Source organism: Capricornis sumatraensis, chromosome 7, assembly GCF_032405125.1.
Source record: "Capricornis sumatraensis isolate serow.1 chromosome 7, serow.2, whole genome shotgun sequence".
NCBI lineage: Eukaryota > Metazoa > Chordata > Mammalia > Artiodactyla > Bovidae > Capricornis > Capricornis sumatraensis.
This window is the reverse complement of record NC_091075.1, coordinates 13,114,598-13,691,313: the sequence shown is the minus strand read 5'-3', so window position 1 is coordinate 13,691,313 and position 576,716 is coordinate 13,114,598. Positions and strand designations below refer to the sequence as shown.

The window sequence follows — 576,716 nt, the reverse complement described above, 5'->3', positions numbered from 1 at the left end:
GTGTGTGTGTGTGTGTGTGTGTGTGTGTGTGTGTGCTCAGTGGTGTCTGACTCTGTGTGACCCCATGGACTGTAGCCTGCAAGGCTCCTCTGTCTATGGGATTCTCCAGGCAAGCATACTGGAGTGGGTAGCCGTTCCCTTCTCCAGGGGATCTTCCCACCCCAGTGATCGACCCTCTATCTCTTACATTGGTGGGTGGATTTTTTACCACTCAGACACCTGGGACGTTCTGAAGAAGAGAGGACCACTATACTGAGGAAAGTGATTTTCTGACAACACTCTTCCCTTTGGATCTTCAGTTAATCACTCTCAAATATAGTCTGCATTGCATTAGCTAGGCAGCAGCTTGCCCCAGAAGCCTGTGTCTATGCCTGAGGGCTGAATACCTGGTTTTATGGCACAGTTGCACCACTGTTGTTACCAAGTTTCTTGTATTAGACACTTGACATAATGTCAAGGTCATTCTGTTTCCCAGGCGGAGCTAGTGATAAAGACCCCGCCTGCCAATGCAGGAGACTTGGGTTCAATTCCTGGGTTGGGAAGATCCCCTGAAGGAGGCCATGGCAACCCACTGCTGGAGAATCCCATGGACAGAGGAGCCTGTTGGGCTACAGTCCATATGGTTGCACAGAGTCAGACACAACTGAAGCAACTTAGCATGCAAGCGTGCAAAGGCCATTCTATTATGCCAAACTGTAGAAGACCAAACTCTAACCCTCTTAAGTTTACCTGTGTACTTAGGCAATCTGCAAAATAGTTGTAATAAGTCCAGCTTCTTAACTAGTTTGAAGAAAAAGAAATGGGAATTTTTTTCATCTTAAAATAGGAAAGAATATGTTCTGGTAATGAAAGGCTTCAGCAAAAGTAACAGTTTATAAATTGTGTTTTACTTGACTTGGTAAAGAAAAATAAATGCCTAGGAATATTGACTGATGGAGTGCTCGAGAATGACAGTAACAGAGTAAGCATTATGATTATCTCAGCAATTCTTGGGTTAAATGTGATTGTGGAGATTATGACATAATGTCCATGAGAACAAAAGAGAAACTGCTATGCCCACAACAGTGAAATGCAAGAAATATAACAACTGAATGTTATATATTACAATTTTTAGAGCTTTTAAATCAAGCCATGCGTATTATCCAAATAGCACTTGGATTTTTTCCTACAGTTTTGGGCTTTGCTCGAGCAGTTACTACTGTTTTTATCAGTCTCCATTTCAGAAAAGCTCGTATTCCAAACACCAAATGCAGGTCCCAGAATCAGATCAGCTGTGGCTTCTAAAGCTTCCTAAAACTGTGGAATGGAAGGATGGCTAAATCCCACTCCAGGACGGTTGAAGGAACCACGTGTGGTAAATGAAGCAATTATGGCATCTGACTCAATTCAATAGTGAGGTCTCTTCTCAGATTCAATAACTTTTCTCTACCAATGGATGAAGATAGTTAAACTATAAGATTAATAAAGGTTTCAGAAACATTTTAAGAAGCATCTGCACATATCTTCTGGAGAAGGCAATGGCAACCCACTCTAGTACTCTTGCCTGGAGAATCCCATGGACGGAGGAGTCTGGTGGGCTGCAGTCCATGGGGTCGCTAAGAGTTGGACACGACTGAGCGACTTCACTTTCACTTTTCACTTTCACGCATTTGAGAAGGAAATGGCAACCCACTCCTGTGTTCTTTCCTGGAGAATCCCAGGGGTGGGGGAGCCTGGTGGGCTGCCGTCTCTGGGGTCGCACAGAGTTGGACACGACTGAAGCGACTTAGCAGCAGCAGCACATATCTTCTAGTTCTTCTTGCGTGCATGCTCTGTCGCTTCAGTCATGTTAGACTCTTTGAGACCCTATGGCCTGTAGCCTGCCAGGCTCCTCTATCCATCGGAATTCTCTAGGCAAGAATACTGGAGTGGGTTTCCATGCCCTCCTTCAGAAGGTCTTCCTGACCCAGGGATCCAACCCACATCTCTAGTGTCTCCTGTACAGGCAGGCAGGTGGGTTCTTTACTACCAGCGTCACCTGGGAAGCCCAGTTCTCCTTACTCAGGTTTGATTAGCTTGTTTAAACTCAACAAGCCTTTTTCAGCCTTTTGCAGCTGGCAAAAAGCGACACTCCTCCTCAGGGAGGAAGGGGAAATAAACTTTTTTCCTGGATCTTGACTCATTTTTTGTAAAGAAAATGTGAAAAAGAGCCTGGGGAAGCCAGCAGTCTTAAGTTTTCTTTCTATAGAGGCTGATAGTGGTACAATCTTTTAGTAGATTTAAAACTCCTAGGATAGGTATTGATATTTTGAATTATGTTTAGTTCTATATTGAGTCCAGGGATGCATTTATATAAAGGTTAAAAAAATAGGATTTAGCGGTCTGATATATTGCCAAAAGTGGGTATTTAAGATAATAGAACTTCCTGAGCAAGAGGAAGTGGGCTGGGAAAGCTGAGATTGGCTTCATGCCTGTGCATGAGAAGTAATTTAAATGTCAACTCACAGAGAACCTTAGTTACATCCTTGACTGCTTCTCCCACTAGAAGTTTCATTCAAGTCCTTTTGACTCAGAGAGAACCAAAAGTTCCTTCTTTCCACATCATGTCAATGATTTCTTCTGAAAATGAAGTAAAAAATACTAACTCCTGTATGCAAATCATTAATTTTAGCCAAACAAAAAGTATGACTGATTTTATTTTACGGTCATTTTAAAGAATGTGAGTGAAATCATTCCTAGAGGATGTTCTATCTTGGGTCATTGCTCTATGCTTAGGATGATAGCTACTTGGCCAATATTTATTGAAGGTAATGCATTAATACAGGCTTCCCTGGTGGTTCAGTGGTAAAGAATCCACCTGCCAAGCAGGAGACGTGGGTTTGATCCCTGAGGCAGGAAGATCTCCTGGAGAAAGAAATGGCAACCCTCTCCAGTATTCTTGCCTAGGAAATTCCATGGACAGAGGAGCCTGGAAAATGGTCCTTGAAGCTGCAGAAGTCAGACGTGGCTAGGCCACTAAACAACAACAACAACAACATGCTTAATATAAGTTTCTGTTTAAGAAGGTTGGATTAGTAGTCTTTAAGGCTTTTTCAGATATTGTGCAGACCATCTAACAAAAGAGTAGCGTATTTGCTTGGTGTTCTCAAAGCAGCTGATCATTTCTTCCCCTTCAGCCATCACCTCCAGCCACATCTGGGCTTTTAATCATGGAAATGAAATGTTGTTGCTGAGCAGTGAAAGACACCAGGATTCTCGGCCTCCAGAGGAGAGGAATTCAATGTGGGGCCAGTGACAAGACTCTACTGAGAACGTTTGTGTAATAAAGTTTTATTAAAGTGTAAAAGAGATAGACAAAGCTTCTGACATAGACATCAGAAGTGGGCAGAAAGAGTGCCCCCCTGCTAGTCTTTAGCCGGATGTTTTATGTTAGAAAGCTATTAATCAGATAAGAGAGACACCTCAAGGCTGAGGGAGTTTCACCAGGCCCCTCTCCCACAATATACATTTTTGAGATAGGATAGCATGAGCTGTGTCATCCGCCAGCCATAAAACGATTGATATGAATACTGGTTTGTTGAGCTATGATCAGCCCAAGGTTTGAAAAAAGAAAAAAGTTGAAAAATGTTGGTCTTTGGTGGAATCATTTTTGAAGAAAGGCAAATTCCAAAGGAAATACATATTTTCATTAACATAGCTTAAGAAAAACGTTTCCATAAGAAAAACGCATTGTTGAGCTCAAGGTCTGAGAAAAGTTAACTGCAGGTGGAACAAGGTGTTGTCATGGCACACAGAATTTTAAGAGAAACCTCCTTTCAGTTTTGTATAGAGAAGGAAGAGAAATCTGACACTTGTAGCTGATTTCCTCCTGCAGCTTAAGGAAGAGATAAAAAATGTCTGACACCTGCAGCCTGTTTCCTCTGTTTGGAGACCCCTGGCCTTCCTGCCTATTACCCTCTCAGAAACTCTCCACTTCTGAAATAGTCTACTCCAGTACTTCACTCTCTGACTTAGCTTCCTGTTATTCCAGTACCCATTTCACTATACTTTATTGGTATCCAGTTCCATAACTGTTCCATTCTTTTTTTCCCTCTCAATTTAAAAGGTTCTTCCTGGAGTATTTTCTGTAACAATAAGTCTGGGACTTTGATCCCTAACTTAATTCCTATTGTCTATACTGACAGACTTTCGCCTTTACCTTCCTGCTGCATCCGTGTAGCAAAGTCCAATCCTGTATCAACCCAACCACCTGTGCTCCCTCTCCCTATACCTGGACTGGTAAGCAATACGGGCAAAAATCAAATAGCCAGTAGGTTGATGCTTCTAAAAAAGCAGGCTCTTCATCTTAGTTGGACTGTCAGTGATAGCTACTCATCATTCTATTTGTTCCGTTTCAACTCCCTGGGTCTCTATAGTTATTTTAAACTTTCATCATTTTCCCTTCAAGTCTTTTAGCTTTCTAATTTACCCCCATTGGTTCTGGTGGATGGTCTTGCTTTTACTTTACTGAAAAAAAAAAAATGGTGTTCATGATCCACTGTTCCTTTACATCCTGCCATTTCTCCTAACTCACTGTACCCATGTCTTCCTTTTTTTTCCCTTTCTATAGTTTCAGTGAAAAATATAACAACCTAAAAAAACAAATAATGACAAAATTCACACACATTTTCTCTTAGTGTCTTTAATTTCATTATCTAGACTTCACTTAGGAATTCTTCGGTTTCATCATGATATCAATATATGCAAGTGAAAATATCTAGGATTGAACATACAGATCTGGAACTCAGGAAAGACAGCATGGCTGGAGAGAGAGACATAGGATTCAGCAGCAAACAACACCTGAATTAAATTGTGGCAGAAGAAAAGTCCCTAGCACGTAGAATGCACTCAGTATCAGCTGTTTCTTGTTCCTGTTTCCCTGATCACTTGCTCTTCCTTATTGCCTCTTTTATTGGCAATTTTATTTGCATTGTCATTAAATAAATCACCCAAGCCATGAACTCTGGATCATTTTGGACTTCTTCCTCATTTACTTCCTTCCCGTAAAAAAGTCTTGCTAACTCCATGTCCCTAGTATATCTTGGTCGGAGAAGGCAATGGCAACCCACTCCAGTACTCTTGCCTGGAAAATCCCATGGACGGAGGAGCCTGGTGGGCTGCAGTCCATGGGGTCGCTAAGAGTCGGACACGACTGACGTGACTTAGCAGCAGCAGCAGCAGCAGCAGTACATCTTGGATCTTTAGTCTTTCACAACAGTCTTACCTCAGATGGTTCTCTCTTCCTTAATTTATTGCCACATCCCCCTCAATTGTTCTTCCTGCTTCTGGATTTCTTTCTCTACAAACTCTCTTCCTCTACTTAAAGAATGATCTGTCTAAATATGCACATTTGGTCACGCTACTTCTTATTACTCCGTCTTTCAATAGCTCCCTATTTATAATAAGATAAAACCTAGACTGGAACATTAGACCTTTCATTATTTGGTGTTTGACATCATCCCCGAAGTTATCTCTTGCCACTTATTATACGATCTCATGAGTCAACTGGAACTACTGGTAATTTCTCCTGCATTATACTCTCCATTAAATGTAAGTGTTAGTATTTCTTTCTCTTCGTTCCAGTTCTGTCCTCACCCTTCCTTGACTAACTTACCTCTTCAAATCTCAGCTCAGATATCTCTTCGATCAAGACCTCAATGTGAGTTATGCCCCTTTCCCTCAATTTCTCTTCTGATTTTCTGAATTCATAACTGCTCATCGTAATTGTTTGCACATCAGTTTCTCCACCACAGACACTGTGTTAGAGATGTTGATACCTGTATTCCCAGCACACAGCACAGACCTGAGACCTGGGAAGCACACACAAAGTGTACATTGAGTGAATGAAAGAGAGTTCTGGTTCTTTTTTTTTCATCTTACTGCCTCCGTATCTTATGTTAGGAAACAGCATGAGAACTTAGGATGGGAGTAGGGCTGTGTTTATGTATGATGAGACAAAATAATTGTTATTACCTTGTGACTCAGGTAAGACCCCTTCCTAGCTGTGTTGTACCACTAATCACATTATTTTCCTTTCCCCTTCTGAGCTTTGAGTTTCTGCATCACAAGAGCTACTTCTATCTTGTTCATGGATGTACAGCTTGTGTCTGGCACAGCACAGTTTCTCAACAGAGGTTGTGGGATTAACTAATTAATCAATTCCCTTCAGGAGGAAGTTTAGGGGAAGAGTGGGACAGGCTCTGCTTCTTTCTTGAGTCCACATCGTTCTTGATACTGTAAAGATAGCCTTATTTTGGACACTCTCTGTTTTGGTAGTATTTGCCTTCCTTTCTCATTGCCCTGATTAACTTATAGATGTTACACATTAAGACCTAAACACACTGACTTTCCATGCTTAGTGGAAAACATGAAATATACATATTGTGTTTACCATGATTTTATATATATAATTATGTGTTGTAGTATGTGACATATGGGTTATATCTCAATTAAGATGCTGTTTTTAAAAAAATCATGCAAATATATTATTTTAACCCAAGTGGAAAGCTTAACATAAAATAATAACAATTTCAGCCATGTCAAAAACAGGCAACCTACAGGCATTTTAAGTTCTATAATCATCATTTCCCCCATGTTGGAAGGCTTTATCTTTTCATAAATTAATATTAACAGGTTACTGATAAATATCCAGAAAATATAGAATTCATCAGAAGTTTTTATACTTGGACAAATTTCATTCAGTCTTACTGTGGCTTCATTTTATGCTTTTAAAATTTGGATAATAGTCACTAATCATTTAAATTCACATAATTTTTGCTTTTATTTTATAGAATAAACTACACAGAATAGCACTGTGGGGCAAAATGAATAAATTATACTTGTCATCCATAGCCCTAGAGTTATTTTAGAGATAAATATACAAAAATATGGGCTTCCCAGGTGACTTAGTGGTAAAGAATCTGCCTGCCAAGCAGGAGACACAGGAGAGGTGGGATCGATCCCTGGGCTGGGAAGATCCTCTGTTGGAGGAAATGGCCGTCCATTGCAGTACTCTTGCCTGGGAAATTCCATGGACAGAGGAGCCTGGCAGGCGACAGAGCACAGGGTCACGAAGGGTTGGACATGACTGAGCGAGCACAGCACAGCAGCAGCATGCAAAAATATACTGAATGTTTTGGCCAAAGAAATAGCATATGTACATGTAATCAAACTCTTGACATTTAATATTTATAGAATAGATGTTACAAAGACTAAGGCTAGTGGTTTGGAGACAAACTGCTTCTTACTTGTTGAATCTTTTCCGGGTGATAGGCATGGACCCTCAGCTTTACATCAAATAGTAAGACTTACCTGTAAGAGTCCTTATGAATGAAACGGTTATCTTGGATTTCTCATTCAATATTTCAGAACCTACTACATCTTCAGGATCTTGTGATGCTGGTTCTGGAACAGCTTTTTTAAAGAGAGCAAACCGTCAGGGATCTTGGTCTAAGAAATGTGAGAAAATGAATAGTCATGTCCTTGGTGTAGAATATCCAGGCAAATGAAATGTGGGTCCAAATCATCACTCTATAATCATCTCAGCGAGTGATTTGGAACAGCATGTTTAATTCCACACTCTTCAGGTATAAGCACAATGAAAAGCCTATGTGTTTTCACAGGTTAATGTTTCATTTCCTTCTCCCCTCTTGGCTTAGTGCTTGTCTGTGTGTGTTATTCAGGCTCCTCAGCAGGATAATCCACTTCTTTGTTTTTTTCAAAGACACATTTATTGAGCGCCCACTCTGTGCTAGGCACAGGACTCTGTGTGCGGATACCAGGTTGAATAAGACATTGTCTTTCACACAAAGATTCTACTGTCTAATAATGTTTGACAGCAAGAGGTTTTTCCAAGTGTGATGTTGTAGAAAGTGCCCAGGTTGAGACTTGTAGCATAATTAGTATTCTCAAATGTAGTTTCAACCAACTCTCTTAACAAACAGCCATGGTGGTCAGGAGAGAGAAAAAGAATGACTCCAGGTAGCTCAAGAAACGGCAGGCAGCTGCTGCCATTCAAGGATTGTAAGAGAAATTCTGACTACAAATAAAACATCAGATGGCATGATTTGGAAGATTCCACTCTGCAGTGAGAGTGGAAGATCCCCAAGAGTTTTGGAGGTCCTAGAGAATAGGAGGGCTTCCCAGGCAGCTCTAGAGGTAAAGAACTCGCCTGCACTGCAGAAGACATAAGAGACCAAGGTTCAGTCCCTGGGTTGGGAAGATCCTCTGGAGAAGGAAATGGAAGCCCACTCTAGTATGCTTGCCTGGAGCATCCCATGGACAGAGGAGCCTGGAGGGCTATAGTCTACGGGGTTACGATGAGTTGGACAGGACTGAAGTGACTTAGCATGACTGCACAGAGACTAGGGAAGGACAACTTGCTGCAACTCACTTTGTGAGTGAATGTATATGAGTCCATATAAATACTCATAACTTGAGTTGAAGCCCCAAACTTTTCAAACACAACACTGCTTCAGCACTGGACTTGGTGAGCGTGATAGCTCCAAAAGCATCTTACAAGCAAAGTGGAAGTTCTCCTACTCAGAGAGAGGAGCAGGGTGTGAAGACAGCAGGGATTTTCACTTTAGTCCAGCAAAGGCCCATTGCTGGGTATGACACACAAAGTTAATCTCTGCACCAGGCTTCCAGAAGTGGATCTTCATCAGACTCTCCTGGGCAAAACCAATCCCCTCGACTTAACTCGCCTGGGAAGACTCATTTCCCTGCACCACACCAACTCCAGAACAGCTGGATGCTGCCAGAGGAACTGCAGTGCCTGGTCAGTCTCTCACCGACTCATGGCCCCAGTCTTAACAGAGCTCTCAGCGCTGCCCACCCTTCTCTGTACACTTTCTTAGTAGATTTACTACTTTAATATTCTCTCTTATTAATCCTTCTACAGTCCCTCCTCTTCCTTGGGTTTAGAGGATGATTTCGCAGCATACTTCTTTCAGGAAAGAGAAATAGTCGTCACCTTCCTCATGTACTCTGCACCAAATCTACCAGCCTTCTTTGCTTCTGTATCTGTTCTTTTTGTCTTAATAATTGTTAAAATGCATGATGCCTCAGTTCCCATCAGAAGTCAGCTCCCATCTCTGCTTGCAGCATGGAGCCCATTCTGATTCTCCAAGATTTTACTGCAGGAATTACTCGCCATCTTCCTGTGCAATAATTTCTCTCCATGTATATCCCCAGCAGAATAAAAATACTTCTTGGCATCTCCTATCTAAAAGCAAAAATTTCTCACAGAGTTTCCCCCATTCTTTATATTATCCACTTTTGCTGGACTTTCTCCCTCATCATTCTATTAAACTGTTTTTTTCTGAGACCTCCAATGACCTCCATCTCATTAAACTCAAGGATCATTTTTCATCTTTGTCTTATTTCAAATTCAGCCTTTCAGAATATTTGACATAATTCCTTCTGCCTTGGAATGATTTACCTTCTTAATTTTTCTGCCTCTATTTCCTCTTTGTTAAAGGAGAACATAGAATCTGTGTTTAACCTGTGTCATATGCTTGGTTGGCGGGTTAACAGGAACAGGATTTAGGACGGTAACTGACGTAATATTTTGCAATAAATGAAAGCTATTAGTGTTTCCTAAGATGTACTACTGTGTTTCCTGTCCTGTTTCAGTGACCATTTCTAGGCTTGATTTCCGGCTACCCCTCTGCTGTCAGACTTCTAAAATGTTGGCACCCCCCAGAACTGGAGTCCTGGGCCTCTGTTTCTATCAGAACTTCTCCCTATATGAGTGCACAGAGGATCATGCTTCTGACTGTCATACATATGTTGATGTCCCAAATGAATATCTTCTGTTCTTACCTGTCCTTACAGTTTCCAACTTAACTGTCTACTCGGCATCTTCACTTTTAAGTCTAACAGCACTTCAAATTTAAAATGTCAAAACTGGAATTTTTAGTTTCCCCCTGTGATTTTCCCATTTTATGTATAGGGCTAATACTTGCTCAGTTACTTAAACACCTTGATGACTATAGTTTTCACATATGCCAACCAAACAATGAGGTCCTATTGCTTTACCCCTGGAATTTTTCTGAAAACTTTCATTTCCCTCCACCACAATCATGATGACCTCTAGCCTATGCTGTGAATTTCCTAAAAGGTCTCTCACCTTCCATTCTTGGATTTCTAATATGTAGTTTCTACTCAAAAACCAGAGTCCCTTTAAGAAAACACACATTCTGCCATGTCACTGCCCTGTTGAAAGCCTCGGGCTTCCCAAAGGTTTCATTGGGCCCACCCAACCCTGCTGTTCTCACCATGACCTGTGATCTCAACCAGCGAGACTATACTTTCCACTCTCACTGAGCTTCAGCCTTCCTGGGCTCTCTGTGCTTCTCAGTGTTTCTCACTTTCTTCTAAGGATTGCATTGCTATTCCCTCCCTGAAAGGCCCCCTCCTTCAGATCTTCATCCGATGCCCTTCCTTATCATGTAGACCTCTGTCCAAATGCTTTCTGCTCAGAAAGCACTTATACAATCACTCTTTCTTACTTTTTCATAACATGCTTTTTCACACATCATTACCTAAAATTGCTTAAGTTATGCATTTGTTTTTTCCTTGTTTATGCTTATTTCTCTCAATAAGAATGCAAACTGTACAAGAGCACCCTTTTGGCAGAAAGTGAAGAGGAACTAAAAGGCCTCTTGATGAAAGTGAAAGAGGAGAGTGAAAAAGTTGGCTTAAAGCTAAACATTCAGAAAACAAAGATCATGGCATCTGGTCCCATCACTTCATGGGAAATAGATGGGGAAACAGTAGAAACAGTGTCAGACTTTATTTTTTTGAGGCTCCAAAATCACTGCAGATGGTGACTGCAGCCATGAAATTAAAAGACGCTTACTCCTTGGAAGAAAAGTTATGACCAACCTAGATAGTATATTCAAAAGCAGAGACATTACTTTGCCGACTAAGGTCCGTCTAGTCAAGGCTATGGTTTTTCCTGTGGTCATGTATGGATGTGAAAGTTGGACGGTGAAGAAAGCTGAGCGCTGAAGAATTGATGCTTTTGAACTGTGGTGTTGGAGAAGACTCTTGAGAGTCCCTTGGACTGCAAGGAGATCCAACCAGTCCATTCTGAAGGAGATCAGCCCTGGGATTTCTTTGGAAGGAATGATGCTAAAGCTGAAACTCCAGGACTTTGGCCACCTCATGCGAAGAATTGAGTCATTGGAAAAGACTCTGATGCTGGGAGGGATTGGGGGTAGGAGGAGAAGGGGACGACAGAGGATGAGATGGCTGGATGGCATCACCGACTTGATGGACGTGAGTTTGAGTGAACTCCGGGAGTTGGTGATGGACAGGGAGGCCTGGCGTGCTGCGATTCATGGGGTTGCAAAGAGTTGGACATGACTGAGCGACTGAACTAAACTGAATTGTTTATGGTTATTTTTCTCAATAAGAATGCAAACTCTACAAGAGCATGGATATTCTTCAATGCTAAGTCCTAAGTGAGCAGAGCAATGCCTGGCATCTAGTATTTGTTAAATAAATAGTGTTGAATTAATGAAGATTCAAGAGGGGATATTTCTAATAACATGTGGGAACAATCAAGAACAAGTCTTATAGTCTCTCTGTTTGTATAGACGTCCTTTCTTTAAATATAAGTAAAGAATACATCTCCTAAAACATAACAGTTCTGTTCAGTTCAGTCGCTCAGTCATGTCTGACTCTTTGTGACCCCATGGACTGTAGCACGCCAGGCCTCCCTGTCCATCACCAACTCCAGGAGTTTACCCAAACCCACGTCTATTGAGTCAGTGATGCCATCTAATCATCTCATCCTCTGTTGGCCCCTTCTCCTCCTGCCCTCAGTCTTTCCCAGCATCAGGGTCTTTTCAAATGAGTCAGCTCTTTGCATCAGGTGGTCAGAATATTGGAGCTTCAGCTTCAACATCAGTCCTTCCAGTGAATATTCAGGACTGATCTCCTTTAGGATGAACTGGTTGGATCTCCTTGCAGTCCAAGGGACTCTCAAGAGTCTTCTCCAACACCACAGTTCAAAAGCATCAATTCTTTGGAGCTCAGCTTTCTTTATAGTACAACTCTAACATCCGTACATGACTACTGGAAACCACCGCCAAACGCTACCCCTGGTCAGCACGGACTTGAGTACCAAAAATATTGGAAGAAAGAAGATGGAATACCATACTAAAGTTTCAAAGAAAAGTCTGGTGAATACAGTGACTCAATATCTCAGTCAGTTTATCTTGGGCTCTGTGACAATTTGGACAATATCCTAATTTTCTCCATTCATGAGTAGATTATAATCTCTGCCTTTGTGCAAGTGTAAGTTGTATAAATAAACTACTTCCCGTGTAAAATGCTTTGCCAACATGTTACTGCCATCAGTATTACACATGGTGTTTGATTTTTTTAACATGTATAATTAATTGCAAGATTTTCATCTTGGGTTCATTATGATGTTCATAATGATATGAACAGTTTCGGTTGCAAATAGTCTAATTCCTCACATTAATGAGGTCTCTCATGGGTGAGAGAGGCCAACCTATGTTATTTTCTAGAGAAAACTGGAGAGAAAATATAGAAGGACATGTGTATTCATATGTATTTATTATGATTATGTTGACATACATATAACTGTCAAGTTGACAACACCTGTTGGCGGGGTCTCTGAAAAACTTTGAAATGATAAACAGTGACTACTGTATTAATATGTACTTGAATTATTTTGTGTTGCATGTAGAAACACATTATTTAAGTAGTTTCCTGGTTGTGCTGAGCAGTAGAACAAATATTTTTGTGACAGTAGCTGGTAATCCAAGAGCTATATCTGGGTAGGTACTATAATAATAAACAAGCCTTTGGTGACATCTAGTGGTTAAATGTAGAATTATCTATTCTTTTTTTCTCTCACTTTTAGGATGTTGATAATTGAATACAATCTTGAGAGATAGTGAGATTTAGAGACTAGAAAAAAATGGAGAAATTTAATAAACTAATTTTCCTCAGAAAAGGAACTTAAAACTGGTTAATAGCAAAGAGGAAAGTATAAAAGAATAAAAGAAATTTTTACTAGATTTTTAACCTTTTATTGTGAGAAATTTATGTACAGAATAACATTTAAAACAATTTGTTCACCAGCTTATATTATAAATAAATATATATATGTATATATTTTCTTCAATTATGTTTTCCTGATGTAGATATGTTCCAATTCTGAGTAGACTTACCACACCTACTTACTCTGGGCTAATTCCAGAAATGCAGATTTCTAAAAAAAATCAGATGGAACCCACATATTTATTTTCTATTTTCCTTAATCTACAAGTATTCACCATATTTATTATCATTATATTTTAGGATGATGGGGTAGAGATGTCCTTATAATTGGTGATGACAAATTTTGTTAACCTAGGTTTATAATTTGTGTTATTTAATTGTGCCAAACAATGAAGTCTTAGATCTTTACTTGGCTATATAGGGAACGAAGTGATTAATATTTTTAACAAATGAACTCACTTAGAGCTTGAGTCAGAATGTCTAAGTGTCAAAAAATACAGTGTGAAGACAGCCTTATTCAGCTGTATATCTACTAACAGAAATTGGGGAAAATCAGTTAATATCTTTAAGCTTCAACTTATTTTCAGAATGAACAAATTGGTTAGACAAACTCCAAGCTCCCTTGAATCCCAATCTTACTTAATTTTTATATGACTATATGCTTTATTTGGGCTTCCCTTGTAGCTCAGCTGGAAAGAATCTGCCTGTAATGCAGGAGATCCGGTTAGATCCCTGGGTTGGGAAGATTCCCTGGAGGAGGGCATAGCAGCCCACTCCAGTATTCTTGCCTGGAGAATCCCATGGACAGAGGAGTCTGGTGGGCTACAGTCTATGGGGTCGCAAAGAGTCGGACACAACTGAGCAACTAAGCGCAGCACATATGCTTTATCCACTCTTTGGAACAAAATTCTACCAAAGAGTAGGAAAAAAAAAAATCACCATCATTCTTCTGAAGGCTGTGTCTACATATTACAAGTGGAATTGGAGTTTTTGTTAATTACCCAGTTAATTTAATTACTTTAGGCATTTAAGGCCAAACTCAATTTTTCACAGCTTCATTTACCTACATTAATGTGTCTATATTGATTAAATTAAATGTTTAGTCTGCACTTTATTGTGTTGATTTAGCTCTGTGAACTGACAGAGAAATAATGAGACAGTATATAATAATGTAAGCTACTATAGTTTCTCAGTGGAAAGACATATTTTCTCTACACTAGGTAAGCTCCACTGCATTAATCATACTCTAAATGAACAAGGAAATATTTGAAATACGTGGTCAGAATTTTAGGACCAGTCATTTTTGTTTTATTAATTCATTAGAAAACATTTGCTGACTGCCTACTATTTGCCAAGGGCATTACGTTCAGGGAGACAGTGGAGAACAGCAGCCCCAAGACCTCACGGAGCGGCCAGTCTGGCTGAGAAAACTGGTACTGACAGAATTCAGAACTAAAAATGGAGCTGTGTGAAATCCTACGGGACTTTGTAATGATGAGACCCTAATTGTGACAGGAAATTTAAGATGCATATTAAAAAGGTATATATTTATCCATTATTCCTGCTGCTGCTGCTAAGTCACATCAGTCGTGTCCGACTCTGTGCAACCGCATAGACGGCAGCCCACCAGGCTCCCTGCCCATGGGATTCTTCAGGCAAGAACACTGGAGTGGGTGGCTGTTTCCTTCTCCAATGCATGAAAGTGAAAAGTGAAAGTGAAGTCGCTTAGTCGTGTCCGACCCTTAGCGCCCCGGATGGACTGCAGCCTACCAGGCTCCTCTGTCCATGCGATCTTCCAGGCAAGAGTACTGGAGTGGGTCGCCAGTGCCTTCTCCGCCATTATTCCTAGATGCCTCTAAAACAAAGATTTATCAGTTATTTTAGTCTACCTTTTTTTTTTTTTTTCTTTTGGAACCAAACGTGAGGGCTTTACTCAAATTCAGACTTTAAAGACATTGTCGGGTATGATCAGTTGCCATGTGAGTCACAAGCTTACTTTTTTAACAGCAGAGGCAATTCAAAGTCACTGTAACAATGCTATTTTCACTCCTTTGTTCTGACCTTTAGGTGAGTGGGAGGAAGTGCCTACAGCTGGTTCATCAGGACTTTTACAGGCTTGTGAGAAGAGTTTGTTAATGTTGTCTGCCTGTTCTGAACATCCAGGCTGAAGAAACCAAAGCCCTTGCCTTTGTTTTGGAGTATTTTTGTAGTATTTAATTTTCCTCTGGTTTGGCATCATGTATGATTCTTGGGCTATTGTCTTTTTCAGAAATGACGGCTTTTTTTTTTTTTTTTTTTGTCGTTTTCCAAAAAAAACCCTATAGATTGTAAAGCTGCAATTGGCATCTCTGTTTATGGGAGTCAAATCCCACAGCTCTAATTGAGACCCTAGTAAGCACCCAGCCTTGCTCGAGTTATGTAGTTCCCACACATGATTTTAAATGTAAAGAAATGGAAGCTGATAAACATTAATTTGAAAAGATATATGCACTCTCATATTCACTGCAGCAATATTTACAATATCCAAGACATAGAAACAACCTAAATATCTATTGAAGGATGAATGAATGAATGGATAAGGAAGATTCTCAGTCTCCAAATGAGAATGTCCTTGTTTCCAAGTATTCTTTTCTGTCTTCATTAAAGGATTTATAACTTTTCTCTTCAGCATAATCATGGTAGTGTATGAATAATTTTTCTGTTTCTTTTTTCACTTGACATTGCCAAATATACATGTTTTCACATAGTTAAGGATTATATTTACATTTGTAGTCGTGTATAATAGGCCATCAGAAGGTACGTCATGGCTTAATCCTCATGTATATATATACATAAATTTTTGCTTTATATCTCCTTTCTATTGCTTTCTATCAAGAAAATGATTTCAGGAATATCTCCGTTTGTTATTTTTATGTGTTTGCTTATTTTATTATAATAGAGCCCAAGAAACTGAAATTAAACTGATAATGAAGAAGGATATTTAATCGCTCTTGGTAGGCAATGTTAAAGTGCTTTCCAAAAAACCTTCAATAGTTTATACAGTATCATTAGTGCTTGTTTTCCTATCATGCATCATTATAAGAGTTAAACTTGTTTTTCCTTCTTTTGCTCATTTGCCCAGTGAAAATTCTGTCTCAATTTGATTTAAATTTTCATTTTTTCACTGAAAAAAGATATTTGTGTACATTTTCTTGTCTATCTGTAAGTATTTAATTGTTTCTTTAGGTTTTCCATAAGTTTTCATATTTTTTGACAAATATATATCCTACTATATTCTTTGCCTTTAATATTTGTAGTTAATAGGTTAATTAATCTCTTCTCTTTTTTGAGTTCTTCCCTTGTTTTCATGGGCTTCCCTTGTGACTCAGATGGTAAAGAATCTGCCTGCAATGAGGGAGACCTGGGTTCAGTCCCTGGGTTGGGAAGATCCCCTGGAGCAGGGAAAGGCTTACCCATTCCAGTATTCTGACCTAGAGAATTCCATGGACTGTATAGTCCATGGGGTTGCAAAGGGTCAGACACGACTGAGCAACTTTCAGTCACTTGATTTCAGACTTAAACAGTCATGTTTGTCACTCTAGAGTGTTTAAATATTTAGCTCTAATTTCTATTAGTTGTATATTGTTTTATTTTGAGCATTTTAGTTTTTAATTAAGATAAATTAGTTTTAGTGTTTAATGTGAGATACTTGCCTGAACTGAGTTTCTTCCCAGTTGATAAACAATAATTCTTGCCCTTATTATTATGTGCTTTTCTTGCTCTGATTTCGTCATTTTTGGTCACGTGAAAGTTTTTCTCAGCACCAATGTCTGTGTCCTGTTCAAGGTACCTATTTTCTGTTTTGCTCAGGTTTCATCCTGTTACATGTCTTGCTCATCACTGACCTTGATGAATACTCATTGAATGATAGTTACAATTTTTACTGTGAGGTCTGCCAATAAGCAAACTGCATTTGGATTTTCTGACATCAAACCTGTTTTTTAACATTTTATTCCTTTGCTCATTTTAATGCAATTTTGTTCAAATGGCTTCTAAATGTGTTTGATATCAGATATTTCATGTGAGGATTTCTGAAAATGCAGTTTCACTGTTTTGTTGCAGCATTTTTTTTCCAGGAAAAGATGCATACCTGACTATTTGTGAATCACTTAACATTTGATCAATTAGCGAGACACTGACTCAGAAACAAAGACAAAATTTCAACAAAATGGCATGAACAGATAACAAATCTGGGAAAGAAAGCCTCCATTTTTTCTGTTTAGCCTACTGACCCTATTCTCTGGGCTGGAATAAAAATGACTTCAAAGATGCTCTTATGCTATTGCATGACATTATGCTGTGCAGTTTATGGATGAATACAAGCTAGATATTCAATGAAGGAACTCTGCTGCTGCCTTAAACCCAAGAGAACAATGCAAGGATAACTGACTTGATATCCTGTATTATATCCTAAGCATAAAATATTTGCAGTCCTACTCTGAAGTATACATTTGAAAAGCAAAGCAGAAAAGACATGTGAATATAAACTCACTTCTTAATACTATTCATATCATTAGGCATAGTATTTCGGAAAACATTCCCAGGACATAAGTAGTGATTTATTTGTTTGGGGAGGTAAGGATGGAAATTTCTCCTCCTTCTCACTAAACAATCTCATTTGAGTTCTTCATGTTCAGTAAATTCTCAGCACTGGGGAATACATTTTCCTTCCTATAACTCAATGTGGTTTGCATTAGCCCTTAATAAATATATTATGATATGCTATATACCTCCATTTGCAGTTTCAGAAATCATTGTGTAGCTTCCTGCCAACCACCTCCGAAATGAACAAATAGGCTATTGCACTCAAGGTGAGTAACTGTGTATCTTTAAAATTGAATTATTAGCCTTTTAAAAAATTAATCATCCTCACTTACACACCAACCTCAACAGAATACTGACCTCCTCTAAGCGTTTTTGAAGGTTATTCAAAGTGGTGGTGACATTTTCAAGTCGTATTTTGAAGGCATTCATTTAGGAACCAACAGGATTCTGTAGCTACTAAAAGAAGGCTCACAAAGGCAGTACACCAGGCAGAAACAGTGAGATCATTAGTTGGATTGCAGGTAAAATTACCTGAAGCTGTTTAATTTTTGTATTTCTCCTGAAAAGATTAATTTCTTTTAGCAAGGTAAAGGTGTCAGTGATATTTTAGGGGTGCAATAGTGACATCCAATGGAGAGACAAATCGAACCTTGTTCATTTCCTTTGATAAGACAGAAAAGAGTTGTTTATTCTAATAAATTGATTATATTCAATAATATGTTAGGTTTCAGCTCATGCAAGTTCATATATGTATGCTGCTGCTGCTGCTGCTAAGTCACTTCAGTTGTGTCCGACTCTGTGTGACCCCATGGACTGCAGCCCATCAGGCTCCTCCGTCCATGGGATTCTCCAGGCAAGAGTACTGGAGTGGGATGCCATTGCCTTCTCCTCATATATTATCCCTTTAAAATAATAATTATCAATAAGTGTGTTTTAGTCGCTTAGTTGTGTCCGACTCTTTACGGCCACATGGACTCCTCTGTCCACGGGGTTTTCTGGCAAGAATACTGGAGGGGTTGTCATTTTCTTCCCCAGGGGATCTCCTTGACTCAGGGATCGAACCGGGTCTCCTACATTGCAGGCAGATTCTTTACCACTGAACCACCTGGGAATCTATTATCAATATAGATTGATAAATATGCCAAAAGTTTTCTGTTGTAATCTCTTTTTGTTGTGGTTGATTATTGAAAACTTGCTACAGGAAGGTACTTGTAAATATCTATTATTTGCTTATACATAATTACACTTGCGATATTAAAATAAGCCTATAAAACATGTTATTCATCCTAACGAGAACTAATTATTGTCCACTTTCCCTCCATAATTTGGTATGATTGGCCTGAGTCAATGTTTGGTTGATTTTCTAATATTACATGCTTAGAGGTGCTTTAACAGTTAAAAAACACAAACGAGGCACTAGTGCTGATGTATTAAGCCATAGCCTGTGTGAATGAATCTTCCTAAAATGCCACTGATGCCAATGGAAGTCAGAACCTTAGGTCTGTAGCTTTCCTGTCAGCAGAAAGCAAAGTGGATGCTGCCCAAGAAGAATGAATGGATTCTTACTCACGACTCAGATAAGTTTAATAGTCTAAACTGAGAATTCAAGCACCAATTGGAAAAATAAATTCAAAAGGGAGCCACGAAGGACATGATGTGGAAACTAACAGCGTTTTTTCATTCATTTATTCAAAGATTTTATTCAACATGTACTATTGAATGCTTACTGTGTGCTAGGGACTGTGTAAGAGCATTTTTTTTTTTTGAGAAAAATAAAACATATCTATGCTCAGTTATTTGAGCTAGGAACAGATGAAAGATTAGGTGTTTTTTGTTTTTTGTTTTTACACTTTTTCCTTTAAATTTTTTTCTCAAGGTATAGTTGATAATGGGTGGTTTTAGGCATCAGCTTAGTTAGCACTTTCCCCCCACAATACTGGGTCTTTTGCTACACATATTTGAATTGAGAAAGATGGGGGAACCAAAGAAAATGCTAAGAGGAACAAAGTTCTTTCAGGTTGTATTTGAGATTTGCTACTACTTGAAGACCGCTGAAAACTCTGTTAGCATTTGGGGGAGAGCTTCTCATTTCACACCATAGAGAACAAACATTCTACATGTATTTAATTTGTACAATGTCCCAGGAAACTGGAAATTTCTGGTTTAGTATCCACTCTTTGCAAAGATTAGGGAATGGAAAAATTTCTAACCAGATTAGGGAGATAATGAGAAAGATAAAAATTGGAAGCGGTCACACTAAATCTGATGAAATGCAAAACTGCATATGTTTACTTTACAACTTAGTTACAAGTCATTCTGTGGGGGGACACCAACTTGGTGGATATATTCAGGAAAAGAAGGATGGATAGGTAAGCTGACATATCATTCATATATGAACTTGGTAAGTAAGCTGTTGAAGCTCACATAAAAACTCACACAGGAGGGATTTAATTTTCTCAGTATAACATACCAATCAGTTCAGTTCAGTTCAGTTCAGTCACTCAGTCATGTCCGACTCTTTGCGACCCAAGAATCACAGCACGCCAGGCCTCCCTGTCTATCACCATCTCCTGGAGTTCACTCAAACTCACGTCCATCGAGTCAGTGATGCCATCCGGCCATCTCATCTTCTGTTGTCCCCTTCTCCTCCTGCCCCCAATCCCTCCCAGCATCAGAGTCTTTTCCAATGAGTCAACTCTTCGCATCAGGTGGCCAAAGTACTGGAGTCTCAGCTTTAGCATCATTCCTTCCAAAGAAATCCCAGGGCTGATCTCCTTCAGAATGGACTGGTTGCATCTCCTTGTAGTCCAAGGGACTCTCAAGAGTCTTCTCCAACACCACAGTTCAAAAGCATCAATTTTTTAGTGCTCAGCTTTCTTCACAGTCCAACTCTCACATCCATACATGACCACTGGAAAAACCATAGCCTTGACTAGACAGACCTTTGTTGGCAAAGTAATGTCTCTGCTTTTGAATATGCTATCTAGGTTGGTCATAACTTTCCTTCAAATGAGTAAGCGTCTTTTAATTTCATGGCTGCAATCACCATCCGCAGTGTTTTTGGAGCTCCAAAAAATAGTCTGCCACTGTTTCCACTGTTTCCCCATCTATTTCCCATGAAGTGATGGGACTGGATGCCATGATCTTTGTTTTCTGAATGTTGAGCTTTAAGCCAACTTTTTCACTCTCCACTTTCACTTTCATCAAGAGGCTTTTAAGTTTCTCTTCACTTTCTGCCATAAGGGTGGTGTCATCTGCATATCTGAGGTTATGGATATTTCATTCAATATCACAGTAATCCAAGTCTATGCCCCAACCAGTAATGCTGAAGAAGCTGAAGTTGAATGGTTCTATGAAGACCTACAAGACCTTTTAGAACTAACACCCAAAAAAGGTGTCTTTTCATTATAGGGGACTGGAATGCAAAAGTAAGAAGTCAAGAAACACCTGGAGTAACAGGTAAATTTGGCCTTGGAGTACAAAATGAAGCAGGGCAAAGGCTAATAGAGTTTTGTCAAGAGAATGCACTGATCATAGCAAACACCCTCTTCCAACAACACAAGAGAAGACTCTACACATGGACATCTCCAGATGGTCAACACCGAAATCAGATTGATTATATTCTTTGCAGCCAAAGATGGAGAAGCTCTATACAGTCAGCAAAAACAAGACCAGGAGCTGAGTGTGGCTCAGATCATGAGCTCCTTATTGCCAAATCCAGACTTTAATTGAAGAAAGTAGGGAAAACCACTAGACCATTCAGGTATGACCTAAATCAAAGCATACCAATACTAACTGCTATATCCTCAGCTACTCTGTGACTGGGCCATATATTATAATTAAGCTAAAATAATAAAATCTGGCCAAATAGTGGATTGCAGGGTGAGGAAGTTGGTTCTTTCATGACTGTATACAGGCTTTTCATGCTTCTTTTGATTTTGTCACTATCTTCCCCTTTGGTATCACTCTGTATGTGGTCCATTCTATTTTTTAAAAAAGCAGCTCTTTATTTCTCCCAAGTTGTGAACTCATTAAGATTTTAATATCAAGTGTGTGCTATTTTCTTGCTTAATACAAGTGCAAATATTTCAAACCAACATTCCAGAGGATACAGGCTGCATTTGCACACTCCTATTCTAGGGTCGGACATGACTGAAGCAACTTAGCAGCAGCAACAGCAGCAGCATTCTAGGGTCATGAAAGAGTTGGGCACGACTTAGCAGCTAAACAACAACAATCCCAGGACTAACCACTGTCACACTTTGTGCTACTCTGTTGTCAAAAATGTCCAGGGTCATCTAAAACTGGCTTTCACCCAAGTTTTCTTGTCTTTAAATTTGTGGGCAGAGATTATTATTAAGGATTGCACTACACTAATTAACATCAACTGGTTAACAATGTATAAAGATTTATGTTATAATACTAAGGAAATTAAGTCAGTGGGGATGGGTTATCGATGCATCACATAATGCCTTCAAGAGGAAGGGATTGTGTTCTGGTCATTCGCTCTGCCCATTTCTACACACTTCATAAATATTTTATATCTCTAGATGAATAGTCCCTGCTCCAGACAATTGAATGATAAGCATTCTCTTATATGAAAATGAATTCATTTTATTACCAGGATCTAATAGTGGCCTTAATAGAAGCTAGCTCCAGTTATATATTTGCTGGCAGAAGAAAAGAGTTACTTAGTACATATAAAATATCTTAAAGTGAAAGTTAATGTAGGTAAAATATTCAGCTTATTACTGCAGATTCATATATAGATGCTCATCTTGTGTTCTGTATGGTTTATTGGGCACTTACATATGGTTTAAGGGGCAATAAGTAGAACCCTATAAATGTGTTCCAAGCTAAAATTATTCAGGCAGGGGCTATGGCTTGGAATTGTGAAGACTAGCTTGCTCGGGTACTGCTGTGTAAGATCATGCTCAGAATTGCTGTCTGATGACAATCTTAGTCTCACCTGAGGCTGTCGCCCGGCTCACCCAGGAGCAGAGGAGATCAGCCCCTTTTAAACGATTTACAGGAGGGTGTGGGCCTGCTCGCAGCACACCTGCCTATTGTAGCAGACAGTGCTGCACTGGACTCCCACAGCGGGAGCTACTGGACTCACTGTCCTTTCCAGGGGTATACTCTTGACTTGTCTTTCAATAACTTTCAAGAGCTTTGTTGAGATAAATAATAAGTCATAAAGGATTGCAGGAAGGTATTATCTACTTGTTTATCTAGATATGCATTGTTCAAACTTTTTTTTAGTAGTAGAATGAGTGTGGATGCATGCTAAGTCACTTCAGTGGTATCTAACTCTGCAATCTCACCAACTGTTGCCCACCAGGCTCCTCTATCCATGGGATTCTTCAGGCAGAAATACTGGTGTGGGTTGCCACGCCCTCATCCAGGGGATCTTCCTGACCCAAGGATCAAACCCTCCTCTCTCACGCTTCTGTATTGGCAGGAAGATGCTTTATCACTAGCACCACCTGGGAAGCTCTAGTAGCAGAATATTTTTTATCAAATGAGATTTTGTGCGCAGCCTGATAAATAAGACGGATTAAAAGAAGAGTCTACTCAAAGGGCGTCTCCTGACTGAGATGGGAACCATGATATCTTCCATGGAATTCGCAGCTTTGCAAAGAACAATTTCAAAACTGTTGCTCTAAATTTGGGCTTCTCAGGTTGCTCAGTGGTAAGGAATCTGCCTGCTAGTGCAGAATCTGCAAGAGACATGGGTTTGATCCTTGGGTTGGGAAGATACCCCAGAGAAGGAAATGGCAACCCACTTCAGTATTCTTGCTTGGAAACTTCCATGGAGAGTGGAGCTTGGTGGGGTACAGTCCATGGGGTCACAAAGAGTTGGGCACGACTGAACGGCTGCACATGTACACACTGTCTAAATTTGCAGCTGCAAGCCTAGATGTCTCTGGAGGCTTACCCAGTTGAAAGTGTATAAGTCTGTGTCTAAGAAACTTAGGGAATAGTGAGGGATATACATAATTAGCAAAGATCACATTTGAATGAAAGCTTTTGGGTAGGTATGTATATTTTCGTTTCAATATGTGTGTTTGTGTGTGTATCTCTGTGTGTGTAAGTATTCACATTGGACAGTAACTGAAAAAGCTGTATAATCTAGAAAAATTATTTAATCTCTCTGAAGTACAGTTTCCATGTTTAAAATGGGAATATTATTATCTACCAGAAACAAGTTTGTTGGACACTTAAATGTGATCATGCATATGAAATACTTATGACAGTGCCTAGCACAAAACAAGCATTCCGTAACTATTATGTAGTAATACTTACCTTTTAACTGGAAGAATATATGCCAACATGAGAGCTAATGAAAATCATCAATTATGTTTTGGGAACTGATAGCTTTATTTTTCAGTTTATAACTTCATTTTTTATTCTCTGAGCTATTGTGAAATAAATTATATACATCATTACATTTCATCTTGAACTACCTCCAATTTGCATCTTTACAGAAAGAAGAGCACATATACAGTCACAATAACATCACCACATCTGAAAATAAAAACTTCTTCATGCCATCCAGTCCTCAGTCCCCAGTCCCCTATCAAACTTTGCCATTTGTCCCCAAATGTTCTTTCACAATATGTTTGTCTAGTAAGCGATTTTAAATGGAAAAATACTTGCTGAGTTGCTTTCCGTCTAATTTAAATATCATTTGGCCATTTGAGCAATTAATTTCATACAAGTTGGCTAGTAGAACAGGGCAAATGTTAGACAAATGGAAAGGGCAAAGAAGAGACCTGGCTAGAACATTCTGTCAATCTGAACTGACAGCCAGAGCATGCTGTTCATGGCAATTGGTATTTTTGCAGTTGGAATCCAATGTCACAGGATGGGGAGTCATGCTTTTAGAATTGATTTCAGCAAGTTGACAATGAACAATAACACAAACCTGAGAACTGACATTATAGAACAGGGAATTCATGACTGTTTCTATAGAAAGAAACTGATCTGATAAATTATGCATTTAATGTTGCAGCTGGGTGATTTTGCCTTTCATCTCATGGAGTTCCAGTGTAGTGGGCATATTCAATTTGTGAACACCTTCAAATAGAGAGGAGATGTCCTGTGAGGTGAACAACAGGGGAGCATAAAAAGCAAGGTTACTTTTAAAAAAGTTAGTTTCTAACATTTTCTGTGTCATTGACTGTTATGATCCAACTAAAAGGATTCAGCACCAGGAAGATACATGGATGCAAAGGAGTAAAACTGTAGTAAAGTCAGTGCAGTTTAAATTTTAGATCTTCTGTTAGAAAATGATAAGGCAAAGGGGTTGCTTTTTTGCCTAACAAACCTGAGTGTTGTTTGCTTTGATTTTTGAGCTGTTGACATATATAACTACTACTTGTGGCTTTGTACTTTGTGAGAGACTCACAGCAATCAGAGAAAGGACAAATGAGAATAAAATTGAGCATTGGTTATTCAAGTTTACGCTAGCCTGAGGTTTTCCAAGCTAGCCATTACTTGGAAAGAATTTCCAAAAATTTCTAAGGCTAAATTTGTTAGTCATCTCTTCCCCTCTCCTAATTCCCCGTCACATGTGCACATACACTCACACTCACCCAGTCCTTGTTAGAGATAATCTGACAGCTTCAGGAGTCATTAGTATGATTTACTTCGTCACAGGAAGCAATTGATTTCTTTTGAGTCTGGTGAGCTGGCATCAAGCTGGAAGGAATGGTTTGAACCATTTCTTCTCACTGTCCTTCCTTGTTTCCGTTCTTTCCTTGTTTCTTCTGCTCTATGTTTTTTCATTAAAAAAATTTTTTTTCTGAATGATCATATTCATTATGTTTCAAATGTGTTAGGTTTTATCCTTCAAAAATATAGTTAAGTCAAGAAATAATGAAGCACCTCTTCTACATCAAGCACGTTTATAGGCACTAGGGATCCAACAGTAAACAAGAGAGACTCACCTGCCTATCTTCATGGACCTTGAATCCTAGAGCAGGGAGAGAGCAAAGCACCCAAATAAGCAAAACCAATAGGTGAGAAGTATAACATGCAATGGAGAAAAATAAGTCAAGATGGAAGAAAGGGAGTTCTGGTGAAGTGGGAGTGGAGAGAGAAGCCCCTGCAGTTATCAACAGGGTAGATGGGGAAGGATTTTTATGCTGGATGCCTTGTTTGGGGGCTCTATTTACTAGAGGAAAGGGGAGAAATAGATGCATACTTTTTAAACAGCAGTTTACAACAAAATTACAACAAAAAAGAAAGTGAAACTGTAGAAGTTTCCCACACACCCTAATACAATACATGCATAGCCTTCCCAACGTATTCCATCATGGTATGGACATAGGTTTTCATCTCCTTTGGGTAAATATCAAGGAGTGTAATGGCCAAATCATATGAAAAGAGTACATTTAGTTTTATAAGAAATCACAAGACTGTCTTCCAAAGTAGCTCTTCTATTTTGCATTCCCAGCAGCAACAAATGATAGTTTCTATTGTTTCACATCCTTGCCAGTGTTTGGTGTCTTCAGTGTTTCAAATTTTGGCTGTTCCAGTAGGTGTGTACGGGTATCTCATTGTTTTAATTGCATTTCCCTGATGAAATGCTCCCATATGATGTGGAGCATCTCAATGCTTATTTGTGTTTTTTTATACACTTATTTTCCATCTGTATATCTTCTTTGGTGTGATGCTTGTTAAGGTCTTTTGCCCTATTTTCTCAGTACATCAGTCCATGGTTTGTGTGTCAGGGAGAGGAGGAGTCAATTGGGATATTTTGTTTGAGATGCCTATTAGATGTACAAATGGTGATGCTGTGTAGAAAGTCTTGAACATAAGAGGCTGAGGTTCAGAGGTGAGTTCATGGGTAGTCATCAGTTTAAGAACTGTCAGCATAGCATCTCAAGCAATGAAGTTGAATGAGCTCACTAAATAAGTGAGTGCGGAGAAGAGGTCCAATGACGCTTCACTCTTTAAAGAGTGTACATATGCTATGAAAAGAACAAAGAAGAGGAAGTGGGAGACATCACTGAGATGAGAGTTAAACCAAGAAATGATGGTGACCTGGGAAGAAAGTGAAAAAAGCATTTCGAGAAAAAGAGTGTGAGCTGCAGGATCAAATGGAACTGATAGATCAAGTAAATGATGGCTGGCATTTACCTGTAGTTTTTGGAATGCAGGGTGATTGGCATCTTAACAAAAACTGTCCTTTTATAGTGTTTGAGGAAAACCTATGTGGAGGGGGTTCAAGAGGGCATGAGGTGTGTGCAGATAAGGAATAGAAGATAAAAAGTGCAGGCAACTCTTTTGAGAAGTTTTCCTTAAAGAAGAAAATGGGACAACTATGGAGAGGGATGGGAGAGCCAAGATAACGCAGTCAAGTCTTCAGGCAGAGGAAACAGCAGCCTGTTCACATATAGAATGGCACAGTCAGTAGGTAGGGAAAGTTGAAGCTTGAGAGGCACAGGAGAAATTCTGGATTCAATAGATAAGAGGAAACAAGGCTGGCGCTCCCCTGGCCATCCGGTGGTTAAGACTTCATTTCCAATGCAAAGGGGCTGTATTTCCATCCCTGATCAGGGAACTAAGACCCTGCATGCCTGGGGCAGAGCAAAAAGAAACAGATAAACAAACCAGCTAAGTTCTTAAAAAAAAAAAAAAACAAACAGGAAGACTTGAGTTAGTATCTAAATGAAAGATCTGACTTCAGTTAAAAGCACAGGCAAATCAGCCACAGTAATGAGAGAAGTGTTAGGGCACAGACGAGGGCAGATGGGTAGACGTAAGGGTGTAAGTGGGCAGATGTAATCTTCAGATTGCTTCCTTTCCTCTAATGAAATAAGGTAATAGAGGAATTGATGCTAAGGTTTTGAGGTGAGAAATAGGTATAGAAATGTCAGCAGAAGAGTGGCTTAATAAACGGACTAGAGAAATGCAGTATTTTAGCAGGTCAGTGTTAAGGAGCTACCTGATGGAAGACACAGTGGATTTAAGGTGGTTGTGATCTGCACACGCTGTCATGAACACGTTCTGTCATCTAAATGCAGGCCTAGAGTGGGTAGAGAGCTAGTGTTTGGGTTTTGCTAAGTGAATGTCATAAAACAAGAGAGGGGGATGATTATAATAACTGGCTAGGGATTTCAAGCTGGTGAATCGACTGAGTAAAGTGGAGAGGTCAGTGGGAGGCGGTGAAAATGTAATATGATCCAAGTATTATTATTTTTTCTGGGGTTAAAGATTGTTGATGTTGGAGTACACCTTAGTTTCCTACTCTTGCTGTAACAAATCACAGACTTAGCAATTAAACACAAGACAAATTTATTGTGCTATGATCTTGGATGTTACAGTTTCAAAATATGTCTCAGTGGTCTAAAATCAGGGTGATGGTAAGCTTGAGCTTCTTTCTGGAGGCTGTTGGAAAGAAAGAATCACCTTTTGGGGCCAGGTTCTGCCTTGTATGCATGTGTGTGTGTGAGTTGCTCAGTTATGTCTGACTTTGTGACCCCATGGACTGTAGCCCTCTATGCTCCTCTGTCCATGAGATTCTCCAGGTAAGAATGCTGGAGTGGGTTGCCCTTCCCTTCTCCAGGGGATCTTCCCAACCCAGGGATTGAACCAGGGGCTCCTGAACTGCAGGCAGATTCTTTATATTTTCAAGCTATTTTCCAAACAAGTCTCCATTTTCTATCCTCACAACTGCTGACCTAGAGTACATACCCTCTTTTCATTATTTGCATGAGATATTAAAGGATTTTCTAAATGCCTTTACCTCTCTAGTCTCACTTCCAGTTAACTAGCTTAGCTTGTGAAAAGAGTATGGATTCCAAAGTCAGATATTTCTAGCCTGCATACTGACTTTGAAGCTTATTGTTGGACAAGAAAAAAGATAATTAAAGCTTTAAGATTTTAAACTTTCCTCACCTGTCAAAATGGGATACAATAAAAATTACCTTCTTTACAAGATTATTGCTATAATTAAATGATAAGAACCTAGCTCATTTAAGGTGTTAAATGATGTTCAATTAATGTTAGTTTCCTTCTTCCTCTTATATTTCTCGTGTAGTCTTCCTATAATGCAGATTTGATTATGGTATTCTACTGTGAAAAATAATCTCAAATAGATTCTGCCTGACTTCAGAATAGAAAACAATTCTTTATCATGGCATAAACAGATTTCATGATCTGGCTATTAGTAGGAAAACCAATCGATTCTGAACGTCAAATTGGGAGAGATATAAAAGATAAGATTAAAAAAAGGCTTTGAATACTGAAAACCCAGTGAGACTTTTCAGGTGAAGTGAGTTACTCAGGCCCAGACACAAATCAAATTAAAGCATCTTCTAATTCGGGTCTGTTGTCCCACCTGGTGTGGAGGTGGCCCACTAGGCTGAGAGATAGGTTTAAGGGTGAGAAAGCACAGGAACAGAATGAGGCCTAGGACAGGACTTCATGTGTGGTTACTGGCATGTGAAAGTCAAAGTAAGCAGAAGCCTGTTAGGACATTTTGGAGTTGACTTGTGTTGTCAATGAAACAGTGTCAATGAGAAAGAACCTCTGAATGTTCAAGCTATCAAACAAATTTCAGGCCACCAAGCTTATTCCAAGAGAAAATGAGCTGTGAAAACTGGACACCCCTGAAGGATGGCATTCTTCCGGTAGAGAGTGATGGCAAATGAGGAACCATCTGAGAAGTTGAGTCAGGGGCCGTGAAGAACAGTGAAAAATGAAGAATGCCTCCCAGAAGGCAGAAGCAGGTCTGATTCAGAGACCAAGTGCCTACATTTGTTCACTAGGTTGATCCTACAGGATTTCAGAATCGATGCAGTTTCAATACAACTCTGGTTCTTCCCTTCTTCAAATGAGCATATTTATTGTGGCTATTCTGTCCCTGCTCCATATTCTATATCCATATCCATATCTATATCTATATCTGGGCTGCCCCAGTGGCCCAGTGGTAAAGAATCTACCTGCAGTGTAGGAGATTTAGGTCGAATCCTGGGTCGAGAAGATCCTCTGGAGAAGGGAGTGGCTAACACCTGGAAAATTCCATGGATGGAGGAGCCTGGTTGGCTGCAGTCCATGGGGTCGCTAAGTCGGACATGACTGAGCAACTTCACTTTCACTTTTCACTTTCCTGCATTGGAGAAGGAAATGGCAACCCACTCCAGTGTTCTTGCCTGGAGAATCCCAGGGACGGGGGAGCCTGGTGGGCTGCCGTCTATGGGGTCGCACAGAGTCGGACACGACTGAAGTGACTTAGCAGCAGCAGCAGCAGCAGCAGCAGCAGCAGCAGCAACACTCCAGTATTCTTGCCCAGAGAAGCCCATGGGCAGAGGGGCATGGCAGGCTACAGTCCATAGGGTCACAAAGAGTCAGACATGACTGAGTGACTGAGCATGCTTGTACATATCTGTATATATCATCCAAACAAATTTGTTTTCTTACTGCGCATAGATTCATCAGGAACAGATCTCAGGACTGCACATCTCCTGGAGATTCTTGACTTTGGGTTAGAGGCAGTGACTGAATGAGACTCTGGCTCTATCCTTTTGGGGAGATGGCAAGGATATTCTCTATGTGGAGAGAGCAAAGACATATTAAAAACACAGGGGTGTCAAAGACTGGTTAGTTTATAAACATTGATTTTACTTGGCAAACAGCTAGACATTACTCCTCAGCCTTTTTTACAGCTGGGGCTGTATGTCTATTTTCTGCTCGTAGCATTGAGGGTGGAAATGCCATCCACCACCGTCAGGCAGGCCCCTCACATGATTCTCTCTCCCTTTGTCTTCTGGCCACTGCTCGGGGTCAGGAAGAAGCATTAAGGTCCCAGGATGTTGTCAAACCACTACATGGAAGAAAGCTTGAATGAGTGCCTGCAGCAGAGCCTTCTTGATAATCCTTATTACACGGTGGTATAAGCAAGAAGCAAACATTTACTATGATAAGCCACTGAACTTTTTTTCCCCCATAAGGGTTAGCCTCCCCTGCCCAATACACTTGAATTCCAGAGCTGGAGACTTTCTAGCTCCCCTTAAAGTTAATTGTGGCCATAGGCCTGTTGTTGTTATTGTTGCTGTTCAACTGTGTCCGATTCTTTGACTCTTGGCAGCCCCATGGATTCCAGCATGCCAGGCTCCCCTGTCTTTTACTATCTCCCGGAGTTTGCTCAAACTTATGTCCACTGAGTTGGTGATGCTATCTAGCCATCTCATCCTCAGGATTCTCTGGTGGCTCAGTAGTAAAGAATCTGCCTGCCAATGCAGGAGATGCAAGAGATGTGGGTTTGATCTCTGGGTTGGGAAGATCCCCTGGAGGAGGAAATGGCAACCCACTCCAGTATTCTTGCCTGGAAAATTTCATGGACAGAGGAGCCTGGTGGGCTACAGTCCATGGGGTCACAAAGAGTTGGGCATGATTGAGTGACTGAGCACATAGACCTTTTACATATGCCCCACATTAAACATTGGGGTGTAGGTATGTTTATGCCTTTTTCATCGAACAGATTAAATTTAAGTTCTGCCTCATTGAGTTTTTCTCCCTTAGTCAGATGGGTGACTGTGTTCTAGCAAGTGGAAGAGGGATAGATGCACAGCGTGTCATTTGCAGCCCAGTAGATGTGACCCTCTGAGATCTCTCACTCTGTTAGAAAGATGTAAGAAGTAATGGTACCTTAGGAGACAGCAGAGACTCTGAAGGAAGGAGCCTGCATTCCTGGATTACTGCCTGGAGAAAAGCCACATGTCAGCCAGGAATATCCACTTTATATGAGTGAGAGGCAAACTTTTGTTTCTATTTCTGTCCATCTTGAGCCTTTTTGTAATAGCACGTAGCATTTATGCTAAGTAATAAATGGGCCATTTTCCTTTATGTTTCCATTGACTGCATGTTAGTCAGTTGGCTATATCTCTCCTTGACTTCTCCACCTGGAAATTCCTATCCAATCTTAAACCTGTCTCAAATCTCAATTGCTCTCTACACTTTTCTTAATTCCCTGAGCAGTCATTTACTCTCTTCTCTAGATTAATCAAGAATTTTTGTATATCTATATGACTGTCTTTACATTATTCATTTATAATTATTAATTTGCACAGCAGTCTTCTCTTCTTGACACTTAAACCATACAGGGAAGGAGTTTATATTTCTCTGTTTCTACCACGCCTCAGACAGAACAGATGGTTTCAAAATGAACAAAATTATTTGCATTGAGATATATTGTCATCTTATATAGTTAAAGATACGGAAATGTTTATGGGTAGTGAATTGAAGAAATATCAAACTAAAAATATAGTTTAAAGTAAACCTCATTAAAGCAGATCCAGCTTTGGAATACATAGAACACATCATCCATCTGTCTATGTCAGTTGGACATTATTGGACATTATTGGAATCCTAATAATGCCATAACCCTGATGGAAAGGAACAGAAGATACTCTAATGGAGAGTTTTATTCCCAGTCCTCTCAGGTTAAGAAGGGATTTAATTATTCCTACACTAACCTATCAATTATTCACAACCCCAGTGATCTGAGTGCCCAATCTCCACTCTATCAGAGTAAGGTATCAGGCCTCTTCTGGGCACGTGCTGTGTCTGGGTTGTTCAGATGTCAGTTTAGACTTTTGCAAAGGTTTCTCACCACTTTGGTCTTTTATGTCCAAATAGAAACTTTTATTCTGTCAAATAAATTCCAGATGTGAGAGAAAGCTATTTGGGAGAAAGGTAATAATATTTAATTTCAGATCTGATATAAATGAACAGAAAGCAACTTATACACAAAGCTCACTTTCCATTGGATTCGTTCAGGTATGACTTATATGATTTATCAGTCATCTCCTTAAAGTTTTAAATTTTTACCTTAGTAGTTAAAATACCAAGAGTATGAATCAGATATATCTACAATGACTGAATACTCAAAACTTTTGTTTTCATTATAGCATATTGTATGCATATTGTATGTAGTGAAAAGACCGTAGATTTATTTATTTTTATTTTTTATTTTTTTAAATTTATTGTTATAATTTTACTTTACAATATTGTATTGGTTTTGCCACATATCAACAGGAATCCGCCATGGGTGTCCCTGTGTTCCCAATCCCGACCCCCCTCCCACCTCCCTCCCCATACCATCTCTCTGGGTCATCCCAGTGCACCAGCCCCAAGCGTCCTGCACCCTGCATCAAACCTAGACTGGCGATTCATTACTTACATGATATTATACATGTTTCAGTGCCATTCTCCCAAATAATCCCACCCTTTCTCTCTCCCACAGAGTCCAAAAGACTGTTCTGTACATCTGTGTCTCTTTTGCTGTTTTGCATACAGGTTTATCATTACCATCTTTCTAAACTCCATATGTATGTGTTAGTATACTGTATTGGTGTTTTTCTTTCTGGCTTACTTCACTCTGTATAATCGGCTCCAGTTTCATCCACCTCATTAGAACTGATTCAAATGTATTCTTTTTAATGGCTGAGTAATACTCCATTGTATATATGTACCACAGCTTTCTTATCCATTCATCTGCTGATGGACATCTAGGTTGCTTCCATGTCCTGGCTATTATAAACAGTGCTGTGATGAACATTGGGGTACATGTGTCTCTTTCAAGACCATAGATTTAAAAGAAATAGCTCATTGGTTCTGGACAGAAAACACTTTAGAGAAAATGTTATCATCAGATCAATTCTGTTTATATTTCTTGGTAACATGATGGGGTTTGATAACCAAAAGGCAAATAAGATGGATCCAAATGCCATGAACTTAATAGTCAAGGCCTCTTATTTTTAATGTTTGCATCTTTTTCTGCATTCTTTCCTAACACGTGGATTAAAGCTATTAAGTTCTTCCTAGATTACCTTTTGGAGAAGGCAGTGGCACCCCACTCCAGTACTCTTGCCTGGAAAATCCCATGGACGGAGGAGCCTGGTGGGCTGCTGTCCATGGGGTCATGAAGAGTCGGACACGACTGAGCAACTTCACTTTCACTTTTCACTTTCATGCATTGCAGAAGGAAATGGCAACCCACTCCAGTGTTCTTGCCTGGAGAATCCCAGGGATGGCGGAGCCTGGTGGGCTGCTGTCCATGGGGTCACAAAGAGTTGGACACGACTGAGCAACTTCACTTTCACTTTTCACTTTCATGCATTGGAGAAGGAAATGGCAACCCACTTCAGTGTTCTTGCCTGGAGAATCCCAGGGACGGCGGAGCCTGGTGGGCTGCTGTCTCTGGGGTGGCACAGAGTCGGACACGACTGAAAGTGACTTAGCAGCAGCAGCAGCTGATTACCTTTAAATGACAACACCAGATATTCCTTGTATTTGTGAACAAGCTAATAGATGCCTGACCCTGTTTATGTCGAGTTGCCTGTATCCTTCGTATACATGATTAACTTCTTACAGGATTTAACTGTTGAATTTCACATGGTATTTTGAAATGTTACCATTTTAAGCAAAAATAAGCTTAAAAAACGAGATTAGCCGAGTCACATACTTATTACAATAAGACAATAAAACATGCCTCTAGAATTACAATTTCCCAGCCTACACTATTGCCTATGGTCTGCAATTGAATATATAGAGAATGCAAGCAGATGGAGGTGAAAAGAATATACTGTTACTTGGAGTTAAAGCCATCTGTTGCTACTAAATAAAAAGTCTTTACTTTGTCTCTCCTCATTTTCTTTTACCAAACAACTGGAAATAGTGGAACACCTTCAGAGTTTTCTGTTTGTTATTTCCCTGTCTTGTTGCTGTGGGCAAGTTAGACCATGATTCACTATTGTAGGGAATAAAGATAGATTTTTAAAAAATAATTTTCAAAATGTTAATGTGGCTTTAAAAGCTGATAAGACAACCATGCTTACATTCAACATAAAAGCACACTATTTCTGGTTTAAAGATATCAATGCACCAACTATCTAGGTTTTTAACTAATGTCCTCTGTACTTTATACCAGTTAAAAAGAAAAAGAGATTATTTTTCCACTTGTAAGAGGATTACCAAAGAATCATTCTGAATTCTCTGATGTAAGATAGAAATCCAGACAGGTAAATGTTAGTATGAAATTCCATAGCCCAAATTTCACATTCTGTTTGATGCCTTAATCATTTGTATTCATCTTTGAAGTATTTAACTCATGATCTGTTCTAGCACAGTAGGTCTAAACTTCCCCTTCTCCAGTTTGTCCCTATCATTAGGACACCAGGAACCACAAACTTAACAACTGTTAACTCACCTCTTAATATTTCCATCTGTCCTCACTCTTCCAAAAACTTTGATATATAACTTATAATCTTCTCCTAGCTCAGAGCACCTTTGCTTAGGAACTGAAGTCATACCTGAGTCCTCCTTCCCTTCTTATTCATCTTCCTTTACTTCACCCAGTCAGTCCTAGAGCCTTCTTTAGCTCCTAAATATCTCTCACATAAATTCTCTCAGTCCCACTCTGATTGTCAAAGATTTGATTCAGGATCTTGTTATCTGTTTTCTAGAACCAGCCTCCTAACTGGACTTACTTTGTTTAGTCTCTCTCCTTGCTAATTTTATTTCTTCATTATTTTAGGTTCCAGACACACAGGATCACCCCTATTCCGAGGACATCCCATCCTCAGCTATGTCCTGATGACCTTCCTGGAATGGAAGATTAGCTCTCCAAGCTAGGCTTCAGCAATACGTGAACTGTGAACTTCCTGATGTTCAAGCTGGTTTTAGAAAAGGCAGAGGAACCAGAGATCAAATAGCCAACATCTGCTGGATCATGGAAAAAGCAAGAGAGTTCCAGAAAAACATCTATTTCTGCTTTATTGACTATGCCAAAGCCTTTGACTGTGTGGATCACAATAAACTGTGGAAAATTCTGAAAGAGATGGGAATACCAGACCACCTGACCTGCCTCTTGAGAAATCTGTATGCAGGTCAGGAAGCAACAGTTAGAACTGGACATGGAACAACAGATTGGTTTCAAATAGGAAAAGGAGTACATCAAGGCTGTATATTGTCACCCTGCTTATTTAACTTCTATGCAGAGTACATCATGAGAAACGCTGGACTGGAAGAAACACAAGCTGGAATCAAGATTGCCGGGAGAAATATCAATAACCTCAGATATGCAGATGACACCACCCTTATGGCAGAAAGTGAAGAGGAACTCAAAAGCCTCTTGATGAAAGTGAAAGAGCAGAGTGAAAAAGTTGGCTTAAACCCCAACATTCAGAAAACAAAGATCATGGCATCAGGTCCCATCACTTCATGGGAAATAGATGGGGAAACAGTGGAAACAGTGTCAGACTTTATTTTTTGGGGCTCCAAAATACTGCAGATGCTGCCTGCAGCCATGAAATAAAAAGACGCTTACTCCTTGGAAGAAATGTTATGACCAACCTAGATAGTATATTCAAAAGCAGAGACATTACTTTGCCGACTAAGGTCCGTCTAGTCAAGGCTATGGTTTTTCCTGTGGTCATGTATGGATGTGAGAGTTGGACTGTGAAGAAGGCAGAGTGCCGAAGAATTGATGGTTTTGAACTGTGGTGTTGGAGAAGACTCTTGAGAGTCCCTTGGACTGCAAGGAGATCCAACCAGTCCATTCTGAAGGAGATCAGCCCTAGGATTTCTTTGGAAGAAATGATGCTAAAGCTGAAGCTCCAGTACTTTGGCCACCTCATGCGAACAGTTGACTCAATGGAAAATACTCTGATGCTGGGAGGGATTGGGGGCAGGAGGAGAAGGGGACGACAGAGGATGAGATGGTTGGATGGTATCACTGACTCGAAGGACATTAGTCTGAGTGAACTCCAGGAGTTGGTGATGTACAGGGAGGCCTGCTGTTCTGTGATTCATGGGGTCGCAAAGAGTCGGACACGACTGAGCGACTGAACTGAACTGATAGCCCAGTGTTGAAGGTCATAGATTTTGGAGTCAGCTTAAAACAGGCCTGATTCGCTGCTCTACAATTTGCTGTCCATGAAGCCTGGTCAAGTTAGCTAAAATTACTAAGCCTAAGTTTTAGTATCTCATCTATAAAATAGGGATAATAACCCCTACTTCTCAGGGCTGACATGAAGATTATATACACCACCTTATATAAAGTACTCAGCATAATGAAAAACAGCAAATACCCGATAAATAGTAGTCATTATTCCATTACTGCTACTGCTGCTATCGCCACTATTACTATTCCTACTACTGCAGTTGTTTTTGCCTTTTTTTGCTAAGATAATTTTTGAAATTCTCAGTGACAGATACTTGTTTTCCTGAGATTGTTCTTGATTGTTAGAAACAGCTGACAACATTTTAATTATTTTAAAATAAGTGATTGCATTTTATAATAGTATTTTGACCATTTGATTATGACACAGTGTTCTAATATTCCAGTTCAAGTCATTGACCTTGAAAACAGTTTCAGCAGAGGAGTTGAAAAGTACTTAGAGAAATATCAATATCATGAAGTGGTTGTATGGTTAGGACTACTATGTAATTAATTATCCAATCACTTTTCTGAATGAAAGAGGCATTATTACTAATTATGGAGACTAGAGAGATAAACAGGCTTCCCTGATAGCTCAGCTGGTAAAGAATCCTCCTGCAGTGCAGGAGCCCCTGGTTTGATTCCTGGGTCTGGAAGATCTGCTGGAGAACAGATAGGCTACCCACCCCAGTATTCTTGAGCTTCCCTTGTGGCTCAGCCAGTAAAGAATCCATCTGCAATTGGGAGATCTGGGTTCCACCCCTGGGTTGGGAAGATCCCGTGGAGAAAGGAAAGGCTATTCAGCCCAGTATTCTGGCCTAGATAATTCCATGGGCTGTATAGTCCACAGGGTCGCAAACAGTTGGACACGATGGAGTGACTTTCACTTTCAAGGATAGTCCCTGGAAAAGTGCTCCTCTCCTCCTAGGTTATTTTACTTATTTTCTCTTAAGTGAGCTGCAAAGGCTAGGGTTGCAGAAAATTAAGCTTGAAGCACCAAATATTATATCAATGACATATAAACATCAAATGATATATTATTTAAGACAAAAAGCCTCCACCTAATCAGTCACTGTCTTTTGGATAAAGCTAAATTTGCCTTGGCTGGATTTTATGATGTGTATGACATATGTAAACAAAATCCATTAAAATGGTAATTGTCAGATATTTATTCATTGAGAATTTAATTTTGATGAGGGAGAACAGTAGTTTGAATAATTTTACAAATGTGATAAGGACAAAGTTGCTCATGTGCCCAGATACCAGTCAGCTTCTTTGGGCTATTGAGACAATAGTGAAATTTCAGAGTTTTTAATAACATTTGCATGAAGACAAGAAGATACCTGTCAAGGTAAAGGTGAGATTTTGTGTTCTTTGAAAGAAATAAAATGACAGATATGAGAATACTAAATAAACACAATGTTGAAAGGTTGTCGTCACTATTGGGGAGATCCTAAAGAAGAATCCTCTTTTCTCTTTGACATCTATACATATTTCACAACTGTTTCCAAGAAAAGAGACACAAAGATTGTTTCTCCAGTTTGTTTAGCTGGCAATCAGTAATTTGTACTTCAACAGGGAAACAGAATGGAAGCAAAGTGCTTTGTCTGCTAAAGGAATATATTTCTGAGAGTATTCACCTGCTGAGAACCTTGCACATATTTTAATAATTTGGGGCTGTCAGTCTCCTATCTTAAGAATTATTATTCTCAGCTTTCTTACATGCTCATTAGGTGTGTACTATGTGTAGAATACTTTGCTAAGCACTGAGGTTATACAAGTTTGTAAAACAGAGTTTCTTCTGTGAAGATATTGATTGGGTGGTGACCTTATCTGCTGTGTAGTATGATCATACTCGCTCAGCCATTAAACACAGCTTCACAGAGGAAAGACTCAATCTGTGTGCCAGAGTTAAATAGGCTCATTCAGTGGGGCTTTCCTGGTGACTCAGATGGTAAAGAACATGCCTGCAATGTGGGAGACCCAGGTTTGACCCCTGGGTTGGGAAGATTCCCTGGGGTAGGGAAGGGCCACCCAAACCCAGTCCAGTATGCTTGCCCAGAGAACTCCATGGACAAAGGAGCCTGTTGGGCTGCAGTTCATGGTGTTGCAAAGAGCCGGAGGTGACTAACACAAGCACAAGCAGTGTTTATACTTGCTTTTTTTCCCCTTGCTTTTCCAAGTCCTACTCCTTGGCTTCTATTTCTAAACCCTAATCTAGGATCCTTTGGCTCATGTCACTTTATAACTTTGTCCTCACATCTTTATCTGGAGTAGCCTCACAAATTACACACTTTGAAAACCACTGGGTTTGGTCTTAATATGTCACATTGCCCTGGAATTCACTTAGAATCTACCTGATGAGAGGGGTTGGCATTTCTAGAAATATGTTACTTATAGCCATAGAGTATCACACACAGAATAAATTTGTCAGAAATACATGCAAATATGCATAAAATCTGGATAGATGTGATAAATTTATTCAAAAACATTTATTCAGTGTCTGCCATGCATCCAGCATTAGTGAAAGTGCTTTGGGTACAGCAATCAAAAGATCAATAATATAAAGAAAACAGCACTGGCTTCTTTGCCAAAAAAATAAAAGCAATAACATACCTGTTCTCGTGCTGCTTATATTTCACTGCATGTGTCATGTAATACGTCAAATAGTAATAAATGTTCGGTAGGAAAATAAAGCAGAATAAGGAAGCTAGGGTAAGAATTGAAGGCACTATTTTTAACAGGAAAAACTCAAAATCACTCCAGTAAGGTGCTATTTGTGCAGAGTCATGAAGGAAATAAAAGATAGATAAGGGACGAGAATTCCAAATAAAGAAAATTCCAACTTCAAAGGCCCCAAGTTGAGAGTTCTTGGAGTTTACAAAGAATGCTAAAATGGAGTTAGAGCTCAATGAATAATGAGTGTATAAAGAAATATGATGAGAGAGGTTGGCAGAGGCAGATTACAGAGAGCAAAGGCCATGTTGAGAATTTTGGGCCTTATTCTGTGAGATGCAAATGAATATTTTTAAGGTACATTTGTAAAGAGATTTTCATTTGATTTAATAAGGTTTAGAATAATTTTAAATTAAATTTTCAAATTAAAATCATTTGCAAGAAAATGTAAGAAGATCTGAAAACACTGGCCCTGCTTTTTCAAAGCAAATATTGATTTATTTGTGTGGTCCCCTTAAGATGGGGCACAAGCCCTCCAGATCGTCACAGCTCCTGTCACTTTTTATTTTTCTTACACCTGACTCTGTGTCACTAATTTATATTACCTTTCTGGACTCTTTAGGAACTTGAGTTTTGACCCTTGGAAGGTGAATGTAAGATGAAGTGTGTCTTTGTAAGCAAAGACTGGTACAGCCAATCAATAAAAATTCAAAGATTAACATACAGGTTATTGGTAAAGACCTTGGCTCCTATAAATGAATATTTTTATTTATTCTAACAAAGTCAAAACCTCATCAGTTTTCTTTTCTGTCTGAGAATTGCAGAGTCTGAGATTGGAGCTTCCTGTCAAAGAACAAAGAAAAATCAGTAGTTTACTAGGAAAGAAAGAGAGAGAGCTTTTATTAGCCTCCAGATTTCACGGAGAACATTATGCCAGTGAAAGAACAAGGTAAAAATGTAGACAGGAGCATGCCTCAGTTCAGTTCAGTTCAGTCACTCCGTCATGTCCCACTCTTTGCATGTCCATCTAGGGGCATGCCTAGACCCAGTTTATTTGCATAGAACCTGAATGACTATTACAATTCTCAAAGGTAGTGTTCTCTTTGTAATTTTACCATTGACTATTATATTATCTCCTCTATGTTTCCCTCTAGCTGTTTCAGAGAAAGAAAAGTAGAGAAGGGACAGGGAAATAGCATTCCTTTATGTAATGGCCTTAGAGAAAATGTCCTTTGGGAGAAGAATAGTTGCAGAGAAGAAGGAAGCAGAAAGATGTGGGCCAGATGAATGGGGATTTGGAAGTCAGAGTGGGGTGTTCATCATGGCAGGAGGCTCTGCATGGTATTATACATGATCAACAATAAGAATACTCTTGCTGATACCATGCCTGAACTAGGCTCCTTAGATTCTCTTGTGGAGGTGAAAGGTCCTGGAGTCTGGACCAACAGTTAAATGATGCCAGCTGTGAAGATTATGGGGCAGCAGGACAGTGTGCTTATATTCTGTGAAGTCAAATATTTGGTATTAAAATTGCATCATATGAAGTTTAGTAGAAAATACAATTCTTCCACCAAATACGATGCAAGGAAATAGATATCCTCTGATATCTTTAAATTTAAAGTAGTGGATTAAAAAACAAGTTTCTTTAGAGCCTGAAAAAGTGAATTTTTTTTTAAGGAAAAGTAAATAACAGTTGGGGAAGGAAGGGGAAAAATATAACCTTCAAATTATATTTTGTTGAACTCAAAATGTACCCTTGTATAGATTTAACAGAGCTGTTCTATTCCTTGTGAACTAACAAGAGTGTTTGTGCAGATTTGCTTAGGAACTTTCCAAGAACATAGTTGAAGATGCTCCATGATTTTTCCTAATTTTCTGCCTTTTTGTTTCCTTCTTTGGTTCTATCTTCTAATCTTTTTTTTTCTTATTCTTGTCATCACTTTGTTTTAGAAAGTAGACACTGGTAAAGGGAGTAATTTGGCAAATGTGTTGACGGAGAAAAAATGTGTTATTGAGAAAAGACAATTTCTCTGTTCTTTTCTCTTCATCTTGTCTTTTATATTAGGTTGAACGTTAAGAAAGCACAGATACTGAATGCTTTTGACTTGGAAAAAAAGGGGGAAATGCATATGGTTCAACCTGTTCCAAAGTTTATCATGTTACTTTTCTACCCAGGACACTTTCAATGACTTCCCATCGCTGATATTCTAAAATCCAGGGTCCATAACCTGGGTATTCAAGAGGTTTCACAATCTGGGCACAGCATTGTCTACCACAGATTCACTGATCTAGTCAATTCATCCCAACTCAAGGCCCATTTCCTTCAGAAGCTTTCACAATTCAATGTAGAAACCAGTTACCTTCCCCTAAACCCCTGGCACTGTATGTGCACATAGCCCATGGTATACAGTCTGTAGTTAAATGAAACCTGACTTTTTCATGTTGCAAATACTTTGTATAATGTTATTGGGATCCCCAAACACATTCAAAATTGCTTATGAACAGAAACCATTTTTTGGAAGCCATTTTTATATCTCTTCATCTGTTCTAATACCTTAGAGCACAGTAGGTATTTGACCACTATTTTATTTTATTTTATTTTATTTTTATTTTTTTTTATTTTTATTTTTTTTATTAAATTTTAAAATATTTAATTCTTACATGTGTTCCCAAACATGAAACCCCCTCCCACCTCCCTCCCCATAACATCTCTGTGGGTCATCCCCATGCACCAGCCCCAAGCATGCTGTATCCTGCGTCAGACATAGACTGGCGATTCAATTCTTACATGATAGTATACATGATAGAATGCCATTCTCCCAAATCATCCTGCCCTCTCCCTCTCTCTCTGAGTCCAAAAATCCGTTATACACAGCTGTGTCTTTTTTCCTGTCTTGCATACAGGGTCGTCATTGCCATCTTTCTAAATTCCATATATATGTGTTAGTATACTGTATTGGTGTTTTTCTTTCTGGCTTACTTCACTCTGTATAATCGGCTCCAGTTTCATCCATCTCATCAGAACTGATTCAAATGAATTCTTTTTAATGGCTGAGTAATACTCCATTGTGTACATGTACCAAAGCTTTCTTATCCATTCATCTGCTGATGGACATCTAGGTTGTTTCCATGTCCTGGCTATTATAAACAGTGCTGCGATGAACATTGGGGTACATGTGTCTCTTTCAATTCTGGTTTCCTCGGTGTGTATGCCCAGCAGTGGGATTGCTGGGTCATAAGGTAGTTCTATTTGCAATTTTTTAAGGAATCTCCACACTGTTCTCCATAGTGGCTGTACTAGTTTGCATTCCCACCAACAGTGTAGGAGGGTTCCCTTTTCTCCACACCCTCTCCAGCATTTATTGCTTGCAGATTTTTGGATCGCAGTCATTCTGACTGGTGTGAAGTGGTACCTCATTGTGGTTTTGATTTGCATTTCTCTGATAATGAGTGATGTTGAGCATCTTTTCATGTGTTTGTTAGCCATCCGTATGTCTTCTTTGGAGAAATGTCTATTTAGTTCTTTGGCCCATTTTTTGATTGGGTCGTTTATTTTTCTGGAATTGAGCTGCATAAGTTGCTTGTATATTTTTGAGATTAGTTGTTTGTCAGTTGCTTCATTTGCTATTATTTTCTCCCATTCAGAAGGCTGTCTTTTCACCTTGTGTATATTTTCCTTTGTTGTGCAGAAGCTTTTAATTTTAATTAGATCCCATTTGTTTATTTTTGCTTTTATTTCCAGAATTCTGGGAGGTGGATCATAGAGGATCCTGCTGTGATTTATGTCTGAGAGTGTTTTGCCTATGTTCTCCTCTAGGAGTTTTATAGTTTCTGGTCTTACATTTAGATCTTTAATCCATTTTGAGTTTATTTTTGTGTGCAGTGTTAGAAAGTGATCTAGTTTCATTCTTTTACAAGTGGTTGACCAGTTTTCCCAGCACCACTTGTTAATTTTAAAAGAATGTATAGATGTTTAGGTAGCAGTTTGTTCAAGACTGAGAATTCTGCCCAAACTAATATACACTGGGGAGATGAAAAGCGTGGAAGCTACGAATTCTGAAGTTTCTCTTGTTAATGTATGCTTTGTGTATACATTAGGAGAAGATATTTAAAGCTCCTTTCCTTTCTTCAAATCTGGATTCCAGATTTCAAATTTAGTTGTTTCTGCCCAGTGACCTTATTAAGTGCAAGAAAATTGTGGTAAATGTGTAAGAAGCAAACACGTTTCACGAGCATCTCAGACAGTGTACCCGCACCAGCCAAAGAGTCCCTTTCCATGAAATATACTCACTGTCTCAAAGGAGAAAATTAAACCACATCTCACTCAAAACAGGAGCTCAGGGAAGGAGGCTCTGCGGGAGAGTTAATTTTCGGCAACCGGTCGGCTGATTTTCTGCATGTGACAGCAGGGCTGTCACAGGGGTACAGTGGCTGCCATGTGGCAGGAGGGATGGCTGTGGAGCCGGCAGAGGCCCCAGCGTGCGACTGGCAGGGGCTGTCTCCCGGCAGCTGGCAGCACCAGGAGGCAGCAGCGGTGAGCGTGGGGCTGGCAGGAGCACAGGCATGCAGCTGGCAGCAGAGACTATGGAGCAGGAACCTGGCGGAACTGCTGTCAGCCCTTCAAACCAGGCATCAACCCTGCTTAGCGTTCTCTGAGAAATCAAGGGTCGAGGCCACCTGATTCTAAATACAGTCAGCCGGACCACATGAACTGGCAGAGTCGAACATCTCGCGTCTGTGTCTGTGTCTGTGTCTCTTGTCTTCTTCATGAATACTCATAACTGGTTATGTCATCGGGGCCTGTTTTCTTCCATGGAAACCCGAAGCAGTAGTAGCGTAAAGATATTCTGCACCGATAGAGACTCTTCAATCCAACCCTGTATATGCCTAATTAAAAGTTGTCTTAACCAGTAATGAGCTTCCCTGATAGCTCAGTTGGTAAAGAATCTGCCCGCAATGCAGGAGACCCTGGTTCGACTCCTGGGTCAGGAAGATCTGCTGGAGAAGGGAAAGGCTACCCACTCCAGTATTCTGGCCTAAAGGATTCCATGGACTATATAGTCCATGGGGGTGCAAAAAGCCGGACACTACTGAGTGACTTTCACTTCACTTCATTTAACCAGTAATAAGCTAAAGAAGCATCAGGTTCTTGGAACCAAGATTTAGGACAGCAATACTCATTTTTATAGAAACAGGTTGTAACCCAGTATTAAAGAAAGGTCAACTTTACTGGCAATCCATGTTTGTGTTTTGCAATTGTTTTAATCTAAAGTACATCCAAAAGAAAGAACATTAGGACAGCCAAGGTTAGAACTGGGCTGTAGTGTTCTGGAAAACATACACACACACATGCACGCGCACACACACACGCACACACACACCTCCACCACCACCACCACATAAACTGAATGTATCCAACTGAGTTACAAAATGATGTTAAGCAAGATTCAGATCAGTAGTACTATATAAAGGCTGAGCAAAAACATAGTCATGAATGTGTTGCTATATTATGCTTGATACTACATCTTCAAGAAATTAATTTTCATCATTTCCTTGTGGCAATGTGGTATGAATTAATAATTCTTATGTTGAAGGTCATCACAAATAAAATATTTGAGAACAGACCATAGTGTTTAAGGAAATAAAAAATGTTACTCTGAAAGATGACTGCAGCACCATTTTTTAAAGAATAATATTCCTTCTTTCTTCCATTATTTTACTATTTCCCTAGATTTTTTCATGTATTTGATGTCACCCTACTCTTTAAACAAAATTTCAACCTCTCTATTTTTGATAGTACCATTTAACCACATTTTCAGTAGTTAGCACCTCCTGGTAGTATAGTGATGAGAAGCAAAGATTTTGATATATGCATGTGATGGATAGGAATGTGAGGTACATTTTGCAAAAAGGAATATTTTTCCCATTTCTGGCCCTATTGGCAATTGGAGTCACTTTAGATAAGTCTTGTTTTAGATAAGCTCGTGTTTCAATTTATTCCCCAAGAACATGAGGGTTAATGTAACATAACATCCCTCTGCTATAGTCTTAAGAACTGATAATACCTAAAATTATAATTTGCAAATTGCTGTGAAGTCATTAAAACTAGAGACTTTATATAATTAAATAGTCAACTTTTTCTAGCACTTTTCACACCATCCAATAAATTGGCTAGAAGCTTTTCACTGCATTCAACTTAATCTAGCATTTTGATTAGTGTATCAGTTACAACACTGAATAGATGAATGTACCTATTTTAGTTTTTATTTACCAATTATTTGTCTGTGTACATGATGGAGGGGTTTCTCAGGTGGCACGGTGATAAAGAATCTGTCTGCCAGTGCAGGAGATGCAGGAGACACAGGTTTGATCACTGGGTCGGGAAGGTCCCCTGGAGGAGGAAATGGCAACTCACTCCGGAATTCTTGCCTGGGAAATCCCATGGCCAGGGGAACCTGGCTGGCTACAGTCCATGGGATCACAGAGTCAGACAGGAGTCAGCACACAGAGTAGCAGCAGCAGTACATGACAGAAAGATTCTGCAAACAATGTGGAAGTATTTCCCAGATGACAACGGCTGACAGTCATTTTTCCTATGGAATTTAATTTTCTTCTATGTCTCAGGAAGTCCTCAGCAAGCTCGCTACTGAATGTTAATTTATAATACTGCAGGATATATTTTTTCCTTCTAATTGTAGAGGTAAGGTTTCCCAACATTACTATTTTGGAAAAAGAAATTGCTCTCTGAAACTAAGTTGCAATTATTAAATAGTTCTCTGTTATTTTTTTTTCTCTTCGCAAATTGGAAAAAAATATACCCATTGTTTAGCTTTTGATTAAGTCATAAGTCTATTTTTTTGTTTGTAGGATAGGTAAAACTGTTCTTATTTGAACCCAGGATCAAGATTACAAAAGGACATTCATGAGACATTCAGGACTGTCATGACGAGGGGTCTGGGAGTCCTGGGCTGAAAACCTATCTTGTCTTCTTACCAGCATCTGCCTCTGAGAATTCTAAACTTCAACTGAGACAAGTTTCTTCATTGACAAAATGGAAGCACTAATAGGAAGCCCACCTAGGGTCATGGTGAGGGTTCAACATATGTGTGTCAGGGAAGGACTTGGCTTAGAACATCCCAAACAATGGCACACAAAAGGACTGGTCAGCTGCCCTGGGAACTGCATCCTTCTCCTCTCAGCTTATTCATAATCCCCCTGTGACCGTACCTGGCTTTTCTCTTTAGGAATACCAGTTTCATTTTTCTCAGCTGATGCAGACTGCTCTTCAGTATTTCTGGGAATAATAGTTTCTAGGGAGGCAATTCTCTGAAAAATAAAATGAAAGCAAGAAAACCAATAAAAATCAGAACAGATGAGACAAGTTTATGGATAAAAATAAAAGCTATTACAAGAGATCTGCTTTGTTTCTCAGGATATTGACACCTACATTTTTAAAACATGACTTAGCTACACTAAAAAAAAAATCTAAACAGACCTCTATGAGGCAAATTACAAACTTCTCACTAATTGCACTACATGCTAAGTTGCTTCAGTCATGTCCAACTCTTTGTGACCCTATGGACTGTAGCCCACCAGGCTCCTCTGTCCGTGGGATTCTCCAGGTAAGAATACTAGACTGGGTTGCCATGCCCTCCTCCAGGGGATCTTCCCAACTCAGGGATCAAACCTGCATCTCTTACGTCTCCTGCCTGGGCAGGCGGGTTCTTTACCACTTGCACCATTTGGGAAGCTGCCAAAAACACACCTTCCCTGACTGGGTGTTGAACCCAGGCCACAGTGGCCAAATCCTAGCCACTAGACCACCAGGGAACTATGAGATTGCATTACAGTTAAATCCAAATGTCGTCATGTACCTGTGTCTCATGCCCTGTGTGCTAGGCATTCAGTAGGAAGGAGACTATGCTATAGAATGCTAAAACCCATCTCCTGCTATATTGCAGCTTGCAGTGAAGTGGTAGAGTCCAATATGAGTCACGTAATTATGACTGTGACAAGTAGGGAAGGGAAAACACGATTTAATATGGGACCAGAGTAAGGGAATTCATCCTGATTTGATAAGGTCATAAATTCTCTCTGGAATAGAGAATATAGAATTTCAACCCTAAGTTGAACCCTCAGTTGCATCAGAGATAATGTTCTTTGCTGGGCTTCCCTCATGGCTCAGCTGGTAAAGAATCTGCCTGCGATGCAGGAGACCAGGTTCCATCCCTGGGTTGGAAAGATCCCCTGGAAAAGGGAATGGCTACCCACTCCAGTATTCTAGCCTGGAGAATTCTGTGGACTGTATGGACTGTATAATCCATGGGATAGCAAAGAGTCAGACATGACTGAGCAGCTTTCACTTTCCTTGCTAGTAAAGTACTTTTGCAGGGTCTTTATTTTCAAGAACTGTTTTTTTTTTTTTTTTTTCAATTTCCTGATGTTATAGCTAGAGAGCATTGGGTTCTTTTTTTCTCCTTTGCTATATGTAACTTAACAATAACTATAATTTGGTGAATATGTACTATTGGTTAATATTGTAGATTCTTTACAGGACTTTTCTAACAATTTTTATTGGGATATAGTTGCTTTGCAATATTGTGTCAGTTTCTGTTGTAGAGTGAAGTGAATCAGCCATATGCATACATATATCCCCTCTTTTGGGGTTTCCTTTCCATTTAGGTCACCACAGAGCATTGAGTAGAGTTCTAGATGCTCAATGTCACCATTTATAAATCAAAACTGAAGTGGGTAGCCGTTCCCTTTTCCAGGGGATCTTCCCAACCCAGGGGTGGAACCCAGGTCTCCCACATTGCAGGCAGATTCTTTACCAGCTGAGCCACCAGGGAAGCCCAGCAAAAAACATTATCTCTGATGCAACTGGTCTCCTTGTTAGGTTGAAATTCTATACCCTTTACTCTAGAGAGAATTTATGACTAAATCAAATATGGTATCACGTCACACAAGACAGAATGGCTACCATCAAAAAATCTACAAACAATAAATATTGGAGATGTGGAGAAAAGGGAACCCTCATACACTGTTGGGGCTTCCCTTGTAACTCAGCTGGTAAATAATCCACCTGCAATGTGGGAGACCTGAGTTCGATCCCTGAGTTGGGATGATTCCATGGAGAAGGGAAAGGCTACCCCTTCCAGTATTCTGGCCTAGAGAATTCCATGGACTATGTAGTCCATGGGGTCACAAAGAGTCGGACAGGACTGAGCAACTTTCATACACTTTCATACACTGTTGGTGGGAATGTAAACTGATGCAACTTTATAAGATTTTGATACAACTCTGTGAAGTGCTCTTTGCATTTGGTAGATATAGAAACTGTGAGAGGTACAGAACTGAAGTAGCATTTTCCAGGTCAAATGAGCAGGAAGTGATGGAGTTGAAAGATGGATTTGCAGGTCTGATGTCTCCAACGCTGACAAGCTTTCTAATTCTCAGGGCAATAGAATCCAAGGCAGAGCAAGTATGTTCATTAGGAGGAGGCTGGTATTGCATTTGCTATTCTTTATTTTAAAATGTGTCCACATATCTTTAATGATGCATCTAATCAAGATTTGCATGTGCGTGTGTGTGCTTAGTAGCCCAGTCAAGTCCGACTCAGACACCACGGGCTGTAGCCGACCAGGCTCCTCTCTCCTGGAATTCTCCAGGCAAGAATACTGAAGTAGGTTGCCATTTCCTACTCTAGGGGATAATCCTGATCCAGGGTTCAAACCCATGTCTCCTGTATTGGCAGGTGGATTCTTTGTGGCTAAGCCACCAGGGAAGCCCCTCAAGATTTCCGTAGACTAGGTATATTTAGCACTCAGATGAAACCAGTTGTTGAGTTGTCACCGAATCAAAAGATGAGAGTGTGAGCTCACAAGGAGGGATCATTGTGTGATTTGTTTATTGTAAACTAAAGACTCTGATGCTGGGAGGAATTGGGGGCAGGAGGAGAAGGGGACAACCGAGGATGAGATGGCTGGATGGCATGACTGACTCGATGGACGTGAGTCTGAGTGAACTCCAGGAGTTGGTGATGGACAGGGAGGCCTGGCGTGCTGCGATTCATGGGGTCGCAAAGAGTCAGACACGACTGAGCAACTGAACTGAACTGAACTAAGTTCCTAGAACAGAGACAGGCAGTACAAAGTATTTGCCGCATTAATAAAATGACAAGTGAGAAACATCAGCCAAAAACAAAAGAATTACATTTACTATTAGGAAGGAGAAGAGATGCAGCACTTATTTGTGTTTGAAGTTGTTAGCTTCTTTCACAAGCTTTTGAATCAAGTTAGGTATATTATTGAATCTCTTTTAGTTGGTGAAATTACCAATATAGAATTCACTTAAAGCCCTGATAAAGTATCCTGATGCCAATATCCTGATGAAGAATAATAGGAAGACAATCAAGTTGCTTGATATGTAATGGAAGTGGTTCATTTTACACAATAATATGAAGATGAAGTAGAAAGTTATATCTACATGAATGGTATGACAATGATTTTAGGGATAGGGAATAGTTTTATGGAAAGGCCTTCTTAATATTTTAATAGATTATTTTGTATATCTGTGTCCCTGTGTGAAAATTATCTGAGGGCCTGGGGGCGCTGCCAGGATGTTGAAGCCCCCAAAATAGTACATAACATTTGACATGAAGAACTAATTAGAAATATAATAACAGTTCTACAAAAATAAGATATTACCATATTGTAAAGATATTATCAATTACAATTAAAAAACATAATCCCACAGGGTTGCTGTTTGTTATTTATTCAGTCACTTTATACATTATGCATTCAACAGGTATTTATTAATGTTGTGTGACACACACATTGAGGCCATTAAAATAGATCACTAAAGGAAATAGGAAAAGGACTCTGCTTTTATGGAACTCACAGTCTAAAAGGAGAAAACGCTATACAATAAAAATGATAAATTATCTTATTATGTAGTTTTCAAAATTTAAGTGTTGTAGAAAGACAAAAAGAGAACAACTTGAGGAGTGCTGGGAGGGCAGCTATGATTTAAACAGGGTGATTGGGATAGATCTCATTGAGAAGGTGACATTTAAGAAAGAAAGGGCAATGACAAGTTAGCAGACCTGGATTGTAAGACAGGAGGGTGCTTGGGTAAGTGTGGTTGGAGTGGGGTCAGTAAGAAGAGATCAAGCTCTCTGAATATTTTGACTTACTGATAAATTGGTTGGGGGATTTAACAGAAAGGATTACTTTCCCAGAACTGACTTTAAACTTTGGTCATGAAGTTAAATTTTGCTAAGCACAAAATGTTAAACCAGCATGACTGTCTTAATCTGGTAAACAACTTTTGTTTAAATGAGAATATTTCATGTGACTTCACCTCAAAACATCAACTTCACCAATGCCTTTTTTTTTAACTTTTCAATTATATGAATGTTAGGTAGAGTAAGCAAGTGGTTTAAGTCATGATGTGCATTAGTATTAACCTGGAGAAATTTAAAAATTATTTGATACCAGGTGCTAGTCCAGAACTCTTGACCGAGCCTTTCTGAAGCTGGAATCTGGGTACTGATGTTTTTTAGTTTGAAAGTTTCCTGGATGATTCTTCTAGGCAGTCTGGTTAGGAACCTTGAAACACGGCCTGTTTGTTCTAAGCCAGTGGAAGTTGTATCCCCCAAAGAAGAAAATCTTATAACTTGATCTTGACATTCTATTACCATAATTTTAATTTTCTGAATAATGTAAAGGCAAAAACATAATCAGCAAAAGTATCTTCTTAGATCTCAGGTTGAATAAGGGAGGCCAAGAATAACAGCTTTTTAGCCAGGATTTGCAGAAATTAGCACTTGATCTAAGGAGATCTACACATTATTTCTGAAAGCGTTATTGATGCCAAGCCTAGTGTGAAGAAGGAAGCCATGTAATCACACGGGTTTCAGGTCCATTAGAAACACCAGAGAGGGAGAGAAATTCCTTTTTTTGCCAAATGGAAAATGTCAAAAAATCAGCAGGGTTAAAAAGAATTGGATTTTCATGCTTCTAGGAAGGGGGGAAAGAAAAGCAAAACTGAAACTAAAAACACGCCCACTGATTCTCTTAAATAAGTCAGTGTAGCACATGCTCATCATTAATTCAAAGCTACTTCTCAGTGTGATTGACCACTTCTTTAAAATAAAAATATCCCCTTGTCCTGAATCATGTCTTCTTTCCACCTGCTGTTTCAGACTATGGATCGAGCCTTGGTAAACCATGAATCCATCTTTACCTGCTGGTTTAAATCCATCAGTTCAGATTCTGTCTGTTTTCTGCTGTTAATTGTTTCTACATCCGTCTGTTCACTGGCAATGTTAAAAGATGCTCGTAAAAGAAAAATACAGACAGTGAGATCACTTTTGAAATATTTTTCAAAACATAATGAATTTTCCTCACTAAAGCATATGGAATATATGCTTTAAATAGCATACCTATTATGTAAATAAGCTAAATCTTTAGTATAAGCAGTGTAATGAGTCTTGATAATTCAGAATTATCTTGAGAATTTTGAGTTTGTAATTATGAATATAAGCACACCCAATCAAATGGAATCATTGTTTTCTAGCAAGGTTGGTTATAAGAAAGCTATTGTAAAAAAAAAAATCATTATTTATTACCATCTTTGAGGAAAAATAATAAAAGTGAATATATATATATATATCCTCAATGAACTGATATGAATACACACAACGTGAATCTGCAATGATCCACGTAATAATACTGAAATATCTAACAATTCTAACTATGGAAGGCTCCTATGTGGCATTTGGCTCCAAAACAGATAGCGTATTGGTGAATAAAACCCACAATACCTGTGCTGAGAAAGACAGAACCTGCTATGAGTCGACTTTCTAGTGGTTCCAGTTAACACTTTTTCCTCTACTGCATGTGTTCCCAAGCACCTAACAAACCACCTTTTGAATTTTGAAATCCTGATTCCTTTCTCTATCTCTCTCTTTTTTTTTGTATTTAATAGTATGAAAACAAAATTGCAATGTTTGACATCACACCATGGTATCTAACAATATTCTATATACCATATTTAGCATAAAGTTGTATTTAAATGGAGAATTCTTCATGTTTTCAGTATCAGGATTCATTACAGATGTAGATTTGGAGACAATAAGTGATTTTACTTAAAATAAATTGTGGTTTCTAGTTCCAAATACCCAGCTTTGAATTCTGGCTTGAACATTTATCACCTGGAAGAGTAGGGTAATAATAGCACTTGTTTATAAGATTATTGTCAGAACTCATTGAGTTAATATATGTAAAACATTTGCAGTAGTGCCTAGAACAACATAACCATTATATAGTTACGTGCTGTTACCAACTTATTTGCTATTATCAACATTATTAGTATGGTGCTCTGTAACATGATTCCCAAAGAGATAAATTCTTTTGACATTTAATAATAAAAGGGAAGATTAATTTAATTTCCTAAAGGCTTTACTGTAGGTGACATTGAATGTCCTCTTTAAGACCTAAAGAAATTAAACATGGCACAGCAAAAAGAGAACATGCAACAAATAAAGAATACCTGAAACTTGAAAGTTTCAAGTTTAATACTTGATATTTAATACTTAATACTTGAAACTTGAAGTTTGACCCATAGTGTATATTTTGCAAATATACAAAATCATTCAGAGAGTCTGGTTCTTGGGTTGTGGTATATACCATTGCCCACTAATAAATATAATGATAATTTGAAATGCATAATCAGATGTATTTATAAACTAAAATTCATGAGAAGTAAATGAAAAGTACTGTCAGAGTTCTTCATTTACTGCTTAAGCAGATTTAGGTGTGATGATATATCTGATAGTCAATATAGAAAGCTCCAGTTCATATTGAAATTCAAAATCTTTTTAATAATTTTAATTAAAATTCAAAGGAGTCTAGTGAATTATACCATTAACCTCTCACCACTAGAATTCACAGGATCACATTTTAGGTTGATATGAATAATGAGTTTTCTCGTCTCATCCAAACGTCCTTTTGCACTCCTCCCCATGCCGAAAAGGGGATTATTAAATCATCGTAGAGTTGGCAGCCTTTAATGAAAGAAAAGTGGGAAACAAGGATTTGGGGTCAGGACTGTCTTTGGTTGATAATGCAGCATAACAAATTTAAGGAAGCCTTTTCTTGATTTAATTCATTGATATTGGTACCTGATTTTTTTTTTTTTTAAGTCTGAAAATAGTTAAACGTCTGCCAAAGAGGGAAGAGAAGCAGACTTTTAAAAGTTTAAGAAAACAAAAATTTGCCTAAAAAATCTAGTAATGCTCTCTGTGATATGACTGATTACATCTGTGTTTGTATTTTGTGATTGAAAAATAGCTAGAGGACTAGTGCTAGTCAGTAGGCAAATTATTATGAACTTCTGCATGTTCAAGTAAAAGAGAAGGTGAAAGAATGGAAAGAACCTGTGTGTATTTGAGGAAGATTTCTTTATTGGGGTTGAACTTTTCCTAGACTGCACATAAGAAATAACCTGAATTTTAAGAGTGGGGAAGGAACAGTGCGAGGAAGCTGAAGCCAGTCAAAATCAGCAAAACTTTACAAGTGCCTGAAAAAACCGGTGAGAAGGAAGAGAAACTGTGAACCAACAGTGCTATAAATCCTTTTCACAGGAGCCAAATTGAGATATCTAAAGAGGAAATGCAGCTTTTGTTTTCCTGAACAATAAAGAGGATTTTTAGTCACTAACAGATTTGAGGAAACCTGCAGATGGCCTCTAAGAAAAAGACCCAAGGAAGCTTAATGGCTGATGACTGAAGTTTACGGCAAGTTTCTGTGGACAGGCTATTATGAAGAGGAAGAGTGTCGGCCTTCACATATCAATTATTGTTTACAGGACAGAGCATCTTATAAAAATTTTGAAATGACCTTCTTCCTGTTGGTCTATATTGGAACAAATGCCAAGGCCAGATCGATTGGCAAAGGGTCTCTAAGGAACAATAGACGTTCAGGTAGAAAAGTAAAAGGCTTGAAGCTATATTTGATTTTTACCTCCTCTTATAATGGACGATCATAACTTTAGAGGAGAAAGAAAATTGGGAGTGAGCAAATGGTTGTTTCGTGGAAGAACAGGATTTATTTTCGTTGACCTGTTTTAATCTACGAGAACATGTCCTTGATTTGGATTGAATTACTTGGTGGGGACAAAGAACAGTGACCCAGACATTGCCAACATGATTAGTGGGATTTTCATCTAAAAGGAGAGAGAGGAAAGGAAGAGGAAAAAATGCTTTTATTATATGAAAACCAAAACACTAGAGTTACATAGATTATGAGAACTCCATTTTATTGAGTTCTTAAGGTACACTATGCACCCCACTCCAGTACTCTTGCCTGGAAAATCCCATGGACCGAGGAGCCACGTAGGCTCCAGTCCATGGCGTCGCTAAGAGTCGGGCACGACGGAGCGACTTCACTTTCACTTTTCACTTTCATGCATTGGAGAAGGAAATGGCAACCCACTCCAGTGTTCTTGCCTGGAGAATCCCAGGGACGGGGGAGCCTGGTGAGCTGCGGTCTCTGGGGTTGCAGAGTCGGATACGACTGAATCGACTTAGCAGCAGCAGCAGCAGCAAGGTACACTATAAGTTCTAAGATTCTTCCATGCATTAGCTTGTTTAATCATCTCCACTAACTCATTTGGTATGATTTTTTTAAAAAAATTAAATCATCAAATGTAGATTAGAAAATTGGGACCTGAAGATATTAAAAAATCTTGGTCAAGGTCATATTAGTAAAGATGTAAAATCAATATTCTGTCTTCTTGAGCTGCTGCTGCTAAGTCACTTCAGTCATGTCCGACCCTGTGCGACCCCATAGACGGCAGCCCACCAGGTTCCCCCATCCCTGGGATTCTCCAGGCAAGAACACTGGGGTGGGTTGCATTTCCTTCTCCAATGCATGAAAGTGAAAAGTGAAAGTGAAGTTGCTCTGTCATGTCCGACTCTTAGCGACCTCATGGACTGCAGCCTACCAGGCTCCTCAGTCCATGGGATTTTCCAGGCAAGAGTACTGGAGTGGGTTGCCATTGCCGTCTCCTTGAGCATATGGACTTGAATAGTATCCTGTCAGTCTTGCTGACATAAATCGGTGGCAATCATAGAGAAACTGCCAAGAAATTTGGTAAAGAAAACGTTAAGAGTATCAAGAAGGGGAGAACAAGATGGCGGCAGAGTAGTTGGACGTGGAGTACATCTGTCTCCATGGATACATCAGGAATACACCTTCAGACACAGAAGTGCCTGCAGAACACCAGCTGAGAGTGGACAGGAGTACCTGACCAGTGGAAAAGAATATATAGACCCACACAAAACTGGGTAGGATGCAGGAACTAGAGGGAAAAGCAGGAGTGTTAGTAGGACTGGGCCTGCCCTAAGTGGGTGGGGGAGCTGAAGCAGGGGCCGATCCCCACAGCAAGGCAATTGTCTGAGTCAGAGGAGAAGCATTTAAGGCTAAGAGTGAAACAGCTGATCTGTGGCGGCCTAAATGGAATGAGAATCAGACAGTCCTTACCACAGCCATACATACCCCGGACAGGGACGTAGATCCCCAGGGATTCTGGAGCAATCCCAGGGTAAGGGCTGCCGTTGACTGTAGAGAGGGGATATGATGGAGGAGATTGTGGTGGGAAATGCCTGTGGAGGAAAGCCAGGCAGCCACGGCAGCAAGACGATACTGTTAAGTCACGTATAGGGACTGGAGCCATCACCATAGCCTCTCTGCCCCCACATGCCAGCATTGGCAGCTGAACAGTAGAGAGGCTGGCCCATCAAATGCCTGAGGCACTGAGCTCAGAGTAGGACCCCACCCAGGGTGCTCCATTAAGTGCGTGATGCGCAGCACAGAGAAGGACCCCAGGCAAGGGAGCCCTCTAACTGACTGAATGGGCAGAGCGACAGAGAAAGACTGGCCAAAGACACCTTCTGATCGCCAGCTACAAGAGGCTCGAAAGAAGACTCCGATAGGGCCATAACTTCTGTGGTGGAGGCAGTCCGTGTCCCTGCAAACTCGACACTGCCAGGATCCCCGCAAGCCAAGCAGCTGTGCCACCTTCATGCTCAGCTCTCACTGGGGCAGGGCAGCCACAGGCAAAAAGAATAGTTTTGTATCTATGTGCCCAGGGTTCCTTCGGTAGTGTCCTAGTTTTTGCGACCCTGTAGACTGTGGCCTGCCAGCCTTCTCTGTCAGGGAGGGGGATTCTCCAGGCAAGAATACTTCTAGAGCACTATATTTCCTGCTGTCCTGGCTGCCAACCCCCCAGGGTACCTGGTGCTGCCAGAACCTCTGCGATCCAAGCAGTTGCACCACCTCCACACCTGGCCCTCACAGGGGCAAATCCAAGTCCTCCAGGGCAGCCTCAGGAGCAAACCCCAGGGGATGCCCCACATGCAGAGGTGGAAATAAAACCACAATTGAAACCTAGGGGCAGTATGGCTAAGGAAGAAGACTCAACTTTCCCACCAGCTGTACAAGCTGCAGATTAAATCCACATGATCAACTAGGCAGACTCTGTTTCTATGGAATATAGAAAAGATCATTGAGAGCTCCCACAAAAGAAAGCACACTAGTTCTGATAGCTGTGGATGCTGGAGTCAAGAACACAGAGGAGTGGGACCAGATTAGAATCTGAGCTGCCTCCACAAATAAGTCCAGAGATCAGCACAGTGTCGGAGGGTATCCTAGGGAGGTGAGGCGGACTGTGACTCCCAGCGAGGGAAAAGACTCTGACAGCAGTGATTCAAGAAAACATTTATTATTCTCATGTTTTGAATTATTCTGTAGATTCTTTTAGATTTTTTTTTCTCTTCCCCTTCCCCAGCTCTGTTGTAGTTGTCAATTTTATTGGCACTATGAAATCTAATTAAGCTTTTGAGATTTTTCTTTTTTTTTTCCTCAGTCACATTTTTTTATTGCTCTTATAAACCTCTGCCTCTACAATGGGCTTTTCTGGGGAGTTTTCCTTTTCATTATTTTCTTTTCTCTTTTTTTTAATTTTAATTTTTTAAACCTATTATTATTTTTTCTACCTTATTTCTTTGTTTGCTTTCCCCTTTGCTGTTCTTTTCCCCTTGCAGTTAATCTTTAATGTATATAAATCTTCATCTACCTCTATTTAATGTTGCATATCTATTCTTTCTTTTCTTTCTTTCCTTACCTCACAAAATATTTGTTAGTTTTATTTTCATTGCTTTATTCCCCAATTGGCACCTGGGCTTTAGTTTTGTTTTCCAGTTTGCACTTTTTAGTTAGTTTTGTTCTGGGAGATATAAGTTTTTGGTTTCCTTTGATCTCCAGATCAATCTATTATACTTTATTTTTGTTGGACTGTTTTGATTTTTCTTATGGGTGTATATGTATATGTGTATATTCATTCACAATTTTTATTGTGGTTATAAACCTCTGCATCTACACTGGGCTTTTGCAGTTCTGTGGAGTTTTCCTTTTTTTCCCCCCTTTTTTCTTTCTTCCATTTTTTTTCTTCTCTCTTTTTCATACTTTTAACTTTTAAAAATGTATTATATTTTTTCTACATTTATTCCTTTGCTTGCCTTTCCTGCTGTTCTTTTCCTCTTGCAGCTAAGCTTTAATGTGTATAAATCTTCTTTATCTACCTCTATTTAACGTTCCATAACTATTCTTTCATTCCTTTCTCTCAACATGTTTATTAGTTTTGTTTTCATTGCTTTATTCTCCACTTGGCACCTTGATTTAGTTTTGTTTTCCACTTGGTGCTTTAGTTAGTTTTGTTCTTAACTGGTAAATATAATTTTTTATTTCCTTTGTTTGCCAGGTCAATCTATTGTATTTTATTTTTGTGGACTATTTGACTTTACTCTTGGGGGTATAGGTACATGTGGATATTCCATTATTTTAGTTATTATTTGCTTGATTTGTAACTGCCATTTGTCTGGGCTTCATCTTTGTTTTCTCATTTTTGGATATTTGTTTTAGTCTCAATGCCATAACAAACTACTTGTGAAATCTTTATTCCTGACCAGAGATCAAGCAAGCCCTGACCCTTTGGGGTGGGAGCACTGACTCCAAGACCCTAGACTACCAGAGAACTAACCTGAGGGAGTATCAAATAATGAGAACTCACACAGAGGAAACCACTTAAATATAGGACCCAGCATCACCCAACCACCAGCCGCACCCTATGCAGGATACTTCATCTAAACAACAAACAAAACAAAAATACAAACCCAGTCATCAGCAGACAGGATTACCACCTCACTCAGCCTTGCCCATCAGGGGAAAAACAAGCAAACAAAAACTCAGCACAAATATGACCATATATGAAGCTTACACAAACCACTGCACCAAGCCTAGAAAGGCAGAAATCAAAAGGAAGAAAGAATTCAGCCTTGAAGTCTGGGAAAAGGAGACCTTAAACAAAATAAGTTAAAAAAAATAATAAAAAGGCAGAGAAATACTACATAAATGAAGGAACAAACTAGAAACACAGAAGTCCAAATAAATGAAGAGGAAATAGACAGATTCCCTGAAAAAGAATCCAGAATAATGATAGTAAAGATGATCATAAACCTTGAAAACAAAATGGAGAAAACCCAAGAATCAATTAACAAAAACCAAGAAGAATTAAAGAATAAACATACAGAGACAAACAACACAATTACTGAAATTAAAAATACTCTAGAAGGAGTCAAGAGCAGAATATCTGAGGCAGAAGGATGAATCAGTGACCTGGAAGATAAAAATGGTGGAACTAACTTCTGAAGAGCAGAATAAAGTAAAAAGAATGAAAAGAACAGAGGATAGTCTCGGAGACCTCTGGGAAAATATCAGACACAACAACACTTGAATTATAGGGGTCCAAGAAGAAGAGAAAAAGAACGGGTATGAGATAATTTTTGAAGAGATTATAGTTGAAAATTTCACCAACATGGAAAAGGAAAGAGTCAATCAAGTCCAAGAGGCACAAAGAGTTCTATACAGGATAAACCTAAGGAGAAACAGAACAAGACAGAAACCAGTCAGACTAACAGAGAAAAAACACAAAGAAAGAATATTGAAAGCAGGAAGGGAGAAGTGACAAGTAACATACAAGGGAAACCCCATATGCTTAACAGCTGATCTTTCAGCAGAAACTCTGCAGGCAGAAGGGAATGGCAGGATATATTTAAAGTACTGAAAGGGAAAAATCTACAACCAACATTACAGTACACAGCAAGGATCTCATTCAAAATTGATGGAGAAATAAAAATTTTCAGGCAAGCAAAAGTTAAGAGAACTCAGTACCGCCAAACCAGCATTACAACAAATGTTAAAGGGACTTTTATAGCCAAGAAATATAAGACACAAAGAAAGATCTACAAAATCAACCTCAAACAATTAAGAGATTGGCAATAGGAACATATGTATCAATAATTACTTTAAATGTAAATGGATTAAATGCTAATGGATACAAAAACAAGACCCATATATTCTGTCTACAAGAAACCCACTTTAGACCTAAAAACACATATAGACTGAAAGTGAGAGGATGGAAAAATATATTCCATGCAAATGGGAAGCAAAAGAAAGCTGGAGTAGTAATCCTCGGATCAAACAAAATAGATCTTAAAATAAAGATTACATGTGATGAGGAAGGACACTATATAATGATCAAGGGATCAATCCAAGAGGAAGACATAACAATTGTAAATATCTATGCACCCAACAAAGGAGCACCTCTATACATAAGACAAACACTAACAGACATAAAAGGAGAAATTGACAGTAACACAATAATAATAGCAGACTTTTACACCCCACTCACACCAATGGACAGATCATCAAAACAGAAAATTAATAAGAAAACAAGTCTTAAGTGATACATTAGATGAGATGGATCTCATTGATATCCTCAGGACAGTCCATCCAAATGCAGAAGAATACACCTTCTTCTCAAGTGCACATGGAACATTCTCCAGGAGAGATCACATCTTGTGTCACAAATCAAATCTCAGTAAATTTAAGAAAACTGAAATTGTGTCAAGCATCTACTCTGACCACAACACTACAAGACTAGAAAACAAGAGAAAAAAACTATAGGAAACACAAACACATGGAGATTAAACAATATGTTTCTAAATAACTAACTGGTTACTGAAGAAATCAAAAGGGAAATCAAAATTTTCTAGAAATAAATGAATATGGAAACACAACTCAAAACCTATGGTATGCAACAAAAGCAGATCTAAAAGGGAAGTTTATAGCAATACAATCCTACCTCAAGAAACAAGAAAAACCTTGAATAGACTACCTAACTTTACACCTAAAACAACTGGAAAAAGAACAAACCCTCCCAAAATTAGTAGGAGGAAAGAACCAATATCACTGATGAACATAGATGCAAAAATCCTCAACAAAATTCTAGCAATCAGAATCCAACAACACATTAAAAAGATCATACACCATGACCAAGTGGGCTTTATCCCAGGGATGCAAGGATTCTTCAATATCCGCAAATCAATCAATGTAATTCACCACATTAACAAATTGAAAAATAAAAACCATATGATTATCTCAATAGATGCAGAGAAGGCCTTTGACAAAATTCAACATCCATTTATGATAAAAACTCTCCAGAAAGCAGGAATAGAAGGAACATACCTCAACATAATAAAAGCTATATATGACAAACCCACAGCAAACATTATCCTCAATGGTGAAAAATTGAAAGCATTTCCCCTAAAGTCAGGAACAAGACAAGGGTGTCCACTTTCACCGCTACTATTCAACATAGTTCTGGAAGTTTTGGCCACAGCAATCAGAGCAGAAAAAGAAATCAAAGGAATCCAAATTGGAAAAGAAGAAGTAAAACTCTCACTGTTTGCAGACGACATGATCCTCTACATGGAAAACCCTAAAGACTCCACCAGAAAATTACTAGAGCTCATCAATGAATATAGTAAAGTTGCAGGATATAAAATCAACACACAGAAATCCCTTGCATTCCTATACACTAATAATGAGAAAGTAGAAAAAGAAATTAAGGAAACAATTCCATTCACCATTGCAATGAAAAGAATAAGATACTTAGGAATATATCTACCCAAAGAAACTAAAGACCTATATATAGAAAACTATAAAACACTGATGAAAGAAATCAAAGAGGACACTAATAGATGGAGAAATATACCATGCTCATGGATTGGAAGAATCAATATAGTGAAAATGAGTATACTACCCAAAGCAATTTACAAATTCAATGCAATCCCTATCAAGCTACCAGCCATATTTTTCACAGAACTAGAACAAATAATTTCAAGATTTGTATGGAAATACAAAAAACCTCGAATTGCCAAAGCAATCTTGAGAAAGAAGAATGGAACTGGAGGAATCAACTTGCCTGACTTCAGGCTATACTACAAAGCCACAGTCATCAAAACAGTATGGTACTGGCATAAAGACAGACATATAGATCAATGGAACAAAATAGAAAGCCCAGAGATAAATCCACACACATATGGACACCTTATCTTTGACAAAGGAGGCAAGAATATACAATGGAGTAAAGACAATCTCTTTAACAAGTGGTGCTGGGAAAACTGGTCAACCACTTGTAAAAGAATGAAACTAGATCACTTTCTAACACCGCACACAAAAATAAACTCAAAATGGATTAAAGATCTAAATGTAAGACCAGAAACTATAAAACTCCTAGAGGAGAACATAGGCAAAACACTCTCAGACATACATCACAGCAGGATCCTCTATGATCCACCTCCCAGAATTCTGGAAATAAAAGCAAAAATAAACAAATGGGATCTAATTAAAATTAAAAGCTTCTGCACAACAAAGGAAACTATAAGCAAGGTGAAAAGACAGCCTTCTGAATGGGAGAAAATAATAGCAAATGAAGCAACTGACAAACAACTAATCTCAAAAATATACAAGCAACTTATGCAGCTCAATTCCAGAAAAATAAACGACCCAATCAAAAAATGGGCCAAAGAACTAAATAGACATTTCTCCAAAGAAGACATACAGATGGCTAACAAACACATGAAAAGATGCTCAACATCACTCATTATCAGAGAAATGCAAATCAAAACCACAATGAGGTACCACTTCACACCAGTCAGAATGGCTGCGATCCAAAAATCTGCAAGCAATAAATGCTGGAGAGGGTGTGGAGAAAAGGGAACCCTCCTACACTGTTGGTGGGAATGCAAACTAGTACAGCCACTATGGAGAACAGTGTGGAGATTCCTTAAAAAATTGCAAATAGAACTACCTTATGACCCAGCAATCCCACTGCTGGGCATACACACCGAGGAAACCAGAATTGAAAGAGACACATGTACCCCAATGTTCATCGCAGCACTGTTTATAATAGCCAGGACATGGAAACAACCTAGATGTCCATCAGCAGATAAATGGATAAGAAAGCTGTGGTACATATACACAATGGAGTATTACTCAGCCATTAAAAAGAATACATTTGAATCAGTTCTGTTGAGATGGATGAAACTGGAGCCGATTATACAGAGTGAAGTAAGCCAGAAAGAAAAACACCAATACAGTATACTAACACATATATATGGAATTTAGAAAGATGGCAATGACGACCCTGTATGCAAGACAGGAAAAAAGACACAGCTGTGTATAACGGACTTTTGGACTCAGAGGGAGAGGGAGAGGGTGGGATGATTTTGGAGAATGGCATTCTATCATGTATAGTATCATGTAAGAATTGAATTGCCAGTCTATGTCTGACGCAGGATACAGCATGCTTGGGGTTGGTGCATGGGGATGACTCACTGAGATGTTATGGGGAGGGAGGTGGGAGGGGGGTTCATGTTTGGGAACACATGTAAAAATTAAAGATTTTAAAATTAAAAAAAAAAGAAAAAAAAAAGAAATCATAAATCTCTGAGCAGAAATAAATGAAAAAGAAATTAAAGAAACAGTAGTAAAGATTAATAAAACTAAAAGCTTGTTCTTTATGAAGATAAAAAAAAATTGAAAAGCCTTTAGGCAGACTGATCAAGGAAAAAAGAGAGAAATATCGAATCCACAAAATGAATGAAAAAGGAGAGGTTACAACAGAAATGCATAAATACAAAGGACTATAAGAGACTATTATGAACAACTATATATATGGCAATAAAATGGATAACCTGGAAGAAATGAATAGATTCTTGGAAAAGTTCAATCTTTTAAGACTGAATGAAGAAGAAATAGAAATTATGAACAATCCAATTACAAGCACTGAAATTGAAGCTGTGATCAAAAATCTCCCAAAAAACAAAAGCCCAGGATGAGATGGCTTCACAGGAGAAGTCTATCAACCATTTAGAGAAGAGCTAACGCCTATCTTTCTAAAACTCTTTCAAAAAAATTGCAGATGAAGGAACACTTCCAAACTCATTCTACAAGGCCACCATCACCCTGATACCAAAACCAGACAAAGACAACACAAAAAAGAAAACTACAGGTTAATATCACTGATGAACATAAATGCAAAATCCTCAGCAAAATTTTAGCAAACAGAATTCAGCAACACATCCAAAAGCTTATACACCATGATCAAGTTGGGTTTATTTCAGGAAAGCAAGAATTCTTTAATCATATGCAAGTCAATCAATGTGATACACCATATTAACAAATTGAAAGATAAAAACCATACGATAATCTCAATAGATAGAGAAAAAGCCTTTGACAAAATTCAGCACCAATTTATGGTTAAAACTCTTCAAACAATGGGCATGGAAGGAATCTGCCTCAACACAGTAAAGATCATATAAGATAAGCCTACAGCAAACATTATTCACAATGGTGAAAAATAGAAAGCATTCCCGCTTAGATCAGGAACAAGACAAAGGTGTCCACTTTCACCACTATTATTCAACAGAGTTCTGGAAGTCCTAGCTACAGCAATAAGAGAAGAAAAAGAAATAAAAGGAATCTAGATTGGAAAATAAGAAGTAAATCTGTCACTGTTTGGAGATGACATGATACTATATATAGATATCCCTAAAGATAGTATCAGAAAATAACTAGAGCTAATCAGTGAATTTAGCAAAGTTGCAGGATACAAAATCAATACACAGAAATCACTTGCATTGAAAAGAAACAGAAGTTAAGTTATCAATCCCATTCACCATTGTAACAAGAAAAATTAAATATCTAAGAATAAACTTACCTAAGGAGATGAAAGAACTATACACAGAAAATTACAAGACACTGATGAAAGAAATCAAAGATGACATAAACAGATGGAGAGATATTCCATGTTCCTGGGTAGGAAGAATCAATATTGTGAAAATGACTATATTACCAAATGCAATCTATAGATTCAATGTGATACCTATGAAATTACCAATGGCATTTTTCACTGAACTAGAACAAAAAATTTCACAATTCATATGGAAACACAAAAGACCCCGAATAGCCAAAACAATCTTGAGAAAGAAGAATGGAGCTGGACAAGTCGACTTTCCTGAGTTCAGATTATACTACAAACCTACGGTCATCAAACCAGTGTGGTCCTGGCACAAAAACAGAAATATAGACCAATGGAACAAGATATTTTTATTTTTTATAAAGGAGGCAGGAATATACAATGGGGCAAAGACAGCCTCTTCAATACATGGTGCTGGGAAAACGGGACAGCTGCATGTGAAAGAATGAAATTAGAACACTTCTTAACACCATGTGCAAAGATAAACTCAAAATGGATTAAAGACCTAAATGTAAGACCAGAAACTACAAAACTCTTAGAGGAAAACATAGGCAGAACACTCGATGACATAAATCAAAGCAAGATCCTCTATGATCCACCTCCTAGAGTAACAGAACATGAACGTGAACGTGAAGTCCCTCAGTCGTGTCCGACTCTTTGTGACCCCATGGACTGTAGTCTACGAGGCTCCTCTGTCCATGGGATTTTCCTGGCAAGAGTACTGCAGTAGATTGCCATTTCCTTCTCCAAGGGATCTTCCCAACCCAGGAATCGAACCTGGGTCTCCCACATCATAGACAGACGCTTTACCGTCTGAGCCACCAGGGAAGTCAGAGTAACAGAAATAAAAGCAAAAGTAAACAATTGGGACCTGATTAAACGTAAAAGCTTTCGACAGCAAAGGAAACTATAAACAAGGTGAAAAGACTACCCTTAGAATTGGAGAGAATGATAGCAAATGAAACAACTGACAAAGGATTAATTTCCAAAATATACACGCATCTCATACAACTCAATACCAGAAAAACAAACAACCCAATCATAAAGTGGGAAAAATACCTAAACAGACCCTTCTCCAAAGAAGACATACAGATGGCTAACAAACTCATGAAAAGATGCTCAACATCACTCATTATAGAGAAATGCAAATCAAAACCACAATGAGATATCACCTCACACCAGTCAGAATGGCCATCATCAAAAAATCTACAAATAAATGCTGGAGAGAGTGTGGAGAAAAGGGAACGTTCTTGCACTGTTGGTGGGAATATAAACTGATACAGGTAAATTGATACCGTCACTATGAAAGACGGTATGGAGATTCCTTAGAGTACTGGGAATAAAAGCACCAAATGACCCAGCAATCCCACTCTTGGGCATATACCCTGAGGAAACCAAAATTTAAAAAGACACATGTATCCCATTATTCACTGAGCACTATTTACAATAGCTAGAACATGGAAGCAACCTAGATGTCCATTGACAGATGAATGGATAAAGAAGTTTAGGTATATATACATAATGGAATATTACTCAGCCATAAAAAGAAACACCTTTGAGTCAGTTCTGATGAAGTGGATGAACCTAGAACCTAATTATACAGAGTGAAGTGAGTCAGAAAGAGAAAGATAAATATTGTATTTTAATGCACAGATATGGGATCTAGAAAAATGGTACTTAAGAATTTACTTAAAGGGCAGCAGTAGAGAAACAGACATAGAGAATAGACTTACAGACATGGGGAAGGGGAAGGAGAGGGTGAGATGTATGGAGAGAAGAACATGGAAACTTACATTACCATATGTGAAATAGATAGCCAGTGGGAATTTGCTGTATGGCTCAGCAAACTCAAACATGGGCTCTGTATCAACCTAGCCAGATGGGATGGGGAGGGAGATGGGAGGAAGGTTCAAAAGGGAGGGGATATATATATTCCTATAGTTGAATCATATCGAGATTTGACAGAAAACAACAAAAATCTGTAAAGCAATTATCCTTCAATAAAAAAAAAAAAGAGTATCCGGAAACATATTTATCCTCCCTTTACGGTGACCAAGCAATAAACAAATGAAAGTAAAATTTATGTAGAGGTAGGACTTTCCAGCTAGATGAAGAAAGTGGTTGATGGATTTTAGGAAAACTAAAAAAGAATAAAAATAAAAATAGCTAACAAAAGAAATATGCCAGTTCCTATAGTAATGAGAGTTTCTTCTCATGAGGATTTATCTGGGAGACACATTGGTTTTTTTTCATGTTTATTTTATATTAAAAAATTAGCACACGGAAATGTATGGCAAAACCAATACAGTATTGTAAAGTAAAAAAAAAAAATTGGATAACTTAAAAAAAAAAAATTAGCAGCATGGTGCTAGTTCCGGGTGTGCAGCAAATGATTCACTTCTATATTTACATGTGTCTGTTCTTTTTCTAACTCTTTCCCCATTTAGGTTACTATAGAATTTTGAGCAGTTTCCTGTGCTATACAGTAGGTCCTTCTTGTTATTTATTTTGCATGCAATAATATGTATATATTATACCCAATCTATTCCCCCCCTTCATGTAACTATAAATTATGAGTGGAAGACAAATTTTTTTTAAAATTTTTATTGGAGTACAGTTGCTTTAAAATGTTGTGTTAATTTCTGCTGTACAGTATAGTGAATCTGTTATACATATACATATATCGACTCTTGTTTTAGATTCTTTTCCCATTTAGGTCACCACAGATCACTGAGTAAAGTTCCTTGTGCTAAATAGTAGGTTCTCATTCACTGTCTACCTTTATACATAGTGGTGTGCATATTGGAGTTGCTTCCCGGGTGGCACTGGTGATAAAGAACCCACCTGCCAATGCAGGAGATGTAAGAGATGAGGGTTTGATCCCTGGGAAAGGTCCCCTGGAGAACGGAATGGCTACCACCATACCCAATATTCTTGCTTGGAGAATCTCATGGACAGAGGAGCCTTGGGTCTCAAAGAGTTGGACAGGACTGAACAATTGAGCACAGATAACTCAAAAACAAAGAGTTCTTAATAATGAAAGATTCTAACATGAATGAGTAAAAGTTGAGGAAGGGGAGCAAGTATAGAGGCATTGCTCTTTTCAGAAAGAGAATTTTGAAGAGTTCAAGTTGATAATATAGAACATCTACTAACACTTAGGTTCTGCTGATTTATTGTGAAATTAATCATGCACAAGAATGGAAACGAGCTGACATGGCCTTAATGACATTAATATTAAAAGTGTTGCAAACTTGTATAAATTGCATCAGGAAATGTATAACCCTGAGTAAAATGTGGCTTCAGAAAAATGTCAACTGTGCCAAAGGGCTTTTTCAAGCATGCTAAAAGCAAGTAGAAGGCAAAAGTAAGTAGAAACCTGCTGCTTGGGACAGATGGTATAATGTTAACAGACGACGGGGGGATAAACAGGATTCCTTCACTTCACAAAGTTGTAGCTACTTTGTCAGAGGAAGTGATCCTTCAGCTAGAGACGGGAGAGCCCATATTGTCAGGTGGGAATTGATCTGTGCAAGAGGTGAGATAATTTATAGAGTAGACCTGGTGCTTGAAACCATTCAGACAAATTGTATCTTCTGTTCCAAGGGAACTTGGGGAGGAGATGGCCACATGTCTGCTGCTAATACATTTTGAGGAGTTGTGGGAAATGGAAGGACACTAGAAAATTGAAGGCAGAAAATAACATTCTGGTTTCCAATAAATAGAAGACAGAATAGATTATCTACTGAAGATTGGTGAGCCTAAAGCAATTTCCCCAAAATCTACAGAACTGCCCTTTTACAAACTTTGATTGTCCATGACTTATGGGTTTCCATGCCTTGGTGGTATTAATGGAATTAGAAGGGTAGCCATGCCAGAGGAAGGGGCGGGGAGTGAGGAAGAAGAGACACAGAGAGAGCTGAGTATCAGCCCTGAAACTGGGAAACAAAACATCAATGCTCTGCTTTTTTTTCAGATATGTCTTTGGGTTGAATACTCTATAATTTTTTTTAATCATGATAAAACCTCCCACATAATAGGATGGACTAATAAGCCCTTGATCTGTGAATAGGATCGCAGTGAACACTACAGCCCTCAGTGAACTGAGTGACAATCAGGAGAGTTTCTCTTTCTTTTCTTTTTCTTTTGTTCTTATTTATTTCCTTTCTCCATATCTCCCTCCACCCCACCCTCTTTCCCTATTTCCTTCCTTAGTTTCCCTCTTAGTTTTTAATCTTCTTCCTTCTTTCTTTGCTTAAGTGTACCAGAGAATTTTCTGGACACATAGGTCCTGATTTTCTGTAAGACATTGACAATAGCTTTTAATAGCATTTTTGTGGATGAGAATGAGGGATGGCTTCTGGCATAATTAGGTAGAATTGTGAGGAGTTGATTAATTGGATACAAAGGTTAAAAATTTAATGAGCTGTTAGCATGAAAAGATAGCTAACATGAAGTCTCCGAGCTTTATTCTCTCCACAGTAATACTCAAAGATTTCAATTAATAACTTTATTTCAATTAATAAGGGATGCTGATCAAATTGGCACATTGCACGAAGCTGCGAGAAAAATAAAATTTATTTTTATATTCTTTCTTTTAAATGTTTCTGCAGGCTGGAGGTGGAATAAAACATATCTCTGAGCCCAGCATGCCCAATGACCATGCAACCCTGCAGGGTGTGTCACTCATGGGGGATGAAAAAGGGAAGCTTCCACCATCCCTCTAGATAAGTACCCAAGTGAGAAAGCTACTAGAGGGCCATATGGGCACATGAAGGTCATTCTCATGACTGCACAGTAAAAGCCAACCTCAAAGCTATCTATGCCAAGAGACGGTAACTTACCTGCACCAGCTGGAGGAGCAGATGAAGCTGAAGAAACGATGTGCTCCCTACAATGATGCCGATGGGCACCCAACCATGAGTGATACTTTCATTCTGTCCTTGCTGCTCCTGGCTCCTGGCACGAGTGACAGAGGGAAATTAAATGATAGAAACAGGTGGCATAAGAGGGAAAGACCTCTGAGAATTGGACGAAGATCAGAGAGGGACGGGTAAGCATTGGCTGAAACAATACTACTTTAATAAATTAAATATTCACCTAACTCTGAGTGTGTTTTGATTTGTGACTGTAAGTAGCAACACTAGCTAGTGCCAAACAGAAGCAGGATCTTATAGGGAAATTTAGTTTTGTTAACTATTGAAGAATTCCTTTCTCTCTCTCTCTCTAACTTATCTGATTTGATACTGAACCATTCCTACTGTTCCTGTTTCACAAGCAAAGCATTTTGAAGAATATCTGGCACTTCCGAAATGCTCAATAAATGGCAGTTTCACAAAGAAAAGTCCTGTTTTATAGTATCCAAGCCTTACCTGGTGGCTCAGAGGTTAAAGCATCTGCCTGCAACGTCGGAGACCTGGGTTCAATCCCTGGGTTAGGAAGATCCCCTGGAGAAGGAAATGGCAACCCACTCCAGTATTCTTGCCTGGAAAATCCCATGGACAGAGGAGCCTGGTGGGCTACAGTCCATGGGGTCACAGAGTCGGACACGAATGAGCAACTTCACTTTCAAGCCACATATAAAAATTAGAATCCTTTTAATATTAAAATTAATAAACTAGGATGTATCCAGAAGAGACTGTCCAAGATAATTTGTAGAGAGTTGGCCCAAAAATTCATCTAGAGTTTTCTGTTGCATCACATGGAAAAGCTTAAACAAACATTTTTTCCAACCTAATGTTATTCTATCCCCATGTATAGGGGTGTTGTTGCTGTTTTAGTCATTAAGTTGTGTCTGACTCTTGCAACCCCATGGACTATAGCCCACGAGGCTCCTCTCCATGGGATTTCCAAGGCAAGAATACTGGAGTGGGTTGCCATTTCTTTCTCCAGAGGATCTTCCTGACCCAGGGATCAAACCTGTGTCTCCTGCATTGACAGGCAGATTCTTTAACACTGAGCCACCAGGAAAGCATAGGGGTGCTAAAATTCTCCAAAATGGTCCAACTGTACAACTTAATGTGTATAAAATGGATGTGGGAAAGTGGACCAAGATATGTCTTCCAAGAAAGGATGACAATCCAGGCCTATGATGAATAAGGAGAGATCTAAGCCAGATGCTTAGGCATCCAAACTTGTTATGAGAGAGCCAAAGGAGTGGGTTTCCTACTACTGGTTGTCATGAAGGGAGATTATTTTGAAATACTGCCTAAATGTGTAAAGGAAAAGATATAGGGGAGAAATGACCCCATGTAAACTCAAGAGCAGTAGGCCAGTGGGTTTCTTAGTGGCATGGGACAAGATGTGGCACTGTGCAGGCATGGGTTGAAAACTGAGTTATCACCACATATATTACATTTTGTGTTGAATATGAAATATATTTTATACTACTACAATGAGTTGGGTGGGGAAATTCAGAGTTATACAATCTTTTCCTAAAGTAATTCACAGTTTAGTATATTATGCTAAGTCACTTCAGTCGTGTCCGACTCTGCACGACCCCATAGACGGCAGCCCACCAGGCTCCCCCATCCCTGGGATTCTCCAGGCAAGAACACTGGAGTGGGTTGCCATTTCCTTCTCCAATGCATGAAAGTGAAAAGTGAAAGTGAAGTTGCTCAGTTGTGTCCAACCCTCAGCGACCCCATGGACTGGAGCCTATGAGGCTCCTCCATCCATAGGATTTTCCAGGCAAGAGTACTGGAGTGGGATGCCATTGCCTTCTCCAGTTTAGTATATCAGGCATATTAAAAAAATACAGATAAATTGCCCTGTCATGAAAGAAGTATGTGCCTGTGTACAGTATAGACACAAAAGAGAGGGGTAGGATCAGAAAAGAAGGAGATGCTTGAATCAAGTTTGGAAAGATAAATGTATTTCTTCCAAAGTGACTAGGGAAGGGCCTTTCAGGTAGGGGGATCCCATGACATTCCACATTGAAAGGCGTATTGTTATGAAATAGCTTGGCAAATTTAAATGCCAGAAGTGCAGGACTATTGGACTGAAAGAGAAATTGTTATGAGAAACAGAAGCTATAAACACATCTAGATCAGGAAGAACCTTACCAGGATGCTAGTATGCTCTACCATTTTCTCATAGAGAATAGGAAACTGGTAAAGATATTTAAAGCCCCAAAGTGGAAAATCATGCTAGCAAGGGCTTGAAGATGAAGTGGAAGAGAAAAGAGTAAAGACATAAAAAGACTTTTTTGGAGACTGATTCAGTGATGCCTGGAAGGACTGAAAAGGTCCTAAAGGCCATCAGTAGGTACGGTGGAGAGGAAGAAAAATTGATAGATTTTGATCATCTCCTGATTTGAGGGTAGGAAAGAGAAGGATAAACAAGTCTTGACTGGATCTCAGCTTTCTGCCAAGAATATTTACCAAAAACAGTAAAACAGTAGGAGCCATTTCAGTAAATAAAGATGAGTTCAATTTTAGGTATGTTGGCTTTAAGGTGCCTGGGGTTACCTGAGTGGCATGTCCTATAGGCAGTTGGTTATATGGATCTGGAGCACAGGAAAGAACGGATTAGTGATTCTGTTTTCAAGCATGTAAGTAGCAGCTGGATCACTGGGTTAAGTGTTTAATGAGAAGTGTTAGTGTTTAATGAGAGGGAGTGCACAAAATTTTAGGCTGTGTCAACATTAAACAGATTCCTGGAAGACCAACCATCAGAAGCGATTAGAAGGAATGCTTGGAAAGATAAAAGGAAAACATTTGCACTATATGTAGTAGAAGCCAAGGGATGAGAGTTTCTACAAGGCAGACATGGGCAATACTGTGGCAGAGAAGTAACAACAAGTTGAGAACTTAAAAAAAATAGACGCATTTGGTTGATTGACTGAGCTGCTAAGGCAGAATTATATCATAGTGAGTAGAACAGGAATGCCACATGAGAAAAAGGACACAATGAACATAAATTATAAACTTAAGGAATGTGACCCAGATTAATTTCAAAAAGGAGCTATCGCTCTTCAGACACTGGAGGGAAGAAGTGATTGTGAGTTGAGTTACAGCTAAATATGAATGTGGAAACAGAAAAATGTCTGATGGCCTTATTTTTCTCAGACAAGTAGGAGGCAAGTGCGATTGAGCTTGCAATAGTGCGCGTGACTGGAGGACACCCGACGCCCACACTGAAATATACTCAGGGCATCATCCACTCAATGGATAGAAAATCTGACTCATGATGATCCCGACAGCCTTGCCCTCTATGTTTAGCTCTAAATCCATAGATTTAAAAGTGTACTATATGTGGGCATCTCAAAGATAACTTGAAGCCTAGAATTTTGCCTTGTCAAATCTCTCTCATCCTTCAAAAGCCAGTGTCTCTCTCATCCTATTTTGCCATGTAAGTATCTCCAACATCTGTTAACTGTACTCTGTCTGGCGGCCACTATTCTAGTCCAAGTTTCTGTCATCTTTTACCTGCATACTGCAGCATCCACCAGCATGTATGCTACTTACAAAAACTGAGACACCATTGTCTTGTTAATCATTCCATTCCCACCGTCTAGAGGAGGGGCCGGGGCTGGCTCTTAGTAAACCCTAAATGCATATTGATGAAGTGAGTCAAAGACTAGCTTTCTAACTCATTTCCCATCTTACTTTATCCATACTTCCTTCCTCTAAACTTTTGCTACTCAAAGCACAGTCTGTGGACTTGCAGAAACCATGTAATCTGGAATTTGTTAAAAATGCAGATTCTTAGGCCCCACCCTAGATAGACTGGATCAAATTGGCCTTAGAAACATCTGCAGGTGAAGTGCAGGCACATAGAACTGAAATGCTCTGAGGCCCTTAATGCTCTAAATAGCATTCAGAGAGAGCTCTCAAAATGCCAATATTGTGATTGACATACATATACTATTGATGCCATGTATAAAATAGATAACTAGTGAGAACCTACCAAATAGTACAGGGAATTCTACTCAATGTTATGCAGCAGCCTGGATGGGAGGGGAGTTTGGTGGAGAATGGATACATGTATATGTATGGGGGGAGATTTACTGTGCACCAAAAATTATCACAACATTGTTAACTGGCTATATTCCTGTATATACTTTCATATATATTGCCATATATATATAAGTTCAACTTAAAAAATGCAAATATAATCTTGTCATCTACTATTTCTTAAAAACACTTCAGTGGCTTCCCTTGTTAAAGACTAAAATTATTAATACATTTGAGAGGACAGAACTAGTATTATTGAATTAAAGGCTGACTCCTCAATTGTAGTGTGAGGTCCTTGAAGGTGGAAAAAGTGCCTGCTCTGTTCACTGTAATATCTCCTTTGCCTAGGACAGTGTTTCACTTGATGGATATGTTTTTAAAGACAAAATGAAAGCCAGGAAGAAAGAATGAATTAATTTTTCACAATAAAGTCACCAAGAAGTATGATAAGACTGGAGAAAGAGAAAGAAAACAGAGTAGTTCATTTCTGAATTAATAAGCAGCAGTGGTCAGGAAGATGCATATAAAACTATCAGAGGGTGCTATTAGAAGATTTACTAATGATCTGACCAGCGGTAAAACAAAAATCAAAGTGCTACTAAGTCACAGAGGAAAAAAACAAAACAAAACTGTTTCATTACAATTAAAAAAAACTATTTAAATAATTTAGTAATCCTGCTTTTTCTTTGAATTTACTAAATCACACAGTAGACACTTTCCAGTGCTTTTGATTTCTTAACCATCTTATAAGGCAGGTATTAGTATTAATTTCTTGATCAGACAGTGGGATAATGAATCTCTAAGGAAGAAAGTAACTTCCTCAAGACACGTCACTGATGTGAGCTTAAGTTTGCTTAAAAGCAGTAATTTTTACTATCTTACTCTCTGTCCCTGTGAACAAATATTGTTCATACAGTACTGCTTCACCATGAACAGATTTTGAGTCTTTAGCACTGAGAAGAAAATCATTGTGTAAAAAAATAATAAACATCTATAAAAACTTCTTTTTATTAGATCTTTTTAAAAAATGCAATATGTGCTCTTTCAGAAAGTGAAATTTCAGATCTTGTGAGCAAAGCGTATATTAACAGAGAACAGATTAAATAAAAAGATCTACCAGTTTGTTCATCAGCATTATCTGTTCTTAGACAAAGGCTACAACATAAGACAGTATTTTATATCATAATAAAATCATCATATCTTGGTATCATATTTAGAATTATTTTATTTGCTTTAGGAAAAAATGTATGTGTATGCAATAAGCAGGACATTTGCAAGCCAAATCCAATCTCAAAAAAATTAATAAGAACAGAAGTAATCAGATAACAATGTCTAACCAGAAGTATCTCCTTATGCTTGTTCTAATAATAACAGTACTTGAAGTCACAGGGGCTGACTTTTGAATCTAATCTGCCAGTGATTTTCAGTACACATTCCTTGTTGACGTCAACTTAAATTCTTTATCTCAGAAAGAACAGAATAATAGAACAGATTCCCAGGGCAGTGCTAATAAGGTTAATTAAAAAAAAAAGTCTATAAATATACAATATAAGGGAAGAATAAGACTGGTAGCAACTAGCATAGTAATAAAATCTATTTCTTGCTCATTCAAAGAGGAGATGTCCTGAATTTTTGGAAATGAACATTCTCATTGCAAAAAAATATTTTTTCATTACCAAATAAGGGCTGGTAATTTCATAGTGTAAATTGGATTGGAGGATCCTATGAGGTCTCACAGAGAGAAGCCGCTGCAATGATTACCACTCCCACTCAGCAGGACTCTCGTGCTGCTAAGTGTGATATTCTTGTCCCTTTTCAAAGCTAGAGGTGTTTTCCCAGCTGATAGAACTAATGGGAAAGAATTGTGAAGGATGTGATACTAATAATCCATGGAATTAAAAAAAAAAAGAGTCATAGTTGTCTTTGCTGCTCAGGGCCATTTTGCTCACCACTTCTGAAATTATATCCGTTGTATGATTTACAGGTATCTCTCTTCTATCTAGAGAGTCATCCAGATCAAAACAGTAATATAGCTTTGTTGACAAATGCTGCAAAACTGACTTTATTCCCAGGGTCCATTTCAAATTTCTGCTTAGTCCCAGGCAGACCGCAAATGGACATGATGACAATCTCAGAGTGATTTTTAATATTGGGCTGCCCATCGTGGCAATGTTGGTTTTTCAAGGGTATAATCAAGTGTTTTGGTGCTATACTGGAATCATGTAACTCACCAACACCCCCAGGGAAGGCATCTTGCAGGAAAACGGTGTTATGACTCACATGCTTAGCTAGGAGATCAAAAGAGTTTTCTGGATATTGTATATTTGGCAAATTCCAAAAATAAGAGAGGAGAACAGATGTTTTCAGGGGCAGCTGAACGCGACACAATTTTATTCTTCTGCCACTTTTTACATAAGCAAATACTTTGTGTGTGTGAAATCCAGAAAGCTACTTAAATTTTATGTGTATTGAAGGGGTCAGGAGCTTTTAATAGCTTTCCCTTCAGCTAGGATCAGAGAAGGAAGAAAACTGAAGGAGCTATTTTTCCTATGTAGCATTGTTTCCAATTAATACACATAAGGATATGGAAAGGGTCATGTGGCTAAAAAAGTCCAGGGTTTGGAGATTTGCTGAAATAATTGCCCAGGTTGGAAGCTTCATCAGCTGGTCAGATCTTTCCTCCAGTACCAGCACTTTACTAATATAGTTTAAGAGACCACTGTGTAACCTTCACAGACCAAACATCCACCCAGCAGCACATGATTAAATTCTCAAACATATATAATAAGAGCCCTGCTGGATATTCTCCTTTCAACTGGCCGGTATTTCAGGCTTCACAGTGAAATTTTTTTTTCTTTAAAATAACAGCTTGCATTATGAGGAAAGCTGTATAACTGGAGGACTAACCAGCAGTGGTTGAGAAAAGTGGAGGTTGCAAGCCACATGTCTCCTGAAACTATTAAAGACATCTCAGCAATTCAAAATTCAGTAATGTTTATCGCAAATTCATGTGCATTCTATTATCTATCTTAATCAAAGTATTAAATTCTAGCACTAAAGATGATATTGGTGAGAATTATTTCTTATATAACCTAAGGGGACAAAAGAGGTTGACATAGAACGTGTTATTATCATGATTAGTAACTATGGATAGTGTAGGTTGTGATGGTAAAGTATTAAGTTGAAACTTAGGCTATCACAGAGTGATTAATCACACAAGTATTGCTGTTTGGCTCTCTGGGTTAAATCCCAGTGTTTTGATTTTGCTAGTTACATGACCTTGATAAGATGTTTTATTTTTCCAAGCCTCAGGTTCTTCATCTGTGAAATGATAGCATTTTCTTAATGGGGTACAGAATATTGTGGGGATCAAACATTGTTTGTGAAGCATTTCAAACAATACCTGGTTGAACAAGTTGTTCAACAATTGCTTGTTTTTTGTTTTGCTTCAGTTGTTATTAATAGCTTCATTATTACCACCATTGTTCTTTGGATATAAAGTTATAATGTGGCAGATCCTCTGAGTTGGTTTACTTGTAATTAAGGAAAGGACCATCCTTAAGGAGAGGATATCCTTATTAAGGAAAGAACCACCTCAGCCACCTGCGAAGTCCATCAAAAACCTTGAATAGCTTAAATTAATAGCTTTAAATTAAATTAAAGTTCTATTGAGCTTGCTGAGCATGAGGTGGTATAATATTTATGGCAGATGAGGTAACAAGAAGTGAATAGGCACTTATACACATCAAATCTGACGTCTAGCATTCATGAACTTAATGAACTTGCTAGATCACTATCTGCATCATTATTTTTTAGACCTGAAAGCCTTATGGTTTTCTTCTACATTTTAGAAGACCTCTTCTGAAGGTTTTATATCTAAAAAATTTGCTCATTCAAAGAGAGTAGAGGTCAACTCTCTGTATTAATGTTTTTGGGTTAGTTAAGAAAGCTTTTTGTGCTTTTTATTAAGAGTCCCTTGGACTGCAAGGAGATCCAACCAGTCCATTCTAAAGGAGATCAGTCCTGGGTGTTCTTTGGAAGGAATGATGCTAAAGCTGAAACTCCAGTACTTTGGCCACCTCATGTGAAGAGTTGACTCATTGCAAAAGACTCTGATGCTGGGAGGGATTGAGGGCAGGAGGAGAAGGGGATAACAGGGGATGAGATGGCTGGATGGCATAACCAACACGATGGACATGAGTTTGAGTGAACTCCGGGTGTTGGTGATGGACAGGGAGGCCTGGCGTGCTGCAATTCATGGGGTTGCAAAGAGTCTGACATGACTGAGCAACTGAACTGAACTGAACTGATTGCCCTTTAAGACAATCCTTCCTAATTGTTCCATATATAATAGATGAATGCAGAATATAACCAATTCTTATTGTGATAGATAATAAGCCATGTATGCGATACAGTCATGAGAAAGATAGCATTCAGCTTACCATCTGATGGAGAGGATACACCTAAGTAAGTACAGATGAACATGAGGAATACTATTCCTAGAGTTCCACCGGGACAGAAGGAGAAAATGGTGAAGGAAGGGTTCTTAGAAAAGTTAATATTTGAGCTGATTTCTAAATGAGAAGGGGCAGTATAAATGGAGGAGAGGAATCAGAAAGACAAAATATCTTAGTAAAATTCATGATGTGCTTGGGGGAGCTACAGCTTTTGTTTTCAGCATTCATGGAGAACACAGGAAGGGGATGGAGAGAAGTACGGTCACATAAGCAGAGCTACATCACAAAGAGCTTTGCAAAGAAATGTAGCTTTTACGCTAAAGGCAATTGGAGTCATTGAAAAGCTTTGAGCAGGTAAGTGTTATGACATCTGGCTGAGAGGGAGGCAATGAATTTCTGGGTGGTGTCAGGGGGACTAGTAAGTCAAACATAACCTTAGAGGAGGTGTTACAAGCCAGTTCCGTTGATTCTTTGGATTCTAAAGCTGTCACGTAGGACTTTGCAGCCATGATTGCTTATTGTTGAAGTATTCATTTTCACATCAATTTTTCTGGCCCAAAGTATTTTTTATTTTCTTTTGTTTTTAAAATCTTTATTATCACGTTAGAAATTGGAGTAAATAAGAAGTGACTCTCTTGCTGGGTTTGATTCAGTTCAGTTCAGTTCAGTCTCTCAGTCGTGTCTGACTTTTTGCGACCCATGAATCGCAGCACGCCAGGCCTCCCTGTTCATCACCAACTCCCAGAGTTCACTCCGACTCACGGCCATTAAGTCAGTGATGCCATCCAGCCATTTCATCCTCTGTCGTCCCCTTCTCCTCCTGCCCCCAATCCCTCCCAGCATCAGAGTTTTTTCCAATGAGTCAACTCTTCGCATGAGGTGGCCAAAATACTGGAGTTTCAGCATTAGCATCATTCCTTCCAAAGAAATCCCAGGGCTGATCTCCTTCAGAATGGACTGGTTGGATCTCCTTGCAGTCCAAGGGACTCTCAAGAGTCTTCTCCAACACCACAGTTCAAACACATCAATTCTTCGGTGCTTAGCTTTCTTCACAGTCCAACTCTCACATCCATACATGACCACTGGAAAAACCATAGCCTTGACTAGACGGACCTTAGTCGGCAAAGTAATATCTCTGCTTTTGAATATGCTATCTAGGTTGGTCATAACTTTTCTTCCAAGGAGTAAGCATCTTTTAATTTCATGGCTGCAGTCACCATCTGCAGTGATTAACCAACCACAAAATTTTTCACTAATTCACAAATTTGCTATCTTTTTTGCCAGATCATCTAACACTGCAATGGCCGAGATGTCTTACAATTGCTCTGCATAGGCATATAATCTTATTTTTGCTCTAATGACACTTTCAAAACAGTTAATAGATACTTCTCTTTTAAATAATACATATAGCTTTAAGAGGTATGAAGGAATTTTCCCCAAAATATCTTAGTAATATTGAAGGCACATGGGATTGGTTGCTAGTAGAAGCATGGAGGCTTGAGTTGGGTTTATGATAAAGACAATGTATATTTTCACTTTTTTAAGGATATTTAACCAAAACATCCACTTAGAAGTGACAAGCCTCAATTTTACTTCTGGTATGTGTGTGCCATTTTGAAGATTATAAGGGAATTCATAAAATTTGTTCTGGCTTCTGGGAACGGGGAAAACCATGGGGTGGTTTGATAGTTCACAGAACACTTGGAGACAGGCATGCATACATTCCAAAATTTATATTATATGTAACTTGGCAGAAAGCCCCATGATTAAACAGAGCTCAGATAAAATTTATTCAGATGGAATTTGAAAGAAGGGAAGAATGACAGTGGTTTCTGAACCACTGTTGAAAATTGTGGAAAGGTTTTCTTTTTTCTGTTAGAGAAAAAAGCTCTAAAAACTTGTAACCTTTAACAAATAAAACAGAATCAATTGAGCTACCTAAGCTAGATTTTTACCTGGGGCCTATCTAACTTAAAACTGGAAATGCAATTAAAAGACACAAGAAATTCATCATTTACCTTTTGTTTTTGCTGATGCTCCCTTTTTTAAAAGTGTGCTCAAATCTTGATGAGTTTTTAGGACAAAGAAACTTAAAAATATCTGGGAAATTAGTTTAGCAGCACAAATAAATCATGACAGAGCCTCTGGGCTTGATCGTAGGATGAAAATTTTTTTAGTTTTATGACTTCTTGAGAGGCGTTTCCTGCCAAAATATAGATAATAAGTTGTTTTAATTAGAGGATGCTGTATTCTTACAGTTAGCAAGGGGAGAGTTGTACTTCTCTATAGTGATCAGTGAGACTACAAAAAGTATATGTAATATAATAGGAAGGAATGATTATACAGCACAATACACTGAATATATTATTTAAAACAGAACTATGATTTGAAATCATATCTTTGGAATAGTATAGTCATTTTGTTTTTATAGATTTTGTTAATAATGACAACTTTTAGGGATAAATCAGTATTTTAAGTTAATATACCTGAAAAGTGATCTTGCAGTGGTCATAGTCCATGATGTGCAGCTTCACTCATCTTGCACAAACAAAGAAATTCAGGGTTACTGCTCTATTATCACATTAAATTTTAGGCTTGATCTTGACCTATAAAGTCTAAGAGCGCCTCCTTCCTTACTTCCCTGCATCCCTCCCCTTCTTCCTTTCTTCCTTGTGTCCATCTTTTAACCTATTGCCTATTCAAAGAAATCTTAGTGCAATTTTCTTTCTTTGAGTTTTCCACCTGAACACTTTGCTAAGTAGTCTTAACTTTATCTTAGGGATAATGGTATTGTTGGAGATTATTGAGCATTGGAGCGTTCTGCCTATGAACTCTAGAATCAATTGGTGGGATTACAACCTGGAAGACAGTTGGCTATTATAATAGGTCCCACATGAAAGACTGAGGCTTGGGTTAGTTTGATAGCAGTGGAAATGGAAGGAAGAGAGAGTTTTGTAAAGAAGGAACCAGAAGGACTTGCCAATTGGCTATGTGAAGAGTGGCAGTTATAGTTGTAGGTAAAGATTCAGGTGACTCTGTGATAAAGAACAAAAGATGGAGTTACATATAACAGAAAATAAAGAGAGTAAAATATTACAGAAAGAAAATGGTAACAGTGGTAGCAGAAAAAAAAAAAAAATTTAAAAGACAAGTCACCTAACAGTGTAAACAGTATATCATATTGAAGAGACAGCCTTATTGTTTCTCTTAGCTGTTCGTATAACAAGCTGTCTTAGTGACGACTAAGGAAGCTGCACTGTCAAGGTGAGAAGCACATTGTCCACTGCTATTTTTGTTAGTTTCAATAAAAATTCAAAAGATATAATTAAGGATGGTCAAGGTGAAGATAGAGGCTTGGTTCTGTCAGCCAATTCTGGTTAATCTTTTTCAAGATATATATAAAAGTCCCTTCTTTTTCTGCATGTACCTGTGTGACTTTTAAAAAAAAATTACTTAGTTTTGGCTGCACTGGGTCTTCGTTGCTTTGTGCAGGCTTTCTTTAGTTGCTACAAGGGGACATTACTCTTCGCTGTGGTGCGCAGGCTTCTCATTGCAGTGGCTTCCCTTGTCGGAGAGCACAGGCTTCAGTAGTTGCGACGCATGGGCTTAGTTGCCCTGCAGCGTGTGGAATCTTCCTGGACCAGGTGTAGAAGCTGTGTCCCCTGCATTGGCAGGTGGATTCTTATCCACTGTGCCACAGGGCAGTCCTGTGTGTGCCTCTTGATTATCCTTTGACTATAGTTATGATGGTCATCACTAGACTGTTAAATGCTGACTCAGTGGCAGGAACCATGCAAAGCACTAATAGACATGATCATATTTACTTTTCACAGCAAACTTTAAAGGTTGTAGTATTATTGTTTACATTTTACAGAAGAGAACACTAGGGTTCCAAAATTAAAAAAAAAAAAAATCTGCTCAGCTTCCTGAAGCCAGTAAATGTCAGAGCCAGGATTCTGTTCCAAGTAGTCTGACTCCAGAGTCTCATTTTTTACAAATATACTTTACTCTCAAGCTTTATGTTGGCTTTAAAAAAGGTATACAACTTCTTCATGGATTTACTTCATCTCCAACTTTTTCATATCACGTGGAAAGGGGAGGACTTACACAAATGCAAAATGATAGCATATCACAACTGCTTAATCAGTGTGGCATGCATAAGTGCAGTCTGGATTTCTGTGGGGAAACATCAATTTTGCATCTTTATCCAAGACTATATAATGTGGAAGTGTCAAAGTTGCTGTGTGTGCATTTAATTAAGTAGTATTTCTCATAAGATAATTCATTCATAGGGTGTAATATTTCTTAGGGAGACTGTAGCAGTAATACCTAAAGAGATTTCCCCTCTCCTTGATCTTCCATATCTGGATTATTTCATTCCTTCTCTCTACATAGCAAATTTCTATTTAGAAAGACAGGTCAAACTGAATTCTTTAATAATTCCAGAGAGTTATAGTAGCTCTCTTTCTTGGATTATCTAGCACTTTGTATAAGACCCTCACAACTCATTACTTAGAGCAATCATATATATCATGAGGGCAAGGACCATACATTCTTATAGTTTCTATTACCTGATCCGTGGTAGAAATGTTTTAGAGATTGTTGAACTATTGTATACATGAAAAGTAGGTGTATTTCAGACCAGCATTGCATGCATTTTAAGCCTGAGTTCAACAGCCCCTTGTTCAGTGGAGCACAAATGACTTTCAGAAGTCTGGAGATGCTACATAGACTTGGTGAACAAAACATTTCATTTATGGGCCAAATGAAATTGTTAATTTTACTTGAAAGCCATAATGCATATTGCCTGTCTACATTTTTAGAAATATGACTGTGGATGGTGCCTTCTTCAATTTTTTTGTTTCAGATTCTGAATCTATTCTTGATTGCCCTGAGTATCATCTTGCTATTCAGAGTGATGTCCAATTAAACTTTCACAGTTAAAATTTCCACTGTGACCAATTTTTTCTGTGTTTCTGGATGGCTTTATGAGTAATCTATTATTTTTTTAATTTCCAATTTAAAACAATGACATGCTCCACTTGCTTCTTTTAATTGTCTAAATATATATGTCTGTGTATAGCAATTGTTTTTACCCAATCTAGCAAAATTATTTAATTCACTTTAATTATATATTTGCTATGTTTTTTCTTTGACCAGGCACACTGTAAGATTCAACAGTTTTCTTGCTATTAATAATCCTTTTTCTCAGATGGCAAGTTATTGTGCCAGAACTTCCAAATTACCTGAGTAGTTAGCCAAGGGGGATGATGGATGTAAATGAAGGGTTTTTTTCAGCACTCTTAGCCCGAGGTGATTGTCTTTTTTTGCATTTGGAAAAGAATGAATTTTATACACTACCAGTCAGAAATTATGAAAGGAACCATTTTTCTCTAACCTCCTATTTTAAGTAACATATTTAGACTTATTCCTGCAACTATAGTGGAATCAGTTACTCTGGATATAGTTATGCTCTCATCTACATATAAGTAGAGAGAAAACTCTATTCTGCACCTTCTAACAATGAATAGTTAGGGTTTTGCTTGGCAATGAAATTTGAATCAAATATTAGCACAGAGATGGACACCCAATTTCCTCCAAGTTGAGTTGCCTAGCTTGTTTCAAACCAGAGAGGCAAATACTGGACCATGAGACAGTATGTCAGCAGTTAATCATTTAAGTAGCTACTGTCAGAAGGTTACTGTTTGCACAGAATTTTATCTTTTCCCCAAGTACTTTGAGATCACAGTAAGTTGTAATAATTTATAACCAATAATTCAGCAACCATTTCCTGAGTCTCAATTGCATGCTCTATATCAGTCTGTGGAAGTTTAAAAAGTTCCAGAATACAGGGCCCTCAGGCAGTTTGCAATCTAGAGGGGCCCAGGTACATCACACAAATTGATACCAGTGAGATGACTGTTATTCTTTTTTAGTTAAATTTTTATTGAAGTATAGTTGCTTTGCAATTCAGTTTCTACTGTACAGCAAAGTGAGTCAGCTATGTGTACACAAATATCCTCTCTGGTTTGGATTTCCTTCTCATTTAGGTCATCACAGAGCACTGAGCAGAGTCCCCTGGGCTACACATCAGTTCTCTCTTTTACACATAAAATAGTGTCAATAGTGTATATATGTCAATCCCGATCTCCCAATTAGTCCCCATCTTCCTCCCTCTTTCCCTCCTTGGGGTCCATAGGTTTGTCCTCTACAACTGTGTCTCTGTTTTTGTTTTGCAAGTAAGATCGTCTGTATCATTTTTCTAGATTCCATATATATGCCTTCATGTACAACAATTGTTTTTCTCTTTCTGATTTATTTCACTCTTTATGACAGTCTCTAAGTTAGGATGGATGCTACTAAGGAGATATTCAGAGAGCAAATGAAGGCCAGTTGGAGTGACCTACTCACAGCCATAACTGGGAGACATCAAGTGAAGTGTTAAGTGTCTGCCCCAACATTATCAAAGCTAGTGGAAGCACTTAGACTTCTACTCTACCCCTTGCAGCCAGTAAAATGTGCCAAGGTTTCAATACCTATACAAAGAGAAAGACTGAGGGTTAATTTCTTAGTTTTAATACTTAGGCTAAACAGCATTTCCTGAACTTCAATTTTCTTATCTGCAAACTAAGAAAATCTACCCTATAATGTTGTTCTGAGGACTTAATACATTCAATACTCCTTTGCACATCATGTGCTTTCTTCACCGTGCTCAATAAATAGTGAGTATTAATTTTGGTAAGGCCCTATCTATGAACTTCGAGGGCTTTCTAGGTGGCTCAGTGGTAAAAAATCCCCCTGCCAAGCAGGAAACATAGGTTCTATTCCTGGGTTAGGAAGATCCCCTGGAGAAGAAAATGGCAACCCACTCCAGTATTCTTGCCTGGGAAATCCCATGGACAGAGGAGCCTGGTGGGCTACAGTCCATGGGGTCACAAAGAGTTGGGCATGACATAGGGGTGAAACAACAACAGCAACATATGAACTTTATAATAATAAATTATTAAGGGAACAATGTAGAATTTTCTAGGCAGACTGTAGTCTAGCTCTTTCCTACTTAAATTCAGTTCAGTGCAGTTTCTAAATTTAGAACCTACATTTGGAAAAATCCAGTCCCATGGAAAGCTTGGGAACAGTCTGGAAAAAACCTTGGTCATTGTGGCTTTGCTTCCTCCCTCCCTTCTTTCCTTTCTTCTTTCCCTTTGTCCTCCCCTCCCTCCTTTCCTCCTTTCCTTTTTTTCTCTTGCAGCAATGGGGGCACATTTTAATTTGTCTCTGTTGATGGGATTGCTAGAGCCAGTTTTCCTTGGGAGCCAAGGGCTGCGGGTTGCTGCCCTAGAGAGGCAGTATAGAGAAGGGAAGGGGTTTTCGGGTTCAAAAGGAACCTAGTTTGTGATTGTCTATTGTGCAATCTGAGGAAATTTAAGTGTGCCAAACATCGATTTTTCTAGTCGTCAGTGCGTTTAGTGAGTCAATGAATGATGAGAGACAACATCAAACCAAACCAGACCAGAGGAACTGAAGTTGGGGAAATCAAACAAACTTGTGTGAGGGTTTTCTTCCTGCTCTTGGTAATTTACACCAAACCACCAGTCACAGCTGAGTAAGCAAAGCCTTCAACCTAGAATCTGTATATTGAAATTATTTCCACATAAATGATAGGTTTCCTGATTCCATTTTCAGTTAACATGTTTGTTTAAGGAAAGAATATGTGAACTTTGAGCAAAAAGGACTTAAAATGTCAGTAACAGGAACACTCCTTTTAAAAGAAATTTCTGTACCGTAATGAAAAGAGACCGTTTCTTTTCAGAAGATAGAATATCTGACTTCAGTTGTTCCTTGTTCTTCTCATTTTTCTTCTCTTTAATGGAATCATTAGACAAATGGTGCAGCACTTCATGGATCTTAAAACAAATCTTTCACCTGTAAATTTTTTCTAATTTTCTATGCTGGAGAGGAGAGGTGTAATGCCACCAGGAGAAGGAGGGATTACTAAATGACATTTTCAATTGTTAGAGTTCTGTGAGTTAGAGACATTGAATTTAGTGGGTTCAATTTTAATCTGTTTTATAAGAAAGTGTGACTTTATATCATGTGAAAATACACTTTCTCAATTGGGACACAAAACATAAAAATATTTCTTTTCAGCTTTCAATATATCTCCTAGGGTAAAAACAAAAAGCCTGTCTTTACTTTTCATATTGTACAGACTATTTTTTCCACAATCTTCATCTTAGATTAATTATGATGTCTAAAAGCCACTGACTGTCCTAACGTTTAATAGGTTTCCTGTTTTAATGTTTGCATGTCATGATGACAAAGCATTTGACTTATACAATGCAAATTTATCTTAATTAGGGTATGCAAAATACATTATTATCAAATAAAATAGTGTTTTTAAAAACTTATTTTATTGAGGTAACATTGGTTTACAACATTAGTTTCATAATTTTTATCAACAAGAATCATTAAGAGCTGATAACCCAAGCACACCCTTAAAAAATCCTTAGGATTGCATTGCATTTACCTGCGACAGCTTTTGATAATGAAGACAATGCAAATGACATTGAAAAGTTAATGTCATCACATGATGGAGTTAGGCAGTTTACCAAAAGCACCTCTAACTATTTCCCATAAAAACAGGCACAAGAAGCATTTGCAGCCTTTATATTACATAAAATTGCAAAAAGCAAACACTTTAGCACCGTATTACATTCTAATCCAATCAGTGTCTCATTTTCATCGTTGTCTGCAATTTTTTAATCCAATGTCTGTCCTCAGTGTAGGTAGCCTTTTTTTGGAGCCAAGCTGAGGACTTGAAAACTGTCTGTCATTATTGTCTGCAATTTGGAGCTCTTTTCCCAAGACATTATAATCAGTTTTCTTTTAAAGACTAAGTGATGTTTGAAAGAGAGTGATGGGCAGAAAATTAAAAATAAAATGAGTGTAAAATGGAAATACATAAAGTAGCTTGAAAAATTGTCTTATCATATTTGGCCAATTAGCCTGAAACAAGCTCTAAATTCAAGCTCTTATACGTGTATCAAAAGTGGTTCAATTTTAGCCCACGTGATTTCGAAAAATAAATAGAAGACACCTGGTGACAAAGATTCCAAAATACCTTATTTACAGCTAATCAACTCTGGACATGATCAATTTTGAACCACAGCTACATTTTGTTGTTATTTCTGACTCTAAATGAACAGAGATGTTGCACACATAGATTGAGTGGGCAGGGCAATAAGAAACAAGCCTTTCTTTATATTGATACCTTTCTGTTTAGAGATAGGTAATTTGAGAAATATCCATACATTTAAATGTGCACTTTGAAATTATTAAAATCACTTAGCAACTGCATATGATTTTAAAACACTCCATTGTGCCATATTTCAATACTTAGATAAAATATTTTACTGTACTCTAATACCTTTGCATGTCTGTAGATAGAATTTCTGAGTGTTCATTTACACCATGTCCACTATATATACACATAGCTTTAGATTGGGCAGTCTGTTTTGAGTAAAATTAGTCTACCCACATGTCACAACCCTTACCCTTTCTGAGTTTGATGCTTCAAAGAAACTTCACTTTAGTCAAACTCTTCTAAGTCCAAGCCATTGTTTAAGAGAATGTACTTTTCCTTCATGTTCACTTCCATTGTTTTCATATGTGAAAGTGTTGATTTAGCAATCTTTGAAAACCTACTGAAATCTTAAGGTGATTTTAAAGGTATGCCTGTTTGTATGCTATAGCAACATTCAGGAAGCAACTTGTGTGCAGATGGCATATCAGTCTGAGCTCCCTAATTTAGTGTTAAGTCCCAAACCCAAGTGGCTTATAGGGCTTTTCTGCCTGAAGCTCCTACCCCTGTTACTGCAGCTAGAATTTCAGTCCCACCTTTACAGGACTGGGTGTGGGGAGATGGAAGCAGATAACAAGTCTAGCAAAATAAAGGGCTCCATGAAGGGAGGGGGACAGGAAATCTAGTATCTATAAACAACTCCTTTGGTGAATTTTTGCCTAAATTTTTCTTTCATCTCAAATATAGTTATTAAAAAATCAAAAAGAATTTTTTACAGGGAGGGAAGCCATAGTGGTATCTAAGATGATATACCCTAAGAGACACAGATTTACTTCTCAAACACTGAGCAGCACTCGAGCCAGACTGCCTTCTCTCTAGCTCAGGTGTTTGTAGTCTTTCAGCTCTGTGATCATTTTTATTCAAGTCAAAATGCAAATTCTTTCCGATAACATTTTTTTAAAAATCTTTAATTGATACATAACCCTGGTAATCAAAATTTAATATTCATATGTTGGCTATAATGAAGTTCATTATTCAGATGATTATTGACAAGGTTTAGAAAATTAGCAGATTTCCTCTATGTGCACAATTTTTCTCCTAACCTATTGGTTCTGTTTATTTAGTAGAAGTGGTTACTTATACCTGCAGCTGCTCTCTCTTCAACTTTCTCGTAGTTAAATGGTTCTCAGTCCCACATGAACATTACAGTCATTTGGGGAATGTTTAAAAAACACCAGTGCCGAAATCTCGACCTAGTTAAATTAAATCAGAATCTTTGAAGGTAGAGTCTATCTGTATTAAGAAAAACAAACAAACAAACAAATGAAATAAAAAACCTCTCTAAGTAATTCAAGATCCAACACATATTAAAAAAGACTGCCTTAAAAGTCTGTTTCCAATTGTTGCTTATTGGGCAACAATTTTGGTTGCAAGTATCATAAATCTACTCTTGCTAGCTTAGACATAGGATGTAAGCTGTGATAGAGACTTGACACCAAGCTTTTGCCTTTTCCCGGGAACATGAACTGGGTATAGTGACCGTGGTGTCTGGAGAATCTCTTGAGTACGGGGTAAGAATGTTCTCTGTGTGAGAAGAACAAAAGGCATTTGGTGAGTAGAGGGTTGATTATGGCAGAGACTGACTAGCTGGTCACCAAACTGCTTTCCTCTCTCTCCTGGGCACACAGCTAATGATATGCAAGTAGTGTAAGGCCATTGCACTGGGTTCCAGCCAATGGATGGTAGGAGAATGATTCTGACACGTGCATTGCTGAACCATAAAAATACTTAATTTCTCACTTGCTCAGTTCTGAGGACTTCAAAGAAGGCAGAGTCACAAGATGGAAGAAGCTGCTGAAGTCGACAAACTGTTAAATGAAACACATCTCCTAGGAGAACCGTCTTACCCAACCAAACCCACTGAGCTACTGTATGAGCAGCAGACACATTTTACCGTAGTAAGCCCCTGAGATTTGGGGGTTCTTGTTTACAAAATTAAGTCTGTAGAGGAAAGTATCAGAAGACAAGTTCGATGAGAGGATCTCAGGAAGCAAAGGACCCAGGCCAGCTGGGAGATTCTGGCAGGTCCTTCCCTAATCTCATATCTAGAGCATTACATGTAATACAGCTCCAACGAATACCAGCCTTCATACTACCTAATTCTGACCTTCTGTTTGCTGGAAATAATAATCTGAATAGTCCAAAGTTGATTAGCTGTTTAACCCTGGAGCGGTAGTTACTGTAGCCAGTGGGAAAAAGTCCACGTTTGAGAAGACAGGAGATATTCTCTGTACTTCACACACCAGCAGCCAGGGCTCTTCTCTCTCAACCCCTTTTGATTATTTGTTCTATTATATTTTAATCATCACTGTTATCACTTCTGCAGTACTTTTGTATGAAAAGTGAAAGTGTTAGTTGCTCAGTCGTGTTCAACTCTTCGTGACCCTGTAGGCTGTAGCCCACCAGGCTCCTCTGTCCATAGAATTCTCCAGGCAAGAATATTAGAGTGGGTTACCATTCCCTTCTCCAGGGGATCTTCCTGACCCAGGAATCAAACCCAGGTCTCCTGCATTGTAAGCAGATTCTTTACCATCTAACCTACACTTTTGTAGAAACCCCCTCAAACCCTATATGAAATTAGTAGGACAAAAATAAACATATAAATGATAAATAGACGAACGATTCTATTTCTTTCCTCTTTTTAAATTAGCTGAGGCATTTATTTCTCCACAGCACTTTGGCATCATTCCTATCCTCCAAACTCTTCAAAGGTTTCTAACAGTAGTTCACTGATCTCATTTACACATTTCCCTATATCCTGATATATAATTATCCTCTCACCATGAGGACTTAATTCATTTACAACAGCCTGAGTATTCTCTAACAGTCTCCTTGTTCATATTAGGTGGTATTTTCTCCTTGCCAGGCTGGAAATCATTCTGCTTGAGAGGGGAGATAGAAACACAATAACAGAGGAAATGTGTCTCACATTGTCCATCAACAGTGCATCATGGGCTGGTGAAGCCAAGCCTTTCTATTTCATCATCTTTTCTGGTTTGCACTTAAACAAAAGAATAAACATGGTGGTTAAGGGCAATTTTTCAAAGCCTAAACTCATTAGGAGATTTAGATGCAAGGACATTGATCAGCTTGGTATGTGTCATCTTCTTATTTATCTCCAAGTATTTTCTCCACTTTTGTATGTGGATTTTAAAGTCTGAGCTGATCAGAGCACACAAGATGTACTTTTCCTGGCATTCTTTAGGTATCTTCTTCTATCTTTCTCAATAGAATCATTTATGATTGAAAAAATAAATATTATATTTCTAAGAACCCCTAAGCATTTTCTATGACAGAATCTCATATCATGAGATCAATACTATCTCTTTCCTAAATATTTGGATTTCTGCCTTCAAGGATACATGTCTTCATCTTTTCAGTTATTATAAACCCTAAAATGACATAGTTTCTTTGTCCTTGTTTCATTTTTGCAATGAGAAGAAATAGTGCCACCTGAGGAAAGCTAGTCATCTTTCAAAAGAAATGATTTATGATCACGTTCAGGATTTTATTCAAGATTTGCTGCCTTGGAAATATAATTGTTAATGTATGCAGGGTCACTTGCCTCGCTGCAAAACTAGTCAAGAACATTGCAAAATAAAATAAAAAACATGACAATTTATGAATTTACACAAACAAATCTACAACCAGGACATGTAGATATTTGCATTAAATGACGAGCTTATTCTTCCTCTGTAGTCAAATGTGCACAAAATGTCAAACTGCAATCTAAAATCATGAAATCAGATAAATTAAAATGAGTTGGATGATTTTAATCATTGGAGCATCATTCTTTGAAAGCATGATGCGTCAACATTTGCAAGAGGAAAATATCCAAATAAGGTTTTTCACACTACTGTTTAGAAATTCTAGACTTTCAATATGTTTTGGGGATTTATTAGTTCTTTGATTATAGTTTACTTCTGGTTTTCATTTGTAGATTTATAAAAAATGAATATAAAGATCAGACTATTTTAAGGAATTATTCATAATTGAAAATAATTTTAAATTCTATAGTAAATGTTCTGAAATCAATGTGAATAAGTTCCTAGAGGTTTAAGTATTTTCAAGAGTCTCTGAGCATAACAGGTAGAAGACAGTTGTGGTTTCGTCACTAATTCATGTCCTACTCTTGCTACCCCATGGACTGCAGCCCGCCAGGCTCCACTGTCCATGGGATTTCCCAGGCAAGAATACTGGAATGGGTTGTCATTTCCTTCTCCAGGGGATCTTCTGATATAGGAATCGAACCGGGGTCTCCTGCACTGCAGGTGAATTCTTTACTGACTGAGCTACCAGGAAAGATAAGAAGCTCCATAGCCTATTTAATTTTGAAAATTTTCCTGCAGTTGATTAGACCACTGGCCCTGGATAACACCCCAAACAACTACTGACATCTGGAAGTATGATTTCTCCCAATTTTTTCCCTCCATTTCCTATCATATGCACTAAAGTTTTTATTAGATATATTAGCTCATTGAATCAAGTAACAGTTTTGTCTTTAAGCCGTTTATCTCCTTATTAAAAACTAAGTATCTCTTATGTTTTGCTCCCAAATCACAGTTTTATTTTTTTTGCTCCCAGTCACAAATTACCTCCAAAATCTTGCTTTTAATCCAAGTTCCAAATTTCAATAAGATTTGCTCAGAAAGCCTTAATTGTACAGAAACAAAAATATTTCCTTGCTGTCCTGCACTCCCCAAAGTAAATTTGCCTGTTTCTCCTATAAGCTCCTATGTGTTAATAGTTTAAATTTCCAAATATAATTTCATTTTCTCTATTTTCAGATTCTCTGTGGCTTCATCCACCTGATTCCTGCTAATTTCACTTTAACACAAATTCATCCTTATTGGCCTGGAGTAGTGGTTTTCTTTCTCTCTAAGATGGAAGTTTAGCAGCTGAAAATATGTTCGGGAGTATGCTTATAATCACTTTTGGTTTTTGGTCAGTTGCTAAATTGTATCCAACTCCTTGTTCATGGAATGGCAGAGTCGGACACAACTTAGCAACTAAACAAAAAGCAAAAAATGCTTATTAGCTAAACAAACTCCAAGGATTTCCCAGTATTTGGAAGTTGCCAATGGCTTCTTATCTTTATGACAAGAATGAATCTGATGGTCTAGAATACTTCCATATTAATATTATCTCCATTTCCCTTTCTGTTTTTCTTTAGCACTATGTTTACAAGTCAACATGCGTTGCCCCAGAAGATTCACAAAGTTTTATCCTGGTGACTATCTTCTTGAAATATTGCTTTCCTCTCAATAAAACCCAAGAGATCTTATTAACCACACTGAAAGTACAGTTGCAACATTAGTTGGTCTTCTATTAATAATATCACCTGACCATGCTGCCTTGTTTTGCTCGGCAACTTCCTTTCCTGTTTTCCATAACTCTATCAAACATGCTCTACTTTCCCTCAAAACTCTCTTATTTGCCCTCATTTCAAAGGCAATAAAAATCACTTAATGGATGAATAATCTTAATCTGAGCTTAATCCCTGCCAGGGTAGGGAGGTGGGGGTGTGATGTAAAAAAACCACTTGTATCTGCAAACCACCTTGGCCTCTTTCTCTTCTCTTGTGGCATGGCAATTCATTGCTTTGTACTGATGAACTAGATGCTGTCACAAGGCTTACAGCCTAGTTGTCAGGGGGAAATGCAAGTACATCAATAAGTCCCACATGACTTAGGTGTGGTGGGACATAGGGTACTAACAGAAATAGAACTCAAATCAGGCGAATGAGGACTTCTACTGTCTGTACTGCATAAGCCAAGCCTTGAAGAATGAGCATCGGGGACAGTGGTCAGGGCAATGGGAAGGCCTCCACACCCCCTGTGCTTCTTCTGCAGGGCCCCTTCATTTCCTCTCTTCCATGGTTTGTGAAAAGTGAAAGCATTAGTTGCTTCGTCATGTCTGACTCTTTGTGACACCATGGATTGTAGCCTGCCAGGCTCCTCTGTGCAACTTTATCTTTTTTTGGTGGGGAGGCTGTGCCACGCGGCATATGAGATCTTAGTTTCCCCACCGGGAATCTAACCCACACTCACTGCATTGGAAATGTGGAATCTTAACCACCGACCTGTCAGGGAGGTCCCTCACACTAACTGTATCTTTATGCTTATTCTCTCACAGAGAACCTGTAATTCTTTTTTGAATGTTATATTCAAATATCCAAATCTGAATATGAACTCATGAACTCCATACTTCCTAAAATCTATCTTCCAAAGTCTATCTAACCAAAACCTAAATTTTTGTAAGTTTCTCATTATTATCCCCTTTCTGAACTATTCTTCTTTGGGTCATCACATTTTTCCTTTGAGGATTCCATATCCATCCTACCGTCTAAGTCAAAGGAGGCATTGCAGCTGCTGTCTGATTCCAGGTGACTTTGACCCTGGCTTCTCACCTCCTTAATCCATCCTGAATGTGCTGTAAGAATCGTTTCCCTGGACTGACACGATCACCTTGTCGGATTCCTACCTCCAGAGTCAGATCACGCTGACTAACTGTGGATACCACTTCTTCATCCCTGAGTTACAGGAGAACTGTTTTCTCATCTTCTAAATGAGGATGATGACAGTGTCTGGCTTGCCCACTGTGGATGATCACTGTGAGAAAACTTGAAAGAACTATCAAGAGCCACAGCTTTATTATCACATGTTAAGTTTATAACTTCTTCTTACTTTTTGAAACTCTATACATTTTTTTTTTTTTGTTTCCTATTCCACATTTCTTTGCTGCTTCTCAAAATTAACCCATTAGGAGACGTTTTCCCTGACCTAAAAATACAATAAAAGTCTTCCCACCTGTATATTTTTGTGAGGTGTTTCCCTTTGAATTATCATTCTCTGTTGTATACAGCTGTCAAGATACACTCTTGACAATTCCATCTTTATTTCCGCCATGAAAATTTTCTGATAGCCTTAGCCATCATAATCTCGTGTCTCTGTAAACTTTATCCCTGACAACTTGCCGCAGTACGCGTTGTAACAGCGAATTCCACTTTTGTTTTTGCTCCTATTTCTCTTTCGCTTTAACAACTACCACATTGTAGTAGAGGGGCTTCCCTGGTGGCTCAGACAGTAAGGAAACTGCTTGCAATGCAGAAGACCCGGGTTCGATCCCTTGGTCAGGAAGATCCCCTGGAGAAGAGAATGGCAACCCACTCTAATATTCTTGCCTGGAGAATTCCATGGACAGAGGAGCCTTGAGGGCCACAGTCCACGGGGTCACAAAGAGTCAGACTCCACTGGGCGATGAACACTTTCACTTTCACACTGTAGTAGGTGCTCAATAATAGTTTTCACTGACTCATATGAGTAGCAAGTGTTGTATAATATAGCAAATACAAATCCCTCTTTGAAATAGTTTATTCCTAACATTATTTGAAAAAGTCCCAATGAAAGAATTGCATTATAGTAGCAAAACAGAAATCATTGCTTTCTGGATTAGGAATTGCTAGATAAAGCTAAACATACCAGTCTTTGCATTCAGGTGAACCTTAAAGACAAATCAACCTAAATAATAAATCACAAGTCTGTAATGTGCTTGTGTCACTTGACAATGAGTCCCATCAACATAAATTGATACCCTGTGCAGGTTTCTTGTTAATCTTGCTTCACCAGGGCATTGGCTTAAATGTTTAAATAACAGGATGATAGGATTCTTGCTGGCAATTTCATTCTTGATTTCCAGGCTCTGGAAAACAGAGTCTCTCCTCTCCTTCCCTGGAGGAGGGGAGGTCCATTAAAATGTCATTAGTCTGCATGCTTAATGATGTCATTTCTCTTGGTCGTTGTTCAGGTAAAATTGCAGGCAGTGCGTGGTGATGGTGATGAAGTGCCACTGATTAAGCCTCACAGATCCCCTCCTTACAACAAAGATCTGGTTTTTCATCACTTTGCTGTGTACTTCCTTTGCCTTATCCATTATGCAAGGAGGTCAGCCAGTTACATTCAATATGACTAATTAAAAAAGAGAACTCCAAGGTAAAGTGCACAGAGGCCCTCTGGTAATTGCAGTGATAGCTGTGAATAATAATGACAATTAATGAGTCCTCTAATGGCTTTGTAAATAGTCATTTGCCCACTCACGGGAGGTGAATGACAATTTACACTGAGTGAGAAGAGTCAACTCTTGAGATGCATTTGAACATTCTTCTTTTCTCCCTTCTCAAGTCAACTCTGTTTTGGGCATTTCAGAAATTCTGCTGAACCATGCTCCAAAAGGTCATGCAGTGTTCCAGTGCAAGCAGCGTCTTTGCATGGGCTACTTTATGAAAAAGCTAACATTAGGCTAAACTGAAGTGCCTTTGGGAATGGTATGAAGGGTGGCCAGATTCAAGTTCAGAGGAAATGTAGAAAGGTGTCAAAAGAAGCATCTTCTAATTTTATAGCTAGCAGGGGCAATAATGGCCATCTATTGAGAAAACTGGGGTTACGTAAGACAAAGAAATTTGTTCAAGGTCTTATAACTTTTTTTGTTAGAGTTGAGACAAGAAGACAGAAATCCTGGCCTTGTGCCAGTAATTTTCTCAGAGCAGACCTCTGAGGGTTCTGACAGTCTTGTGAAGGAGTATAATTGGACTGGGTTAGGAAGACCTCACCACGATGTCATAGAACTATCTAGTAATTTAACTACAAATGGCAGGTTGCTAAAGAAGGAACATAAAATTGTACGGGTGAAACAAATACCCAGAAATATATAAAGGCTGAGAGCAAAGGAGAGAGTGAAAAGGAAAGACATGAGCATGCGCTCAGTGCAGGCAGAGCATCCCGTCATCTCACACGGACTTAGGAGCAAGCAAATATACTGGCTTACTGGATAATACTTTATTCTTCTTGGGAAGAACAAGGATCCTTTTCTCCTCAGGTCATTCCAATTTCTTCAATACCATTCTATCTTCAGATCCCTATATAAAGTGGTATTTTGTTGAGAATATCTTCCTTAATTTCTGACCAGGTCAAATCCTTCTTTCCACAAGAGAATTTCACCAGATTGTGAATCTTTATTTCACAGAAGGTATTGTGTCTTTGACGAGCAGTTTATTTGATTAATATGGATTTTCATCACTAGGTTTAAAGTCCTACGGGAGCAGAATAGTATCTATTTTTAATTATTGTTGTATTATTCTTTCCTAGCTTGTGCCTGACACATAGTAGGCAATTTGTTTTAATGAATAGATGAATAAATAAATGTATGAAAAGAGATGAAACAGAGACTCATTTTAGAGCGGAAAAAACACATAGCATTTTGCTTTGTGAGGAATGCTGGTTGGAGTCTCTCCAGACAGAGCCTGCATCTGCCTCAGTCAGTTAGTCACTCAGTCGTGTCCAACTCTTTTTGACCCCAGGGATCCTGCTAGGATCCTTTGTCCATGGAATTCTCTAGGCAAGAATACTAGAAGTAGGTAGTCATCCCCTTCTCCAGGGAATCTTCAGAACCCAGGTTCCGAACCGGAGTCTCCTCTGTTGCAGGCAGATTCTTTACTTTCTGAGCCACCAAGGAAGCCCTTATTTGTACGCCTTACTCACTGCACAATCTCTGGCACTTGGCTGTTACTTGACACTTGGCTCATAAAATAGATTCAGTGATTGAATGGATACCTCTTTCTTATGTTAGGAGTAAATGTGGGTTTTCACTACTATATTTAAAATTCTAAGAATTTAACAAGTTTACTGGCCAGTGGGAAATCAGTTTATGAGAGATTTACACATGAAATTATTTAATGTACCACCAGGTCTCTTCATTTGGACCGGTATAGATGGGCACCAACTTTTCTGTTATTACAAACTCCCTTAAAATTTCTGCAACATCTCAGGTTTTTGTTTACATCTGAAAGGGTAATTTCTGAGCAATTTGGCCCGTTCTTTTTGGATTTTATTTATAAAGTCTCACTTATTAAAATGTAAGAAAGCCTTTCATGAATAGTAATGAGATAGCTGGATATCCAAAGGCAAAAAATGAAGTTAGATTATCTACCTTATACTATACACAAAATTAACTCAAAATGAATCACAGACCTGTGTGTAAGAACTGAAAGTATAAGATTCCTAGAAGAAAAGTCAACCTTCTTCGTGGTTTCTTAGATATGGCATCAAAAACACAAGTGACCAGAAAAAAAAAAAAAAAGAAAAGAAAAAGATAAATTGAACTTTATATACAAATGAAGAATTTTGTGCTTCCAAGATAACTCATGTCATAAGATAAAATATTTCAAATCATATATCTGATAAGGGGCTTGTTTCTCCAAAGGACATATGCGATTATCTAATAGCAAGTTAAGATACTCAATGTCATTAGTCATGAGGGAAATTCAAATCAAAAACATAATGAAATGTTACTTCATACTCACAATGCTTAAAAAAAAAGAGAATAAGTAGTGTCGGTGAAGAAGTAGACAAAGTGGACTTTACATGCACAGCTGGCAGAAAGGTACCATGCTGCTCTCTCTTAGGAGAACAGTTTGGCAGCTCCTCAAAATGTTACACATATAGTTACCATAAGACCAGCAATTCCACTCCTAGGTATATACTCAAGAAAATTGAAAACATATGTCCACATAAGAATTTGTAACTAGTGGGTATACAAACATTATTAATAGCCAAAAGGGGAGATAGCCTAAATGCTCAGCAACTGTTGAATGGATGAGCAAAATGTGGTATATCTGTATAACTGAATATTTTTCTTCCATAAAAAGAAATTCAGTACTAATATTTGCTACAATAAGGATGACTCTTGAAAACATTGTGTTAAGTGAAGGAATCCACATGAAAAGGTCCTGTACTGAATAGGACCTTTTATATCATACTTCTAAAAGAGGCAAATCCATAAGGAAGGAAAGTTGGTTAGTGGTTTCCAGGAGCTGGGAAGAAGGGGGAAAAGGGGACTGCAAACTACTTGGCACAAAATTTATTTAGAGGGCTATGGAATTATTTTAAACTTTGAGAATGATGAGAGTTACATGTCTCTGTGAATATAATAAAAACACTGAATTGTACACTTTCAAAAGGAGAATTTTATGGACTGTGACTGATCTTAGTAAAGCTGTTATTGACAAATGAACAGAAAGAAAAACCTGAAGCAAAAACAAGAACTTTCACTGGTGTGCATTACAGATATTACATTCTAAGATTAGCTGGAAAATTCTGAAAGACATGGGAATACCAGACCACCTAACCTGCCTCTTGAGAAATCTATATGCAGGTCAGGAAGCAACAGTTAGAACTGGACATGGAACAACAGACTGGTTCGTATGTCAAGACTGTATATTGTCACCCTGCTTATTTAGCTTCTATGCAGAGTACATCATGAGAAACGCTAGGCTGGAAGAAGCACAAGCTGGAATCAAGATTGCCAGGAGAAATATCAATAACCTCAGATATGCAGATGACACCACCCTTATGGCCGAAAGTAAAGAGGAGCTAGAAAGCCTCTTGATGAAAGTGAAAGAGGAGAGTGAAAAAGTTGGCTTAAAGCTCAACGTTCAGAAAACTAAGATCATGGCATCGGGTCCCATCACTTCATGGCAGATAGATGGGGAAACAGTGGAAATAGTGTCAGACTTTATTTTGGGGGGCTCTAAAATCACTGCAGATGGTGAATGCAGCCATGAAATTAAAAGACGCTTACTCCTTGGAAGGAAAGTTATGATCAACCTAGACAGCGTATTGAAAAGCAGAGATATTACTTTGCCAACTAAGGTCCTTCTAATTAAGGCTATGGTTTTTCCAGGGGTCATGTATGGATGGATGTAAGAGTGGACTGTGAAGAAAGCTGAGCACTGAAGAATTGATGCTTTTGAACTGTAGTGTTGGAGAAGACTCTTGAGAGTCCCTTGGACTGCAAGGAGATCCAACCAGTCCATCCTAAAGGAGATCAGTCCTGGGTGTTCTGTGGAAGGACTGATGCTGAGGCTGAAACTCCAGTACTTTGGCCACCTCATGCGAAGAGTTGACTCATTGGAAAAGACCCTGATGCTGGGAGGGATTGTGGGGAGGAGGAGACGGGGATGACAGAGGATGAGATGTCTGGATGGCATCACCGACTCGATGGACATGAGTCTGAGTGAACTCCGGGAGATGGTGATGGACAGGGAGGCCTGGCGTGCTGCAATTCATGGGGTCACAGAGTCAGACATGACTGAGCGACTGAACTGAACTGAACTGAAGATTAGCTGGAGCTGCTAGTGAGACATGTTATGCTTTTATATGCATCATTTTTTGAACCAAATTTATTTTATTGAAGTATAGTTGAATTACAATATTGTGTAAGTTTCAGGTGCCACACAGTGATTCAGTTAGATGTATGTGTGTATATGTATATATTCTTCAGATTCTTTTCCCTTATAGGTTATTAAAAAATATTGAGTAGATTTCCCTGTGCTATACAGTTGATCCTTGTTGGTTATCTATATATGCTATTTTTTAAATCCTACAGTTAACACAGAAAATATATTTTTAGATTATTTTTGCTTAATATATTTATATTTACTCCTTACAGAATAGGCCATTTAGAACAATAATTACAAGGTATGAATATGAATTACAATTACATAGGGTGCTAATATTTAAGCATTTTTATTATGAATATTTCATATATACATGTAAGAGTATATATTTAACACAGATGTATCAGGTTAAAAATTTATCACTCTGTGTCTAGTACAAAAAGTTTTGTCATAAACTCTTTGTCATCAACCATGTTTCTGCCTCTATTAATATGATCATATATCTATTTTCCTTCAATCTATTAACATGATGAATTCCATCAGTTGATTTTCTAATATAAAAGCCTCTTTACATTAAAATGAAAAGTTAGCATATGCCTTGTAAAAATGTCATATTTGTCTGCTTTTTTTCATATGCTGTTTATGGGTATCCGAGAGTGTACTGGGGTGCACTGGAGTCTAACCTCTATGTAAGACCACATACTCTTTTACTGGGTTTCCCAGGTGGCTCAGTGGAAAAGAAACCTCCTACCAATGCAGGAGACACAAGAGACAGGGATCCATTCCCTTGGTCTGGAAGATTTCCTGGAGTAGAAAATGGCAACCCATTCCAGTATTCTTGCCTGGAAAATCCCATGGACAGAGGAGCCTGGCGGGCTACAGTTCGTGGGGTCACAAAGAGTCGGACATAACTAAGCAGGCATACATGATGCTTTTTAGATTCCTAATCCTCTTACCCTAGATATTCTGATTAAATATGTCTGAGAAAACCCATTAATGCTACCTTGTCACTGATGGAATTTATGCCTTTACTTCTCTTATATTCTGAAAGATGTAAGGTAGAAGCTTGGATGAGAGAAATATCAAAAGCCATGTTCCCTAAATCTGATGCGTATAACACTATTTCTGTAAGATGTCCTGATAACTTGGGGTTTCATGATAAAGCAGGAAATGGTGCACAATTTTGAAGATTTACAGTGAACATTTGCACAGTAAAAGCCCTGAAAAGTCATGCAGAAATAATACCATTTTATGTTACTTAATATATTTTTCTGGAAGCACAGGCGGAAGCAACAGTTAGAACTGGACATGGAACAACAGACTGGTTTCAAATAGGAAAAGGAGTACGTCAAGGCTGTATATTGTCACCCTGCTTATTTAACTTCTATGCAGAGTACATCATGAGAAACGCTGGGCTGGAAGAAGCACAAGCTGGAATCAAGATTACCGGGAGAAATATCAATAACCTCAGATATGCAGATGACACCACCCTTATGGCAGAAAGTGAAGAGGAACTAAAAAGCCTCTTGATGAAAGTGAAAGAGGAGAGTGAAAAAGTTGGCTTAAAGCTCAACATTCAGAAAACTAAGATCATGGCATCAGGTCCCATCACTTCATGGGAAATAGATGGAAAAACAGTGGAAACAGTGACAGACTTTATTTTGGGGGGCTCTAAAATCACTGCAGATGGTGACTGCAGCCATGAAATTAAAAGACGCTTACTCCTTGGAAGAAAAGTTATGACCAACCTAGATAGCATATTCAAAAGCAGAGACATTACTTTGCCAACTAAGTTTCGTCTAGTCAAGGCTATGGTTTTTCCAGTAGTCATGTATGGATGTGAGAGTTGGACTGTGAAGAAGGCTGAGCGCCGAAGAATTGATGCGTTTGAACTGTGGTGTTGGAGAAGACTCTCGAGAGTCCCTTGGACTGCAAGGAGATCTAACCAGTCCATTTTGAAGGAGATCAGCCCTGGGATTTCTTTGGAAGGACTGATGCTAAAGCTGAAACTCCAGTACTTTGGCCACCTCATGCGAAGAATTGAGTCATTGGAAAAGACTCTGATGCTGGGAGGGATTGTGTGGAGGAGGAAAAGGGGACGACAGAGGATGAGATGGCTGGATGGCATCACTGACACAATGGACGTGAGTCTGAGTGAACTCCAGGAGTTGGTGATGGACAGGGAGGCCTGGCGTGCTGGGATTCATGGGGTCGCAAAGAGTTGGACATGACTGAGCAACTGAACTGAACTGAATATTTTTCGGAAAACTTATTAACATCTGAAATGAAATCGTATGCCATAGAATAAACTTTCATTTTCCAGTGAGGAGACACAATCTCATGGAGGCTTATGGATGGCTATACAGTTGGTTAACAGAATTAGGAGGAGAAATAATGTTCATTTTTCTTGTTCCGCACTACATGTATCTCAGAGTAGTGAGGAGGGATACTAAAGAAATGGGTTATGGGTTACAGATGACACAAATAGTCCTATATCTGTAGTGAGCAAAAGGACCCAGTTACAGCATATGAAAGACTTTCCAAAGGGGATTTCTGAGATCTGGATAGTCAAGACAGGAAGGATGACAAAATTACATTTTGGAGCGGTGGACTACAAAGATCAGCCATTCACCAGAAGGTAAGGGGAATACCCAAGGGTTTAGTTCTACATCTTTTTGACCAGTTGACCTACTATTAATTACTAGCTAAGCAGGTGTTTGAAAGGACAGTGAGCATCTCTATTCTAATAGATTCTCCAATGTGGGATTAATTTCTATACATTTAAATTCTGTACAACACAAAACTACTTTATCCCTTTCATTCCTTTAAAACCTCTGCTTATAAGCTTAAGGATTTGATTAACTTAATTCTACAAAGACAGAAAATTTAAAGTTAAAAAAAGAAGTAACTTATTCTGTAGTATTATAGAGATCTTTAAAGTGTCAGTCTACCATGACAAATACCTGGACTATTTCCCTTCATATTCTGCCATTGTGGAGAAACATAATTTATTTATTTAATCCGTATTATATAAATTTTGTCATTTAATAAAAATAGAAATTTTATTTGCCTCTTTTCTGTGTCTCAGGAATCTTTTGACACATTAATTCTTAGATGGAAGTCCATATAAAAAGTTTTGGTGAACACTTGATGACATAAATCAAAGCAAGATCCTCTATGACCCACCCCCTAGAGTAACGGAAATGAAAACAAAAGTAAACAAGCAGACCTCATTAAACTTAAAAGCTTTTGCACAGCAAAGGAAACTATAAGCAAGGTGAAAAGACAACCTTCAGAATGGGAGAAAATAATAGCAAATGAAACAACTGACAAAGGATTAATTTCCAAAATATACAAGCAACTCATACAACTCAATAGCAGAAAAACAAACAACCCAATCAAAAAGTGGGGAAAAGATCTAAACAGACATTTCTCCAAAGAAGACATACAAAAGCTAACAAGCACATGAAAAGATGCTCACCATCGCTCATTATTAGAGAAATGTAAATCAATACTACAATGAGATTTCACCTCCCACCAGTCAAAATGTTCATCATCAAAAAGTCTACAAGCAATAAATGCTGGGGAGGGTGTGGAGAAAAGGGAATGCTCTTGCACTGTTGGTGGGGATGTAAACTGATACAGCCACTATGGAAGACGGTATGGAGATTCCTTAAAAAACTAGGAATAAAAGCATATGACCCAGCAATCCCACTCCTAGGCATATACCCCGAGGAAACCAAAATTTAAAAAGACGCATGTATCCCATTGTTCATTGCAGCACTATTTACAATAGCTAGAACGTGGAAGCAACCTAGATGTCCATTGACAGATGAATGGATAAAGAAGTTTGGGTACATATATACAATGGAATATTACTCAGCCATAAAACACATCTGAGTCAGTTCTGATGAGGTGGATGAACCTAGAACCTATTATACAGAGTGAAGTAACTCAGAAAGAGAAAGATAAATATCGTATTCTCACGTGTATATACGGAATCTAGAAAAGTGGTACTTAAGAATTTACTTACAGGGCAGCAGTGGAGAAACAGACATAGAGAATAGGCTTATGGACACGGGGAGAAGGGAGGAGAGGGTGAGATGTATGGAAAGAGGAACATGGAAACTTACATTACCATATGTGAAATAGATAGCCAACAGGAATTTTCTGTGTGTCTCAGCAAACTCAAACAGGGGCTCTGTATCAACCTGGAGGGGTGGGATGGGAGGGAGATGGGAGGGAGTTTCAAATGGAAGGGGATCTATGTATACCTATGGCTGAATCATGTTGAAGTTTGACAGAAAACGGCAAAATTCTGTAAAGCAATCATTCTTCAATTAAAAAAAATTAGTTAATTAAAAAAATGAAAAAGCTTTGGTGAAGAGGATTATTGGATTTACAGTTCACCTTTTCAGCCATTCTTCTAAACCATTTATCCAGAGTCAAGGAAACACTTCCTTAGGACTCCACACAAACACTGAAAAACAGCAGAAATAGATGAGAAACTGGAAGTCCTGCCTATATGCACTTTATCTCCTCAAGCTTCATCTCCTAGTAGTTGTGTGTAGAAGGGAGAAGGAACTCTCTCTCATCCCCCACTGAGTCAGCCCCCCTTCGAATTTATTCTCGGCTCCCGGCTCCTGCTTGATTTTGTCGCTGTTCTCAGCCTATCCCCGGGTATCCTTTGTGTTTCCTAGAACCAGGCAACTAGCCCCAGGGCTTAACTTTCTCCCAGCCCAGTTCAGTTCTAAGTGAAAGTGAAGTCGCTCAGTCGTGTCCTACTCTTAGCGACTCCATGGACTGCTGCCTTCCAGGCTCCTCCATCCATGGGATTTTCCAGGCAAGAGTACTGGAGTGGGGTGCCATTGCCTTTTCCAGAAAAACAGCTGCTGCTGCTGCTAAGTCACTTCAGTCGTGTCCGACTCTGTGCGACCCCGTAGATGGCAGCCCAACAGGCTCCTCTGTCCCTGGGATTCTCCAGGCAAGAACACTGGAGTGGGTTGCCATTTCCTTCTCCAATGCAGGAAAGTGAAAAGTGAAAGTGAAGTCGCTCAGTCGTGTCCGACCCTCAGCGACTCCATGGACTGCAGCCTTTCAGGCTCCTCCATCCATGGGATTTTTCCAGACAAGAGTACTGGAGTGGGGTTCCAGTGCCTTCTCCGTTCAGTTCTAAACTGGCAGGCAAATCAAGGACTCAGCACTAGGCTATTTCTTGTATCCCACATAACTCACAGCAATTATGCTTTTCTGACTTGAGAGATGAGGATAGTAAGAACTGGGTATATTACAGGGCAAATAAGTTAGATGCTAAATATATCTGCTTTTATACTAGAAAAGATAATTTATGTCCTTTATAATATTCTTAGTGAATACATTCCTCCTAGTGTTGCTGCCCTCTGTCTATATCCACATTGCTCAGAAAGTCACTTATTTACTCATTTATTGTGAGTATCCAATCACTTTTGGAAAAGCTTCATTTTACATTTACAAGGAGTTTTTCACCCTATAATTAGCACCCACTCACACACCTCCCACATCCTCTCACCAAGGAAATCAGTGATTAAAATAAGCCACGGTTTACTTTCAAGAAAGTTAGAAATATTCTGGCTAGAACAATAACATAATGTGGAGGAATTAGAGCAGAACAGGGAGGAATGACACTAATCGTTTCATGTCCTGGCCCCTTTAAATTCTCCACATTTTTTTCCCCCTTTAGCTTTTGCTTCATTGTTAAATCTTGAAAAGTAAAGAATCCACAGAAATGTAAATACTAACAACTCACATGTCTTTCTCAGATATAGAATCTACTTTCATGTTAAAGAAAAGAAATATTTTCCAGAAGGCACCATAGTATGTTGAAACTTTCCCCAGCTCACTGTGATTGTAATATTTGAGATAATTAACGAGGAATTTCAATTCCCCACTTCTGATGTATTTCATACCTGCAGAAAATCATAACTACCAAGATTGAAACTGTTGCTATTTGCTATATTGATTTAGATGTTTTAATAAAATATAATATTACAAATACATCTAAGCCCAAGGTAACAGGGTGGTGTGTATATTTCTCACGTACGTGTTTATATTCTACTGCATATGGATGCAAAAAAAAAAAAAGGTATCCATTTTCTAATATTCCTCCTTCACTCCAAACACTTAAGCCTACTGGGGCCTATTATTGAGCCTCTCCAAATATTTACCTCTGATTTTCGGCAGTTATTTACACAAAGAAACTAGGGATGGGAAGAAGAAATACCTATATTTTTTTGGAAAACAAGTCTATTCAGATGTTTTACCTACCTTTTCAAATCTGATTTTTACATCAGTTTCACAAATGGGAAAATTGAGGCCTTAAGAAGAAGAAAAAAAAATATATATATACACACACACATATATGAAGAAAATGACTTAAACTACATCCACGCCAGGTGGTCGTAAAGAGACAGCATTAGAAATTCATCTGATACCACTCCTGAACTGGAAATGGGAAAGTTCAGGGTCTCTGCTCTCTAGAGCAGGTTTGTTATTTAAACTATGAAGTGGGGTGTTAAATGGAGGATAACACTATAATGGAATATGAGTGCCACTTTAATGAGTACCTCACCATTACACTGTATTTAAAGTTTATCACAGAATTTTCCATTGCTACATGTACACTAGAATCAGTGAGATATCTTCAAAATAAGTTGGATCACGATGACGAAACTTCAGACTTTCAATAATAAAATCTGTACTAGAAAAGTAACAAAAAATCTTTATAATTATGAATGGAGCATATGAAACATGCATAATCATTTCTTTATTAGTAGACTTCTGATAATGGTTGATATGCATTTCATTTTTAAAAAATAACCATGCATTAATATCATTTTTGTGTCTTCTAAGATTTTGAAGTCAGTGGTTGGAGATTGGTTTATTATCATGAATTTATTTTTGCTTTAAGAAGGCAGTTTATCAGTTGCTTTTGTTGATACTACCTTTAATGAGACTTTGCAGTGTTCATGTTCTAATGTTTTGATAATCTTAACTATAAGGCTCTAATAGCCAATACACAGAAGACATTGTAATATTACCTCTAAAACTTAATAAGGAACAGCATTACTTACTTTCTCTGTTTTTCCACAGGCAGCTGGAACTTCTTCACAGTTGTGTGACTAATAAAACATGACATCTATTTTCTAATATAGAAACAAAGAAGTAATGCTCCTAAGCATTACTGTAAACTGGGTCACAGCTACATAACATATTCTCTGAAAAAGCTGAGTGGGGCTGCAATTAGTGAATAACCTGGAACTATAACTAGGCTGAGGTTTTTTTTTTTTCCTAACCCATTTTTTATAAGACTAAGTGCAACGCTTTGCAGAAAGAAAAAGCATATAATGACATGACTATCAGCATACACACATAGGACAAATCAAGTAATAAATAGTGGAGGCAAAGGGTAGGTAAGAAAATTAATATTTAAAGACGGTTTTTTCTTTTACCAACATACTATGACTCTCATATCAATTACCTTAGGTAACCCCCACAGAAAAATCTGTGTTGAAATGATTATTCCCATTTGACTGATAAAAAAACTCAGGATCAGGATGTTTAAACTGTCTTGGTAGGAAGTAAGTTATGTGAGTGGGGTAGGAATGTCATTCTGCTTGACACTGGGCAGTTTGTTCTTGCTTACTAACTAAATCATGTCTTACTCTTTGCGACCCTCTGGACTGCAGCATGCCGGCTTTCCTGTCCTTCACTGCCTGCTCGAATTTGATCAAATTCATGTGCACTGAGTCAGTGACGCCATCCTGCCAGTCATCTTCTATCATCCCCTTCTCCCAGCACCAGTGTCTTTTCCAATAAGTTGGCTCTTCCAATCAGGTGACCAAAGTATTGGAGCTTTCATCTTCAGCATCAGGCTTTCCCTAGCATGGCACCTGGATTTTAATCTCAACTCTGTAACTCGTTACCTATGTGACCCTGATAATTAATACACTCACCGTATCTGAGCCTTGGCTTTCCCATCTATTAAAAGACTATAACAGTACTTCTGCCTAGATTTGAGTAGTTGGTGAGGTATACATAATTCTGAGCATCTTTTCACAGGTTTGTTGGTCATTCAGATTTTCTCTTCTGTGCTAGGCTTATTATTGGTTTTCTTCTGTTGTTGTCCTACCAATTTTTCTTTCTTTCTTTTCTTTTTTTGAATGTGCCACATTGAATATGGGATCTGATTTTCCTGACCAGGGGTCAAACCTGCTCCCTAAGCAGAGGAAGTGAGTTTTAACCACTGGACCGCCAGGGAAGTTCACCAATTTTTCAATTGGGCAGTCAATGCAGGCTCTAAATTTCAAGATGTGTTATTTTCTGAAATTATTTGCATGCTTCTCTTTCTCTTTTTCTAAGTGACTAGTGTCACGTGACTGAAGGTTTGGGCCTGGCTGGTCCTGATGAGGAAGAAAGGAAGATACGAGAGTAACTGATACACTGACATAATAGATGATGCTAGATTCTGAGTTCTGTTGTGAGGGGTACAGCATATCTCTATATTTTTCTATATATACATACACATGTATATATGTATATATGTACATAATTGTTATTATTTTTAAAAATGGTAAGGAAAGCAATTTTGGGTTTCATAGTAGTATGATAGAAGACTTTTGTGACTAGTCAAGGGAAAGAAAGCCTGGAGCTAAGATTGATTATAACAAGCCACAAACACAGCATTTGAAATCTTACATCATATCCTTATATTATGTACAATATTATTTATATAGATAGCTATTTAAGTGAGTGTGAAATGTAATGAGTAATTTGGAAGTCTTGTCAATTTCCTAAAAATAGGGAATTAATGCAATGTAAAATGAGTCTGCATTATACAATTCTATTTTCAATTGTCTGTTCAATGAAAGCAATTACAGAATTCACTTTAATTTAATGACTTCCTTAGATACACTATTATAAAAAAAGAATTATAAAGTGATATTACATTTTGTCATTCATTGTCCTTGCTGTTTACATTTTGTCATTCTGCTCAGCTTGAATACTGATGTGCAGAAGTCTGTTTCATTTCTTTGTGTAATGCAGTAATCTTAAAATGTTTAGGATATTAGGTACTTAAAATTACAATATAACTTTTGTTACTTCATGCATATGCCGCACAAAGTTTTACTAATTCAAAATAACTATACAAAGATAATAAGTATACAAAAAGGACATATGAGATTTATTTTTAAATGCATAATTTTGAAAAATAAGGAAAGAGTTGAAAATTTAAATCCTATTCCTTGTCAAATATCATTGACATCTGTGGTATTTATTTAAATCTAATCTTTTAACACAAAAGAACTATTTTTATTTATTTTCAGGAAAATTTTTTAAAGGTTTACTAATATTTTGAATTTTTTAATGCAAAATTTAGTATTCTAAACCATAGTTTAATTTTTTTTTTATCAAATCAGCTAAACAGAAAACATAGTAGTATCACTAATTTATTCAGTTCAGTGTTTTGACTCAGTAATTTAATTCTTTTCAATAAATGTGGAAGTGCTTATAATATATTTACAATGATTGAAACATTTAAAATGACGAATGTTTAGTTTATGGATATTCTACAATAAATATGTAGTAAACTATAAACATTTATTTTTTTATCATTTTTCATCTCAAGGCTCAAGTTTCAGTCATTTGAGTATATTTCTTTTCAGTATACACCTAATACTCAGTATATATGGGCACGCTGTAATCTCCCATGTGGAGACATGTTTCATTCTTCAGACGAAACAAAGAAGTCTTAAAAATATAACTTCATTCCTGAGCATGTGAGCATCTGGAAGGCAGCTCAGTTTGTAAAAATTGCAGTAGAATTTTATTGTTTAGAATTATAGAAATTTATCAATCCAAAATGCACTTACTGTTACTTACGTGAATCAATTGTGAAACTAAATTTGAAAAGTGCCCTTAACTTCAGAGAAAAACCACACTCAATGAGCTGTAGATGACCATTAAGGAGGGTATTTTTCCAAATACTATTTATGACATTGTGCTCATTCTCCTTGATGTCTCTTCAAGGTAAATTATCTGCTTATAGTTACTTTTTTCAAAATTTGATTTTTTTCATATATTGAGCAGAAACAGTGCATTAGATCATGCAAATATTCTTTTATGGGTTCACATCATTTTTGTGCTGCCAGTGTCTTAATTTCTGTATTTATTTGTGTTTATAATGAGTTACAATAAACATTTCACTTTATTCTTGAAACGTCTTACTTAGAATGTGCTTATGAAAATTTTGTTCAGCTGCTGTATTGATGGCAGAAATTAAAGCTGATTAGGCATTTTAGTTAAATGACTTTTTACATACAAATTTAATAAGCTCTGCATTTTGAAAAACTTTTGGGAAAGTATCCATTTTAATAATTTGATAGTCCCTAAAAACACAAAATCGAGATACACTGTTTTCTATCTTGTAGCTAACTTCTAGGTGCCTTCTTTAAATTAATGCTATATCTGGTAAGTTTGTATGATTGCTTCAAATGTTAAATATTGTGGCTTCAGAGTCTAACACATTTAATACTTTCATAGCTAAGAATTATATAGATTGGCCAAGTTTCCTAAATTCAGTTCAGTTCAGTTCAGTCGCTCAGTCATTTCTGACTCTTTGTGACCCCATGGACTTCCCTGTCCATCACCAACTCCCGGAGCTTACTCAAACTCATGTCCATCAACATGATGGACATCCAACCATCTCATCCTCTGTTCTCCTCTTCTCTTCCCGCCTTTGATCTTTCCCAGCTCAGGGCCTTTTCCAGTGGGTCAGTACTTCGATCAGGTGGCCAAAATGTTAGAGTTTCAGCTTCAGTATCAGTCCTTCCAATGACTATTCAGGACTGATTTTCTTGAAGATGGACTGGTTGGATCTCTTTGCAGTCCCAGGGACTCTCAAGAGTTCTCCAACACCACAGTTCAAAAGCATCAATTCTTCGGTGCTCATCTTTCTTTATAGTCCAACTCTCACATCCATACATGACTACTGGAAAATCCATAGCCTTGACTAGATGGACCTTTGTTGGCAAAGTAATGTCTCTGCTTTTTAACATGTTGTCTAGGTTGGTCATAGCTTTTCTTCTAAGGAGCAAATGTCTTTTAATTTCATGGCTGTGGTCACCATCTTCAGTGATTTTGGAGCCCCCCCCTCCAAATAAAGTTTGTGACTGCTTCCATTATTTCCCCATCTATTTGCCATGAAGTGATGGGACTGGATGCCATGATCCTGGTTTTCTCAATGTTGAGCTTTAAGCCAACTTTTTCACTCTCCTCTTTCACTTTCATCAAGAAGCTCTTAGCTCTTCGCTTTTTGCCGTAAGGGTGGTGTCATCTGCTTATCATTGTTCAAAATCAGAATGTTTAATGTGACAGCTGTCCCTGTAAGTTGGATCACATTTCTGGGTTTTAGGCCTCAGAATGGTGGGAGGGGTGTGTAGACCAGAATTCAAAAGTGGTACCAATTTCTGCGGGGCTTCCCAGGTGGCACAGTGGTAAAGAATCTGCCTGCCAATATAGGACATACAGGAGACGGGTTCAATTCCTGGGTTGGGAAGAGTCCCTGGAGTAGGAAGTGGCAACCCACTTCATTATTCTTGCCTAAAAAATGCCATGGACAGTGAAGCCTGGAGGGCTATAGTCCATGTGGTTGCAAAATGTCAGATACAATTGATTACACATGTGTGCACCAATCTCTGCAGAGGCAGTAAAGCTTTTTAAAAGATATTGTAATGAGAAAAAAAAATTCTGTATCATTCCAGCCTGAAAAAAAATATTGCCTTTGAACTAACCACCTATTATATATAAGGTTAGAGGAATGTTTTGACCTGAAATGATATTGATGACTGTCAAATTTCTTCCCAGGACTGCACACATAGACACTCATTTAATAACCACCTATTCCATTAATATGAGATTTCTGAATTTTCTTCACTACTGACCTCTCTAATTCCCATCTCTCCCATCAATTTAAACTAGGAAGTGTTTCCTAACCTACTGCCTGGGTCAAGTTCCTTTTGTGTGTGTGTGTGTGTGTGTGTCTGTGTGTCTGTGTGTCTGTGTGTTTATAAGACATTTTTATTTATTTTTTCTGTATTTTTACTTTTAAATCTTTTAAATTGAAGTATAATTGACTTGCAGCATTATGTTAGTTTCAGGTAGACAATATAATGATTCAATATTTATACATATTGTGAAATGATCAACACAAGTCTAGTTAACATCTGTAAACCTCCATAGTTATAATTTTTTCTTGTGATAAGAACTTTTAAGATATTCTTTCTTAGCATCTTTTAAATATGCAATACAGTATTATTACCTATAATACCCATACTGTACATTATATTCCCATCAAGTCCCTTCTTATTTCTCCATGTAAAGCCATGGAGAGTTTTAACAGAATACCAACATTCTGCATTGAAATGATTGGTCATATGTTTCTTCCCCTGCTGCTGCTGCTAAGTTGCTTCAGTCGTGTCTGACTCTGTGCGACCCCATAGACGGCAGCCCACCAGGCTCCCCCATCCCTGGGATTCTCTAGGCAAAAATACTGGAATGGGTTGCCATTTCCTTCTCCAATGCATCAAAGTGAAAAGTGAAAGTGAAGTCGCTCAGTCGTGTCTGACTCTTAGCGACCCCATGAACTGCAGCCTACCAGGCTCTTCCATCCATGGGATTTTCCAGGCAACAGTACTGGAGTGGGGTGCCATTGCCTTCTCTGTTTCTTCCCCTGCTTTACTCTAAACAACTGGAAGGCAGAAGGTGTATCTTTTTCATTAACGTGGTAATTCTGAATTATTTTAGGAGTTCTATAAATATCACAGGGCTTCCCAGGTTGCACTGGTGGTAGAGAATCCACCTGCCAGGGCAGGAGACATAAGAGATGTGGATTGGATCCTGGGTTGGCAAGATCCCCTGGTGGAGGGCATGGCAACACACTCCAATATTCTTGCCTGGAGAATCGCATGGACAGAGGAGGCTGATGGGCTACAGTTCACGGTATCACAGAGTTGGACACGATTGAAGAGACTTAGCATGCACACATAAATATGTATTTAGTGACTGAATGACTCATGTATGTGAAGCTACAGCTGAAGTGTCAATCCATCTGAAAGGGGTCAATCAGTTTCAAGCATCTCTGATATAGACTCTCTGAGGGTCTGAGATACAAGAAATATTTCAACTGATTATAAAGAATGGGTATTTGAGAACAGTTGGCATCATCTTACATATTTAAATTAATGATCCAAAAACAATCAGGTGGATATGCATAAGCCTGGGCATTGGGCATTTTCATGTTATGAAAAATGTTAACGCCTATGATTTTGACCCAAGTTCAAGGAGTTTTTTGAAAGACGTTCATAAGTAAAATGTCATCACTTACTTTTATGTTTCCTGAATGGTGTAGTGTTAATCTCTCAGTGATGTCTGACCTTTGCAACCCCATGGACTATAGCCTGCCATGCTCCTCTATCCATGATTTTCCAGGCAAGAACACTGGAGTGGGTTGTGATTTCCTTCTTCAGGTGAACTTCCTGACCCAGGGATCGAACTTGGGTCTTCTGCATTGCAGGCAGATTCTTTACAATTTGAGGTACAAGGAAGACCTGTTTTTTGACATAAGTTCAAGGAGCTTTTTGAAAGAAGTTCATAAGTACAATGTTATCACTTATTTTTATGCTTCCTGATTAGTGAAAGTTAAATGATATATCTTAGGAGCAGATCAATTAATTGGATTGTGTTCATTTTTATACTCTGGATGGAAAAATCAATAAAATTAAATCTACAGAGTAAATTATTAGATTAATATGGTAGTGGTCATAAAGATATTAGATATAGTTCAACAATAAAACAGCATGACCATATATGTTTTTATTGTCTGTTATCTCATTGTGTAAAGTCACGATTTATAAAGTGAAATAGTGCTTTAACTCTTCTTGCCAGATATAGCTATCTTTTCATTTGAGGATTTTTAATCTTATGAATACAGTGTCTCCTTGTTAGAATAGAAGATACTATAGAAAGCACATTTGAAAATCCCACTTGCATATTCCTCTTAAATTTAATCCAATGAAGATTGCTTTAAAATTATTCTATCAAATGATTAATGTTAAAGTTAATCATTTTAATTAAAAATTTGTTTTGGCACTGTTGATACTGAGTAGCTTAGCTATACACAGGCATCTCTGAACTCTCTTCCTATCACTGCAAGTTTCATCTATAATATCCTGATAATATTTTTATTTCTGTAAATCTATTAATTTACAGATACTTCACTAGTATTTGTAATGGAGAAATATTGAATGGCTCTAACGTTTGTAGTATGTGAAACTCTCTCACAGGGCTTTGTAGGTAGCTAATAGAGGTCTAACAAGCTCCTTCAGGAATGGTTCCATGCTTTGCTTACATTTTACAAACCTTTTAGATATGTTTCTTTCTTATTTATACTTATGTTTTGAAGACCCTAGGGTTTATCCTTAATGCCTAAACCTTGATAAAGTTTGCTAAATATAATAAAATGCCATATTTAGCAAATCTGAACTACGTTAAGCTTTAAAACTTAAAATGATTAAATGAGTTTACCTTTGAACGTACTTTATAGGTTCATATATGCCCCACGAAATACAAATAAACTTGTACAAACCTAAGTTACCCAAACTGAACATGTTTTATTAATTTAAAAAACTGTGTTCAACCTTTTTGAAGTTCTTAATGGTGGAATAAAAAATGATATATGGCCATATGAGGGGAAGAGATAAAATGATTGTGATTGTTTTATTTCAAAAATTGCTATCTAAGAAACTCAAGAAATCAACTGAAAAAAACAAAAATTTTGGAAAGATAGTACCAAACCAAAATAATTAAAAGATTTTCATAACTTTCCCAGGTTCCCCACAATGAAAACTATTACTTTAGAAATAACACTGGGGAAAAAATTTCCTAGTGCTTGCTATCAGCTAAATTTTAAAATGCATGGTGGAAACTAGGGACTAATTAATATTAATGAGATGACATGGGTTTGATTCTTGGGTTGGAAAGATCTCCTGGAAGAGAGCTTGGAAACCCACTCCAGTACTCTTGCCTAGATAATCCCATGGACAAAAGAACCTGGCAGGGTCCATAGGGTCGCAAACAGTGGGATGTGACTGAAGCAATTTAGCACACACACAGATGTCTTAATAAGCATGTCTAAAATCTTATATTACACATAATAATTTTATACAAAAAGAAGACAACTGCACAATATTTTTGATGGAAAGACTGGACAATTTAATGATGTTTTAAATTACATTTTATATATAATGCAGTTCCATTGAAAACCTTAATAGAATTAATGTATTTATTAACTTTTCTCAAGTACTAAAATTGTGTTGGAGAATAAACAAGAAGAGACAAAACTTTTGAGGAAAAAAGAATTCTAACAATATAAACTAAAAGCTCTATTGATCAACAAAGCTTAATACCGGTGCAGTAATATTTCAGTAGAAGTACATGCATGGCCCATTTTTAAAACTTGGTAAAAATGGTACTCTAAGTCTGTAGGGGGAAGGAAGGAGAGAAATTTGGACAACTGCTGTCACTTGACACGTCAGCAGTGGTTTACTGTGGGATAATGAGGCACCAGCATTCTTCCAGGAGAAGAAGTAGAAGGCATGTTAATATTTGGTGGGGACTTTTTCTCAAACATAGAAAACACCTCTAATACCTATCTGTAGTAATATAATACATAATACACTTGAAACAATTTTATTAATATGAATGGAGGCTAATTTGCTTAATAAAATTGGTGACTGTACAATCGCAAAATAGTGTCAATATGAACAAATGTAGCCTAAATTAAAATATGCTTTTAATCATATATGGACCAGTCAGTAATATATAACACATAGACAAAAAAAACTTTTTGTTAAGTATTTGGGTATCATGGACAAACCTTTTTTGTTATTAGTTTATCTTCATAAATGCTAAGAAAAGTGCAACTTCATATAATATTACCAATGTAGCATTTTAAAGTTTGCCTATTATTTACTGTTTCCAAATTTTTTGTTCATTTGCAGAACCTTACAATGATTATTTTAATCCAAAATACTATCCCAATTACGCACACTAACTTTATTTTCTTATTTAAAAATGATTTAAGCATGTTAAAAAGGAAAATGGTGAATTTTCAGCATCTTTTCATTTGTACTTTCCACTTGATCCATTTACATTCAAAATCCTTTTAAATTAAATTATTGGTTGCTAAATTATGACTTAATAAATTATGGATGTGAAATAGCTATCACCTATATACCAACTAAAATGAATGCCATTTGCTTAATCATGTAAATACTATGCTTAATTTTCTTCCTATTTTTAAACTTATTTTAACAATGAATTCAATGATTTGAGGTTTTATTTTCTTTTTTATCTAAATCTAACATCAAGACATATGTAGCAGACCTGCAGCCTTTGCACAAATTAGTAAGCATCAGTGTGTCTAAGAGTAGCACAATGTGACCTTTCCAGCTCTCTTTGGTTTCCTCCTAGCAAGGTAAGGAGCTTTTATGGTGACTCAGACGGTTAAGAATCTGCCTGCAATGCAGGACATCTAGGTTAGGTCCCTGGGTTGAGAAGATGCCCTGGAGAAGGGAATGGCAATCCACTCTAGTATTCTTGCCTGGAGAATTCCATGAACAGAGGAGGCCGGCGGGCTACAGTCCAAGAAGTCGCAAAGAGTCAGACACGATTGACTGAGATCTAAGACTTTCACCTTAGCAAGGTAAACAGCAACAACAACAAATGACAATACCCTACTAGAATTTAACAATGGATAAAGTTAAGGATCTTATTTTATGACCCTCTTCTAAGTTTCTCGCTTTGTGCTCTGTGAGACGAAGCCACAATCTCTGGCGTCCTGGGTGATGCTTCTCTTCTAGGCTCTTGGGTCACAAGGATGCCCTGACCTGCCATATTCTACCCTCCAGGACTGCTCTGATGTTTCCCCAAAGAGTTAGGTTTATTTCTGTGGCTTTCCCTGTTTTCCTGGGTTCTTCGTGTGATAGGCTTTCTGAGACCAGTACCTGACTGCCATATTTTAGCGTCCCACACAATCACTGTTTTCTCCAGTGCTCATCTTTTTGATGACTTCTTCTTTGGCTGCTCTGTGAATTCCAGGTCTTTTATGATTCTAGTGGAATAGATCTGAGCAGTTTCTTCCTTTTAAACAAAGGTGCAAAGGAGGCTAGGAAACAATGCATCCGGCATCCTCTCTGCAGCAGTGTAGGAGTCTGCAATAAACCCATAGAACTTACTGCTGTAGCTTTGAGCTTTGAAACAGGCCAATTTGCTTTACTTTCTGTAGGGTCTAATTCATTAGATTCCTGTTATAAAACTTTTATTGGAGAAGATGAATTGTAAAATCAACTAGAAAGAAAGAATTTGGTGATAAGTAGTATAAGTGTCATAATGTGAAGAATAAAATGCTATAGACAAAATAAAAGTATTTATTTGCTGCTGTTAAAAGTGAAACAGTGTGAAAAAGATAACAGTACTGCATTCCCAGTGATGATACATTTCAGGTTTTTTTCCAACCATAATATTTTGGCATGCTTCCTATATTGGAGATGTGATTACTGCTCTGTATTACTACAGCACATATACACACGATGCATGTGTACACATTTATATATGGATTTGTGTATATAGGGCTTCCCTGCTAGCTCAGACAGTAAAGAATCTGCCTGCAATGCAAGAGACTCAGGTTTGATCCCTGGGGATCACAAAGATCCCCCGGAGAAGGGAATGACTACCTACTCCAGTATTCTTATCTGGAGAATTCCATGGACAGAGGAGCCTGGTGGGCTACAATCCATGGGGTTGTGAAGAGTTGGACACAACTGAGCAACTAGTACTAAGACAGACAGACACACACACATCCGTATATTCCATATATATACTATATATAAATATATGCTGCTGCTGCTGCTAAGTCGCTTCAGTCGTGTCTGACTCTGTGCGACCCCATAGATGGCAGCCCAACAGGCTCCCCCATCCCTGGGATTCTCTAGGCAAGAATACTGGAGTGGGTTGCCATTTCCTTCTCCAATGCATGAAAGTGAAAAGTCAAAGTGAAGTCGCTCAGTTGTGTCTGACTCTTGGTGACCCCATGGACTGCAGCCTACCAGGCTCCTCCGTCTATGGGATTTTCCAGGCAAGAGTACTGGAGTGGGGTGCCATTGCCTTTTCTGATAAATATATATAACGTGTATTTTCCTGACTAGGGAAGATGATTTGATCTGAAAATGAGGATGATTACTCCTCTTCTATCTAAGGCCAGCATTAGAGATAAGTCCCTTGCTCACAAGTTTCTTTCCTAGTCTGTAGATAAGATTGTTTGGCAGCATTCTTAAATATAAGAATAAATTATATACTTGAAAAATAGAAATATTTCTACACAATTAATCAACCGATCAAATATTAGCTATCATTCTCCATCAAATGTTATATCCTCTCTCTTACTGTAAATATCACAGTCCTCAGAATGAGAAGGGAATATAAAGCTGAGATTTTCATTTTATTATTTTCCTTTAAAATTCCAATTTATTCTGTTTTTAAAGACTTAAAAATGTGTGAAAATTACTACTCTTCCAAGAAGATAATTCCAATTGCCCTGTTTACTAAAAAGTATTTTTTAAATTTTTTATTAAAAGGAAATTTACCTTTCTATAACTTCTATCTCCTCTGGTGACAGGGTCTTGAGACAAACATGTTTTTGAAACCTATTCTTATTCTTGCTAACTTCATTTTCCTTGTCAATACCCAAACTTCTGTTAAGACATTCCCAGTTTCTGTATGTCCTCTACATGTATTACGTCTCTTAGCATCTTGGCTGTGAAAGTGAAGTCGCTCAGTCATGTCCGACTCTTTGCGACCCCATGGACTATAGCCCACCAGATTCCTCTGTCCATGGGATTCTCCAGGCAAGAATACTGGAGTGGGGTGCCATTTCCTTCTCCAGGGGAATCTTCTTGACCCAGGGGATCGAACCCAGGTCTCCTGCATTGCAGGCAGACACTTTAACCTCTGAGCCATCAGGGAAGCCCAATTATTATTTTCACTACAATTTATTGAGGGTTTATACAAATTCCTAGAGAACTCCAGGCACAGGGAGGCATCACAATTATGAACAAAAGAAAAGCCCTTTTCTCATGAACCTTATAATATAGCTAGGGGAAGCAGAAAAATGAACAAATCATTTATAGGTCAGTTGGTAAGTGTGGTAGGGAGAAGAATCAAGTAGGTAAAGAGATGGGAGATTGATGGTGTTGGGTCTGGAAAGACTTGTCTGATAAGGTGACATTTAAGACTTGAAGGAGGGAGGGGGATGAGGGGTGTAGGTGCCTGGGGAAATTGTATTCATGCTAAGGGAACAGGGAGCGTGAAAACTCTGCTCTCCTGTTTGGCATATGCTCAGAGGAAAGTAAGGAGGCTGGTGTGAACCGAAGATGGTGAGAAAGGGGAAAGTGATGGGAAAGGTGGTCAAAGAACTGCTCTGACTGATGTGGAAAATAGGTACAGGCACCCACATTTGTAAGTGAGAAATGTTATTAATTCCCTTTGAGAAGATAGTGGGGGCTTGAATTGGGTGCCAGGTTTGGGTATGATGCAGCATTCTTAGGGTCTAAATAGTTTGGAAGATAAAGCTGATAGGATTTGTTGAAATCTAGATATATTTGCGGTCTCAAAAGTTTAAATATGTGTATTATTTTAGATCTCAAAAAGAGTTGTCTGACACTGTTTGTATCTGAATCACATGCGGAATCTGGACATTCTATCTCATCTAGATTTATGTCCTGACAATTAGTTTTCTGTGGAATATTTTTTGCAAAAATAGTTGCAGACTTACCTATGTGCACATATTGTTACAGTCAATGATCTATTATTTACAGATTGCAGGGTTTTTTTCCCCTCCATTTAAAGAGATTAGGTTGATATTTTCTAGAACTTATCAATAGGAACTTCTCTTTTCCCTTATTCCTCAATAATAATGCCTAAACAATATTGTTGTTTTTATAAATATGATGCTATGATCTACTTTGCACATTCTCTCAGTGTTATGATGAATAAATCCATCCCTTCCAGGAAACTTGAATTTAACGAGCATATTTCAGTGTTCAAATATAAATTTTTATTCATTGCTCTTGGACTTTAGTTTCTTTTATCCCATGCTCATTTCTTCGGTTTCTATCCTCAGTTCTTTATTCAGGAAGAAATGAGGCTCAGAGGAATCCCATGATTTGGTCACCCATATAAAAATAGTTGACAAAACTAGAATTTTAAAATGTGGAGATGTTTTAAGTGATTCCTTGTTATTGCCTTCTTATTACCTAAAACTGTCTTGTGGCTGTGGATTCTTGTGATTTGAATGCGCTTAATTAAATTTATATGAAACCAACTCTTTTGGGACTTGCTTTTTTAAAATGAGTATTGTACATCTAAAATAGATGATGCACAAAGTAGTTAACAATAGCAAACACTCTTACAGCGGCCAGCTATTGTTTTATGTATTTTAACTCACATAATTGTCACAATAACCTCAAAGGTGGCTGTTATTATTATCTACAATGTGAAGATGAGGCAGTTGTAGTACAGTGAGTGTAAGGAATGTGCCTAAGGAAACTTACACAGTGCTAAGTATTCAGTTCAGTTCAGTCACTCAGTCATGTCCGACTCCTTGCGACCCCGTGAACCCCAGCACGCCAGGCCTCTGTGGGATTGCAAGGAGTTGAACTGTGACTCTGGCTTCAGAAATCTATGTACCACATTATGCACTGGGTTTCTTCAGATTGCAATAATTCAAATAGTTTGATAGACTTTGTCACAGAAATCACGAGGGGGTCTTATTCATTGGTTCATTTCAGAGACTAGCATGCATGCTGATAAATGCTCACATTATTTCTATTGATTGAAGCTGGCTGAGGGAAGAAGTGGTTGGAGATTGTATGTATTGTATGTTACCTGTGACAAAGGCATGACTTCTTATTACCTAAGTCTGTTGACGTATTTCATTTTAGCTTTGCCATGCTACTGAAATGGGATCCATGTGTCCTCAGGGTCTTATCTGAGGGAACAGCGTTTATCTCTTCAATGTATAACTATAGGTTGTGTGATAGTGGCAAGAATGCTGTAGTGGGTAGCCATTTCCTTCTTCAGGGGATCTTTCCAACCGAACCTGGATCTCCTGCATCCAGGCGGATTCCTTACTGGCTGAGTCACCAGGGAAGCCAGCTAAAGAAGAATTTGAAGGGAGAGATTTACAAGGGAGATATTCTATTAGATAAATGGAGGGAGAAGTAAGTACGAGGAAAGGGATAAAGAGACCTTAATAGAATGGACTGAGATGGAAAACTTTTGTTCTGAATACTTATCAAAATAATAGCAGGGAGACATGCAAAATTTATTTTTGGATAATGATGGTGAAGAAAATTTCTCTTTTTAACCAAATTCAGCTAATTAAATGTTTAAGATATATATGCTTTATTATTAAAGGGAGTAGAAAAACATATACTTGTTTGATGAAGCAAGAAAGAGTGGTTTGAATATTATACATTATTTCTATAACAAACATGTTTCAGCATAACTACATTAAGCATTGTAGTTAGTTGTTTAAATATATTCTCATTTAATGTTTGCAATGACCCAATAAGTCTCTATTTTACAGAAAAAAAACAAAAACAAACAAAAAAAAACAACTGTGACTCAGAGAAGTTCCACAAATTGTTTGAGGCTACACAACTTGTTCAAGGCAGGATTGGGGTGTAAAACCCAGATACACCAAATCCACTCTCCTAGCTTCCTGGTTACACTTGTTATATGTTTGGAATTCAGGGAGTGTGTATCGAGCAAAAAAAGGAAAAGGGAAGGAAAAAGATTCATCTGTTGATTAAAACTTTGGGCTTCAGAGGAGAAACAACATTACTTTAGTGACCATACCAGCAATAGTATTTATTCTGAAGAAATGAGAACCAAAGATATGTTATGCATGTACTATTAATACATCAGTTATTTAACAATTTCAGTAAATGCAGAGTTCTCTTTCTGTTTTTCCTGCTCACCTCACAGGCTCACACAAGAAAATATTCATTTGTATATATATACAACTATATCTATATATATAGTAGACTATATATATGTACTCACGGCCAAGGTGTGTTCCTATAGTTGAAGTTAAATCGTATATGCAAGTGTTTGATTTCTTTATTTCTGAAATTATTGACCACAATTGTTTTCGAGGAACTCCCATCAAGCAAATAGTTAATACGTTATGTAGCCACCAAAAACAGGCTTTCAAAATATGATTGGGCTATAAATTGCTCGAATAATTGAATCAACACTCATGGTGAACAGGTTACTTTATGTCATATTAAAACAGGGAGACAGAAGAACGAAAACTCCTTAAGGTACATGTGAATGGGTTTGTTGAAATCAAGGCAAATAAAATCTCTTATTGGAGAACTTTTTTTTTTTTAGAAAAAATACAGTGTTAGAGGAATATATATTTTCCTCTCTAGCATTCTTCCTTGTTGCTTAATTATTTTGAGGCCATTGTTAAATACAAGCAAAATTTGTTTTTTGCATGAGATTTGTAATGTAATTTTTAGAGACTGGTTTTTGACAAGCATACATATTTTGATATAGATTTATATCAAATATTGTCCCTTATCTTAATGCAATCAATTACTATATTTGTTAATTAAGAAAAAGAAGGAATGAAGAGAAGATACTGGCTTGTTTAAAAGTTTTAGGAAGTTCTTTAAAATTTTAAAAAGTATGTCATTCAAAAGAAAGATAATTTATTTAGAATGCTAAAGAATTATGTATGTTAAATAATGAGTCAGTAGCTCAATAGCCAGTGGGTGAAAATTGGGAAAACCAAGATATTCTTAAAATTAAAAGTTTTCAGATTTATTATAATCTTCTCACAGCCCAGAGTCCCTCTAACTAGTTCACTGTAAGAGATGAATTACATAATTAAATTAAAATTTGTTTTGTTGTCTATATTATCAGTCTTAGTAAGAAAAATATACACTGATTGAAATGAACCAGGGGATAAGAGACTAGTTGAACTTGGAATTTGGGGGAATTTTGCTCCCAGCTCTCTGCACATAGGTGAATGATACTCTATGTATTATTTGGGTGGTATATATGCAAAATGGAGTATTACTCAGCCATTAAAAAGAATACATTTGAATCAGTTCTAATGAGGTGGATAAAACTGGAGCCTATTATACAGATTGAAGTAAGCCAGAAAGAAAAACACCAATACAGTATACTAACACATATATATGGAATTTAGAAAGATGATAACGATAACCCTGTATGCAAGACAGCAAAAGAGATACAGATGTATAGAACAGTCTTTTGGACTCTGTGGGAGAGGGAGAGGGTGGGATGATTTGGGAGAATGGCATTGAAACATGTATAATATCATATATGAAATGAATCGCCAGTCCAGGTTTGATGCATGATACTGGATGCTTGGGGCTGGTGCATTGGGATGACCCAGAAGGATGGTACGGGAAGGGAGGAGGGAGGGGGGTTCAGGATGGGGAACACATGTATACCTGTGGCGGATTCATGTTGATGTATGGCAAAACCAATACAATATTGTAAAGTAATTAACCTCCAATTAAAATAAATAAATTTATATTTTTTTAAAAAAGAAAATGCTGAAAATTAGTTACTTTTAAAAAAAATCTAGAGATAAGTTGGACTCTTAATTACATGAATTTTACCCGATATGAAAACTATCTCATCTGATTTCTGTAAATATCTATGGGGAAAAAAAGTTAATCTCTAGTTCACAAAAGAAAAAATTAGAATGCAAACTGGAGGAAATTAACAAAAAAGCTAGAGCTCTAAATACACATTTGTTATGATTTTAGTGTGCTTAATGGAATGCTCTCAAGCACGAGGTCACCTAAGTAACAGTAAGGTTGAGAAATTAAGCCTCACGCCTAAAAAAGAATCAACAAAATATCAGTTTGTGATTTGTATCAACACATGCCCAGAATAAATCTTAACATTTTCTGAAAAATAGAGCCTTTAGATGCAGTGGGAAAACAAAAGAAAAACAAACAAAAATCTTAATAAAGTATAAATCCAAAGTTTAATCCTGGAATAAACTATGTAAAAATCATTGGTTCTCTTTTAGATTATACTTGAATTGTTTGCTTAAAACCACAAACAACAAATAAATGAAAACAAAGATCTTCCATTTCCTTTGAAGATGTTGAATTATGTCAAGTATAATGTTATTTACAGCCTGTAGAAAAATTACTCTGGAGGAAGGATGAATTCATAGGTAATGTTCCAAATTTACTCTGATTTTCTGTTCTGCTCAAATTTTACCCTCATGTATCACTGAAAAGATTAACAAAGATTTAACGTATCTTCATTGACAAATGAGACAAAAATTCAACTAGCATGACAATTTCCAAATGGGAGAGTAACCTACAACTCTAAGACAGGAAGAGTATCATTTCTTCTGCAGAAATTAATTTTTGGATGACATGGCTGAGAAATAGGTTTTAATTTAGAGAATTTGTGGTGTTTAAAGAGGTAAATTTTAGATTACATTTCTTCTGTTAAATAGGCATTAAAAACATAATCTTCTGTATTAGTATATGCACTTGCATAAATAAAAGTCCATGCTTTAAATGATTGATATATACTACATAAAAGGCACAAGTGCCTCACTCTACCTGTAAACACATATTACTATTTTCATTCCAGTCTTACCAATAAAGTATTTTTTTTTCGTTCTGGGGAGAGCAAAAATATATATATATAAATACTACATCATTATCAAAATGGAAATACCTAGATTACTAGTATGGTAAGATTTTTACCCATGGAAAGATGGCCTTACACACAGTAGTTAATATTATGTAAAGTATGCACTTTCACATTCATTTATCCCCCAAATCTCTGATAGATGGTGTTGGAACCAGAATGCAAAATTCACGGAGAATGGAATGTTGGCCAGATAAAATACTATTATGAGCTAATTGCAGATGGTATCCTCCTACAAGATCAAAACAGACCAAGCATGTGGGAGGTTACAACTTTAAAACTTGGGCAAGTCAAGGACATTCCTAAAGAGGATTAACAGAGGAAAACGTATTCTATAAATAGAATAAATAATAACTACTCAAAATAAGACTATAAGATTACACTGATAAATTCGCAACAAATGCAAAATTGTTTTCAAATTAGCAAGGGAAAATGTACACCCTTAATTCTGATATTGGTTTACTACCAGCCTCATTTACAGATATCACAGTTTTTTCTTAAGATTTCAACTTGTTACTTGCATATAATCAGGGTTCTCAGTAAAACATAGTTTCCAAAATGTTATGATTAACAGAGGAACTGGGTTGTGTCATGATTCCCACACTGCAAGCTGGGTAGTGCCATAAAAGCCCACATTATTTCCCAAAAGCTCACATAGGAATTATGCTAGTAATCGCCAATACGTGCATATATAATAGTTTTCATTTTTATGAAAAAGATAGAAGGAGATTTATTCACACGGTCCTCTATTGACAATCACAAGTACATTAAAGGGATAAAAGGTGGGGAGTTTGCTTTTCTGTTTCATAGTAAAAGTCAGTGTCTTGTGAGTCTTAGTTCTCTTCTCCAGTGCTATCTCACTTTTTGAAGCTCCTGTCTCAGCCATGACGGTAGAGGCTGCCCCAGTCTGTGTAACAGTTTGGACAATTCCACATTATGATCTCTGTAGTAATTAGAGAGGAAGGTTCTAGACTGAAAGCAAAAAGAAGACAAAGGGAGTTATTAGTTCATTAAATGAGATTGTGCAAATTTATTAACAAATTCTACAGCAATGGGACTGCATATAAAACAGGCATTTCTTTCTATTTTCCCATGGACGCCGTTTATTTTCACCTTTAGGAAAGATTTGACAGAAGTCTAGTTGCAAAATAAAAATGAGTCCAGGAATAACTTATATATCTTATTTTTCCTAGAGCATTTGGAGAATTAGCTTTTTTGAATTTTTTAAACTGAAGTATAATTTGACTTACAGTATTATATCAGTTTTGGGTATACAACATTGAGTCAATATTTTTATACATTAAATACTATCCATCAATGAGGAGGGCATGGCGTCCCACTCAATATAAAGCACACTTTTTTATTGAGGGATTGATGAAGAGGTTGATGAGAGGCATGTAATACTAAAGAACAATGAGGTAAATAGGGACCAGATGAGGCACAGAATCTACAGAAAAGAAACACCTTTGTTTATGAAATTGGTCACTTTATGTAAAATTGGGTCACAGCATTAAGATAATCAGTCAACATAATCATAAGAGCTGAATTTCATGATTAAAGAAATAACTTGCCATGTTATAAAATGCTTTCTATATTTATTTAGGACAAAAACAGATTTTTTGAAAAACCATTAAGTTTTCTACTTCACAGATATTATAAGGTCTTATTATAAAGGTCATTATAGTGATCTTTCCTGGGATTCTTATGTTCCTAACCAAGCTGGAGTGATTGGCAATTTTTAGATGAACGGCTGAAAAAAGGATTATAAAATATATCCGTGGTTTTAGTTTATTTTATTCCAAGAAGACAAAAAAAATGTTAATGGGTTTTTTCTTTGAATGTCACTTATCTCATATTAGAATCATTGAACATAGTTCTGTGTCTTTTTTATAAAATAATAGAGGTGAATGTTTTTCCTGTGAAATATAGGCAGCAGTTTCCATTTGGTCAAACTTACACCATCTCTGGTAGGCTGCAGTCCATGGGGTCACTAAGAGTTGGACATGACTGAGCAACTTCACTTTCACTTTTCACTTTCATGCATTGGAGAAGGAAATGGCAACCCACTCCAGTGTTCTTGCCTGGAGAATCCCAGGGATGGGGGAGCCCGCTGAGTTGCCATCTATGGGGTCGCACAGAGTTGGACATGCCTGAAGCGACTTAGCAGCAGCAGCAGCAGCATACCATCTCTCTTAAACCCCTCCCAATATTTTAGCACAAAGTAGTTTCCTTCTCTCTAAAATTCCCTTAGCAACTTGTATACTGTGGAAATGAATTCAAGATAACTACTTTTTTTCTTGTCCATTCACTAGGTTTTTCACTACATTTCTTCCCTTCAAGTGGATTGTGAACACTTCAAATTCTGGATAAGATGTTTATAGAAGTAGTGGAGTTGTTACATTGATTTCTTGGTTGATCAACGTGATTTTTGAAGCCTTTTTGAAATTATTGGGTTCAAACGTATAATTTGAGAACCTTCTGGTTCTTCTGTTTCCTTAGTAACACTTAATCACTTCCATCCTCCTTATGCCCACACTGTCTTAGGAGAAATAACTCATTATATCTGCTCAGTTGATTGGTAACTAGTTTCCCAATCCTTCTGTCTCCTCATACCATAACTTTTACTGATAGATTTTTCTCCCCTGCCTTTTTGCAGTGTGATATTGTTTTATATATTTTTTTATAAACAAGTGACCATAACTAATTTACTCTCCTATAATAAATCTAGGCTCATAATAACTGTTTTATCCTGTAACCTATTTGCGACATTTTGAATTATAATAAGAAATATATAGTTGGTCATTGACTGCATTTCTGGCACAAGACTCACTTGGAATTTCCTAAGTGAGATAATGATAAAGGTATACTTTGTTTTGTTAATGAGGTGGCTTTTTGTTTTTGTTGTTAAGTCATCCAGTTATGTCCAACTCTTTGTGACCAAATGGACTGCAGCATGCCAGGCTTCCATGTCCCTCACCATCTCCTGAAGTTTGTCCAAGTTCATGTTTATTGCGTCGTTAATGCCATCAAGCCATCTCATCCTCTGACACCCTCTTTTCCTTCTGTCCTCAATCTTTCCCAGCATCAGGGACTTGTCCAATCAGTTGGCTGTTTGTGTCAGATGACAAAATACTGGAGTTTCAGCTTCAGCATCAGTCCTTCCAAGGAGTATTTAGGGCTGATTTCCCTTAAGATTGACTGGTTTGATCTTGGTGTCCAAGGGACTTTCAGGAGTCTTTTCCAGCATCACAGTTTGAAGGCATTAATTCTTTGGCGCTGTGCCTTCTTTATGCCTCCAGCTCTCACAACCGTGCCTCACCACTGGGAAGACCATAGCCTTTGGACTATGGACCTTTGTCAGCAGAGTAATGTTTCTGCTTTGCAATACACTGCCTAGGTTTGTTATAGCTTTCCTGCCAAGAAGCAAATGTCTTCTGATTTCACGGGTGCAGTCACCATCTGTGGTAATTTTAGAGCCCAAGAAGAGGAAATCTGTCATTACTTCCACCATTTCTCCCTCTATCTGCCATAAAGTAAAGGTGCCGAACGCAATGATGTTAGTTTTTTTTTTTTTAATATTTAGTTTTAAATTGGCTCTTTAACTCTCCTCTTTCACCCTCAAGAGGCTCTTTAGTTCCTTCTCATTTTCTGCCATTAGAGTGGTATCATCTGGGTATCTGAGGTGGTTGCTGTTTTTCCCTGAGGGACCTGACACTCTTTCTTTGTTGACAGTGTCAGTATTGTGTTGAGTTGTGGAGACCCAGCTGGTATCTGAGCCTTGCTTGGTGATATGGAAAAACTTCCCCACCACATGTTGTAATTGTTCATCAAAACAGTTTACTCTCCATGGCTCAACTCAGTACCATTCATGGTATCAGTTCAGCTCAGTTCAGTCACTCAGTTGTGTCCGATTCCCTGTGACCCCATGAATCGCAGCACGCCAGGCCTCCCTGTCCATCACCAACTCCTGGAGTTCACTCAAACTCAAGTCCCTCATCGAGTTGGTGATGCTATCCAGCCATCTCATCCTCTGTCATCCCCTTCTCCTCCTGCTCCCAATCCCTCCCAGCATCAGGGTCTTTTCCAATGAGTCAACTCTTCTCATGAGGTGGCCAGAGTACTGGAGTTTCAGCTTTAGCATCAGTCCTTCCAATGAACACCCAGGACTGATCTCCTTTAGAATGGACTGGTTGGCTCTCCTTGCAGTTCAAGGGACTCTCAAAAGTCTTCTTCAACACCACAATTCAAAAGCATCAATTCTTTGGCTCTCAGCTTTTTTCACAGTCCAACTCTCACATTCATATATGACCACTGGAAAAACCATAGCCTTGACTAGACAGACCTTTGTTGGCAAAGTAATGTCTCTGCTTTTGAATATGCTATCTAGGTTGGTCATAACTTTCCTTCCAAGAAGTAAGCGTCTTTTAATTTCATGGCTGCAATCATCATCTGCAGTGATTTTGGAGCCCCCCAAAATAAAGTTTCCACTGTTTCCCCATCTATTTCCCATGAAGTGATGGGACCTGATGCCATGATCTTCGTTTTCTGAATGTTGAGCTTTAAGCCAACTTTTTCACTCTCTTCTTTCACTTTCATCAAGAAGCTTTTTAGTTTCTCTTCACTTTCTGCCATAAGGGTGGTGTCATCTGCATATCTGAGGTTATTGATATTTCTCCCGGCAATCTTGATTCTAGCTTGTGTTTCTTCCAGTCCAGCGTTTCTCATGATGTACTCTGCATAGAAGTTAAATAAGCAGGGTGACAGTATACAGCCTTGTCGTACTCCTTTTCCTATTTGGAACCAGTCTGTTGTCCCATGTCCAGTTCTAACTGTTGCCTCCTAACTTGCATATAGGTTTCTCAAGAGGCAGGTCAGGTGGTCTGGTATTCTTGTCTCTTTCCGAATTTTCCACAGTTTATTGTGATCCATACAGTCAAAGGCTTTGGCATAGTCAATAAGGCAGAAATAGATGTTTTTCTGGAACTCTCTTGCTTTTTCCATGATCCAGCGGATGTTGGCAATTTGATCTCTGGTTCCTCTGCCTTTTCTAAAACCAGCTTGAACATCAGGAAGTTCACAGTTCACGTATTGCTGAAACCTGGCTTGGAGCATTTTGAGCATTACTGTATTAGTGTGTGAGACGAGTGTAATTGTGTGGTAGTTTGAGCATTCTTTGGCATTGCCTTTCTTTGGGATTGGAATGAAAACTGAACTTTTCCAGTCCTGTGGCCATTGCTGAGTTTTCCAAATTTGCTGACATATTGAGTGCAGTACTTTCACGCATCATCTTTTAGGATTTGAAGGAGCTCAACTGGAATTCCATCACCTCCACTAGCTTTGTTCATAGTGATGCTTTCTAAGGCCCACTTGACTTCACATTCCAGGATGTCTGGCTCTAGGTGAGTGATCACACCACCGTGATTATCTGGGTCATGAAGATCTTTTTGGTACAGTTCTTCTGTGTATTCTTGCCACCTCTTCTTAATATCTTCTGCTTCTGTTAGGTCCATACCATGCATGGTATAGGCACTTGATATACATATTCAGTATTTAACAATAATACTTATATATTTTATACAAAATCATTGTTTACTAGATTACTTGTTTGAGCCCTTTACACATTTGGAAAGAAGTTACTATTCAGTATTTATATTTGAATTGCGTCCCATCAGCATACAATTTCCATGAATATCTACTAATCATCTCTATCTGTTGGTCTATCTCTCTTCTAAATATATAAAATTATTGATAGCAAAGAAAGTCAAGAAAATGGAATCAAATTTATTGTCTCCTAATTTTGAAGCAGTTGTATATACAGGGTTCTACTGTAACAGGAAAGGATTAATTCTGTCTCCATGTTGGAACTGTTTCTTTGACTTGTTTTCCATTGCTTTTGTCATCATAGTCATACATTAATGGTCTGCCTCAGAGAATCCTGCCCCTCTGCCTGACTGTTAAATTAAAGTGCCTTTGTTCAGAACTCTGTCTGCCTGTAGATGGCAGGAAGAAGTTAACACATCTCTCTGCCTGAGGCTTGCCATTCTGGTAAATGTTTGCAAGATTAATGGCCTTTTACATTGTTTCCTCACCTTGTCCTATCTCTGATCCATAAAAGAACCTGGCATCCAGACCCAGATAAGATGGCTATTTTGAGATGTTAGTCTGCCATCTTCTCTGTCAGCCAGCTTTCGGAATAAAGTCATACTTCTCATCCCAACACCTCCTCGCTCAGATTCATTGGCCTATTGTGCTGCAAGCAAAGAATGCTTGGACTCAACACTACCAGAGAATTTCAAAGATAAGGAAAATATTACCTCTGGATCCATGGGTGGATACTTTCGACCTTTGCTTTTTCCAAGGCATTTGGTCTTTCCTCCTTCCAATAGTTGACACCAAAAGCCCTTTTGGGGATCAAAACTACAAAAGATCAAACATATAAATGAAAATAAAGATATAATGATTGTAAATTATAAACAGAATTTTAAGAGAATCTCACCAATTGTACAATGGAAATGCACTTTCATATACTCATGCTTTGATTTAATTTAATTCAATTCTATGAATATTAATTGAATCAATTTGAGAGAATTTAATTGAAATTAACTATATGTTATATATTTTTGAATATTTCTAATGTAATGAAAAAGGACATATGGATATTTAGTCTTATGATGAAATTATTAGGTTTTTATATTTTATCTATTCATCTGTAAAAGATCAAGGATGAATCAACAAAACTGCAATCATATATACAGGACTTTACATTATTTATTTTTTTATTTATATGATTTTCTTGTCAAAATATAATAGCAAATTTCTTGAAATCATTTAATAGTATATATTAAGGTTACAATATAATGTAAACATATTTATTTGAATGCAAACATGAATTTCAAAGCTTCTAAGAAAAATACTAATTTTTTTAAACAGTTCAAGACGTTTACACTTTTCAAGGATGAAATTAAAAGGCTAACGATATAGTTCAGTATATTTTTCCAGAGAAAATAAGGCATGGGTTATACAAATGGTGAGTGGAACATTAGACAACTCTTCATTTCTTTTGTTGAAGGTGAATGATTCTACTGGATCATTCAGATCTCAATACTCATAAAAAAAAAATTCTAACATTGTTTTGCTACCTTGGCCGCACAAAGTTACCAAAGAAAGAATGTGTAATCTAATTATTTGTTTAAACTCAGATATGTAAGAATTTTTGTTTAAGACTAACAAGATAGGAAAAAGGAAAGAATAAACCAAATAGGAAGGGAAATTTTAGATTTACTGCTATGGGAATTTCTGCATGCATAAAACATCGAAAAGGTTTGCATTTTTGTTGCTCAGCAGATGTTTTAGAAGGATGAAGCATAATTGACTAGGATGTAAAGTTAATTAGTTGCAGAATATTTTGTTGCCCTGGGCCCATTCCTATAATACCAATGCACCTGCAATTTGCTTCTGCACATATGTGAACTCATTTAGGGGGAGAGGGAAATTTTCTTCACAGTTCCCTGCCCAATCTATTATTAGAGACCTGATCCTCACAGTCCAGGTTGTCCTAGTACATGTCATCAATTAAAATTAAATACATCACTGGTTACATGGATAAAAAGGAAGACAGAGTCATTTCCAACCTGGACATTTCCAATCTGTGTCTTGCCTATCATAGGCCTTTTTTGGTTTTATTAATTTCCCAAGAGGAAGAACAATTTGGCATGCCGTGCAAAATGAAATGGGGGAGGCAGCATAACGGTGCCCCTAAACAGCATCTTCTGTCTCAGGATGAGAATGTTTAACTGCATTAAGGTAAAATACAGCTTTGGCAACCAAGTTAAGATATTTATACACACTGAGAGCATCTCCTCTGCTCTCGGGTGTGCAGAGGTCTCAGGACGGGCTCCCGTCTCTCTCACTCTCCAAACAGTTGTTATGAATCAGAGCTTAATATGATCCGAGGAAGGAGAGCCATCCAGACTATTGAAAGTCATTCTTTTAGATAGGGTTGTTAAAACCTTGAATCCACATTATTTTACTGTGCTGGTATCATTTATTGCATTGACAATGTTATAAACACGGAGTCTAACAAAGGGCATTTATTCTTGCTAAGTTATATCAATTCCTTGTTTTATGGTTTGGTTTAGCAGGCATGAAATTGTGAAATTAAGATGCAAAGGCTTTCTCAAATAACTGTTAGATAACTTTGAGGACATGAATTGGTTGCCACAAGACTTCTTTTATTACACTGAACACCACTGTAGTTATTAATTTTTGTGATGTGTGAGACATATTAAAAACCATATATTCTGTACTTGTTTGTAATCTCTTCTTTAAAAGTATGATTTTATAGGTTTATTGAACCGTAAGGAACTATTTGTAGTAAACAGGCTAAAACCATTCCCTGAACTACTGCAAGGAGTAAGGGGAGGCCATACTGACACCAATGACTCTTCATTTAAGTCTATTAGAGGACGCTCTGTCTACTTAATCAACAGGGGCCATGCCTGTGTTGTTATTTCCATATGTAGGTAAAAACTTCACTAGGTGTGTTTTAGTGGATAAGGAAAAACCCAATCTTATTACTGCTTTTCCTGCCCCTCCATTACCCTTTCTAACTGTCTAATTGCTGATTCTAATCTGGTGTGAACTGGGAAATTATATAATCAGGCTTGTAAAATTTTGTCTAAAACGTAATAGGCTTTATATCAGGCCTTGTGAAGGAGTCAAGTACATGACTCCTTCAAAATGTATATTTTGACAGCTTGGAGGTTTTGTTTTTGTTTGTTATTTTGCCTCTTTCCTTTTTTGTTCCATTTTTAAGTACCCGAAGTATATGATTTTATTTCCCAAGCTGACTGCAACCATAACTCTTCCCCACCTCTGCCCTTGCCCCTCCCCCAGCAAGAGGAGGAGGCTCCTTTCCGTCCCCGTGGATTTGGACTGGCTCTAGTGACTTGCTTGCAATCAACAGAATATGGTGTAAGTGATGCTGCGTGACTTGCAAGGCTAGGTCAGAGAAGGCCTTGAACCGTGTTCCCTCCACATCTCATTCCCTGTCAGAACACACAGTCACTACCAGGAGGTGCGAGTGGTAAAGAACCTGCCTGCCAATGCAACAGATTTAAGAGACTCAGATTCGATCCCAGGGGACCTAAGATCCCCTGGAGGAGGGCATGGCTACCCACTCCTGTATTCTTGCCTGGAGAATCCCATGGACAGAGGGGCCTGGTGGGCTATAGTCCATGGGGTTCCAAAGAGTTGATCATGACTGAAGTGACTTAGGATGCTCACTGCAAGAAAGCCACCCAGAGAGATCTCCTCCCATTGAGCTCAGCTTTGAGCCATCCAGTCTAAGAGCCAAAGATGTGAGTGAAGAGGCCTCCAGAAAACTCCAGTCTCCAGCCATTCAAATCATACCTAGATATTCATGTCTTCCCAGATACGGTCCCAGGTATTTTGAGCAGAGACAAGTTGTCTTGGCTATGTCCTGTCTAAATTCCCAGCCCACAGGATCCAGGAATATAATAAAATGGCTACGGTTACATGCTGGTAGGTTTTGGGAGGTTTACTGTGCAATAATAGGCCACTGCAATGTTATACATGATTATATTTTGTTATACACAATGTAATAAAGACAGAGTAACATGAATGTATCCCTTTCCCAGTTCTGCCTGAAATACTACTCATTTTCATAGGACTAACTGTGGCCATCAACATTTTATTTCTAATGTGCAAATTACTTGGGGATAAAGATCATCTGTTTCACCTCTGTAACCTCCATTCCTAGGACAGTTTCTGCACAGAGTAGGCATGTAAGACATTTACACAAACTTGTGTTGGGAAAGAGCTCACAAAAAGGGAAATTTGTGATATATAAAATGGCTCAAATGTGTTCTATAGGCATATTCTTATGCCAATAAAATATCCTGGTATTCAAAAGGGATGCACTACATGAATAATGAGGACATTCCTTCGACTGCTTTTTAAATTCATAGCTAGTATTAATGATGCTATATACACACCTACCAGTGATAATTTATGATGGCAAATAATGGAAATGAAATCAAGCATGAGAATAGACTCACGTTAGTGCTTCAGAGTAATTATAATGAACTGTAACTCCCAGAAACTTCTGGACTTCATCCATCACAGTAGCTGGGTCAGATCTTAGCTGCTGTCCATCAATAATTAGCAACTGTAGAGTCAAAAATAGTCACTCTATGAAGAACAAAACTATGTTAGGTAGACTGATCTGCCTCCCTTGACCTGGTAGGATGTTAATCAATTAGATCAGTGTGAATAGAAAGGAAATATGCACTCTCTAGCATACATATGCATATTTACTATTCTGATGTCCTTCCAAATAAAACAACAAAGTTTGCCAAAGGCATTATTCATAACCCTTAACTAACGTGATTGTAAATCAGAAATAGACATTGACACTTTCTTGATTCAGTAGTGCAGTAGAAACACGATTTTCCATCTGTTCTGTAATCGGGTAATTATCCAAACTATGAAATCCCATGAGTTAATTTTAGAGTGAAGGGCTTAGAAATAATGGGCATACAAATGAAAATCACCCATCTATTCTCCTTACAAACCATGGCAGAGAACTCAGGTTTTGGTTGTGAGCTGAACTGGAATGAAGAAGATAAAGGATGTGGACACTTTCCTCAAATCCTTATCTCCTGTTCTATCCCAGGTTCTTAGAGCTTTTACAGTACTTCCTATTTTGACAGTCTTATCCATGACCTTTTTTTCCCATAAGAGTTCCAAGCGATCGGTGATGCATGGATATTTGCACATGGTGTTCAATAGATGTTCCATTTAACTGGCGATTCTGGTATTGGTTACTGCCTATGAAGCACGTGAAGCCTCCTGTGTGAGGACAAGATCCTAAGAACATGTTTCATAGTCACTTAACATTGTAGTACTACCGCTGCCTTTAGAAATGTAAAAATCCACATTTCTTCCTTAGGTCTGGTCATCTCTGAAGATAAATTGCTGTCTGTGGCAATGTTAATTTATATTTTCTGTTTGTCAGTGCAACACTATCATGATACAATAAACAGAAGAAATTCATTTCAAGACATTACCTGAGAAGTAGCAAAGTAAGTGAGCCATCTTTCTATGTGGACTGCATACCAGCCAGGTATTAGACATCTCCTCTGCAAAGTTTTCAGGTCAGATGGGGCCCAATGTCCTGTTGTGATAACTTCATAGAAATTAAACCTCAGGGCAGCTGGATCTTCATGTGATCTTTGGTGCTTTAACAAGAAAGTCAATCGTAAAATCAATCTTTATGCCTGCAAACGTATCTGTATCTGTATGTGTTTGATGTGTGGATGAGTGTGTGTGTCTTTTATTCCAGAAAGGTAATGAAAAATGATTGCTTGATTTTAGAATGATAAACAAGGTGAAAAGTACGTGCTGTATTGAAACCTAGGCATTGGCGTATGGCTTCTATAGAGTATAAGCCTTCTATACATATCAAGTGGCATTCACATAAGCCTGTAGCTGTCTTCTCATATAAAATATTTAGGTGCAAGACAAGAGACAGAGTACAAGGATTTTCTCCATGGATCTGATTAGAAGTGAAAAGATGTCAGGGACCAGGTGAATCAAACCTGATGAAAAGAGACTTCAACTGGCGGGGGTTGGCTGCCACATTACTGTGCTCTTGTTTCGTTACAGCCGCTCCGGCAAGTTCTGACAATTCCCCAATATCCCTGTGTGGCAGGTGCCATGTGTACAGAGAAGGCAGGTGTCTATAACACTTGTTTAGGTGTCACATTCATGTTGATGCTGCCCAAGGCACTTTGCTTTTTCCCTCCCAAGGGCTTCTACCTAACTCTGCTAATTCCTAAATATGAATTCACTAGGCTGCTTTTTAGTATCAAATCCTCTGAGTCCTTCACATCCAACCATCATTGGTCAAGTTCAAAAGCCCAACACAAGTCAATATAATGTCATAAGCATTTATCAAGATCCTTGCCAGAACAAAGAACTGCAATAGATTATAGAGATAAAAAGATATAGGTAAGACAAAACGCTATCTTCAAAGAAATAAAAACCTTACATGGAAAGCAACAAATCAACAGATTGTGATAAAGTCGTATGTATGATAAAGGTATAAGTTTTTTGTTGTGATAGCCAGACCAATAAGTGATCAGTTCTGAATGAAATGTGAAGGTATTTTTTAATGATTCAAGCTTTTGAGCTAAAATGTAGCGAGAAAGATTTTGATAAGCAGAAAAAAAAATAAATGTGGAAACTGAAGAACTTTAAAGTAAATCTGAGTGAAGATGAATGAGGTGTGTGGGAATGGACAAATTGCTTTTGCAAGATATCTCAAAGTGAACTTAAAGAAAATTTACTACAGGATAAGTTTGGAAGTATATTGCAGCCTGATAGAACTATGTAATAGTAGGAGAAGGCAATGGCAACCCACTCCAGTACTCTTGCCTGGCAAATCCCATGGACAGAGGAGCCTGGTAGGCTGCAGTCCATGGGGTTGCTAGGAGTCTGACACAACTGAGTGACTCCACTTTCAGTTTTCACTCTCATGCATTGGAGAAGGAAATGGCACCCCACTCCAGTACTCTTGCTTGGAAAATCCCATGGACAGAGGAGCCTAGAAGACTGCAGTCCATGGGGTCGCTGAGGGTCGGACACGAATGATCGACTTCTTTTTCACTTTTCACTTTGATGCATTGGGAAGGAAATGGCAACCCACTCCAGTGTTCTTGCCTGGAGAATCCCAGGAACAGGGTAGCCTGGTGGGCTGCCATCTATGGGGTCTCACAGAGTTGGACACGACTGAAGTGTCTTAGCAGCAGCAGCAGCAGCAGCAGCAGCAGGCCTTATATAACCAACCTAGATAGCATATTCAAAAGCAGAGACATTACTCTGCCAACAAACATCCGTCTAGTCAAGGCTATGGTTTTCCCAGTGGTCATGTATAGATGTGAGAGTTGGACTGTGAAGAAGGCTGAGCGCCGAAGAATTGATGCTTTTGAACTGTGGTGTTGGAGAAGACTCTTGAGAGTCACTTGGACTGCAAGGAGATCCAACCAGTCCATTCTGAAGGAGATCAACCCTGGGATTTCTTTGGAAGGAATGATGCTAAAGCTGAAACTCCAGTACTTTGGCCACCTCATGCGAAGAGCTGACTCATTGGAAAAGACCCTGATGCTGGGAGGGATTGGGGGCAGGAGGAGAAGGGGACAACAGAAGATGAGATGGCTGGATGGCATCACTGACTCGATGGATGTGATTCTGAGTACACTCTGGGAGTTGGTGATGGACAGGGAGGCCTGGCGTGCTGCAATTCATGGGGTCGCAAAGAGTCGGACACGACTGAGCAACTGAACTGAACTGAGCTGAGGCCCTATATATGTTAGAAATAAAAACTACTAAGAAAGTAAAGATGATTAACTGATGGGTGGTTAAAGAGTAACTAGCGAGTGGTAGTGGAGAAGGAAATGGCAACCCACTGCAGTGTTCTTGCCTGGAGAATCCCAGGGACAGAGGAGCCTGGTGGGCTGCCCTCTATGGGGTCGCACAGAGTTGGACACGACTGAAGCGACTTAGCAGCAGCAGCAGCAGCAGCAATGAGTGGTAGATGAGTAGAAATAAAACTTTAGAGCCTCTCTCATAATTGTATATTTATTGACCTTCTCTGTAACTGCTACATACATAGAGACTACATAATATATTTACTTAATATAAGATGTAGAAACAACATAACTTGAATAAATATAAATATACTCTGTGCATTATTAATAAAGTAATGCTAACATTTTGACTTCACACTGTGATAATATGGAATTGTACTTATTCTGCTTTATATTGACTTACACCAGTCTAGCATCAACTTTTTTTTTATATTCATGCAACGAAAAAGATTAGCATAAAAATATGACCAGAAGTCACAAAAGAACTGGAAAAAATAGCACTGCAGGTCCTCTGTGAGGCCCATTATAAAAATGTGGAGTAGAAATTATAGTGGCAGGTGACATTTGTAGGAGTTTCTGAATTATACCTGTCAAGCTTCAGATTTATGGTACTTACTGAAGAGAGGGGACTGGCTAAGTAATAGGTTGCATTATTTTGAAATGTACAGTGGTCTGGGAAACCTACTCTTAGCAATATAGCAGTAAAAAGTATTATCAGAAAAAATTATTCCTTTCAAATGTGCATGTTCAAAGAATTTACTTGAAAAAAGAGGCATAGTTTCTCTCTTTTTTAAAAATGGTTGAATCCATGTGGAAAAAAAAAAGATTCATATAAATCTGCTCTGAGTAGTGATTGTGCTTTCTGCCAGGAAAATGTGCAATAATTTGCCCCACGTATTCACATTCAAAATGTTTCATTAAGGCTTACTATCTCAGTATTTTTGACACAATTAAAAAAAATTATCTTGCTTTGCAACATGAATTTTGATAAAGTGAGAAAGACACATTTTTGTATCTTGAGAAAGTCACTGACTCATGGCCTCTACTAATAATTTCTGGATTTTGCTCCCAAGACAAGTGTTCCACTTTAGTCCCCAACCTCTTGCAATCTCAGTTTGCAGAACCATATTTTTCTGACCATTGCTATTTATTCTCGGCAACATATGTTTATTGAAGAAATTTTGAAAAGCCAAGAGAAAAAAGGAAAAATAAAAATTACATGTTATTTAAAAATGTTATTAAATGTTTTCTTTTAAAATTCTTTATTTTGGCGTTAATTTATGTATGCCTTCATATTCATTGTTTTTAGTACATATAGATGGTTATCACCATACACTCAACAGCATCAACTTTAATTAGGTGTTCATTGCAGTAAGCAATTTTACATTTCTCTGGTCAAGTTTATCTCATTCCTGTACCTAGAATTCACACCCTCTCTTTTTGCTCCTCAAACTACTGCCTCTCAAATTATCCCTCTCTTTTTCCTAGGTTAGTTCATTCTCAACTTTCTAAAATAAAAGAGACAATCATAGTCACTTTAATGTCTCTATCCCAGACCTCCAAATTTACCAGCATGTACATTTATATACTTTTCCTCCCTTAAGTTTCAGCACAGGGGTTCTCAATAGATACCCACTGATAGAATTCAGAGGACCTTAGAACTTGGATCTGTAAAAAAAAAAAAAAAAAAAAAGATGCCTCTTTATTTTTAGTAACTTTTAAATAAAATTTAGTAGTTATTGTACCTGTGATTTTACCACCAATAATCAATTCTTTTATATCACATTATAGGTTTTTCAGTTCTATCAAAAGTTGTTTATGCTCATCATTGCTTCAGACAGTAGCATTATCCCCAACATTAGATCTTGCCATTTAATGATGTTATTTTAAAAGTAGCAAATTTGATAATTATACTTCTGATATATTGGTATACACTGATTTGATAATTATACTTCTATATACTTTTTTCCTTTGTAATATTATATATTTAAAGCTTTGAAAATATGTTTCTGAAATGGGGCACATAGACTCATCTCACAGCCAGAATGCACCCAGCACAAGGAAAGTGAGGCTCTGTAAAGGGAGTGCCGCCTCCCATCCAAGCTGATTCCTGCCCTTGTGGCTCAGTTGGTAAAGAACCTGCCTTCAGGCTTACTTCACTCTGTATAATCAGCTCCAGTTTCATCCACCTCACACATATATATGGAATTTAGAAAGATGGTAACGATAACCCTGTATGCGAGACAGCAAAAGAGACACAGATGTATAGAACAGACTTTTGGACTCCGTTGGAGAGGGAGAGGGTGGAATGATTTGGGAGAATGGCATTGAAACATGTATAATATCATATAAGAAATGAATCGCCAGTCTAGGTTCCATGCAGGATACTGGATGCTTGGGGCTGGTGCACTGGGATGACCCAGAGGGATGGTACGGGGAGGGAGGTGGGAGGGGGGTTCAGGATTGGGAACACGTGTACACCCGTGGCGGATTCATGTTGATGTATAGCAAAACCAATACAATATTATAAAGTAAAAGAAAGAAAAAAACAGAACCTGCTTTCAGTGTAGACCTGGGTCCGATCCCTGGGTTGGGAAGATCCCCTGGAGAAGGGAAAGGCTACCCACTCCAGTATTCTGGCCTGGAGAATTGCATGGACTGTATAGTTCATGAGGCCGCAAAGAGTTGGACATGACTGAGAGACTTTCACTTCACTTCACTTCACCCTTGTGATATGGAAGTTCTGATCCTCCCAGGGTTGATTTCCCATTTTCCCCTGGGGGGCCTTTTAACAGCCCTCTTCCTTTGAAAGTTTCTCATTATTACTCAAATCACCACCACAGAAAACACTTTCCTTGACCCATCCAGACTGCTGTGCATGGATTCTCGTTTGTTCAAGGTTTTGCTTCTCCCCCTGTCTTTCGACTGAGTGAAAATAATTCAGGCCTTATCTTGCCTGATTGTCTGATTTCTTAGCAGCTGTTTGATCCCTCATTTGGTTGTGCTCTTTTCCTGGTATTTGGTGTCATGACACCACTGGACTTTTTCTTCGACTCCTCTGGCTGCCTCATTCTGTTCTATACGTTTCTCCTCTAAACATCTTCCTTAGATGATTTCACCATGTTTTGTGGCGTCTGTCCTCTCAGTCGCAAATTTCTGACTCCTGCTCAGACCTCTCCCCAGAGCGCCAGCGACCTCTACTATTGCTTTTGGTGTGACAGTGGTTCCGTAAGCTCCCGATCTCCATGTCACTTCTTTAGCCTTCCCCATCCCCACACAATGCCTGTATCCTTTTTCAGGACTTTTTCATGGGAATATATGGTTACCATCTAGTTGCCCAGACTGGAAATTCGAGTTATCCTTGACACTGTTTTATAACCAGGTTCTATTGATTTTAATCTCTAAAGATTTCTTGATACTTTATGCCTCACCTAGTTTCTTCTTCCTATTTTTGTCCTCGTTACTGCCATTTCTCAGCAGGTCTATTGCTACAGCCTCTAATTGATTTCTCTGAGTGGTCATTTCTTCCACTCCAATCCATTCTTCAAAGATCAGATAGTATCATGTTTTCTAAAAGAAATTCTGGTAGTTTACACACTGGTTTAACACTTTTAAATGGCTTTTGATCACTCAGGGCTTCCCTGATAGCTCAGTTGGTAAAGAATCCACCTGCAATGCAGGAGACCCCGGTTGGATTCTTGGGTTGGGAAATTCTGCTGAAGAAGGGATAGGCTACCCACTCCAGTATTCTTGGGCTTCCTTCGTGCCTCAGTTGGTAAAGAATCCGCCTGCAATGTGAAAGACCTCGGTTCAATCCCTGGTTTGGGAAGATCCCCTGGAGAAGGGAAAGGCTATCCACTCCAGTATTTTGGCCTGGAGAATTCCATGGACTTGTATAGTCCATGGGGTTGGAAAGAGTTGGACATGGCTGAGTGACTTTCACTTTCACCCCACTTTGATTGCTCAAAGAAAGGTGGCCACTTGGTCTCCCACTTGGCTTCCAGCTCCCATGTGCCTCTCAGGCTCATCTCCTGCAGATCTCCTCCTTGGCTTTGCTCTCTAATCACATGGACCTTTTTTTTAGTTCTTTAGCTATGCTGTGGTTCTTTGTACCCAGTGGACTACACATAGTCTCTCTCTCATCCAGTCTCCCTCTGCCTCACTCAGTTAATACCTACTTGTCCTTCAGTTTTAAGTCTAAAGTTTATTTCTCCAGAATGCTCTTATAGCACCTTCCATGCTTCCTCACAGTGCTTTCAAAATTTCTAATTAGATATATACTTATTGGATCAATATCTGTTAGGACTTCCCTGTAACTCAGATGGTTAAGAATCTGCCTGCATTGCAGGAGACCTGGGTTCGATCCCTGGGTTGAGAAGATCCTCTGGGAAAGGGAATGGCAACCCACTCCACTATTCTTGCCTGGAGTATCCCATGGACAGAGGAGCCTGGCAGGTTACAGTCTGTGGGGTCACAAGTGTCGGACAGGACTGATTGACTAAAACTACTATTCACATATTAGAATGAACACAATGTTTTAATTATCATTCTATGGGTTTAAACCAGAATTAAATGCTGAAGAAAACTCCATTTTGGTGTGACACAATTCTATAGGTGAGGTAAGGTAAGGTGAAGTCGCTCAGTTGTGCCTGACTCTTTGAGACCGCATGGACTGTAGCCTACCAGGCTCCTGCCTCCATGGGATTCTCCAGGCAAGAGTACTGGAATGGGTTGCCATTTCCTTCTCCAGGGGATCTTCCCAACCCAGGGATTGAACCCGGGTCTACCACATTCCAGGCAGACGCTTTAACCTCTGAGCCACCAGGGAATTGTTGGATATTTACTTTTCTTTTTGTTATTGTTATTATGATTAGTACCCTGATGAATAAAAAAGGATATATATATTTAATCCTTTTGAGGTTTTCTTATGGCTGCTCCCAGAAGAGGATTGTACCACAAAAGTATCTTTACAAACTGTTTGATAACTGTCATCAGTTTTCAAAAAATATCTCCATATATATCCTTCTATTGGAATGTTTGAGCATCTTTATTGTGACACCCTTGTCAGCAGAGATGCTAGGATGATATTTATGAGTACCATTTTGATTTTATATTTTGTTGATAAATAATTGGGTTGACCATTTTTACACAGAAATTGTGCAGCTGGATTTGTGTATGTGTTTGTAAATCATATATCTATGTCTTTTATTTATTTGCTCATTTTTCTACTATTTATTTATTTTTAATAATTTGCAGGAACTTTGTTTTTTTTTTCCTACAAATTAAGGGAACTAAGCCCTTTACCGTGTATTGCTAAAGATGGTCTACTTGGATACTTAAGTTTGTTAATTATGACAGATCAACATTTTATGTGTTTACATGGTTCAATCTCTTAATGTTTTGATTTTTTTCTATTATGTTATGCTTGAAATTCCTTGCCCAAATTGATATAAATTAGATATTAGATCTTATTTCTCATAGTTTTTGCTTGTTTGTACAGCTCTTTTAACATTTGACTGTTGAATACATCTGGACTTTAGTAATTCACCATTGCTTACATTCAAGTTATGACCAAATGCTTTTAACGATATTTTTTCTGCTTCATACCTGGTACCAAGAGTATGCCCTATCCGAAGGGTCAATGAGGATGGTGATGATTTTGGCTTTGGGGACCAGAGATGCAGCTCGTTTGGGAGCTTCTTCTGAATGGAAGTAATTAGCACTCTTTTCAAATAGAAAGTCACTTGTAATGTTGGATGGAGTAGGAAAAAAGTCCATATACCTGAAGGCAGAGAAAGACAATTAATTAATTTGAGGTCTAATTGTTTCCTACCATACTATGGATAGGAGAGGGCTTCCCTGGTGGTGCAGAGGTTAAAGCATTTGCCTGCAATGTGGGAGACCTGGGTTCGATTCCTGGGTCGGGAAGATCCCCTGGAGAAGGAAATGGCAACCCACTCCAGTATTCTTGCCTGGAGAATCCCATGGACGGAGGAGCTTGGTGGGCTACAGTCCACGGGTCGCAAAGAGTCGGACATGACTGAGCGATATTTAAACATTTTTACATCCATTTATATACATTTTAAATTATTGATGTTATAATAGTTAAAATAGAGACTATTCTGTACACTCTGAAAGTGAAAACAGCCCCAGGTATTACTGTTCTAATGGGCTATTTAGGACAGGCAAAAGAATGAGATGGAATGGGTAGGTTGCTAAGTAACGGAGGGAAAATTCTTTAGATTTGGGTTGATGTTCTGTGCTATTGAAAGCCAAATCTAAAGAAGTTAAGTTTACCCTTGGCAAACAGCAAATTATACCATATTGCCTAGTAAATATTTTAAAATAGTAAATTTATGTTTGCACACTTGAATGCTAAATTCTTAAATTGAGATTAAAGTGCACAAAAGAGGAAAATGTGTAAGTCAGAATAGCTATAAAATACTAGGCAGATTAGGGCATAGTTGCTTTCCTCCTTTTTAACTTCTGCATAATTTGTAGTGTGTATAGCAATGTGAACACATTATAGTCTATCTGGAGTAATTAAGGAGATATTTCCTGCCAGTTGATCCTGTGGAGCCTCGGCAGGTTCACCCCTCCATATGCTGTCGGAACAGTCCTCCTTGTGTAGCTTATAGATTCAATATGTTCAGAGGTTAATTCAGTGCAAGGCATTAATTATGTGTGTAACCCTCCTTACAGCTCACCACTTCTCTAACCCTCAAATGTTCTAGAAATAAATAATGAGAGCAATTAAGAATTCATATAAGATACTTATTTTCCTCTTTGACATTTGTTATTATGTTTCCCAAATGTGAAGTGGTGAAAAGTCTCATCTATATTCCTGCTTAACAATTCGCATTCTATTTGAGCTCATAGATAAGAGGAAATTGCTGCTCTGCCTTCAGTAACTTGCATGCAATTTCCAAATTCATTTAGTCTTTTTAAATAAGACAAAATAGTGCAATCCTAGCTGCAGAGTGGACATGTCGATACTCATAACGGGAACTCAAATCTGCTCACTGCCATTGCCTTGGCCCCTCTCTCATCCTAGTTGCGTCTTAAAAGAATGAGCTTTTCGTGAGGACAGATTCACATGTGATGTTGACATAACATTACATGCTATGTTAAGTTGTTTAGTCGTGTCTGACTCTTTGTGACACTTTGGACTGTAGCCCACAAGGCTCCTCTGTCCATGGAATTTTTCAGGCAAGAATACTGGAGTGGGTTGCCGTGCCTTCCTCCAGGGGATTGTCTTGACCCAGGGATCCAACCCACTTCTCCTTGGTCTCTGCATTGCAGGCGGATTCCTTACCCACTGAGCTATCAGTACATGCTAGCCAGGTATGCAGTGAGGGGAGTTTACCTCAGGGGATATTTGCTTTATATACTGGAATTTGGAAATCAGGGCCATATTTTCCTTAGAAAATTGGGACATGGCTAGAAAAAAACACCAGAGTGAACATCAGTTATAGTATCAGGTTTATTCCGTTTTAGTTTAGGGATAATATTGTGATTTTAAAATTTTCATAACTTATTAAGTACAAAGTAATTTTCCTCTTATGCACTTGTGTGACTAGCATTAATATGGTTTTAGAAATGCTCTGGTATTTGCATGACAAATATCAGCTTAGATTATAATACAACATTTACCATCTATGTGTTTAATGAAGATACAAGGCACAGAGTATAAAAGAAAACAACCTTTTGATTTGTTTTCTCAGGCATTGTTGTGAAGACAAATTATGTAGTTAGTAAAAAAAAAAACAACTCTAGACTCAGTGAAATAATAATATGCTTAAGGAGAATTTTAAATATCCTTATGAATAATTCTGATGAAAATATTCCATAATCCTCTTTATTCAATCATATTAATTTACCAGAAAAATATTATCATTATTGCACTGTCCAAATCAAATTATAGGCAACACTGATTAAACATATCATCATTATAAATTAATTTTTAATTCACTATGGTAGAATTAAACATAACAAATTTATTCTGTAATTATGTAGATGTCTTGCATACACCTATAATTGCTCATCTATGAATGAGCATGTGCTAATAATGGACTTTGTTTTTTGTTATTTTTCTTACCAGTCAATTCCTTTGTGGTAGTTGTTTCCATTAAAGAATTGGACTTCTTCAAATGTTTTGGGACTAGGGAGATTGCTGATGATGGAAGGGTGCATAAGAAGAAATAAATAAAGTGCTGTTGTTCCTATTACAAAAAAAAAAGAGACAAAATGTTATTTAGCAATAAAAGACAAGATAAATACTTTATTATTATTATGGGTGGAGGCATGCGGAATAGCATGTGGAATTTTAGTTTCCTCAACAAGGGATTACATCCAGGCTTCCTTGCACTGCAAGTGCAGAGTGGTAACCACTGGATCACCAGGGAAGTCCTAAGACAAATATTTAGCAAAATTTTTGCTCAAAAAAGTAATATGCAAGACCAAATCATTCCAGTGTCAAAATGATTTCCTAAAAAGCAGTTAAGTGTATTTCATGTGGCAATTATTTGTGTTCTTATATTAGTCTTCATGGTTCTATTGACCTAAACATTTCATTTAATCTGAGTACATAGTCAAAGTTAAGTAGGTTGATACAGCTAGGGGAGAAATTCAGAAACTGGGTGATTAGATTTCCCTGCTGAAGTCAGATGAATGGCTAAAGTATCAAAGACATCCAGCACAATACCTGAAACTCAATTAACACTATGTTCAAATCAATTAAAGTTAATCAAACTATTCAACAGATGTCGACCAGTGCAACTCTGAACAACTCACTGTAGTAATGAGTAATGATTGGTGATAACTTTTGATAAGAAAAACATATTTGCTGGCCTCAGTAGACTTTAAGTGTATTTGTGGATTTGAGTCAAGTAAACAGGTGAGGGAGGTACCATGATGAGAGAAGAGTAGAGTGCTTTTCCGATACAGGAGAAAATGGGTAATTTAGACTTGGGCAGTCAGAGAAGGCTTCCAGGAGGAAGCATTTTCTAAGATTGTACCTTAAAACTGTAAGTATTTCCTGAAAGGCTGAAGGACGGGTGCAAGATTGTGGAAGACAGCCAGTTGACTGTCCTGCCCTGACAAGCCTGATAATGAGGCACTAGGCTGAACAGACTGGCTGACATCAACCACTGAGTGGATGACATCACAGAAGGCACGAGTGTCGCAGCTAAACCTAGGTTAAGGCAGAAACTGAGGGCCAGAGCAGGAAGGACCACGAAATGACTGGCTCTCATAAATCAAAACTTCCCTTATGGAAAAGGTTATTTCGTTTTGTAACGTGGTGCTCACAGGAGACTTTGTTGGATTTCCCAACCCTAGGAGAGCGTGGAATGAACTACCCGGGTGGACTGGCAGAACAATAATGACAGCAGCTGGGGATCTGGAACAAGAGACCGCAGAGAACTGTGTAGATAAAGAAAGTAACAAGAGATCTTAGGGCCCCTAGAAAGCCAGAATGGTGGCTCCTGGTGAAATGGCAGGGCAAAATTTAATAAATGCCCTTAAGGAGATTTCATTTTTTAGCAGATTAAAAATCATCATCCAACTTCTTTGACTTGTTTGTTCCTCTTGGGAAAGCTCAAACAAGCTAAAAGCTTTATCATTTCCACATTGGTAGGTCAAATATGAAAATCTAAAGGTATAAGTTATTGTCTTTATAAATACAACCAGCAAAGAGGAAAACTAGATTTATACTTACTAACCTGGAGTGTTCTAGTAGAGCTAAGAAGTAGTAATATTCAATGACAAATGATAGAAGATATGATTTTAAATTAAAATTTCAACATAATTTTACAACATAGAAATGCTTTCTTTAGTCGTCATTCCAGTGTGAGAACAGCTGTGAGGGAGTTGGTGGAAAATTAATGAATATTTTAAATAACAAGAACAATAAGAAAATTGATATATATGAAAATACGTGCTGCATTTTTTCTCTCCCTGCACACGTGTAACTTATTGTTGCAACACAGTTTATATTACTGGAGGAAGAAAAGATTTCAACAGCCAATATCTAATAGTCTGGAAATTTTTCCCACAGCCTTTAAAATGATCTACTTGCTTGTATTACAAATATCTGCATCTGGGCCAGGCTTATTTATTGTGACTGTTTGTTTTGTGTTATGGTTTGTGCACTCACTGATGAAAATGCTTCTAGTCAGAGTTGTGAATTCAAAATATAGCAAGTCAATAAAAAGTTTAATTAATCAGGACATGAGCAAAGTATATAAAGCTGTCACATGCTGAAGAAAGTATGAAATAGTCTAATTGAAAGTGTCATCTCATCGGCGAAATACTGTCACTGTCTTTTACTGCATTGTTATACACATGTCCTTCAGCACATGAGAAAATATCACGGGGAAAAGCTGCCTAATAAGCCTAAGGTGCATCAGAAAATAAATCCAAACCATATGTATACATAAAGATTATTTGAAAACAAGCAAAGGAACAAACAAACCACACAGGTAGAATATTTGAAGGTGATAATGACAGTGGTTCTGAAAAAAATCAATTCAAGGTTGATATGCAGTATAAAATAGTTTGAATGAAGCTAAAGTTTTCTTTTATAACTTAATTCAGCAGTTGATTAGGCAAAGCCATAAAAAAAGGTAGAAATTAAAAATCAGATACCACAACTGTGACATATAAGCTCAAAGTAGTCAAAAATGTGTCTGTTGAACAGCTTTAAAATTCACACTTAAAAATTTAGTCCATAAGTCTTAATTAATTAAATGAGCAACTTTAGGGTCCCTTTGAGGATCATGACATAAAGATGATCCATAGGGATGAAGAGAAATTCAATAATGAACTTGAATGGCTGTCTAAATATTTCAACAAGGCAAACTTAATCAAATACTATATGACACTGTGTTTTCTGACAAAACAAACACAAAAAACCCCATAAACTGCACAGTTGGTTAGTCTTACCTGTTTTTTGTGGCCCGATTACAAGGAATTTTGGTAAGTGGTCACAAGTTTTCTCTCTGGACCATATGTCTTTATGTCTTTTATCGTCACATGGATTCTGCAAGAAGGAAGAATAATGAATCTTATCGTGTAATCAATACCTGGCTCTGTTCCATAAAAATTGTCAAACCACAGAATCAAATTCTTGCCTGATACCTTTAAGCTAGGAGTTAGACCTTGTTCTGGTTCTGATTTTCAAATTGCTTCCTTCTAAAACGGCACCTTCCTTTCCTTCAAGGCTAGAACTCTGCATCCAGTCTCTTCTCAGGCTTGGCTTGGTGTTCTAACTCCTGAGATTCCACCTCACCTCTGAATTCACGTTTTACATCTGTATACCTGATCCTTAGCTTGTCTCTGCCTGGTTTGAACTCAGGTTTTCAGATATCTGTGCTCTGCCCTAATTATTCCTACTTGTTTTTCTCTAGAGGGCTGGGAAGTCATCCTTGAACTCTGGACTTGGCCAACTTTTTCTTCCCTTTTTACACTACATGCTATATTCTCTGCTGATCCAGATAATCGCATAGTTTGGCCATATTCCACAAGCAGATACCATGTAGATCATTATTTCTAGCCCCTACTTTCCTCCTAAACAATAATTTACATTGTGTGTGTGTCACTGCTGCACAGACGTGGTGAGGAAATGACCCGACATAGCCACACATCCAATTTTATCCCCATCTCAACTCTCTCTTATACCAGCCTCCATTCTGTTCAAGTCGAGAGGTCCAAATTTACCATCCAGTTCATGGCACTTGAGAATTAAGAGTCCTAAGGACTTCCCTAGTCGTTCAGTGGATAAGAATCCACCTGCCAATGCAAGAGACACTGGTTCAGTCCCCAGTCTGGGAAGCATGTGACCCGTGTGCCACAGCCACCAAGTCTGTACTCTGCAGCCCACGAGCTGCAACTACTGAACCCATGTGGCACAACTGCTGAAGCCTGTGTGCCCTAAAGCCTGTGCTCCACAACAGGAGATGTCCCTGCAATGAAGAGCCTGTGTGCTGCGCCAAGAGTAGCCCCTGCTGGCCACAATTAGAGAAAGCCCGTGCAAAGCGACAAAGACCCAGGACAGCCATAAATAAATAAATGACCTTTTAAAAAAGGGTAAATGATAGTGATACCACTTTTAAAATATCTATTGACTGACAAAATGGTTTTATCATATTGGTAATCTAATTAATAAATATCTTCAAAAATTATTTTCACAAAATTCTTTCTAAAAAACATGTTGATCATTAAAACAATTATAATTTTACATGTATTATTCAAATTTAAAAATGGCATAAGATAATCATTTATGGTTCATATTTACATACTTAAATAATTTTTTAATCCATATCTGCTCTAATATTATGTCACCCAAGTTCCTCTGAAGAATATTTTCACTAAACCAGCCAAGTTTCAGGAGCCTATCAACTTGGTTGGTTTTTAGAGGCCCAGTGGCCTGAAGCCTGTGGTGACAGGCCTTCCAAAGTAAAAGGCGAGTATTGTACTTTGCAATTCCTGCTACTAAGATAGAGGGGCTTCCCTGGTGGCTCAGACAATAAAGAATCTGCCTGCCATGCAGGAGACCTGGGTTTGATCCCTGGCTTGGGAAGATCCCCTGATGGAGAGAATGGCAACTCACTCCAGTATTCTTGCCTACAGAATTCCATGGACAGAGAAACTTGGGGGACTACAGTCCATGGGGTCTCAAAGAGTTGGACACGACTGAGTGAATAACACTTTCACTTTCACTAAGATAGAAGCACAAGGCTCGATAGGCTTCTTTGGGTTTGGGACACATTTTTTTTTTTTTTTTTGGACCTAGGAAATACTTCTCTGAGTCACCGACTGAATGATGCAGAAACCTGCTGATTTTGAGTGGAACCCAGAACAAGAAAGAGCCCTGCAAGAGGTAAGTCTGAAGTCTAAGCAGTCCTCCCAATTGGGCCATGCATTGTGGCAGACCCTTGGTACTGTGGCCTCTGTGGTATAAAAGGACACCAAAAAGAGTTCTGTTCAGGTCCCAGAGGAGAATCACAGTGTTTACCCTTGAGGTTCTGTAGCACATCATTCAAACAGTAGCTCCTGGTATGCTACTGGGCCCTGGAAGAGATTATGTTTGTCATGGATTTTCAAAGTAATCATGTGTTCACAATTCACTATCATAAGTTTAATAGTGACAGAACAACCAAGTCATAAGTTCAAGTACACCCAGCAGCTATTCATTATAAGATGGAGTGATACAGCTGGAACTGATTTCAAGAAGATATGAAGGCTACAAGTAAACCTTACAAGTAAGTGCCCAGATCCCATGTTACCTATCATGGTCTCACTGATGCCTCTACATCATGTCCATTAATTCAGTGATGCCATCCAACCATCTCATCCTCTGTTGCCCCCCTCTTCTCCTGCCTTCAGTCTTTTTCAGCATCAGGGTCTTTTCCAATGAGTAGGCTCTTCACATCAGGTGCCAAAGTAATGGAGCTTCAGCTTCAGCATCAGTCCTTCCAATGAATGTTCACGAATGATTTCCTTTAGGATTGACTGGTTTGATCTCCTTGCTGTCCAAGGGACTCTCAAGAGTCTTCTCCAAAAACACAGTTCAAAAGCATCAATTCTTTAGCACTCAGCCTTCTTTATGAACCAACACTAGCATCCATACATGAATATTGAAAAAATCATAGCTTTGATGAGATGGACTTTTGTCGGTAAAATGATGTATTTGCCTTTTAATATGCTGTCTAGAAATGTGATGATCTTTGTATTGCCCATGAATGCACACCAGAGAGTATCCAATGTAGAAGTGCTGCACAACCCAGCAGTCAGATCATTCAGCCAGTTCCCAGCATTCCCACATGTCACTAACCTCTGTCCTCAGCCAATCCAGCTCTGAAACAATAGGTATATGAATGGACACAGGGATCAAGACCACTCCCATGGAAAAGAAATGCAAAAAAGCAAAATGGCTGTCTGGGGAGGCCTTACAAATAGCTGTGAAAAGAAGAGAGTCAAAAAGCAAAGGAGAAAAGGAAAGATATAAGCATCTGAATGCAGAGTTCCAAAGAATAGCAAGAAGAGATAAGAAAGCCTTCTTCAGCAATCAATGCAAAGAAATAGAGGAAAACAACAGAATGGGAAAGACTAGAGATCTCTTCAAGAAAATTAGAAATACCAAGGGAACATTTCATGCAAAGATGGGCTCGATAAAGGACAGAAATGGTCTGGACCTAACAGAAGCAGAAGATATTAAGAAGAGGTGGCAAGAATACACGGAAGAACTGTACAAAAAAGATCTTCATGACCCAGATAATCATGATGATATGATCACTAATCTAGAGCCAGACATCTTGGAATGTGAAGTCAAGTGGGCCTTAGAAAGCATCACTACAAACAAAGCTAGTGGAGGTGATGGCATTCCAGTTGAGCTGTTTAAAATCCTGAAAGATGATGCTGTGAAAGTGCTGCACTGAATATGCCAGCAAATTTGGAAAGCTCAGCAGTGGTCACAAGACTGGAAGAGGTCAGTTTTCATTCCAATCCCAAAGAAAGGCAATGCCAAAGAATGCTCAAACTACTGCATGATTGCACTCATCTCACATGCTAGTAAAGTAATGCTCAAAATTCTCCAAGCCAGGCTTCAGCAATACATGAACCGTGAACTCCCTGATGTACAAGCTGGTTTTACAAAAGGCAGAGGAAGCAGAGATCAAATTGCCAACATCCTCTGGATCATGGAAAAAGCAAGAGAGTTCCAGAAAAACATCTATTTCTGCTTCATTGACTATGCCAAAGCTTTTGACTATGTGGATCACAATAAACTGTGGAAAATTCTGAAAGAGATGGGAATACCAGACCACCTGACCTGCCTCTTGAGAAACCTATATGCAAGTTTGGAGGCAACAGTTAGAACTGGACATGGGACAACAGACTGGTTCCAAATAGGAAAAGGAGTACGTCAAGGCTGTATATTGTCACCCTGCTTATTTAACTTCTATGCAGAGTACATCATGAGAAATGCTGGACTGGAAGAAACACAAGCTGGAATGAAGATTGCCGGGAGAAATATCAATAACTTCAGATATGCAGATGACACCACCCTTATCAAGTGAAGAGGAACTAAAAAGCCTCTTGATGAAAGTGAAAGAAGAGAGTGAAAAAGTTGGCTTAAAGCTCAACATTCAGAAAACGAATAACATGGCATCCGGTCCCATCACTTCATAGGAAATAGATGGGAAAACAGTAGAAACAGTGTCAGACTTTATTTTGGGGGGCTCCAAAATCACTGCAGATGGTGATTCCAGCCATGAAATTAAAAGACACTTACTCCTTGGAAGGAAAGTTATGACCAACATAGATATTATATTCAAAAGCAGAGACATTACTTTGCTGACTAAGATCCGTCTAGTCAAGGCTATGGTTTTTAATGCGGTCATGTATGGATGTGAGAGTTGGACTGTGAAGAAAGCTGAGCGCTGAAGAATTGATGCTTTTGAACTGTGGTGTTGGAGAAGACTCTTGAGAGTCCCTTGGACTGCAAGGAGATCCAACCAGTACACTCTGAAGGAGATCAGCCCTGGAATTTCTTTGGAAGGAATGATGCTAAAGCTGAAGCTCCAGTACTTTGGCCACTTCATGCGAAGAGTTGACTCATTGGAAAAGACTCTGATGCTGGGAGGGATTGGAGGCAGGAGGAGAAGGGGATGACGGAGGATGAGATGGCTGGATGGCATCACTGACTCGATGAACGCGAGTCTGAGTGAACTCCAGGAGTTGGTGATGGACAGGGAGGCCTGGCATGCTGCGATTCATGGGGTCACAAAGAGTCAAACCGACTGAGCGACTGAACTGAACTGAACTGAACTGATGAATGGAGAATCTGTGAAAGCAATTTGGAAACCATTCCTGGGCTTCCTTTCCCCAAGTCTGCTTTAGTAAGAGCCACTGCCGAGTACCTGACCTGTTAGTAAGAGACCACTTCTAAGTTCCAGAAACAGCACTCTTCTACCACTTGGTAGAAAATTGATTATGTTGGACACATCCATTCTGAAAAGGGCAGTGACTCATCCTGATCCCAGCTGGAACATATTCAGAGTACGAATTTGCTTCTCCCAGTTTACATAGCCTTGGCCATCATCACTATGCAAGGCCTCAAGGAATGTCTAACTCACTGATATGGTAGTTCACATAATATTGCTTTGGTTAAAGGGGACCACTCCTGACAAAGGAAGTGTGATAGTAGGCTTCTTCCCATGGGAGTCACTGGTCTTATCATGCCTCACTACCCGGAGATGCTGACCTGACAGAGGAGTGAAGGACCACAGGAAAGAGGCAGTTGAGGTACCAGCTTTTAGATACACACCATACCTCTTAAATTAAAAGCTATTGGCTGGTTCTGTGTCTCCAAATGGTAGTATAGTTGTGTCCAGGAATTAAGGAGTGGATGTAAGAGTGACCTATTCACCATCATTTGCAGTGCTTATTTGGAGTATTTGTGCTTTCCATCTTACAACTTTAAAGTCTGTGGTTCTAGAAGCTCTGGTTCACAAAGGAGGGGAGACCCAAGCAGGAGGCCCAGGAAGAGGATCACCACCTAAATGTTGCAGCTTATGTCCATTCACTTTGGACTCCTTGTGTGCGTAGACCAGCAGGCATGGAAATGAATTACAATCCTCACAGGGGCAATTGACCCTGATCAACATAAGTAGAACCGCTACTATACAGGGAGAAATATCCTTGGTGTTCAAATCACTAGGTTACTTGCTGATACTTCTATGCCCAATTCTAACTATAATTGAGAAAGCATGGCCACCACAGCCCGATTAGGGCTAGGTTGGGCACCAGACAAGAGTTTACCACAGTATACTTCATAAGCTCAGTTCAGTTCAGTCGCTCAGTTGTGTCCGACTATGCGATCCCATGGACTGCAGCATGCCAGGCCTCCCTGTCCATCACCAACTCCCGGAGTTCACTCAAACTCATGTCCATTGAGTCGGTGATGACATCCAACCACCTCATCCTCTGTCATCCCCTTCTCCTCCTGCCCTCAATCTTTCCCAACATAAGGTCTTTTCAAATGAGTCAGCTCTTCACATTAGGTGGCCAAAGTATTGGAGTTTCAGCTTCAGCATCAGTCCTTCCAATGAACACCCAGGACTGATCTCCTTTAGGATGGACTGGTTGGATCTCCTTGCAGCCCAAGGGACACTCAAGAGTCTTCTTCAACACCCAGTTCAAATGCTTCAGTTCTTCAGTGCTCAGCTTTCTTTATAGTCCAACTCTCACATCCATGCATGACTACTGGAAAAAACATAGCCTTGACTAGACAGACATTTGTTGTCAAAGTAATGTCTCTGCTTTTTAATATGCTGTCTAGGTTGGTCATAACTTTCCTTCCAAGGAGTAAGCGTCTTTTAATTTCATGGCTGCAATCAACATCTGCAGTGATTTTGGAGCCCCCACCCTCGCAAAGAGTCGGACACAACCGAGCGACTGAACTGAACTGAACTGAACTGAACCCTCCAAAATTAATTCAGCCACTGTTTCCAATGTTTCCTCATGTATTTGCCATAAAGTGATGGGACCAGATGCCATGATCTTCGTTTTCTGAATGTTGAGCTTCAAGCCAACTTTTTCACTCTCCTCTTTCACTTTAAGAGGCTCTTTAGTTTTTCTTCACTTTCTGCCATAAGGGTGGTGTCATCTGCATATCTGAGGTTATTGATATTTCTCTCGGCAATCTTGATTCCAGCTTGTGCTTCATCCAGCCCAGTTTTTCTCTTGATGTACTCTGCATAGAAGTTAAATAAGCAGGGTGACAGTATACAGCCTTGACGTACTCCTTTTCCTATTTGGAACCAGTCTGTTGTCCCATGTCCAGTTCTAACTGTTGCTTCCTGACCTGCATACAGATTTCTGAGGACGCAGGACAGGTGGTCTGGTATTCCCATCTCTTTCAGAATTTTCCACAGTTTATTATGATCCACACAGTCAAAGGCTTTGGCATAGTCAACAAAGCAGAAATAGATGTTTTTTGGAACTCTCTTGCTTTTTTGATGATCCAGTGAATGTTGGCAATTTGATCTGTGGTTCCTCTGCCTTTGCTAAAGCCAGCTTGAACATCTGGAAGTTCACGGTTCACATTATTGCTGAAGCCTGGCTTAGAGAATTTTGAGCATTACTTTACTAGCGTGTGAGATGAGTGCAATTGTGTGGTAGTTTGAGCATTCTTTTGCATTGCCTTTCTTTGGGATTGGAATGAAAACTGACCTTTTCCAGTCCTGTGGCCACTTCTGAGTTTTCCAAATTTGCTGACATACTGAATGCAGCACTTTCACAGCATCATCTTTCAGGATTTGAAAGAGCGCCACTGGGATTCCATCACCTCCACTAGCTTTGTTTGTAGTGATGCTTCCTAAGGCCCACTTGACTTCACATTCCCAGATGGCTAGCTCTAGGTAGTGATCACACCATCATGGTTAACTGGGTCGTGAAGATCTTTTTGGTACAGTTCTTCATAAGTTATCTTTATCCAGGCATAGCCTTCCTCTGTCATAATTCCCAGAGAAAATTACACGAAAAGAATTAGTGGGACAAACTAAAGCTGCTGCTACTGAAGTTGGTCCTGAAACTACTTGACACACCAGGTCAGCCTTCCATACCAGCAGAACTGCTACCCACAGGAGGAGGAAAGCCAGAGTAGGGATATAGATGTGGGAGAATATGGAGAAAATGTGCGTTGGTTTCAGCTTTGGAATTGGCTGCAGCAATGAGGCTGCAGTTTCTCCTAATGACCTTCCTCTCATAGGTTTTCCCAGGAATTATGTTCACAATTGTGGAAAAATTGTGCCTGGGTGAGTGAGTGTACTATGAGAAGCAGGTATAACTTTGTGGTACAAGGTGTGGATGGGGCAGTGGTAGAGGTTGAATGCCTTTTCCTCCACTGAAGGAAACACCCTATTTCTGACCAGCTGGGGAGACTGAGTACTGCCTTGTCAAATAGAAGCCACTAGACAGGAAGTCATGCGTCCCTTGCCACTTTCCAGAGATGGCCTGTGTCCAGTGATTGGCTGATTCAGGGGTGTGACAGCCTGACCAGCTTGCTTCAAGGTCAGACAATTTGTGTGATTAGCTCTTTCCCTGCAGATCTAGTCGAGGCCTGACTTTTCTAAGACTACATCATGCTCAGCTTTTTCCTGTTCCACATTTTCCCTTATAAGCTTTTCCTGAAAGTGTTTCCTCGATAAATCATTGAACCAGATCCTTATCACAGAATTGATGCATTTTCCATCGCCATCTTTCACTGGAACAAGAGTATAGCGTAATAAAAAAATGCCAGTTATGTATGCAACCTGTGAGAATTCGCCTCACAAAAGGTTCTCTTATACATCTTGAATTTGTCGATGAATTCATCTATAGAAACTCTGATAAAGGAGCTGATTACAAGCCAATAAGTGCAACAGTTCTTATCTATTTTACATAACAACTGAAATTTATTTTATTTATACTAGTGTTTCTATTTTCTGCAATGTTTTAATTCAGTATTCAGTCTCAGATTCTCCATAGTCTAACTTCAGCTTAACTCTCTGAACATAATTTCCACTATAGCAGAGAAGGCTAAACTAGCTTGTCTCCTTTTCTTCTTTGTATAACAAAACATCACTATTTTGTTTAGTCTCTGGCTTTCCAGCTAGAGATTATATTTCATAATCTCTTGAATTTAGCTACCTTCATATGAGTCACTCCAGTTTAAGTAAGACAAAATGATGTAAAAGTATCTTAAAGTCACTCTCCCTAGATTTCCCCTTTTCTACTTACTGCCAGCTGTAATATGGCTACAATTGCACCACGTGCCTTGGACTTAGAAGTGGAGACTGTATATATGTTGAATACCTGCCAAATTGGGGCCCTGGATAATCATGTAGAACAGAGCTGTCTAAGTCTCCTAGACTGCCTGCCCATTTTCCAGATAGTTATATGAGTGAGAAATATCTTTCTGTTTAGCCCCTGTATTTTTGGAATGCCATCCTTATAGCAACATTGCCATATTCTCACTGTGATTCTTGAGAGAAGATAAAAAATTTGTGTCACAATATGAATTACTGTACTGCATGCTTCAACAAGAACATTTCACTGCAGGAAAAAAAAAAAAAAAAGATTCTGGATGAAGCAACCAGTTGGTTTTGATATAGATTGTTTATATGTTGGCACAATCTTTTAGTCTCATGGTGAATCGGCAACAAATACTTCAAACCTGTTCATGGGCCTCTGTTTGCAGTGGAGGAGACCTGGGTTTGATCCCTTGGTTGGGAAGATCCCCTGGAGGAGGAAATGGCTACCCACTCCAGTATTCTTGCCTGGAAAATTCCATGGACACAGAGGAGACTGACTGGTGGGCTACAGTCTGTGGGGTTGCAAAGTGTCAGACAGGACTGAGAGACTGGCACTGAGTTAATAAATGACAACACCAACCGAAGCTTCCGTCCTGCTGTATTCACTATTATAGATATACTCATACCCACTTGTGAATCTTTGAATTATTTATATTTCTGGGCAACACTTATTTTTTTCCTACAATTCAGGGTCAAAATCTTGCCAGTTCTTCTCACTGAAGCTAATATCTGTCATAAATCATTCCTATTTATTTTGGTGGGGCAGCAGAGCTCCGTAGTTAAAAGTGTGAGCTCAGGAGGCTTGTGTCTTAAGCAATTTTCCCAAACTCTCTGGACTTCAGGTTTCTTATCCATTAAATAAATCATGATTGATATTGTTTACCTGGCACAGTTATTGAGAACATTAAATGAGTTAATACAGTAAAAAACATTAAATTGTTCTCTATAAAAAAAAAGTGCTTACTCTCTGGGCTCAGTCGTTCAGTCGTGTCCAACTCTTTGCAACCCCCTGGACTGTAACCCGCCAGGCTCCACTGTCCATGGGATTTTCCAGGCAAGAATACTGAACCAGGTTGCCATTTCCTACTTCAGGGGAATCTGCCCAATCCAGGGATCAAACCCACCTCTATTGTGTCTCCTGCATTGGCAGGCAGGTTCTTTACCACTAGCACCACCTGGGAAGTTTATTCTGTAATTTCCTATAAACTCTTTTTTTTCCCTTTGTTTAGTTAGGCAACTGGAGCAGCAGAAAGAGATTACGCTTGCTGATGGACTGGTTTATTGCAGATATTCATCCTGAGATCTGACTTCCTGCTCCTTGTCAGAAGCACCAGCAACTAAGGTGACTGACCCTTCTCAGAGTTGGATGGCTAGACTTCTGGGATGCATGAGATGTAGGCAAACTTGAAGCTATGGACTCTTCTACCATATGATCCAAAGACTCCTATATAATCCTAATTCAGTTTATTCATGGATCTTCTTTTTTTTCACATATATTATACTTAAAGTGCTTCCAAGGTGGGGCAATGGTAAAGAATGCACCTGCCAATGCAGGAGATGCAGGACTCACAGGTTCGATCCCTGGGTTGGGAAGATCCCCTGGAGAAGGAAATGGTAACTCACTCCAGTATGCTTGCCTGAAAAATTACACGGACAGAGAAGCCTGGTGGGCTATAGTCCACTGGGTCACAGAATCAGACTGAGTGACTGAGCATGCACACAATATAAATAATCCCTTGATTCCTCTAAATTTGAATATAGAAGTACTGTAACATCTTGCTAGTGTGCCAGTGTGTTAGTAGCTCAGTTGTGTCCAACTCTTTGTGACCCTGTGGACTGTAGCCGGCCAGGCTCCTCTGTCCATGGAACTCTCCAGGCAAGAATACTCTCCAGGGGTGAGTTGCCATTCCCTTCTCCAAGGAATCTTCCAAATACAGGGATCAAACTCAGGTCTCCTGCTTTGCAGGCAGATTCTTTACCTTCTGAGCCACCAAGAAAGCCCACCTTAGCACCAGGTAATTTTATTTTATAGTTTACTCCCATCAGTGTAATTTCCTGGGAAAGTACAACTAAAATAATTAGTGTCTTTGTCTGCCAAAATGAGTGTCTATCCATGTTCTGTGTGTGAGAGCCAAACTCTTTCCAAGTCTTACATCATCAATCTGCCTATTTCTGTGAAAGTTTTGTTTCATCAGTTTTGCATGCAGAAGTTTGAATGGCAAAGCCACGTATATTGTGATAAAGAAGAAAAGAGGTTTAGTCAAACATGTAGAACCAAGAGAGGTCTCACAAAAGATTTTGACTTTCAACAGCGGCACTGAAAAATCAATCAGTTTGCTCATCCACTTTGTAAGAAAACCATTTGAGCAAATGAACTGAACACCTATTCTGAGATTTGTTCTTTGCTGAGTTATATATGGTGAAATGCAATAAGAATAGGCAATTGACACTGCTTTCCTATTGCTTAATATCTAAAATCTAGTAGAAAACTAAATTTCTTTGTAAATTATTCAGTTAAATGATAATATGAGGAAAATGAAGATTAAATTCTACAGTGATCATATGAGTAAATAGCAAGAAACAGCTTCTGGGGCCACCATGAAGAACATCATCTGTGACTGAATTTTTTGTGGGTGTTTGAGAAGTAAAATATCTACGCAGTTTATATTACATTAGTTTTCAAACATGTATCAAAACTTGCCTATGCTTATACCAAATGTTTATGGTGCCCATCCTATCACAGTTAATCAGTCATTCAGTCCATAATTATCAAGCTACTCTTATGTATTAGAGTGCAGCAATCAAGAAGACAGAGGTCTCCTCTTCAGAGAACTTACATTCTAGTTAAATATAATTATTGGAAATATATCCAACTATTAGTATGCATGTTACATACTATTACTAGAAACACACACTTGAATTAAATAATTCTGGGTGCTGAAATGCAGTGAAGTTAATATGACAGGAAGCTCTTAAAAAGAGACAGAAATGGGAGGAAGTGCTTTGGCTCTAGTCATCAGGGAAGTCCTCTGGCTTGGGGTGATACGTGAGTTGAACACTGAAAGACATCAAGTGCTAAAATAATGAAGTGGATGAGTTGCAGTAGCCAAATAGCAAGAATATCCCAAAGTAGGATAAGAGGAGAGTCTGGGGGAGAATGGATACATGTATATGTATGCTGAGTCCCTTTGCTGTTCAGCTGAACCTACCATAATGTTGTTAATCGGTTATACTCCAACACAAAATTAAAAGCTTTTTAAAAAATAAATTAAAATAAAATAGCATTTAAAAAAAGCCATCTGAGCAGGCAGTAAATGTATCTAGATTATGTTTAAATATAATACAATGTGAAGAAACATATCCAGAAATAAACTGAATTAGGATTATATAGGAGTGTTTGCTTACTCCTTGGAAGGAAAGTTATGACCAACCTAGATAGCATATTGAAAAGCAGAGACATTACTTTGCCAACAAAAGTCCATCTAGTCAAGGCTATGGTTTTTCTAGTAGTCATGTATGGATGTGATAGTTGGACTGTGAAGAAAGCTGAGTGCCGAAGAATTGATGCTTTTGAACTGTGGTGTTGGAGAAGACTCTTGAGAGTCCCTTGGACTACAAGGAGATCCATCCAGTCCATTCTAAAGGAGATCAGCCCTGGGATTTCTTTGGAAGGAATGATACTAAAGCTGAAACTTCAGTACTTTGGCCACCTCATGCGAAGAGTTGACTCATTGGAAAAGACTCTGATGCTGGGAGGGATTGGGGGCAGGAGGAGAAGGGGACGACAGTGGATGAGATGGCTGGATGGCACCACCGACTCGATGGACGTGAGTTTGAGTGAACTCCAGGAGTTGGTGATGGACAGGGAGGTCTGGCGTGCTGCAATTCATGGGGTCACAAAGAGTCGGACACGACTGAGAGACTGAACTGAACCGAACTGAGGAGTCTTTGCATCATTTGGTAGAATAGCCTATAGCTTCAAATTTGCCTGAAGAAACTCCAACCTGTTTCCTTATCAGGTATATTTCTGTCCCAAACGTTTTTATTATTAATTCAATTTATACTACTTCAGTTTTTCCTGTAGGTATTTTATAATTGGTGGCATTTGTATGCACTGGTCTGGACAGACTTTGTTTCTAACTTCATTCCTTCTATGTTAGACCATTTTAGGGCTATTGGGATGCCCATATTTCTTCTTTCATCTCTTTTCTTGGTATGTTCCTTCTTGTCTCTGTTAATCACAGCTTTAATAACAGGATGTTTGCATTTCCTATTTTATATTCTGAAAATGTTTGTTTAGACTTTTCCTACTTTGACTCTCCTTTTATTGTCTGAATAACAGCTAACATAATTTCTAACTTTTATTGATCACCGTCTATATTCCAGACACTTGCTTGATATAGATTATTTCTAATCCTCAAAGCAACCTGGCAAGACAGATAGTATTATCCCTTCTTTATAGCTGAGGAAGCTGAGATGCAAGGTGTTTTATTTAGGTCTTGCTGAAGGTGACACAGGACATTAGTTTCAGATTTGAAATCCAAAGCTGGGGTTGTCTCTGCTGTTAAATTGCATGTGTGTGTGTGTGTGTGTGTGCATATGAGAGAAGGGATGCAGGGGGAGAAGATGCTACAATGATTATAAGAAAAGAGGTGCATTTGCATGCACTTTCTCATACTTTGTGCCATTGTTATTGTTTTAATCCTAAAGATCAGAAACTTATAAAGCAATTATATCCTTATCTAAGTGTTCCCTACATATCTGAAACTGTAACACACTCTAATTTTCTGTTTTTAGTATCTAGCATAATAGATATGCTGAAACTTTGGAAAAATACTCAGTTAAAGCTGCTTTAGGCAGTGTATATGCTAACAGTGCCAGCATAGTGAAAATGCATGCAAGTGTCTCCCACACAGGTAGACGGGAATCAGGTAGATTTTGTACATGGAATATATGATGAGGTGAGGCAGATTTACTTTTTGGTAGATATAGGTAGAGTGGACACGAGATTCCCTGAGATGATTAACTAGACTTAGAAAGGGCAGTAAATTCTGATGAAATCATGTTACTAAGAAGGGTATGAGCACTTAGATTTTCCCTCTCTAATTAAGTAAAAATTTCAAATTTACTATCAAGCTAGAGACATACTTTAAAAAAGTCACACCATTGTCCTGATCCTGAAATTCATGTTTTATAGAATGAAGAAAATAACTTTTGCTCTCATTAGATCTGGTTATTCCAACCTACTTGCCTTTTTTTTTTTAACCAATAATTTATTCTGCTCACTGCTTCTCCACACCCTTCCCTGAAAAGGACACCATGGAATTATCAATTGGACTGATAATCCTCTCTCAGGTCATGTGTCTTTTCCAGACAACTAGGAGATCTCTAGACCTTAATAGCCGAAACATTAAAATTGCCCAGTGCTCATGGTAGAAGGATTATTTTGGTAATTAGAAACATTTCCAGGTTATCGGTTTTCTCTTCATTCCCTATAATTGCTTTCTGCTAGTCTGACCTCAGTGTTTAAAGGAGAATGCCACGAAAGGTGTTTTTGTTTTTCAAGTTCTTCTGCTTCCACCTATCTTGGTGTGTTGTTTTAAATTTTATTCTGCTTACTAAACTTTGCCAGGTGCACATCTTTAAAGAAAATTATTTTCCAGTCTGCATCATACAAGCTGGTGACTTTCAATGTTTTGTCTCTCAAAGTCATTTAAGCCTAATACAATCCACATACACTGATGAAGAATTTTAATAGCTTAGGGATATGTATCCTCAGTGCTTCAGTCAGCAAATCCTTATGGAGAAACTCTGAGACACACACCATCTTTGCAAAGACTCGATTCTACCTGCCCATCATATAAGCCAGGGAGTCCAACAGCTCCTTGGAAAAGCTTTTCCTTTCTGTGTGCCACTGATCCACAATGAATGCCCTCTCCACAGAATTCCTGTGCAATAGTCTGATTCTTATTCAGAAAACTTTTCTGCTAAAGTACTCAGATTCGTGTCTGCATGCTAAGTTGCTTCATTTGTGTCTGACTCTTCGGGCCCTGTGGACTGTAGCCCGCCACTGGAGTGGGTTGCCATGCCCTCCTCCAGAGGATTTTCCTGACCCAGGGATCGAACCCAGGTGGGTTCTTTACCACTAGTACCATCTGGGAAGTCCAGTCTGATTTACAAAGGTGCATAAATGCCCACCTCTGGGGGTGAGATTGGTGAAAGAGGCCTGTGGTTCATGTGTGGATCATGGTAATAGTGCCACAAGAATTGCTTTAAGCACAAAATACCTCTGATTTATCCTAAACACCTGTGCATTCTTCACCATATTACACCATCTTTATTCAATAAATTCACACTATTTGTATTTTCCCATAAAATATTCTCAAGAGCACAGTTGACCCCAGGCGGAAGAGACAAGTTTACCCTGTAGCTCAACATTACTATACACTCTTGCATACAATACCTTATATTATTATTTATGGTTTTATGAATATACTATCAGGGAATCTGGATAACCAACTCAATGAAAGAAACTGTATTTTAAACTCTTATTAATAGGTTGGTCTCATATAATGTTTCACTTATAGTATGTTAAAAGTTATCAGACATTTCTGTAGGGCATACACAAAAAATTCAGTTTTTATTGTTATACTTGAATTAGGGGTTCAAAATAGTTATCTGATGGTGATTTTGATTCATCAAGTATGAAAGAATTATCATTTTTTTTTCTTTTGCTATCTGCAAGTAGTTTTACCATGACGAAACCTTAGTAAGGTACTTGTGTGGAGAATTTGACACCTGACAAGATTGTATTTGCAACTGATTGATGGGAAAAGAAAAATCCATGACTTACGTCACCATTTCTGGATGTCTTTTGTGTGATCAAAAGAATGAAATGGTTCATGGTAAACTAAATAGCTAAAATACTAAAAGAATTAAAATCATGAGGAATTACTTGAGTATTTGGGAAGAATTTCTGAAAGGTTTAAATAATATTCTGAATTAAGAAGAGAAACGTAGTACTGTAACACACAAATTCACATGGTGATTAGGAAAAATGTATCAGATGATGATGAAATCTGTGCCTCTGCTCCAAGTGTGAAGTGATGAAAGTTGTTCTGGCTATTTCACCAGAAAGGCGAAAAGATGAATAAAGGGAAGTGAAGACTATGAAATTATAGAACTCTTATTTCCCCAGCTATGGGGGTAATTACTTATATATCAGAGTTCCTGTAATCTCAGGGTCTCACCCACAAACAATTTCTAACACTTTTTCTTTAAAGGCTCACTTTTTCCCCCGCTTCCCTCTCTCATATCTAGATTATTACCTAACTGCAGCTCCTCCCCGTTCTCATTTGTCACGGAAAAGAACACACAAAAACTTCTGGTATAATCTTTTTTGGCCAACACTTAAACAGGTATTTCACTCTCATCTTCAGAACACACTTGTTGCCTATCAAACCCAAATTACTCTGACAGCTCACAAAGCTTTCCTGACTGGCTCGCATTTGCTCAAGGTCATGTCCCATTATATGCCTTCTCTTACCAAGAAACAAGTGCGCCACTCTTATTGCTTTTTCGCACACACCCTCTGTGTTTGCTGATACATTTGCATAATTTTAATGACAGTAGCTATGGTACAATGCTAGGTTCTAGATTACCAACATCTTACCCTTTAAGGTTTGCAAGAGCTGGTATATGACAAGCACAGGTGTCCGCAATACCATATGGTAAGTGCAATAATAGAGTCATAAATGAGGTATAGAGTGAACAAAAAGGGGGAAATATGAAGACAAATTTATGATGTCATTTTGTTCACATAACCAGGAGCTATAATGGTTTGTAAATTCCATGAAGGCAAAGACCTTTCTTTTTCTTATACAGGTATTTCAAAAGCATTGTTTGCATCAATTCACAGAGTACTCCATCCTGTGCTTCTGAAGTCACAAGGTGTTCCTGATATTTCGTTCTACATAGACACTCAAGGATAGAAGTATATTTATTATTCTAAACATAAAACTACCATCTTGGTGTGGTTGGGACTAAACAGGAGTTCCAGGACTAATAAGGCAACTTGAGCTTCAGTTCTGACTTGTCCCTAATAGCCAAGTAATTGTACCTTCTCGGTGCCTAAAATGAATAGGTTGAGCTAGGCGCCCCACTGCCCCCTGCTGTTACAATCCGTAATTCTCCGTGTCAGCACCAACTTATGGAATCTACAGTGTTTGTATCACTAGACCACGTGCTCTGTTTACGTCACAGACATTCAGATCTCATCATTTCTAAGCGGGAGTTAGATGATCGCCCAGCGAGAATCTACCAAGGTGCTAATTCCCTAAGGTGAGCACCCTGTGGCTTTGTTCCCCTGTTTCTTTACTCGTAGAGACACTGGCCTGGAAAGAGAGGAGCTGCAGCTCTTTGAGCATTCCCTTGGTCACACAGGCGAGCAGGAATCCACATCACGCTTGGCACATTTATTGACAGTGGGACCCTGGAGTGACTGACTGGAGATTGAGACTGAGCTAACCTGACAGCTTGAGAGCTTAAAAGCATCGATTAGTGAATGTGCAATGATCTGACCTTCCAACTGCCTCCATGTTGGGGTCTGGGTTTCTATAATGGGAATTAAAAAAAAAAAGAAACAGGAAGCCTCATTCCTTTATGCTTTATAGTGATTATTCCACCCAAACAAAAAGGGGCATGAATTAATAGAAATCTATGAGTATAATTTTAAGAATCTTACACACCAGGGACTGCACTGGGGAGGATGGACTCTAGGGATCGAGTTCTTTGTGTGCTCAGTACATATTCTCATATTAAACAAGTTTAAAAGAAGCCACTTCCAGTGAAGGGAGAACATTTTGTGTTGTACTTTCCCTGCTGGCCATTGACAGATATTCATATTGCACTTTTTAATTAGGTGACAAAGATGTTTTCACATATCTGTTAGTTGGTGCTAATGAAAATCTACGTAAGGAGCCAAAGGAAATTAAATAGCTGTTAAGATTATCATTTTGCACATTTTCTTTTTATTTGTGACAATAAAAAAGCTTGAATTGAAAATCTAAGGAAAGATAACAGTTGACTTTTTAAAAGTGAAATGCACTAAATAAAAAGGCATGTTTATAATAAATATAATACAGTATCTGCAACATTCAACTTAGAGAATGTATAGTAGTGACAGACACAGAATATTAATTGATCTTATCTCTTCAGGGTTGTGATGAATGGACTGTAAAACCTTTAATTAGTGTTGGTTATGCTTACGTGTGGGGCTTCCCTTGTGGCTCAGGTAGTAAAGAATCTGCCTGCAATGCGGGAGACCTGGGTTCAATCCCTGGAGAAGGGAATGGCTATGCATTCCACTATTGCCTGGAACATTCCATGGACAGAGTAATCTGACAGGCTACAATCCACGAGGTTACAAAGAAGTCAGACATGACTGAGCAACACTTCCAAGTTCAAAATTATATATGTTTTGTAAAATTAAATTGATGCTATATAAAGGACACAGTGATAATGCTTATAGCTGTTTTGTTTGCTTGCTATTATAAACATGAAATGAGAAGAGAAAACCACCATCGAAAGGAAATCAAAAGTATTATGCCCTTTATCTTCACTAGAGCATTTGCAGTTTTCCGGCTTCCCTGGTGCCTCAGACAGTAAAGTGTCTGCCTGCAATGCGGAAGACCTGGATTCAATCCCTGGGTCAGGAATATCTTCCTGGAGAAGGAAATGGCAACCCACTCCAATACTCTTGCCTGGAAAATTCCATGGATGGAGGAGACTTGTAGGCTATAGCCCATGGGGTCACAAAGACTTGGACACAACTGAGCAACTTCACTAGTTCACAGGATACCCTTTATAACTGGAAAAGTTTTGCTTCAATGTCTATGGTTCTCAAAATCTCATATATGTGAATAATTCCCTGTTCAACTTAACTGCAATTCTCCTTACTAGTCCTTGTTTTCTTTCTTAAATACATTTAGGAACACATGGCACGTTTGTTAGTAAGAGATGTTTACAACTTCATTTTTCAGTTAAAAGTAACCATATAAATTATCTAATTCATGTAATAAAACAAGAGACTTTTAGTAAACATTTACTCTTGAGTATTATTTAAATACTCTTATAATAAGCTATGTTTTAATAATAGAAATATAAACGAAAACAGCAAGTTAAATTTGTGAACTATCTGATGCATTTTCTGATTAATTATATCATTTAAGAACTCCCTAGGAATTTACCTCTATGATGTTATTCAAAATTATAAGTCACACTCACAAATGTCTTTTTTTCTTTGTGTATGCATATGTTCTTATGTCTTCCAAAGTGATGCAGTTCTCTAAGGAATAATGCTATTTTCTTTTTCTAATTTTCATTTATACCCCTATTCAGCTAGCACAGTATTTCATATCTAACATTTGATCATCAAATTTAAAACCATAATATTGACCAAATCTTATTGGAGCTGATGTGTTTTTGATTATGCTCATTTCCAAAGAAAACAAGTAGTGTCACTGAGATGGAAAACTATCAGTGAATACAATTATTTATTTTTAAAAACGCATACAGCATTAAGATGTATAAATTTTTCATTTAAAAAAGCATTTTTTTTTCCCTCTGAAGATAGTAGAGTTTGGGACCACTGACTCATTTTTTAGATCATCTATCACCTTGGTTAATTTGGCTACTTTTTGTTGTTCCTATACCATGAATTATAGATATCTTATAAATAAAAATATGTGAGAAAAGAATTGATTTACTATCAATGATTTATCAATTTTATAAGTATGTGAGCACTTTTAACTACCATTTATGGGACACAAGGTTTTGCCTTCATGAAATTCAACATTTATGTAGTATGAGTATACACATTATAAAAATTATGCCTTTATTTATCTGTCTACTTAACATATACACCAAACTGCTGAATAAATCATTAAAATAAAGTATGACTTATGGTAGCTGTTTTAAAACAGATTTTAAAATATGTAACAGTGAATAAAAATAACAAGAAAATGTTCTATTGACTTCGAGAGAAAGCACTGCATTTTATTCTTCTTTGAATTTTCTAGAGCAATTAGCCTTGCCTTATACATAGGAGATGCTCAATAAACATATGGCAGGTTTTTTTTTTTTTAACCATATAGACACAGAAGGGCATGTAACATGAATTATGGAATAAAGAGAAACACAAGAGAGGGAGAGGAAATGGTAAAAAGCCTGTTTCACAGTGATTTCTCATTAATGAGGATGCTACTCCTCTACTGACTACTTAGCAGGGGACCATCTGATCCGCTCTCTGCAGTCAGCTTATTGATTGTGTGGGTCAATGTAATCTGATGCATAAAGAACCAAGAAAGTAGAAAGTAGCATTTTCCTAGATAAATGGTAAGAAGCAGCTAGTTTACATTTTCATGCCCTGAGGCTCAGTGGCTCCCACAAAAAGTTGAATTAAAACTGACAATTCTTTATCAATAGATCTGACCTAGTGAAAGACTGGATTTAAAAACAAAACCCTGAAGACATATTAAAGATAGAATCTGTATGGGCTTGAAGTAAAAAGCCTTTCCTTTTCTATTTAGACTATCTGTGTTGAACACGCACATATCAAGGTCTACTTATAGCCATTTAGACTATGGTGGCCCTTGATTTCTGTCTTCCTAGACATGTGCTCTGTGTGGTCAGATGCTCAGTTGTGTCCGACTCTTTGCAACGCTATCCATGGACTGCCTACCAAGCTCCTCTGTCCATGGGATTTTCCTAGCAACAATGCTGGAGTGGGTTGCCCTTTCCTCTTCCAGGGATCTTCTCGACCCAGGGATCAGCCCATGCCTCCTGTGGCGCCTGCATTGCAGACAGGTTCTTTTCTGCTGAGCCACTTGGATAGACCATCTTCTTAGATGATGGGTCCTGCCCCAGGGCCACAGATGCAAGGCCTTGCACCAAGGCCACAGAAGCAGAGCCCAGAACCAAGGTCACCTCCAAAGCTGACTAAGCCCCTTTGTAACTGTTACCAAAAGCCCCCTGGTAATCACTAACAAGCTTCCTGACTCCCAGTTAGGCAAAGACGCCCACTCCAGTAAACACACTATAGCACCCCAACCAATCACCTAATGCAAACCATCCAGCAGGAATTTCCTTTGTCTTGAGGCTATAAAAATTGGCTATTAACTCACAAAAATGGTTGACTCTCCCAGGCCTGTCAGGAGGTGCTGGCCCACTGCGCTCTCAGTGCCCACTTTCTCTCTGCTGTTTTTTCTTAACAAACTTCCTCCTTTCTGAAATGGTCTATGTCTGGAAATTATTTTCCAACCTGCATTTGGACTGCCTCAACACTAGACACCTAACACCTAACCATTTTCCTGCTAGTCAGTGGCCATGCTAAATGCAAGTCAAAATGATTAGCTCTCAGAAAATACCATCAATGAAACAATATTCTCTAGGCAAAACTTCCAAACCAACTGACTAACAAACAAACCCGCAGAAAAACAAACCCCAAATGCAAATACTTAATCCACAAAACAAATAAAAAGCATCATTGAAGAGAATACAACTACTGGATAAAAAAGAAGTTTGTGTTAAATGCCAGCTATAGTATTTCCAGCAGAGTTGCCAACATCAATTCAGTGCTCACAAATTGCTAGTTTTTTCTCTTTCACCCCAGGAGAGAATGTTCAGTGTTACCTGCCAGAGAGGATCTCTTTGCTCAGGGAAGAGCTCAAAGTACTTGTGTGCTAGTTGCACCGGAGGCAGAGTTTGCAATTTCAGGTTGGTCCAGCTCTGAACGAAGTTGGCCAGGTTCACAAAGGTGTACAACCCTAGGCGGTCATTCCCATAGTTTGACAAATGGGTCATGAAAATGCTGATCTGAAAAATAAAAGTGACCAGAAATATCATATGCATATGCTAAAAAGTGGCATGGAAGCTCGAAGAAGAAGAACTTCACCTAAACGTGGAATTTTATGAGAAGCACAATTATCATTTTAGGTGGCGTTAGGGACTGAATTGTAGTCCCGCCCTCCACATTCACACGTTGAAATTGTAACTCCCAATGTGACTGTATTCAGAGGTAGTTTCTTTAGGGAGGTAATTCAGCTTAAATGAAGTCATAAGGATCCTAACTTGATGGTCTGGTTGCCTTATAAGAAAACAGATACAACAGTGCATTCCTCCTCTCTCTCTCCTTTTCTCTCTGGCTCTCTCTTTCTCTCCCTCCCTCCCTTCTGCAATGCACAGAGGAGAGGCCAATTGGGAACATAGCCAGAAAATGGCTGTCTTTAAGTCAGGAAGAAACTGAATTTTCTGGCACCTCCATCATGAACTTGTAACCTCAAAAACTGATAAAATAAATGTATGTTGTTTAAACCACCCAGTCTGTGATGTCTTGTTATGGCAGTTTGCAAAGACTAATACTGGTAGAAAGTCACACATCTGATTTCTACTTCAAAGTCACTCTTAAACTCACTCTAAGAATAAAAATTGAAATTGGGATAGGCCAACCTCATTGTTCATTAAAAGTATAGCGTTACTTTACATATTAGCTTTTTCCCCATTGTGGAATCAACATTATCAAATTCAATAATCTAATAACTTCCAGACTAGCAAAGAACCAGAATCATACCAGTTTTAAAATTAAACAATTGTTTCAGAACTTTTAGTCTATGTATGTATATGGGTTGAAACGAAATCAAACTTAAGAAAACTTGTCTTTTTGTGGTCTAATGAGGAATTTTTACTGCAATAAAGAAACTGTTAATGTTTGCACAGCCACTGATTGCCTTTAGCCAACTACTCTTCCACATTTATTACTTTTTTATAGCTTTTCCTTCCTCAGGATTAACTTTAAATATATTGTAGAATTGGGTATTGTGGATCAGAGTCTAGGAAAAAGTAAAAATCTAGATTGATTGCTCTTGAGAGAGCAACAAAAATTTGAATGCGATTAAAAATATAATGTTATATACAACTCATCAAGGATTGCAGCTGGAATGAAAAAAATAATACCAAATAAAAGAGAACTTGCATAATCTTGGTCTAAACTGAAGAAATTACAAATGCAACTCATTAAAAAGGGAGCTCAACATTTTCTACCATAGACAATGCTTGTACTTGTTCCTCAACCTCATATACACATATAAGCATTTTAAAAATACATTTTATTATTTACTATTTACATCTATATTTTGGAACAACTAATACAATTATTTCATTAACTTCATGAGAAAAGTAAGAGTAATATCATGTAAGGAAGACATCTTTCACCTTAAAAATAGTAGAGCTTTATTGGGTTACTATCTAAAATATGAGTTACTATCTAACTCAATGAAACTATGAGCCATGCCATGTGGGACCACCCAAGACTGACAGGTCATGGTGGAGAGGTCTGATAAAACGTGGTCCACTGGAGAAGGGAATGGCAAACCACTTCAGCATTCTTTCCTTGAGAACCCCATGAACAGTATGCAGAGGCAAAAAGATGACACTGTAAGATGAACTCCCCAGGTTGGTAGGTGCCAATATGCCATTGGAGAAACAGCTCTAGAAAGAATTAAGAGGCTGAGCCGAAGCCAAAACAAAGCCTAGTTGTGGATGTGACTGATGATGGAAGTAAAGTCTGATGCTGTAAAGAACAATATTGCATAGGAACCTGGAATATTATGTCCATGAATCAAGGCAAATTGGAAGTGGTCAAACAGGAGATGGTAAGAGTGAACATCAACATTTCAGGAATCAGTGAACTAAAATCAACCAAAATGGGTGAATTTAATTCAGATGATCATTATATTTACTACTGTGGACAAGAATCCCTTAGAAGAAATGGATTAGCCCTCATAGTCAACAAAAGAGTCCAAAATGCAGTACTTGGGTACAGTCTCAAAAACAACAGAATGATCTCTGTTTGTTTCCAAGGCAAACCATTCAGTATTATAGTAATCCATGTCTATGCCCCAATCACTAATGCCAAAGAAGCTGAAGTTGAATGGTTCAGTGAAGACCTACAAGACTTTCTAGAATTAACACCAAAAAAGATGTCCTTTTCAACTGATATTAAGAAGAGGTGGCAAGAATACACAGAAGAACTATACAAAAAAGATCTTCATGACCAAGATAACCATGATGGTGTGATCACTCAACTAGAGCCAGACATCCTGGAATGTGAAATCTAATGGGCCTTAGGAAGGTCACTACAAACAAAGCTAGTGGAGGGGATGGAATTCCAGTTGAGCTATTTCAAATTCTAAGAGATGATGCTGTTACACTCAATATGCCAGAAAATTTGCACTCAAAAGATAAAGTGTCGCACTCATTGTGCCAGCAAATTTGGAAAACTCAGCAGTGGCCACAGGACTGGAAAAGGTCAGTTTTCATTCCAATCCTAAGGAAAGGCAATGCCAAAAATTGTTCAAAGTACCGCACAATTGCACTCATCCCACACGCTAGCAAAATAATGCTCAAAATTCTCCAAGCTAGACTTCAACACTACATGAACTGAGAGCTTCCAGATGTTTGAGCTGTATTTACAAAAGGCAGAGGAATCAGAGATCAAATTGCCAACATTCGTTGCATCATAGAAAAACCAAGATAATTCCAGAAAAACATCTACTTCTGCTTCACTGACTATGTCATAGTCTTTGACTGTCTAGATCACAACAAACTGTGGAAAATTCTTCAAGAGATGAGAATACCAGACCACATTACCTGCCTCCTGAGAAATCTGTATTCAGGTCAAGAAACAACAGTTAGAACAGGACATGGAACAATAGACTGGCTCCAAATTGAAAAAGGAAAATGTCAAACCTGTGTATTGTCACCTTGCTTATTTAGCTTATATGCAGAATACATCATGTGAAATGCTGGGCCTGATGAAGCACAAGCTGGACTCAAGATTGCCGGGAGAAATATCAATAACCTGAGAAATGCAGATGACACCACCCTTATGGCAGAAAGTGAAGAAGAACTAGAGTGCCTCTTGATGAAAATGAAAGAGAAAAGTAAAAAAGCTGGCTTGAAACTCAGCATTCAAAAAACTAAGATCATAGCATCTAGTCCCATCACTTCATGGTAAATAGGTTGGGAAAAAATGGAAACAGTGAGTGACTTTACATTTTTGGGGTCCAAAATCATTGCAGGTAATGACTGCAGCCATGAAATTAAAAGATGCTTACTCCTTGGAAGAAAAGCTATGACCAACCTGGACAGCATATTAAAAAGCAGAGTTATTACTTTGCCAACAAAGGTCCATCCAGCTGAAGCTATGATTTTTCCAGTAGTCATGTATGGATGTGAGAGTTGGACCAAAAAGAAAGCTGAGTACTGAAGAATTAATGCTTTTGAACTACAGTGTTGGGAAGACTCTTTAGAGTCCCTTGGACAGCACAGAGATCCAACTAGTCAATTCTAAAGGAAATCAGTCCTGAATATACTTTGGAAGGACTGATGTTGAAGCTGAAGCTCCAATAGTTTGGCACCTGATGCAAAGAGCTGACTCGTTAGAAAGACCCTGATGCTGGGAAAGATTGAAGGTAAACGGAGAAAGGAACTACAGAAGATGAGATGGTTGGTTGGCATCACCAGCTTGATGAACATGAGTTTGAGCAAGCTCTGGGAGTTTGTGGACAGTGAAGCCTGGCATGCTGTAGTCCATGAGGTCACAAAGAGTTGGACACAACTGCACACGTGAACTGAACTGACTGATCTACAGTATATGAAGAATTCAAACAACAACAACAAAACACCACAAAAGTCCTAACAACCCACTTAAAAAATGGACAGCGGGTTTAAATAGACACATTTTTTGGAAGAAGACTTATAGATAGCCAAGAAGCACATGAAAGAATGCTTTACATTATTATTAGGGACACGCAAATCAAAACCACAGTAAGATATCATCTCAAACCTGTCAGAATGACTATTATTAAAAAATACAATAAATAACAAGTGTTGGATAGGATGTGGAGAAAAGGGAATCCTCATGCTCTATTGCTAGGAATGTAAATTGGTGCAGCTACTGTGAGAAACAGTATGGAGGTTCTTCAAAAAATTAAAAAGATAACTACCATAATTCAGCAATTCTACTCTGGGGTATGTATATGAAGAAAATGAAAGCACAAGTTAGAAAAGATACATGCATACCTATCTTTTTTGCAGTATTATCTATAATAGCCAAGATATGGAAGCAACCTGAATGCTGATCACTAGATGAATGGATAAAGAAGATGCTATATATATATATATATATATATATATGGGAACACATATATATTATGGAATATAACTTAGCCATCAAAGGAATGAAATCTTGCCATTTGTGATATGGATGGACTTAGAGGGTATTATATTGACTGAAATAAGTCAGACAGAGAAAGACACATGCTGTATGATTTCACTTACATGTGGAATCTAAAACACAAAACAAATGAACGAACAGAACAAAACAGAAACAAGAGTTACAGATACACAAAACAAACAGGAGGTTGCCAGAGATAAGGGGGCTCAGGGGAGGAGAGAAATAAGTGAGGGAGATTAGAAGGTACAAACTTCTAGCTTCAAAATCAATGACTCATGGGTATGAAATGTACAGTGTGGGGAATATAGTCAATAAATATGTAATACCTTTGTATGGTGGTAGATGGTAACTAGACATATTGCGGTGGTCATTTAAAAATGTATAGAAATAATGAATCACTATGTTGTATACCAGAAACTAAGATGGTGTGGTACATCAATTGTATGTCAAAAACAAACAAACAAATATAAAATCTCACGGAAAAAGAGATCAGATTTGTGGCAACCAGAGGAGAGGGGATGGGAAGAGGGAGGAGGGATTGGATGAAGGTAGTCAAAAGGTATAAACTTCCAGTTACAAGATCAATAACTACAAAGGATATAATGTACATCATGATAAATACAATTGACACTTCTGTACATTATGCATGAAACTTGTAAACAGAGTAAATTCTAAGTTCTCATCATGAGGAGAAAATATTTCTTTTCTAATTTAATTTTGTATCTATATAAAATAATGGATAGTCACTAAAATTATTGTGGTAATCATTTCATAATGTATGTAAAGTCAAGTGATTGTGCTATACACCTTGAACTTAAACAATGCAGTATGGCAATCATAACTCAATAAAACTAGAAAAAATAGAGCTTTAGCTTGCACAAGAATTAAGAAAAAAGCATTCTGGTAAGATAGTATAAGCTGTAAGTTAAAGGTATCAGATTCAAGGAATGCCCTTTACTAAAAGGCTGAAAAGGATCTTCTGAGGACAGCCCACTAAGCTGGTTGAAGATACTCCTTACCATGGCTGAAGGTAGGGAGGAGAATGGGAGAACCTGGACTATTCCCCTCAAAATCCTGAATTACATAAAATATCACCATCAAGTATATAGCACTTACTATGTGTTAGGCATAACTCTAAGCCCTTTGTGTGTATGAAATGATTAAGTCCTCACCACAGTCTTATAAAGCAGGTATGGTTATTGTCCCCTTCAACAGATGAAGAAACTGAGGCATAGTTAAATAATTTGTTCAGGTCCCACATTCAATGGCAGAGCAGAATTTAAAACCTAGGCAAAGCTGATATATGATATACCCCAAACCTTTACCTAAGCAGTCTTATGTAGAGAGTTTGACATCCATCATTGCTTTACTTTTGCCTTTTTGAAAATAGAAGACCAAGGATATGAATACTTCTATAGAAGAAAGTAGAAAATCTAGGTATTAACTTGGCAACATAAAGATTTTCTTTTTTAACTCAGAATGACAGAACATAAATTATTTTTGGACTCACATGATTATTTTTAAGGCAACAACTTATAGTATTTGAAAATAATTTTACAGATAGGCTACAAATTTATCTTTGAAGGCAGTATCACACCTATCATATTTCCAGTCAATTTCCACCTGCCCCCCACCCAGCCCGCAGGGTGTATTCAAAGCTTTTTATTTTAAAGGTCAAAAGAGAGAAAAACCATTTTAAAGAATATTCTTTACAAAGCTTGTTTAGATAGAAATTTAAATTAAATCCCTCAAATGTTTGTTAGTTGATACAATGATCTTGAGATTCATGTGGAATCATTTGAACAGATACAGGGTCTTTACATTGGTCAAACTCTCTCTCACATTTAAGCTCAATTTTTTTTTTTTTTTTCCAAATAGAAAGTGCCCTCTTGGCAGGACTTAATTATAGACTTTTTAGAACATAACATAGTATCACTAGTTGATAACCATATAATTGCAATTGCTGTCATGAAAACGTCTTTGTAATCACCACAAAATAACATGCATTTGATCCCAATAAGTGTACATTTATCTCATGTCACTACTGTAATTAAGAAATAAGACAGTATAAGTAGAATTCTCCAGGATAATTATAGTTCCTCAGGACTGAAATTATTATGAAAAACCAGGCAGGCTGCAGGCAAATGTCTGAAGAAATATTATAAGGTCCTAGAAATCTACCACCTGCCCTCTAGCACTGTTATTTTAAGATAGAATTTTAAGGCACCTGTCATTGTCTAAAATCTGACGAAATCATAAATAAAAAATACTACTTGGAGAATATGGTAAAAATTATTTTTATATCATGAGCAGATATATACTATAGAGTGGGCATTGCCATAATGCTCTTAAAAGATTTTGTGGCCTACTAATTTTGTCGTTTATCGAGAATTTCCTTAGGAGAACAAGTTGTGCTTTCTGAAGGAAGTAAAACACGGATGCAAGGCAAATGGAAAATCCACATTTAGAAGAAAGCAGTCTGCAGACATTGTGTGGTTCTGAGCTGAGGCACGCCTCTGCATTTAAACGTCCCATTGCTGAGAAAAAAGGCGAGCAACCTGGCCACAACATTTGAAATAGCTGTGTATCGGGCAGCATGCGTACATGTTTTACTGGTTAGAAATAAATTAGTGCTGGTACGTGGTCAATTGACTGCACTTTAAGAAGAAAAATTCTGTAAGTACAGCTTAACTGTGCATATATGAGTTGCTAAAAGTGCCTATTGTGCAGACAGAACATTTTAGTTTTAGGATTTATGGCCACATGTCTTGTTTATTTAAAAAAAAAAAACAAAAAAACAAAACTACTCAGAGCATGGAGGAAGAGTAAGACAAATTAAGACTGGATGTTGTTAGAAGCACAAATAAGGAAAGTCAAAAGAAATGCAGTATAAAATAGCTGTAAATAATTTTTTACAGACATAATATATTGCTACTATTTTTTACACAATATATGTTCACCACAGGCTTCCCTGATGGTTCAGTGGTAAAGAATCTGCCTGCCAATGCAGGGGATGTGAGTTTGATCCCTGGGTCAGGAAGATCCCCTGGAGAAGGAGATGGCAATGCACTCCAGTATTTTTGCCTGGGAAATCCCATGGACAGAGCAGCCTGGAGGGCTATAGTCCATGGGGAGTCAAACATGACTTTGCAACTAAACAATATGTTCCTCCACTTATCCAGTGCTTTTATTCTGATTGTTATTTCCTTAAGGATATAGTAAAACTACTTTTGCCCAATACTTCCCAAAGCATCATCTAGAAAACGTATGACTGTGATCCATGCTGCAAATGGTTTACAAATGCAAACCCACTGGATCTGGAAATACTGCAGCTCAGAGATCTGCATGGATTCAGACAAGCAGTGCTTTACCTTTCATAGATATCATGTTCAATGGATGAGTTTAAGAATAAGATATCCAATGTTAATGTCAGTAGGCCCCCTGTTGGCAAGTCTTCCTGGTCACTGACGCCAGGCTTCTGTCACCACGCTGGCCTCTGGGCTGCCTCCCCCTTGTCATTGTCTCTGAGACGTATGTCTCTCCCTCACTCTCCACACTCTCAACTCTATCATAACCAAACATGAAGGAAATCTAAATTCTTCCTTTAATCTGTCATAAAAATTAAAATCAAGCTGGAAGGTACTCTCATAGTCTAATTATTCATTAAAAACATAAAACAGAGTTTCTCGATGTCAGGTGCAATACACACTCACCAAATTTAAGAAAATCATGACCTGCGGAACAATCCATTGAAGGCGGTATCTACTGTTCAAAGAAAGAGGAGGTTTTAAATAAAGTGATGTATAAATGTTGGTAACAGGGAATTGGATAAAAATAATGGGACTCTAAAGAATAACCTTTATTTTCATCACGCACGTGCTCAGTTGTGTCTGATTCTGTGACCATCTGGACTGTAACCCCCGGGGTTCTCTTTCCATGGGATTTCCCAGGCAAGAATACTGAAGGGGGCTGTCATTTCCTCCTCCAGGGGATCTTACCCTGAATCCAGGAATCGAATCTGTGTCTCCTGAATTGCAAGTGAATTCTTCCCCTGCTGAGCCATGGGAAGGCTAATTTTTAAATGTGGATGAAAGCACAGCCTGTTGCAGTGACAAACAAAATATTATTCTGTAAATATGGGCAAGTGACTGCTCTTCTGAGTCTTTAGCTCCAAGTCATGCAATTGTTTTGTATATCATTTTATTTTGCCTGACTTATTAAGTAGAGAGGATAAGGGAAAAAAAAGGGGGGGGGGGAGGCTTTATTTTATCCAGAAAATGAAGCATCAACCTTCTCTAAATTGAGCAAAAATATTTTCAGACTGCCAATACCAGAACAGTTTTCTGGCTTTTCCAACTTGTATGACAAACACAATGGCACCGTAACCAGAAAATCAAGTGTAGTAGCTTAAATTGGAATTTAAAATCATTTTTACAGCATATATTCTTATTTAAAGTACTCTTGAAATATTTGGATATCAATTCTGTGCCTTACAGTGCCTCTAAAAATGCAATCGTTCACAGAGTTGTCAGATACCTGGTTCACAGGAAAAGCACAGTATTATAACAAATACAGGAAGATACAATAAGTTCGCAGAGCTAGAAGAAATGTACCCTGTTTTAAGGCAGCTAGCCCTGTCTTCATGCCACAGCACAGATAAACATTAAATATTAGCAGTTAGTTTCCATTTTTGCCTCTGTAGCCCTGTCAGTGTGCTGCTCTCCAGAAAGAGTTCGTTGTGTTTAAAAATATGTCCATTAGTTTGTTAAATAATTGATTAGGCTTTTAGTTCTCATAAAATGTGAAGATAGATGGAATATAGGGGAAGGCATCTCTGATGGTTCCTCTGATGGGCTTTGGCATTGTACTCATATATTTCCTATAAAAGGAGATCTTATGTCTTTTTGTTCTGAACATAGGCTGGAACCACCAAGAGATACTAAGAATTAAACTATGCTTAACATTGCCAAGTTTTAAGCACTCATTACCAAGTTTTAAGCACTATACCAACATTACCAGCTTTAAGCACTTATGACATAATTCTTGTATTATAATTAGAGGCACCCCAATACTACCTTTTCAGTCCTGGGCAACTAATTACTTGGTATATGCATATGTCTGTGTTTTCAGATGCCAAAAGTAAGGAACATTTGCCCAAATCTAACACAGTTATATTACTCTGACACTCAGTCTAAAAGCCCATCATTAGCTTGGAATTCACTATTGAATTATACCACTTTATTTTTTTTTAAGTATCATATATTGAAATTTGATCAATGATTGATTTTTTTAACACATGATGCTGTTGAATCATAATATTAATTTATTTATATAACTTTGCCATGGGGCTTTATGTTCATTTTTGTTGTATTGATTAAGTACTAAGAACTCACCCTGTTTTAGAGGAAAGGTTCATGAAGATTAAAGGATTTGAGTGTTCTCTCTGAGATTATAGATGGAATCCCAGCAAATCATTGCTCAAAGTTGGGTATGTGAATTCAGAATCAGTGCTCACACCCAAGGTTCTGCCAGAGACTTTGGAAACAAGTTTATCTGCTTTTTCTCCTTCTATCATTTTAATTATCTGGTAGATTTTATTTGTAACAACATTAGGTCAAAACTAACATTTCTTTGTAAACTTTTCCTAGAATTGATCCAACATAAAATTTGATTTATGTATTAAATATTTTTAGAAGTGAAAGAAATAGGTCACTACTTCAATATTTATATCATTACACATATACAATTTCAACTGATTATTGACTTTGAACATTTCAAAATAATACACAGTGAAGACAGAAATTGCTATTTCATATGGAAAGATTAGCATATTTCTTAATAGAAATATGTTCTAGAAATTGAAAGTAACTCCAAACTTTCAATATTAAAGAAACATTGATTTCAAAAGACCATTCAAAATGTCTTTCTCTAAAACTGGTTTTAGAAGGAGAAAGAAAAAGAGGACGAGAACAAGAAGAAAGGAACAAAGAAAGGAGAGAAGGGAGGGAGGGAGGGCGGAAGGAAGGAAGAAGGCAGGATGGCAGGAAGGGAGGGAGTAAAAGGAAGAAAGAGAAGCAAAGAAAGGTCCAGAGTCAAGCATATGTCACCATCTCTAGGGCAGATGGACAGGAAAAATGTAGGAATGATTTAGTTCATGTCTTTAAATCTCTACTGAGTACACTCCAGCTATTGATTCAACCACTCAGCCCGCTTCTCTAAGCAGAGGGAGTTCTTTCATTCCCTGTGACTTTCAGTGTGGTTTCATGTAAGATGAGCGTCGCCACAGGCGTTTATAATTAATTACTGCTCTCAGCTGATGCTTTAACATCCCACACCCTTGACTATTATAATATGGAAGACTTTTCCTGGGTATGTAAAAAACTAAACCTTTGTTTTTAATTTGGAGCAGGCTTGATGAAGAAAATAATGCTAATCAAACAGTTTTTTATTTATTTTTTTAAATAATAATTAACATATTATCCTGGGAGTCTTTACGGCCTAAGCCAGAAAACATAAAGGATTTTGGGTTGCTGTTATAATTCACATCAGTTTGGTTTGCACACAGTGGGACAGTACCAATATGAAATATGGAACCAAAATTCCTGGGTTTAAGGACTGTCTCTGCCTTACCATATAGATTAATATCTCTGAATCTCAGAATTTTCTACTATAAATGGAAACAATAAATTACAGTTTTATAAAATGTATTACCATTATGCATATTCAATTAAGGTAACTATGGAGTAGTTAACATATCAAATATAGTTTTTAATTAGTTGATATACATCTCAGAGGTAATATCTTTTGTAAGCAAAGTTGGTGTTTCTTTGATTTGCTGAAATAACTGCATATATCATGCTTATGACAGTTACTGTGATTTCTAGTCAAAGCAGAAAATGTTGGATATATTTACACCAGAGTAAAAATCACTGTTTGATATCCAACATATGAAGCACTTTTGTAGTCTTCATGCAATTTCTTAATAAATGTAAGTTTTATCCCCCAGAATCACTTCTGACAGCTGCAGTTATGATTCAATATAGGACAAGATTGTTAAATGTAATCTTTTGTTTTATTTCACAAAGTGCAATGGGATTTCATAGACAGACAGTACTCGAGGGAAGTAATGCCATGAGTTGATGTCTGCTTTGCTCCACCTTTACGTACCTAAATCAGAGTTCCCCTAGACCTCTACTCTTGTCCTTCAAGGCAGTCACCACTTGACATTATGTATCTGTTTGGTTGCTTCTTGCTCCCTCACTCCCATTTTAAATGTAAGCTCTCACATGGAAAACCCTAAAGACTCCACCAGAAAATTACTAGAGCTCACCAATGAATATAGTAAAGTTGCAGGATATAAAATCAACACACAGAAATCCCTTGCATTCCTATACACTAATAATGAGAAAGTAGAAAAAGAAATTAAGGAAACAATTCCATTCACCATTGCAACGAAAAGAATAAAATACTTAGGAATATATCTACCCAAAGAAACTAAAGACCTATATATAGAAAACTATAAAACACTGATGAAAGAAATCAAAAAGGACACTAATAGATGGAGAAATATACCATGTTCATGGATTGGAAGAATCAATATAGTGAAAATGAGTATACTACCCAAAGCAATTTACAAATTCAATGCAATCCCTATCAAGCTACCAGCCATATTTTTCACAGAACTAGAACAAATCATTTCAAGATTTGTATGAAAATACAAAAAACCTTGAATTGCCAAAGCAATCTTGAGAAAGAAGAATGGAACTGGAGGAATCAACTTGCCTGACTTCAGGCTCTACTACAAAGCCACAGTCATCAAAACAGTATGGTACTGGCACAAAGACAGACATATAGATCAATGGAACAAAATAGAAAGCTCAGAGATCAATCCACACACATATGGACACCTTATCTTTGACAAAGGAGGCAAGAATATACAATGGAGTAAAGACAATCTCTTTAACAAGTGGTGCTGGGAAAACTGGTCAACCACTTATAAAAGAATGAAACTAGATCACTTTCTAACACCGCACACAAAAATAAACTCAAAATGGATTAAAGATCTAAATGTAAAACCAGAAACCATAAAACTCCTAGAGGAGAACATAGGCAAAACACTCTCAGACATAAATCACAGCAGGATCCTCTATGATCCACCTCCCAGAATTCTGGAAATAAAAGCAAAAATAAACAAATGGGATCTAATTAAAATTAAAAGCTTCTGCACAACAAAGGAAAATATAAGCAAGGTGAAAAGACAGCCTTCTGAATGGGAGAAAATAATAGCAAATGAAGCAACTGACAAACAACTAATCTCAAAAATATACAAGCAACTTATGCAGCTCAATTCCAGAAAAATAAACAACCCAATCAAAAAATGGGCCAAAGAACTAAATAGACATTTCTCCAAAGAAGACATATGGATGGCTAACAAACACATGAAAAGATGCTCAACATCACTCATTATCAGAGAAATGCAAATCAAAACCACAATGAGGTACCACTTCACACCAGTCAGAATGGCTGTGATCCAAAAATCTGCAAGCAATAAATGCTGGAGAGGGTGTGGAAAAAAGGGAACCCTCCTACACTGTTGGTGGGAATGCAAACTAGTACAGCCACTATGGAGAACAGTGTGGAGATTCCTTAAAAAATTGCAAATAGAACTACCTTATGACCCAGCAATCCCACTGCTGGGCATACACACCGAGGAAACCAGAATTGAAAGAGACACATGTACCCCAATGTTCATCGCAGCACTGTTTATAATAGCCAGGACATGGAAACAACCTAGATGTCCATCAGCAGATGAATGGATAAGAAAGCAGTGGTACATATACACAATGGAGTATTACTCGGCCATTAAAAAAGAATTCATTTGAATCAGTTCTGATGAGATGGATGAGACTGGAGCCGATTATACAGAGTGAAGTAAGCCAGAAAGAAAAACACCAATACAGTATACTAACACATATATATGGAATTTAGAAAGATGGCAATGACGACCCTGTATGCAAGACAGGAAAAAAGACACAGCTGTGTATAACGGACTTTTGGACTCAGAGGGAGAGGGAGAGGGTGGGATGATTTGGGAGAATGGCATTCTATCATGTATACTATCATGTAAGAATTGAATCGCCAGTCTATGTCTGACGCAGGATACAGCATGCTTGGGGCTGGTGCATGGGGATGACCCACAGAGATGTTATGGGGAGGGAGGTGGGAGGGGGGTTCATGTTTGGGAACACATGTAAGAATTAAAGATTTTAAAATTATAAAAATAAAAAAATAAATAAATAAATTAAAAAAAAAATAAATGTTAGCTCTCTGAGTTCATACATGCTACTCTGGGTTTGCAAGATGTCAGAGAATACTAGATGCACAACAAATATTTATTGAATAAACAAATGAGTCCTTGGTATATCATACACTACTTTTGCTAGTAGAAAATGTGAAATAACTTCATTGCTTTCCAATTATTCCCCATATTCTCCAAACGTGAGGGGAAACACAAAACACCCTATCCTAAATCCCTGAAAACAGCTGGTATTTAATAGGAGATAATGAATTGCTAAATTACATTTTTTATTTGTTCCATTTCCATTTATCAGCCTAATGCAACAGAAGTTCCATTCTGCATCTGCTTATTTACCAGTGTCCCAGTTTTTCAGTCATAATATTTGGTTAGTGAGTTATTAACAAATTAGAACTATTTTGATTCAAGACCAACTAGAGTGTAAACACTGATCTTCCTAAATGAAAAAGTTGGGCTGTGACTTCGTCAAAGCCGCTGGGAAGAGGGCAGCTGTCCTAACAGAGAACAGCGGGCGTCGGCTCTATTTGAGTGAGCAGAAGCTGTACTCTCCATTTTTCTTGTGCATTAACAGAGGCCTAAGTCATTAAAAGGCAACACATGCTCACAACCATATCGCTATTGAATATATTTGTGTTTTGTCTTGCTTTAATAGTCAAGTCAGAATCCAGGTTTTAGATGTTGCTGTAATTGCCTTTTAGCGTGCCTTGATTCTGAACAAAGACGTACCATTTTTACATGAAGGGAGACAAACAACCGATGCTGCTTCCCATCTGAGCTACTTAGCATTACTCTCTTTTCAAAAGATCGAATCTCCTTTCCAGCCATGCTTCAATAATGCTATGTAAAAGTCATGGAAGTGCAAATTCATAACCCCAGGAATAATCATGGCCAGTTCAGCCCTTGGGAGGAAGAAACATGTCTTTTAGTGACCAGTGTAAGCTGCACTAATAGCCTCAGAGTTCAACAGTTTTCAAGGGGGAAAATAAATAATTTTTATTTCTTCAGTCAACCAATTGATTATTTATTTATTTATTAAATATTTATTAATATTTTAATTTATTAAATATTAATTGCCTACTAAGTGTCAGTCAATTAGGGACTGGAGATACAATTATTAATAAACTATAAATAGTTTTGCCTAGAAGAGTTGAGGGTTAAGTGGCGATATAGTAAAGAACATAGCAGCTTATAATACAATGTGATGTAGCAATTCCCTACTCTATGACGTCACACAGATGCAGGGAGCTGGGCACTGATCTAAGACTTGTAGAAGGGGTCTTCCTTGGCTGTGCAGTGGTGACTTTACCTTCCAACATAGGGGGTGCGGGTTCAATCCCTGAAACTTAAAACAGAAGCAATATTGTAACAAATTAAAAAAAAAGTGGTTCACACTAAAAAAAAAACAACTTAAAGAAGGACTTTAGAAAATTTAAAAAAAAAAGAAGCTTGGAGTTAAAAATCTGAAAAGTGATGAGTTAGGACCACTTCATGTAAGAGAATGGGTTGGGGTAGGAGTGGGTGACCTGAGACCCACGTGCCAGAAGAAAGAAATGTGTGTATGACAGCTGGTGATAGTTTACATTCAAGAAACTAAAAATGCAGTGTAGCCCATACAAGGTAGCAAGAGAAAGGAAAAGACCAGTTCATACAGATCTTTTAAGTTCTTGAAGGGTTTGAGTTTCAACTTCAAGAATGATGGAGAAACACTGACAAATTTTGAACAGGGGTGAAGTATAGTCAGATACGCATTTTAGGAAATATATGCTGACTTTCTTTTGAAAAGGGGTGAAGATTGGAGGTCAGAAGTCATTGAGGAGGTTTTTCTAGTCAAATGATTGAGAGATAATGATGACCTGGCCAGTAGCCATGGGAAATGATACAAATTAAACAGTGGTGTTAAGATAATCAGTCTTGAGGAGTGATGTCAGCAATGTGAATGAATATGTCCCTCATTTATGTCTCACCTTCAAACAATAACAATTTGACATACATTCATGGACCACCTGACTTAAAGAATTGACTCATTAGAAAAGATCCTAATGTTGGGAGAGATCAAAGGCAAAAGAAAAAGGGGGCGGCAGAGGATAAGATGATAAAATAGCATCACTGACTCAGTGTACATGAATCTGAGCAAACTCTGGGCGATAGAGAAGGACAGAGAAGCCTGGTGCACTTCAGGCTATGGGGTTGCAAAGACGACTGAGTGACTATACAACAGCAACAAAAACAATGACCAAAGTGCCTTTGAGAAAGTTGTGGGATCCAGGACCATTTCCAAAGGAACTGTAGGGAGTCTATCCCACCTGTGGGTAGGGTAACGGGTATACAGACTTCGGTCCCCGCTGTGACCCCTACAGTGGCCTATGAACTGAGTCCAGCTCCGCTTGGATTCAGTTCAGGGGTCCCCAGAGAACACCATCTTGGACAATCACCCACTGAAGATAGAGCCCTTGAGGAAGTCCAGATTCCAGTGGAAGAAAAAAAAGAGTTTGGATGCACTGGAGAGGATCAAAGAAAGAGTTTAAGTTTATTCCATATCACCTTTCCCCCAGGACAGTACAGTTCACTGCCAAGACACATTTTTCTCAAGCCACGATTTCTCCTGAGAGGGCAAGTGAAAGCTTGTGAGGGAACACCCAGTTTCCCAAGTTGTGCAGGATGCTCCCAACCCATCCAAAGTCCTGAGTCATGAGCTGAATGACTGGTGAATGGGGACAAGCTGGAAGACGGGCAGATAACACTTTTGGAGGCATTGAAGGGTTGTAGTTCCTTTAATGAGAACTGCTTCTCAGTCCATCAAGAAGCCCATCCAGAAGCCTCTGGGCATGCCTGTCTGCAGATTCCTTCAAGTGGGCCACAGGAAACCTCAGAGCTTTGCACGGCTCACCCACACACATTTTTACCCTGTGAAGGGTCCTCAGTATGTGTTCCCCAGACAGCTAGTGAGCATGTGCAGTAAACCAGGTCAACTCTGCAGGCGGGCTCACAGTGGTGCTCCTGAGACTAATAGTGAGCACGCACAGGAAAGCAGGCCAACTCTGCAGGCCTCTGAGAGGCTACAAATTTGAGCTTTAGCTCCACCTCGGGGAAAGCAAAAGGGAGAGTCTTGGAGCCCAGCCTAGTACTTTGCTGGATTCAGAGAAGAAATAAAACTAAGAACTATCTCAAAAGACAAGACTGTGAAGCAAACGTATTTATAGAAGAACTGAGAAAGATTCAGAGTTCCTTGCAGAACTGTCAGAAGGTATTTCTCTCCTAAAGTCAGTTACTAAAGACTAGAGGAGGTGATTGTTACTTGAAATGTGAAGGCAGAGATGCAAGATTTTAAGGAATATAAAAAAATCAAGAAAACACCAAGTTCAGTTCAGTGTAATCGCTCAGTCATGTCAGACTCTTTGCACCCCCATGAATCGCAGCATGCCAGGCCGCCCTGTCCATCACCAACTCCCAGAGTCTACACAAACTCATGTCCATTGAATCGATGATGCCATCTAACCATCTCATCTTCTGTCGTCCCCTTCTCCTCCAGCCTTCAATCTTTCCCAGCATCAGGGTCTTTTCAAATGAGTCAGCTCTTCGCATCACATGGCCAAAGTATTGGAGTTTCAGCTCCAACATCAGTCCTTCCAATAAACACCCAGGACTGATTTCCTTTAGGATGGACTGGTTGGATCTCCTTGCAGTTCAAGGGACCCTCAAGACTCTTCTCCAACACCACAGTTCAAAAGCATCAATTCTTTGGTGCTCAGCTTTCTTTATAGTCCAACTCTCACATCCATACATGACTACTGGAAAAAACATAGCCTTGACAAGATGGAACTTTATCGGCAAAGTAATGTTTCTGCTTTTCAATATGCTGTCTAGGTTGGTCATAAATTTCCAAGGAGTAAGCATCTTTTAATTTCATGGCTGGAATCACCATCTGCAGTGATTTTGGAGCCCCCAAAATTAAAGTCAGCCACTGTTTTCACTGTTTTCTCATCTACTTGCCATGAAGTGATGGGACCAGATGCCATGATCTTCGTTTTCTGAATGTTGAGCTTTAAGCCAACTTTTTCATTCTCTTCTTTCACTTTCATCAAGAGGCTCTTTAGTTCTTCTTCACTTTCTGCCATAAGGGTGGTGTCATCTGCATATCTGAGGTTATTGATATTTCTCCCGGCAATCTTGATTCCAGCTTGTGCTTCATCCAGTCCAGAGTTTCTCATGATGTACTCTGCATATAAGTTAAATAAGCAGGGTGACAATATACACCCTTGACGTACTCCTTTCCCAATTTGGAACAAGTCTATTGTTCCATGTCCAGTTCTAACTGTTGCTTCCTGTCCTGCATACAGGTTTCTCAAAAGGCAGGTCAGGTGGTCTGGTCTTCCATTTCTTGAAGAGTTTGCTACAGTTTATAGGGATCAACACAGTCAAAAGCTTTGGCATAGTTAATAAAGCAGAAATAGATGTTTCTCTGAAACTCTCTTGCTTTTTCCATGATCCAGTGAATGTTGGCAATTTGATCTCTGGTTCCTCTGCCTTTTCTAAAACCAGCTTGAACATCTGGGAGTTCGAGGTTCACATATTGCTGAAGCCTGGGTTGGAGAATTTTGAGCATTACTTTACTAGAGTGTGAGATGAGTGCAATTGTGCGATACTTTGAGCATTTTTTTGCATTGCCTTTCTTTGGAATTGGAATGAAAACTGACCTTTTCCAGTCCTGTGGCCCCTGCTGAGTTTTCCAAATTTGCTGGCATATTGAGTGCAGCACTTTCTCAGCATCATCTTTTAGGATTTGAAATAGCACAACTAGAATTCCATCACCTCCACTAGCTTTGTTTGTAGTGATGTTTCCTAAGGCCCACTTGACTTCACATTCCAAGATGTCCGGCTCTAGGTGAGTGATCACACCATAGTGATTATCTTGGTCATTAAGATCATTTTTTGTACAGTTCCTCTGTGTATTCTTGCTATCTCTTCTTAATATTTTCTGCTTCTGTTAGGTCCACACCATTTCTGTCCTTTATTGAGCCCATCTTTGCTTTCCAAGAGGAACTACCCCACATCCAAGGTCAGGGGCATCAGCCAAGAGGAGCTACCCCATGTCCAAGAAAATGCCAAAGAAGAATCACAATAATCTTCCCATAACTATTCCCAAAGATGTGGAGATCATGGAATATTATTCAGCCATGAGAAAGGAGGACATCCTTTCATTTGAGACACTATAAATGGACTTTGAGAGCCTTCTGCTTAGGGAAATAAGGCAAACAAAGGAAATCAAGTATCATGTGATATCACTTCTATCTGGAATCTAAAAAAGCCAAATTCATAGTAACAAGGAGTAAAATGTTGGTTACCAGGGGCTCTGAGATAGAAGAAAAGGGGAGATGTTGGTCAAAGTGTATAAATTTCCAGGTATAAGAGGAATAGATTCTGAGGATCTAACGCACACCATGGTGATTATAGCTAAAAATACTGTATTATATACTCTAGTATATACTCAAAAGTTGCCAAGAGAGTAACCATAATTGCTCTTACTATACACACACCACATGATAATTATTCAAAATCATGATGATAACCTTACTGTGGTAATCATTTTGTGATGTACGTGCATCAAATCACCTTGTTGTACATCTTAAACTTACACGATATTATATGTCAATTATTTCTCTATAAAGACAGGAAAAAAATAATGAATCTCTAATGACCTGTTTGATTATATGTGAAAAGTGAAACAAAGAAGTAATCAAAGATGACATTTAGTTTTCTGGGCTAAGTAACTTGATGGATACTGAAACAATTTTACCGAAAGGAATAAATAGAAGAAGAGATTAAGAGAAACAAAAGCTTAAAACAGTGGTCATAGAGAACCAGACAGAAAGTTTAAAGGAAAGCACAGTCTCTTGCTGTGGTTGCTCTGAGGGTCCTGTTGAGATCACATCAATTCATAGAGACTTCAAGCTGTATGATATTCTTTAACATTTTGTCAGTTTTAGATCTGAAGGGAGCAGGCAGTTAAATTATTCCAGAATTGGGGACTTGCTAAATTAATGGGATGGAAACAAAGTGGGACAAGGGATTTCTTAGTAATGATTAGCAGACAGAGACTGACATTATCTCAATGTGCTTTCTATAATTAACAACATATTCAAACTTTAAAGTATATTTTTATACTTTAAACTACTCACCTTATAGCTACAGAACATCATAATGAATGGGAAGAAAGAATGGGAATACTCTGGTACAAGTCACTTGAACTGCATATGAAGCAGAACAGCATTATTTCAATGTAGTCTCAGATTAGTTGAAAATGTATTTTGCAAAATCTAGAGCCACTACTAAAAATCTTTTAAAATGAGGTATATTTGACACACTAAAGGAGAAAATAAAATCGGGTAATTTAAAATGTTCAGTTAAAACCAGCAAAGGCCAAAAAAGAAAGGGTAGGGGGTAAGAGGAAATACAGCAAATAGAATTATAACATGATAGATACCAATCAAACTATCAATAATTGCTCTAACCATAGATATTTTAAATCCACCAATTAAAAGAAAGTTTTTACAAGAGTGGGTTAAAAAACCAAGACTCAACTATATGCTGTCTACAGTAACCCACTTTAAATATGACTCAACTAAGTTAAAAGTAAAAGGATGGAGAAAGTTATGTCATGCTGACATGAAACAAAGAAAGCTAGAGTACTACATTTATTTTAGAAAACTTGGCTCCAGAACAGGAAGGCTTTCAAGGATTAAGAGTACACACACTGCCAAAAAGAGACCCCAGACTTTGCACACACATATGCTCTTCATACACTCATGTGCACTGATGCACATATGCACTCAGATATGAATACATTCCCTTGCACGTCCATATGTAGACATGTATGCACACACATACCATCTTCAAGCTACTGGGGAGACAAGCAGATGCAGTCAACATTGGGAGACAGGAAAAACTTTGGGTTGAAAATCACAATTTTCAACTTAAAATATTTATAATGTTCTTATTAACTAAAAGTAGCTAGAGAGTTATGGATTCAGGTTAAGATACTCCTACAGAATCCTCTACCTTGTTGGAAGTAGGGTTCAATGTAGCACATGTGAGAGTTCTCAATAAACTTATATAATCATATATGGTCCAAGAATGGTTCTCTAACAGTGCCTAGTGATATAGTATCTTTAAAATTACCTTATCTATATATTTTAACAGAGGAAATGCTTATATGTATGTTAAAACTTTTTTTTTAATATGGGTTAAATCTATACCCGTTTATAATATTGATTTAAATGAACTCTCAAGATGTATTGTTTCTCACTTAAAAGTATCTGTTGTTTGGTTTTTTGGTTTTTTTTTTTTTTTTTTTTTTTGCCTTTGTTGTTTTTCACTGAAGACAACAAAGGGAAGGATATGAATGGTTCTCCATCTGATGCTGAATGAAGAGTATCATAATAACTCCTCAATTGAAACTCATGATGGACAAACAAAATCAAAATACATATTAAGATATTTAAAGAGAGGGGTACTAAAATTTTGACTAATATAAGCCAGGTAGCTAAAATGAGTTTGGTTTGGGGCTGACCCTACTGTGGTGAAAATCATCTCAGTGACTTGTGACCTTTGTGGTTTTGCAGTGATCACATACAAAGAAAACTTTGTATCTTTCCATTTCACCATTTTTTTTTAACCTCTGTCTACCATTTTTCTGTTTTCCATTCTCTGTTGGGTATTGATATAACTATGGGTTTCGCTGGCCTCAGTCTTTTTATTACACTAGCAAAATGTTCTATAATTTCCAAGCTGTCAAAATCTGATCTGCACGCCAGGAGGCTATACTTTTAAATACATGAATAGCATTGTGAACAGAAACATCCCTGTCATGTGTCCACTTCTCAGTACCCAAACAGTTCCATGCGTGGTTATGTGTTGCAGTGGTTCTTTGAGATCTGAGTGTTTAACACGTATCATCCTCTGTCAGGCTACCATTACAGACCACAGTCTGCTACTGTAGATTTAACAGTATAATACACTCACTGTTGGACCTCCTGGAACACTTGGATCTGGTAACTCAGTCAACAGCTGCAGTAACACAAAAGGATTGCTGAAACGGAGATTTTTGGATTGACAGAACACTAATTTTAATAATGACAAATTGTCTCTGAATTCAACACTTTTCATATTAATGATCCTTTTGCTCCTGAACCAGAGTAATTTATGTGCCTGAAAATTGTCCCTGTGATTTAATTTGGTACTTGTATAGATACCATGTGTCTTTATTTCAGCACATCTGACATGAGTTAAATGTTTCCTTTGTAATATTTCTTCAATGAAAGGCCAAAGAGGCAAGATCTGAATGAAAGTTTTTTCTCTCTTTTATGTTCCCACAGCATTTTGAATATGGCTTTGTATGCTCATTTATTATATTTTAATTAATTATTTCCCCACTAGATTGTGAGCACATCTGGAGCAGGGAAATCATTTTTATACATTTCTTTACCCTGGATTCTGCATAGTTCCTGGTATAAGAAGGATAGGAATCACACACTCAGAAGAACTTATGGCAGTAGTTAAAGTATAATAAAATAGTTTGGATTGATAAAAGCAAAACAAAAGATGCAAATGAAAGAAAGCTCGAATTCACATTCAAGACAATCAGGGGTGGTAGCATCAGTATTGAACTGAAAAGCTAATTCTCTGCTCTCTACTCTCTAGTAGATAGCCATACTACTTTTTAAAAGTTCCTATACATTTTGATAATGTATTTACATTTTAAAATAACAGTGAACAACATTCCTCCCAAACAAAACATGTCTGTGAGTTGAATTTAGGTCATGTGTTGACATTCATAAACTTTGAAGAAGACATTCAACTGAAATGTAAATGGCTAAAAGCAGGGCATGAAAACCTAATATATTTTCATAGCCCACTCATTTTGAAGCATAGTTTCACTAACTTGTTGTTTGTATATTAAAAGTGATCATTTATTAAAGCATACATTTATATTAATTAATAAAATGGATAGCAATTCTACTAATAATGTGTTTAAAGTTGCAAAAATAAAATGCAGTACAATTCTTTTTTTTTGGCTATACAAATTTATAAATCAAGGGCATAAAGAGATAGTTTTCAAACTGAATGAGTGCTTGCAAATTTGAAAAGTTGTTTTTCCTTTTGTTTAAATACTTTAAGCCACCACATATTGATTAAACAATTTTATACATACTGGGTCAGAAATTTCTAAATTTCAATAATGGGATCTGTGTTGCATGCTAAGCAAATGCATAAGGTTATTACAAGTAAAATAGAATTTCCATTGAGTTTTCTAGAAAGTGAGCCCAAAATATTTTTTACTTTAAATATCCATACTGAGATTTAGAAAATTGTGAAGAAATAAGTGAAGAATTGCTTGATCAATATGTGGCTACTTAAAATATTTAAATTAGAGGAAAAGCAGCCTTTTAAACTCTGCCAGTACTCATGCAATTTGAATTCTCTTTGTGCTCTTAATAAAATTATTATTAACATATAATACTTATATTTTCATGAGATCATCATTTAATAGGGAAATAACAGATGTAAAAAGAGACTATAGAACACTTCTAACATCTCTCCTAGTTTTACTTAAGTATCTGAAGTTATACATACCTGGAACCATTAATTATTGTTATGCAGAAAGAAAATATAATCCAATGAAAATGTCAACAGAGAAGGAAAGTAAAAAGTCACAAAAACAAGCAATGCAAAGTTATTATTTAAAATAATAATCTTATTAAGAGCACAAAGAGAATTTCAAATTGCATGAATTCTTGCAGAGTTTAGAAGATTGCTTTCCCTTTAATTTAAATATTTTAAGTTACAAGGCAGTTGGATGAACACATTTGCTTTGAAAACAGAGAAGAGGTCTTCAGTGTGTTCCATGGTCCAGGAAGAATTTGCAAAATGGGTGGAACTTCAATTAGAATTTGACTGTAAGCAAATTTTGACTAACTTCAGAAGAAAGCATTTAGTATTATTTCACTCTGTATAGGAAGAAAAGCATGAAAATGGGACACATAGGAGAAAAGCAACTTATGAGCTGATTGTGTTCCCCTAAAGTACATTTGTTGAAGCCCTAACCCCCAATATGTCAAAACATGACTGTTTTTAAAGACAGAGGCTTTAAAGAAGTGATTACATTAAAGTGTAGCCTTTAGTACTGACCCTGTGTCTGCAAGTTCAGTCATATCTGACTCTCTGCAATCCCATGGACTGTAGTCTGCCAGGCTCCTCTGTCCATGAGATTATTCAGGCAATAATATTATTCACTCTGGAATCCTGGTGTGGGTAGCCATTTCCTCCTCCAGGGGATCTTCTCCACCCAGGGGCTGAACCTGTGTCTCCTGTGGGTCTTGCATTAGCAGATGGATTCTTTAACCACTGAGCCACCTGGGAAGCCCAGTATGGGCCCCAGGACAATTTAACTGGTATTATTATAAGAAGAAAGTGATATCAAGGATGCGTGAGCACAGAACAAAGATCATGGCAGGACCTGTCTGCAAGGTAAGGAGCGAGGTCTCAGGATCATGGCCTTCTAGCCTCCAGAGCAGTGACAAGGTAACTGCTGATGAAGCCACTAGTCTGTGGCATTTTGTTTTGGCAGCCCCAGCATACTAAGACAGTGAGCACACCGTTTCAGCAGGAGTAGAGGATTTATGTGGCTGGACAGTGAAATATAGCTTAAGAAAGCTTGAGGCCAGATAGGGGAGATCACTGAGCCATTAGCAATGAGAAAGATATTTACAGGGTGATAAATAAAGGCATGCATGCCTTCACGGGGGGCTTGTTCACTGTCCTGTGTAGTAGAGAAGTATTGCTACATGCAGATCTCCTATTTTGTTCTTGGAATCAGACAAACAACTGAATGTCCATCAAGTTCTTCAGAACACAGAGATGAGTCCCTGGATTCACTGAGGAGCTCTTTAGACAGATGCAGAAAACACTTCCTCATAGCCCTTTACTGTTTTCCTGTGGGTTTTCTCCACTTTGTGTGAAGATTTCACACTGCCAATTCTTGATCAAAAGAAAGAAAATATTTGTGACATAAGCAATCAGGTTGTGAACTCTAAAAAAGGGAGCAGGTTGTATACTATTGGGTATTGTCTAACTTGTAAAGTATTACAAACCTTTTTTGTGTTTATAGTTTTGCTCTTTACCATGTATTTTTTTGGTAGAACTAAACATTTTTTGATAGGAAAAATTTATTTCTCTTACTCTTAGATACCATCGGCTACTTCATTCAATGAGAAAATGAGAAACATGTAATGAAAGATGGAAAGAAAGAAGTCCAGCAGCTTACGCGGATCTGGATTTCCCACATCTCCTTATCTCTTGCCTGCTTGTTGGCAAATAACAAACAGAAGTTTTGAATATTTTTATGTGAGTACAGAGGGCTTAGATTTATGAACCCCTTGCAAACAAAGGAACTCACAGGAGAACTGAGAAAACCAGAAAAAGATAAGAAATAGTTATGCATTTTAGTGAGTATGTGATATTATCTGTCACATAGACCTATGTAGGTGCTTTTTAAGAGGTGCATAATAGGAATGAGTCCACTGTGAGTTATGCTTAGAAAACAGCGATAGAGCAACCAGAGGCAAATGTGAAACCAAGTATTCCTAAATGTGCTGAAGTTTTTGTTCTCAAAGAATCTGAATTTGAAATCAGTGTCCATAGGGGAAACCAAACAATTTATGAATTAAAACTTTTAAGAATGGCATGAGTTTGAGCAAACTCTAGGAGAGACTGAACGACAGGGAAGCCTAGTGTGCTACAGTCCAAGGAGTCACAAAGAGTCGCACACAAGACAGAGCAACTTAACAACAACAAAGAATATCAGGATCTAACTTGCCTTACTTTAAGAAGCAGCAGCAAACTCTTGGATTACTGTAAATATTAGTTTACTTCAAAAATTAAATGTGATTTTTAGTGTAAAGTAAGAGAGAAATAAAAAGCAGGAAATACTGTGACAATGGAATCTGTATCTTTTTAAGAATCATGCAGGAGGAGATTTCAAACCTGAATGAGAGAGTACAATGCTTAAGTAAAAACTGTTTAAGGAAATCTCTGCCTAGACATAATTCTATAAGGCTTAGTGTTGAGCTTTAGACTAAGGGTAACTTGACATTCAGCTGCAGCTGCACAGAAGAGACTCTGTGATTAAAACTTAGAGCCATCTCCTGCCTGCCTGCTGGCACAAAAACAGACATCCATGTGTAGATCTGCTCTGTAATTATTCTATGAAATCCCAAACTATCTAGCTAAATGTAATTTGGCATTTAAAATCCCTGACATGTTAGATAGTATCTTTGTTCACCTGGAATACATTCATCTACTAATTAGTTTATTATCCCCATGCAATTTACCTTTTTCACTTTTTGGACTACAGGTCAGCAAGGGACACTGATAACATACCTAGAAATTTCCCACTTGCTGTCATTAGGCAATCTCAGATTTCCTTTATTGTCTTCACTGCGGTGGAAAGGGAGGAAGATTTTTCTCATATAATTGGTTGTCTGGATCCTAACAAAGGTTGTCTGGATCCTAACAAATTTTACTGGAGTCTGGACATTAATTCTGCTGCTTTCCCCCTTATTCATTACAGCAAGTACTATCTTAGAATGCAAGTATACTCCACTGCAAGTGATGGAAATTACAGGTAGAAATAATACACCTGAGAAGTAGAATCAGTTCAGTGTCAAGCTGCTTACTTATTAAGGCTCAAGCTTAAAAACATTTATTTGCCTAGTCATTGAGTAAGAGAAGAGAGCTGAAGTTTAAAAATGTCTAATCACAAGTACGTACAAACCTAAATTCTAGGTGTTGCAACTGCCCTAATATGCTCATTTAATATCTGAAGAAACTAAAACTTAAGAGACATACCTACACACGATAACACAGATTGGATTTAAAATGCAAGGAGTTATGATTCCCAAACCCTCTTAAACAATATTCTATGTATAATATATCATTTTCCTGTTAATTCACTATTTTTTTTTTTTTTTGGCATTTGATAAACATTTCCTCCTTAACTCCCTTAATTTAGTTGGCCTTGTTACTACTTTCCTGACCAGTGAGAAACCCTTGACTTTGGCCCTAAGAAAAACAATTGGTCCCTATTTCTTCTGTAGAGATCATGATAGTTAGCTATTGAATCTTACATTCCATATTTGTTTGGATTTGTCTTCTCATTGCACATTTTTGGTACTCTGAAGATCAGAACCACTAATTTATTCCTATTTTGAATTTATTTTCCTTTATTTCTTCCGCCTTACCTCTTTCCTCCCTTCCCTCCCTCCCTTCTTCCTCTTTCTTTCTTTTTCCCTTCTTTCTTCTCTTTTTAAATGTCATGTCCACCTCCTGGTTCTCATCCACACATCTCTGCTGTGACTTCACATTTAGGCAGGCTGGATATGATCATACTTTTCTTAAATAGTATCCTCCATGGTATTAAAGATGCACATCTACATTTTCAAACCAATTTTCATAGATTTTTATATCTCAAAAAAGCACATGTTTTTGAGCAAAAGAACAACTATCCCCTTTACCACCAACGTGAATATTTCAATTTGTAGTCCTTTCTTTGGAAAATAGGGGTATTTTTTCAGATGGCCTTTGCAAGAAGTGGTTCGTTTTACTACGTCTTACGCTAAATGGATTTTGGTTCTGTTTACTTTAGGCAGGTGATGAATATACAGATCATAGAACTGGCTATTTCTTATCAAATATTAAGAAGTCTAAGGGAGTAGGTGGACAATGACCTTGAAGAATATACTAAGTCAAATATTAAGACTGTGCTAAATGAGATGTCTGGCAGAGATAACAAAACTTGTGTTCACTTTAGGTAATAAAGTGTTTAAAGTTAAACCATGCTTGGAATAAAGCATAAAACTCAAGAGAGGTGCAGCAAAATTGATAATCCTCTTAGAGGTTTACAAAGACCTTTAGAAAATGTCAAAGCAAACATCAATTATAAACTTCTTTAAAAAATGTTATGTGATGTCTTCAAATGGAACAGCTGCACTTTCCAGGGAGACTGGATGAGGAAAAAAAGCACAGAGCTTGGTACCAGATGCAACCGTCTGTGACTTCATTTTTTAGCTATTGGCCTTGGGGAAGTTATTTATCCTCTCAGAACCTCAGTGACTCCATCTGCAAACTGGGGATAATCATGTGAAAGTGTGAAGTCGCTCAGTCGTGTCTGACTCTTTGCGACCCCATGAACTGTAGCCTACCAGGTTCCTCCCTCCATGGGATTCTCCAGGCAAGAGTACTGGAGTGGGTTGCCATTTCCTTCTCCAGGGGATCTTCCCGACCTAGGGATCGAACCCGGGTCTCCAGCATTCCAGGCAGATGCTTTAACCTCTGAGCCACCAGGGAAGCCCACATCATAAGGTTATTGTGAGAATAAAAGTACTTTGGTTCATAGTGAACAGAAAACTGTGTTTTTGAATGTTCCCTGAAAGTACCATAATAACAGAGATGGAGCTTCAGAAATCTTAGTAACTTTCTGAAGCAATTCTTCAATAACTCCAATGTTAAAGCACCAAATAATTTGTTGTTTTATACACTGATAGTTCTTTTAATCATTGTATAGCAAGTATATACAAATTGAATAGTTAAATGTGGAAAGTTCTGATTTCTTTCTAAAGTCTCTTGGCATCTCTTTTTATAGAGTCTACATTTGTACCATTTTCCAGGTTATAGTTTAGGTGGTAACAATATTTGCAAATCTAATATATTTTATTGGGAAGACTGTAAGTCAAAATATAAATAAAGTGTCTGTGTGCTTGTGTGTTCAGTCGCTAAATCATGGCCACATGACCCCAAGTGTCAGAGCCCTTTTGAGTAAATAACAACAGGAAGTTATGGGCATTCTAATAAAACTTCATTAACACACAAAGCCTTGCCTATAGAATCACCTCACAGGTAATGAGATGTGACTCATTCATGAACGTCCTGGGAGAAGCCCCAAAACACTTCTTTATGAGTCATCACCACCAATATTTCCAGTAAAATTATGGAAGTTGACTACTGCAGAAATTTTCTCCGAACAGATATTAACAGTTGTTATTTCTATCTTAGCATAAAAGCAGTGCTCAGTTCAGTTCAGTCGCTCAGTCGTGTCTGACTCTTTGCGACCCCATGAATCACAGCACGCCAGGCCTCCCTGTCCATCACCAACTCCCGGAGTTCACTCAGACTCACATCCATCGAGTCGGTGATGCCATCCAGCCATCCCCTCCTCTGTCATCCCCTTCTCCTCCTGCCCCCAATCCAATCCCTCCCAACATCAAGGTGTTTTCCAATGAATCAACTCTTCACATGAAGTGGCCAAAGTATTGGAGTTTCAGCTTCAGCATCAGTCCTTCCAATGAACACCCAGGACTGATCTCCTTTAGGATGGACTGGTTGGATCTCCTTGCAGTCCAAGGGACTCTCAAGAGTCTTCTCCAACACCACAGTTCAAAAGCATCAATTCTTCAGTGCTCAGCTTTCTTCACAGTCCAACTCTCACATCCATACATGACCATTGGAAAAACCATAGCCTTGACCAGACAGACCTTTGTTGGCAAAGCAATGTCTCTGCTTTTATAGTTAAGCATTCCTTCAGTGTCTTTCCCAGTATCTCTGAAAATCATTAATTTTATCTTGTTTTTCACTTCTGCTTCCTCAGAAGAACCAGATTAGGCTGGCCTGCCCAAGGTTAATCCCATGCATTCTTGGTGGCACTCTCTTCTCTCCTCAGGGCATTTTTCCTACTAATTACCCATTCTCTTCTGTTCTAAGTCAAAGTCCTGCAATTTATTCTACCTACTTCTCCACTACCACTTTGCCTACAATCATCTAGGTTTCTTTTCTTTTTTTTTTTTAAATTCTAAAATAGCCTTCAATTTACTTCTACCCTGGAGCAGCTATGCAAACTTTCTGCTAGGTCCCCTGACTGAATTTGTCAAATTCTTTCATATTTGTCCCCAGGCACTGACTCATTAGTACTTTAAATTTGGCTTTGGTTTTGACCTCCATATCAGAAACTCTCTTTTGAAAGTCACTAATAACTTTCTCGTTGCCAACTCTAGAGGATTTCATCAAACCTAACATCTTCACCCTACTTGAGGTATCGACCTCTTGACAATGTTGACTTTTTTCTTTGCCTTTGCAGTGCTCATTTTCCACCATAATAACAAACTCAGGTCATACTCTCTTGTTTTCTGTTATAGATTCTTTCTCTCTTTTTGAAAAGTCCTCTGAGTCCTGTATACAATCATTTATTTCCTTGTCTCTTGCTATATGATATCCTCTCCCAATACTATCAAAGGTCTTGTTATATTAACTCAGAAATACCTTCAAGATCAGGAAAGTTTACTGCCATGTGTACAGTCTGAGATGTGGCTCTCCCAGGTTTCTCTTAACTCATTTGTTTCTCCAAGTCAATTTCTCTTTACCATTTCTATCAGTGTAGAATCTTTTTGTCATTTGACTATTGAGTCTACCTTGGCACTAGTCTTGCTGCAAATTTTTCCTATTTGCATTTTCACCATTTTAATTTAGAGTCTATTTACCTCTCCTTAGCTTTATTGCAAGACCTTCCTCCCTGGTCCAACTTTCTATCTTTGCCCCCATAGTTCTTTCAGCATCAACCACCACTTTATTTACCATAAGGCATAACTTTGTCTTTCTCCCTCAGAAATGTTCAATGCTTTTAGTACTTGTTAATTAATGCTGAAGTTACTTCAACACTATTTGAGACCATTTGCAATGTAATCCCAACCTCGAGTCTCAGGTCTTAACTCTGATATAACTGCATGCCATTGCCATTTCTCAAACATAACAATTATTTCCCCATATCTTTGTATATACTCTTGTTTACGTGTTCTCCGTTTTACTTTTGGAAATTCTAGTCCTTCTTCAAACTTACCTTCTGAATAATTGTAGCACTCCATCCTTTTCTTACTGCCTATTATCAAACATAATGTGTGAGTTTTTTGTTATGCTAGGTAATCCATATGAAATTGGCCTTTTGTAGGCCCAAAATGGTTGAGTACATGTAATTTTACCTAGCATAACCTAACATCTATCTTATTAAATTAGAAGCTCCTTAAAGATAGCAATGGATTTCAGATGTTTTTGAATTTTTTCCAGCATATTTATATCTATGATCACTTAATTATTATTAACTTACTGAATTTATGAGTTGATAATGAATACTATATATACAGTTGGATATATTTTGAATAATTAACTTAGTACTATTAGCCTACTTGTATTTTTCTACCCTAAATTTTTTACATCCTGTGCTTTGAAATATAACTCATATACAGAAAGATACATAATATATTTTTAAAATAAGCTTTGATATCCAGTTGTGTGAGTCTTCCTACATTCTTTTTCCCAAAGAGTCATAAAGTCTATCCTTCTTTTGTATAAGAATGATGCCTTAAAAGTAGAAGTAAAAGTGTCAGTCACTCAGTCGTGTCCAGTTCTTTTCGATCCCATGGACTGTAACCCACCACACTCCTCTGTCCATGGGATTCTTCAGGCAAGAATACTAGAGTGGGTAGCCATTCTCTTCTCCAGAGGATCTTCCCAACTCAGACATTCAACCTGTTTCTCCTACATTGCCTGTGGATTCTTTATTGCTGAGCCACCAGGGAAGCCGTGAAAGTATCACTCAGTTCAGTTCAGTTCAGTTCAGTTGCTCATTTCTGTCCGACTCTTTGCGACCCCATGAACCAAAGCACACCAGGCCTCCCTGTCCATCACCAACTCCCGGAGTTCACTCAAACTCATGTCCATCGAGTTGGTGATGCCATCTAGCCATCTCATCCTTTGTCGTCCCCTTCTCCTCCTGCCCCCAATCCTTCCCAGCATTAGGGTCTTTTCCAATGGGTCAACGCTTTGCATGAGGTAGCCAAAGTACTGGAGTTTCAGCTTCAGCATCAGTCCTTCCAATGAACACCTAGGACTGATCTCCTTTAGGATGGACTGGTTGGATCTCCTTGCAGTCCAAGGGACTCTCAAGAGTCTTCTCCAACACCACAGTTCCAAAGCATCAATTCTTCGGCACTCAGCTTTCTTCACAGTCCAACTCTCACATCCATACATGACCAATGGAAAAACCATAGCCTTGACTAGACGGACCTTAGTTGGCAAAGTAATACCTCTGCTTTTGAATATGCTATCTAGGTTGGTCATAACTTTCCTTCCAAGGAGTAAGCGTCTTTTAATTTCATGGCTGCAATCACCATCTGCAGTGATTTTGGAGCCCCCAAAATAAAGTCTGACACTGTTTCCACTGTTCCCTCATCTATTTCCCATGGAGTGATGGGCCCAGATGCCATGATCTTCATTTTCTGAATGTTGAGCTTTAAGCCAACTTTCTCACTCTCCTCTTTCACTTTCATCAAGAGGCTTTTTAGTTCTTCTTTGCTTTCTGCCATAAGGGTGGTGTTATCTGCATATCTGAGGTTATTGATATTTCTCCGGCAATCTTGATTCCAGCTTGTGCTTCTTCCAGCCCAGCGTTTCTCATGATATATTCTGCATATAAGTTAAATAAGCAGTGACAATATACAGCTTTGATGTACTCCTTTTCCTATTTGGAACCAGTCTGTTGTTCCATGTCCAGTTCTAACTGTTGTTTCTTGACCTGCATATAGGTTTCTCAAGAGGCAGGTTAGGTGGTCTGGTATTCCCATCTCTTTCAGAATTTTCCACTTGATTGTGATCCACATAGTCAAAGGCTTTGGCATAGTCAATAAAGCAGAAATAGATGTTTTTCTGGAACTCTCTTGCTTTTACCATGATCGAGCAGATGTTGGCAATTTGATCTCTGGTTCCTCTGCTTTTTCTAAAACCAGCTTGAATATCAGGAAGTTCATGGTTCACATATTGCTGAAGCCTGGCTTGGAGAATTTTGAGTATTACTTTACTAGCGTGTGAGATGAGTGCAATTTGCGATTGTTTGAGCATTCTTTTTCATTGCCGTTTTTGGGTATTGGAATGAAAACTGACCTTTTCCAGTCCTGTGGCCACTGCTGAGTTTTCCAAATTTGCTGACATATTTAGTGCAGCACTTTCACAGCATCATCTTTCAGGATTTGAAACAGCTCAACTGGAATTCCATCACCTCCACTAGCTTTGTTCATAGTGATGCTTTCTAAGGGCTACTTGACATCACATTCCAGGATGTCTGGCTCTAGAGTAATCACACCATTGTGATTACCTATTCCTAAATTATTTTCTTTGGACAAAAAACTACTTATTGGCATATATATATAATTCTTAATACTCACTTGGACTACATATTAATTATTCAGATTGTGTGCAAATTATTTTCAAGAAAATCATAGCAGTTATTTTCCTTTTTTTTTAGGATTACTACCTTTTCTTGTTTGTTGTCATGTTTTTAAGAAAATTATGGTTTGTTGTCAAAATGTTTGTCAGAGTCAGCCACGTCTAAATTCAAGGGTTTATGTACGTAAGTATGTACGCATATATGCATGTATTAAATAGATGCTATGTTTTTAGAGCTGTTTTAGGTTCGGGCATTAACTAAACTTAAAAGTACAGAGATTTCCCATAAGCCTCGCTTCCTCACATACATAACTTTCCCCATTATCAACTTTCCCCACCATATTGGTACATTTGTTACAATTAATGAATCTACACTGACACATCATTGTCATCCAAACTCCATAGTTTATGTTAGAGTTTACTCTTAATGTTGTATGTTCTATTGGTTTGGACAAACCTATGACAGTTACTCAGGCTTCCCAGGTGGTGCTAATGGTAAAGAACCTAACTCCCAATGCTGGAGACATAAGAGACATGGGTTAAATACCTAGGTCAGGAAGATCCCCTGGAAGAGGGCATGGCAATCCACTCCAGTCTATAGGATTACATAAAGTTGGACATGACTGAAGTGACTTAGCACACATACACACACGACAGATATTCATGATTATAATATCATACAGAATAATTTCACTGCCCTAAAAACCCTCTATGCTCTAACTATGCATCTTTCTCCTCTCTGACTCTTAGCAATGACTGATCTTTTTACTGTCTTCATAGTTTTTGCTTTCCTAGAAGGTCATATGGTTGGAGTTATACAGTCTGTACCCTTTTCAGATGGTAAAGAATCTGCCTGGAAAGATGGGGACCTGAGTTTGATCCCTGGGTTGGGAAGAACCCCTGGAAGACAGCATGACAAACTAATCCAGCATTCTTGCCTGGAGTATCCCCATGGACAGAGGAGCTTGGCGACCTACAGTCCATGGGGTCGCAAAGAGTCGGACAGAGCTTGATGTTCTGTTATTAGGCATAAAATTGCTGAGAACTGTTATGTCTTCTTGAAGAGTTGATCCCTTATGATCCCTTATCATGTAATTCCTGTTTTTATTCCTGATAACTTCTTACCTTGAAGTCAGTTCTGTATATATTTATCCCTGATCTGAGATTGTAAAGAACAGATATCTCTAGAGCACAAATAAGGAAGTAGAAGTTAACAATAAAAGGCATGCAAGAATTAGGATTTGGGCTTTTGCCTGTGAACAGCATCAGCTCCCTGATCCCCACTTTATTTCTGAGTCTTCTTTTTCCTTATTCTTCTGTGGCACCGCTCCCTCAGGTTGGTTCATTGCTGGGCTGGTCCCAACAGTTTCTTCTTGTTGTCCTTACTCTTTGTTCCTACTTTTGCCTTTCATTCTGTGTAGATCTGAGTTTATGTCCCATATAATTTTATTTTTCTCTAGGGAGATGTCTTTAACATTTCTCACAGGTAAGTATACTGGCAACAAATTCCTTCAATATTTTTCTGAGAAAGTCTTTATTTCTCCTTCACTTTGTAGGATTATATTATAGTTCACAAAATTCTAGTTTGGTGGATGCTTTTCTCTCAACATTTTAAATATTTTACTCCATTTTCTTCATTTTTTCCTATTTATTTACATATAACAGAGTTACATTATGGTATTTTCATGTTTAAAACACAGTGATTCAGTATTTATTTACAAAATGATCACCATATGTCATCCTATAAAGTTGTATATTCCCTAGTATGTATATTGCATCCCCAAGCCTTATTTATTTTAGAAGTGGAAATTTGCACTTCTTAATTCCCTTCACCTACTTTGCCCAGCCCCCACTGTTTCCTTCCCTAGCAACCACCAGTTTGTTATCTGTATCTCTGAGCTGTTACACTCCATTCTCTTCTTACTTGCTTGGTTTCTGGGAAGAAGTTGAATGTAATTTTTATGTTTGTTTCTCTCTAGGTTTAGGTGTTTTTCTCTCTGGTTTCTTGTTGTTTTTTTTTTTTTTTTTTGCATTTATCCTACAAGATACTCTCTCAGTTTCCTGGTTCCATGGTTTGGTATCTGACACCAACTGGGGGAAATTTTCACTGCTTATTACTTCCAATATTTCCCTTTCCCTTTTCTCATCCTCTTCTCATAATTCCATTACATGTATATTATACCTTTCTTAGTTGTCCCATGGTTCTTAGATGTACTGTTTTTCTTTTTCTGGTCTTTTTTCATTGTTTTTTAGTTTTGGAGTTTTTTTTATTTTTTATTTTTGAAATCTGTCAATATCAGACACACTTTCCTAAGCCATATCCAGACAAGTAATAACCCCATCAAAGGCATTAAGTTACAGTGTTTTTGACCTCTATCATTTCTTTTGGAGCTTTCTTTGAATTTCCATCTCTCTGTTTACATTGCCCATCTATTGTTGCATGCTGTATACCTTCTCTATTAGAGTCTTTATTAATCATAAAGGTATTAAAAACCTTGGTCTGCTAATTCCAACATCTGTTGTATCTGAGTTTAGTTCTGATGCTTGCTTTGTCTCTTAAATTGTGTTTTTGTCTCTTACTATGCCTTTAATTTTTTTTTAATAGCCTAACATGATGTGCTAGATAAAAAGTACTATGTTAAATAGATGTGTGTTGATGTGGTGGTGAGGTGTGGGAGAAGGTGAAGCAGCAGCTTATTGTCCTATGATTAGCTCTCAGTCATGTGGTGAGCCTATGTCTTGGACTGTGAATTTCTTAGGGACTTTTCAGTCACCTTCTTCATTCAGGTGGGACAGGATGGCTAGATTGGCCTGGAGTTGGGTGTTTTCCTTCTCCCAGATCAATTAGGTTCTTATAAAGTCCCTTTAGGCTAGGCTTTGGTTGAAAAGTTTCTCCCAAGAGAAGATCTTGTTAAAGACAAAGTGCTCTGGGGTATATCAAAATGGTTCCTTTTTCCTTCCCCTTGCTGGAAGCACAAGAAGCATTTTCTCAGATGTTCACTCTTAAAAAAAAATATTATCAAAGTGTAGTATTATGCTAGTTTTAGGTGTGCTGTATGGTGATATGAATTTGAATACATTATGAAATGATCACCACGATGAGTCTAGGAACCATTTGTTCCCATATGATGTTATTACAGTATTATTGGGCACATTCCTTATGCTATGGACATCCCTGGTGGCTCAGATGGTAAAGCGTCTGCCTGCAATGCAGGAGATCTGAGTTCGATCCCTGGGTCAGGAAGATCCCCTGGAGAAGGAAATGGCAACCCATTCTAGCACTCTTGCCTGGAAAATCCCATGGATGGATGAGCCTGGTAGGCTACAGTCCATGGGGTCACACAGTCGGATAAAACTGAGCAACTTCACTTTGACTTATGCTTTATATTACATTTCTGTGGCTTATTTTATAACTGGAAGTTTCCTTATGAAATGTAAAACTCACAAAAGTTTGGAGGGTCCTCTGGGACTGGTTGCCCCTGTTGAACTCTCAGACTTGTCCCCACTGAGCCTCCAGTGATGTATCAACTACAGTTCAGGTTTTTCCTACCTGGCCACTGGTTTGCATGGGGGTTTCTACTCCAGTAATGTGATTATCCCTATTCATTGGTGTTTCTAATTTGGGGGGTAATAGAGTTTTGCCAAGAAAATGCACTGGTCATAGCAAACACCCTCTTCCAACAACACAAGAGAAGACTCTACACATGGACATCACCAGATACTCAACACCGAAATCAGATTGATTATATTCTTTGCAGCCAAAGATGGAGAGCTCTATACAGTCAACAAAAACAAGACCAGGAGCTGACTGTGGCTCAGATCATGAACTCCTTATTACCAAATTCACACTCAAATTGAAGAAAGTAGGGAAAACCACTAGACTATTCAGGTATGACCTATTTCAAATCCCTTATGATTATACAGTGGAAGTGAGAAATAGATTTAAGGGACTAGATCTGATAGATAGAGTGCCTGATGAACTATGGAATGAGGTTGGTGACATTGTACAGGAGACAGGGATCAAGACCATCCCCATGAAAAAGAAATGTAAAAAAGCAAAATGGCTATCTGGGGAGGCCTTACAAATAGCTGTGAAAAGAAAAGAAGCAAAAAGCAAAGGAGAAAAGGAGAGATATAAGCACCTGAATGCAGAGTTCCAAAGAATAGCAAGAAGAGATAAGAGAGCCTTCTTCAGTGATCAATGCAAAGAAATAGAGGAAAAGAATAGAATGGGAAAGACTAGAGATCTCTTCAAGAAAATTAGAGATACCCAAGGAATATTTCATGCAAAGATGGGCTCGATAAAGGACAGAAATGGTCTGGACCTAACACAAGCAGAAGATATTAAGAAGAGGTGGCAAGAATACATGGAAGAACTGTACAGAAAAGATCTTCACGACCCAGATAATCATGATGATGTGATCACTAATCTAGAGCCAGACATCGTGGAAAGTGAAGTCAAGTGGGCCTTAGGAAGCATCACTATGAACAAAGCTAGTGGAGGTGATGGAATTCCAGTGGAGCTCTTTCAAATCCTGAAAGATGATGCTGTAAAAGTGCTACACTCAATATGCCAGCAAATTTGGAAAACTCAGCAGTGGCCACAGGACTGGAAAAGGTCAGTTTTCATTCCAGTTCCAAAGAAAGGCAATGCGAAAGAATGCTCAAACTACCGCACAATTGCACTCATCTCACATGCTAGTAAAGTAATGCTCAAAATTCTCCAAGCCAGACTTCAGCAATATGTGAATCGTGAACTCCTTGATGTTCAAGCTGGTTTTAGAAAAAGCAGAGGAACCAGAGATCAAATTGCGAACATCTGCTGGATCATGGAAAAAGCAAGAGAGTTCCAGAAAAACATCTATTTCTACTTCATTGACTATGCCAAAGCCTTTGACTGTGTGGATCACAATAAACTGTGGAAAATCCTGAAAGAGATGGGAATACCAGACCACCTAACCTGCCTCTTGAGAAATCTGTATGCAGGTCAGGAAGCAACAGTTAGAACTGGACATGGAACAGCAGACTGGTTCCAAATAGGAAAAGGAGTACCTCAAGCCTGTATATTGTCACCCTGCTTATTTAACTTCTGTGCAGAATACATCATGAGAAACGCTGGGCTGGAAGAAACACAAGCTGGAATCATGATTGCTGGGAGAAATATCAATAATCTCAGATATGCAGATGACACCACCCTTCTGGCAGAAAGTGAAGAGGAGCTAAAAAGCCTCTTGATGAAAGTGAAAGAGGAGAGTGAAAAAGTTGGCTTAAAGCTCAACATTCAGAAAACGAAGATCATGGCATCCGGTCCCATCACTTCCTGGGAAATAGATGGGGAAACAGTGAAAACAGTGTCAGATTTGACTTTTTTGGGCTCCAAAATCACTGCAGATGGTGATTGCAGCCATGAAATTAAAAGACACTTACTCCTTGGAAGAAAAGTTATGACCAACCTAGATAGTATATTCAAAAGCAGAGCCATTATTTTGCTGACCAAGGTCGATCTAGTCAAGGCTACGGTTTTTCCTGTGGTCATGTATGGATGTGAGGGTTGGACTGTGAGAAGTCTGAGCACCAAAGAATTGATGCGTTTGAACTGTGGTGTTGGAGAAGACCCTTGAGAGTCCCTTGGACTGCAAGGAGATCCAACCAGTCCATTCTGAAGGAGATCAGCCCTGGGATTTCTTTGGAAGGAATGATGCCTAAGCTGAAACTCCAGTACTTTGGCCACCTCATGAGAAGAGTTGACTCACTGGAAAAGACTCTGATGCTGGGAGGGATTGGGGGCAGGAGGAGAAGGGTACGACCGAGGATGAGATGGCTGGATGGCATCAATGACTCGATGGACGTGAGTCTGAGTGAACTCTGGGAGATGGTGATGGACAGGGAGGCCTGGCGTGCTGCGATTATAGGGTCACAAATAGTCGGACATGACTGAGCGACTGAACTGAACTGAACTGAATTTGCCCTATGACCTAACTTCTCTGACCTAAGAAGACTAGTTGATTTTTCAGTTTGTTTAACTTTTTATTTATTTTTTGGATAGAGTGGTGACTTCCAAACTCTTTATATCCCAGACAAGAAATCTGAAGTCTGGTTTGACTTTTAGTAAAGAGAAGCAAACAACAACAAAAAAATTAAAAACAACAACATATGTGCTATCTTTAAACTTGAAACACTTGTAATCTAAACTTTGGTTACCCATTTTAACTCTCCAGCATCTGAAAATCTCTAGATTATTGACACTTACAGGGATTTTCACTCAACTTGTAGACGCCAAAGGCAGAAGCTAATGGAATGAAATAAGATTCTTCAAGGTTTGGTTTAGGGTTCCTTTGAGATTGGCATTATAATTCCTATATAGATATTTAAAAAAAAATGTTTTAGTCTTGATGTCATGTGTCTTTTGTAATATTAATGACAATTGATATTATATATGAAAATATTTGCTCTTTGATTAATGCATATTTAGAAGTATGAAAGAAGAATTTGAGAGATCTAAATCACAAACAGTTATACTTTTTTATATGAATGATGGACAGGGAGGCTTGGCGTGCTGCGATTCAGGGGGCGCAAAGAGTCGGACATGACTGAGCGACTGAGCTGAACTGAACTGATTCATATCTGAGTAACAGTACTCTTTTCAATTGCTATTTCTCACTCAAGTAAAAAGTCCTTACTGTAATGTATATCACATACTTATTATCTATTTTTTCTCCTCAACCAACACGTTAATAAATATCTACAATGTGAAAAAATCTAAAACAGTAGGATAATCAGTGTAGAAACAGAATGTCTCACAGAATAGTCTTGTTTATTTATTCTAGAATTGAATAAGCTATTAGTAATGATTACTGTTATTACTTTCAATCATAAATTCATCTAACAAGCAAATTTTAGTATCAATGATACATGTTCATTTTATGTGTACATGATATATCAGATTGCTTAAAGATCATAAAAATGCATATAAAGAGAAATATATGTGTATCTGAAACTTACTTTTAACAATATTTATCCAATTGCTTTGCCACATAGATGATAGAAATAGCTGAATATTAAAAGAAAATTTTTAAAATAATTTTGTTGGTAATTCTGAGATATTGGACAAAAAGAACACATATCATTTCAGTAAGTTCTAGAGGTTTTCAAAAATAAACAAGATATAATATATCAATACCAATATTATTAAATATATGCAATTCCAAATAGACTGATAGGTATTAAATCAATTATCTTCCCCCTAATTACTGTAGGTTACACATCCATTATAGAAATTTTCAGGTGATCAAGCAATTTTGAGGCTTTGTTATCCTTGCCCATCCATAAATTAACAGTTAATTAAGGACTGGACCAGACCCCAAAATGACTGTCACTCTCCAGTAATGGGTTTGTAGAGTCAAGAATTTCCACATACACTTAAAGCTACTTTGTCCACATCATCAAATCAGGCTGAAAATGAAAAACAAATGGACAAACAAACAAACAAAACAGGCTATAATAACTTACTTAAACTGAGTCTCTTTCTTCATCTGTCCTTCCCTAAATACAGTGGCATGGTGGAAATTCTTTCTTTTTCCCCCTCTTAAAGATCAATCTGTGGTACATGTACAGCCTTAACCTAATTAATATGCCACCCTATAAAACTCTACATTATACATCCCCAGACCACTTCAGTGTTAATTGGTAAGGCTTGTTAAATGGTTTATTTATCCTTGATAGAATTATACAGATAATATTTAGCTTCTTCTTAAAGCCACTGTATAGCACACACAAATTGAATCTCTGTAATGTGTCAATAGGTACTTCTTACCAACTTATCAACTACTCACAGAGAAGACTTAATCTGACTTTTTAATCAGAATGTTCTTATTAGTGTATATAAAGGGCTTTATTTGACTTTGCCTTAGATTAAGAAGCAGAGCATCGCTGAGATGGACTTCACCAGATGGTCAACACTGAAATCAGATTGATTATATTCTTTGCAGCTAAAGATGGAGAATCTCTATAGAGTCAGCAAAAACAAGACCAGGAGCTGACTGTGGCTCAGATCATGAACTCCTTATTGCCAAACTCAGACTCAAATTGAAGAAAGTAGGGAAAACCACTAGACCATTCAGGTATGACCTAAATCAAATCCCTTATGATTATACAGTGGAAGTGAGAAATAGATTTAAGGGACTAGATCTGATAGACAGAGTGCCTGATGAACTATGGACGAAGGTTCATGACATTGTACAGGAGACAGGGATCAAGACTATCCCCATGGAAAGAAATGCAAAAAGCAAAATGGCTGTCTGGGGAGGCCGTACAAATAGCTGTGAAAAGAAGTGAGGTGAAAAGCAAAGGAGAAAAGGAAAGATATAAGCATATGAATGCAGAATTCCAGAGTAGCAAGGAGAGATAAGAAAGCTTTCCTCAGTGATCAATGCAAAGAAATAGAGGAAAAGAACAGAATGGGAAAGACTAGAGATCTCTTCAAGAAAATCAGAGATACCAAGGGAACATTTCATGCAAAGATGGGCTTGATAAAGGACAGAAATGATAGGGACCTAGCAGAAGCAGAAGACATTAAGAAGAGGTGGCAAGAATACACAGAAGAACTGTACAAAAAGGATCTTCATGATCCAGATAATTTTGATGGAGTGATCACTCACCTAGAGCCAGACATTCTGGAATGTGTAGTCAAGTGGGCCTTAGAAAGCATCACTATGAACAAAGCTAGTGGAGGTGATGAAATTCCAGTGGAGCTATTTCAAATCCTGAAAGATGATGCTGTGAAAGTGTTGCACTCAATATGCCAGCAAATTTGGAAAACTCAGCAGTGGCCAGGGGACTGGAAAAGGTCAGTTTTCATTCCAATACCCAAAAAAGGCAATGAAAAAGAATGCTCAAACAACCACAAATTGCACTCATCTCACACACTAGTAAAGTAATGCTCAAAATTCTCCAAGCCAGGCTTCAGCAATACGTGAACCATGAACTTCCTGATATTCAAGCTGGTTTTAGAAAAAGCAGAGGAACCAGAGATCAACTTGCCAACATGTGCTCGATCATGGTAAAAGCAAGAGAGTTCCAGAAAAACATGTATTTCTGCTTTATTGACTATGCCAAAGCCTTTGACTATGTGGATCACAATCAAGTGGAAAATTCTGAAAGAGATGGGAATACCAGACCACCTGACCTGCCTCTTGAGAAACCTATATGCAGGTCAGGAAGCAACAGTTAGAACTGGACAGGGAACAACAGACTGGTTCAAAATAGGAAAAGGGGTATGTCAAGGCTATATATTGTCACCCTGCTTATTTAACTTATATGCAGAGTACATCATGAGAAACACTGGGCTGGAAGAAGCACAAGCTGGAATCAAGATTGCTGGGAGAATTATCAATAACCTCAGATATGCAGATGACACCACCCTTATGGCAGAAGTGAAGAGGAGCTAAAAAGCCTCTTGATGAAAGTGAAAGAGGAGAGTGAGAAAGTTGGTTAAAGCTCAACATTCAGAAAACTAAGATCATGGCATCTGGTCCCATCACTTCATGACAGATAGATGGGGAAACAGTGGAAACAGTGTCAGGCTTTATTTTGGGGGGCTCCAAAATCACTGCAGATGGTGATTCCAGCCATGAAATTAAAAGATGCTCACTCCTTGGAAGGAAAGTTATGACCAACCCAGATAGCATATTTGAAAGCAGATACATTACTTTGCCAGGAAAGGTCCACCTAGTCAAGGCTATGGTTTTTCCTGTGGTCAAGTATGAATGTGAGAGTTGGACTGTGAAGAAAGCTGAGCACCAAAGAATTGATGCTTTTGAACTGTGGTGTTGGAGAAGACTCTTGAGAGTCCCTTGGACTGCAAGGAGATCCAACCAGTCCATCCTATAGCAGACCAGTCCTGGGTGTTCACTGGAAGGACTGATGCTGAAGCTGAAACTCCAGTATTTGGCCACCTCATGTGAAGAGTTGACTCACTGGAAAAGACCCTGATGCTGGGGTGGACTGGGAGCAGGAGGAGAAGGGGACGACAGAGAATGAGATGGCTAGATGGCATCACCGACTCGATGGACATGAGTTTGGTTAAAATCTGGGAGTTGGTGATGGACAGGGAGGCCTGGTGTGCTGCGATTCATCGGGTCGCAGAGTCGGACATGATGGAATGACTGAACTGAACTGGATTAAGAATGTTTTATTTTTTAAAAAAATCAAGTTATTAAAAACTGCAAAGAACTAGTGAAACTGAGATACATTTGTTTTTATGACTTTTTGTTTTCCATTGTCTGCCTGATTTGATGCAGCTTTTTAAAAATAAGGTTTATGATTCAAAGCACTTGCTCATTTTGGATCTCTACTATGTGTAAACAATCCTTGGAATTAATTTTGTTCACTATGTAGTCAGTTTGCTAGACTATTTCATATTTTTAAGCCAACCATTTTCCAATTAATTTTGAATTGTGAACAGCACAGTTGCAATTCTGTTCTTTTCCATTTACTTACATTAAAGATTCATTTTGAGTAATCAGAGAATTTTGTATCAGCCATTTTTTACCTTAAAGGTTTGCTTCTGACACTTTAATAAATTATCCTGTAGTCTATGCTGGAAGGTAACTGAATTTTTTGCTCAACAGCACTCTTGTTGACACCTGTTCATTTATTACCATTTGTTCCATCAGTTGACTCACTTGAGGCTAATTCTGATTAAGTGCTTTCAAACAAGGACTGCTATTGGTTTACATTAATGAGGAAATGGTGGAAAGGCAGCTTTCAAACATAAGAAATTAGAAAAAGAAAAATTATGAACCTTGGGATCAATTTTTCTATGAGTCGTAACACAATTAACTATGAGATATGAAGCAGGAATGTATTATTTTCACTACATCCTGATGTTTTGCTTCATTTGGGAACTCTATATTATGAAGGAAAATGAGGAGAAAAGATTGAAAGGAAAGATAGACTTACAGAATCATATTTAGGAAGAAACAGTGTGCAGAAAAGCTTGAGTTAGGGAGAAATAGATTTAATCAAGTATCTGGAGTTGGATGATAAAAGCCCCTTTGACTTTTATGTTTGTACTGTAATTTTTCCATCATGTTATCACCTCTAGCAGCATTTCTTGTTATGAAAGGAGATATTTGGGGGAGATTATTCTACAGATAAGCATTCTTTAGTAACACACCTTTCACTATAAATGTAATCTTTAAACTTCAATACTATAAACAAATGGATGTGGTTAACCCAGCTGCTCCCTGACTCAGTTAATTTCACATACCATCACAGATACAAGATATGTGAAATACTTACTTGCTAAGTTTTTCCCATGTTTACTGAAGCAGAATAAAATCATATTCTTTGTCTATCTTGTTATAGACCTTATGATTTTAAGTCTGGAGGATATATATTATATGTATAAATCTGGTCTTTGTCTAGACTGCAGGCAAGCTTCCAATCAACTTGCATTTGAAACTATCCAGCCCTTCTGAAGGGACTGTAATGCATTTATTTTTAAGCCCGTTTGTCAAGACTGGAGTCTTTGTATATTTTATTAAAATTTTGTTTCAACAAATAAAAATAATGTCTCTCATTAAATTTATTAAATGAAATAATGACTTTATTAAAAATACTTTTATCAAAAATATGTTACAAAGTACGATGCTTGAAATGGACCAATTCTGTTTTATTACCTCAATATTATTCCTCTCACAATATTCTAACCAAAATAGTATCTCGCTTTTACACAAACCTATAATAGAGGAATATTTATTTATTTATTTTTTATTATTTTCAAAATTCACTTATCAAAAATTTTCTCTTCCTATTCTGGGATATCTCACCCTTCAAAAATAAAATATTAAATAAATATATAATTTAATGTTTTATCTTAACCATTATGATGACTATGAATAATGCATGTTGAGGATGAAGAGGTTAGGTAATCTGTTACATACAGGCTGACATGACATCAGGATTAGAGTCTTAAGATATCTCAGCCACTAAGACTTATATGAAAGCTATATTTCTAATTTATATTAATTCAATGGCCATTCAAAAATTTATTTGTTATTTTTCTTTCTGGCTTACTTCACTCTGTATAATAGGCTCCAAATGAATCACCAGTCCAGATTCGATGCATGACACTGGATGCTTGGGGCTGGTGCACTGAGATGACCCAGAGGGATGGTACGGGGAGGGAGGTAGGAGGGGGCTTCAGGATGGGGAGCACATGTATACCTGTGGCAGATTCATGTTGATGTATGGCAAAACCAATACAATATTGTAAAGTAATTAACCTGCAATTAAAATAAATAAATTTATATTTTAAAAAAATTGATTTGTTAAGATAACACCAAGTTCCTTGGGCAAATCCTTACTCATTAGTAAAGACAATCTAATGCATTAGTATGAAATTGAAAGGTTATTGAGATGAGTAGCAAGATGCATCATTAAAATGCCAGAAGAGTTGCTAATATCTCATTTGAAATGTAGATTTTGTTTTGAATTTTGACTTAAACAGTTTGGCTTCTAGAGAGCTCTTCTTGGTTGGCATAAGAATTATTCCAAGATAGATCATTCTTGGACTATTGTAAGGGGATGGTATTTGCAGCTGTATTTATTAGCTTATCTTGTCTGTTAAACATTTATGAGCTGGTTCTTTATAGTCCAAAATGGCAAGGGAGCAAGAAAGATGAGCTGGGGAAAAGATACTATGAGACCTTGTAGACACTAAAGAGAAATGATCGTGGGCACAGATCTTGTGTCATGATGCCTTAAATATGCAAGAGCACTTTTTCTTCAGACCCACTCAAAAGCTTGGTGAAGAAACAGGGGGGAAATTAAAGGTATCCAATGAAGCATAAACTTCAGTATGTGAGCAAATTGGAATGTTCATCTCAATCATCCATGTCCTTAATTTCTCAACACTTCCATTTCAGGAAATGAATATCTCTATTAGAAGAAAAAAAAGGCCCTAAAACATCATCATATTTCAATATTATGACAGTCATTCAGAGAGTGGGTTTTGTGTCTATGTGTGTGTAGTGACTTGTTCTTTGTTGTAGAGAAAATGAGATTTTCCTTGCAATTCCTAATAAGACATAGCAATTTGGATAATATTCCTAAATGTGAGAAAGAAAGTTTGCATGTTATTGAATCTATTCTACTGCTCTATAGATAGATCATTCACTCCCATAACTTTATATGTCATCTTGAGAACACTGGAGTGGGTTGCCATTTCCTTCTCCAATGCATGAAAGTGAAAAGTGAAAGTGAAGTCACTGAGTCTTGTCCAACTCTCAGCGACCCCATGGACTGCAGCTTACCAGGCTCCTCCGTCCATGGGATTTTCCAGGCAAGAGTACTGGAGTGGGGTGCCGTTGCCTTCTCCACTTGATGACAATACATCTTACTATTACAGATATTACAGGCAGAGCTCCTGAGCTGCAGCCAAATATCAAACAGATAATGTTGTGGATGCCTAAAGTATATATCCAAATCAACTTATGGATAAATGTTCTCTTAATAGCCCTTTTCCCAGCTGGCTCCTTTCCCAATATTCCCGATCTCAGTAAACATGCTTTCATCCATCTACATTTAATTTTTTAAGAAGGTAACAATCATCCTCTCAGAATTAGTACCATTCTGGAGCATCAGGAAGTTGAGATGGGAGGACTCAGATTTCCAGTTCACACTTTTAATACTAGCTTTTGAAAGGCAAGAGCAACTGCTTGTTTCCCTTTAATGTTTCATCAAATTATTTTTCACTCCGGGCATCACCAGGCAGAGAGTAACTTGTACTCAGACAGAAGGCAGGTGAGAAGAGAGGTATTTTTTATGTCTGCTCCTATAATTTCTCCTTTACTACACATGTTGATCTGATCTTTATTTTCAGGAAGATCCCCTGGAGGAGGAAACAGCAACCCATTCCAGTATCCTTGCCAGGATAATCCCACCCACAGACAGAGGAACCTTGTGGGCTAGAGTCCACAAAGAGTCAGACATGACTGAGCGACAGAGCAAGCATCCAAATGAATTTTTTAAAATGAAGAAAAATATTGAATATAAGATATTGCTTAGTGAAAGTGTTAAATATGAACTCGAAAAGCAAGATTCTCCAGTAAACTGGTAAGATGAACCTCCCTTGAAGGCAACTATTCTCCCTAGACTCCCTCTGTTCTCAGGGGCTCTCCAGCAATCAAAAATAGGCAGCCTCTGCTCAGTACTCTAAGAACAAAGAACAAACCACAAAGCTGTGAGATCTCCAAGAGGGAAGCTGTAAAGCTTGGTTAATGCCATAACAGAGCCAGTGAACTAGTTGTACTTAAATTTGGTTTTGTTTGTTAATGGATCAGTATTTTCCCCCCAGTGACACCAAATAGGATGCACTGAGGTTAATAAGTCTAATTAAAATATATATATATATATATATATATATATATATATACACATGCACACATATTAGATATTCCCTCATAGCTCAGTTGGTAAAGAATCCACCTTCAAGGCACGAGACTCAGGTTCAATTCCTGGGTCAGGAAGATCCCCTGAAGAAGGAAATGGAAACCCACTCCAGTGTTTTGCCTAGAGAATCCCATGGAAAGAGGACCCTGGTAGGCTACAGTCTATGGGGTCACAAGGGTTGGACACAGCTGAGCAACTAAGCGAACACACACACACACATAAGATATTAAATGTATTCCTTTTAGAGTCATCTGTTTAACAGTCAAATGTGCAAAAATTACACATTTGTGATGTGTAATGAAAAAGTCCTCCTTTTTATCATTAAAATTATAAGTTAAAAGTTATTTTTCTTGGGTAGTAGCAGTCTAACAGATTTCTTTCTGCTTTTCTTTAACACAGAAAACATTCCATTAAAGATACTAGGTGAAATATTACAAAGCCTGTGTGTTTTTCTAAATATAAGTTCATTTTAAAGTCTATTTTATTGGTTGTTAATTGGAATCTATTATTTTTATCATTATAAGTGACATTAAATGTCAGTGGATAGTGTAAAATTACAGCAAGTTTTCTGTGGTCTAAGAGTATCTTGATTTTAGAAATAATGTGTTGAAGCTCTTAATTAAAGAAAACAGAAGGAGAGGGAAGGTAGAAAGGACAAGGAGGAAGGGAGGGGGAGGGAAGGGAAGAAAAAGAGGAAAGAAAAAAGAAAAAAAAACCCACAAAGACTATGGACTCAACATTAAATATTTCCATTTGTTACACAATTTTAAAATTAATTTTAAAAGACTAACCTTCAGAAGTTCTGAGGTTGTTCATTTTGCAAAGCATCCTAGGGAGACAGGACAGCACATACTGTTCATCTCTTGTAGCACCATCTTCTTTGTGAGCAAAGGACTAACAGGATTGGTTTCTGGGCTCTTTGAAATGAGGATAATTTTTTCAAAAGTTCTAGCAAACTCATGGTGTGATAAAAATAAAAGGTGATCCTTTCTCAAAGAAGAACATTTTGATGGAATAGCTTGAATATTAAGAAATAAGAATATTAGCTTTGTCTCTAAATCTGAGCATCACATCAATAAGTGTCCTTTTGAATGACCCATAAAAACTTGCCCAATACAGCCCCAGCCCTCTGCTCACCTCATTCCCTCTCTTTATTCTTATCTCTTCCTCTTTGCATTATTTGTTTTTTTTTTTTCCCATACCCTTTTCTTTATATAACTCCAGTTCACTATCTCATTAGATTCCTCACAGGGTGAAACACACTTCTTCAATGACACTCAAAACTCTACATATTCTGTTCAGCTCAAATGTCATATGACGCTTGAAGACTTCTGCTTTTTTTCACTCAGTGATACTCTCCCCTCCTCTGTATTTCCATGCCTTTTGTGATGGCACAAAATCCATATCTGAATTTTCTGTGGTATGTTTATTTCTTCCGCCAGTCTGTGAAGACTGCACTCTTACCTTCTTAGACCTCTGGCACACTAATCACACGAATCAAGGAGGCTACGGCTGAGAGGTAGGCAAGGAATGTTCAAAAATAGAGATATAGATAGACATATATCTGCAATTACATAAATGTGTTCAATCCTGGAAGTTGATGTAATACCGTTAGTTATTGCTGTTAAAATCACTCTATCACAAAAAGACAGATTTCCCCCAAGTTATTATTTTGAACAATAGTCTAACTTGGAGACACAGTGAACTATACTGCTGAAAGAATGTGGGTAGAACCTGTCCTCCCAACAGAAGCAGAAGAGATTAAGAAGTGGTGGTAAGAATACATAGAAATAATTATATAACAAAGGTCTTAATGAACAGGATAACTACAATGATGTGGTCACTCACCTAGGAAAAGACATCCTGGAATGTGAAGTCAAGTAGGCCTTAGAAAGCATTACTACAAACAAAGCTAGTGGAGGTAATGGAATTCCAGCTAAGCTATTTAAAATCCTAAAAGATGATGCTGTTAAAGTGCTGCATTCAATATGGCAGCAAATTTAGAAAACTCAGCAGTGGCCACAGGACTGGAAAATCAGTTTTCACTCTGGTCCAAAGGAAGGACAATGCCAAAGAATGTTCAAACTATAGGACAACTATGTTCATTTCACACACTAGTAAGATTATGCTGAATATCCTTCAAGCTAAACTTCAGTAATATGTGAACTGAGAAGTTCCAGATGTACAAGCTTGGTTTAGAAAAGGCAGAGGAATCAGAGATAAAATTTCCAACATCCCTTGGATCATAGACAAAACAAAGGAATTTCAGAAGGATATCTATTTCTGCTTCATTGACTATGCTAAAGCCTTTGACTGTATGTATTACAACAAACCATGGAAAATTTTTAAAGAAATGGGAATATCAGACCACCTTATCTGTCTCCTGAGAAACCTGTATGCAGGTCAAGAAGAAACAGTTAGAATCAGATACGGAACAATGAACTGGTTCAAAACTGGAAAAGGAGTATGGCAAGGCTGTATATTGTCCCCCTGTTTACTTAACTTACATGCAGAGTACATCATGCAAAATACAGGGCTAGATGGCACACAAGCTGGCATCAGGACTGCTGGGAGAAATATCAACAACCTCAGATATACAGATGATACCATTCTAACGGCAGAAAGTGAAGAGCAACCAAAGAATTTCTTGATGAGGGTGTAAAAGAGCGAAAACAATGGGTTAAAACTCAACATTCAAAACACTAAGGTTATGGCATCTGGTACCATTCAGTTCAGTTCAGTTCAGTCGCTCAGTCATGTCTGACTCTTTGCGACCCCATGAACCACAGCACACCAGGCCTCCCTGTCCATCACCAACTCCCGGAGTCTACCCAAACCCATGTCCATCGAGTCAGTGATGTCATCCAACCATTTCATTCTCTGTTGTCCCCTTCTCCTGCTCTCAATCTTTCCCAGCATCAGAGTCTTTTCAAATGAGTCAGCTCTTTGCATCAGGGGGCCAAAGTATTAGAGTTTCAGCTTCAACATCAGTCCTTCCAATGAACACCCAGGACTGATCTCTTTTAGGATGGACTGGTTGGGTCTCTTTGCTGTCCAAGGGACTCTCAAGAGTCTTCTCCAACACCACAGTTCAAAAGCATCAATTCTTTAGGACTCAGCTGTCTTATCCAAATCTCACAACCAAACATGACTACTGGAAAAATCATAGCCTTGACTAGATGGACCTTTGTTGACAAAGTAATGTCTCTGCTTTTGAATATGCTGCCTAGGTTGGTAATAACTTTCCCTCCAAGGAGTAAGCGTCTTTTAATTTCATGGCTGCAATCACCATCTGCAGTGATTTTGGAGCCCCCAAAATAAAGTCCGCCACTGTTTCCACTGTTTGCCCATCCAGTACCACTACTTCATGGAAAATAGAGGGGTAAAATGTGGAAACAGTGACAGCTTTTATTTTCCTCTTCTCCAAAATCACTGTGGATGGTGACTGCAGCCATGAAATTAAAAGATGAAAAAAAAAAAAAAAGACAAGTCATAGACAATGACTGCAAAAAAGGCCAGATACCACTCTTTGAGGTGGTGACTTTTGACCTCAGACATGAGAGGCAGGAGAAATCAAGGTTAACAAATTCCTGGAAGTAACCCATTAGAAGCAAAAGGATGGAAGCACAAAAGACCTGAAGGGCAAACGATTCTGGCATCTTTAAAGGACTGTGTGGAAACAAGCATGGTGTGGTTTGAGTGGAACTTGGTCAATGCAGAGAAGCCAGCAGAAGGCCACGTCATGGACCAGAGTTTGAATTTTATTCTGAGATTAAGTGAGAAGCCATTGAAGGTGTTTAAGAATGACCACAACATGGTCTGTGTTGGATTTAACAATATCATTCTGACTGCCCTTGGGAATAAGAGAGTTGGTGGCCAGAATGGTAACAGTTCTTTGGAGGAGAGATAAAGCGGGCCATCATTGGGAAGTGGAGAGAAAAGCACTAATTGGAACTTACTTTGAAAATAGATGGCTTCCCTGATAGCTCAGTTGGTAAAGAATTCACCTGCAATGCAGGAGAACCTGGTTCGATTCCTGGGTCAGGAAGATCCCCTGGAGAAAGGATAGGCTACCCACTCCAGTATTCTTGGGCTTCCCTTGTGGCTCAGCTGGTAAAGAATCCAGCTGCAATGTGAGAGACCTGGATTCAATCCCTGGGTGAGGAAGATCCCCTGGAGAAGGGAAAGGCTACCCATTCCAGTATTCTGGCCTGGTGAATTCTGTGTACTGTATGGTCCATGGGGTTGTAAAGAGTTGGACATGACTAGGCAAATTTCACATTTTTTTACTTTCAGTTCTTTGAAAGTGGAATTGATGGGCTTTATTGATAGATTTGGTCATTCACCAGATATACAACAGGACCTACAGTGAGCATCAACGTGCAAAACAAATGTCTCCTGATGTTACTTGGGAATATGCCGGTTCTCTACAAAACCATTTCCAAACCCAATCATTAGACTGAGTTAATAACTCCTCACACTGTAAGCCACTACCTATGAATGGTTGTCTTTTATAAAATCTAAATTACTAAAGATTCAAGAATCAGTAAAGCTATAGCATATATTTTTTTAAGGTGTATTCCGCAAAAGATGGAATAGAAAATGATTACAATTTGGGGCATTGTGATGTGCTTAAAGTTTCTTTTTTTATTTCTTTAAATAGCTCATAATTCCTAAAATCTTTGTGTTTATGATCATAACATCGCAGCCTGTATTGATTTGATTGCTTGAGCAAGTTATTTAAGTGAACTACAGAATGGACTTCTGAAAAGAAATTGCAAGAGAACGGCAATTTTCAAGTCACATCTTTTATTCACATTTGATTTGAAGGTGTACCTGTGTGTGAAAAAAAGTTTAAGTGGCTATAATAACAGCTTCAAGAAGGAGCACAATTCTGCTACTTACACTTTATACTTTGAATGAATACCTTAAATTGGGTTAAAAGTGACAACTGTAAATCAGGGAAACACTTCATGCTTGATATCTTATCTTTTACATTGCTTAAGCTAGTAATTTTCATACAGGGCTAAACTCCCCATGAACTCTGTTCACAAAAACACAGTCTTTCATGATGAGTAAATCTCTTGGATCCTTCTCTCGTTTTAGTTAATGTTATCACTGAGAGGTAATAACACTGACTGTTTTGTTAGCTGTGAAATCCAGTGAAGACAGATCTATAGGATCAATGCTGGCAGACATGAAAGGTATCGTCCCATTGTAATATGTAATGAAAGTCAGTCTAGAGTTTTGCATTTGGTTTGTGGGTTTGGGTTTTCTTTCTTCTAAAAAGTTCGACTCATTCATCCAAATTATCTGTAATTATGTTTCATTTGGGAAGGTCTTCCATTTTTCATATCATTAATTTTACGTACTAAACACAGATTGCTATAACTCTACAATACTCCTCATTTGAGCACAACAGTCAGTGCTGGAAGATAAAGTATATCAAAGTATGGACCTAGTGTTTCTAGCAGAGCTTCCTATTAATAAAAAAATAAATAAACCAAAGGCCTTAAAATCAGCAACACCAGCAACAAAAACAAAAACCTTTGGCAAAAACATCTGAGGTACTTTGGTAGGCAACAAAATCAAATTGAAACAAAACAAAACAAAACAAAAAACAGTCCTGACCAACCAAGCAAGCACTGCATTTGATGACACAGTTTGCTTCACTGGAATAAAGAATAATGATAGACATTTGAAGGTATAAAAATAGCTCAGAAAGCACAATAAAATGACAATCGAGAACACTTTCAGAAGCAAAGCCTATAATAAAATAAATACCTTTGTAAAAGAGAATGCATTTATCGCATGATTTACGAGTTCTAGCAGGGAGAAACAATCAAGCAAAATTCACACTGTAAATAAACTCAGGGTCTGCAGTTTGCTAACACTCCTCAAATATATTTGATAATAAAAGTGATATATACTTCTACTTTCTCAAATAAGAATTATGTCCAAATTATTTACATTTTCTCTGAAAAAAAAAAAATCCAAACACTAGTTTTTGTCACATCTCATACTCTCTCTAAAGGAACCAACATTAGTTTCCTCATTTCATTTATGGACAGAGAAGTTCTGCAGCACAGAGAAACTATACAACTTTTTTTTCAGTATTTGGCCAGCCAGGAAAAATAAAACAAGAATTTCTGAGCTTGGTTAATACATTTACATTCCTGCTGTCCATCTGATTTTATAAAAAGAGAGAGAACTAGCTTCCTCATCTTTCCATCCTTGACTCTTCTCTTTCCTTCTCTTTCTTCCACACTTGCCTTCTGCTCTCATTTCTTTCCCCCTCTTCCTTTTTCTATTCCTTCTTTCTCCTTTCCTTTCCCTTTTCTTCTGAAGCAATTTTAACAACTCATGTGAAATGATGGCATGCAGTCAACATAGGTAGTCTAATTATATAATTTTTATTTATTGTCTTATTGAACAGGTACCTGTTGAGGGAATACTTGGTCCTGAGGGTACATTCAGCATAGGTGAGGGAGACGACATTCACTAAACATAAAGATATTTACCACTGTGAGCAGTATTACACACGTGGCTCTTTGTATATATTATATATTATATATTATATATACACATAGCAGTGAGAGCTGACCTGTGAGGGGATCCAGGTGAGGAAGAGAAATTAGAGACAGAGTCTGAGGGAAAACAGTGAGGTGAAGTCGAGAGCAATGGGAATAGAAAAGTACTGTAGACATTAGAAGGAGTGTGTATGAAGGCCCTAATCTGTCAGCTAGAACTATAAATCAACATATTATTTGGGTCTATCACTTCCTTGTTTGAATTCCTTTCCTCTCCTTTTGTGACATGTCATACAAAAATTTCCATGACTTTATTTACCTACTCTTAATGACTTTACCTTCATTTTGCACTCTTTCAAAATGCCAACATTTATAGCTCCCAAACTTGCATGAGCATTTTACCCTCTGTGATCCTGTACACCTTTCCCCTCCACTGCTGCAAACTCCCATTCCCTATTTCTACCCCACTAGCTCATTCATCTGATGAGTCCCTACAATGCTTAGCTCAACACCAACTCCTCTGGACAGGATTCCCAGGCCTTCCTTGATGGAGTTATACACACACATCAATATCCACACAACAGAACTGCTTTATGGTGAACACATCATGAAGGTCTCCTTGAAAAAATCAAATAGTTGAGATATAAATAGTAGCCGAGGTTTAACACTCTAAGCAACTGATGACATCCCAACAACTCACCATAAATTAAGCACCACATTCCCAATTATTTTTATCAACAATTAATACATTTGAGAGTTTATGAATCTCAAAGAAACATTTAACAAATTTAGTGATGGACACCTTTGTTCATCTGATAAGACTATATGGATGAAAATGACAAGACTTTTTAATTCTTCAGTGGATATCAGCAAGCTCAATATCTATATAATATTAAATATACTCATTATATCAGCATTATAAAATCTAAGACAAAATAATTTTGTTTTCTAAAATAAAAAAATATGAAAATAACATGTTTTAGAAAATAATTCATAGTTTTATTTTTATTATATCTGACTCTGAGGACCAGCCAGAGGAAAACAAAGTATGAATAATGAAAATGAATAAAATGAAGTGATCCAAAATGGTCTTTCTTCAATGTACTTCAAATTTTAAAAATAAGTAAATATGAAAGAAAGAAACAAGACACTGAAATATCTAGGTGTTATATAATACGTGGAGAAGAGAGAATAAATGGTGGTGTGGAAACTCACAAACCAAAAAAAAAAAAAAAAAAGCCACACACACACAAATCAGTATTAATTTTGTGTGCTCCATGGAATGCACCTACTTTCTTATTATCTCACTAGCCACCAAATCATGTAAACACTAGTACAGAGTGGTTTATTTTTGACAACCACGGATTCACTGATTTTGCTTTCAAAGAATCCTTACTTATTAAGAACATAATATATACAAAACTTATATATTGTAAGCCTCAAAATAGGAGAAATCTACTGACTAACATTTACATAAATAGGAGGTTGTATTCTTTGCTGTTGAAAATTTATTTATGTAAAAGAGCTATTCCACAATCTTTCATAACATGCTTTGGGAAAATTATCCAGTTACACAAGGTGAAACAGACTTCCCCCAATAAAATAATGCTGCTTTCATTTCTTTTTCTAGGGAAACAGAATTGAAAAAAAAAAAAAAAAACAGTGCAATTTTATGGATTTGTTCATGATCTAGAAATATATTCGAATGTAAATTGTATCCCATCAGGACCTGTAGGAACCGCTGGTATGGAAAGATGCATGTCTACACAATAATAGCAACCTTTCTCTCATTTGATGAGAAGACAGAGTTCAGGGCTAGGATACAAACTATTCTGGTCTTTTGTGGTGGCAAACTTAACATTCTGAAATACTAATTGCTAAGTAAATTTGACTGCAAAATAAATAAATAAATAAATAAAACAAAACCTGCACTATTCCCAAATTGGGAGAAAGCAAAAATTTCTCAGCATTCTCTAAAACATTATACTAACTCTGATTCTGATTTTCAATGTAGACAAAAACAAAATAAAACAGTATTATCTGTAGTGAAGCCATGGATATTAGCTGACTCCATATTCTGCAACATTCCTACTGTGAGTGTGAATCAATCATTGCAGAGGTGATGATTCATGTCCTTTTGTAAAGGTTAGTCTTGCAAATCTTTAAGTTGAAAAAAAAAAAAAAAGACCAAACAAAAAAACAGATAAAGGAAAAAAAAGAGGTTACTGTAGGTCTTTCAGTAAGTAGAAATAGAATTTTCCACAATCTATATACTCTACAGGAGTCCATTCTTCTCACAGTTGGAGGCAGTTCTCCCAGGCTCTAAAGCCTCAGAGCTCCAATACCATTAATTGCTTCAAAAGTTCCTGCCCAGATAAGGGGCACATTTCACTGTAGTAGAGCAGTTAGAAGTTAATTTATTATTCTTTAATAAACACTGCTGGAACATATGTCAATATCTTCTATGATCCTGAGTTATAAATACTAACATTTTATAAAGAAGTACATTTTATGTTCATGTGTGCTAAGTTGCTTTGATTGTGTCTGACTCTTCGTGACCCTATGGACTGTAGCCTGCCAAGCTCCTCTGGCCATAGGATTCTCCAGGCAAGAACACGGGAGTGGGTTGCCATGCCCTCCTCCAGGGAATCTTCTCTGACCCAGGATCGAACCCGTGTCTTCTGCATTGGCAGGTGGGTTCTTTGTGTGTGTGCCAAGTCACTTCAGTTGTGTTCGACTCTTTGAGACCCTATGGACTATAGCCCACCAAGCTCCTCTGTCCATGGGATTCTCCAGGCAAGAATACTGGAGTCAGTTGCCATGCCCTCCTCTAGGGGATCTTCGTGACCCAGGGATTGAACCTGTGTCTCCTGCAACTCTGGCATTGCAGGCGGATTTTTTTATTGCTGAGCCACCAGGGAAGCCCAGGTGCAGTTCTTTACCACTTGGAATATGCATTTGCTTTGTTCTACATGAAATATCTGATGGTTACAATTTTCTATAAAGCACAGCATTCATAGGAAATAAAAATTATCAAAGAATATTTGAGTATTAGTAATCTGTAATTCTTTATAATTGTCTTTAAAAAAGATGTGGGATCTTTTGTGCATTTTATTTTGCTGTGCTGCATATGTTTCTGTGAATTATCTTACATATCCACTTCCATATGACTTTAGGATTTAAAAGAACTTAAAGCTTAGTTCAGCTTAGTTCATGTTGATGTTTTCCTGAGCCTTGCAGCTGTCTTTAATCTATCTGAAAAGCAAGCACTAATTCATAATGTACTGCACCTGCTATTAGATTCCATGAATTTGGAGATTGGTATACACAAGAAAGAAAAGCTCATTAGCCAGCCTAGGTGTGTGAAGGTTCAGGAGACAGTAGTGGGGAAGTATATCATTGCAGTTTCATTATACTCTACTGACAATTGCAAGTACACCATTCTTTCAGGCTCATATTTTTTTGTTCACCTGGATTTGCAACTGCCCAAAAACAGACAAAGGTTAGCAAGTCTAGGCACTGCTCTGGACTCTGGACAATGTAATGGATTTCATGGCTCCAGTACTGCCATTTTAAAGCCTTCTAGAATCAGGGAATATTTAGATATATCTGTCAAGAAAACTTAGAAAATTCTATTTTCATATTGTTCTTGTGGAGCACAAAATTAAAATGAGTTAGAAAAAATATTAAATCCAGCAAGGCATATTCATTTTAAGCTTTTATAGTTAGTGGTGACAGCAACTGATAAGACTCCAGACTTCCTCTACTACAGTCAATTGTTGCATATTTTATAGGGTAGTGTCTTGACTTGAATGATAGTGGGTTACCTGGTGTAAGCTGTTTCACCTCATACATGATTAAATTATATTTCTTCCTGCCTGTACAAAGATTATATTGAAAATGCAGGAAGAATTTGGCACTAGGGAAATGCATGTTAGCATTTGACAAGTGTGGAACAGTGCAGGCAAATATCAATATGTGATGAGGTCATGATGGAATCTAAAAAAAAAAAAAAAAAAAAAACAGGAGAAAGTTGTCTGAATGCTAAGTGGACAGATGCTTAGCTATTCTTTTGAAATGCCATTCAAACAGTTTTCAAGTCATTTAATTTTCAATTTTTTACATTAATCTGGGCAAAACAAGTTGGTATCTAAGGAAATCAAGAAACCCCAATTCTTGCAGTTTGCTGAATCAAAAGATCCAATGTGCAATAATAACAGGAGTTTATATATGAGTCAAGATGTAAAAATATATTCCAATTTCCATCTTCTGCTTTGTGGTGTATTAGAAAATAATGACATTTTAAAATGTGTTAAACTATGAGAGCAGCATGGCAGCTAGAATCAAATTGAAATTAAAAAAAACCATTGAACATGCATAAAGACAAATATTAGAGACTTTTGAGCACAGAATATATACAGGTCTGTTCTAGAGAAGGGCAACACAAAATAACGTGAATTCCTAAAGTGGAAGCCAGGCAGGGAAAGCAGCTACGATAGTCTTGGTGTGGTTCATGCCTTTTTGACTGCAGACCAGAGCTGTGGAAGTTATAAACCAGGAAAAACAAAACACAAACAAACAAGTAGATAGAACTTTTCAAGGATATTTAATCCAGTCCCATTCCTCAAGGCAATAAGAAAGAACTCTATAGCTATTGATTCTATTTTAAAGTACTCTAGAGAGGGAAATTCCAGGATATTCCCTCATATACCTTCCCAGCTTCTATTATCCTCATAGGATATGTACATACAAATGAAACCAGAAACTATTCGATCCGTTCAAATGATCTGCTAAATCTGGCAGTAATATTTCTTTCAGGATACTGATGATAGAAATTTCTTCCTCTTCTACTTCCTTCAATACATCTACCACTGAATATCTTCTCATTTTATATAATTTTTTAATTCTTATGCTATTGTTTTTGTTTAGTTATTAAGTTGTGTTCGACAATTTGTGACCCCACAGACTGTAGCCTGCCAGGCTCCTCTGTCAGTGGGATTTCCCAGACAAGAATATTGGAGTAGGTTGCCATTTCCTTCTCCAGGGGATTTTCCTGATTCAGGGATCAAACCCATATCTCTTGCATTAGCAGGAGGATTCTTCACCACTGAAACACCAGCTGCTGCTGCTGCTGCTGCTGCTGCTAAGTCACCTCAGTCGTGTCCGACTCTGTGCGACCCCATAGACGGCAGCCCACCAGGCTCCGCCATCCCTGGGATTCTCCAGGCAAGAACACTGGAATGTGTTGCCATTTCCTTCTCCACTGAAACACCAGGGAAACCCTTAATTCTTATTGATGTGTTTCACTAAGTTGTGTCCAATTCTCTACAACCTCATGGACTGGAGCACACCAGGCTTCCCTGGCCTTCACTATCTCCCTGAGTTTGCTCAAACTCACGTCCATTGAGTCAATGATGCTATCCAAGCATCTCAGCCTCTGTTGCTCCCCTCTTCTCCTACCATCAGCCCTTCCCAGAATCAGGGTCTTCTCCAAATAGTCAACTCTTTGCATCAGGTGGCCAAAGTATTGGAGCTTCAGCTTCAGCATAAGTCCTTCCAGTGAATATTCAGGGTTGATTATTAATTCTTTTACATGTTGATAAATTATCATTTCCTTTTTCCTCTGACCCTATTATAACTAAATATGTAGTGCTGGTTTGTAATGTAAAATTAAATCTACTTCATATATTTTATGTTTTATAATGAAAAATATATACCTATGTCTAACTGGATAAGAACAGCATTACACAGTTTTAGCATCAGATGAGATATTAAAAGTAATAGACTTGATATTCCTACAAATTTTTTGTTTATATAGCTTCAATGACAAGAAACCAGATATGTCATGAGGCAGTCCATACAATTTACTGGCAGATTTAATCTATATTTATATAATATTTATACTTAAATAATGCTGGAATTTATGCACTATTTTCTTTGAAAGTAATTTTGGGGCTTTTTATTATTGCCTGTTAAATTTCATCTTGCTAGATTTGGTCTGCTACTTCACTGTGCTATGTATACTAGATATTAACATTATCATCTGATGTATTTACCATCACTGCCACCACTGTATCACACTATCTTATCCTTATCCATCCATTCGTTAATATACTGAAAACCCAACACTAAGGACAAAAATCTATGGATCATTTACAAATCCTCAGAGAAAATCACTATGCAAGAGAGATGCCACAATATAAGATATTTATAGTATTTCCAGGATGTGAAAGTATAGGTCATCATTGAAAAATGAAATAAAGTGAGATTGGTCTTAAATCTTTAGAGTTTATACTAACACTATGATCACTTATCCTACTTATAAGCCCCAAAGACATTGGTTTTCCATGTTCAAAATCAATTGAAACAGTAGGTAGGAGAAGTGATCATCTTTCTCTATGATTTCATGGATGTTGATGCTTTCCACTGAAATCATATCTCCCTAAGGGACTCTGATACATAAAAAAAATTCAGTCATAGAACTCTCCTTTGGGAACAGGCTCTGTGAGGATATAGTCTTTAGAGACAGCATATTAATAACTCATGTTGAAAACATACCTTCACATCAATAAATTTATAGGCTTTTTTTCTTCAGCATGGTTTTGATGAAAAAGAATAAGGAGATACTTTTTAATCTGACAAAGAATTAAGTGAAATTAGAGAAAAAGGAGAGACCAGAGGAGAAGAATGGATATCAGTATTACTTTTTTTTGTTTTCTTCTTTCCTCATTTTCCTTCCAGAAGGCTCCTTCTTTGCCAGTCTTGCTGAAAACACCTAACTTAAAATAGCCATTAATCAAGCAGTCTCAGTACTTATTTTCTGGATGTCAGTGAAGGACTATTGATCAGAGCAGATCAACTCTCAGTTCAGTTCAGTACTCATTCACGTCCAACTCTTTGTGACCCATTGACTGCAGCACCCCAGGCCTCCCTGTCCATCACCAACTCCCAGAGCCTACTCAAACTCATGTCCATCAGGTCGGTGATAAAATCCAACCATCTTATCCTCTGTTGTCCCCTTCTCCTCCAGCCTTCAAATTTCCCAGCAACAGGGTCTTTTCAAATGAGTCAGTTCTTCACATCAGGTGGCAAAAGTATTGGAGCTTGGAGCTTCAGCTTCAGCATCAGTCCTTCCAATGAATATTCAGGATTGATTTCCTTTAGGATGGACAGGTTGGATCTCCTTGCAGTCCAAGAGACTCTTAAGGGTCTTCTCCAATACCACAGTTCAAAAGCATCAATTTTTCAGCACTCAGCTTTCTTTACAGTCCAACTCTCACATCCATACATGACTACTGGTAAAACCATAGCTTTGACTAGATGGAACTTTGTCAGCAAAGCAATGCCTCTAGGAAAGCTGAGTGGAGAAGAATTGATGCTTTTGAACTGTGGTGTTGGAGAAGATTCTTGAGAGTCCCTTGGACTGCAAGGAGATCTAGCCAGTCCATCCTAAAGGAGATCAGTCCTGGGTGTTCATTGGAAGGACTGATACTGAAGCTGAAACTCCAATACTTTGGCCACCTGATGCGAAGAGTTGACTCATTTGAAAAGACCCCGATGCTGGGAAAGATTGAGGGCAGGAAGAGAAGGGGATGACGGAGGATGAGATGGTTGGATGGCATCACCGACACAATAGACATGGATTTGGGTGGACTCCGGGAGTTGGTGATGGACAGGGAGGCCTGGCCTGCTGCGGTTCATGGGATCGCAAAGAGTCAGACACAACTGAGCGACTGAACTGAACTGAACTGAGGTTGGCCATAGTTTTTCTTCCAAGGAGCAAGCGTCTTTCAAATTCATGGCTGCAGTCACCATCTGCAGTGATTTGGAGCCCGAAAAAATAAAGTCTGTCACTGTTTCCCCATTGATTTGCCATCAAGTGATGGGACCAGATGCCATGATCTTAGTTTTCTGAATGCTGAGTTTTAAGCCAACTTTTTCACTCTCTTCTTTCATTTTCATCAAGAGGCTCATTAGTGCTTCTTTGCTTGTTGCCATAAGGGTGGTGTCATTTGCATATCTGCAATTATTGATATTTCTTCAGGCAACCTTGATTCCAGCTTGTGCTTCATCCAGCTCGGCATTTCACATGATGTACTCTGCATATACGTTAAATAAGCAGGGTGACAATATACAGCCTTGACGTAGTCCTTTCCCAATTTGGAGCCAGTCTGTTGTTCCATGTCCAGTTCTAACTGTTGCTTCTTGACCTGCATACAGATTTCTCAAGAGGCAGGTCAGGTGGTCTGGCATTCCCATCTCTTGAAGAATGTTCCAAAGTTTGTTGTGATCCACACAAAGGCTTGGCATAGTCAATAAAGCAGAAATAGATGTTTTTCTGGAACTCTCTTGCTTTTTTGATGATCCAGCGGATGTTGGCAATTTGATCTCTGGTTCCTCTGCCTTTTCTAAAACCAGCTTGAACATCAGGAAGTTCACAGTTCACGTACTGCTGAAGCCTGGCTTGGAGAACTTTGAGCATTACTTTACTAGCATGTGAGATGAGTGCAACTGCGCAGTAGTCTGAGCATTCTTTGGCATTGCCTCTCTTTGGGATTGGAATGAAAACTGACCTTTTCCAGTCCTGCGGCCACTGCTGAGTTTTCCAAATTTGCTGGCATATTGAGTGCAGTACTTTCATAGCATTGTCTTTTAGGATTTGAAATAGCTCAGCTGGAATTCCATCACCTCCTCTAACTTTGTTTGTAGTGATGCTTTCTAAGGCCCACTTGACTTCACATTCCAGGATGTTTGGCTCTAGGTGAGTAATCACACCACCATGGTAATCTGGGTCATGAAGTTCTTTTTTGTGTAGTTCTCTGTATTCTTGCCACCTCTTCTTAATATTTTCTGCTTCTGTTAGGTCCATACCATTTCTGTCCTTTATTGTGCTCATCTTTGCATGCAATGCATCACTTCTGGTGCCTCTCTATTCGTAACAGGACACAGCTACAAAACCCTCCAAGCTTACAGTATCTTTACTTCATTCATCACTTCCTTCCCTCTTCCTTTGTTTCCCATTTTGTTTCACTCCCTTCCTGTCTGTTCCCATCTTAATTTCCTCATTTGGTGTGATGGTTAATTTTGCACCAACTTGACTGGACCACAAGTTACTCAGCTCAAACATTATTCTGGGTGTGTCCATGAGAATGCTTTTGGATGAGATTAACAACCAAATTGGTTAACTGAGTGAAGCAGATAAGGTGGATGGATCTGATCTAATCTGCTGAAGGCCAAATAGAATGAAAAGTCTCACTCTTTTGTGAATAAAAAGGAATTTCTTCTGCCCCATTGCCTTTGAACTGATCACTGTTTTGTTTTGTTTTGTTTTTTTTCTTTGGAGGGAATGATGCTGAAGCTGAAACTCCAGTACTTTGGCCACCTCATGTGAAGAGTTGACTCATTGGAAAAGACTCTGATGCTGGGAGGGATTGGGGGCAGGAGGAGAAGGGGACGACCGAGGATGGGATGGCTGGATGGCATCACGGACTCGATGGACATGAGTCTGAGTGAACTCTGGGAGATGGTGATGGACAGGGAGGCCTGGCGTGCTGCGATTCATGGGGTCGCAAAGAGTCGGACACGACTGAGCGACTGAACTGAACTGAAAAACCTGAAGTGGTGAATATCAGTAACAATCAGACCTTGGGCTAGAGGTTCAAGGGAGGGAATCATCAAGCTCACTTTTAAGTCTCAGTGAGCTTGAATTAAACACATAGAAAATGGAATATCCGAAAGGAATACTTTTGAGGAACACTGAAGATTGTATAGTTTATAAGTTTGTCTTACAGGAGAGCAAACAAATTCTGAGAAATAGAATTTCTTACTAAAATCGTAGAGCATCCAAGCTATTCCCTAGTTTAGTGGAACCCCAACAAAAAAGACAGTTCTGTTTTGTTTTTAATAGTCTTGCCGTTTGAAGAAGTTTGTTGATTACTCATACTCAGATAAAACACTCATTCCCCATACTCAAAGTCCTTCAAGCTAGGCTTCAGCAGTACATGAACTAAGAACGTTCAGATGTATGAAACACAGAGAAACCAGAGATCAAATTACCAACATTCATTGCATCATAGAGAAAGCAAGAGAATTTCAGAGAAAAACATCTACTACTGCTTCACTGACTATGCTAAAGCCTCTGATTGTGTGGATCACAACAAACTGGAAAATTCTTAAAGAGATGGGAACATCAGACCACCTTACCTGCCTCCTGAGAAACATGTATGTGGGTCAAGAAGCAACAGTTTGACTTGGACATGGAACAACTGTTTCCAAATTGGGAAAAGAGTATATCAAGGCTGTATATTGTCACCTTGCTTATTTAATTTCTATGCAGAGTACATCATGTGAAATGCCAGGCTGGATGACTCACAATCTGGAATCAAATTTGCCAGGAGAAACATCAACAACCTCAGATATTCAGATGATACCACTTTTAACAGCAGAAAGTGACAAAAAACTAAAGAAGCTCTTGATGTGGATGAAAGAGCAGGGTGAAAAAGCTGGCTAAAAACTTAAAACATTCAAAAAGAAAGATCATGGCACCTGGCCCAATCATACATGGCAAACAGAAGAAGAAAAAGTGGAAGTATGCTCCAAAATCACAGCATACAGTGACAGCAGTCATGAAATTAAAAGATGCATGCTCCTTGGAAGGAAAGCTGTGGCAAATCTAGATAGGGAATTAAAAAGCAGAGACATCACTTTGTCCACAAAGGTCCGTCTAGTCAAAGCTGTGGTGGTTCCAGTAGTCATATACGGATGTGAGAGTTGGACCATAAAGAAGGCTGAGTGCCAAAGGATTGATGCTTCTGAACTGTGTTGTTAGAGACGATTCTTCAGAGTCCCTTGGACTGCAAGGCAATCAAACCAGTCAATCCTAAAGGAAATCAACCCTAAATGTTCATTGGAAGGACAGATGCTGAAGTTGAAGCTCTAATACTTTGGTCACCTGATGGGAAGAGCTGACTCATTAGAAAAGATCCTGTTTCTGAGAAACATTGAAGGGTATAGAGGAGGGAAACAGATAGCATCACCAACTCAACAGACGTGAATCTGAGCAGACTCTGGTAGATGGTAAAGAACAGGGAAGCCTGGAGTGCTGTAGTCTATGGGGTCTCAAAGAGTCAGATACAACTTAGTGATTGAATAACAACAAGCATTTTTGCCCCCATTTGCCCCTGGTGGCTCAGGGGTTAAAGCATCTGCCCGGAATGTGGGAGGCCTGGGTTCGATCCCTGGGTCGGGAAGATCCCCTGGAGAAGGAAATGGCAACCCACTTCAGTACTCTTGCCTGGAGAATCCCATGGAGGGAGGAGCCTGGTAGGCTACAGTCCATGGGGTTGCAAAGAGTCGGACACGACTGAGTGACTTCACTTTCACTTTCAATCCAATTTATGAGTTTTCACCTATACACAACGTAGGTTTTTATTTCCTTTCTTCATGGATTACAAGTAGCATATATATTATCTAAATTTATTTAAACATACCTGGAGCTTCACCAGAGACACCTGAACCATAGTTTTGTTTAAAGCATGAATTATTTTCTCTCAGTATGAAAATTTCTTACCAAAACAAGTTAGACATAGCATACAACTCACTATTTCACATTGTCTTGTGTGCAGTGGGATGTAAAAAAAAGAACATGCCTCTCTAAAACCTCAGAAATGGAATCCTTAAGGGAAAAAATTGAAAAAGCTGAAGTAATTGCAACATTATCTAGTGACAATATATTCCCATATTGCTATAATTTTCCACACATAACTGGAAATAAAATTGAAAAACTGTAAACAATCAAAGGGTACAATGAAAAGGGACAAATTTTCTAGCTTTGATTCCAAATAAAATTAATGAATATTAAAAAAAAAAAGCACCTCAGATGACCCTAGTATTTAAAGATAATGCTTAGTGAAGTATTTTCATGTAGAAGGAAATGGCAACCCACTCCAGTATTCCTGCCTGGAGAATTATATGGGCAGAGGAGCTTGGAGTGCTACAGTCCATGGGCTGACAAAGTGTCGGACATAACTGAGGAACTAACACACACACTGGGTATTTTCAATGCAGCTCTTCATTGTGATCATTTTTAGAGATGGCAATATGTATGTCTACTGACAGACATCCTACTACTTGAGCTAGAAGCAGATTCAACTTACAGACAAAATACACACCACCGTATTGTGAACATTTTTGGCTGTACTCAGTCATGTCTGACTCTTTGTGACCCCGTGGACTGTAGCCCGCCAGGTTCCTCTGTCCACAGAATTTTCCTGGCAATAATACAGGAGTGGGTTGCCATTTCCTTCTCCTGAGTTTCTTTGAGAACCAGAGATCAAACTCACTTGAACCAGTATCTCTTGCTAGACAACTGTATATATGTCTTTACTATCATTCAAGTATAAGAGCCAACACTGAGATATTATCTTACATTTAATTGTTAGAGTCAACACATGGATCTTCACAAATCTGTGCTTTTCTGGATTGACCTTTATTAAGGGAATTTTTTAGGGCTTCCTTGGTGGTGCAGAGGTTAAAGCGTCTGCCTGCAATGTGAGAGACCTGGGTTCAATCCCTGGGTTGGGAAGATCCCCTGGAGAAGGAAATGGCAACCCACTCCAGTATTCTTGCCTGGAGAATCCCATGGACGGAGGAGCTTGGTGGGCTACAGTCCACGGGTCGCAAAGAGTCGGACACGACTAAGTGACTTCACTTTCTTTCACTTTCTTTTCAAGGGAATTTAGTAATTTGGAGATGTAGTCTAATTTCTCTCTAGTATTTACCATCTACTCTTGTGAGAAGGTTGACAACGGAAACAAAATGAAACATATATTTGAAAGGTCTGATGTTATCGTGAAAAGCATATATAGGATACTTACTGGGTTTAGAAGGATTGTGAGGAAAAGTTCACCTCCTCTGATACTTTTATCCAATTCTTGGGGGCCTCCTGGATACTCTTTGTAGAAAATAGTGTGTGTGAACAACCCACAGGTCTGTCGAGGGAGGACCTGAGGAAAAAGAAAAAGCAGCATATTGACATGACTTAATTAAAAGTTCCATTGCTGTGTCATGACTTCAAAGTCTGCATATTATCATTCCTATTGGAGTTTCCCAGTGGATAAAGCCAAAATCTTACTGTAATCAAGAGTTGACACTGGTGTAATAATGTAAATATTAAGAGAGCTGCCCAATCAAAGTCATAGGGCATATACGTTACAACATTTTCATTCATGCCTGTAAATTTCACCTACCAGGTGAGTTATATTACAGAACTGGTTAAAAAAAAAAAAGGCTTCTTAGGATTAATTTAATTCAAATATAGAGACTCTCCAAGGTTACATTTTTCATGGTATTAGACTGCTTTTTCCCTTGATCTGGAAATACAGTTTACATGTACTTAAATCTCAGAGTCCTCAGGCTCTGAGATTCAAAAAAATGAGTTTTCATCAGCCTCACCACTCTGTTTTGTTTTTACTACTCTGAATTAAAGTTTTAATCCCATTAATAGTCAAAGTATCTAATGATTGCTTCCGGCATGTCTTGTGGTTAATTCTGTTGTAACTCAGAATGTTCAACAGAGAAAGCAAATAGGTAATTTTATTCCAAAAACTTTTTATTGAATAATAAACTACTTATAATCTAATGGGGTTGAGGACATGTATTCAATTGCATGGAATAACTATTTATTCCTTGCTTAATTTTCATAATAGCTTTTATTAAAACCAAAGTAAATGAAACTACATAGTGCTGACTTAAAGGAATGTTTCTATTTAATAATATATCAAATGGTCACACTACTACTCAATTAAGGAAAAACTGCTTTCACTCTGATCTGCATTTATATCAGGGTAAAACTTTTAATATCTGCTGGATTTCTGTGGACATCAATACCTTTAGTTGAATTTTAAATAGATCCATTAAATCTGAGGCTTCTTTAGGTCCTCTAGTACCAATTTATAATTAAAAAATTAAAGTTTTATGATTAATGAATGTTAAGCATTATCTCTATTAACATGTGTACGGTTACTTTTTCTTTGGTTTTAGATACTTATTGGGTAGAAAGATAGATAGGCAGATGATTCTAGCAGTAACCTGAATAATGGGTTGAAAAGGTGTAAATATTTAAAGGAGGGAGAACAGTTGTAAACCTTGCCTATGATCTTGGCAACCAGTGATGAGAACATGACCTAAGGCACTGGATGTGGGGATGGATGTTTAAAGATGAGCTATTTTATCACAAAGCAAAACAAGACAATTTTTTTTCATTCTCATGAATAATTATAAATTCCCATCTGATATACTTTTGGTTTTATTTTCATTTACAGGAACATATGCATCATCCTTCCATCAAATTATTATTTTACAGTTAATATATTTGAAAATAAAATATATTCCTTCATTTTTATAATATGCTAGGAAGAAAACAATGAAAAACTGCTATCCTAAGATATTCTTCAGTGTCTGAAACTGAAAATAAACTGAGTGGATAAATTTAGCTCTTGGATACTATTTGTTAGATTCTGTCTGTTGATAGTGTAGTGATTTGAGAGGTGTTTTCTTGATTTATGAACCTACATTTTGCCTAGAAAACTCTAAATAGAACCAGCCAAACAAATGGACCTAGAGAAATTCCCCAGAAGTATAAGGTCCCTAGAAAAATCCAGAAACTGCAGGGGATGACCTACATGAAACCTGCTTCCAACATTTTGAGCTTGTCTCGAATTTGCCAAAACTACCCCACAGCTTAAAAAGCAAGTCTATAGCCAAGCAGTGTATTAATGTGTGACCATCATGGTGTACAAAGGATTTATGATATTCATGTAAAAATTTTTTGGAAGTTAGATTTTGTCTTCATTCCACATGTAGGTACTGAGAGCCTTTGATACACACAATAATACATACTCACCATGATGCTATTGTGAATGAAGCCCTTTCGGTATCGTGCAGGTTTCAAATGTGGATACTCTTCAGTGCTGGTGACCTGAATACCCCAGACCTTCTTCCAAGCTGCATACAGCTGAATATGAACTGGGTAGACCCCTGAGTGATGTGGTGCCACTGCATAGCCCATGTTGATAGGTATTCCATGTTCCTAAAAGAAAGCCAGAATAACATCATATGCCATGTGGTCAGTTGAATTTAATTAAAATCATTTCCACAAATACCTATTTAGGATATATTGAAAATTCTGAAAGAGATGGGAATACCAGACCACCTAACCTGCCTCTTGAGAAATCTGTATGCAGGTCAAGAAGCAACAGTTAAAAAAAAAAAAATGTTTAAAAAAAAAAAAAAAGAAGCAACAGTTAGAACTGGACATGGAACAACAGACTGGTTCCAAATAGGAAAAGGAGTACGTCAGGGCTGTATATTTTCACCCTGCTCATTTAACTTCTATGCAGAGCACATCATGAGAAACACGGGACTGGAAGAAACACAAGCTGGAATCAAGATTGCTGGGAGAAATATCAATAACCTCAGATATGCAGATGACACCACCCTTATGGCAGAAAGTGAAGAGGAGCTAAAAAGCCTCTTGATGAAAGTGAAAGAGCAGAGTGAAAAAGTTGGCTTAAAGCTCAACATTCAGAAAATGAAGATCATGGCATCTGGTCCCATCACTTCATGGCAAATAGATGGGGAAACAGTAGAAACAGTGTCAGACTTTATTTTTTTGGGCTCCAAAATCACTGCAGATGGTGACTGCAGCCATGAAATTAAAAGACGCTTACTCCTTGGATGAAAAGGTATGACCAACCTAGATAGTATATTCAAGAGCAGAGACATTACTTTGCCGACTAAGGTCCGCCTAGTCAAGGCTATGGTTTTTCCAGTGGTCATGTATGGATGTGAGAGTTGGACAGTGAAGAAGGCTGAGTGCCGAAGAATTGATGCTTTTGGACTGTGGTGTTGGAGAAGACTCTTGAGGGTCCCTTGGACTGCAAGGAGATTCAACCAGTCCATTCTGAAGGAGATCAGCCCTGGGATTTCTTTGGAAGGAATGATGCTAAAGCTGACGCTCCAGTACTTTGGCCACCTCATGCGAAGAGTTGACTCATTGGAAAAGACTCTGATGCTGGGAGGGATTAGGGGCAGGAGGAGAAGGGGACGACCCAGGATGAGATGGCTGGATGGCATCCTGGACTCGATGGACGTGAGTCTGAGTGAACTCCGGGAGATGGTGATGGACAGGGAGGTCTGGCGTGCTGCGATTCATGGGGTCACAAAGAGTCGGACATGACTGAGCAACTGAACTGAACTGATGCAAAGGATGAAATACATAAAAACTAATAGGATGGCATTTTGTCCTTCAGTAACTCATGATCTTATGATAATCATAGTAAATTTGTTGGGCATGTTGTTCAGTCATGTCTGACTATTTGCAAACCCCTGAACTGTACCCTGCCGAACTTCTCTCTCCATGGAATTTTCCAGGCAGGAATATTGGAGTAGGTTGCCATTTCCTACTCCAGTGGATCTTCCTGACCCAAGGACTGAAACTGCATCTCCTGAATTAGCAGATGGGTTCTCTGTCAGCTGGGAAGCTAAGATTAATTCTGAATTTTGAATACAGAAAGTTTGGGAGGAAGATAGCAAAAAGAAATGGCCTCTACTCAGAAAAGAACAACAACAAAAAAATGGCACATGTGTAAGTTGCCCAACTAAGAGATGGTATAGCACAATGTAGGGTGTATGTGTCTATGATGTTGAAGACAACCAAAAAGGTAAGTATGTACAATAATGTGATGAGCTTTTACTGTTAACATCAGGGACTGGGAATTAATGTATTTGAATGGCACAGACAAGGAAGCTCTGTGATCATGGAGGGTCGTGACTGCTCTATGTCTTAGGAAGCAGGATATAGTGACAACATGCGAAGATGAACCAGAAGATGTAAATCAAGCCTGTGCTTTAGAAAGCTATTGCAATGGTACAGTTTAGAGGGGATGTGAGGACCTAACCTAGATTGTTGGTGGTCAGATTAAAAGCGTATGAAAAAACGCCATACGAGAGTCAGTGATGTTGTGGATACAGTGGGTAAAGGAAAAGTGAAGATTGGTTTTGGAAATTAGCAGCTCAATTTATTTTTATAAAACCTGCTGTTTACTATGAGATGCTTGTCTTGGATAAACAGTGAACTCTAAAGGAAAAGAAGGATACATTTAAAACAATAATATGAGAAAATTGTAGATGGATGGTATTACATTGAAAACTACATGATATCGACCTGTAGTCTTCTAATTTCTGTTTCTTTGTATTTCTCCCTTTAAATGCTTATCTGCTTTATAAAGATGCCTTGAAGGGTTGAATCTCATCAATTGAGGGTATAAATGACAGTAATCAGTAATACATGAAGGCTGACTGAATAAAAAAACAGAACACAAAAAAAGTGTTGACTTGACAATTGCCACATATATTTTCTATTATATGATAGACAGAACAGGGAAAGAATTCAGTGTGGCATAATAAGCAAGCAGTGAATGGATCATGTGTCTATAATGCCTAAGTCAACACCACATTCAGTTCAGAAGATAGGCCCTAAAGATTTTGCAAGTCTCCTTCATTCTTCCTTTCACAGTCTGGCCCTCACTGTACAGCCAGATTCACCTCTCTTTCACTAGGAGTATGTGTTTTCTAATATCTATTACAATAAATGGCTCCGTAGAAAAACTGAATTATGAAATCAATGCTGTAAAATGAGCTGGAGTCTTTGGCTAGGTACCGGGGAAAATTCATTTCTTTGTGCACGCAGAAGAAAAATACTTCTTCCAGGAGCTTATGTTTTCAATATAAAGTAAGGTTGGCAAAGTCTAGTTATAAAACTACTAGGAAACTACCAGAAGGAAAAGGTAACTACTTTTATGCTGACACTCACTGGGGAACATGTACTGGGAAAAGCCTTAGATCTCTCTGGTTAGTTCCATGTTGCTCAGTGAATGGTCCCAAAGCCTTCTGAGGTTCAGTATCATACAGCAGTCAAAACGTGAATGCACTGGGTATGACATACAGATAAACTTTCTCATGAGACAAGTCTAAGATCAAGTGTGTTCAAATCTCTCTGCCTGGTAAATAGGAGTTGTGTGACTGGTGCTGAGAAAAGCAGGTCTGATTTACAAAAAGAGGGGATGACAACCTGTTACATTCTTATTATTCTTTCAAGTGATTCATACGGTTTTGTATTAGTCTTGTTCCATGATTAAAAGAATAACAAAGTCAACAGGGCATGAATTCTAACATCTTCACCAATCACTAGTCCTCATTTTTATCACTTCTAGTAGCACAGCTGGTAAAGACTCCTCCTGGGACACAGGAGACCCTGGTTCAGTTCCTGTGTTGGGAAGATCTGATGGAGAAGGGGTAGGCTACTCACTCCAGTATTCTTGGGCTTCCTTTGTGGCTCAGCTGGTAAAGAATCCGCCTGCAATGCGGTAGACCTGGATTTGATTCCTGGGTTGGGAAGATCCCTTGGAGAAGGGAAAGGCTACCCACACCAGTATTCTTCCATGGACTGGAAGGATTCCAGAAGAATTCCATGAAGAATTCCAGAAGAATTCCATGGACTGTATAGTCCATGTGGTCACAAAGAGTCGGACACAACTGAGCAACTTTCACTTTCACTTCAATACTTTATTCCAAATTTTGGACTCAGAACACTAGATAAGTATGTGAATCTTCTAGAAGCAATGAGATAGAAAATTAAATCATGAAAGAATTGAAATATTAAACAAATGTATCTCTTCAGAAAAAAACAACAACAACAGACATTTCACTTTTGACAGGTAGTAAAATGAATTGTAGAACTTTCATGAAAAAAATCAGAAGGTAAAAAGCAATTGATTTGGTGAGTAGGAAGGAAGGGACAGTAAAAGGATTTTATTATATCTATTGATTTCTGGGGGCTTAATGTTCTACTGCTCATAAAGTCATCTTATCACACTGACAACTGGAGTTCAATCAAAATAGTAAATCACACTAGATAATTATGGGTTTATACTTTTTCCATCTAAATGATAACACAAAATGAAAAGTAATTCCCTAGTAACTCTTTTTTTCTGTTATCAAGGGGCTTGCTGTAGAAACCTTCATTCTTTACTGTCTAGAGCTTAATACATACTTCACAGTGACTTGGTCAACTAAAAAGTGAACTAAATATATTTTCACAAGATCACAAAAAATTAAAAATTTGAAATATTTTTCTAATATGAATATAGGAAACATTTGAGATTACAAAATTAGAAATACAAATGACAGAGTAAATTATTTTATTATTAAAACCATGTCTTTTAAAGGCTCTAGTAGTTCTATGATGTCATAAATGACATGACATCACAAATAATGATGGGGAGCCTAACTTGATCTAATTTTCCATTTATGTTAAATTCCCAGTTGACTTGAAAACGAGATAATGGGATAATTTATAGACCATTAAAAAAGAGGGTTATCAGTTTTCAAAAACTAGAATAAAATAAAATATATTTAGCACCAAATACCTAACAGTAATTGACATGATCTTATTTAACTTTTCATTAGTCCTTCCTACTGATCATATCTGCTTGTAACTGCTTAGTATCTGATATTTATGAAGTTTTTTTACATTCGTGTCTAGCATTACCCTCATAATTTCCCTGTAAGGTAGCCTGGATGTTATTATCACATATGGAAACCGCAGCTCAGGGAAGGCAAATAACCTGCTCGTGTTTACAACTGTCAGAGCTAGAACTGTACCCAAGTCCTCTAAACTCATTGCTTCTGCTTTTCTACTCAGTTACTACTACTGTGACCCTCTCTCCCCACTCCCAGGTAATGCCTAGAAGCACTTTACTGACAATAGGGAACTGAGTTTAATATAAATATATTTCTGAATCAGAACTCCTACCACTGTTTTTACTTGGAAGGGTTATAAAGCAAAATTATACACTTTCCAAACTCTGCAGCTATCATTTTTGATGCAAACAAGTTTCAGTCAACCAGAAGTACTTAGAAAAGATGTCAGAAGGCAGTAGGTGGACAGATGCTAAAACCTGGCAGCTCCTGGCTCCTGTTGCTGGTATGGAAGATCCTTTCTGAAGCAGAATTTGGTGCCCATTTGCAGGGGAGCAGTGACAACTTACACTTCTGTCAGAGCTCCAGTAGCAACTTTAGAATCGATTGCTCCCCTAGGGAGCCAGTTCTCTCTGGCTCTGCAAGTCCCAGAGGAGGAGTGCAGCCTAGAATCTGCTCCATCAGCCTTTCCAAAGTTTTGGAAGTACTTGAATCTTGAATCGCTGAATAAAAACTCTCTTTGTTTAAAAAAGCTCCAAATGGCTTCTGCGTCTGTCATGGAAATCTGACTGATACAGGTGGTCTTTCCCCTTTCTAATAAATAGAAAAGGTTTAAGGGGTTCAGGTGAGATGTCAGTGGCTTGAATTCTAGGAAAACCGAGGAGAGAGTTTGCTAAAGTACTGCATGGTTTATCTTTAAGAAAATTCATTAATACATGAGAAACATTTATTTGTCTAGCTGGTTACTATCATATATGATTATTAATTCCTGGGCTTCCCTGGTGGCTCAGTGGTAAAGAATCAGCCTGCCAAGGCAGGAGGTGCAAGTCCAGTCCCTGGGTCAGGAAGATCCCCTGGAGGAGGGCATGGCAATCTACTTCAGTACTCTTGGTTGGGAAATCTCACAGACAGAGGAGCCTGGTGGGCTATAGCCCATAGAGTCTCAAAAGAATCAGATACAACTTAGCAACTGAACAACAAAAACATTAAATCTTATGTTGATCAGCCAGTGATTAGTGTACAAAGAAAATAACTAGCAGACTTGTCTTGAGGCAGGAAATAGATGGGCCCCAGGCTGAACAGTTTCTCCCCTGTGGACAAAATCTCCATAATAGCAGAAACTCTGTAAAAGCAGGATGCTGGAAGAGGCTGGGCCCTGCCCAGGTAAGAGATAAAAGACCACATAATCCTCATTCTTGAAGTCAAGGAGACCTCCTGGATTACACATGTGCAGAAAGGCTCCTTGGAGGTAAAAAAGGGAGGGAGTGTCACCTCATGATAAATGATGTCAACCACCCATATGCCTCTTCATTAGAATCCATCTTGGTTAAGACATGAGTACACACATGGGAGGTTCCTGAGATATGCCAAATATAGACTCAGAACCAGGAAAATCAAAATGATCAGCCAAAGAAAACCTGGAAGAAATGCCCCATAAAAGTGATTCAAATCACCACAAGGGCGTGACTCAGTCTCTGAGCCTGCCTCTGTGCCTGTACAAATAACTGTACTCTTTTCATTCTAATAAGCACTTTACTTGTTTCAATACCTTCAGTCTTTGCGGGAATTCTCTTCTGCAAAGCTGATGAGTCAGGGCTGTGTCACTGACCACTGGACTTGTGGCTAGATGCCTTCACCACTTAAACCTGACCTTAATGTTTGGCCAGAACTGACACCCTGTTATACCGCTGCAGGATGAGGCCACCAGACCGACCGACATGCAATCAGTCTTTAAATAATAAATGTCACAGATCAACTCCATGGTGAAACCATATCATAACAAGAGAAGGTGAATAGATTGCATTGAAATAACATTGCTCTAATGTATTAATGTTGATGACTTGCAAGCACCTTTGTGCCAGCACGTAAAGGAATACCCCTTCACAGGATAACTACATCCTAATATATGGGCCAACATATCTACAGGCACAACGCAAGAGCTAGAAATAACAATTTTGTTGTCATCATTGGTAGGTACTTTTTAGAAGACCTGGCATACCATAGAGGGGAGAAAAGGAGAAAAACAGGATTGGGGAGATCTGAATTTATGGACATACCAGAGACATTCCCTAGATTGATCACAATAGCTGAAGAGAAACCTGAACAATAGAGGGAGGTCCTGATACAGAGAGGAAGAGAGTCAGACAAAAGGCATTTTTCCCTGTTATTATGAAACCAGACCTAACGTATTTTAGGATGGTTTAATATGCCCACTCCTAGTAGCATGCTTGTTTTATAAATATTTTTTAAAGAAAATAGCAAATAAAAATTTGTATTAAATAAATTCATCACAGATATTTAATAAATGAATATAAAAGAAAAATAAATGAAATGATTACATAAATGCATATACTTGTAAAGCATAAATGAATATACTCATGGTAAAGATACAATGCATTTAACAATATCCTTTCGAACTTAAATTATTGATTTGTCCTCCTAATTACACAACTTCTATGGAGTGCCACTAGTGCCAAAGAAAGCAGATCTCATTATCTATTTTTCCTTTTAATAAGGGCTTGGAATCACATTGTCAACTTTGAGAATGATTCTAGGATCATTGATTTTTGCACTGTGTTTTGGGTACTGAAATTGTCTTCTGTTTTCATAAGTGATAAAAGCAATGACTGCGTGACCCTGGAAATTGGCTGGGTCAGTCCTGACACTTTCTGGAGTGAAGCCTAGTAAATGGTGACAAATCTCTGGAGAGCTCTGTATTACAAATGTATTTTTCTTTTGAAAAAGAAATAGCACAGCAATGGCATTGCTTCTATAGTGTGAAATTTCCAATTCTAAGGGAGCTATTTTGGGCAATTGAGACACATCTCTTTAATATTCTTGACCTGCTAAAGATCTTAGCTGCTTAAAGATGACTAACAGGAAAACTAAGTAAGTCTTCATTCACACTGTATAAAATGTAGTTGATTAGGCACTTTCACTGCTAACTTTTTGTGCTCAGAATTCCCACTTTATTGCTAATTATTCAACATATATTTATTATATATTATTATGTATTAGCACCATTTTAGTTACAGAGGATATAGCAATGAGCAAATAGAAATCTCTGCCAACAGGAAGCTTATATTTTAGTGGGGTAAGATCAAGATCATAAACAAGTTGGTAAACTGTATATTATATTAGGGCTTCCAAGGTGGTGCTAGGGTAAACAAACTGCCTGCCAATGCAAGATACATAAGAGATGTGGGTTCAACCCCTGGGTTGGGAAAATCCCCTACAGGAAGGCATGGCAAGCCACTCCAGTATTCTCCACCCATGGACAGAGGAGCCTGGCAGGCTACAGTCCACAGGGTTGCAAAGAGTTGGACATTATTCAAGCAACTTACTACACACAAAGCATCCATATTATATTAGAAGGAGCTAAGAGCTTCCCTGGTGGCTCAAAAGGTAAAGAATCCGCCTGCAATGTGGGAGACCTGGGTTCAGTCTCTGGGTTGGGAAGATGCCCTGGAGGAGGGCACGGCAACCCACTCCAGTATTCTTGCCTGGAGAATTCCATGGACAGAGGAGTCTGGCAGGCTACAGTCCATAGCACCGCTAAGAGTCAGACATAACTGAGCGGTACATGAATGGTACATCCATTCAATTGGATGTACCAGGTAGGAAGAGCTGTGGAGATAAAACACAGCAGAGAAAAGAAGGATCAAAGGGTATGGGTGGCAACATTATAATAAATAGATTATTCATTGAGGATTTCATGGAGAAGGTAGTATTTTGAGTCCAGGTCAAAAGTTGTGGGAGATTAAGCCATACAAGTAACTTGGGGAAGATCATTCCAGGCAGAGGGGACAGTACATGCATATATTGCTCTGAGTTGAAAGCCCATCAGGTATTTTTGAGGAAGAATAAGAACTCAATTATATTTGGAGCAGCATGAGCAAAGGGGGAGAGTTGCAAGAGATGATGTCAAGAGGCCTCATTGCTGCAAGTTCTTTACTGAACAACTCCAGGGGCCACCATTCACATTGAATATGCTTTTACAGAAGTTGCATGACACAGTATCACTGACAAGAAGGAATGGGTGCAGAGCATGGAAGTCCTTAATATGCCACAATGAGGATGGTGATGTTTATTTACCTTGAATGAGAGGAGGAGTTACTGGGAATTTTTGAGAGATAGATAATCTAGACTATCATTAAAAACAAAATTCTTCAGGCTGCCATGTTGAGAGTTGACTGAAAGGAAGTAAGGAGGCAGGTAGGAACCGGTTAGTAGGTTTGTATAACAATCTCAGTGAGAGATAAGGATAGCATGGAATGGGGTGGGGACAATGTAACTGGTGAGAAGTAATTTTTATTCCGGATATATTGTGAAAGTGGAGCCACGGAAATTGTGATAGATTGAATGTGAAACATGAGAGAAGGTGCTTAACTAGAAGGATGGAATTCCCATCAAGCAAGACTGCACAGTTTAAACATCAAACAGGTTAGGGGGAGAGAGGCAGGACACATGTTTGGGATTAGACATTCATTTGGATGTGCCAGGTAGGAAGTCAGTCAAATAAATACATCTAGTGTTTAGAGGAGTTCCACTGGAGACCTAAGTTTGGTGAGGTATCAATGTATAGATTTTATTTAAAGTTATAAAACTCACTAAGATCGCCAACAGATTGAGCATGCCGACAGAAGAGGAGGCCTAGGGATAAATCTTTGGGACAGATTAACATCAAGAAAGTGGAGAAAATAGAACAAATTCAGGAAATACACTCAGAATGACTGCTGCAAGCAAGACGGGAGGGACATCAGGAATTTACAACGAGAACTAGGAACTGCCCATTGGGTTTAAGACTCAGTGCCGTTTAGGGAACCCGAAAACAGAAGACCTGATGGAGTGGTGAGGAGCAAGCAAGCCAGAGTGGATTTAAGAGAGAATAAGGGAGGTGAAATGGCGACGGTGAGTATATCAAAGATTTTAAGAAGTTTTGCTAAAATGAAGGATCAAGAAATGAGGCAGGAGTTGGAGGGAGAAAATGACATAAGCACAGGACTTTCTGAAGATGAGAAAAATAACTGCATGTTTATAGAAAGGTAAATGCTTTAGAAGAGCGGGAGTTGCCTGAGTTATATGTATATACATACATACACACACACACACGCATATATAATACACATATACAATTATATTACTTATATGTATATATAATGTGTGTATATATATAAAATATATGTGTATATATATACATAATGTATATATATACATATATGTAATGTATGTGCATATATACATACATTATATATACATATGTATATAATGTATATACATATATATGTATCATCCTCAAGACCCTGGGAGGAAGGTAGTGATAATCCAGTTGCAGAGAAGGTTAGGGAAGCTTACTGACCTCGAGCAGCTGGTGTGGGTCTGGAGCTGGGCTGAGAGGCCAGAGCCTGTTCTCCTGGTCACAAAGGCTCCAAGTAGGGACATGGGGTTTGGCTGTACCTGAAGCCTGGGGTCCCCAGGGCTGGGTGGGCAGCTGGGAGCCTGAGCCCGGTGGCTTTAGTGCTTGGTGTCCAGGGCAGGATCATTTACCAGGAGGCTCACTGAGGCAGTTGGCCACGAACTGTGTCTAGGTGTCTTCCTGGTGGAAGCCAGCCTCCAGCAGGGCGTCCACCTGCATCTCCTTGAATTCAGTGGTGATGTCTGAGTACCTGGACTTCACCAGCTTCCCTGGGAGTGAGATTGTAGTAGGGCGAGGATGCTCCTGTCTTCAGCAGGCAGAAGGCATGGTCCATAAAGAAACATAACTGGTGTGTGTGCCAGGTCCCCTGAGATGGCAGGTACGTGTTGCATGGGATCCCATCAAAGTGACTGGCAGGGTAGGTGCCACCTCTGCCCACTGGTCTTTCAAAGTAAGCACCTTTGTGGGGCAGCCACTGGGCCCAGTCCAGGAGCCAGGAAGATGCTGGAAGACACCGTGCCTGCCCTCAATGAGGCAGCGGCATGCATGCAGGTAGGGATCTCCCAGCACTGGGTGATTGACTCACCCAGGATCTGCAGGTCTGACATATCACAGGCTACAGGCACTGCCCACCACACGGGGATGAGCTCCCACTGGCCGAAATGTAGGGGATCATAGCAGAGGCTCTTGAATGAAGGGCTGGATCGAGCGCCCCACAAGCTCCAGATGCCAGGCCACAGTGTATGTTTAAGTCATGTTAACACAGTTTATGGTAATAAATGATATATTTATATAATCAAAAAAACTGTAGTAAATAATTATCACCACCAGAGTCACTAGCTATGAAGACTATTACATATTACAATCTTTACATTTGTTTTCTGTCTACACAGGTTCACATGTTGCAAATGAAAATCAAACCTATATTTCCATTTTGCTATCCTCACATTGAAGTAGTAGCTGTAGTAATGGGCCAAGTAGAAGTTCTCTTTCAACTGATTGATACATACTTTTTTTCAGTGAAATAAGAAGCTCAGCAGTTGAGAGTGAGGATGGGGCAAGATGTGTATATTTTACAGAAAGAGAAGGTATGCAAGAGTGGTCCAGGGAGTAAGGCTGTGAACAAAGTCACTACTTAACTTCTGGGCAGCCCTGAGGATCCATGTGAGGTCTGCAGTCCTTGTAAAGTGAGAAGTGTCCAATGTTAGTCCCAGCCACATTCACTTTCAGGGGTACGGGTATGGACTAGGCAGAGATTTGGATTTAAACTGAGTTGAGACTTGGCAAGGGAGTTTGATGAACCAAGAAGTATAAACGAGTTCAGGGAGGATTCAAGGGAATGGTTATCATGATTGATTATTGAGCAAAGCTGTATAAAGAGGAAAGCCAAGACCTGCGAAGGGTTAGGGGTGGCAAAGACGTGTTATCAGGTTATCTCCAGAAATGTCAGGACTGCCTTTTAGTGCCTATTAGTTATTGCCTCTGTTGCATGGCAAGATCTAGTTCTAGAAGTAACTTAGTGACAAGAGAAATGATACTGGATATTAAATATTTAGAACATGGAATGGTGCTTTTAACCTGGAAGAAATAACACTACAGAATCTTTGTAAATGTGTTGAGTGATATGGGAACAACAATAGCATTATCCATCCCATTATGATATCATTTCCACAGTTACTATAAGCAGAAATGAGAAAAAGAAATAACTTAAAATAATTCTGTTTAATGCAAGTCACAGAATTTTCACATGTTCATTTATAATTTTATTTCAAGTAAATAATATAACTAATTTACCTTGCCATATATATCTATTCTTAGCACCTCAAGTATTTATGCACAGTATATATTAAATAAAGAAAATCAGGGTGGTTCCTGCTCCATCTGGGCAATCCTGTTTTCACAAAAACTGGGAATCCCCAAGCTGCCACAAGTACTGGGAAAGCACCTCTAGTCATCCTTGGACTTTGTTTCTTATTCGGACTGACTGTTTCTCGTTTCACTGCTCCTCCTGAAACACTCTGCAGCAGGAAGGCCTACGTTAGACATCAGACGCACTACTGCACATCTTAAGTTTGGTCCTTCTTGGCTATGCTCTTGCTCTGTGTGAGAATGAGAAGGAGGGGATATAAGTCCTGATTGAGATGCCAAATTCTCTAGAGTCCTTCTGGCCCCTGATGTGGAACAGCTGGCTAGTTTTGCTTGTTGGACTGGCAACTATTGAGAGATTAAGCCCTGAGCCTTTGGAGTGGGAGCACTGACTCCAAGACCCTAGACTACCAGAGAACTAACCCTAGGGAGTATCAGATAATAAGAATTCACACAAAAGAACCACTTGAATATAAGACCCAGCATCACCCACCCACCAGTAGCACCCTGTGCAGGACACCTCCTCCAAACAACAAACAAAACAAAAATACAAACCCAATCATCAGCAGACAGGATTACCACCTCACTCAGCCTTGCCCATCAGAGGAAAAGCAAACAAACAAAAACTCAGCACAAATCTCACCCTATAAGAAGCTTACACAAACCACTGGACCAACCTCAGGAGGGCAAAAACCAAAAGGAAGAAAGAATTCAACCTTGAAGTCTAGTAAAAAGAGAACTCAAACACAATAAGTTAAAAAAAAAAATGAAAAGGCATAGAGATACTACATAAATGAAGGAACAAACTAGAAACACTGAAATCCAAATAAATGAAGAGTAAATAGGCAAACTACCTGAAAAAGAATTCAGAATAATGATAGTAAAGATGATAAAAACCTTGAAAACAAAATGGAAAAAATGCAAAAATCAATTAACAAAGACCTAGAAGAATTAAAGAATAAACATACAGAGATAAACAACACAATTACTGAAATTAAAAATACTATAGAAGGAATCAGTAGCAGGATATCTAAGCAGAAGAACAAATCAGTGAGCTGGATGATAAAATGGTGGAAATAACTTCTGAAGAACAGAATAAAGTAAAAAGAATGGAAAGAACTGAGGAGAGTCTCAGAGACCTTTGGGACAATGTCAAAGACACCAATATTTGAATTATAGGGGTCCCAGAAGAAGAAGAGATAAAGAAAGGGTATGAGAAAAATTTTGAAGAGATTATAGATGAACATTTCCCAATAACAGAAAAGGAAATAGTCAATCAAGTCCAAGAGGCACAGAGAGTCCCATATGGGATAAACCCAAAGAGAAACACACCAAGACACATACTAATCAAACTAACCAAGACTAAGCACAAAGAAAGAATATTAAAAGCAGAAAGGGAGAAGCAACAAATAACATAGAAGGGAAACCCAATAAGCTTAACAGCTGATCTTTCAGCAGAAACTCTGCAGGCCAGAAGGGAATGGCAGGATATATTTAAAGTACTGAAAGAGAAAAATCTACAAGCAAGATTACTGTACCCATCAAGAATCTCATTCAAAATTGATGGAGAAATAAAAAGCCTTTCAGAAAATCAAAAGTTAAGAGAATTCAGCACCACGAAACCAGCTTTACAGAAAATGGTAAAGGGAACTATACAGTCAAGAAATACAAGAGAAGAAAAAAGATCTACAAAATCAACCCCAAACAATTAAGGAAATAACAATAGGAACATTAGTTCAGTTCAGTAGCTCAGTCGTGTCCAACTCTTTGTGACCCCATGAATCACAGCACGCCAGGGCTCCCTGTCCATCACCATCTCCTGATGTTCACTCAGACTCATGTCCATCGAGTCCATGATGCCATCCAGCCATATCATCCTTGGTTGTCCCCTTCTGCTCCTGCCCTCAATCCCTCCCAGCATCAGAGTCTTTTCCAATGAGTCAACTCTTCGCATGAGGTGGCCAAAGTACTGGAGCTTCAGCTTTAGCATCATTCCTTCCAAAGAAATCCCAGGGTTGATCTCCTTCAGAATGGACTGGTTGGATCTCCTTTAGGTCCAAGGGACTCTCAAGACTCTTCTCCAACACCACAGTTCAAACGCATCAATTCTTCGGTGCTCAGCCTTCTTCACAGTCCAACTCTCACATCCATACATGACCACTGGAAAAACCGTAGCCTTGACTAGACGGACCTTAGTCGGCAAAGTAATGTCTCTGCTTTTGAATATGCTATCTATGTTGGTCATAACTTTTCTTCCAAGGAGTAAACGTCTTTTAATTTCATGGCTGCAATCACCATCTGCAGTGATTTTGGAGTCCAAAAAAGTAAAGTCTGACACTGTTTCCACTGTTTCCCCATCTATTTCCCATGAAGTGATGGGACCAGATGCCATGATCTTCGTTTTTTGAATGTTGAGCTTTAAGTCAACTTTTTCGCTCTCCTCTTTCACTTTCATCAAGAGGCTTTTTAGCTCCTCTTCACTTTCTGCCATAAGGGTGGTGTCATCTGCATATCTGAGGTTATTGATATTTCTCCCAGCAATCTTGATTCCAGCTTGTGTTTCTTCCAGTCCAGCGTTTCTCATGATGTACTCTGCATATAAGTTAAATAAGCAGACTGACAATATACAGCCCTGACGTACTCCTTTTCCTATTTGGAACCAGTCTGTAGTTTCACGTCCAGTTCTTACTGTTGCTTCCTGACCTGCATACAGATTTCTCAAGAGGCAGGCCAGGTGGTCTGGTATTCCCATCTCTTTCAGAATTTTCCACAGTTTATTGTGATCCACACAGTCAAAGGCTTTGGCATAGTCAAGAAAGCAGAAATAGATGTTTTTCTGGAACTCTCTTGCTTTTTCCATGATCCAGCGGATGTTGGCAATTTGATCTCTGGTTCCTCTGCCTTTTCTAAAACCAGCTTGAACATCAAGGAGTTCACGGTTCATGTATTGCTGAAGCCTGGCTTGGAGAATTTTGAGCATTACTTTATTAGCATGTGAGATGAGTGCACTTGTGCAGTAGTTTGAGCATTCTTTTGCATTGCCTTTCTTTAGAATTGGAATGAAAACTGACCTTTTCCAGTCCTGTGGCCACTGCTGAGTTTTCCAAACTTCCTGGCTTATTGAGTGCAGCACTTTCACAGCATCATCTTTCAGGATTTGAAACAGCTCCACTGGAATTTCATCACCTCCACCAGCTTTGTTCATAGTGATGCTTTCTAAGGCCCACTTGACTTCACATTCCAAGATGTGCTCTAGATTAGTGATCACATCATCATGATTATCTGGGTCATGAAGATCTTTTTGGTACAGTTCTTCCATGTATTCTTGCCACCTCTTCTTAATATCTTTTGCTTCTGTTATACCTGGAGTAACAGGCAAATTTGGCCCTGGAATGTGGAATGAAGCAGGGCAAAGACTAATAGAGTTTTGCCAAGAAAATGCACTGGTCATAGCAAACACCCTCTTCCAGCAACACAAAAGAAGACTCTACACATGGACATCACCAGATGGTCAACACCAAAATCAGATTGATTATATTCTTTGCAGCCAAAGATGGAGAAGCTCCATACAGTCAACAAAAACAAGACCGGAAGCTGACTGTGGCTCAGATCATGAACTCCTTATCACCAAATTCAGACTTAAATTGAAGAAAGTAGGGAAAACCGCTAGACCATTCAGGTATGACCTAAATCAAATCCCTTATGATTATACAGTGGAAGTGAGAAATAGATTTAAAGGCCTAGATCTGATAGATAGAGTGCCTGATGAACTATGGAATGAGGTTTGTGACATTGTACAGGAGACAGGGATCAAGACCATCCCCATGAAAAGAAATGCAAAAAAGCAAAATGGCTGTCTGGGAGGCCTTACAAATAGCTGTGAAAAGAAGAGAGGTGAAAAGCAAAGGAAAAAAGGAAAGATATAAGCATCTGAATGCAGAATTCCAACGAATAGCAAGAAGAGATAAGAAAGCCTTCTTCAGCCATCAATGCAATAGGAACATATATATCAATAATTATTTTAACTGTAAATGGATTAAAGCTCCAACCAAAAGAACAGATTGGCTGATTAGTTGTAAAAACAAGACCCCTATATATGCTGTCTACAAGAAAACCACTTCAGACCTCAAGACACATATAGACTGAAAGTGAGAGGATGAGGTGAGAGGGGGGTTGAGGATTGGGAACTCATGTACACCCGTGGTGGATTCATGTCAATGTATGGCAAAACCAATACAGTATTGTAAAGCAAAATAAAGTAAAAATAAAAATTTAAAATAGAAAATAAAATAAAACATCTCATTACTTAAAAAAAAATAAAACAGATACAGATTTTGACTTAAAAAATAAAGGAAAAATATATTCCATGCAAATGCAAAGGAAAAGAAAGCTCAAGTAACCATCTTAAGATCAAACAAAATAGATCTTAAAATAAAGAAGATTACAAGAGATAACGAAGGACACTACAAAATGATCAAGGGATCAATCCAAGAGGAAGACATAACAACTGTACTGTGCAAAATCACTGCAGATGGTGACTGCAGCCATGAGATTAAAAGATGCTTGCTCCTTGAAAGAAAAATTATGACCAACATAGACAGCATATTAAACAGCAGAGACATTACTTTGCCAACAAAGATTTGTCTAGTCAAAGCTATGGTTTTTCCATTAGTCATGTTTGGATGTGAGAGTTGGACTATAAAGAAAGCTGAGCACTGAAGAATAGATGCTTTTGAACTGTGGTGTTAGAGAAGACTCTTGAGAGTCCCTTAGACTGAAAGGAGATCCAAGCAGTCAAACCTAAAGGTAATCAGTCCTGAATATTCATTGGAAGGACTGATGCTGAAGCTGAAACTCCAATACTTCGGCCACCTTATGTGAAAAAATGACTCATTTGAAAAGACTCTGATGCTGGGAAAGATTGAAGGCAGGAGGAGAAGGGGATGACAGAGGATGAGATGGTTGGATGGCATCACTCAATGGACATGATTTTGAGTAGACTCTGGGAGTTGATGATGGACACGGAGGCCTAGCGTGCTGTAGTCAGTGGGGTTGCAGAAGGTTAGACACGACTGAGTGACTGAACTGAACTGATGCACCCAATATAGGAGCACCTCAATACATAAGAGAAACACTGACAGACATAAAAGGAGAAATTGACAGTAACACAGTAATAGTAGGAGACTTTCACAACACACTCACACCAATAGACAGATCATCAAAACAGAAAATCAATAAGGAAACAAAAGTTTTAAATGATACATTAGATGTGATGGATCTCATTGATATCTCAAGGACATTCCATTCAAATTCAGAAGAATACATCTTCTTCTCAGGTGCACATGGAACATTTTCCAGGATAGACCACATCTTGTGTCACAAATGAAATCTCAGTAAATTTAAGAAAACTGAAATCATATCAAGTATCTACTCTGACTATAATGCTATGAGATTAGACACGAATTACATGAAAAAAAAAACTGTAAGAAAAACAAACACATGGAGATTAAACAACACGTTTCTAAATAACCAACAGGTTCCTGAAGAAATCAAAAGGGAAATTTTAAAAATTCTAGAAACAAATGACAATGAAAACATGACAACTCAAAACCTATGGGATGCAGCAAAAGCAGTTCTAAGAGGGAAGTTTATACAATCTTACCTCAAGAAACAAGAGAAAGCATCAAATAGAAACCTAACTTTATACCTTACACAACTGGAAAGAGAACAAAACGCTCCCAAAATTAGTAGAATGAAAGAAATCATAAAGATCTGAGCAGAGATAAATGAAAAAGAAATGAAACAAACAATAGTAAAGATTAATAAAACTAAAAGTTGGTTCTTTGAAAATATAAACAAAATTGATAAACCTTTAGCCAGACTTACAAAGCAAAAAACAGAGATGAAACAAATCAGTAAAATTAGAAATGAAAAAGGAGAGATAACAACCTATAAGGCAGATACAAAGGATTTTAAGAGACAGGTATGAACAATGGGCTTCCCTAGTGGCTCAACTGGTAAAGAATTCACCTGCAATGTGGGAGACCTTGATTTGGGAAGATTTGGGAAGACCTTCCCTGGGTTGGGAAGATTCCCTGGAGAAGGGAAAGGCTACTCACTCCAGTATTCTGGCCCAGAGAACGCCATGGACTATTCCATGAGGTCACAAAGAGTCATACACGACTGAGCAATTTTAACTTTCACTTTCATTATGAACAACTATGTGGCAATTAAATGGATAGCCTGGAAGAAATGGAAAGATTCTTAGAAAAGTTCAATCTTCCAAGACTGAACCAGGAAGAAATAGAAATTATGAACAACCCGATTTCAAGCACTGAAATTGAAGCTGTGATTAAAAAAAAAAAAAAAGTCTCCCACCAAACGAAAACCCAGGACCAGATAGCTTCTCAGGAGAATTCTCTCAAACATGTAGAGGAGAGCTAATGCCTATCCTTCTAAAACTCTTTCAAAAATTGCAGAGGAAGGAACACTTCCAAACTCATTCTATGAGGCCACCATCACCCTGATCCAAAAATCAGGTAAAGACAACACAAAAAATGAAAACTACAGGCCAATATCACTGATGAACATAGATGCAAATATCCTCAACAAAATCTAATTTAAAAAAAATTATTTTACTTTATTTTACTTTACCATACTGCCATACATCAACAAAATTTTAGGAAACAGAATTCAGGAACACATCCAAAAGCTCATACACCATGACTAAGTTGGGCTTATTCTAGGGTTGCAAAGATTCTTCAATATATGCAAATAAATCAATGTGATATACCATATTAACAAATTGAAAGGTAAAAATCATATGATCATCTCAACAGATGCAGAAAAAGCCTTTGAAAAATTCAGCATCCATTTATGGTTAAAACTCTTCAAAAAATGGGCATAGGAGGAACCTACCTCAACACAGTAAAGGCCATATATGATAAGCCTACAGCAAACATTATTCTCAATGGTGAAAAACTGAAAGCATTTCCCCTAAGATCAGGAACAAGACAAGAGTTTCCACTCTCACCACTATTATTCAACATAGTTCTGGAAGTCCTAGCTACAGTAATCAGAGAAGAAAAAGAAATAAAAGGAATCTGGATTGGAAAAGAAATAAAGCTCTCACTGTTTGCAGATGACATGATACTGTATATAGATATCCTTAAATACAGTATCAGAAAATTACTAGAGCTAATCAGTGAATTTAGCAAAGTTTCAGGATACAAAATCAATACACAGAACTCACTTGCATTTTTTTATACTAACAGTGAAAAATCAGAAAGAGAAATTAAGGAATCAATCCCATTCATCATTGCAACAAAAAGTATTAAATATCTACGAATAAACTTACCTAAGGAGACAAAATATGTGTACACAGAAAATTATCAGACACTAATGAAAGAAATCAAAGATGACATAAACAGATGGAAAGATATTCCGTGCTCCTGGTAGGAAGAATCAATACTGTGAAAATGACTATACTGCCAAACACAATCTACAGATTAAATGCAATCCCTATCAAATTACAAATAGCATTTTTCACAGAACTAGAGCAAAAATTTTCACATTTCATATAGAAACACAAAAGACCCCAAATAGCCAAAGCAGTCTTGAGAAAGAAGAATGGAGCTACAAGAATCAACCTTCGTGACTTTAGATTATACTACAAAGCCACAGTCATCAAGGCAGTACGGTACTGGCACAAAAACAGAAATATAGACCAAAGGAACAAGATAGAAAGCCCAGAAATAAACCCATGCAACTATAAGTACCTACTTTTGACATAGGAGGAAAGAATATACAATGGGGCAAAGACAGCTTCTTCAATAAATGGTGCTGGGGAAACTGGACAACTCCATGTAAAATAATGAAATTAGAACACTTCTTAACACCATGCACAAAGATAAACTCAAAATGAATTAAAGATCTAAATACAAGACCAGAAACTATACAACTTACAGAGGAAAACATAGGCAGAACACTCGATGACGTAAATCAAAATAAGATCCTCTATGACCCATGTCCTAGAGTAACAGAAACAGAAACAAAAGTAAACAAGATTAAACTTTAAAACTTTTGCACAACAAAAGAAACTATAAGCAAGGTGAAAAGAAAACCCTCAGAATGGGAGAAAATAATAACAAGTGAAACAACTGACAAAGGATGAATTTTCAAAATATACAAGAAGCTCATACAACTCTATGCCAGAAAAACAAACAACCCAATCCGAAATGGGAAAAAGACCTAAACAGATATTTCTCCAAAGAAGACATACATATGACTACAAACACATGAAAAGATGCTCAACATTGCTCTTTATTCAGTTCAGTTCAGTCGCTCAGTCACGTCTGACTCTTTGTGAACCCATGAATCGCAGCACGCCAGGCCTCCCTGTCCATCACCAACTTCCGGAGGTCACTCAGACTCATGTCCATCGAGTCAGTGATGCCATCCAGCCATCTCATCCTCGGTCGTCGCCTTCTCCGCCTGCACCCAATCCCTCCCGGCATCAGAATCTTTTCCAATGAGTCAACTCTTCGCAAGAGGTGGCCAAAGTACTGGAGTTTCAGCTTTAGCATCATTCCTTCCAAAAAATCCCAGGGTTGATCTCCTTTAGAATGGACTGGTTGGATCTCCTTGAAATGCAGGGGACTCTCAAGAGTCTTCCCCAACACCACAGTTCAAAAGCATCAATTCTTCGGCGCTCAGCTTTCTTCACAGTTCAACTCTCACATCCATACATGACCACAGCAAAAACCATAGCCTTGACTAGATGGACCTTTGTTGGCAAAGTAACGTCTCTGCTTTTAAATATTCTATCTAGGTTGGTCATAACTATTCTTCCAAGGAGTAAGCGTCTTTTAATTTCATGGCTGCAGTCACCATCTGCAGTGATTTTGGAGCCCCCCAAAATAAAGCCTGACACTGTTTCCACTGTTTCCCCATCTATTTGCCATGAAGTGATGGGACCAGATGCCATGATCTTCGTTTTTTGAATGTTGAGCTTTAAGCCAACTTTTTCACTCTCCTCTTTCACTTTCATCAAGAGACTCTTTAGTTCCTCTTCACTTTCTGCCATAAAGGTGGTGTCATCTGCATATCTGAGGTTATTGATATTTCTCCCGGCAATCTTGATTCCAACTTGTGTTTCTTCCAGTCCAGCATTTCTCATGATGTACTCTGCATATAAGTTAAATAAGCAGACTGACAATATACAGCCTTGACATACTCCTTTTCCTATTTGGAACCAGTCTGTTGTTCCATGTCCAGTTCTAACTGTTGCTTCCTGACCTGCAGACAGATTTCTCAAGAGGCAGGTCAGGTGGTCTGCTATTTCCATCTCTTTCAGAATTTTCCACAGTTTATAGTGATCCACACAGTCAAAGGTTTGGCATAGTCAATAAAGCAGAAATAGATGTTTTTCTGGAACTCTCTTTCTTTTTTGATGATCCAGCAGATGTTGGCAATTTGATCTCTGGTTCCTCTGCCTTTTCTAAAACCAGCTTGAACATCTCTCAGTTCACAGTTCATGTATTGCTGAAGCCTGGCCTGGAGAATTTTGACCATTACTTTATTAGCGTGTGAGATGAGTGCAATTATGTGGTAGTTTGAGCATTCTTTTGCATTGCCTTTCTTTGGGATTGGAATGAAAACCGACCTTTTCCAGTCCTGTGGCCACTGCTGAGTTTTCCAAATTTGCTGGCATGTTGAATGCAGCACTTTCACAGCATCATCTTCCAGGATTTGAAATAGCTCAACTGGAACTCCATCACATCCACTAGCTTTGTTCATAGTGATGCTTTCTAAGGCCCACTTGACTTCACATTCCAGGATGTCTGGCTCTAGGTGAGTGATCACACCATTGTGACTATCTGGGTCATGAAGATCTTTTTTGTACAGTTCTGTGTATTCTTGCCGCCTCTTCTTAATATCTTCTGCTTCTGTTAGGTCCAGACCATTTCTGTCCTTTATCGAGCCCATCTTTGCATGGAATGTTCCCTTGGTATCTCTAATTTTCTTGAAGAGATATCTCGTCTTTCCCATTTTGTTGTTTTCCTCTACTGCTTTGCACTGATCACTGAGGAAGGCTTTCTTATCTCTTCTTGCTATTCTTTGGAACTCTGCATTCAGATGTTTATATCTTTCCTTTTCTCCTTTGCCCTTCACTTCTTTTCACAGCTATTTGTAAGGCCTCCCCAGAGAGCCATTTTGCTTTTTTGCATTTCTTTTCCATGGGGATGATCTTGATCCCTGTCTTCTGTCCAATGTCATGAACCTCATTCCATAGTTCATCAGGCACTCTATCAGATCTAGTCCCTTAAATCTATAATCACTTCCACTGTATCATCATAAGGGATTTGATTTAGGTCATACCTGAGTGGTCTAGTGGTTTTCTGTACTTTCTTCAATTTAAGTCTGAATTTGGCAATAAGGAGTTCATGATCTGAGCCACAGTCAGCTCCTGGTCTTGTTTTTATTAACTGTATAGAGCTTCTCCATCTTTGGCTGCAAAGAATATAATCAATGCAAATAAAAACTACAATGAAAGATCCATTTCACACCCAGTTGGGATGGCCTTCATCAAAAATTCTACAAACAATAAATGCTGGAGTGGGTGTGGAGAAAAGGGAACACTCTTGCACTGTTGGTAGGAGTGTAAATTGATACAGCTACTATGGAAGACAGTATGGAAATTCCTTAAAAAACTAGGAATAAATAAACCATATGACTCAGCAATCCACTGCTAGGCATATACCCTAACGAAACTGAAATTTAAAAAGACACATGTATCGCATTATTCATTGCAGCACTATTTACAATAGCTAGAACATGGAAGTAACCTAGATGTCCATCAACAGATGAACATATAGAGAAGTTGTGGTACATATACACAATGGAATATTACTCAGCCATAATAAGGAACACATTTGAGTCAGTTCTGATGAGGTGGATGAACCTAGAACCTGTTATACAGAATGAAGTGAATCAGAAACAGAAAGATAAATATTGTATTCTAACACATATATGTGGAATCTAGAAAAATAGTACTAAAGAACTTATTTACAGGACAGCAATGGAGAAAGAGACTTAGAGAAAAGACTTCTGGACATGGGCAGAAGGGAGGAGAGGGTGAGATGTATGGAGAGAGTAACATGGAAACTTATATTACCATATGTAAAATAGATAGCCAATGGGAATTTGCTGTATGGCTCAGGAAACTCAAACAGGAGCTCTGTATCAACCTAGAGGGGTGGGATGAGGAGAGAGATGGGAGGGAGGTTCAAAATGGAGGGGATATATGTATACCTATGGCTAATTCATGTTGAGGTTTGACAGAAAACAGCAGAAATCTGTAAAGCAATTATGCTTCTATAAAAAATAAAAAAAAAAAGAAAGAAAATCTACCTGCTTATCTATCTTCCTAAAATAAAGCACTGGTTTAAGTGAAATGCTTATGGTGTGTGTGTGTGTGTGTGTGTGTGTTAGACAAGTTGAGAAGAGCAACTTGTTCTTTGTGAAGCTGGCTGGAATGTCCCTTATTTTAAAATTTTGTACACATTTCCTAATTTTTGGATGTTTCCACAATTATATGGCTGAAGATTTGGAATCATTAATTTAAGCATATCACTTTGCAGAAATATATTTGAATAAACTATTACTTTCTCTGAGCAATGGGATTTATTTCTAATATTATTTTTGAGTCATGCTGAAATTCCCCTTAGGAGTCATTTTTTGCCTTAATGTCAGCTTAATGCATTTATGGAAAAATGCTTTAAACATTTGGTGTGAGAATGAGACATTCCTCTGGTTGTAAATTTCCTCCCCCATCTCCAAAATACAGGGTATTATTACATTTTGTCCTTCTGTGACATTATGTACCTTCTCTAAGAGTTAAACTAATTTCCATCTGTGATTGTTTCCAATTTTGTGGAAACTTTATGAGCCTGTTAAATAAATTTCATCAAACAAAAAGTAAGTTTATGTTAACAAATGGTGCCTATATAATAAAAAGCAAATCATGATCACTTAAGTAACTGCCTATAAAGATGATTAAATTACCAGTTTTCTGTAGACATGTTGTCATACCAAATATTATATTTCCATTTTCTTATCCTCATGTTAAAGTAGCGTCCTATTTGGAAATCAAAGTGTCAATGCAGTTTTCATCTCAAAACAACTTCAGTCAAGCACTCCAATTCTCATGTATTAATAACCGGCTTTAACTCTTTCCACTGTCAACATGTTTGAAAACAATTTCTCATATTCTCATATTAGTCAGGATACTGAGAAATGATTGCAGGGATCTGAAGTGTTGACTCTCAAGAGGTAATCACAGAATGATGAAAACATTCAACCACTATAGATAAAACATAATAATAAAAAAAAACCTATTGAGCTGAATGAATTTTTCAAATTGAAAAAACAAAAGAGAAAAACACACATTAATTAATGCTTTTGATGGATTATTCAGTCTGAATAGGGTATGCTCAGTACAGTGGACTTTAAATTTTTGAAAAAAATCTTAAAAATTTCAGATTTTGATTAGCCCATAATCACTTAATTGCAAACAACTTTGGTTATTGAGGCAAAAATGAAAATTTATCAGTGAAATATAATTATGGTATTATTTAATATTCTAAGAATTCACTCACAGAACTGCTATCTAATAATTGATTGATAATTAGCATAAAATTTTCACCATCAAAACTTCTTAAAAAGTGTTTGGCCATGTTTGTGTGCATGCATGCTAAGTTGCTTAGTCATGTCTGACTCTTTGCCATCCTATAGACTGTAGCCCGTCAGGCTCCTCTGTCCACGGGATTCTCCAGGCAAGAATACTGGGGTTGGTTGCCATGCCCTCTTCCAGGGGATCTTTCTGACTCAGGGATCAAATCTGAGTCTCCGCAGCTCCTGCACTGCAGGTGGATTCCTTTACCACTCAGCCACTGGGGAAGCCAAGGCTTATTTAGGGCATTTTATATGAATAGTTCTTTGAAGGGTCGACAAATTTTAGAAATAGAGGCAATGTGGATGTAGGCAAATCTAAAAATGACTTATGAGAAAAAATGCAATGGAAAAGCTTTGGATAGGAAATGGTCAAACTTTGTATCAGAAAAACAAAAGTGAAAATAAAAAACAATGGATTAAAAAAAGAAGAAGAAGCGGCTTATTTTTCTTGAGTAATTGGAAATCTGGAGATAAGTGGTTGGTTCAGAAGTTCAAGAATGCCAGAAGTGAGGTCTCTGATTCTCTTGGCCTTTCCTTCATAGTTTTAAGATGGATGTGTCATTTCCAGCCAATAAGACAATATACTGGGCAAGAGAAAGGAATAAAGGCAGAGTGCAAAAGGGCAGACATCAACCATATCTCACCTGCTTTCCTGGAAGTTTCATACAACAGCATAGTCTTGCATCTAATTGGCCAGAACGATAGTAAATGCTCTCTACCTTAAATAAAAAGCTGAAAAATCATCCCTCTAGCTAGACATTTTGGCTCCACTATCACCCTTTGGCTTTATTCACTAGGAACAGTGTAAAACTGGGTACTGAGTATGCATTTAGAAGTGATGATCAAGTACTAAAGACATCTGCACCCTGAAATGAGGATGAAGAAATAAGAATTCTCACAGCCTTGTTGCTAAGCAGCCCACTTCCTAATCTTATGTATAAAAGGCACGTAAGAGTCCTGATCTAGGAGGTTACAGGAGAGCAGTAAATTAGGATACATTAATTAGGGGAGGTGATATGAGAATCTGCAGAGTTGGAATGTCAAAAGATAACATTCTAAGCAAAAGTGATCAGTACAGCTGGAGTCAGGGTTCCTGAGACCCTAAAATCCAGGGGGGAAAGCTCCTGCATATTCTGGCCCCAGAAGAACCACACAATCTCATTTTCTCTTAATTCCCAACTCAAACCTCTTCTGACACCAAATCAATTTCTTCTTCCTTTCTTCAACTCTTTATGCTCCTTTTGGAGATTCACAAGGGCAAGAGTTAAGTGTATTCTGTGTTCCACAAATTTCATTATTTCTAAGGGTACAGCAGGTTTAGATGTGCATTATTTAGGGATTCATGAAATACTGTCCATCATTATGATTCAAATTTGATACACTTTCCAGCTTCCCTGGTGGCTCAGAAAGTAGAGTCTGCCTGCAATGCAGGAGTCCTGGGTTCAATCCCTGAGTCAGGATGATCCCCCGGAGAAGGAAATGACAACCTAATCCAGTATTCTTGCCTGGAAAATCTTATGGATGGAGAAGCCTGGCGGGCTACAGTCCACGGGGCTGCAAAGAATTGGACACTACTCAGAGACTAAACAACAACAACAATGATGGTGATGATGACAAACACTTTTTGAAACACTTATGTGCCAAGCACTTAGCTTAGCATTATACACATATGAATATGTACACACATCATCTAATCCTCATAGAAACCTATGAGGTAGAAACTATTATCATCCCCATTTTACATGTTGAAAATTAATGCACAGGAATTTTCAGTCATTTGCTAAGGACACACATCTAGTAATTGGCAGACATGCAATCTGAACCAAGATATATCTGAAGCTAAGCACATGGGTAAACTCATGTCATAAAAGATGTTTATGTATAAAAATAACTAACTTTTTGGTTTCTTCAGAGGAACGTGAATTTTTCTTTTGTATTTTGTGGACAGTTTATTGCTCTGTATTATATAAATAAAACTTAATATTTAGAGGAAATATGTATTTACCTTAAATCAAGTAAATTAAATATTAACAACTACTTTAAGCAGTTATTAGCTTACCTCCTAGGGGAAATCTTTGTTGCAATTAATATATGTACCAGCAGCTGAAAAGAATTGGAGTTCCTCTAGTTATTCTTAAAATATTTAAATACATAAAACCATAAAGCAGAAAGAATGACATTTAAGATTTTCTGGTTACTAAAAATAATGATAACAAGATACTCAGAACAGACAGATGTAAACCTTGATAGATTCATGTTAATGTATCTGAGTAATGTACATAGCTCATTTTCCTCCAATCATTGCTGCCCAATATTAAAGTGTATTTTATAGCTGGTATTTATTCCTTTGAATTTAAACATGTTCAGGAAAAAAATAGTCATTTTACAGAAAAAAAATGTTGCAGCTAAGATAAGAATATGGGGGATGGGGGTTTCTAATGGTGCCCTCTACTAAAAATATCAAATAGATAAATATGTATTGCAGAAATCTTCTGCCTAGGGGACATTCTTTCATCTACCTGTCAATACTACACTGGCAAATCAAGGGCTGACCATGACAAGGAAAGTCACTCCTTCTCTCTAAATCCATTACTCAGCAGTATGAACATGAATAGCTAGGGAAAAACCAATTCTAATTTCCTGGTGAAAAGTTTTCCTATTCTTTATGTCATAGGTTTGGTGAAAACAGAAATTGGGAATCTTAGCGGCTCTTTTTATAAACGAACTAGAATTTTATTAAATAGTATCATCCAATGGTAATAAGAGTAAAAAACCTACCTGCTGTCAACAGGTAGCTGAGAGAGAAGTCAAAATATTTTTGCTTGTTATGCAATACATTGGTCATTATGCCATTAATACACTAAAATCTCCATATTAATCTTTGAAATTTTATATAATGACATATACTCTCAATACAGGAGATAGGTCTGGGTTCTTCAACAATTATTCAACTTTGCAGAGGTCACACTTATTACCTTGGTCAGAAAGATCCCTTGGAGGAGGGCATGGCAACCCACTCCAGGATTCTTGCCTGGAGAATCCCCCAGAGGAGCCTGGCGGGGTACAGTCCATAGAGTCACAAAGAGTCTGACAAGACTGAAGCAACTTAGCACACAGCACACACGCATGATTAACAAAAAGCCGTTAGGAAAACTGGGCACACAAATTGGTTTATTTTGCCTTCGAGAGATACTGTCTGGTTCTCCCACAATCATCAGCTCTTGCTTGGGTTGCTGTGTGGTGCAATTGAAAGAGCACTGAATTAGGTACCCCAAGGCAGAATGTGGATTCTCTGTGCGGCCAAGTACATGGCATGTATGAATTCAGTTTCTTCATTTGTGAAACTGAGAGCTTTCATTTTTACTTGAGAAGCCAGCCTAAGAAGCCTACTCTGATTTCGAAGCTCGGGGCAATTCACGTTTGTATGATTTTAGAGACATCAGGGCTTCAGGGGTCATCTAGTTTGACCACTTCATTTTATTGAAATGGCAACCTGGCTGCTAGACCCAGATAGTATGACAATGGCTAGAAGAGAAAGCTACTGATATTACAAACCACAGACTGGAAAACTAGAAAAAGCAGACACATGGATTCAAAAAACCCTATGAACATAGTTTAGGAACAAACAATCCACATCATCACAGTTGACTCTGAGAACACAGCAAGAACAGAGTATAGTAAAATAATCTGAATCAACGTGAAAACTTTTAGCCATCATGAAGCATGTGGCATAGTACTTAGTACACATTTATCAATTTAAAAGTGGTAAGTTATGTACTTTAAAAGGTTACTCTCTGAAACGGTCAAAACAGTAAAGCACTCAAATGCTGACGATTTTCAGTGACAAATGAATAGCTCACTCACTGTAACACAATATTCCATCTTGATACAGCATATGTTAAAGGTTGAATCTACAGGTAGGCAATTTTTTCACACAAAGTTTTATTCACTTTTATTGTAAATAAAACACAAGAGTATTAACAGGAAGGCACAAAGGATTGTGGGTTGTGACAGGCAGTACCATCGCAGGAAAGGAATTGGTGATGGAGTGAATGATACTTCTGAACAATATATGAGAAATATATGCATATATAATATAAAAAGCAAAAACAATATATAGGCATAATGATGAAAGGATATCTCTACTGATCACATAGATATATGGAAATACTTTTAAACAGCTGGAAAACGCCATCTATAAATAAATGTTCTATATTCAGTAACAAAATCATTTAAATTGCTCATATAATGAGCCTCAAGCTTGCTGGCTGGTGTTCTATAAACTTCCCACTGTGATTTTTTAGTATTTTCTTCTATCTGACATCATTTTGCTCCTTACAGGTTTCCAATAAGTATAATTAAATAAATATATTCAAGATTATACAAATATTCCATTTACTAAACATTTGTTCTGTCTTCCAAGGGAATGCCATTAATATTTGATTTTCTTATTTAATGCTTTTTGCAAACTTAAAAATATATACATTTTGCCTGCTTTCGGATTAAATACTGATACAAAAAATTATTTTCAAAAATACAGTGGGTTTTAATTTGGAAACCTAGTCTAGAAATTCTAGCTTATCAGGGGAAATTATCAACAATTATAGTTGCATTTCTATCACAAGGCTTAAATTTAAGAGTAGGATGGTAGCTTTGGTATGGGGAATTAAGACAGTGGATTACACAGATTGGACTGTATGATAAAAGCAATAAAATAAAAGTGGTCTCATCCTTAAGCAGCAAGGAAAAGGGGAAGTGGAAGATAAGACTAGAATACAGACAATTCACCTTCAGGTAGACGAGACAAAGGCAGGACTTTTCTTCTCTCTCCTCAACTTCTTTTCAGTACCGGCAAGGATAACTTTTGAGTTAACAAAAGATGAAGTCACTAAAATATTCTTTGACCCAAGCCTTTCTAGTTTGTTCTTAAGTATGTGTATGTGGCATAGAGAATGGGAGGTAGGGAAAGCTCCTCCAAATTCCAGAACCCCAGAGCCTAGAGGGAATGAGGTCAGTGGTGACTTGTAGGAAGAGTAGAACCTTGGGATCAAAACCAGAGTCACCAAATCAAATGTCTAGCTTTAAGCAGAAAATTACAAGATACACAAAGAAACTGGAAAGTGTGACCCATAGATAGCAAAGTAAAGGAAGCAATGCCAACTGCTGTCAAAGGGCTCAGATGCCAGACAATGATTTCAGATGCATTCTAAGAACTGAAACAAGTCATACTTACACACGTAAAGAAATGTGTGATGACAACGATTCATTCAATAGAGCGTATCAATAAAAAGATATAAATTATAAAAAGGAATCAAGTAGAAATTCTGGAATTGAAAAGTACAATTACTAAAATAAAAAGTTTATTAAATGGTTTCAATAGACGAGTTGGCACAGGAAAGATCCAGGAACTTAAAGAAAGATACATTGATTGAGATTATGCAATCTGAAGGGCAGAGAGGGAAAAAAATAATTAAAATTGAATAGAATCTCAGAGCGATGTGGCACACTGTTAAGTGCATCAATATATATGAGTATTGCCTTAACACCAAAACCAGACAAAGATTTCACAATAAAAGAAAGCTACTGAAGAATATCCTTAAGAATATAGATGCAAAATCTTCAACAAAATACTAAGCAGTTAAATTCAACAGCATATGTCAAGCATGGACTGTGGCCAACTGAGATTTCTCACAAGCATGTAAAGTTGGTTTAAAATCTAAAAATCTATTAATGTAATATATAATCACAATAAAAAGGAAAAAACCCCATTATCTATTGAATAGACATCAAAAAAAAATGTGACAAATCCAACAGCCTTTTATGATAAAAATACTCAGCTGAGTAGGAATAGATGGACACTTCAGTTTGATAATGAGTATCTTCAAAAGTCCACAACTAGTATCATGATTAATGGTGAAGGACTGGATTTTTCCTCCTAAATCAGGAATAAGACAAGGATATCTGCTCTTACCATTTCTATTCAAAATTATATTGCAAGTTCTAGTCAGGGAAATTAGACAATAAAATAAAATAAACTGTATCCAGACTAGAGAAGAAATACAACTATCTTTACTTAGATATAACATGAGCTTGCATATAGACTATCCAGAGGAATTAATTTAAAAAACCTCTTGAACTAACAAGTGAGTGCAGCAAATTTGAAGGTTACAAGATCCATATTCAAAAAACAATTGTACTTCTACACATAAAAATGAACAGTGTGTAATGAAATTAATAAAAAGTCCATTTACAATAGCATTAAAAAGAATACAAGTAGAAATATTTTTAATAAAAGAAGTGTAAAACATATGCCCTGAAAATATAAGATATTGTTGAAAGAAATTAAAGACCACCTAAGTAAATGGAAAAACAGCCTGTTTGAAGAGTTAATATTAAGATGAGAGTATTTCCCAAATTGATCCATGGGTTTGATGCTACCCTTATTGAAATTCCAGCTGGCCATTGTGCAGAGATTGATAAGCTGATCCTACAATTCTTACGGAAATTCAAATAACCCAAATAACCAAACAATCTGCTTGCTGTGAGTTCCCTCTAGAGGAGCCCTTATGGTGAGGAACTGAGTACGGGACCAGGCAGCAACGGAGATACTCAGGTCCACAGCCTGAAAGCCCACGAGGCCCTGTCTTATCAACAACCATGTGAGTGAGCTTCAAAGCTGGTCCACCTTCTAGCAGAGCTTCGAAATGACTGTTGCCCCAGCTGGCACTTTGGTCGGAATCTCTTGAGAGATCCTGAACTGTAGGATCTTGTTAAGTCATATTCAACTTTCTGACCCACACAAACTATTTGGTATCAGCGTGCATTGTTTTAAATTGTTAAGTTTTTGGCTAATTTGTTGTGAAGCAAAAGATAACAAATACACCCAATTACATTAGTAATTAGAAGTATTTCACTTGGATATTTGTACCACATGGGTATGTATTTCTGCAGGATCCCTCAAGAACTCATGCAATTGCTGAAAATATTTCAAACTTTTCTATGCCTAGATGCTTTGCTTCTTTATATTTCGTCTAAATCCATACTCATGTGTCTACTCTGCTGGGTATATAGACTGCCTTATACATCACTGAACCTAAAAATATACTATTTGCTCCATAGTAAACTTTCATCAGGCTTCCTCGGTGGCTCAATGGAAAGAACCTTCCTGCCAATGAACGAGATGCAGGGTCGCTTCCTGGGTCAGGAAGATCCCCTGGAGAAGAAAAAGCAACCCATTCCAGTATTCTTGCCTGGAAAAGCCCATGGACAGAGCAACCTGGCATGCTGCTGTCCACAAGGCATCACAAAAGGCTCAGGGATGGCTTAGCAGCTAAACACAACCACAAAACAAAAACAAAAACTTTCATCAAATCAATGTTTGTTCAAGTTTTACTTTTGATTAAATATTATTACCTTCTCTACATTTCCCGCTTTTGAAATACCCTATTGGTTGTAATTATCAGAGTTTTTTGACATCTGGTATTTGCTATACAGCACTGGGGCTTCCTGGGTGTCACTAGTGGTAAAGAACTCGCCTCCCAATGCAAGAGACCTAAGAGACCCTGGGTCGATCCCTGAGTCAGAGAGACCCCCTGGAGGAGGGCATGGCATCCCACTCCATTATTCTTGCCTGGAGAATCCCAAGGAGAGAGAAGCCTGGTGGGCTACAGTTCATAGCGTTGCAGAGTCAGGACTGAAGTGACTTAGCATAAGGCTATATATTGCATCATTTAGTAAACACACAGGTTTAGCAGCTAATGAAAGGCAGCACTGTCTCTGTTTTATTTCATTGTGCCATTAATTCCACTATCATATACCTTTTATTTCTTAATTGAAATTTCTACATAGCTGATTTTATGTGCAGGTCACTGCGACACTTACCAATTGTTCACATTTGCTCTTTGATGAATTTAGGTTTTTTATGAGAACTATTTTAGTGTCAGAATTTTTCATATCAGGAATATTGTGTCTTATGAAAACAAGTTATATAGAGTTCAGAAATACATGTAGTGTTTTAAAAGCAGATTAAAAAAACCTGTGCCTTTATTTCTAGAATCTTTTACTTATTTACTTATGAATAAAGTTTCTGACTGTTTGATAAAATGTCAGAAAGAAAACAGCATTTTTGAAATGTCACCATTGAAGAAGAAAAGTGTTCTTTTTTCCCTTCAGGATATTTTCAGTCTGCTACTGTTAGTAAATGAAAAAGCTCCTCTCATTTGGAAATTTTAAGGAATATATATACACAAAACTTCCAACAACAAACCATCATTTCTTACTTTTCCCCCACAAATCTACTGTGGAATGACATAAATAATTCAGGATTATGCTACGGCTATTCTCTCTCTCCTTTGAAAAGGAGATGTGGGTTAAGTCAGGAATGATTTTTTGTAAATTTTTCATTCGGCAGTTTAATATTAGCTGAATATTCTTGTTCTCTTTAGCCTTAATTTTTTGCTGCCATCTTCGAAGTGTCATTTCTATCTAGTGACAGCAAAACGTATGATTTAGTAAAAAGAAAAAAGAATCAAAATTATTCCTCCCACCCTGCTGTCTTACTCGTATTGTACAATGACCATATTTGGGTTGCCTGTGCTAATCAAGAGACTAACACCTTCTATAAAAACATACACATGCATGCACTCATTCACATGGCATATATGTTCACGGATTAAACATGCAATATATATAAAAATGCACACACAAACACATACTACATACACATGTGGTCATGGACTCAACATAGACATACAAGTCATTGCCCCCACACACAAACATTCACACTGCAGACTTAAGTGTGTGTGAATTAAGAAATGATGGTGCTTTACAGTAAGAATAGTTTTTCTTACACAATGAAATAGTAAAGAAACAGTCTTGCAATATGTTTTTCTCATGATTTTTAGACATATTGCAACAGAAAATAAACTCTATCCAGAAGCAATTCAGAGAAAATCTACAAATGAAACATTTTGTTTGATTGTTTAATGATTTTTTAAATTTTCAATATGAAGCTATTAATATGTTATGTGAATCATTTTTGTAAATGTTGTGAGAACAGTTGTGCTTTTCACTGATAAAAGCACAGCACACCTCTGCCAGCCAAGGTCAAACCAAGGAATAGGGAGTGATGTCAGGATGGAACTAAAAAGAGATTTAAACACTTTAAGTGTTTTTCAATATAAATTGGTCTTTTAGTTTGAAAATCCCTTTCCATAATTGCTTCGATTATAGCTAGATGAGTATTTCAAGATGTTCATTCCAAATTTGTGGACCAATACCATCAACGATCACAGAATTTTAGAATTGGAATTGATCAGTGGATTATCTGGTCCTGTGCTTTTGGTTGGCAGATGAGTTGATATAAATTAATTATCTAAAAGCTCTGTAGTTTAGAGAGTGTAAAAGGGAATCATTACCATTTCAGGGGAGGAAACAGAGGCATGAAGACATTAAATGAGGTGCCAGCTGTATTAGAACATGTTACTAACAGTCAAAGATAAAATTTAGCCTGCCAATATTATGCTTTTCACTATCCTAGCCCATCTTAATAGTGAGGGTTTTGAAGTGTCATCTGGATACAGAAAGATAATAATTTAATAAGAAAGAAATATGCTTCCTGACTCTCTGGACAACACACATATTGTCATCCTATGTTTACAGTTAAAGCTGGGATTCTAATGTCACCCCTTGAAGAATCCTGATTAGTTTTATTGAGCTCAACATCAGAAGGAAAAGAACAATGTCATTTCAGTATGTGCGTTTAACAGACTTCATTTTAGTTATTATATTTTGATTATGCAAACTATAATAAGATTTTTTTCATACAAAGTATACTTATAGGCTTCAGTTTAGTTTCTAACCACACTGACTAAACAAATATAAGTGTACTGAATGGACTCTAAATAGCTTTCAACATTTCATTATAAACCAATTACATCTGAGTCTTTCCCAGTGCTCTCAGCATGGCTTTAAAAATTTTTACACAAACAGGTGAAATCAACCATTATGAAATATAATCTACATGCCTAAAAAGCAAGGCTTCAGAGGGGGAATGAGGTGAGGGGAGGTTCAAGCCAAATGATAAATACAGTTTATTTTCAAGGTAACTGCTCTGAGAAAATTCAACATGCTTACTCAAGGTAAGTTTATTTTTTGAAAAAGGAATATTTACTTAATTTTCCAATGTTATGAATCAGCACAAAATTTTTTAGACATTCCCCGAAAGTAAGTGAGGATCAAACTTTTGTAAATCCATATTTTGAACAATATTTGTGGTTTTTTTTTAATAACATATAACCACATAATTGTCTGGATTTAGAAAGATCATAATTGATTAATTACCATTGAATGCTGATTGTATGCTCTCTAAGTACACTATCCATATCCACAAAGTGGTCCTGTGAGGTGGTTGTCATGATTATTCTCATTTTTACAGATGGGGAAACTCAGACACAGAGGTTAAGTAATTTTTGTTCAAGTTCAAACAGCCACTGATGGAAGGTCAGGATTCAAACACAGTCTTGAGTCCATGATCTTAACTGCTTTTTATGCTCCCACAATTACTACTGAGGATCCTACGTGCAGATCTGACATAAGCCTTGGGATTTAGAGATGGAAAGAAGGGTGATCTATTAACATAATAATTAGGCATAATGTTATAAAATATTTTAGTGCTTATAAGGCCTTGGGTTTGTACCTCCCAATTTGACTTTTAAAAAATATCTATCAGCAATTACACAGTGCAAATAAACTATTTATTTAAAAAAAAAATGCCTTAAGATGGAGGCCTTTGGGGGATTCACATACCCCTTGTGACCATCTGCCACACTGTGTGAAGATGTGAGAATATGCCTCTGAGTGTTTTTCTGGGAAAACAATTTATTTCAGTAGATTGTTAAAAGGATAGATGATTTACTTCCTATCTAGCACAGGGGTGGGCAAACTTTCTCAATAAAGGTCCAGATAGTAATTATTTGAGGTGGACTTTGTGGGACATCCAGTCTCTTTTGGAGCTACCCAACTCTCCCATTGCAATGAAGAAGCAGCTGCAGACAACGTATAAAGAGAAGAGTGTGGTGCTATTCCAATCACACTTTATTTATGGACACTGAAACGTGAATTGCATGTAATTTTTATGTCACAGAATATTATTGTCTCTGTTTTTCATTTTAAAACATAAATTCAAAAAACCCAAACAAAATTATCTTAGCTCAGAACAATATAAAGCAAGTAACAGGCCAAATTTGGCTCATTGGCCATAGTAGCCCAACTCCTAGTTCAGAGCAATGGTTCTCAAAGTGCAGTTTCAGCAGCAAGGGCATCCTCTGTAAATTTCTCAGAAATGCAAGTTTTCAAGCCTGTTTGACAATCTACTGAACCAGAAACCCCAGCATATGTGTTTTAAAAAGTCTTCTAAGTGAAAAAGATACATGCTTGGTTTGAGAGTCACTGGTCTAGAGTCATTGTTCTAGGGACTCAAGTTATCTATTTATTCATCGAAAAAGCAAGAGAGTTCCAGAAAAACATATATTACTGCTTTATTGACTATGCCAAAGCCTTTGACTGTGTGGATCACAATAAACTGTGGGAAATTCTGAAAGTGATGGCAATATCAGACCACCTGACTTGCCTCTTGAGAAATTTGTATGCAGGTCAGAAAGCAACAGTCAGAACTGGACATGGAACAACAGACTGGTTCCAAACAAGAAAAGGAGTACGTCAAGGGTGTATATTGTCACCCTGCCTATTCAACTTATATGCAGAGTACACCATGAGAAATGCTGGGCTGGAAGAAGCACAAGCGGGAATCAAGTTTGCCAGGAGAAATATCAATAACCTCATGATACCATGCTTATGGCAGAAAGTGAAGAGGAACTAAAGAACCTCTTGATGAAACTGAAAGAGGAGAGTGAAGAAGTTGGCTTAGAGCTCAACATTCAGAAAACGAAGATCATGGCATCTGGTCCCATCACTTCATGGCAAATAGATGGGGAAACAGTGGTGGACTTTACCTCTTGGGCTCCAAAATCACTGCAGATTGATTGCAGCCATGAAATTAAAGGACACTTACTCCTTGTAAGGAAAGTTATGACCAACCTAGACAGCATATTAAAAAGCAGATACATTACTTTGCCAACAAAGGTCTGTCTATTCAAGGCTATGGTGTTTCCAGTAGTCATGTATGGATGTGAGTGTTGGACTATAAAGCAAGCTGAGTGCCAAAGAATTGATGCTTTTGAACTGTGGTGTTGGATAAGACTCTTGAGAATCCCTTGGACTGTAAGGAGATCCAACGAGTCCATCCTAAAGGAGATCAGCCCTGAGTGTTAATTGGAAGGATTGATGTTGAAACTGAAACTCCAATACTTTGGCTACCTGATATGAAGAGCTGACTCATTTGGAAAGACCCTGATGCTGGGAAAGATTGAAGGCAGCAGGAAAAGGGGACAACAGAGGATGAGATGGCTGAATGGCATCACTGACTCAATGGGCATGAATTTGGGTAATCTCTGGGAGTTGGTGATGGACAAGGAGGCCTGGAGCACTGCAGTCCATGGGGTCTCAAAGGGTCAGGCACAACTGAGTGACTGAACTGAACTGATTTATTCACCCTTGCAACAAATACTTTCTGAGGGAACAGTTATTATATACTAGAACACAATAAAAATCTGACTTAGGTGGTACAGTTGTAAAGAACCTGCCTGCCAATGCAGGAGATGCAAGAGATGCGGGTTCAAAGTCTGTGTTGAGAAGATCCCCTCAAGGGGGAATGACTACCTACTCCGGTATTCTTGCCTGGAGAATCCCATGGATGGCATCACTGACTCAATGAACATGAGTCTGAGCAAACTCTGGGAGATAGTGAAGGACAGGGAAGTGTGCTGCAGTCCATGGAGTCACAAAGATTTGGACACGAATTAGCAACTGAACGAGAACAAGGAATACAATGGAGAAAGTACTATTTTCCCTATTCATAGTATGATACCTTCATAAAGCAGGAGATGGTAACTTTCTGACAACGACTTAATTTTTTGAATACATTTTATAGCACATCATGACCCAGTACATATACATGTATACAAACATGCCTGAAACAAAATAATACAAAGCAGTACGTACCCTTAACACTTATGGTGGCATATGTTGTTTCAGTTGCGTCTAAGTCTTTGCAGTTCTATGGACTGTAGCTTGCCAGGTTCCTCTGTCCATGGGATTCTCCAGACAAGAATACTGAAGTGGGTTACCATGCCCTCCTTCAGGGAATCTTCCCAACCCAGGGATCAAACCTGCATCTCTAGTGTCTCCTGCATTGGTAGGTGGATTCTTATCAGTAGCTCCGCTGAGAAGCCCTAGCACTTGTGGCACACTCTTGTATTTTCTGTTCTATTCTATTTCTATTGGATCAAACCCAATAAGCTGATTTTACAATCCACTAATATATCACAACTCATAGTCTGAAAAAACTTCAATAAAGTGTACTCACCAGTGCAAATTCCTTGTTGAGAATCATCTGCTCAACTAAAGATGACTCATTGTGGAAGAGGTGGGGCTGCATATGGCTCCACATGTGAGGAAACCACCAGAACTCGTCCACGGAGCGAAGCAGAAGGTCGTCTCCCTCATCCTCCTCCTCAGTCCCTGTGAAACGTATAAAAAATGGCTTAGGTGAAGAATTTGTATTAGCTTAAAGGTTATGTTTGTCAGATTATTCTTCTTGCTACTGATACCTAAATCCAATTTTGTGTTGTTCTAATAAAAGAGAAATGACCATAGCCTAAATTACATCAGAGGCAGTGGGATTAGGGGTTGGGATGGGAAGGGGTAAGTGCAGATGTTGTTTACATTTCGATTTTAGGGATATTTTATCACTGACATTGTTCAGATTTGTTAGCATATGGTGGTAACAACAACAACATAAAAAAACAGAGCAAGTTTTTGTCTGTTTATTTTTGTTTTAAAGTTATCAACTATTAATTCTCTCCTTTATTGGATGCATAGGGGAAACCAGATAAAAGATTATTCTTTTTACTCTTAAAAATATTTCTGCATATAAGCCTAATATTGAACTGAATAATTTTAAATTTAAATGATTTTGTCTGTTATTTTTTTAATTATAAAATATATTCTTATTGAAGACAGGCAGAAAGCATAGACAATGATATATAAAACTCATAAACAAAACCAAAACCAAAACTCATCTTTGGAACTAACCAGTAGAAGCATTTTTGTATTTTTCATTGACTTTTTTCCTACTTATTTTTTTTAAAGTTGAGATCTTATATAAATATGTTTGTGTCCCTATATTTTAGAATTACCATTACAAACATAAATATTTCTCATTTTATATAATAATGTAATAAAATGTAAACAATAAATCAATTAACACAATAGAAACTTGAATTGAGAATTTAAAACTAGTATTAATTTTTCATCCTCTATTAGGAAAATTTGTTAACAATGCCTAACACATAGAAAAAGCCATTTGTCATACAAGAGGGGGAAATAAGGGAAGGAAAACAACATCAGCAAGTTAATTCCAAGGAAATTCACTATGTTACAGCAATCCAAGGACATTTTCATGGCATGAAATCATAATTCAGTTCCATTTTAAAATATTCTGAATCAATAACACAATTGATTCCTATATGGTCTCTGGATACTTAACTAAACAAGCAAAGTAATAAATCCTGGCTTACAGTGTGAGGTGTATTTGGATAATTTTTTTCTTCAAATTGGGGTATGTTTTATGATGATTTTATATTGTTTACTTTAAAAAGTATTAAAAGAATTTTTTAAGCAGTCTTCTTTGAATATACCTTTTCAAGAGTCTTGTAGTAAAGACAGCCTGAATCATGAAGGTGTGCCATGAGATGGTTAAAGCATATATTTGTTAAAGTGTATCCTTGGCTATGTGATCTTGAATAAGTTAATTTATTTGAGTCTTAGTTTCCTGGTTTAAAATGGAGGTATAAAAATCTGTCTCATGGGCTCTTGTGAAGAATCAATGAGATCAATTTATTAAAGCACTTAACATTGTGAATTGATTCATAAATATTAAGATTGCTTTCTTCTTAAAAATAGCATGTACTGGTTTATGCCTGTGGTGTTCTAAAGTTGCATATTTTCACACATTCTTAAAAATATTGCCTTGCCTAGATTATCAAATTCTTGAAGTCTGATATTGGATCCTTTTAACTTGCATTGTATCATGCCACTTCCCCAGGAAGTTAAATAAGTGAAAACTTTACCTCAGTCTATATTAATATATAGTCACTGAATTTTAGAAACTTCATATATTGGCTTAAGTGCATGTCAACTTTTGTGTGTATTTATATCTATGCATTATTCTTGGTATATATCTTATAATCCATAATTCTCAAAAGGTGTAAGGACCAACAAGTTTAATTGGCACTATTACTACTATAATAGTTGCTACTATATACAAAGTAAAGAAATAGAAGTTTTGAAAGTGATAAAGCTCTATGAATAAGATAAGCAGACAAAAATTCTTAATTTTGTTAACTTGAGTCAAAATTATTAGTATTATGGACTTATAATTCACTGGCTTTGTTAATATATTAAGAATTTCAAATATTGAAATCCAAATGTAAAGAAGTTTGTCACTTCCTCAGATGGATTTTAAGTATGAAGTGTTTTTAATACAGACCAAGTGTTTCTCGTGGTCATAATTTAGCAGACTAGGGCATAGATTAGAAAGAGCTACTATATGTCACATGAGATGAATGAATTGACAGTTCTCCCACAGTTTTGTTGTGCTTTGAATATAGAATGTCTGAGAAAAGCCTACCTTCACTTTAAACTCCACAGATGGTTATTGGAAGCAGCAGGGAGTGTGTAATGCATACTTGACCAGGAAAGAGGTCAATTACTCAAATTTAAAGATAATTTTTCTGACTACTGATATAAACAGATGCATGACTGATCATAAAATCTTGGTAATTTTTATACCAGAAAGTGTGGTCATTTGTAAGCACTCCCCACAATATCAGGAGTGATGTTTAAAACCTCTTTGTTTTTCACTCCATGGAGTAATTTCCCATCAGCCTTTCTCTTATTTTATACAAGTCATATAATTCAAAGCCACATAAGGCAAGCTGATGACTTTAGAATTGCTTAATGAAAAATATGATATCAAGTCATGCTGAGGGATCAAAGAATTTCAAATGTTTTTGAATCCAACTAAATGAAAATATTAAATTTTTGACTCATTTGTAAATACTTATTTTTGTTACCTAACATATGATTAAATTACATGTGAGAATATAATTTATAGTTCATACATGACTGCTGCTGCTGCTGCTGCTAAGTTGCTTCAGTCGGGTCCGACTCTGTGCGACCCCATAAACGGCAGCCCACCAGGCTCTGCCATCCCTGGGATTCTCCAGACAAGAACACTGAAGCGGGTTGCCATTTCCTTCTCCAGTGCATGAAAGTGAAAAGTGAAAGTGAAGTCGCTCAGTTGGATCCGACTCTTCGCGACCCCGTGGACTGCAGCCCACCAGGCTCCTCCGTCCATGGGGTTTTCCAGGCAAGAGTACTGGAGTGGGGTGCCATTGCCTTCTCCGCATGACTACGGAGCACAAATTCTAGTCTGTTCAGGTGTTTGTGTTCAAATGGACCCTTTTTGGAAGGAATGATGCTAAAGCTGAAGCTCCAGTACTTTGACCACCTCATGTGAAAAGTTGACTCACTGGAAAAGACTCTGATGCTGGGAGGGATTGGGGGCAGGAGGAGAAGGGGACGACAGAGGATGAGATGGCTGGATGGCATCACTGACTTGATGGACGTGGATCTGAGTGAACTCCGGGAGTTGGTGATGGACAGGGAGGCCTGGCATGGTGCGATTCATGGGGTCACAAAGAGTGGGACACGACTGAGCGACTGAACTGAACTGAACTGAACCTCTAACCTGATTAGATTCAATCTACATCATTGTTAATTTAGAAATATAGAATTTTTATTCTCATTTAAAATTTATCTCATTTTACTTTCCTGATTCTCAGAAGATAAAAGTGTTTAATTCAGAAGTAAAATATTTATGTGCTCATTTCTTTGTTTCTGCTTTTGGAGTACCTGTGTTATATGATAAGAGTATGCCTCTGAGAGTTTTTTAGTCTGACAAATAAGAATAAGTTTAGCAAGCTCTGGGCTGTAGATTAGTTTCCATAAGGAGAATCTCATCAGTTTTGTATAAATGTTTGCCTTATATTTGCTATTATATGTGAAATATTGTAATTCTGAAATGGCAAGAAGAGGTTTCTAACTTTCTTTGTGTATTGAATCTGGCACACTTCCATATAGGTGAGTATAGAATAAACTAAACTTAAATATACTAAATAAAAAGAATTGTTTGATGATTAAATTGATTAAAAGCTATCTATAGTTCCAAAATTGGAAAACAGAGCCGTGTGAATAATTCACAATTTTTAAATTATATTTGATTCTTATATAAAAATATGTAGTAATAAAAATATTTGCATATCATGACATGCTATGTACTGTTCTATATAAGAGATATTATTATTCCTATTTTGGAGATGCAGGCATTGAGGCACAGAAAAGTAGCCTGTTTATGTTCACATAGCTAGTGTAATGTCAGAACCTAGATTTAAACAAAAGCAGGTTGTTTCCAATGTCTAGTCTTTGAAGCAATACATTATAAAGTAAAACAAAAGCAAACAGAGAATGAATGTAACACTTTTCCACTTTTATATTTAAAAGTTAGTTTTTTATAGGTTCTGTTTTGTTTATACATATAAAAATGAACTCTCATGGAAAAGACATGTATTTATCCAGTTTGAAAATATTATACACAAGGTAATTGTTTGTGTCATATTCAATTTATTGTCACTTACAAAACCTGGTAATGATTGTCATCAGAAATCCTGCCCTACAAAAAATATTTGTAGCTCTCCATCCCTACAAGTCATCTTGATCCTGTAATGTCTCCATTTTTCAATTGAGCTTTCATTGTGCAATTCCAATCATGCTTTAAAATATTTCCAGACTTAAAAATTATACTCTGAACTCCATGCTTTTATTATTATTATTTTTTTAACTTTCAATCAGCAGAATGTCCTTCCTCTTTCAATTTGGCACCCATGAGTGAATGACTTTTAGGAATGTGCTTTTTGGGTGAGATTGTTTTCAGCATGTGAAGGACAGAGAAACTGAACAGGAAAGAATACATGGAAAATACAAATAAGTGAAGCAGTCTAGGAATACAGAATCTATCTTTATTACACTAGGCATATGTGATTAAGTGTCTTCAAAACAATGAAACTCATCAATCAGCATTTTCAGGCATTGGAAAATCAGATCATTCTGGCAGAATCTGAGACGGTGATTGTGACAAGGCCATCTTTTCATGGTTACCTGTCACAATCAAATGTATAGATAAGGAAAGAACTTTTCTGATTTGTTAAGTTCCTGATAGTTAAACCTTCATATAGGAAGCGACTAGATAGGGAAGAGGCATGCCCTAGCGAAAGTGAATACTATCAATATTTAACTCCAACCTGGAAGAAACCTTGATATCCTCAAATGAATAAATAAGTACTTAATATAGCATGATTGTACCCTTGGAAAATGTCATGGATGCATTTCAATGATTCTACACATAATGTAGCCAATCAAATAAAGCTTTATATTTATGTGAAGTCAATTAAGCTTCCAGAACTTACAAATATATACTGAAGAATCTGTAAAGCACATTATCACAGAGCATATCAGAATAGTGTTTCTTCCATTATTTTTATTAGGTCAGTACCAACATAAATTGTCAATAAGGTCCAATTAAGAGATATAATTAAAATATCTTTTTTTAAAATTATTGTTTGGTTTCTTCCTCCAACAAGTGTCCCTGTGATATTAACTAGTGTGTTCATTTCCTAGTGGGATGTGTAGTGTACATGCTCAGGATTATAAAAAAGAAATGGGAAGTGTTATAACTTGTTGTCAACATTAATTCTGCAAACGTCTGACAGGCTTAGTAGATTTGAATATGAAAAGTGAATAAAAGCTGATGCAGTTATCCGGATATATTTCAGCCAGAAGAATGCCTTTTACTTTTCTTATACGGCTATTTAAGACAAAATAGTATTGTTTGTGTGTGAACTTCAAATAATCCCATATTTTTCCCCAGCATCAGTAGACGTAGTCTTTAGAGTTATCTGCTTTATAACTTCATAATCAGTGATTCTTAGGTCTGGACTCATTTTCTGAGGGGGTTTTGAAAAATGTTTATAAAACCATGTCTATTTTCAAAATTGTAAGCTAGAAGTGCTTTTGCTGTGTAGATGTGATGACCCAAATCTTTTACTGCAAGATATCCTTTTAAAATATGCAGTGATTTCATTTATCAACGGGTCTAAATACCAATTTTCCTTCTATTACTTTAAACAGATTTACATGTTTCAAAGCAGGAGGAAAAAAGCATTAAAGAAAAGCCAATATGACACTGCAGCTTCAATATTCTAATAAACCTCCTGAGCCTCTTTGGTAAACATTAAAAAACCTCTTTGGGTAAATGAACTGAATTTATGATAATTAAAGACTACCTTTGCATGGGATACTTTTAATGAGTCAATAAATTGCATGCATAGAGAATACTGTGAAATGTTTTTACTACAATACTCTGAAGTAACAATGAAAAGCCCTAAACAAAGCATTTAGCTTTCACCAAAGATGCAGAAATAGTACCAGATAGTAGGCATTGCCCTAATATAAACCCTAAGACACGATTTTGTGCCATTAAGACAATCACTTTCACTCACATAGTTTTCTCCAAATTAGTACCTGCCATTATAATGCTGCTATTCAGAAAATAAGAGTCAAATTCTGGAGGTAAACTGGGTAAAGAGGTGAAAAATAGCAGAACATGGAGTAGTCCCTGAGCACCAATCACATTTTGAGGATTTGTTTGAAGGCTGAGACTGACAAGAAATGAAACTGTGATTGGATAGATGTGGTAAGAAATACAAGTTTGAATGTGATGGTTTTAATGCATGTTGGCCAAATCATTATAATATTTTTAAGGAAAATCCTGAAGGGACAATAAATTAAGCAAGATGACTCTTAAGATCTATTAAAGTTCTTTGAAGCTAAAATTCCTTTCTTACCACTATATGTTTTCCAAAGAAAAAAAATATACTAAAAATATGTGTCCCTAGGTTGTCCTACAATTTTAAAACACTGTGGATTGTTACTAGTATCATTATCATCTCATTGCAATCATCTTCATCACCATCGTCTCTATGCTTCATGGAATGCATAGACACAGTTAGAACAATGGTTATAGTTTCTTTTACTGAGATGACTAAGTCATTTCTCTTCCTGTTTTGCCCTGACTCCAACAGTATCTGCCAAAGTAAACAAGTCTCATTGATTTTGGATTTGGCTACTCATAATGACCCAAGTTTTTCCCATAATCAATCTGAATATTCTATTTCTCCTACTTTTGAAACATTAAAAATCCTCTCTCCTATTTATATGTAGCTGCCTGAGAACACAAAGCTCCTTCTTACCTGTGTGGTAAAACTTCCCTGAAAATCCAAGGTTGAAGGTAAAATTTGCAACCTGAGTGCGCAGTAAATTTTGAGTCTCTAGTAATGCCTGAAATAAATAAGAAATTAACATGATTTTAGAAAATTAAATATGAAGCTTTTGGGATGCTTCTTTTTCAAATGCGTATGCATGAATGAAACAAAATAATGTGGTCTTTGTTGCTTTTTGGGGTTTTGATAGCTACTGTTATATGCTATTCATATTCCAGGTATTATAATCACTTTTGTTGTTATTTTCATTGAAGTTTACCAAATTATGAAGCAGTTAAGTCTTAAGCATATTATAAATTGCTGAGAGGCAATTCTCTAACCACACAGCACTGAAATCATTTTTCATTTCTATGTGAGACATTTCTTGAATTTTAGATTATTATACTTCTTTTCCTTGGGGAAATTTTTTCAGAGTGGTTGGATATAGACAGGTTCTGTATTTGTTGGTAAGGGATAGGAAGATAACTTTAGTTTGAGTTCCAACTGAGTATTTTATTTAACTGTGCAACGTCTCCTGTCATTTTAAGGCATACTTATTGAGTTGAAAGCTTGGATTTTATTTTATAAATTAAAGGGAAATTTATATTTTATGGGATGTTAGTTACAGACCTTGAGATATGAACAAGGAAAGGGGAGGTAGGAAATCAGTAATTCCATAAAGAAATATTCTCTAAACATGGAAAAATGTTTCCTAACTTCTCATTCAATTTCTTGCTTGTAGACAGTATAAGAACATCTGGACAGTAATCTTTGAGTCAGACTTAGTCCTGTAAATTTTCTGCCAATCATTCTACTGCTATTATTTCTATGTTGACATATGTAGTATAATTCAGAATTTCATATCCTTAGGCATTGTAATTTGATTATTGATTCAGAATGCTTTTTTAATTTTTTTAATGGATTTTAAAAAGGGAGTTTATTTTCTTCTGATGTAAGTGAGAAACTCTTTCCAACTAGAGATATAACTAAGATCGTTTTTTGGTTACTCCTATCCATCTTTTAAGGTAAAAAACAGTAGAGGTTTAGACAATTTCTTTTGAGCATGAGTGAACTTTATTTTTTATTCCCCCAAGAGTTAAGAGAGCTTTCCTTCAAGTTTATAAAGAAAAAAAGAGAATTACAAGGTTGATAAGCTGTATGGTTCCTGGTTATCCAAGATTACAGTTATACTGGGTATAATCCTGGCTAATCTTATTTAAATATCATCAGCTAAATAGAAAAAGGAAAAAAAAAAATAGACATACTAGTGTAACTAGGTTTTAAAAGTTTCCCCCAAGAGCAATTTATATATGAAAATAAAAAATAGAATTAAAAATAAATAATTGAGCTTATTGGTATATACTCTGGAATATAGCTTTAAACTTTTTTTAAAAATCATGCATCTTTTTTTATTAGGAAGTTTTTTTTTTTTTTTTCCTGTGTTTCTTGTTTGATTCAATGTACAATCCCTGAGCTTCTATACCTTGAAATAGTTTTGGGTTTTTGGTTTTTTTTTTTTTCAAAATTTAAGTTTATTAAGTTCTTCCTTCCCCTGTTCTCACAATTCTATCCCCATCCACTCCACCTCTGTTCTTGAAATCATTTTTTATTCCATTTTTATTAATCCACCATCCATTCTTAAATTCAGTAAATATTTATTCTAGATGCATACAGTGTGGGGTTTGGTAAGCATAGCCTCTTGTCACCTTGGGCTTTACTGAGAGGGAGAGCGATATTAAATAGAGGATCCCTCAAATACAAAATTACAAATCATAAGAGCTCCAAAAGAAATCTAGAGCATGTTGTGATAGATGCAGTAAGATTTAATTCAGACTGAGGAAGTGGGCCCACCTGATGCTTTCCTAGGGGCCATCTAAAAAAGTTCAAATGATCTATTTTTTTCCCAGTAAGTGTGCCACCAACTTTAAGCAGACCTACATGTCTTTTTCTTGGACTTTAAAACACTATAGACTGCTAACGGTTTTCCCACCTTTCTCTGTTCTATTTTACACTGTGTAGTCATGCTAACATCCCAAAGATAGCAATGCACTTCACCCTTGTGGTCAGGGAAGCCACTCAATTAGGGACTAAGCTTTGTTGGTCATTTCACTTCTTATTATCTTTTCCCTTAGCTGTGAAATGAGATCGTGCTTAACACTTGTTTCACACAATTATTATGAAGATTACATTGTATAAGGCATACAAAGTGCTAAGCTAAAGTGTCTTTCTTCAGACTTACATCATTTTCATTTACTGCTCATTGTGCATATGCCATGTTGCTAAATATATTTCCATATATGTGGAAGGCATTTAAAATGTAATAAAAAGCTATATTAATATATAGCAACCTACTGAGTTAGTTTCATTTATTTTTATTACAAACATTTTTTTCTGATGGTAAAATGATAAAAATGGCTCATGGGCCATACCATTACATGAGATAGATAGGATTCTGTATTTCACACATTTATAACATGGATGTCTTATAATCTTAAATTGTAAACTGTGTAGTAAGACAGGCTCTCACAGGCAAGGGCAGATGGATTTTCTTCCACTGGAGCTAATTAGCTATATGAAGAATTTGACAGACTTTTCCATTTCTAAAAGAATTCGAGTTGTCTAGTCACAACCTCCCAATATGTAATCTTGATTAATTTGGAGTAAAATAACAATTTCTATAAGCAAAAACAAAACAAATGGATAAAAAGAAGAAAATTCTAAAATTCAGGATTTCCTATTTCATTGTAACTAAATGTTGTTTGAGTTTAAAAATTCAAGGAAAGAATGGTTCCGTGTCTTTCAATGATAAAAAAAATAGAACAAATAAATTAATATGTATGGATATAACTTTAAAAAAGTCAGAAATAAATGTATAAGAAAAAAGTGTTAAATCATGAAAATTGAAGAAGAAATGTAGGAAAATAAAGGATTAAAATACAGGAAAAATGTAAAATATCAGGAAATATCAGATAGGAAAAATATAAATATAAAATTATGAATAAATAAAAAATAGTAAAGCAAAAATAATTCTTAATTTAGGAAAACTTGTTAGTGGATTAGAAATAATATATCTCAATTTAAAATAAAAATCAAATAATAAAATATGGAAAGTAATATACAGCTTTATATATATTAGATAATAAACTTTAGTTATTTTAATATTTTCTAAGACATAAAAATATATATTAACTGCTTTGAAGGTTTTCCTTGCATTATTCATGAAGGACTCACTAAGTCATTTGGATACTAAAGAGAATAAATATATAACATTTAAGTAAAAGCAAAAATTCATTATTTTAATAAACATACTTTGCATTCATTTAATATTCTTCTAATGAGTTCCTCAGTGTTTAATAAAGCAAGTACAACTTTGTCTTACTGCAAAATAATGAAGAGAGCAATGTTTTTCAAACTTTATCACACATAATATTTTCTAGAGGAGACTGCTAAAATTGTCAATTCTGTGCACCCACTTGAGGAATTATTGATATAATCTGTCTATGATGAGACTCAAGGACATGTATTTTATTATAGATCCTTGTTGCTTAAGGAAGATGAACCAATTGTTTCCAGCTCACCTATAAGAAATGAAATGAATCACCAGGATGCTCCTCCCAGGCCCATTTTCTGGGTATTCTGAATTGGAGAATAGAATGGAGCCTAGGAATCTGTGTTTATAACGGTGATTCTTATAGCTTCAAACAAGAGATTATATCCATCAAGGAACTTCAGAAAATATTGTTAGTGCACTGTTCATATTAATTTCAAGGTATACTGCATACATTTTAAGCCATTCTGACATTCAGATTGTTTACCATCAAGCTAACGCTATTGGATCATTGAAAAAGCAAGAGAGTTCCAGAAAAAACATCTATTTCTGCTTTATTGACTATGCCAAAGCCTTTGATTGTGTGGATCACAATAAACTGTGGAAAATTCTGAAAGAGATGGGAATGCCAGACCACCTGACCTACCTCTTGAGAAACCTGTATGCAGGTCAGGAAGCAACAGTTAGAACTGGACATGGAACAACAGACTGGTTCCAATTAGGAAAAGGAGTACATCAAAGCTGTATATTGTCACTCTGCTTATTTAACTTATATGCAGAGCACATCATGAGAAACTCTGGGCTGGATGAAGCACAAGCTGGAATATCAATAACCTCAGATATGCAGATGACACCACCCTTATGGCAGAAAGTGAAGAGGAGCTAAAAAGCCTCGATGAAAGTGAAAGAGGAGAGGGAAAAGTTGGCTTAAAGCTCAACATTAAGAAAACTAAGATCATGGCATCTGGTCCCATCACTTCATGGGAAATAGATGGGGAAACAGTGGAAACAGTGGCTGACTTTATTTTTCTGGGCTCCAAAATCACTGCAGATGGTGACTGCAGCCATGAAATTAAAAGACGCTTACCCCTTGGAAGGAAAGTTATTACCAAACTAGATAGCATATTAAAAATCAGAGACATTACTTTGCCAACAAAGGTCCATCTAGTCAAAGCTATGGCTTTTCCAGTAGTAATTTATGGATGTGAGAGTTGGATTATAAAGAAAGCTGAGTGCCAAAGAATTGATGCTTTTCAACTGTGGTGTTGGAAAAGACTCTTGAGAGTCCCTTGGACTGCAGAGGATGAGATGGTTAGATGGCATCACTGACTCAATGGACATGAGTTTGGATAAACTCTGGGAGTTGGTGATGGACAGGGAGGCCTGGCGTGCTGCGGTTCATGGGGTCACAAAGAGTCGGATACGACTGAGTGACTGATCTGAATTGAACTCTTTCCCTACATGTACATAATTAATAAGTCAAGACTATATACATACTTTGGTATAGACTTACACTTCCACAATTTCAAATCAAATACCAAAGAGTGATAGTTTTTGTCTTCCTTGGACAGCCTTTTACTACATTCAGTAAATCAAGATGGGGTCCTATTTATACTTACATGGCTTCCCAGATGTTGCAGTGGTAAAGAATCAGCTTGCAGGAGATGTAACAGACACGGGTTCAGTCCCTGGGTTGGGAAGATCCCCTGGAGTAGGAAGTAGCAACCCACTCCAGTATTCTTGCTTGTATTCCATGGACAGAGGAGCCTGGTGGGCTACAGACCATGGGGTCACAAAGTCGCACACAACTGAACAACCAAGCACATTTATTATTATACGATCTTGATGTTGGAATCAGAGAGGTTACATCTATACTATTTTCCAAGACGGAAATGCTTCATGGAAAGTTTAAATGGTCCAACCAGGTAACAAAGCAAGAGTGCCCAAATTGAGCATGTTTGCCTAAACATTTGGTCTGACTTTAACTTCAGGTCTCACTAGAGTAAGTCTGTGTGGCCACCCAGGTTGAAACAGACTCAGAATTTCATGAACTTTTGTGCAAGAGACTATTTGTCAACGTACAAATGAAGATGGATAGGTCTGACCCGGGGTTAAAATATGAAGCTTTTGAAGTTCGTCATTGACGGTTTGTGCCTTGGTTCTTGCTCGTCTCTTTTCCCGTTAAGAGAAATCTCCATTCCTTCAGAAATCTATTCTCTTCCTGTTCCTGATAAACCCTTATTGCTACTCAAAGAGGAAACTGTCTGATATAATTTATGTTGTGACAAAACATTATACCAATATGTTGAGTCTTCTAAATAATTTTATGTAGGGCAGATTATCTCTGATTATGGAATGAGTGAGTTAATTAAGGAAGAATACATGCAGTCTTCTGATAATAATGAAGAGATGTGGAGGTTTCTTATGGGGAAAAAGGTTTGGGGTCTGGGGATCCTTCTGCTGAAATCAGAGTCAATTTGAAGAACAACTGGCCAGGTAGAAAAACACCATACTATTGCAGAGCAATTATCCTGTTGCTTTCTGCCCGCCATCTAAGTGTTCCACTACTGTCTATCTTCTTTTACTTAAGTCTCCAGGAAGCCAGGAATGTGGAACTCTGGCTTGCTATCTCCTTGTGCTGTTTTTCACTCATGTATCCATTCAAACAGTATTAATATTGGACCCCTGATTCTTGTTTTAGGCATTCTTCTAGATACTAAGGAAGTGGAGAATGGTGACAACAATATCTAGCATCATTAAGCACTTACTATATGTAAGGTACTATTAGGTACTATGAGAAGCACTCCACTTGAAATATCTCTTCAAGTCTCTCCATGATTCTTTTATTAACCCTATTTTACAAGTGGGAAAAGTAAGTTGCAAAGAGCCTAAATAAGCTACCTCAGGTTATGGAGACAGAAAGTGTCTGACAGACAAAACTACTTCGTATATTGTTATCATTCTTTTTAGACACACAAACACATGGTAAATCAATCAAATAATTATTTAATTGAATTTTTTATTTTTAATGCTAAAACAATTATTATTGTTGCTCAGTAGCTAAGTCATGTCCCACTCTTTTCAACCCCATGAACTGCAGCATGCCAGGCTTCCCTATCCTTCACTGTCTCCCAGAGTTTTCCCAAACTAATGTCCCCTGAGTGGGTGATGCCATCAAACCATCTCATCCTCTGTCGTCACTTTCTTCTCTTGCTTTCAATCTTTCCCAGCATCAGAGTCTTTTCTAATGAATTAGTTTCTTTGCGTCAGGTGGCCAAAGTATTGGAGTTTCAGCTCCAGCATCAGTCCTTCCAATGAATATTCAGAACTGATTTCCTTTAGGATTGACAGGCTTGATCTCCTTTCAGTCCAAGAGACTCTCAAGAATCTTCTCCAACTCCACAGTTCAAAAGCCTCAGTTCTTCAGCACTCAGCCTTCTTTATGACCCAGCTCTCACATCTGCACACGACTACTGGAAAAAACATAGTTTGACTATATGGACCTTTATCAGCAAAGTGATGTCTATACTTTTTAATGTGCTATCTAGGTTGGACATAGCTTTCCTTCCAAAGAGCAAGCGTCTTTTAATATTACAGCTGCAGTCACTGTCTGCAGTGATTTTGGAGCCCAAGAAAATAAAATCTGTCACTGTTTCCATTGTTTCCCTATCTACTTGCCATGAATTGATGGGACCAGGTGCCATAATCTTAGTTTTTTAAATGTTATATAGTATATGCTATTGTTATATTATTATAATATGCTAAAATAGTATATGCTATTATTGAAACTACAATAGTGGACCTACATTTTTAATATTTATTAATTATTGTTATTTATTAATACACACTCTATTTCACCTCACCTAGCATATGATTTATAGTTTAAATTGGTTCCCCTGGCTCCTTGGTGTAAAGGAATCATAGGAAAACTGTAAAGAAAATAGGGAAATCATTCAGGAGGCTTTTGCAGTAGTTCCAGTAAGAGAGAATACACAGGCATGACCTCTACTGGTGGTACTGGGCATGGAAAGAAGTAAATAGTATAATTATTGATGAGCTGATGTGGGAAGTAAGGTGGAGTGATTCCATCAATGATTCAGCTTTCTGACATTCAGTGAGGTGAGGGAAAAGTTGAGAAAAGTTTTGAGGGAAAAATCAATACTTCTATGGGTACATTACACATTTCTTCCCCAATCATCCCTAGTATGAAAAACAGAGTTTAAAGTCCTACGTCATCATTGCTTTCAAATACACACAGCATATAGGTACCAATATGCACAAGATGTGTATGTATTAGTAGGGGAGTGGTCTCAACATACCAGGAGGGCTTTTTGGATACCAGAAGGTTAAACATTGATACTGAATAAAAGATACAGGCAAAGGGAAGGACAAATTTGAAAACTGGTTTGACCTTGTAAAATAATATTAAATCATGTCATGTGTGTGAAGAGTTTGCATTTTTTGCCTGATTATCAAAGAACCCAATGAAGGTGATATAAATCATTAAACTTGAAGTGCATTTAGAGTATTGTAGATATTATTTGATTGTGTCAGCAAAGCACTCCATGTGTCTTGCACTCCCTTTCCAGTGACTGTGGTTGAACTTGTCTTGTGCCCTATACTTTGATCATTGGGGGAATGTCATCAGTATCTGGTATATTTGTATCCACAGGATTCTAAGGCACTGACTTCAGTCCAGTCTGGAAGTATATGAGATAATTTCTGCTTCTGCTTTTTTTATTAGCTCTCTGGTTGTCTCCCTGGAATCAGAAAAATTTCATAAAGGTGATAAAATACTGCCCCAGTTTCTCTTCAACACTATTCTCAGGTTCAGTCCACAAAGATCATCATAGACTGTGAATATGCCCTGCTCTCTTTATTTCTGTTTCCGTATTTTTCATGTTCTACCTAACTGATTGGGATTTTGAATCAAATAAATAGATTCAAATCAAACATGTACTTGTAAGACCCTTAAGATATTACCTCTTGAACTTCTGGGTTTTTCCTTTATTAGTTCTTTTAAGTCTCCCCTTCAATTATATTATTTAATTTTTTCCATATGCTTTGGTCCTAAGTCTCCATAATGGCCTATAAGAATTTTTGAGTTGTAAAAAGATACATGTATAACAGAATACATGGTTTATATATTATGATTATTTCAAAGGATTTTATAAAGTAATGGCAAGAATAATTGTCTTCTTTGCAGTAGGCTGAAGTGTTTAAGTAAATGATAAAAGAATAGTAAGATAGAACTATTTTATATTAGGACTTCTTTTGGGATGTAGAATGAAACTGGTCATTGTAAGCCCAATGACTGAAATTAGCTTCAGGAATCTAAGGAATCAGACAGCTGAGAGAAACACACACATGAACAACAAAACAATGTCAGGCGAGTGAGTTCAGTTCAGTTCAATCACTCAGTCATGTCCGACTCTTTGCAACCCCATGGACTGCAGCACGCCAGACCTTCCTGTCCATCACCAACTCCCGCAGTTCACTCAGACTCACATCCATGGAGTCCGTGGTGCCATCCAGCCATCTCAACCTCTGTTGTCCCCTTCTCCTCCTTCCCCCAATCCCTTCCAGCATGAGTCTTTTCCAATGAGTCAACTCTTCGCATCAGGTGGCCAAAGTACTGGAGTTTCAGCTTTAGCATCAGTCCTTCCAAAGAAATCCCAGGGCAGATCTCCTTCAGAATGGACTGGTTGGATCTCCTTGCAGTCCAAGGGACTCTCAAGAGTCTTCTCCAACACCACAGTTCAAACGCATCAATTCTTCGGTGCTCAGCTTTCTTCACAGTCCAACTCTCACATCCATACATGACCACTGGAAAAACATAGCCTTGCTAGATGGACCTTAGTCGGCAAAGCAATGTCTCTGCTCTTGAATATACTATCTAGGTTGGTCATAACTTTTCTTCCAAGGAGTAAGCATCTTTTAATTTCATGGCTGCAATCACCATCTGCAGTGATTTTGGAGCCCCCCAAAATAAAGTCTGACACTGTTTCCACTGTTTCCCCATCTATTTGCCATGAAGTGATGGGACCAGATGCCATGATCTTCGTTTTCTGAATGTTGAGCTTTAGGCCAACATTTTTGCTCTCCACTTTCACTTTCATCAAGAGGCTTTTTAGTTCCTCTTCACTTTCTGCCATAAGGGTGGTGTCATCTGCATATCTGAGGTTATTGATATTTCTCCCGGCAATCTTGATTCTAGCTTGTGTTTCTTCCAGTCCAGCGTTTCTCATGATGTACTCTGCATATAAGTTAAATAAGCAGGGTGACAATATACACCCTTGACACACTCCCTTTCCTATTTGGAACCAGTCTATTTTTCCACGTCCAGTTCTAATTGTTGCTTCCTGACCTGCATACAGATTTCTCAAGAGGCAGGTCAGGTGGTCTGGTATTTCCATCTCTTTCAGAATTTTCCACAGTTGATTGTGATCCACACAGTCAAAGGCTTTGGCATAGTCAATAAAGCAGAAATAGATGTTTTTCTGGAAATCTCTTGTTTTTTGATGATCCAGCGGATGTTGGCAATTTGATCTCTGGTTCCTCTGCCTTCTCTAAAACCAGATTGAACATTAGGAAGTTCACGGTTCATGTATTTCTGAAGCCTGGCTTGGAGAATTTTGAGCATTACTTTACTAGAATGTGAGATGAGTGCAACTGTGCTGTAGTTTGAGCATTCTCTGGCATTGCCGTTCTTTGTAACTGGAATGAAAACTGACCTTTTCCAGTCTTGTGGCCACTGCTGAGTTTTCCAAATTTGCTGGCATATTGAGCGCAGCACTTTCACAGCATCATGTTTTAGGATTTGAAGGAGCTCAACTGGAATTCCATCACTTCCACTAGCTTTGTTTGTAGAGATGCTTTCCAAGGCCCACTTGACTTCACATTCCAAGATGTCTGGCTCTAGATTAGTGATCACATCATCATGATTATCTGGGTCGTGAAGACCTTTTTTATACAGTTCTTCTGTGTATTTCTGCCACCTCTTCTTAATATCTTCTGCTTCTGTTAGGTCCAGACCATTTCTGTCCTTTATCGAGCCCATCTTTGCATGAAATGTTCCCTTTGTGGCTCTAATTTTCTTGAAGAGATCTCTAGTCTTTCCCATTCTGTTCTTTTCCTCTATTTCTTTACATTGATCGCTGAAGAAGGCTTTCTTATCTCTTCTTGCTATTCTTTGGAACTCTGCATTCAGATGCTTATATCTTTCCTTTTCTCCTTTGCTTTTCACTTCTTTTCTTTTCACAGCTATTTGTAAGGCCTCCTCAGACAGCCATTTTGCTTTTTTGCATGTCTTTTCCATGGGGATGGTCTTGATCCCTGTCTCCTGTATAGTGCCATGAACCTCATTCCATAGTTCATCAGGCACTCTATCTATCAGATCTAGACCCTTAAATCTATTTCTCACTTCCACTGTATAATCATAAGGGATTGGATTTAGGTCATACCTGAATGGTCTAGCGGCTTTCCCTAGAGGATGGTGAGGATGGGAGCAAAGACGTTTAGAAATAAAAATATTTCCAGAGATTCAAAACTAGACCCCAATTCTCTCATGTTGGGTTGAAACTTTAAATATGTAATTTGAATCACCCTGCATAATCCTGACTTCTGTGTTGGAGAGCTTACTTTATAGAAATGCTTTGTTCTGCTACGTCTGCACTCATGCAGAGACAGAATCATTACCTTCAGAGCTAGCCTGGGGTCCTTGAAGTGTCAAAGCTTGGGCTGCCTTCAATAGTGGGTTATCATGGAGGATTTTATTGCAGAACAGCCAACAACCAGTGAAACAAGAGTTCCTGATTACATATTTCCAAACGGTGATCGGTGGGTTACTATGTCTGTAAAATTTAATAATTCCATGAAAGGTAATTCCATGTTCAAAATGTTTGGGAAACACTCTATCATATATCTCTTGCATGCTGAGTTGCTTCAGTCATGTCCAACTGTTTGAGACCCCATGGACTGTGGCCCTCCAGGCTCCTCTATCCATGAGATTCTCCAGGCAAGAATGCTGGAGAGGGTTGCTGTGCCCTCCTCAAGGGAAATCTTCCCAACCCAGGGATTGAACCCACATCTACCTGCATTGGCAAGTGGGTTTCTTTACCACAAGCACCAGCTGGGAAGCTATATCTCTTAGGAAGTTCTCAATTCACATTAACCTGCTAACGACTATAGTAGGAAACATTTTGTACCTGAGTTATCTTAGCTTTCCCCCCAAACTATTTGCCAGCAATGCACATTCTTACCTACCTAATATTAAGCTACAGTCTTAGGAAAAAAACATTAAACAGGTGGTTAATACTTTGTAGGTAGAAGTGTTTCCTGAGGTCATGATAGCCTTGATCAAACACAGTTTCCTATTTAGTATCCAATGCAAGTTGCAAAATATAATAGCTGTGATTTTATAAGAAATGTGTTCTGCACATGTCCTTAGTTATATAATTGCATTAACTATCTGTGTGCATTCTGTAGAAAAAGAGTTCTTTTCCATTATTCCAGGATTTGTTATCCCACAAGAGCTTCAGAACAAAATCAATTTCTTACTAGTATGAAACTGTGGAAATAGAAATAGCAATTACCCTTTCTTGGAGCATCTTGATGAAAAATGATTAAAATCAACTATGAATCGTTTCCATTACCAAAATTATGTTTTATTTCAAGATATAAAATTCTCATTTTATATATTAGGCCTTAAAAATGCAAGCCTCCAAAGCAGCTGTCTTAATCAAGGTCAGATATTGGCATTCTTCCTTAGGAACGATGCTCTATCTTTGTTCACAATCTCCATTTTGAATTCTTTAATCTCTCAGCATTCAGTGCAAGTTTGAGGGCTCTTATAACAGTTCTTGGCACAATACAGATATTCAGTAATTGTCATCTGGCATTGTAACTGACTTACCTAATTCCATTTCTAGAAAAATTCTCTTCTCACATGCAATTGGAAATCTTCAACGCCAAGGTATTCACCTTTGTTGTTTTTGTTCAGTCACTAAGTTGTGTTCAAATCTTTGCGACCCATGGACTGCAGTACCCCAGGCTCCTCTGTCCTTCAGTATCTCTCGAAGTTTGCTCAAATTCATGTGCATTGAGTTGGTGATGCCATCTAAACATCTCATTATCTGTCACCACTTTCTCCTCCTGCCTTCAATCTTTTCCAGCATCAGGGTCTTTTCCAATGAGCTGGCTCTTGACATTAGGTGGCCAGAATGTTGGAGCTTCAGCATCAGCAATTACAATGAATATTCAATGTTGATATCCTTTAGGATTGATTGGTTTGATCTCCTTGCTGTCCAAAGGACCCTCAAGAGGCTTCAATATTACTGGAAAAACCATAACTTTGACTATGCTTTGACTATACGAACTTTTGTTGGTGAAGTGAGGTCTATGCTTTTTAATATACTGTCTAGGTTTGTCATAGCTTTCCTTCCAAGGAGCAAGCACGTTTTAAATTCACGGCATCAGTCACCACCCATTTTGAAAATGGAGCACAAGAAAATAAAATCTGTCATTGCCTCCACTTTTTCCCCATCTATTTGCCAGGATGTGATGGGACCAATGTCATGATCTTAGTTTTTTTGAATGCTGAGTTTCAAGCCAGCTTTTTCACCTCCCTCTCTCAACCTCACCAAGAGGCTCTTTAGTTCTTCTTCACGTTCTGCCATTAGAGTGGTATCATTGCATATTTGACATTGGTGATATTTCTCCTGGCAATCTTGATTCCAGCTTGTGATTCACCCAGCCTGGCATTTGGCATGGTGTACTCTGAATAGAAGGGCTGCCCTGATCGCTCAATTGGTAAAGACTCTGCTTGCAATGCAGGAGACCCTGGTTGGATTTCTGAGTCGGGAAGATCCCCTGGAGAAGGGATAGGCTACGCACTCCAGTATTCTGGCCTGGAGAATTCCATGGACAGTCCATGGGGTTGCAAAGGGTCAGACATGACTGAGCTACTTTCACTTCACTCTGAAAGAAGTTAATAAGCAGGGTGACATACAGCCTTGATGTACTCCTTTCCCAATTTGGAATCAGTCCATTGTTCCATGTCCAGTTCTAACTGTTGCTTCTTGATCTACATACAGGTTTTTCAGGAGACAGTAAGGTGGTCTGATATTCCCATCTCTAAGAATTTTTCACATGTTGTTGTGATCCACACAGTCAAAGGCTTTAGTGTAGTCAGTGAAGCAGAATTTGCCTGAAATTCTCTTGCTTTTTCTATGATCCAGCGAATGTTGGCAACATGATCTCTGGTTTTTCTGCCTTTTCTAGACCCAGCTTGTATATCTGGAAGTTCTTAGCTCACATACTACTGAAGCCTAGCTTGAAGGATTTTGAGCATAAACTTAGTAGCATGTGAAATGAACACAATTGTATGGTAGTTTGAAGATTCTTTGGCATTGCCCTTCTTTGGGATTGGAATGAATACTGACATTTTACAGTTCTGTGGCCACCGCTGAATTTTCCAAATTTGCTGATATATTGTGTGCAGCACTTTAACACCATCGTATTTTAGTAGTTTAAATAGCTCAGCTGGAATTCCAGCACCTCCACTAGCTTTATTTGTAGTAATGCTTCCTAAGGCCCATTTAATTTCACACTCCAGGATGTCTGAGTCTAGGTGAGTTACCACACTACAGTGATTATCCTTTCACTTCTCTTCTTTTCTCATCTTTTTGTAAAGCCTCCTAAGATAGCCACTTTGCCTTCTTGAATTTCTTTTTCTTGGGGATGGGTTGGTTACTACCTTCTGTACAATGTTACAAACCTCTGTACATAGTTTTCCAGACACTCTGTCTATCAGATCTAATCCTTTGAATCTATTTATTACTTTCACTGTAAAGTCATAAGGGATTTGATTTAGGTTATATCTGAATGGCCTAGTGGCCATTCTTTCTTCAATTTAAGTTTGAAGGTTGCAATAAGGAGCTCATGATCTGAGCCACAATCAGCCCCAGGTCTTGTTTTTGCTGACAGGTATAGAGCTTCTCCATCTTCAGCTGCAAGATTACTGAGATTTTGAATGTTTTGCCTTGGAAACAAAGTGAAATCATTCTGTTGTCTTTGAGATTGCACCCACTTACTGCATTTCAGACTCTTTTGATGACTATGGGGGCTACTCCATTTCCTCTAAGGGATTCTTGCCCACAGTAGTAAATATAATGCTCATCTGAATTAAATTTGCCCATTCTCACCCATTTTAATTCATTGATTGCTAAAATGTCAATGTCCATTCTTGCCATCTGCTTGACCACTTGCAAGGTATTCACTTATTAGCCATATTATATCATATCATTCTTTTACTAAAAATTGTAACAATTTCCAAGTGTTTCTTGAGCACAGAAGGTTACTTTCTATTCTCAGTTTTATATAATTCCCCATTCTTTCATGGATGCACCTTGGAAACTTCTGAACTCTGTGATAGATTTTTAGGGTCTTGGAGACAGGCTTCCTGCCACAGCTTTGGCAGGCATGTTGGTCCTATAATAATTCTCCTAAAAATTTATTGGAATCAACCATTTTTGTCTCTACAGACATTTCATTCAAAATAAAAAACAAACAAAAAAATAACTTTCTTGTCAATTTCCATCATTCATGTCCCACAGGAGCAAGGGATACATTACTAAGAGCATCAAGTTGTCTGCAGGTTTGTATCCACTTTTTCTTAGAAAGGTATAGTCTCTTCTCATCTTCCCTGTGATTTCACTCAGTTGTTCTCTATTCAAAATATAAATAAACTTCCAGTGAAAATCAGTATGTCTTTCCAGAATCAAGCTTTTCCTATTTCTAGAGTTATTTCATTAAGACCGTACTTGAAAATCATACATTTTAAATTTTTACTGACTTTCTGTTACTAATTTAAAAGGAAGTAATCTTCTCAACTGACATAACCACTGGGGCAGGCAAGATTTTAAAGGTGAAAATAGTTGTGTGCAGTAATGATTCAGCAGATTTATATGCTATAAATGATTTGAACAAAGATAAATCACTGACTGTATTGGCTATCAAAAAATTGCATAATGTGTGTAGATTAGGTGGCATGTGAAATATATATATACACACATATATATTTTTATGTCCCATAGTAAATATATTTGTTTTCTTTCTGAATAGTCAGTTCAGTCACTCCGTCATATCTGACTCTTTGTGACCCCATGGACTGCAGCACGTCAGGCTTCCCTGTTGATTGCCAACTCCTGGAGCTTGCTCAAACTAATGTCCACCGACTGGATGATGCCATCCAACCATCTCATCCTCTGTCGTCCCTTTCTTCTCCTGCCTTCAATCTTTGCCAGCATCAGGGTCTTTTCCAATGAGCCAGTTCTTTCATCAGATGGCCAAAGTATTGGAGTTTCAGCTTTAGCATGAGTCCTTCCAATGAATATTCAGGACTGATTTCCTTTAGGATTGACAGGCTTGATCTCCTTTCAGTCCAAGGGACTTGCAAGAGTCTTCTCCAACTCCACAGTTCAAAAGCATCAGTTCTTTAGCTCTCAGCCTTCTTTATGACCCAGCTCTCACATCTGCACATGACTACTGGTAAAAACATAGCTTGACTATATGGGCCTTTGTCAACAAAGTAATGTCTATACTTTTTAATGTGCTATCTAGGTTGGCCATAGCTTTCTTTCCAAGGAGTAAGCGTCTTTTATTTATTTATTTTTGAATATAAATTTATTTATTTTAATTGGAGGCTAATTACTTTACAATATTGTATTTGTTTTGCCATACATCAACATGAATCTGCCATGGGTGTACACGTGTTCCCCATACTGAAGCCCCCTCCCACCTCCTTCCCCGGACCATCTCTCTGGGTCATCCCAGTGCACCAGCCCCAAGCATCCTGTATCCTGCAATGAACCTGGACTGGCGATTCATTTCACATATGATATTATACATGTTTCAGCGCCATTCTCCCAAATCATCCTACCCTCTCTGCAGTCATCACCTGCAGTGATTTTGGAGCCCAAGTAAATAGTCTCTCACTGTCATTCTGAATAAGGATATCTATTTTCGAATACATAGTTTAGCTATAGATGAATAAACCCACTACATTTATTAGCAAAAAATTTATTATTTATTATCAGGGTCTACTCTTTTAAGTGCATGATAACTTATTTGCTTAACTTTTAAAAAGCATCATTCAGAATATTAACATATTTGGATAAAAGGACAGAAATGTCAAATTAAAAAATTCAAAGACATTTCCTTGATGGCTTAGAAAACAAGCAGTAAAAGGTTATTGCTGATAACAGAATTGAACCTAGAGTTAGTTTTTAATTTATTCATTGTAATACCATAAATTTAGTAGTTACCTTATTTGAACAGGTGAAATGAGAAAAAAATTATTTGTAAATAAACACATCTATCTGTAGCCACCAAATAGATTTAAGGAAATACCAAAAACTTTATAAGTAACTGTACTTCAGCAAGCATTTATCAAACAACTTCTATCTTCAAAGCAGTCTTCTAGGTCTTGCTAACATAATGTGCCCCTTTAAAACTTATGCAAATAAGTACATAGTCTATGGGTGAAAGCATTTCTGTATTTTATTTTCATGTTATTTTATCATATCTGAATAAATCTAGATTACTTAAAATTTTCATGATCAATTCAATAAACTTTTGGAATATTTTCATATACTACATAGGTTAATATTTTGCAAATATATATTCAGATACATACATTTTAAAATGCATGTCAAAAAATCACTTCCAAAAGCTGAGTATCAAGTGATGTGTCAACTTACATACATTTGAGGCATTAAATCTCCTTTTTGTTTAAATTCATATATAGTAGAATCTTCTCAATATAATGCCAGCAAGGAAAAGATATATCTATTTGTGTTTTTTTTTTAATAAGTGTGAAATACACATGTCATTATTTACCTAGATTTGTTTATAATCTAAGTGTATTGTAATTCATGGTATAATTATTTTAAGGTGGATATTTCCTATATTGGTAGACAAATCATCTTTTAGCAAGTCTCTCCCTCCCTCTAACAAAACTTAAGAGTTTTGAAAATCGAAAGCTCCTGTGAGATGTTGTCACATCCTCAAGCTCAATTCTATTTAAAGTCTAATTACAATTCAGATTCTTAACAAAACAGTCTTGACATCATCTGATAAACACCTACTAGTCTACCAACTCCACTTCTCAGTAAATAAAGGGAAGCTAGTGAGGTATTCCTAAAGGAGACTGACAAAAACAAAAATGTATTAATGGTAACATTTTCTGTCCAGTTCTCATTTCCCAACAAAAGAAGGCAACATTCAAAATATCTTTTACGTAAATGATATTCTTTAAAGTTCTATGATTGACATTATCTGCCTTTCACATTATATTTTTATAAGGAATTTGTCTGTAATTTAATTTTGAGGACTCTCAAATAAGTGAAATATGTTATTGTATTTACTTATTAAGAAATATTTGAGTAGCTAATATATTCCAGCTGTCATACATACTAGAGATTTGGTTTTTGAACAAAACAAAGTCCTTTCTTTATGAGTTCCTATTCAAGTGGGTGAGTCAGATAGTAAACAATAAACTAATGGTGCAGTAGGGTGACAGTACTAAGAAGCCATTGGAGAATTTTGATCAAGCAGAGATATCATGTTCATCACATCTTAAAATCTGGTGATCGTATGAAGAATTAATTGTGTCAAGGAGGACATGGATGGAAGAAGAAGACATTTAGAAGAAGGAACTATGCTCATTGAGAAAAAAGTGTATCGGAGTTGGTGGCAATGTAAGAGGAAAGTGGTTCAGATTTGGGATGTAGTTTGAAGATATTTAGGACTTCAAATGTCAGATGATGAATTGAACACAGGTCATAAGAGAACTGGATGTGGTGCACGATAACTCCTGCATTTGTTCCCCTATTTTGTGTATCAGATGAACACTGGAAATTAGCAACCACATTTATTCTCGGGTAGTGAAGTATCTCTTCAACATCCCTAGAGTATCATTTAGTGAGCTGGCTTTATCTACAGAAAGCAGGTGTTCCTAATCTATTATTTTTTGTTGTTAAATAACATTTGTTTTCTTTGTGTTTTCATGAGAGCCCAAAGAGTATAGACTTAAACCACGCTTTTTTCAAATATTTTGGGAAAAAGTATTGGAGTGAATTATAAGGTAAAAATACTGCTCTAAGGATTTTTTTTTTAAAAGATGAATATTAGATATATGCTAGAGAGGCAGATGTAGAGAACAGATTCATAGACACAGTGGGAGGAGGAGAGGGTGGGACAAATTGAGAAGGTAAAATAGAGGGCTTCCCAGTTGGTGCTGGTGGTAAAGAACCCGCCTGCCAATGCTGGAGACATAAGAGACACAGTTAGATCCCTACTTGGGAAGATCCCCTGGGGGAGGGCATGACAATCCACTCTAGTATTCTTGCCTGGAAAATCCTACGGACAGAGGAACCTGGTGGGCTACAGTCCACAGGGTCGCAAAGAGTCCAGCGTGACTGAGGCAACTTAGCACGCACGCACGTGTGAAATGGATAGCTAGTGGGAAGATGCTGTGTCGCACAGGGAGCTCCGCCTGGTGCTCTGTGTTTTGATCAAAATGGGTGGGATGGGGATGGGGTGTGAGGGAGGCTCATGAGGAATGGGATATATATATATATATATATATATATATATATATATATATATATAGTTATGACTGACTGTGTGGTTGTATGGTAGAAACCAACACATGTTATAAAGCAATTATCCTCTGATTTAAAAAAAAGTAAATTAAGAAATGTTGCAGAATAAAAAAATCTTCATGTAAAAATATGATATAAATATGCAGATGCTCACTCTTCCTGCTGTAATAAATTTATCTCTGAAAGTAAAATTAAAATATAAGAAAAAAAACCCAAAAGACAAAACAAAAAGCAGAGAAAATAAATTTAAACGTATTTAACTAGCTTTATATAAGGAATCTGAAACAATGTAAACTGAAAAGCGTATCATTACCATTCTATGTAAATATTGTGGTACAGATATCAGATATTAAACAGGATTTATACTTTCACTCCATTCTCTGAACTGCTGAAATAAAGCTCAATAAAACTTAATTCTTATTTTACTAATTATGACTCATTTAGCATTATAAGAAAAAAACTTAACCAAATATTAGAATTTGTTGAAACAATTCTTCTTAACTTCTATAAATTCAGTGTAGTTAACACTTTAAAATAACTTCTTAAGCAATCTCTTTCCTAAAATATATTTAATCAACTACAGGAATGCTTCATTTTATTAGCCAGCTCTCTAGTTTGACATTGCAAATATCTCTCACCTTGGGCCATGAATGAGATAAAGCCTCTTAAAAAATTTTTACTCTCACATCCTGCATTATTTTACATTAATCTCTAGAATTACCTTTAGAGATTTTGAGCCATCTTTATTCTTTCTAATTGCTGCCTCTATTATGTAAGACAGGTATTTTTCGACAATATCCTTGTTAATTACTAACATATCCTACATTTACATAATATACTTTTTGGGGCAATTTCTGTGGTAATATTTCAAGGCTAATAGGAAGCAATTTGCTTTCCTTTATTAAGTGCATTAAAACTTCATGCCCTAGACATCACTGATGGTAAACATTTGATTCTGCTCAAATTTAGTGCACTGAGGCATTTTGCTGTGCCATATTAGGCTTATTTATGTGCTGTGTTCTGCATTGTTAGCTGCTAATGAGACTTCAACTCTTATTGCTCTAAGGCCTGAACACTAACCTCATTTTAATGAGTTCATTATTTGCTGTCTTCTAAAAGGAAGACAACAAATTTTCCTTTTAATTAAAGGTCAAAACACCTCTGGTGAAGGAAAGGGAAGAGGTTATCAAACCCTAGAAGAAGCTGAGAGATGGCTCTTTCAGATTTCTAAGCTGCACAGAGTTAATATAGACTGGGCAGGAGGTGGTTTCTCAAGAATATAGACAGTCAATCAATCTCCGGAGACTAAGGCACATTTAAATCTCAGACAAATGAGAACTCTACAACACGACAGTTAATGTGCCTAAGACTTTGTAAAAAATGAAAGTCAGCCAAAGTAATTAAAGAGGCTTTACTCCTAACCAAAAGGGCCACCTGGCTCAATAGGGCTGCAGGAGCAAGATTTGTCTTTTGCATGAGGAATGAGTTATGAAGTCGAGAGAAAACATGGCATTTTCATTGAGACTAGAAAAACTAATCTCAAATATTTTATCATAGATTGTGAAGCAAAAACAAGTCAATATTTTGGGGGAACTATTTTTAATAATGTACAGGATATGTGGGCTTAGCATGAGGTATAAGAATATGTATAAGCAGAGGCAACTTAGCTGCTAAACTGTGAAATTCCTAGGAATGTCAGTTGCTATTTGTATTTGCAGGCAATGCATATCTCTAACCACTGGGGAAGGTAAATTTAAATAATATATAGTCCTGTCACAGCAGCTCGTAGGAACAACTTGCTACTTATGTACATTTTAATTTGAACCAAAATAAGAGATTAGAGCATAACAATTACATGGAACCTTTGCACTTAACAAGTAGTGTGGTTAGATTAAAATGAAAAACATTTTCATTTTGCTCTGACAGCACATACATCCACACATGAATGATTTTAATCTTGTACATGGCTTCCTAATTAATACCTAAATCTTCAATGATAATATATTTTTTAATTTAAACATATGATTTCCATAACTACATTTATGCATGAAATCTATTGTGTTCCTTTTAATGTTTCTAAGTGTTGTTCCTGATTCAAGAGTATATGACCCATAAATATTTCTCTTCAATAAACTTATTTTAGAATTTTTTTAGATTTACAAAAAAATTGCAGAGATGGTATAGAGATTTCATATATACCAATACCTATGGGATCTTTTATTAGGGTGGTACATTTGTCACAATTAATGAGCCAATATTGATACCTTATTATTAACTAAAGTCTATACTTTATTCTGGAGAAGGCAATGGCACCCCACTCCAGTACTCTTGCCTGGAAAATCCCATGGACGGAGGAACCTGGTGGGCTGCAGTCCATGGGGTCGCTAAGAGTCAGACTTGACTGAGCGACTTCCCTTTCACTTTTCACTTTCATGCATTGGAGAAGGAAATGGCAACCCACTCCAGTATTCTTGCCTGGAGAATCCCAGGGATGGGGTAGCCTGGTGGGCTGCCGTCTATGGGGTTGCACAGAGTCGAACACGATTGAAATGACTGAGCAGCATACTTTATTCATATTCTCACTTTTTCCTTAATATCCTGTTTCTGCTTCAGGATACCACATTACATTTAGGTACATATTTCCTTAAGCTTCTTTTGGCTATGAGAGTCACACTTTTTTTTTTTTTTAACAGTTTTAGGTTTACAGAAAAAAAATAAGCAAGAATTCCCATATACATACTTTTCCCTGTATCTTCTTGCAGATCCCTCATTTGTTACATGGATTAATTAAGATTGATACATTATTATTAACAAAAGTCCATAGTTTACATTAGGATTCCTTCATTGCATTGTAAATTCTATGGGTTTTGATAAACACAGAGTGTCAAGAATCCACCATTACAATTTCATGGAGAATAGTTTCACTTTCCTAAAAATCCCCTGTATTCCACTTATTCTTCCCGTTCCTCTCCTGGCAACCACTGATGTTTTTACTATTTCCATAGTTTTCCCCTTTCTAGGGAATCATTTAATTGAAATTATATAGTATGTAGCCTTTCCAGATTGGTTTTTCTCACTTCAGTTCAGTTCAGTTCAGTTGCTCAGTTGTGTCCGACTCTTTGTGACCCCATGAATCGCAGCACGCCAGGCCTCCCTGTCCATCACCATCTCCCGGAGTTCACTCAGACTCACGTCCATCGAGTCCGTGATGCCATCCAGCCATCTCATCCTCGGTCATCCCCTTCTCCTCCTGCCCCCAATCTCTCCCAGCATCAGAGTCTTTTCCAATGAGTCAACTCTTCACATGATGTGACCAAAGTACTGGAGTTTCAGCTTTAGCATCAGTCCTTCCAAAGAAATCCCAGGGTTGATCTCCTTCAGAATGGGCTGGTTGGATCTCCTTGCAGTCCAAGGGACCCTCAAGGGTCTTCTCCAACACCACAGTTCAAAAGCATCAATTCTTCAGCACTCAGCCTTCTTCACAGTCCAACTCTCACATCCATACATGACCACAGGAAAAACCATAGCCTTGACTAGATGGACCTTAGTCGGCAAAGTAATGTCTCTGCTTTTGAATATACTATCTAGGTTGGTCGTAAATTTTCTTCCAAGGAATAAGCGTCTTTTAATTTCATGGCTGCAGTCACCATCTGCAGTGATTTTTTCTCACTTAGCAATAAGTATTTAAGACTACTCCATGTCTTTTTGTGGCTTCATAGCTCATATGTTTTTATTGGTGAATAATATTCCACTGTCTGGATATGCAAATATTGTTTATCCATTGAACTTTTGAAGGGCCATCCTGGTTACTTCCAAATTAGGGCAATTATGAATAAAGTCGCTATAAACACTTCTGTGCAGGTTTTTGTGTAGACATGATTTCAAATCATTTGAGTAAATACCAAGGAGTGAAACTGCTGGATATAATGGTATGAGAATGCTTAATCTTACAGAAGTGAAGTGAAGTGAATTCGCTCAGTCATGTCCAACTCTTTGTGACCCCATGGACTATAGCCTACCAGGCTCCTCTGTTCACTGAATTTTCCAGGCAATAGTACTGGAGTGGATTGCCATTTCCTTCTCCAGGGGATCTTCCCAACCCAGGGATCGAACCCGCTTCTCCCGCATTGTAGACAGATGCTTTACTGTCTGAGCCACCAGGGAAATAAGGAGCTGCCAAATTTTCTTCCAAAGTGACTTACCATTTTGCATTCCCATAGGCAATGACTGAAAGCTCTTGCTGCTCTACATCCTCCCCAGCATTTGGTACTGTCAGTACTTTGGCTTTGGTCATTCTAACAGGTATGGGAGTGGAATTTAATTGTTTTAATGAGAAGTTTTCTAATGACATATGCTTTGACTATATGGACCTTTGCCAACAAACTTCTGTATAGGCAAAGCTATTGTTTTTCCACTGGTAATGTATAGACTTGAGAGTTAGACTGTAAAGAAGACTGAACACCGAAGAATTGATGCTTTCGAATTGTGGTGCTGGAGGATTCCTGAGACTCCCTTTGACTGCAAGAAGATAAAACCAGTCCATCCTAAAGGAAATCAACCCTGAATATTCATTGGAAGGACTGATGCTGAAGCTGAATCTCCAATACTTCGGCCACCTGATGCTAACAGCCGACTCATTGGAAAAGACCCTGATGCTGGGAAGGACTGAGGACAGCAGTTGAAGGGGGTAACAGAGGAGGAGATGGTTGGATGGCATTATCAACTCAAAGGACATGACAGTGGACTCATGGCAAACTCCGGAAGATAGTGAAGGACAGGGAAGCCTGGGCAGCTGTAGTCTGTGGGGTTGCAAAGAGTTGGACACAACTTAGCAACTAAACAGCAAAAAAAGATATACACTGTCACATGTCTTTTCATATACTTTGCCATCTTTTTATGTTCTTTGGTGAGGTATCTACTCAATTCTTTGGCCCATTTTCATTTGGGTTGCCTGTTTTCTTGTTGTTGAGTTTTTAGAGTCCTTTATATATTTGGATGCAAGTCCTTCATTAGATATGTGTTTTACAAATATTTTCTCTGACTTGTCTTTCCATTCTCTTAATGGTATCTTTTGTAGAAGACATTGAGTCTTTGCGACCCCAGGGACTGACTATACAGTCCATAGAACTCTCCAGGCCAGAATACAGGAGTGGGTAGCTGATTCCTTCTCCAAGAGATGTTCCCAACCCAGAGATGGAACCCAGGTCCCCTGTATTGCAAGTGGATTCTTTACCAGCTGAGCCACCAGGGAATCCCATAGAAGACATCAGAAGTTTTGAATGTTATTGAAGTCCGGCTTGCCAATTTTTTCTTTAATAGATAATGCTTGAAATAAAATTTATTTGCTAACTGGATTCAATTCATAAAGTCAGATCAGATTTTCTTGAGCATCTTTATGTATATAGCACTGTGAATTGGACTAGAGTAAATGAGATGGGAAGGAGATAACATAGGAACCATTCCTTGTTTTCATGGAGCTTAAAGTTCTATATTATTGTTGATTATAAGAAATTATTGTATATATATCTTTAAACACAATTTTATGCTTTTGTCTAAATATGCTTAAATGAAATCCAAGGTGGTCAATTATGTGCTGGAAAGTTATGCAATAACTATTAATGTATATTAACTATAAAGCCCCAAATAGTTATGAGAGACAGTAAAATTGGCTATAAATTTTGCCATTGACAATTTCTTTGCTTTGGCTTTTTCCAAATATGCAGAGGGGAAAGCTTAGATTTGGAAAAGAATAGAATTTTAAAAATGAAGGCTTACTTCAAAAGCTTTTTTTTTAAAATTGAGAAAATATCATACGATATTGTTATACTATGAATGTTTGTTGAGAATTTAAAAGTTTTTGAAATATTGTCATATACTATTTCACTAAATGTTTTAAATAATTCTAGGTATTATAATATCTTTATTTCATAGCTGAGGTTAGCAATTCATCTAAAAAATGGTGGGACGCAACCAGGCTCTGAAATCTGAATCTTATGTTTCCAAATTTCTTGTTCCTCATAGTGCTTATGGCTACTGTGCCACGTGTGGCATTATCTACTTATGCTAGTTAGCTCAACTATGAGTAGTTTAGCTGAGCCACATATTATTGTTATTGTTTAGTCCCTAAGTCATGCTAATTTCTTTGAAAACCCATGGACTGCAGCCCACCAGGTTCCTTTGTCCATGGGATTTTCCAGGCAAGAATACTGGAGTGGGTTGCCATTTTCTTCTCCAGGGAGTCTTCCTGACCTAGGGATTGAACCTGGTTCTCCTGCAGTAGCAGGCAGATTCTTTACCACTGAGCTACATATATTTTACTTAAAATGGCCACTTTAGTTTCAGAATTTAATGTTTCACAGGAAGGAGTCAAAACTTAAGCAAACAAAATAGTATTTAAATTAATGTTATATAATTATAACAGCTTCATGATGTGCTATAGATAGTATGTTATTGGAATCTCAAAGAAATGAGACTCAAATTGCAAAGCATTCATAGTTTTTTAAACAATTTAGTTGAAAGTTTAAAAAATCTTTTTGTTCATTACTCTTATTGACAGGCTAAGAATCTAGAGGTGTTTTGGATAAAGGAATTTCATCTGCGTCCACTACCAAACTGCACCCAATTTGAAAGGTCTAAGACTCATTTATTTTGACAGTAACCTGACTTAGTAATGCAATGCTTCATATTTTTTCCTTATCTGATAAGAACAGAATAAGATGCAAACTTATTAGTTGTTTCTTTGCCCTCTAACTTCCAAGTTATTGTGTCTGATTTAAAGAAGACCAGTTTTAGATGTGGTCGAGGGAGGGGAAGGATAAGACAATTGAAAGTAGCTCTGTCTCAGCATTAATTCCAAGTTGTTATGATGATGTCTTCCAGGGGATACCTATTCTGCTGACTTTTAGATCTGTTTTTTATTGGATAATTTATGGGTACTTTACATCTTTCTTAACAGAGGAAAAAAATTAAAATAATCTTTTAATTTACATTCCAGCTCCTGTTTTCAAAACCAAGTGATGGAGGCAATCACCTATACAGGTTTTATGTGAATTCTGTAAAGCTGTGGACTCATCAAGGATATCATCTGCTTAGGAGTTCTCTAGTTATTTAAAGTGAAAATCCTCGTTCTTAAAGTGAACTTCCATAAGGACACTGCTCCTCTGATTTTGTTGTACTACTTCAATTCAGGAGGGAAAAATAGATTAGTAATTCTTGTTTTTGTTTTTGTTTTTTTTTTCATGATTTATACATGGTCAACTACATTCCATATCTTGACAGTGACACTGTTGATTGGCAAGGAGATCAAACCAGTCAATCCTAAAGGAAATCAACCTTGAATATTCATTGGAAGGACTGATACTGAAGCTGAAGCTCCAATACTTTGGCCACCTGATGCAAAGAACTGATTTATTGGAAAAAGACCCTGATGCTGAGACAGATTGAAGGCAAGAGGAGAAAGGGACAGAGGGTGAGATGGTTGGATGGCATCACTGACTCAATGGACATGAAGTTGAGCAAACTCTGAGACAGTGTGGAGCAGGGAAGCCTTGTATGCTGCCATCTGTGGGATCACAAAGAGTCAGACATGATTTCATGACAGAACAACAACAAAGGAATCCTTTGTGATCCTTTATCTGTTTCATTTTTGAAAGCCATATTTAACTTTGCTATTTGGTTCAGAGATTGATGCTGAATTGTTCAGATAGATTTGTGTAAGCCCCAAAAGAATGTACTGACTATTTTTTTATATAGTGTCTTACCTGTTAAAAATTATATTCTTATTCCCATTCAAAGAAACTTGTACAGATGTAGTACTTAGTATGTACTTGAAACAGTTCCATGGTTTTAGCAGGAACCAAAATAAATAAAAGTAACTGTCGCTATATCTAAGAGAAGCAATCTTCTATTGAACAAACAAAACAAAATAAAGCTGGAAAAATGCAGCATATAAAGAATGTTATTGGGTTTGCCAAAATGTTTTGTTACTACAGTAGAAGCATCTAGATGTAAGTACTCAGTGAATCCAAATTAAAAAATCATGCAGTATAATGTTAATCAGAAGAGATTTCATTAAGTGAGTTTAAAACAGATCTTTGAAGAAACTGTCATATCTGACCTAGTGTACAAAAAGGAAAAAAAAAAAATCTAAGAAAGGTGAGAGAGAGCATGCAAAGGTGAATTATTTATTATTATATTTTTTGTAAATTGTATCTCTCTTCTCCCCTTCTCAGATTTTAGAGATACGTGAATTAAATGGCATAACAGCTCGAATATCTGGCTGTGAGAATATACTTTTGTTGTTATTCAGTTGATCAATCATGTCTGACCCTTTGCAATCCCATGGACTGTAGCCATTCATGCTCTTCTGTCCACGGGATTCTCCAGGAAGGAATACTGGAGTGGGTTGCTATGCCCTCCTTCAAGGGATCTTCCTGACCCAGAATATACTTTACTTTTCCATAAAATGACATACTGCCAAATTTCCTTTACCTCTTTGTACATGTCCCTAAGTAGCTTCCACACGCATAGTGGCTTTCTGTTAGCTAATATTCTGTCAAATACACTGATCAATGGAAAATAGAGAATATTAGGGCCTGTGTTATTGCTAAGTCCCTTCAGCTGTGACTCACTCTTTCTGACCCTATGGACTATAGCCTACCAGGCTCTTCTGTCTATGAGATACTATAGGCAAAAACACTGGAGTGGGTTGCCATTCCCTTCCCCAGGGATCTTCCTTACCCAGGGATGGAACCTGTGTCTCCTAAATTGGCAGGTGGGTTTGGCTGAAGAGGACGCTATTCAAAATCAATCCCACAGACAAATGTAAACAGTAATTAGGGCCTGTCTGGTACTGAAATATGTTAAAGTCCATTCTAAATAACTAGGAAAATATTGCATTGTTTTAGACTACTTTTGCTCATCAAATATTAATTTTGAGTATCTATCACATTGTAAAAGTGCTAGAAGTTGGTAAGATTCTTTTCTTTTCTTTTTAATTGTGTGAAGCATGCTGTCTATCCTCAAGGATAATCAGTGTGAAGGAAAAGATGTACCTGAGTAATTATAAAAAGAAGGAAAAATGTCATAAGAATTTTATCAGCAAAGTGCTATGAACATTGAAAAAGAGGCTTGACAGTATTGCCTTATACCAGGACAACAGGCAAAATACAGAATGAGCAGGCCAAAGGGTGCAGGATAAGGCAGTTGAGGCAGAGAGTTTTGTGAGCCAGATGGGAAAATTAGACTTCAGGATGGTTTTTTGAAGAGGGATGGAAATAAGCCCTCTTCAAAACACTGTAATCTTGAAAGTTAGAATAAACTGGCAAGTGTGGACAGATCAATCCTGGCTGTTAGATGGGATTTGGGCATGACAGGGGAAACCAGCAAAACAGAGGTTATTAAAGTAATATTTTAAGAGCATTGGTGTGGTGTTAGCCACGAATGCAAAGGAAGAGATAAATGGAGTGCCTTGCAGAGGAAGAAAACATAGGACCTGTCAGTTTTCTTCTATGCTAAGAAACAGAGAGGAAATAGAGAAATCTTTGAGCCTGTCTAAGACAGGGGAAGCCCACTCACAGAAAGATATTGAAGGTAAAGGAAATAACTGGTGTGGAAGGTGACACCAATGGAGTGTTAAGTATTTTGAGTTAAAATGATCTGAAGATGAACATATTATATACTTGAGAAATGCATGCGTATGTCCCAAATTTAATCACTTATAAAAGGACAGAAAAAACTCAGACTTAAAAGTAACCTTGAAATAGTAAGATTCATTCAGACATTTAAGGACATTATTTGAAAGGTGGTAAGTATGGACACTTAATGTCTATTAATTTGCATGTTAATACAGATGTAAATTAATGTTAATCTTATAATAAAAATTCATTTCCTTTTGTAATGATAATTGTTTTGATCTAGATTTGTGGCCTCACAACTGTCAGTAAATATTTTGAGATTATGTCCTTGCTGCTGCTGCTAAGTCGCTTCGGTCATGTCCGACTCTGCCCACCAGGCTCCCCCATCCCTGGGATTCTCCAGGCAAGAACACTGCAGTGGGTTGCCATTTCCTTCTTCAATGTCCTTAATACTTGAATATTTATTTCTACAAATCAAATACTTGTACTCCTATAATCATTTATGTACTTTATAAAATATGCAAAATAGAAATGAGGAAATGAACATTATTTTCAATATTTTATTCTATTTGTTAACAGCATAACAACTTTTTTTGGTGCAAACAAAAATTATAATGTCCTAACTGAAAGAAATGTGACTGAACAAGTCAGATCTGATTAGAGATCCTGGCTTGAAACCTGTAATGTGACTTGACAGACAGAGCATGCATCCAGGAAGTGGGAGTACTGTTGGCTGTGCTATTTTCTTGCTCTTCATTTGTGCTTGAGTTCCTGGTATTATGTTTAAAAGGCAGTCTATTCCTAGGAAGAGTGTTCAAACTACTCACTTCCTCTGGGAGGGTTTATATAGTCAAACCAGGGCATACATGTCTGTAAATGCCTTTATGTGACTTCATAAACAATATGTAACAAAAGATTGGAATTGAAGAAGCAGGGAGGTTGTCAAAGCTGTTCACTGTATCACTCACTCCCTTTCTCCTCCAAGGATGCTGTGCGTATGGTCTAAGATAGGACGCTGTCTGAGATTCAGCCTAGTGGGGCATCAGGGTTCATCTCTACAAAATCATAATTTAGGTCAAATCTTTCTTTCTTTGGACGCGAGTCTGGGTGAACTCCGGGAGTTGGTGATGGACAGGGAAGCCTGGCGTGCTACAATTCATGGGGTCGCAAAGAGTCGGACACGACTGAGCGACTGAACTGACTGACTGAACTTTCTTTCTTTCGGATGACTATCAATCAGTGTCTTAGTACTTTTTTTTGCCAAATCCCAATGAATTGCCTTGTATTCAATCCACACTGGAGTAGTGATTGTCAAACTTCTTATAGGAGTTAAGGTCACATGATGGTTAAGAAGTCAGGAGTCGGTATGAAAATGAAACTGTCAGTCGCCCAGTCGAGTCCAGCTCTTTGTGACACCAGGCACTGTAGGCCCCCTCCCCCTCTCCCCAGGCTCCTCTGTCATGGAGTTCTCCAGGCGAGAATACTAGAGTGGGTAGCCACTCCTTTCTCCAGGGGGTCTTCCTGACCAAAGGATTGAGCCTGGGTCTCCTACATTGCAGGTAGATTCTTTACTGCCTGAGCCACCAAGGAAGCCCGAAGAGTCAGTATGCCCTCAAAACAAGCTCCACCACTTACATTACTTATGCCTTCTGTTTCTTAACTTCCCACTTTGTAGACATGTTAGGAGGAATAATTGAAGTAACATACAATACTCCTATATGTGAAAAATGTGTGGTACATTTTAAGATTTCAATAAACACTAATTGTTGTTATATGACAACAAAGAATGTATCTCAGCCATGCAGTTTCCAGAATGTGTGAGATTATGTTAGTTCTACAAAATCAAATGTACATGGATATACTGGAGTTATTTGGCATTACCTCAAACCTCCTTTTTTCCATCAGTCTTCAATGTGATATCTTTCAATGTGTTGGGCTGCTGTGTCAGCTGCAGCTTAATTTCTTTTTGGAATATGTTGGTAAATTCCTTCCTCTCTTCTAAAATGTTAATTTTCAATATATGATAGATTATAACTTCATGAAATCAATCTGATGACATTATTTAAAGACAAAACAAAACAACTGTGACCCAGTCTCTTTTTCTTGGAAGGGAACTCTTGGCAAGATTTTCAGTATAATTTGCATTTCAAATGCAATGGGAGTTGTATTCCATTATTTCATGTAATTATTTATTTTGAATAGATCGTCCTTGGCTGACAATGATTTTCTTGATTTCACACAGATAAACAGGATCCTTCGTTTGTTGGAGTAATACTGACAGTTAATTCTGGGACCTCTTTCAAGATTTCCATCTAATATCCCCTAAAACAACATTGACTGTGGTATTTACTAATATATCCTCCTCCAAACCTCACTCAGTACACCTATCCTATTCTACATTTACTTAGTTATATATGTTAACTCTCCCTGACACTCAAATGAGGGTAGAGAAGCTTTCTGTCTTTATACCCTGATATATTCCATGGGGCTAAAACAGTACCTGAAACATAAAGTGCTCAATAAATATGCAGTGAATGAATGATGACAGTATTTGGAATCAATGGAGATCAATTACTGGGAGGTAGGTGCTCACATTTCACTCTTCTAGGGTGAAGACATTTCCAGTGGAGTTGCAATTACTGTCAGTTGGTTGAAATGAATAGAGGGTCATGCCCAAAGGTACACATGTTTTCTTCAGTTTCTGAGTCATTGTATACAGCTAGGTATTTGAGTCTGTTGGGTTAGATAATCATATGATACAATAATACTGCAACTTGAAGAACATTTAGATCTTGTGAAAAATAAAACCCTTAGAGTTAAAAAAAATGGTTTCCATTTTTTAAAAATTTTAATTAATCAACAAGCTAGAACCAAGTAGGTATTCATGATTAACTAACCAGGAAAACGCCACACTGAATAGAGAAAACCATAAAAATCTCAATAGACTTTTTGAGCAGCAGCAGAAAAAAAATCTCTGAATAAATTACCTGCTTTTCTTGGAAGAGGTCACTTCAAGATGTCTCTGAAATTCTCTCTGATTTGTAACCATTACGGATCATTGAAGTGGTACCAGAAGTATAAATTTAGAGACTGAAATGTATGCTGAACTGTTTGCTATAATTCACACAGTTACTCTCCTAGAATCTCAAAGAAGCATTTAAGTTATTATTTCTCATTCTTTTCTAATTTCCTCTAAACTGGGCAGGAAGTTACACAGTTATAAAATGGTGTTTAATGATATAATCAGATGAAACCAGAGCTATCTCATCACTGTTACAGGAACTGTGACGCTGGAATCAGTATATGAAATGCTTACAATGATATATTAACATATTTTCATTTGAATTAAAAGATTTGATTCATAATCATTTATATTACTGATTCATTTTCAATAAACTGATACCTCTGCTATTTTTACTTAGAAGTAATAAGAATGAAAGTATTTTGACCTCTCTTATATATAGCTATTGTCATTACACCACTGAAATTCTGACATTGAAATACAATGTTAATTTGAGTAAGTGTCTATATTAAACACATGTGTAGACATTATTTTGTGTGGTCCAATACATTTCTTCTAGGCCACCATATATGATCGGAGACGAAAAGATATAAAATGATCCTGACATTTCTGTGCAAATTTTATTTCAATTCTCCAAAATTGTCTTCCTAATCATTCTTCTTAATTGGAATACCTTGGTTTCTGTTTGCTTCCTATATTGATATTGTACATCTGATTTTTACAAATATCTTTTATAATTTCTCTATAATAATAATATTTTAAAATCTATTTTTTTTACCATGAAAAAAAAAACTTCTATCGGTTTTTTGATGTGTTAAAATTATAATGAAGTAAAGATTTAAAGCAGAAACTTGAGTTGCCAACTAACAGTAAATTTTTGAACCTTGGTTTTGCCATCCTTAAAACAGAAATAAAAAGATGTACATTGAAGAATTCATGAAGATCTCCTGCGGGAGGAAATGGCAACCCACTCCAGTATTCTTGCCGGAGGAGCCTGGTGGGCTACAGTCCATGGGGTTGCAGAAGACTTGATCACTACTGAGGCTGTGCACATGTTGTATCATTAATGATACAAATCATGAAAACCTGCCTTATGCATATATTTTTTATGTATGTAGAAATAGAAAACTCAGATAATAAGATTTTCTTAAGTTATTACAGGAAGTTCATCTTAGAGATCGGGATGCTGTTTTCTGATCCGTCATCTTTCTACCATGCTATGTTATTCATGTCTGACTCCATATTGCTGTGTCAGAAAACACCTTCACACCTTAAGGATACAAACACAAATAATATGCAAGAGGCATTTTCAGAGCTGAATCTTCATCTCTTAATTCTGTTTCTAAAGTTCTGTCTCAGCTGTAGAGACACTTGCTGTACCTCCTGAACCTATCAGAAAGGTGATCAGCCTAGAATGAAATAAACATCCCCTGTTTTTATTACAACAATCTTAAGTTATTTAAACATGGCCAATATTAAAAATCCAGTTTTCATTCAGTGTATACTGGTTTAAATTGAAAACACAAATCACTTGCCAGTGTGAGACTCTTCATTCAGGCTAAATTAGAAAATGATCTGGAGAACACTTTCATGTGTTCACAGGTGGCATAATAGACTAAAATGGGGGGAAAAAAAAAACACAAAAAACAAAAAAAACCAGAAAGTCATATTTAGAAGAAATAGGGACTTGTTTTCACTTCAATGCATTCTTAACAATCCGTGTTCCTGTTCAACTGAGCAGGCGCTTTGGGTTTCCATGGGGCAGCTGCCTCAACTGCCCTTGCAGTCCTTAGTTTGAATGTAGGGACCCTAGAAGGAGTGCTGTATAACTTTTACATTTCCTCACATTTCTTTATCAATCCAGCCTGATGATATTGATACCCACCAGGGCTCTTTAGTTCAGTTCAGTTCAGTTCTGTTGCTGAGTCGTGTCTGACTCTTTGCGACCCCATGAATCGCAGCACGCCAGCCCACCCTGTCCATCACCATCTCCCGGACTTCACTCAGACTCATGTCCATCGAGTCAGTGATGCTATCCAGCCATCTCATTCTCTGTCGTCCCCTTCTCCTCCTGCCCCCAAACCCTCCCAGCATCAGAGTCTTTTCCAGTGAGTCAACTCTTCGCATGAGGTGGCCAAAGTCCTGGAGTTTCAGCTTGAGCATCATTCTTTCCAAAGAAATCCCACAGCTGATTTCCTTTAGAATGGACTGGTTGGATCTCCTTGGAGTCCAAGGGACTCTCAAGAGTCTTCTCCAACACCACAGTTCAAAAGCATCAATTCTTCTGCACTCAGCTTTCTTCACAGTCCAACTCTCACATCCATACATGACCACAGGAAAAACCATAGCCTTGACTAGACAGATATTTGTTGACAAAGTAATGTCTCTGCTTTTGAGTATGCTGTCTAGGTTGGTCATAACTTTTCTTTCAAGGAGTAAGCGTCTTTTAATTTCATGGCTACAATCACCATCTGCAGTGATTTTGGAGCCCCCCAAAATAGTCTGCCACTGTTTCCACTATTTCCCCATCTATTTCCCATGAAGTGATGGGACCAGACACCATGATCTTAGTTTTCTGAATGTTGAGCTTTAAGCCAACTTTTTCACTCTGCTCTTTCACTTTCATCAAGAGGCTTTTTAGCTCCTCTTCACTTTCTGCCATAAGGGTGGTGTCATCTGCATATCTGAGGTTATTGATATTTCTCCCAGCAATCTTGATTCCAGCTTGTGCTTCTTCAAGCCCAGTGTTTCTCATGATGTACTCTGCATATAAGTTAAATAAGCAGGGTGACAATATATTGGCCTTCACCAATCAATAGAAATTGACTAGAGGCTAGACAAGAAATCTATTCAAAGCTTCACTGGGACTCCTGTGGCTGTAGAAGGGAGCAAAACAAGTCACAGCTTCCCGTGCTCACTCCCCAAGAGGATGGTGAGCTGGTTCTACATATGGGGTAAGGGTATGGATGTATCCAGGGGTCAGACCAGAGGTGTGACTTAGGTGTTTTGCTTACTTCTTAGGTGATGTTGAGTGCAGGGAGAATGCACAATACCCTGCATTTGTTTCTAACACCCTGTTTCTGCTCCCAACTTCAGAAGTGGAAGTTGTTTGTTTGTTTGTTTGTTTTTTTTGGCCTTTTTCTATCCTTTGTCCAGAATTGACCCCAACTGCTAATGCATACAGTTATTTTTAGTCCCATATAGTTCCTTTGTATTTTGTTGCTGGAGCAGACTTTCATCCAGAAGCAAGCATCTCAGCACTGCAGAAAGGTTTCCAGGTCCCAGCTTGTTTCAAAATCACTCCTTGCTTAGCAAAGATGATCATTTTCCAACTTCTGAGCTTCTGTGCATGTGGGGGTACTTTTCACTTTCACTGCAGCTCTAACTAGTATAAAAATTACTTACCTGTCAAATAAACATATAAATCTAAAATTTTCATGATGTGTTTCCTATATCTTCATTCAGAGGGAATTTCCTTTTCCATTTTATTTTCATCCCACTTCTCCTAGCCTATTTAGTCATTAATATAGATGGAGACAGAACAAATGTGCAAAAGGAAGATAGGCTCTCCAAGTTTCTTAAGGAAATATATATCTGTAAAATAGGTGAGAATATTATCAAAAATTCATATAATCAGCTCTTTAAGGGTATGAAATATGTCACCATTCTAATTTTTTTAGTGACTAATTTTCCCGTACGTAAAAATAATATCTACCTCCATTTACAAGTAATCTGAATATATAGGCATAACATTCCATCTGAAGAAAGCTATGCCAATGATTCTGTCTTGTAGTTTTTGGGGGTCTCTCCTTAATTTCGTAAATGATAGCAAGGACTTGGACAGAGGAACTTAATCTTATTTATCTTCATATTTCTTATGTAAACAAACATGCACGGTGAGCTGTCCATAGTACAAACACAGCAGCTATTGGATAGCACTGAACTGAATACACCATTAGCTTTCTCAATATATCCAGAGAGAAATATGACTCATTTTGGAAGAATTATGTAACTGATCTTTCTTTTTGCCCTCTCCAACCATCAAAATCCTGATTTTAATAGAGAAGTACCATTTCCCTGGTTCTAGGGGTTTTATACTTGCATCCTTTTGAAGAGGATTAAAGGATTTGTTGGAAATGAGCCTCTATATTGGAAATTATATGTAGTCTATGATATGTAAGCATCTACAGTACCTTGTGATTGTCATCGCTGGTTTTTCTCTGCTGATGATAACTTAAGTAGTGTGGCTAATGGAATCATTCTGCTTTGGACTGGATTTCTGTACTAAGAGGGCTTGGAGATTAATAATTTCCATTCGAGGCTCTTATCCCTTGCCTGCTTTCCTGTCATGTTCTCTAGTCTTAGAATTCTTGCAACTGTCCACAAAACTTAGTGTTTGCTTTGCTAAATGCAAGAATGGCTGTTTCATACTGCTGCTTTCTCTGCCTATCCCCTAAATGAACATCTTGTATGTATAGTCTTTGCTGGAGATATTTTCCTGGCATATTGTGGTTATGAGAGAGGTTTTTTGAAACCTGTTTTAATGTAAAGAATCACTTCCAGCTTAGAATCCAAGTTGAAAATGGATTCTCCAGAGTGCAGAGACCTGAAGGTTATGGCTCGTATTGCGCAACTCCATTAACATTCCTTGGGTAGCAGATACTCAACAGTAGGGCATACCTCATTCCCCTGACTAAGGCCTTAGGGAAAAGTTGTTTCTAAAAGAAAGCATGCTATGGGCAAGAATTAAAAGCAGCCTCATAACATAAGTGCTAGAATTCAGGCTTCTAAGCCTCATTGCTGTCAGATATATCATCAAAGTGACACTGCTGATAGAGGAAATTTTGTGGTCTGACTATAGCTTTGCAATCAGACCTTTTTTTAACTTAAACCCAGACTTAATCAATAGAGTGTTTTGTGGTCTTGCCTCTGTTTGCTGTGATTTCTGCCCCATGATGTATATTTTGCCTCTTGGTAGAGGGTCTCTTGCCGGCTTAAAAGATCTGCTTTAAGCCTTGGATTTAAATTGGGTTTTCCTTTCTCAGATTAGTCACTTCAACCACAAAGGTTCATAACCAGACAAGATTTGCTGTTCCCTCCATTCTAGGCCTAAACTTTGGATGAAGTTGAGAATGATCAATTCAGTTCAGTCAGTCAGTAGTGTTTGACTCTTTGTGACCCCATGGACTGCAGCATGCCAGGCTTCCCTGTCCATCACCAACTCCCGGAGCTTACTCAAACTCATGTCCATCGTGTCGGTGATGCCATCCAACCATTTCATCCTCTGTTGTCCCCTTCTCTTCCTGCCTTCAGTCTTTTCCAGCATCAGGGTCTTTTCCAATGAATCAGTTCTTCGCATCGGGTGGCCAAAGTATTGGAGCTTCAGCATCAGTCCTTCTAATGAATATTCAGGACTCATTTCCTTGAGGATGGACTGGTTGGATCTCCTTGCAGTCCAAGGGACTCTCAAGAGTCTTCTCCAACACCAGAATACAAAAGCATCAGATCTTTGGCACTTAGCTTTCTTTACAGTCCAATTCTCACATCCAAACATAACTACTGGAAAACCCATAGCTTTGACTAAATGGACCTTTGTTGATCAAGTAATGTCTATGCTTTTTAACATGCTGTCTAGCTAGAGATCAGTTCAGTTCAGTTGAGTCACTCAGTCGTTTCTGACACTTAGCAACCCCATGGACTGCACCATGCCAGGCCTCCCTGTCCATTGCTAACTCCTGTAGTTTAATCAAACTAATGTCCATTGCATTGGTGATGCCATCTGACCATCACATCCTCTGTGGTCCCTTTCTCCTCCTGCTTTCAATCTTTTCCAGCATCAGGGTCTTTTCAAATGAGTCAGTGCTTCACATCAGGTGGCCAAACTATTGGAGTTTCAGGTTCAACATCATTCCTTCCAAAGAACACCCAGGACTTGTCTCCTTTAGGATGGACTGGTTGGATCTCCTTGCTGTTCAAGGGACTCTCAAGTCTTCTCCAACACCACAGTTCAAAACCTTCAGTTCTTGGGCACTCAGCTTTCTTTGTAGTCCAACTGTCACATCCATACATGACTATTGGAAAAACCGTAACCTTCACTAGATGGACGTTTGTTGGCAAAGTAATGTCTCTGCTTTTTAATATGCTGTCTAGGTTGGTCATAACTTTCCTTCCAAGGAGCAAGCGTCTTTTAATTTCATGGCTGCAATCACCATCTGCAGTGATTTTGGAGCCCCCCCAAAATAAAGTCTGACACTGTTTCCATTGTTTCCCCATCTATTTGCCGTGAAGTGATGGGACTGGATGCCATGATCTTAGTTTTCTGAATGTTGAGCTTTAAGTCAACTTTTTCACTCTCCTCTTTCACTTTCATCAAGAGGCGTTTTAGTTCCTCTTCACTTTCTGCCATAAGGGTGGTGTCATCTGCATATCTGAGGTTATTGATATTTCTCCCAGCAATCTTGATTCCAGCTTGTGCTTCATCCAGCCTGGGATTTTGCATGATATACTCTGCATATAAGTTAAATAAACAGGGTGACAATATACAGCTTTGATGTCTCCTTTCCCTATTTGGAACCAATCTGTTGTCCCATTTCCAGTTCTAAATGTTGCTTCTTGACCTGCATACAGATTTCTCAGGAGGCAGGTCAGGGGGTCTGGTATTCCCATCTCTTTCAGAATTCTCCAGAGTGTGTTGTAGTCCACATAGTCAAAGGCTTTGGCATAATCAATAAAGCAGAAGTAGATTGCCTGGAAAATCCCATGGATGGAGGAGCTTGGTAGGCTATAGTCTATGGGGTCACAAAGAGTCAGACACGACTGAGCGACTTCACTTTCACTTTTCACTTTCATGCACTGGAGAAGGAAATGGCAACCCACTCCAGTGTTATTGCCTGGAGAATCCTAGGGATGGCAGAGCCTGGTGGGCTGCCATCTATGCGGTCGCGCAGATTTGGACACAACTGAAGTGACTTAGCAGCAGATATTTTTCTGGAACTCTCTTGCTTTTTCCATGATCCAGCGGATGTTGGCAATTTGATCTCTGGCTCCTTTGCTTTTTCTAAATTCAGCTTGAACACCTGGAAGTTCATAGTTCACGTACTGCTGAGGCCTGGCTTGGAGAATTTTGAGCATTACTTGGCTAGTGTGTGAAATGAGTGCAACTGTGTGGCAGTTTGAACATTCTTTGGCATTGCCTTTCTTTGGGATTGGGATGAAAACTGACCTTTTCCAGTCCTGTGGCCACTGCTGAGTTTTCCAAATTTTCTGGCATGTTGAGTGCAGCACTTTTACAGCATCATCTTTTAGGGTTTGAAATAGCTCAACTGAATTCCATCACCTCCACTAGTTCTGTTAGTAGTGATGCTTCCTAGGGCAAATTGAGAATGTATCTTGCTTAATTCTTGTTAACAACCATGAAAGATTGAGAGAAGAAGCTTCATGAAAGCAGAGTCAATGTCTATTTTCTTTATCGCTATATCATCAATGAAAAACACAGTTTCTGGTTTGTACTGAGTACTTAAATGCATGTATGCATATGAATGGATAGATTAACACATTAATGACAGTTTTATGCTTCATCAAGATATTTAATCACTTGCTCATTTTTGTAAATGTGCTTTTCAAATTATAATAGGTAATAAAAACTAACCTATATGGAGCATTTAGTAAGCACTGTGCTAAGTACTATTAATATATACATATTAACTCATTTAATCTGTACCAACTGGGTATATGTTACTGTTACTGCATGTTATAGATGACAAATCTGTGGCTCAGAGAGGTTAAGTACAACATATCGCTTAAAGTCAAACAGCTGATATGAGTCAGAAGCCTGCATTTAATCACAGGTGGTATCACTTCAGAGCACTTGCAGAATCTCTGAATTTTGAATCCTGGCTTGCTAAGTAGTAGTAGTATGACCATTTGGATCTTAGTTCACCTCTTACTTCCATCATCTATAAAATGGGACTAATATTTGTATTTACACAATAGCTTCTTGTGAGCAATAGTTGAGGTGATACATAGAAAGTATTTACAATTGCTTCCTGGCAAACAGAAAGCACTCAATAAAGATGAGTGATCGTGGTCCAGTGGCTAAGACTCTAGTTTGATCCCTGGCTGGGGAACTAGATCCCACATGCTACAACCAAGAGTAACACATGCTGCAGCTAAAGGTCCCATATGCCACAACTAAGACCCAGTGCAGTCAAAAAAAAAAAAAAGAAAAGAGAGAGACAGAAAGATAAGTGATTGACATTATTATAATAAAACATCACAATTGTTTTTCTGGATGTGCATTTACTGAACTAAACCTACTGGATTCCTGATTCTGCTAAATGGAGAAGATTTAAAGCATAAAAAAAAATGCATGCAAAAAGGACAGAAATTATCAAAGGTCATGGTGTGTTCATGGAATGATAAAATATTCTGAGTGTCCTTTCTTTTCTATTCTTGCTAAGATGTTGGGAGTTATTTTCTAGGCAACGGGTAAGCACATAGCTTTCCAGGAAGATTATTCTGAAATTTGGGCTACAGTAGGGAAGGAATCATTATAGTAAAGACAGTTAGGAAGTACATATTACCTCACAGTTCCAACAGGAGATTGAATTAACTCGTAATTCACATGTATTGGAAGACCCTTGGTAGAAGGGTAGAAGTTATCAGTTAGAAGATCTGCAGTTAAAATCCTCATTTTGCCAATCTTAGTTTAACTGGCAATATTTCCATCTTTCTAGAATATATTAAAAAACATAATTAAGCATACACTTTTGACTTTTTCATCAATAGTCATGAACATCTGTTATTCTAGGTTGTAATGCAACAATGTGAAATATTAAAATTATGTTTTAAAATAACAAATTTTATAATTGCTTTAAGGCTATAGTTTATCAATCCAATTCACTTCTAAAATATCATGACAGCTAGATCATCTTACATTTAGTGGGAATTTATTTGACTAATATGCCAAGTCAAAATAGTGATAAAATAAGGGTAAAGTTAATTGACATAAATTACAGACAATGTAGGAAAATCAAGTATCTCTATTTTAACAGTTTACTTGATTTCCCAGGAATGTAATCTTTCTTTTTTCTTATATAGTGCCTCATAAGAATATATGCTTCTTAGGAGTCTGCTAAGGAATCAAATATCTCCATTAATCAACTCATAATGATAAATCACAAAGATATCAAGGATTTTAAAATGTTTTAGCTCCTTTCCATGTATGCAGTGAGAATTCTGTTTAAACATCATTCCCAGTGGATTGCCAATCATTTTCAAAACAAAATAAAGTAAAACCAAACATCTGCCAAATTCCTTAAAGCAGAAACTTAAAACTCTATCTGTATTGTACAAAATCTTGGTATGGTACTAGTTTTTATGCAAAAAGTCTTTCCTTTGTGCAAGAGTTCTTGCATCCAACTGTTCAAATCCTGTCTTTCAAGATCTACATCTTTCCTGAAGCCTTCATTGAAATCTTTTGTGTTGTGCTTAGTCACTCAGTAATGTACACCTCTTTGCAACCCCAGGGACTATAGCCCACTAGACTCTTCTGTCCATGCGGATTCTCCAGGCAAGAATACTGGAGTGGGTAGCTTTGCCCGCCTCCAGTGGATCTTCCCAACCCAGGGATTGAACCCAGGTCTCCTGCATTGCAGCCAGATTCTTTACCGTCTGAGCCACCAGGGAACCCATGATAATTTTCTCCTTAAAGTGGTCATTTTTATTTTCCTTGCTAATTACTCATTTCCCCTGTACTAGTACCTTAATTTTACTCCTTGCATGACGTCATAGTGGGATTCTTAATGCCTGGCCTGCTTTATCTAAGGAGTGAGCATGCACACAAACTAGACCAGCCAGACTCTCTCTTCCATGATTTTAATTATTCAGTGGAGTGACCCAAAGACAGATGGTTAGAGCTGACTGACTTATTTAAGCGATGCTGTGGAGTATGGCCATTAATTTCCCCCACCTAGACTATTAGGGCTGTCTTGCTCTCTGTTTTGAAAACTACTTTTTTTTCAGCTTTCTAATAATACATATGTCTTCCATTTTAATTTTACTTAAAATAACCATAGTCTGATCCCATTTGATTGCCAAAGAACAGGTCTGTATATTATGTAACTTTTACGCAAAGAGTCGGACACAACTGAGTGACTGAACTGAACTGAACTGGAGCCCTATATTAGAATTTAGTTACATCTTTATAAGTGTTTTCACTACTTTTTTCACTAATTTATTAGTCTTGTGTGTATATAGTATTACAAATTCCTGCAGGGTTAGAATTGTGTTTTATACTGAATTACTTTGCTGTACACATGAAACTACAACAACCTTGTTAATCAGCTATATGTGAGTATAATTAATTTTTAAAAAAGTAGAAATCATACAAACACTCAAAAAATAATAAATAGATCACTTCTACCTTAAATTTGTGAGGCTATTATACAATGATATAAACGGAGTATTATAAAATGGGCAGAAGGATTTAATAAGTGTTAATTATTTATAATCATTTTATAAACGAAGCACAAAAATTCTTAATGGATTTTATGTATTTACATGGTCAGTAGTGGCTGACTGATGAGTTGATTTGAGTCTGTGTAAGTCCCTGACCACTGGGCAGCCCATTATAGCAAGAATCTGCTTTAAGATTACTCACTGACCTATAGCTGCCTTTACTTCTCAACATTAAATAAATGTCCTGCCCTTTGCCTATTTCTATAAAACGTAATCTCCTAAATTTTAATTTTTTACGTTAAGTAGCTAAAAATAAATCATTTCAATTTAAAAATAGAAACAGTGGAAAATCACTCATTTGTATTAACACAATGCCATGGGGCTTCCCTGGTGGCTGAGTGGCAAAGAATCTGCCTGCAATGCAGGATCCATGGGAGACAATGATGGTTAAAATATGGGTCAGGAAGATCCTGGGTCAGAAACAGCCCTTGGAGGTGGGCATGGCAACCCACTGCAGTTTACATGCCTGGAGAATCCCAGTGTACAGAGGAGACTGGCTGGCTGTAGTCCATGGGGTTGCAAAAAGTCAGATGTGACTGAAGCAGCGGAACATACATGCACACACACACTACACGATGCCATAGCCCATTAAAACAAACAAAAGAATTGGAGGTGCTTTATCATGATCATCACTCAATGCTGATAGATATTTTGGCTTTAAATCTGTATTACTCATAGTCAAAACAGTAAATATATGAGATTCTTCAGTGGAGATCTAGAAAAGGTATAGTCTTCCAAATAGCACAATTCCGTTTTCATTTCTTTGGGAGTAAAGGGATTTTGCTGATTACTTTTGCAGCTGGCACTCCATAATACTTTATTCTGCAACCCCTAAGCTTTGGGCGCACTACGTGCAATGAATACAATAAGCGTTCTGAGCTGTAGCCGACAAATGACTTATCTGTCATTCTGTAAATTAAGCTGGCCTCAAGCATGGAGTTGGTATATATGTATCTTCATCTTGCTGTTCGTCACAGTAGCCACCCCTTCTCAGTCAACCCCAAATTACAGCACCATTTGAACATTTAATAGGAAGTTATTCTACTGTAACAGATGCATTGGTTTTGAGTATGGTATTTCCACAGTACTTAATATTTCATCCTTTTCTGGGCTAACTGAGCAAAAAGTTCCTAGGATTGTCTCTAAATTAGGGACTGGAAAAAAAGTGAAAAGTAGTTTAACCCCTTTTACAGGAAAATGAAGCTGTAACAAATTGAATTTTCACATGATCAAACCAAAATACAGTTGAATTTACAAGGCTGAATATTTTTCAGTCTTACCATAATGGGGGAATTTTCCCTCTACTTTTAATAAGGATTTGATTCTTTTAAATCAAATCCTTATTAAAGCAATTTTAAATTGCTTATCTTTAATAAATTCTTAAAATTTAATAGTTTAAAGTTTTAATTCATCACTAACTCTATGAACATTCACTGAATACCTATTAAGTGTTTGGTGCTATATGACTTTAAAAGAATAATTCAGTTACACTCCTTTTATTTGCTTTTAAATAAATATGTGCTGAGTATATTTAGAACTTAGTAGGCCTTTCTAGGGGGCTTCTCAGGTGGTGCTAGTGGTAAAGAACCTGCCTGCCAATCCTTGGATTGCGAAAATCCCCTAGAGGCTGGCATGAACTCACTCCAGAATTCTTGCCTGGAGAATCCCATGGACAGAGGAACCTGGTGGGCTACAGTCCATGAAGTCGCAAAGAGCTGGACACGACTGTGACTTAGCATGCACACAGGCTTTTTCAAGGTTTCTGACCCAGAAAAGAATCTCTGAGTCGGCCTTAAAATAGCCTCAGAATATAAACTCTGATTGATCTTTCTGGATGGACATCTTAATTATAGAATTTCCATCATGCACATATAAGATGTAATATATTTCAAGAGGGCACAATAAAACTTTTATGTCTAAGTATACTATTTGTCTTTTCCTTATTGCCATATATATATAGTTTCAAATGTCTTATAAGAGGTCATAAGATGATTTTGTGATTCTCCAATGAATAAATTCATTGTTTAAGTCTTCCCTGGTAGCTCAGACAGTAAAGCATCTGCCCACAATGTGGGAGACCCGGGTTTGATTCCTGGGTCTGGAAGATCCCCTGGAGAAGGAAACGGCAATCCACTCCAGCACTCTTGCCTGGAAAATCCCATGAACGGAGGAGCCTGATAGGCTACAGTCCATGGGGTTGCGAAGAGTTGGACACGACTGAGGGACTTCACTTCTGTAAGTTTAATATTTTAGATTTTTCCTTTATCTAGACTCATCCTTTACTCAAGATGTTTCCAAGATTGCAACTAAAAGTTTAGATAGTAATCTTGACTGTTGCATTTGCCTCAATTTATCTTCTCCATATATTTGGCAATAGTAAGTGACAGTTACATTATGTGATTGTATTTGAGAGACATAGGCAGCTTTATGAAAGCAAAAATGAAAGTGAAAGTCACTCAGTGATGTCTGGCTCTTTGCCACCCCATGGACTATAGTCCATGGAATTCTCTAGGCCAGAATACTGGAGTGGGTAGCCTTTCCCTTCTCCAGGGGATCTTCCCAACCCAGGGATCAAACCCAGGTCTTCTTCATTGCAGGCAGATTCTTTACCAGCTGAGCCACAAGGGAAGCCCTAAAATGCTCACTTTATAATACTGACCCAAAATGTTGTCACATACATACTAGTGTTAACACAGTGGATTGCTATTATTCTTGCCTCAAGCAATTGCATACACTTGCAGTCACACATAAGGATGTCAGATGGTATACTGTGTTTTCTGAGGTACAGGAAATAATTTGCCTATTAGCCCTCCCATAAACTGCAGAGCATCCAATGTTTTGAGATGAGATCACAGCCATTTCCTTGTTCTTTCAGTGCTTTACTAAATAATTTACTGGAGTAACCTTCCCGTAAGGATTCCTAGGGGAAAAACTCCTCATAAAATTCACTGAATTAACCACTCACTTTCTTCTAAAATATCTACTCTGGACAAATGAGTCATTGATATATAGGACAGTGTTGGTAATATGATGTGCTCTCTTCAAAATCTTGAGAACTATTTCATTCAATACAGATAATTAAACAAGAGAGAGAATGCAGTTAGGGGAAGACTTGCAGCTGGACTGTCATCTCCAAAATCTCTTAAAATATTTGTATGGAGACAAAACTAGTATTAACTCTTCAAGATAATAGAGTTCTAGTATATCTTCCTCCTGTCTTCCTTTCACCCTATCAGATGACTTACACTGCTGTGTCACTGTACTAGGGCACATTATATTTTTTATATATTTATATATATTTAAAGTAGCATCATTTGATTACTTTTTAAATTTAATGAATTGCCTCCATAGGGGTGTAGGAGATCTTTCTTTTTTTTTTTCACTTTAAAAGTGAATGTAAGATACGATGTCCCAGTTTCTAATTCTTATAGATATCAACAAGCAATGATTGACATGTATACACTGCTATCTTTAAAACAGATAACCAACAAGGACCTACTGTATAGCACAGGAACACTGCTCAATATTGTGTAATTGCCTAAATGGAAAAAGAATTTGAAAAAGAATAGATACACATGTATGCATAACTGAATCACTGTGCTGTGCATTCAAAACTGTTTTATTTTATATTAATATTAGAGCATAGTTGATTAACCTTGTTAATAAAAATTAAAAAACAAATAAATGATCCATACATATTAAGAACCTATTGATAAATGGACAAAGATAAAGGGGGGAATAATTTTTAAATCAATTCCTTACATAAAAACAAGAGAAGGACTGACTTACTGATGAAGTAGAAGGTAAGGATATGAGGAATCACAATATAAAGAGTTCTAATATATATTTACAGTCCAGTGTACTTTAAGACATATTGATGATTATAAAACTTTGTGCTATGATCTTCAGTTCTTGTTCTGAAAACTAACACAAAAAAGAGATTTCCTGAAATTGCTATTTTTTAGGTTAGGCTTCAACTGAGAAATAATTTAAATGATATGAAATGGATGGATCTTAAATGCTCAGTCTAATGAATTTTGTGTAATTGAAGATAACTGGGTAAGCACTAGCTCAAACAAGATATAAAACATTTATTCTGCATTGAGATCTCTTGAGCCCCTTTTCAGTTAATTCCTCCCTTTGGAGAAATATCATCCTATTTCTATCCCCTTACTGTAAATTTTGTATTAAAAAAATACATGTATTGAGGTATAATTCACACTACAAAGAAACTAACAACTATTTTAAATATACAATTCAATGATTTTAGTGTAATGAGTTCACTAGTGACATTGTTGTCACCTTAAATGTTCCCTCATGACTCTTTATACCCTGCCACCCTATCCCAAGATTTTATATCAGTGGAAACATGTAGTTTCATTACTTTTATTTACTAGTATTTCAATGTATAGATATATCACATTTCATTTTACAATTAGAATTTATATATCTTGTACTTATTTATTGTGTCACATACGGTAAGTTGTCTTTCCAGGGGATTTTTCCATTTCATCCAAGTTTTAAAATTTATTGTTACAGAGCTGTTTATAATTATCCTTTTAACATTTTTATGCTCTGTAATGATAATCCTTATTTCACTCCTAATGTTAACTCCCCCCCCCCCTTTTTTTTTGGTCAGTCTTGCAAGAGATTTGTCAGTGTTATTAATCTTTTCAGATAGTCAATGCATGCATGCATGCTAAGTTGCTTCAGTCATGTCTGACTCTGTGCGACCCCATGGACAGCAGCCCACCAGGCTCCTCTGTCCACAGGATTCTCTAGGCAAGAATCCTGGAGTGGGTTGTCATTTCTGTCTCCACAGATAGTCAATACTACTTTGTTAATTTTATCTTACTTCCTATCTCTATTTGATTTCTGCTCTTATTTTTAACTGTTTTTTCAATTCTATTTACTTTGAGTTTAATTTTCTCTTTATTTTTTCTAAGTTTTTAAGCTGGAAAACTGTTCATTTATACTTTTGTTAGTTCTTAATATAGGTTTTAAAGCTACTAATTTCCATCTAAGCATTTTTGCTTAGCTGTAACCACATATTTAGATATGTAGTATTTTTGTGACCATTCAATTTAAATATTATATTTCTTCTGTGATTTTTTTTTTCTTTGACTCATGGGGTTATATAGAAGCAAGCTATTTAACTTAAAAATATTTGAGAATTTTCCATATGTCTTTTTTGTTGATTTCTTATTGAATTCCTTTGCGCTTAAAAAAAAAAAAAAACAGTGCATTTTAATTTTGATTCTGATATTTGTAGAAAGGCTTTTTTATGGCTCAGTATATAGTATACTTGAATGGTTTATGTGTTCTTAAGAAGAATGAACATCATATAGTTGTTCGGTACAGTGTTTCAAAGGTATCAATTATCGCACGTCTACTGTTACCACTGTCCAAATCTTCTGCATCACTGCTAAATTTTTATTTACTTTTTCTGTCAAATATTGAGAGAGGAGTGTTAAAATATCCATCTATAATTATGAATGTTTGTATTTTACTATTGGAGAAGGAAATGGCAACCCACTCCAGTATTCTTGCCTGGAAAATCCCATGGACAGAGGAGCCTGGTAGGCTACAGTCCATGAGGTCACAAAGAGTAAAAAGAATATTTTACTACTGCTTTTAACAGTATGGCCATCGTGTATTTCACAACTCAGGTTGTGGTTAAGTATGCCATTTTGTTGATGAATTGGTCCTTTTATTATTATGGAAATCACTGTTTATATCTGAAAACACCATTTATTCTGAAGTTTATTGTCTGTTATTAACTTAGATAAATTGACTTTCTTTACTTCACACTTCCATGCTTCTAATTTTTCTATCTGTTTAATTTCACTATTTATATTTAAAATGAGTTGGACCTTACATTTGTCAATATTATAATCTGTCTTTTAATTGGAGTCTGAGTCACTTACATTTAAATAATTACTGATATGGTTACTTTTTACACCAACCATCTAATTGTTTTGTTTTGTTTTTAATTCCTTTCTTATGGTTTACGTGTTTTTTATTCTTACTTTTATGCATTCTTTTGGGTAAATTGAAGATTTTATGTTCTATTAATTCCCCTCTATTGACTTTTTAGCTACAGCCATTTCTAAAAGATTGCTTTGAATATTACTATATATCTTTAAAGCATTACAGTCTATATTCAAATAATACACTACTTCACTGACAATGTCAAAGCCTTACAACACTGTAAATCCGTTCTTTGTACTCTTGTTGGCATATATTTTACTTATACATATGCTCTGAACTCAAATATATTGCTATTTTGTCACTTTATACAATTAATAGGCTTTTAACAATTTAAACTATGTGGGTATGGAAAATAAAGACAAAGGTGTCAATTATATTAACCCAGATATCTACCTCTTTTTGGTGTTCTTAATTGCTCCCTGCTAATACTGACTTTTATATGATATTTCACTTTATATTCAGAAACATCATTTTAGCACTTCTCATAGGTTATATGTAGATGCTCAGTGGCATCTGATTCTTGTTGTTTAGATAGTAAGTCGTGTGTGACCTCATGACTCCATGGACTGTAGCCTGCCAGGCTCTGTCCATGAGATTTTCCCAGCAAGAATGCTGGAGTGGGTCGTCATTCTCCACTCCAGGGCATCTTCCCAACCCAGGGATCAAATCCTCATTAGAAGGCAGATTCTTTACCAATATGTATTGGAAACAAGCCCTTTCAGTTTTTAATTCTGTCTCAAACATTTTTTATCTTAATTTTTAAAGAATATGTTTATAGGGTACAGAACTCAGCTTTTTATGGACTGAATGTTTGCTCCTCAGCTAATTCATATGTTAAAGCCCTAAGTCCCAGTGTGATGGTATTTGAACATGTGGCCTTTGGGAGGTAATTAGAGTTAGATTAGGTAGTGGTGGGGCCTTCACAGTGGGATTAGTGGGTAGAGAGATTTTTGTATTTGTACACTGAGGGGAAGGCATGTTAGGACATAGTGAGAGGTCAGCTGTCTGCAAATTGGGAGCCAAATCAGCCAGCAATTTGATCTTGGGGTTCCCAGCTTCCAGAACTATGAATAATAAATTTGATGCTTAATACACCATCTACAGTATTTTGCTATAGCAGCAGCCTGAGTGACTAATACAGACGTTGTTACTGAGAAATGGGAGTGCTACTGTAATGAATACCTAAATATATAAGCAGCTTTGCAACTGGGTAATGGGTAGAAAGTGGAAGATTTTTTTATGTAAATGCTAGAAACATGGACATTAAGGCTGATTCTGATGAAGTCTTTCGCGTGTAGATACTTAGCTTTCTCTAGACCAGCTATTGAAGACACCATAAAGGAGACTGTTCTTGAGCTTTAAGATCTGATGGAATTTTCCTTGCTAGGTTTTGTAGTTGTTTGGGACCCCATTGCCCTTTCCTTTTTATCTGTTTCTCCATTTTGAAATAGGAATATCTATCCTATGCCCATCCCATCATTCTATTTTAGAAAGACATAACTTATCTAGTTTTAAAGGTTCAGTGCTGGAGAGGGACTTTGCCTTAGGAAGAACTGGATCTCAAGTTTCACCATGTCTGATCTGGATGATATTCAGATAAAACTTTGATTTCAGACTTTAGAGTTACTGCTCCCAGTGAGTTAAGATTTTGGGTGCTCTTGGGATAGAATGAATGTATTTCCATGTGAGAAGGACATGAATTTTGTGAAGCACAGGGAACAATGGACTGAATACTATGTCTCTCAAAGTTCATATGTTGAAGCTTTTACCCCCAGTGTGACAGTATTTGGACATGTGGCCTTTGGGACATAATAAAGTTGAGATTAGGTCATGAAAGTGGGGCTCTCTTATGATATTAGTGGCCTGGTAATAAGAGGAAGGGAGATCACTCTCTGCTTACATGCACCTAGGAAAGGGTGTGTGAGCACATACCAAGAAGGCAGATTTCTACAAGCTAAGGAGAAAGGTCTCACCAGGAACTGAATGAGCATTCACCGTGATCTTGAACTTCCCAGCTTCTAGAACTAAGAGAAATAAATCTCTGTTGCTTTAGGTGTCCGATTTATGGTAATCTGTTACAGCAGCCCAAATAGACTAATACACAGATTTTATTCATTATTTTAAAGACGTCTTTCAAATATTCTTCAAGTCTCTTGTTTTTGATACGTCAATATAATTTGTATAGCTGGTCCCCTACAGGTATGCTCTTTTACTTTGGTTTTCAGTAGCTTGGCCACAATGTGTCCAAGTGAGTTTTTTTTTTTTTTTCCTTTTGTTTTATTTACTTATTTATTTTGGTAATCATTTCTTGTTTAAAAGCCCAATTTTTTAAACATGAAGTTAATATCTTTCAGTAATTTGGGAATCTTTCCAGCCAATATATCTTATTTCGCCTTCCTTATTCTCATTCTTCTGTTGCTTCTCTTGAAATAAGATAGATCTTTTTATATTTGGCACTTCATTTTGTCAAATGGCTCCTTGTGACCTCAATATCTTAAATGGTTGACTGAATGTAGACTTGGAATTTCAGATGATATGAAAGACAGTTACCGTAAAAGTTCTTCATTCTTTCAAACACAACGCTAATTTCTTCCAAACTATTTCTAAAAGTGAAGCTTCATTTTGCTCAATTAAAACAAAAAATGAATCATTGGTTACAAAAATCCAGCAACTATTCTGCAAACACTTGATCAAATAAAATGCTGAAGTTTATCACTGACTCAGAACTATATAATACAAAATGATCATCAAAGCCTATGTTGTAGTTTTTTTCCCATTGATGAGAGTTTAATTTTCTTATGCAATCTAATGCTTTTCCTTTCCCACAATCACCACAATATGGGGCTTTTACAAGTTGAAGGGAAAAAAAAAGGGACAATGATAAAATCATCCGTGTTATTTACATTCAGTTTGCCTTCAGAAGTTTAACAGTCAGATACAATGTGCTTATCTTATCCCGCTACATGACTTGTCTGTTGAATACTTTCTATTCATCTCTATGTTACATGTCTGCTGTACACTAAACAAACCTTAGCCTCACTTCACAGCTGTCATGCCATTCTGGTACTTATCTATATTTCTACACTTTAGGAAAAGTCTTATCACTTATCCCTTCAGATACTCCATTCAAGTCTGTTTCTTAACCTTTCATTATACTTTATGCACCATCAAATTTTCTACTTTTATAACAGGTTCAGATCATCACTTTTATTAATGCTACAATCTTCATGTATATCCTTGCTTTTCTAAAATGATTGATAGCTTTATGAACTGACATTTCTTGTAAGACCTACTGCTGTCAACTTACACAAACCTTTTTTGAGGGACGTATTAATGTATAATAGAAATAGGAATATATAAATAAACAATAAAAACCTATTTCTTTAAGATCTGTCCATCTGAAAATCACAAAACAATATAGCACCTATCAAAATATTTTAAAATATTTTCTTTCTGAAGAAATGCAAAACTTGCTTTATTTAATAGTCAATATATCTCCCTAAGGCAACAGAACTATTTTGTATGGAATCCAATCACTAAGAACAGAAATAAGAAATAACATATTTAATTGTTAATATTACAAGATCCTACATAGTGTTACAGATACACTGTCCAGTGTAAATTTTACATGTCTACACTCAAAAACATAGTTTGTTAAATGTAATAGAATTGTAATAATTCATAAAAGACTTTACAAATAGGACACATAAATAGCAAAATGAAGGAGAGAGAAAGTTTGTGTGTGTGTGTGTGTGTGTGTGTGTGTGTGTGTGTGGCAGAGGTGAAGTGGATAAAGTGAAAGGGGGATTTAATGACCACCAAGAATGAGTACTGGAGTCTTAGAACTAATCCATTATTTCAGGGAACAAAATAAAACAAAAAATACAAACCAATAAGCAAGCAACTATTGGTTCTAACCATCACTGCTATCACCATAAAACAAATGATAATTTATCAGTTTTACAATCTAGATATTATGCCTAGTAAAGCTAGGTATTCCTGAGACTATTTTTTACAACCAGTAAAACATCTTGTTTTTATATCTATTACTGATATATGGGAGCTTTCATTTATAAATGGCTGGGTTATCTGATGGGAAATTGAACCAGCATCTTAAATTTTCACTACCTGATGTTATGGCTCAATGTCACTTTAAATCAATGGTGCTAATACTTGATGGTTACAAAATAAAACTATCATTCCAACACCATAGTTTGTGACCTCACTTGTTATCTTTTCTTACTGGAATTTCTTCATCCAAATTAAGTAAAATAAACTTTTCATTTCGGAGTGAGTGTTTGCCCTATGACTCTTAATGTAAAGAATATAATATAAAAATAAAATATATTATGATTCCTATAATATACATGTTGACTCAGGCATATCTTCAATACCATAATTAACCTTATTAGTTTGTGAAGTTATCGAACACTTCAATGAATAATGAACTATTGAAATTTCCTACCTTTAACTTGTGTTTTATTTTGTCTTTTTCAAAACTATTATTAAATGTGTAAATAATAGAAAGAATTTCACTACCCTGGCAAAGAAGATGCCAAAACTGTCTTGCTCCCTCAGTATTATTCCATTTGTTCTTTTAATGGTGTTGTTATTGTTGTTTAGTCACTAAGTCGTGTCTGACTCTTTTTCAGCCTCATGGACTCTAGCCCACAGGCTCCTCTATTCAATTTCTAAGGCAAGAATACTGGAGTGGGTTGTCATTTCTTTCTCCAGGGCATCTTCTGGACCACGGATTGAACCTGTGTCTCCTGCATTGGCATGTGGCTTCTTCACTACTGAGCCACCAAGGAAGCCTGTCCTTTTACTAGCAAACGTCTTTAAAAAATAAGCCACTCTTTTCCTTCCAATAGTTTAGCGAGAATTAGCATGATCAGAAATTCACCACAGGGACTTCCCTGCTGGTCCAGTGTTTACAGCTCTGCCTTCCAACGCAGGGGTGCAAGTTCAATTACTGGTTGAGAAAGTAAGATTCCATGTGCCTAGTGGCCAAAACACCAAAACAGAAAACAGAAGCAATATTGTAACAAATTCAATGAAGACTTTAAATATGGCCCAGATTTTAAAAATCATAATTTAAACTTAGTTTTAAATTTCATTTTAATGGTAATATTTTAAAAAATCCACACAGTTGCTATTAATAAAATCTAGGTGGCACAGTGGTAATGAATCTACCTGCCATGCAGGATACCCGGGTTCGATCCTTGGGCTGAGATGATCCCCTGGAGTAGGAAGTGGCAACCCACTCCAATATTTTTGCCTGGAAAATTCTATAGACAGAGGACCCTGGAGTGTTCCAGCCCACGGGATTGCAAAAAGTCAGATGTGACTGAGCACACACACACACAAACACACAGCTGCAGAATAGATCTTTTCCTCCTTCTTTACTTTCTTTGATCACTTTTAAAAAATTCTTTTCCTGTCTTTGTATGGTATTGGATATGGTAATTGTCTTCTATTACAACCCCTATTGTTTTTTCTATTGCATTGGCTTTCCTTAACTTTCAATGTAGAATACTATTTTCACTCCTGTAAAATTTAAATACTTTAAAAATAAAGTTATTCTAATTATCACCACATTACATACATCTTTTAAACACATATCCAGCCTGGAAGGTTTTTTCCTGTCACAGTGCACTTGCCAGTTACCCAAGGAATCTCTCAAGTCCAGTGCCTTCCATCACCTCAAGTTTAATATATCTAAAATTCATCTCCATTTCAAAATCATACCCCTTCCAGTTTTCTGATTTCCTCTAATGCTACAATCATTTCTAATGCTTTATCCAAGGCTAAAAATATCAAGGTCATGCTCCAGTCTCTCAACATCTGCCCACTGTGTCTTGAAGAGTTTTCTTCTCATGACCCATTTAAAAAATCTTTTCATTGCCTCTAACTACTTCAGACTCTTATTAACCCAATACTAGATCACTGTCAATGTTAGCCCACTCAAAAATATTCAGTGGCTACATATTATCTACCAAAGTTTATTCAAATGCTATTGTCTGGCATACAAAATTATCTAAAATATGTCCCCCACATTATTTTCCCACATTATTTTGCCAGAGTTTTCCTTATGCATTCCAACTCCAAACAATATTAAATGAAATTTAAATGAGGAAATCTTCTATGTACATAATCTGTATTCCATTCTCCTTGGGAAATGACATTCAGCTTATCCTTCATTTTCACATATTCAAGTTGGATCTATAATTCAAAGCCTATTAAAAATATTGTTTCCTCCTCTATGCCTAAGCAATGTCACCATGACCTCCTTAACTTCTCAACTCTGAACAAATAGTATTGTCATGTGGACTGTGCTTAAGGGCAATCTGCTTTGAATTTATAATTTAAACCACTTAGTAACGTTCTGCAATAAGTATATTATTAATGTATTATATTTTCAATTGGAGTTAAGAATAGCCCACAATATTTGTATCTGCTTACACCTTACCACATTCAGTGTAGGGTCTCAAATATTTATTGAATGAATAACTCAGTTAACTGAAATTCCATGTTAATTTTTTATCTCAACTTGACTAGGCCACAGGGCATCCAGGCATTTGTTCAGATATTATCCTAGGTGTGCCTTTGAGGGTATTTTTGAATGAGAGTTGAGTTGGTAGACAGAGTAAAGTAGACTGTCTTTCCTAATATGGGTTAGCTTCCTTTAATCAGTTGAAGATCTGAATAAGAAAAAAGGAAGAGGAGATTCTTCCTGCCTGCCTCTAGACTAAAAGGAACAGTCAGTACTTTTCTGGATCTTGAGTCCACCAGCTTTCAAACTGGATCTTACACCATCAGCCCTCCAGAGTTTTCAGATAATGATACTGCTCAGCCTCCCATAATCATGTGATCTAATTCCTTATAATAAATCAATCTCCTTATCTCTATCTTATTAGTCTGTTTCTCTGTTTAGTTTTTCCAGATTTATTGAGATAAAACTGACATATAACAGTGTTAAAGTGTACAAAATAATGACTTGATATACATATATTGCAAAGTGTTTACCAAAATATGTTTAGTTAATATCATCACCTCACATTGTTACAATTTTTCTTTCTTGTGATGAGAATTTTTAAACTCTAGTCTCTTAGTAACTTCCAAAAAAGTTTTGTTAACTGTCAGAATCAGACTTCAGAGCAATTTTGGAAAAACCCGAAAGATCTTAAAATTAGGAAATAGTTTTTCTTTAACAAAAAGTAGGTATTTATTATGCCTTTGAAATAATTTTTATTGCTTGTTTAGTTATTTGAGGCTTAACTGTAAAATGGCTTCAATTACAATTAGGTCACTCAAACAGAATAAAGACTAAAAAGTCATTGAGTATTGCTAATTGTTACTAAGGGAGAATGCACTATTTAATAAAGCAAATTGGCTTTTTAAAGTTTCAAGATGCTTCTACCAGAAAAGTAAGTATACCTTATATATCTTACAAAATATTTTCTTTTGATTAATGTCACTTTTGAATGCTACGGAACTCAGTTACTCTTCATTTTTATCCAACATATATATTCTTCTTCATTTTATCCACCAAACACATCACCCAAATAAGAGCCACATAGTAGATTTTTTTTCTTCATGGAACATTGCTGCATACAGTACTCTGTTCTCCAGAATACTCCTTGCTTAGCCAATTCCTTCTTTCCCTAAACACAGTTAAATTCCCAGTATCATCTTACAGAAAAGGTTAGTGTGGGCAACAATGGGTGGGGGTATGGATTTGATTTTCCCTTGCCATCAAATTCACTTCTTTGTTTTTTTTTTTTATATGCATGAGGTTAGGCTCTTTTTTTTAAACTTAATTTTAAAATCTTTAATTCTTACATGTGTTCCATGTTTGGGAACAAATTCACTTCCTTGAAAAAATTCCATTTTATTTTCAAAAGGAATGTATAGTAAAACATTTGGATGACAGGAGGTGAGTCCAGTGTAAAAATGTGCTAATTATATCACAGAAAGTCTTGATTACTTAGTCATAACAAAGCAATCATTCATAAAATTATTGTCTAGAACAATGCTTCTCAAACTTTTTAGACGAGAGATTATCCAGAATTAAAGCAAAGTCTCCTGGTGTCCAACTTCATAGCCCATTCATAATCTTTTGGACAGAGTAGGAAGTGGACAGTATCATATATTTGTTTGGTTACAATATTTAGAGACCTTTTTTCCTACAAAAATATTGGAGAAGAAAATTTAATATATATCTATTATATTAATAAATTTATGATCTCATGGGTTGGTAGTAGGGGGTTGGATATATGTGTTTGAAAAACAGTAAATATTTTACTCAAGATCTAATTATTTGTTAAGATGTTACAATGCTGTTGAAGCATGCATATGTCTGTCACTAAACACTACTGTACTCTAAATAGTTAAAATTGATAACTATAAAGGAAATTAAAGTGAAGTCGCTCAGTCGTGTCCGACTCTTTGCAACCCCATGGACTGTAGCCTATCAGGCTCCTCCGTCCATGGGATTTTCCAGGCAGGAGTGCTGGAGTGGATTGCCATTTCTTTCTCCAGGGGATCTTCTCGACCCAGGAACAGAACCTGGGTCTCCTGCATTGCAGGCAGACACTTTACCATCTGATCTCTTTTCAAAAATAGAAAAATGATAGCCATTGAGAGCAACAACCAATCCTACTCTCAATGTACTTATTTCCAAATATCTTTAACCCAAATTGCAATATTTACATTTGTGCATGGGCAGCAGAAATTTTGCCATATTAACTAGTATGATGTGTAGCAGATTTCTTCATAGAAGACAGAGTTAAAATCCTAAATATGATATGGAAAAATGTTATATAAATTTTCTAAATGAAATCTCCTTTTCAATATTAATAATATGGAGGCTGATGAGTTTTTAACTAATGCTTCCCTGATAGCTCAGTTGGTAAAGAATCTGCCTGCAATGCAGGAGACACTGGTTCAATTCCTGGGTCAAGAATATCCCCTGGAGAAGGGAAAGGCTACCCACTAAAGTATTCTGGCCTGGAGAGTTCCATAGACTATACAGTTGATGGGGTTACAAAGAGTCAGACATAACTGAGTTTTTAACTGCATATTTTAAAATTTTATTTGTAAACAATCTCAGCTCATTATTTTGACTCTATTTTTTCACAAATGGATAAAAATGAAAGAACTCAATCAAACTTACTAAAAAGTATTTCCATAGTATTCTCTTCAATAAGTGATTTGTGAGTAATTGCAAGATGGACTATAAACCTTCCATTATCAATTAGTACCCTGGGCAGAGTTTTGCATAATCATCAGGAACCAAAATTAAGTGGTGTTTGTGGCAGATGTGTTATTTATTTTAAGGTTTCAAAATTCAGAATGGTTATAAAATCAATTGTGGAGCAAACATAATAAATAATTTATAAAATTATTATTAGGCTTACTGTTAAGTACAATACAAATTTTATATGTCAATCAATAATATTAAAAATAAGGTGAAGCTCTCCCTTCAAAACCATTTCCTCTTTTTATTTCTTTTTTATGTCTCAATATTCATTTAATCAGCCAAATTCTTCTTTTCACTGGCAATTATTCCTGGATCCTACATTATCAGCAATTTAGGTGTCAAATGTGATAAGTCACTCAGTCATGTCCAATTCTTTGTGATCTCATAGACTGTAGCCCACCAGGTTCCTCTATCCATGGAATTTTCCAGACAAGAATACTGTAGGGGGTTGCTATATCCTTCTCCAGGGGGTCGTCCTAAGGAAGGGATCAAATCCACATCTCCTGCTTGCAGGCAGATTCTTCACTAATATGCCAAATCAGGAAGCTGTTATAATTTTACAGAAGGGAAGATAGTAACCATCCTCATTAATAATAATAATAGAAAAATAATAGGAGCTAACACCCAGAGAGTCAGAGTGAAAAGTTTGTGACATAACCCAAACTCTAATTTATTTTGTTTTCCACTGTCCTTTTCAGTCAGCTCAGTTCAGTCACTCGGTTGTGTCCAACTCTTTGCAACTCCATGAACCGCAGCATGACAGGCCTCCCTGTCCATCACCAACTCCCAGAGTTTACTCAAACTCATGTCCATTGAGTCAGTGATGCCATTCAACCATCTCATCCTCTTTCGTCCCCTTCCCATCCTGCCTTCAATCTTTCCCAGCATCAGGCTCTTTTTAAATTAGTCAGTTTTTCACATCAGGTGGCCAAACTATTGGAGTTTCAGCTTCAGCATCAGTCTTTCTAATGAATATTCAGGGCTGAGTTCCTTTAGGATGAACTGGTTGGATCTCCTTGCAGTCCAAGGGAATCTCAAGAGTCTTCTCAAACACTACAGTTCAGAAGCATCAACTCTTCGGTGCTCAGCTTTCTTTAGAGTCCAACTCTCACATCCATACATGACTACTGGAAATACCATAGCCTCGACTAGACAGACCTTTGCTGTCAAAGTAATGTCTCTGTATTTTAATATGCTGTCGAGGTCGGTCACAACTTTTTTCCCAGGGAGTAAGCTTCTTTTAATTTCATGGCTGCAATCACCATCTGTAGTGATTTTGAAGCCAAAAAATAAAGTCTCTCACTGTTTCCACTATTTCCCCATCTATTTGCCATGAAGTGATGGGGCCAGATGCAATGCATGATCTTTGTTTTCTGAATGTTGAGCTTTAAGCCAACTTTTTCAAACTCCTCTTTCACTTTCATCAAGAGGCACTTTAGTACTTCTTCACTTTCTGCCATAACGGTGGTGTCTTCTACATATCTGAGGTTATTGATATTTCTCCCAGCAATCTTGATTCCAGCTTGTGCTTCCTCCAGCCCAGCGTTTCTCATGATGTATTTTGCATATAAGTTAAATAAGCAGGGTGACAATATACAACCTTGACATACTCCTTTTTCTATTTGGAACCAGTCTGTTGTCCCATGTCCAGTTCTAACTGTTGCTTCCTGACCTGCATACAGATTTCTCAAGAAGCAGATCAGGTGGTCTGGTATTCCTATCTCTTTCAGAATTTTCCAGTTTGTTGTGGTCCACACAGTCAAAGGCTTTGGCATAGTCAATAAAGTAGAAATAGATGTTTTTCTGGAGCTCTCTTTCTTTTTAGATGATCCAGTGGATGTTGGTAATTTGATCTCTGATTCCTCTGCCTTTTCTAAATCTAGCTTGAACATCTGGAAGATGACGGTTCATGTACTGTTGAAGCCTGGTTTGGAGAATTTTGAGCATTACTTTACTAGTGAGTGAGATGAGTGCAATTGTGTGGTAGTTTGAGCATTCTTTGGCATTGCCTTTCTTTGGAATTAGAATGAAAACTGACCTTTTCCAGTCCTGAGGTCACTGCTGAGTTTTCCAAATTTGCTGAAACATTGAGTGCAGCACTTTCACAGCATCATCTTTTAAGATTTGAAATAGCTCAACTGGACTTCCATCACCTTCAGTAGCTTTGTTCATAGTGATGCTTCCTAAGGCCCACTTGACTTCACATTCCAGGATGTCTGGCTCTAGGTGAGTGATCATACCATTGTGACTATCTGGGTCATGAAGATCTTTTTTGTATAGTTCTTCTGTGTATTCATGCCACCTTTTCTTAATAGCTTCTGCTTGTGTTAGGTCCTTACCATTTCTGTCCTTTTCTGTGCCCATCTTTACATGAAATGTTCCCTTCGTATCTCTAATTTTCTTGAAGAGGTCTCTAGTCTTTCCCATTCCACTGTTTTCCTCTATTTTTTGCACTAATCACTGAGGAAGATTTTCTTATCTCTCCTTGCTATTGTTTGGAACTCTACATTCAAATGGGTATATCTTTCCTTTTCTCCTTTGCTTCTCTTCTTTTCTCAGCTATTTGTCAGGCCTCCTCAGACAGCCATTTTGATTTTTTCATTTCTTTTTCTTGAGGATGGTCTTGATCACTGTCTCCTGTACAATGTCATGAACCTCCGTTCATAATTCTTCAGGCACTCTGTCTATCAGATCTAATCCCTTGAACCTATTTATTACTTCCACTGTATAATAAGGGATTTGATTTAGGTCATACCTAATTGATCTAGTGTTTTCCCCTACTTTTTTCCATTTAAGTCTGAATTTGGCAATAAGGAGTTCATGACCTGAGCCAGAGTCAGCTTCCAGTTTTGTTTTTGCTGACTGTCTAGAGCTTCTACATCTTTGGCTGAAAAGAATATAATCAATTTGATTTCTGGATTGACCATATGGTGATGTCCATGTGTAGAGCCAAACAGATTCTTGGAGGGCACAAACAGAACCTTGTGCATGCCAGGATCCAGGAGAAAGGAGCACTGACCCCACAAGAGACTGACCAAGACTTGCTTGGGAGTGACAAGGAGTCTCCAGCAGAGGTGTGGGTTGGCGGGGCACTGAGTGTAGCAGTACATGCATGGGACCTTTTGAAGGGACTCGACATTATCTTCATTACTTCCACCATAGTTTGGCCCCAGGTAAATAACCGGGAGGGAACACAGCTCCACCCATCCCCAGAAAATTGGATTAAAAATTTACTGAGCATGACCCCGCCCATCAGAAGAAGACCCAGTTTCCCCCTCAGTCAGTCTCTCCAATCAGGAAGCTTCCATAAGCCTCTTATCCTCTCCATCAGAGGGCAGACTGAAAACCACAGTCACAGAAAACTAACCAATGTGATCACATGGACCACAGCCTTGTCTAACTCAATGAAACTATAAGCCATGCCATGTAGGGCCACCCAAGACAGGCAGGTCATGGTGGAGAGTTTTGACAAAACGTGGTCCACTTTAGAAAGGATTGGCAAAGCACTGCAATTTTCTTATCTTGAGAACCCCATGAACAGTATGAAAAGGCAAAAAGATAGGACATTGAAAGATGAACTCCCCAGGTTGGTAGGTGCCCAATATGCTACTGGAGATCAGTGGGGCAATAACTCCAGAAAGAATGAAGAGATGGAGCCAAAGCAAAAGCAACACCCACCTGTGGATATGACTGGTGATGAAAGCAAAGTCTGATGCTGTAAACAGCAATATTACATAGGAATCTGGAATGTTAGGTCCATGAATCAAGGCAAATTGGAAGTGGTCAAACAGGAGATGGCAAGAGTGAATGTTGACATTTTAGGAATCAGTGAACTAAAATGGACTGGAATGGGTGAATTTAACACAGATGACCATTGTATCTACTACTGTGGGCAAGAATCCCTTAGAAGAAATGGAGTAGCCATCATAGTCAAGAAAATAATCTGAAATGCAGTACTTGGATGCAATCTCAAAAATGACAGAATGATCTCTGTTTGTTTCCAAGGCAAACTATTCAATATCACTGTAACCCAAGTCTATGCCCTGATCAGTAATGCTAAGAAGCTGAAGTTGAATGGTTCTATGAAGACCTACAAGACCTTCTAGAACTAACACCCCAAAAAGATGCCCTTTTCATTATAAGGGACTGGAATGCAAAAGTAGGAAGTCAAGAAACACCCGGAGTAACAGGCAAATTTGGCCTTGGAGTACAGAATGAAGCAGGGCAAAGGCTAATAGAGTTTTGGCAAGAGAACTGTCCTTTTGAGTGCATACAATAAAGTGTAGTGTTCCTCTGCACTACAAAGAACACTTGAGCAGGCTTCTGACTTTTCTACTCAATTTTAAATAGTAATCAGTCCTGCTTCCTCACAGGTTCATTCACTCAGAAATTAAAAGTAGGTAGATGGAAATGTTAATCACATTAAATACAAATTAATCATTATGTCACATAAGACTTCTCCGTTCTCTCCCTTCCTCACTCTACAACCTGCCTTTGAAAGGAAGGTGTAGTCAGCATCTGCTTTCTTTGCTGACTCCCCCATTTTCCTTAGTTGCTCTGTAACTCACAGACTGGTTCAAAGGAAGGACAGTAGGGAAAAGAGGTAACCTAGCTGACCCCTTCTCTGTTGGGGTGTTTTCATAGGTTCTTTAAATATTGGAGAAGGAAATGGCAACCCACTCCAGTATTCTTGCCTGGAAAATCTCATGGACAGGGGAGCCTGGCAAGCTACAGTCCCTGGGGTCACAAAGAGGCAGACACGACTGAGCAACTTCACTTGAATATTTCCAGCACTGTGAATACTGTGAATTCTCAGATTGTATTTCTGCATGGTGTATTGGTATGGGATTTAATTTCCCTGTTGGCCACTCCTTTTCAGTGAGTTTCACAGGTGGGCAGCTCCATACTATGCTGGAGTCTATATATATCTTCAGAAGTTCCTCTTGGGCAGGACTTAAAGTCAACTGACTCCCGTTTCTGACCCTGAGTCTTACATTTGCTGCCTTTGAAGCATACATAGATCCTTTGCCATCTGTGATGAGAAACGAAGCCCTGCTTTCACTTAACTTCTCCACCAAAGCAGTTTTTCAGCTCATGGATTGATTTCTAAATTTCTGGGTGAGAATGATATGTCTCAAAACTGTAGGTAAAACATATTAAGCTCTCTGAGTTGTCTCCTTGGAGTGCAGTCTCTGCATGTTTGAAATGAAAAAGAGAGAAACGTACATGCCACCTTCTCCTAGGGAGAAGAATGAGACTTCACAAGAACTTTTAAAAGAATTTTTCTCAAATTGATCTCTTGATCTTTTTTATAGTCTTTTAGTGAGTGAAAAGGTTTAAGCATCATGGACACAGTTTTTGACTATTTTCTTTGTAAACCCTTCACATCCTGTGATCTGATTTTGTGATTTCATGTCTATTACATTTTGTTGGAAACTTAAAGTTTACCATTATGTTAAAGCACTATTTTTGAGCATTTAACTTTTTTAGTAGGCTCTGTTATAAGAGTTCCACATATATCAACCCACTGACTCCTCACAATAACCAGGGCGGAAGAAATTATTATCTCAGTGATTTATATGAATGCACTTGTAGTAGAGAAAGATAGGAGGGCATAAATTCCAGGGGATATTTAGGAGGTATAATCAGTAGTAAGTCCTGATTAGATGTTAGAGGTGATAGAGGGGATCAGTCATGGCTCTCAGAACCCTTAGCAGCAATATCTGGTTGGATGAACTTGCTATAAAGAAAAATGATTTTAAAAGTGCAGGATGAAAATCATTTAAAGGGTTGAGTTGTGGGTACACTTTGGAAAGGAATTGCCAAGGGGTAGGGCCTAACAAGTGGTTTAGTATTAAAAATCTGAATCTCCGGACAGACTTGTGGGCACAATTATTGATTTAAAATACATTAGTGTATATGTGTACTGAAACTATATTGATCAACCTTGGAAATCTGAAGTTACAGAATAAAAATAGCAATGGCCTGAGCTGGAACTGCTGGGAGCCACAAAGCTACAAGGAAAACAAAAGACTACTGTATCTATGAATTTCTGGAGAGACTAAGTTGCAGGAAGTATCCCTATATATAGTGTCAGTGTCAATAAAATAAAAATGAAAAAAGACTAATTAGAAATTAAGAGGTACTTAGAACATTTAGCAAGAAAAACTGTATTACAGACTATTGCTAGGAGCCAGAGTACATTGGGTGAGAACTGAACATAATATTTATTAGTGAAGATGCTTGCAGAAAGCATGCCTCATTAAAATTAAGATGACTAAAGGGGAATTTTACAAAGGAGTGATTTATAAAAATGAGGATGGGGAGCAGGAAAAAACACAAAGGATAATACAATATATAAGAACCTAAACACAAGGCTTCATTGCCACTTCCAGACCTTACTGGTCATGAGGTCATGAAGAGGAAGTGCTCACCAGATCAAAGACAAAAATGATTCTACGTAGAGGGACCACCTGAGAGAGGTGAGGGTTTTGGTCAAGACACTAAAGCAGAGTGCAGCATCCCCACAGGGAAATGGATAGTTTTACCTCATTTTCCTTTTTTCAAGCTTTTGCATGTGTTTCATATTGGCAAAACTCAATTGGAAGCTGTAGAAGAAGGTAGTTCAGTGATATAACCCATATAGGTCAGCGCAGATCTGGAAAGACATATGTCACATATAAGATACCGGCACATATGTGATAAAAGGAAGTGTTAAAAGTGAGAGTGTACTACTGTTTACAAATACGTCAATAAGACAGAAAAGAAAAAAATAGCAGCAGCAACCAGAAAGGCATGAGAGTTCAAAGAAGGGTTTCTAGGATAAGCAAGTATGGAGCTGTTAATAGGCTGTAACAAAGAATGCCTTAGAGAGGAGAGCTTGAAAACATAGGGACCAAAGATATTCATTGATAAGCCAAGATTCCAGGAGAGAATGTGATGGGATTAAGGACATAGATTGAGGAGCTGGTATTAAACAGGAAGAGGGGCACTTCTTCATCTGATATTTTAGGGGGAAAAGGAAGGACACATGCATATAGAGGTATGTTTTATGTATGAGAAGCATTATATTAGAGAGATCAAAACTCAGAAAAATATTTGCTCATAAAACTTATTATTCATAATGGTAGAGAACACGGATTTTAATATTGATTCAATTCAGAGTTTTGTTATGCATGTGTGACAGAAGAAGCATGGGGATCATGGGCTAAGAAATTCTCCAAGACAAACAAAGCAGAAGTAGTAGGTGAAGATGCGGGAAAGCTAAATGGGAAAAGGGACTATGAGAGCATAGTTTCCCGTCTATGATTAGGGGGTTGTCAGATGACAGTGGCACAGGGTGAGGTCTATGTGACCAATTGGTCTGATGCTCCAAAGAGGATACAGAAACAACCCAAATGTTCATTCTGGACGAGGAGCAGTAAAGCTTCAGGAAAATGCCAAATTCTCAGTTAGACCAGTCTCTTTTTAGCTGCAGAGAATGCAGTGTCTGTAAGAGCTCCAGTTTTCACTGAAGACAAGATAAAGGTGTTCTGTAGAAAACTTGAGAGGGCAGGAAAGACAGTTCATAATCAAATAAGCATTGCAGGGAACATGGAGTGTGGAAGCATATAGTTAGAAGTGGGGTATAATTTTCTGAGGAACTCAGAAGAGCATAAAGTAAGTCTAGTTTAATTTTTTCCTTTTAAAACAAAAAAAGTCAACATATTTTTGAGTGGTTTCATTTCCATTACTCTTTTATGTTATATAATGAAGAGAGACAGTGAAGAAGGAATATTCTTGTGTAAAAATTCATAAACTAGAAATTTGAAAGTATTAACTTTGAATGCCTATAAATGAAGAGAGAAATAGAAATGATACATTTGTCAAAATATGATGGAAACTACCAAGTCACAGGATACCAGGGATGTTTTCCTAACACAAATTGCAATATGAAAATGTACAAAATATGGTTGGATCAGAAGCAGCATTTACATGAATTACATTTTGTAATTTTTATTCTGTTAATGCTGAGCATCTAATAAATCTTTAATGGAATTTATAGATGATTGTCTCACTCAGAAAGAAGATATAACAAAAAAACCTGCTAGTTTGAACTTAATTCTGCTCTGCACAAAAAAACTTGTATGTAATGTCATCTTGACAGAAAATTTAAGTCATAGTAACCACATAACTATTAAAACTTCCTGCACTGTTTAATAGAGAAAAAGAGAATTTTTATAGAGGAGTCATGTTTTTGAGAAAAAAAAAATAACAAAGTAGATTTTATTGTTATCTCATGGTCAGACACACACATACACACAAACCCTCAAAGGAGATGAACGGAGGATGCCAAAAACATAACTCTGATCATACCTTTGTAAATAATGAACATTTTAAAGCAAGGTAAGAAAAACAAATTCTGTTGGGTGGAGAATTCTCCAAAGATTGTAAAACTCAGACGATGTCTATAAGACAAAGTGAAGAGTATGTTACTGAGGATGAACATAAAACCGTGTCGTGTTCCTTTGAGGACAGTACTTTAATATGATAATTACTGACCTCACCGTCTAATGGAGAAACATTAGATAAAATAGACAATTCACAAAAAGGGTTACAAGGATGTTTAGAAATCTTGATACCATGCTTGGTAAGGAATTATTAAGCAATTGTACCAAATGTAACTAGTATTTCCCCAGCAATGTCATCGCCCCCTCTCTACTGGGTCTTGTTTCTCTAAACCCCAATGATATCTCCAGTATAACTTATAACTTTCTTGTTCACTTTTTCAGTGTTACAACAGTTTAGTTTTCAGGAACTGAAAGAAATTCAGTCCCAATAAGTAAGAAATTAGATCCCTTCCTGGTTTAATATGTTTTCTTTTCCCCATATCAGATTTAAAAATGACAGTGACAGAAGTGGGAAATGGCCCGCTCCTTGTTATTCCTATACCTGGTTCTTTAATACCTCCTTAAATCAGAGTCCACACCACTAAAGTACTTGCATATTTGTGATAAAAACAAGATTGTGTCTAACTTAAACAATAGAAATATGCAAAATGGAAGAAAGTAAATTTCATTTGATAGTATTTCATTTTATGATACAGAAAAAAAAAAAACAAACCCAGAAAACAAAGGCTATGAATTGGGAGGACACAAATGTAACTGAAAGAGTGAGTAAAGTCTACATGGTCAAAGTATTGGTGCTGGTTCCTCAAAATAAGATAATACAAGGAAAGAGAGTGGCAGGAATTGTGTGGATAAAGGACACAGAATAGGTAAGCAAAAGGCACATATGATTTGTTTGAAGGCTACTGAATAACTCTGCAGCCATGAAATTAAAAGACTCTTACTCCTTGGAAGAAAAGTTATGACCAACCTAGATAGCATATTCAAAAGCAGAGACATTACTTTGCTGACTAAGGTTCATCTCGTCAAGGCTATGGTTTTTCCAGTAGTCATGTATGGATGTGAGAGTTGAACTGTGAAGAAGGCTGAGCACTGAAAAATTGATGCTTTTGAATTGTGGAGTTGGAGAAGACTCTTGAGAGTCCCTTGGACTGCAAGGCGATCCAACCAGTCCATTCTAAAGGAGATCAGCCCTGGGATTTCTTTGGAAGGAATGATGCTAAAGCTGAAACTCCAGTACTTTGGCCACCTCATGCGAAGAGTTGACTCATTGGAAAAGACTCTGATGCTGGGAGGGATTAGGGGCAGGAGGAGAAGGGGACGACAGAGGATGAGATGGCTGGATGGCATCACCGACTCGATGGACATGAGTCTGAGTGAACTCTGGGAGTTGGTAATAGACAGGGAGGCCTGGTGTGCTGCGATTCATGGGGTCGCAAGAGTCAGACACGACTGATCGACTGAACTGAACTGAACCGAATAACTCATTGTGGAAATATAACTTGTAGTCACCATTAAATTTAGAGGTGAAAATACATGCCGTGTTATTTAAAATACAATATATAGTGGTTTTGGTTTTAAGATAACTACCAGTTAAGGAGTAAGAACATCCCACATATGGATAGGTACATTGTAAATGTTTAAACACAATGAATATAAGTCACATATGGGTATAGAAGTAACGTGTTGATTCCTGACTCCTTGCTTAATTCCTCCTTTGTCAGCTGCATACCAAGGATGTGTCAAAAAATCTAACTCATTCCATGAAAGTCAGTTACAGAATTCTACTTACAATGGAAATGTCATTACCAGTAAGGATACAGAAAGACAATGAGACCATAACTTGGATTTATCTTACGCCACTGCATGCAAAACCAAGATAATTGGGACTGTGAAGCTTTTGAGTAGTTATCTTTGGAAACAAAGATTCAAGTAAATGACTAGTTAGACTGCTTTCTTTGATTGTTTATTAAGATATAGTTTTAACAGGTAGTGGGGAACACAGAATTAATAAAAATGTAAATGTTAACTGTGTTTCTTATTTCAAAAATCTTACTTCTCAAAGGAGAAAAATGTTTCATCTGGTTAGAATATTTTCTCCTCTAAGTTGACTACCACATAATATTTCTTAACAGAGCTTTTTCTTTAACAAATATTTACAACACAAGATTAAAAGAAACTGTGATCTTTCTGTTTATCTTCTTGTTTAAATATAAAACATCTCCATTCATAATAGTTTATAGCTGTACACTATTAGCTTTTAAATACAGATTTAATATAAACTAGGTATTTCTCTGGGATTCCCATGTGACTCACTCAGTAAAGAATCTGCCTGTAATGCTGGAGATACAGATTCAATCTCTCGGTCAGAAAGATCCCCTAAAGAAGGAAATGGCAATACACTGCAATATTCATGCCTGGGAAATCCCACAGGCAAATAGTACCTTATTCAATAGTAACAAAATTTTTCAAACATTATTTTGATGTTAAATAAGGAGCACAATTATATCATATTTTTATATTTATTTTCATAGTTATAATATTTTCATCAGCAAATGGAAGATGCTAAGTATGAGACAAAAGTTAGTTAAATATAAGAATAAAACTTTAATATGTGAGAGGAAGGAACTGTTCATGGTCTCACTTAGTAAGTTATGTTGTATTTTAAGAGAGAGACAAAGGTAGGGGGAATATGGAGAATGTATATGTTACAAGTGCTTTCATGAAGAGAAATAGAATGATTTAATTAAGATCAACAAGGTTGTGGCCGAAGGTTATTTTTCTTTTCAAAGGATGGTGGCCATTAATGAGCCTTCCAGAAAGAGAAAAAGATGGGGAGGCAAGAGTAATATATAACACTGTGAACACTGCTAGAGATTAGTGACCTGTGGAAATAGAGTCCAAGTAAGACAAGTCAAGGTAAATAAGCAAAATGTACTATGAAAGAGCAGAAGATATGGGTGACTTTTGAATTTGGAACTGAACTTACAAATTGATAATCTATGGATCAAGAGTTGAGTTTGTAAATCTATAGCAAAATGAAAAAGATGTAATTTTATCTTTTAAAGCATCTATCTATACATCATGTGAATCATCAGCAGTAACAAAATTTTTGGTTTTCCTTACTACTGTTATGTGTGTATATATGCATTTATATATATATATTAACACCAGCACACTAAGCGCAGGTGGCGGCGGTGGGCCGGTGCACTAACCCACAGCCGAGAGCTACCCCACGTCCGAAGTCAGGGACAGTGGCCCAGAGTGCCAGGCTGTGACAGCGCGGGACAGCCGAGAGGAGCCACCCCGCATCCGAGATCAGGGCGGCAGCTGGGAGGAGCTACCCAGTGTCCGAGGCCAGTGGTGGCCAGGAGGAGAAACCCCACGTCCGAGGTCAGGGGTGGCTGGGAGAAGCCACCTTGAACCAGAGGCCGGGGGCGGTGACCCTGAGAAGCCACCCTGAGCCCGAGGCCAGGAGTGGCAGCTGGGAGGAGCCACACATGCCAGAGGCCAGGGCCGGCGGCCTGGAGGAGCAACCGGAGGAGTGGTGGCTGCGCAGGTGCAGGAGGGCCTAGAGGAGCTATTCCATGTTGAAGGTCAGGAATGGTAGCAGTAAGGAGATACCCCTCGTCCAAGGTAAGGAGCAGTGGCTGTGCTTTGCTGGAGCAGCCGTGAAGAGATACCCCATGCCCAAGGTAAAAGAAACCCAAGTAAGATGGTAGGTGTTGCAAGAGGGCATCAGAGGGCAGACACACTGAAACCATACTCACAGAAAACTAGTCAATCTAATCACACTAGGACCACAGCCTTGTCTAACTCAATGAAACCAAGCCATGCCTGTGGGGCAACCCAAGACGGGTGGGTCATGGTGGAGAGGTCTGACAGAATGTGGTCCACTGAGAAGGGAATGGCAAACCACTTCAGTATTCATGCCTTGAGAACCCCATGAACAGTATGAAAAGGCAAAATGATAGGACATTGAAAGATGAACTCCCCAGGTCATTAGGTGCCCAATATGCTACTGGAGATCAGTGGAGAAATAACTCTAGAAACCATGAAAGGATGGAGCCAAAGCAAAAAGAATACCCAGTTGTGGATGTGACTGGTGATAGAAGCAAGGTCTGATGCTGTAAAGAGCAATATTGCATAGGAACCTGGAATGTCAGGTTCATGAATCAAGGCAAATTGTTAAGTGGTCAAACAGGAGATGGCAAGAGTGAATGTCAACATTCTAGGAATCAGCAAACTCAAATGGACTGGAATGGGTGAATTTAACTCAGATGACCATTATATCTACTACTACGGGCAGGAATCCCTCAGAAGAAATGGAGTAGACATCATGGTCAACAAAAGAGTCCGAAATGCAGTACTTGGATGCAATCTCAAAAACGCCAGAATGATCTCTGTTTGTCTCCAAGGCAAACCATTCAATATCACAGTTATCCAAGTCTATGCCCCAACCAGTAACGCTGAAGAAGCTGAATTTGAACGGTTTTATGAAGACTTACAAGACCTTTTAGAACTAACACCCAAAAAAGATGTCCTGTTCATTATAGGGGACTGGAATGCAAAAGTAGCAAGTCAAGAAACACCTGGAGTAACAGACAAATTTGGCCTTGGAATGCGGAATGAAGCAGGGCAAAAACTAATAGAGTTTTGCCAAGAAAATGCACTGGTCATAGCAAACACCCTCTTCCAACAACCCAAGAGAAGACTCTACACATGGACATCACCAGATGGTCAACACCAAAATCAGATTGATTATATTCTATGCAGCCAAAGATGGAGAAGCTCTATACAGTCAACAAAAACAAGACCGGGAGCTGACTGTGGCTCAGATCATGAACTCCTTATTACCAAACTCAGACTTAAATTGAAGAAAGTAGGGAAAACCGCTAGACCACTCAGGTATGACCTAAATCCAATCCCTTATGAATATACAGTGGAAGTGAGAAATAGATTTAAGGGCCTAGATCTGATAGATAGAGTGCCTGATGAACTATGGAATGAGGTTCGTGACATTGTACAGGAGACAGGTCTTGTACATCAAGATCATCCCCATGGAAAAGAAATCCAAAAAAGCAAAATGGCTGTCTGGGGAGGCCTTACAAATAGCTGTGAAAAGAAGAGAGGCGAAAAGCAAAGGAGAAAAGGAAAGATATAAGCATCTGAATGCAGAGTTCCAAAGAATAGCAAGAAGAGATAAGAAAGCCTTCTTCAGCAATCAATGCAAAGAAATAGAGGAAAAGAACAGAATGGGAAAGACTAGAGATCTCTTCAAGAAAATTAGAAATACCAAGGGAACATTTCATGCAAAGATGGGCTCGATAAAGGACAGAAATGGTCTGGACCTAACAGAAGCAGAAGATATTAAGAAGAGGTGGCAAGAATACATGGAAGAACTGTACAAAAAAGATCCTCATGACCCAGATAATCATGATGATATGTTCACTAATCTAGAGGCAGACGTCTTGAAAAGTGAAGTCAAGTGGGCCTTAGAAAGCATCACTATGAACAAAGCTAGTGGAGGTGATGAAATTCCAGTTGAGCTCTTTCAAATCCTGAAAGATGATGCTGTGAAGATGCTGCACTCAATATGCCAGCAAATTTGGAAAACTCAGCAGTGGCCACAGGGCTGGAAAAGGTCAGTTTTCATTCCAATTCCAAAGAAAGGAAATGCAAAACAATGCTCAAACTACCGCACAATTGCACTCATTTCACATGCTAGTAAAGTAATGCTCAAAATTCTCCAAGCCAGGCTTCAGCAATACATGAACCGTGAACTCCCTGATGTTCAAGCTGGTTTCAGAAAAGGAAGAGGAACCAGAGATCAAATTGCCAACATCCTCTGGATCATGGAAAAAGCAAGAGAGTTCCAGTAAAACATCTATTTCTGCTTTATTGACTATGCCAAAGCCTTTGACTGTGTGGATCACAATAAACTGTGGAAAATCCTGAAAGAGATGGGAATACCAGACCACCTGGCCTGCCTCTTGAGAAATATATCTGCAGGTCAGGAAGCAACAGTTAGAACTGGACATGGAACAACAGACTGGTTCCAAATAGGAAAAGGATTACGTCAAGGCTGTATATTGTCAGTCTGCTTATTTAACTTATTTGCAGAGTACATCATGAGAAACACTGGGTTGGAAGAAACACAAGCTGGAATCATGATTGTCGGGAGAAATATCAATAACCGCAGATATGCAGATGACACCGCCCTTATGGCAGAAAGTGAAGAGGAACTAAAAAGGCTCTTGATGAAAGTGAAAGAGGAGAGCAAAAAAGTTGCCTTAAACTCAACATTCAGAAAATGAAGATCATGGCATCCGGTCCCATCACTCCATGGGAAATAGATGGGGAAACAGTGGAAACAGTGTCAGATTTTATTTTTTTGGTCTCCAAAATCACTGCAGATGGTGATTGCAGCCATGAAATTAAAAGACGCTTACTCCTTGGAAGAAAAGTTATGATCAACCTAGATAGCATATTCAAAAGCAGAGACATTACTTTGCCGACTAAGGTCCACCTAGTCAAGGCTATGGTTTTTCCAGTGGTCAAGTATGGATTTGAGAGTTGGACTGTGAAGAAGGTTGAGTGCTGAAGAATTGATGCTTTTGAACTGTGGTGTTGGAGACGACTCTTGAGAGCCCCTTGGGCTGCAAGGAGATCCAACCAGTCCATTTTTTTGGAAGGAATGATGCTAAAGCTGAAGCTCTAGTAGTTTGGCCACCTCATGCAAAGAGTTGACTCATTGGAAAAGACTCTGATGCTGGGAGGGATTGGGGGCAGGAGGAGAAGGGGACGACCAAGGATGACATGGCTGGATGGCATCCTGGACTCGATGGACGTGAGTCTGAGTGAACTCCGGGAGATGGTGATGAACAAGGAGGCCTGGCGTGCTGCGATTCATGGGGTCGCAAAGAGTCGGACACGACTGAGCGACTGAACTGAACTGAGCTGATTTCCTTTAGGATTGATTGGTTTGATCTCCTTGTAGTCCAAGGGACTGCCAAGAGTATTCTCCAATGCCATAGTTCAGAAGCATTAATTCTTTGGTGCTCAGCCTTCTTTATGTCTCAACTCTCGCATCCATATATGACTACTGGAGGGACCATTGCTTTGACTATATGGATATATCTCTACTCTGTATATCTTTATTCTGTTTAATTCTTCTTTTGAAGTTTTATCTTATTGTTTCTTTTAGAACATATTCCTTAGTCATTTCATTTTGTGTAATTCTTATACTGGGTAACTGGGTTACATTCCTTGATCTTGGAGAAGTGGTCTTATGTAGAAAGATGTCCTCTGGGGTCCACTGGCAAATTCCTCTTGTAACCAGAGTTATATGATCTAGGAGTGCCCTCTATGTTAGCTGAGAGTGCCCTTCTGTTGGCTGGACTGGCCATAGTAGGCACTAAAGTAGGTGAGACTGATCTCTGTTTTGGATGGCTACCAAGGCCTGCCTCATGAGTTGACTGCTGGCTACTACTGTGCAGAGCCTGGTCCTGTTGCAGCTAGCTGTGGGACCTGCGGGTCCCATGGCTAGTGCCAACCCTAGGCCTGTGTGGCTGTGGATGTGGGTCTTGACCACACCACATCTCTGCCCTTTCTATTTTTCTCTATTCGGTTCCTTCTTTACACCTTTAGTTGTGGGACATTTTTTCTGCTACACTTATGGTAGTTCTCAAGGATAATTCCTTTGTAAATAGTTGTACAATGAAGAGGTAATCTCAGTCTTCCTATTCTGCTATCTTGGCTACTCTCCAAATATTCTCTATATACATATAATTTTGCCCAAGTGTTTATTTTGTTCTTTCCAACTTAGAAGTTTGCTTTGAATTTTCACTTGTGCAGTCTTTATGCAGAGAAATCTTGCCTGAACAAGTTCTGGTTTTTGATTTTATGATTTTCTTTTTTGTGCATTTTGTGGACAAATATCATAAAGTCAAAAAGTGGAACTTGTTCAGGCAAAATTTCTCTGCATGAAATTAAAAGACACTTACTCCTTGGAAGAAAAGCTATGACCAACCTAGATAGCATATTCAAAAGCGGAGACATTACTTTGCCAACTAAGGTCTGTCTAGTCAAGGCTATGGTTTTTCCTGTGGTCATGTATGGATGCAAGAGTTGGACTGTGAAGAAGGCTGAGCGCCAAAGAGTTGATGTGTTTGAACTGTGGTGTTGGAGAAGACTCTTGAGAGTCCCTTGGACTGCAAGGAGATCCAACCAGTCCATTCTAAAGGAGATCAGCCGTGGGTGTTCTTTGGAGGGAATGATGCTAAAGCTGAGACTCCAGTACTTTGGCCACCTCATGTGAAGAGTTGACTCATTGGAAAAGACTCTGATGCTGGGAGGGATTAGGGGCAGGAGGAAAAGGGGACGAGAGAGGATGAGATGGCTGCGTGGCATCACCAACTCGATGGACATGAGTCTGAGTGAACATCAGGAGATGGTGATGGACAGGGAGGCCTGGCGTGCTGTGATTCATGGGGTCTCAAAGAGTCGGTCATGACTGAGCGACTGAACTATATGCTTTTTTCCCCAGAATGTTCTCTTTGATCAGGGAGTTTTTAAATATCTCTAGGGCTAAATTTAATGTCTGGAACATCATATCACATATGTTAAAAAATATCTTTTGAATTAAGGGATAAATAATTGGTTTAAATAACTCAATAAATAGCTAATGCTGAAAGTCAAATTTAGGATCCTAGTAATTCTAGCTGGTGCCAGTTCTGAATCATCATTACTGATTCAGATATTGAACAAAATAAACCATCAATATTATGCCAGCTTCAGGACCCTACATTTAAATTAGAAGAAATAAATTTATGAGGAAATATCTGAAGGGGTCAACTAGAGGATGGGAGAATATCTTTGGAATAGATGTGCCATCAAAGATGGGAACTTCAGTTAAGTTCACAGGTGACTGCCATATTAAGTACATATTTTGACTTTGCATCTGAAGCTAAAATCAGAAAGTAAGGGTAAAATTAGAAGTCAAAACTTCATGTAGGTAGAATGGATTGTACATTTTGTGCACCTAGAATCAAGCACAGTGCCTGACACATTATACCTGTTCAACTAATATTTGTTTAGTGGCTGAATGGACTCAAGTGGGCTTTTCTATACCATTTCATAAAAGAGTGAAAAACTATAACAGGAACACCTGCAATAAATTTTAGAAGTCCAATAACCTCTCTAACGTTCCTTTTTTCTTTTGCTATCCTGTGTCTTGTTTATGTGGTTATTCGCTAGAAAAATCATTACAGTTTGATTTGTCTTTAACTTCAGAGGCAACACAAAAAGGAAAACTGGGGAAAGGATAAGACAATGGAAAAAGGAACTCTATGCAAGAGTAGAGGTGATGAATGCTACCAAAGAAGTTATAAATTTCTCTGATGTTCAGCAAAAAGAAAGCCAGAGAAGCAAACCTAGGTCTGAAAAAAGAGTCCAAGAACTTAAAATCCATTTATTAAATTTAACATTCAACAAATGAAAGATCCTGAGATATCCCATCTCTAATATCAATATTGTATCTTCTTATAGAGACTTATGATCATTTATTTTCAAAGCATTAAATAACCTGTTATTAAGCATGTGTGCATGCTCAGTAGCTCAGTCATGTCCAACTCTTTGTGTTCCCATGGATTTTAGCCTGGTAGGTTCCTCTGTCCATGGAATTTTCCAGGCAACAATACTGGAATGGGTTACCATTTCCTACTCCAGGGAATCTTCACGACCCAGGGATCAGACCTTTGTCTCCTGCATTGGGAGGCAGATTCTTTACCACTGAGACACCAGGGAAGCCCTATTTTTTAAATGTGTGACTTTTCCCCTTTAAAAATTAAATTATAAGAAATACTATGGGAACATGCAGCAGCACGCCTCTCTAAATATCCCACAGACGTAAAAATATAGGGAAACTAGAAACTACGGACTGCATCTGAAACAGAAGTAGGTGAACAGGTATTCCCAATGAAACCCACAAAATGAGTGTGTAGGATCAAACTGCCTTCAGGTAAAAGATTAATGTAGTTGCAGCATCTGTAGAGGAGGAAGTGAAAGGGAGCCAGAGGGTATAGGCAAAACCTGAGAACAGACATATCTTCCACAGATGAGTCAAGGAAACACTGAATACTTGCAGTAATTAGAGAGATCTGGCCATATGAGCCTCATAACTAAGACTGACAGCTTCCACTGTGGACAAATGCTATACTGAGGGGGAAAACTATTACTAGCAGAATCTCAATTAAGCAAGGAATGAAAGCAGGGCAAACACATTGATACAAAATGTGTGTTTGTGTGTGTGTATGCACACATATGTCCATAATATAACAATATCAAAGTCATCCATTTGATTAATCAATAAATATAAATGGCTTAATTCATCTATTAAAAGAAAATGTATTCACAATGCCCAATCATCCTAAGTTTAATACCGTGCTGTATATCTCACTATACTACTATGAACTGACCTCCAATTTCTTTTTGTTAAGGAAAAAAAGAAATATCAATGTAGAGAAGAGCTTGTAGTGTGTAGTATCATGTATCTAAGGAAAGAGGGGCATGTGAGTAGTACATGTGTGTCTACTTAAAATTAAAACAAAATAAAAGGATAAGTCAAAGCCAAGTTTTGAAAAGGTAACCTACATGGGATTGATGGAATAGAATGAAAGATCTAAAAGCTAGACTTCTTTGAATATACCTTGTTTGGTGATTTTTTTCTTTGGAATCATATAGCAATTTAATATAATTTTAAAATTAATTTTTAAAAAGCATTACATTAATATTTTTTAAAGATGAAAGAATTGAAGATAAATGTGAATCCAACTAGATCACACTTCAGCTCAGTTCAGTCACTCAGTCGTGTCTGACTCTTTGCGACCCCATGAATCGCAGCACGCCAGGCCTCTCTGTCCATCACCAACTTCCAGAGTTCACTCAAACTCACGTCCATCGAGTCGGTGATGCCATCCAGCCATCTCATCCTCTGTTGTCCCCTTCTCCTCCTGCCCCCAATCCCTCCCAGCATCAGTCTTTTCCAATGAGTCAACTCTTCACATGAGGTGGCCAAAGTACTGGAGTTTCAGGTTTAGCATCATTCCTTCCAAAGAAATCCCAGGACTGATCTCCTTTAGAATGGACTGGTTGGATTTCCTTGCAGTCCAAGGGACTCTCAAGAGTCTTCTCCAACACCACAGTTCAAAAGCATCAATTCTTCGGTGCTCAACTTTCTTCACAGTCCAACTCTCACATCCATACATGACCACTGGAAAAACCATAGCCTTGACTAGACAGACCTTTGTTGGCAAAGTAATGTCTCTGCTTTTGAATATGCTGTCTAGGTTGGTCATAACTTTCCTCCCAAGGAGTAAGCATCACACTAGTGTGTGTTAAGTGTACAGTAGGGTACTAGCCATGAAGCTTTTAATCAAAGTAATTTTCTGTACTTTTCTACTGGAAGATACCTTAAGAACTAAAGGAAGTACACAAAATTCTGTGTTATCAATAATCCCACTAGTATTGTTATCTCAGAAATGTTCAGTTGTTATTGTGAGATATGAGAAATAAGTCAGTTATCCTCTTCAAGTATTCTCAGTGTCATGAAACACTTCTCAGCACTGGAGAAATGAGATATACATGTAAGACAGAAATGCAACTTTGTGGTCCAGTTTGAGTATGACACTTAAACGGATAATGTATTTTATATGAAAACGATAAGCATCTTTAGGCATGGTTGGTGGCCATGAAATATGTCTTACAAGAACCAGGGCTTTATGGCAAAATAGTTGGATCCAGCTCTAGACCAGAAAATGAAAAAGATGAAGCTGGAACATCTTGTTAAACTACATAGTGAATTGAACTACATAGTGAATTGAACTGTTTCCCACAAATCAAGTGGGAATAATTTGAGTATCAATAATGAATAAGAACATTGTCAATGGATTTAAATATATAGATGTATATATTTATACAGCTTATATAGCTCATAAGGATAGAGAAACCAAAAAGCAAATAATTATTCACAGTTGGAGAATGCCAGTTAAACAACATCCTGGTGGCTCAGAATGGGAAAGAGTCTGCCTGCAATACAGGAGACAGGGTTTGATCCTGTGTTGGGAAGCTCCCTTGGAGAAAGGTATCGCTGCCCACTCCAGTGTCCTTGCCTGGAGAATTCCAAGGACAGAGGAGCCTGGCAGGGCTACAGTCCATGGGGTTACAAAGAGGTGGACATGACTCAGTTAATAACACACACACCCTTATGAAAACTTGAGGGTTAAAAAATCAAACTAGCACTTACTTCACCTTTGCTTTATGAACTGTACCACGAATATCCAAATAATGAAATTTCCCTTTGAAGAGGTACCCTAGATAATGAAAAGAGAAGGAATTATAATATCACCATTTCATAATTATTAATAAAATAATGGATCTAGGCATTGATCATTAGTGGTTGCTAAAGGAAGGAAAGTTATGACCAACCTAGATAGCATATTCAAAAGCAGAGACCTTACTTTGCCAACAAAGGTCCGTCTAGTCAAAGCTATGGTTTTTCCAGTGGTCATGTATGGATGTGAGAGTTGGACTGTGAAGAAAGGTGAGTGTCGAAGAGTTGATGCTTTTGAACTGTGGTGTTGGAGAAGACTCTTGACAGTCTCTTGGACTGCAAGGAGATCCAACTAGTCCATTCTAAAGGAGACCAGTCCTGGATGTTCATTGGAAGGACTGATGCTGAGGTTGAAACTCCAATACTTTGGCCACCTCATGAGGAGTTGACTTGTCGGAAAAGACCCTGATGCTGGGAGGGATTGGGGGCAGGAGGAAAAGGGGATGACAGAGGATGAGATGGTTGGATGGCTTCACCAACTCGATGGACATAAGTTTGGGTAAACTCCGGGAGTTGGTGATGGACAGGAAGGCCTGGCATGCTGTGATTCATGGGGTCACGGAGAGTCGGACATCACTGAGTGACTGAACTGGACTGAAAACCAAATAGAGACAACCAGATATTATATGTCTCCTGATGAAAGAAGACAATTCCCTTTGTGATGGAGTTTTATTTAAATATTGAGCCTCGATCTCATCTAGTCTCTAGAGCCAATTCTCAATTTATAGAAAGCACAGAAAATGTTAGTAGTTTTTAGACAAAATAGCTTTTAGACAAAAATATTTAATGAATGATTGCTTTTTTACTTGGGTATCATTCAGTTCAGTTCAGTTCAGTTGCTCAGTTGTGTCTGACTCTTTGTGACCCCATGAATCGCAGCACGCCAGGCCTCCCTGTCCATCACCAACTCCCGGAGTTCACTCAAACTCATGTCCATCGAGCCGGTGATGCCATCCAGGCATCTATTATTTACTAAATATAATTTTTTAAAAATATATAATTATTTATCAAGTATCTCAGCCTTCCAGAAGAACTCTCCCAGATCACTGAAGGGAAATTCAAACAGGTTTTAAAAATCCTCAGTATTAAATACAGTACTAGGTGGTTTCTGGTTAGCTCTGTGCTGACAGGCTGGCTAATGGCATTCTTTTAGAAGGATTACCTCTGAATAAAAAAGTGTATCACTGAAATATGAGTGTAATGGGAAAAGATTACATGTCTTGTTTTGAAGTTAATTTAATCACAGAGCTTTAATATCTATCTCCTTTTCACTCCAAGGATGTTCCTGATCATTATCAATAGAATTTGGTGTTTTTCTTTTTTTTTTTTTTTTCCTGACAAATCACATTATATACTTGCAAGATGTCTGAGTCCCTGCCTATAGGTTTGAAGTTTCTCAGCATACACTCAGCAAAGACTCCACCCCTCAATATTTGTGGAAATAACTTGAGAAATTAAAAAGAAAAAGGTGGTAATGTTTTTCCTTATGAAAGGATGCCTTACTGTGAAAAATCTTAGTTATTCAGTCATTTATTCATTGTCATTGCCGACATCTGAGGGTGGTGCTAGAGAGAAAATGATTTACTTACTAAATTTATTTAACAAATAGTTTATAGTACTTATTATATGCTGGACAAGTTTAGCACTGGTAGACTTGTGAGTCTACCATAGAGAGGGTGGTTTCAGATTCTATGTCAGAGGTCCCCCAATTTTTTCCATTCACAGCATTTTTAGTGTCTTACTGATTTATTTCATGGTATTTCTAGGCCAAAAGAAATATCTTACAGTTCCATTATTACATATTTGGCTTCCTGAACTTAATAGCATGTGTGGTACCTGACAGATGTCCCTGTGTTTCTCTCAAATAGTTGAAGATCTTGGGACACTCTTGGGCGTTTACTGCATTCCCCAGGAGCTTAGGAACAAAGTTTGGGAAATACAGATTTACTTGTTTAACCACTACACATGCTGCTTACACAATAAAAACAGTACCTAATCTTTGTTCAGATTCTGACCAAGAGGAAACCAGAGACATTCTATCAATTTAAAAGTTACTTTTAAAAATCAAGGCAAGATAGAAACAAAATTATAGCTAAAAATCAAAACAAAATTCCAATGAGTGATGCACATTTTAAAAACAACCTAAAGGTGATTCAAAGTTATCACTAAAGTGTATTTTCATTTCCATATATTTTATTGAATGGAGGAAATAAAATATTATGTCTACATCCAGCTTATCAGGAGTTATTCATTTTATATATATACATATATAAAATTAAATGTAAATAATATTTATATAATATAATATATATAAGATAAATTCATGAGTATTGGTAATATACATGTGTTCATCAGAGGTCATATCTTTTGCAAAAAAAAAAAAAAAATGGAAGTGAAGAACCACTGCTTAGAGTTTCATAAAGGCAGCATGATAATGTGAAAAACATAGGTTTTTAGTATGAGAGATCTGGATTAGACCCTGGATCAACTACTGAAATAAACTGCCCAGCGTCTGTTAGCACATCAATTTCCACATTTACAAAATGGGTAAATAATTTATTATTTTAACTTTTAATTTTATATTGGAGTATATCTAATTAGCAACGTTGTGATAGTTTCAGGTGGACAGCAAAGGGACTCAGCCATTCCATATATATGTATCCATTCTTCCTCAAATCCCCTCCCATCCAGGCTGGAAAATAATACTCTGTTATTTTGTTCTGAGTTAAATAAGATCCCAAGAAAGCTTACTGCCTGGCACACATTATTAATCATATAAATATTGAATAAGTGAAATAAAGAAGAGATATCATTAAAAAGTTGACTACATGAAGTATTACATGAATAACATAATCAAAACACTATATATCAGTGGAGAGAGAAAGTACATTTTGAAGGGTCTAATAAAATATTGCAGGAGTGCTTTTGAAGGTAGCTTAGAGTAGTGACTTTCAAACTTTTTACCATGAGCCCCCCCCAAAAAATTACTTTTTTCTGACATTGAAGCTTGATACTGATAAAGTTTTAATATGTTCAAAATAATAATTTGCTTTCTATATTTGATGTCTCGTTTCAATTCAATTCAGTTTAGTAGCTCAGTTGTGTTGGACTCTTTGCAACCACATAGACTGCAGCACGCAAGTCTTCCCTGTCCGTTACCAACTCCCAGAGTTTACTCAAACTCATGTCCATTGAGTCAGTGCTGCCATCCAACCATCTCATCCTCTATCATCCCCTTTACTTCCTGCCTTCAATCTTTTCCAGCATCAGGGTCTTTTCAAATGAGTCAGCTCTTTGTATCACGTGGCCAAAGTATTGGAGTTTCAGCTTAGACATCAGTTTTTCCAATGAATATTCAGGACTAATTTCCTTTAGGGTGGACTGGTTGGATCTCCTTGCAGTCCAAGGGATTCTTAAGAGTTTTATCCAACACCACAGTTCAAAAGCATCAATTCTTTGGCACTCAGCTTTCTTTCTAGTCCAATTCTCATGTCCATACATGACTACTGGGAAAATCATAGCCTTGACTACATGGACATTTGTTGTCAAAGTAATGTCTCTGCTTTTTAATATGCTATCTAGATTGGCCACAACTTTCTTTCCAAGGAGTAAGCGTCTTTCAATTTCATGGCTGCAGTCATCTTCTGCAGTGATTTTGGAGTCCAAAAAAATAAAGTCTGCCACTGTTTCCACTGTTTCCCCATCTATTTGCCATGACGTGATGGGACCAGATGCCATGATCTTCATTTTCTGAATGTTGAATTTTAAGCCAACTTTTTCACTCTCCTCTTTCACTTTCATCAAGAGATTCTTTAGTTCTTCTTCAACTTTCTGCCATAAAGGTGGTGTCATCTGTATATCTGAGGTTATTGATATTTCTCCTGGAAATCTTGATTCCAACTTGTGCTTCATCCAGCCCAACGCTTCTCATGATATACTCTGCATATAAGTTAAATAAGCAGGGTGACAATATACAGGCTTGAGGTACTCCTTTTCCTATTTGGAACCAGTCTGTTGTTCCATGTCCAGTTCTAACTGTTACTTTCTGACCTGCATACAGATTTCTCAAGAGGCAGGTCAGGTGGTCTGGTATTTCCATCTCTTTAAGAATTTTCCAGAGTTTGTTGTGGCCCACACAGTCAAAGGCTTTGGCATAGTCAATAAAGCAGAAATAGATGTTTTCCTGGAACTCTCTTGTTTTCTCGATGACCCAATAGATGTTGGCAATTTGATCTCTGGTCCCTCTGCCTTTTTAAAACCAGCTTCAACATCTGGAAGTTCATGGTTCACATAGTGTTGAAACCTGGCTTGGAGAATTTTGATCATTACTACCATGTGAGATGAGTGCAATTGTGTGGTAGTTTGAGCATTCTTTGGCATTGCCCTTCTTTGAGATTGGAATGAAAACTGACCTTTTCCAGTCCTGTGGCCTCTGCTGAGTTTTCCAAATTTGCTGGCATACTGAGTACAGCACTTTCACAGCATCATCTTTTAGGATTTGAAATAGTTCAACTGGAATTCCATCACCTAGGAAATGACAACCCACCCCAGTACTCTTGCCTAGAGAATCCCGTGGACAGAGGAACCTGGAAGGCTGCTGTCCATAGCGTTTCACAGAGTCAGACACGACTGAAGCAACTTAGCACACATGCATGCATTGGAGAAGGAAATGGCAACCCACTCCAGTGTTCTTGCCTGGAGAATCCCAGGGACGGAGGAGCCTCGTGGGCTGCTGTCTATGGGGTCACACAGAGTTGAACATGACTGAAGCAACTTAGCAGCAGCAGCTACTAGCTTTGTTCGTAGTGATGCTTCCGAAGGCCTGCTCAACTTTGCATTCCAGGATGTCTGGCTCTAGGTTGGTGATCACACCATCATGATTATCTGGGTGGTGAACTAAAGTTATTATTCTGTCCCACAGTTTGAAAGAATCTGATCTGAAGTACAGGCAGAAACCGATTTGGAGTTTTTATCTCTGTCTGATAGTATAGTGGGCTAAATAGTCTGCAGATATTGCCAGACAAATTACAAGATTTGGAATATATTCCAGCAGCATATATGTTTCATATTGATATGCTAACTAAAATTAACAGAAGAAAGAGTGAAGATTTAGGAAAAATAAATACACACAAAACTATAAGCTCAACCATGAGCAGGGAGCAATAAGGAGGAAACTAGTGAGTAGAGAGGGTATTGGTACATTTTCCATTAAGGCAAATGCCATGTGGGTGTCCCACAGGGAAACATAGTAAATCTTGCAGTCGTGGCATGGTGGGGGGTCAGATGGAGACTGCCTATTAAATCAGCGTCATTGATAAGACCCAAAATATTCCAAATGAATTATAAATACTGATTCAGTAGCAGGAGAAAACTCAAATCATCTCTGACGAGAAGCACCCTCAAGTTTCGGCCCTACATATTTTCATAGGTTCAACTCAAAGTCAAATGTTTCACACATATAAGGAAATAAGTCACACTGAGTAAAAGTCAGCAGAAAGGAAGGAAAAAATAGAAAAGAAAACAGATTTTGACTGCTTAGAATATCAGATATTGGAGTTATTAGATGAAAATACTGCATAATTATGCGTGAATGTTTAAGGACAAACAGATAAAATAACCAAGTAAAATGAGACAAAAGCAAGTGACTAGGCAATTTCACAGACGTGGCTAATAAACATATGAAAGGATGTTTGAACACATTAGTAATCATGGAAATTCAAGTTACAATGGATGCCATTTCATACCCTCTAGGATGAGGGAGAATTAAGTTCTGGGAATGTTAATACTGTAAAGAATGTGAAGCAGTGGGAACTTTTATACTCTCTTAGGGAGAAGGCCACCAGGGTTAAAGCATCTGCCTGCAATGCGGGAGACCTGGGTTCGATCCCTGGGTCAGGAAGATCCCCTGGAGAAGGAAATGGCAACCCCCTCCAGTATTCTTGCCTGGAGAATCCCATGGACGGAGGAGCCTGGAGGGCTACAGTCCATGAGGTCGCAAAGAGTCAGACACGACTGAGCGACTTCACTTTCACTTTCAGGGAGAAGGCAATGGCACCCCACTCCAGTACTCGTGCCTGGAAAATCCATGGATGGAGGAGCCTGGTAGGCTGTAGTCCATGAAGTCGCTAAGAGTCAGACATGACTGAGTGACTTCACTTTCATTTTTTACTTTCATGCATTGGAGAAGGAAATGGCAACCCACTCCAGTGTTCTTGCCTGGAGAATCCCAGGGATAGGGAAGCCTGGTGGGCTGCTATCTATGGGGTCGCACAGAGTTGGACACGACTGAAGCGACTTAGCAGTAGCAGCAGCAGTGGGAATGCAAATTGGTAGAATCATTTTGGAAAACAATTTGGCACAAATTATAAAGATCAACATGTGCATTCCCTACAACTTGGCAATTCTAATTCATAGAAAAACCTCTGATGAGGTCTAGTAAGAGAAACTCACATAAACAAGACCCTAGGTTTTTACAAAAGAAGTCTAAGGGTAATGTGAAAATCAACTATTCTTAGAGGAGCACAGAAATTTGCCTAGATGGTAGGGAAAATTTGCCTGGGTGGTGGAAGAATTTGGAATCATAAGCTAATAGATATGCTACTGGATTTGAAGTTCAAAATCATCCAAACTGTTATTTACAAAACCTTCACCTGTTAATTTAATTTAAAATGATCTTTTGCTGATACTGCTCCTGTGTGGGTGCTTAATCCTGTCCAACTCTTTGTGACCCCATGGACTGTGTACAGCCTGTCAGGCTCATCTGCCCATAGAAATTTCCAGGCAAGAATACTGGAGTGGGTCGCCATTTCCTACTCCAGTTTCTTGCCAACCCAGGGATCAAACCTGCATCTCTTGAGTCTCCTGCATTGGCAGGTAGATTCTTTACCATTGTGCCACCTGGAATACCACAATACTACCCCTAGGAGACTATTTTAAGTGAGTGTAGACTTCTTAGAGCAACTCACCTTCCTCTAGTAACTTCCATGGGAATAATCTATGAAAGGCATGGGTGTGCTTTTAGGTAGGAAAACTATTCAGGGAGCCCACTCACAAGGCTGTTATAGGTCTTGCTATTGCTGACTGGCTGACCTTCTCGGCTATAGAGACTGACATTGAGTAACTGGGCCCCACCTTCCCTTGAGATCTCTTTTGGTCCTCCTTGCATAAATGACACATGTTCCTGATACGGATGTGCCTTCCCTGCCTATAGTACTTTTGTTGGTTACTTTATTTTGGTTTAAGATGGAGATAAAATAGCATGTGGGGATGTGATGAGTCTTGTCTAGTAGAGAGAGGGAGAGAGATGGGAGAATAGTTCGAGCAAAGTCTGTGAGCAGTGAACTCCATCTTGAGCTACTCATACTTGAAATGGCAAAGTATCGGGTGTTATGGATAGTTGTAGTGGGTCTTGTCCAAATCACCTTTATCAGAAGGTACATCCATCCTTCAACTGTCAAGGTGCTGCCTGCTAATGACTCACAGCTGTTTCCTTTCAGATGAACTATAATCTAGGTCAAATAGGAACCTTATTGACAAGTCTGGTTATGAAGATCTACCCCCAAGCATTTATAAAAAGAAAATATAGAAACCGAACTGATATTGGCCTAATCTTTTATCTAAATAAATCCATTCAGGGAAATATAAGCTCTTAAAAATAGGCCTCATCAACATCCTTAAGACAAACTGCTGCTTAGTCACTCACTCAGTCATGTCTGATTCTTTGCAACCCCATGGACTGTAGCCCACCAGGCTCCTCTGTCCATGGGATTCTCCAGGCAAGAATACTGGAGTGGGTTGCCACGTCCTCCTCCAGGGGATCTTCCCAACCCAGGGATCGAATCCAGGTCTCCCACATTGCAAGAGGATTCTATCATCTGAGCCACCAGGGAATTCAAATTAAATATGTTATGCTTATTAGTTCCTTCAGAAGTTTGTAAGATCATTGAATCTTAATTAAACTCTTACTAATGATAATACCTGAAATTCAATCCAGAACTTTTTTAAAGCTTAGAATTTTACAGAAAAAGGAAATAGAACTCATTACAAAATTTTAAGTTACTACAAATTGTTAAAAGTTATGTAAGAGTCTGAACAACAAAATATTTCCATACATTAATTACATTAGGATAATAATTATTATTTAATAAATTGAGTGGAATCAAAATTTTAGGAGAAAAAGAAACAATAAATAAACAAGTAATGATTCTTTTGAATGTTAAAAGGGGCTTTCTTTATGCTTACTGTGTGTTCTCCCTTACCCCCATATGACTGAGGATGTTCAGTTACCTTTGTTGAAAGCAATAATTAGAACCACTTGACTTGAAACATGGTTTGTTGCCTCATCTTTAGTTAGTATATTCTATCAACACTCAAATTTTGAAACTATTTCTTTTGTAACTTAGAAATGCACTATGGCAAAATTTAGCTTGATGAGAAAAAATACTTTAGGTTGTCTTTCTTTTGCATATAGGAAAAAAAGACCATTATGCAAGGGAGAGTAGAAAAGAAGACCAGTAAGCTGTTAGGACCTTTGGTGCCTTTTCATGAAAATCAAGTACAAGATGGAGGGCATAGGACTGTTCAGTTCAGTTCAGTTCAGTTCAGTCGCTCAGTCGTGTCCGACTCTTTGTGACCCCATGAATCACAGCACGCCAGGCCACCCTGTCCATCACCAACTTCCGGAGTTCACTCAGACTCACGTCCATCGAGTCAGTGATGCCATCCAGCCATCTCATCCTCGGTCGTCCCCTTCTCCTCCTGCCCCCAATCCCTCCCAGCATCAGAGTCTTTTCCAATGACTCAACTCTTCGCATGAGGTGGCCAAAGTACTGGAGTTTCAGCTTTAGCATCATTCCTTCCAAAGAAATCCCAGGGCTGATCTCCTTCAGAATGGACTGGTTGGATCTCCTTGCAGTCCAAGGGACTCTCAAGGGTCTTCCCCAACACGACAGTTCAAAAGCATCAATTCTTTGGTGCTCAGCCTTCTTCACAGTCCAACTCTCACATCCATACATGACCACTGGAAAAACCATAACCTTGACTAGACGGACCTTAGTCGGCAAAGTAATGTCTCTGCTTTTGAATATACTATCTAGGTTGGTCATAACTTTTCTTCCAAGGAGTAAGCGTCTTTTAATTTCATGGCTGCAATCACCATCTGCAGTGATTTTGGAGCCCCCCAAAATAAAGTCTGACACTGTTTCCACTGTTTCCCCATCTATTTCCCATGAAGTGATGGGACCGGATGCCATGATCTTCGTTTTCTGAATGTTGAGCTTTAAGCCAACTTTTTCGCTCTCCTCTTTCACTTTTATCAAGAGGCTTTTTAGTTCCTCTTCACTTTCTACCATAAGGGTGGTGTCATCTGCATATCTGAGGTTATTGATATTTCTCCCGGCAATCTTGATTCCAGCTTGTGTTTCTTCCAGTCCAGCATTTCTCATGACGTACTCTGCATATAAGTTAAATAAGCAGGGTGACAATATACAGGCTTGAGGTACTCCTTTTCCTATTTGGAACCAGTCTGTTGTTCCATGGCCAGTTCTGTTGCTTCCTGACCTGCAGACAGATTTCTCAAGAGGCAGGCCAGGTGGTCTGGTATTCCCATCTCTTTCAGAATTTTCCACAGTTGATTGTGATCCACACAGTCAAAGGCTTTGGCATAGTCAATAAAGCAGAAATAGATGTTTTTCTGGAACTCTCTTGCTTTTTCCATGATCCAGAGGATGTTGGCAATTTGATCTCTGGTTCCTCTGCCTTTTCTGAACCAGCTTGAATATCAGGGAGTTCACGGTTCAAATATTGCTGAAGCCTGGCTTGGAGAATTTTGAGCATTACTTTACTAGCATGTGAAATGAGTGCAATTGTGCGGTAGTTTGAGCATTCTTTTGCATTGCCTTTCTTTGGAATTGGAATGAAAACTGACCTTTTCCAGTCCTGAGCCCACTGCTGGACTGTTAGGATGTTGCAATTGGTTAGCATAAAACTACTCCTGCTAGAAATGTCCTTGTGTCCTATGATTGCACATCAGCTAGCTGTTTGGAAAATCCTAGCACTAGAGTACTGTGTACATGACTAAGCTCCTTTTTAATGTAAGAAGTAATCAATTAAATCATCAGTGTGGTGCTGGAGAAGATTCTTGAGAGTCCCTTGGACTGCAAGGAGATCAAACCAGTCAATCCTAAAGGAAATCAATCCTCAATATTCATTGGAAGCATTGATGCAGAAGCTGAAATTCCAATACTTTGGCCACCTGATTCGAAGAACTGACTCATTGGGAATGACCCTGATGCTGGGAAAGACTAAGGCAAAAGGAGCAGGCAGCAGATGATGAGTAGATAGATAGCATAGCTAACCCAATGGACATGAATCTGAGCAAACTCTGGGAGATGGTGGAGGACAGAAGAGCCTGGCATGCTGCAGCCCACAAGGTTGCAAACAGTTGGATATGACTTAGGGACTGAACAAGAAAAACAGCAATGTTTGTGTGTTTTTCTCCAATGAACTTTCACAGTTGGCGTCATTAGTGGAGTAAAAGAACAGTTAAATTTAAACAGGGCTAGAGCTTTGCCCTGAGTTATGGCCAGAGGTTGAAGGATGCATAAAAAGGAATTAAAATGAGAACATGTGTATGAGGAGGCGTACAAAAGTAAAATTATTGTTGAAATTTGTTTAATAGAGAAAAAAATATGAGGTCATCACCTCATGAAAGGGGGAAGTTTAGAATTGAAGTTTTATAAAACATACTTTATACTCTGTTACATCCATATGACATGTATTAACATGTAGGAGGCTTTAGCTCATTACAGCACCTCTAGTAAATTGTTATTTTACCGGTGAAGATGCTGAGATCCAGTGACCTTAAATGAAAGAATTTTGCCTACAATTCCACCAAGACTAGGACCAAGATTTGACTTTCCTGATTATCAGGTTCATTAATTTTTTTTCATCCCTCCAAAAGTGACTTTTTTTCAATATCTTGTTTCCATGTTAGATAGTCCTACTAACTCACATGGAATTCACATTTTTTACTTCTATCAGAATACAAGTGAAATGATTTCTCAAAGTTTTATTCTTCCATAAGCAGGAAAGATCTTGTTGATAATAGATGGATCTGTTCTTATGTCTGTGCCCTGGGTAGCCACAATACTCAAACATGTAAATATGCCACCACAATTAAACATTTTCTGAAGGCATTAATTATAAATACTGCAAAATGACCTTCCAGAAACTGTAAACAGCTAAGAGTATAGTTAATCATAAATTATACCTGCTAATTTAGCATACATTACTTTGAAAATGAAGCAACCCCCGCCCCCTCCCCCACACATCACTGTTGAGAACATGTCTGTTGGTTTTTAATGGAATGAAATACTTCAGAGACTGTCCAGAAATATTTGTGATACTTATGGTTATGGCCATGCCTTAGAAGAGTGCTTTTAGTTTTCAAAGAAATAATGATGTCATTTTATGGGAAACTTTGTTTTCATTGTCAACAGTGAACTGAGTAGAATAATACTTTGTAAACCCTAATCACGCTTGGTTATTATGTCCATGAATCATAGCAGCTACTACTGGGAGGAGACTTGCACAGTTTGTGAGGGTCATAAAAGATTCATAGTCTGTGTTTGCATGTATCCCTCTAAAAGGACTGTTATTAGTCACAATTTGAAAATGTGAGATGTCAGATGTTACACTACATTAAATTCTTATGACTGTAGAAATAAGTAGGTTATACATGCCTTGATAATATAAAGTCTCCTTCAAACAGGAAAATATTATGAATTTGTAATGTAGAAAATCCTATTCCAGAAGCAAATCCTCTGACTAATCAGTGGAAAATGGTTTCATAGGGTGACATACGGCATTTTATTTAGATTGCAAGCTTTTTAGGAAAATTGTTCTAAGTACTTCTGAACTTGCCTAAATAAGACTGTTCTTTTATAATTTCAAGCTAAACATGTTTTATAGACAGAATTCTTTTTTAGAATTGCAAGAATTTACTGACCTAGGAGTTGTTCCCTGGTTTCCTATATTTTCTTTTCACCCCAAGACAGTATTATGTATGTATATTTTCTAGTTTTATTAAATTCTTTCTTGCCTTTATGATTTTGTTTAGTTTTAAATGTATCCCACAAAAGTTTAAAATTCAAAGCCTTTACACACTGTTTACATAAGTACATATAAAGCATATATTCCTGCAAATTTTATGTGAAAACTGGTCTCCAGCTTACCAAACACTGAAGGATTGATTTAAAATTCACATGACTCTAAACCTAAATACTTTTCCATCTCCAGGCTTTCTTTTAAAACCAGAGTTGTCTGTGGTTGTTTTGTAAACTAACTCTGTCAATAGGCAATCAGGTTGAAATAGCATTTGATCCCCTATAAAGTTTTTACCCAACTCCTCTCAGAAAACACATAGAGAAAAGGAATAGACATAAATTTTCATCCTAGTACTTTGCCAGGATACAATACTTCATTCACCTTTTCATTCATTCAAACAAATATTTAGTGGATCCTATAAACATTGTACAGCATTATCACACAGCATTATCAGCTTCATTCTAACCCACTTAGCTTGACTTTTAAGAACCTACCAGAGACAGGCATTTAAGAAAAGAATGACAATCACTTTGAAATTTGTCATGATTCCTAGTATAGAAAAGCTGCATAGTAAATGCTGAAGTTAAGTACAGATGTAAATGAAGTCAAAAAACAAGAATATTTTATGTCAAATGTCACTGTATTACTTAAAGAAATGACAACTGTTTGAAAGGGTTTCTCTGGTGGCTCAGACGGCAAAGAATCTGCCTGCAATGTGGGAGACCTGGGTTCGATCTCTAGGTTGGGAAGATCCCCTGGAGATAAGATAGGCTACTCTCCACAGTATTCTGGCCTGGAGAATTCCACGGACAGAGAAGCCTGGCAGACTACAGTCCATGGGGTTGCAAAGGGTCAGACATGACCAAGTGGCTAACACACACACACACAAGCCTATTTATTCCATACTAGAGCCCAGCAGGGAGAAGGCAATGGCACCCCACTCCAGTACTCTTGCCTGGAAAATCCCATGGACGGAGGAGCCTGGTGGGCTGCAGTCCATGGGGTCGCTAAGGGTTGGACACGACTGAGCGACTTCACTCTCACTTTTCACTTTCATACATTGGAGAAGAAAATGCCAACCCACTCCAGCGTTCTTGTCTGGAGAATCCCAGGATGAGGGAGCCTGGTGGGCTGCCGTCTATGGGGTCACACAGAGTCGGACACGACTGAAGTGACTTAGCAGTAGCAGAGCCCAGTGGAAAAATCACGGTGGCCAGAATATGCTGAACCATCAATAAATAGAAGATCCATCATGTCATGGGAAGTTAATATATTATCTAAAAGTAAAGCTGATGAGAAACACATCTCTTGCAGTGCCAGTGAGCAGCAGTTGTAGATGATACAGGCAATGTAAATAAAACTTCTGTTGTCTGACTTATAGAGAAATCTAGATAGTAACCAGAGAAGAATATTCTAACCACCAGTAAAGAATTAGTAGTGGAATTTCAGGAAAACATACTCAACCCATAGTCTTATTCTTTAAAAATTATGAGAATGGTGGTAGTCACTTTGCAATATGTATCAAATCCACATATTGTATGCTTTATACTTAATGTTATGTGCCAACTGTATCTGGAAAGCTGGAAAAACTCATGAGGTAATTGTCTCAGCACTCTACATTGTATTATTCTCTAGGATCTAATTTTGTCTCTATTTCCATGCCATACTCTTCTTTGACTATTAAATTCTCAGTCTTCTGCACTCCCAGAATACATTACTACTATGCTTGAATAACTCTGACACTTTCATAATAAACATGGTCACATGCAAAATGATACTCAAGGACATGAACATTTTCCTGGGAATGCAAAAACCAGGTGTACTATTTATCAAAACTGCTGTCATAATAACTAGTACTGTCTAGCATGCACTTACACTGTCAAGCAAAGTAAAAGAGACAGATTAAGAGAGTGAGGGAATATGAATCTAGATAACGTGGTCTCTCCCAAACTGCCTCTGAACATCTCATCTTTTTAATCAACACCATGCTGGTTCAATAGCTTCCTGTATCCACTCATGTATGAACATGATACTGTGCCTCTGACAATGAGGGCTATCTGCTTTACCATCTAAAACGTCTTTGATTAGCTATGTCAGCTATGAAACACAATGGATACTAATCACACTAGCTCTCAGTCAAGAGTCTTATATCTAGTGAAATCTCTATATGTGTTACCTGCTGAATTTATCAATGCTAATAAGTCACTACGAGTTTTCTGAAACGGAAAAAAAAAAAAAAACAAAATTATTATAAAGATCTATAATATTTAACAATAAATAAATATTTACAATATTTAAATAAGTATCTAAACAGATATGAAAGAGCATGAAGAGATAAAACAAACAGGGTTTCTTTTACTATAAAAATCATAGGAGAGCAAGACAAAGAAATAGAACCTCTCATATCTAGTGTGAGGCAGGAAATCACTGGCATCACACACTTGCATGTGAGTTCTACTAAGTGAAAAAGGAGTGCCAGGCATAAAGTCATTGAATTACTTTTCTTTGTGATTTGGTGTATTTATCTAAGGTGGTATTTTTCAAACTGGAGTCACTGGATTTATTCTAGTGACCATACAAGTTCTCTTGTGTTGTTAGAAGAGAGTGTTTGCTATGACCAGTGCATTCTCTTGGCAAAACCCTATTTAGCCTTTGCCCTGGTTCATTCTGTACCCCAAGGCCAAATGTGCCTGTTACTCCAGGCCTTTCTTTACTTCCTACTTTTGCTTTCCAGTCCCCTATAATGAAAAGGACAACTTTTTTGGGGGTGTTAGTTTTAGAAGGTCTTATAGGTCTTCATAGAACCCTTCCTAAAATGTCAATGTTCACTCTTGTCATCTCCTGTTTGATCACTTCCAATTTGCCTTGATTCATGGACATAACATTCCAGGTTCCTTTGCAATGTTGCTCTTTACAGCATGGACTTTACTTTCATCACCAATCATATCCACAAGTGGGTGCTGTTTTTGCTTTGGATCTGTCTCTTCATTCTTTCTGGAGTTACTTCTCCAATGATCTCAGGTAGCATATTGGCACCTACAGATCTGGGGAGTTTATCTTTCAGTGTCCTGTCTTTTTGCCTTTTCATACAGTTCATGGGGTTCTCAAGACAAGAAGACTGACATGGTTTGCAATTCCCTTCTCTTGCGGACCATGTTTTGTCAGAACTCTCCACCATGACTCATCCATCTTGGATGGCCCTACGTGGCATGGCTCCTAGTTTCATTTAGTTAGACAAGACTGTGGTCCACGTGATCAGATTGGCTAGTTATCTATGATTTTCATTTTCAGTCTATCTGCCCTCTGATGGAGAAGGATAAGAGGATTATGGAAGCTTCCAGATGGGAGAGACTGACTGAGGGGCAAACTGGGTCTTTTTCTGATGGACAAGCAAGACCATGATCAGTAAATCTTTAATCCAGTTATCTGTTGATGGGTAGAGCTTTGTTCCCTCCCTGTGTTATTTACCTGGGGCCAATATGCAGAGTACATCATGAGAAAAGGATGGGCTGGAGGAAGCACAAGCTGGAATCAAGATTGCAGGGAGAAATATCAATAACCTCAGAAATGCAGGTGAAACCACCCATATGACAGAGAGTGAAGAAGAACTAAAGAGACTCTTGATGAAAGTGAAAGAGGAGAGTGAAAAAGTTGGCTTAAAGCTCAACATTCAGAAAACTAAGATCATGGCATACGGTCCCATTACTTCATGACAAACAGATGGGGAACCAGTGGAAATAGTGGCAGACTTTATTTCTTTGGGCTCCAAAATCACCGCAGATGGTGACTGCAGCTAAAAAACACTTACTCCTTGGAAGGAAAGTTATGACCAACCTAGACAGCATATTAAAAAGCAGAGACATTACTTTGACAACAAAGGTCCGTCGAGTCAAAGCTATGGTTTTTCCAGTAGTCATGTATGGATGTGAGAGTTGGACTGTGAAGAAAGCTGAGCACCAAAAAACTGATGCTTTTGAACTGTGGTGTTGGAGAAGACTCTTGAGAGTCCCTTGGACTGCAAGGAGATCCAACCATTCCATCCTAAAGGAAATCAGTCCTAAATATTCATTGGAAGGACTGATGCTGAAGCTGAAACTCCAATAGCTTGGCCACCTGATGCGAAGAACTGACTCAGTGGAAAAGACCCTGATGCTGGGAAAGATTGAAGGTGGGAGAAGAAACGGATGACAGAGGATGAGATGTTTGGATGGCATCACCGACACAATAGACATGAGTTTGAGTAAACTCCAGGAGTTGGTGATGGACAGGGAAGCCTGGCATGCTGCAGTCCATGGGGTTGCAAAGAGTCAGACATGACTGAGCGACTGAACTAATACAAGGTCTGTCTTACGTATAATACAAAATTTTGTATATTATTTCAGTGATATTCTTAAAAAGTATCATGTTTAATATTAAATAGAAATATGATTGCCAACCTTTTCATTTTCTATGAATTTATACAGATATACTGCAAAATATGATTATTAGAAAGGTGAGATAAAACCTAAAAGGCAGAAACTCTGTTTCCTCTTGGCATTCCAGTGGGGTGTACCCAGCCCCTTTGTAGACCACTGACCGAGAGCAACAGTTAGGGCAGTCAATGGTCTGCTATGAGCCTTATTGTGTACACTTGACCATTACATATCAAAAATTTCCTCATATGTTACTATTAACTGGAAATTTTAAGTCCTTTATTCTTGTTACGGTCCCTACCCCTTGGCCAATTGTTTTGTAAAAGTCAAAAAACCCAAAACTCAGGATAGAGTACTTCATTCAACTTTTCATCCATTCAAACTAATATTTATCACCTTTGACTTGGGGAGCCCCTTATTCCATTAAAGTTATGTTGTCTATTGTAAAGTCCACACTTGACCATGAGTAAACATCTGCAATGATATGCCTACATCATTAACTTGTATAAATCCTTTTATTGTATTTTTTTTAACTTGGAAATAAACCAAAATGAAAATGAGCTTATTCTGAATTTAAGTTGTCATTCATTTCAATTCTTGAATCCAAACAGATTTTGTAAACTTGTTTAACTTTCCAATTTATGATCTAGTACTGGTTATCTTAATGCCTAATTTGAGTGTCTAATGTAATTTGTGCGAAGTAATACTTATTTGAGTCCATAGGTTAATGAGAAAGGACACAGGGATAATTAATAAGTAGGTGGTAGGGTGACACCAAGTAAACACCAAGAGGATGCACAAATGAGTTCTTGATGCCAAGACAAAGTCTGAGCACGCTGAACTTACATGAGTCCCTGCACAGCAGATGGTACCATATTCACACTGCTCAGATTACTCACTTTGTGAGAAATATTCAAGCAATAACGTCTTCTGTCACATTACATTAATGTTTATTTTAATACTGACCATTAGTTAACTTGGCTTTTATATAAACTGTGGACTTGGAGGAGTTATACTTGCATCCAAACTCCAGGTTACATATAGCTTAATATTAAATATCTATTATATTATAAAAATGTTTTAAATTATCACTGTTGTTTATAAGTGTGTTTCTTTAAAGGCACTTGTAAAACATTCTAATTTGAAAAACATGAAAAGAGACGTGGCTAATAGTACAATTCATAGTAAATTGCATTAAAATTATAGTATTAGCTTATACTTTTAAAAATCATAAAGCTCCCCTATAGGCTTCTATATTAGTTGTAAGCTTGTAAGGGTGATGGTGATGTTGACAGTTAGTTCAGTTAGTTCAGTCGCTCAGTAGTGTCCGATTCTTTTTGATCCCATGAATTGCAGCATGCCAGGCCTCCCTGTCCATCACCAATTCCCGGAGTTCACTCAAACTCAAATCCATCGAGTCGGTGATGCCACCCAACCATCTCATCCTCTGTCGTCCCCTTCTCCTCCTGCCCCCAATCCCTCCCAGCATCAGAGTCTTTTCCAATGAGTCAACTCTTCGCATGAGGTGGCCAAAGTACTGGAGTTTCAGCTTTAGCATCATTCCTTCCAAAGAACACTAACTTAGTTTAAAAAAACCGTTGATTTGTCTTGGAGTTTCTTTTCAATTTAATTTTAAGTTTTTCAACCAGGGAGCAGCTCAAGTGATTTGTAGTTTCATAAAGCATTCTGAAAGACCATTTTATTGGCCATAGGAAATAAACTTAGAATCAGATTCCCTCTTCCCAGTCTATGATAGAATGCCGCTTTCACAATGTGCCATACAACTTTTATTAGAAATTGTTGTATCACCATAAAACCAAACTCTTCACTATATTTCTGGTCATGCTTAGTGAATAAATATTTATTCTATGATTTAAGCATGGTTTATAGACTTTCAAAACCGTGGGTCTTAACATGATTTCTTTATTTCCAAAGACTAATTACTCTCCAAGAAATTTAAATTACAGAAAAAGATATCCATGTTTCTGGATGCTTTTCATCAGATTTTAGTTTCAAAAGCTAAGCTGTAGTAGGTCCTAACAACAACAATAAGTAGCAACAACAAATTCCTGTAAGAAAAAGCAGCACCATTTTGACTTTTGTGTGTGTGTGTGTGTGTGTGTTTTCTTCCTTTTTTCTTACTCTCATGCATATCCTCATACACACCCATATTTATAGTAAAATTATCTTCAGAAATTAAAATTTCAATTTCACTGGAATTGTAGTCCTCAGCGATTACATATTTTAGGCAGTATTTATGTCCTTAAAGACTTTGACTTAAATAAGATAGAAATGTCTTACAATTCCATATTAGTATAGGTATAGTTACACATTCTTTAAATTATTTTAATACCCTAATACTTATATATAGTCTTTTTTCTCCCCCTCCATACACACTTGTTAATAAAGGAGAGTCTTTCTTTAAAAAAAAAATACTTGAAACAAAATGTACCATAAATATTTCCACATCAAGTATTATTTTAGACTTAACATCTGGACTAAAACATCATAGGCTATTATTCTTGAAACTGCTATTACTAATAATGATGAGACCAAATTACATTATCATGTCAGTGGTTTGGAAACTATGCATCATAACCTGTTGGTGATCTAAGTCTGAGAAAAATAAAAGTTGAAGAGCATCAGACAGACTATGGCCAATGACATTTTGCCTAATAGGAAGGGCTTCGTGTATATGCATTTGTTGTTGTTTAGTTGTTAAGCCATGTCCGACTCTTTGCAACCCTATGTAGCCTGCCAGTCTCCTCTGTCCACGGGATTTCCCAGGCAAGAATACTAGAGTGGGTTTCAATTTCCTTCTCCAAGGGATATTCCTGACCAGGGATTGAACCCAGGTCTTCTGCATTGGCAGGTGGATTCTTTATCACTGAGTCACCTGGGTAGCCCATGTATATGAATATGTATTGCCAAATGAGAAGTTTGTCAAAGCAAGTGTTGATATTTTGTATTAATATATTGCTAAATGGGAAGAGTATTAGTATACTGCATTGTATTAATAGTTACTTCAACCAAGGTAACTTATATATGTATAAGTAAATCCATAGTATATAACCTCAGAGGCTGATGCTTCTTCTGTTTGTAAGAAAGAGAGATTGCTTTTCTCTGGAATAAGCTGTCCTTGGTTAGCAAATCCATTAACGGAGGAACTAACTGTCCAAGGGCGTGGATTGGAAGGAAAGAAGCAGCTAAACAAAGAGTTGTTGAAGTTGTTCTGAATAAAAGATTATATCAGTTTGGCAGTCTTGGGTGAATATTAAGCAGGTTAAAGAAGGAAAGAGAAAGAGAAGCAGAGGAGGAGGAGGAAAAAGAGGGGACGAGGAGGATGGGGATGAGAAGGCAGAGGGAAAGGAGAGGGAGGTGAAGAGGGGGAGAGGGTGGAGGAGGGGAAAAAGAAAGCGTCTCAGCAATATAGAGATCCGCGAGGGATTAGCAGGAAAACGCCAGTCAGAAATTGTCAGATATGGAAGTGGCTAACCGATTTTTAAAAGTTGATGTGCAGTACTGAATTCTAACTCTTCTTGTTATTAACATGTAGTGTTGTAGTATGGTCTTGGTTCGTATGTAACCAGACGTCTCCATTAAAATCTGTTATAAATAAGTGTTCTGTCTACAGGGTTTTCAGAGAAAATCAAGGGAAATATAGCAGTGTTAAAGGGAATAAGGATGTAGAGACAGAATGCTCAGTTCTGTTTCTCTGGTACTCACTCACTCTGCGGCTTTAAGCAAATTATTCAACATTTACTACCTACTCTGTGCAAAAACCTGGACTTCCCTCATGGCTCAGTGGTAAAGAATCTGACTGCCAATGCAAGAGAAGCAAGAGATCCCTGGGTCAGGAAGAGCCCTTGGAGAAGGAAATGGCAACCCCCTCCAGTATTCTGGATGGAAAAATCCCATGAAAAGAGGAGCCTGGGGACCTACAGTCCATAGGGTTAAAAAGAGTTGGGACACAACTTAGCAACTAAACAACACCTGTACAAAACAGCATTTTTCTTAGTGTTCTACAGATTTTAACACAAATCCTGAAAACAATCTAAGTATAATGATAACAGTTTGAGATTATTGAGATTAGAGGAAATATAAAATACCAATCACAATGTACATATTCAAAATATAAATTTTGACATTATTAATAAACAATAGGAAAGCCATCATGAATGCTTTTCTAAGCTTTTTTTATTTCCTGTTTCCTTTTGGTTAACTTATAAATATGGTACTAGACAAATATTTTCTTCAGAATTTTTTGTCTTCATATCTACTTGCTTAGATTGAAATCTTCTCAAACTGGATTTTCCTCCCACGATCCTAATTTTGTCAGTGGAACTATCTCCTCCTAACTTCCTCATTTCATAATGTAAACTTAAAGTGATACTCATAGTTCCCCTCTCTTTGTTCCATAGATTCAATTCACCAACTTCAGCAGATTTGTCCATCAAATATCTCAAGTTTACCTCCTCCTCTCCATTCTTACGTGACCACTTTGACATAATCAACACCTCACTGAAATAGCATGTCTCCTTGATTTCCTGCTTGAATTCATCTCAGGATATAACTCCATGCGAATATGATTTCCTGCTTCAGTTTACCACAGCTGTCCTTGAAAATTTGTCCTGGCAAATCCCCATGACTTCTTTCCTTAGGTTTGTGTGGGCAAATCCAAATAAACTTAAAGACACAGCTTACTTTAGCTAATTTAATTTGTGACTTTAAATGCTTCCCCTTAAGGACTTCAAAATCATTCCTTAATCCTCCTTTCCCATTGAATTTCCACAGACAGCCTTTTCTTCTCTCTCCTTTTACTTTTCTTGAACAATTTGATCAATACCCAGCATCTTCATGAAACTTACCTAACTTTTTTCAACATTTCACTGTCTTTTTATTTTATAAATAGTAATATGTTTCTTATGTTGGTTATTATTCCAGTTGTCTTCCTAATTGTGACCCCAAAATGCATGCTGAATTTCTTCTCTCTCTCGATGGCATATCCAACATTTAAAAGACCCTAGTTCAATTCTTAGACTAATTTTTAGATGTTTCTTCTCTTCTATTCTTTAGAGATGCCCACCTCTGTTACCCTTCTTCTAGAGTAGTAAATGTTTATCTGTGGGATTTCTCCTGTATCCATCTTCTCCTGTCTAGTTTCACTGACATAGGGTTAATTCAGGTCTTATTATTGTCTGCCTAATTCATTGCCACAATTCCCTGAGCCATGTCTCTGGGGGCTTGTCTCCTGCCTCAAGTCCTCCCGCTCATCCTACACTGTTTAAGTTAGAACTTCAATTGGTCCTTCTTGAAACATAAAAAAAACCAAAACACCCAATGGTTCTTCATTGTGCTGCAGAATGAAGCCTAAACTCATTGTGTCCTTTGTGACACAACATAAAATAATACTAAAATAGCTTTTCATTTTCCATTTCATCTTTTCTATACAAATATAAGATCCAGCCACATCAGATAAATATACCGTCCCATCTCCGAATTTCCCTGAGAAATTATTTTTGTCTGGCCTATTCTCTGATTGCTGGCGTTCTCTTAAATCATTAACAGTCTGGTTCAATACCACCTCCTCTCTAAAAATTTTTTCTGATTATCTTCATCATAATTCAGCATTCTAGTAGCTACAATTCATCTTTTATTTATATCTTTCTTTTGTCATATTATATAACACATTGCAATTATTTTCATATAAGTGTTACCTCTAGCAGACCATAGATCTTATTCAAAATTTCCAGAAGCTACTCTATATTCTTGCCCAAATCATATAAAATTGCACTTTGATTGCAGTAAGAATTTCATTAATACATTTTACTGATTGAATTCAGCTTCTCTTGAATCATCATGACTAAGCCAGTTCTGTAGAGAGTACCATCTCTTACATAATGTTAACTCTACAACTGGCAGTCATTGCCAGACACCAGATAATTCTGGCATATTTCTGCATTATTGCTATTTCATTAGGATATACTATTTCATATTTTGTTATTTATTGGAAGCTGACAAAAATTTTAAAGTACACATAAAGAGGTTGACATACTGATAAACCATATTTAACAAAACTATCAGTAACTTGCTTTATGGAGCTGATATGTCCTGCTCATATTCTTAAAGAAGTTACATAGTTAACAAGCACTATAAGACTGGGAGGATACACACAGGTACATATGCGTGCATACACACACACACCTCTTACACATTTTTGATTAGTTAAAATGATTTTTAAGTTCTTATCTAATGGAATATCCAAATTTTGATACAAAAATTATAAACCCATGTAAGGCAAGAAGAAGCAATTTTAGTTGAGAGACTAAAAAATATACCCCACACCCATTTAAAAATTTGGACTTTGTGTTTTTTTTCTAGCCAAATTAAAAAAAAATACAAATATTCTGATATTTTAAAATAATCTGTATTCCGTATCATCTATGACTCTCTGTGGGTACAGATCAGCTCATATATAAATATACATTTAAAATATTTTCAATATTTTACTTCATATCCTAGTATTGGTAGTTTACTTTATATACTAGTATTGGTAGTTGGATAATATTTAATAAGACCAGAATTCTTAAGATGGAAGAGCTAGGATATAAAGCTCCTGTTTTCCTACAAACTCCTTAACTTCCAACTCAATTTAAAAAAATCAAATTGGCAATAATACACTGAAGATTTAAAATGCTGAAAAACTGAATGAAACAACTCTTGCATTTTCACCTAACATATTTCATTAAATTGTGTTTTCAAGACCCAGGATCATTCTGCATATCTGATGTTTTAAACAAACACTTTTATTAATTTATTGTTTGATCACTAAAGTAAAAATATATCCAACGCCAAGCAAACCATTAATAGTAATATCTATGTAGATAAGAAAATAGGCTTGAAGTAAATAAAATACATTTCTAAAAAGCTTTTCTTCTTTCTAGTATTACATGGTAAGAATTGAACAGAATAGCTATACAGAGACAAATATCCAGATGTTTGGAAAAAATTACTTTTATGAATGTGATTAAATATACAAACAAATATGCATATATAATATGTGTATTTGGATGATTTATCAAAATCTAATGCTCGTAATGGAGGAATTTAATAGATCAAATTATATCTAATAATTTTAAATTTAAGCTTCACTATCATATGTTAAAGAGAAGGAAATGGCAACCCACTCCAGTGTTCTTGCCTGGAGAATCCCAGGGACGGGGGAGCCTGGTGGGCTGCCGTCTATGGGGTCACACAGAGTCGGACATGACTGAAATGACTTAGCAGCAGCAGCATCACATGTTAAAATATAGAAATGTATTAGATGAGCTTGGCCAAGGAACAAATTATGAATTAAAACTTTTATCTTAAATTTTCATTTACTAGGATTACTAGGATCTTTTAATAAAGGACAGTCTAATTACAAAATATTTGTTCAAATAAAACTATACAGAGAAGAGCAAACAATCTGTAAATATAAAGACCAATGGAAAATTTCAAGATCAAAAGTCAATATTAAGAGGCATTGTAGTATATATCAGGAGTAGTAGGAGTTTAGACTTCTAGAATTCAAATAACTTTCCTAATTTCCGGTTATGTAACTTCGAACACATTTTTTACACTCAAACCATTTCTGTTAATTCTGTAAAATGGAGTAATAGAAGCACCCATGACTCAGATTGTTTTGAGGATCTGAATTAAAATCTGTAGAATACTAAGAATAATATTTTGCATAGAGTCAGTAGTAAGAAAAGTTACTTTTTATTATTGTTGGTTTTTAACCTATTGCTTCATTGTTAAAATGTCCATTCTAACACATCAATCCCTTTCATTACTGTGACATCTCTATTATTTCATTTCTTTTTCTTTTTCAATCAAATGATACAAGCAAATTAAATACAATGTGCTTAAATTATAAGACATCTTGGAGAAATTTCAAATTTTTGAAATCCAATCATGTTTTATTTCTGAAAAAAATCTGCATATAGTTTTGCAGTTTACATTTTGCATAAACTTTTAAACATTTCAGTTTAGTCCTATAAGGCTATTACTTTGGCTGACAATAAACATATCAATTGCTTGAATGAATAGGTACAGCTATGTTTCATGTGACTAGAAATTTTCTTCATAGCTACACAGATATATACACAAATTTAAATGCTCGCGCGCATACACACACACACACACACATCAGAATGGACAGGATTCAGATGTGAGATTCCTGTTTATCCAGCTGCCTAATGTGTTTTACAGTACTCCATATATATGCACACACACACGTGTGTTTTCACTGTATATGTTTTTGTATGTATACACATGTATGCATTCATATATAAATAAATATATATTCAGGTCCCCTTCACACCTTTTTTTCCCCTCCTTACTGTGCGTAGAAATACTTTCATCTCTTCATAGTGTTGATTCACCTGAGCCATTACTGTCACTGATGAACAGAACATTTTTTAACTGCTTGAATAGCGTTAATGATATTAAACTGTATTATTGCTCTATTTATTTTTTCTTTCACTTTCATTTGAATAGCAGAGCAACATTATTAATACCATTGCAAATGGGAAAACAATATATTTGACAATGTTTTTGTGATGGCTTTATTACTACAACAAAGTTTTCAAGCTATGCTAAGTATTATATAACTGCTTTTTAAGTTTGAATGAGCTAGTTATCCTAGTTTTATATATATATATGTCTTTTCTATGTTCTGCTTCTAAAATAGGAAACAATTCTTTTTGCTTTCCTGTTAAATTTTACTACTTTGTTCTGAGATTTTAAAACATAGTTTAACTTTAAACCCTCTCAATGCACATCACCTATTTCTTTTATCTTTTTTTTTTTTTTTTTTTTACATTTTAAAACATTGAAATGCAGATGTGCTTCTCCATAGCAGAACACAGAGCTTTGAACTGATTTCTCCAGCTTTGAGGTAAGTGCAGCAGTGCTTAAATGTAGTGTATTCTGAAGCAGTTTCAGTTTCAACATCTCTTTCAAATCCCTTTTTTTCAGTAGTAATGATACAAAATGAAATCATACTCCACAGGAACTCCAAACTTTTTCTTAAGTAAAGCGATAAGAAAGACTTGCAATTAAATTACATTAACTAAGCAGGTAGCAAAAGTTAATTGTGCCTTTTTATTTTGAAAATTGATTCATTGAGTCAGAACAGATGAGTAGCCAGCACTATGCAAAGTTCTCTAAGTTGCACACATGCACACACTCAAAATTGAATTTTTTGAGGCCAAGAACTAAGAATTTATATATTTTTCGTATTAGCACATAGCACTGAACAGAAAATTATTAAAAGCTTAATGATATAATATAAACCTTAATAGTATAATGATGAGAACAGTCCAAAGTGCCTCTCCCCAACAATCAAAAAATCAATTGACTTCTAATTACAACAGTAAGTACAGTAAGAACTGATCATCATCAAAGTGAAGAGATCAGAAATTAATTGGAAGTGATATTAAGCTGGGTATGAAATGACAAATATAATCTTAGAAAATAAACATATTTACCCCTTTGCTCACAGAATCCCAACCACATACCTATGGGCATCCAGACATCTGTAGTATTATTTCACTTCAACAAACCTTATATTACCTTCATTAGGGAAGGGGTTCCATATGGTAAACATGTGACTCTATATGAATGTGATAGTTTACAATGAGAATTACAGAGAGATACATTTGGCTTTCCAATGAGCTGAGAGCAAATACAGATATGCAGGGACCAAAGACAGCCCTGGAAGAATGTCAAAGTGGTAGACAACATTATTAACCTCTAGAATTCAGTGATTTTCCTTATAAACTCTCCTAAAGAGAACTTTTAAATAGACCGTCTCTCCTTTTACCACTTTTTCTAACTTAGCACTACTTTGTGTTTCATCCAAATTTCTTTTTTTAAATAAAGGTACATTCAAATAGTTATTTTACTCTCTGAAAAGTGAAAAAATGAAAGTGTTAGTTGCTCAGTTGTGTCTGACTCTTTGAGACCCCATGGACTAGTAGCCCACTAGACTCCTCTGTTAATGGGATTCTCCAGGCAAGAATACTGGAGTGGGTAGCCATTCCCTTCTCCAGGGGTTCTTCCCAACCTGGGGATTGAATCTGGGCCTCCTGAACTGCAGGGAGATTCTTTAACGTCTGAGCCAGCATGGAAATCAGTCACAAACATTTCGAAGTTTTCTAAGATTTTTAACTGACCAAGAAAAACAAATTCTACAAAGGCGCATAAGGAGCAGTCACAAGAAACCTTCAAACTTTTATAATAGTTCCTGGAACTCAGCCTTATTAGATTAGCTCGCTCTAAAGCTTCAGTATAGAAGCTACTTGGCTTGTCTTTTCTTGAGTTATTCCCACCGCTGCTGCTGCTGCTAAGTTGCTTCAGTCGTGTCCGACTCTGTGCAACTCCATAAGCGGCAGCCCACCAGGCTCCCCCATCCCTGGGATTCTCCAGGCAAGAACACTGGAGTGGGGTGCCATTTCCTTCTCCAATGCATGAAAGTGAAAAGTGAAAGTGAAGTCGCTCAGTCGTGTCCGACTCTTAGTGACCCCATGGACTGCAGCCTACCAGGCTCCTCCACCCATGGGATTTTCCAGGCAAGAGTACTGGAGTGGGGTGCCATTGCCTTCTCTGTGAGTTATTCCCACTAAGCCTCTAAAATTCTGTTATTTCAAGTGCTCTTGTCTTCCGTCAGATGTTTCTTTCATACTTATTCCTTATTTCCTTTAAAATTTTTTCTTTGTTGTTTATATCCTATAAATATGCTTGTTCAGTTCAGTTCAGTCACTCAGTCATGTCCGACTCTTTGTGACTCCATGAATTGCAGCACGCCAGGCCTCCCTGTCCATCACCAACTCCCGGAGTTCACGCAAACTCATGTCCATCGAGTCAGTAATGCCATCCAGTCATCTCATCCTCTGTTGTCCCCTTCTCCTCCTGCCTCCAGTCCCTCCCAGCATCAGAGTCTTTTCCAATGAGGCAGCTCTTCGCATGAGGTGGCCAAAGTATTGGCATTTTAGCCTCAGCATCAGTCCTTCCAAAGAACACCCAGGACTTTAGAATGGACTGGTTGGATCTCCTTGCAGTCTAACGGACTCTCAAGAGTCTTCTCCAATAGTAAGTAATAAACATGATACGGTAATAGTGGCTATTTTGGTACACAAATCATTCAAATGAAATTCATTTATATTCCAGAATATTGCCACACAGTTGTCAAGCAATGTCTTCCTATTTCATTTTGCAGAATTTGCTAGGTTATTTCTTTATTTGTGCCATTTGAAAAAAAAAATTCAAAATAAACACTTCTCAGTAGGGACATTCTTATGTCTTAATTTAGTATAACTTTTTGAAAGAGAGAACAATTATGGTATTTCCATTATATTACTGTAACTTCTTTACACTGTGAAAATACAAAGTGTGTACTTTGAGAAGTCAAGGATGCAGTTTTTAAGCATCATAAAAGCTTTAATTGCAATTACGCAAACTATTACCAACAGTCTGATAAATTTAAAAACAAAATTTACATATTAGTTATGCAACAGAAACTAACATTTTATTTAAAGTACTCAAATGGGATAGAAATGTAACATTCGAAACACATCTGATAATTTAAATTTTATGTCTTTTAGTTCTTTGGCCCATTTTTTGATTGAGCCATTTATTTTTCTGGAATTGAGCTGCAGGAGTTGCTTGTATATTTTTGAGATTAGTTGTTTGTCAGTTGCTTCATTTGCTGTTATTTTTTCCCATTCTGAAGGCTGTCTTTTCACATTGCTTATAGTTTCCTTTGTTGTGCAGAAGCTTTTAAGTTTAATTAGGTCCCATTTATTTATTTTTGCTTTTATTTCCAATATTCTGGGAGGTGGGTCATAGAGGATCTTGCTGTGATTTATGTCAGAGAGTGTTTTGCCTATGTTCTCCTCTAAGAGTGTTATAGTTTCTGTTCTTACATTTAGATCTTTAATCCTTTTTGAGTTTATTTTTGTGTATGGTGTTATAAAGTGTTCTAGTTTCATTCTTTTACAAGTGGTTGACCAGTTTTCCCAGCACCACTTGTTAAAAAGATTGCCTCCTTTGTCAAAGACAAGGTGTCCATAGGTGTGTGGCTTTATCTCTGGGCTTTCTATTTTGTTCCATTGATCTATATTTCTGCCTTTGTGCCAGTACCATACTGTCTTGATGACTGTGGCTTTGTAGTAGAGCCTGAAGTCAGGCAGGTTGATTCCTCCAGTTTCATTCTTCTTTCTCAAGATTGCTTTGGCTATTCGAGGTTTTTTGTATTTCCATGCAAATTGTGAAATTATTTGTTCTAGTTCTGTGAAAAATACCATTGGTAGCTTGATAGGGATTGCATTGAATCTATAAATTGCTTTGGGTAGTATACTCATTTTCACTATATTGATTCTTCTGATCCATTAACATGGTATATTTCTCCATCTATTAGTGTCCTCTTTGATTTCTTTCAGTGGTGTTTTATAGTTTTCTTTAGTTTCTTTAGGTAGATATATTGCTAAGTATTTTATTCTTTTTGTTGCAATGGTGAATGGAATTGTGTCCTTAATCTCTCTCTTTTCTCATTATTAGTGTATAGGAATGCAAAGGATTTCTGTGTGTTGATTTTATATCCTGCAACTTTACTATATTCATTGATTAGCTCTAGTAATTTTCTGGTAGAGTCTTTAGGGTTTTCTATGTAGAGGATCACATCATTTGCAAACAGTGAGAGTTTTACTTCTTCTTTTCCAGTTTGGATTCCTCTTATTTATTTTTCTGCTCTGATTGTTGTGGCCAAAACTTCCAAAACTATGTTGAATAGTAGTGGTGAGAGTGGGCACCTTGTTCCTGACTTTAGGGGAAATGCTTTCAATTTTTCACCATTGAGGATAATATTTGCTGTGGGTTTGTCATATATAGATTTTATTATGTTGAGGTATGTTCCTTCTATTCCTGCTTTCTGGAGAGTTTTTATCATAAATGGATGTTGAATTTTATCAAAGGCTTTCTCTGCACCTATTGAGATAATCATATGGCTTTTATTTTTCAATTTGTTAATGTGGTATATTACATTGATTGATTTGTGGATATTGAAGAAACATTTCTCTAAAGAAGACATAGAGATGGCTAACAAACACATGAAAAGATGCTCAACATCACTCATTATCAGAGAAATGCAAATCAAAACCACAATGAGGTACCATTTCACACCAGTCAGAATGGCTGCGATCCAAAAGTCTACAAGCAATAAATGCTGGAGAGGGTGTGGAGAAAAGGGAACCCTCTTGCACTGTTGGTGGGAATGAAAACTAGTACAGCCACTATGGAGAACAGTGTGGAGATTCCTCAAAAAACTGGAAATAGAACTGCCTTATGACCCAGAAATCCCACTGCTGGGCATACACACCGAGGAAACCAGAACTGAAAGAGACACGTGTACCCCAATGTTCATTGCAGCACTGTTTAGAGTAGCCAGGACATGGAAGCAACCTAGATGTCCATCAGCAGATGAATGGCTAAGAAAGCTGTGGTACATATACACAATGGAGTATTACTCAGCCATTAAAAAGAATACAATTGAATCAGTTCTAATGAGGTGTATGAAAATGGAGCCTATTATACAGAGTGAAGTAAGCCAGAAAGAAAAACACCAATACAGTATATTAACGCATATATATGGAATTTAGAAAGATGGTAACGATAACCCTGTATGTGAGACAGCAAAAGAGAACAGATGTATATAGAACAGTCTTTTGGACTCTGTGGGAGAGGGAGAGGGAGGGATGATTTGGGAGAATGGCATTGAAACATGTATAATATCATATATGAAACGAATCGCCAGTCCAGGTTTGATGCAGGATACAGGATGCCTGGGGCTGGTGCACTGAGAGGATCCAGAGGGATGGTATGGGGAGGGAGGTGGGAGGAGGGTTTAGGATGGGGAATACGTGTATACCTGTGGCGGATTCATGTTGATGTATGGCAAAACCAATAGAATATTGTAAAGTAATTAGCCTCCAATTAAAATAAATAAATATATATTTAAAAATAAATAAATTTTATGTCTTGATTGTGGGGAGAAACAGAGAACAAATTGCGAGGGTCCATCTTACATACTATTAAATATTGTTTCAGGGGCTAGTATATATTTGGGATTTTGTGTGACAAGGACTAATACATTTTTTTTTCCCCAGAAGCAATATTTCATATGAACATGTTTCCTCAGACCCTCAAAATGTTACCTTTCCTTTAATTGTACATCAAATACAGCATGTATAAATGCAAGAATTCGTTAAAATAATTAAACAAATTAGGCAAACTATAACTTATAAACAAAGTGAGCTAATTTTATCCTTTAAGTTAGCATTTTAAGTGATTTTCAATTGAGTGTAGCTCAGCTGGTAAAAAAGCTGCCTATAATGCAGGAGACCCTGGTTCAATCCCTGGATGGGGTAGATCTGCTGGAGAAGGAATAGGCTACACACTCCAGTATTCTTGAGCTTCCCTGGTGGCTCAGCTGGTAAAGAATCCACCTGCAATGTGGGAGACCAGGGTTCAATCCCTTTGGGAAGATCCCCTGAAGAAGGGAACAGCTACCCACTCCAGTATTCTGGCCTGGAGAACTCCAAGGAGAGAGGAGCCTGGCAGGATATGACTGAGCAACTTTCATTTTTCATACTGAAATAAGATTTTGGAATATCATGTTTTAAGAATATGTGAGGACTTCCCTGTGGTGGTCCAGTGGTTAATAATCCACCTGCCAATGCAGGGGACATAGGTTCAATTGCTGGTCCAGGAAGATCCCTTATATTGCAGAGCAGCTAAGCCTGTGTACCAAAACTACTGAAGCTTGTGTGCCTGGAGTACACACTGCACGAGAAGGGAAGCCACTTCAATAAAAAGCTTGTGTACCACGCATAGCATAACTTTAATGACGGTTACTAGACTTATTGTGGTGATCATTTTGTAAAGCATGCAAATATCAAATCACAAGGTAGTATACCTGAAACTCACATAATATTATATGTCAACTATATTTCAATTAAAAGAAGAATTTTTAAAAGAGTAGTGGGTAGAAATTATCAATCTCAGCAAAGAGCTAGAGAGCAAAACTCAGAGTATTCATAAAAAGTGATGGGTTGAATGAAAATAAAACACAATGCCTGTGACTGCCTTAACAGCTTAATCTGTTATCTGAATAATAATAATAACAACAACAACAATAATATATTCTACTGCTACAAGACTTTATAACCAAGGTGTTCTTCTCCATGATAATTTGATATATTTCCAAATATACTGAGTATTTCTACAGGGAGTATAAAAGGAGCAAATTTTTCTTTGTTTTTCTTGTCGGTCATTCTTCAGATATAAAACCATTTGTAGTATATTTCAGTGATTATTATTAACAGCACTGTGGCCTAGGCTAAAGTGGCTTATTATACTCTGAACCAATTAATCAGCTAATTAATTAATCACTATTTAGATAATCACAGAGAATGACAAAATATTGGTTTTATACCAATCAGAAAACATTCCCTGTTCACCCCTGGGGCTTTTAAGGCATTAACCATAAGATTGAAGGGCTCTAATAGAGGTTGTTTTCTACTTTGTTGGGAGGTATCCAGCTTGGTTGCCCTCACCAAAGTATTTTCTAATATCTCCTCTTTCCCATGGAGACAGTTGTTACATCTGAAGCATCAAAATGGAGCTGCATGGACTGTAATTGTGTACTTTCCTGGTGTGTCAAGAGACTGCTCTCTGTTCAGTAATTATTTTACACTGTGAACTAACAAAATGAGCACTCAAGTTAGTGTTAGATCCATTACGATCTAGCTTGTTTTGAGTGTGAATGAATTTGGGACACGTCTAATTTTAAATTAAAATTGAATTTATATATGAAAAGCTTTAAAAATGTCCTAAACAGAAAATTATTATACTTGGTAATAAATCTTTTTTAATATGATTTTTAAAGTAATGATAATTGATTGATATGCTGAAAGTAGGTTTAAATGAAAGTATGCTTCTAACAGCCTTGTTTCTAACAAAAAAGAGCCACATACACAATAAATGATGTCACCAAGAAAATAAATATGTAAAAAATAAATAAAATGCTCTGAGTAGACTATAATTTCTGGGTAAAGTAACTAAAAATGAAGCTTTAGCTTCTTTGTTCATTTAATACTCAACTCCTACATATCATTGCACATGATATGTTTATGAGGGATATTTATGAGACAGCATCATTTGGTACATGTCACAATCAAGTTAGGAGGGGATCCTATTGCAATTCTTGTTAATCAAAGGTTCATAAATAAGAAGGAAACAGTTTCAAAACACCAAATTCCCAATGAAAGATTGTGCTTTCTCTGCTGCATGAACAGTGTTGTTTCCAGTTAGGTATTCTTTTAATTTTTCTGAAGACTACCAATATTTACTGTTTTAGGCTTTCTTCCCCATACCAAGTGAGAGTTTGAGGGGACTCTTATATCTGAATGTCTCATGTTAAGGCAGTAGACCTTAAACCAAACTCCTCATCTTCCTAGCACCATTTCTTCTGTCCAATTCTGCATGTTTATGGACACACCCAGGCTAAAACCTATTTGCACCTTCTTTTCTGCTCCTTCATTGATCATGTGCCCAAGACCTGTCAATTCTACATGGTCTCTCCCATTCTCCCCTTTTTATCCTGACTGTCACCAAGCTGTGTCAATCTAACCAGCCAAGCTCTGTCCTAGCAACTTTCCGTCCTTATCTCATTCAGTGCTCATGACAACTCTGAGAACTGTGTTGGTTTACATTGTTTACACAGATCTGCAATTTGAGAACTGGATACGTTTTCAAACATGTTCAAGGTTGACTAGTAAGAATAGATGCCCAGAATGAAACCCTAACAAGGCATTGGATTCTAAAAGGAAGCTTAAAGGTTCAGGACAAAATAGTCTGTGTTTGCTCCGCTACTTATTAGGTAGATGAGTATTGATACTGCTAAGCCTCATTTTATTCATTCAGAAAATATACAAAATATTTCTTCTCAATGTTGTTTTATTAAATGATATGTGCTTTGTGCTCAGTTGCCCAGAGGTGTCCAACTCTTTGTGACCCCAAGGACAGAGCCTGCCAGGCTCCTCTGTCCATGGGATTTCCCAGCAAGAATTTTGAAGTGGGTTGCCATCTCCTACTCCAGGAGATCTTCCCTTCCCAGGAATCCAACTCGTGTCTCTTGAATCTTCTACACTGCATGTGGATTCTTTACCTCTGAGCTACCAGGGAAGCCCCCATTAAATGATATACTGCCTGTTAATGATTAGCCCAGTGCTCAGTGTCTTTTAATATCTTAAATAAATGCTATTTTAAAACATGCATAATAATTATTATGTCCATTTTGTTGTAATTGGCTCTTTTACAGATCTTCTCAAAAGCATCTTCCTGACTCAAATAATATATTTTTCTTCAATCCTAGATCTGATCATGTCACTTTCTGGCTTAAAATCTTCAATGATTCAAATGGCATCCTGCCCAGAGAGCTCCATATTATGGCCACAAAAAAATCTTCAGCATTTTAGTTCCACTACTATTTCTTATTTACTCTATCATCCAACTAACACAAGCAACATGCCATTTGTCCTGATAGTCTCAGCCATATCTTAGCTTGGCTGACCTACTGGCCAAGAATCTACTTCCCCATCTTGATTTGCTACAGTTCTGTCAAACCATCACAGAAGACTCAAGCATCACCTCCTCCAAGAAATCTCCCTAATTACTAGAAGAAATATTGTTGCTCTTTCTTTGTTCTCATTGTCCATAGTAATTTTGTCATGGCATATATTGTATTTTGCCTTGTAATGTTGATAATTATGAATGTCTTACTTATACTACTGAAATCAAGAGCCAGATATTTCACATATTTGTGTAAATTCTATAATGAAGAATAATATACAGAGCTCATGGCTGAGAAATAAATGATCTGAGCACTGAATTAGAGTGTATTAAGGTAATATACAAACTGCAAGTGTGTTTAATTGAATACTCAATTTTGAAGAGCTATTACTGGTGTATATTGTTATCCTTTTTTTCATTCATATCATTTAAATATGTACTTTTACATAATTGGGGTGATTTTTTTTAAGTGGAAACAAACCCTATTTGCTTCCATAAAGGAATTTTTTTTGGAATAATACTTTTTCCTTCCATTGACTTGAAAGGATTCAGAAGAAAAAAAATGTAGGATATTTATATTGAGATTTTAAATGAAGGAAGAAAAATTATTATTACATATATACTGTACAGTGGCTGCCTTCTTCTGAGAGTACTCAAGTCATTATTGACTTTGCCAAAATATTCATAGGTAGCTTCTCTTTCCAGTCAAGCCAAACTCTACTTACAAAAACATTTTAAATGCGTTTCAGACAGTGAAGCGTCTGCCTACAATGCGGGAGACCCAGGTTCTATCCCTGGGTCGGGAAGATCCCCTGGAGAAGGAAATAGCACTCCAGTACTCTTGCCTGGAAAATCCCAAGGACGGAGGAGCCTGGTAGGCTGAAGTCCATGGGGTCGCAAGAGTCAGACACGACTGAACGATTTCACTTTCTTTCTTTAATATTCATAGCAGCATTATTTACAACTTCCAAGATATGGAAGCTACCTAAATGTCCTAAATGTCTATCAACAGATGAATGAATAAAGTAGATGTGATATATATATAGACACATACACACAGTGGGAAACTACTCAGCCACAAGAGAGAATGGAATTTTTCCATTTGCAGCAACATGAATGGACTTGGACGGTATTATGATAATTGAAATTAGTCAGAAAAAGACATACTTTATGATATCATGTATATGTGGAATCTAAAATACACAACAAATGTGAATATAAAATAAAGAAGCAGAAACAGATAAAGAGAGCAAATTAGTGGTTTACAGTGGGGAGGGGAGTGAGGGACAATAACGGTGGGGAGCGGGAGGCATAAACTGTTGGTTACAAGGCAGGCTCAAGGATGTACTGTGCAACATGGGGAACAGAACCAAAATTTTGTAATTCCTGTAAAGGGAAAGTAAACTTTAAAAAGCTGTATAAGCATTTTAAAAAACAAAATAGAAAAGTACCCAGCTGAAAAATAAATAAAATAAAACATTGGAATTGACAGTAATTTTCTCTATGTTTATATAGAAAATGGATCATTCCTATTATAAACCTTTGGTAGTATCTGTTTTTCTTTTTGAGCTAACTGAGTGTCTTCAAATAGTACATCGACTTTTTTGCACCTGGGCATCTTAAGTAAGCTCTAAATGCAATTCTTCCCTGGAGATTTAGAGTCTGAGTCAGTGTCAGGGCTGAAGCTTCACACGTCTTGCTAATGGGCCCTCTCTGCGTTAGAGGACTGTTGTTGTGACTGAGCTGTTGCCTTCTGAGGTCTCTGTCATGCTCTCTGCTAAACTCCATGATGTCAAACCCCATGGTTCCTCTATGCCCAGGCCTATGTGCTTTTTTTCTTTCTTTCTTTTTTATTTTTTCAGAAAGAAGACATGCCCACAAACCCTGACCCACTCACTCTTGCCATGAAGTATCTTGAGAACTGCCTGCCCTGATCTGCCTGAGCCACTGCCTAGGTCTGATGCTACACTTGCTGAGTCCACACTGACTCATCTGCCTAGAAACTGCCCAGGAACTTTGAAATGATGCTTGCTTGATTCTGATGGGCCATCCACCCAGTTCCTGCTGCCTAGACTGTTCTCTTTTGCTAAATTTATACTGCCTGATGATGTATCATATCTGGATTCCATCTACCACATACCAACATTTTCTTTCAGCCTCCTCTTTATAATTGTGACTCCAAAGATATCAAATATTCTTTTAAAAATGCTTTTCTATTAATTTGTCAAATATAATAAACCCATTTCAATGTTAGTTGAACGTTAGTAAGCGAATGTTTTCAATTACCAATGTAGCCCCCTCATAATCTGTGTAGATGTTTATAGCATCAATAATTTTCTATTTTCTTACGTCACTTCTTTAGGTATCATGGGATTTTCTTTTTTCTGCATCTCATCTAACCCTTATTAAAAGCAATAACAGAAGTTTCAGATTCTAGGATAGATTTCTTCTTTCCTGCTCATAGTAATCTGCCTTCTATTAAACATGGTAATTCTTACAAAAGTTTGAACTAGGATTTTATTTAGATATTTACATTAAAGTGGAAACCTCAAATACTTTTATGAGATCATTTTCTTATTGAAAGAGGGTTTTCAAGTAGGTATTGGAACTAATCAAAACTCATTTCCCTGAACTTCAAGACCCTCTATTAAGTGGTTCCTTTATATCTATTAATTTAACTTCTCCATTTTAGGCATTTAATTTGCACAATTTATGACCTTTGTGTTATGAATCTTTGAACATAGGGTTTTCAATGTAGGAAGTATATAGTCATTTAAATGTGTAAAAAATCTAAATTAAGACATTAGTAAATTGCTTTATCTGGATAAAACTTTAACAGTCTAGGTACAGATCTATTAAAAGCATTATGTGGGGGAAAAAGTAAAATGAATCAGCCTATTAACCACTTATTTTGGACTTCAGGTTTACAACAGAGATTTTTTTTTCCCACTAGTTTTGTCTCTCATTAAAAATATACATATATCTTGTTTAGAGACAAAGCTCATATCTATCCTTAAATTATTGTTTTTTAAGGTCTTAAATAGTAAGTCAGTTCTGAGACTAATTAGTTCTGTACTTATCAGTTAAAAAACTATAATAATTGTCAGTATAATATTTTTATATTATGTCTAAGGTTTCCTGTTATGTATGTTGGGACATAATTAGATGTATCAGAAAAATTGCTTCACCACCTGATTTTGGAGTTGACTCATGTACACAAAAGTGCTAAGTGACAGTTAAGGATAGTTGGTTATTCAGGGACTCAGTTTCAGCTTAAGGTCACCATCTGCTGGGGTCGTTAGACCATGTGTCACCTTCTCAAAAGAAGTGGAACTTGAGGGACTTTCCTGGTGGCTCAGTGGTAAAAAACCCACCTGCCAATGTAGGGGACAGGAGTTTGATCCCAGTCTGAGAGGATCTCACATGCCAGGCAACAACTAAGCCTGTGCACCACACCTCTTAAGCCTGTGCTCTAGAGCCTGGGAGCTGCCACTACTGAGCCTGCCTGCCACAACTACTGAAGCCCAGGTGCTCTGGAGCCTGTGCTCACAGCAAGAGCTGCATTGGAGTGAGAAGCCCACGCACCACAACTACAGAGTAGCCCCGACTTGCCACAACAGGAGAAGAGCCAGCAACAAAGATCTGGCACAGCCAAATTAATTAATTCATCAAATAAAAAATAATAATTATGTAAAAAAAAGAAGCTGCACTTGAGATAGCTTTTGAAATATGGGTAGATTCAAGGAAAGTATTTTAGTCAAGGCTTAGAAGCTGTGAAAAGAGGTGAAAACTAAACATAAGCAATCCACAACAGAGGAAGAGACAGTGGACTAGCCTAACAAATAGTGTATATTGAGAAGTAGCCAGAATAAATGTGTTGTAAAGGTAAACTGAGTTGGATCACATACGACTTTAAAATAAATTTGGATTTCTCAGGCAGATAATTTCTTAAATATACTCCAGTAGCCATGTATGGGTGTGAGAGTTGGGCTATAAAGAAAGCTGAGCACCGAAGAATTGATGCTTTTGAACGGTGGTGTTGGAGAAGACTCTTGAGAGTCCCTTGGACTGCAAGGAGATCCAACCAGTCAATCCTAAAGGAAATCAGTCCTGAACATTCATTGGAAAGACTGATGCTGAAGATGAAATTCCAATATTTTGGCCGCCTGAGGCCAACTGACTCATTGGAAAAGACCCTGATGCGCGGAAAGATCGAAGGCGGGAGGAGAAGTGGGCGACAGAGGATGAGATGGTTGGATGGCATCAGCAACTCAATAGACATGAGCACTATTGAGTTGGTGATGGACAGGGAGGCCTGGTGTGCTGCAGTCCATGGGGTAGCAAAGAGTCAGACACGACTGAACTTAGAACTTATATACAGTAAATATCCAGTGACTAAATGGATGCATTTTCTCAATAAATGTAAAGACATATAAAAATGCGAATAATGAGGTTTGCTTGCCAACAGAGAAAATACTGTCAGGTCAACAGAACTGATGAAAGAAACAGAACTATTGGTAGCATCAATAATAAGTTTAATTTTGTTGCCAGTGTGAAAGCCTATATTCACCATGTTCATGATTTTAAAAACCTGCATCAAGAAAGAGCAATTATTCTGTCTTAAGGAAACTATGAAAAAAGAACATATCTTCTCAATTCTCTCAAATTTCTATGGGTATGTGTGTGCGCTAATTTGCTTCAGTTTTATCTGGGCTTCCCTGATAGCTCAGTTGGTAAAGAATCCACCTGCAATGCAGGAGATCTGGGTTTGATTCCTGGGTCAAGAATATCTGCTAGAGAAGGGATAGGCTACCCCCTACAGTATTCTTGGGCATCCCTTGTGGCTCAGCTAGAAAAGAATCTGCCTGCGATGTAGGAGACCTGGGTCCAATCCCTGGGTTTGGAAGATACCCTGGAGAAGGGAAAGGCTACCCATTCCAGTATTCTGGGCTGGAGAAATCCATGGACTGTATAGCCCACGGGGTCGCAAAAAGTCAGACAGGACTGAGCAACTTTCACTTCATTTCACTTCACTTCTCTGACTCTTTGCAATCCAATGGACTATAGCTCTCCAGGCTCCTCTGTCCATGGGACTCTTCTGGCAAGAATACTGGAGTGGGTTGCCATGCCCTCCTCCAGGGGATCTTCCCAACCAAGGGATCAAACCCACATCTCTTACGTCTCCTGCATTTGCAGACCGGTTCTTTACCACCAGTGCCATCTGGGAAGCACTTCTATGATTATATCAAGTGTTATAATCAAGGATAAAATATTATTCATAGAAATCGGTTAGTGGGCTGCAAGAAGACTGAAAATTAAATGTTTAATAATCAGAATGGCCCTTTATTATTTTACCTTTCTCTAAAATCTGCATTATTATCTAACTGATATCACTTTGGTAATGAACATTATCTACATATAATTAAGGGCTTTCCTGATGGCTCAGATGGTAGAGTCTGCCTGAAATGCAGGAGACCCAGGTTCAGTGAAACTAAACATAAGCAAGAAATAATAAGTTCAAGTGTATAAGACATCATCCTCTAAAGCCGAAGGTCAGCATGCTAAGAGTGCTTTAGATTTACAGGAAGTGCTTTGTGATTGCCTTGAGGACCATACACAAACAAACCATGACAATATTTTCTGACTTCATCCATAGGTAATATTTCACAATCTTTAGAAATACAATTAGTTTCTGGAAGTTTCTATACATTAAATTTATCTGATACCTTGAGTTTTTTAGTTTTTAGATGAAATTTTATTAACAATCAGATGACAGTTACTCTAACTGTCTTAGCCTGATTTTGCTTGCCTTAGAAAAGGACATATTAATTTCTATCTCAGTGACTGAAGCGACTTAGCAGCAGCAGCAGCAGCAGCAGCAGCAGCAGTGACTTTGGTCAGAGAAGGGCACAATGAAATGCAAATTTCTAAAGAAAAACAACTAGATATACTGTAGTTTATCTAGTTTATGTAGTTTATCTGGAAGAACCATTTAGTAGAAAGAATATAGACTGAAAAACCTGATTGTTTTCACTGCCCCAAATTCTATGCCATAAAAATACTAACTCTTCAGCAGTTTGATCCAGAATCTCTATCTCAAAATGAGAAAAATGGCTCAAATAATAATATGCTAATATATTTTTTGTCCATAGAGTGAGGTGGTGCTACAGACAAGGCTGTGTTTGAATTTACTCTTAATTACTCCCAGCTCTATGCCCCAGTCTAATTGTGAGAGTGGCTGGGGAGGCTCCTATCACACACATAACCAACAGTTTTCAAACGAAACCCTCCAGCTTTTCTCAAACTGTCCTGTGGAGGAACAGAAGAGCTCTACTCTCTAATTTGGAATAATATAGAAAAATCTCACCAGCCATCCAATACCCTCGCTCTGGAAAATTCAGACATTTTCAGGGAGAATGGACTTCTCCTCACATAATAGTGTGTAATGAAATGTTATACTGCCAGAAAAGGAACATGAGGACGAAGTACTGGGAGAATGCAGAACTTTTCTATGGACAGTTCGAGATTATTCACCACAAAATCATTTTTACCCAAAAAATAATAGTCAAAGAAGAAATCAAATGCCCAAGAGTAAAAGTATCACTTTTATATTGAAAGACAGCATTTCCTTATTGACTTATAAGTAACCCAACATGTTACTTCAGTCCCAATCAAGTTTCTGATATTCTTCGATTAATAGTTCTGAGAGAGAACCAGATACAACACCCAAAGAGGCAAAAAAGAGGATTTTCTTCAAAGTGACACTTACCCTGGGCACCTGTGAGTGTGAGTGTATGTGTATGTAGGATATAAAAATAGTAAACAAATGCACAGTTATACACACTATACGATTATCTGCCTGTGGCATTGTCCAGACTTTGTCAAATTTCAGTATTCTGTTATTTTGTTTGGGGTTATGTCACTCAAAAAGTCATCAGTAATCCTTGAAAATTATATGAGCAGTGGTAAACATCTATCTGTTTTTCTATTGAGAATAAGTGATATAGTTGAATTAGAGCTGAAAAATTTGTTAAGAGTTATAAAGAAGTTTTTCAATTCATATAGCTTATTAGACTAAAATTAGGAAAATGTTTTCAGGATTTCAGAAAAGGAATCACTCAGAAAACTATTTGCACGACATGAACTTGCCTTAAGTTTATGATTTTAAAATTAAAATAAAAGTAGAATTTATACTAACTAAAAGACATAGTAAAGTCTCAAAATGTAAAAAAACAAAAACAAAAACAAAAACAGAAAATCTAGCTAGGATTCAAGAGGGATCACTTAATCTCTTTATAACAATGTCCAAAGTGAGATATTTCATTATAATGGTCATAAAGTATTAGGATGGATAGAAAAGCTGTTATTTTGAAGTAGTATTGAGGTTTCATCTTTGAAGGATAAAACGCCTAATAGCAGAAATTCAAAAAAAGATGATATGATCTTAACAATCTCTAGTTAGTTTTTTATTCTAAGCTGCGCCCTATTATTTTTGCTTATGTTTGCTAAAATCATTTGCTCACAGAATGAATTTAATTATATATAAAACAAGATAGGCACAAGTGAGAATATTGAATCAAGATAATAAAAAAAAGGAATTTTTCTCAGAATTACTTGCCCAAACTAGTAAAATATGTTTGGCTTTTTCTTTATCTGATAGAAATCACAGGGTGAATTTGTTATACTGCAGTCAACTTGATCATAATTTAGAAGTACTCCCAGTAACACTGTTACCTAAAGTGATGTGATAATAGAGGGTAGCCTCCTGAAGCTGTTTAATACTACATTCCCTATAAAACTATTTTTCTTGATATCAATATTTACAAGTATATGAACACTTCATATAGGCAAGTGCTAAGCTTACTTGTTATAGAAAAGACTTGGACTGCTTCTCTATCCTATATTTCAAGCACCTCTGTCAAACCCACGTAGGGTGGGAGAATCCATCCAGTGATGGATTTTCATGACTGTATTCATCTCATTGCTACAAACTGCAACACGTGTGGAGTAAAGAAGGCTGTTCTATGGGGTACTAGCTCCAACAGGCAAAGCCTAAGAGACCAAGTGATTAAGATCAAAGAAACTTTGGGGTATTTGAGTTTTATGCCCTTCAGAAGCATTCAGGAGTGTGTAAGGAATGGAGGAATGGTTAAGGTTTAGTTCAAGGTGTTTTTTTTTTTTTTTTAATGTTTACTTTCTCTCAGACTTACTGCATCTTAAATTTTTGAGTAATTTGGAATCTAAAATATTCAAAATGGTATTTTATCAATACCACAGAGTTAGTGAAAGAAAAATAATGATGCTATTTATAAATGTTCTTACCTTCACATCTTTGACATTCATCCTTGTTCCTTCCTTCCCAACAAAGATGTCATCAATGTCCACAAGGATATACCTGTCCAAAGACAAGGTCAGCCTCTTCCCTGACAGGAAGGAGATGGCATCTATGAAGATGAGCTTGTGCAGCCAAAAGTTTAAGTTGTTGCCAAAAAGAACTCGCTGAATTCCATCATGCAGACCCAGATCCTGAATCACCGTCGCATAGAGTTGTTTGCCGGACAAGGATGAAAGGGATTTTTCTGTCTGTAATTCAGTTAAAAGCACAGGCTGGTAGGTTGAATGATTATATTGGAAAATTGTCCAGTCTTCCCCAGGAAGAGGACCTTTCTCAACCTTGGGGGCTTTGGTAATATGCAGCAAAGGAGAATGAGGGTTGACGAAACAGTCCTTTAGAGCTAGATTATTGAAAAGGTTTAATGGAAAACCTTTTAATTGTGTACTTGGTGAGCTATTTTCATTGGCTTTATGAAAACCAATTATACTAACACTGTATTCCACACAGTATTTTTCTAAGAGCTCTCGATTCCATGAGTCCATGCTGACATACTTCAGAATATTTTCATAAATAACTAAAATATATTTCCCTTTGCCATTGTCTGTTAGAGGAGGTATATCTCCCTTGCCAGGGGCAATGACCATGTGGTGCTGAAATCGGCTGGACTCCAAGATAGCAATAATATCTTGCCCAAGTTGAGAGTATTGGCTCTCCACAAACAGGAGGACAATAGGGTCAGTTTTGGATGTATCAATAGGTTTAACTGTCTTCAGCTCCATTGACCGGTAAGGTAGGATTTTAACATCAGTACATCCTGCTTCTGCAGTACTCTCAATAAGTGTCATTTCCTGTTTATAGCCAGAGTAGAGGAAATAGGCAGAGATGACAATGCTCACCAAGCAAAAGGTAGCTAAGAGAACAATCAATGTTCGAAAACTTCTCCGAAGCTTCACAATAAGATTCATTTTTTTAAAATGCGGCTTTGGAAGCTTTTTCCAAACTACTTTCCTAAAGTGCCATCATGAATAAAGTATGAGATGGTACAAGTGCCACTTCCCAAATGTTCATGTAACCATTGCAAACCATGTAAAATGCGTGATGGGAGCTCAAGCAAGTTAAAGCAGTAGAACAGTGAACCAGGAAAGAAAAAGTTGAAGAGATTTTGAATATGTCCAATACCAAAGATTGCTGTAGAGTCCTTGAAACATTACCTGAAAAAGAGAAAAAATATAATGACTAACACAAAACTAGTAATCTAAGTATTTGTGTGTATACCTACGCTGATACATAAGAAATATACATATCAAAGATAATTTTAGTGTGTTGGTATGTTAAAATATTAATAGCCTAAGGTTTACAGTCTAGATTTTACTACATAGATTGTAGTTAATTTTTGATGTCCTCAACAATATAAAACCCTATTTGATTTTACCTATTTGATTGCCATATATCAATATATAGAAACACAGATTGAGATCATTTTTCAAACTGGTCATCTCAAAAAAAAATGGTAAGAAAAAAGCTTTAGTGTATAATGGTCATACCATGCAACTTTCTGGTAAACACTATATACTTATAGAATTAGGAAATCATGTATCTGCATGGGTTTAGAGCACTGGAGCATGCTCTTAAGTATGTACTTAGGTATATGGATTATAAAGTGAGAGAATGATTTTGTCTCAAATAAACAGTAATTATGGGATTTTCACTTTAGAAATATTCTTTTCTGAAGATATAGGGAGACCCTTGGCCCTCTTCAGCAAAACAACCAAAATAAAGTATTTCTTTTTCTCCATTATTAGAAGAAAAGTGACAGAGAAGCTATGGGACAAAGAACAAAATGGGAACAGGATCTTCAGAGCTTTCTAATGAAAAAGAGGCCAGAAGCATTTTCTAGATGAGAAGAAACATCATGACACGCTTTTCTCAGAGCATATTCCTAAATTTGGTGGATATTTGTTATGAGAATTAAAATTGTTTTCCATTATTAACTTTTATCCAACAAATTGCTTTCTATCATTCAAAAGAAAAATAATACATCAGTTCAGTTCAGTTCAATTGCTCAGTCGTGTCTGACTCTTTGCGACCCCATGAATCACAGCACGCCAGGCATCCCTGTCCATCACAAACTCCTGGAGTCCACCCTAACCCATGTCCATTGAGTCGGTGATGCCATCCAGCCATCTCATCCTTTGTCATCCCTTTCTCCTCCTGCCTCTAATCCCTCCCAGCATCAGGATCTTTTCCAATGAGTCAATCTTTCGCATGAGGTGGCCAAAATATTGGAGTTTCAGCTTTAGCATCATTCCTTCCAAAGAACATGCAGGACTGATCTCCTTTAGGATGGACTGGTTGGATCTCCTTGCAGTCCAAGGGACTCTCAAGAGTCTTCTCCAACACCACAGTTCAAAAGCATCTATTCTTCAGTTCTCAGCTTTCTTCACGGTCCAACTCTCCCATCCATACATGACCACAGGAAAAACCATAGCCTTGACTACATGGACCTTTGTTGGCAAAGTAATGTTTCTGCTTTTTAATATGCTATCTAGGTTGGTCATAACTTTCTTTCCAAGGAGTAAGCATCTTTTAATTTCATGGCTGCAGTCACCATCTGCAGTGATTCTGGAGCCCCCAAAACTAAAGTCTGACACTGTTTCCACTGTTTCCCCATCTATTTCCCATGAAGTGATGGGACCAGATGCCACGATCTTCATTTTCTGAATGTTGAGCTTTAAGCCAACTTTTTCACTCTCCACTTTCACTTTCATCAAGAGGCTTTTTAGCTCCTCTTCACTTTCTGCCAGAAGGGTGGTGTCATCTGTGTATATGAGGTTATTGATATTTCTCCTGGCAATCTTGATTCCAGCTTGTGCTTCTTCCAGTCCAGCGTTTCCCATGATGTACTTTGCATATAAGTTAAATAAGCAGGGGGACAATACACAGCCTTGAAGGATTCCTTTTCCTATTTGGAACCAGTCTGTTGTTTCATGTCCAGTTCTAACTACTGCTTCCTGACCTGCATATATGTTTCTCAAGAGGCAGGTCAGGTGGTCTGGTATTCCCATCTCTTTCCAAATTTTCCACAGTTTACTGTGATCCACACAGTCAAAGGCTTTGGCATAGTCAATAAAGCAGAAATAGATGTTTTTCTGGAACTCTCTGGCTTTTTCCATGATCCAGTGGATGTGGGTAATTTGATCTCTGGTTCTTCTGCCTTTTCTAAAACCAGCTTAAACATCTGGAAGTTCACGGTTCACGTATTGCTGAAGCCTGGCTTGGAGAATTTTGAGCATTACTTCACTAGAGTGTGAGATGAGTGCAACTGTGCGCTAGTTTGAGCATTCTTTGGCATTGCCTTAAATAATACATACAAAGCATTAAAAAAAATTTTTCCCAAACTGTCTCACCACACTGGATATAATTTTCCATTATAATTTTTGTGTTTTTATTATGTTTTTAATTTGTGATACATATACTGTAAGTTGTGTATTATTGATGTACTATGTCATAGAGAACAAATTAGCCTGTTTATAATATGAGCTGTACATTCCATCTCTTTGCAAATTTTTTGTTTATTTTTAAAATTGTTTATTTGAATAAACTCAATAATTATGCATATTATTTATTACTAAATTATTAGAGATTAGATTTTTGGAAGATTGTTAGAATAAATGATTACACATATGAGTATATCATTTCTTCCATTTTATGTTTTTATGTTCTCAAATACATGTTTCCCTACTTAGTAATTTAAATTAAAAAAATCAACAAGTTGAAAAATAATATGCCTCAGATTTTGGAAAAATATTTAAACAATCTCAAAAGCTAAGAATTTAAAAATTTTAAATTTCTACCAACATTTTTATTTTTCAGATTCCAAATATATAAATAGACATGATTTCTCCCCTTTGAAAGAGTGAACCAATTTAAAAAATCTTCCCACTGATTTCAAATTCACTTCAAAGGAAAATTAATACCATATGCCATGACTTACTAATATGCTGTTATCAAATATAATTTTTAAGTGACTATTTGATTCCCCAGGAACCTTTCAATTGTTTTAAAGTTTTGCTCCCTTTGAACAAATTAAATTATATTTTACTGAAAAGAAATAAAATACAGTGATATTTTATTAGGTTTGATATAAAATATATAAAACAATTATGGTATGGTCTACCATATAATTTTATGTTTGTTTGAAAATGTTCATAAGGTAAATTCTAAAAATAAAAATCAAATTAAATTGTATAAAATAAATATTAAAAGAGATTTGAAATGTGCCAAAGAAAATTATGCAGTCTTTATCATATTTTTCCCAGACTTCCAAATTCAAGTATTTGATTAAAAAATATACTTACAGAAATGGAATCTGTTGCAATCCCACCTCCACCTTGCATCACCCCACAAAAGTAGAAATCTAATTATATACTTTGATGGTTTGCTTAGTATTTTCAGAATACATTTAATCAGGTATTTGAAAAGAAACAAAGTGTGTAACAACTTAATATTTGTTAAATCCTTATCTATTCTGACATCAAAAATGTGGCATTTATTTTTGAATATACAAAGGATGAGATGTCAGTTTTGCATATTAGAACAGCTCATTCTAATATGCAATAGTAAAAAAGAAAACAAAATAAAAAAGCATATGGGACCAGAATCAGCCAACCAAAAGAATAAAATTTAAATGTGACATTTATTTAACATTAATATGTTCAGAGTTAGAAGAATGATAGATGCATATTACCACCACTGTGTGTGTGTGTGTTTGACTCTGTACTTACGTGTCTGTTTATCAAATAAGTTATATTTCTCATTCAATCCACTTGTTCACGCTTCCATAGAAAAGATTCACCAGTGAAGGTGAGGAAGGCTGGACAACAGAAAATGATATAACAAAGAAATTTACTCATGTTCTATGCCTGAGAAAATAAATGGTATGGTATTGTTTGGGATGCCAAAGAAACAAAGTGTATATATCTGGGAAGGGGAAAAATCTCCAACCTAGCCCACTTGGTTCTTTTGGCTGGACTAATCATTAAAATGGGGGAAAAAAGCAGGAGAAAATCAAATTTACTTTCACATGTATGGAGGTCTCATAGATACAGGACCTAAGAAGTGAACAAAGCATGCAGCTTTTAGGCAAAGAACAATACATTTGAGAAGAACTGACAAGAAAAGAAACGGTCTTGGGTACTATTTAGGGAAGAATTTAAGCAGTTTACATAGCCTTCTTCACCCTGAATTTCCAATCTCTGATGATAAGGATGTCACCCTACCTCCTGGGGCAAGGAGGATACCTTTCACATGGGATTACTTCCTAATTTCTGGAGACAATGGAGAGGTAGAGTGTTTTTCCACTGTTATTTCTTAAGTAACTTAATTCCAAAAAATCAATATGTTCAGTTGTGTCCAACTCTTTGTGACCCCATAGACTGTTCAGTTCAGTTGCTCAGTCATGTCCGACTCTTTGCGACCCCATGAATCGCAGCATGCCAGGCCTCCCTGTTCATCGCCATCTCCCGAAGTTCACTCAGACTCACGTCCATCGAGTCAGTGATGCCATCCAGCCATCTCATCCTCGGTCATCCCCTTCTCCTCCTGCCCCCAATCCCTCCCAGCATCAGAGTTTTTTCCAATGAGTCAACTCTTCTCATGAGGTGGCCAAAGTACTGGAGTTTCAGCTTTAGCATCATTCCTTCCAAAGAAATCCCAGGGTTGATCTCCTTCAAAATGGACTGGTTGGATTTCCTTGCAGTCCAAGGGACCCTCAAGAGTCTTCTCCAACACCACAGTTCAAAAGCATCAATTCTTCCGCGCTCAGCCTTCTTCACAGTCCAACTCTCACATTCATACATGACCACAGGAAAAACCATAGCCTTGACTAGACGGACCTTAGTTGGCAAACTAATGTCTCTGCTTTTGAATATACAATCTAGGTTGGTCATAACTTTTCTTCCAAGGAGTAAGCGTCTTTTAATTTCATGGCTGCAGTCACCATCTGCAGTGATTCTGGAGCCCAAAAAAATAAAGTCTGCCACTGTTTCCACTGTTTCCCCATCTATTTCCCATGAAGTGATGGGACCGGATGCCATGATCTTCATTTTCTGAATGTTGAGCTTTAAGCCAACTTTTTCACTCTCCTCTTTCACTTTCATCAAGAGGCTTTTTAGCTCCTCTTCACTTTCTGCCATAAGGGTGGTGTCATAGACTGTAGCCAACCAAGATTCTCTCCATGGAATTTTCCAGGTAGGAACACTGGGATGAGTTGCCGTTTCCTACTCCAGGGATTGAACCCAGGAATTGAACCCATGCCTCCTGTGTCTGCTGCATTGGCAGTCAGATTCTTAATCTGGGCTTCCCTTGTGGCTCAAGCGGTAAAGAATCTGTCCTCAATGCCAGAGACCTGGTTTGATTCTTGGGTTGGGAAGATCCCAATATTCTTGCCTGGAGAATTCCAGGGACAAAGGAGGCTGGCGAGCTACAATCCATGGGGTTACAAAAAATCAGACACCACTGAGCAACTAACACTTTCAATCAATACGCCACTTTGGCAAATTAGGGGATGGTCCACCCTAAGCTCCAGCAATATATATTGACCTCTCCCCCTAGGTTCTGGCACAGAACTCCTAAATTCCTTGTAATTTCCTGGGTGATATGAGTCTTTTGTTCTAGTGATGCAATACCAAGCTGGACCCTGTGGAGCTCTTGGGCACAAAAGTATTCGTGTATTTATTTGATTAGAAGAATTAGGCTTCATTTTGACTCCATGACTTTCCCTGAGTTCCAACGGGCAGGCTCAAGCAGTTGTTAATTAAGGAAGGGAGGGGATGCAGAACCATGGAGAAAACAAATCAAGAGAAACAGTAGTGCAACCCTGGGGCAAGGCCCTGTTCTACATCAATGGATATACACAGCATTATCTTTAAACTCTTTTGCAGGTGCTAAAACCCCACCAGATGGGAGAAGTTAAGGGGTAATGAGGTCATGCTGCCGACAAGCACGTGGACCCCAGACTGATTGGAACCATTAGACTGATGATGCTGTCTCCTATTTGCCTCACCACCAACCAGTCAAAAGAATGTCCATGAGCTGATCACTCTCTCTCTTTGGAAACATTCTCACTCATTACAGTAAAACTTCTCATGACCCTCTCCAAGTAAGGACACACAGTTTTGAGGACATTAGCCCACTGTACCCTACACCCCTCTTCACTTTTCCTGGCAAAGCAATAAAGCTATTCTTTTCCACTTCGCCCAAAACTCTGTCTGAGATTTGATTCAGTGTCAGGATACGGAGGTTAGATTCAGCTTCACCCTCAGGACCGTGCAGCCCTCACCTATGTATTGCTTCATCTAGCTCTCCAACTGTATCGTTTATTACATAATAAATGAGTAAAATTAAGTAGGTGTTTCCTGAGTTCTCTCAGTTGTTCTAGCAAGCAATCAAAGCCAAGGTGTGGGCGTCCTGGGAACCTCTGGTGTATAGCCAAGTAGGACAGAGGCAGGACTTGTAACTGGATCCGAGTTGAGGAGCAGTCTTATGGGACTGATTCCTACCTAACCTATGGGGTCTGTGCTAACTCCGGTTAGAGTCCAGTTTGAATTGGAGGACACTAGCTAGTGTCCTGGGCTTCCCAGATGCGGCTAGTGGTAAAGAACGCCCCTGCCAATGCAGGAGACATAAGAGATGCGGGTTCCATCCCTGAGTTGGGAAGATCCCCTGTAGGAGGTCATGGCAACCCTCTCCAGTATTCTTCCCTGGAGAATCTCTATGGACAGATGAGCAAGGCAGGCTACAGTCCATAGGGTCGCAAAGAGTTGGACATGACTGAAGCGACTCAGCACACATACCCAGCGAGTGTCACACTCAAAGCACTGCTTGCTATGGGGATAAAAACCTCACACACCTTGTATCAGAAGTGTTATAAGTGTGATGGTAGTATTAGACTAAAAGAGAAATACACAGGAGGAAAAGTAGGTTTTCTATACACCTATCTGGTATCATGACCCTTAAAAAGGAAAAAAAAAAAAAAAAAGACAATGCCTGAGGAACACCTGAGAGACACACATATGTTAAATGAATCACATAAAATTAATATTCTTTTAAGGATAATAGTGAAGCCATTAAAATGCTGCTCCAAAAATCCAAAATTACATGGAGTGTTTTATGAAGGAGTCTAGGTGATAGGCTAAAATTTTATTTTACCTTAATACAATGCATTGTGAAGGATGAATCTGAGGCCAGTTAGCAACAAACAGGCTCACAGGGGCACTCTGCCCACTTTCCCTTCTACCATGATGTTAGGCTTTCCTTACAATATGAATGGACACATGTGGATAACTGAGTAATTGCATCTGCGGAGCACTATTTCCTTAAGCACCACACCAAGCAAATTAAATAGGTTTTGATCCCAATTCTGCTAAATCCGCCTTTTACATTTCCGAATAAGTCTATTGTTAAAATTTGGAGAGGGACACCTTCTCATTATTTTGGCAACAATCTATCCCAAAATTCCAGCTATGTGATTCCTATACATATTTTGGTGAGGGAAAAAAAAAAGGGTGGGGGAGGTTTATAGGTACTGCTTTCTTTGTTCTCATTCTTCTTTTCTTTCCTCCTTTTTTTAAAACTTCTAATCTTCCAAGTGTGACATCACATCAATAGTAGTGGAATATCTACCAAATATCTACCAGAATTTCCTTCTTTTAAAATTGGATATTATGAAGAAATTACTGTTTTGTGCACCTATTTTTAAATCATTCTTTGACTCATTTCCACACTGTGTTTATAGATTTTCTAAAATACAGTCTGCAAAATCCATTTCCCAACAGGTCCTCAATTATCGTAAATTTTTACTAATCTCTGGTAGCAGCAGAGAAGTCAGTAAACAAAGCGACTGCAGGTACTACTGAAGTCACTGTGAATTTTGGCAAGAAGGAAATTCAGAAGTAAGTTAGGGGCTAGGATTAGCAATGATTATACACGTGATTATTTCTTTCTTGAAGGTGATCTGATGAGATCTTCAAAGAGACTCAAAGTTCAGCTGAAATTGAAAAAAAGGAGAAAATATTTACTGGCATTTCACGAGAAGCTGCTGTTTGCCAGTCATTATTCTACATTCTTGGCATTCATCGGCCTGTTTAGCCATTATTAATCTATTTTTTAAATGAAGAAACTGAGATTTAGAGGGTATCAGAAAAAGACTGAGCTCCATCATGATTTGTGATGCTAGAGTTCCATTTTCTCACCATAGCACTTGTTAAGAAAAATCAAAATTAAGTTAGATGAAACCAAAACCTTAGCAGTTACCACAATGAAGTAATTTCAGACATCAGCAAGTTTTATTTAAACTTTAAAAATTCATATATTCCAAGTTAAAAATATCTAATGCAAATGCAGAAAATGTCTAGAAGTGAATTATTAGTAGATCAGTTCAAAGGAAGCTGTATTGTAAGTTGTGATGACATAAGAATTGCAATAATTTGATCCCTTTTGACTTTTCATGATATATAGAGGGGGAAACATATTTTATCAAATACCTCATTTCTACATGTTTCATGAGATTTTTGTTTGACCCTTAAGATTATAATAAACAGCTTATATTTCATATACAGAAGTGTCTTTAATTAAAAACAGTGTTATGTAAACATTTAACAATTTATTCAAATACATTTATTAATTGTACTTTCACTCTCTAGGGGAGAATTCCAAAATTTGTAATCATATTCCAAGAGAGATATTCTTTTTTTTTTCCAAAGTATAGGTCAGCACTACATAAAGAAAAATGAAATAGATCAGAATAGAAATACAGATATACTTCAGGGGTAAAGGTAAGTAGTGCTTTAAGAAATGTTTGTTGTTGGGGGGGGTGTGTGTGTCTTGTGTGTGGGGGTTGTGTGTGTGTGTATTAGTGTTCTGGATCCTGATGTAAGATTATTTTCTATTCTGAGTCAGGGTCAAAAGGTTTTGAGTAACACTACTTGAGAAGGAACAGCTAATTCAAATTATTTAACCTGATTTTATAAACAACACAGAGGTTTTAGCTGAAGATTCCAAGTGATTCCTGAAAGCATCCATTATTGATTTAACCAAACTTGAGACTAGGAACTGATTGATAGCACATACTTTGGTCACTTGGTACTCTTTTCAGCATCCAGGACACAAAATATTACAACTTTATTTTTGGTAACAACCATAGCTTCATACACAACTTTTCAGATGAACGTACAAAGTAATGAGTAACTATTATATTTAATCAGAATCAAAGAAGCATGTTTATTTTATCCTTTTCTACAATAAAGATATTTTTTACCCTTGTAAATAACCAGTTGACTATTACCTAACTTTTAGACATTTCATATTTTCTTGAGCTCAATGATATACACTTACTTTGATCCTGAAAGTGTGCATTTTTATCACTTAAAACTCCTAAAAGTGTAATTTCAAATGTAATGATACTATTACTACCACTGTATTATATTGTAACATCATATTATACTAGGTACATAGCTCTGAGCTATCAGTTACATTCACACTGCGAAAGCTTATGAAAGCAACTCAGTAAATAGCAAATGTCAGGTGATTTCTCACCATTTGCTAGATATATATATATATATATATATATATATATATATATATATATATATAGCGCTTATTTACCATTTTCCTAGGACTTGTTTTCTAAAGCAGAGAAACAATACAATTTTTCAAAAAGAAAAATGTATTTGTATTAAAGTCAAATTGCAAATATGTATTTATGTTTATTTTATTTATTAGAAAAACATGGGAACTTTGAGAAGAAGGAAAATATTAAGTGTATATTTATTTGGATTTGCCGCAGAAGATTTCCAGATATAGTGGCAGAAACGCTATTTGTGACCAAGCGGGGTGAGTAAGTAATCATTACGTGAAACTCTGTTTCATATTTATATTCAAAATTTCATGATCGATTTTTGATTTTAATAGTATCTCCAGTATGGCCCAGGATTAAATAGAATTAAACAGTTCTGGCATGCCTGTATCTTTCCTAAAGGCTCCGAAAATCCAGACAACTCCCTGAGAAACTTGGGATGACTTTGGATAGATCTGTGGCATCTGTCTCGTTTTTGTCGATATTTGGGCTCTCCAGGCAAGAATACTGTAGCGGGTTGCCATTACCTTCTCCAGGGATCTTCCCGATCCAAGGATCAAATGTGGATCTCCTGCAATGCAGGCACATTCTTTACAATCTGAGCCACCATGGAAACCCTAATATTTATAATCGGACATTTAAAATAAAACTAGGACTGGAAAGGCAAAAAATCAATTCAGTTTTGGATAGGCTCCAGTTTTCTCTGTAAGGTAAGAAGCAAAGGCATTCATCCAACATGCATTCAACACAAAAATCTACCAACTTTTATCAAGAGCCTACTATTTTTCTGGACTTCTCTGGTGGTCCAGAGGTTGAGGATTCGCCTGCCAAAGCACAGGATGTGGGTTTGATCTCTGGTCAGGAGAGATTCCACATGCTGCAGGGCAGCTAGGCCCAGGCGCCACTGCCACTGAGTTTGTGCTCCAAAGCCTGCAAGCTGTAACTATTGAAGCCCGGAGCCTGTGCTCCACGACAAGAGAAGCCGCTGCAATGAGAAGCCAATACACCGACTGCAACTAGAGAGCAGCCCTTGCTCCCTGACACTAGAGAAAGATTGTGCAAGACACAGCACAGATGAAAATAAATTAATTTAATTTAATCAAATAAAAAAGAAACTTAGGGCTAAGTGATCAATTAACTAAAGCCAAAAAAGAATCATTTTATTAAAAACAGTCTATTTTTCAAGTAGTCAGGTATCTTCAAATTCATCTCATCAGTAAAGAAATAAACACACCTGCCTGACTTTTGCTTTCATCTGTTTTTAGTTTCTTTTCTTTACTATTTTCCTTTCATTTCTAATGTCTTTATTTATTTTTTTAAACAGTGGATTTAAAACTTGTGCTAATGGATTAAATGTGAAGAGGGGGGCCATTAATCAGCCAATCTAATGTAACAGCATTTCCATTTCCTGTCTCCACTTTATTTTCTCACCATTTAAACGATTTATATGGGTGCTACAAAAGAAGACTGAAGAAATACAATGTCATGGTATGTTTATTTAGATATAATCTTAATTTTCTCTCAAAAGTAGGCTCCTCTTCTATAAATTGTTGTGATTAGACAAGAAACATAATTTTTATTTTAGCTTTTAACTTAAAATTATAGCTTAAGTTGTTATAATAAATGGGAAACATGATTGAGAAATTCTTCTAATACCCATCTTTTTTTTTTCGACTCCATTCCCCTAATTTATAATATTGTGATGATTTCAGTAACTTTGTAAGCCAAGTAGACTCACCACCTAAGTCCTCAATTTACATTGTGCTTAGTCACTCAGTCCTGTCCAACTATTTGTGACCCCATGAACTGTAGCCCGCCAGGCTCCTTTTCCATGGGGATCTTCCCAAGCCAGGAATCGAATCTGGGTCTTCTGCATTGAGAGTCGATTCTTTATCACCTGGGCCACCAGGGAAGCCAAAGAAAACTGGAGTGTTTAGCCTATCCCTTCTCCAGGGGATCTTCCCGACCCAGGAATTGAAACGGAGTCTCCTACATTGCAGGCAGATTCTTTACCAGCTGAGCTACCAGGGAAGGCCCAATTTATGCTACAAAGAAAATAGAAAGTCAGGGATACATTAACTAAACATCGCCCAGGAAACCAAACTAACTCCCATCAATGTTTCCCAAATGTAAGAATCACTTTGCTTACTTGCTTCCTGGTTCTGTGGAAAATGTATATCTCTTACAAAGTCATTATTATTTTTCCTTTTGCCCCTACCTATTTTCTAGAACTTCAACCTCTCTTTTCTGAGAATATAGTTGAAAACTGGGGATAATCATTTTAGTAATTCATTATAAATAGCATTTGCATATATTCTGTCTGGTAATTACAATATTTTAATATCTCAATGGATTTAGTTGCCAACATTTGTTCACTAATTCAAGTCTATCTGCCTGGCCTGTGTTTATTTGAAAGATTCAGTTCAGTTCAGTTCAGTTGCTCAGTCATGTCCAACTCTTTGTGACTCCATGAATCGCAGCACGCCAGGCCTTCCTGTCCAACACCAACTCCTGGAGTTTACCCAAACTCATGTCCATCAAGTTGGTGATGCCATCTCAGCCTCTGTCGTCCCCTTCTCCTGCCCCCAATCCCTCCCAGCATCAGAGTCTTTTCCAATGAGCCAACTCTTCTCATGAGGTGGCCAAAATACTGGAGTTTCAGCTTCAGCATCAGTTCTTGCAAAGAAATCCCAGGGCTGATCTCCTTTAGGATGGACTGATTGGATCTCCTTGCAGTCCAAGGGACTCGCAAGAGTCTTCTCCAACACCACAGTTCAAAAGCATCAATTCTTCAGTGCTCTGCTTTCTTCACAGTCCAACTCTCACATCCATACATGACCACTGGAAAAACCATAGCTTTGTCTAGAAGGACCTTTGTTGGCAAAGTAATGTCTCTGCTTTTTAATATGTTATCTACGTTGGTCATAACTTTCCTTCTAAGGAGTAAGTGTCTTTTAATTTCATGGCTGCATTACAGATATAATTTTCTTCACAAATCTGGATCACTCTCATCTTCATATAATTTTCTATCACAGTTACCCTCCCACCCCAGCGCTAGCAACTGTCTTAATTTTTCTCTCCACATTTAGAGCCAAACTTTCTGAACGTTTTCTCTTGCAAAATTCTTTCATTTTGTAATTCCTGCTCTTTACATCTTGAATCATTTGCAGTACTGGATGACCCATGTTGTCTTTCCTATTTCTAAGTCTGACCAGCTCTATTTCGTTTTTAAGAGTTTGAGTTTAGATAAACCCATGTCAAGAAAATCAGTCTCCCTGCCATGCCTTGCAAAAGTTAGTTTATATAAGTTTCAATGTTATTATGCATGAATTTCCATGAAGCAGGGACTGTAAATTTATTCAGAATGGAATCTTCAGCACATTGTAGACCACCCTGTTGGCAAAAACTATTCAGTGACACTTTGAAGTGGCCAGGCCGACTTTATTTAGGACTGCTGTGACAGGTATAGGCACCACTGCAGTGGGCAGAGAGATGGGCTCAACTCCAAATACAGTATGGGCAACTAAGAATTTGGGTTGCCCAGGTGGCGCAGTGGTAAAGAATCTGCCTGCCAATGCAAGAGATGCAATAGATGCAGTTTCGATCCCTGGTTGGAGAAGATCCTCTGAAGTAGGAAATGGTAATTCACACCAGTATTCTTGCCTGGAAAATTCCATGGACAGAGGAGCCTGGTGAGCTGCAGTCCATGGGATTGCAAAGAGTCACATGTGACTAGGCACACACACACATACAAACACACACACACACACACACACACACACACACACACACACACACACACACACAAGAATTCAGAGCCAAGGATCAGGGTCGAGATCAGTGGGTGGAAAATTACAAAAAGGAAACTATACGTAAGGGAGATTTCAGCCAAAACTACCTACCAGCATTCTTGTTGAAGACAGGCTAGGGTTATCAGCCTTTGTCTGTGGTATGGTAGAGGATGAGGAACCTGATTGGACATTGAGAGTGATCAAATATCGAGGGTGGGGAGTCTGATTAGATTGAGTTATCAGGATTCTGGCTAAAACTAGATTTTGCAAGAAAATGCAAACCTGGGAGAAGGTTCAGAAGCCTGCTTAGAGTTTGGTCAAGCAAAGTTACTTTGTCACTTGTATGAAACAACAACTTTTTCACATTTTGCATATGTTAACTTTTTTCTCTACCCCAAGGAATAACTCAAATGCTATCTTCTCCAGGAACCTGAGGGATGGGAGAGAAAGTCTGAGCTTCAATTTTGTCCTTGGGAACCTAAAGAAACTTAGCTGTTTATCTTTCTATTTCCACGTGTTCGTTACATTTTTAACAATTAAAAGAATACTTCAACTAATTTTTATAACACAAGTAAAGTTACTATAAATACTAGGAGATAAAGCATTATAATTCATCCTTCATAAAGCTTGCAACTATAATAAAATGTAATATAATTTAAAAAGTAAAATATTAAGAATTTATTCTCAATCTAGTTAACCTTTTTTATAATACAGCTGTACAAATAAGTCAATCAGTTATGTTTGCCATTTGTTTTCCTAGGATTCAAGATGTAACCTAAATATTAGTATATTACATTTACTTGAAAAGGGAAAAATAAGACATTTGTTTTTTTTAAATGCATTATTTCTTTTTTCTAAACTTGAATCTTCTATCATTTTCAACACTAGAGGGCGATGTGTTCTTGCTTTTATTATAAAAATAGAACCACAGCACTTCCTCTCTGTTGACAGCTGAAATGCTAAGTAGCTGATTACAGAGTGCACAGGTAACTGCTTTCAGGACAAGCATTTTGCTGTTGACATTGGAGAAACATCAGTGATTCTTAAGATTAAAATACCAGTTACGCCACATTTCTATGCCAAATACATTTAGTTAATTCATACTTGAAATAAAAACAACCAATATTATATTGCTTATATGAGTACATTTCCAAATTCTTATTTCTGTTTTTTCATTAAATATATTTTTTGCTGTTGTACCCAAGATAAAGATAAATGAAATATCACCTGTTCTTAACATCTTACTAATTTTTGCAAACTTTTAAGATCGAAATCTTTTACTTAAGGGAACAAAATTATAATGTCTGTAATTCAAAGATGTATAAAACAAATTTTGCCACATCTTGTTTCCAACTAACATTTTCTTTAGGACATACAAATTTTATTTCTTAAATGGGTAGAATGCTATACTTTTTTGTGTGAAATAGAGTTACCATTCAGTTTTACATTCCTCTACTATGCAATCATGTTTGTGCCATAATTTCATTGGACCCCAAAAACACAACTTCTGAAGATTTGAATCTGCTTAAATGATTATCTTCTTTTAATAATCTTAGGAGTAAGTAAATAACATAAGATAAATGGTAATCAAAACTTAAATACAAAAGAGAAATGTGAATTTAAAGATTTAGGTCATCTCCCAATTTACTTTACTTTTCAGTTCTATGTGCAAATATAAAACATAAGAATTTCTTCAAAATAATTTAAAATTGTGGTCCCAATTTCTGTTTAAAATGGAATTGTGGTTTATTTGCAAAGATTTCTAGATACCAACTTCTAGTGCTCCCAGTTATATCTTAGAATTATGTGTTTTCATTATAATTTATCATTTACCTGAGAATCAGTAAAAGATACCTGTTTATATATAGTTGCTGATGATTTGAAAGACAATGAATCATTAAGAGGTTGTCCATACAATGAAATTAATTATCTTGAGTAATACATACAAACATAAAACAAACTTTATTTCTGTTCATGTTTTGAGACTTTCCCAAAATTATTTCCATAAATTAGTCATTAAAATTTGTTAAAGTATAGAGACTAATAAATGATGTTCAGTATCACAGAATATATCATAAATGAATATGGTAACATAGCTTACAAACTATAATTGAAATGCAAACATCAAGATGATTGAAAATGCAATTCAAAAATAGTTCTTAATTAGATTTAGTCACATCATTCAGCTCAAGTCATAGCCAAAGCGACACATACACATGCATGCACAATGCAAATCATAAAAGTCCATTTTGGAAAAGTGGCCATAGACCAAATATTGCAGAATCAGCAACATCACTGTCAAGATTAAGATCTGGACAGTTCTCTATGAACTGCTGCTGTTGAAGTCTCTGGATCATGGATATAGATGAAAACACCCTAACCTATAGGAAATCTGTTCTATACACTTTCAGTTGGCATGTCTCTGCCTTGGCTGTGAGAGAGGCTGGGAAATAATTATCTGATATCTAATGTGAAGAAGTTGAAACTTCTATGATCATGAATTTTTTAAACATAAGAAGAGTTCAAATTGTTGAACAGAATGAAATAAAATAATTGATAAAATGTAAATTAAACTAAATGACCTTAAAATATGAAATGATAATAATAAATTTTCATGGGACTGAAAACTAAATCAGAGACACTTGAAATAAATAAAATCAATAGAACCAAAAGAAGTCAGAAGGGAGTAAATGGAGTAAAAATATTCTAAGAACCCTCTATTAAGGTCATGATATTAACTGACTTAAGATATTGTTAAGTATGCATATTTTGATTTCTAATGAAAGCATACAGAATGTATATCTCCAGGACTAGTAGAGGAGAAATAAAGAAGTGCTAGAAAAAATATTTAATTAAAAAGAATAAGCGGGGGAGGGGGGGACCTGAATAGGTGTGACTAATGCAAAACAAAAAATATTTAGGTCAGTTTATGTTACTAATCAAATTGCATGCTCAGTCACTTCAGTAGTGTCTAACTACTTTGGACTCTCTGGGATATAGCCCATCACACCCCTCTGTCCATGGGATTCTCCAGGCAAAATTACTGGAGTAGCTTGCCATGCCTTCCTCCAGGGGATCTTCCCTGACCCAGGGATCAAACCCTCATCTCCTGTGTTTCTTGCACTACAGGCAGATTCTTTTACCACTGAGCCACCAGGGAAGCCCTGATAATCACATTAAATATAAATAAACTAAATTATCTTTTAAAAACAAGATTGGCAGACTGACTTGGAAAAGCTCACAAATCCAAATATATGTTATTTAAAAGTGACACATGAAAGAATGTGTGAAAGTAAACATCTGAAAAAAGATACATCAGAAATATTTTAATTAAAAGAAAACTAATAAAGCTATATAAATATCAGAAATGTAGATATAAGGCAAAAGAGTTACTAGAGATACAGAGATCACTTTAAAACAGTAAAAAGTTCAGTTCACTAGAAGTCGTTAAATTTAAATTTATGTGGATCTAATATCATGATCTCAAATATATAAAGTAGAAATAAGCAGAACTACAAGCTATCATTTACAAATGTCCAATCATAGAGAATGATTTTATGACATATGCCAAGAACTCATTGAAAAATCAGACAGAAGATTAGTAAGGTTAAAGAATACTAATAAACACAATTAACAAATTTCGTCTAAAAGACATACTTAAACTATCATAGTCAACAGCTGTAGAATGCATATTGATCTTATAAATATTTACAAAAATTAATCACACTGAGTCCTAAAGAAAGTCTCAATAAATTTTAAAGAACTAAACACCATATAGAAATGTACTATAACTATGATGTAATTAATCTAGAGACTAATAACAAACAACTAGAAAATTCTCATATATTAGAAATCTAAGAAACATAATTCTAAATAACTTACAGCAAAGAAAAAATGAATATATACTTATGTTACAAATTATATCCAAAATAACACATATGAAAATTTGTGTATTAAGCTATCATAATAGACAAATTTAGAATCTTAGAAGCAGGTACACATAAAAAGTGTGAGCAAACAGTCTTCTCAAGGAGCTAGAAAATAATAAAATAATAACAAAGATGGTAGAAGAAAAGACATAACAAAATGGGCTGAAGAAAATCAGATAAAAATATAATGTTTGTGTTTGTCACTCAGTCGTGTCTGACTCTTTGCGACCCCATGGACTGTAGCCCTGCCAGACTCCTGTGTCCATGGGAATCTCCAGGCAAGAATACATGAGTGGGTTGCCATTCCCTTCTCCAAAAAATACAGTAAAAATATCTAAAACCTGATTCTTTTCAAGAGGCTGACAAATTTGACAAACATTAAAAGGAGATAAATCACGTATAAGCTACAGGGATGAGAAAGAGAAAGTAACATTTCCTTCAGACATTGAAAAGATATGAGAACATTATTTATGACTTTTTAAAAATACTTTTAAAAAATTTAATTAAATGAACTTTTGAGAAAATGAAGCTTTATAAAAGTGATTTAAAGAAACTTTAAATGAATACAGCAAAATGCAATAATTTGAATAGTCAAAAATATTCCCACAAAGAACACTCGAGTCACTGATTCCTTCACCATAAGGTCCAATCAAATTTTTAAGGAATCAAAAATACAAATTGCACACAATCTTTTGTCAAATAAATGAAAAAAAAAAAAGAATAATATCTGTCAACATCACTGTATTAGGCTAACATAACCTGTTGTTTTTGGTTAGTTGCCAAGTTGTGTCTGACTCTTTTGTTAGATAGCAGTAATTGATGAAGCGATAATATAATAAAGGAAATTACAGGAAATATAATTTATGCATATAAAGTGTAAAGATTCAAAACAAAGTATTTATAAATCAAACTAGCTATCTATAAAAAAGAATGAAATGTTATGACAAAGTTGAGAGTTGCTCCTGTAGGTTGATTTGTGTCTCCTTCCACACTTGTATCTTGAAGTCCTAGCCCCTACCACCTCAAAATGTGAACTTATTTGGAAATAAGATTATTACAGACATAATCAGTTAAAATGAAGTCATACTGTACTAAGGCAGACCCCTAAACCCATCTGACTGGTAAAAGGACAAATTATAAGAAGGAGAAAATCAACACAACACAGGTCTTCCTAGGTTGCTCAGTGGTAAAGAATCTGCCTGCCAATGCAGGAGGTATGAGTTCAGTCCATAGGTGGGGAAGATGCCCTGGAGAAGGAAATGGCAACCCACTCCAGTATTCTTGCCCGGAAAATCCTATGGACAAAGGAGCCTAGTGGCTGTAGTCCATGGAGTCACAAAGAGTCCAAGAGGACTTAGGAACTGAGAAATGAGCAATCAGCAGTCAGCACAACCCAGACACATGCAAGTGGAGAATGTCGTGTGAACACTGAAATCATGCTGCTGCAAGTCAGGAGCTGCCTGAAGCCAGGAGAGAGACCTGGAACATCTCCTTCCCTAGGGCCTTCAGCGATGCACAGCCCTGCTGACAGCTTGATCTCAAACTTCCAGCCCCTAGAACTGTGAAACAATAAATGTCTAATGTTTAAGCTACTCATTTTGTGAAACTTTATTATGGTGTGCGTGCTCAGTCATTGTCTAGTCATGTCCAACTCTTTGCTACCCTATGGACTGTCGTCTGCCAGGTTCCTCTGTCCATGGGATTCTCCAGGCAAAAATAGTGGAGTGGCTTGCCATGCCCTCCTCCAGGGGATCTTCCCAACTCAGGGATGGAATCTGCATCTCCAGCATCTCCAGCATTGCAGGCAGATTCTTTACAGCTGAACCACTGGGGAAGTCCTTATTATGGTAGCCCTAACAAACTGACTGTGTGGATCACAATAAACTGGAAAATTCTGAGAGAGATGGGAATACCAGACCACCGGACCTGCTTCCTGAAAAACCTGTATGCAGGTCAGGAAGCAACAGTTAGAACTGGACATGGAACAACAGACTGGTTCCAAATAGGAAAAGGAGTATGTCAAGGCTGTATAATGTCACCCCGCTTATTTAACTTACAAGCAGAGTACATCATGAGAAATGTTGGGCTGGTTGAAGCACAAGCTGAAATCAAGTTTGCTGGGAGAAATGTCAATAACCTCAGATATGCAGATGACACCACCCTTATTGTAGAAAGTGAAGAACTAAAAAGCCTCTTGATGAAGGTGAAAGAGGAGAGAGGAAAAAGTTGACTAAAACTCAACATTCAGAAAACTAAGATCATGGCATCCAGTCTCATCATGTCATGGTGAATAGATGGGGAAACAGTGACAGATTTATTTTTTTTGGACTCCACAATCACTGCAGATGGTGACTGCAGCCATGAAATTAAAAGATGCTTGCTCCTTGGAAGGAAAGTTATGACCAACCTAGACAGCTTATTAAACAGCAGACACATTACTTTGCCAACAAAGGTCCATCTAGTCAACTCTACGGTTTTTCCAGTAGTCATGTATGGATGTGAGAGTTGAGCTATAAAGAAAGCTGAACACGGAAGAATGGACGCTTTTGAACTGTCATGTCGGAGAAGACTCTTGAGAGTCCCTTGGACTGCAAGGAGATCAAACCAGTCCATCCTAAAGGAAATCAGTCCTGAATATTCATTGGAAGGACTGATGCTGAAGTTGAAACTCCAATATTTTGGCCACCTGATGGGAAGAACTGACTCATTTGAAAAGATCCTGATACTAGGAAAGATTAAAGGCGGGAGAAGGGGACAACAGAGGAAGAGATGGTTGGATGGCATCACGGACTCAATGGACATGATTCTGAGTAAACTCCAAATGTTGGTGATGGACAAAGAGGCCTAGCGTGCTCCAGTCCATGGGGTCGCAAAGAGTCAGACATGACTGAGCAACTGAACTGACTGACTATATAGCATAAGGAACTCTTCTCAAAACTCTGTAATGACCTATACAGGAACAGAATCTTAAAAAGAGTAGATACATTATACAAACAACTGTTTCACTTTGCTGTACATCAGAAGCTAACACAACATTTTAAATTAACTATACTCTGATAAAAATTCTTTGAAAAAGACCAAATCTGATTCCCTGATACTTTTCTGAACCCCAAACGGATTCCTCTCACTGTTTCCCCAGATACGTAAATGATAGATGCATTATTTTATTTGCTTAGGGACACACACACACACATGTATGCACACAAGCACACACTTTTGGATTAGCTGACTTTCTTTCCCATCAGACTCACTAGATTTTCAATCTATTGGCTCTATCTGTAAAATATGGCTAGAGTCTGAACACTCTTAAAATTTTCTTCACTGTCACTCTCATCCATATTATCATTATATCTAATCGATTTCTGCCTCTGCCTTTTCCCCATATCAGTTTTTTTTTGGCCAGAGGAATCATTTTACAAGTTACATCACATTAGGCCCCTCTTCTGTTCAGCTCCCACAGTAAATTTCATAGTGGTCTCTACAGCTCTAACTTTGTACCACTTGTCTTTCTCTGAACTCTCAACAACCCCACTGGTCTTCTTGATGTTCTTTGACTATGTTCTCTGGTAATTCTGTTGATAAGATAGGTAGGTACCAGAAGATGAAAAAGATCTTATTCAAAATGTTACAGATTTACAATTGCCTTGAAAGTTGGACAATTACTGAAAAACTTTAATTTCAAGACTGACATGGAAAATGTTTGTAAAAATTTTTTTGAGGGAGTAGGAGGACAGACTGAAGCCATGAAAGGAGAAATCAATTAAAAATTGATTACAATAGTTCAGATGAAGACATTGGAAAATGGAAATAGCAAAACAACAAGGATCTACTGTATAGCACAGGGAATTATATTCTACATCTGCTGCTGCTGCTGCTGCTGCTGCTAAGTCACTTCAGTCGTGTCCGACTCTTAGTGACCCCATGCACTGCAGTCTACCAGGCTCCTCTGCCCATGGGATTTTCCAGGCAAGAATACTGGAGTGGGGTGCCATTGCCTTCTCCATATTCTACATTAGTAATGAGCTATAATGAAAAAGAATAAAAAGTCATGAAGCAACAGTTAAATACTTAAAACAGTGGGGTGGTGATGCCAAAGGAGAACTTTAAAACAACAAAACAGAGGAAAAGGTGGAGAATTAGTCTCAATCCTATATAGAAGCACATCATGGCTAAGGAAGGACTTACTCTATGCCAGGCACCATGTGATATACCTTATTTATAACATTTCATTCAATCATCACAATAAATCTAGAAGGCAGACATCACAACTCTATTTTACAAAGGAGAAATGCTTGGTTTAAGCAGTGTGCTCAAGGGCCATGTGACTAGAAAGTGGCAAAGCTAGAATCTTAACTTGGAAAGCTCATGCTCATAACAGCTACTCTATTTCATCTCTCCTTTTGGAAACAAAGAGACCAAGACCAAGTACTTAAAATAAAAAGAAAAAAAAAGGAAATAGGTATTTTTAAAAAGAGCAAGAAAAGTTTATATGGAAAGCAAGACTCAGAGCTGCCAACACAACACCAAAGCAGAACAAAGTCTCAGGACTGACACTAAGAAACATTAAGAATTACTATACAGCTGCAGTAATCAAGAGAATGTGGTATTGGCAAAATAACAGATAAAGAGATCAATGGAACAGAATAGAGAACCCAGAAATAAACCCACACAAAGATAGTCCACAGTCACTGACAAAGAGTAAAGGCAATTCAATGGAGAAAGGATAGTTTTTTCAATATACAATATTGGAACAAGTGGAATTCACATATTAAAAAATATAATAAATACCCAGATATTACTCCATTCCCCAAAATTAACACAAAATGAATCAGAAACCTAATTGCAAATTAAAGAAAAAAAAGAAACTTGCAATTCCTGGAAGATAACATAGGGGAAAATCAAGATGACTTTGGCTTGGCTGAGGACTTTTTAGGTACAAAACACCAAAGGCTTGATCCATGAATCAAAGAATTAGTAAGTTGGACTTCATTAAAAGAAAGAAAAAAGCTTCTCTGTGAAAGACATTGTCAAGAGATTGAAAAGACAAGCTACAGACTAGGGGAAAATATTTACAACAGAAGTATCTGATAAAGGACTGTTATCCAAAATATGGGCTTCCCTGGCGGTTCAGTGGTAAAGAATCTGCCTGCAGGGCAGGAGCCATAAGAGATGTGGGTTCGATCCCTGGATCTGGAAGATCCCCTGGAAGAGGGCATGGCAACCCAATCCAGTATTCTTGCCTGGAGAATCCCCAGGGACAGAGGAGCCTGGCAGGCTACAGTCCATGGGATGGCAAAGAGTTGGATATGACTGAAGCGACTTAGCACGCAGGCACATATCCAAATCATATGAAAAACTCTTAAAACTCCACAATAAGGAATTTAATAAGCTGATTTAAAAATGAGCCAAAGACTGGAATAGACATATGACCAAAGAAAATATACAGATGGCAAATAAACATGAAAAGATAATCTACACCATATGTTATTAGGGAATTGTAAATTAAAATAGCAATGAGATACCACCTATTAGAATGGCTAAAATTTAGAACAATGACAACACCGAAGCTGAAGAGGGTGTGGAGCCACAGGAGCTCTCATTCATTGCTGGTGGGAATGAGAAATGGTACAGCCAGTTTGGAAGACCAAGTGACAGTTTCTTACAAAACTAAACATAATCTTATATGATCCAGCAATTGAGATCCTTGCACTAAAGAGTTGAAAACTTACAACGTATTTTCATACAATTGATTATAGCAGCTTTATTTAGAGTCGCCAAAACTTGGAAACAACCTAGATGCCCTCCAGTAAGTGAAAGGATAGTAAACCTTTGGAACAGATCCAATGAGGGGATAATGGACTACTGGTCTGTGTTAAGGCTCTCCCCAGTGGCTCAAATGGTGAAAAACCCACCTGCAATGCAGGAGCCACAGGAGACTGAGGTTCTGTCCCTGGGTTGGGAAGATCCCCTGGAGAGGCAAATGGCAACCCACTCCAGTATTCTTGCCTGGGGAATCCCATGGACAGAGGAGGCTGGCAGGCTACAGTCCACTACAGTCCAAAGGTTCACAAAGAGTTAGACACGACTGGGTGACTAAGCATGCATTCTGTGTTAAAAAGAACTGAGGTGTTAAACAATACAAATATATTGATAAATCTTACATGCATGTTACTAAGTGAAAGAAACTTATCGGGAAAGGCTACACATGGCATGATTCCAACCATCTGACATTCTGGAAAAGGCAAGACTGTCCAGACACTGGAAAGACCAACGGCTGCCAGTTTGAGGAAGAAGCAAGGACAGACAAATAGGTGGAACGCCTGGATCCTGAGGCACTGACGCATGTGTATTATGCATTTGTCAGACAGCAGAGACTGTGCAACACCAAGAATGAACCCCAATGTAAACCACAGACTTAGATGACAATAATGTGGCAACGTAGGTTAATCAGTTATAAGGAACACTGGTAGTGAGGGATGCTGAGTTTATGTATGTGCATTCTGGAGAAGGAAATGCCATCCCACTCCAGTGTTCTTGTCTGGAGAATCCCATGGAAAGAGGAGCCTGGCAGGCTACAGTCCATGGGGTCACAGAGTCAGACACGACTGAGCAACTAACAACAATTTTGAAGGAGAAGATTTATGAGAACTCTGTATACTTTCTGATTACTTCTGCTTCTCTACAAGCTCTGCTTTTTTTTTAAAAAAAAAAAGTGTAAGCAGCTTCACAACATTTATATATCATTTTCTAGCTCCTATAAATTTGTAGCTCCATGTGGGTACCACAGTTAGATGAATTTAAGGAGCACGAAATTAGAGTCACAGGAACTATCTAAAAGAAATCATGTTCTTCACTGACATTTTCTAAACAGCATCAAAAAATTATAATTCATAAATGAAATGATATTTCTAAAATGTTGGTTTTCCTTTCAACTTCCCTGTACTCCAAAGGTACTCTGAAAATCTTCAAATGACAAAATTTCCATTCTGCCATCTGATTCATTATTATTTTCTTTCCTTCTCTTACCTGTTTTCTTTAAGACCTTATTATACTAACCAATTAACCTCACACTCAGAAAGCAAGTTAGCCTTCTCTTTGGGGGAGCATGGGAAGGGTGAATGTTTTACACTGTTTTTTTCAGGGGCAATGTTGTGAATATTCTCATATAAATTGTTTTTATTCTTTCACATAAGAAATAGAAATATCAGGAGTTGGTGGTAGAGGGAAAAAAATAAAACACTTCAGGTTTGCACATTCATTCATTCAATGTTTACTGAATGTTTACCAAGTACCAGTTATATTTTTCATCTGATAAACACTGCCTCTTTTCAAAAGCAATGGAAGACTATTCCACGACACATTTGAGTAAGAAGGCAGTTGCAAAAAAATGTAAGTATGATAATAGGAAAAGTAAAAAAGTATATGGAAGCAGAGAAGATGTGTCAAGAGAAAATGAGTGTACTGCAACACATTCTTTCAGAAATGCCCGTGAAATAGTCAAAAGGAATGTCCACCCGCTGAATGTATCATAGCAGAATTTAAGGTCGGTGTTGGAACGGTAGCTTAAAGGGTAGAAAAAGCCATGATATTGAGTGAGAGACCTAAGGGATAGTGTACACAATAAAATGATAGATGTATACCATTAAAATTTTTGATATTGTTTGAACTATGGTTAGATGAATAAAACCACGAAAGCTACAATCAATGGGACACAAATGTGTCTGATCAAAAACAGATTACTATATGTGAGTCAAGAATACTGTTGAAAATTGCCCTTCACTTTAGTGACCTGAGCAAAATGTCTAGTAGCATGAAGTCAGGTTGAAGATTAAATTAAGAGTGAAGAAGGACATAGGTTATGAACAAGTTTAGAATAGCTGCAAGTAAAAAGAAAGTGAAAGAATTAATACGAATACAAAATTTGTTGCCAAGTGAGAACTCTTAAGAGTGTGCTATGAGGTTTCAGATAAAGGAGAGAGTTCAGTGAATTGTTAGAAGAGGACTTAGAGAGGGAAGTAAATTGTTCTAATCATTGAAGAATGAGAGAATTTGGATTTTTAGGGGAGCGGAAAGAGATTTGAAACAGAGGAGAAAAATAAGATGCAGCACCAGGCAGGAGAATGACATGACGGATTTTGCCTTTAGAGTTTCAATATAGTATTAATTTCCTTTGGTTTTCCTTATACATTAATTAAAACTTTTTAAATTAAATATCAACTTACATCCAGCAGTAGTAAAATGATTGCCACTGATAACTGCTTTGGGTTAGCTCAGTAATTATTCCCTAAATACCGATATTATATTTAGTATTGATCTGCATCCTTGTTAACTATCTCAGAAGACAATCATGGAAGCATGAAACATACAATGCTCACTTAGTTCTCATATTCTTACAGGCAAGGGAACTATAAGATATAAAGATGAATGGATGAAATTATACTATAAAAGGGTACTTTTTGATCTATGAATGAACATAGGAGAGAGAAAAAATTGTCTAGTACTTAATGTCAAAGTTTAATTTCAGTAAATCACGAAGAAATTTATTAAACTGCAAGTTATTTAAACTTTTACATCAACTGGCTTGTTATTTGTGACTTTAATGTGTTAGTGATAGCATTATACTTATGTTCACAAGTTACACTAAAATCCAGAGCCTCTTAGAAGCTATAATTTTAATATTTTAATTATTCTTCTTTTGAACTGAGGTATTACTATATCATTGTGAGCAGAATTTGACTACAGCAGAAGTAACAAAAGGTTACTATCTCTTAAAATTACTTGAACAGTCACTTGTGTACCACTGAGTTTCTCATCTAGAGGCTCAATACATAAATGTCTGGAGAAAATGTATTGTTTTAGGGCAGTATAACTAAAGTCTATTATCGAGTTTATAGGAAGTTCTAGTAGGTTTGTTTTTTATCATATTATCACGCCATCAAGATATTATCCGTGTAAAATTCCCTACTACTGACTTTAAGTGGCTTGTAATGACAAATAAACTCTTCCAATAGACATTCTCTATTCTGTATAGAAACAACTATGCATTTCAATTATTATTTAAAAAGAAAACTCAAATAATGAATGAATGGAGAAGTTAGTGCACAGGAAAGTGAAGAGAGTTGTCCAGTATCACACAACTCACATGAACCCACATTTTCTGATCGATTCTATATCTCCTCCTCCATCACCACTGTTCTTCATCCATACTCTAAATACCAAGAAGCAGAATTTCAGTGTCACAAACAGGGCTTACAAAGTACTTTATGGAAATGAAAATGAGGTGCTTTTTTTTTTTTTTTTGATAAATTATTTCCTAACTGGATATGGAACAACAGACTGGTTCCAAATAGGAAAAGGAGTACGTCAAGGCTGTATATTGTCACCCTGCTTATTTAACTTATATGCAGAGTACATCATGAGAAATGCTGGGCTGGAAGAAGCACAAGCTGGAATCAAGATTGCCCGGAGAAATATCAATAACCTCAGATATGCAGATGACATCACCCTTATGGCAGAAAGGAAGAGGAACTAAAAAACCTCTTGATGAGGGTGGAAGAGGAGAGTGAAAAAGTTGGCTTAAACTCAACATTCAGAAAACAAAGATCAAGGCATCTGGTCCATCACTTCATGGCAAATAGATGGGGAAACAGTGGAAACAGTGTCAGACTTTATTTTGGGGGGCTCCAAAATCACTGCAGATGGAGACTGCAGCCATGAAATTAAAAGACGCTTACTCCTTGGAAGGAAAGTTATGAGCAACCCAGATAGCATATTCAAAAGCAGAGACATTATTTTGCCAACTAAGGTCTGTCTAGTCAAGGCTATGGTTTTCCCAATGGTCATGTATGGATCTGAGAGTTGGACTGTGAAGAAAGCTGAGTGCTGAAGAATTGATGCTTTTGAACTGTGGTGTTGGAGAAGACTCTTGAGAGTCCCTTGCACTGCAAGGAGATCCAACCAGTCCATTCTAAAGGAGATCAGTCCTGGGTGTTCTTTGGAAGGAATGATGCTAAAGCTGAAACTCCAGTACTTTGGCCACCTCATGCGAAGAACTGACTCATTGGAAGAGACTCTGATGCTGGGAGGGATTGGGGGCAGGAAGAGAAGGGGACGACCGAGGATGAGATGGCTGGATGGCATCACCAACTTGATGGACGTGAGTTTGAGTGAACTCCAGGAATCAGTGATGGACAGGCAGGCCTGGCACGCTGCGATGCATGGGGTTGCAAAGAGGCGGACACGACTGAGTGACTGAACTGAACTGAGGATTTCTATCTACCTTATACTTAGATCTCTTACTTCCCACCATTCTTAATCTTACACAACATGAAACCACTGATAGTACTTTGCGAAAGGAAGACATGCTTCATTCAGTTTCACTAGTGATTTGTGCCTATTTTTTATTTAGTTGCTTTATAGCTTATGTAATTTTAACTTTTAGATACTGCAGAACAAAACACCGGTGTGGCCATCAGCAGAAACAACATGACTGGTCACATATAAATATACCCCATATAAAATTTCATACTCCCACCCTAAACTGATTCAGGATATACAATTCTCAAAGTTTAGAAAAAAGCATGAGAAAAACTCATGAGAAGAGCTTTGGAATGATGTCAAGCATTTTGCTACTTGTCAGAGGCAACATTTTTTGAGATGCTCCTATTTTAATACTTGATGAGTAGAATCTAGAATTATAACGAATGATACTTATGAATGCTTTAAAAGGATGATAGACACTATTCCAAAATAATTCACTTAGGAAACCTATTTGGTTAAAAAAAATACTGGTAGATTATAAAATGTCAAATATTTTGCTGAACTTCAAAATATCTTGGGAGAAAAGAATAGGAGGAGTGAAATGGTCTTGCTCTAAATGTGAAAACCATAGGACAATTTAAGATACTGACACATTTGTGGTAAAAGTTAAAATATCATTTATATCTTTTTATTCTCAGTCTGGGTCAACATTAGTGATATAGAGTACCTCAACCCACTATTCAAAGGATTCTGTGGAAAGAATTTCTGCCATGAGTAGGAGCAGGATGGTAGTTACCAAGCACTCTCATATTTCTCATTGCAGAACTCCAGGGGTGTTGATAATGAACCCTCTGCCCACCTTAAAGCCTGCTTTGCAGTTGGTTAAACTATTCAATAAATAACAAGGAAACAAATGGGTAAAATTACATAACAGCATAATTTTCACATGTTTACCTGGTTTCCACATGTAAAACAAGTTTCATTTTCCCAATCCTTTCCCCCCCAGATATATTCTGATAATGAATAAAATGTCTTACATTTTATAATCTCCCAGTTTTTCTTTTTTTTTGCCAAATAGGCTTCCAGAGTAAATTATTTTGGTTCAGTGCCTAGCATCTTTTAAAACCATTTATAAATAACTTTTGTGATAATTCTAGACAATTTGTCAATATAGACCACATGAAATATTTTTTAGTGTTTTACTAGAGAAAATTGCAAATGAAGTAACATTTGTATTTGTTTTAGTCCTATCCAGTTTCAGTTTCTGAACCTTTGCCTTCTTGTGTTCTTCCAACCCCATGTTTTTCCTTACTTCAGCATGCCAGAAAAATAAGAATTAAGATAAACTATTTGGCATCTTTTACTGACAGTTTTTTCTTCTGCTTATAGTCTGCTTTCCTTAAGATATTTGAATGTGAATTAATTTTCAAAACTGTGATGAGTCAGATTAAAATGTTAGTGAAAGTTAGATTTAATGTTATTTATGTTCACATATGTGATAAAACTACAGTAGAGACAGTGCAAAATGTGATTTAGATCATTATCTCCAAATTAAGAAGACTGGAATCAGTCAATACTCATCACTCAGGAGTTTCTTTAAATCAGTACAGAATGTTATATTGCAGGCCAAAGTCAGATTATTGATGCACCTAACTAATACTTAATTCTATTAATTTAACACCTGTCTTATTTCCAACATTGTACTAGGAACTTTATGTATATTGTCACGTTTAACTTTCCAAGCAATTCTATGAAGCATAATTACTACTGCCATTTTCAGATTATGAATCTGAGGCACAGAAGGGTTAATTTGCTTTTTCATGGTTATATTACAAGATTCTAATTTAGCTTTGGTGGAATTTAACATTACCTCCTGGCTTCTACTATGCTATGATGCCGTCTCATCTTTAAATCAATTGATATTTGTTTATATGACTGCAGCTCTTCTCAAGAAAGGCTTACACTTCACAGTCAAGTCAAATAATCTCTATGTTCCTTATCATGTAGAAGTTCATAGAAGCCAGAAATATCTTTCTTACTCATGCATCTAATCTTTAAATATTTTCTTTCTTGGACTGGCTCAACAGAGAAGTAAAACCAATATATTTAAATTTTTAAAACTCAATTATTTGCTTAATTAAGAAATTCATCATGTTGTTTTCTTTGAGGACTAACACACTTTATAAAATGAACTTTTTATAAAAGTTGGTCTTATGCTTTAGGGCATATTTCTGATTAATACATATATTTCTTCTATGTAATTGTAAGCAATCATTATTTACTTGAATGCTGTTGACCAGTCTTCTAACCAAATGCTAGAGTGGGGTTTTAGGTGAGTAGAGGTTCATGAAAGCCTTTATCCACACTCCTTATAGTTACACAATGTAAAACACGAGACACCTCAGTAGCTACCATTTATCTCCTACTCTCGGCAGACATTCCTTTCCTGGAAGTCTTCTGGATAAGTGGTGCTCCAACCTGCATTGATTGCTTTGACTGACTGCAAATTTCACAGATTTCCAGAATGTACCGTTTTTTCTGACATTGCACAGAAACCACCTCCCAATATCTTTCCTCTGGTGTCTCATAATATAAAGCAAATCCCCTTTCCATTAAGGAAAATACCCTGTAATATATAAAAGGTAACTGTAGTGTTTCTCCATAGTCCTTTCCCCTTAAATATCATTGTATCTTCAACTATTGTTCACAAGACATGCTTCCCAGATGCCACCTCATCTTTTACATTTATCAAATCCTTGCTATCTCCTACAGGTCAAGCATTCTCTTAGCATTCCTGCCATTAAACTTATTGGTTACAAGACGGGCACTGATAAACACACAGTAATTACACCACAGGATAGAGGTATTATGATCTAACTGTGAGAGTGAAGTAGAGTCAATGGTCTTACCCTGGGGAAAAGGAAGCTCAGAGGAACCAAAGACTGGCGAATAGGTAAATGATGTCAGACCTGTGCTAACCAGGGTCACTGTTTCCTTGCTCCCGATGCTGTGATTCTGCTAATTCATTTTAAGTTTGCATTAGCATTGTATTAGCCTTATTATATTTTGGGTTCTTGTTTGAAGTTCATTTATAACTGATGAAATGTTTTAAAAAATTCAATAATTACATTTACCCCTCTGTAATTTCATTATGTTAAGTCCATTGTTCCAGTCAAGTGAGTAATGATTAAGCATATTGGTTCTTACACCCACCAATTTGTGAGAATAAGATAGGGGATCAGTTCTGCTGCTGTTAACATTTCAATAATAGAACTCACTTTCAGTCTATAGGAAAAAATACAATAATTTGAGATCTATTACTCACATACTACTTTTAAATTCTTTGTAAGTGTAAAGAGAAGAAGTAAAGTTGAGAATTACATTTTCTAAAATTGATTGGTCTATTTCCCAAAGAAAATAACACTGAATAGTATGCTGTGTCCTAAGCTTTACCAGACAATTTCACAGAGCCAAGGATAATAAGCATCAGGTAGAGGCAAAATTCAGCCTGGCAGCTTGCATATTACAAGAAGTTGTTACTCCTCATTGCATGTTTCTACAAGACGGAGTAATATTCTCAGTTTGGCATGTAACTTTTCAATAGGCTTTCTGAGTATCAATTCATCAGAAAGGTATTTCCTGACCAGTTCTATAGCTTTCACTTATACTCTTTAAACCACCACCTTGATTTATTCATCTTTATAGTACTTAATAGCCCATAGCATCTTATTTGTTTAATGCCTGCTTTCTCCTTTTTACAAGCCTTCTAAGAGTTGTTTTGTTCACCCTAGTATCTTGAATGATATCTGGCACATATTGAAAATAAGAGAGAATATTTATATGGTTATCGCTATGAACATCACTGAATAAAAATGATGTGCTGTTTTTTCTGTTTAAAGTGAAAAATATGTCTAGGTGGAGAAACAGAACAATCTAAGTACTAAATTGAGTTCAACTTTGTTTGACTGATTTGGAGATCTTTTTTGTGTTTATTCAAAAAGTGCCTTATTCCAAGGAAAGTGGCTTCACAAACAGACATCAGGAGCCATCATACTTGAAATGGATTAATAAGTGTAATTTTTAAATGATTGTCTGTGTTTAATTTTACATATTACAGTATGTGAAATCTCAAGTGCATTGACATAACTATTGGTGAAATATTGGTTGTGAAACAAATGAAATTCAATTCTGATTCTAATTATCCATTTGCACTTTAGAATAATGAATAGAATTGGGACTTTTATATGCGTTCACAGGAGCATATGCATCTCTGCATCTGTTTCCTTTCTTGTATTAATCTTTAGTGTTGCTATATTTATATCTGAGGTTTAAATTATTTTTATGTAGGCGTGAAAGACTATTCAGAACATCAAGAAGAACTCTTTTGAGATGTCTGATGAAATATGACAAATTCTGTGGAACAGCAGTCTCCAATTGAATTTTTGATTCAGGAATGGAGTCAAGCCAAAGCATCTTAATGTGCAAAATAGCTTTCCCTTCTCTCTTTTTCTTCCATTAGTATGGCAGTCGGCCTTTAGGCTGAATATGAATGTTACTATGCTTAAACTATTAAATATAAAAATGATTTATGGGAGTTTAAAATACCAGTATAAGGATTATTTACATTATTATTATTTTATTTTTGCCACTAAGCTGCATTTGCTGCATAAAAAAAAAATCCACTGACAATGAAAGGGAAGTATATAGAAAAGGAGCAAAGGATTCTACTTAAAGAACTTAGCCAACTGAATGAAAATTCATAGGTAGGAGGGTAGTCAATATTTTAAAGTTGACATAACTACTTCTTTGACATGAATTTCTCATCCTATCTCACCTTTTATGGTTTAATGATCTTTACCCCCCCCCCTTTCCTGTCCATTTTTCTACCCATTCCTGTGTTCAGACTTGGCCATTAGATGAGCAATAGCTGTTGTACTAAACATGAGTGGTGTGCTCCTCAAGTTTGCAAGAGAGCCTTTAAGCTGAAGCGGCAAAAACAAAGACAGAAGAAAGGAGGAAATGGGGAAAAGAAAGGAAAGAAGGGATGGAGACAATGTGGGAGGAAGGAAAGAATAGGGAGAAAGGAACAGAAAAAGAGAGGAAGGAAGGGAAAGAAGGAAAAGAACAAGGTGAGTGAGAAGAGATTAAGGAAGCATTTCTACATTTACTTTTTGTTTGAATACACTGAACCTGCCCAGCTTTCAACTTTCATAAGAATATGGTGGAAAACAAATTCTATTAAAGACTCTTAATGAGGAGGTTAACTGGTTGAAATAAAGCACAACTCAAGTTTATCTGACGGTGGAAGCTCCAAAATGGAGGAAATTCTCTTAATCTGGGGAAAAAAAGAACTCTTTGTTGTGTGCCTGCACATGCGTGTTAGCTTACTAAAAGTTGCCTTCTTACTGAAAGCTACAAGTATTTCAAACATTTATTTCTAAGAAGTCTAAAAATTGAGTTTGGCACAGAAGTTTCTGTTCTAGAACTTAATAGAGTCATTAGTTTTGTTTTCTCAGATACTTTGAGTATATCACCAAATTAAGTTCCCAAGCATTCAGTACTTTTTAACTCTTTGATTTTTTTCTTATTTCCTTAATTCCAATTAATTAATCATGATTATCATTTAGAATTCATAGAGTGTCAAATATATCTCTTGAGGTAATATTTTTAAGGTCATCTAAATATGAAAATTTCCTCAATGAGTGACTTCGAAAGCCAGTATTTAGTTTGTTATACGCATGCTATTTTGTTATAATCTATGTCATGACCTGAATTATATGGATTATAAATGGACATAGACAAATTATAAAAAGACATATGAAATAAATACATCAATTTATATCAGCAAACATGTTCACCAGCAGGAATGTAGAATAAGTTACTATTTATTAAAAAAAAAAATCTACTTTCTTGAAATACTAGAAGCCATTGATATGTCTGGGTTTCATTATCAGATTATTTTGGATTGAGGGAAACCTGTTATCAATTCAATATTATTCCAAAAGAAATTTTAGATTTGTCAACTCTAGAATGTGATAGCATTCTTTAGAAAACTGAGATAAAGAAACTTGGAAATAAGACTATGTTTATGAAAGTTCTACATTGCAATTGACACCTCTAAGTTCTGCAGACTGCTGAAAATAACTTTTAAAAAGAGTGCCTTTGACACTCTGTAACAGTATAGCTGAAAGTGTCCTGAAGTATTAAAGAAAAGGTTGACTAAATGTTATTCCCTGATGGCTGAAGGCAGCAGCATTATGTCTGCCACCTGACCCATTTTTTCTCACTTCATGAACTTAAAATAAATCAACAGACAACATGGTTTCCCTTTTTCCTAGTGATTTGGAATACATAATGGATGACAGTTAACTTTCTCTCTGCTGTCTAGCTTCACAAGATGCATGTTACCACAGTTTTGGTAAGTCTACTTCTACGTAAATCTTACAGTTACTTTCAGAAAATCTCACACTGCTTTTGACATGTATCCATATGTGATATTTCTGACCACTCTGTCATCCCCAACACAATGGTGAGACAATGCATCTCATCTTTATTTCTCTTCCTGCTCCTGAATATCAACTACATTTTTAGGAGTTTTAGCTAGACTGTTTACATTTTTTCATGAGAGCAACCTTTAATTAAGAAGACAACTTTGTTATTTGAAAATTTTCCTCTACTCAGAAAATATACTTGTTCTTTAAATATCCCAAAGTTTTTACTAGAGAAAAAAAGTAACTCTCCAGGCTAGATTTTAAGCATAATGCATTATCAATGAATTTCAGCCCAGAAAGAATTAACCTTCTGGGTGCACAGCTTCTCTGCCTTGGCTTCCAGCCAGGACTGATATTCTAGCTTTATTTTATAAGTTTCCCCAGCTGCTTTCCAAATCTAGGGAGGCTGCACCAGCTAGAATCTTCTAGTTTGATCAAAGCATGCTAAATGTTTGTCTGTTCTTCTCCCTGAGTAGATGCTTCTATATGAAACACAGAAAGTTTGATTTTTGGATTTTATTCTTAAAATAAACCTTTCCCACTCAAACAGAATCTGCTAGATAATCATATAAACGTTAAGACTTACTGGGTACAAACATTTTACTGACTTAGAAGCATTTACCTAGCATGTTTAAGGAGTAAGGTTAGCACTTAGATTTGAACTAAGAGACTACAGTTTTTAAGAATGATTTTTTTTTTTTTGAGGGGGGAGAAAAGAATAGGTACAATAGTTTGAATATTCAGATACAAAAGACTGTCTTTTGATTTGCATACATATGTAAACATGCATTTCTATTTTGGCTATCAAATATAGAAATTCCAAATAATGATTTTATGTATTTATATATAAACAGTCTCCATTTACTATTTTTTTGGTGTTTAAGGAAAATCATCCAAATGGATACATTACTTAGATAACAACTTCAGATGGAGAAAACAAAATGCAACTTACACACATTTTCAAGTTTATGGAAAGGGAAACAAATATTAAAATCCTTATGAAGTTTTACCTTTTGTATTTAAGAATGACACCTGAGTTTCTAAATTGCATTAATATTTTCCCTCTAAGGGTGAGTTTCAGGTTACAGTTAATAATTCATATATATAATTTTTTCAAAAGATATTCTAAGCATCAGTCTTAGTGCTGACCAACTGCCATTAAGGTGGGATAAAAATTGATGATTCTGCTTAGTGTGCAATTTTCAAAAATCTCCATTAGCTTATCATGAGACTTCTATCAATGTAGGTGCTATGTAATATTGATCAGCATAAGATACATATTCACAAGATTCCTTATTATAATAATATCAATAATCACAGTACGCATTAAAGTATGTTAAATTCTCATTTTTGCATAGAGATAAAGGTACATGGCAAATACATTTTGCTTACTAATCACTCATTTCTTATGAATTCCAGTTGAAGACTTAGACTCTTCTAGTCAGTGGACTTTACATTCTCTACATACATCTGTTTCATGGAAAAGCCATGACCAACATAGCATCTACTTGGCATCTGGCTATAGCTAGCAGGAATATTTTAATAGAAGAAATTTAAATTATTATTCTGACATAAAAAAGACTTTGTAAACCTTTATGGGAAAAAAGCTGCCTCCTAGTTTTGGAGAGATCCAGGCAATTACAACAACTTTTGTCTTCATGTATTTCCATTTGTGTAAAGAAACGCAAAGAATTTGAACCATAAAGTTGGTGAGAAACTGAATAACTAAAGTAATTAAGGCAACATATCAATGACTTTGTATGCAATTTACTTTAAAACATTTATGATCTTAAGCTGATGAAAAATATTCTGATAAACTAAACTATGAAAGCAAGAAAAGGTGAGTTTGAAAAACACATAATAAAGTATAAACTATTGAAACTTTTCTAGAGTTATATTAGAACTCACAGTACAACCTATCGTAACAAAATATAATATCACTTGAAAATACTCTTGACAGTAACTCTGAAAAATACAGCATCTTATAAATGAGGACAAATTATAAGGAAAATACAAGTTTAAGTTTCTATTTATATTTAGCTTTCTCTAATCAAAGATTTTGGAAGAAATGAATGAAAGTCATCCTTTAAGTAATATCTCTTATATTTCAATTTATTCTGTGCATGAGGAATTTGAAGGTATTTACAGGTATAACATAAAGCTGTTTTTATCCTCCTGGGAATCTGTGCTTATAGCATATGGCATATATTGTTCCAATAAGAATTTATTTTTCTTTCCTAATAGGACCTAGTAGAAAAGCACCTATTTCTTTAAAAGCAATTTATGGCTGCATCATACAATTTCAAATGTCTGTGACAGCTGTTTCTCTAAAGCAGACCATTAGGACAGAACGTGACCATAAATCTCAGGTCCCAAAGAGAGGAGTTCCCATCTTGAGTAATTTGAATGCCATGTTATCAGTAATACTTCTCAGGGAAACATTTATAACTCCACAATTCAGCTCTTGAGTTTGAAATATTTGCATTTCAATATGAAAAGGCTAAAACTGTTATCAAGTGGGGTCTTTATTATGCAAATATTCTGGCAATAATTTACAATATTTCAAGTTCTGTCTTTTTTTAGGCAGGACTGTATTTTACCTTTACAGTGCAAATATAACTTTATAATAACAGGTAAGAGCACATATGTTGAAAAGGGAAACTGCATTTGGTTTAAAACTACATAAATCTACATAAACCTTTCACAAATAAAACTTTATTGTGTTCAACTTGTTTACATAGCTAAGCAACATATATTTATTTAATGCACACGCCTCCATTGCAACAAATTAAGCCGTAACTTACCTAGAGAAGCATTTCATTTTTTTTTTTTTTTTCTCTTTTCCTAACTTGAATTTATCCCGAGTTAGAAAATGAGATATCCAGTGTTTCAGGTTCCTTGGGCTCCAGGTTAATTAGAAGGAGCTTTCAGTTCGTACAATCTGCTTTAATATTCCGAGAGCACTCTTTAGCGCCAGTCTTAGTATCTGAACTCTTCCAGCAGAGTCTCTTTTTATTTATACACACATTGTCCTTTTCAAAACAAGCAGCCAGCTGGAATGATTCAAACCTCTGTTCAGCACACCGTTAAAATGCAGCTTCCTCCTTGGACACGAGAATTACACCAGGGAGCAGACCGAGTACAGCAAAAAGGCTATGAGAACTATTTAATCACCAGAATACCAGCTGCTCCGCTCCGCTCTTGCTACTGCTGCTCTGCTGCTTGTTTAGCTGGAGTCGGTCTTTCCCTCCCTCCCTCTTTCTCTCACATCTCCAGAACTAGAAAGGCAGCCGGGTTATGATTGGCAGAAACAGCCAATTCCTTCAGCTAATCATCCTCAAGACTTTCAAGGACCTGGAGCTGTTGTGATGTCATCCAGTCAGGGGGATGTTACACATGAATACATTCCAACAGTAGCTAATTCAGCGATCAGCTGCATTCCTCTCACACCAGGGTGATTGATTAGGTGCTCCTGGAGGATTTGCATAATCTTTCATTGTACAGTTGGACTATTTCCTATGAATTTCGAGAGTAAAATTCCACTTTGCAGCTAGGACACTGTACCAAAAGATTCTATTGGGTGAAAAAAGAAAAGTTCATGACACGGTTTCTGCGGTAGGTGTGTGCCAGTCAAGCATGAGTTATGAACTCAACACAAGCCAACCATGAGCAGGAGGAAACTTGAAATCCTAGGGACTTATGTATTCCTGAAATTAATGATAATGTTTGAGATCATAACAAATGGTAGAAGAAAAAAGTGAGTAGGCATATGTGTGTGTGTTTAGTGTATAAATGGTTTCATTGAGGTAAATTACTGAGTTATTACAGAGAAGTTCTGTCCCCAGCATGGACAAAAGTTGTCCCTTTGTCTCATTTTATTTTTGGCAATATAGGATGAGGATTACCTGCTTTTTGTTCTCTACTGACTCACATTAACTCGTAAAATATAAATTGTATTTATTTACTGTATGTAAAGTTCTTGAACTTCTTTATCCAAATACATAAAAGATAAAGATAGAGTACTTTCAAGTGTATTTCTTCATTCCAGGCTATCTAATTCTTCAGGCTCTTATTGTTTCTATTTTATTTAGTCTCCACCATTTAATTTAATGGAATAAAATGTGTGGATGACAGTTTGGGCCAAGACCCCTTATAGGCTAGAGTACAGAATTTCAGGCTCTTCTCAGGTTCAAAGTTCTATTCTGAGATATTTGTGTTTTGGTGAGAAAGAATTCTGCTAGAATTGCTGGGGCAGTATCAGTGACCCTTCCATTATGCTGCAAGTGGTGGGGGGAGTGGCCCTCAAAACACACTTTTATTCGTGATATGGTCTTTGGGTGAATAATTTTAATGGATTCAGTGTTACTAATATTATTATGCTGTAAAAGGTTTAGATGGTCAGCACACTCTAGGCATATGCTAAGTAGAGGATAGGAAAAAAATCTGGTCAATTACCAAGACTATGTACCTGTTATTTCCTAACCTAACAATACTGTCATTAATAGACTATGGATTGTGTGTCAGTTATTCTTTCAGATGCACAGGCTAAAAGTATGCTAAAGAAAAATTTGTATTTTGAAAGTCTTCAAAGACTCAAGGAACTACTTACTACCCTTTAAGAATTTTTGGAAGGCAAAGATTCATTAGAAGATCAGTTCAAGAATTTCCATAGTGATTTACATCAAAATGCAAAATGGATAAATACATTGCAGCTAAACAGTTCAATAACATCTTAATAAAGTAATTATTATTAAACAACAAGTTAACACTACTGAGAACAAAGTAAAATAAATTTTAAAAGCTGATTGAAGTTTTTTCCATTTTATGGCATTTTCTCATACTAATAATGTCTTTTTATTTATCCAAGTTTAGACATAAACAAAAATGAAAATATGTCTGACATATACAGAAATGAAAATAACATTTTAAAATTACTTAAGTATTTTATCCCATTGATATATTTCTGTTTCACAAGTCAATAAAGAATTCTATTTTATCAGAGTAATTTCAGTCATTGAAGCTGTATGAAATAGAGTGATTTTGACCACAAAGCCATGACATTAAAACATGGAGGAGGATTTATATCCTTAGCTCTGGTGACAAGCGTAGTTGGTATGAATTGATTACAAGTAAAAGTTGTTGATACATTTTTTATCCAATTAGTCTATAAGCAATCCTTGAAGCTAAAGCAACAGCATTATTATTTAGAGTGAAATGAATAATAGAGCAAAAACACTTTGACAATATGAAAGTGTTATAAACAATATTAATGGAAGATATAATAGTATAAAATACCTTAAAATATTGTTAAATGCTAACTTTAAAATAAAAAAATTCCAAATTCTGAGTTATACTTTTTAGTAGGAAAAGTAAAAATGGCTATTTTGCTATGCTTTTCTTATTGTTTATTCAGAAATAAAGTCTTAGGGAAAGAGGGTCCCACAAGATACACCATGTATAAATGATGCGAGCCAAACAAAAGTCCTTTTTTTTTGGCTACTCCTGGGGAAAGTTGGAGAAATTCATAGTGTCCATATTTAAATTAGAGATAAAATAACCCCCAAAGCTTGAGTAGTTTTCTTATAATTTCTTTTCTGTGTTATATTTTCCAGTCATTAAAAAAAAAAAAACTGTGAAAATTTTAATTTTTATCATTTTCTCTTCTGCCATGATGGGAAAATGAATGACCTTGAATGTTGCAAAGAAGAAATGTGATATGCAATGGAAGATAGGGAGGAATTATTTTCTCAAAGGGTTTTTTAATCACTTAGCCTGTGTTCCACCATTGAAAGGCCTTGTATTTGTCAGGTATAGCATCTAACGAGTTCATTTGTAATAATACACATAATGCAAAGCATTTGCCCACCTCCTCATAGTTGAACTCTATTATTTTCCTTTTGATGTCCAATGAAGTGCAATATAATTTTTTTCTTTATTTATTAAGATAGAGATTCAGGTCCAGACAGGGCTTCCCAGGTATTACAGAGGTGAAGAATCCACCTGCCAATGAAAGAGACGTGGGTTCGATCCCTGAGTCTGGAAAATACCCTGGAGTAGGAAATGGAACCCACTCCAATATTCTTGCTTGGAAAATTCCATGGACAGAGAAGCCTTGGTGGGCTACAGCCCATAGGGTCACAAAGAGTAGAACACGACTGAACGACTGAGCACACACACCAGTTCCAGATATATACTAAGTCCTCAATGGATCTTTATTAACCTTAATTGAATTTGTTGAGCTAATAAATTATTGGAGCCTCAGATATTTTTACTCAATTGCTATCAAAACTTCTTTTTAACTGAATTATCTTAAAAGTTCAAAAATATATGCATTGCTTTCAAATTGTAAAATTTAAAAAAAACTTAGAAAATATTCCACAATACATATTTAAAATGTATATAAAGCATGTAAAGAATATATTGGTGCCTATATATTCAGTAGAAGAAACAGAAACCAAACCAAACACATTTATAAAAGAAAAAACTCACTGCTTTACATATCAATTCATTTTTTACAGTGAAAGAAGGTAAGTATATCCACTAATAGAAATTCAGAAGAATCGAAGAAGAATTCAGAATAGGCTCCTCTGTCCATGGAATTCTCCAGGCAAAAATACTGGAGTGGGTTGCCATGCCCTCCTCCCGGGGATCTTCCTGACCCAGTGATTGAACCTGGGTCTTCTGCATTGCAGACAAATTCTTTACTGTTTGAGTCACCAGGGTAAGTTTTAAATCCATGCATCTAAAATGCATAGAAATTTGCAAAGAAAATGTCAAAGAATTGTTTACAAGTACTTTACAATTTCTGTGTTTTAAAAACCCTTCACATGCATGCACAGGTTATAAATAGAAGATAGTATAGCTTTAATATACATTTTTATTTTTCCCAAGTATCATTTCTATTCTTTAATTCTACTGCAAGGTGACAATTTTGAGTAATTTCAATTCAAATTCTAAGTTATTTTACAATTTACACTGGGCTTCTATACCATGGTACTACTTTCTGTCTCCTTTCCTTTTAATTTTTTTGTTTGTTTGTTTTATGAGCAGCTTTGCAGTTGTCCAAACTAACACCAAAAAAAACCTCTTCTAATTCTTTTTTAAAGGAAAAAGCATGAACAGAAAGAAACTGCTGTTCAAAGTTTATGCCTTTGGGGGAAAAGCTTCTAATCGGGCTGTGGGTAACTAATACAAGAACTTTTTTAAAGGAAAAAACCTGTTAGTAATTACTCAGATAAGAAATCATGTGAGAAAGAAAGAGCATAAAGTGAGTTTGCTCCATTGGAATCATATACACAGTGAGAAAAATTAATGCTCTGTAGCATTAATTATATAATAAGCATTGCAGTCACAGACTTAAATGATATCTTATTACACATCTAGATCTCTAGTTAGCAAGTCACTGAGAGAGGAAAAATTGGGAAGCACAGGTTGGAAGAAGAATCTTCTTGCCAGTAACACTGTAGGATGTTGTTTTAGCAAGAGGCAAATCATATTAATGCATCAAATAAATCCTTTGAAGATGCAAAGCTTGAAAAGCCAAGTGAGGGAACAAACAGACTAAACAGTCCAATTCTAGTTTGACCGACAACAGCCTAAAGGAACACGATTTTTAATAAATATCAGATGTTAGCCAGAGTATTATTGAATCTCAGATATCTTTGTTGTGTAACACAGGAGTGAGATCCCTGATAGGGGCGCGGGTGGGGGGAGGAGGGGAGGACAGTAGAAGTTGAATTTATGATTATTCCATGATCAGGTCCCTGTTATGAGAATTTTCAGTGAATTTCACTTTCTGAGGCTAAATAAAAGTGGTTAGAATTCATAAAGTACATTAATTAGGTTACTAGTCCATTGGGAGTCACTTATAAGAGGAGAATCTTTAAATACTGTTAAATGCCTCAGTATGAGTGGGGTATCTACCATAGGGAGTTTCATTTTGTTTCTTCATTTCTCTTTCTTTTCTTTGTAATGTGTTTGCCAAAATTTCATGGTTTAGTCGCAATTTCCTTTTGACTTAGGCATTACAAGTCAAGTCGTTTTATAACCTTTAATTTAAAGTCCAAAGTGCTCAAAATGAGAAACCTTCTAGCAGACCAGTATCCTAGCATCATGGTGATAAATTTGTAAAAACTCTCTGTCCTAAAGGGCATTTTGTTTCATCTGTTAGCAAATTCCTTTTATTTAGGTATTCCAATATAGTTTGTTTTCTGTCTGTTCCAGTCCTTTGGGGAAATAATCTCATTTAGGAGCTACTCCTGCTAATGTTCTGATCAGCGTGGGAAATCTTGGTGTTTCACCAAGGCTTCCTGAATCAGTTTCTGTCCTGTCAGCTCCAGGGTCTTACTCTACATTCCTCTCACTCCGAGACAATTCACCTGCTGACGTCACTCTTTCTCTTGTTTGGTTTCAGTATAGTGAGTGATATGTGTGTGTTGGAGGCAGTTGATAGGGTGAGTTGTGAGCAATGGTATAAGAATATGATGTTTGAAAGTTAGCCAGTGATGGCTGAAAACCTCCTTTAGGCTGAGAGGTGATACAAATAAACATACGAGATACAGGACCAGGGTCAGACTGTACTCCACCTGTAAGCCCAGTGTTACCTTCTGTAACCAGCTAGTAATTGGATATATATTGCTACCATTGCACTATACCATAGCACTATATTGCTACCATTACCTATCTTAGAGACACACCTAGTTTTGAATCCCAGTCATAATCCAAGCAATGGAGTGTTTGCTTTTTGAGGACAGAAATGACCTCTCTCTCTCTCTTTTGTTTGTTTGTTATATTCAATAGTTGGAGCAGTGTCATAGCATAGAGTATATATATCCAATTTTTCTTTAAAAATTAAATTATGAATGAATGAATGAACGGTGGCAAGTTAGAACTAGGAAATGGGGAAAAGGGTGCACAAATATTTACATACAATATATTTTCAATGTAATCATTGCACCAGTTCTGTATTTTACAAATAGAAGTAACAACTCATTTCAAAACGAAGACACAAAGATGTGTTACAGAGCAATTTTCCCCATGGATAAGAAAACCCAGATTAGTTTTCCATTTTAGAACCCATGTCATTTAAATCTTCCTAATATTACTCATAAATAAAAAGATTTTAGTAAGATTAGAGTTGTCTTTTCTTCTTTAAATTTGCATTTGTATTTATAGAATCAAGTTTGTATTGATTTGTACTTATAGAATCAAAGGAATGACACTGTAATTTCTAGATGCTCCATCATAATATGATTTTTCTTTTGCATTATATCTTAGTGCTCTAACTGATGTTTCTCTTTCTGAATAGAACTTATCGTACATGAAATGATCATAAATTAAATGGAAATACAGTACTGTGAGGACAAAGATATTTTGCCAAAAGAAGACAAAAGAAATAATTGAATGCAGAAAATAAAATGAATTCTGCAATGAATAAAGTAAAATGGTACAATAAACACACTGCATAATGAAGGAATGATAAATTTATTTGCCAGTGCAGCTATATATGTCTGTTAGAAGGTAAGGAAGGGAGCAGTGATTAAATTTAGAGGGGGCAAAAAAGCATGTGATGAGAATGAAAGTGGATAAAAACAAATACTACTCTATTAAAATCTTCAATATTTTAGGTTCCCATAGAGGGCAATATTGTATAAAAGATGGTGAACCCAGAATCTGCCAATTCATCTTTGTTGATATGCTTTAAAGAAACGGCTGTTACCATAAATTTGGTTCTGTACTTCCCCTTGGACTCTACCTAATATATAAAACGATGCACACAGAAACACAGAGCAGAAACTCATCAAATGCAAAGAAAATTAATTTGGTATTCTACTTACTGGTAGATTACTTGAGTGAATAGCCTCCAGTTTCTCCTATAATTAGACTCAATCACTGAATCTCAGATATAGATTTTTTCTATCATATAACTACTATGTATATGGTTAGTCTAGTGAAAATATGAATGGAATTGTGCCTTCTTCTATCCCAGAGAAAGAATGGCAAACTAAGAATAAGATGAAAGCCACATGTATATTTCAAATTTAACATTGTAGTCACAACAATCTGTGGTAAGACATGAGTGAGACCCTGGGAGAGATGTAGGAAGGTTAATAGACATTAACCAGGGATAAAGCCATAATGCAGGAATAAGGCAGTTATACACAGCTATATGTCTTAAAGTTATTTTTTATCACTAATTATGCATCATTCATTTACTTTCCTATCTCTCTTATAACTTGAAAAGCGGATGCCTCAACATAAGTCCTTTCTTCTCCAAGAGGCTAAAAATAACTAGAACTTGAAGCATTTATTCACAAGTTATCTTCACAGTAACTGCTAATTTGTATTGAGATTATACTGAAAGTAATAAAGGAAGGACACTGTACAAAGCACAATATCATTAAATCTTGATATCTCTTTTAATATTCAATTATCTATAGATTTCAATATATGTGATGATATGGAGTACCTGGCTTATGGGGCATGTTCTAATAGTTTTTCACATATGCCTCAGATGCAATTTGGAAAGAGAGATGACTTCTAAGTTTCCCTTGCTATGGAATGTCCTCACCAACATTATTATAATGATATCATGTAGGAAATACTTTAAGGCTAACATAAATGAATTAAAATGGATAAAACTGTAAGTCGAATTTTCTGTATCTTAGTTATAAGATGAAGAAAACTAGACTTTTAGGACATTGCTTTCTACGTGAAGGTCAAACCAAGGTAATATGAATTGTTTAGTTTAAGTTATCATGCTAATCTTTAAAATCAACTGCAAAAACAACTCCTCAAGTCTAAATAATTAACATTTCTCTGTCTGCCAAACAGGTGTGTGTGTGTGTGTGTGTGTGTGTGTGTGTGTGTGTGTGTGTGTGTGTCTGCAATTAAGCAAGAGACTTCCCTGATGGTGCAGATGGTAAAGCGTCTGTCTACAATGTGGGAGACCCGGGTTTGATCCCTGGGTTGGGAAAATCCCCTGGAGAAGGAAATGGCAATCCACTCCAGGACTATTGCCTGGAAAATCCTATGGACAGAGGAGCCTGGTAGGCTACAGTCCACAGGGTCGCAAAGAGTCGGACACGACTGAGCGACTTCACTATATACATTTGGAACAATCTAGTTTACTCTATCTCAGATTTTCAGATTACCTTGGAAGGAGGTATTCCTCCAGCAAGAACTGGAGTCAGCAAGAACCTGACTCTTCTATGTCTATTGTTAGGGTGATATAGAGAAAGAAGGCATCTGTCAAAAATGTTCTCAGTCACTATTGTCAGCAGAAGTTTGTTTCAATATGCTTGCTTTCATAATATGTTCAATACCAAAATCATGTTATCTTCAAATCATTTTTTTAAGTATTTAGAGTTTACAAAGCACGTTCCCATAGATTGTTTTGAGTCTCACGTGATCCTATGATTAGTGCAGAATGTGTTCATTGTCAGGTTAAAGCTCTGAGATGCAAGCAGCAAACTGGAGTCTGCAAGGGAAGTCAGTGACTCCCAGCCTTGTTAACTTTTCACTATACCAAAGAGTTTCTCTAAAGGAATCTGTCTAGAGAATGCTCTTTTATATAATTCTGTAAGCTGAATGACCTTTCAGTTGGTCATTTAAAACCCTATACTCTACAAAACACTCGATGGGATAGGAGTTGTACTTCCAACGATTTAGTATGGCAAGTTATCAATAATTTGGTGACATTCACATTTCAATATCTGTTCTAAAATATTTTGTAATCAAAAAGTCATTTACATCAACAACTGGTCTGAAGGTTCATATAGCAAGAAGGATTTTACTTAGGCTTTAGAAATATTAAACAGTATTGGGAATCACAGTCATTGAAATATGGTAATGGAGAAAATAAAATAAGAAAAATTTGTGAGATTTTCTTTTTCTTTTTTTGTATTGCTGTATACTTGATTTACAATATTATATTAGTTTCAGGTATACAGCATAGTGATTCAATATTTTTATAAATTATATTCCATTTAAAGTTGTTAGAAAATATTGGCTATATTACCTGTGCTGTATGGTAAACCCTTTCAGCTTATTTACGTTATACACAGTAGAGTGTGTGCTTTGGTTCCCTACCCATATCTTGTCACCCTCCCCCACCCCGTTCCTCTCATCCCACTGGTGACACTAGTTTTATCTCTATATATGTGAGTCTATTTCTGTCTTGTTATGTTCATTTATTTTTTAGATCCCACACATATAAGTGATAACATATTTATTTGTCTTTCTCAGATTTTTTAATATATGCTTATTATTTAAGCATAATATATTTGGAGAAGGAAATGGCAACCCACTTCAGTATTCTTGCCTGGAGAATCCCATGGACGGTGGAGCCTGGTAAGCTACAGTCCATGGGGTTGCAAAGAGTCAGACACGACTGAGCGACTTCACTTCACTTTAGTCTTTATATTGCTAAAAATATCAGAATTTATTTTTCGTGGTTGAGAAATATTCTATCATATCTATACCATATCTTCTTTACCTATTCATCCATTGATGAACACATAGGTTGCTTCTAATATCTTGGTTATTGTAAATACTGCTGCTATGGATGTGAGATTTGGAACATAAAGAAGGCTGAGGGCCAAAGAATTGATGCTTCTGAACTGTGGTGTTGGAGAAGACTCTCGAAAGTCCCCTGGCCTGCAAGAGGATCAAACCAGTCAGTCCTAAAGGAAATCAGTCCTGAATATTCATTGGAAGAACTGAAGCTGAAGCTCCAGTATGTTGGCTACCTGATGCGAAGAACTGACTCATTTGAAAAGACCCTGATGCTGGGAAAGACTGAAGGTGGGAGGAGAAAGGGACGACAGAGGATGAGATGGTTGGATGGCATCAGTGACTCGATGGACTTGAGTTTGAGCAAACTCCCAGAGTTGGTGATGGACAGGGAAGCCTGGCATGTTGCAGTCCATGTGATCACAAAGAGTGGGACATGACTGAGCGACTGAATTGAAACTGGAATGAATATTAGGGTATGTATATCTTTTCTAGTTAGTGTTTTCATTTTCTTGGATATATATATAAAGGACTGGAATTGCTGAATCATACAATACTCCCACTTTTAGTTTTTTGAGGAATTTCCATACTCTTTTTCCACAGTGACTGTACCAACTTACATTCCCACCAACGGTGTTTAGGGTTTCCTTTTCTTCTCATGCTTTACCACTTTTGTTATTTGTAGACTTTTGTGGACAGCCATTTTGACAGGTGTAAGGTGACACCTCATTGCAGTTTCTCATTTGCATTTCTTTTATGATTAGTGATGTTAAACATCTTTTTGGGTACCTGTTAGCCATCCATCTGTATATCTTGTTTGGAAAAAACATCTATTCATCTCTTCTGCCAATTTTTTTTTGACAAGATTGTTTATTTTTTGTGAGACTGTACTTCATGAAATAATTTTATTTAAATCATACACTTTTTTTTGGTTTGTGAAAGACAGAAAGATGAGCCAGAGAATTTCTTAGATCCATGCTAAGATATCAAAATTTAGGTTCAGTTCAGCTCAGTCCAGTTCAGTCGCTCAGTTGTGTCCGACTCTTTGTGACCCCATGAATCACAACATGCCAGGCCTCCCTGTCCATCACCAGCTCCCGGAGTTCACTCAGACTCACATCCATCGAGTCAGTGATGCTATCCAGCCATCTCATCCTCTGTTGTCCCTTTCTCCTCCTGCCCCCAATCCCTCCCAGCATCAGAGTCTTTTCCAATGAGTCAACTCTTCTCATGAGGTGGCCAAAGTACTGGAATTTCAGCTTTAGCATCATTCTTTCCAAAGAAATCCCAGGGCTGATCTCCTTCAGAATGGACTGGTTGGATCTCCTTGCAGTCCAAGGGACTCTCAAGAGTCTTCTCCAACACCACAGTTCAAAAGCATCAATTCTTCAGTGCTCAGCCTTCTTCACAGTCCAACTCTCACATCTGTACATGACCACAGGAAAAACCATAGCCTTGACTAGACGGACCTTAGTCGGCAAAGTAATGTCTCTGCTTTTGAATATGCTATCTAGGTTGCTCATAACTTTCCTTCCAAGGAGTAAGCGTCTTAATTTCATGGCTGCAGTCACCATCTACAGTGATTTTGGAGCTCCCCCAAAATAAAGTCTGACACTGTTTCCACTGTTTCCCCATCTATTTCCCATGAAGTGATGGGACGAGATGCCATGATCTTCGTTTTCTGAATGTTGAGCTTTAAGCCAACTTTTTCACGCTCCTCTTTCACTTTCATCAAGAGGCTTTTTAGCTCCTCTTCACTTTCTGCCAGAAGGGTGGTGTCATCTGCATATCTGAGGTTATTGATATTTCTCCCGACAATCTTGATCCCAGCTTGTGTTTCTTCCAGTCCAGCGTTTCTCATGATGTACTCTGCATAGAAGTTAAATAAGCAGGGTGACAATATACAGCCTTGATGTACTCCTTTTCTTATTTGGAACCAGTCTGAATATAAAAAGATCAAGTCATTTCCATAGTTTTATAATTGAAAATTTTCCTAAGTTTTCCATTAAGCTGATTATTTTCACAATCTTAACAAATATTTGTTCTATTTCACAAAGTGACTATCAATATAAAACAGCATTCTTTAGAGAATATAGGTCTAAAGAGGAAGACTAAGTTAACATATAGACACAGAAACAGACAGAGATTTGGATTGTACAAAAATAACTCTGGCTTCTTAGTAGAGAACAATGTGTGTTAGTCACTCAGTTGTGTCCAACTATTTGTGACCCCATGAACTGTATAGACTGGAGCCTGCCAGGCTCCTCTGTCCATGGAATTCTCCAGGCAAGAATACTGCAGTGGGTTGTCATTTTCTTCTCCAGGGGATCTTTCTGACTCAGGGATCAAACCCAGGTCTTCTACCTTGTAGGCAGATTCTTTACCGCCATCGAAGTCCACAGACAACAAGAGAGTAACTAATACATTAATTCCCTTTTGGGCTTGTTTGCAATTATAAATTTACAGATAAACACTCAGAAATCCCAAACCTTCAATTGAAGAAATGAGTTGCCATAAAGCCAGGGAAGGGAGCACTTAATATTTTTTCATGATTATTTGTGGGGAAAATGAAAGTTCAAACTTAATTCTCATAAGGTTGGACTGCTTTTTGTTGTTATTATTATTTAGTCACTAATGTGTGTCCCAGTCTTTGTGACCCTATGGGCCGTAGCCTGCCAGGCTCCTCTGTCCATGTGATTTCCCAATCGAGAAATACTGGAGTGGGCTGCCATTTCCTTCTCCAGAGACTGCTTTTAGAGTGCCACTAATAAGGTTACTTTAGTTGTGCACTGTCTATGATGACAGTAGTTCCAATCCAACTCTAAAGTAAAAAAAAAACAAAACAAATGAAAATCCCATGCGTTTCTTCTGTGATATGTGCAGCTAAAATTGGAGGGAAAATATCAGCGCTTCAGATTAAAGAAGAAAGGAGGAAAATGGAGTAGAACACAGGACTGGCCTTACATTTTTACTTCTGCTAGTCTTAAAGCCGTTTGCCACATGACTTTTTGGTTCCTTTCAATAAGAAGGCTACCATATTGCCTCAACCCTTTACTTTGAGTCTGCTACATGATGTGCTTTTAACAACAGAATGAGGACAAAATGCCACTGTGTTCATTCCAAGCTAAGGCCTGAAAGGCAGGGGTTTCTATTCATTCCCTTATTTCAATATAACTGTCAGACCATGCCTGGGCATGTGGACCAATTCTGCCCAGTTCAGATGTCCCAGCCAACTGTCCAGTTTAGAGCAGAACCCCGAACTGACATGGCAGTGCATGAGCAAGCCTGGCTGAAGCTAGCAGAGCTCAGCCAACCTAGCTGATCTCAGCTGATCTGCTGATTCATGAGCAACACAGGAGAAGAGAGAAAGAGTCAGACTTCTTAATGCCGTGGACATGAAAATAAATGAAGCTTTGAGTTACTTATAATCCTTAATATGTAAATAATAGTGGAATAACTAATACATTAATTCACTTTAGTACTATAGCTGCTTGCAGTTGTGAAGTTTCAGATAAGCACTTAGAAATTCAAATCTTAACAATTTTAAAGAGTAAAATTGCTGAATTTTGAGTAGTTTGTTACATAGAATTATTTGACTGACATATAAAGTTGCTTTTCTCTGTACCTAAAACCATTTTAAAAGATCTATTCTTAATATATAGATTATGTTCATTGAGAAAAGAGAAAAATAAAAGTCACATGTTTTCTTATCACTAGAATTTATGGTTTTGAAGATAATTTATCTATAGCAAGACTTTTTTAAAAAGCTTGGGGCTCTTTTTAAAAAAAGCTTGGGGCCGGTGTACTGGGATGACCCAGAGAGATAGTATGGGGAGGGAGGTGGGAGGGGGGTTCAGGATTGGGAACTCATGTACACCTGTGCTAGATTCATGTTGATGTGTGGCAAAACCAATACAGTATTGTAAAGTAAAATAAAGTGATAAAAAAAAAAGAAAGGAAAAAAAATAGTTTACTAGAAAAAAAAATAAAAAGCATACTTTCAAAAACATGACTGAATTGCAAGATTTTGTTTCACTCTGTTTAGCTCTGTGATTTCCACGATTTCCATGGAGCAAATGCATTCTACCACTCTTAACAAATTTACTATTTTATTGCAAAGATAGACATGGATTTCAAAGCATAAATATTACTGGTAGGTGCAATAGAATCTTTTTTTCCCAGTAGAAGTATGGAGTAGTTACTATTAAAAACAGAAGTTTTAGAAAAGAGAATTTTGCTTTGGTACCAAATGATCTAAAATATATAAAGGAAGACTTTTCTTTTAATTGACGTCATTTTTGAAAAAGGTTAGGGAACCATCGATTTTACTGTGAAGCAGCAATTGCAGAGAAAGCAGACTGAGCTATAATAAAATGCACTTATAACTGAAGACTCCCAACAGAAGTTTCGTGTTGGCATAATTTAGTCTGCTTGAAGTAAAAACAAATTAATATTTCATTGATTCATACTTACAAAGATCATTATTTTGGGCCCAGTCAAAAATATAAAGCTAAGAAACAATAACATCATAATTTGATTTCTAACTTGAATAAGGTAGCTGTTGATTTGTCCCTTTCTCTTTCTGTTAAAATTAACTGAAGACATACTAATCCTTCTGTGTAAGAGATATAGTGACTAATGGTTAGGGCAAGTCCCTCATCTTCTGGATTCAAAGAAGTGATAATAACAGTAACTCTCAAATAATAATATGAAGTAGTTATAATGACCTCAAGAGTAGTAATGCCAGCACTAATTTCACCAAGCAAACACAGTAACAACAGCTACAGTTGACTTCTTGAACCCTTGTAGGGTCCGGGCAATAAGTGATTGGCACTAGTGGTAAAGAACTCGTCTGCCAATGCAGGAGATGAAAGAGACATGAATTCGATCCCTGGGTCAGGAAGATCCCCTGGAGGAGGGCATGGCAACCCATTCCAGTATTCTTGCCTGAGAATCCAATGGATAGGGGACCCTGGCAGGCTCTATAGTCCACAGGATCGCACAGAGTGAGACATGACTGAAACAACTTTGTGCAGCATGTGTGCACATGTCATGAAAAAACATTTAAATTTTAAGACAAATTCAAGCCACATTAGTATAGGTCTTGGGTGAACCCTTTTAGAGTACACAGGTTATATAAATGTAGATATTTACAGCCCACAATGAGTTGAGAAGTAAGAATAATAGTAAAAGAAAAATGGGAAGCAAAGCAAGTAAGAACAGAATAGAAACAAAGCTGAAGCTTCAGGATAATGCTCATAGCCAACATTGGTATCTTCTAAGCAATTTATTTTTATTAACTCGCTTAATCCCCATGGGATATATACCTCATAAGATGCACATGAAGATATTGGACCACAGAGGGATTCAAGTATCTAAGCTGCCCCAGGTACTAGGACTGGCATTTGAATTTGGTTTGTCTAGCTCCTGAGTTCCGAATTTTAACCTTAATGTTATGGAAATAGGAAAAGAAACTAAAATGACATGACCAAGTTGGCTCTTTCACTCCATGCTATCTAAAGCACTATTAATTCTTCCAATAACTTATATCTGAAAATGTCTGAATTATGAAACACAGAACAATGTCACAGTGGAAAACACAGAAACCACTAAATCATTACAAAGATAACTTTAGAAGCAATTTATTAAAAAAAAAAAAAAAAAGCCCTGCCAGACAACGATCAAATTGAATAAATAAAGAGAAATTAAAAGGAATGCCAGCATAAGACTTCAGAATTTACTAACTCATATGAGAAACTTATGAGTCAAGTAGCCTGGTTTGACATGGACAGTTCTGGTTAATTTCTGTTGTTCAGATAAGCTGTCTATCTGGTTCAGCATTTTTCTGTTGTTGGTTTTTTAATTTATCTTTAAATACAGTTTAAATAATTATATAAACCCACATGAGATTGGTAGACTCCATTTTCCACTTCCTGTTTCTCCCATATCTTCCTCTTGTGTCATGTGCCAGCTAAGAATTGTCATTTGCCATCTGGTTCTACAAGGATTAAGTCACTTGGTCCACAGCAGTTGCCAACCATCAACATATCCTGAAAGGAATTCAGGGTGGAAATCAGAAATGAAGCACTCTGTTCTCTGGGAAAACTGTCATAAGCCCAAATTCTGACATCTTTTCATACCTAGGAAAACACTAAAATCATTAACAGAGACGTCTGCTCCTTGTGATCAACAGCAACTCTCTCGTGACTAGGAGTAAACTTCTGCCAAAAATGCATGCTTGGTTGCATATATTCCCCTCCACCAAAATCACATACATACTGACATCCCACACACACTTCTTCAGAGCAGTTCTTCAAAAGTGAGAGGATATATCCCAGGCCATATTCTCTATATTGTCCCCCCCCTCCCCCCAAAGACTTAACTCAGAACTGTTGTGTGCAATTTTTCCCCCCATTGACACATGTGAGAGACATGTGTAAACCACGGAGTCCTTACTTTCACATGTGGTTAGAAATGAAAAGAGTGTCAGTAATAACACATTTCTTTTCTTTCTTTCCTTGCACTGCTTCAGTCTCAACTTACTCCTGACTCTTTCAAGCTCAGTATTTAGGATATTTGCTGATAAGATGAAGGTGCATGGATAATAGCCAACTTAGCCAAGAGTGTAATTATACTGCTGGGGTGCCATGGGGGCTGCTGAAGCCTGCCCAACGCATGAATGTCAATCAATGGGATAGGTGGGCAGTAAAGATTATATCTTGGTGAATGTGAAATATGTGTGAGTAATAAATAATGAGCAGCCCTACAGCAGAGTTTAAATAGATTAGAGAGTGTAGTTCAAATATGCTCACTACAGTGCTTTTGCAATATATTGTTTGACATACTATTTATGCTACTACTTGCAATGCTAATTTTGCAATGTGCTTTTCTGCAGCAAGGAGACAAAAAGTCCATGTATTTAATATGTTGAAAAAAGTGTTTTGCTTAACATTTTCAAAAAATGTAGATATAACATCAACATTTCGGAGAAGGCAATGGCACCCCACTCCAGTACTCTTGCCTGGAAAATCCCATGGACGGAGGAGCCTGGTAGGCTGCAGTCCATGGGGTCGCTAAGAGTCAGACATGGCTGAGTGACTTCACTTTCACTTTTCACTTTCATGCATTGGAGAAGGAAATGGCAACCCATTCCATTGTTCTTGCCTGGAGAATCCCAGGGACAGGGGAGTCTGGTGGGCTGCCATCTATGGGGTCGCACAGAGTTGGACACGACTGAAGTGACTTAGCAGCAGCAGCAGCAGCAACATCAACATTTATCATCTATGAAAACTAGTGTGATAAGTATCTGTGAATCTGCTAAACACTAAAGAGTCGGACATAACTGAGCACACACACATGGGTGTGTTTAGTTGCTCAGTCATGTCTGACTCTTCGTAACCCCCTTGACTGCAACCTGCCAGGCTTCTTGGTCCATGGGGTTTTCTAGGCAAGAATGCTGGAGTGAGTCACCGTTTCCTTCTCCGGAGGATCTTCCTGACCCAGGGATTGAACCCGCATCTCCTGCAGTGCAGGCAGATTCTTTACTGCTGAGCTAGAATCTATCTAAAACATTATAGTTAGTTTCATTAGAATGCACTGTGATGATGATTTGTCATACTGAGCTGCAGAAAGGTGTTTACATGTCTCTTATGAAGTATGAGTTTTTATATATATCACGTGACTTCCCTCAAATTGACTGTTATCATTTTCAATGATAAGCTTTTTATATTTGAAATGAGATAAGTTTGTCCTAGTCCTTTAGAAGAAAAATCATATCACAAAAAGTTAAATGATGTCATTTGAAGATAGAATATTCAAATATTTAAAATATAAACCAGAAAAGTTAAATTCAATTAATAGTTCAAATTATTTTCCATCTATTATTGGAATCAAAACAAAGCTACTGAAAGTTAATGTGACATCTGATATTATTATAAGTTTATTGTAAACCCAATTGAAACTCACTAGTAAAGATAAAAGTAACTTATTTTATAATTAAAAGTGCAGATTTTGGTAGAACAAGGAATCATGGTAGAAACAATATTTTTACTAAAATAGGTAAAAAAAAAAAAAAAGAATGGATTTGAAATGTATTTGAAATCAGTTGTGGTATATACATAATTTATGATTGATTCTGAAAAATCTCAATTATTTTCCAAATTTAAGGAGAATGTGTATTTGCTTTAATTCCCAAATATTTTTCTGTGTATGTGTGTGTGTGTATTAGTATACAAAGCTAGAGTAATTGAACTACAGTATTTTTGTAAGTGAGCTGATAGCTAATGTGTTCAGTCGCTAAGTCATGTTCAACTTCCTGTGACTCCATGAACTGCAGCATACCAGGCTCCTCTGCCCTCTGATATCTCCCCGAATTTGTTAAGATTCCTGTGCATTAAGTAGGTGATGCTATCTAACCATGTCATCCTCTGCTGCCCCCTTCTCCTTTTGCCTTCAATCCTTACTAGTATCAGGGTCTTTTCCAATGAGTTGGCTTTTTGCATCAGATGGCTTATATATATATATATATATACATGGAAATGAAAGTGAAAGTAAAGTTGCTCAGTCATGCCCGACTCTTTGCGACCCCCTGGACTGCAGTCCACCAGGCTCCTCTGTCCAGGGGATTCTCCAGGCAAGAATACTGGAGTGGGTTGCCATTTCCTTCTCCAGGGGATATTCCCTACCCAGGGATCGAACCTAGGTCTCCTGCATTGCAGGCAGACGCAGGCAGACGCTTTAACCTCTGAGCCACCAGGAAGCCCAGTGTATCTATATCTGTATCTATATATGTATCTATAGAGAGGGAGAAAAAGAAAGAATAGCAATTGTGTGCTTTTTCTCTTTGCTGCAGGTCATCTATGATTTTAGAGATGTGTAGATATTTGAAGGACTATTAGCCTAAATGCCCTACAGTCATATTTAACTTTTAGATGCATTCAGCTCAGTTCACTTCAGTAACTCAGTCGTGTCCAGCTCTTTGTGACCCCATGAATTGCAGCACGCCAGGCCTCCCTGTCCATTACCAACACCCGAAGTTCACACAAACTCATGTTTATCGAGTCCGTGATGCCATCCAGCCATCTCATCCTCTGTCGTCCCCTTCTCCTCCTGCCCCCAATCCTTCCCAGCATCCTTCTCATCATCTTTTCCAATGAGTCAGCTCTTTGCATGAGGTGGCCAAAGTACTGGAGTTTCAGCTTTAGCATCATTCCTTCCAAAGAAATCCCAGGGCTGATCTTCTTCAGAATGGACTGGTTGGATCTCCTTGCAGTCCAAGGGACTCTCAAGAGTCTTCTCCAACACCACAGTTCAAAAGCATCAATTCTTCAGTGCTCAGCTTTCTTAACAGTCTAGCTCTCACATCCATATATGACCACTGGAAAAACCATAGCCTTTATTAGATGGACCTTTGTTGGCAAAGTAATGTCTCTGCTTTTCAATATGCTATCTAGGTTGGTCATAACTTTCCTTCCAAAGAGTAAATGTCTTTTATTTTCATGGCTGCAGTCACCATCTGCAGTGATTTTGGAGCCCCCAAAACTAAAGTCTGACACTGTTTCCACTGTTTCCCCATCCATTTCCCATGAAGTGATGGGACGAGATGCCATGATCTTCATTTTCTGAATGTTGAGCTTTAAGCCAAGTTTCTCACTCTGCTCTTTCACTTTCATCAAGAGGCTTTTTAGTTTCTCTTCACTTTCTGCCATAAGGGTGGTGTCCTCTGCATATCTGAGGTTATTGATATTTCTCCAGCAATCTTGATTCCAGCTTGTGCTTCTTCCAGCCCAGCGTTTCTCATGATGCACTCTGCATATAAGTTAAATGAGCAAGGTGACAATATACAGCCTTTGACCTACTCCTTTTCATTTGGAACCAGTCTGTTGTTCCATGTCCAGTTCTAACTGTGGCTTCCTGACCTGCACATAGGTTTCTCAAGAGGCAGGTCATAGCTCTCTGTATTTTGTTTGAATCCTTTTCTAATGCATTTAGAAAATTTGAGTAAAGTATTTCAAAAGTGGAGCAGCAAATTTCCTCATTTTTTAAGGTTTACTGACCTATAATTATTAACTACAAAATTTCCAAACAGAAAAACATTGAAAGTAAGCTCTATAGATGCAAGAGTTGTACTGAATAAATCAAATTATGTGAGCTCATGGGGTGTATGAAATTGAATTTTTGAATTATATAATTTCACTTTCCAATATCATAACTTGTACAAAGAATTTTATGGCTTTTCTATTATATTGCATAAATTTATACTCTATATTGAAATGGGATAAAATTGCAACCTACCATTCTAAAGCATCTAAATTTGTTGCAATGGATAAAATAATCACAACTAGAGACAGTTTGTTTTGAAAAAAAGTATGGAAGAAAGGTAACCTAAAAGACATCAAAAGACTATACTTCTAAAAATATTAGATGCTTCTTAAGAAATGAAAAGAGCCTCCATTAAGAGGTGTCTTGAAATTCTCAAATGAAGTATTTCCTCAATTAAAAATAACATGTCTGAAAAAAAAACATGTCTTCAGAAAAGAGGTAATTAAAGATGTGAACAATTAGAATTTATTAATTATAAAATTCAAACTCTGAAGACTGCAGGCAACATTATCAAATAAGTTAAAATAAAATACTATGATAAAAGAATATACTTTAGAAAAAATATTTATGACACTTATTTGAGTTAGGGTCAGAAACTGATTGAAGTGGGTAAATACATATTAGTAATTATTTGACTCATTTTTAATCATTGTAAAGGTTTTTAAAAAGTCTGCTTGAGAGGAGGTTTCAAAATGGCAGCATGGGAATCCCCTGAACTCACCTTCCTCCAAGAACACAACAAATCTACAACTACATATGGAATAATTCTCTCAGAAAGGAACATGAAGACTGAAGTTCCTCAGAAAGGAACTCTGAACACAGAGAATGCATGCCATAAGATAAAACAACAGCATTAGATGGGCAGGAAAAGCAGAGAGATAATCTCACCAAGGAGAACAACCCCACCCCAGCAGCAGCAATTCTGGGGAGGATTACAAAGGATTACATCTTTTCCCTGAGGAGAGAGGGATTTGAGCTATACATCAGACTCACCAACCTCTAGATCTTGCCCAGGAAAGACAAACCACCCAGACACTTGGCTTTGAAAACCAATGGAGAGTACCCTCAGGAAGATCATAGTCATTGGAGAGATAAGGTGAGTAAGAGATCATAGCCTATTATTAAGCAGTTCAGAATAGAGAGGAAAATACTCAGGGTAATGACAGAAGCTTAAGCTGGGTTCTCCGGGTCACTAATAATGAACATTTAGGAATAGCAACTAACACATGTATAACACTAATGGTGTTCCATACACTCTTCTAAATTCTTTACATGTATACTCTAACATGTCATGCAGTCATTGCATCAGGGGCAGACATGTGCAGTGAGTGAGAATAACTTTTTCTTGTAATGCCAGCAGAAAACATAACCTCTTTCCTTGGGAGTCTTGGTCTACAGAGAGAGGGCAGTTGCTCTTGTCACTACAAGGCAAACACCTGAAAAGAAAATGTACAGGAAGAGAGTGAAGCTAAGGGAAACTCAGGTCTAATCCATAGTCCTGAAGACACTGAAATAAGCTAACTCTGAATCTGGCACTATTTCTGAGCATATATTGTTTTAGCATGTACTGAGACTTGTTACTTTCAGCTGAAGGGCAGCCTATTTAAATCTTTAATCTTTTCATAGTTTTCTCAAAGCCCTCCCCAGTCTTTACACATTTCTTCTTTCCCTAATAAATTCCAACCCACCCATTAATGTTGAACTCAACTGTAATAACCTATAGTAAGACTTTCACGATCTCTCCAGTCAGAAGAAATTAATTAGTCCTTTGGCTTCTACTGTACTTCATGGCATTGATTTAACTATGTCTTGCATATTAATTAACAGTTTTTTGTGAGAATTTCCACACTGGTTTTGTGATTAGAAAGATGAGGATCAAATGGCAACTCCTCCAATTACTACTTGGAAGTTCATTAAATTTCTTCAACTTAGAACCTCTTCATATCTGTAAAAACATTGATAATTTTAAGACAAAATAATAAGACTAAAGACAATGAAATCAGCTAACCTATGTGGTAAGGGTTGAATCGTGTCCCTTTTAAAACAAGGTACGTTCGGAAGTCTTAACCCCTAGGACCTCAGAATGTGGTGTTATTTGGAAACAGTTGCTGTAGGTATAATTAGATTAAGATGACCGATGTCTTTATAAAAAGACTGCTATAAGGCAAGAGCGAGACACAGGGGAGAAAACCATGTGACAAAGAGGGCAGAGATCAGAGCTGTGTGGCTGCAAGGCAGGTGATGCCGAAGGTTGCTGGCAAACCACCAGGAGCTAGGCAAAGTCAAGGAAGGATTCCTCCATGGGTTTCAGAGGGACCATAGCCCTGGTGATACCTTGAACTTGGACTTCTTGCCTTCAGAACTGTGGGACAGTCAGTTTATGTTGTTTTAATCCACGTAGCTCCTGATGCTTTGCTAAAGTAACCCTAGGAAACTAATACAATATGCAACAGACTGTAGTATCTAAAACCTATTAGGTGTGCAATAAATATAAGATAAACATTAAAAGATTGTGTTTCTGTCTATATGGTTCACAGCATGGCATGATTCATATATATATACACACACACACACACACAAATATAGATACGTTATATGTCTCTACATGTGCATTTATCTTTTTACACATTTGTACAATGTCTTCAATATATAATATGATCAATTTTGTCTTCCCAGGTAAAGGTTGCATGAACTCTACCTATTCTCTTCTCTAGTACATTGATACATCTGGGTCTAACAGGATTCCATAACAATAGCATCATGACAACAATTGCCGGGAGCCAGCAGGAGGAGTCCCGCCCGTGGCAAAGGTCATGAGGTTAAGGGGTCCGACAGGCAAAGGCGAGTCCAGCCTTAAGGGAGCCTCGCTGAATCTGCTCGTGCACCTGCCCCAAAACCAGAGTCTGCCTGCCGTACTGCATTATGCTTTTTGCCTACTTTTTTGACATTAACAGGGGGCAATCCCCCCACCACCTTTTTCTGGAAAAAGTTAATTTAGAGCTTTTAGATAATAAGTCTCCTGGGCATAATGCGAGTGTTTCAATCCAAAAACCCCTCTGATGGCTTTCTAGCCTGCCTACAGGACTCTTAACAGCCGCACATGTGATTGTTTGCGGCCTCTCTACCCCGAGAGGCACAGGAAGCTTAAAGCATCCTAGGAATGTAGGGGCTTCCGAGGTGTCAAAATTATTAGAATAGGACTGATTAAAGGTTTCATTTGTTGAGCCAGTACTTGCTGTCAAATTTTCATATCTTTTATTTATTGATATAGTTGGTATATAGAAAAAACAAGTAGTAACATAGATCTTTGAGTTAAGTACCTTCTTTGTTATAACCCACTGCACCTTTGTTCTATAGGGATGTAACTTTAGTACTTTAAGGGTGATGCAGATTAAAAAAAAAAACACTTCAGGGGAAATGAGATTAACATTCATTAAGAAAGAGAGCCATAAAGTGTTCACAGGCCTCTTGACCAGAAGATAATGTAAATCACCTGAGACCCTTTATATACAAAAAGATATACAGAAAGGGTCAGGACTGCTGCCCCTGCATGACTCTGTATCTTCCATTATGCAAAACTTTGGATATATAAACACCTTTAAAAAATAAAGTTATGGGGTTTTTGCACAAGCTTGGCCTCCCCCGTGTCTACTCTCTCTCTCTCTCTTTCTCCCTCTCCCTCCCTCTCCTTTTCAGGCTGATCCCTTACTGAGTCTACTTATTTGTCCTGGCTTCTAAGACCCGCAAGAGGGAGCCCAAGGCAGGGCACCCTCCACTATTCAAGCGGGCGCCAGTGGCCTAACGTAGACAGTACAAGTTCATTGTCTTGGAACTTTATTGGTTTTCCATGTAAACCAAGTTATTCAGCCTCTTTTCTCCACTAATTTTCCTACTACATTATTCTTTCCTAATCTCTTTTTATATTTCTAATTAAATAATTCTTTCCTAAGACACTGACTCCGTCCCCCCTTCGAATTACCCTGGATCCACCGGGGCTGGACCCCGGCAAACAATGACATTGGTTCCTCTATGATTTTACACCCATTTTTCTCTTACAAAAGGGCTTCATTGGGAATTAGCAGGGTTTCCTTTATAAATTCTTTACCATTTGAGCCAGATCAAACCAGTTAATCCTAAAGGAAATCAACCCTGAATATTCATTGGAAAGACTGATGCTGAAGGTGAAGCTCCAATACTTTGGTCACTGATGCAAAGCGCCCATTCACTGGAAAAGATCCTGATGCTGGGAAAGACTTAAGGCAGGAGGAGAAGGGGACGACAGAGAATGAGATGATTGGATGGCATCACTGACACAGTGGACATGAATTTAAGCAAATTCCAGGAGATGGTGAAGGACAGGGAAGCCTGGCGTGCTGGAGTACATGAGGTGGCAAAGAGTTGGACATGACTGAGCAGCTTAACAATAACAACCTTTATAGATGAAAGCTTCCAACTTAAAAAGAAAATTTAAAAATTTAATGAATAGGCTTCCCTGATGATTCAACAGGTAAAGAATCTGCCTGCAATGCAGGAGACACAGGAAACATGGGTTCGGTCCCTGGTCAGGAAGATTCCCCTGGCAGAGGAAATAGCAACCTGCTCCAGTATTCTTGCCTGAAAAACCCCATGGATAGAGGAGCCTGGTGGGCTATAGTCCAAAGGGTCACAGAGTCGGACAGGACTAACCACATAAAGTCATTTTAAAAATTACTTCACCCAATGTTCTCATGGCCCACTGTATTGTAATTGTTTTACTTTACTTTGGAATTTCATGAATTATGGAAGAATATTCTAAAATGTATAAAATCATGCCTAAAAGGCATGATACATTGTATGCAGTATAACATTTTGAATGGATAATTTTAAAGAGAACTTTTAAAAAGACTGATAGTATAACTACCTCTATTTCTCCAAGTGGAAAATTTTTGGTTGAGATTAAGCATGTGAAGCTGTATCCACTGGTGGATGTAGATACATATTCTGGATACAAACACATATATTCTGGCATCTAAAGTTATATAGATTGTATACCCTTGAATCCTAAACTGTGTTCCTTGTGTGCAATGATGTCTAAAGCACCAAACCCTGGGGATATGGGTATCTCAAGATACGCATAGTGATAGGTCAAACTAAATACTGCATAGTAGCAACTGAAACCTTGAACGCCTTAGGCACAGTTTTAAGCAGAGGGAGACTGCTCTGGCACCTGAAGCCACACACAGTGGAAATGAACTTGCACCTTGAGCACACTCTCCTCTGAGGCTTACCTGCTGTTTATAAGAGGGTCAGAAACAGTCAGTCTCTTTATTTTAGTTTCTTCACAAACAGGCATCTAAATTTGTACAGACAGGGATTTAGATCTTTATTAAATCTTCCTTTCCTTTCACCCACAGGCACTGTTTTCAGGGCTTATATCTAGCCATAACTATATGTGCAAGCCAACAGTTTGGGATTTATTTGATTATTGATTTTTAAACCTATACAATTTTCCATGACTGATTAACTGAGTTGGTTAGATTCCGATGTTGATATAATCATCCTTATGTGTTGAGTCTTACTATAATAATGATCTCTATATCCCTTTCCCTTACCTCCCTCCTTTTTGCCTTTGTCAGGCTATCTACTCACTACTGCAAAGCTCTCTCCTTAGTGTATGTGAGAGTATTTAAAAGAAATCTTGAAAAAGTTTGGACTAGATATTCATAAAATAAATAAATAAAATAACAGAACTACTACAGAATATAAAAGTACAGTCAAATCTCCTATTTCAGTTCAGTTCAGAAAACTTACATGTAGGAACAAAGATTAATGGCTGTCAAATTACCCAGAATTTATGGATAGAGGGGACCACTATAAAGGGGACCATACTAGTTGGGCTATCACACATACTAAAGTGAAGTTAGTAAAAACAATTGCTCAAGATTATTCAGATGAAAAGTGTGAATGTTGGTTGATACAATTAATATACTTCAAAATATCTCATAGACAAGTGTTTCTTATAAGGGCTCTTAAAATGACCTAGAATTGGGGAGTTATTAGTCAAAGATCTTGGTCACAAGGTATAGTGATTGACTCTACTTCAGTGTTTACAGAATTAGCACATCTGCCTGAGATACACTTTCTTTCTTTCTCTCTCTTTCTTTTTCCCTTTCTCATTTTTCATTACTAATTCTTGCTAATACAGCAGACTTAGAAGTGAAGTAACAGAGAAAACAATGACAAATACTCAGTGACAAAAAATCTAAAGCCATACCCATTGAATAACTTTAAAATTAGACTATAAGTTCAAATTTTAGTTGAATGCACAACTTACAAAATAATCATAGCATAAAATGTTCCCATTTGTATTACCATAGAGTTTTCTGTGCATGTACATATTCAAATGTAAATTACACAAAGGTTCTCTAAAAAGACTGACTTTGACCTAAAATCTTTAAAATGAGAACTAGAGAGATACTAACTGAGAGTTTTATTTCAGTAACTGTGTCATGCCTTAAAGAGATCTACGTGTGAAGCCTGCAAACACTTACTAGTCTACAAGCTGCTGCTAAGTCACTTCAGTCGTGTCCGACTCTTTGCGACCCCATAGACGGCTGCCCACCAGGCTCCCCCGTCCCTGGGATTCTCCAGGCAAGAACACTGGAGTGGGTTGTCATTTCCTCCTCCAATGTTTGAAAGTGAAAAGTGAAAGTGAAGTCGCTCAGTCGTGTCCGACTCTTCGCTACCCCATGGACTGCAGCCTACCGGGCTCCTCCATCCATGGGATTTTCCAGGCAAGAGTACTGGAGTGGGTTGCCATTACCTTCTTCGAGTCTACAAGAACTGACAGCAAATTTGAAGAAGTTATTTTCACAATTTCACAAACTGTGTAAGAGCAGTCCTTGGGGAAATACTAGGTCTTTGTTGAATAAGTGTGATAACTTGAATTTCAATCAGATATCAAATTTCCTGCCAAAGAATTGTCTCTGTTATCTAATACAGTTATTTCCATGGCAAAATCTATTAGATTTAAAAGGTCAACATTTTGGATGCATCTGTTTTTGTTTAATAAGTATTAAATAGTCTGTTATACATTAAAACATTTTAAAGGGTACACAGATATTTTGTGCCTATAGCTATTAGAGTTATTTTTTATAAACAGAGGTTTATTTATTTTTAAAGGTACTTGAATCTCCAGATTACTGCATCATTATATTGACCAACCCACCTATGCAACACTGCTCTGGAAATGTTCCCCATATAGGGGCCAGAAAAAAACAATTAATTAAATTAAAAAAACAAACAATTAAAAAAGTTCTTCTAGAGAATTATATTTTAACCAATTATTCTTCTGAGTGTTATAAAACTTAATTCTCAAATCATTAATATTATATATTAGTCTAAAATGAAAAGTACCCTGACCTTCATCATATCCCAAATTTAGAACCAAGTTTAAGCTAACATAATTTGTAGAAAAGGAGTCACTGTAGATAGAAGAGAATAGGTTTGTGAAATCAAAACAGGGCTGTCTTGAAAGATTTTTATTCATTCAGTAGAATGTGAGAGACTCTGTCACAGGTAAAGGTAATATGTTCAATTTTATTATAACAATACAGTGGATATATTTTATTTCATGTCCCCAAACAGATCAATTGTTTCTATGAGGCTACTCATTATCCCAGAGCTTTTATTAAAAAAGATGAGCTATGGTCTGTATCTCTTTCCCAACCGTGAAAAGTTTGCAAACACTAGTTTCATCCAACTCAGGTACTAGAACAATCTTCACTTAATGTCATTTTATCAAGCTGGTCTCTGAAGGGGACATATAATGGCTATTTTTATTGTATAACATGCAAATTAATTTGGGTTTAAAACTTTCCATTTTCCTCCCTCACTGCTTTCCCTCATGCCATCTATTTCAATACTCCATTTGAATACTGCATACTCACCAAGTTCATTCATTGTTTTCCAGAAGGTGACAGAGTGATGCTCACTACTGAGGAAAAAAAATTGTTTTCAGAGGAAAGGGAATAGATATATAGGCCTCAGTTCAGTTCAGTTCAATCAGTCATGTCCGACTCACTGTGACCCCATGAACCACAGCACACCAGGCCTCCCTGTCCATCACCAACTCCCAGAGTTCACTCAAACTCATGTCCATTGAGTTGGTGATGCCATCCAGCCATCTCATCCTCTGTTGTCCCCTTCTCCCCTTGCCCCCAATCCTTCCCAGCAAATCACTGCAGAAGGTGAGTGCAGCCATGAAATTGAAAGACATTTACTCCTTGGAAGGAAAGTTATGACCAACCTAGATAGTATATTAAAAAGCAGAGATATTATTTTTTCAACAAAGGTCTGTCTTTTCAAATGAGTCAGCTCTATGCATCAAGTGGCCAAAGTATTGGAGCTTCAAATGGGTCTTTTCAAAGAGTCTGCTCTATGCATCAAGTGGCCAAAGTATCGGAATTTCAGCCTCAGCATCAGTCCTTCCAAAGAACACCCAGGACTGGTCTCCTTTAGGATGGACTGGTTGGATCTCCTTGCAGTCCAAGGGACTCTCCAACACCACAGTTCAAAAGCATCAATTCTTCAGTGCTCAGCTTTCTTCACAGTCTAACTCTCACATCCATACATGATCACTGGAAAAACCATAGCCTTGACTAGATGAAACTTTGTTGGCAAAGTAATGTCTCTGCTTTTGAATATACTATCTAGGTTGGTCATAACTTTCCTTCCAAGGAGTAAATGTCTTTTAATTTCATGGCTGCACTCACCATCTGCAGTGATTTTGGAGCCCCCAAAACTAAAGTCTGCCACTGTTTCCCCATCTATTTCCTATGAAGTGATGGGACCAGATGCCATGATCTTCATTTTCTGAATGTTGAGCTTTAAGCCAACTTTCTCACTCTCCTCTTTCACTTTCATCAAGAGGCTTTTTAGTTCCTCTTCACTTTCTGCCATAAGGGTGGTGTCATCTGCATATCTGAGGTGATTGATATTTCTCCCAGCAATCTTGATTCCAGCTTGTGCTTCTTCCAGCCCGGCGTTTCTCATGATGTACTCTGCATATAAGTTAAATAAGTAGGGTGACAATATACACCCTTGACACACTCCTTTTCCTATTTGGAACCAGTCTGTTGTTCCATGTCCAGTTCTAACTGTTGCTTCCTGATCTGTATACAGGTTTCTCAAGAGGCAGGTCAGGTTGTCTGGTATTCCCATGTCTTTCAGAATTTTCCACAGTTTATTGTGATCCACACAGTCAAAGGCTTTGGTGTAGTCAATAAAGCAGAAATAGATGTTTTTCTGGAACTCTCTTGCTTTTTCGATGATCCAGCGGATGTTGGCAATTTGATCTCTGGTTCCTCTGCCTCTTCTAAAACCAGCTTGAACATCTGGAAGTTCACGGTTCACATATTGCTGAAGCCTTGCCTTGGAGAATTTTGAGCATTACTTTACTAGTGTGAGATGAGCGTAATTGTGCAGTAGTTCGAGCATTGCTTGGGATTGCCTTTCTTTGGGATTGGATTGAAAACTGGCCTTTTCCAGTTGAGGATGATAATATAGTGGTGAAGTTTATGTTAATATAAAATAGAAAGGATGAGTTACTGAAAATACAAATGATAATTTTATACTCACCATACATTTCAAAGTACATAAAAATCATTGCCTAATGATTTTATATGCTTTTAAAATATATGTATTTCTTGGTTTTAATTTTCATGTATGTTTTCTAAGGACAAGTGAAATTAAAGTATCTGTATAGTGGAAAGCATATGGGGTAACACGACCATGAAAGTGAAAGTTGCTCAGTCCTGTCTGACTATTTGTGACCCCATTGACACTCCATGGAATTCTCCTGGCCAAAATGCTGGAGTGGGCAGTGGTTACCTTCTCCAGAGGATCTTCCCAACCCAGGGATAGAACCCAGGTCTCCTGCATTGCAAGAGCTGAGCTACCAGGGAAGCCCATAACAAAACCTAAGTTTACTTCCATCTCCCAGATGAATCATCTGAGACCTGATCAATGCACTCTCACTTCCCCAGCCTCAATTTGTCCTTTGATAGGATTGAGAAATGAGACTAATGTATCTCTAAATTCTTCTGGACTCCAAAAGTATCAGGTTAAATTTTTTAAAATGTTAATAGTGAAATAAAATCTGCTCTAAATGGCATAATAACAACTTATACTCAGATTAAGTCATTTTTACAGAGTATGTTGTCAAGCCAGCAATACAATGGATGCCCTAAAAAATCAGGGCTATCTGTGGCTTAGACGGTAAAGAATTCACCTGCAGCGCGGAAGACCTGGGTTTGATTCCTGCAGAAGAGCCCCTGGAGGAGGGCATACCAACCCACTCTAATATTCTTGCCTGGAGAATCCTTATGGACAGAGGAGCCTGGAGAGCTACAGTCCATAGTGTCTCAATGAGTCAGACATGACTGAGCGATTAAGCACAGCACAGTACATCTATTCATGGATATAACTCCTCATGGCTTTTTGTTTCTTCCAAGAACATAAATGGAATTTAGTTCATCTTGGTATGAATAAGAAGAGTTATGAATATAAAAGCCAGAGGAATCCAGAAATGGGGCCTGTCTGTACACAGAAATTATTCAGAAGCCCTTCTCATAAAAGACACATGGGCAAGTTAGAAAAAAATGTAAGATATTTTGATAAAGAGTGTTGCATCTATATGCCACCTCTCTCAGAGTTCTATTAAATTTTTCAACAACTCATCACAGTAAGTGTTGTTCCTGTTTAGTCACCCAGTCAAATCCGACTCTTTGCAATCCATGGACTGCAGCATGCCAGGCTTCCTTGTCCATCACTATCTCCCAGAGTTTGCTCAAATTCATGTCCATTGAGTTGGTGATGCCATCCAACCATCTCATCCTCTGTCATCCCCTTCTCCTCCTGCCTTCAGTTTTTCCTAGCATCAGGATCTTTTCCAGTGAGTCAGTTCTTTGCATCAGGTATCCAAAGTATTGAAGCTTCATCTTTCGCATGAGTCCTTCCAGTGAATACTCAGGGTTGATTTCCTTTAGAAGTGACTGGTTTAAATTCCTTGCAGTCCAGGAGACTCTCAAGGTCTTCTCCTCCACCACAGTTCAAAAACATCAATTTTTCAGCTCTCAGTATTCTTTATGGTCCAACTCTAACATCCACACATGACTACTGGAAAAACCATAGCTTTGACTACATGGACTTTTGGCAGCAAAGTAATGTCTCTGCTTTTTAATATGTTGTGTAGGTAAAAATACAATATTCATCAGTCTGGGAAGAATTTCTACTAACCACATAGTGATGTGGTTGGAGTGTGAAGCATGGTCAAAACTAATATATGTATTCATGTGTGCAGCAGTGTGGCTGGTCACCCTGAGTGACCCTGGGACACTCACCCCCATTTTCACATCTGAGGCACATCTTTTCTTCTTTCTCCTGAATTCCTGTCTGATTTATCTTTCTGAATCTACTCAAAAGCCACAACTTCCAGTCAACAGTCAGAACAGAGGAAAATGGGTCTTAATACACTTGATCATGCAATACACAGACCTTCAGAAAATGTTCTGTGTATGTGTGCATGGCAGGAGGGGAGGTTAGAGGTGAAGGCGGTAACAGTCATAGAACCCATGCATATTACAGAAGGAAAGATGTCATTTTTTAAGTTGCAGAGATGGTTAAAAAGATTATAAAGTATTTTAGGCTGTTTAAGGTACTATTTTTTCTCTCCAAAGACTCAGATTTCTGGGTAAAGAAGACACAGAGTGTTTCCCCACATCATTTGTTCTCAAAGTGTTGTTTGATTTTTTTTTTTTTGAAAATAATATTGTAGATATGTCTATAAATTGATGATGAAATAATAAGCAATTCTCAAGAAGGTAAGTTATAATTTAATGAAATATAAATATATATGTTAAAATTTCAGAACAAATTAATAAAATCTGTAAAGTAAGATTGTGAGCAGGTACCACAGAAAACTCCTTATTTTAGGAATTATTATAATTTGAGGAATATAAATTCAAGGATATAGCTGATTAATTAAAAGATGACTTGTAGGATAATTAAAAATAGAACTTTGGCTGTTGGTGTTTTCTCCTCAGGTTCTGAGGACTCTGAAGTTATGTTCATAAACAGAATCACCTTCCACACCCTACGGCAGAGTTTGAGCTGTGTACTACCGGATGTTTGGGAGCAAACCTAATATCTACCCACTAGATGACAGTAACAATACACCCTCCTTCATTTCTTTGAGATGTACTAAACAAAAGTAGCTCCAAGCATCACCAAATATCCCCTTTGAGGCAGATTTCCCTTGATTGACAGGCCCTGCCCTGAAGGTATAAAAGCAACAGGCAGATCCCTTATAACAAGCACAAACAAGCCAAGTAAAAATTCAATGAAGCTTGAGAAAGGGAAGAAAATCTACAGTATGGCAATAGAAATACACATCTGAAACTTTATTAAGTATTACAGTTTAAATTTTTTCTATGAAAGGGAAATTTAAAAGTTACCTTTAAAAGAGAAACAAGACCCAAGAAAATTTAAAAATATGTAGCTGAAAAAATTCAGTGAGAATTATTACCTATTATTAGGTACTATAATATCAGAAAACATAATTCAAATAAATGCTATTCATTGGGATAAACAGGTTAATATTATAATGAAAGAAGTTAAAACCGCTAACCCTATATACAAAGGAATATGGCATAAAACAAAAAATTTAAAGATATAAGTAAACACTGAAAATATGAGAGAAGGGGGAAATTTAACACATGACACTTTATATCTGGTAGAGAGCTATTACAAGTTCATGTTAGAAACCATAGAACAGTAATTAAAGTTAAATTGTTTATTTTTAATATTTTTTCTACAAATAGAAATTACAAGATTATTTTCAATGCTCTGAATCTCATTTAACATATTGACTAAAATCTAAAGAATAAAAATACCTAAAATATGTATATGTTTGCACTCAAATACATATGTGCAAATTAAAATCACAAAAGCCATAATCTCTAACCATATCTCCAAGCCTAAAAAGTAATAGCAAATAAAAAGTAACAATGATGGGAAACACTAAGTATATCTAAGCAGAGAGGACACAAACAAGAGATTACAAGTTTTGGAAATGTTAGCAAAACAGAACATCAAATGAAATGTCTTCAAATAAATATTGAATAACAATAATAGCAAAATCAACTATTATTTAATAACATTCACTATCTATATATCAAATTGTTAAGAAAATTTACACATACATTTATTCAATCTTCAAAATAACCCAGAGAGACCCAGTTCTCTCAACAGTCTCACATTACAGAAAATTGATTGGTTTAAGAAGCAACAGTTAGAACTGGACATGGAACAACAGACTGGTTCCAAATAGGAAAAGGACTACGTCAAGGCTGTATACTGTCACCCTGCTTATTTAACTTCTATGCAGAGTACATCATGAGAAACGCTGGGCTGGTAGAAACACAAGCTGGAATCAAGATTGCCGGGAGAAATATCAATAACCTCAGATATGCAGATGACACCACCCTTATGGCAGAAAGTGAAGAGGAACTAAAAAGCCTCTTGATGAAAGTGAAAGAGGAGAGTGAGAAAGTTGGCTTAAAGCTCAACATTCAGAAAATGAAGATCATGGCATCTGGTCCCATCACTTCATGGGAAATAGATGGGGAAACAGTGGAAACAGTGGCAGACTTTATTTTGGGGGGCTCCAAAATCACTGCTTCCCTGGTAGCTCAGATGTTAAAGCATCCGCCTCTGATGTGGGAGACCAGGGTTCGATCCCTGGGTTGGGAAGATTCCCCTGGAGAAGGAAATGGTAACCCACTCCAGTATTCTTGCCTAGAGAATCCCATAGACAGAGAAGCCTGGTAGGCTACATAGGTCTACGGGGTCGCAAAAGAGTCGGACACGACTGAGCGACTTCACTTTCACTTTCAAAATCACTGCAGATGGTGACTGCAGCCATGAAATTAAAAAACGCTTACTCCTTGAAAGGAAATTTATGACCAAACTAGATAGCATATTCAAAAGCAGAGACATTATTTTGTCAACAAATATTCATTTAGTCAAGGCTATGGTTTTTCCAGTGGTCATGTATGGATATGAGAGTTGGACTGTGAAGAAAGCTGAGTGCTGAAGAATTGATGCTTTTGAACTGTGCTGTTGGAGAAGACTGTTGAGAGTCCCTTGGACTGCAAGGAGATCCAGCCAGTCCATCCTAAAGGAGATCAGTCCTGGGTGTTCTTTGGAAGAACTAATGCTGAGGCTGAAACTCCAATACTTTGGCCACCTCATGAGAAGAGTTGACTCATTGGAAAAGACTCTGATGCTGGGAGGGATTGGGGGCAGGAGGAAAAGGGGAGGACAGAGGATGAGATGGCTGGATGGCATCACCGACTCGATGGACAGCAGTTTGGGTGAAATCCGGGAATTGCTGATGGACGGGGAGGCCTGGCATGCTGCAATTCATGGGGTCGCAAAGAGTCGGACATGACTGAGTGACTGAACTGAACTGAATTGGTTTTAGTTACTAAGTTGTGTCTGACTCTTTACGACCCCATGGCCTGTAGCCCACCAGGCTCCTCTGTCCATGGGATTTCCCAGGCAAGAATATTGAAGTGGGTTGTCATTTCCTTCTCCAGGTGATATTCCCAATCCAGGGATCAAACCTGGGTCTCCTGAACTGGCAGGCAGATTCTTTACCACTGATCCACTAGGGAAGCCTTATAGGCAGCTGCCATATAATAAAATGGGTCAATAACAAAGAACATTTTTGGTCTGTGCGTGGATGGGGGAATTGATGCATTCAAGAGAGAATCAAGCATTTTCTCTTGGATGTACTTCATTTAAAGTGCTTTTTCATGACGCCTTCATTCTGGAAAGCTCTGTCCTGGGGTTTGACATGACTCACACCCTTACTTTGTTCAGGTCACCCTCACTGACCACTCTATTAAAAACAGTACCTGATGCCACCTCTTACATTGATTTTTCTTTAAATGAATATACTGTTCTAATCAACTGAGACAAGTGTGATATATAATCCATTTTTTAAAATACCTAACCTCTAGAGAGTGTGTTACTAGTAATAGTCTATGAGTATTAGCTGAATTCATCTATTAAGAAATGGGGAGAGAAAATGAGAAAACATCCTAAGAGAGAATCCTGGAAGAATCAGAAAATCAGGCTGTGGATTTTAGAGCTGGTTGTGATTCACAGGATTCCAGACTGAATCTGGTTTTCTAGTGAGGTGAGTGGACTGGAGTGACATGCTTCTGGTGATTGTATATGAATGTCTGATTAGGGCCAAGTGAGGGCCAAGGGAGAAATTTAAGTTCTAGCCAGCACTGCAGAACAGTGAGACAACCCTGTAAAAATGAAATCTTCAAGAAATAGAAGTTGGGCAGGAAATTTTGGTTTCAGTTATACTAACTGTATAGACACTTTAAGTATTAATAGCATGCTGGAAGATTATGATTTTTCACAGTCTATTGCTTACAAAAGGTTGTGATGTGCAACACTAAAAACCAATTCTGTCATTTAGAAAATAAAAGCAGTCTAATTTTAAGAGAAAAAGTCTGTTAATGTTTCACATTATTTTTAATTTTATTATTTTTTGCAAGCAACAAGTCAGTGTGATTTAGTCATGTGGTTTAAACCCTGCAGATTTCCTCTGACTTTGAGGCTCACTGACTTTCTTGTTACTGCCTTCTGTTAATATACTGCACTCCATTGTTAATGCTCTGAGTTTTTATTTTTTTTTCTGAGGAAGAGGTCTACTTTCATTCCTTTTACTCAAACCAACCCATGCCTTAATGAAGCGCATAGGAATATTTAGCCCACAGTTGCTGTACAGATCAGTGATCTGGTTAACCTTTAATCAGATTAAATGTTCCTACTAAATCCCCGAATGTAGAAGCTTGATCCTTTGCTGCCACAATTAAAATATACTGACACACCTGATATGGACACAATTACATTAATAGGAATTTCATCTAGTACCTTTCACTTTGTAAGATACACTTTTTATCTTTGTTACATAGAATGTCTGATCTATGTTTCTCTCTTGGGGAATTTTCCTTCATGTGTTTCCTCAATATTTATTTTAACACTTTGAGTTATTTCTTTTCAGCACATGTTTATAGTTGCTTCTGGATGCCACATTTCTTTCCCTTTATTTTTTGAAGGGATTTATATTCAGAAAATCATAACTTATTATCTGTTATTTCCCTGGCATTTAATATACCATTTTATTGATATTTCTGAATGGTAGTGTTCAGAAATAATGTGGGAGAAATAGACATTAGTAAAATCCTTCATTTAAAAAATTCTAATTTATATTCATTGCAAATATTTGTATCTATGAAAATTTTAATTTCAGCATCAATATTTTATATAGCAAGAGAAAAATGAGAACCAAAGAAGAAATGATATATTTTTAAGTGAATATAGTCTCAGAACATGGCTTTGATATGTCATTTTACTTTCATTATAAGATTCTTTCATCTCATCTGTTGCCTTCATCTTTTACCAATAGGAGAAAACAAGCCTTCTATTACCACCCCCAATTCACCTTTACTTATGTGCACACATGTGCACAGACACATTTACAATGGATGAGTTGTCTCTGCTCTTTTATCTGTAACTCTCCATCAAAACTTAATAAAGAGAGACCTATGGACGCTTGGTTCTCCTTTCTTTTCGATCCTCAGTATGATAGATTATCTATGTGAGATATATGTGTGTTACATTTTTAAAAACAGTTTTATAATAAACTCAGAATCTGTTAACAAAAATAATCTTTAAGAAAAATAAACATAATAAAGAATGAAAAGAAAATTTTCATTATAATTGGAAGTGATGACAGAGGAGCTGAAATTCCTATGTATAAATATAAAATATCATTTTCCTTCATCTGTTCACTTAGGAATCAGAAGCAAGAACTATAACAAGGATGCTCTCAGATTCTCCTATAACTATGGAACATTGTTCTCCAAAGTTATGACCTGAGAGTTCATCAACTTATCCTAGGGCGTCCCTTACCCAAAACTTTTACCAGAAATTGTGGAAGCAAATTCTTGGATTCATAGCAGACCTGACATTCATGGTATGACATCAACATAATAATTAATTTTGTGTAAGTTCTATTTTTTTTTTTACTTATAAAGACTGTGATCAATTTTTATAATAGTCAAACCAGAAAAACTATGAGAAATCCTAGATGCATAGTAAGAGTTTGATACTACAAAACAAATTGTTCTTGTATTAATGGACATTCTATCTAATATAGAACAGTAATATAAAACTTCATCATCTAACTATTTTCACTAGATTGGCCATAGAAATAATTTTGTCAGTAGATGTTTTAAATGCAGAGCACACTCTTAAAGATATAGAGTATATTTCTATATGGGGGTGAGTGCCCAGCTTAGCTACTGCCTCATGAGGTAGCACTTTCCTTGAACTATCATTTTGTCAGAGTAGAACCAGAATCTGATCTGATAATTAACCTAAGAATTAATTCCTCTCTCAGGGCAGTCACAGACTATTGAACGCACAAGAAATGTTGTGGAGTTTTTATGAATTCCCAAGTTTCTAGCTGGTGTGGGAAGACAGCTTATCATTCAAATGTTGCTTAGCAAACTTTGAATCAACACGAAGTGAGTTAGCTCTATATTTAAGTCTACTGGTATCAGACTGTGAGTGCTTCTACCATTTAACTATCAGAAAACCAGGGTGGCCTCCACACTTGACAGGGTATAATCCTTCAAAAATAAAACCAGTCTCCTGATCTGAACACCTGGACCAAATATCAATTTTCTCATTGCAATTATAATCAACTGGAGAAGCATTTCTTTTCAGTCCTATTACTCTCACTAAAATATAAATGATAAACTAAAATAACACTTTTTAAAGGAGACCAGAAATATTTATTAATGGAAGATTTAAGAATCTTATAACCAAAGTTCATAATCAGAAAATATTTTCTAAGGAAATGAAATACGAAAATGCAAAGAGCTTGTGTGTACTAAATCAATTCAGTCATGTCCAACTGTATGTGATCCTATGAATTATAGCTTGCCAGGCTCCTCTGTCCATGGGGATTCTCTAGGCAAGAACACTAGAGTGGATTGCCATGGCCTCCTCTAGGAGAGCTTCCCAACCCAGGGATCAAACCTGCAACTCATATGTTTCCTGCATAGGCAGGTGGTTTCTTTACCACTAGTGTCACCTGGGAAGCCCAAAGGACATGTAGCCTCAAACTGGAGGTGATGCATTTGTATCCAGTAAAAACAGAGAAGGCAATGGCACCCCACTCCAGTACTCTTGCCTGGAAAATCCCATGGATGGAGGAGTCTGGTGGGCTGCAGTGCATGAGGTCGCTAAGAGTCGGACATGACTGAGAGACTTCTCTTTCACTTTTCACCTTCATGCATTGGAGAAGGAAATGGCAACCCACTCCATTGTTCTTGCCTGGAGAATCCCAGGGACAGGGGAGCCTGGTGAGCTGCTGTCTATGGGGTCGCACAGAGTCAGACACGACTGAAGCGACTTAGCAGCAGCAGCATCCAATAAAATGCACAATATCTTCTTACAAGATGGTAGAAATAAAGAAAAAATATTTTAAGTCAGGAAGAGAAATACGGACTGTGATATTACAAAATGGTAAATTTAAATTGCATATTTACTTAAACTTTCCTAGTGACTCAGATATTGAGAAAATGGAACACTTTACTTCAAGGAGGGATTAAAAGCAAAATTATCAGTGACATTTAAAGAAAAACCTTGAAAGGAAATTTTAAAAAATCACTGCCATCAACTCTTCTGTTCAAAATTATACAGTGAGAGTTTGTATTACAGAGGAAACTTTTACATATGAATGGATGTAACTTCAGAGGTTGAAGCTATTATTCTATTACATTGGGTAGTATGTGAGTAAAGAAATTAGAGTCAGTAAGACTAAGCAGAGAAGTCTGGCACGCCACCTACATGTAATTTTCTTTATTTTTCACATGAGAATGTCCTAAAATTTGCACTGCAATATACTTCTAAAAAAAGTTCAATAGGTCATGATGCTTTAGTCTTTTAGTTTTGAAATAACAAAACATGACCCTAGGTCTTCAAGGCAGGAACCAGGAGACACATTTTTTTTTCTGGCACATTGCCATTTATACTACAGTAGGGCATAATGATTTGCTCACAACAGAACTCTAAAGGAGCTAGCAGAGAGAACTGTGTTAGTACTATCCCACACTGAGCAGGCATCCAAAGACTATTTAGGGGCAGAAAGAAGAAAAAGTGAAAAAAATAAAAATGAATGAATAGTATCACAAACCAATCGTAATTTCATGACACAATTTTTGTTTTCTTCATTTTTCTGATTTACATAATGGTCTGAGATAATAGAAAAATAAATAACAGTTTGCCAAGTCTATTCCGTGCATTTTCTATTAATGGACTCATTCAATCTTCAAAACATATCCACAGAGAAAGATACTATTACTCTCTATATTTCACCATGGCACAACCCATAGTAAAATATCATACTTTTTGGCACAGGGCTAGCAAGTGGGAGGACTTAGGCCACCCATTCTGACTCTAGAGCCCATGTTGAACAGTATATAATAGAGATGATTTTTGAGATTGCCTTCCCATCTGAGAGCCTAAACTTCCATGATTTGGGAAAAGTTATTTATACATTTTAAACTAGGGAATCTTAAACTTCAGAATAGTAGGAAATACAGTTCACCTTCTTTGCCCATGACTTCTGCATCCATAGATTCAACCAACACTGATCAAATTTTGATCTATATGGAGGGTCAAATTTACTACATCATCTTATACAAGGGACTTGAACATTCCCCAAATTTTGGTACCCTGTGTGGTCCTGGAACCAATTCCCTGGGAATACCAAAGGACAGCTGTCATGAGAAATTTAATGCTGTATTATGATTTACTTTTACAAATGCGTCCTATAGGGTCACAGTATTAATATATACTTTATACACTGATGATGTCTGAGATCTAACAAGTAGATTAGATTATTTTTACAAAATAATGTACACTACATGGTCTAAACATAAATATACCAGAACATTATATTAATTTTTGGCTAATATGAGGAATTTATTTCCACACTATAGGAATGGATATGAAATTGATGAATGAAATTCTAAAAATCATAAAGCATGTTCATATGGAAATGATAATCAAATAGTTGTTTAGAACTCTGATGTATTTCATGATAAAATATTCAATTTAGAGTTGATTTTTCCCCATAAAAATGTCATAGGAGAAGGCAACCCTTTTCTGTTTCTATCATTCCATCAGTTAAAAATAAATGAACTAAAAAACACATTTCACTCAACTTCACATTACCTGTTATATGCCACTAGTCTAATAGAATATTTTAAGAATAGCATGTTCAGTACACTTTAATGTCTGTCAACTGGATAGTGGTTTAAAACAAAATGAACAAAATATGAAAAAAAAACACACTTTACTCATAATGTCACTTAGACTCTTTGTCACTAGTCTATAATGTACTAAAAATATTCAGGGTATTCCTATGTCTTGCTTTCATCCTTTAGTTGCATTAAGTGATATCCTCTGCCCCAGCATCTATTTGAGATATCTGCTATCCACAGAACCTTTTATTTTAGCAAAAGTCCTTTGATGACCTTATGTATGTGCAATTGTATTCGTGAACTACAAAGAGGAAAATTAAAAAAAGAAAACAAAAAGTGTAGAATGGGTGGGGTAGGGTGCCATCTGCACTCATCCAGACCGTTGACTAATCTGGAGCCTCTACATGAAGAGAGAAGGTATGATTAAAAACCTGATGTTAGGGCCAGTTATATTCTGGGGACAAGAGTGCTACTTTAAGTGCCAAATGACAAACAATGGCATGGAGTTAGATGATGCTATCTCTTTATCTCTGCATTGAAATCAGCCTCACTTAACAGTAGAAGACAATGCCTTTATTGAGTCAATGACATCTATGAGGTAAGTTCAAAGTTTTCACAGGAAGGAAATATTTATTATGTATAGGTTGAAGATGAAGAGGAATAAGATGGTAGATATCTCTTGGTTAAAATAACCAATTGATTGTTCTTTTATCTTAGCACTGGGCTCTCTCAAAAGTATAAGGCATCCTTTTGAGATCTTTAGGAATAGACATGAAAGTACATTATTAGAAGAGAAGAAGAGGGTTCAAGTGGCTTGTATTAAATATGCAAAGGGTAACTGTAATAGTAAAATATTTGTTAGGTAATTGTCACTAAAATGCAACTTCATTTTATTTCACTGGCTGGTGAGGCCTTGGGACACTTAAGTTTCATTTATTTTAAGTCAGTTGGTAGATACCTTGAGTCATTTAAGTTTTGAAGCATGTTACAAATGTTTGGACTGTTGTTTCAGTTTGAATTTATAAATAAACTGTCTTAAATAACCATATAATCTTCTTCATGATTAAGATATTTAGTATTAAAAATCCTATATCTTGGCATCATATATAATTAGGCAACAGTCGTAATATTCTAATTTTCTTGTCAAAATCTTGGGCATGGTAAGATGTTATGTTGTGCGCCTAGAAATGTTTTGTAAATGTACAGTGTATTATCTATATTTTAAAAATACATGGTATTCACTATTAATTTTCAGGAAAAACAGATATAGCAATATCTGTTGTCACTTTGTGTGCATTTTGTGCATGTGTAGTAGTTATAGAGATAAGTTATGGATCCAAGTTTGCATGTTATATACATCCTATTACTATTTTATTGGATGTAATGCCAAGTAAAGCTGTGGCACAAAATTGAACTGTATGAGAATTAGTTATTTTAGAACTATTTAGTAGTTACTAAAATTCTTGAATGGGTTCTAGTTATTCTGATCAATTCATAAAATTTTTGAGCTTAAATTATTTTAATTTTAGACTCTAGCTATAGTTATAAAGTGTTATCATGTAATTTTAGCTAAATTTTGTAATTGCAGTCTTTTTCAGTATTTATAACTGGAAAAATTTCTAAAAGAGATTTTGTCCAACAGTATATATAGATTCCAAGCTAATTGTCGAAAATCTCCTAAAGAAACAAAATCCATGAACATCTTTACTAACATCATTTATGTTTACCAATTATTGTTAAAATATTCTTTGAAAATATAATACACTTCTTGTAACAACTGAAAATCAATCTATTTCTTAACTTATTTGTAATAGAGTTTATATATTAAACAATAATATATGGTAAACGCTTCTTATAAATAGCAGAGACCCAGTGCTAAGGAAAATAGACATAAATTCCCTGATGGCTCAGTTGGTTAAGAATCCGCCTGCAAAGTAGGAGAGCTGGGTTCGATCCCTGGGTTGGGAATATCCCCTGGAGCAAGGCATGGCAACTCAGTCCAGTATTCTTGCTGAAGAATTCCCGTGGACAGAGGAACCTGGTGGGCTGCAGTCCATGGGGTCACAAAGAATCAGACACAACTGAGAGATGAAGAGCACAGGCTCTCTTAGAGCTTGCAGCTGAATAGGGATAGGCAGACATTAATTAAAATATTCTCTATAAGAAAGGTTGAAAGAAGCAAAGGCTTATGGAAAAGGCCTGGATGTAGAGATTGGAGGCAAAATCTGTTTTAGTAAAAATTAGGAAAGCCAAGTTAATATTTTTTATAAATTTATTTTTTTTAATTTTACTTTATTTTACTTTACAATACTGTATTGGTTTTGCCATACATCAACATGAATCTGCCACAGGTGTACACGTGTTCCCAATCCTGAACCCCACTCCCACCTCCCTCCCCATACCATCTCTCTGGGTCATCCCAGTGCACCACCCCCAAGCATCCTGTATCCTGCATCAAACCTAGACTGGAGATTCGTTTCTTATGTGATATTATACATGTTTCAATGCCATTCTCCAAAATCATCCCACCCTCTCCCTCTCCCACAGAGTCCAAAAGACTGTTCTATACATCTGTGTCTCTTTTGCTGTCTCTCATACAGGGTTATCATTACCATCTTTCTAAATTCCATATATATGTGTTAGTATACTGTATTGGTGTTTTTCTTTCTGACTTACTTCACTCTGTATAATAGGTTCCAGTTTCATCCACCTCATTAGAACTGATTCAAATGGATTCTTTTTAATGGCTGAGTAATACTCCATTGTATATATGTACCACAGCTTTCTTATCCATTCGTCCACTGATGGACATCTAGGTTGCTTCCATGTCCTGGCTATTATACACAGTGCTGCAATGAACATTGAGGTACACGTGTCTCTTTCAATTTTGGTTTCCGTGGTGTGTATGCACAGTAGTGGGATTGCTGGGTCATAAGGCAGTTCTATTTCCAGTTTTTTGAGGAATCTCCACACTGTTCTCCATAGTGGCTGTACTAGTTTGCATTCCCACCAACAGTGCAAGAGGGTTCCCTTTTCTCCACACCCTCTCCAGCGTTAATTGCTTGTAGACTTTTGGATCGCAGCCATTCTGACTGGTGTGAAATGGTACCTCATAAGCAAGGTGAAAAAACAGCCTTCGGAATGGGAGAAAATAATAGCAAATGAAACAACTGACAAACAACTAATCTGAAAAATATACAAGCAACTCCTGCACCTCAATTCCAGAAAAATAAACGACCCAATCAAAAAATGGGCCAAAGAACTAAATAGACATTTCTCCAAAGAAGACATACAGATGGCTAACAAGCACATGAAAAGATGCTCAACATCACTCATTATCAGAAAAATGCAAATCTAGCCAAGTTAATATTAAAATTCACTATAAGTATTTAAAATGACAACAATGAAGGGATAAAAGGGAACAAAGTGTCTTTAATGAATTGCAAAACATTCCCACAGAGCTTCAATATAAAGAGCAAGGAAGGACAAAGGACAAGGGCTTGGGTAACAGTGAGTACATGGAACTGAAGGGCTACAGAGAGGTTGGGCTGTGTTAGATTTCTATGCCTCTATGAGAACTTAGGACTTTATCTTAAAAGCAGTAGGACATAATGAAGGTTTCCACCCCACCCCACCCCCCCCCCCAGGAAATTCACATTATCAGATATGTGTTTTTTTAAAATAATATACTCTGTGTGGTGGATTCATGTCAATGTATGGCAAAACCAATAAGTAAAAAATTATAAAAATAAATAAATAAATTAAAAAATAATAATATACTCTGGCTGCAAGGTGAAGATTGATTAAGATGAGGGCAATAGTAGATCCAGAAAGAAATTTTCAGAAACTTAACACAGACAAGGTAAGAGACAATGGCTTCTATATGTAGTGATGTGGTGGGTAGAAATTGAAAGAAGTAAGGGATATTTAAATGATAAAATTAATAGGGTTGGATGAGGAATAAGGGAGATATAGATGTATATTTATATTTATAAATATCTAATGTATACAACTGAATGTACATTGGTGATGATCACTGAAACGGGCAGTATTCAAAAAGAACAAACCACTGGATTGAGCTCTTCAATAACATTTGATTATGGATAGGTTGAATTTGAAGAGCCATTGTTGATATATCAAATGGTTTTCAATATTAAATAAGAGTGTCAATAAGTAGTGTGTGTCACTTAGTTGTGTCTGACTCGTTGCGATCCCATGGACTGTAGCCCACCAGTCTCCTCTGTCCATGGAATTCTCCAGGCAAGAATGGTGGAGTGGGTTGCCATTAACTTCTCCAGAGGATCTTCCTGACTAAGGGATCAAACCTTGGTCTCCCACTTGCAGGCAGAGTCTTTACTGTCTGAGCCACCAAAATAAGTAGGAGAGAGGTCAACTATGAAGTTGACTCTACTGGCTTGAAATGCCAAAGAAATGTCTGAGCTGGAGACATAGATTTATAAATATTATTCATATTTTCATATAAATGATAACCTAAGTTATGCTCAAGGTTAAGACTAGGAAATATGGAGAATGAAAAAGGTTCAAGGTTGAACTATGGTGTAAGAACAGATCAAAGAAAAGAGGAATTTAGAAGGATGGTCAACACTGTCACATATTGATGAGAGGATAAAAAAGATGAGGATTGAAATATGTTAGTTGAATGCTTGGTATAATGTAGTTTGTGTCCCTGGTGAGAACTCTTTTTGAAATGATTGAGGCAAAACTGAAATCATGGTTAGTTTTGGAGCTAGTGGGAAGAAGTGATGCAGAGAAAAGCTTTTGGTATTCTAATCATTCAGGAGAAGATGATACATATCTTTGTGTGTTTTTTGCTGAGGAATTTGAAAAGCAGTTAGCAAACATCTTTCTTACAAAACCCTCTTATCCACAGTTTGATAGTTATAGCAGAAGAAAGAATCCATGCATGCATCTTCCACACAGTTTGAAATCATTGTAATGATATTCTATAATATAGGCCAAACTGAACTTGGTCCTAAAATGTATGTTTTGCCTAATGTTAAAAAAAGGAATATTATTGAATAAAACAGAAAAATACATTGCTTTTAATAATATATCTCCAAATTGTGTGTTGAAGGGAAAAACAACAATATAAAAATTATTTTTTACTGTGGGTCATGTGCAAAAAGTATATTATACTGGGACACATTAAAACTAGCATATTATATTAATCACTTGATTCCTGTAGATGGAAATCAAGCAATAACATCTCATTATTTTATAATTTTTCAAATTTTTTAGGCAAAGAGTCTACATAATCTTCATGAATAGGCTAACCATATAAGTCAAATCAAATGTTATCAGTAACATCAGCATTTAAGCCAAGAACTCTAAAGGACTGTTCTGTTAAAAACCCATTGAAGTAAAAGTCAGCAACAAATCTCTTTCTGAAAGTGCTTTATCATCCAGCATAATGTGATTTTAATATGTTTGCCTGTGGTTTGCTAAGATATTAAAATAAAATGAGAACACATCCCCTTATTGTTCATCTACAAGGAAGTTTCTCCTGTGCACTGTAACCCATAAGCTTGTTAATCATTCTAAGGGTTTTGTTGAAAGGAGAGTGCAGTTTAGTGATGCAGTTATGGCCCTGGATATCTCGGGTCTATTTTCAGTTCTCTGTCTCACTTGTGCTTAATGATTTAGGAAGTCATTTAACTTCACTGTGGTAGATTTTTGTGTTTTTTTGTTTCTCTTTTTTTTTCACTTACAGAGCATTCCAAGGAGAGGGACCCGTGTTACACATATTCAACAATGACTAGAAAGAATTCCCATGAGTCAAGGGAATTCCTGGTGATGATGAGCAATGTTGGTTGGCTTCAAATGTATTGCCTACTGACAACACTGACTGTGAAGCCATGATGATTTCTGCTCCGTTTTTTTTTTAAATCTCTTTGCACCTTCATCTATTTCTAGATTAATTTATTCACATTACATATGTGATTTCCATGAATTTTGTTTGATTTGCTGGTTGGTATACTGGTATCAATACTTCATAAAATATTGACTGTGTGAATAGACATATGCATAAAAGTTTGATAACTTTGATGCTGTAAGTTCTTAAGTGACCATGCAAAAATCAGAGTTGGATAGTTTGCATATTACTAGCAAAATATACATATATCAAGGGTTTTCCAGTTTAACAGCAAATTTTGAGGAAGTAGTAGCTCCTGGATTTATTTGATTGTGTTTTCTTTGAAGAGGACGTATGACCACTGCTCAACTGAATACCCTCTAAAAAATGTCGGACAGAATGTCCTTACAGAGCATTGTGACTGAATAAGCAGATCTAAGAATGTAAATTTTATTAAATATTTTATAACATCACCTAATATATATTTCACTTTTGAATCTGTCAATTTGATTTCTCTTCCCCTGGAATGAAAACTGCATAAGGTCATGGAGTTTGTATTGTTTCATATATAACTACATCTCCAATGCTTTAGAGTGTCTGTCAGATAATCTCATCTGATAAATATTTGTTGAATAAATGAATGTATGTGAAAGAAATTCTGAGGTGCCAGTATTTAGTTTCCTAACATTTGGTTAAGGCTTAGAAACAGGCAAGGTACAATTAGGAGTTATAGTTTTTGTTATACAGATCAAAACAAGTATATACCTATGCTTTATAAACAAAGTTTTAATAAATTACAATAAAATATATTTATATTAGATTCCATATTTTAAAATGAGAAATAAATATCCCTCTCTATAACTCTGTCTTTATTTTAATACAGTTTACCCTTTATTGTCCTTAATAATTCTTTTGGATATACTTATCAGCTTTCTCAGATTCAATTTGTTTCAAGTGAATTAATAATAGTCAAAAGTCAAGTAGCAAGTAATATTATTTCTAGATGCTTAAATGTGCAAATTTGGCTAGTAGAAGCCCTCTACATTGACTTATTCTTTCACTGATTCCTTAGCATTTTTGACAGCAGGATACTCTCAACTCTTCCTCATTTTATTCATCCCATGGCATGGAACTGGGTACCATCAAAGGAGTCTTGGCTTCCTTTGCTGGAAAGTATTAGCAGAGGACTGAAGATAGAATGATGACTTGGTGGTGGGTAAATGTTTTGCCCTGGTGCTGCTACTGAGGCAATTCTGAGTGAAAGAATTTGAAAAAGATTTCCTTTCTGGTTATGAGTTGACACTGATCTTACAAATTTAACATATCATATTGCTACCCTACTTTTTAATAGTATGTGGTTTCATTGATTACCAAAGTTTCCTCTATATTGACATTTGGCATGTCAGATGTCAGGCTGAGTTAGCAACAAAGACAGCCTAGGGCACAGGACGTAATATGGGAGCCAGAGACCACAACTAGACCACGGGGATATAAATGTGATTTAAAGTTTTTCCCTACAAACCTCTGTCAAACACTAGCCCCTGCTTCCTGCCCCTGGCAGCCACTATCACTTTCACCTTGCTTTCTTTTTTTTTCAATAGCAGATAAAAGCATTTTATATGTGTTATCTGTTTCCTTAACTGGAATCTAAGCTCTAAGAAGAGCTGATATTCAATTTTGTTCACCATTAGGTTCCCATTGCCAAGAGATTGCTTGGCATATAATAGTTCCTTACTAAGTAATTGTTAAATAAAAAAAATTTTTTTCCTTATAAAATCCATAGGCTGAATGACCTCACCAAAAGAAAATATTTAAAGTGAAAAGAACTGAAGGTGAAGAATGTAGTTAAGTCATGTTGTATTTCAGGACAACGGGAGAATAGTCCAAAATGGTGGCTGAAAATTCTCAGGGAAAAAAAGATGGGCGGTGGGGTGGGGAGAAGGAAACCCGATATGACAGACACCAAAGAGAAAAGGGATCCTTAATTGGATTTTATGGCCATTAGCACCAAATGTATATAGTGGTCAAGAAAAAGAAAAAAGTTCCCATTATGTTTGGCACCACATAGCAGTATTTTAAGGCTGGCAAGAACAGTTTTGGTACAATAGTGAGAATGATGTCAAGGACTGGATTTAGAGGAAAGTCAGACCTTAAATGGAACCCACATTTGGCATTTTCTCAGAAAGTTTGGTATAAAGGAGGGGACAGGATTGTGGGGATTCTGAAAAATGTTTACACTTTTCTTAAAAAAAAAAAAGTGATTTGGAAATGCTTTATATTATGGAGTAAAGACTAAGTAAGGATTAGAAGATCAGAAGAGAAGAGAATGATTGATGGTTCAAGATCTCTGAAGGACAAAGTGAGTATGAAATCCAAAGCATCAGAAAGCAATAACCTTAAACAAAACAAGGGCACATTTATCCACTGAGCGCAGAGAGCACAAGGTAACCCTTAGGATGCATGCTACCTACCAGGGCTAGTCACTTCAGTGATGCCCGACTCTTTGCAACCCTATGGACTGTAGCCTGCCAGGCTCCTCTGTCCATAGGATTCTCCAGGTAAAAATACTGGAGTGGGATGTCATGCCCTTTTGCAGAGGATCTTCCCAACCTAGGGATCAAACCCACGTCTCTTAAAACTCTTGCATTGGCAGGCAGGTTTTTGCCGCTAGTACCACCTGGGAAGCCCAACTGGTAGGATAAGAAGAATAATCAGAGAGGATTTCCAAGTGACAGACTGACTTATTTTTATTTCCTGGGGAAGTTGGAGGCTAGGTCTCCTACCAAGAGTGTAGGAAAAATGACAGAAAGATATCTCTGAAGAAAGACCAGAGATGAGAAGGCATGGATTTTGGATATTAGAGAATCAACATAGGGACAAATAATAGTTTTGAAGTAGGACAAGCATGAAGCTCTGAAGTATTGTTGGGAGATGGCATTCGTATTGGCACAGTTTTAGAAGGGTAGCTCATTTTCTTTGTATTCTTTTGTGTGCCAGAGAAAGAGCTTGAGCTTATAAATTAGATCTTTGGAATATTCAGTTTTGAGTGAATCTATCATAAGAAGGTGTATATTTTGTAAAGGACAGGGATGATGATGGAATTGATGGTCTTGATGAAATAAAGAGAACTGGAAGCAAGGATTTTAAAATCTGAAAAGGTCAGGTATGGTATCCAGAGAAACATACCGAGAGCCAAAAACTCTCAGTTTCAAAGTTAAATATTTAGGTAGTGAAAAATTTCAGAGCTTAGTAGTAGGAATGCTTTGCAGATAAAAATATAAAGATTTTATCTGTAATGGAAATTAAGAGGTTAAGAAATTGTGAAATTAGGATGTTAGCTGGGTCACAGACAACATATAAAAAGTTTTCAAATTCTAGTTTAAATTTTGCCATAAAGCAATGAAATAGGTGCAATTTTAATTTCAATTTTAAGGTGAATCACTGGGCCTCATAGAATTGGGTAACTTAACCAAAGTTGGAGCAGATCTGTGGCAGAAATAAAATTCAGACTCAGGTCTGTATTAAAGACTATAACAACACTATTGTACTGACAAACTCAAGCTGGATTATGTTCTTTGTTTGGGGTACAGTTCTATGTATTGGCCTTTATTCAAGGTTTATAATAGTGCATTAATGAAAATTGACTGGCTTCTCTGAAGAACTCAGTCCAGGAAGGATCAAGGATAGGCAGGATCCAAGATGATACATTACTGTGCTCAAATAGTTGTGCAACTTTTGGACAGCTCATTTGAGTATGGAAAAAATAGTGTGATTATACATGAGTCAAGATTATGGTGATGTTGTTAATTAGACAAAGAAAAAAGGGGATAAAGAAAAATGTTGTGTGATAAACTTTATGCAGTAGGGTTTCTATACCAGCTACTAGAATACCTTGCCTCTATACTTGTATATATTCCTCTGCTCTTCAGTTCAATTCAGTCACTCAATCATGTCCAACTCTTTGTGACCCCATGAATCACAGCACGCCAGGCCTCCCTTTCCATCACCAACTCGTGGAGTTCACTCAAACTCATGTCCATTGAGTTGGTGATGCCATCTCATCTTCTGTTGTCCCCTGCTCCTCCTGTCCCCAATCCCTCCCAGCATCAGGGTTTTTTTCCAATGAGTCAACTCTTCGCATGAGGTGGCCAAAGTACTGGAGTTTCAGCTTTAGCATCAGTCCTTCTAATGAACACCTAGGACTGATCTTTAGGATGGACTGGTTGGACCTCCTTGCAGTCCAAGGGACTTCCAAGAGTCTTCTCCAACACCACAGTTCAAAAGCATCAATTTTTCGGCGCTCAGCTTTCTTCACAGTCCAAGTCTCACATCCATGCATGACTATTGGAAAAACCATAGCCTTGACTAGACGGACTTTTGTTGGAAAAGTAATGTCTCCGCTTTTGAATATGTTATCTAGGTTAGCCATAACTTTCCTTCCAAGGAGTAAGTGTCTTAATTTCATGGCTGCAATCACCATCTGCAGTGATTTTGGGGCCCCCCAAAATAAAGCCTCACACTGTTTCCACTGTTTCCCCATCTATTTCCCATGAAATAATGGGACCAGATGCCATGGTCTTAGTTTTCTGAATGTTAAGCTTTAAGCCAACTCTGCTCTTAGAAAAGATAAAGAGCAAAAACTTAGAAAACTGTATCTTAAGAGATAATAGCATAAGAATAGAAAAACAAAACACCCTGGAGGTTTGTTCAAAGCAAAACACATGAATTGTTAGGATCAAGTCATAAAAGACAAGGGTGGGATGGAAGGCTTCAGAGATCAAGGAAATGAGGGATAGAACAGGATGGATGGGGGCATCAATAGGAGTCATAACTTTGGGTTATTCTTGAGGTAAGAGCTATTATTTTTCCAGTAGTCAGGTATGGATGTGAGAGTTGGATCATAAGAAGGTTGAGCACCTAAGAATTGATGCTTTCAAATTGTGGTGCTGGAGAAGATTCTTGAGAGTCCCTCTGACTGCAAGGAGATCAAACCAGTCAATCCTAAAGGAAATCAACCCTAAATATTAATCAGAAAGACTGCTGCCGAAGCTGAAGCTCCAAAACTTTGGCCACTTGATGCAAAGAACCACCTAAATGAAAAGACCTTGTTGCTGGAAAAAACTGAAGGGAAGAGAAGAGGGGGTGGCAGAGAATGAGGTAGTTAAGACAGCATCACTGATTCTATGGACATGAATTTGAGCAAACTCCAGGAGATAGTGAAGGACAGAAGAACCTGGCATGTTATAATCCATGGAGTTGCAAAGAGTGGGACACAACCTAGATACTGAACAAAAACAACCAAGAGTTATTCTCACTTTACATATAAGAACACTAAAGATCTGGGGTGAATAGTCACTTAACTCTAGGTTGCTTAGCTAATTAGAAATAGAGACAAGGTTCACATTCAGAAGTCAGTCTATAATATCCAGACATGTACCTGGCTATTTAGCTTTTGTAAAAGTTACATTGAATTAGATTTGATTTTACACAGAAAGTACTATTATTCAGATATGTGTCTTGTCAGAGTAAACCTCATTGGTATAGAAGAGATGGCAAAATAAGACCTATGTCAGAATGGAAACAGCTGGTAAGTATGTAATTTTCTAATACTGGCAATGTTCACTTTTCAGGTTAATTTTTATATTTTTGCTCTCTACATATAACATTTTGGGAAATACTGTATTTTGAAATGTTTGCTTTTATAGAATTATCAGTATATTCAAACATATAATTATACCCCCAAGTAGTGACCTCAGGAGTATAATTTAAGTACACTTAAAATAAATATTTTCAATAAATAATAAATAGTATTAACAATAGCTTACAATTTCTCTTATTTCATTTTTCATCTCATTCTTATTTGTGTTCAGTTTTCAAAATAGAGTTTTTGCAATTCAAACAATTTGATTTTGAAAATCAATTCATGCTTTCAGGCAGACATAAGTGTTCTCTCTCTCTCTTTTCTCTCTTTCTCTTGTATAAAAGAGATATCTAGTTCTCTAATAATATCAATAGTTTTTATAATGCCTACATTCAGTGATAGTTTGTGAATATTCTACTGAACAAAATTTTATTAGAAAGCCTTTATACCATTGCTCTCAGATCTCCAGTCCCATCCCCAGCTTGGTACTGCTTGAAACTTGTGGAAGGTAGAGATACACACTCCATTTTACTGCATAATACACTGCAATCCTAATCTCATTTTTGGGAATGTGATGCAATCTTTAATTAGAGTTGCCTACTTCCATCAATTAGTGTGAAGGGTTAATGCGGCCACAATAGGAAAAGTGGAGATGTGCTGCTTGCAAACAGGATGTTCTGCCAAGGAGATGGACACAGCCTTGAGATTAATGGTCCCTTGCAAATAAGGGAACATTCCCTTCTTGTGATAAGGGCTCTGGACAGACTCTGCAGTAATCCGGAATTTCACTCCCTTTTGCTGTACGATAACATTCATGCACATGCGCTACACTGAACAAGTTTGGTCATACAGTCTGGAATTCTGCCCAGGGGGGCTATATAAAAATAAACCACGAGCTTGCTTGCTTGCGCAGTTATTATTTTTCCTCTGGCCAGAGTGTGCCTGTCTCTTGTATGTCTTATGTCTTGTTCTATGTCATTTCACTCGTAATCTCCAAAAATCTCCTACATTAGTGGAAAGGTATTTCAGCACATTTCAATTAAAAAACTAATTTTTATTCTATAATGCAATTTGTTTCTCTCTCTGATGAAATCTCCTCTAGGTTTTACATGAGGTAAATTTTTCTGAAATTGAAAACAAATGCAAATAAAGCAAATTAGTGAATATGGACTAATTACTGTTCATTCACAATTTACATACAATATGAGCACTGTTCTAAAGTTTTGAAGGTGGGATAACAATGAGCATACCCAAAATATGGTCCCAAATATTTACAAGAGATACTTAGATGGAGGTTTGACATTATGAACAGTGTAGCTGATGTCTCAGATGAGGTTCACAGGAGAAAGCAGCTACACCAAAAGAATATGACCAACCTGAAAATGGACACGTAGCTGAGCCAGAATTAATGGAGCAGACCAATACATTTCCAATAAGCATCTTACACATTTCCATTGACTTAATGACTCATAAGGAAATTTATTAATTATTTGATATACTGAATGATGTGTAATGATTTGAAGGTAAATGATAAAACTGTTATTAGTTTCAGGCAAAATAATTAGCTGCATGTCATTTTCAGTATCGCTTGTGAAAGAGAATCACTTGGGGACAGATTACAAGTTATCATACAGGACTTTCAGTTAAATCTGAATTTTAAATAAACAATGAATAACTTTATTATGTCCCATTTTTTTGGCAAGCAATATACTTATTCTAAAACATTGCTTGTTTTTATTTGAGATTACAAATTAATTCTATTTTTACTTGCAAAATCTGGTAAACATAACTGGAGTGTTTCAGCTCCTTCACTACCACTAGTTAATAAAACACTGGGTTTTTTAAAGGGATTAAAGTGTGAATTTTCAAATATATAATATCTTCAGTAGTGATTCTATTAAACAGATGAAAAAATAAATAGTATTTTCTTATATTGACAATAAAAAATTGAAAATGGAAATTACAATAGAAAAGTAGATATAAATACCAGAAACCCAGAATCTAAAGTATGTCAATAGTTTGTAAATATTACCCTGGAAAGAATATAAGACCTTCCATTGAGAGAAGTGATTACATTTTACTAAAAGACATAGATTAAGATACTTTCTAGTCCTAGGTAAGATGATTTGACACTTTGAAAGGTCAATTTTCCAGAAGTTTTAGTTAAATATATTGTAATTACAATCAAATTCTGTGGATATATAATTTTGTGATGGTTTTCAAGCTATTTTGATTATTCTAGCACATTCTAAGACAAATGTAGGAGAGCAAAGTCCTCAGAAAGTTAAGTCAACTCTGAGAGAAGTGCAAAATAGAGGGCTTTGGAGAGAACTTGCCCTGTCAGGTAGTAAAATAGGTTATAGGACCACTGTAGCAAAAACTTCTCTTGTATTGTTGCAAGAGAGTGTTTGCTATGACCAGTGCCTTCTTTTTGAAAAACGCTATTAGCCTTTGCCCTGCTTCATTCTGTACTACAAATTTGCCTGTTACTCTAGGTATTTATTGACTTCCTACCTTTGCAGTCCAGTCCCCTATAAGGAAAAGGACATGATTTTGGGTGTTAGTTCTAGAAGATCTTGTAGGTCTTCATTGAACCATTCAATTTCAGTTTCTTCAGCATTACTGGTTGGGGTATAGACTTGGATTCCTGTAAATGGTTTGCCTAACAAAGAAACAGAGATCATTCTGTCATTTTTGAGATTGCATCCAAGTATTGTATTTTGGACTCTCTTGTTGACTATGATGGCTGCTCCATTTCTTCTAAGGGATTCTTAGTAGTTGATATAATGATCATCTGAGTTAAATTAACCCATTCCACTCCATTTTATTTTGCTGATTCCAAAAATGTCAATACTCACTCTAGCCTTCCCCTATTTGACCACTTCCAATTTGCCTTCATTCATGGACCTAACATTCCAGGTTCCTATGCATTATTGCTTTTTACAGCATTGGACTGAACTGCCATCCCAGTCATATCCATGACTGGGTGTTGTTTTGCTTTGGTTCTGTCTCTTTATTCTTTCTGGAGTTATTTCTCCACTGATCTCCAGTAGCATCTCAAGGCAAGAATAGTGAAGTGGTTTACCATTCCCTTCTTCAGTGGCCCACATTTTGTCAGATGGCCAACACCAAAATCAGATTGATTATATTCTTCACACCCAAAGATGGAAAAGCTCTATACAGTCATCAAAAACAAGACCGGGAGATGACTGTGGCTCAGATCATGAACTCCTTATTGCCAAATTCAGACTTAAATTGAAGAAAGTAGGGGAAACCACTGGACCATTCAGGTAGGACCTAAATCAATTCCCTTATGATTACAGTGGAAGTGACAAATAGATTCAAGGGATTAGACCTGATAGAGTGCCTGAAGAACTATGGATAGAGGTCAGTGACATTGTAAAAGAGGCAGTGATCAAGATCACCCCAAGGAAAAAAAAAAAAGAAAAAAGGCAAAATGGTGTCTGAGGAGGTGTTACAAATAGCTATGGAAACAAGAGAAGTGAAATGCAAAGGAGAAAAGGAAAGATATACTCATTTCAATGCAGAGTTCTAAATAATAGCAAGGAGAGATAAGAAAGTCTCCCTCAGTGATCAATGCAAAGACATAGAGGATGACAATAGAATAGGAAAGACTAGAGATTTCTTAAAGAAAATTAGAGATACAATGGGAAATTTTCATGCAAAGATGGGCTCAATAAAGGTATGGACCTAACAGAAGCAGAAGATATTAAAAAGAGGTGGCAAGAATACACAGAAGAATTATACAAAAAATATCTTCATGATCCAGATTACCATGATGGTATGATTACTCACCTAAAGCCAGACATTCTGGAATGTGAAGTCTAGTGGGCCTTAGAAAGCATCACTACAAACAAAGTTAGTGGAGGAGATGGAATTCCAGTTGAGCAAATTCAAATCCTAAAAGATGGTGCTGTGAAAGTGTTGCACTCAATATGCCAACAAATTTGGAAAACTCAGCAGTGGCCACAGGACTGGAAAAGGTCAGTTTTCATTCCTATCCCTAAGAAAGACAATGGCCAATTGTCAAAGACAATTCAGTTCAGTCGCTCAGTCATGTCCGACTCTTTGCAATCCCATGAATCGCAGCATGCCAGGCCTCCCTGTTCATCACCAACTCCTGGAGTTCACTCAGACTCATGTCCATCGAGTCAGTGATGCCATCCAGCCATCTCATCCTCGGTCGTCCCCTTCTCCTCCTGCCCCCAATCCCTCCCAGCATCAGAGTCTTTTCCAATGGGTCAACTCTTCTCATGAGGTGGCCAAAGTACTGGAGTTTCAGCTTTAGCATCATTCCTTCCAAAAAACACCAAGGGCTGATCTCCTTCAGAATGGACTGGTTGGATCTCCTTACAGTCCAAGGAACTCTCAAGAGTCTTCTCCAACACCACAGTTCAAAAGCATCAGTTCTTCGGTGCTCAGCTTTCTTCACAGTCCAACTCTCACATCCATACATGACCACAGGAAAAACCATAGCCTTAACTAAATGGACCTTAGTCAGCAAAGTAATGTTCCTGCTTTTGAATATGCTATCTAGGTTGGTCATAACTTTTCTTCCAAGGAGTAAACGTCTTTTAATTGCATGGCTGCAATCATTATCTTCAGTGATATTGGAGCCTCAAAAAATAAAGTCTGACACCATTTACACTGTTTCCCCATCTATTTTTGCCATGAAGTGATGGGACCAGATGCCATGATCTTCATTTTCTGAATGTTGACCTTTAAGCCAACTTTAATTGGACTCATCTCACATGCTAGCAAATTAATGCTCAAAATTCTCCAAGCCAGGCTTCAACAATATGTAAACCCTGAACTTCCAGATGTTCAAGCCAGATTAAGAAAAGACAGAGGAACCAGATATCAAATTTCCAACATCCATGGGATCATTGAAAAAGCAAGAGAGTTCCAGTAAAATATCTACTTCTGCTTTATTGACTATGCCAAAGCCTTCAACTTTATAGGTCACAACAAACTGCGGAAAATTCTGAAAGAGATAGGAATACCAGACCACCTGACCTGCCCCTTGAGAAATCTGTATGCAGGTCAAGAAGCAAGAGTTAGAACTGGACATGGAACAACAGACTGGTTCCAAATAGGAAAAGGAGAACGTGAAGGCTGAATATTGTCACCCAATATGCAATAATGCATACTGTCACTCTGCTCATTCAACTTATATGCAGAGTACATCAGGAGAAATGCTTGACTGGATGAAGCACAAGCTGGAATCAAGATTGCCTGGAGAAATTTCAGTAACCTCAGATATGCAAATGACACCACCCTTATGGCAGAAAACGAAGAACTAAAGAGCCTCTTGATGAAAGTGAAAGAGGAGATTGAAAAAGTTGGCTTAAAACTCAACATTCAGAAAACTAAGATCATGGCACCCAGTTCCATCACTTCATGGCAACAACGTGGGGAAACATTGGAAACAGTGGCTGACTTTATTTTTCTGGGCTTCAAAATCACTGCAGATGGTGACTGCAGACATGAAATTAAAAGATGCTTGCTCCTTGGGAGAAAAGCTATGACCCACCTAGACAGCATATTAAAAAGCAGAGACTTTACTTTGCCAAAAATGGTCCATCTAGTGAAGGTTATTGTTTTTTCCAGTAGTCATGTATGGATGTGAGTTGGACTGTGAAGAAAGCTGAGTGCTGAAGAATTGATGCTTTGAACTGTGGTGCTGGAGAAGACTTGAGAGTCCCATGGACAGCATAGAGGTCCAACCTACTATCCTAAAGTAAATCAGTCCTGAATATTCATTGGAAGGACTGATGCTGAACCTGAAACTCCAATAGTTTGGCCCCTGATGTGAACACTGACTCATTTGAAAAGACCCTGATGTTGGAGAAGACTGAAGGTGGGAAGAGAAGGGGATGACAGTGGAAGATGGTTGGATGGCATCACCGACTCAATGGATATAAGTTTGGATAAACTCTGGGAGTTGGTGATGGACAGGTAGGCCTGGCGTGCTGTGTTTCATGGGGTCACAGATTCGGATACAACTGAGTGACTGATCTGAAAACTGTAGTAAAACCTTGCTGTTAATATCAATATAAATGTCAAAACCAATGGACAAGTTAAAGGCTTCAATGATGGACACTTGCATATTTGGAAAATTTATATCTCATAAAGATTGTACCATCAGTTAATAGGAAAATAATGAATTATGTAGGAAATAGTGTTTTGAAAACTTGCTTATGTATGGGAAATAAAAATTGTATCTAAGTGGATTTCTGCTGGACTGAAGACCAAAATACAACAGGGATAACTAAAAAGGTAATAAAATAGGAGAACAAAAAAAAGAAAAGATTGAAGGATTGAATAGTATTCAACTAGCATTAACAAAAAGTTAAAAATTGATATTAAATTCTAAACATTGACAATAACAACAGAGTAAGGTATATTGTGCAGAAATCAATTTCAACATTTGAAATTCATGTGAGACTAGTATCTAGACAGTAAAGAAATTCCTACAAGTCGCTGAGGAAAAAGTAAAAAGCATAAGTATTGACTGGACCAAGAACTTCAATATGTGACTCACAAATGGATAATCATTAAAAAGTATACTCAATGTATAAAAGTAACAGAAATTCCAATTAAATTAGCAAAATATTACCTATAGCATTAATTCACAGATGAAAAATGGAAATTGATATACCAAATTATGTCACTTTTTTTAAAAATCTGTCACTCTTTATTTTACTTTAATTCAAACTACCACAAGATTTTCAGAGGCCTTGAACTAATTTTCTAACATTTTGAGGTCACTTAAACTATTTTCCCACTAGAAGAATATTAAGACACTTTCATTCATACACATGATAAAATTCATAGCAAAATCTTTTCTATATTTAGTTTTATTTGGCTATTGTTGCCTACATTTTGAAACCATCATGTGAAATTTCATATGAAAATTATTTTGCTGGAAACATCTTTTTATCATAAAAATCTTTATATTTTTATTTCTCTATTTCTCCAACCTGTAGACTTTATGCAACTTTGTATTTAATATTATTGCACCTATATTTTTCCTCAATGATGGATTGCATTAAATACTAAATACATATTTTACTCCCAATTTTTGATCTTGGAAATATCTTAGTATTAAATTAAATTGTTGTCTGGCTAAAAGAAACAGAATAAAAGTTTTCCTAGAAGTTTTGATATCATTATAAGATATCCTTTTAGACTGGAAAAACATGAATGATAATGATTGTTAGAGGGAAACAGCAACACAAAATTATTCATTGCATATTTCTACCTAATATTTGCTTTCTATCATGGTAAATCAGCAATTTCTTGGGATTTCTTGGTTCTTAGTAAATATCACAATGTTCCTCAAAGGCAAAAGGTTATTATAAGTATTTATAATTAAGGGAATTGACACATTGTTAATCAAAAACAATCAATCCAGCACAGTTCAGTTCAGTTCAGTTGCTCAGTCGTGTCCAACTCTTTGTGACCCCATGAACAGCAGCATGAAAGGCCTCCTTGTCCATTACCAAACCCGGAGTTTACCCAAACTCATGTCCATTAAGTTGGTGATACCATCCAACCATTTTATCCTCTGTCGTCCCCTTCTCCTCCTGCCCTCAATCTTTCCCAGCATCAGGGTCTTTTCCAATGGGTTGGTACTTCACCTTAGGTGGCAAACTATTGGAGTTTCAGCTTCAGCATCAGTCCTTCCAATGAATATTCAGGACTGATTTCCTTTAAGATGGACTGATTGGATCTCCTTGCAGTCCAAGGGACTCTCAAGAGTCTTCTCTAACACTACAGTTCAAAAGCATCAATTCTTTGGAGCTTAGCTTTGTCTATAATCCAACTCTCACATCCATACATGACTACTGGAAAAACCATAACCTTCACTAGATGGACCTTTGTTGACAAAGTAATGTCTCTGCTTTTGAATATGCTGTCTAGGTTGGTCATAACTTTCCTTCAAAGGAGTAAACGTCTTTAATTTCATGGCTGCAATCACCATGTGCTGTGATTTTGGAGCCCCCAAAATAAAGTCTGACACTGTTTCCACTATTTCCCCATCTATTTCCCATGAAGTGATGGGACCAGATGCCATGATCTTCGTTTTCTGAATGTTGAGTTTTAAGCCAACTTTTTCACTCTCCTCTTTCACTTTCATCAAGAGGCTTTTGAGTTCCTCTTCACTTTCTGCCATAAAGGAGGTGTCATTTGCATATTTGAGGTTATTGAAATTTTTCCCGGAAATCTTGATTCTAGCTTGTGATTCATCCAGCCCAGCATTTTGCATGATGTACTCTGCATGTAAGTTAAATAAACAGGGTGACAATATGCAGCCTTCATGTACTCCTTTTCCTATTTGGAACCAGTCCGCTGTTCCATGTCCAGTTCTCACTGTTGCTTCCTGAACTGCATACAGATTTCTCAAGAGACAGGTCAAGTGGTCTGGTATTCCCATCTCTTTCAGAATTTTCCACAGTTGATTGTGACCCACACAGTCAAAGGCTTTGGCATAGTCAATAAGGCAGAAATTGATGTTTTTCTAGAACTCTCTTGCTTTTTCACTACTGTCTTCAATTTATGTCTGAGTTTGTCAATAAGGAGTTCATGATCTGAGCCACAGTCATCTCCCGGTCTTGCTTTTGATGGCTGTATAGAGCTTCTCCATCTTTGGCTGCAATGTATATAATCAATCTGGTTTTGGTGTTGGCCATCTGGTGATGTCCATGTGTAGAGTCTTCTCTTGTGTTGTTGGATGAGGGTGTTTGCTATGACCAGTGTGTTCTCTTCTATTAGCCTTTGCCCTGCTTCATTTTGTACACCAAGGCCAAATTTGCCTGTTACTCCAGGTGTTTCTTGACTTCCTACTTTTGCATTCCAGTCCCCTATAATGAAAAGGACAATTTTGGGGGGTGTTAGTTCTAAAAGGTTTTGTAAGTCTTCATAGAACCGTTCAAATTCACCTTCTTTGGCATTACTGGTTGGGGCATAGACTTGGATCACCGTGATTTTGAATGGTTTGCCTTGGAAAGAACAGAGATCATTCTGTTGTTTTTTGAGACTGCATCCAAGTACTGCATTTCGGACTCTTTTGTTGACCATGATGGCTATTCCATTTCTTCTAAGGGATTCCTGCTCACAGTAGTAGATATAATGGTCATCTGACTTAAATTCACCCATTCCAGTCCGGTTTAGTTTGCTGATTTATAGAATGTCGATGTTCACTCTTGCCATCTCCTGTTTGACTACCTCCAATTTGCCTTGATTCATGGACCTAACATTCCATGTTCCTATGCAATATTGCTCTTTACAGCATTGGACCCTATCACCAGTCACATCCACAAATGGGTGTTGTTTCGCTTGGCTCCATCCCTTCATTCTTTCTGGAGTTATTTCTCCACTGATTGTCTTACTGGGGTTTCTCTTACCTTGTACAGTTAATCATGTTTAATTTCCCAAGAATAGAGGGAAATAAATATTAATGTCATCCTTTAAGCTTCTATAGTGGAACAAAAATGTCAAGCAAGCAACATTCATTTAGGTCCCTAATCACTAAGTGATATTTCTTCCTTATAATTGATTTCATTCCTATAATATTCAAAAATAATGTACTCTGTGCCCATAGGAATATTTAAATGCATAAAAGATTACAGTAATGGAAAGATCACATTCCCTATTCATTTATGTCTAATTTCCCGAAATATCTGGATCTTTAATGGTAGGAGAAAAGATCTTGGGTTATTTTCACCTAAATTTTATACCTTTATATTCAGTAGCTTTTATCCTTATCTCTATATCAATGTTCTTTTCCTGCTTTTAAATTTCATTTGAAAATATATTATTTTTCATTGAATAAGCAAAGCACTAAAAAGTATGTAACATTTGTACCTGATAACCGTATTTCTGCGATTTCCTATGTTTTCCTTATTCCTTAGTAATCCAAGCAACTCTATTATAATATATTTAGCTTCACTTATCACCACACAGAAGCAAATTTTGGGTACAACTTTCCAAATTAGAGTATGTGCAATACAATGCAGAATCAAACTAACTAACCTTTCACAAATAACGAAGGAGTGTGAAGCGTCAGTGTCATACTGGACAGAAGGAACAGTAAGACCAGCAGGCCATTTAACGTACATAATCCCCACAGTGCTTTTAGAAAATGATTTTGCCATTATATGCTCTTTGCTTCCACTGTATCACAATTGTCTTGCATCTCAAATCATTGATTAAGACAGTCTAAGAGCAGGAAACTGCTTGATTTAGGACAAGTAATTTGAGTCCAGAAAGTTTCTTCTAAAATATATCTAAGCTAACTTATAAGTTACTCTGTTTTACTTACACTGTCTGAGGACTGACTTTGTGGTAGAAGAAAGGGTGTTGTAACAGTTCTAATTCAGAAAGGATGATAATGTAATTTTATGAAAAGTGTAGAATATATGCCCAAAGAACTTGCCAGAGAAAATAATTTTCATGTTCAAAATATATTTTCTGCATTTTCAAAAGAAAGTCATGAATCATATGTTTCACATTTATAATATATTCATTTTCCACATTAAGACATCATTTTTTCTTAATTTCAAGAAGTATGAAAGTAAATAGAAAAACTGATCAGTAGCAAGTAATGAAGTAAAATTTGTCTTCTTTGTTATTGAAATCAAGGCATGTTGGTGTATGGCAAAATCAATACAATATTGTAAAGTAAAAAAATAAATAAATAAACAAACAGCTATGCTGCTGCTGCTGCTGCTAAGTCACTTCAGTCGTGTCCAACTCTGTGCGACCCCAAGATGGCAGCCCACCAGGCTCCCCCGTCCCTGTGATTCTCCAGGCAAGAACACTGGAGTGGGTTGCCATTTCCTTCTCCAATGCATGAAAGTGAAAATTGAAAGTGAAGTCACTCAGTCGGATCCGACTCCTAGCGACCCCATGGACTGCAGCCTACCAGGCTCCTCCATTTTCCAGGCAAGAGTACTGGAGTGGGGTGCCATTGCCTTCTCCAAAACAGCTATGAGTTATTGATATTAAAAAAAAGGTGTCAGAATAACAAAAAAGATGTTTTTGAAATGTCCAAAATCACAATTTTACAGAATTAGATGTCATTTATGAATTTACATTTTAGTGGAGTGAATCAAGAAATAACAAAATATATAATGTGTATCCCAGGTCTCACTAGTGGTAAGGAATCCACCGGTCAATGCAGGAGACATAATAGACATAAGAAACCACATAAGAGTGCTTTCAATCCCTGGGTGTGGAAGATTCTCCAGAGAAGAAAATGGTGACCCACTCCAGTCTGGGAAATCCCATGAACAGAGGAACCTGGTGGGCAACAGTCCAAGGGGTCACAAAGAGTTGGAGATGACTAAGCGCGTGTGCGCGCACACACACACACACACACACACACACACACACACACAGAGAACACAACACATAAGTAAAATGAGTCACATATTATATGGTGATAAATGTAAGGAAGAAAAATAAGGAAAGGAAGAAATTTCCATTTTAATCAAACAGCAAAGCAAAGCTTCACTAAGTCAAATGGCATTTTAGTAAAGATCTGGAGAAGCAAGTGTCAAACCAAGCAGATAGGCAGGGCAGAATTCCGGGCAGAGTAAGTGGCTCAGAAGCACAGCTGGTGTGAGTCCAGAACAGTAGGGCTATGAATTGCATTGAAATATCTGTTAGCAGATAGTTAAATTACGAAGGTGTTGGTGCTGGTGCTGGTGAGAGTGGAAATGTTGTATTTGCTTCAGTTCAGTTCAGTTCAGTTCAGTTGTTCAGTTGTGTCCAGCTCTTTGCGACCCCATGAATCGCAGCACGCCAGGCCTCCCTATCCATCACCAACTCTTGGAGTTCACTCAGACTCATGTCCACCGAGTCAGTAATGCCATCCAGTCATCTCATCCTCGGTCGTCCCCTTCTCCTCCTGCCCCCAACCCCTCCCAGCATCAGAGTCTTTTCCAATGAGTTGACTCTTCGCATGAGGTGGCCAAAGTACTGAAATTTCAGCTTTAGCATCAGTCCTTCCAAAGAAATCCCAGGACTGATCTCCTTTAGGATGGACTGGTTGGATCTCCTTGCAGTCCAAGGGACTCTCAAGAGTCTTCTCCAACACCACAGTTCAAAAGCATCAACTCTTCAGTGCTCAGCTTTCTTCACAGTCCAACTCTCACATCCATACATGACCACAGGAAAACTATAGCCTTGACTAGACGGACCTTTGTTGGCAAAGTAATGTCTCTGCTTTTGAATATGCTATCTAGGTTGGTCATAACTGTCCTTCCAAGGAGTAAACGTCTTTTAATTTCATGGCTGCAGTCACCATCTGCTTAGACATCTCTAAAATCTTTGATATATAGTAAACCAGAGGCCTATTAAAGGGTTCAATTTTTTTTTTTTTAATGTTTTGGGGAAAGCAAGGTCTTTTATTTTTATTTTGTTTTATTTTAGGTCATGCTGCACAACATGTGGCATCTCAGTTCCCCAGCCAGGGATCAAACCTTTGCCCCTTGCATTGGAATCAATCTTAACCGCTGGACCACCAGGGAAGTCCCCACATATTCTATGTTTTACGAATTATGTTTTAACAGGATTATCTTACTGCTATATGGGAAAACAGCTTGAAATGTGGTCACAGAAGACACTAGGAGACTAGTTTCTGGAAATTGGAAAAGAGGTAGAAAGAAAGAGACTTGAAGGGCTACCAAAGCTTTTGGCTTGAGTATCTGAAATGATAAGGTTGCTGTTAGAGAAATGGCAACTTTCTCAGAAGAGACAATTTAAGTGGTGGTGTTGTGGAGGGATGGTTGGTGATTAAAAGGTTCAGCTTGAGGGATTTTAAGTTTAAAATGTTTATAAGAATCAAAACCAAAACACTGAGTACTTAGGTGATTATGAATCTAAATTTCAGGAGAGAACTGTAGACATATACACATAAACATCAATACTATAAAATGCTATTCAAAATAATACAGTTGGATGATATCACTAAAGGCTTAGATGAAGATGGAAAAGAAAAGAGATGAAAGGTCTTACTGCTGAGGCATTAGAGTATTGGGAGATGATACAGCACTATTAAAAGAGAATGAGAAGGAGCAACCAGACAAGGAAACAACAACAACAACAAAAAAAAACAGGAAAATATGGATTCTGAGGACAAGCAGAGATAATGGTTCAAAGATAAGGGGGTTCAAAATATTGCTAATAAGCTCAGTGGTAGAGCATTTGACTGCAAAATATTGCTAATAAGTCAAAGAGGAGGGACTGAGAAATGGCAAATAGACTGGGCAGAGTGGAAATAATTAATTACCTTTTCAGGTAGTGGCAGGATGAAAATAATATCTGAATGAGATCAAGAAGGTATTTCTGAAATAGAAAACTGAAGAGGTTGAGAAGGTTGGCTAAGAAAGGAAGGGGGGTATGGGACAGTAAACAAAATGAAAATGAGAATGAAGCAAAAATGACTTCATCACTGTGAATCTCAGCATTTCTTTCCAATGAATCAGAATTCCCAAACCTTAATTAGGGTATATATGTGTGTACATAATGTGCACATGTTCGCCCTTTGTGAACCCCATGGACTATAGCCCTCTAGGCTCCTCTGTCCATGGGATTTCCCAGGGAAGAATACTGGAGTGGGTTGCCATTTCCTTTTCCAGGGGATCTTCCTGACCTGGGGATTGAACCCACATCTTTTGTGTCTCCTGCACTGGCAAGTGGATTCTTTACCACTGGCACCTCCTGGGAAGCCCAGAGTATCTATTAATATATACTTGAATTTAATTAGCATCTGAAAACCATGACCTTCTTTATTAACAAGGACCTTAACTTTTAATAGCTGAGACATTTTCAAATATATATAATTTCTTTCAATACATTTTCTCGAGTATATGATTTGAAACTAAACCAGTAACTCAGGCCTAACTATGAAATGGAAGAACAGATCTGTTAGAACCTATTCAATTTCTCTCAGGTATTTTATGAAAGATACCATATCCAGATGTACACACATTGATTAAAAAAATATATTTCCCTAGATTGCCCAAAGAAATGTTTTACATTCCTTTGCAATCACCTTTATAAGCAAACTGTCTTCAAAGTTTTATACATGGTATAAATATAGTGAGGCAAAAATATATACAGAATATAAATTATGAGATAGGTTTTTTAAAGCAAGGGACTGGTTTTGGCTAATCAAGTTTTTATATGTATGACACTTTCATAGAGCTTTGTTCAGGCATGTAAAAAAGAGATGATAGTCAAACAAAAACTACTTTCATTTCCACTTATAAACATCCTTTGGTCTTGCCAAGAGAGTATTATTATAAATCAAAATAAAACATAAACAAAACCACACATCTTCAGAGATCTATGTTTTATTATCCAAATGAGGAAGTGAAAACAAGTACTCTCATCAACTGTTATTCTAGAGAAGCTAAATTGAAAAATGTAAATTTTCAGAGAAAGCATGCTTTTGCTGGCAGAGAAAGTCACATTCAGTTCTATATTTAGTTTTGTTCCAAGTTGTGATACAGCTTGAATAAAGTTCAGATTAAAATGTTATTATTTTGAGTTGTTTACACACTTACCCATACATAGGCTGTATTTTTAACACTTATAAGTAGTGTGAAAATGGTCTCCTGTTGCCTTGCTTTGGCAACTTAAGTAGTCTCAAATAATACATGATCTTTACGAAAAGAGTTTAGTGAGTTTAACTAATGTACTTGCATTTGAACACATATCTAAATGTGGTACTATGTTTACTTCAATATATGGAGCTGTTGGCATGCTGTTACAATATCACTGGTTATGAATAAATCTAGGTATTATTAATAAGAAGGTGAATCATTTAAAAGATGTACAATTATTAAATTCAATACATTTTAATATTACCTTACACTCCAAATCAATTTAACTTGATTTATAAATCTTCTACCAATAACTTTCAACACACAAAGACATAGTTTTGATAGAAAGAGAGGAAGAGATGAGACAGGTATTGTACATCTATGGAGTGGCACTCTATTAACCACAAACACGATAGGCACTAAAATCAGAGTATGGACATTTTATTCGGTCTGAAGAGTTAAGAAAGGTTTCAGAGAGAAGACATCTGAGCTGCATCTTAACACTTTTAAGTAAAAGAACTGGTTTGATATGCATGATGTCACTTAATACTCTTGTTTCCTCCTCAACCCACACTAATTGGACTTTCTTCTCAACCTTTTCATTGAGAACACTCTTGGTTAAGGTCACAAGGAATGAAGTGCCGAGAATTTTAATCATGTACCATGAGCTCTCAACAATATGCAAAACAGTTGGTCACCTTTCCTTTTTGAAAGTCTTTTCTTTATGCAATAATATTTTATTGATAGTTTTTTATTCTTTGTTTGTGAATAGGGATTGGCCATTAATATCCTTTCCACACTCCTTTCTTCTGATTTAAGTATTAAAATTACACCAGGCTTATACACTGTGTTGGGGAATGTTTCCTTCTTTTTATATCCCTTCTTATTTTGAGAAGTTTACATAATATTAGAATTCTCAGATATACTTGTTGATTATTATCTAAAAATTGTGTGTCCAATACATTTCCTCTGAAGGAACATTTTTCAAATATTGATACAATTTCTTCAATGTCTATAGGGTTATTTATGCTTTGTATTTCATCTTGAAAAAGGTAAAATATATATTTGTGTAGGAGTTTGTCTGTATGTCTATTTCAAACTTATTAGCATAACCATCTTTATTTTTATTCAAATCTCAGTGCCCTGTTTCTCAGTTTTCCATCTATGATGATTCTTATTTCCTTAGATCTTATAATTTCAGTCTCAAAAGAGATCTCAAAAAATCCTTCTCTGACCCAATTATATGATTTTCTTACAGACACTGGGTGTCTTTTAGTGTCATTAACCTAAACACTTCCTGAAATTCTCTGTCTTGCTTATGTCTTGACAGCAATGGACCTTCATAAGAGCAGAGAGCTGGACTGTCTATCTCTGTGTCGTGAATTCCTAGAAAAGTGTCAAGATACAGCGCATGCGTGCATGACCAGTTGCTCAGTCGTATCTGACTCTTTGCGACCGCGGGGAATGTGGACCACCAGGCTCATCTGTCCCTGAAATTCTCCAGGCAAGAATACTGGCGTGGGTTGTCAATTCCTTCACTAGGGGGATCTTTCTGACTCAGAGATCGAACCCATGTCTCTTTTGTCTCCTGCATTGGCAGGTGGATTCTTTACCATTGCACCACCTGGGAACTCCAATAATATTTTTGAATAGATGAATGGTGCTTATTCTGTTGGAAGACATGTTTTTATAGTTCTCTCACAATTTTGTGTACCTTGCAATAGACATTGGCTGCCATTTTGTTCTGGATATCTTTTCAAGGCTGTTTGTATAGTGAGCAGCCTTTGAAGATATTTTGTATTCCTCTGGAGCAAAGGGGAAACATGCTTATTGCCTAATATAATAAAAATAATTTTCTCTTCGGAGTATAAGATAGGCCTGCTTATGCTCAGGATTCTTTTCCTATAACACAACCCATTATACGTGAAGTCATCCATCCAAGCCGCTCTTCTTTGTCTTTGTGGAACTGGGAAGCAAAGGAATCGGACACAAATTTGCTAATCCTAATACCACCTGAAGTGCTGGATGTAACACAGTCCTTTCTTTTTGACCCAGGAGTCTCATATGTTCTCTAAGCATTCATGAAACCCTTGCAAATTAACATGCTACCTTGTTATAGGATGAAATCTCAAATCTTCACTTTTTTTGACGTTACATACTAATGGGCTATGCAGGTATGGTTTGAAGTAAAGTATGCTTGAACATACCATCTTGAGGATTTAAGTATCTTGTCCACAATTACAGTGAATAACTTGAAGTTTAGGAGCTGATTCCCATGTTTTATATCTAATATCACTTAAAACCAGAATGAAAACCCCTGATATCTATGAAAAAATGCATTTTTAATCTTTTTTATGTACTCTTTAATATCTTTTGATATATAATGATTATTATGTTCATGATAATTATTAATGATCAAGATACATGCTGTTATTTTCAGCTAAAGCCATTTAGTACTTTACCATTCTGAAAAAAATCTTTCCAATTTCCTATTATAAAATGGTGCTAAAATAGAATGATTTTTAAATACTTGCCAATAGCTCATGTTTATTTTAGTTGTATAAAAGTATCTATTTATATATAATTTTTATAAGCCCCATGACTATGAAGGCTTATTTACTAATAAGCCTGAATAAAATACTTCTTTCCAACAGTATATCTTGAAATGTTTTATGGAATTGCTCCTTCAACTTCTATTGTACATTTTTTTCAGTCAAGAAAATAATTCAGCTAAAGTCTATTACAGCACAGTTATCTTATTTGTTACACTAGCTTTGAAGCTACCAAAATTTCCTTGAATTATAGCCTCAGAATTTAACCAAGGTCTCCTACCCTAACCATCCAAGACTGAAATCATCCTTAATAATTTTCTCTGACTTGATACATAAATAGCAATATATTGACTTTATATTCCATCTGGATATGGCTAATAAATTTGGGTTACTCAGCTTTAAAATTGTTTTGGGAACATAAAACTCATTTAACTCATCAATTATGTGGCTGCAATCAGTGTCATTTGGCTTTTTGGAGTATAAATAACTGGCTGCAGTTAAGCTACTGAACTGTTGTTTTATCAGTTTTATCAGCTAAGGGATTATTTCAGATACATGCAATTGTAAAGCAAAAAAAAAAATCTGCATCTATTTTTAAAAAATATATGCACTCTGTAATTTAAAATTTTTGTAAAAAAGAGCCCATAAAATGTAAAAATATTTACTGTGGCTAAAATAACTATAAGTGATATGCAGTAATGACTACTCCTAAAAATTGATATTTTTAAACAGGTAACCAGTCCTCAATGTTAGAAGGACAAAAAAAGCTACATAATATAATGTTATTTTCAAAGAACCTAATAAAAATCAATATATAACTTATTATCATGTTATTCATGTATATGAAGAGATAAAATTCTATTTAAACTTATCATTGAAGCTTCCTGGTTTTTATTAGTTCTACAAAAGGTAAAAATCTGAGTAGTTAATTTTGAAGAAAAAGGGAATTATTGTTTCATTTCTCTTTAATGTTTTACATTTTAATATAAAACATTTTTAATGTATATAATTTCTCTAACTTTTAAATTTTAATATAATTCTCCATACTATTTTAATTAAATTTGTTTTAAAGCAAACCAAAACAAAACAGGTTTTTTTTTGCCCTTATTTATCTCAACAAAAGCAAAATGCTTCACAAAATTTGTTTCCTTTTGTATAATACTATTTGAAAATACATAAAATATTTCATTATAGGATCTTAAATTTCTTAAAATATATATATATTTTAAAAATTTGGAATAATATCTTTCTGGGGAAAAAATGGCAGGCCATTCATATATATATATATATATAATGGATATATATCTTAGTGTACAGAGATTAAATTAGTCACTGGGTTTATACATCGAAAAAGAACTACTCCTTCACAATCTGCATGCTTACTTAATTATTGTAATATATGCTCATACGGTAGAAAAATAGAAAAGGGATTCTTGGATATTCTTCTCCCCGCCCCCCCGCCATTTTTACTAGTTATGCAAAGAGATATGCAGGCACACACATAAGCACAGGTACACTCTTGCTCTTCTGAGTTATGAACACCCATTGCATTCATGTTATATACCAGACATTCTTCATTTGTGAATTGCTTTCATTTTCAACACAGTATTTACCAATAGAGAAACAAGCAGGGAGGTTAAATGAGTCTCTCTATTCAACCCCTCCAAAGGGACGTGCAGGGATTTAAACCCAGACAGTCTGGATTCAGAGTCTAGGCTCCTGAACATGACATTCCTTGACAAAACATTTCGAGAGTTACACTTGTCAACTTTCATTAAAATATACTTTTCCCCCTGAAAGTTTTTGGTTCACAATCAATATATCTCTTATGTTTATAGCTCAGTAAAAACACTCCATCTATTTAAATCAGTGAAATGACTACATAATACATTAAAATGATTGATATAAAAGTTATTATTCAGTATCAGAATTGAAGGCTGTATTATTTTTAAAATTTCTTGCATGCTCACCTGTCCCTTAGTAATAAAATTCCCTGGAATGAAAGAAAAAGGGGGGGAAGAAAAAAATAAGCATTTCATAGTATAAAAAGCACCTCAATTTTCATAGCCAATTCAATGATGGACTGGAAATTCATTAATTTCTTACATAAAGATTTATATATATATATATTTTTTTACTTCATATAAACCCTTTTGAGGTATAGTTCAAACTTTTGCAAATAAATAACCCATTTCACTTGAATATGTTTTATTAAGTGAAATATAGGGCCACATAAAAAGATTTTGATAGGAATAAAGTTCTGAAAATTTACTAAAATGGCATGATATTTGTAGAGTATAAAAATGATATGTTGGGCTTAATATCAGGTAAATTTTATACTGAAGTATGAGATTTTGTGTTTCTTGTTCCTTTTCAATCATGATGTGTCGGTACTACTGTCCATTCTCTTCCAAGTTTTAATGGTCATCATCTTGCCAATTATTCTTTCTAGTAAAGGACATGTACAGTATTTACTATATTTTTTCCAGCTTAAAATTCATCAGAAAGGTGACGGAAGCAGCATATGTCTAAGCTGAGTATGCATGAGAGACCTCAGATGAATGTTTTAGATTCCAAAAAGAAAAACTAGCGAGTGTTAGTCCCTCAGTCATGTCCGACTCTTTGCGACCCATGAGCTGTAGCCTGCCAGGCTCTCTGTCCATGATATTTTTACAGGTAAGAATACTAGAGTGGGTACAACCCAGGGATCAAACCCTAGTCTCCTGCATTGCAGGCAGATTCTTTACTGTCTGAGCCACCGAAGAAGCTCCCCAAATAAGAAAAACTTAATATGAATCAAAAGTTCATACTCAAGCTTGAACGAATTGTGAATTTACAAAAACAGTGCTCTCTTTCCTCTTTTCACATTGTTTGTGATTATCATCACTATTATAAATTATTGCTTGAGAATAATGAGTAATTATTAAGTTAGGCATATACAGTCTAAGTAAAACTACTCTTTGAATACTGACTGTTACAGTATTATAACCACCTTAATACTGCAAAAGTAACATCACATACATCTTATAAAAAATAAATATACAACTTAAAATGCATTATCTATTTTTGGCATTAATTTAATATGAGAGAAGCTTTTATAAGATAAAGATAGACATGCAGTCAAGAGATAGGTGTCTGTCTCTGGTTTGCTGACTCCTTTACCTAAATATATACTCCAAGCTCAGCATATCTCCTTTGCAAATGCCCAATTAAATATTAACAATGTAAACCCTGAACTAATTCAGGTGGTATCTGCATTTCAATCTGGAAGCTCTTCTGGATATATACGGAGATGTGCAGAGTTCTTTCAAATATGCTTTGAGGCTGTAAAAGACAGAAACATTTTAGTAGAAGTTCTGACAGAACCATTTATATGACAGAGGCCTCAAGGTTGCCAGCCAAAATATTATTTACAAAATAATTTTTTGTATTTTATTTAGAGACATTATGTCAAAGAGATATAGACAGTCTAAGTAGACAAAACAATGAGGTAGGGTTGTTTCCACTGTTCGTAGCTTTCAGAAGGTTTTTAGTTTAGAATGTCCAAGGGATAAGGTATTTTTTTAATATAAATTTATTTATTTTAATTGGAGTTTAATCAGTTTACACTATTGTATTGGTTTTGCCATACACCAGTGTGAATCTGCCACGGGTGTACACGTGTTCCCCATCCTGAACTCCCCTCCCCCCTCCCTCCCCATACCATCCCTCTGGGTCATCCCAGTGCACCAGCCACAAGCATCCTGTATCCTGCATCGAACCTGGGCTGGTGATTCGTTTCATATATGATATTATACATGTTTCAATGACATTCACCCAAATCATCCCACCCTCTCCCTCTCCCACAGAGTCCAAAAGACTGTTCTGTACATCTGTGTCTCTTTTGCTGTCTCACATACAGGGTTATTGTTACCATCTTTCTAAATTCCATATATATGCATTAGTATACTGTATTGGTGTGTTTTTTTTCTGGGTTACTTCACTCTGTATAAAAGGCTCCAGTTTCATTCACTTCATTAGAACTGATTCAAATGTATTCTTTTTATTTTTTTATGTTAATTTTTATTTATTTATTTTATTTTACAATACTGCATTGGTTTTGCCATACATCAACATGAATCTGCCACGGGTGTACATGAGTTACCAATCCTGAACCCCCCTCCCACCTCCGTCCCCATATCATCTCTCTGGGTCATCCCAGTACACCAGCCCCAAGCATCCTGTATCCTGCATCGAACCTAGACTGACGATTCATTTCTTATATGATATTATACATATTTCAATGCAATTCTCCCTAATCACCCCGCCCTCTCCCTCTCCCACAGAGTCCAAAAGACTATTATATACATCTGTGTCTCTTTTGCTGTCTTGCATACAGGGTTATCATTACCATCTTTCTAAATTCCATATATATGTGTTAGTATACTGTATTGGTGTTTTTCTTTCTGGCTTACTTCACTCTGTATAATCAGCTCCAGTTTCATCCACCTCATTAAGATTGGTTCAAATGTATTCTTTTTAATGGCTGAGTAATACTCCATTGTGTATATGTACCACAGCTTTCTTATCCATTTGTCTGCTGATGGACATCTAGGTTGCTTCCAGGTCCTGGCTATTATAACCAGTGCTGCGATGAACATTGGGGTACATGTGTCTCTTTCAATTCTGGTTTCCTCGGTGTGTATGCCCAGTAGTGGGATTGCTGGGTCATAAGGCAGTTTTATTGCCAGTTTTTTGAGGAATCTCCACACTGTTCTCCATAGTGGCTGTACTAGTTTGCATTCCCACCAACAGTGTCAAAGAGTTCCCTTTTCTCCACTCCCTCTCCGGCATTTATTGTTTATAGACTTTTGGATCGCAGCCATTCTAACTGGCGTGAAATGGTACCTCATTGTGGTTTTGATTTGGATTTTTCTGATAATAAGTGATGTTGAGCATTTTTTCATGGGATAAGGTATTCTTATGCATTTTTAATGATTTTATTGTGACAAGTGTATGCCAGTTTCTAGGATATTGAAATGCTGCTACTCCTTTTTTATCTAGAGGTGCCATGTTAATATGCTTTGTGATATAAAGGAGAAGATTTACATTAAATGAGTGAAAAGTCCAGTGGTTATCTGTAAACTTCAGATATGCTTAAAAAGATAAAATATATAGCATAAGTTTTAGTTCTCTTATTCAATATTTCTGTTACAAAATTTATTTTTATTGATGGCTGAGAGTTGGAAGAACACTGTTGTTGGTTTTATTTTCCCCCTTCCTTCCTTTTTCCTACTTTCCTTCTGTCTTCCCTTTCATCTCTTTTCTATCTTTTCTCCTCTCTATGCTTGCCTTCCCTTCTTCTTTCTTTCTCACTCCCTCTCTCTCTTCTTTGACATGAGCAAATGATGTAGCTTGTGGGTATTTGAGTATCTGTAATTCAAATCAGATGACCATTATATCTACTACTTTGGGCAGGAATCCCTTAGAAGAAATGGAGTAGCCATCATAGTCAACAAGAGTCTGAAATGGAGTACTTGGGTGCAATCTCATAAATGACAGCATGATCTCTGTCGGTTTCCAAGTCAAACCATGCACAGTAATCCAAGTCTATGCCCCAACCAGTAATGCTGAAGAAGCTGAAGTTGAACAGTTCTGTGAAGACCTACAAGACCTTCTAGAACTAACACCCCCAGAAGATGTTCTTTTCATCATTAGGGGACTGGAATGCAAAAGTAGGAAGTCAAGAGCGACCTAGAGTAACAGGCAAATTTGGCCTTGGAGTACAAAATGAAGCAGGGCAAAGGCTAACAGAGTTTTGCCAAGAGAACGAACTGGTCATAGCAGACACCGTCTTCCAATAACACAAGAGAGGGCTCTACACATGGATATCACCAGATGGTCAACACTGAAATCAGATTGATTATATTCTTTGCAGCCAAAGATGGAGAAACTCTATACAGTCAACAAAAACAATACCAGAGTTGACTGTGGCTCAGATCATGAACTCCTTATTGCCAAATTCAGACTTAAATTGAAGGAAGTAGGGAAAAACCACTAGACCATTCAGGTATGACCTAAATCAAATCCCTTATGATTATGCAGTGGAAGTGAGAAATAGATTCAAGGGATTAGATCTGTTAGACAGAGTGCCTGAAGAACTATGGATGGAGGTTCATAGTGTACAGGAGGCAGTGATCAAGATCATCCCCAAGAAAAAGAAATGAAGAAAGGCTAAATGGTTGTCTGAGGAGGTCTTACAAATAGTTATGAAAAGAAGAGAAGCTAAATGCAAAGGAGAAAAGAAAAGATATACCCATATAAATGCAGATTTCTAAAGAATAGCAAGGATAAATAAGAAAGCCTTCCTAAGTGTTCAATGCAAAGAAATAGAGGAAGACAATAGAATGGGAAAGACTAGAGATCTCTTCAAGAAAATTAGAGACACCAAGGGAACATTTCATGCAAATATGAGCCCAAAAAAAGGGCAGAAATGGTATGGACCTAACAGAAGCAGAAGATATTAAGAAGAGGTGGCAAGAATACACAGAAGAAGGTGGCAATAATACACAGAAGAACTGTACAAAAAAGATCTTATTGACCCTGATAACCATGATGTAATACGAACTGTGAACTTCCAGATGCTCCAGATGGATTTAGAAAAGGCAGAGGAACCAGAGATCAAATTCCCAACACCTGTTAGATCATAGAAAAAACAAGAGAATTCCAGAAAAAACACCTACTTCTGCTTTATTGATTATGCCAAAGCCTTTGACTGTGTAGATCACAACAAACTGGAAAATTCTTTGAGATGGGAATACCAGATCACCTTACCTGTCTCCTGAGAAATCTGTATGCAGGTCAAGAAGCAACAGTTAAAACCAGACATGGAACTGGTTTCAGACATGGAACAGTTCTAGGCATGGAATTGTTCTAGACATGGAACAGTTATAACCAGACATGGATTGGTTCCAAATTGGGAAAGGCTGTATATTGTCACCTTGCTGATTTAACTTATATACAGAGTACATCATGTGAAATTCTGGGATGGATGAAGCACAAGCTGGAAAAAAGAATGCTGGGAGAAATATCAGTAGCCCAGATATGCAGATGACACCACCATTATGGTTTGAGCAAGTTCCGAGAGTTGGTGCTGGACAGGGAAGCCTGGTGTGTTGCAGTTCACTGAGTCGCAATTAGTCGGACATGACTGAACAACTGAACTAACTCACTCACTCAATCAAGTAATTGGTTTTCAATAAGGAGAAAAAGAAAATTAGAACAATCTGTGGATATTTCCTCAAATAAGTGCATAAACTTTCCAAACCCAAGGGGATTATGATAGTTTCACATATTGCTATCTGGGAATAAGGAACATGCATATTTTGAAAAAATTCCGCAGTTATTGTGCTATTGTTCTCTATGTACTTCACATGTCCAATTGGGGACCAATTGTCCATGATTTTGAAAGTGTCACTTGAGTTCCCAATTGGACATGTGAAGTACATAGAGCACAATAGCACAAGCGGCCTTAGTTTTCTTCCAAAGATGCCCTGTATATGTGATGAAGATTATTGTATACAACTGTACATAAATCTGAAGGATTTCAAAACCTTTCAGAGTATAACTTCAAGGATGTTTTCCAAAAAGATTTGCAGATTAGACAGAAATACAGGGTAACATTTTTATAGTTGAATGTAAATTCTTACACAATCCCCACAAATATAATAGGAATTCAAGTTTCTCACATTCTGTGAGTTTTTATGTGTATATGCAAAATTGTGTTAGCATGCCCCAAATTTTGCAATGAAAATGAAAGTCACTCAGTGTGTCCAACTCTTTGCAACCCCATGATCTATGCAGTCTGTGGAATTCTCCAGGCCAGAATACTGGAGTGGGTAGCCTTTCCTTTCTCCAGGGGATCTTCCAAACCCAGGGATCAAATCCTGATTTCCCTCATTACAGTCTTATTCTTCACCAACTGAGCCACAAGGGAAGCCCAAGAATACTGGGGTGGGTAGCCTATCACTTCTCTAGCAGATCTTCCCAACCTAGGAATTGAACTGGGGACTTATTGCAGGCAGATTCTTTACCAACTGAGCGATCAGATGTGTAATAAAACTGAGCAAGTTACAGACATTATATTAGCTATGGATGAGATGGTTAGATAGCATCACAGACAAGACATGAATCTGAGCAAATTTCAGGAGAGAGTGAAGGAGAGGGGAGCCTGGTGTGCTGCACTCCATGGTGTTGCAGAGAGTCATGAAGGATTTAGTGACTGAACTACAACAACAAATTAATGCTTGAGCTTAGGATTTACTCAGTTTATTATTTTTTAATTTTAATACCTCTATATTAATATTGTCCAATATAAATTAATAGTTAATGCTGAGTTGTGTCTATCAGTCTCTTGTGAGATTAGTTAGTGGCAATTAGTGTTCTAAAGTCAGATTACTCTGGGTCAAGTAAGAAAATTGTGTTCTATTATTTAATAACTGAAGGAAGATTCTGGTTATGCTGACTTCAAGATATTTCATGCCTTGCCTGAAACAACTGACCTTCTTTATCCTAATCTCCTTACTACTACATAAACCTAGTATTAAATATTAACAAGGGGTATAATACAGGGAACAAATAGCTAGGATATTAACAAAATAGTAATTCAGAGAAATCTTATAATGCTTAGGAAGACTATGAAGTTTAATAAATAAAAAATATCAGTTTTTAAATAATGACATGTCAGCATGATGTTTCCTGGAAAATAAGTGCCCAAGCTATTCTTCTTATTTCTAGGAAAGTCAGAAATTTAAGATAAAAGAATGTGACACATTAAAAAATTGAGTCATGCTATCTATAAAATCAAATATAGTAATTATTGACATTACTATTTGTGTTTATGGTTTGGCTAAGGAAGTACTAGTTTTCTAGAAGTTACCTTTTGAAGACTCTTAAGTATGGTCTTGGGTATAGTCAATAAAGCTAAGCCCACATACTAAGTTAAGCCCACATATTCAGCAGATATATCAGCAAGTTGAAGGTCATATCATGGGCAGATGTCATGGCAATTTCTTTTTTTCTCCTTCTTCTTTACTTTGAACTATGTCTTTAAATAACATGCATTGATATGACCTACTTAATCCATATAATTATAATTTTTATCTTCAAAGATCAACCCATCCAGCAAGCCTTTATCATAATCCATGTTCTACCCTATGAAATGAGGATAGAGATTTTATTATTCTAAGAGTTATAATTGAGCCCTGAGCAGCAATGATCATGAAGACAGTGGAAGATTATTTTCTGTAGAAATATCCCAAGAGGATTGCTGCTGCTGCTGCTGCTAAGTCGCTTCAGTCATGTCCGACTCTGTGGGACCCCATAGACAGCAGCCCACTAGGCTCCTCTGTTCCTGGGATTCTCCAAGCAAGAATACTGGAGTGGGTTGCCATTTCCTTCTCCAATGCATGAAAGTGAAAAGTGAAAGTGAAGTTGCTCAGTCGTGTCTGACTCTTAGCGACCCCATGGACTGGAGCCTACCAGGCTCCTCCACCCATGGGATTTTCCAGGCAAGAGTACTGGAGTGGGGTGCCATGAAGAGGATTGCTAGCTAGTGTCATTATTACTGTGCAATCTCACTATAGATTATTCACACACAAAAAAATCAAATAAAACCACAGAAAAACAGAGGCATGGCAAGTGCTAAAGGGAAAGAAGTTTGTAGATTTGATTGGAGAGAAATTCTATTAAACATTAGAAACAAGCTTTTCTGGGACAGTACAATGTTGAAGGTGCAGGCACCCGGTAGGAACTGGAAAACGATAAAAAGATGACCACCAAATTAAAAAAAAATCATATCTTTTGTTTATGTGAAATTAGTGAAAGTTTCTAGTATCTGGATGGTGAGTTCTAGCAGTGCAGATAGGCTTACCACTGTAGCATGGAGAATCCCAGCAGCATAGGAAGAAGGACAATTATGGGGACTGCAATGAATCAGTCATCTCAGAAAGGCACAGAGTCAATGAATTCTAAACAGAAAGCCTTCTCTGTCTCTACTTATTGTAAGCCTGCAGGTGAACATCTACAAAAATCAAGAATTTGTTCACAGAGTGAGAACAGAAAGATTTTTCCAGACTCATACAACAGCAACTGAATTAAAGTTTTTTGGTGTTAATTATAACTATTAATATAATTCTGTTGCAAAAGTCCCAATTCTTTATTTTAGCTATTCCCAAGAGTGCAAGGAAAAGGAGCCACATTGCTGAAACTAATTACCTGGTAAAAATTATTTTTAAAATTTGTACTGAAATGGTGCTTCATTAATATGAATCAATAATGCGATCTGACTGCTAAAAAGGATAATGTCATCTCAGGCTCCATTAATTGAACTGGACCATCAAATCACAGGAAATAACAATTTTCCTGTACTTGAGCTCATTAAAAATTAGTTAAAAATATATGTATCTCTGGGACTTACACTTTGGGTGAACAAAATTCTAGACTGTATCAGAAAAGAGGGCATAGGAAATCAGAAAATAAGCAAAACAGTTTTCTCCTAGTGATCATGTGTTTAGAGATACTTTGCCTGTCTGTGTGAAATGCTTTTTCTTCAGATTTTCTCATGATGTCCCTTTTTTATCATTTAGGTTTTAGCTGAAATATTATCTATTAAAAGATGAATGCCTTGATCCTTCACTGTATCTATTTTTCCTTCCCAGGGTACCATCTTCTCATCATTTTGTTCATTCATGGTCACAGAAATAAACATTATTTTATTTTTATATGTCTATGTATTGCTCATACAGAGAGCTTGATTTATGGGAGGATAAATTTTTCTTTACCTAGATTGTTCCTGTATCTCTTGCCAAGCACTGTACTTGGCACCACAGTAAGCCATCTATATAAATATAGATGAAAAATATTTTAATAGACTGATGATGTTTGAGGTAGTTTAAATGAAAACGTAATGTAATAGTTTAATTGAAATTGTCTTTATTGGTTCAGAATACAGAGTGAGAAATAATAGTTTGAATTTGAAAGAGAAAACATTTCATTTCAATGCAAGAAATAGCTTTATGACTAAGATATCTTTCAAGAGAGTTACTTTGTACAGAAGGAAGTATGCTAAAAAAAATCAAGTAGAAACTACATATTCATTTGTTAATTGAATTGTGTAAGATTGAGAGTAGCCTCAGTTCAGTTCAGTCGCTCAGTCCTGTCCGACTCTTTGTGACCCCATGAATCGCAGCACACCAGGCCTCCCTGTCCATCACCATCTCCCAGAGTTCACTCAGACTCACGTCCATCAAGTCAATGATGCCATCTAGCCATCTCATTCTCTGTTATCCCCTTTTCCTCCTGCCACCAATCCCTCCCAGCATCCCTCCCATCATCTTTTCAATGAGTCAACACTTCCCATGAGATGGCCAAAGTACTGGAGTTTCAGCTTTAGCATCATTCCTTCCAAAGAAATCCCAGGGCGGATCTCCTTCAGAATGGACTGGTTGGATCTCCTTGCAGTCCAAGAGAATCTCAAGAGTCTTCTTCAACACCACAGTTAAAAAGCATCAGTACAAAAAAAAAAAAAAAAAAAAAGCATCAGTACTTTGGCACTCAGTTTTCTTCACAGTCTAACTCATACATCCATACATGACCACAGGAAAAACCATAGCCTTGACTAGATGAAACTTGGTTGGCAAAGTAATGTCTCTGCTTTTCAACATGCTATCTAGGTTGGTCATAACTTTCCTTCCAAGGAAAAGCGTCTTTTAATTTCATGGCTGCAATCACCATCTGCAGTGATTTGGGAGACCAAAAACATAAAGTCTGACATTGTTTCCCCATCTATTTGCCATGAAGTGATGGGACCAGATGCATGATTTTTGTTTTCTGAATGTTGAGCTTTAAGCCAACTTTTTCACTCTCCTCTTTCACTTTCATCAAGAGGCTTTTTAGCTCCTTTCCACTTTCCGCCATAAGGATGGTGTCATCTGCATATCTGAGGTTATTGATGTTTCTCCCAGCAATCTTGATTCCAGCTTGTGCTTCTTCCGGCCCAGCATTTCTCATGATGTACTGTGCATATAAGTTAAATAAGCAGGGTGACAATATACAGCCTTGACATAGTCCTTTTTCTATTTGGAACCAGTCTGTTCCATGCCCAGTTCTAACTGTTGCTTCCTGACCTGCATACAGATTTCTCAAGAGGCAGGTCAAGTGGTCTGGTATTCCCATCTCTTTCAGAATTTTCCACAGTTTATTGTGATCCACACAGTGAAAGGCTTTGGCATAGTCAATAAAGCAGAAATAGATGTTTTTCTGGAACTTTCTTGCTTTTTCCATGATCCAGCAGATGTTGGCAATTTGATGTCTGGTTCCTCTGCCTCTTCTAAAACCAGCTTGAACACCTGGAAGTTCACGGTTCACGTATTGCTGAAGCCTGGCTTGGAGAATTTTGAGCATTACTTTACTAGCATGTGAGATGAGTGCAATTGTGCGATAGCTTGAGCATTGCTTGGCATTGCCTTTCTTTGGGATTGAAATGAAAACTGACCTTTTCCAGTCCTGTGGCCACTGCTGAGTTTTCCAAATTTGCTGGCATATTGAGTGCAGCAATTTCACAGCATCATTTTTCAGGATTTGAAATAGCTCAACTGGAATTCCATCACCTCCACTAGCTTTGTTCATAGTGATGCTTTCTAAGGCCCACTTGACTTCACATTCCACGATATCTGGCTCTAGGTGAATAATCACACCATCCTGATTATCTTGGTCGTGAAGATCTTTTTTGAGAGTGGCCTATAGGACCTTTAAGAATCATCCAAAGTCTCAAACTTCATTATGGAGTAATTTTTAATTTGTTGCACATTAAAAAAGAAATTATTTAAAAGTGTAAAAAAGAGAATTTATTGATTCATATACTAAAACCCTCTAAGCTAAACCTGGCTATTTTCAGCTGAATTCACCAGCTCACTCTTTCTCTGTACATCACCATCTTGATATTCTCTTTTGTTGCCTTTCATCTAATATAAGCTGTCTTCTAAGAAATTACATTATATTCTGCCAGATTAACCATTCCAGAAAAAGTGAATTTGCCTTTCTCAACAGTTCTAGCAATTCCTGACCATTGAGTTTCCGTGGTTTCAACTGAGCTGGATATAGTTTTCTGGGAAGATCGAAACCAGAGCCAATCCCTGATCTTCCCTGAACTGAAAAGTGAGAACTGATGATTGTGTGGGGGGGACATGGCTCTGCAAAGGGGCAAAGTGGCTTTGTTACTAGAAGAAGGGAGATGTATGTCTGGCCAGTAAAACAATATCCATTCACTATAAGACTACTTCCTGCATGTAGACACTTGGTGAATAATTCTGAGGTTACCTTCATGGTTTCACAAACATAATTTTGAAATTCTGTTCTTCTTCTCCCTCATCTTAGTTTTTCATCTTAAATTAGTTCTTCATTTTACTATTTCCTGGGACAATCTTCCTTCCCTTACATATTGGTACATTTTCATTGCCCATTTGTGGTTTCATCATATCCTTCTTGATGCATAGTGATCAAAACCACATAGCCATTTATATGAAATTAGAGGATAATTTTCTGTTGCATTTCTAATACTTTTCTGAGAAATTATTTTATTAGTCTTTAAGACTGATGCTGAATTTTAGACTCATTTTCTCATAACACAATCAAAAATATTTTTCAGACTTTTTTCTTTATTATCTAGAGCTCAGTTTTCAATTTTTATTATTGAGAGCTGCTCTCATGTAAATATTTTGGTGTATACCTCAAACAGTCTCTCTCTAGAGATACATAGATAGATATTCAGATTTAATCTATATATTACTAGTCATCTGGGTCAGGAAGATTCCCTGGAGGAGAAAATGGCATCCACTCTAGTATTCTTGCTTGAAAAATCCCATGGACAGAGTAGCCTAACAGGCTACAATCCGTGGAGTCACAAATGAGTCAGACATAACTGAGCAACTGAGCATGCATACACTAGTCACCGTAATAACTGATTTCTGAGCTGTCACATTAAAATACACCGTTATAAGGACAACTCTTAAATCCCTGAGGAAAACGGTAACTCTCTATTTTAGGTATAGTTAAAATACAAAAAACATATTCCACAGAAAATGTATCTTTAGGCATCACCTTCTCTCATGGAAGATTTCCAGCAAAACTGTGGAACAAGGACTAAAAAGCCCTCTGCTAGTTTCTCTCTATCTCACAGTCTCTCAGCACACAGCCTGCTTTTTCCTCTCTCTCTGCCCCTCACTCTGCCCCATTCTCTACACAGCTGCCATAACCTAAAGGAGTATAGTTTTTGTTTCTGTTTTATACTCTCTGAGAATAAACAACTTGGTTAAAAGTCTTCAAAATTATTTATCTTTCTGTTCTTTGACCACAAGATTTCTGAAGATTTTGAGTTACTCTCAAATTTGGGGGTTTCATAATATATGTGCTCCTTCAGAAAATGTATTAAGTATCAAGTGAGATGATTAGGGGCACCAACCACTAAGGAATCATCTTTAACAAATCTGCCAGCTTAGCTTTATGAGCAGTATCCTGTTTCCAAATATGCAGCATAAAATAAAAGTGAAGACTCTGGAGTGAGACTTTAGAAATGTAGAAATGTTGCTAACATAAACACTTCCACTGCCTTATTTCAAACGTGAAATGATATTCATGTATTTATCTCATAGGACTATCAGGAGCAAATGGTATAACACATGCCATATGTTAAACATTTAATAGTACTGGTTTTTACTATTCTTAGCATGCTGCATGCATGCTCAGTCATTTCAGTCATGTCTGACTCTTTGCAACCCTATGGAGTATAGCCCACTCGGTTCCTCTGTCCATGGGATTCTCCAGGCAAGAATACTGGAGAGGACTGCCATGCCCTCCTTCAGGGGATCTTCCCAACCTGGGGTCTCTGATGTCTCCTGCATAGGCAGGCAGATTCTTAAGTATTATTAGCACTGCCTGTTGAAGCTGAAACTCCAATACTTTGGCCACCTGATGCAAAGAGCTGATCATTTGAAAAGACCCTGATGCTGGGAAAGATTGAAGGCAGGAGGAGAAGGGGATGACAGAGGATGAGATGGTTGGATGGCATCACCAACTCAATGGACATGAGTTTGAGTAAACTCTGGGAGTTGGTGATGGACTGGGAGGCCTGGCGTGCTGCAGTCCATGTGGTGGGAAAGAGTCCGACACAACTGAGCGACTGAACTGAACTGAATGCTGCCTACTGTTCCTTCAGTTCAGTTCAGTTCAGTCGCTCAGTCGTGTTGGACTCTTTGCAACCCCATGAATCGCAGCACGCCAGGCCTCCCTGTCCATCACCAACTCCCGGAGTTCACTCAGATTCACGTCCATCGAGTCAGTGATGCCCTCCAGCCATCTCATCCTCTGTCGTCCCCTTCTCCTACTGCCCTCAATCCCCCCCAGCATCAAAGTCTTTTCCAGTGAGTCAACTCTTCGCATGAGGTGGCCAAAGTACTGGAGTTTCAGCTTTAGCATCATTCCTTTCAAAGAAATCCCAGGGCTGATCCTTATATAGGGTCAAAAACCACAGAACTATTACTCAGTTATCTTATGAACACCTAAGGCAATGTTTTGGAAAGGATGTTATCACATTCCAGGGGGCCCAGAATGATTGTGTTCATTTGACCTTGTTGTACCTTTTCAAAGCATGTTATCTATTTTATTTCATCACTTTTCATGTTTCAGTTACTTATATGATGAACTCATTTACAAAACAGAAACATACTAACAGACATAGAAAATAAACTTTTGGTTACTAAAGGTGAAGGAGGGTAGGGACAAATTGGGAGTATGGAATTAACAGATTCACACTACTATATAAACAACAGATAAATAACAAAAATTTGTTATATCACACAGGGACCTATATTCAATATCTTACAATAAATTATAATGGAAAAGAACTAAAAAATAAATATATATATATGTATATATATATATAGCCTGATCACTTTGCTGTACATCTGAAAGTAAAATAACATTGTCAGTGAACTATATTTTAGAAAAGTAAATAAATAAATAAATAAATAATTGTTTATGTGCCTGACTTCACTTCACTTTGATTGTTTACCTTGAGAATTTTTCCCATGCCTTCATCTCTTTACCATTCCTCTCTAAATGTCAATCCCTTTAAATCAAATGCACACACAAATAGCAGTGCACACACACGGTCTATAACACTAAGGGGTTGGTCATTTAGAGAATGAGTACAAACAATATTAAACACAATTTAAGAAACTATCTTGAGCTTCATAGTGGAAAAATCTCCCAACAAAAGACGAAGTTTCAGAAGGGGATTCCAACAGAAAATAGCTCAGTGCACTGAAATCACAAAATCAAGAGCTGATGAGGAATTATAAATGATCAGCCAAGTGAAAACACATCATGACCATGATTCAAGAAAGACTTAGCTTTAAAGACCTGACAAGCACAGAGAAATACAATGCCAAAAAATCAGTATCTGCCAAGTAACAAATCCCTGCCATTTACCCCCTTACTCACCAATTCCCCTACTCCTTTTCATATTAGAGCAGCCTTTCCACAGCCTAGTGAGGGACAGATGAGCATAGTATCTAGACAGGAAATAGAATCCATGCATTCTTTCCTTTCCTCAGCAAGCTTCTTTTCTGAAAGACTCATTCTGTTAGAAACGACAAGGTTTATTTTGAATGTAGCTCATACTTTTTAATTATCATGCTGGACTGGCCTTGTTAATTATTAAAGTCAGTTCCTTCTCATTTGAATGAAGACTGAGTTTAACCAAAAGACTTGACCTGTCAAAACTTTCATCTGAGGCAGGAAAGTTCTATTCTCACAGAGCAGATTTAACTGAGCAGAAAAGGGAGAGAAATAAATATGTTTTCTCATCATACTCTGAGATTCTGACTTGTTCAGTTACATATTTCCGTAAATGACTCATATTACAAAACATTACAAACATATCTTTTGATTGTTATTTGAATGGAAAATCTAAAAGATCAAATATCTAACATGAAATTTCTTTGCAGAGGAAAAAAAAATGAGTCTACAGAATTGAATTCCTTATGTAGAGGCATCTTTCCAGGAAGGAGCTTAGAAATATTCATAATTCACGAAGATGTCAACTCAGTTCAGTTCAGTCTCTCAGTTGTGTCTGACTCTTTGTGACCCCATGGACTGCAGCATGCCAGGCTTTCCTGTACATCACCAGCTCCTAGCATCTACTCAAACACATGTCCATTGCGTTGGTGATGCCATATAACCATCTCATCCTCAGTCATTCTCTGCCCACGTTAAATATTTCCCAGCATCAAAGTCTTTTCCAATGAGTCAGTACTTCACCTCAGGTGGAAAACTATTGGAGTTTCAGCTCCAGCATCAGTTCTTCCAATGAATATTCAGGACTGATTTCCTTTAGGATGGACTGGTTGGATCTCATTGCAGTCCAAGGGACCCTCAAGAGTCTTCTCCAACACCACAGTTCAAAACCATCAGTTCTTCGGCTCTCAGATTTCTTTACGGTCCAACTCTCACATCCATACATGACTACTGGAAAAACCATAGCTTTCACTAGACAGACCTTTGTTGGTAAAGTATGTCTCTGCTTTTTATATGCTGTCTAGCTTGGTCATAGATTTTCTTCCAAGGAGCAAGAGTCTTTTAATTTCATGGCTGCTGTCACCATCTGCAGTAATTGTGGAGCCCCCCAAAATATAGTCTCTCACTGTTTCCATTGTTTCCCCATCTATTTGCTATGAAGTGATGGGACCAGATGCCATGGTCATAGTTTTTTGAATGTTGAGTTTTAAGCCAACTTTTTCACTCTCCTCTTTCACTTTCATCAAGAGGCTCTTTAGTTCTTCTTCACTTTCTGCCATAAGGATGATGTCATTTGCATATCTGAGGTTATTGATATTTCTCCTGACAGTCTTGATTCCAGCTTGTGTTTCTTCCAGTCCAACATTTCTCATGATGTACTCTGCATATAAGTTAAATCAGCAAGGTGACAATATACAGCCTTGAGGTACTCTTTTCCTGATTTGTAACCAGTCTTTTGTTTCATGTCTAGTTCTAACTGTTGCATCCTGATCTGCATACAGATTTCTCAGGAGGCAGTCAGGTGGTCTGGTATTCCCATCTCCTTAAGAATTTTCCACACTTTGTTGTGATCCACACAGTCAAAGGCTTTGGCATAGCCAATAAAGCAGAAGTGCATGTTTCTCTAGAACTCTCTTGTTTTCTCGATGATCCAGTGAATGTTGGCAATTTGATCTCTGGTTCCTCTGCCTTTTCTAAATCCAGCTTGAGCATCTGGAAGTTCACATTCATGTATTGCTAAAGCCTGGCTTGGAGAATTTTGAGCATTACTTTGCTAGCATGTGAGATGAGTGCAATTGTGTAGTAGTTTGAACATTCTTTTTCATGGCCTTTATTTGGGATAAGAATCAAAACTGACCTTTTCCAGTCCTGTGGCCACTGCTGAGTTTTCCAAATTTGTTTGCATATTGAGAGCAGCACTTTCACAACATCATCTTTTGAGATTTGAAATAGCTAGTTGTATAAAATTGGACAATTGCAATATAAATCCAAATATCAATAATTTGTTTTTAAGTTGTATCTGCCAATCCTCAAGACTGACTATTTTTTTATTTCCAGTTAAAAATCAATGGTACTGGTAAAAAAAATCTTTAATGATCAATTGCATGTGTAAATGAATAAATAGATAAATGATGAATAAGTGAAAAAAATTACCTGAAATTTATGAAAAGCACCAAAAATAAATATCCTTCAGTATCTACTGTTTTCTTATTAAAGTAGTAAAAGATGTGCTCTGCACTTTCTATGATCTGAACTGAAGGAGGCTATAAAGATATAACACAATTTCATACATTCAAATAGACTCAACATTATATTTGTGTCTATTCAGAACATTTAATGCAGTTAATCCAATATTGTGAACCTCTATCTTTTTACCTGAGAGTGATCTTAACTTGTGCTACTATGAAATCAGGGAAGAAAAACCTTCCTTTACTCAACCTCTGTGCTTGATGTGCAGAGAAATAGGAGCTACAAGATGGAATTGTAGCATAGAGTTCACAATAGATTCCCCAGGGAGAATATGGTTCTTGTAGAGAAGGCCCTATATGCAGGTCAAGAAGCAACAGTTAGAACTGGACATGGAACAACAGACTGGTTCCAAATAGGAAAAGGACTACATCAAGGCTGTATATTGTCACCCTGCTTATTTAACATATATGCAGAGAACATCATGAGAAATGGCGGGCTGGAAGAAGCACAAGCTGGAATCAAGATTGCCGGGAGAAATATCAATAACCTCAGATATGCAGATGACACCACCCTTATGGCAGAAAGTGAAGAGGAACTAAAAAGCCTCTTGATGAAAGTGAAAGAGGAGAGTGAAAAATTTGGCTTAAAACTCAACATTCAGAAAATGAAGATCATGGCATCTGATCCCATCACTTCATGGGAAATAGATGGGGAAACAGTGGAAACAGTGTCAGACTTTATTTTTTTGGGCTCCCAAATCACTGCAGATGGTGATTGCAGCCATGAAATTAAAAGACACTTACTTCTTGGAAGGAAAGGTATGGTGATTGAAGCCATGAAATTAAAAGACGCTTACTCCCTGGAAGGAAAGGTAAGACCAACCTAGATAGCATATTCAAAAGCAGAGACATTACTTTACCAACAAAGCTCCATCTAGTCAAGGCTATTGTTTTTCCAGTAGTCATGTTTGGATGTGAGAGTTGGACTGTGAAGAAAGCTGAGCGCCGAAGAATTGATGCTTTTGAACTGTGGTGTTGGAGAAGACTCTTGAGAGTCCCTTGGACTGCAAGGAGATCCAACCAGTCCATCCTAAAGGAGATCAGGTGTTCATTGGAAGGACTGATGCTGAAGCTGAAACTCCAATACTTTGGCCACCTCATGCGAAGTGTTGACTCATTGGAAAATACCCTCATGCTGGGAGGGATTGTGGGCAGGAGGAGAAGGGGATGACAGAGGATGAGATGGCTGGATGGCATCACTGACTCGATGGATATGAGTTTGAGTAAACTCCAGGAGATGGTGATGGATAGGGAGGCCTGGCGTGCTGCGATTCATGGGGTCACAAAGAGTCGGACACGACTGAGTGACTGAACTGAACTGAACTGAACTGAGAGAAGGACAGATCACTGTTTATATTCATCAGTGACCCCATGTCTTGCTCCTGGACATGTGGCAAGAAATTTATGCAAGGGACAGAATGTGATGTGGGAAACGGTTTCAAAAGGTTAACCAAAAGGAAACACAAATACAACATAAAACCTGAGGTGCCTTTTCCATATTTAACACTTCTGTTGAACTCAACATTAAAAAATAGTGAAATGGTTAGGCTTGATGATATCAAGTGTCATCTCCAGGTATAAACATAGATGAGTTCCATTTTCTTTTTTGGAAAATAGTAAGCATCTTAGAAATTAGTGAGCATTCCATTTGGAATTAAATGGAATTAAATGCAAAGCACTGCAATAATTGATGTTCACTTAAGCTGTCATTAAGAGAAATATTTTCAAAGGCACTGATTGCATCCTACTAACACTCCGTTTTTCATGCTTTTTGAAGAAGTCCTAAAACAAGTTAACTAATTTAATTTCTTTTTTCAAAATCCAGGAAATATGATGCACTGAGGTATAATTCAAAATTAGTAACTATTGATTTAACCCTGATTACCTGTCTACTGTCTACTCAACTACTCTATGTAATTTTTAAGTGCAAAAGTCTTGAAGGCCGGAGTTAATTCTCAAATTTGGTGATCTTCCATTTGAAGTAAATATACAAGTAAAGAAAACACAGCAAACATTAGCTAAACACTGGGTTTAATAAAAAAACTTCCATGGCAATGAGAGTGGGTATAGGAGAAAATAAATATATGTATCAACTCAGGCTCCAGGAAGCACACCAATATTTTCACACAATGGATTGTGTATTGAATACACACTTGGAGTCCTAGTATTCTCTCAGACTTGCCTATTATTAGATGAGGATGGCAGGTGTGTGACAGGTTCAGCCTGATCACAGAACTAAATTTAAATATAAAGCGTATTTCAATTCTTTTGAGAGGTACAATGTGGCAGCTGGAGAGCAGAGCCTGAGCAACACGGGTGAGGAAGATGCTGAGAATAAAGGGACTCCTGGCAATTAATCACACATGTCAAGGAGGAGTCAAGAAGATATGGTGAATTTGACAAAATAAGAGACTCCTCGTGCCCTGAAGAGCAGGATCTCCAATTCCTCTGGTACTATTGACTACGTTTGTTCTAATCATGGTGCCCCTGGGGAGGGATTGTAAATGGAAAAATAGAAATTCAATAAATATAAATTAACTCATGACATTCTACAAGAACTTGGTGAATTTTAATGCAATTTTTAAAAAATCAACAAGAAGATAAGTACACTATGTTGAGCTTGATATATAATTACAAAAAAAAATATTTTTTGTTCCTTTTGGTGTTTGGAGTTATTTTTTCAGGTGTACATTAACTCTATGACAGTTGGAGATAGCTGAGGTCTTCTTATTTGTCAACATCTGTATTTTCTATTCTGTTTAAACTTATTCCTATGCTCTGCTTGGCTCTCACATTGTTAAAATAAAAGCTTCAGTTATCGCTTACTCTTCACTCTCTCCCACCCCTGATATGTAATCTGTCACTAATTTTTATCAGATTTGCTGGGAAATATCTTTCTAATCCCACAGTATTGCCAGTTCCCAGTTTCTATTTATCTAATTTCTCTTCTAAAATACTGCAGTCATTTTCTAATGTAGACCTAATTATAACACTCTCCCACATTAAGGAAGAATTGAATATCAGCACAAAGGGATTGTATTTTTTTTCCTTAAAAATATGGTGAAAGTGCATGTTTTGACAAGAATGATTATATAAAACTAAAAGCATTTAATTAAAAGTATCTACATTATTATCCAGGGTTTTATTTTCAACAAAAATGAAATGTGTTACGTATACTTTGTGTATAGCGATTTAAAGGATGTTTTGCAGCACACAACATGTGTTTGTCTCTGGGTAGTGATTGTGTATCTTTTTGGTAATGAAGCACCCATCTTTTGCTCAATTAAAGACATAAATATCTTGATGGTTCCCTGAAGTCTACATCATGTAAGGCTCTCTCCAGTCTTTCCCAGCCTACTTCTACTTAACATTCTGCACATTCTCTTCATCCCTTCCTTTGCCAACATTATTATCTAGCCCCATGAAATGACATGATTTTCCCAGAGAAATTTGCTCATTCCCATTTTTTCAATATATATATTGTTCCTTCTGCCTGACTTTTTCCCTTTCTTTTTGAATTGTTGAATTCCTATTTGTTGCTTAGGGCCCTTCAGTGTTTGTTTGTTTGTTTGTTTTTTTCTTCTGTGAAAATGTCCAGAACCCCACCAGGGGGATGAATCACTCTGCCCCGGGTAAAGTATTATTGCAAAGTGAAAATACATAATGACCATTCATTATTCTCTAGTTGGTTTTTCATTTTCTTGACTGCCTTATGGCTTTTGAGCTTTTCATACTATATTGTAGATTACATGGATTGTATTTTAATCCTTATGTTATCCATAGTCTTGAGTACAAGATCACATATTTTGTAAGTTCTCAACAAATATTTTTTTGAATGACTGCAGGAGAGGATATAAATAGAGAGGTTTTGTTAGGAAATTATTGCATTTAAATATTTTATCTCTTAAAATTAGAATTAAATTTAGACATATTTTTCAACCTTTTTAATTATGATCATCTCCTTCACTTCATACACCTTCCAGCCATTCCCACACAAGATCACTGGCAAACATACAACCTTGAATTACGCACAACACTGAATTACTGAAAAATATCTTCTTTCAAGTAGAGTTTGCAATTGTTTCCATATAAGGAGCCCTCTCCAGGAGAGAGAAGCTCTATAATGCAAATTTTCATTTTGATCACTCAATCTTCCCCTTTAGTCACCCTCAAAATACTTACATTTTCAGAATTTGTCTTTTGTTAATGGAAGATTAATCGGAAAAAAGGAAGACTATGTCTAACATCAGAGATAAATAAAAGCTTTAACCATAAATGACTTTCAAGAGGCATTTATGTTGTCTCATAGCCTTCCTAAACCTCAGTCCTCAATAATTATTTTCTCCATAAAAAAATGTTAAGATATAGAATTAGGAAAGAAGAGAATAAATAGATGTGATGGTAATAGGGAATACATTTTCAGTTTGCATAGTTCATGGCACACAATAAACACCCAAAAGATCTTAATATAGTCAACTCTCTGCACCCATGATTCATTGACTCTGCAGATTCCGGATATGGAGGGATAACTGTACCACACTGTTATATGCACGGAACCTGAACATCCAGGATTTTTGTACCCATGGGGGTCCTGAAACCAATCCTCTGCAAATACTAAGGTGTCACTGCAGTGGATTCAGAAAGTATTAGTTGAATATCTGTTATCATTAATCCTTGTCAAGGTTTAGGGAGTTTCTGTTTTGAGAAATGTTGTATGTTGATTCATTTATTCAGCAAATACTTAAGGAACACACCAGTTCAGTTCAGTTCAATCTCTCAGTCGTGTTCAACTCTTTGCAACCCCATGAATTGCAGGAACACATAGACTGTACCAGATACTGAGCAGCACTCCGGATGCAGAGGACCAGCAGCTAGCTATGACTCTTGGATTCCACAGATAGTCTAAACTAGTGTTTGTGATAGAATATTTGAATGCTATGAATAGAAATTGAGAAAGCATTTAACTCTACCCAAGGGAGAATGATGCAGAGCACATCATGACAAACGCTGGGCTGGAAGAAGCACAAGCTGGAATCAAGATTGTTGGGAGAAACATCAATAACCTCAGATATGCAGATGACACCACCCTTATGGCAGAAAGTGAAGAGGAACTAAGGAGCCTCTTGATGAAAGTGAAACAGGAGAGTAAAAAGTTGGCTCAAAGCTCAACATTCAGAAAACGAAGATCATGGCATCTGGTCCCATCACTTCATGGGAAACAGATGGGGAAACAATGGCAACAGTGTCAGTCTTTATTTTTTTGGGCTCCCAAGTCACTGCAGATGGTGATTGCAGCCATGAAATTAAAAGACACTTACTCCTTAGAAGAAAAGTTATGACCAACCTAGATAGCATATTGAAAAGCAGAGACATTATTTTGCCAACAAAGGTCCATCTAGTCAAGGCCATGGTTTTCCGGTGGTCATGTATGGATGTGAGAGTTGGACTGTGAAGAAAGCTGAGCACCGAAGAACTGATGCTTTTGAACTGTGGTGTTGGAGAAGACTCTTGAGAGTTCCTTGGACTGCAAGGAGATCCAACCAGTCCATTCTAAAGGAGATCAGTCCTGGGTGTTCTTTGGAAGGAATGATGCTAAGGCTGAAACTCCAATACTTTGGCCACCTCATGTGAAGAGTTGACTCATTGGAAAAGACTCTGATGCTGGGAGGGATTGGGGGCAGGAAGAGAAGGGGACGACAGAGGATGAGATGGCTGGATGGTATCACCAACTAGATGGACATGAGTTTGGGTGAACTCCAGGAGTTGGTGATGGACAGGCAGGCCTGGCGTGCTGTGATTCATGGGGTCGCAAAGAGTTGGACACAACTGAGCGACTGAACTGAACTGAAGGGAGAATGAAATAACATTCAGAAATTCGGGAGCATCTGTTGATGGATATGCCACATGTTGCACATGGCTATGTCATTTATGCCATCCTGCTGGTTTTTTATAGAGCTATTTCTGAAATGCTTCTGATAACTTTGCGTATACAAATGTAGGAAAATTTACTGTAGTACAATCTGTAATTTTATTTGTGTTATTTTATTCAGCCAATATTTAACTCGCTGTCCTTAGTTGAGTTTATTATTAGGTGTGGTTTACACCACTGTAAACACTACCTGCCGTTTCCTTTTTGTTTTGATTAGCAGTTTCGACTCATATATCTGACCAAAGAAATAGCAAGCGATAGTGCTTAACTTGCTTCAAAGATGTAGAAGATGTATCACACAGGTTATTAAAATGGAAGTCTATAGATGGGAAGACCCAACAGAAAGTGATTGAATAAAAGATGGCAAAGATTATCAAAGAATTTAGCAGAAGTGGTTGATGGGCTTTCATATTATGAAAGATATCAGGGGAGTTAGTGCCAGTCGGCAAAGAACTGCATAAAATGTAGTTGAAAGAAACTATGACTACAACAGTTATATGTTTGCTGTGGTCTACACACATGCACTTTGCTTCAAACTTATTCCTATGAGGATCATGCTACGAATCCTATAAATGACTAAATTGATTAATAAGACCATGGTCAACAATGAACACTTTCTTCAAAGAGTTCAAGTGAGCACAATATCCTTTATGTATTTTATACCAGAACAGGAGTATTTTTAAAAAGAAGTAAAATGTAAGCTGGACTTAGAACAATAAATTGTGTTTTAACTATGAAAAGAAGAGAAAATGAGTCAGAACAGATGACCTAGATAGGTATGCCATAGTCTGAGACTTTGAGAGTGTTACAAGAGGAGACCATGACTGAGACAAGGTTTGGGAAAGGGAGAAAATTATAGAAATTTAAAGAAAAATAGCTGTAGAAAGTAGTATGAATTTTGATATTATTAAAGTCTATGTAGTTATTTTAGAATGCTTTGATATGAAGTTGAAAGTATCATTAATATAATGAAAACATGGAAAAAACTGGAAACCATTTACTTTACATGAATTGCATTTTTTATACTTCCCTATTCACTAATTTTACAAGTTATCTTAATATGCATCTTTTTTATATGTCAACATCAGCTATCTAGAAGACAAGCAATAAACAAGATGTATGGTAAAATTACTATGTGTGTGTGTGTTAACTGCTCAGTCATGTTCATCTCTTTGCAGTTCCCTGGATTGTAGCCTGCCAGGCTTCTCTGTCCATGGAATTCTCCAGGCAAGAATACTGGAGTGAGTTGCCATTTCCTACTCCAAGAGATCTTCCTAACCAAAGGATTGAATCTGGGTCTCCCACACTGCAGGCAGATTCTTTACTGTCTGAACCAGCAGGGAAGCCAATAAGTAAAATTTTCTGGAATTTATTTTATTGACAATAGACATTCTCACTTCTGTTTAACAGTTTACGTTTTTTTTTTTTTTTTTCTATGCCAATCCCACATCTTAGTCCACAAGAAATCAGCAATATCTTTAAACGGTATTAGAGGAGATTTCTCCTTCTGGATGTGAGACAGTAGCTTGCAGAATATGACCAAGTAAAATGTCAAAGAAAATTTACTTTCTAGAACTACTAGCTAGGATTTGACGGAACCAAGGAGAGGTGGGCTGAAGTTCTGCAAGCTGCTCTAACCACAGTGCATTTGTCAATTTGGGGGAAGGCAAAAAGGCCATGAGGTCAGACACAGAGCTGCTACTAAGAAGGTAGAAAACAAGCAATGCTTTCAGCAATCATAAGTCTTGGGAGAAAAAGGAGAGTTTCAAGCAACAGTGGCAGGAAAACTTGAAAGGCAAAGATAGAAAAATTGAAGCATGAAGAAGGAAGGCAAAACTCTTGTGATTTTTTTTTTTCACCTTGGGGCATTCAATTCTTAAACTACACCAAGAAAGCAGCAGAGAAGCTAAAGAGAAAGCTGCTCAAAAATATTACATAATGTTTGAGAATCTTAAAATGCTGAAGGAATTAAAAAAAACTGAAGACATAGTGAGGAGAAGGGCTTTCGGTAAACAAACCATGAGTAGTTCAGCTCTGCCCTGCTCTACCTATTCAGCAGAAGGAAACATGAATTCTCTCTGGAACAAAATATAATTGTTTAGAGTTTCTCCACTTATTAATGCAAAGTGTCCCAAAATCAATAAAAAATACTCAACATACAAACAAAAATAAATGAGAACAAATGTGACCTTGGGAAGATTTAGACATATTCACTGAAGACATACTTTAAAGTTTTAAAGTGTGAATTAAATTAAAGAAAATAGGTGATAAAATGAAGAATTTCACCAGAGAACTAGAATCTATCAGTTCAGTTCAGTTGCTCAGCTGTGTCCAACTTTTTGCGACCCCATGGACTGCAGCACGCAACGCCTCCCTGTCCATCACCAACTCCCGAAGTTCACTCAAACTCATGTCCCTTGAGTCGGTGATGCCATCCAACCATCCCATCTTCTGTTGCCCCCTTCTCCTCCTGCCTTCAATCTTTCCCAGCATCAGGGCCTTTTCAAATGAGTCAGTTCTTCACGTTAGGTGGCCAAACTGTTGGAGTTTCAGCTTCAGCACCAGTCCTTCCAATGAACATTCAGGACTGATTTCCTTTAGAATGGACTGGTTTCATCTCCTTGCAGGCCAAGGGACTCTCAAGAGTCTTCTCCAACACCAAATTTCAAAAGCATAAATACTTCAGCACTCAGATTTCTTTATGATCCAAATCTCACATCCATACATGACTAATGGAAGAACCATAGCTTTGACTAGATGGATCTTTGTGGGCAAAACAATGCTTTTTAATTTGCTGTCTCCATTGGTCATAGCTTTTGTTCCAAGGAGCAAGCATCGTTTAATTTGAAGTCTGCAGTTACCATCTGCAGTGAAGTTGGAGCCCAAGAAAATAAAATCTGCCACTGTTTCCATTGTTTCCCCATCTGTTTGCCATGAAATGATGGGACAAGATGCCATGGTCTTAGTTTTTTGAGTGTTGAGTTTTAAGCCAACTTTTTCCACTCTCTTCTTTCACCTTCATCAAGAAGTACTTCAGTTCCTGTTCTCTTTCTGCAATAAAGTTGGTGTTATCTGCATATCTGAGGTTATTGATATTTCTCCCAGCAATCTTGATTTCAGCTTGTGCTTCATCCAGCCTGGCATTTTGCACAATGCATTCTGCATATAAGTTAAATAAGCAGGGTGAAAATATACAGCCTTGACATATTCCTTTCTCAATTTGGAACCAGTCTGTTGTTCCATGTCTGGTTCTAACTGTTGCTTCTTAACCGGAATACACATTTTTCAGGAGGCAGGTAAGGTGGTCCCATCTTTTTAAGAATTTTTCACTTTGTTGTGATCCACACAAAGGCTTTGGCATAGTCAGTAAAGCAGAAGTAAACATTTTTTCTGGAACTCTCTTGCTTTTACAGTGATCCAATGGATGTTGGCAATTTGATCTCTGGTTCCTCTGTCTTTTCTAAATCCAGCTTAAACTACAGGAAATTCTCAGTTCATGTACTGTTGAAGGCTGGCTTAGAGAATTTTGAGGATCACTTTGCCAGCATGTGAGATGAGTGCAGTTGTGAGGTAGTTTGAGCATTCTTTGGCATTGCCTTTCTTTGGGATTGGCATGAAAACTGACCTTTTCCAGTCCTGTGGCCACTCCTGAGTTTTCCAAATTTGCTGACATACTGAGTGCAGCACTTTAACAGAAACATCTTTAGGGCTTGAAATAGTTCATAAAAATACATTAATCAATATAATTTTTAATATTTACAAATTCAACAACAAGTTAAGAAACAAATAGATGAGTTTACCAACTAATAGGATGTAGCAAAACATCTTAGTGACTAGAAGCGAAGGTCAACAGAAGATATTCTAACTAACTGCATGAAGAGTGAAAGGATAGAAAATAGAGAAAAGAGAATAAGAGACATGAGGACAAAGAGAAATGTTATTTTATGCTTGCCAGTTGAGTCCCAACAGGAGAGGAGGAAGAGAACAGAACAGAGCAATGCTTAAGGTTAGCCAAAAGTTTTCCAAGCCTGACAAAAGATATCAACCCCCAGATTTAAGAAATATTGCAAATCGGAACAAGATAAATTACAGAGAAAGGAGCACCTTGGCCTTGTCCTTTAGTAATACTCCCAGAATTTTTATCTCGGGAAAGTGAGTAAGTCTTGGTCTCATTGAGAAAGTAGAGATGGCTGAATGGGAAGATGATAGGGAAATGGCATGAACTTGAATGTAGAAATGATCAGAAAGTAAGCAAGGAAAGCAGAGATAAATGCCCTCAGGAGACCATCTGCCAGAGATCTGGAAAAGAAGGGGATGCCTCTGTCCCAGGAGAGGAAAATGACTTCATCAACAAAGAAGGGGAGGAGGAAGTCAAGGTTGCAAATTCAACCCCTGTGGCCTTCATTTGATTTATATAAAAATGAAAGAGTTGGGGAGGTAATGTTTGATACATGTATTAATATACAGCATTTTATGGTTGCCAGTGTTTTCATGTATTCTGTCTCTCCTATCTTATAATAAACATACTTCAATTGAAACAGGGCCGATATCTAAAAAAAAATCTCCATTTCAACCACAGTAGAATTCATCTTGAGAAAATTTGTGTGTGTTGTTGCTGTAAGATCCTTCTGGCTATAATGCTCAGAAGTTGACCTCTAAAGGAAGGAGGTATGCTTTTAAATTTAAATATTGAGTCTTTGAAATTTTGGTATTACTAAGGAATTATAGTTAATACTTAGAGTAATGAAAATGCTATTATGATTTTTAAATGTTTTTCTTTTGTAGGAATACACTGAAATATTTTTGACTATGACACCTCACATTTCCATCAATATAATTCAGGAAGTATAATGACAATGTCTTGTTTTGGGTAATTCTGAAATGGATATATATAATTGTTAAAGTTCATCAACTGAAACCCTAAGATTTCTGAGTTTAGTGCATGCAGATTACATATAACAAGAAAAAATACCAAAGAGTAACTAGCAAAAAGTCTTGATGAAATAATGAAGAGTGAGGACTTACACTATCATAATCAAGACATGCAAAACCACAGTGAAGAAAACAGTGTGTCTTTTAGGTATAGAAAAACAAATTGATGGAAAAGAATAGAAAAACCAGAAACAGGTTCAAAAAGATATACTGATTTGATATAATAAAGTTTATCTTGTAGTGAAATTAGAAAAGAATGATTTTTTCTTCAGTTATGGTCATGGCTCAACTGGTTATACAAGTAAGGAAAATAAAATAAGTCTTACCTACTACTTCACAATATATTAAACAATTATTAATTCCAGGTAGAAAAAATATAACTATGAAAGGTAGAAAAATAAATCTTACACACACACACAAAAATTGCAAGAGTAACTTCATGATCATGAGGTATATAGAATTGTGTGTGTGTTTGTTTAGGTAACACAAGCACTAACCATAAAGAAAAGTAAATAAGCAAATAAATAGAACTACATTAACAGTAAGGATTTCTATTTATTCAAAGAAACTATTGAGAAAATGGATAGGTAATACAAAAACTAGGAGAATTTATTTGCAACATGAACATTTCATAAAGGCTCATATAGACTAATAGATAAACAAATTGACAAAATAAAAGACTCCATAGAATACTAAGGAAATAATGTGAATAGACATTACAGCAGAGGGTATCCAAATGACCAATCAACATATAAAAAGGTGCTTAATCTCACTGACCACAGAGAAATACAAATTAAAATCCAATCATCTCAAATGCAATCATTGTACCATCTCCAGAAAATTATATCAAAATGAGATAATACCCAAATTTAGGGAGAATGTGAAATAATTGGAGCTTTTCTGCACTGCAGATGGGAGTATAAAACAGTAAAAATAACATGGAAAACTGTTTGGTATATATTGATACAGAGCAGACACTTATTTGTGACTCACCAACTTCATTTTTTGGTGTATATCCAACAGATAAGTATAAACATATTCAATTAAACATATACATGCCTTCACAGTAGCATCATGTATAGAAACTAATAACTGATAAAAGCCCAAATGAACATTGACAGAAGGATAAAGATATTATGACCTATTTATAAAAGCTTCCCTTTTGGCTCAGCTGGTAAAGAATCCACCTGCGATGTGGGATACCTGGGTTCCATCCCTGGGTTGGGAAAATTCCATGGAATAGGGAAAGGCTACCCACTCCAGTATTCTAGACTGGAGAATTCCATGGACTGTATAATTCTTGGAGTCCCAAAGCGTCAGATACGACTGAGAGACTCACTTTCACTTTCGTTTGTAAAAGCAACATTTTGTACTAATGGGAATACATGAATTGCTTCTATACAGAGCACTATTAATAATACTGAGTAGAAGATCTAGACATCAAAAGTATTCTATGTGATATTAGCTATATGTGCAGTTCAAAATAGGTAGAATTAATATATGACGGTGAAACCCAGTAGTACTCTGTGTAGTACCCTGTGGGGCTCATGTGCAGGAAAACCTTTCTGTCTCTTGTTTCTTGGCCTCCATGACCTTCCCGGAGCTCCAAAGGGCAGATTTGAAAAGTTGATAATCAAGGTAGGAATAGCCAAGAAACTACCTGAGGCAAGATTAAAGGATCTAGAGAATCTCATCAAGACTGGGAGACCACCTGAGACCAGACTGGGGTTAAAGGTGGGCTTAAAGCTCAATATTCAGAAAACTAAGATCATGGCATCCGGTCCCATCACTTCATGGCAAATAGATGGAGAAACAGTGGAAACAGTGGCAGATTTTATTTTGGGGGGGCTCCAAAATCACTGCAGATGGTGACTACAGCCATGAAATTAAAAGATGCTTATTCTTTGGAAGCAAAGTTATGGACAACCAAGACAGTGTATTAAAAAGTAAAGACATTACTTTGCCAACAAAGGTCTGTCTAGTCAAGGCTATGGTTTTTCCAATGGTCATGTATGGATGTGAGAATTGGACTATAAAGAAACCTGAGTGCCAGGAATTGATAGTTTTGAACGGTGAGGTTGGAGAAGACTCTTGAGAGTCCCATGGACTGCAAGGAGATCCAACCAGTCCATCCTAAAGGAGATCAGTCCTGTGTGTTCATTGAAAGGACTGATGTTGAAGCTGAAACTCCAATACTTTGGCTGCCTTGATGGGAAGAATTGACTCATTGGAAAAGACCCTGATGCTGGAGAAGATTGAAGATGGGAGGAGAAGGGGATGACAGAGGATGAGACGGTTGGATGGTATAACTGACTCAATGGGCATGAATTTGAGTAAACTCGGAGAGTTGGTGATGGACAGGGATGACTGTTGTGCTGCAGTCCATGGGGTCGCAAAGAGTTGGACATGACTGAGCAACTGAACTGAACTGAACTTAGGTGAGTCCTTAGCCAAAGGGTATTGAGCAGTGTAGTAGGAGTGGGGTTGTCTTATAGTGTTCTGATTCAGGTACCCCTTGTGTCTTTACTCTTTCTTTGCCTTTTGTAATGAATGTTTCAGTGAAGCTATTTTGGAAGTGTGACGTTTTCTGGACCCTTCTGGGTAACAATTAAAATGGGTATTCCATTCTGTTTGTTGATTTGGGAAACTTTGTCCTCAAGTACACTTTTTAAAAGAATGACTGTCCTGTTGGAACATTTTCCATAATATCCTTTGTATCTCTTGGTTGTTTTAGAAAGACTGTCATTTTTATGTATAGCTTCTGAGACCACAGATCTTAGACAGAAACTAAGCAAGTATGCCAGAGGTGGTAGTCAATTCTTTGATACTCGAGGATCCCATTTCTTTAGCTAAGCTTTAGGTCTTTCAGAGCCTAATTAATACCTAATAAGGATATGATGTAGAGTTGGAGGAGATGTGGTATTTTACCTTATTGCATGGAAATATTCTTGAGGTTCGGAGAAGGCAATGGCACCCCACTCTAGTACTCTTGTCTGGAAAATCCCATGGATGGAGGAACCTAGAAGGCTGCAGTCCATGGGGTCCCTGAGGGTCAGACACGACTGAACGACTTCACTTTCACTTTTCACTTTCATGCATCGGAGAAGGAAATGGCAACCCACTCCAGTGTTCTTGCCTGGAGAATCCCAGGGACAGGGGAGCCTGGTGGGCTGCCGTCTATGGGGTCACACAGAGTCAGACACGACTGAAGTGACTTAGCAGCAGCATTCTTGAAGTTAGCAATGACCTAGTATCAGTCCAACCTGTTCCATGAACAACTTAACCTAGCATAGGAGACTTAGAGTTAGGTGGGAACACTCTAGCAGCTTTTAAGTACTCGACCCCTGACCACCAGTTTTGTGGCTTTGGCTTCCAAGATCTCCATTAGCAACAGATATATTATTCCTTTCACAAGATTTCTTTGATAGTGGTGTATGCCCTGAGAGCTTTTAATGGTATTACTTTTGTCTACTTAGTTATTGATGATCAAAACAGTTTGAATTTCTTGTCTAATTTCCCTAAGATCTCTAGTGGTTTATGCTACAGAATAACTTTAAACCTTTGCAAGTCCCCTAATAGCTACCACCCATTGAGGATCCCAAATACAACTTCCCCAGAACATTTCTGGAAACTCAAATAAACCATAGAAGATGTCCAGGGCCCAGTACCTTTCTAGGAACTATTTATATATAGTTTGTTTAGATTGGAGAACTGCACACAGGGGGTGGTACTCAAATCCAGGAGTGACTTACCTAAGGCCTAGGGTTAAGCACAAGAGCAGTGAAACAGAGAACTCAGTGAGCATCTTATCTAAGTGTCTCTGTCCCATAGTCTTAGCAGTCAGCTTTGAATCCCATTCCTTGTCACCAAAAACTGTTTTAAAATGAACAAATAAAACAACTTGAGTTAAAACAACAAACTTTGTTTAACACTACATGAAGCAGATAAGTCTTTTCTTGGAGAACTACAAAATGCACAGAAGGCAGAAAGCTTTTAGAGATTAAAGAACGAGAAAGAGCCTAATAGAAAATATTTAATTGGCTAGTGTGACAGTCAACCTTGATTGGGATGAAATGATCCAGAGTTGGCTTGGTTTTGGAACTGGCTGACTTTGTGATCAAGCTAAGTGCTTATCAGGAAACAAAATGTGTCTATGTTTCCATTTGTTCACATGGGACTCAGGCAGGATATCTTGGGACTAGAAATTTACACTCAACAGCACCAAGTAGCTTTCAGCCAGATTTTCTGCCCAGTCCTAGGACCTTGAGTTTCTGCTTTGATGATTTCATAGAAAATAGAAGATAAAGCTTCTGCCTGTCCAAAGTACAAAGCTGGATTGGCGACTTCACATAAACCAGAACACTAACCTTAATGAAAATCAAACCCACTGCACAGAAAGAGACAGATTGGGAAAACTTTCAAATCTTGACCTTGGAAATGAAACGAGATAAAATTGCCACCTGTGACCTACCATAAAATCTATTAATAAAGTACAATTCCAGTACAATTGCAAGTGTTCCAAGTGATTAATATATTTTAGTATATTTCAAATAAAAAGGTAAAATCATATTGTTATCTTGATAAATGACGGAAAATGTGTGATTAAATCAACATCTATTCTTTATAAAATTTTTTAGCAAAAGAGAAATAGCCTTTTCTAACTTAGTAAAGTACATGTATAAAAATAATTTTTAAATACCACACCTAATGAGAAAAAAAAATGGAAACAGTCCCTTGAACATTAAGAAAAACACAAGGATGCCTGCCATCACTGCTGGCTCAGATGCTAAACAATCTGCCTGCTGTGCAAGAGACCCAGGTTTGATCCCTAGGTCCAGAAAATCCCCTGGGGAAGGGAATGGCTACTCACTCCAGTATTCTTACCTGAAGAATTCCAGGGACAGAAGAGCCTGGCAGACTACAGTCCATGGGGTTACAAAGAGGTGGATACAATTGAGTGACTAACTACTACTCTTAATCAAACACAATTATGAGGTCCTTACTTATGTGGGCAAGTAAAAAAATAAGGTAGATATAAAAAATGGAAAGAAAAGTTTTTATCATTTATGTAAGATATGAGTCTCTACAGAGAAACAGATAAAAAGTTGCCATTAGGAACATTTTTTTTAGTGTGCAAAGTTTATAGAAAACAAATTATTAAACTTTATAAAACTCATTAAAGAAAATCTGAATAAACAGTAGAAACATAACTATTTCCAAGATTGGGATACTAAACATTGTTATGATATAAACTTAACCAACGGATAGAAATTGCAACTCTAGTAAGGTAACCAATGTGGTTTGTTTTGGTTGATTTTACATATAACAGTTTGATTCTAAAAATTTATATCAAAAAACAAATAACCAAAAATAGTCAAAGGCATTCTAGAAAAAGAACAATGAGCAGAGACTGATCCTGCCACATATTAAAATGAAGCCATAAAAGTACAGTAATAACACAGGGAGGACTCAGCAAAGACAAAAGATATGCACAAAAGACACTACAACAAGAGCTTAGATATAGACCCAGAATACAGAAATAGACAAATGCGTATATGGAAAACTGATTTGAGATAGAACAAAAATGGCTGAGTAGTGTGGAAACAACAGATTCTTAAAGAAATTGTAATGTGATAATGTGCATATTGTCACCCTGCTTATTTAACATATATGTAGAGTATATCACGAGATACGCTGGGCTGGAGGAAGCACAAGCTGGAATCAAGATTGCCAGGAGAAATATCAATAAGCACAGATATGCAGATAACACCAGATATGCAGATGACACCAGATATGCAGATTTGCCCTTATGGCAGAAAGTGAAAAAGAACTGAAGAGCCTCTTGATGAAAGTGAAAAAAGAGAGTGAAAAAGTTGGCTTAAAGCTCAACATTCAGAAAACAAAGATCATGGCATCTGGTCCCATCACTTCATGGCAAATAGATAGGGAAACAGTGAAAACAGTGTCAGACTTTATTTTCCTGGGCTCCAAAATCACTGCTGATGGTGATTGCAGCCATGAAATTAAAAGACGCTTGCTCTTTGGAAGGAAAGTTCTGACCAACCTAGATAGCATATTAAAAAGCAGAGACATTACTTTGCAAACAGAGGTCCGTCTAGTCAAGGCTATGGTTTTTCCAGTGATCATGTATAGATGTGAGAGTTGGACTATAAAGAAAGCTGAGCAATGAAGAATTGATGGTTTTATTTATTTATTTATTTTGTTTGAATTGATGGTTTTAAACTGTGATGTTGGAGAAGGCTCTTGAGAGTCCCTTGGGCTACAAGGAGATCCAACCAGTCCATCCTAAAGGAGATCAGTCCTGAGTGTTCATTGAAAGGACTGATGCTGAGGCTGAAACTCCAATACTTTGGCTACCTGATGGGGAGAGCTGACTCGTTTGAAAAGACCCTGATGCTGGGAAAGATTGAGGGTAGGAGGAGAAGGGGATGACAGAGGATGAGATGGTTGGATGGCATCACCGACACAACGGATATGGGTTTGGGTGGACTCTGGGAGTTGGTGTTGGACAGAGGGGCCTGACGTATTGTGGTTCATGGGGTCGCAAAGAGTTAGACACGACTGAGCAACTGAACTGAACTGAACTGCACTGAATGTGACAGCGATGTGAAAGTGAATGTGTCAGTCACTGAGTCATGTTCAACTCTTTGTAACCCTGGGACTGTAGTCCACCAGACTCCTCTGTTCATGATGTTTTCCAGGCAAGAATACTGGAGTGGGTTGCCATTCTCTTTTCCAGGGGATCTTCCCAACCCAGGGATCAAACCTAGGTCTCCTGCATTGCAGGCAGATTCTTTACCATCTTAGCCACCATACCAATAACAAAAAATATAATAACAATAGTTGTTTCTGGAGAGAGTGGAAAAGAGAACTTTACTTCCTCTTTGCATTTTTTAAAAAAATTTTCTAAATATAAAAAAGAAAAAGTAAAAAAAATCTATTAAAATGTGTTGAATGAAAGGTAATGGAGTAGGGATTTATAAATAACCCAGTGTTTGGCTATGAAGTAGAGAATTTAGATGCTTGCTTGAGAGAAGCAAGGACAATTACTTTTAATGTTGGAAGGCAGAGCATATTTATAGTTTGATAGGAATGATCCAGTAAATAGTGAAACCTTAATGATGCAAGTTGTCAATTATTTAAATTGCTAGTGTGCATGACATGTGTGCAAAATTTTGCAAAACTATGAACTATAGCCCATCAGGCTCCTCTGTCCATAGAATTCTCCAGGCAAGAATACAGCAGGGGGTTGCCATTTCCTACTCCAGGGGATTTCTCTGACCCAGGGATTGAACTGGCGTATCTAGTGTCTCCTACATTAACAGGCAGGTTCTTTAACACCGTGCCACCTGGGAAACCCTGTCCATGTAGGGAACTCTTAATCCTCTCCTGCAATGCAAGAGACCCAGGTCCAGAAGATCCCTAGGTCCAGAAAATCCCCTGAGGGATGACTACTCCAGTATTCTTGTCTTGACAATTCTTATGGACAGAGGCTACAGTCCATGGGGTCACAAGCAGTTGGACACAGCTGAGTGACTAACCGCTACTCCCAGTCAAACACAATTATGAGGGCCTTTCCTATGCAGGCAAGTCAAAAAACAAGGTAGATAGAAGAAATGGGAAAAAAAAAAGTTTTTATGGTTTACATAAGATATGATTCTCCACGTAGAAATCCCCCCACATCTACTGATAAATTAACAGAATTAAGTGAGTTTTGATACAAATGAAACAGTTAAGAAGCAGATGTGATCACGAGCTGGAATAGTACTAGGCTCTTTTCTAAATCTCTATTATATAGTCCACAAAAAGGGGATATTAGCTGAAAGAAAAAATGCTAGAATATTTCTGGAAAAATCTTTTGAGCTGGAAAAATATAATGCAGACATCAGTGTGAACTACCTGAATGTGGATACCATGAGACTAAAGAAGATAAATTGATAACAACTTTACTCTCTTTAGTTTCAATGAGGAAGATACTCTTTCTTGATAGAAGTTAAAGAAGTGTCCTTTGGAGTTTTTTTAATTTATAGAAACTGCTGCAGGTCAGCTGAACTACTGAAGAACATATAAATGCTTGGAGCAGGGGGGTGGGGAAACAGAGTATGAATGAAGATAAAGTCATTGTAATTCTTCCTCGACACAAAATTCTTATATCTATTTAGTTGTACTTTTTAGCCAACCACAGCATTATGATTCTATTTTATGCTGATTAATTTAAAATTATTACGGGCAGGTTTAAAAAAATAGATCTTGTTAAGCATTACCACTGTTCATCAAAATATGGTTCTTCTATGCTTCTGGACATACGAGAAGACTGCACTTCACCATCCCCTTGAACTAAAGAGTGATCATGTGCCTGTTTTGGTCAATCTAATGTGAGGAGTAGTGAGCTATCTTACTTCTGCTAGAAGTCGGTGATCAATTTTTCAGCCTTGCTTCAGTGATTCTGAAAGCTGAGGTTGAGCTGGAGGCTCCATATATTCAAGAGCAGCTTGGAACACTGACTAAATACATAGAGGGCACATGGTCTTGGGACCTGTCTTATATCCACAGTGACGTGTTTGCTAAGATAAATATTGGACTGAACCCAAGAACACTTAGGGTTGTTGCCACTACAGTGTTGTTTAGAACCTCCTGAAAGAATTAAGAAGATAAAATACAAGGTGGAGCAGGAGAATTAAATTGGAGAAGTAGAGGAAACTGAATAGAAGAAAATCTAAATCTTCTAACTATCTTTGGAGGAAAGAAGGTCCACATATAAGAAATAGCAGGGAATACTATGACATGGTATATAATATAGCGTAAGCTATTTATTCAGTGGTACTGGACCTGAATATAGCTCCTAATTTATCTGTAACTATACTTTTGGAAATGTTACTTTTTAAAAAAATTTCTGTTGCTCTGGGACCAGAAAAGCTGAAGTCTATGATTTTGAGCTTTAAATTAGAAAATAAAGTATGAGTAAAAGAAAGTTGCAATATGCATATTCTCTGGGGGAAAAAAAAAACACAGCAATATCTAGCATTGTTATTAATGCTTTGTGATGAGGTAATCTTGCAAAATTTACGGTGCCTAAGGAAAGGCAATTAAAAATTAAGTAGCTAGTACTGATTCCTAATACTTTAAGAAACTATAATGGCTTCCTTGATCTTTCTGTATATATGTGTTGTCTTTATCATTTTATTTTAGGCACCAGGGTGCATTTTACCAAAATTTTCTAAAAAACCTTAAGGCTTGTCACTGAAAATATTTCCACCAAATTATTTCGGAAATAATCTTTATAGTCGGGAAAATACTCCTGCATGTAATAATGAGAAAAGATTGTCAGTGAATTCTAAAATATCTGTTAAAAAGTCTCATATGTTGCCTTTCCTGTTGACTTTTAATATTAAAGAACAGTATTGTTTTTATTTCAAGGGTCAAGCTACAGAAACAAGCTAAAAGTAAAACAGCACTGTTACATAAAATCAAACAAGAAAACAAAGCCATAAAATTCAGATTATACTTTGTTCTTACTTTGGCTTGCTTGTGGGAATTTATTGAAGAAGCCTTTTAAATTTCATCAAAAAAGCCTCATACTAGTTAATGATAGCATGGGGGAGAAGAGGTTTTGCTATGTTTAAATTCCATTAGAGCATTGTGGGTTTTCACTTCCTAAGTGGACCTTTTAACTTCCGAAGTAAGTCTTTTGAGGTCTAAACTTACTTGCTCTCAGCAAAACTATGGTTTCAATGACTTAGAAAAAAGATATTCTTAAGACAGTAGTAATTTTTTAAAACATGTACTTGTGAAACATCTCTCTAACATGAACATATAGCTGAAATTCATTTTAAGTTATTAGTTATAATGCATAAATTTAAATTTTGAATTAAATGGAATTGGCTAAACTGAGCGTCAATTAACTGCAACTTTCTTCTTCATTTATTTATAGGAGGAAGCACTAAATAATGAGAAAATAAGCACCTCATAACAGCAATATGATAAAAAGAAAAAATAATATTTAGTCATTTTAAATTTCATGATATAGATTTTCCAAATTTTGCTGCTATATTTTAATAAAGGCTGGATTAAATTCTAGAGCCACATGTATGACCAATTTTGCTTGAACTACATAGGGTCAATGATAAATTCATACTAGATAAATCCATGATTATGTGAGATAAAAATGCATAAAATGTTAATTTGTTTATAATAATTATATTGATTATTTATATTAAAAATGTTGCAAAACCAATACATTCTTTGGATATTACATCCTACTTATATACTAATTTGACTCTGCAAAGTCCTGTGCATGACTCACAAGCAGAGGTGATGATCAAACCACAACTGAGCTCCAGGGCAGAGTGGCTAAGCAAGAGGATCAAAAACCTTTCCACCAGCTATACAAGCTAGAGATTAAATTCACACCATCAGCTAGGTAGACTGTGTCTGTGGAATAATTTGACTCAAGTTTCAGTTTAAACATGGAGGACTGAATGGTCACTGACATTTACCTCATTTTCTTACAAGAACTCACTAACATAGGAATTCAAAATATATAAAGTCCATAAGATCAAAGAGAACAAGGGAAGAAATCACAGCAGTGGAGAGACTGGTACCTTACTTGCAACATGATACATCCAGGGGGCATGGCTGACATGAAAAAGAATTGTTTCCACAGCTCCTAGAAACTTGGGTTATTGAAGAAGAAACCAGATGGGGAGCTGAAAACAGGAGACTGTGTAAAAGTCTGTCTTTGGACTTCTCATTCCTAGGTCACTTCCTTACAATTGATACATGTAATTTGCATATTGAGACCCACTAAATGGGGGAGTCCCCAGTGGTCCCAGGTGGGGATCTGGGACTTTCCAGGGTTTAGGGCTTCCAAGGCTGCACTAGTGGTAAAGAACTCACCTGCCAGTGCAGGAGACATGAAATGCAGGTAAGAGAGGTGGGCTTGATCCCTGGCTTGGGAAGATCCCCTGGAGAAGGAAATGGCAACCCATTCCAGTATTCTTGCCTGGAAAACTCCATGGAAAAGAGGAGCCTGGCAGGCTACAGTCTATGGGGCCACAAAGAATCAGAATTGGCTGACACAGACCAGTGGTCCCACCCACATCCAAAAATCTAAACCTAAGTCACACTGCACTTAGGAGAAACATCTTACCGTCAAAGAGACCTAAATCTCCCAACTCTAAAAAGCAGGACCTGTTAGCCTTATAAGAAAGTCTCTGACCTCCTAGCCAATCATACCCTATTACTGAGTTGCCTCACCTAATGTTCTGTAAAACTTGATGTTACCCAAAATCCCTCAGGAAGGGTGCACTCCCCCAATCCATGGGTTGTTTCCGCTTGAATAAAGGACAGGAAGCTTGTTACTACATCTCTTAGTTTTGTCATTTGAAAGTTTTGTTGTGACAAGGACCATAAGACAGTTACTAGAGACTCTGGGGACTGCTCCTTGACCAGGTGAAGATATCACTGAGCCCTTTGGTTCACTGTCTTTGGCTACTCTCAAGGCATCTCCAGTAGCTTCAGATCAAGCTCCACTTATTTTGCTTTCTGAGATCTTCAAGCTTGTTTGTCCTAATCCTTCTTGGTGGAAAATTGGGGTGTGAGAGACTGAAGATTTTTCAGTAAGAGATTTAGTGGGCCACAACATTTGGGTTTATAGTTGATTTCATCAACAATGTAAATGCCTTTGGGAGGTCCTGAAAGGTGTCAAGAACTTGCACAAGCAGCCAGAAATATTAACACTAGCTGAATTCAAGAGGATTATTTCAACAATGAAAAATAGTGGGAATCCCTCAATCTAAGGAAGCAAGATGGCAGCTGTTAGTTCAGTTCAGTTCAGTTCAGTTGCTCAGTCATGTCCAACTCTTTGCAACCCCATGAATTGCAGCATGCCAGGACTCCCTATCCATCACCAACTCCCGGAGTTCACTCAAACTCACATCCATAAAGTCAGTGATACCATCCAGCCATCTTACCCTCTGTCATCCCCTTTTCCTCTGGCCCCCAACACCTCCCAACATCAGAGTCTTTTCCAATGAGTCAACTCTTCTCATGAGGTGGCCAAAGTACTGGAGTTTCAGCTTTAGCATCATTCCTTCCAAAGAAATCCCAGGGCTGATCTCCTTCAGAATGGACTGGTTGGATCTCCTTGCAGTCCAAGGGACTCTCAGGAGTCTTCTCCAACACCACAGTTCAAAAGCATCAATTCTTCATCGCTCAGCTTTCTTCACAGTCCAACTCTCACATCCATACATGACCACTGGAGAAACCATAGCCTTGGTTAGATGAATCTTTGTTGGCAAAGTAACGTCTCTGCTTTTCAATATGCTATCTAGGTTAGTCATACCTTTTCTTCCAAGGAGTAAGCATCTTTTAATTGCATGGCTGCAGTCACCATCTACACTGATTTTGGAGCCCCAAAAAATAAAGTCTGACACTGTTTCCACTGTTTCTCCATCTATTTCCCATGAAGTGATGGGACCAGATGCCATGATCTTCATTTTCTGAATGTTGAGCTTTAAGCCAACCTTTTCACTCTCCTCTTCCACCCTCATCAAGAGGCTTTTCAGTTCCTCTTCACTTTCTGCCATAATGGTGGTATCATCTGCATGTCTGAGGTTATTGATATTTCTCCAGGCAATCCTGTTTCCAGCTTGTGCTTCTTCCAGCCCAGTGTTTCTCATGATGTACTCTGCATAGAAGTTAAATAAGCAGAGTGACAATATACAGCCTTGATGTACTCCTTTTCCTATTTGGAAGCAGTCTGTTGTTCTATGTCCAGTTCTAACTGTTGCTTCCTGACCTGCATATAGGCTTCTCAAGAGGCAGGTCAGGTGCTCTAGTATTCTTATCTCTTTCAAAAATTTCCAAAGTTTATTGTGATCCACACAGTCAAAGGCTTTGGAATAGTCAATAAAGCAGAAATAGATGTTTTACTGGAACTCTCTTGCTTTTTTGATGATCCAGCAGATGTTGGCAATTTGATCTCTGATTCCTCTACCTTTTCTAAAACCAGCTTGAACATCAGGAAGTTCACGGAACACGTATTGCCGAAGCCTGGCTTGGAGAATTTTGAGCATTACTTTGTTAGTGAGTGAGATGAGTGCAATTGTGTGGTAGTTTGAGCATTCTTTGGCATTGCCTTTCTTTGGGATTGGAATGAAAACTGACTTTTTCCAATCCTGTGGCCACTGCTGAGTTCCCCAAATTTGCTGACATATTGAGTGCAGCACTTTAACAGCATCATCTTCCAGGATTTGAAATAGCTCCCCTGGAATTCCATCACCTCCACTAGGTTTGTTGGTAGTGATGCTTTCTAAGGCCCACTTGACTTCACGTTTCAGGATGTCTGGCTTTAGGTGAGTGATCATACCAACATGATTATCTTGGTCATGAAGATCTTTTTTGTACAGTTCTTCTGTGTATTGCTGCCTCCTCTTCTTAGTATCTTCTGCTTCTCTTAGGTCCATAACATTTCTATCCTTTATCAAACCCATCTTTGCATGAAATGTTCCCTTAGTATCTCTAAGTTTCTTGAAGAGATCTCTAGTCTTTCCCATTCTGTTGTTTTCCTCTATTTCTTTGCATTGATTGCTGAGGAAGGCTTTCTTATCTCTTCTTGCTATTCTTTGGAACTCTGCATTCAGATGCTTATATCTTTCCTTCTCTCCTTTGCTTTTCACTTCTCTTCTTTTCACAGCTATTTGTAAGGCCTCCCCAGACAGCCATTTTGCTTTTTTGCATTTCTTTTCTATGGGGATGGTCTTGATTCCTGTCTCCTGTACAATGTCATGAATCTCAGTCCATAGTTCATCAGGCACTCTATCTATCAGATCTAGGCCCTTAGATCTATTTCTCACTTCCACTGTATAATCATAAGGGATTTGATTTAGGTCATACCTGAATGGTCTAGTGGTTTTCCCTACTTTCTTCAATTTAAGTCCGAATTTGGCAATAAAGAGTTCATTGTCTGAGCCACAGTCTGTTCCTGGTCTTGCTTTTGCTGACTCTATAGAGCTTCTCCATCTTTGGCTGCAAATAATATAATCAATCTGATTTCAGTGTTGACTGTCTGGTGATGTCCACGTGTAGAGTCTTCTCTTGTGTTGTTGGAAGAGGGTGTTTGCTATGACCACTGCGTTCTCTTGGCAAAACTCTATTAGCTTTTGCCATGCTTCGTTCCGTATTCCAAGGCCAAATTTGCCTGTTACTCCAGGTGTTTCTTGACTTCCTACTTTTGCATTCCAGTCCCCTATAATGAAAAGGAAATCTTTTTGGGTTGTGAACCCTAAAAGGTCTTGTAGGTCTTCATAGTACCATTCAACTTCAGCTTCTTCAGCGTTACTGGTTGGGGCATAGACTTGGATTACTGTGATATTGAATGGTTTGCCTTGGAGATGAACAGAGATCATTCTGTCGTTTTTGAGATTGCATCCAAGTACTGCATTTCGGACTCTTTTGTTGACCATGATGGCTACTCCATTTGTTCTAAGGGATTCCTGCCCACAGTAGTAGATATAATGGTCATCTGAGTTAAATTCACCCATTCCAGTCCATTTTAGTTTGCTGATTCCTAGAATCTCGATGTTCACTCTTGCCATGTCCTGTTTGACCATCTCCAATTTGCCTTGATTCATGGACCTGACATTCCAGGTTCCTATGCAATATTGCTCTTTACAGCATTGGACCTTGCTTCTATCACCAGTCACCTCCACAACTGGGTATTGTTTTTGCTTTGGCTCCATCCCTTCATTGTTTCTGGAGTTATTTCTCCACTGATCTCCAGTAGCATATTGGGCACCTACTGACCCAGTGAGTTCCCCTTTTGGTATCCTATCATTTTGCCTTTTCATACTGTTCATGGGGTTCTCAAGGCAAGAATACTGCCATTCCCTGCTCCAGTGGACCACATTCTGTCAGACCTCTCCACCATGACCCGCCCATCTTAGGTGGCCTCACAGGGCATGGCTTAGTTTCATTGAGTTAGACAAGGCTGTGGTCCTAGTGTGATTAGATTGACTGTTTTTTTGTGAGTACAGTTTCTGTGTTTCTGCCCTCTGATGCCCTCTTGCAACACCTACCGTCTTACTTAGGTTTCTCTTACCACGGATGTAGGGTATCTCTTCACGGCTGCTCCAGCAAAGTGCAGCCGCTGCTCCTTACCTTGGATGAGGGGTATATCCTCACTGCCACCCCTCCTGACCTTGAACGTGGAGTAGCTCCTCTAGGCCCTCCTGAGCCTGCGCAGCCACTGCTCCTCGGACTGTTAAGTGACTCACCAAGCCTGGAGCTAAGTCCACAGCATGAACAACTGTGTTTTGCCTGTTTCCTCTACTTTGCTTTGAGTTTCTCAAATGCTTTTTTCAACTTCTTAAGTTGATGTTTAATTAATTCTAATCCTTTTTTAAAATTCAAGTATTTGACTTTATTTCAGAAAACAGTTGTGGCCACTAAAGCATTTAAAAGTATTCCCGTTTTCAAAAATAATTCTATTGTAGGTAGAGTATTGGAATTGAGCCAAGTTTTTAGAGGAATGTTGTTTTATTCAAATGAATATTTTTAGTGAAATTTTTGCCAGTTAATTCATAAATTCATTACTTTTTAAAGGAAGGTGTTACTGATACAATTTTACCACTCATTGGCATTTATTGAAATTTTCTTCATAGTCTAATAATATTTGAATCTGTTTAGAAAAAATGTTTTAGAAATAATAGCTCTCTTATATCCTCATATTTTTATGCCAATGGGAGTAGGGAAAATAAAAGTTTATATATTCTATGCATTTTGTATGTATACTATATTTTTCTACAAAGAGTATGGATATATGTATTTTGCAAGATTGTGGGTGGCTGATTAATGTTTCTTACTGTGTGTCCTTTGAATTAGATACATATGTTCCACAATTTCTTCAGTTCAGTTCAGTTCAGTCGCTCAGTCGTGTCCAACTTTTTGTGACCCCATGATTCGTAGCACGCCAGGCCTCCCTGTCAATCACCAACTCCTGAAGTTCACTCAGACTCACATCTATTGAGTCAGTGATGCCATCCAGCCATCTCATCCTCTGTCGTCCCCTTCTCCTCCTGCCCCCAATCCCTTCCAGCATCAAAGGCTTTTCCAATGAGTCAACTCTTCGCATGAGGTGGCCACAGTACTGGAGTTTCAGCTTTAGCATCACTCCTTCCAAGGAACACCCAGGACTGATCTCCTTTAGAATGGACTGGTTGGATCTCCTTGCAGTCCAAGGAACTCTCAAGAGTCTTCTCCAACACCACAGTTCAAAAGCATCAGTTCTTTAGCACTCAGCTTTCTTCACAGTCCAACTCTCACATCCATACATGACCACAGGAAAAACCATAGCCCTGACTAGACAGACCTTTGTTGGCAAAGTAATGTCTCTGCTTTTCAATATGCTGTCTAGGTTGGTCATAACTTTCCTTCCAAGGAGTAAGCATCTTTCAATTTCTTATATATATTCAAAAATATGTAGTTCAGCCAAGTCTTTTTTTCTGTGAGGATTATTCACCCTTTTTGCCTTAAAACATACTTCATTGCCTATTGTTTGTTACTCTAACTAATCTTACATCTTTTTGTTTGAATTCCTTTCATGAAATTTTGCTCAATTTGTTAGTTATAATTTGTAAATCATATGGATATATTATAGATAATGGGTATATCAATTTTTAACATCAAAAAAGTTTTCAAAATCTTTTTAAATAAAATTTTAACCATTTCATTATTTCATTAATCATTTGTTTGTTATTCTGCTTTGCAGTTTTGTATCTTGATGTTTTCATTGTTTTGTTTATATTATGGACTATTTTCATTTGTACTTTTATTTAACCTTCAGTAAAATTGGGTAGTGTACATAATGTTTTACATTTCATTAGTGGTCATTTTACGTTTATACTTATTGCTAAATGCAATATACCAAATAGGAAAAGCAGTTCGTCAAGGCTGTATATTGTCACCCTACTTTTTTAATTTATATGCAGAGTACATCATGAGAAACGCTGGGCTGGAAGAAGCACAAACTGGAAACAAGATTGCCAGGAGAAATATCAATAACCTCAGCTATGCAGATGACACAACCCTTATGGCAGAAAGTGAAGAGGAACTGAAAAGCCTCTTGATGAAAGTGAAAGAGGAGCGTGAAAAAGTTGGCTTAAAGCTCAACATTCAGAAAACAAAGATCATGACATCTGGTCCCATCAGTTCATGAGAAATAGGTGGAGAAATAGTGGAAACAGTGTCAGACTTTATTTTTGGGGGCTCCAAAATCAGTGTAGATGGTGACTGCAGCCATGCAATTAAAAGATGCTTACTCCTTGGAAGAAAAGTTCTGACCAATCTAGACAGTATATTCAAAAGTAGAGTAATTACTTTGCCAACAAAGTTCCGTCTAGTCAAGGCTATGGTTTTTCCAGTAGACATGTATAGATGTGAGAGTTGGATGGTAAAGAAAGCTGAGTGCTGAGGAATTGATGCTTTTGAACTGTGGTGTTGGAGAAGACTCTTGAGATTCCCTTGCACTGCAAGGAGATCCAACCAGTCCATTCTAAAGGAGATTAGTCCTGGGTGTTCTTTGGAAGGAATGATGCTAAAGCTGAAACTCCAATGCTTTGGCTACCTCATGCCAAGAGTTGACTCATCGGAAAAGACCCTGATGCTGAAAGAGGTTGGGGGCAGGAGGAGAAGGGGATGACAGAGGATGAGATGGCTGGATGGCATTACTGACTGGATGGATGTGAGTCTGAGTGAACTCCAGGGGTTGGTGATGGACAGGGAGGCCTGGCGTGCTGCGATTCATGGGGTCGCAAAGAGTCGGACACGACTGAATGACTGCATTGAACTGAACTGAACTGAAAATGAGACTACATTTACTTATAGAAGTACAAGTTTATTTTTCTTATAAAAAAACAAAGCTGGAAGCGGGTTATGGCTGGCATTAGTTTAGAGAAGTACAGAAGACCAATTTTCCAAATATTATTTTGGCCTTTCCCTAATGATCTAAGATGGCTTCTCAAACTCTAATCATGAACGATCTCTGGTCAAGTTATGAAGAAGGAGTGATTAAAGTGTTTCACTGGAGCAACCCCTTGTCTGAAAATCTCCAGAATCACTTTACACTATATAAGCAATGTTTTTCCTTGTTAAAGACTTCCATCTTCTACTAATTTGATGTATATTTTTTAGTTTGTTAGACTTATTTTTCTTAGGAATTTTTTCATTTGTTTTCTATCTTTCAGAAGTTATTTCTCTGATTTAATGTGAACATTAAGTTTTATAAAGTTATATGTAACAGTTATTTAAACAAAATATGTTTAAGTACTCATAAGATGATTTTAAGCTGTCTTTTGATATATCATTGGTGAATTGTGAGTTAAATCTTCTATATTCCATAGAATATCATCATGCTAACTTTTCAAATGCTTGGAGTGTCTAACTTATTTCCCTAAAGGTCCGGAGAAATTTCTCAATGTTAGGAAACAAAAATGTTCATATGCTACTGAATTTTGTTCTTGGAAAAAATCTGTGGCCAGTATGATTTTTTGTTTTCTCCTAAGTTACTTTTTTTTTTTCTTCTTTTGGTTGGATGGTTAGATTTTCTGTCTGAATATATCTAGATTATTTTGTATTTAAAATTAAGGAAAATATCCATATACCTATTTCAAAGGTAGAGACTTATTTTTACTTATTTTGAGAAATGTCAGTGAGTCATTGCTATTTACGTTTTGGACATTTTGTTTTAATTTGATTATTGCTTCAATTCGACTAGTTTTGGTTACGTCTGAATGTTGGATAACCATTTCAAGATTTATAGCAACCTCTCACCTATTATTTTGATCTCCTTGATATTTCCCTCCATATTCAGTAGCCAGTTCTCAAGTTTTGTTTCAGTCCTTTGATATTCAGTTCAGTTCAGTTCAGTTCAGTCGCTCAGTATTTTCTGTAATATTCAGTTCTTTATGATCTCTCGATTTGATGTTAACATTGCTTTAACCCTTTTAATTACCTCACAATGTTTTTTCTCCCACATAATCTTTTTATGAATTTTAATCACTTTCCTTTTCATTTCAGTTTGATAACTTACCGCATTTTTCATCATAATCTCTTCTGACACATTCTTAGGATGTAAAGCTTTAGGAATTTTATCCTGTTTCTCTTGTTGTATTGGACTCAAGTCTCCCTTTGTTTCATGGTGTGGGATCTTTTCACATGCAGATCTATGTAGCTAGGTCCATAGCCCACAGTGTGGCTTTTGTGGAGGCTGCTACCAAGTGTAGATGACAGTAGTGAAACAATCAGAACCTGCCCTGACTCCACCACTACCCAGAAATTTAAATGTGAGTATAAGAAATACTTTCAGGTGATTTCAGAGGCAAGAAATAGAGGGTATTAGGAGACATATGTGAGTTATATTAATACCAGGAAACTAGAATAAAGATTAAGAAACTGGGTTCATGCTTTCTTCAGAGGTCACGAATCCAGTACCTTTATTTTATACCTGTTGCTTTTAGGAATAGCACTATTAATGACAACTAGTTATCCATGAAATTTCTTCTAATGTATCATGCCATCTACTTTTTCTGACAAAAAAAATTCTATCTGTGTTTCTTAAGTCAGGTACAGTTTCTTGGTCATTTCTGCTTTTGGTATTATGCTTATAGGGACACTCTTAATTTCAAATCCAATGACATTGACATATTGTTTTTTCCTTGTATGGTTTCAGGTTTTGCATTTTTCTTGTATCTATATATATCTCACCACATGATAGGTGGTCAAGCTAAACCTTTTCTTCCTATTTAAATAATTTACACTTGCCACAGTCTTGTATATTAGTGCACTGTAACTCATCATTTATATGCATTGTATATTAATGTTACTAATACTAACTGATCCCTTGAAAAGTGAACTCAAGGTTGAAGAAAGGGCATTGTATTTTAATATTTGCCATAGATTCTTCTGCTTACATGATGCAATTCTAAGGTCACAGTGCTTAAAATAAATTCTTTCTGGTAGATTAAATATAATTTTTAGTTGTTGTACCTTCATACAATATCACTAATCAGAAGCCTGTCTCAGGTTTATACAAATGTGCTCTAAACATGCAGCTTTAACCTCCACTGATTCAAGGACTCTGTCATTATCCCATTTTCCAGGGTGAGGTGATTTCTAATTACTGCACATCCTGGTGCTTAATTTCATGAGATAAACTTGAAACTAATAGATGAATGGCCCTGCTTGTAATCTGAGGACGAAATAATTTGGATAGAATGGCAGGAAAGAAAGCACTTTAACAAATGACAAAGATGAATTTCCCAAAGCCAAACTCATTTTGTATGGTGGTTACCTACAATTTTACTGTCTGCAAAAACAAAACAAAAGTCCTTTTGCCCTTTCAGAAGCCATTAAAAAATAAATTAAAATGAAAAGGACAACCATTTTGCTGTTGGTTTACAAAGAATTTTTTTAAAAAAACCATAGAAAATGGGTGTTTGCCGCTCAATATAATGGGACATATATGCGTTTTGTATCACGTATCTAATGGCTTTTATTTTGTTTTTTGATTGTAGTGAGGCACTTGAAAATATTCAAATGAGTATTCAAACTCAATTTTACTATATCTCTTTTAGAAATGAACTTTTCAAAAATCATTACTTTCACTGCTCTAAATTTTAGAATACACATATAAAGATAATGTCTGCTGATGCTTAGGGTTAGGGTTAACTTTAAATATATGATCAGTGGTATAACTGTTTAGATATATCAGTAGTATAAGGTTAGAAAACATTCCTTTACCTTGTGCAGTATATACATTTGTGAAGTGGAGGTGTGCTTTTACACTGAAGGAGTCAGGGTGAGGTGAGATGCAAGCTGTTTAAAGAAATGCACGTTATATTCAAGCATGGTTTGATATTCCCTGCTGTTCACTCTTTTGAGTGCAAAAAGTCGTTTTTGCTAACTCCAGTATGCTGCTCATGGAAAACTGAAAAATCAATAGCTGCAGGTTGATGAAACCTAAAGCTATTTGATTCTTTCCCACCACTGCCATTATGCAGACAGTCAAGTGTGATCTATTTAGTTCATGCAGTACTTATTACTCTCAAGCACAGCTTCTCATCAGGGAAAAATTAGACCAGATGAGAAGCAATCAAGAAATTCTGGAGAGGTCGCAAAGAGGTTCCTTTTAACTGCTTTTTTTTTTTTTTTTCTCTTCTTCTTCTGTGTCTTTGAATCTCAGTCTTCAAGAAGAAGAAAAGTTCAAATCTCTATCAAAAAGCTCTAGAAAGTTCTGTAGAAATATTTTATGTCATTATATTCTCCAATATTTTTATTTAGTGACAGATCTAACAATAAAGACTCTAAGCTGAATAAACACCAATTAAGAAATTTATCTTTATTCTAGAGCTAGCAGAGTTATCACTTTGACAGAACTGAACCAACAAAAAACTGCTTAAACTGATTTGGACATTTTCATTTTTAACCCATAAGACCATGTAATGTATAGACAGATAATGAAAAGAGGCTATATAATCCAGAGGTTCACAGCATGGACTGCATTGGTTCAAATTACATTTCTGTTAATTATTGTCTTGGACACGATGTCATCTCTGTAAATTTTATCATGTGTATAGGGAATCATAATAACATCTATCTCAAATTTTTGATGAGAAAATAAGTAATCAATATAAAGCATTTAACACAGTAAACATTCAATATGAGTTAGTTGTTAATATTAATCCCTTAGACAGCAATGACTGAGTTTGTAAATGCAACAACTTTTCTATTTTAGTAATATTTTTGACTTTTGAATTGAGTATTATAGATATTTAACTGATGAAACCCCCTATATCACATTTCATAAATGAATCAGCTCAGTTCAGTTCAGTTGCTCAGTCATGTCTGACTCTTTGTGACCCCGTAAATCGCAGCATGCCAGGCCTCCCTGTCCATTACCAATTCCTGGAGTTCACTCCAACTCATGTCCATCGAGTCTGTGATGCCATCTAGCCATCTCATCCTCTGTCATCCCCTCCTCTTCCTGCCCCCAGCATCAGGGTCTTTTACAATGAGTCAACTCTTCGCATGAGGTGGCCAAAATATTGGAGTTTCAGCTTCAGCATCAGTCCTTCCAATGAACACCCAGGACTGATTTCCCTTAGGATGGACTGGTTGGATCTCCTTGCAGTCCAAGGGACTTTCAAGAGTCTTCTCCAACACCACAGTTCAAAACATCAATTCTTCAGTGCTCAGGTTCTTCACAATCCAGCTTTCACATCCATACAGGACCACTGGAAAAACCATAACCTAGATTAGATGGACCTTTGTTGGCAGAGTAATATCTCTGCTTTTGAATGTGCTATCTAGGTTGGTCATAACTTTCCTTCCAAGGAGTAAGCATCTTTTAATTTCATGGCTGCAGTCACCATCTGCAGTGATTTTGGAGCCCCAAAAAATAAAGTCTGACACTGTTTCCACTGTTTCCCCATCTATTTCCCATGAAGTGATGGGACCAGACGCCATAATCTTCATTTCCTAAATGTTGAGTTTTAAGCCAACTTTTTCACTCTCCTCTTTCACTTTCATCAAGAGGCTTTTTAGTTCCTCTTCACTTTCTGCCATAAGGGTTGTGTCATCTGCATATGTGAGGTTATTGATATTTCTCCTAGCAATCTTGATTCCAGCTTGTGCTTCTTTTAGCCCAGCATTTCTCATGATGTACTCTGCATAGAAGTTAAATAAGCAGGGTGACAATACACAGCCTTGACGTACTCCTTTTCCTATTTGGAACCAGTCTGTTCCATATCCAGTTCTAACTGTTGCTTTCTGACCTGCATATAGGTTTCTCAAGAGGCAGGACAGGTGGTCTGGTATCTCTTCCAGAATTTTCCACAGTTTATCGTGATCCACACAGTCAAAGGTTTTGGCCTAGTCAATAAAGCAGAAATAGATGTTTTTCTGGAACTCTTGCTTTTTCAATGATCCATTGGATGTTGGCAATTTGAACTCTGGTTCCTCTGCCTTTTCTAAAACCAGGTTGAATATCTGGAATTTCATGTTTCACATATTGCTGAAGCCTGGCTTAGAGAATTTTGAGCATTACTTAATATATTACTATCAATTATCAAATGATCATTTGGTCCAGCCTCCTGTTTTAGTAGCTAAAATTCTAAACTGACAGAGGTTCTAGTGATTTGCCTGAAAGTAAACATACATGCTTAGTGGAGATCCAAGACTGGAGCTTGGATGCCCCGACTTTCAGAAGGGTCTCCTGCCTTTATACTCTCACTTGAGTCCACCTAGACTTGCTTTTCAGACATGGGTGTACAAGATAGGTTCCAGATTAGAGAAACCAGAATTTAAGATGAACGCTTAGTCACACGACTGAGCAAAAAGATTATCCTTACTACAACTAATACAAGTAGCTGACTACTTGAGAAGAATTAAGAGCTAGCAAAACCATTGTCTTTCTTGGCTTCCCAGGTGGCTCAGAGATAGAGCCTACCAATGCAGAAAACAGAAGAGACATGGATTCTATCCCCGGGTTGGGAAGATCCCTGGGAAGAGGAAATGGCAACCCACTCCAGTATTCTTGGCTGGAGAATCCCATGGAGAGAGAAGCCTGGTGGGCTACAGTTCATAGGGTTGCAAAGAGTCAGACACAACTGAACATGCATGCATGCACGGCACACTGTCTCTCTGATGCATGAAGGAAAAGCCATTGTGATAGGAAAAGCCAACTGCAAAACACTGGAACTGCCATAATCCTAATCCTAAAAGCATGATACATCTCGGGAAGGCATCAATCTACTTTCAAACTGTAAGGCTGTTGACAATGAAGCCTCTACCAGTTTGACTGTATAGGTTTTGCAGAACCTAGATGAACTGTAGGAAGCAAAGCCATAGTGGATTACATAATTGTAACCAGTTGTTAACTCCTATGACATTTGTAGTCTTAAAGAGATATCTTTACCTAAATATGTCAGGAGTGCCTTAGAGAAATAGCATGCTGCTGTTACTATGATAAATACATTCATTTCATTCTCATCAGTTGGGAGGCTCCAAAACTCTGCCTTTTGTGGAAAGAACACAGGAATATACTATTTTGCCCTAAGGTTAGGTTAACACTACTTATCTCTTCAAAAATAATCTGTATTGTCTTGATTATTTTGACATTCTGCAGAACATCACACTGGCTCACTATTTTAATTGTATCATGAAAATTGGACTCAGTGTCACGAAATGGCATATATTTAGTACATAATGCTAAGACACATGGATGTCTGCTTGTGGGATGTAAACTCCAAAATTCAGAGATATGCCATATTAATAAAATTTTAGATTGTTTAGCTAGGGAGGGCAGGAGTATGTCCAGTATTCCAAGAGATGCACTTGACTGTCTCTGGTTACTGTCATGCCTTTTTTGCGACTATATCCTAAAGAAGAACAAGGCAATAAAGATCTCAGAACTTCACGGGCTGCTTTAATGAAGAATCAGCCCACTATGAGAGCAATCTACTTCAGCTAAATTGATGATTAAGGCTGAGAAAAATCTAGAAGGAACTGTGAGAAAAGGTAATTATGAATAGCAACAATGGCAATTACAGGTTATTTCAATGACCACTGTGTATGATTAGTTGTACACAGAAAATAATTCCCTCCCAATTTGAAAACACAATGACAGAAAAGACCAAACTAGTGCAGGTGGTTGTCAGTATCAGATGGCCACATCTTCTTTGTTTTATATATAATACTAGCTGAGACCTTGTGGACAGTTCTACATGGGCTTTGCGACATCTAATGTCAGTAGTATCTTGTCTGTTTCAAGGATTCTCCAGAGCTGAAGACACAAATGGGAGTTACTCAAACACTCTCAATAGTAATCTGAAAACAAACAGCAGTCAGGGTCCTTGAGAGAAAACCTCAACCAATGCTCTGATGGAAGCAGATGCATTAAATGCAGGTGGATACTTTCAAGAGGTGTATTATGTACCCTCTTTTGACTATCCCAGTTGAAACTGGGCCTCTGTTCATAGCAGTGAGTATTATTTCACACTCTATCTTTTCTTCCTTCCCTCAGTTCTCCAAGTTTTTAACTCATTCTCAATGAGATTAACTCCTAAAAATCAGCTGCAGCTAAGTCCTTGTTTTGAGCTGATTCAAGGGCCTCCCAGGCTAAGACATCCTCTGAAAGTAAACTTAATGTATTAAATTATGAAGGGTCTTAAGAAAAATATATGTTTTGGTACAACAATTATATCACAAGTTCAATTGATGAATAAAAATATTTCTTTCAATTGAGTACCACATTTTTTCTTATGTGTCTTTTCATATAATTATCCATAACCAATTTCATGAACTAACTTTTGTATGTATGTATATACATATCCATATATCTATTTGAAAATTAGGCAATTTTATAACATTTACTCTTTATTTAACCAAGTTTATTTCTTCTTTTGATCTAGTTACACACAGACCTCTATTACCTTTAGTTTTCAAACTTTGCAGCCTCTGAAATTTTAAAGAACTATATAATTTCATAAACGAATTAGAGAAAAAACAGAGAAAAGTCCTGTACTTACAAATGTAAGTTCAGAAATTGTGGGGAATTAGATAAAGGAATCCAAATGCTTCACTGTTTGAATAATATATTTGTAAAATATATTAAATTTAGTAGGTTTAACACCTAAGAGAATTGTTAAACTCATGCACAAATTGACTTTAGTTACCTCTTATAGTGTATTGTTCCTGGAAGCACTCTTATTACATTGCGAATCTCTGTAGCATGTATTCATTAGAGTCTTTTATTACATTTTGGAAAGTGAGAAATGCAATTCATATCAATTTGCTTTCCATACTTCTTAGGGAATTTGATTGAATATGAAAAAAGTTCTTTTGAGTTCCTGTGTATATACTGGTAATTGGGACATATACCTGTACAACTCTCTTGTTAAAGTGTAATAGTTGCAGATAATACACTGTTGAATACAAAAGGCTACATCTTTGAATACACATACACACACACGCACACACACCCCTTGATTTTCTTTTATACATTTTTGCATTTGGTGAAGGAGAGGCATGGAGAATCAGAAAAGTGTAGGAAGGAAATTTTTCACATGATTCTACAACAAGTCATTTATTGAGCTGTGTTTATTCTATATTACTAAGCTGTGTATATTATATACCCGTCCTTAAAAGCTCTCTTTAAGGTAGTAGTAGGTTTTATTTTCTTCTTTTTTTTTTTTAAACAGGTGAAGATATATTTTGGTGCTTGGAGAGGCTAGACAATTTGCTTAGGTTTCACAGCTAACAGGTGATAAAACTGAAATTGTTCTGCATTTGTTTTAAATTTTAATATTTTCATAATCACTTAATCCTTTTTTGATGAATATGTTAGGCTTTTGCTTTACTGCAGATCTTACTTATTTAAAATTTAGGTATACAGCTATTGTGACTTGGTACCTTATATAATTTTCTATTATCTAATGTATTTCATTATCTATTTACATCTTCAATGAAGACATTTATCAAATTATGTTAACAAAAGCTTTGGGTCACCTAAAACTTTTTCTAGACTGTGTGTTCTTGGAAGGAAATGATTTCGTAAATTGGATTACAATGGCATATATGAAAGACATACTTCTCAGTGATTAGTAAGAAAGGTATATGACTGTATCACTGTCTTCTATATTACTTTGTGAATTTGTTTCTTTAATATTGCTATTGGGGAAAAGATATTTATATTACAGATATTATTATTTATACACTTGAGGAGTTAAAGTATGTAAGATATTCAAAAATAATTTGACCTTAAATACTGAAATGTCCAAGAATTTTCAAAAGATTCAAGAAGAAAGAATAAATTGCATATAATGAGAGATGATTTTGAATTACTGATTTGAAGAAAATAAAATACTGATCTATGAAATATGACTATACAACAGTCAGAGTAAAGCCTTTTTAATCCTGACTTAGGTAAATATCAGTTTGCCTGGTGATTTTTCTGGTACCAATACATATGAAACTGTAAAGACTCTTCTATTACAAATGCAAAACTAACTGAAAGCCCAACAAAAAAAAATAATTTTACCTTTGATACCTCTACATTGAAATCATATGTTTCGTTAATAGCAGAGAGAGACTTGGAAAACTATGAATTTACTTCACCTCTTGATAACTAATTCCAATAATTTGCCAGATATTTCTATACTATCAGGAAGTTCTGTTACCGAGTCCAAACTTACTTTGCTGGCTGCCCAATAGGCCAATTAATCAGAGACAAGGTGCCAAGCCCAGGAGTATGACTTTATTCGGAAAGCCAGCTAATAAAGAAGATCACAGACTAATTAATGGCTCAAGATAACCATCTTATCAGGTTCTGGATGCCAGATTATTTTATAGAAAAGAGAGGCAGGGAGGTGTGCAGTTAAGGGGGAAGAAAGCCATTAATTTTACAAATATCTCCTGGAATGGCTAGAATCAGGAAGAGGATGTGTTAATTTCTTCCTTCCTGCAGATATCCACAGGTGGACAGAGTCCTGAACAAAGACATTTTGGTTTAATATTCAGGCAGAGGGTCAGGATTACCCAAGGCAGGGCATCATGTATAGACCGTATCCTTTTAGTGAACAAGAGCAATTGGAAGCAAAGGTAAAAGTAAAGGAAAGAGATCCAACATGGAGTCAATTCTCCCATTTAACAGCTCTTTCAAAGCCTAGAACTACATTTTTTCCCAGTGTTTTCTAGGACTATTTTCTCTTAACTGATGTCTGTCCTTGACAAGTATTATAACAGAAGATAAGATAGCATTTAATTTTTGTAATATTCCACATCTCTTCCCCCATTTATGAAGGGGACCAACAATATATCCTAACTTTAATTCTCATTATTACTTAGACCAAAACATCTCATGTAAAAATATAAACTTTTATCCACTAGATAATCAATATTGAATAATTATTTATAATATTATTTTGTATTAAAATATTTAAAATATCAGTTTATTATTTCACATTAAAATATCAAAATAAACATATTTAAAAACATATCTTTAAATTTACTAAATTGATTTTTTAGTTTACTTTGTAGTCTTTTTTGGTTACAAAAAAACTGAGCATTTTTAGTTAATTTTCCACCTTAATTTTAAAAAGATGGATTCTGTAAGAAGAGGAATCACTTAAATAGCTAATATAAAAACAAAACTTGTGAATCCTAGAAATATATTACAAATACCCTAACACCATTGAGAAGCCCATAATTTCATTAAAAAAAGACAAAATAAATTTGACATTCTTAATCATAATGAAATATTAAAAATCAAATGTTTGATCAATCTTTTTAAATTCAACTATACAGATATATTAATCTAGGTAGACACATTTAAACCTTTGTACTGACATTCTTGAAACTAGAATTCTTAAAAATGGAAATAATATTGTATAATTTCCAAGTAAACTTCTTTTGGTCATGAATATATACATGTGAATGCCTTCTAGAAGTCAGAAGTGTTTTACTCTCAGTTTACTGAGAGCAAGCTTAAATGGAAAAGGTCCTTCCAAATAGGAAATTTCCTCTAGTGAACAGATTTAAATTTCCTAACCATTGATGAAGTTCGTAGTAGAACAGTCTCACCTTCATAGCTTCTAAACCCCAGGCATAAGGGAGTAACTAATTTGATTCTAAAGGAAGCTGCATTCTCTCAGATTTATTAGTTCTTTCTAGCTAGTGCATTGGAGAAGGCAATGGCAACCCACTCCAGTACTCTTGCCTGGAGAATCCCAGGGACGGTGGAGACTGGTGGGCTGCCGTCTGTGGGGTCGCACAGTCGGACATGACTGAAGCAACTTAGCAGCAGCAGCAGCATCATCAGTTAATGCATATCTCCAAAATGAAAATTTTTACAGAGCAAATATCAAAGACTTACATAAAGTTAATTCTTGTTTAAAGGAAAGTGATCTGAATATTTTACATAATGTCTACTATATATTCGTTACTAAGTTAAATACTGAATAGATTTTTTAGTGTTAGTACTTAACTATCAGTTTGTACAAGTACTTCTACTTTGCTGCTGCTGCTGCTAAGTCACTTCAGTCGTGTCCAACTCTGTGCCATGCAATAGACGGCAGCCCATCAGGCTCCTCCATCCATGGGATTTTCCAGGCAAGAGTACTGGAGTGGGGTGCCATTGCCTTCTCCAGCTTCTCCTTTGAGAAGTTGGTATACACCATTAATAGTCTGACTTGAACAAAATTCAAACAAATTTATTTTTCTTGTTAACTGATATAAAGGAATGATCAATGAGCACTTGTGCTATTAAGCTTTTGCTGATGTGTGGAGATCACATGATGACATATGTGAGAATAATGCTGTAGTGAAGAGGTTAAAATAACGGGTTCTATAGCTTGACTGGTTATGATTTTGACTTTCACTTACTGATATTTGAACTTGGGAAAAATTACTAAAGGCTTGTGAGCCTTATTTTTCTTCTGTAAACTGGATGTAGTAATAGCACACACTTCATGTGAACAATACTTGGCACATAGTAGATGCTCAATAAATGTTATTTATTAATATTATGAGAAATTAAATGTGTATATTTAATGTTCAAACACTAGAGATTTCTAATCTTTTTTTCTCAGTCATTACTTTAGTTTGATGCTTGTATCCTAAACCCTTCCTAAAATTTTGAGCATTATTTAAGAATGATAACAATGAAGGTTTTTTTTTTCCTAAGAATGTTATAATGTTCTTTGAAATAAATACCCTGGGTATTGTTGTGTGAAGTTGCTCAGTCGTGTCTGACTCTTTGCGACCCCGTAGACTGTAGCCCACCATGCTCCTCTGTCCATGGGATTTTCCAGGCAAGAGTACTGGAGTGGGTTGCCATTTCTTAGCTCAATATTGTGGTAGTATGCTCATGTTGTATTACTTTAGTAATGTAAAAGGTCAGGAATGAGTGTGTGCTCAGTCATGTCTGACTCTCTGTGATCTCACAGACTATAGCTCGCCAGGCTCCTCTGTCCATGGAATTTTCCAGGCAAGAATATTGAAGTGTCATTTTCTACTCCAGGGAATCTTCCTGACCCAGGGATTGAACCTGTGTCTCCGTGGCTCCTGCATCTCTTGCATTGTCAGGTAGATTATTTTACCACTGAGCCATCTGGGAAGCCCCTTAAGAAGGTTAGAGTTGGAACCAAACTTAGAGGTCATTATTTAAAAGAAGAAGGATCTAGACCCAGACAAATATTATAACCTTCTGAAAATCACTAGCAAGGAAGTAGAGGCCCTGCAACTAGAACATATGTTTTCTGAGACTTAAATCTGTATTTTTTCCCATAAAACTAACTATTCTCTCTTCTTCTTAGCTCTTAAATTGCATATTGTTTTTTTTTAATAAAAGGAACATATTCTTTCTTCTTTATATCTATATATATTCCTCAGAGATGAGAAATACTATTATGATTGGAAAATAAATTTTTCAGGCTAATTTATATGCAGACAGCATTTTCCTAGCTTCCTGATTCTAAATAATCCTTATACTATTGAACAAATGATTAGGCATTTTTCACATCTCAGGATATAAGACCAATATTGTTAAATCTTTAATCATGCCCAGAGGCAATACATCAAAGGAATCAACTATTGTAATGATGATGACTTCAATTAACTATTTTGTAATCCAATAATGCATTTCATTAGACTACTCTAAGAGCTTTCTAGGCATTATTACCATCATCTTCAGTATTCCTATTTCATATTTATTTCAGGTCCTGAGTATAATAAATAGAAAAACACAGTCCCTATTGTCAGACAACTTTCATCTCTTAGTAGAACATACTGCAGAAAAATATGTGTTGATAAAGGAAATATTTGCACCAAAATTTTACTACTGTGGATTAGTGACAGGTCTGTTCTGATTCTTTATCAGAAAGTAGAGAAGAGGGAGAAACAAATGAGGGTTTTTTTTCCTGTGTTTTGTTTGTTTGTTTGTTTGTTTTCGTTGTCAGAAAGCCAGACAATAGCTCCTGCTAAATATTAAAGTTGCTACAATCACTAAATGAATGAGAGAGATGCACCTCCTCCACAAAATACATTTGAGATAGATACAAATGTCATTCATGACCTTTAACTCTGGAGAGTTGTGACATTTATGAACAATAGGATTCTGGACCTTATCATAGTCTTATTATCTCAATTAATTCTTTTAAATCTGTCTTATTCCACTAAGTATCTCCTTCTTGAAATAATTCCTCCCTTAACAGCTCTCTGTGAGTCTCAATATATGTTTTGGTTTAATAATAACTGTCAATTTATTTAAGAGTGAGTACCTGGCAATTCCTGGTAGGCAAAATAAATGAGTGACTGTATGCACATACACCTACTATTTTAAAACTTAGTGGTCTCCCTGACTAACTAACATGTTTTTTGACATGCGAAAAGTCCACAGAAATTCAGCTGCATCTGATGTTTGTCTTAGGTGAAAGCATCATCCTGCTTATCTCCTGTGATGTGCTTAGTCACTCAGTCGTATCCAGCTCTTTGTGACACCAAGGACTGTAGCCCACCAGGCTCCTCTGTCCATGGGGATTCTCCAGGCAAGAATACTGGAGTGGGCTGCCATGCCCTTCAAGGTATAGGGGGAAAAAAAGATGACATTCACACTCAGTTTCTAGTATCATGAGAAAAACTCCTAAAGGAGAGAAAGTAGATCTCATCCACAAGCAACTTAAGAAAAATCTGTGACCACCTGGTGTCTAGGATTGCTGTACTCATCTCTGCACAAATGGTGACATTTCTGTAACTTTATGATGCATGGTTCCTTTATATTTTCACCCCTCTATCTGAAATGCACTTCATCTAAAGTATAGCTTAACTCCTTTCTCTCAAACACATAAAAATTGATCCGAATGACAAAGATGTGAATCCTCTAATTTTTAAACAACTATTAGTGGGTTACTGTGATTTTTGCTCCATTTACCATGTAGAGACAAAAAGTATATAGAGCATAAATAACATACTATTTATGAAATGATTATTAGAAAATATTTTTGTTTATGTTTGTTTTTAAATTTCAGTTGATGAATCTAATCATTTAATCAGTTATAGAACAAGGAAGTTATGACAAACCTAGACACCACATTAAAAAGCAGAGATGTCACTTTGCTGAGGAAGTCCATATAGTAAAAGCTATGGTTTTTCCAGTAGTCATGTATGGATGTGAGAGCTGAATCAAAAAGAGGACTGAGTGCCAAAGAATTGATGCTTTTGAATTGTGGTGTTGGAGAAGACTCTTGAGAATGCCTTGGACTGAAAGATCAAACCAGTCAATCCTAAAGGAAATCAACCCTGAATATTCATTGGAAGGACTGATGCTAAAGCTTAAGCTCCAATACTTTGGCCATCTGAGGTGAGGAGCCAACACATTGGGAAAGACCCTGATGCTGGGAAAGACTGAGGGCAGGTGAAAGGGGCGACAGAGGACGAGACAGTTGGATGGCATCACTGACTCAATGGACATGGTTTGGGTGGACTCCGGGAGTTGATGATGGACAGGGGGACCTGGTGTGCTGCGGTTCATGGGGTCGCAAAGAGTAGGACATGACTGAGTGACTGAACTGAACTGAACTGAAGATGGTCATGTACTATTAGAAAATTGCCCATTAAAATCATGAAGAGACATTGCCATACATCCATCTATTACAACAGCTAAAATTTTTTAAATGGTGACAGTAGCATTGATTAAAATCATAATATTTTGTTTTAAACACATTCCTTTTTGCCTGTGCTCCTAGCCTTCTGTACTCCTGTGTGCACACTTACCTGTCAGCTAATGATACTCCTCTCATTGCTTCCTTGGTAATTATTTTAATTGTTTTTGTATACCTAGATTCAGTTAAGCATGTTCATTCCTTTGGTGCCATCTTGAGCCTCTATAGTTAACACTTCTGTTTTTTTTTTTCACCTTTATGCTGCTATTGTTCTCACAAGCAATTAAAAAACAATTATAGAAAAATGGAGATTATGATATAGCACTCCAGTTCAGAAGGCGTTATGGTGTTAAACCAGGTATCTGAGCAGGTTGCCGAACTGTGGATGAAAGAGCAGAAGAAAAAAAGCACTTTATATGTAACAGAATCTTGATCTTATGAGAGAACAAAACAAGAATTCCATTTTTATGGCCAGATTATGCAGCAAATGTGAAAAGGCTGAATTATTTATCCCAAATTACTTTTAAGCTACACATGTATGGGAATATATTCATTTGTTTTCAAATTGTTTTTCAAAAAATTGTTCCTAGTATTTTCTATCTACTTTGATAGTTGGTAGTAATTGTTTAAAATATTTGCTTGGATGTGGCATATATATATATATATATATATATATATATATATATATATATACACACACACACACATATATATATATACACACACATATATATATATATACACACATACATCTAGGTATGTATATGTATATATAATGGAATATTATTCAGCCATTAAAAAGAATGAAATAATGTCATTTGTAGCAACATGGATGAACCTAGAGGTTATCATACTGAATGAAGTGAGTAATACAAGGACAAATATCATATGATATGATATCATATATGTGGAATCTGGAGAGATGATATAAATGAAATTATTTATGAAAAAGAAATAGACTTACAGACATAGAAAACAAATTTATGCTTACCAAATAGGAAAAGGGGTGGAGGGTTAAATTAGAAGTTTGGGATTAACAGACATATACTACTATATATGAAATAAATAACCAGCAATGACCTACTGTATATCACAGGGAATCATATTAAACATCTTGTAATAATTTATCATTGAAAAGAATATGAAATAGAATATTTGCATATGTATTATTTTATAAATATGAATTCAATTCCAAATATATATTCTACATATATAGTATATATTCTGTTCTATATACATATATATATATATATATATATGTATGCATTTATAGGCTTCTCAGGTGGCACTAGTGGTAAAGAACACACTTTATATGTATATATATATATATACATACGTATGTGTATATATATGTGTATATATATGTATACACATGAACATGAATCATTGTATATGTACATATACATACATATACATATGTATGCACGTGTGCATAAATATGCATACATACATGTATACATACATGTGTATATGCATGTATGTGTGTACATATATGCATATGTATACATATGTATATGTATTTGCTGTGTATACACATATATACATATATTATATATATTACACACTTATGAACATGAATCACTTTGCCATATATATACATATACATATATATATACACACATATGAACATGAATCACTTTGCTGTATACCCAAATTGTCAATCCTGAGATTTGGTATTATTTGTTACTATATAATAACTTAATCTCAGTTGACAAATACAATCAATGCTTTATCCAAATATGCAGATGAAACTATCCTTATGGCAGAAAGTGGAGAGGAACTGAAGA

General features: G+C 37.3%; 1 protein-coding gene across 2 annotated transcripts; it reads right to left on the bottom strand.

Moving 5' to 3' along the window:
- Window positions 1-125,233: 125,233 nt before the first annotated feature.
- Window positions 125,234-406,617, bottom strand: LOC138082057 (bifunctional heparan sulfate N-deacetylase/N-sulfotransferase 4). 2 transcript variants are annotated; one of them, XM_068975277.1, is made up of 13 exons: window positions 405,640-406,617; window positions 284,920-285,007; window positions 277,857-278,011; window positions 239,501-239,686; window positions 237,474-237,602; window positions 170,379-170,561; window positions 148,777-148,873; window positions 145,931-146,054; window positions 143,440-143,614; window positions 135,472-135,642; window positions 134,461-134,570; window positions 130,696-130,798; window positions 125,234-125,353 (listed from the first exon to the last, which is right to left on the bottom strand). In XM_068975277.1, exons 1-13 carry the CDS (start codon window positions 406,615-406,617, stop codon window positions 125,234-125,236), a joined length of 2,619 nt encoding a protein of 872 aa, XP_068831378.1. The 2 variants fall into 2 exon arrangements, with proteins under 2 accessions (XP_068831378.1, XP_068831379.1); XM_068975278.1 differs by lacking the exon at window positions 135,472-135,642.
- Between the last annotated feature and the right edge of the window lie 170,099 nt (window positions 406,618-576,716).

Coding starts and splice junctions, on each gene's coding strand:
- LOC138082057 (XM_068975277.1), bottom strand. CDS start 406,617: ATGAATCTTATTGTGAAGCTTCGGAGAAGTTTTCGAACATTGATTGTT. Junction 278,012..284,919: donor AGGGAAGTTTTACCACACAG/GTAAGAAGGAGC, acceptor TACGTTTCACAG/GGACTGAGGAGGAGGATGAG. Junction 130,799..134,460: donor AATTACTCTGAAGCACTAAC/GTGAGTCTATTC, acceptor GATCTTTTGTAG/TTTTGATCCCCAAAAGGGCT.